Below are 569,225 nucleotides of genomic sequence, written 5' to 3'. Positions count from 1 at the left end.
CAGCTGGCCAGCAACTAACTGTCTTAGTCCATTTGTGCTGCTAAAACTAAATACCTGAGACTTGGTAATTTATAAAGAACAGAAATTTATTTTCTCACAGTTCTGGAGACTGGAAAGTCCAAGATCAAAATCCTGGTATTTGGTCTGGTGAGGACCTTCTTGCTGCAACCTCACATGGCAGAAGGTGGGAGGGCAAGAGAGAGCCGAAGAGCAGGTTAGCAAGCCAACTGAATGCTGGCAGAAGCCTCTTTAATAAGTGCCTTGATCCCATGAATGACAGAGGAGCCCTTATGGCCTAATCACCTCTGAAAGGCTCCCATCGCCTAATACTGTCATATTGGCACCACTTGAATTTTGAAAGCGACGTATTCAAACCATAACAGAAACCCACATTCTATTTGGAAGAATTTCTCATTTTTGTGAATCTTGGTAAGAGAGAGTCTGCCTCCTACATACTACAGGAGCCAACTGAACTCTTTCTTCCAGAGATGCCAGTAGGGATACCAGTACCATTTAGAAAACTGCTTCTACCCCTTTGGATGTCATTGCCAGCTTGAGGTTTTCTTAGTGTCATGATAAGGTGAAGTGTTGGAACAAATGCTGACAGCAGCACTTCCTTTCCTTCAAACACCAGATGGTGCCAGATACAGATTTCTTTCAGCCATAAGTCAACCTAGTGACTTAGAGAGTAGTCGTCCAATGAAGCTATGAGTTATGAAAAAAAGCACCTTGGTTTCCTGCCTCATGACCCACAGGAGCCAACCCGGTTCTGTTTTCAGTGATGGGTATCTGAGTTACCGGCAGCGAATGTGTACAAGTCTGAAGCAACCTCAATTCTTGCCTCCTCAGAAGAAAAAAATTGACTGAGGGACATAAGGCAGAAGAAGAAACTGAGGCAAATTTTAGAGCATGAGTGAGAGTTAATTAAAAAGCTTTAGAGCAGGAATGAAAAGAAAGTAAAGTACACTTGGAAGAGGGCTAAGCGAGTGTCTTGGAGGACAAGTGTGGGATTTGATGTTTTGGCTTGGAGTTTTATATGTTGGCATACTTCTGGGGTCTTGCATCCCTTCTCCCTGCTTCTTCCTTTGGGGTGGGTTTTCTGCATGTGTAATGGCCTGCTAGTGCTTGGGAGGGGAACGTCAGTGTCTTTACACATGCTCACTTGAGGCGTTCTTCCCATTCCGGTGCAATGCCCACAGAAGGTCATATACAAGTTAAACTCCACCATTTTGCCTCTTAATGCACATGCTTGAGCTCACTCGCCCAACTCCTGAAATTTTATCAGGAAGCTACTGATCACCAGTTTCAGGTTTTTTCTATCTATAGGGAGACTGCCTTTCCCTGGCACTGGCTGTGACCAATTATTATTTTAGAGAGACAGTTGAAAACCACCTGATCATCACCTGATGGTTGCCCCACATTATTAGGCAGATCCACCTCCTGCCCTGCTCACACCTGACTAGCTACTTACTGTAACAATTCCTGCATGCTTGTCATGCCTGATTGTTCAGCTTCCCAAGGAGTTGCAAGCCCCAGATTCTATTTCTGTTATTTAAACCCAGAAGAGTCTGACCTGGCACCTTATAAGGTCAGTGGACTCAATAGTTCCTCAGTTGCACTTCTTGCCCAGTGATGACCTTGGTCACTTTATAAGATCATTTCCCTCTTCAGAAACTACAGAGCATCTTGACAGTCCAACATCCCAACCAAAGCAGAGATAAACTGTACCTCACTCCCAATCAAGGACCCACCAGCCCCTTCGTCAACACCTGAGTTATGGTTACTGAGTACTTAGGGAGGAATTCTTCTAAGTCCTTTGCAAGAATTAATTTATTTAGTGCTTGCACTACCCTACAAAGTAGATACAATTATTATCTTATCCCCTGTTTCATAGAGGAGGAAATAGAGTTCAGAGAGGTTAACACACGTACCTAAAGTTACAGGAAAGAAACAGGACTAGGCTTTGAACCCAGGCAGTCAGACTCCACAGCCTAGCATCATACACCAACTTATACTGCTTCTCAAAAGCTGCCTAAAAATAAGTACACAGAGTTATTTAGTGCTAACATGTGCTATGAAGAAAAACACAGTAGGGAGATGGGTAAGGAGAAAAAAAGAGTGATGGGCTGATCTTTTTGTAGGATGCTCAGAGGAAGGCCTGTTAGAATGGAGTTGCTATAAACTGAGAGAGTGAAGAGTGAAGAAGAGTGGGTTTGGAGAACTATTTCTGGCCTTTGGTGCCACTCAGAACTACTCAGTCACACTTCTATATAAAATATCTTCCAAGATCTGAATAAAACTCTCTCTTCTCTACCCTTCCATAAATCACCCCATAATTTTGTGCAATGCTCACTTTCCAGTGTTGTAACCACCTTGAAGACCTGCTTTGACCACAGCCCTGACTCTCAATGTCTTCCTTAAATGGTAAGTCTGCCACCGACTCCAGACTCAGACCCAACAGCACACAGGCAAGTTCTTTACACTCAATCTAGACCTTGCCTGCCTCTGAACTCTCATTGTCTGTAGCTGCTGTATCTTTTGGCTCCCAGATCTTTTCCCACGAACAGTTCTCATTCTATATTCTTTCTTCATATGAGTCAAGGATAAAATTCTTGAACAGGACAAAGTCAAGGTCCAGGACAGAGTCCTCTGCCTCAACCAGAGACCATCCCACAGGCTGAGAATGGATGTTGTTTGTTTCAACAAATCTGGGTACATCTGACAACAATAGCATCCAGTCATATATTATACACTCTTCTCCACCAAGATAGCCAGAATGCACATTCCTGAATGTCAGGCAGAAATGACAATACATTGTATCCACAGATGTCCCTCAGCTTACAAATTAGTTGCTCTGTTTTAAAAAGTAGAATGATGTTAATTTCTTATATGTTCTTCCTGTAGGAATTTATCCCTCCGTCTATTTCAAATATGCATAATCTCTTTAAGAAATGGGTATTTGAATGTTATCTGTGTCATAACTTGCTTATCTGCCTGTCGCTCTCTGTGATTTCTCAGCTGTTATCTGCAAAGCTCTGAAGTCATATCTGCATATTTCTTCAGCAGAGCTCACCACTGCCTTGCCTGGGTTGAGAGTGGCCTGCCTCTTTTTAAATTCTCCCTTCTCCGTTTTGTAGAAAAGCGGACTTGCAGCAACCCCTTTTTGGAACACATTAGGAAATAAGTAAGCATGAATAAATGCAATATGAGAATCACAGGAGAAGATTTTTTTATCTTGAATCAACTTCTTCATGTAATGAAGACTTCTGGATAAAAACAAAATTTCAAAAGCCTTTTCTATTATGCTCAGCAGTTTTTATAAGCCTTTCTTTCTGGCAACTTTTCCAATCATGCTTTTTCCTAGAAATCAAGTCTAATGTCCTTTCCGTTTCTTGCAAAACTCCTTCTGCCAGTGATACCCTGGATTCCAGGGCAGGGGAAAGCTCACTCCAGGGGCCAGACCCAGCTTCTCCTTGACTTGGTGTGTGATCTGTTTTGAGTCATTGTGTGACTTCATGACACCACCCACAAATCAACCACCAGCTCACCACTCCGTTCCTATGGTCTGTCTTAAAGGAACTTGGTAGAGGTATTAGAGCAATGAGATGGTACGAGTCTGAATCAACACTTGAACATTTCCCCTCAAGTTAAAGGAGAAAAAATGATACACACTACAATGAAGAAAATAAAACACAGTATAGTTACCTAATTAACACTTCACTGCCATTATGTAAGCATGACCGGACAACAGACTGCTTAAGGGCAGTAAACCCTGCTTTCTCCCAACCATTTTAAGGTTTTATAGGGAATGAAATGATGCATTTGGGAAAATGGTTTAAAAAATGATAGTGCTGGCCATATTGCCCAAAATAATTTATAGATTCAATGCTATCCCCATTAAGCTACCATTGACTTTCTTCACAGAATTAGAAAAAAACTACTTTAAATTTCACATGGATCCAAAAAAGAGCCCATATAGCCAAGACAATCCTAAGCAAAAAGAACAAAGCTGGAAGCATCACACTACCTGACTTCAAACTATACTATAAGGCTTCAGTAACCAAAACACCATGGTACTGGTACCAAAACAGATATATAGACCAATGGAACAGAGCAGAGGCCTCAGAACTAATGCCACACATCTACAACCATCTCATCTTTGACAAACCTGGCAAAAACAAGCAATGGAGAAAGGAGTCTCTATTTAATAAATGGTGTTGGGAAAACTGGCTAGCCATATGTAGAAAGCTGAAACTGGACCCCTTCCTTACGCCTTATACAAAAATTAACTCAAGATGGATTAAAGACTTAAATGTTAGACCTAAAACCATAAAAACCCTAGAAGAAAACCTAGGCAATACCATTCAGAACATAGGCATGGGCAAGGACTTCATGACTAAAACACCAAAAGCAATGGCAACAAAAGCCAAAATTGACAAATGGGATCTAATTAAACTAAAGAGCTTCTGCACAGCAAAAGAAACTATCATCAGAGTGAACAGGCAACCTACAGAATGGGAGAAAATTTTGCAATCTATCCATCTGAAAAAGGGCTAATATCCAGAATCTACAAGGAACTTAAACAAATTTACAAGAAAAAAACAAACAACCCCATCAAAAAGTGGGCAAAGGATATGAACAGACACTTCTCAAAAGAAGACATTTATGCAGCCAACAAACATATGAAAAAAAGCTCATCATCACTGGTCATTAGAGAAATGCAAACAAAAACCACAATGAAATACCATCTCACACCAGTCAGAATGGCAATCATTAAAAAGTCAGGAAACAACAGATGCTGGAGAGGATGTGGAGCAATCAGAACGCTTTTACACTGTTGGTGGAAGTGTAAATTAGTTCAACCATTGTGGAAGACAGTGTGGCAATTCCTCAAGGATCTAGAACCAGAGATACCATTTGACCCAGCAATCCCATTACTGGGTATATACCCAAATGGTTATAAATCATTGTACTATAAAGATACATGCACACATATGTTTACTGCAGCACTATTCACAATAGCAAAGACTTGGAACCAACCCAAATGTCCATCAATGATAGACTGGATAAAGAAAATGTGGCACATATACACCATGGAATACTATGCAGCCATAAAAAAAGAATGAGTTCATGTGCTTTGCAAGGACATGGATGACGCTGGAAACTATCATTCTCAGCAAAGTAACACAGGAACAGAAAACCAAATACTGCATGTTCTCACTCATAAATGGGAGATGAACAACGAGAACACATGGATACAGGGAGGGGAACATCACACATCAGGGCCTGTTGGGGGGTGGGGGGCTAGGGGAGAGACAGCATTAGGAGAAATACCTAATGTAGATGATGGGTCGATGGGTGCAGCAAAGCACCATGGCACGTGTATACCTATGTAACAAACCTGCACGTTCTGCACATGTATGCCAACATTTAAAGTATAATTTAAAAAATGATAATGCCTAATGCTAGTAGGCTTATGGCAAAATCAGTGCACTCATTTATTGCTTGTAACAAATTAAATTGATCAATCATTTTGAATTGTTAATGCAACGCATGAGTCAATAAGAAGTTCACAACTTTCAACTCAGTCATCCCACTCCAAGGAACTTACCCAGAAGAAATAATTGAAGAAAAAAAAGAAGGCAGAGGAGGAGGAGGAGGAGAAGTGTGTGTGTGTGTGTGTGTGTGTGTATTTTTATATACACACATACATACTTATACATACAGGCTCAGAGATACTCATTACAGCATAATTTTCAGCCTTGCGAAGTCCCAGGTATGCACTCAAAAATATTTGCTGAAAACTCAGTAAGTCCAACAGTCTAATAATGATTTAACAAATTTTGGTACATTAATAAGATGAAACATTATACCAAAATTAAAATTATAATAGGAAGTCTATTAAAATATGGAGAAGAGGTCAGACGTGGTGGCTCACGTCTGTAATTCCAGCATTCTGGGAGGCCAAGGCGGGCAGATCACATGAGATCAGGAGTTAAGAGACAAGCCTGGCCAACACGGTGAAACCCCGTCTCTACTAAAAATACAAAAATTAGCCAGGCATGGTGGCACACACCTGTAATCCCAGCTATTTGGGAGGCTGAGGCACAAGAATCACTTGAACCTGGGAGGCAGAGGTTGCAGTGAGCCAGGATCCCACCATTGCACTCCAACCTGGGCAACAGAGCAAGACTTCACCTCAAAAAAAAAAAAAAAAAAATATATATATATATATATATATATATACACATGTATATACACATATATATACACACACACATATATGTGTATACACACATGTATATGTGTGTATACACACATGTATATGTGTATATGTGTATATATATATTTATATATATATACACATATATATTTATATATACGCATATTTATATATGTGTATATATGAAGATTGCATAGTATAAAATTAAATAAAAGTATCACATTTCAAAACAATATACAAATTAATTGCAATTACAGTCATTCCTCAATATATGTGGGGGCATGTCTCCACGATACCCTAGTATACCAAAATCCATGTATATTCAAGTTCCATAGGGCTGAAGTACCTACATACATGAAAAATCAGCCCTCTGCTTACCCAGGATTTGCATCCCATGAATACTGTATTTTGATCCACATTCCTTTGAAAAAAAATCCACATATAAGTGGACCCACACAGTTCATGCTCACATTGTTCAAGGGTCAACTGTAAATAAATGTGTATACATAAGGAGAATGATATGCTGAAATAAAAATAGTTCTGAAAAATGAAGGCAGAAATTTTTTAAAGTTTCTGAAATTAATGAAAATAAGAACGCAGCTTACCAAAATTTCCGGGATGCAGCTAAAGCAGTGTTAAGCACTGCTTTATAACACTAAAAACCTTCATCAAGAAGTTAGAAAGATCTCAGATTAACTGTCTAACTTTGCACCTAAAGGAACCAGGAAAAAAGAACAAACCAGCTACAAAGCTAGCAGAAGAAAGGAAACAACTAAAATTAGAGAAGAACTGAATGAACTTGAGATGCAAAAATTCATACAAAAGATCAATGAGACCAAAAATTGGTTCTTTGAAAAAATAAACGAGATTGATAGACGACTAGCTAGATTAACAAAGTGTGGTGGCTCACATCTGTAATCCTAACACTTTGGGAGGTGGCAGGAAGATCCCTTGAGCCCAGAAGTTCAAGACCAGCCTGGGCAATATAGGGGGACCCTGTCTCAAGGAAGGGAGGGAAGAAGGAAAGAAGGAAGGAAGGGAGGGAGGGAGGGAGGGAGGGAGGGATGGAGGGAGGGAAAGAAAAGAAAGGTCCAAATAAGTACACTCAGAAATGACAAAGATGACATTACAATTGATCTCACAGAAGTATAAAAGATCCTCAGAGAATAATATCAACAACTCTATGCACATAAATTTTAAAAATCTGGAGGAAATGGATAAATTCCTACAAAGACAGTCTCCCAAGATTGAATCAGCAAGAGATTGAAACCCTGAATGGACCACTATTGAGCTCTGAAATTGAATCAGTAATACAAAGTCTACCAACCAAATAAAAGGCCTGAACGAAATGAATTCACAGCCAAATTCTACCAGACATACAAAGAACTGGTACCAACACTATTGAAACTATTCCAAAAAAATCAAGGAGGAGGGTCTCCTCCCTAACTCATTCTATGAAGCAAGCATCAGCCTAATACCAAAACCTAGCAGAAACACAATGAATAAAGAAAACTTCGCGCCAATATACCTGATGAACATAGATGCAAAAATCATCAACAAAATACTACCAAACCAAATCTAGCAGCACATCAAAAGTTAATACACCATGATTGAGTAGGCCTTATACTTAAGAGGCAAGGTTGGTTCAACATATGCAAATAAATAAATGTGATTCACTACATAAACAAAATTAAAAGCAAAACATATGATCATCTCAATAGACACAGAAAAATCTCTTGATAAAATCAAATATCCCTTCATGATTAAAAACCCTCAACAGACTAAACATTGAAGGAACATATCTCAAAACTATAGAAGCCATCTATGACAAACCCACAGCCAAAATCATATTTAACAGGCAAAAGCTCGAAGCATTCCCCTTGAAAACTGGAACAAGACAAGGTGCCCACTCTCACAACTCCTGTTAAACATAGTACTGGAAGTCCTCACTGGAGCAATCAGGCAAGAAAAAGAAATAAAAGGCTTCCAAATAAGAAAAGAAGTCAAACTTTGCCAACAATATGATTCTATACCTAGAAAACCCTAAAAGACTCTGCCAAAAGGCTACTAGAACTGATAAATGATTTTAGTAAGGCTTCAGAATACAGTATCAATGTACAAAAATCAGTAGCATTTCTACATACCAATAACATTCAGGCTGAGAGTCAAATCAAGAACACAATCCCATTTGCAAAAGCCACACAGAAAATGAAATACCTAATAATACAGCTAACCAAGGAGGTGAAACATATCTATAAAGAGAACTGCAAAACACTGCTGGAAGAAATCAGAATGACACAAATAAATGGAAAAACATTCTATGCTCAGGGATTAAAAGAATCAATATCTTTAAGATGGCCAAACTGCCCAAAGCAATTAACAGATTCAATGCTATTCCTATCAAACTACCACCATGCTTCACGGAATTTGAAAAAAGCTATTCTAAAATTCACATGGAATAAAAAAAGAGCCTGAATAGGCAAGGCAATCCTAAGCCAAAAGAACAAAGCTGGAGGCACCACACTACCTGACGTGAAACTGTAATATAAGGTTACAGAAACCAAAGCAGCATGGTACTGGTACAAAAACAGACACATAGGCCAATGGAACAGAAGAGAAAATTCAGAAATAAAGCCACACACCTACAGCAATCTAATCTTGCACAAGGCCAACAAAACAAGCAATGGAGAAAGGACTCCCTTTCATATGCAGAAGAATGAAACTGGACTCTTACCTTTCACCATATACAAAAATTAACTCAAGGCGAGCCAAGATGGCCGAATAGGAACAGCTCCTGTCTACAGCTCCCAGCGTGAGCGACGCAGAAGACGGGTGATTTCTGCATTTCCATCTGAGGTACCGGGTTCATCTCACTAGGGAGTGCCAGACAGTGGGCGCAGGTCAGTGGGTGCGCGCACCGTGCGCGAGCCGAAGCAGGGCGAGGCATTGCCTCACTTGGGAAGCGCAAGGGGTCAGGGAGTTCACTTTCCGAGTCAAAGAAAGGGGTGACGGACGCACCTGGAAAATCGGGTCACTCCCACCCGAATACTGCGCTTTTCCGACCGGCTTAAAAAACGGCGCACCACAAGATTATATCCCGCACCTGGCTTGGAGGGTCCTACCCCCACGGAGTCTCGCTGATTGCTAGCACAGCGGTCTGAGATCAAACTGCAAGGCGGCAGCGAGGCTGGGGCAGGGGCGCCCGCCATTGCCCAGGCTTGCTTAGGTAAACAAAGCAGCTGGGAAGCTCCAACTGGGTGGAGCCCACCACAGCTCAAGGAGGCCTGCCTGCCTCTGTAGGCTCCACCTCTGGGGGCAGGGCACAGACAAACAAAAAGACAGCAGTAACCTCTGCAGACTTAAACGTCCCTGTCTGACAGCTTTGAAGAGAGCAGTGGTTCTCCCAGCATGCAGCTGGAGATCTGAGAACGGGCAGACTGCCTCCTCAAGTGGGTCCCTGACCCCCGAGCAGCCTAACTGGGAGGCATCCCCCAGCAGGGGCACACTGACACCTCACACGGCAGGGTACTCCAACAGACCTGCAGCTGAGGGTCCTGTCTGTTAGAAGGAAAACTAACAAACAGAAAGGACATCCACACCAAAAACCCATCTGTACATCACCATCATCAAAGACCAAAAGTAGATAAAACCACAAAGATGGGGAAAAAACAGAACAGAAAAACTGGAAACTCTAAAAAGCAGAGCGCCTCTCCTCCTCCAAAGGAACGCAGTTCCTCACCAGCAACGGAACAAAGCTGGATGGAGAATGACTTTGACGAGCTGAGAGAAGAAGGCTTCAGACGATCAAATTACTCTGAGCTACGGGAGGACATTCAAACTAAAGGCAAAGAAGTTGAAAACTTTGAAAAAAATTTAGAAGAATGTATAACTAGAATAACCAATACAGAGAAGTGCTTAAAGGAGCTGATGGAGCTGAAAACCAAGGCTCGAGAACTACGTGAAGAATGCAGAAGCCTCAGGAGCCGATGCGATCAACTGGAAGAAAGAATATCAGCTATGGAAGATGAAATGAATGAAATGAAGCGAGAAGGGAAGTTTAGAGAAAAAAGAATAAAAAGAAATGAGCAAAGCCTCCAAGAAATATGGGACTATGTGAAAAGACCAAATCTACATCTGATTGGTGTACCTGAAAGTGATGGGGAGAATGGAACCAAGTTGGAAAACACTCTGCAGGATATTATCCAGGAGAACTTCCCCAATCTAGCAAGGCAGGCCAACGTTCAGATTCAGGAAATACAGAGAATGCCACAAAGATACTCCTCGAGAAGAGCAACTCCAAGACACATAATGGTCAGATTCACCAAAGTTGAAATGAAGGAAAAAATGTTAAGGGCAGCCAGAGAGAAAGGTCGGGTTACCCTCAAAGGGAAGCCCATCAGACTAACAGCGGATCTCTCGGCAGAAACCCTACAAGCCAGAAGAGAGTGGGGGCCAATATTCACCATTCTTAAAGAAAAGAATTTTCAACCAGAATTTCATATCCAGCCAAACTAAGCTTCATAAGTGAAGGAGAAATAAAATACTTTACAGACAAGCAAATGCTGAGAGATTTTGTCACCACCAGGCCTGCCCTAAAAGAGCTCCTGAAGGAAGCACTAAACATGGAAAGGAACAACCGGTACCAGCCGCTGCAAAATCATGCCAAAATGTAAAGACCATCGAGACTAGGAAGAAACTGCATCAACTAACCAGCAAAAGAACCAGCTAACATCATAATGACAGGATCAAATTCACACATAACAATATTAACTTTAAATGTAAATGGACTAAATGCTCCAATTAAAAGACACAGACTGGCAAATTGGATAAAGAGTCAAGACCCATCAGTGTGCTGTATTCAGGAAACCCATCTCATGTGCAGAGACACACATAGGCTCAAAATAAAAGGATGGAGGAAGATCTACCAAGCAAATGGAAAACAAAAAAAGGCAGGGGTTGCAATCCTAGTCTCTGATAAAACAGACTTTAAACCAACAAAGATCAAAAGAGACAAAGAAGGCTATTACATAATGGTAAAGGGATCAATTCAACAAGAAGAGCTAACTATCCTAAATATATATGCACCCAATACAGGAGCACCCAGATTCATAAAGCAAGTCCTGAGTGACCTACAAAGAGACTTGGACTCCCACACATTAATAATGGGAGACTTTAACACCCCACTGTCAACATTAGACAGATCAACGAGACAGAAAGTCAACAAGGATACCCAGGAATTGAACTCAGCTCTGCACCAAGCGGACCTAATACACATCTACAGAACTCTCCACCCCAAATCAACAGAATATACATTTTTTTCAGCACCGCACCACACCTATTCCAAAACTGACCACATACTTGGAAGTAAAGTTCTCCTCAGCAAATGTAAAAGAACAGAGATTATAACAAACTATCTCTCAGACCACAGTGCAATCAAACTAGAACTCAGGATTAAGAATCTCACTCAAAACCGCTCAACTACATGGAAACTGAACAACCTGCTCCTGAATGACTACTGGGTACATAACGAAATGAAGGCAGAAATAAAGATGTTCTTTGAAACCAATGAGAACAAAGACACAACATACCAGAATCTCTGGGACGCATTCAAAGCAGTGTGTAGAGGGAAATTTATAGCACTAAATGCCCACAAGAGAAAGCAGGAAAGATCCAAAATTGACACCCTAACATCACAATTAAAAGAACTAGAAAAGCAAGAGCAAACACATTCAAAAGCTAGCAGAAGGCAAGAAATAACTAAAATCAGAGCAGAACTGAAGGAAATAGAGACACAAAAAACCCTTCAAAAAATTAATGAATCCAGGAGCTGGTTTTTTGAAAGGATCAACAAAATTGATAGACCACTAGCAAGACTAATAAAGAAAAAAAGAGAGAAGAATCAAATAGATGCAATAAAAAATGATAAAGGGGATATCACCACCGATCCCACAGAAATACAAACTACCATCAGAGAATACTACAAACACCTCTACGCAAATAAACTAGAAAATCTAGAAGAAAAGGATAAACTCCTCGACACATACACTCTCCCAAGACTAAACCAGGAAGAAGTTGAATCTCTGAATAGACCAATAACAAGAGCTGAAATTGTGGCAATAATCAATAGCTTACCAACCAAAAAGAGTCCAGGACCAAATGGATTCACAGCCGAATTCTACCAGAGGTATAAGGAGGAGCTGGTACCATTCCTTCTGAAACTATTCCAATCAATAGAAAAAGAGGGAATCCTCCCTAACTCATTTTATGAGGCCAGCATCATTCTGATACCAAAGCTGGGCAGAGACACAACCAAAAAAGAGAATTTTAGACCAATATCCTTGATGAACATTGATGCAAAAATCCTCAATAAAATACTGGCAAAACGAATCCAGCAGCACATCAAAAAGCTTATCCACCATGATCAAGTGGGCTTCATCCCTGGGATGCAAGGCTGGTTTAATATATGCAAATCAATAAATGTAATCCAGCATATAAACAGAGCCAAAGACAAAAACCACATGATTATCTCAATAGATGCAGAAAAAGCCTTTGACAGAATTCAACAACCCTTCATGCTAAAAACTCTCAATAAATTAGGTATTGATGGGACGTATGTCAAAATAATAAGAGCTATCTATGAGAAACCCACAGCTAATATCATACTGAATGGGCAAAAACTGGAAGCATTCCCTTTGAAAACTGGCACAAGACAGGGATGCCCTCTCTCACCACTCCTATTCAACATAGTGTTGGAAGTTCTGGCCAGGGCAATTAGGCAGAAGAAGGAAATAAAGGGTATTCAATTAGGAAAAGAGGAAGTCAAATTGTCCCTGTTTGCAGACGACATGATTGTATATCTAGAAAACCCCATTGTCTCAGCCCAAAATCTCCTTAAGCTGGTAAGCAACTTCAGCAACGTCTCAGGATACAAAATCAATGTACAAAAATCACAAGCATTCTTATACACCAACAACAGACAAACAGAGAGCCAAATCATGAGTGAAATTCCATTCACAATTGCTTCAAAGAGAATAAAATACCTAGGAATCCAACTTACAAGGGATGTGAAGGACCTCTTCAAGGAGAACTACAAACCACTGCTCAAGGAAATAAAAGAGGATACAAACAAATGGAAGAAAATTCCATGCTCATGGGTAGGAAGAATCAATATCATGAAAATGGCCATACTGCCCAAGGTAATTTACAGATTCAATGCCATCCCCATCAAGCTACCAATGACTTTCTTCACAGAATTGGAAAAAATTACTTTAAAGTTCATATGGAACCAAAAAAGAGCCCGCATCGCCAAGTCAATCCTAAGCCAAAAGAACAAAGCTTGAGGCATCACACTACCTGACTTCAAACTATACTACAAGGCTACAGTAACCAAAACAGCATGGTACTGGTACCAAAACAGAGATATAGATCAATGGAACAGAACAGAGCCCTCAGAAATAATGCCGCATATCTACAACTATCTGATCTTTGACAAACCTGAGAAAAACAAGCAATGGGGAAAGGATTCCCTATTTAATAAATGGTGCTGGGAAAACTGGCTAGCCATATGTAGAAAGCTGAAACTGGATCCCTTCCTTACACCTTATACAAAAATCAATTCAAGATGGATTAAAGACTTACATGTTAGACCTAAAACCTTAAAAACCCTAGAAGAAAACCTAGGCATTACCATTCAGGACATAGGCATGGGCAAGGACTTCATGTCTAAAACACCAAAAGCAATGGCAACAAAAGACAAAATTGACAAATGGGATCTAATTAAACTAAAGAGCTTCTGCACAGCAAAAGAAACTACCATCAGAGTGAACAGGCAACCTACAAAATGGGAGAAAATTTTTGCAACCTACTCATCTGACAAAGGCCTAATATCCAGAATCTACAATGAACTCAAACAAATTTACAAGAAAAAAACAAACAACCCCATCAAAAAGTGGGCGAAGGACATGAACAAACACTTCTCAAAAGAAGACATTTATGCAGCCAAAAAACACATGAAAAAATGCTCATCATCACTGGCCATCAGAGAAATGCAAATCAAAACCACAATGAGATACCATCTCACACCAGTTAGAATGGCAATCATTAAAAAGTCAGGAAACAACAGGTGCTGGAGAGGATGTGGAGAAATAGGAACACTTTTACACTGTTGGTGGGACTGTAAACTAGTTCAACCATTGTGGAAGTCAGTGTGGTGATTCCTCAGGGATCTAGAACTAGAAATACCATTTGACCCAGCCATCCCATTACTGGGTATATACCCAAAGGACTATAAATCATGCTGCTATAAAGACACATGCACACGTATGTTTATTGTGGCATTATTCACAATAGCAAAGACTTGGAACCAACCCAAATGTCCAACAATGATAGACTGGATTAAGAAAATGTGGCACATATACACCATGGAATACTATGCGGCCATAAAAAATGATGAGTTCATGTCCTTTGTAGGGACATGGATGAAATTGGAAATCATCATTCTCAGTAAACTATCGCAAGAACAAAAAACCAAACACCGCATATTCTCACTCATAGGTGGGAATTGAACAATGAGATCACATGGACACAGGAAGGGGAATATCACACTCTGGGTACTGTTGTGGGGTGGGGGGGGGGGGGAGGGATAGCATTGGGAGATATACCTAATGCTAGATGACGAGTTAGTGGGTGCAGCGCACCAGCATGGCACATGTATACATATGTAACTAACCTGCACAATGTGCACATGTACCCTAAAACTTAAAGTATAATAAAAAAATAATAATAATAATTAACTCAAGATGGATTACAGATTTAAATGTAAGACATCAAACTATAAAAATTCTAGAAGAAAACCTAGGAAGTGCTCTTCTCAACATCAGCCTTGGCAAAGAATTTTTGGCTAAGTCCCCAAGGGCAATTGCAAGAACAAAAGAAAATTGACAAATGGTACCTAGTTAAACTAAAGCGCTTCTGCACAGCGAAAGAAACTATCAACAGACTAGAAAATAAGCTAATCCTATAGGACAGAAAAAGGAAAAGGGGAAGAGTCATAAGGGAATATAAGCATAAGACACCCAAGCCAGAAACGGCAACCCTTCCAGGTCCCCTTCCACCGTGTGGAAGCTTTACTTTCTCTTTCGTTTTACTTTCGCTTTCGCTTTAATAAATCTTGCCGCCACACAAAAAAAAAAAGCAAAAAGAAACTATCAACAGAGTAAACAGACAACCTACAGAATGGGAGAAAATATTCAAAAACTCTGCATACAACAAAGGTCTCATATCCAGAATCTATTAAAAAAAAAAACTTAAATCAACAGGCAAAAACAAATAACTCCATTAAAAAATAGGCAAAAGACATGAACAGAAACTTCTCAAAAGAAGACATACAAGTGTCAAACTGAAAAAATGCTCATCATCACTAAGCATAAAAGAAATATAAGTCAAAACCACAGTTAGATACCATCTCACACCAGTCAGAATAGCTATTATTAAAAAGTCAAAAAACAACAGATGCTCGCAAGGCTTCAGATAAAAGGGAATGCTTATACACTGTTGATAGGAATGTAAATTAGTTCAGCCACTGTAGAAAGCTGTTTAGAGATTTCTCAAATAACTTAAAAACATAGCTACCATGTATGCCAGCAATCCCATTACTGGGTATATACCCAGAGAAAAATAGATCCTTATACCAAAAAGACACATGCACTTACCTGTTTATCACCATGCTATTCACAATAGTAAAGTCATGGAATTAACCTAGCTACCCATCATTGGTGAGTTGGATAAAGAAAATGTGGTACACATACACCATGAAATACTATGCAACCGTGAAAAAGAATGAAACTATGTTCTTTGCAGCAAAATGGATGGAGCTGGAGGCCATAATCCTAAGTGAATTAACATCAGAATAGAAAACCAAATATTGCATGTTCTCACTTATAAGTGGGAGCTAAATACTGAGCACACATGGACATAAACATGGGAACACTACACACTGTAGACAACTAGAGGAGGGAGGAAGGACAACATGGATTGAAAAACTACCTATTGGATACTATGCTCACTACCTGGGTGCAATATACCATGTAACAAACCTGCACATTTATCCCCTGCATCTACAATAAAAGCATAAATTTATTTTTTAAACAAAGAAGATATAAAAAAACCAAAAAACAATAAAAAAAAACTGGAGCACAAAAAATAATTTTGCGAAGTGAGAGAAGTGAAAGCAATTTTTTAAGTTTATTAGATTTTCTTGAATAGTGTTGTATTTTCTTTGACACTTCAGAAGTGCTTTTTACAGAAAGAAAAATATACCATCCATAAAGGCAAAAGATGGTAAAATTCTTTAGGATAAATTTTTTTCCATGAATTTCTCATTTTTATTTTTATTTTTTTCAACCACTTTATTGCAGTATGATTGGCATGTAAAAAGCTGCATATATTCAATGTATACATCTCAATGAGTCTGAAGATAAGCATACACCCATGAAACCATCATCACCATCAGGACCATAAACATATCCATCACTTCTCTAAGTTTCATCTGCCCCTTTTAATATCATTACTGTTGTGATTATTTCTTGCTTGGCAAGAACACTTAACAACATCTATCCTCTTAGCAAATTTTATGTATAGAAGACAATATTGTTAGCCATAGGCACTACACTGTGTAGTACATCTCCAGAACTTATTTATCTTGCATAACTGAAACCTTATACCCTTCAACCATCACCTCCTCATTTCCCCTTCCCCTGAGCTCCTGGCAACCACCATTCTACTCTCTGCTTCTATGAGTTTGGCTATTGTAGGTTCCACATATAAGTGAGTCCGTACAGTATTTGTCTTTCTGTGTCTGTCTTATTTGACTTAGCATAATGCCCTCCAGGTCCATCCATGTTGTTGCATATGGCAAGGTTTCCTTCTATTTTAAGGCTGACTGATATTCCATCTTATGTATATACCAAACTTTCTTTATCTATTCATCCACTGGTGGACATTTAAGCAGTATTCATATCTTGGTGGATGTAAGTTATGCTATTAACACAGTGAACATGGGAGTGCAAATATCTCTCCAGGATTCTGATTTCAGTTCCTTTGGATAGGTACACAGAAGTGGGATGGCTGGATCATATGGTAGTTCTGTTTTTGGTTTTCTGAAGAACTTCCATACTATTTTCCATAATGGCTGTACCTCTTTGGGATAAAATTTAAATGGTCATTTTAAAATCATTTTGCATGACTCCTGGAAGGTTAAATTGCCCAGAGCAGATCCCTATCCAAGAGAAAGGGCTGCCTTTGTGGGCAACCTTGTAAGCATCACACTTAGACAGCAATGCCCAACCTAGATTTCTTCCTTCTTGAAACTTGTCAGTTGACTTAATGTCTCAGGCCCAAGAAATTGTACAATATCCTAGCAACTACTTTGATATCAGACAGGAGCTTAGGTTCACTTGTTTCTGTTTTAAAGCTGCTACCTGCAAAGTGCCAGGCATTTGACAAGTATTATCTGCCTTAATCTCAAAACCGCACTGCAAACTAAGGATTATGGGGCCTCATCCTACACATGAGGTAGTTAAGGCTCAATAAGCTTTAAAAATTTTGTCAAGTATCTCAGCTCAGATATGCAGAGACAATGTTTCAAATTAGGTCTGCCAAGCTCCCAAGATGATGGAGCCTTTTCCACTCACCCATTCTGTTTTACCACAAAGTCAAGAACAAGAAAAACCTGCAGTGGAAGCAAGACCTTGATCCTTAGCAGCATCTGGCTATTTGGGGCCAGCTGCTCAGAGCCTCAAGAATAAAAAAAAAAAAAAAAAAAAAAAAAACAGCATTGATTTGGGCTCAAGTTCTCTCTTTTTTCCAGTTTTGACCATCACTTTCATGGTTACTTTGAATTTGGAGAGCATTTGTCTGGCTTTTCATAAAGAAAATTCTGGCCTGGCGCAGTGGCTCACTCCTGTAATCTCAGCACTTTGGGAGGCTGAGGTGGGCAGATCACTATGTCAGGAGATTGAGACCACCCTGGCCAACATGGTGAAACCCTGTCTCTACTAAAAATACAAACATTAGCTGGGCATGGTGGCGTGTGCCTGTAATCCCAGCTACTCAGGAGGCTGAGGCAGGAGAATCGCTTGAACCCGGGAAGCGGAGGTTGCAGTGAGCCGAGATTGCACTCCAGCCTGGTGACAGAGCTAGACTCCGTCTCAATAAAAAAAGAAAGTTCTACTTTTTCTACAGTAACCACACTGATACTCAGGGAAAAAAATGAATAAAACTACCTTTAAAAATCAAGAGAGAAGCTGGGCATAGAGGTGCAAGCCTATAATCTCAGCTACTCAGAAGGCTAAAGCAAGAGGGTCCCTTGGGCCCAGGATTTTAAGGCTGTAGTGTGCTGTGATCATGCCTGTGAATAGCCACTTCACTCCAGACTGGGCAAGGTGGCAAGACTCTGTCACTTAAAAAAAGAAATCAGGAAACAGAGGAGACAGTGAGACAGAGGGAAAACATTATGGCAAATTAACCCACATACAGCACCTTTTCATTTTGTTTTTTATCTGTCTTAACTCAGGTCACAACAACTCCATCCCTTATCATCAGGTATGTGTGTCCAGCACCTAACTATGTTAAACTGGGAACAGTTTAAGATACCCAAGTACAGCATGGACTTCAGTAACAAAAACCTTCCTGCCACTTCCCAACTGATTGCCCTAAGACAGTGCCCTTACTTAACTTCTCAGCCTCGGTTTCCTATCTATAGCATGAGCATAATCATCTTGGCTAACAGTGATAGGGCAAAGGTCAAATTCGGTAAAATATGTGAAATATCTGTAAGCTATAAAGCACCATGCCCATATTTTTGGACATTATGTTTTATACATCGATTTACTTAACATTCATCCTGGCAACCTCCTCATTTGCATGCCCTCTGGCAAACAGAAATCTAGGACACAGCACAGCAAACTTGGAAGCATAGAGAAAATGCAAACTATGAGCAAACCTAGCATAAACACACAGATTTACCAGGAAATCATTTATACTGTAAGCAAAGAAATAAATTTTGGTGCGTAAATGTAGGGGATTCATTATTAACTGAATCTTACTCTTTAGTCAAAGAAGGTTTCCTGAAGAAGGAGGGATGTCAGGCAATTTTTAAATACCAGAAAGTTGAGCCTAAGAAGCACTTATGAGGGGTAAGTAGTCCATTGACCCAGGACAGCAAGTAGATGTGTCTCATTCCATCACCCAGGCTACTAAGAGAAGAAGAGGGGTATGAGAAGACATTGAGTACATAGACCAAGTTCCCTGTTTCACTGTGAGTCACATGAAGACCCTGAAACGTGAGGATGTCAACTCAGAGCCCACAGATGGCAAAATCAGGATTCTTATCCTCTACATACTTACAAATCTCTACTACCCTTGGAATTCAGGGCTGCTTAGATGACAGACAGAAAAAGACAACGTATCTCATGGGGGCTCTCACGCTTGCTCTGATTCTGGCTTCCTCTCCTTGGCCTTTTGTATCATCTCCTGGGGGTCTCTAGAGCTACCTAAGTAGCTAACAAGCAAGCTGAAAAGCTCATCTTCAGCAAGATCACTTTTGCAAGCGTAACAGTCTCAGATGAAATAGATTGGCTTCTTAAAGGACTTTGGCAGCACTCAAAAAAAAATCCTTTTGAAGCAGCAGTGCATGTGAGAGGGAGTGGGGAGCAGGGATGGTGGGGTGGGCTTACGACATTCTAACAACCAGAGGTCTCATGATACCTTGGCTTTTCCTAGAGAGACAGGACTCAGGTGTTCTGGGCCCTAATGATCCACTCCTGTTTTCACTGCCTCCTCTGTCCCCCACTTGTCCTTGTCCTTCCTCTAGGAGGCAGCAATACAACAGGGCTGTGTTACACAGTGGGCTCGATCATCCACTCTCCAAAACGCTCAAAGAACACAGATGGACTCTTCCTTCTGAGTAAATCCTCCTCAATTAGAAAGCTCCTCGGCTGGCCCTATCTTAACATCTGCCTGAGGTCCATATACTGTCTACGAGATGCTCATTAGTACTGCAGGCCCTAGAGTCATCGGTAGACCTTGGACACCAGTAAAACATGTAGAACCATCTCCTCCAGAGCCAACAACTTATTATGAAACCTTCACATTTTCACTGCCAAGCAGGTAGCAGGGGGGCCTCAGAAAACCACAAGCTTTGTCTCTTTTCATACACCTCTAATATCGAGGTGTCAGGTCAGACAACTCTACCAAAACTGCAGTATAAAATCCTTTATACTGTAAGCAAATATATTTATTTCAATGGACCACTTAACCCTCATAAGTGCATCTTAGGCTCAGCTTTCTGGTATTTAAAAAATTGCCTGACACCCCTCCTTCTTCAGGAAACCTTCTTCGACTAAAGAATAAGATTCAGTTAATAATGAATCCCCTACATTTATATACCAAAATTTATTTTTTTGCTTACAGAACCAAATTTATTTCTTTGCACCAGGACCAAAATTGCATTATACCCTCCTCAAGAAGCTTCGTAAATGATTATTTGGTTTTGAACTTTGTTTTTGGTGTTTTGCCTGTCCTACTCAGAAGGCAGCTTTTATCCTGACGACGTTTCAGTTTTAGCTATGGCTCTCTCTAAAGCTGCTAGTTTTGTATGGGTAGCTCCTTCCTTAGAAGGAAAATCTGCAGTATCTTTTTTAAGTTCTGCGTCAGAAGACGGCCTGGACGGAGGGTGGGGTGACTGATGAGTTGGAGCTTTGCTGCCACCTGGTGTCCGACCGAGGAGGATGACGCAGTTCCCTAGATAAAGACTTGCAAGCTCTAGAGCCTCATCTGCTTTGCCGTGGGCGTGGGTGATTGTGCAGAGTTCTGGGTCACGCGCTTGGCTCTGATTTAAGGAGGTCAACCACACATACCCACGGGCAGAAAAACGGAGGCTGGCGCCTGCCGTCCCACCCCATCACCAGGACGAAAGGGGTGGGACCAGCACTCCCCATTTCCACAACCTTTCCCATGGCTTTTGGGTGACTTTTCCTGCGCTCCTCCCCCAATACGATATTCTCCCCTAAGGAATAAATGGAGAGACAGAGGGGGAAGCAGGAAAATGTAAGCAATGTGACTTTCTCTGGGGTCCTCATTCCCCTGCAGAGAGCTCTGAGGACTAAAACCAAGACTTGAAGGAGAAAAAGAGGTTTTAATATCCAAGCTCTGAAATCTCCAGGTTATGCAAACCATCAAAGTGATGTGAATGGCCTCCCGTAAGTAGGGATGGAGAGGACCCTGTGAACCAACTAGAAATAAACACTTAGGAAAAATAGCTTCAGCTTATTTAACTAAAGTTACGTCTGATGGCTGTTTGTGATTCCTCTGCAAGCTTGAACCTCTAATAGCACCTGCTATGTATTACGTATGCCCAAAGTGGGGACATTCATACAAGACTTCTTCACACTTTTAATAATGATAATGCTGTGAACTTTAGTTAATTAGAAGGATCGGGGACTGGGCAGCCTGATTAATTCAATTTTCTAGTTAACTAAGAGTTAATGTGGAAGTTATCCCTCTTTTCTAGGATTTTTGGTAGTTACAGCTCTCAGTGCTCATCTGTGTCTGTGGAATATTTCTGTCAATGTGAAGACTCTGACACATGCTTATCAAATTTTAGAAGATATAGGCTTGAAAGGTTTGGTAATGCGTTACATGGCAGAAGTCATTCAAAAGTAATTTAACGGGCTTATATTATGAGTTAAGACTAAAGTCCTGGAAATATATATTTTTTTAAGTTAACCATACAAATACAGGATGTTGAAACTTGGCTTAATAGCAGTTCATGTGGGAAGCCCCAGGCATTTTAGTAACCCAATGTGGCTGCCAAAAATGACAAAGCAGTCTTAGGCAGTGCTGAAAGAGAAAGGCAGTGTTGGGAGCAGGAAAGATGGGAGCTCTACTGAATATGCCATGGTGGGGTCATGTCTACAGATCTCCATTCTATTCTGCCTGCCACAGCAGAAAAGGAAAGGGAACTGATGAAAGTTTTAGAAATCACGGCATATGAGGAAAATTCAAAGCTGCTGACAATGTTTGCAGTAGAAGAATGGAAGGCCTAGGGAGAAACTGAAGAGCTATATTCAAACATGTGAAGGGTTGTCATGGGAAAAGAGGACAAGGCTTAGAGCTGTTAAAAGAAAAACTTTAGACAAAATAAATTTAACAGAGTTTATTTGTCCAAAGAACAACTCATGAGTTGGGCAGCACTCAGAACCAGAAGCAGTTCAGAAGACTGCTGCAGCAGCTTGGACAGCAAGTTTATGGGCTAAATGCAGAAGGAAGGCAAAGAAAACGTATTTCAATATCGACTAGAGTCTTTACCAGTCAGCAACCACAAACTAACTTCTGTTGGTGGTTTCTGACTGATAAAGGCGCTAGTTTCATTTCACTGTTTTATGCTGGGATTTGGTTTGCTTAGTGGGAACTTAAAGCCCAGGAGCCATTCCAGCCTAATGACCTCCCAATTTATATATATATTTTTTAATTATTATACATGACCTCCCAATTTAAAAAAATATTTTAGCAATTCCTCACCTATCAGCCTCTTGTTATGATAGATTGACCACAACATGGCCATAAACACCACTCCCTGTCATGATCATGGCTGGTTTTTCTTCTTCTCAGCACAAAACTCCTGAGTCACAACATCAGGCTCCTGGAAGAAATATTCCTTTTGTTGTTCACCCATTTTTGTCACCCTAACCACAGTGAGACCTTCTCTCATACCTTTAATGGCTACAGATATACATTTAATACCCTTGAAAGAATACAATGCACCAGGACCAGGGAGATTGCAATGAGGACTATAAGAGGATAATACCAAGACACTGGAGTATGCTCCTTAGCCAATGCCCCCATTAACCAGATCAACTAAAATGAACAAAATAAAAACAAAGGTTAATGGGTAGAACAAGCTATCAACTTAGTCTCTGGGTCCAGAGAGCAGTCAGTAGAGAAGATTTCTAGATTTAAACTCAGAATGTATTTTCCTGGTTTGTCATTTAAATGTCTCTGATTATGTCATTGGACATTTCAGTGTATTCCCTGAATGGTCCATGCATGCATCAATAGGCATGAGAGCTGTCCTCTAGAATTTAGATCAAGTTGTTTAACTATAGCTTGTAGCCTTCAGGAACAGAGGAGTTTATAGATGAAAGAATCTTGAGGATAATGAGTGAGGCTAGAATATGATATCCACAAGGCTACACTCTATTTTTCTGGTGAAATATAATTTTTCTCTCTACAGCTGGTCTCATTTCTACCAAAGATGATCACAATAAGACCAATTTGGTTGCAAAATATGTCCAGTCTCCAGTAAACTTGGCCTGATTATTTATCTAGGCGCAGCAAGAATAATGATTGACCATATGAGCTCTTTTAAGCCTTCTTTGTTGGGACTTTGAAGTAAGGAATCTAAAAGGGGACTTTCAAAAGCCTCTCCATGCTAAGAGGCCAAGCCAAGGACCCACCATCAAACTTTGCCTGCCATGTGTAAATTTTGGTGAATTGCTCTCTTCTCAAGATTCTCAAAATATTTTTAAGGCTCCCAGGTCTTCTTTTAATAAGACCAGGGAACCCTTCAAGACAGGTACCAAGCCAGTTTGCTACAAGGTGCTTTATTGGTGTTGAAAAGTCAATCTTCGTTCTTTAAAACTGTCTGGACCATGTGAGTATATTTACATTCTCAAGCATGACATTCCAGTCAAAGCCTTGGTAATATAACCAATGCTTCCAATTGTGTCCTGTAATAACAAAAACCAATTCTTATTGAACTTATGCGAATAACTATATTGCCATGAAAATAAGAATGCTCTTTCATAGTTTCTGAATTCTGAAGGGATCAGTAGGGATAAAATGAATGTTTCAACTTTGTTCACAAAGGTAAACTTTACCAAATTGCTATGTATAGCTAGCTTAAGAGAGAAGAAAAAGGCTCCCTTAAATCTGAAAAACAAAACATCAAAGAATCAGCAATGTTTCAAATGCAAAGACCATGAAAAACCATAATTCTTCTTCATCAGTTTGTTCAGTCCCATGAAATTAATCCTTCTTCTGCCTGATGTTGTGTTAGCAGGTTTTGTTTTGTTTTGGTTTGGTTTGGTTTGGTTTGGTTTTTCAGGTTTTTTTGTTTGTTGGTTGGTTGGTTTTTTTGAGACGGAGTCTCGCTATGTTGCTCAGGCTGGAGTACAGTGGTGCGACCTCCGCTCGCTGCAACTTCTGCCTCCCAGGTTCAAGCAATTCTCCTCCCTCAGCCTCCCGAGTAGCTGGGATTACATGTGCCCATCACCAATGTTGTGTCAGCAGTTTTATGAATCAATTATTTTCTTTATTAGAGTTCTGAAAATTCTTACCCAATTCAATGGTGCAGTATTAAAGTTAGAAACCAGTACTTGTCAGAGTCCTTTCTATGACTCTCCTTAAAGACTAAACACATTAGCATTATAGTTGATGAAACTTAATTTTAAGACTTAAGATGGTCATGGTTAAAGATCCGAAGAGAGTTCACTACAATAATGATGCAATTGACAAGGAAATGTGGTTATTTCTGTGGCATACAACATTTTAACACAATAATCAAAACTATGACAGATAACATCATACCAGGATGATATGGTTTGGCTGTGTCTTCACCCAAATCTCAACTTGAATTGTATCTCCCAGAATTCCCACCTGTTGTGGGAGGGACCCAGGGGAGGTAATTGAATTATAGAGGCTGGTCTTCCCCGTGCTATTCTCATGATAGCAAATAAGTCTCACAATATCTGACGGGCTTATCAGCGGTTTCTGCTTTTGCTTCTTCCTCATTTTTCTCTTGCTACCACCATGTAAGAAGTGCCTTTCACCTCCCACCATGCTTCTGAGGCCTCCCCAGCCATGCAGAACTCTAAGTCCAATTAAACCTCTTTTCGTTCCCAGTTTTGGGTATGCCTTTATCAGCAGCATGAAAACGAACTAATACAGTAAATTGATACCAGTACAGCGGGGTGTTGCTGAAAAGATACCTGAAAATATGGGAGTGACTTTGGAACTGGGTAACAGGAAGAGTTGGAACAGTTTGGAGGGCTCAGAAGAAGACAGGAGAATGTGGGAAACTTTGGAACCTCCTAGAGGCTTGTTAAATGGCTTTGACAAAAATGCTGATAGTGATATGAACAATAAGGTCCAGGCTGAGTTGGTCTCAGATGGAGCAGATGGAGATGAGGAACTTGTTGGGAACTGGAGCAACGGCAACTCTTGTTATGTTTTAGCAAAGAGACTGGTGGCATTTTACCCCTGCCCTAGAGATTTGTGGAACTTTGAACTTGAGGGAGATTATTTAGGGTATCTGATGTAAGAAATTTCTAAGCAGCAAAGCATTCAAAAGCTGACATGGGTGCTGTTAAAAGCATTCCATTTAAAAAGGCAAACAGAGCATAAAAGTTCAGAAAATTTGCAGCCTGACAATGCAATAGAAAAGAAAAATCCATTTTTTTTTAGGAGAAATTCAAGCTGGCTTCAGAAATTTGCATAAGCAGCAAGAAGTTAATCCCCAAGACCACCAGGAAAATGTCTCCAGGCCATGTCAGAGATCTTCACAGCAGCCCCTCCCATCACAGGTTTAGAGGCCCAGGAGGAAAAAGTGGTTTTATGGACCAGACCCAGGGTCTCCTTGCTGTGTGCAGCCTAGGGACTTGGTGCCCTGTGTCCCAGCCACTCCAGCCGTGGCTGAAAGGGGACAATGTACAGCTCGGGCTGTGGTTTCAGAGGGTGAAAGCCCCAAGTCTTGGCAGTTTCCACATGGTGTTGAGCCTGTGGGTGCACAGAAGTCAAGAATTGAGGCTTGGGAACCTCCACCTAGATTTCAGAGGATGTATAGAATTGCCTGCATGCCCTGGCAGAAGTTTGCTGCAGGTGGAGGGGGGCACACGTGGAGAACCTCTGCTAGGGCAGTGGGGAAGGGAAATGTGGGGTTGGAACCCCCACAAAGAGTCCCTAATGGGGCATTGTCTAGTGGAGCTGTGAGAAGAAGGCCACCATCCTTCACGCCCCAGAATGGTAGATCCACTGGTAGTTTGCACCATGTGCCTGGAAAAGCCACAAACACTCAATGCCAGACCAGGAAAGCAGCCATGAGGGTGGCTGTACCCTGAAAAGCCACAGGGGTGGAGCTGCCCAAGACCATGGGAACCCGCCTTTTGCATCAGTGTGACCTGGATGTGAGACCTGGCATCAAAGGAGATCATTTTGGAGCTTTAACATTTGACTGCCCTGCTGGATTTCAGATTTGCGTGGACCCTGTAACCCCTTTGTTTTGGCCAATTTCTCCCATTTGGAATGGCTGTATTTACCAAATACCTGTACCCCCATTGTATCTAGGAGGTAACTAACTTGCTTTTGATTCTACAGGCTCATAGGCAGAAGGGACTTGCCTTGTCTCAGATGAGACTTTGGACTGTGGACTTTTGGGTTAATGCTGAAATGAGTTAAGACTTTGGAGGACCGTTGGGAAGGCATGATTGGTTTTGAAATGTGAGGACATGAGATTTGGAGGTGCCAGGGGCGGAATGATATGGTTTGGCCGTGTCCCCACCCACATCTCAACTTGAATTGTATCTCCCAGAATTCCCACATGTTGTGGGAGGGATCCAGGAGGAGGTAATTGAATCAAGGGGGCCAGTCTTTCCCATGCTATTCTCATGATAGTAAATAAGTCTCACGAGATCTGATGGGCTTATCAGATCTCTTTTGCTTTTCAACTTTTGCTTCTTCCTCATTTTTCTCTTACTGTCACCACCACGTAAGAAGTGCTTTTCACCTCCCGCCATGATTCTGAGGCCTCCCTAGCCATGTGGAACTCTTAAGTCCAATTAAACCTTTTTTTTTCCCCAGTTTTGAATATGTCTTTTAAAAAAAATAGACTTAATTTAGAATTTGATTTTGAGAAGTTTGTCCAATAAATCAAAGGTTTAAAACACTTTGTCAAAATAGGATCCCAGGTTACTATGAAACAATAGTCATTCATTTAACCAGAGTGATAATTTAAAATTAACCTTTAAGGCTGGGCTCGGTGGCTCACACCTGTAATCCCAGCACTTTGGGAGGCCCAGGCGGGTGGATCACCTGAGGTCAGAAGTCCAAGACCAGCTTGTCCAACATGGTGAAACCCCATCTCTACAAATATACAAAAAAAAAAGTTAGCCAGGCATGATGGCGGGTGCCTGTAATTCCAGCTACTCGGGAGGCTGAGGCAGGAGAATTGCTTAAACCCAGGAGGCAGAGGTTGCAGTGAGCCAAGGTAGTGCCATTGCATGACAGCCTGGGCAACAGAGTGAGAACCTGCCTCAATAAAAAAAATAATTAAACTAAATTAAATTAACCTTTAATTTTAAATTAATAATTAATAATTTTAAATTAATAATTAATAATTTTAAATTAATCCTTAATTTTTCTGTAATAAGAAGCCAAAATTAGATAAGCTTAAACTTATGTTCAGTAATGTTTCAGCATTTTATCTTATTTGGAAATGATCTAAATGTTTAAAAAGTTATGAAACAATATTTAAATGAAGTTAAGAAACATCAAAGACAAATACAGAGAGTTACATAGTTACAGAAAAACCTTAGCTCTTTTAATAGAGAGAACTCAGTTTTCTTAAGTAATTGAAGCCCTAATACAACAAGAACAGACCAGTACTGCAAGAAAACTTTGTACTCACATTCTTTTGACACTGAAGCTTGTAATTTTTAATAACATCATAAATTCATATAAATCTTAGCCAACTTGATCACACATAAAATTCCTTTTCCAAGATTTCTCTTCCACAAACCTTCTACAACTTTCTTATATCCATTCAGTTTAGTCCTACACCTTTCTCCTGTCCTACTGTGGAATAATGAGTCATTCAATTTTAAGACAAAAATTACTTTCTTTTTCCCTTAGCAACAAAACAACAACAAAAATCCTCATGCCTAATAGTTTTACTTACCAAAAACATGTCTTACACACCTCATATACGAGTTGTTTCTCTTATTATTTCTAGTTTTAATTATCACATGTCAGCCAGAATTCTTAACTCTCATTAACTTTAATTTTTAGAAGCATGTACTTTCTCATAGTACAATTTTTCAATGTGGCACAAGACATGTTTGCTAACAGACCAAATATCTTTAATTTTTCTGTAATAAGAAGCCAAAATTAGATCAGTTTAAAGAAATTAATGTTTCAGTATTTTATCTTATTTGGAAATGATCTAAATATTTAAATGAATATTCATCATTTAATTTCATTTAGTGAAATTCCAAGGGTGTAAGTTACCAAAGAGATTTGGGAAACTATTTTTAAATAGACACATTATAATACAAAACAAAGCTAGCCATCATCAAGTTATTCTCTGTTAGCTATTTTGACGGCATGTGCAGGTCAGACAGTCTTCATGAAAGCAAGAATCCTAAATGTTAAATACGTGATTTTTGTTGCTATTTTTCTGCTACATATGATATACATGAAGTAATGGACACTGTACTTCCACTTGTACATTTATTCTTAGGTTGACCTCATAGATCTATAATCTGAAACATGCAGTAAAGATAACATAAACTTATTTGACTGGTAAACCCAAGTAAAATTAAAATGTTATGCTGATATTGTCCTCAAAACTGGTAACTCAAAAGACACAACTACTTTTATTAAACCAAAAATACTGAACTAGTCTTGTTTTGTTTTCCAAAGATGTACCTAAGTCATGTGAACTTGAAAAGCATTTGGGTTAGTTTCTATACTTCCAAGAGTTTAAGGAATACTTAATTTATATAAGCACTCATTTTTCTCTAAGCCAATTAGAGCTCTTTTATAATTTTGTCAATACCATCCAGAGGCAGAAAAAGGTTACATATATATAACATAAATAGACTTACTTAAACATAGACATATGCAGAGATCCTATAGCTTTCATTTTAGTTTTAGTCACATACCAGGTACAATATATAAAACTCATCAGTTTGTAAAAGAATATCTGATTCAGAATTGTATTTCTGACCAATGGAATGAGATTATCTGCCCAGATGGCTAGAACATTTTTCCAATATTTGTAGAAAAGACTTGAAAGATTTTGTGTTTGCTAGTTTCCACATAGCTCCTTTTTTGTTTTCCTCCAATGAATCATTTCCCTTAAATTTGCATTTCCAAAGTGCTCTAAGATATGACAAGGTAGAAAATTTACATTTCAAAGACATGGAGCTTAGACTTTATGATTAAATACCATCATTTGCAGAAACAAAAAAGCATATAGGTGAAGGACCAGTTAAGACAAGAAGACCGGGAAAGCCGCCTTAAAGAAAAGTGAGTCTTGTTAAGTAGCCTTAAGCCAGTTCCTTTTCCATTGTAACAGTTTTTAGTGATGCCGTCTTTCTTCTCTTTCTGATGCAGAGAGGCCTTACAAATGAAGGTTTCCTTTATGGAAGTACATTTTTCTTACAAAACAGTCCCAAAATAATCAGCTGAAAGTAGTACTTACGCTGAAAAGGCATATTTTGAGACTAATTTAGCTGAATAGGCAGCTTCCTAGCCCAGCCTGTGTTTTTCAAACTATATTACTGAGTTTAGAGCAGAACCCATAATGAATAGGGCAGACAAGGCATTTTCTATGCCTGGACTCAGCATGAGACCAGAATGTTTTACAAATAGTACTTCTAATCTTGCCTTATAGTCAGAGACCGGTTTATTCTTTTTTGTTTGTTTGTTTACAAGATGGAATGACAGAGCAGTGGACTTTTTTTGAGGGAATATTTCAAGAATGGATTCTAGGAGATTATTTGCTATTTTCATAGCCTTTTATTGGTCCACTCCTGAAATATTGAGTGGTCGAATCTGCCAAGGCGTTTGAGCGGGAGCAACTCCATCTTGAATAGGAGCTGGGTAAAATGGGGCTGAAACCTACTAGGCTGCATTCCCAGATGATTAAAGCATTGTAAATCATAGGATGAGATAGGAGGTTGGCATAAAATACAGGTCATAAAGACCTTGCTGATAAAACAGTTTGCAGTAAAGAAGCCAGCTCTAACCCACCAAAACCAAGATGGCAACAAGAGTGACCTCTGGTCTCCCTCACTGCTACACTCCCACCAGAACCACTGACAGTTTACAAATACCATGGCAACATCAGGAAGTTACCCTATATGGTCTAAAAAGGGAGGCATGAATAATCCACCCCTTGTTTAACATATCATCAAGAATTAACCATAAAAATGGCCAACCAGCAGCTCTATGGGTGGCTCTGTCTAAGGAGTAACCATTCTTTTATTCCTTTACTTTCCTAATAAACTTGCTTTCACTTTATTGTACGGACTCACCCTGAATTCTTTCTTGCACGAGATCCAAGAACCCTCTCTTGGGGTCTGGATTGGGACCCTTTTCCTGTAACACATATTTGATATCTTTCTCAAGTACCTGCCATTTGGCTCCAGTTATTAATTTATGGGCTTTGCCAGGTGCAAGTATCATGTGACTAAATTGGTAAAGATCAAGGGTCTTAGATTATATACTTCAGTGAGAATTTTAAATTCCTAAACAATTTTCTGAGGTTTTTCCTTTGAAAGGGGGAAACCATTTACTATTGATCTGAACTCAAGTCTTTGACCAAAGAAGTTAAAGAAGCAAATCTGGTTTCCCTGGGGGCCTAATTTTATAAGGCATTTATCTACTTTTATTTTCATGTATGGGGTAGGAAGATATCTAAGTGAAAAAATTTGTAGATTCAGAGTAGGAGAGAAGGATAAAAAGAAAATAAGAGTAGTGAGATATTATTTTTTCTGTTTCATCAATTAGTTGCTTAAGCTTTTCATTGGCCTTTTGTAAGGATTTTTTTGGAGGGGCAATTTTTGATTCATTTTGTCTTTTTGGAGCCTCCATATGCCAATAAAAAAATACCTCCCATTGTTTCTGAAGAATTTTGGGTCCTTTATTTTCTAATGCACCTCACAAGCGAACAATTTTAACTAGGTTAAAAATTCTTCACTGTGGCCATTGTAACTCTTAAGTTGTCTTTGGTAAGGTCTACCCATTTCCCTAGAAAAGCACAGGGCCTGGGTCCCTAGTCATCATACATGAGATTGGCTAGAGTTTCAGATGATGGAGTTCTAGACTCCTTGGATCCAGATGAACCCATGATTCCCTGTCTCCTCATATCTTACCTACTAGAGGCCTCTCTTCTGGAACCAGTTTGGTTTTTATCATGACTTCCAGACCCAGTCCAGATTTAAAATGTTCAAATGAACTCAGAGAACTTGACACCAGTTGCAGAGCTTGTGTACAAGAGTAATCTCCAAATGCACAGCAAGAAGCAGTGAGCACAAAGGCTTCAATGAGGTACCTATGCCTGTTTACTCATTGCTCCCAGGAGTCATCACGGGGAGTGGGGGTAAACTCCTTCAGATTCGAATTCTGACACCAAAACTGTTAAAAGAAAAACTTTAGACAAAATGAATTTTTGAAAGTCTATTTAAGCAAAGAACAATTCATGAACTGAGCAGCACTCAGAACCAGTAGTTCAGAGAACTCCACGGCAGCAGCAATGGGTAGAAAGTTTTTATAGGATGAATACAGAAGGAAGACAAGGAAAATATATTTGGCAAGGTGTGGTGGTTCACACATAATCTCAGCACTTTGGGAGGCCAAAGCTGGGGGATTACTTGAGGCCAAGAGTTTGAGACCAGTCTGGGCAAGGTAGTGAGACCCCATCTCTATTTAATAATAGAATATATGTAAATATTGATGCAAATATTGAAATTGATATTTTAATATAATATTAAACATAAATATATTTATATAATATATAGTATATTAAATATATTATAGTATATTAATATATAATATGTAATATATCATAAATAATATAGTAAATGTTAAATATATTTTTATATGTTATAGATATATACAATATAAATATGTTAAATATATATTTATATATTATATGTATTATATAAAATAAATATATATGTTTTTTGTTTTTGTTTTTGGCAATTTCTGATTGTTAAATTCGCTAGCTCTGTCTTACTGTTTACATCGGGCTTTGATTTGCTCAGTAGGAATGTAAAGCCCTGGAGCCACTCCAGCTTAATAGCCTCCCAACTTTAAAAAAATGTAACAGAACTTTCTAACAGAGTTGTTCAAGTCTGCATTGCAAGAAAGTAGTGGGCCCACCATAGAGTTCATAAGGTCTAACACTGTAAGATGTCACAGAAATAATTCCTATCATGGGTTAGGGGTTGGCCTAGAACACACACACACATACACACACACACACACACACACACACACACACACACACACACACCCCTATAACATCTCTTTTTGGCTCAGCTACTTACCAGCTGTGTGACCTTAAACAAGTTTCTTAACCTCTCTAAGCTTGTTTCCTTCTCTATAAGAAAATAATGGAGCCTATGTCATAGAATGGTTGTAAGAACTAGACAGATAATACATGTACAGCATTTAATGCCTGGCACATTAGTAAATATTCAACAGACATTAGATCTTACACTAACTCTCAGAGTTAATGATCTTAAGTTCCCCGTAAGTTATGGAGAGGTGAATATAACACAGTAGGAAGGAGCATAGGCTCTGGAGCCAGACTGCCTGGATTTCAAGTGCAGCTCTGCCATGTAAATAATTTAACTTCTCTGTTTCTTCATTTTCTCATCTGTAAAATGGATATCGTAATAATCCTTACTTCAAAGCTTGTTGTGAGGAGTAAACGAGCCAATATATGTCAAGTGCCTAGAAGTGTGTTTACTATGTGTAAGTACAGTCATGCATCACTGAGAACAAGAATATATTCTTGGAAATGTGTTTTTAGGAGACTTTGCTGTGTGAACGTCATAGAGGATACTTACACAAACCTAGAGGCTATAGCCTACTACACACCTAACCAATATGGTATAGCCTACAGCTTCTAGGCTACAAACCTACAGCATGATACTGTACTGAATACTGTATGCAATTATAACACGATGGTAGTTGTGTATGGGTAGATATAACCATAGAAAAAGTAGTAAAAATACCATATAAAAAATAAAAAGTAGTACACCTGTTTATGACATTTACCTTGAATAGAGCTTGCAGGACCGGAAGTTGCTCTGGGCGAGTCAGTGAGTGAGTATGAGTGAATGAGAAGGCCTAGGACATTACTGTACACTCCTGTAGACTTTATCAACACTGTACACTTAACCTACACTAAATTCATAAAAAAAGTAGTTTTCTTTCTTTGATAATAAATTAATCTTAGCTTACTGTAACTTTTTTACATTATAAACTTTTTAATGTTTTCAAATTTTTTGACTCTTGTAAGAACAGCTTAAGACACAAACACTTTGTATATTTACACAGAATTATTTTCTTTATGTCCATATTCTACAAGTTTTCCTATTTTAAAATTTTTATTTTATTTTTTACTTTTTACACATTTTTGTTAAAATCTAAAACACAAACATACACTTACCTAGGCCTACAGAGGGTCAGGATCATTAATATCACTGTCTTCCACCTGCACATCTTATCCCACTGGAAGGTCTTCAGGGGGATTAACACACATGAAGCTGTCATCTCCTATGATAACAATGCCTCCTTCTGGAATACCTGCTGATGGACCTGCCTGAAGCTGTCTCACAATTAACTTCTTCTTATTAAGTATAAGGAGTGCCGGGCGCAGTGGCTCATGCCTGTAATCCCAGCACTTTGGGAGGCTGAGACGGGTGCATCACCTGAGGTCAGGAGTTCGAGACCAGCCTACCCAAAATGGTGAAACCCCGTCTCTACTAAAAATACAAAACATTAGCCGGGTGTGGTGGTGGGCACCTGTAATCCCAGCTACTCGGGAGGCTGAGGCAGAAGAATTGCTTGAACCCAGGAGGCGGAGGTTGCAGTGAGCCAAGATCATGGCATTGCACTCCAGCCTGGGTGACAAGAGCAAAACTCCATCTCAAAAAAAAAAAAAAAAAAACTTCAGAAAAAAAAAGTGTAAGGAGTACTCTTTAAAATAATGATAAATAGTACAGTAAATACATAAACCAGTAACCATAGTCATTTATTATGATTATGTACTATACATGATTGTATGTGCTATAATTTTACGTGCTGGCAGTGCACACAGGTTTGTTTATGCCAGCATCACCACAAACACATGAGTAATACATAGATGATTGATGGATAAATAGATAGATAGGTAGACAGACAGATAGATAGATAGATAGATAGATAGATAGATAGATAGATAGTTAGATAGATTAAAGGGATATGACCTTCTGCAACTGGGGGAGCTGGCTAAGCAGTTTCTGTAAAATTGTTGTCTTCATATCTGATGCTGGAACTTGAAGTCCTCAGGGCAAGCAGTTGGGGAAGGAGTGAGTGTACAGTGGAGAACAAGAATAAGCTAGAACCCACAAGCATGAGCCAAAACCCACACAGATAAATAACTAGTGTCAGTTCTTGTTACCTCAACATGAATAGTATGAGTGTCCTACAGAAACCAGGGCCCATCATCACTGGAACTAAACAGACACACCTGGCCCAGGAGTCAGAGAAGCTGAAGGAGGAGTCAGATAGGCTGGAGCAATTGCAGGCCGAGCCACCGCCTCGCTCCAATGGATAAGCGAGAACTTGTATGAGCTGAAACGTGGATGCTGCTTCACTTCCCATTAGACTCTCTCTGGGGGATCCCCTAAGTGGCAATATATAAGAAAAAGATTCTGGGAAATACAGTTCAGCCTAGCAAAATTCACACATGACAAAGCTACTACATTGAATCAGAGAATACAGCTAAGACTTGAAATCAAAATGAAGCTCTTGTCTCAACTCAGACCTTAGGGCAGGCCTGTGGCAATTGATCTGACCTAGAGAACAAGAGAAAGGGGAGTGCAGCCTCCTTACACACTGGAGGGTGGCAGAGTATAGACGGGGGATTCAGTGGCTTTACCAATGTGGTAGCAGCCAGAGACAGGATTATTACTAAGCTAAGGAGGTTTAAGTATCAGAGCTCTTACTTGCAAAGATCTGTCCAAGATGTTAGGGGGACACTATCAAATCAATAGTCATAATTTTTGCATTTCCAAAATTGTTCAATTTAAGGCACGACACGACCTGGGTCCCTCCCTTAATCTCTGCTTAACCTGGTCCAGTGGGCATCTGATTGTCACTGGGTTCCCTATATGTTATTTCTTCTCCCATAGAAAAAAGCAGGTGAAATGGAGAGGTGGCAGAATTTTTTGTCCCCAAAACTTCTTCAAGGGGACAGAATCTCCTAAAGAGAAAGTGTCTTTCTTTAAGGGTTGATAAAGGAACAATGGGAAAAGAGGCAAATTATCACAATCTGTAAAGAAACGGCCCAGCTGGTCACCAAACACGTTTCCTCTTCTTCGTGGGCACAGGCCTAGACATTTCCCACCCCCTCTCGTGGCCTGTGATGGATTTCTAATGGAATATGAAAGGAAGCAATAGGCATTGTTTCCAGTGTTTGCTGAGAAGAATCATCCATATACACTTTGTCTATGTACTTTCTCCTGCTGGCTGAGGTAAAAGAGAGAAGACATCCACCACCACTACCACCAAGGGAAACTTGAGAGCCTGTGTTAAAAATGGAAGAGCCACGAAATGGTTTCTTCAATCCAGAAGCCGTGTCAGAATGTCACATAAGTAAAAACTGAAGTCTTACTGTGTGAATTCACTGAGATTCAGGGCTCTAATCTATCACAGAAGCTAGGATCCTGTACAAAGACACATACCTATATAATTGTTTGTTTTTGGTTTTTGGTTTTTTGGGGGGTGTTTTTGTTTTTGATTTTGTTTTTTTGAGATGGAGTATCGCTCTGTCACCCAGGCTGGAGTGCGATGGCGCGATCTTGGCTCACTGCAACCTCCACCTCCCGGGTTCAAGCGATTCTCCTGCCTCAGCCTCCTGAGTAGCTGGGACTACAGGTGTGCACCACTATGCCCAGCTAATTTTTGTATTTTTAGTAGAGATGGGGTTCACCATATTGCTCAGGCTGGCCTTGAACTCCCGACCTTGTGATCCATCCGCCCAGCCTCCCAAAGTGCTGGGATTACAGGTGTGAGCCACCACACCCGGCCCAAATAAACCATTTCTTTTTAATCAAAAATAAGTATCATATGAACAATGTGGTAAAGAAACTTAAAGAGAGAAAGATCTGTTTTGTCAGCCATGAGAGCTTCATAAGTTAGACGGATTGTGTATTGGACCTTAAAAGTTAAATGCGGTTTAATAGGAAAACATTAAAGAAAGCAGTTCCACGTGGAGAAACAGTAAGAGCCAAAACTAAGATGTGGAAAGGGTAATAGTAGATTGGCTAGAACATAAGTTTTATGTAAAAGAATACTGGGCAATTAAACTGGAATGGCATGTTGAGGTCAATTTTAGAAGGTTTTCCGCAGGAGGCTAAGAAAATTGGCTTTTATATTTCTAGTAGTGAGTTATTGAAGGTTTCTGAGCAGAGTGGTGACGCAACTCACATGGAACTTTAGGAAGATGATGCTCATAGCAATTGTAAGATGGCCTAAAGACAGAGAGGGGAAGCCATAGCCATAATCCAAAAATATGAGAATAAGAACATGAATGACAGCAGTGTTGTGAGACAGTTTTTTATGGGTCTCTCACAGCTTAGTTGTCCAAATAATGTGAAAAATGTATTGTAAGCTCTAAAGCACAATATAAATATCAATTATTATTTTTATTACCATTAACATTATTAAAGGAAAAGGAAGGGGATGAAATTCCAAGCCAATGTTTGCTGCTTAAACAAGCAATCCTCAATAAAGTTGGAGGTGGGAGACAACAGATTAAACTAATGATTAAAGTGGGTTTTGGGAATTATTTGTAATTGTCAATTTTTTAAATTCTCTCACTCTCCCCATTAATATGGAAACTTCAGAGTCAATCATATCAGAACCAATGGGAAACATCTGATGAGGGATTGGAGAGAGACACAGAAAGATTATGCTGGGAATTGTTATTAAGAAGATTCTCCCATGAATAATGGTAAGTTTATCTTTAGCGATCATAAAATTTTATTTAAAATGCATTTCTGTGTTGCTTACTTCTCCTAACTTCATTCATCTTCCACTCTTCATTTTTTGTATCCACAAGTCACACCAGCTTTGCTAAAGTGATAACTGATAGCACTCAGTCAGGATTGAGACTAAGCATAGCACAGCCTTTTCACAGGACTTGCAATGTCTATAGAGCATAAATTGGTGGGAGGGAAGATGAAAGTTGTACTTGCTTTTGTATTTGGATAAAAACAAGAATGTAAGCATCACTCCATGGGGACCCAGTACTGGGGAGATGCTTTTCTACCCTGGTACCTTTTAAGTGCATTACACTGAAATATTTATGCATGTTGCATTGCAAATAAAAGGAATCAACTAAATGCTAAACTCATAACATGATTAATTTATTGGACATCTATGGTCCTGTACCTCCAGTAATCACAGAAAGTCTTCAAACAACAAATAACTCTTTAAAAAAAAAAAAAAGATAAAATAATGAGGTCAGCAGGAATAATTGGATACTCTGTAAAGGTCAGAAACATGATATCAGAATAAAGGAAAGAGAGTTTAGTTCAGTTCAGAAACACTCACTGAGCCTCTACAATGTAATGGGCATTTGTGTAAGTTGCCAGAAATACAAAGATGAAGGAGACACAGGGCCTGTCCTTGGGGAGCTTCAGCCAGTGAAGGAGAAAGATGCCTAAAAATATAAAACTGAGGCAGTTACAAAAATCAAGACCTTCAGATGTCTACATTGTCAATTGACCTTGGGAAAGACCACCAACTGATACAAGAAGAATTATGTGGAAGGTTCTCCATTTTTGTCTAGGCTCTAGGAGGAAGAAAAATTGTTCCTTGATAGTTTAAAATCTCAAACTGAGATCTCAAATTTAGGGGTGGATAGTTTAAAATCTTGAACTTGAGACTGGATTTAGCACTGGTTCAACATGTGGAGACAAGAAAACCCCAAGGTAAGAAATTAACATTAAAATTGGTCCTGATCTGATCTGGTAGATTGTTTTGTTTTGTTTTGTTTTTTTCAAAAATGGCCATAAGAACATTTCCCATGCCACATGCTCTTCTTACGAAATCCCTTTGACATATCTGCTATCAAAAGATGGAGTCCACTTTCCCTCACCCTTGAATCTGGGTGAGCTGCAACCATGACAGAAGTGATACCCTATGCCTTCCAAGGCTAGGTAATAAAAGGTAAGACAGATTTTTCTGGCTCTCTTCTGGATGCTCACTGTTAGAACCCAGCCCCATGCCATGAGCCCAGTCACTTCAAGAGGACACATGTAGGCTGTAGGCATTCCAGCCAACAGTTCTAGCTGAGGTCCCAGATAACATTCAGTGTCAACCACCAGACATGTGAGTGAAGGAGGCTTTATATGACTCAGCCCCCAGGCTTTGGTTCTTCTCAGCTAGGGTCCCAGGTACCACGGAGTAGAGACCAGCCGTCCCTACTGTGCCCTTTTTGAAGTTTTGTCCAGTAGACTCCATGAGCTAATTAAATGGTGGTTTTGTGTCACTACACTTGAGGGGGTTAGTTATGCAGCAATAGCAGCTAGAACAAATGGTGATACGTCAGAGGTACAGAATGAAAGCAAATATAAGCCATTCTGAAAAAACACTCATGACTCAAATCACAGGCAATGAGAGAGACAGAGACAGAGAGAGAAATCCTCCAACGAAGATGAGCTACCCATCAAAAGTACAAATATACAATAAGAAATCATTCATGAGTGTGAGTCAATAGACACAATAAACTGCAGAATTAGATCCCAAGAACTTTGAATAATAGTATGATAATCAGACCAGCATATAAAATGAGTATATTTACAATTATTTAAATTTTTTAAAAAACAACAAGCAGTTGTAAAACTTAGGAATAGTTTCACTGCTGCAAATAACACAAAACCCAAAATAATTTACTTTAAGATAGAAGGTTATTTTGTCCTATGAAAACAAATCCCAGAAGTAAGAAGTCTAGGGCTGATATGATAACTCAAAGAGTATGGTGAACTCATAGTCCTTCTATCTTGTGGCTTCTACCTCATAGTTCAAGATAATTTGATTCTCAAATTGTGGCTTCTACCTCATGGTTCAAGATAACTGCTCAAGTTCTAATTATTACATCTGCATTCCGCCAACAAGCAAAGGGAATCCAGGCTAAGAAGTTCTCAACCCTCCCTTTAAGAGCACTTCCTGGAAGTCACACCGTATTGGAGCACATTATTTGTGGCTTCAGCTTTTTCACAGGACTTTCAATGTCTACAGAGGATAAATGTGAGGGAGGGAGGAAGGATAGAATTTGTATGCTCTTGGGTCTTTGCATAAAAACAAGAATGTAAATATCACCCCATGGAGGCACAGAACTGGGAAGATGCTTTTCTACCCTGGTACATTTTAAGTGGATTACACTGAATTATTTACACGGACAGTTTGCTTATACTCTGTACTGGGTTGAATAGTGTCCCTCAAAATTCATATCCACCCAGAAACTCAGAATTTGACCTTTCTGGAAATAACATATTTGCAGGTATAATTAGTTAAAATGAGATCACACTGGATTAAGATGGGCCTTAATCCAGTGACTAGTGTCTTTATAAAAAGAGGAAACAGACAGACACACAGGGAGAACACCAGGTGATAATGGAGGCAGAGATTGGAGTACGGCATCTACAAGCCATGGAATGCCAAAATTGCCAGCAGCCACCATAAGGCAGGAAAAGGCATGGAAATAGCACACACATCTGTAGGAGAGGCTGGGAGGTGCCTTGATTCTATGTTGCCAGAAATGACATAACAATTACATTCATTTAGTACCAATGTTTGTTAGCTATATACTCTGATTGCCTTTTCATACAGTGATTTTTGTAATATTATTTTCCATAGAGAAACTAGAAAAGTAATTTAGTCTATCTCTAAAATGACTAATCAAGATTTAACGTGGTGGGATTTGGGGGTATTAATATTTTAGAACGGTTTCTTTCCATGTCACAAGCAGTTGTTGCTAATTTCATGTATATTTCTAAAATTGTCAAATTTAGGGAGACTTGTATTAAGTTTCTTTTATATCCGAGACATTACAAGTGTATTTGCTGCTTATGGTGTTGCTAAGGGTTTCTGCCTTACAAACACAGGACTTCTAATACATACATTTTTAGAACGCCTATCAAAAAGAGAAATAAAGTATGGTGTATTGCCAGACATGGTGGCTCACATCTGTAATCCCAGCACTTTGGGAGGCCGAGGTGAAAGAATTACTTAAGCCCAGGAGTTTGAGACCAGCCTGGTCAACATCATGAGATCCTCATCTCTACGAAAAATAAAAAAGATTAGTTGGGCGTGGTGGGACACATGATGTAGCTTTGTAACACAGGGTGATAGCAAGATTGGAAACTTATTTATTACTGCTTACATTGTAAATTGATGCAACCAGTTTAGAGAACAATTGAACAATACCTGCAAAAGTTGAGCTACACGTATTCTAAGTCTGGGATTCTACTTGGAGGTATCTACCCTGCAGAAACTCTCATGTATGTTCACCAGAGAAATGTACAAGGATGTTCATTGCGGCACTGTTATATTAGATAGGAGTTCTAGAGTACTAGAGCACTGTTGACTATAGTTAACAGTATTATATAGTTTCAAATAGCTAAAAAGAGGATACTGAACATTCCCAACGCAAAGGAATGATAAATGTCTGAGATGATGAATATACTGATTATTCTGATTTGATCATTTTACCTTGTACGTATCAAAACATCACTGTGTACCCCATACATATGTACAATTATTATTCATCATTTAGAAAATAAAATTAAAAAATAAATAAATCTCTACTCACCCAGGCCCTTACACAGTGGCATTTCTAGAACCTTATTTCCTTTTGCCAACGGAGCCTCCATTCCAGGCTTCCTCTCTTTGGCTCCAAAACTCACAAAGGAGCCTAAAGTTGGTCTTTGGATACACAAAAGATTCACCTATATTTCAAAATAAATTCTAACTTATTTTGTTAGACATAAGTGAACAGCTGTCTAAGGTATTTTAAGGTATTATATATTAGTATCTCTGCAAGACAGTACTTTGGTAAGTTATAAGAGGTGGTCATTTCTCAATCTGCTAGAACTTTAGGCTATTGTGACTTAAAGTATTTTCTCAGTTGGGGTGCAAGGCTTATTACTGTGATTTTCATTTCTGGCTACAGGAGGGATGTAGCAGTTGAGACTGAGAGAAGGAAGTGGTAGGGTTAAATTGAAAAGTATTTCTGAGGTAGCAGAGACCAGGCTTAGTGGCTAATCAAATGTGGCAAATGAAAGAAAGAGACTTAAGTACCTGGGTAAATGGTGATGTCATTCATCTACCATCATCTATAATGGGTAATATAGAAAGAGAAGCCATTATTGAGTTTTAGGTGTGTTGACATTGAGGCACCCATAGGACACAGAGTGGAAATGTCCTGTAGGTGGTAGTGTAGTATACATGGAATCCAGAATCAAGAGAAGAGGTCTAGCTGGAGAATATTTATAAGCTCTTAGCACTTACATAGAAACTTAGAGTTATGAGCTGAGCATATCATTCGAAGAACATATAGAGCAGTAGATTTTAATTTTGGGGGGATGATGGATCCCACTGGAAATCTAATAAAAGCTATGGATCCCTTCCCCTCACTTTTTCTCTTCACCTCCCAAAAATTACCCTAAGTGTATATAAAATTCTGCGTATACCAAAGACCTTACTTATGAAGTTGCTGATGTCTCAGGTTTATGTACAACTCTGAGAACATTCAAGAAAGTGCTGCCTGGCTCACACTTGTAATCCCAGCACTGTGGGAGGCCAAGGCAGGTGTATCACCTGAAGTCAGGAGTTTGAGACCAGCCTAGCCAACATGGTGAAACCCCATGGTGTATTTTTAGTCTCCACTAAAAATACAAAAAATTAGCCGGGCATGGTAGAGCACATCTGTGATCCCAGCTACTTGGGAGGCTGAGGCAGGAGAATCACTTGAACCCTGGAGGCAGAGGTTGCAGTGAGCTGAGATCACACCACTGCACTCCTGCCTGGGTGACAGAGCCCAGGCTGCCTCAAAAAAAAAAAAGAAAAAGAAAGAAAGAAAAAAGTGCTCCCCAAGCCCTTATTCTACCCTTATCCCACGTATAGTGTAACCTCTCTGGACTTATGAGGCACTAGCCCACATGGAAAGAGATCAGGGCACTGGAAGAACGCTTTGCTTTCTCTACTTCCTATCTCCTCCCTATGTAAACCCATTGATGAGGTTCCTACCTCTTAAACAACAGTTAAATAATTGATCCTGGGCAATGTCATCACCACACCCCCAGGACCTCCTTTGGAACGCCTAATGTCTGAACTGATGAGTAAGCCCTATCCCTGTGTTTCAGAGTGCTGTGAGCCTGCATGACTCACCAACTCTGATTCTTGATCTGTTTTGTGAACTCCCACTAGTTCTGGGCCATGCTCTGGGCCTTGAGTTTTACAATAACTTTAAAGATGAAAATCTTAAAATCACATGCCAAAAAAAAAAGTGAGAGACAGAGATCACATGCTATTTTCCTAGGTCTCAGATCATAGCCAAGTATTTGGCGGGGTACATTTGATTGGGCTGGGAGAGATAAACAGGATTGTCTACGATGAAATAAAACAGCTGCTTTTACTGCAACCAATGCTTCTAGCTGCTCTACATAACAGTTTGCCTTCTGTAAATAATTGTGCTAAACAATAGACCCACCTACAAGATGCTAAGAAAAGTGCAACCGTAGGAATTTAAGGCCAGCTGTTAGCTTTTCTACTCTCTCTGCTCATCTCTGCCCTATCTCTTTTCAGAAAAATATTCATTCCCCATGTGGTCAACACAGCAGGATTCTGGACTCCACAAGTACGCGTCCAATGTTACAGGTTGACCAACTCATCCTGGGAAAATCCAGGCTGTCTCCATTTTAAATTGAAATGGAAATTTTATTGGAAATAAATGGAAATTAATGGAAAGTTTATTCCATTTAAATTGAAATTTTAAATTGAAATGCCTATATCCCAGGAAGCCCCTCAGTCTGAGGCACTGACAAGAAAGTATCAATGGTCCCTATATCTTATCCTCTCTGCAGAGCAAGAAATTTATGGCATCATCTTGCTGGTAACTGACTTGGCAGCAGGCTGACCAAACAGTAGCATAACTTACACATACGGGCTCCCAATTCAAAGTCTAATCAATCATTATAAAGATTACAAAGTCCTTCTCCCTTTCATCACATTTGTGAACTTTAAAACTGCAAAGTTAAGTCTTGGATTTCTGAATGCTTTGGCTACAACACATTTTTGTTTTGTTGTCAATAAGTGCACTTTTTTAAATGTCTATCCTAAAATCAATCACCTCAATACCAATCAATATTTGCCAGGCTTCATTAGATTTTGAGATCACATTGCTCTTAATCAAATTATAATGTGCTCTTACCCACATTCTCCTTCTCCAGGAAATTCAGACTTTCACCAGAATCTGCCCCAAAAGGTTTCTGGAAATGCCCTAGAGATGCTATCCAGTCCTTGGAAGACCAGCAATCTGCCACTAGGCCCCAGATGGTCCCTGGCCCATGAAGCCCTGCTCATTCCACGATCTCCCTGTCTCCCGCTTTCCCACGCCCTACGCCCAGCCTCCTCCCAAGTGTGAACACAGACTCTTTTCCCTAATCGCCACCGCAGCCCTGGGAATCTGATGTAAATGTAACAGGAAACCAAGGGGAAGTGCCAGCTGAGTAACGTAACTGCTCCTGCTTGGGACAATCCTCAGTACAGGGTGACATTGGGTTGTGAATGGGAACAAAAACTTCATCGTCAGGTAGGTCTGAATTCTGCCCCTACTAGTTGTGTTACACTGAAAACCCCATCTACGCTGTCTGAGCTGGCTCCCTCCATCTGTAAGACGAGGAAAATGATAGATAGTATCTATCCCATACGAAAACTCATACATGAATGTTCAAAAAGTGGAAACATCCCAAATGCCCATCAGCTGATGAATGGATAAAAAAGATGTGGCTGTATTTATCAATGGAATATTACTTGGCAGAAAAAGGAATGCAGTACTGATATACGCCACAGCATCAAGGATCCTCTAAGTGAAAGAAGCTAGTCACAAAAGACCATACATCACATGACTCCAGCCAAATGAAGTGTCCAGAATGGGAAATCTATAGAGAAAGAAAGGAGATAAGTGGCTGCCTAGGGGAGGGGGTGGAGGTGAGTAGGAAGGAAGTGGGCAGTGACTATTAATGGGTATAAGCTTTCTTTGTAGGGTGACAAAAATGTTCTAAAATTAGATTATGGTTATGGGCACACAACTCTGTAAATATACTAGAAAAGTCCAATGAATTTCCCCTTTAAATAGGCTGTGTAAATTATATATCAATAAAGCTATTAAAAATAATAATCTGTCTGGGCCCGGCGGTTCATGCCTGTAATCGCAGCAATTTGGGAGGCCGAGGCGCGTGGATCACCAGAGGTCAGGAGTTTGAGACCAGCCTGACCAACATGGTGAAACCCTATCTCTACAAAAATACAAAAAAATTAGCCAAGCATGACGGTGAGCGCCTGTAATCCCACCTACTCGGGAGGCTGAGGCAGGAGAATTGCTTGAACCCAGCAGGCAGAGGTTGCAGCGAGCCAAGATCGTGCCGCTGCACTCCAGCCTAGGCAACAGAGCAAGACTCTGTCTCAAACAAACAAATAACAACAAAAAAAAACTTTTCTAAAGAAATACGATCTTATAAAGACACAACTTTGACAAAAATATACAAAGAACTTTTTATCAAACCAAACATGTTTCCCCACCTAAAATTTCCAAGTACTGCTAAGGATTATTTCTAAAAATTCTGGATTAATACCTGTGGGGTGCCTACCATGTACCTACCAGGCACATGTGCAAGGTGTTGGAGGTACAGCAATGGAAGACAGTTTTTGTCCTCAAGTATAACCAAGACAGTCATCCACCCTGTAATAACACAATTAGCCATTTCTCTAATTTAAATTTCTAACTCTAGTAACCATCAACACCCACCTGCTCAAGTTAACAGAAATCCATGGAGTATCCTCAATCTCTCATGACTTCCTGTCATTACAACCCTGGACATTTTCCCCCAACATATCCCACTTAGCAACTTTAGCCCAGGCCCCAAGTGTTAACGCTTGAGGATCCACTCTTTTAACCCACACACCAGCCATTTTTCTCAAGGCATGGCAGTGTCCAGGTGGCTGCATAAGTCCACATTGGGTCCAGGAGCATCTCTTACCTCCAGTTGCTCTTGTGTGGAAACCAGTCATCCATTCAAACTACTCCTCCCATTGTGGTAATATAATTTTGTCTTAGAGGAAATATACTTTTCCTGCTGCCCAACCTTGGTCTGGGCTAACCCAAGCCATCCAATATATTTCACTACATTTTAACCACAAATAGAAAAGGTCTTTCCTTCTAAGAGATTACTACGTTCCCACCTAAAATATGTCTGATTCCTCCTCAGCAACCTCCAAGCTCCAAGCCCTCCCCATCTAATAAGTATGTAGGAGGGATACCACAGCTCCATCCTCCAGAACCAGCCCTGGTTAACCCAAAACTCCTTGTTAACACTCCTCCCCAAACTCCACCCCCTAAAAAGTGTTCTTTCAGAACAAAGTGAATCTACCCCAAAGGTTTATTGACTTATTCTCTAGGGACAGGGAACTCATCACTAAATAGACATACTTGTGCATACACACACACACACACACACACATAAACACACACAGTTACTCCTACAAAGTGCTCCAAATAAGAGTGGTCATGACCAGAAAATGTGAATTTCCGATGTTTCCATGTTGAGAATGAGAGATTGACCAACTTCTCACTCCCAACTAGTTGAATTCTAAGTCCTCACCTGGGCCTGACCAGTTGCTCTGGCCTCCGGGTTTCCCAGACGCCAGTTTTATTTCAGTAGCCTAGGTACTTTGGCAGGAAGGGGGCTGGAGAACTGAAACGATTGGCTGGAGATGAAATCACAGGGACACCTAAAACTGTCTTCGTGTGGCTGAGTCAGTTCCTGGAAGAGGGCCTCAGGACCAGGTGGCATCTCTTGTTTTGTCACAATGCTAAATCTGAAAGATATCTCAAAGACCAGTTCTTTAGGTTTCACAATAGTGATGTTAGCTATAGGAGTAGATGGGGGAGTTATAAATCATGTGACCCCCAGTTTTGTGATTCTGGGGCAGTAAACAACTTATAGAAAAACAAACTAAGCGATGGCAGGTCATGGTTTAACTATGCCTATTCTACAGCAAAGTCCAAGGCCCTACCACAATTTTAGCCTTGTCTTATGAACGCAGCTTCAGTCTACAAAAAAAAAAAGAAATTTAGCCTGTGAGGTTAGAAGCAAGATGGAGTCAGTCACGTTAGATTTCTCTCATTACTTATTCCAAAAAGGTAGTTTCACCAAGAGTTTGGGGGGGTTCTATTCCTAGAAGGTTGGGGGGTTGGACAGACTACCCCATAGATGTGTCTATAATGATGATGATGGAAAAGTTTTGGTGTCTTCAGACCACAGAGGCTGTTCCTTTATATCTTTTGTGGCACCACATATCCCTACCTTAACCTCTGTTCCAGGATGCCCGTACTCTCTCTGTTCACCAACCTGGCCAGTAGCCAACAAGTGGCTCAAGGATGCCCGTACTCTCTCTGTTCACCAACCTGGCCAGTAGCCAACAAGTGGCTCAATAAAGTGGGAATGGGTGGAGAAAATAAAAAGGAAGGAGTTGAAAGAAGGGCCACTTGAATGCCCCAGTTGCCATCCCCTACTTTGGCTGACCCACAATTTCCGTAAAACAGAATTCATATTCTTCACAAATGTGACATTTTAACTTGCTGATATTCACTCAAATCTATTCTAGTCTTGAAGAAAGTGGTGAAGACCTACCAAGCTTCGAATATCCTTTATTGAGTTTTTTTCTTAATAACTTAGGTGATGAAAACATTCCTCCCCTAATTTGACCACCATCCAGTTCTGGGGGGTGTCCACCAAGTGACACGAAGGGAATCAGCAGTTTCCCATAAGCATCTAGCTAAGCATGGTGGACAGAGGTGGTTGGTAATGAGGCTGGCTCATCCAGGGAAGGGAGGGCTGGTGAGGTCACACAGACTCAAATAAAGGCCCCACAGTAGGGGACACTTTCCAATAGGCCAGGCTTCAGGGAGAGTTAGAATCTCTACCATCTGGCTAAAAGTATTGCATAACTCTTCTATTCAGGTGGGATTTCAGTTTCTCTTAAATTTCATGAAATAGTCCAGAAAACCTGAAAGGCACCATTTTTGTTTTATAGTGAGTTGAGTAGAGAAGATACATGAGCAAGGAAATGGTATACAAAACTCCAAAGTTTGTCTAACACATTACAGAAGCTAATCTGTCACTTACTAAACTGACTTATGTAACTAGTGTTGTTTCTTCTGATCAGAAATTAGCCCTAGACTATTTAAAGAAAAAAATAGAAAGTGTCTCTGGCTAGATAGCTAACAGCAAATAGAGATCCTATTTGTGGAACCAGCTATCATGGTGTGTGTGTTTAAGAATCACAGCAGGTTCCAAGCTGAGTATCCTACAAGACGGAGAGACGTGATCACCCCAAACTCAGCTAATGCTCATGTTATCATGCTGCAGAGGACCCCATTCACCTGAGCAATATAAATGAAAATATAATGGAGGCTACGAGCTTCTTTCTGTTCTGTGTCCCTGGGCCAGGTCTTCTGTCTGCTCCAGGCTAGGGGAAGTGCAGGAAGGGTGAGACTCAAGGTGGGTTTTTATTCCCTAATTACACTTGCTGAGCTCTTGGTACAGGACATGTGAAGGACTTGGTGCCAAGACTTGCTGCAGTGACCAGTAAAGAGGCCTTGGTCAGACCTGCTGTGGCAATTACAGGCCACAGTAGCCTAAAGTTCTAGCAGATTGAGAAATGACCATCTGTTATAACTTACCAAAGTACTGTCTTGCAGAGATACTAATATATTAATACCTTAGTGACCTCTAATGGTATTGTAAAGGGACTGGGAAACAGGAACAATGCTGCCTTAGGGGCATGCTGACCAGACAGCTTTCCAAATGCATGGATCCATTGTGCCTTGGCCACTCACACGCCAACTAGTGGCCCAGAGCGCTGGCCAGGCAACCTGAAGTCAGGCAATGAGTCTTCCCTGGACACCACGTAGCTGGAGTAGTATTGTTTCCTGAGATCCAAAAAACAGAACAGCACAGAAATATTGGGCAGTGACACCAGTTGTGACACCATAGCATGTTAAAGGACCTTTCGCTATAGAAAGAGCCAAGGACTCAATAGTACCATGTTTGGACCCCTCAGACTAAGCCTTGGAGTGGGCTGGGTTTGCACGGGTTCAGCTGATGGAATAGTGGTGGAAGCAGCTGAGCCAATGCTAGGCTCCAAGTGGAACTTTAGACTCCTCAAGTGGCGGCCCTGAGAAGGGCTGCTCAGCCAGTGCAGTCTAAAGTCAATGTTTGGAGAACTGCTCATCACCCAGGTCTGGAAACCTCACTCCCAAGGTTATTAGCACATCCAGTAGTAGGTAGAAAAAGAGGAGGAAGACTCACGAAACTGATTCTGCTCACGGGTTATAGCAATGACCTTGGCTGGGGCAGAGGTAAAAACTCATCTGAAATAAGGTTCCTGGAGTATTTATCATCCTGTTTCTCTCTTCTAGGCAAGGAGTTTCCAAACCTAGCCCAGGGCCAATGCCTGGAGCTCTTGTTTGAAATGCAGATTCCTGAACGCCAGCCCCAAAGATTCTGATCCAACAGGTACGGGGTATACCCACGAATCTGTATGTCTAGCAAGGGTCCCCTGTTCCAGGTGATCCTGACTTAGGGGATCCAAGAACCAGTATTTGGGAATAACCACTCTAACACACCCTGTCTCCATATATGATTGTCATTCACTGACAATTGGTGGTGCCTCAGATGAGAAGCCCGTGTAACTAACAGCCAGCATGTTCCTAGGCTCCCACACGGATGCACCTATGTGTCATGGGGCATGTGTCTCTGAGATCTGCCCCCCAGCCACTTCACACCGTCCTTGTAGCACACATGCACATTACACCAATTCAGTTCAGCAAATGTTTATTGGGCACCTACAATAGGCAAGGCACAGTACCAGCTGCTGTGGGTTACAAAGACAAGAAGGCTAGGCCTCACCCTCGAGAGGCTTACAGTCTAATAGGGAGAGACACACTCACAGGTAACAAAAATACAAGGCAAAATGAGGTGAGCTCTATGGCAGAGGCAAAAACAACGGGAGAACAGCGAGCAGAGATAGATCAGACATATCTCAGCAGATCAGATGTTGGATGCAGGGAGTGACGTTTCAGCCAGGCTCTGGGAGGTGGGTCGGATTCGCACAGGTGAACTGGAAAAAAGAGGACACTAAGGCACAGGCAAGGTATAGAGGTGGGAAAGTGCAATGAATGTTCAGAGAACAGAGATGCCTGCCTTGACCAATACATAGGAGGCCAACAGGATAACAGAGGGACCTAAGCTGGGGAAGTGGTTTCAGGCCAGATGGTGTGATCGCTCGTAGTAGGATTTCTTTCTTTCTTTCTTTCTTTCTTTTTTTTCAAATGAAACAAAGCCTTGATCTACCACCCAGGCTGGAGTGCAATGCCACAATCATAATTCACTGCAGCCTCAACCTCCTGAGATCAAGCGATCCTCCTCTAAGTAGTTGGGACTATAGGCACAGGCCACCATGCCCAGCTAATTTTGTGTGCATGACTATTTTTTGTAGAGACAGGCTCTCACTTTGTTGCACAAGCTGGTCTCGAACTCCTGACCTCAAGCGATCCTCTTACCTTGGCCTCCAAAAGGGCTGAGATTATAGGCTTAAACTACCACACCCAGTTATAGTGAGGAGAATTGACTTCATTCCACTGGTAATGGTGAACCATTGAAGGTTTCTGAGCAGAGGAGTGACATGACTTCATTTCCACAAGTCTGGGCACACTGCTGTTTGTAATACATGATTAGCTTTATTCTTTTTGTTAACCTTACTCTATGGCTTACACCCCATCCTGGTCTCAAAGCAGAAGTGTGAACCTGAGCCCTGTGGCCACACATACTTTCCAGGCTTCACAAAGCAGGAAGCAGTGGCCTTAGCTAGGTAAACTCTGAGCTCATTTAACAGCTTTGCACCTTCTCCACAGAAAAGGAAGTGAGGCTTTCCAGAACGATTTGAGAATAAGAGGCAGGGCACAAGGATGGTACTTAACAAACTTCTGTCACCTAAGCATGGCAAGAATAAGCTGCAGAGAAAATGGGAGTGCAGAAGAAAATGGTGGAGAGATGCAAATGATCTAACTAGCATCATCCAAACTGAACCCTCTCCCAGTATGACTTCTGTAATAACCCACCTCCACCTCCAGCTAGTGGGAAGGGAGATTCCACAGTCTGACTCACTAGATCAGTTGATGGGGTTTCTAAGCACTCTACACATGGAAGGATCGCTGTGCAAAGAGGCTCCTAGGATCCTGCTTAACCATCCAGTGAGGAAGGAGAATGGTGCCCACCCGCTCCTGGGCCACCCCAGCCCGCGAAGGGATGCGAGGCCACTGCTGTCCAGGTGGACACAGCAATGCTGGTTAGCGAGGGCTCCCCCAGAACCTCCACACCAGCCGAAGTGGGTGCTTGGGTGGAGAGCACAGAAGGGGGTGAAGTCACAGCTGGGTTTCCGAGGAGAAATGCTCCTGGGGTGCTGGCGTGCACCTCCGGGCCTGGCCCACTGGGGCCTCCGGCACCATTGCTGATGGTCCACAGGCACGGGTAGGGGCTGCAGAGACAGAGAAAGAGGGGAAGGGAATGTTCACTGGCACTCCAAGGAAGGAGTGCCACCTGACAAGCATGTACACAGTGCTGAGAAGGGCATGGTTACAGGAGGGCTTCTGGCCATGGCTTTATTTCTAGCTATGACGCAGATTGGTCCTGTTTCTGCAGAAAAGCTAAGAGAAGCAGCAAAGTATGGTGGAATAATGATAAGATTAAGTATTCTGGTACTGGCCCGGCCACCAGCGAATTATTTGGTTTTAGACACAGAATTTCATTTATCTGGGCTCCCTTGCAGCCTATGTAAAATTGGCAGGGCAGTAGAAAAAAAGGTATTAAAACTGTATGATTTCTGCATATGATCTCTCCCTGGCCAATGTGGCATAATAACCAGGAAACATCACTGTCAGAAGACTTAAGTTTAAATCCCAGCTCTACCACTTAATTAGCTCTGTGGCCTTGGCTAGATTATTTAATATCTCTGAGTGTCAATTTCTCATCTTCAAGATGTGGATTCATAATTTTACCTACCTTACAGAGATTGCTACAAGGATTAAATAAGAGGAGTATATGGTCCTTAGCATGTAGTACTCAGTAAATGGTGGTTGTTAACATTAATTCTTCCATTCCTGGTCTCCGCCTGTGAGCTCTGGTGCCTGGCTGAAAGGCTGGGAGCTACAACATTTTCTTTGCCTTCTCTAGTTCTGTAGCACAGGTTCACACACTTGATTGCACATTCGGCACATTGGAATCACTAGGGGGGGTTTTTAAAGTAATATTGGTGCCTGGATCCCACTCTCACCCCACTCCCCTGCCCCAGAGATTCTGATTGAACTGATCTGGCATGCAGCCTGAGTACGAGGATTTTTTTAAGTTTCCCAGGTGACTGTAATGTACAGCCAAGCTTGCACCTTAATATAGATGCAGTTGGAACAGGTGCAATGAACCCAATGTTTTCGGCCTGTAGTCATCACTATGTTTCTTACATTTTAGAGTTTCTGCATTGCCCAACACTGTATTGCTTGATAATATGCTTATTATCCAATGGCAATATTGAATACATTTGTTTTGTTTTGTTTCTAACAAAATATTTATGGAGTCAGGAATGAGTTAAACACACCAACAGGGAAGCCAGAGTTGGCAATGCCATCCTTCACCTGGTGCCATTTTTCAATGCTACAGGCCTCTTTGGACCATATGAAACCTTCAGCAGCCCATCCTCTGAGCTCTCTCTGAGCTAGCTCAGCTTATGGGGATTCTGGCCCCAATCTTCAGAAGATGCTCTTCTACATTATCTCTTACAGACCCTTTCTGATGCCTCCTGGGCCAGTGGGAGAACCATGGGCTCTGAGAGGTACTGCTTACTGCAGAACCTTCAGGAAGTTTTTAAGGCCTCTGAGCTTCAGTTTCTTCATCAGCAAAATAGGAATTTTAATACCTGCCTTATAGTTGTCTTTGAGTACTACAGATGACTTATATATGGATGACTTATATATATGTAAGTATCTAGTATACAACTTGGCACATGATTGTTTAATATCTTCAGGGAACCTCATCTTCACTCTCTTTCTCACTTCCTACCACAGCCCAAATCAATGTTTTTCCCTCAGATCCTCTAGATCAGTGTCAAATGCAAATGATCCTCTAGATCAGCGTCAAAATGCAAACCATAAATGCCAACTACATGTGTAAGTTTAAATTTTCTAGTAGCCACATTTAGAAAAAAATTAATTTATTAATATTTTATTTAACAAAAATATTCAAAATATTATTTCAACATGCATTTGATGTAAATATATATATTTATATGTATATATTTACATCATAATATTTACATAATAACATCTATATTTACATATACTGTTATATTTTTATATATTTATATATTTTTAATATATATTTTATAGATATTAAAATATATATTTTTATACAAATTATATATATTAAAATATATATTATCTATTTTATATATAAGTCTATATTATATTTAAAAATATAAAAATATATGTAATATAGTGGTATATATATTTTATATTTTTTTATATATATATATAAAAAACTGGGATTTTTATTCTTTGTTTCACACTAAATCTTCAAAATCCTATGTGAGTATTACACTCAACTTGGACTAGCTGCATTTCAAGTGTTTGACAACTACAGGTGGCTGGTGGCTGCTGCACTGGACAGCACAGCTCTACACCCTTGTGGGCCACAGCAATATCAGCAACACCCAGGAACTTGGTAGAAATGCAGAATCTCAGGCCCCCACCCAAACCTACCAATCAGATTCTGCATTTTAACAACAACCCCAGGTGATTCTAAGCCACTACATTCTCCTAACCTTTCCTAACTTTTTCTGGACTTACAAATCACAAGTCATCTGATGTCTTCCCAAATCCCATCCTTTTTTTTTTTTTGGAGGCAGAGTTTCGCTCTTGTTGCCCAGGCTGGAGTGCAGTGCCTCAGCTCACTGCAACCTCCGCCTCCTGAGTTCAAGTGATACTCCTGCCTCAGCTTCCCAAGTAGCTGGGATTACAGGCATGCACCACCACGCCTGGCTAATTTTTGTATTTTTAGTAGAGATGGGGTTTCACCATGTTGGCCAGGCTGGTTTCAAACTCCTGACTTGAGGGGATCTACCTGCCTCGGCCTCCCAAAGTGCTGAGATTACAAGTGTTAGCCACCGCACCCCGCCAAGCCTCATCTTTTAATTTTGAATCCACTTTGGACCTTCTCAAAATTCTGCATAACCATATTGAACATAATAGCTGACATTTACACAGAATGTTACTGCTTACAAAGCACGTTAATGCATTTTCTCATTTCTGCATTTGATGCTCACAGTAACTCTGCAAAGTAGGTCATATTATTTCCATGATACCGATAAGAAAGCTGAAGCTCAGTAAGGCTAAGAAAATTGCCCAAAGCCACAAAATCACTACTAAGAGGTAGAACTGGGACTCAAACCCCTGCCTGTCAGACTCAAAGGGGCCTTCTCTTCCCACTTCACCACTCAGATTTCTAGAAGTCAGAACTTAATGCAGGTTGCTAGTGTGAGGATTAAACCATGGGGTCCCCCATGCTACACTTAACTCTGTTACCAGGGTCGTGAGGCCAGGCATCCACAATATGTCCCCCTTTTAGGATGGGTGACTCATGGGAAAATGGACAATCATGGGTCTTGACTTCTCAGTGTATATTTATACTTTTCCTCTTCAATTCCTCTACAGTCAGTATCTATTTGCTACCACCATAGTTTAAAGTATTTCTGACTGGTTTAAGACAAATGATCCCAGGCCATAATGTCTTTATCCTTTTATTTATTTATTTGTTTATTTTTTGAGACGGAGTTTCACTCTTGTTGCCCAAGCTGGAGTGCAATGGCGCAATCTCAGCTCACTGCAACCTCTGCCTCCTGGGTTCAAGCGATTCTCCTGCCTCAGCCTCCTGAGTAGCTAGGATTACAGGCATGCGCCACCATGCCCAGCTAATTTTTGTATTTTTAGTAGACATGGGGTTACACTATGTTGGCCAGGCTGGTCTGGAACTGCTGACCTCAGGTGATCCACCTGCCTTGGCCTCCCAAAGTGCTGGGATTACAGGTGTGAGCCACTGCACCCGGCCTATCCTTCTAAATAAAAGAAACAGTATATGACTGAGCTGTTTCTCCCCTTATGAAAGAACTCCACCCTGTTGCCACCTTGACTTCTTAGTGTTTTAGAAGTCAAGACAATAGGTTAGACCAAGCCACCCTAGGAAAAAGAATGAACTTGAGTCCCCAGTGCTAAAGTAAACCCCCAAGACGACCAATGAGCGAGTTGATGGTGTTGGTCTTACCTGGGCCCTGGATTGATTGGTCCGTTGGTGTGGGGTACAGACAGGATGCTGGCATGGGGTGTGGAGGATAAGGAAGTCCAGCTGTCAGGTCCCGAGAAAACTTGCAGATTATTGCTTGAGCTTTCTATCAAATTCACTTGGGGAAATAACAACAGTTGAATTGATAGCAAATGTAGAAGACATAAAGATGGTGACCAGTGACATTATCCTAGGGCAAAATATAACCATGGCTTGCACTACAGGCACCAACAGTTTGTTAGTTCTTTCTCAGGGAAATAGAAAATAAAAAGAAACGTGGGTTTCCTCAATGTCAACCATATGCCAGGTGTCATTCATAGTTTAATCTTCACACCAGTGACTCCTTAACTCCATCTTATAGATACGCCTCAGGGTGGTAGAATGATTTGCCCTGGGTAACACCGATCTGTCTAACTCATTTCACCACAGTCACTCTCTTTTAAGAAGGGACCATACCAGCCTCCCCTCAAGCTAAGCCTAAGGGCCACCAGTGCCCCAGATGAGATTTCTGAGGTCCAGGAACTTATTCTTCTCGGCCATCCCTGAGTAGGTTTAAATATCTCAAGCACAGTGCCTTTTGGCCCGGCATGGTGCCCACACCTGTAATCCTGGCACTTTGGGAGTCCAAGGCAGGGGAATCCCTTGAGCCCAGGAATTTGAGACCTCTCTGGGCAACACAGAGAGACACCATCTCTACAATTAAAAAAAAAAAAAATTAAGAAAAAAACATACCTTTTTACAAAAAGAAGAACATAATATGATCTCACTTATATGTGGACTCTAAGAAAGTTGAATACATAGAAGCTGAGAGTACAACAGTGGTTACCAGGGGTGGGAAGCTGGGGAAATGAGATATTGGTCAAAGGATATAAAGTTGCACTTGTGTAGGATGAATAAGTCTAGAGATCTAACTTACAATCTGAAGACTATAGTTAATAATATTGTACTGTGTACTGGAAATTTGCTAAGAGAATAGATTTCAGGTGCTCTCATCATGAAAAAAAGTAACTATGTGAGGAGATGGACATGTTAATTTGCTTGACAGCAGTAATCACTTCACTATGCATATGTATATCAAAACGTCATGTTGTACACCTTGAATATATACAGTTTTTATGGGGGTGGGGGAAGAATGTCTTCCATTTCTTTGAATCTCTATTTGCATAAATAGTATACAAATAAGAGAGAGGAAGAAGGCAGAGGGAGGGAGGAAGGAAGGGAAAAGGGGGAGAAGGGAGAGAGAGAAGGAAGATTCCAACGTCTATCTCTGGTGCTATGGTTTGAATGTGTCCCCCAAGGTTCATGTGTTGGGAACTTAATTCCCAATGCAAGAGTGTTGAGAGGTGGGGCCTTTAAGAGGTGACTAGGCCATGGGGGCTCTACCCTCAGGAATAGGCTAATGTCAGTATTGCAGGAATGGGTTTCTGATAAAAGGATGGGTTTAGCCTCCTGCCCTCTCCCCCTCTTTCCCCCACCATCCATGTGATGCCTTTCGCAATGTTATGATACAGCCAAAAAACCCTTACCATATGCTGGCACCTTAATCTTAAACTCCCCAGCCTCCAGGACTATGAGAAAATAAAGGTCTATTGCTTATAAATTACCCAATCTCAAGTATTTTGTTATAGCGCCACAAAGGGGACTAAGACACCTGGCCATGTCTCTTCTTTTTACGATCTGGCACTTCCAAGCTCTCCAGCCCTAACTCTTACATCTTCCATCTGTCCCCACTCCCCCTACACTCTGCTCCAAAGCTGTTCCCAGACAACCTAGGGTCTTTCCCCTTTCTGTATCTTTGCTCAGCCCACTCTCTCTACCTGGAATGCCCTGCACCTCTGCCTTTGGCACATGTCATCCTCCACCTTTTACCCCTGCCCACTCCCACTCTGTCCTTTTCTATTCATCTTTCAAGGCTCCATTTAAATGTTAACCCCTCTGGGCAGCCTTTGCTCCTCCACCAGGCATATCTAGCTGCTCTTTTTCCTTCATTCACATGGCACCCTGACTTATGTGTTTTATAGACTGTTTCTCAAATTCTAGAGCGCTTATGAATCCCCTGGTGATCTTGTTAAAATGCAGACCCTGACTCAGGAGTAGAGCCTGAAAGTCTACATTTCTAACAAGTTCCCAGGTGATGTTTCTGCATTACATTAGGATTCATTATTTACGTATTTGTGTAACCCCGAGCTCCTCCAGGGAAGAAGCTATATCTTTTTTTTTTTTTTTTTTTTTTGAGATGGCGTCTTGCTCTTGTTGCCCAGGCTAGAGTGCAGTGGCACAATCTTGGCTCACTGCAGCCTCTGCCTCCCGGATTCAAGCAATTCTCCTGCCTCAGCCTCCCAAGTAGCTGGGATTACAGGCGCCAACGACCACGCCTGGCTAGTTTTTGTATTTTTAGTAGAGACGGGGTTTCGCCATGTTGGCCAGGCTACTCTCGAACTCCTGATCTTGTGATCCGCCCGCCTCAGCCTCCCAAAGTGCTGGGATTACAGGCGTGAACCACCGCTCCCGGCCCTGAAACTATGTCTTAATCACTTTCCTATCCCACTGCCTAGAAGAACACGGTACACAGTAGGTGCTCAGAAGATGTGATTTGATGCTGACCGCAGGAAAGAATGAGGAAGTAGAGTGAGCCACTGCTCAGTTTCTGCTATTGGTAAGCTACATAATCTCCCCACCTGGCAGCAACTGTTGAGGTTGCCAAGAATAGCAGGCTAAGGGACACAGGGACAGGTAGCTGGTGACCAGGAGGACCCTCTACAAATGCAGAGCTCAGGGTGTCACTGAGGAAGGAAGGAGGCTGGAATCCAAATACTCTCCACTGTCTCCCATGCCATGAACTTTACTTGTTTTATTGTCAATCTTTTCATATTAGTATAGAATCTCCGTAAGGGCAGGGCATTTGTCCATTTCATTCCTGTGCTTGAAACAGAGCCTGGCATATAGTCGATCCTCAATAAATATTTGTTGCATGAATAATTTAATGAAAAAGTAACCATTGTTTTCATTTCTCCCTTCTTTCTACAAATCTAATAATCAGGCAAGGTCTGGGCCTACATAAGGCAAAGGTGGAAAAGGCAATAGTCAATGAGAAAAAAGCACACAAACAATACTGCTAACTTAAAACAAACAGACAGCAAAAATTATTTTAAAATACTAAGGTTGGGTTTGCATGTCTCCAACTGAATCAGACTAAGGCCTGAACATATAGGGATCCAGCTTCCCAGAGACCTTCCTAATAATTCCCTAATGCTAGACCCAGTATTCCCTGAACTGAGCCATGAATGCAACTATAGAAAAGAGCCATGCGAAGGTGATGAGCTGAGTGTTTCAGACCCACACAACTTGACATGGCTTTTAGAGATCTGCCTGAACTGCTCAGAATATCAGTGTCCTGGCCTTTCACGCTCATTAGAAACCAGGAGACTGGGGGTTTTATGAAATAATTTTTTTAAAAAAAACTAAGATTGTTATACCTAGTTAATCAAATATTTGTACATAAAATAACAATAAAATAAAACACAAAAACAATCATATCATAGATGTATATTAGATGACGGGGTTCCATCTTTAGCTACTCCTTTTCCTAGCTGTTTATCCATTTCTCCTGACTGCCCCCACCCCAGCCCATACCCCAAGGGTTTAATCAGCAGAGTCACAGACCTGAGGGAGAATGGTTTCTGTGCATGTACGCAGAAGGGTAGGGAGCCTGCCGGTGTCCTCGGAGACCCGAATAGTGCTCACAGCCATGGTGGGTGTGGGGAGCAGGCAGAGGCAGAGGAGCGGCATACTGGTAATTGGAGTTTCCTGCTGTGCACACTCCATCTGGATTGGAAAAGATCCAGCCTCCCACTAAAATAGACAAGAGGAATACACCAAGACTGAGTCTGTGAACTCCCACACCAAAAATCAGGTGACCAGCTACTTTACACAGCTACAATTCTTGTAAATGACACTGATGCCAGCCTGTGTGATGGTGCCAGCCTGTGTGGTGGTACCATCCCCTAGCTGCCACTGCCCTTGCCCATGAGCAGCTAACTTGGCTTCTCTGGAAATGCATGACCAGTCCTGAAACTGCCTTTGCAAAAATTGTATCAGTGAGAAAATTTTGGCAGTTGAAGACTTCTGATCTACCCAATCTCCCTCTTGCCTTTAGCCTTCAAGCTGCCAAGCTAGCTTTGGGAGACATTTAGCTTATAGTTTAAATAATAGTAATCCTTCTCTAAAACTCAACTGCCTTTGTAAAGCTAATGAAAGACTACCAGGCTAGGAGCATAGAGGAGCCTGAATTCTGCTAAGATGTAGACACAAATGATTGCCAGCCATTATTCCAGACTTTACAATATACGCAACTTTCCCAATTACTCCTGCAGATAACATCACTATTGTAGAACCTAAGATAGGCCTTTAGAGATATCTTTTCAGGTTTTTGGCATATCTGACACCAGTGGCTCCACCTGGACCCACCAACCCCACCTGTGGCCCCACCCAGAAGTGACTCAGCACCAGAGGACAGCTTCAATTCCCTGTGATTTCATCTCTGATCCAACCAATCAGCAGCAAGCACCTATTGTCTAGCTACCCCCACTTCTTCCCTGAAATTGCCTCTGAAAAAGGTAACCTAACCTACAAGTTTTTGAAGAGATTGATTTGAGTAAGAGCTCTGTCCCCAAAATGGCATGGCCAGATTCATGTCTATTAAACTCTTTCTTTATTGCAACGCTGTGGTCTTTGTGTCAGAGGTGTTTGAACCAGAGTGACTCCATCTTGAATAGGGGCCGGGTAAAGTGAGGCTGAGACCTACTGGGCTGCATTCCCAGGTGGTTAGGAATTCTTAGTCACAGGATAAGATAGGAGGTGAGCACAACATACAACAAAGGCCTTGCTGATAAAACAGGATGCAGTAAATAAGCCGGCCAAAACCCACCAAAACCAAGATGGCAATGAAAATGACCTCTGGTTATCCTCACTGCTAGTTATATGCGAATCATAATGCATTAGAATGCTAAAAGACACTTCAACAAGCACCATGATAGTTTACAAATGCCATGGCAATGTCAGGAAGTTACCCTATGCGGTCTAAAAAGGGGAGAAATCAACCCTCAGCTGTGGGAATTGCCCGCCCCTTTCCTGAAAAACTTATGAATAATCCACCCCCTGTATAGCATATAATCAAGAAATAACTATAAGTATACTCAGTTGAGCAGCCCATGCCTCTGTTCTGCCTATGAAGTAGCCATTCTTTTATTCCTTTACTTTCTAAATAAACTTGCTTTCACTTTACTCTGTGGACTTGCCCTGAATTCTTTCTTGCATGAGGTCCAAGAACCCTTTGTTGGGGTCTGGATCAGGACCCCTTCTCAGTAACATCTTTTTGTGCAACCAGCAGGAAGAACCTATCAGGTGGTTACAGTCCTATCAAAGGACTCTATCAAAGGGTGGAAAACCTCTAAAGCAACACTGGAATATAGCAATATGAAATACGATGAGTTCATGTCCTTTGTAGGGACATGGATGAAGGTGGAAACCATCATTCTCAGCAAACTATCGCAAGGACAAAAAACCAAACACCGCATGTTCTCACTCATAGGTGGGAATTGAACAATGAGAGCACATGGACACAGGAAGGGGAACATCACACACCAGGACCTGTCGTGGGGTAGTGGGAGTGGGGAGGGATAGCATTAGGAGATATATCTAATGTAAATGACGAGTTAATGGGTACAGCACACCAACATGGCACATGTATACATATGTAACAAACCTGCACGTTGTGAACATGTACCCTAGAACTTAAAGTATAACAAAAATAAATAAATAAATAAATAAAAAGAAATACTATCTGAATGCAGAAGTTAATAGAAATGCAAAGTTAAGGTGCTTCAGGCTTAATTAAAATAAAAGGCAGTCTAGGAGGCATTACACGTATATGTAACTCATGGACCTTCAGCTACCAGGGAAGGTAGGGAATGATTAATGTGGTTACGCAGGAAGAGTGAAAGCCTCTCTATTTCTGCCGAGTGTGAAGGTGCCTTCAGTTCTCACTCTAAGCAAGAGATATCATGATGCCTTCCAACCCCACCCCACAAAGAGAATTCTGACAGCACAGAAAGGGAGAGCTGGCCTAGCACAACTTGACAGCAAGCATTTTGGGGTTTTTTTTTGGTTTTGGGGTTTTTTTCCTTTTTTCTTCTTTTTCATTCCACTTATTTACTGGCAGGCAGCAAGCATTTTGCAGAATATTTTGGACGACTGCAAAATGTTTTGTAGAAAGATTCTGAACAGAAGACTATTTCGAGTGAGTTTATGGGCAAAGACTGAGACTTAGTACTGCAGGCCCCAAAACAAGAAGCTTGTTCTCCCGCTGACCATGCCTCAGCTAAGGGATCAGTGGATGGGGATTCAGATAGAAACAGAGCTGTTCCTTAAGAACATTGGCTAAGGATTGTCACCTGGGCTTCGGCAATGAGGAAATGGAGCTTGATATTAGAACCCACCGCCTTCGCTTAATACTTTTTAAGTACAAGTAAGCAAATTGTACAAAGTTCATATTACAATCATTCCCAACAAATCCTTTTGTCATCTTCATTTTCCCAGAGTTGCACAAACTTATGGCCCAAGGGGTCCCCATCTGACTAACAGAATCAAGATTCATGCACCCAGCGGGCAAAACCAGGCAAGTGGCCCCTCAGAACCAGACTTTGCCACATATAATGTACACACCTCAAGAAGTTTGCTGAGAAGATTGCAACACATGAACTTTGAACTCCTATGGTTCTGCACATGGCCCTAACCTAGAAAACGAGGTTTTTATTCCAGTTCATTCCACCTAAAGGAAAAAACTGAGGGGGAAGTGATAAAAGAAAAACAGCTCAGAACAGTCTGAGTTATGTGAGGCATGCAAAATTTATCAGACCCAGAGGGATGTGAGTGTGAGGAGCAGCTTCAGTCAAGGGCACCCCCTGCACCCATGCCTGGGGGCAATTCTTTAAAGGCATTTTTGTTCCTGACTAGCTGCCTCACCCATTATCTTCACGTTCCTGGAATGTGTGATACAAAGAACAATATATAACCAATCAGCAGCTCATGTTACAGTAGACAGTTTATGAATCACCTCTTATTTTTCCCTTTAAAAATCCACTTGTAACTGCTGCTAACCCAAGTATATATTCAGGGGAACTTGAATCTGTGCTCCCAAGCTGTAGTCCTCAAACTTGACCCAAATAAACTTTTTACTTATATTAATGTTGCCTCAGTTTTTTCATTTAGGTTGACAGTCATTTTTAAAGAGTGCTTTTCGGCCGGGGGCAATGGCTCATGCCTGTAATCCCGGCACTTTGGGAGGTCGAGGCAGGCGGATCACAAGGTCAGGAGTTCAAGACCAGCCTGGCCTATATGGTGAAACCCCATCTCTACCAAAAATACAAAAATTAGCCGGGCATGGTGGCACATGCCTGTGGGCCCAGCTGCTCGAGAGGCTGAGGGAGAGGAGTCACTTGAACCCGGGAGGCGGAGGTTGCAGTGAGCCAAGACTGGGCCATTGCACTCCAGCCTGGGCAACAGAGCGAGACTCCATCTCAAAAAAAAAAGAGTGCTTTTCTGAGAGCTGCTTCTCTTTATGCGGCTATACTCCCAGGTCTGTTATGGAAGGTGCAGTAAGATTGAAGGGAAGGAAGAAGTAAAGAACTCTGCAGCTGGCAAACTGCATAAGGGATCTTTGCAAGCCAATATAATCCAAATTAAAGAGGGTTTCAGACATCAGGGTTAACTTTCCTACTCTGATGTCACTGATCGTGGGTTGCATTGCAGCTGCAGAGGATTCCCTCCACCATCCTGGGACATGGACAAGGTAACACCCTGATGGGAACATCCAACACTACCTTCAGAATCCCAGCTATATTACTCCACCTCTTCCTACAGCCTTCCAGCCCACAAATAAAGACTCTTCCCCATGGAGGCTACAGCCTGCATGACACATTGCTATGGGAACCAACTCCAAAATTAGCAAACACTAAGAACAGGAGAACTCCAAAACAGAGAGACCAGAGTGGCAAGCATAACGTTAGGAGGCAAGCCGAGAACACACTGTTGAGGGCTCAGAGCCTTACTGACAAGAAAACCAGAGTCTAAGAAATTCATCATTTTCATTCTTATCTCCTGCCTAAGACTTTTTTAAGTCTCTTAAGCCTAGGACCATTGGCTCTCTCTCTGGAATTCTGGAAAGGGCACAAATTTGTCCTTAATAGAATAAACTGTGTGTTGGGTTTTGATTTGGAAGTCCTTAAGCAGTCCTGACAGGCAAAGAGTCTGAGTGTGGAAGGAGCTGGCTCCAGGTACAGCCCCACGCACCTCCCGCCTCATGTACACCCAACTCACAGTGAGAATAGGTCACATGCTGGCTCTCAGAGATAGCCTCCGGTACGTCTCTTAGGTGATTTCTGAAAGAGTAAAGAAAATGCACCATGGCTGTCCAACTTTTTATGTATGTCCACTATAAAGCATACCCAAAATTCTCCTTGAAGAGCAATCAATTTCTTAGAATAAGAAAACCAAACACCTTTTTCCTAAGCTCCTGTCCTTCCCCATTCTCCTTCCTTCGGGGTGCTGTCTCTACTTGTGCAATTGCTCTTGGAGTTGCAGTTTTACTGTTTACCCCTCTTTACCACATTTACAGCTATCCCTGTTTATTTTGATCTGAATAATTTGGGGATATTGCTCCTGACTGACAAGATTCAAGCAATAATAACAGCACAATTCCATGGCACAATTACATATGTGATATGCTAGATCCACCAATGACCCTGTGAGGGAAATATTAACATATTTTTCTAATTTTGTAGATTAGAAAAGTGGATCTCGAGGAGGTAAACTGACTTATGCAAGAACAAACAGCCAGTAAATTACAGAGCAAGGATTCAGTCAGGACCTCTTACTCAAAGTCCTAAATTCTTTGTATTATACCATGCTACTGTCACTTTGAATCTAGATTGTGTCATCTCACATATCAGTTTATCCTTTAGGCCTTTTGTTAACTGAAAACGTTATAAGTGTGTCTTGTATATCATCATAATTTATTCCAATATTGGAGCTAGGCACAGTAGCTCACTCCTGCAATCTCAGCAACTAAGGAGGCGGAGGCAGGAGGATCACTTGAGGCCAGGAGTTTGAGACTGTCTGGGCAACATACTGAGAGCCCCTGTCTCTTTAAAAAAAACACATAGCCAGGCATGGTGGCACATGCCTGTAGTCCCCACTACTTGGGAGGCTGAAGCAGGAGGATAGCTTGAGCCCAGGAATTTAAGGCTGCAATGAGCTATATCACACCACTGTACTCCAGTCCGCGTGATAGAGCAAGACCCCATCTCTAAAATAATAATAATAATATATTCAAATATTGGACAGGACAGGGTCATGTGATGCATCATTATGAACATCTGTCCATTAATCTAGAGCCTTATCAGAGCCTTTAAGGTGAACAGGAAAGATTAGACAGTTATAAAAACTATTTAAAAGATTTGAAACTCAAGCAATAAAATCTGAACATTAAAAAGATAATCATATTATACTGTAGGCTTTGTCAATTAAAAAGTCAGTGATAAGCACCATCATCTTCTTTTTCCTGGGATGCAAAAGACATAGAGTCTGGGCACGGTGGCTCAAGCCTGTCATCTCAGCAATTTGGGAGGCCGAGGCGAGTGGATGACCTGAGGTCAGGAGTTCAAGACCAGCCTGGCCAACATGGCAAAACCCTGTCTCCACTAAAAATAAAACATAAAAAATTAGCTGGGCATGGTGGTGGCCACCTGTAATCCCAGCTACTAGGGAGGCTGAGACATGAGAATCGCTTGCACCCAGGAAGCAGAAGTTGCAGTGAGCCAAGATAGTGCCACTCCAGCCTGACTCTGTCTCAAAAAAAAAAAAGAAAGAAGGAAGGAAGAATGAAAGAAAGAGAGAGAGAGAGAAAGAAAGAAAGAAAGAAAGAAAGAAAGAAAGAAAGAAAGAAAGAAAGAAAGAAAGAAAGAAAGAAAGAAAGAAAGGAAGGGAGGGAGGGAGGGAGGGGAGGAGAGGAGAGGAGGGAGGGAAGGGAAGGGAAGGGAATGGAAGGGAAGGGAAGAAGGAAAGCTAGGAAGGAAAGGAAGGAAAGGAGGGAAGCAAAGGAAGGAAGGAAAGGAAGAAAGAAAAAGAAGGAAGGAAGGAAAAGAAGGAAAGGGAAAGAAGGGAAAGAAAGAAAGGAAAAAAGAGAGAAAGGAAGGAAGAAAGAAAAGATATAGAGATGGCAGGTCGCTGCCCCGAAGTAGCAGAATCATCACTCATACCCCCAGAAGTCTCCGACTTCTTTTCTCAGCAGAGGAAATGTGAACCTGTCTCCATTTTTCACTTTTCCTAGGCTAAATGTAGTTTTAAAAAAGCAATTTATTAATGCCATGCTACTCAGAAGTAATTAGGAAAAAGGCAGAGTGAATTATTATAAATCTAAATCATTTAATTTTTTTAATGTGATTGTGCTACTTTCAAGAATTCATAGTAAAACAGGTCTTTAAAAAAAATTGTTAGTTAACAGTTCTCCCGGATCCCTATTATAACGAATAGATAATTATGATTTGAATTTTCTAGATGTTGTTGAATATTGAATTGAATATTGAAAGCCTATTTCTTTTTTTTCTGAGACGGAGTCTCGCTCTGTCGCCCAGGCTGGAATGCAGTGGCGCCATCTCGGCTCACTGCAAGCTCCGCCTCCCGGGTTCACGCCATTCTCCTGCCTCAGCCTCCCGAGTAGCTGGGACTACAGGCGCCCGCCACCACACCCGGCTAATTTTTTGCATTTTTAGTAGAGACGGGGTTTCACCATGTTAGCCAGGATGGTCTCGATCTCCTGATCTCGTAATCTGCCCGCCTCGGCCTCCCAAAGTGCTGGGATTACAGGCATGAGCCACCGCACCTGGCCGAAAGCCTATTTCTATAAAAGGTAATGAAAGTGCTACTAGTCTAGTTCCTTTCAAGATAATCATAAATTCCACATTTGTATTTGCATAAATCATTCATTAGAAGATTTCACTAAAATTTCTTTACTTACCTTTCCTTGGCATCCAAGAAGGCTTTGGCAAAAGGATTGTACTTGATTTTGAGAGCCGTTATCTTGCATTTACAAAGACAAGAAGTGTTAGTAAAAGTAGGATACACATGGGCAAACAGAACCCTTTGTCTTCTGTAAAACCAGTTTAATTCCCTCTCTTTTCCTTCCCTTTCCCACCAGGCACGATGGCTTATGCCTGTAATCCCAGCACTCTGAGAGGCAGAGGCCCTTTCCATCTTTGCTTACTCCAGCACTTAATCACCACTGCGCTGTCTCTGGCAAAGGACATTTTATCATTGCATGTGGTGAAAATGCTAATGCCATGTAAAGTGAGAAAAGAAAGGGCAAAACACTGGAAATGAGCAAAGCCCTGATGTGCGAAACCTAGCATTCATTTTTTTACTCATGTATTTATTTTTTTCAACAATCCTTGATCCCCTACTACATGTGATTTACTTTTCTAGTTACTTGGTACACAGTGGAGAGCAGCACAGGTGTGATCCTGCCCCTCTGGATGAGTGCCATCTAGCATCGAGTCCCTCATTCATAAATAATCACTTACACATGGGGCCATGTCAATGCAAAAAGCAAACTATCACTGCCATTCACTGTCACTCTCTGTATCTGCCTTAGCCTGAGCCTGCTTCATTTCTCATTAGAGACATCTGACGTATAGATAGATAGTGATCGTGATAGAGATAAAACAGATAGATAGAGACAAAGAAATATTTATTTTTCATCTCTCCCCACTGGGATGTAAGTGCCTTGAAGACAGGGTATTCATCTGTTTTATTCATTGCAGTATTTCCAGCATCTAGAACAATATCCAGCATGTAGTAATGCCCAGCAAATATTTGTTGAGTAAATAAATATTTACAGAATATATATATACACACACATATATATATATTTTTTTTGAGACGGGAGTCTTGCTCCCAGGCTGGAGTACAGTAGCTCAATCTTGGCTCACTTCAACCTCTGCCACCTGGGTTCAAGTGATTTTCCTGCCTCAGCCTCCCAAAGTGCTGGGATTACAGGCATGAGCCACCACACCCAGCTCACAGAATATTTATGTCAGCAAGGATCTGAGACTTGATGGAAGAAGGAAAGCAAAATAAGACCCAGATATGGTTTGGCTATGTCCCTACCCAAATTTCATCTTGAATTGTAGCTCCCATAATTCCCACGTGTTGTGGGACGGTCCCGGTGGGAGATAACTGAATCATGAGGGCAGCTTCCCCCATACTGTTCTCGTGGTAGTGAATAAGTCTCACGAGATCTGATGGTTTTATAAGGGGTTTCCCCTTTCTCTTGGCTCTCATTCTCTTTGCCTGTCACCATGTAAGATGTGTCTTTTGCCTTCCACCATGATTGAGGCCTCCCCAGCCATGTGGAACTGTGAGTCCATTAAACTTCTTTTTCTTTATAAATTACCCAGTCTCAGGTATGTCTTTATTAGCAGCGTGAAAATGGGCTAATACAGAGCCCAACTCCTTCTGGCTCAGAACTTGTGAGAAGAAATCAGGAGAAAGAGGAAAAAGAGGTGTGGGGTCAGATAGGTACAACCTGGTCTTTCTCTTGGCTTAAACCTGGAGAGGTAGAAAAGCATACAAGAAGCTAGCAGGGGGTGCAAAGGAAACACTGGCCTCCTTCACCCACCCCCACGCCCACTCGCCACTCGGGGTGCATCTGCATGGACTTGGCAGGGAAGCTTTGTTGGCAGAGGGAGGCACTGGGGCTAGGCTTTCCAGAGCTTGATTGCCATGGAGCATGTTCAAGACCCAGGAGTAGCGAGTCAGGCCGGGAGATTGCTGGATGGGTCAAAAATGACCAGTCAGGTGGTTCAAAGAGAACTGTCCAGCACCTGCAGCCAGGAAAAGCTTCTGAGGGTTTACCAAGTCAGCAGCCAAATGACAAGTTCCGCACACCACCAACTAAACCAACAGCACACCAGTGGGCAGGGGCCTTGCCGGGAGACCAGAGGAGGTTAGGACATGGTCTCCAATTCCACATGCACCCCCCACCACCCCGTTTCCCAGAGTTACAAAGGCCATACCTCCCCTCATAGACCCAGACTCCAGCCCAGGGAGAAAAGCTGGGAGAGAGGGCTATCTGCAAAATGGAATTACTTTATCATCGAAAGACTGGCCACCAGCTGAGGGACTGTTTACATTATTAGCTAGTTCATTTCTGTTTCCATTGACTGGCTGCAGGGGCTCTGCCAAGAGGCCAGTTTACTTATAGAAATGACATTTTCTCTGCACATCTGTGATGTGAGTTAAATCTGCAACTTCATTTCACCTGTAGGCACAAGACAGTAGCTTCCAAACCTGGATGATCAATAGAATCCTCTGGGGAGACTTTTAAATCTACAGAATCTGAGCATCATCCTTGGAGATTCTGACTCAGTTGGCTGAGTGGCAGCCCAAAATCTGTCTTTAAAGCTTCCAAATAAATATAGATGGAAGCAACAACAAGATCTTTTTTTTTTTCCTGAGACCAAGTCTTGCTCTCTCACCCAGGATGGAGTGCAGTGGCGCAATCTCGGCTCACTGCAACCTCCGCCTCCCAGGTTCAAGCAATTCTCCTGCCTCAGCCTCCCGAGTAGCTGGGATTACAGGCACCCGCCACTGCACCCAGCTAATTTTTGTATTTTTAGTGGAGACGGGGTTTCACCAGGTTGGCCAGGCTGGTCTGGAACTCCTGACCTCATGATCTGCCCGCCTTGGCCTCCCAAAGTGCTGGGATTAGAGACGTGAGCCACCACGTCCGGCCAAGATCTTATTTTTTTTAACCTATTAGAGTGTCAAAGATGACAAAGATTGATAATAGTGTTGATCATGGTGTTGGGGCTACAAATAGAGATGCCATTTTGAGGGAAGCAATTTGGCCATGTCTATCTGTTTCTAGGTGTTCACCCACGCAAGCAAATGACAGATGCACCAGGATATTCATTGCAGCATTATCTATAATAGAAAATAAAGGGCCGGGCACGGTGGTTCACACCTGTAATCCCAACACTTTGGGAAGCCGAGGTGGATGGATCACCTGAGGTCAGGAGTTCGAGACCTGCCTGGCCAACATAGTGAAACCCTGTCTCTACTAAAAATACAAAAATTACCCAGGAGTGGTGGTGCATGTCTGTAGTCCCAGCTACTTGGGAGGCTGAGGCAGGAGAATCACTTGAATCTCAGAGGCAGAGGTTGCAGTGAGCTGAGATCACACCACTGCACTCCAGCCTGGGTGACAGAGTGAGACTCTGTCTCAAAAAAAAACAAAAAAAAATTAGCCAGGCGTGGTGGCAGGTGCCTGTAATCCTAGCTACTCGGAAGGCTGAGGCAGGAGAATCGCTTGAACCTAGGAGGCAGAGGTTGCAGTGAGCTGAGATCACACCATTGCACTCCAGCCTGCGCAACAAGAGTGAAACTCTGTCTCAAAAAAAAAAAAGAAAACAGTTGGAAACAACTTAAATGTCCATTGGTGGGGGGCTGATTACGTGAAATAGTGTATTCATACAATGAAATATTCTGCAGGCACTACAGAAAAGGAGATATACCTAGGTATAATTACATAGAAAGGTAATCATAATACACCCTTAAACTGAGGAAAAAGAAATTTGCAGATTAATAATATATACAACATGAGCCAATTTATGTGAGGAAATCTACATTCACATATATATTTACATATACATAGAAAATTTGTCAAAAAGACACACTCTAAGTTATTCTTCGTCGTGTCCATGGGGAGTGAGTTTCCAAAAGCGGAAGAAACCCGTATAGCTTTACCCTGTAGTCTTCATGTTTACTTTATATACTTCTGTACTGTCAGTTTATTATGTGTTTTTAAATAAATAAATATTGTCTTTAAAAAATTTTTTTAAAGTTTAATCAAAAAGAATTCAACCCTCCCTGGGTTCTTCTGATTATCAGCAGATCATGTGAACGGACCCAAAGCAGCTCACAGACAGGCCAGGCGCTAACCACTCAGCCCTCACAGCCAGGCGGCTCAAGTCACTGGGCAGCAGCAGACTAACTGTGCTGATATTGAACATTAACAAGCAGTAATGATAGCATAATAAAACCCAAGGGAGGGTGCATGTTTGGATCACTTGCTACAGACTTGCTTCTAGAGCAGGAGACCTGACAGCTCCTGCCCAATTGTACCCACTCAAGACACACTCAGCTCTGCACAGGCCAAGGACACATAGGGTCCTGACAACAAAGACTCCAGAGTTTCAACAGAACTCAGGAGTTTCATGACAATGCACAGCTGTGTCTTGTTGGCACCAGGAGAGCACATGCTGGTGAGCCTTTAGCAAACAGCCAAGAGGGAGGGAGAGCAGCTACTCCATTGTTTAACTTCATGTCTGCTGAGTGTATCCAAATCCTGGAAAACCTACCTTTCATCTAAAAGGACCCCCCCCGCCCATCCTGCCATGATCTCCCAGGTGACAGTTACACACACACACACACACACACACACACACACACACACACACTCTTACCTCCTCATTCTGATAGGCAGTCACGGCTATGAACTGGGTTTCAGGGAAGGAGCAGTTTGTTACCATTCGATGGGCACTTCCAACACGCACTATGTGAACCTGGGGTTCATATTTATGCAGAGAATTCAACATTATCTGTCGAGGCAGGAGAAGAGAAAGAGGAGAAAAGCAAAGCCCCGTGTATCGCAGGTGATAAAGGAGCCAGCATCTCCAGTTGGTCCCAAGCTTAGCACCACCCCGGTTAGGGACACACATTTCAAATCCTAGGCCACCTGAGCTGCCACCACACCTCTAAGAAACAAATGAAGGGAATTTTCCAGAAGCTCCAGGAAGCATAACATTGAAGCCTTTACAAGGGTGAGGGGTGGGTTGTCAGAGAGGAGCTATTCCTTTTTTTTTTTTTTTTTTTTTTTTTGAGACGGAGTCTCGCTCTGTCACCCAGGCTGGAGTGCAGTGGCGCTATCTCAGCTCACTGCAAGCTCCGCCTCCCGGGTTCACGCCATTCTCCTGCCTCAGCCTCCCGAGTAGCTGGGACTACAGGCGCCCGCCACCACGCCCGGCTAATTTTTTGTATTTTTAGTAGAGACGGGGTTTCACCACATTAGCCAGGATGGTCTCGATCTCCTGACCTCGTGATCCGCCCACTTCGGCCTCCCAAAGTGCTGGGATTACAGGCGCGAGCCACCGCGCCCGGCTGAGGAGTTATTCTTAAGAGTGTTCAGTTTTCTGCCAAAATCTTGGCTTCCTTTTTTCCTTCCCCTATTTTCAGCACAACAGTGTGGATTTCAATCCATCAAAATATATTGTTTGCCTTTTTTTCATTTGAGGAATCCTAATAACTCAAAATGCTGACAATGGGTGCATTTTCCAAGTGACTAAAGAATGGCAAAATCTGGCATCTGATGGCTACACTCTCTCTGAGTCAAATGAAAGGTGTAATGACAGTCTCCTGCTGTGAAATCTGGTAGGCAGTAACAATTTACTGTTCAATTTCCCGTTTTAATAAGGAACTGGAAGCTTCTGAGTATCACAGACTCGGGTAGTGTTACCTCTGGACACATGAACTCCTATGGTCCCTGCCATCTGAGCACAGAGATCAGAGAAGGGGCACATGGGCACAGGGTGGGAGGCTGAGGGAAAGCCAAACAGGCAGGTGGGAAAGAGAAGAATCCAGACCCTTTACTCCCATCTGTGTCTCCAATCCCCAGAAACTGCCTACATTACAGAAAGTAACTAGCAACCTTCTATAGCAGACTAGTATTCACAATCCTAACACAGAAAACAAGAGGAAAAAGCCCCAAATGCTTGTTTACTCTAATTGGAGACCTGAAATAAAACCTTCCTTGTTTAAGGAAGGTTTGTTTGGATTTTTTTTTCCTGAAAAACCAAAGCTGATTCAATATTCTATTGATAATTATCATAATGCCCAAGTGGAGGTAGTAATTATTTCATTTAGAAGCAGCTTTTTATGAAGGTATTTGTCTATTGCCAGCATGCCACTTATACTAAAAAAGGGGAGAGGGACTAACAAAACCCTGGTACCCACAAACATCTCCCTCCTAGAGCTGGGTAAAAAGCACAGCACACAAGACGAAACTATGAAAAGGGCCCCGGTGATTAAGTAAACCACTGCTCTCTCACTCTCTTAACATCAGGAAGTCCATTAAAAACTGAAAGCACCAATTAAGAGCTGTTTATTCTTGTTTACATTTGGACTCCCGGGAATAATTGGCTTCTGTGGGAGAAGAGGCTGGTGAGGACACCTCTAATTGCCTAAATGCACCCTTGATATTTCTTGATTGGTGTTGTGGGGAGGCCGGAGCGGGTGGCCAGGCCTGCCCGCCTCATTCGTACCTGCCCGCCTCCATTGAGCTTGTTGGTCAGCTTCACTTTGCTGAAGGAGATGGGAGCTTTCATCCAGTGGGCCCCAAAGTTGGGGGAGTCCGGGTGAATGTAGACGCAGCTGTGGCTGGAGACCTCTGGCTTGCCAGCGGGCACCCATTCCCCGTTGACGTACTTCCAGCGGTGACTGTCCGTAGGGACAAAGTCCAGCAGGAGGGAGTACATGGCATTGGGGTCCAACCCTGTGACACTAATCTTTAGGACTGGAAACATCCGTCTAAAAGGAAAGGCAGAAACTTAGCCACAGGAGGGACGTTAGAGGAACTCTCACCTTGTCCAGGGGCCTCTCAATACTGAGACCTTCCACGGAATGCCCTGTGAGGAGGCCAAATAAACAGGGCCCAAGTCCACAACCCCAATTCTACTGGAGCTTCTTTTTATAAATGAATTTAATACTAGGGTTTCACTTTAAAACATGCTCCGTTTTAAAGTCTGAAAACCACTGATGGAGTCATTTGACACAACAGGAACCTGAAGCCCAAGATGTATCAAATGCCACATCCCCACAGAAAGCTCTCTTCAAAGATTTCCCACTGGCACACTGATGCCACTGACCAGCCCTTCCCAACCTCACAAAGAACACTATTTCTGAATAATAGTAATAGCATTTATAGCAAAACATGCCAGCCTGGGCAACATAGTGAGACACCCCCATCTCAAAAAAAAAAGAAATTAGCTGGGCATGGTAATCCCAGTTATTCGGGAGGCTGAGGTGGGAGGATTGCTTGAGCACAGGAGTTAGAGGCTGCAGTGAGCTGTGATGGTGCCACTGCACTCCAGCCTGGGTGACAGAGTGAGACCCTGTCTCAAAAAAACAAGAACAGGGTTACATGTTAAGTCAGTGAGAGGAACTCTTAACTGTACAAAGTGAGACCAGTTCTTTCCTCCAGGATGCCTCAGGCAGGGCCTTTAACATACCCATGTACACCATGGGACTCTTTGAAGAAAGCGTGGGGACGTGCACACCCTAAATGTATGTGACAGTGGGATTATCATTTAACTAAGCATTTTATGAGAATTTGTGTCCAAAGAACACACTTTGAGACATGCAGATCTAGATTCATCGATCCTTCTTCTACATGCTAGAATAATAACAACAAGTTTACTCTCACAAATATTTGGAGAAACTATCCAAGTAGCTGGCTTATAAGTCTAGAGCATTTTCATCATCCCGAAAAGAAACCCCACGGCCATTAGCAGTTACTCCCTATTCTATTTAGACTTCTTTTTTTTTCAGATGGAGTCTCTGCCTCCTGGGTTCAAGTGATTCTCCTGCCTCAGCCTCCAGGAGAGTAGCTGGGATTACAGATGTGTGCCACCACGCCTGGCTAATTTTTGGATTTTTAGTAGAGACAGGGTTTCACCATGTTGGCCAGGCTGGTCTCAAACTCTCAACCTCAGGCGATCCACCTGCCTCAGACTCCCAAAGTGCTGAAATTACAGGTGTGAGCCACCATGCTTGGCCTCTATTTAGACTTCATATCACCAGAAAAACAGCACAGAGAAGTAGTTTCTGCCTGCTAGGCAGGAGAGAGGCAGAGTTGATGTCCTTTGTGATTCCAACTCCAAAGTCACTGCCTAAGGTAAGATTTTGGAGCCAAAGCAAGGCCAGGCCAGCCGAAGGGCTTGGGTGTAATGGTAATACGGCCAACACTTACAGAGCACTCACTAGGTGCCAGGCATGGGAATAAGCACTTTGCATGAACTAACTCAGTGAGTTCTTCACAACAACTTTATGAGGCTGTGTTGGTGTGTTCAAGGAGAGAAAATTAATTTAAATGGGAGGCTAGGACAAGTATATAAATTAAGTAAAATTTCTAGGGAGAAAAATGCATCAGACGATGCATTCCAAATCCAGGTCTTCGCTGAGAACTGCATTATCCACCTCAACACTCCTCGTCCCTTAGTGAGATGATTGCACTTTTACATTAACTAAAATGATACACCTCCTCTAGGGCGGCTGCCTGTGTGATGTAAAATCTTCATGTTGCATTTTCTTTTGTTCTTTCTTCAATAGAAGGATTATTGTCTTTTATTTTCTCCTACTATCAGATTAAACGATTCCCTTTTACGATATATTTTAATGTTTTCAATTATGTTAATAATATTGGCCAAGTGTAGAAAACAGAAGGATCCTGAGAACACAAATGCCGTTTGCAAAGAATCATAAAAGTGGGCATCAGAAATGATTCTAGGGATCATATAGGGTTATTCTGACAGCCAGGAGTCAGACCCGTTTATACGAGGTATATGGAGACATGGTCTCTGTGTTCTGGTCCAGTGTTTCTTCTGAAGTACTAAAGTTTACTTTTTATATTATTTTAAAGAAAACACAAGAGTGGCATGTGTATAATTGTCATTTTGCATACTAAAGTTAAAAAGTACCAAAGGAGTTTAAGTCCAGCCTGGGCAACATGGCAAAACCCCATCTCCATAAAAAATACAAAATTTAGCCAGGCATGGTGGTGCACACCTGTAGTTCCAGCTATTGGGGAGGCTGAAGCAGGAGGATCACTTGAGCATGGAAGGTCGGGGCTGTAGTGAGCTATTATCACACCACTGTACTCCAGGCTGGGTGATAGAGTGAGACTGTGTCTCAAAAAAAAAAAGTACCAAAACTTTTCTCAATAAGACTATATAGTACACATAAAAGTAAGAACAAAAACTCATAAAACATATAATATATTACTCATGCACTAAATTGCCAGAGTAATGATGCAATTGTTCAAGCATGAGAGCATGGCTGGTGTCTTCATGATAAGAAATGTCAGGATGTTTCATAAAGTTCTGACTTATGATTTAAGAAATGACTTAAGGCGAGACACTTTTGTTTGTTTTATTTTTATTTAAAGGTGTGTGACTGTGTTGCCCAGGCTGCTTTCAAATTCCTGGGCTCAACTCCTACCTCAGCCTCCCAAAGTGCTGGGACTACAGGTGCAAGCCACAGTGCCTAACCGCAAGATTGTTTTTCTAATGATAATAGTTATCATGTACAGTCAGGCCTCCACATTCCCAGGGTCTGCATCTGTAGATTCAACCAAATGCAAATTGAAAAATTTGAAAAGAAATAATACAACAATAAAAAATAATACAAAAAAAAAATATGGCATAACTATTTACATAGCATTAACATTGTATTACGTATTGTAAATAATCCAGAAATAACTTAAGTATATGGGAGGATGTGCATAGGTTATATGCAAAATATTCTAGTCCATTTTATATAAGGAACTTCAGCATCCTCAGATTTTGATATTTGCAGGGGCCTGGAAACAATCCTCTGCGGATGCCAAGGGATGGCTGTACTGAGTTTTACTCTGCACCTAGGACTTTGCGTAGGTGAATATTTCACTTAAGTGAAATACAACTTAAGTCTTACTTCACCCACAAGGAGGTTATTATGCCAATTTTATAGATGAGGAAACTGGGACTCAGAAAGCACACATTACATTTCATTCACTACTCCTTTTTTTTTTTTTTACTCTCTTTTCCTTTCTTATTAGCTTCTCAAAGCTAACATGGTTGAGCCACAGTGAAAGGAAAAGTCCCCCTCAAAGTTTTCCCAAATCTTAATACCTACTTAGAGATTTATTTGCCCATTTGACAAATGGTTTTTTAGTGCCTGCTCTATCCCAGGAACTGTTCTAGGTGGGAATTCAATGACAAAAATTGCAGACCCAGTATCTTCTTGTTCATGAAGCTTACATTCTAACAAAGAAGTCAGGCAACAAACATGTCAATAAATCTTTGTTGTTTCTTAACATGTAAGATCATTTGGGGCTGGGTGTGGTGGCTCATGCCAATAATCCCAGCACTTTGAGAGGCCAAGATGGGAGGATCACTTGAGGCCCAGAGTTTGAGACCAGTCTGGTCAATTTAGCGAGACCCCATCTCTATTAAAAAAAAAATCATTTCAAATTGCAAGAGTGACATGAAGGAACTAAAATGCATGATGTCACAGAAGGAGACTAAAGGATGAGAAGCTACTTTAGCCATATCTGAACAGGAAGTGACATTTGAGCTAAGACCTAAATAATGAGAAGGAATGACTCATGCAAAATGTTAGAGGAGGTGCACTTAGAGGCAAAGGAAATAGCAAGTACAATGGCCCTTAGATTTAAATAGCCCCACTCTATTCAGAAACTAAAAGAGAAGACCAAAGTGGCTGAGGCAAAGTAAGGGGAAAATTCCAATTATTATCCTCACTGCTAATAGGTTAGAGTGCCCTCCTCTTAACTCTCTCAACTATATTATGTGAGGTCTCATAAAGAGTGTAGCATGACTTTTCGTTCCAGAATAAGAAAATGTGTAATGGCTTTCCATCTTTCATGCTATGGTCAGAGCTGTACCTGATGTTTCAAAGAAGCCATGATCAATCAAAAGATGCTTAACCTCATCAGCCATCAGAGAAATGCAAAATCCAAACCACAGTGAGATGCCACTTCATGGCCACTAGGATGGCTGCAATATGAAAAGCAGACAATAAAAAGCATTGGTGAAGATGTAGAGAAATTGGAATCCTCATACATTGCTGGCAGGGATGTAAAATGATGCAGCCACTTTGGAAAATACTCTGGCAGTTCCTCACTTGGTTAAATATACAGTTTCTCAATAATCCAGCAATTCCACTCCTAGGTATATACACAAGAAAAATGAAAACATAGCTCCATGCAAACATTTGTACACAGAGGTACATAGCAACATTATGCATAATAGCTAAAATGTAGAAAAATGCAAATGTCCATGAACTGATGAAGGATAAATAAAATGTGTTATATCCATACAATGGAGTATTTGTCAATAAAAAAGATGAAGTGCTGATACATGCTACAACATTGATGAACCTTGACCACATTACGCTAAGTAAAAGAAGTTGTTGACAAAGGACCACATATTGTATGATTCCCAGGATATCAAATGTCCATGATATGAAATAGGTAACTCTATAGAAACAGAAAGTAGATTAGTGGTTGCCAGAGGAGGTGACTGCTAAGGGCGCAGGGCTTCCTTTTGAAGCAATAAAAATGTTCTAAAATTAATTGTGGAGATGGATGCACAACTCTGCGAATTACTGAGAACCACTGAACTATACACTTCAAATGGATGAGCTGTATGGCATGTGAATTATATCATCACAAAGCTGTTAATAAAAACAAAGAAGTCACAGTGTCTTGTCTCTTAGAAGGAGGACATATCTGGGAAATGGTAGAATGATTAATTGCTCTATTTTCTTTAGTATTGCATTTGCCAAGAACTTTATAATTATTTTTTGTTTTTATCACTACGTAAATAAACTGAGAAATGACTATTTTTTAATCCATTCCCTATTTTAATACATTTTTTAATACATTCCCTATTATGGCAATGAGGAATAAATAAAAGTCAGTCAACTTGCCTAAGGTCTTGTAACTGGGAATGGAACTCACCCTGCCTCCAAGCCAAGTTCCCCTCCTCCCACCCCACTTTCCCCTCTTTTGTCTCACAATGACAGGGATGCATTATCTAGGGATCCAGTAACTAATTGATCTGTGATTACCACTCGTGATCAGGCTTTATTTTCAGGAATTAACTGCACTTCCAATCAAGGTGATTTTTTTCCCCATTTTTTTCCTAGATGTAGCTAACATAGAGAAACCCAGAGTGTGAGGGATAAGAAATATGTAAATCAGTCCCTAAGTAACAGCATAATTTCACTTAATCCACCCTGGAGAGAAAGCCTCCTTGGAGAGAAAGAGAGGAAAATGTGGCAGGGTAAATAAGCACTCCTCAAGAAAACCACACCTGAAGAACCACAGGTGGTTGGGCTTTGCCCATAAACTGTTGGGCTTTTATTATGAGACCAGCTTTCCAGTTTTATTTCACTGACAGGGAATCTCCAGAAGTCAGTGCTGCTGGAGGAGGCTATGAGAAGTGAGGTTTGCAAGAAGAAAGAGGGGCAGAGATGAGGCAGATTTTACAGGTGAGGGAACAGCAGAGAGTTAAAAGCAAATTCAAAAAGTTAAACTTGTAAACACTTTCCTCCATCTCTCCTCAAAACTCTACTATTTATCAAATACTCATCAGAACTTTTAGAGGGGTGTGTGTGTGTGTGTGTGTGTGTGTGTGTGTGTGTGTGACATACATGGTGCATGGATGCTGACATTTATGTGAAGGTGAGCAGGCATAAGAATAGCAACAGGTGTCAATTAAAGATAAATAAACGAAGGGAAAAAAACAACAGCATTAGGGAAGCAAGGTGGCCTGGTTAAAGGCAGATTACATAAATACATATGATCTTCTTGAGCTGTAATTTTAAACTTCAGAGAAAAATACCCATGGGCTGTAGGGACATGGAAATGTATTGGCCTGATGTGCAACTTTACTTTTCTCCTCTCTTGTACTGCCCTTACTGGAGACTATGAACAGCAACTCAGTGGCACTGCACCAATACCCCTTAATCATCAAGCACTGGTGAATCATCGAAACTAATCGGCAAATTTAAACTTAGTAATTCCCACCTCTTATTTTATGATGACAAGAAATATGGCATTTTCCCCTTAGGTGAAAATGTTACAAGTAAAGAAAACAAAAGCAAGAGATTTGATTTTTTTTTTTTTTTTTTTTTTTTTGAGACACGGTCTCACTCTGTTGCCCAGGCTCGTGTGCAGTGGTGTGATCACTGCAACCTTGACCTCCCCAGGGTCAGGTGATCTCCCACCTCAGCCTCCCAAGTAGCTGGGACTACAGGTAGGTGTCACCATGCCCAGCTAATTTTTTGTATTTTTTGGAGAGACAGGGTTTCTCCATGTTGCCCAGGCTGTTCTAAAACTTCTGAGCTCAAGTGATCAACCTACCTGGGCCTCCTGGCTAGTTGTTTAAATTTTTTGTAGAGAAGAAGTCTCCCTATACTGCCCAGTCTGGTTTCAAACTCCTGGGCTCAAGCAATCCTCCCACTTCAGCCTCCCAAAGTTCTGGGATCACAGACATGAGCTGCCATGCTAGCAAGCAATTTAATTTATTAACCTCTGAAGTCTGAAATGAATTCTTTCTGCAAACTAAAGTATAAGTTTCCAGCTTAAAGGATGGACATGAAAGGGAATACTGGCTGGATACACTAGAGATGACTCAAATGAGCTCTAAGGAGGTATTATACTTATTACTGTTATATCTAAAGGACTATTAACTATGAATAACTGAAAGTTTTCAATTTTAAAAAGAGAGGGAGGAAGAAAAGGCTGAAAGGGAAATGAAGTAGTAGAATGGGGGAGGGGAGAGAAAGAAAGAAAAGGAGGAAGAGAGAGAGAGAAAGGAAGGAACGAAAGAAGAGAGGCCAACATCAGGATCCCAGTTTCTGGAGATAATTCCGTGTTTTTCAGAGAAAAGCCTTTCTCTTTACAGCTTCTGATCAATGTCAGAGGCAAGCTTCCTATTTATATATGTGAAAGTAGATCTCCACTTGACAATGAGTCTTTTCACTCTTTCATCGGCCCATCTTACGCTATTTCAAGATTTGCTATTTTAGTGCAGAACAATGAGACCTCAAGTGTATAGGAGTTACCACCCCAAATGATGCTTTTTTAAAAAGTCAAGGTGACAATGTCAATGAAAAAGGGCCCAGGTGACATTATGAATGAAAAAGGCTAGGACTGGGTAATCATACCAGGAACATTCTTCTCCACAGGGAAGGGCCACAAATCTACCTGCACCAGGTGCGGGAGTTGATGTGGAGGGCAAGGATTTGAAGGAGACACAAAGAGTCTATAGACATAGGAGAATGGGTAGAAAGGAGGCATAGAGGAATAAATAGTTAGGGAGAAAAGAGAGAAGGAAGAAGGGAGTAAAGAAGATGAAGCAAGAAAGATGTCTATATTAACAAAGGTAAAGTGTGACTAATGGTTTAATCTGAGAAACTAAGAGGTTGGGGGTAATTTCAGACCAAGTTCATTCATTATTAAGTACATCAATTTCTTATGGACTTGTCTTCCCTTCTTTAATCAAAGTATAAAGGAAACTTTCTATCTCCTGGCAAAATCTTGACCCTAAAGGGCTCCGAGAGCTTAGGAGAATTTAAGAAAAAGATTTCATCTATAGGAAGACGGCAAACACAGCAGGACATCCATAGATAAGAACAGCCAAGTTCACCGCAATCAGACTTTTTCTACAAAGAATATTGTTCATGTAGCTAATATTAAATGACGTTAAAGATGAAGGATTTCATTTTGCTTTTTAAAGACAGGGTCTCACCGTGTTGCCCAGACTGATCCCGGGCTCAAGGACCCCTTGCCTCAGCCTCCTGCGTAGCTGGGACAACAGGAGCACACCACCACACTGGGCTGATGTGAAGAATATTACATTTTAAATATAGGGGAAAATTACATAGGCAATAAAAAGGCAAGATAAAACTTTTCTTAAATGGTAAAAGTACATTCCAATGTAACATATTATTAAATTGGAATTTATCATGGTTTCAGAAACTTTTATTATTTATTCCTTATTGAAATAGATGAACCATATATTGACTTGGTAATTGTACTTATTTTTACTTTAATAAATGGCCAATTTGACAGCCCAATCAATAGCATAAGGCTAGGTATTACTGTAATTAGTATCCAATAATACAAAGAAAAATAAGCAGAATGTTCTACCTATAATCAGATATAATAAAATTTTTACAGTTGCATCTTTGCCCATTTTTAAAGGGTCAGAGACTAAATCCAATTAAGAATTTGGTGTAATTCTGTGAAATTAAAACTATGTTTTATGTTTTCTTCTATGAAAGAAGCTAAAAATAATGTGTAAATACAGGTCAAGAGAAGGAACTATAATTACAGTAACAATATTAAAAGCAATAAATCTATATGAAATAAGTGTGGAACCCATTTTGAGAAAGAAAATATAAAAATCAAGCAAGGTTGATATTCCTGCTACTGGTATAATCGCAATTTCTTGAAATGCCCTAATTCAGGTATGGCTTTCATTTTAGAAAGCATTTTAATGCCATGTAACAGCTCTCGAGTTCATAACTCTTCAAGATTGACAAGAAATAGTTCATTTTCTATACTGTGCTTTATTAAAATATAGAAAACCGAGACATCAGGAACGGAAGCACTTTGCACAAGGACAAAAGCCTGACAGAAAGAAGTTCAGATGGCCTCGGCTCTTCTCTTTTATCAGAATTCTCTCGAGGGTGTCATAATTAGAGTTCAGCCAAAACTAAGCCTACTGAAAATGCCTTTCAGCATTTTGTACTTTTGTGACCATGTGTATGAAAAGCTATGTGAACACCAGCTGAATGTTGGAGCCAGTTTGGCCAAGCTGCGAGCGGTGAGATTTTGTTTCAAAATATTTGCGTCTCCTCTACGAAGTGAAATCTTCTAATATTACCTGGACAGCCCCTTAGCAGACTAGGTTTAATAGAATCTGAGAAATGCCACCAGAGATCAGTTTCAGTTAATCCCTAAATTTGTTGCACTGATAAGAAAGAAGGCATCTTCTTTTCTCTAAAGCAGAATAATATGTTTTCATCCACTATTACTGCAACAGCTTTCATATCATCACAAACACACACAATCTCAAATGAACACTCACCACAAACACACACGGGGAAGCAGATGAAGTGATAGGCAATGAGTTTACATTTGCCCTTTTGCTTCCAATCTTCAACTAGCCAAACATTTCTGGCAAGTTTGCTATACTTAGGAGGAGATCATCCAGCTTCCAAATAAAGTTGTCTTTCACCTTATCTGGACGGAGTTGGGGCTCAGGTCTGCGATAGGGTATGCAGCTAGTCACAAATTAATATTATTTTCTGACATTTAAGTCCATTTTCCCATCCCAATGGGGCATGCCCCCCACTTTATGGTAATTTCCCCAGAATTTCTCCATTTAAAATGCACATAAGACAGGTGGCTTCATCCTCTGATGATCTCAGATAAATTAATTAAGTTGGCTGGAGGAAAGCCATTGGAGACAGTCGTTCCTGTAAGCATGTTTAATCAGATCCCGCCGCCTCTGAGTGAAGAGCGGCAGCCTCTTCAATATTCAAGGGGTCTCATCTCTCCTGCCAAGCCCTGCCAGCCCACGCGGGGCGGCAGATAAACTCACCTGCCATTCTTGGTCACAATCATCTCATTAGTGACTTCCTTGAATCTCTGCCAGAGAGGTGCATCCTCCAGGATGATCTGAAGTTGCTTCTCCGTAGGGTCGCCTTTTTCCCTCCCTGCCTGAAGCTCACTCTCCACCACATTGAGCAGATGAGAAACAGTGCCATCGCTGGGCTTCCGAGTGCCCAGCTCACTCATGGCCATAGGCACTTCTCGAACTTTGCCGAGAGCCGTTACCCAACTTGCCTGCTTCTAGCTTCTTCCTTCCCTCACTTGCCTGCTTTTCAAACCCACTTGAACAGTGCTTGGGGAGCGGAGAGAAGATACCCTGGCTCTTGCCTAAGCTCCTAGGATGACACCCCTTAAAAGTCTCCACATTATGCCACCAACCTGTTAAGCTTTAGTTGGGGAGCGGGGTGGAGGCAGGGGAGAGGTAGGGAAGAAAAAGCCCTCTCTTAATTACTCATTGGATCAGGTGGGAGAGAGCCTGGCTTTCCCATTGGCTGCCGTGCACAGAGTAGATATTTAAGAAGAGTACTCCATCCAAATTATCAGGCTTTTATCTTGTTGTACCTGAAGAGGTCTAATCGGTGTATTGAGGACCATTTTCCCATTAATTAAAATTATTCCAGGCCCAGACTGCACTGTCAGGCAAATCATGTTTGTGCATAAATCATGACATGTGGCACCTATAAAGAAAAGGGTCCTGGGGAGAATCGACAAACTTGATGCCCAGGCTATAAGCTACTCTCCAGCATCTTAGACGAAGGCTCTGGAGGGAAGAAAGCATGTATGGAAGGTCCAAGGCACTGTGCCAAGAAACATGACTACTGTACCAGAGAATAAAGGAAGACACTCTGTGTGCCACTGCTCAAGGGTCAGGGCTCCGGAGAAAAGAAAAGAGCTCAGAATCTCTTTCTCCCAGGGTGTCCCCTACTGATCATCTCTCTCCTGAATGTCCTATACTCGCTCACACCCCACTTTTCTCAAGGGCCCTCCTCACCTCCTACAAATGGAGCTGTGAATGTTGTCCTTCCTCCCTAGAGTCTAGAACCCCAATTTTTGTTATCTCTAGCCTTTGCCAGAGGAAGACAAAAAAGCAGCTAGTATCATATTAATCTCGCTAAGGAACACTCTGCCCCCAGTCAGTGAAAATAAACTGTTTACATTATTAGGCAGAGCAATTTCAATCTTTGGTCCAGAAAGGCATTCTGGTTTTCTCTTTAGACAATTCATCCTTATTTTGGCATTCCAGGATGAATCCCACATTCCCTGGGAAGAAACACTAGTAGAAAGCTTTTCTTTTGCCCACAACACACAGTACTAATGGCGAGTGAGTGGATGGCGGGTGGAAGAGACAGGAGCAGAGGAAGCTCTACCTCCTCTGGCCCCCAACCTTGAGTAGAGCCTGGGGGTTGTGAGTTTTTCTCTCATTTCAATACAAAGTAAGAAAACAAGAACATAAGGAAAACAAACCCAAAAAGGTAAGATAAAGTCAGGGTAAGGATGACAGAAAATGTATTCAGGATCTCCTATGCTACATACCTATGAAGCATCACATACAGCAAGGAACAAACAGAAATGGCCTGCGCCTTTACAGAATTAACAATATGATGGAGAAAATAAATGATATAAAGTAAACAACAACTAAGTAATTATCAATAGTGATAAGTCTATGAAGGCTACTTAAAAGGGTGAAGTGATCAAGAAAAATTTGTGCACAGCAGGGTAGGGAACTCCAGTTAGATGGAGTTGTATAGAACAGCTTCTTTGAGGAGGAGACATTTCAGATGAGACCAAAAGCTCAGCAAAGATGTAGTCGGGGAAGAGTTGGCAGAGTGCCAAGCAGAAGAATTACATGTGAGAAGCATGGCTTGAGCCAGGTAGAAATCTCCAGGGAGGCCAGTGTGACCAGAATGTGGTGGTAAAGAGAGCAGAATGAGATGTTCTTTGAGAGAGGGCCAGGCCAGACCATGAGGCCTTAGAAGTCATGATGAAGAATTTGAATGTTCTTCAGCATGAGATAGGAAACAATTGGAGAGTATTAAGTAGGAAAACAGCATGATTGGCTTTGTGTTTGCAAAAAATCTAATCGATTTGTGAAGAATAGACTAGGAAAGGGCAAGAGCTGAAGTAAAGAACAAATTAGAGGCTATGACAGCAATTCAGGCAAGAGCTGGTGATGGCTTAGCCTAGGGTAGTGGCAGTGGCCAAAAAATGAAGTGTACAGGTTCTAGATACACTTTAGAAGTCTATATGACAGAACAACATGAGAGACTGGATATGGGGGTGAGGGAGAGCAGAGAACCATGTGCCTGATCAGAACAATTATTAGATGGCAGGGCCATTTACTGAGATATGGAAGGTGAGGGAGGTGGAAGGGTAGGCAGAGGTACAGTTTGGTTAGGAGACTCAAACATTTCAGTTTCATACAGCTAACACTGAAAAGAATGTGGCAGGCTGAATAAGGACCCCCTGCAAAAGAGACCCATTTCCGAATCCCCAGAACCTGTGAGTGTATTACCTCACATGGGAAAAAGGGACTTTTCAAATGTGATTCAGTTAAGGGTCTTGAGATGGGGAGATTAACCTGGGTTATCTGGTGAGCCCAGTGCAATCGCAAAAATAAGAGGGAGGCAGGAGGATCAAAGTCAGAGGAAGAAGATGTAAGGACAGATGCAGAAGTCAGAGGGGAGAGAAGATGCTACACTCCTGGCTTTGAAGATGGAAAAAGGGGCCAGAAGACACGGAATGTAAGAAGTCTCTAGAAGCTGGGAAAGATAAGGAAATAGATTATCCTCTAAAGCCTCCAGAAGGAACATAGTCCTGCTGACACCTTGGCTTTAGTCCAGTGAAACTAATTTTGGGCTTCTGATTCCCCAAACTGTAAGATAATAGGTTTATGTTGTTTTAAACCACTAAGTTTGTGGTAATTTGGTACAGCAGCAATAGGAGACTAATGCAAAGACTATTAGGTATATAAGTGGAGATTTTGAGAAGGCGCTGCTTAGAACTGTGACACAATTGTGGCTCTGAGCTTCCAAGCAGCCAATGCAAAGTGGGGGAATATAATCTGGCATACATTAAACTGTGTCCCTAAAATAAAAGCAAGCCTTGACCTGTGAGAAATTTCCCCCATAAATCTTTATGAGGAAAACGCTGTGAGATACAGTGAACAATGTCTCCCCAAACAGTCTACCAGTAAGATAAAAATCTTTCCTTCAAATAGTTTTACAATCTAGAAGGGACAGAAAGACACGCTTGTGGAATTCCAATACAGAAATGTGAAGTGTTCTGAAGCACCAGTAAGGGAGAAATGAAGAAAAAACAGAACTAAGACTGGAATATGACAAGGATGACCACTTACACTACTGTTATTCAACATAATACTAGAAGTTCTAGCTACAGCAATCAGACAAGAGAAAGAAGTAAAAGACATCCAAACTGGAAAGCAGGAGGTCAAATTATCCTTGTTTGCAGATGATATGATCTTATATTTGGAAAAAACTAAAGACTCTGCCAAAAAACTATTAGAATATATAAACAAATTCAATAAAGTTGCAGGATACAAAATCAACATACAAAAATCAATATAGCACTTCTATAGGCCAACAGTGAACAATCTGAAAAAGATATCAAAAAAGTAATCCCATTTACAACAGCTACAAATAAAATAAAATATCTAGGAATAATCTTAACCAAAGAAGTGAAAGATCTCTACAATGAAAACTATAAAACATTGATGTAAGAAATAGAAGAGTACATTAAAAAGTGGGGAGATAAACCATGTTCATGGACTGGAAGAATCAATATTGTTAAAATGTCCATACTACACAAAGCACTCTACAGATTCAATGCAAGCCCAATCAAAATATCAATGACATTCTTCACAGAAATAGAAAAAAAAATCCTAAAAATTCATATGGAACCATAAAAGATGCAGAATAGCCAAAGCCATCCTGAGCAAGAAGAAAAAAAACTGAAGGAATCATATTACCTGACTTCAAATTATACTAAAGAGATATAGTAACCAAAACAGCATGGTACTGGCATAAAAACAGACACATAGACCAATGGAACAGAATAGAGAACCCAGAAATAAATCCTACAGTGAATTCATTTCCGACAGAGGTGCCAAGAACATACATTGGAGAAAGGACAGTCTCTTCAATAGATGGTGCTGACACGAACTGGTAAACCTAAAAGAAATGACCAAATTCCTGAAAACATACAACCTCCCAAGACTGAACCAGGAAGAAATTGAAAGCCTGAACAGATCAATAACAAGTTTCAAAATTGAATTAGTAATAAAAAAATTACCAACCAGAAAAAGCCCTGGGCCAGATGGATTTACAGTTGATTTCTACCAGACATATAAAGAGCTGGTACCAATCCTACTGAAACTATTTCAAAAAATAGAGGAGGAGGAACTCTCCCTAACTCATTCTATGAGGCCAGCATCATTCTGATACCAAAACTTGGCAGAAAAAAAAATCTTCAGGCCAATATCCCTGATGAACATACATGCAAAAATCCTTAACAAAATACTAGCAAACCAAATCCAATTCACCACAATCAAGAAAGCTTTATTCCTGGGATGCAAGGTTGGTTCAACATACATAAATCAATAAATGTGATTCATCAAATAAATAGAACTAAAAACAAAATCTGCATGATCATCTCAATAGATGCAGAAAAGGCTCTTGATTAAATTCGACCTTGCTTCATGTTAAAAATCCTCAACAAACTAGGCATCAAAAAGGAACACATCTCAAAATAATAGCCATCTATGACAAACCCACAGCCAACATCATACTGAAGAGGCAAAAGCTGAAAGCATTTCCCTTGAGAACAGAACAAGACAAAGATGCCCACTCTCACCACTCCTATTCAACACAGTACTGGAAGTTCTAGCTGGGGCAATCAGGCAAAAGAAAAATAAAAGGTATCCAAATAGGAAGACAGGAAGTCAAACTATCCTTCTTTGCAGACGATATGATTCTATACCTAGAAAACCCTACAGTCTCTGCCCAAAGGCTCCTAGATATGATAAACAAATTCAGCAAAGTTTCAGGACACAAAATCGGTGTACAAAAGTCACTAGCATTGCTATACACCAACAATGTCCAAGTTGAGAGCTAAATAATGAATGCAATACCATTCACAATAGCCACAAAAAACAAAAACTAAAACACCTAGGAATATGGCTAACCAGGGATGTGAATGATCACAACAAGAATTACAAAACACTGCTTAAAAAAAAAAATCAAAGATGACCCAAACAAATGGAAAAACAGTCTATACTCATGAATAAGAAGAATCAATATTTTAAAATGGCCATACTGTCCAAAGCAATTTACAGATTCAATGCTATTCCTGTAAAACTACCAACATTTTTCACAGATTTTGAAAATATCATTTTAAAATTCATTGGGACCAAAAAGGAGCCCAAATAGCCAAAGCAATTCTAAGCAAAAAGAACTAAGCTTGAGGCATCACACCACTCAACTTCAAACTGTACTACAAGGCTACAACAGTAATTACAATAGCATGGTATTGGTACAAAAGTCGACACAGAGATCACTGGTACAGGTTAGAGAACCCAAAAAAAGAAACCATACGCCTACAACCATCTGATCTTCAACAAAGCTGACAATAGCAAGCAATGAAGAAAGGACTCCCTCTTCAATAAATGGTACTGAGATAATTGGCTAGTTATCTCAATCTTCTCAATATGCAGAAGATTGAAACTGGACCACTATTTATCACCAAATATAAAATTCAACTCAAGTTGGATTAAAGACTTAAATGTAAAACCTAAAACTACAAAAACCCTAGATGAAAACCCAGGAAATATCATTCTGGACATTGGTGCTGTCAAAGGCTTCATGATGAAGACTTCAAAAGCAATTGCAACAAAACAAAAATTGGCCAGGTGCAGTGGCTCACACCTGTAATCTCACAAATTTAAGAGGCCAAGGCAGGTGGATCATCTGAGCCCAGGAATTCAAGACCAGCCTGGCCAACATGGTAAAACCCTATCTCTACAAGAAATACAAAACTCAGCTGGGCATGGTGGTACATGTCTGTAGTCACAGCTGCTCAGGAGGCTGAGGAGGGAGGACCGCTTGAGCCTGGGAGGTGGAAGTTGCAGTGAGTCAAGGTCATGCCACTGCACTCCAGCTTGGGTGAGATAGCATGACCCTGTCTCAAAAAAAGAAAAAAAAAAAAAAGATTAAAAGTGGGACCTAATTAAACTTAAGAGCTTCTGCACAGCAAAACAAACTATCAATAGAATAAACAGGCAACCTACAGAATGGGAGAAAATAATTTGCAAACTATGCTTCTGACAAAGGTCTAATATCCAGCATCTATAAAGAATTTAAATAAATCAACAAGCAAAAAAAATATTTATTAAAAAATGGGCAAAGGACATGAACAGACACTTCTCAAAAGAAGACATACAAGCAGCCAACAAGCATATGAAAAAATGCTCAATATCACTAATCATTAGAGAAACCCAAATCAAAACCACAATTAGATACAATCTCACACCAGTCTGAATGGCTATTACTAAAAAGTCAAAAAGTAACAGATGCTAGTGAGATTGTGGAGAAAAGAGAATGCTTATACACTGCTGGTGGGAATTTTGTAAATTAGTGTAGTCACTGTGGAAAGCAGTCTAGAGATTTCTCAAAGAACTTAAAATAGAACTACCATCAGACCCAGCAATTTCATTACTGTGTGTATACCAAAAGAAATATAAACCATTCTCCATAAAGACACATGCACACGAATGTTCATCACAGCACTATTCACAACAGCAAAGACATGGAATCAACCTGGATTCCCACCAGTGGTGGACTGGATAAAGAAAATGTGGTACATATACACCTTGGAATACTATACAGCCATAAGAATGAGATCATGTCTTTTGCAGCAACATAGACAGTCATTATCCTAAGTGATTTAACACAGAACAGAAAATCAGATTCTACATGTTCTCACTTATAAGAGGGAGCTAAACACTGAGTACACACAGATACAAAGAAGAGAACAACAGATACTGGGGCCTACTTGAGGCTGGAGGGTGGGAAGAGGGTGAGGATTGACAAACTACTATCAGGCATTATGCTAATTACCTAGGTCACAAAATTAGCTGTACACCAAACCCTGAAACATGCAATTTACCCATGTAATAAACCTGCACATGTACCCCTTGAGCCTAAAAGTTGGAAAGAAAAAAATTTTTAAATAAAATAAAAATTTGGGGTCAACAGAAAAGAATGTTATGATAAATAAATACATAATGCTGAGAAAACTGAATATCCACATGCAGAAGAATTAAACTAAACCCCTATCTCTCCCCATATACAAAAATAAAATCAAAAGGGATTAAAGACTTAAATCTAAGACCTCAAACTATGAAACTATTAATACTAACAGAAAACATGGGGGAAACTCTCCAGGACATTGGTCTGAGCAAAGATTTCTTCGGTAATACCACAAAACCACAGACAACCAAAGCAAAAATAGACAAATGAGATCACATTAAGTTATTAATAAAAACCTTCTGCACAGCAAAGGAAATAATCCACAAAGTGAAGTGACAACCCACAGAATAGGAGAAAATATTTGCAAACCAGAATTATTAAGGGATTAATAGCCACAATATATCAGGAGCTCAAAAAACTCAACTGGAAAAATAATCTAATAATCTGATTTTAAAATAGGCAAAAGATCTGAATAGACATTTCTCAAAAGAAGACATACAAATGGCAAATGAGAAGTGCTCGACACCACTGATGATCAGAGAAATGAAAATGAAAACTACAATGAGATATCATTTCATCCCAGTTAAAATGGCTTTTATCCAAAATACAGGCAATAGCAAATGCTGGCGAGGATGTGGAAAAAAGGGAACCCATACACACTGTTGGTGTGAATATAAATCAGTGCAACCACTATGGAGAACAGTATGGAGGTTCCTCAAAAAACTAAAAATAGAATAACCATACGATCCAGCAATCCCACTTCTAGGTATATACCCCCAAAGAAAAGAAATCAGTTTTTTTAAGACATACCTGCACTCCCATGTTTATTGCAGCACTCTTCACAATAGCCAAGATTTGGAAGCAACCTAAGTGTCCATTAACAGACAAATGGATAAAGAAAATCTGGTACGTATACACAATGGAGTACTATTCAGCCATAAAAAAAGAATAAAAGCCTGTCATTTGCAACAATATGAATGGAACTGGAGGTCATTATGTTAAGTGAACTAAGCCAGGCACAGAAAGAGAAATTTTGCATGTTCTCACTAATGTATGAGAGCTAAAAATTAAAACAATTGAACTCAGAGAGTAGAATGCTGTTTACCAAAGGCTGGGAAGTGTAGTGGGAGAGTAGTAGGAAGTAGAGATGGTTAATGGGTACAAAAATATAATTAGATAGAATGAATAAAATCTAGTTGTATTGTTGACTACAGTCAATAATAATTTATTGTATATTTTTAAATAACTAAAAGAGTATAATTGAAATGTTTATAACCACAAAGAAATGACAAATGCTTGATTGAGGTGATGGATATCCCATTTACCCTGTTTTGATTTTTATGCATTGTATGCCTATATCAAAATCTCATGTGCCCCATAAATATATATACCTACTAGGTACCCATAACATTAATTTTTTTTTTTTTTTTTTGAGACAGAGTCTTACTCTGTCACCCAGGCTGGAGTGCAGTGGCATGATCTTGGCTCACCACAACCTCCACCTCCCAGGTTCAAGCAATTCTCCTGCCTCAGCCTCTCGAGTAGCTGGGATTACAGGGGCTCACCACCGTGCCTGGCTAATTTTTGTATTTTTAGTGGAAATAGGGTTTGACCATGTTGGCCAGGCTGGTCTCCAACTCCTCTCCTCAAGTGATCCACCCGCCTCAGCCTCCCAAACTGCTGGGATTACAGGCATGAGCCACTGCACCCAGCCTAAAAATAAAATATTTTTAAACAATTTTTTAAAGTGAAGAAAATGACTGCCCTTTAGCCCTATGAATAAATAAAACAATAACAAGATTTTATAATCTAATCTTTTAAATTTAACAACATACAAAGAATATTTTTCCCATGTCACCAAATAATTTTCTACATTATCTTGACACTTGCAAATTATCCCATCTTATAAATGAGCCATTTTTTAACCAATCTAATATTCCTATGTATTTACTTTTTTTTATAAGTTTAAACAATTAAAATTCCAGGTAATAAATATTTAGGAACATCCATAATTGTTTTCTTACACTGTATTTTTTAGAAGTAGTGTTGACAATAATAAAACATGCTGATCATATTTACATCTCATTTATAACAATCTTATAAGGTAAGTGGTGTAATTATACCCCTTTTATAGGTGAGAAACTTGAAGGTCACAGTGGTTAAGTAACTTGACCACAAGTACCTAGACAATGACTACTAAGGCAGGTATTTAAGCCCAGGGAGTCCAAACAGGTAGACTTCATTTTAACCCTTCGATTTCCAGGAATTCATTCATTCAGAGACACAATGAGAAAATCAGGAGATTCTAATTATCTCCATAATATAGATGAAAAAAACAGGTAAGAAAGGAAAAAAGGACTTGTCCAATATTCAATGAACCAGGAGAAGAGTTAGAAAAGGAATGACTCAGCCAGGCACGGTGGCTCACGCCTGTAATCCTAACACTTTGGGAGGCCAAGGCAGGTAGATCACTTGAGATCAGGAGTTCAAAGCCAGCCTGGCCAACATGGTAAAACCCCGTCTCTACTAAAAATACAAAAAAAAATTAGCCTGGCGTCGTGGCAGGCACCTGTAATCCCAGCTACTCAGGAGGTTGAGGGAGGAGAATAGCTTGAACCCAGGAGGCTTGCAGTGAGCCGAGATCATGCCGCTGCGCTCCATTCTGGGTGCCAGAGCGAGACTCCATCTCAAAAAAAAAAAATGAATGACTCCCCCCGCCAATTAATCTCCATCTGAGCACAGAGTACCAAGGTGTACAAGTCATGTCACTTTTAGGGAACCAGCAAGAAAGACTTTCTCATGAGTGGTCTCAATTCTCTTGTCAGGCTGGGTTAATAGAAAACTAGCAGGTGGAGCTCCTCCATCCCACTGTATTTCCCTTAACCATAAAAATTCTTTTTTACCTGTTATATATTGGCCTGCCATGGAAGGTTTTGTTATGAAGAAAAAATAAGTGAGAAAGTGTTTTCATATTTTTTAAATTAGATATAAAAGTTTTTAAAAATGTTTCCAAATCTCTGGACTAAATAATGTCTAAGGTATTTCCCAACTCTAACAATCTAGCGTTTCCTCTGATATGTATTGATGGTGTAAGGAAAATGGCTGTGCTTCAGTCAGGAGTAGGCTGAGGTAGACATCCAGTACAGCATGACACACTGGGTTTGGAGTGCAGGGACACAATCCTATGCATTATATAATCACATGTATGTAGCCATTTGATGTAACCAGTTTGTGTGAGATGGTACCTGGCTTTGAGCCATTATTGTCTGTGAGTAGTATAACTACACTGCTGACTCTGTAGGAGGGGAGAGAATAAAGCCATGTCCCAACTGCCTATGGTCCCTTGAGTGTTCTTTCAGCTACCCACCACCAATCCACCAACTCCGCTTGGACCTCAGCTCGGGCTGGAACCTGACAATTGGCGTAGTCAGCAGGATCCCAAGGTGAGTGAGTGAGTCCTTGGCCCCGATGATCCCGGGGGGGCCATGTGGCCCCAGCATGGGTTATGGTACCTGGTGGCAGCTGTGATGCTAGGATGGGCCCCAGTGGAAACATGGGCGGTGGTGGACAGGTCTCCCATGAGCATGGAGAAGGGGCTGAAGCACCCAGAAGGACAGAGCACCAAGAAGGAGCTGCTTTTGCCGGCAGAGTTGGATGGGCGTTTTTGACTGTACTACGGGAAGCACACACTCAGTCCCTGCGGGATGCACACAGGTAAAGGCACCTCCAGGAACAAGCAGAGTGCCAGGAGGCCCGGATACACAGCTTGGAATGAGAATTAGGAGCTGCCATTAGTGTGGGCCTGGGCCCACCATCCCAGCCAGAGACCCTCGCTTGTTCTGATACCTAGGAGGAAGAACCCCTGTTTCGGGCTCGCCCAGTTGTCTGTCAGAAAATAGAGCATGAACACCTGTTGGAGCCCCACAAATGGCGGGCACAGAGACCCCTACCATGACGGAGCACACGTCATGCAGTTCCTATACCCCAACTGAGTTGCGGGAATTAGGTAAACAGCTTTGGCAGCGTTTGGGGGAACCCCTACCCGCCTGGACGCTTCACCTTTGGGATGAGGGAGCCAACAGTATCGTCTGCTTCACTTCTGAAATGGAAAAGTAGACCTCCATTATGACCCATCTCTCCCTGCGTCACTGATTGCAGGTAAGCAGGCAGTTAGCACAGGGGCAAGGCAACCACACTCTAATTGAATAGCTGATGGTAGCCATATGAACGGTATGGAACAATTAGCATAGGGGCAAGGCAACCACACTCTAATTGAATAGCTGATCGGCATGGAACAATGCCAGAGAAATATCAGAAACTATGAGTAAATAGCAGTTGTACACAGATTTGGTGCAAGTAATTCAGGAGATGGGTATGTGGCAGGCTATGTTCAATCTGAATACCCGAGGGCCAGATGATGAACACTTTACCTCCCACATGAGGGACCTTGTGTTAGGCTCTGCACTCCCGAGTGCCTTCAGCTCCCAGGCCGTTGTTCTCACTCTGTATGTGGGGCACCACATACATGAGGTGACTACCACCATGGCGTTCCTTAGGGAAGCAGAGGACCATCATTTGGGACCAGGGAGTCAGTGCCACAAAAAAGGAGAAGGTACCTGTTCCACAGGGGGCCACCTCATGGGACAAAATGGGACCCCAATGGGTGACCCACATGCAGATGTGGATTGATTTGATTTTGGCTGGGGCTGACCGAGAGAAAATTGATAGGCAATCCAATGAAGTCCTGTTAACTTTGTGGAGGCAATTGTTCCCGAAGCAGCAATTCCAGAAAGTGTCCAAGAGGGAGAAGAACGATGCTGCTGGACCCAGTCCCACCCAACGCTCCAGCTCAAGGACTACTTGCAGACGGGCGGAGGTAGCCTTTTGTGTTTGATTAGGGAACTGGCCAAGGTGCCCGGCTTGGGGGGATACCAGACAACCAAAGGCCACATGTGAAATAGGCAATCCACTGGTCCCCCACCAGCGTATGGTGGGTGCTGGCACTGGTAGACACCAGTGCAGATTGTACCTCGTCTATGGGCACCCGAATAAATTTCCGGGCAAGGTTACATATACAGATGGCTATGGAGGCCGGTCAGTGAAAGTGAAACCTGTATCTTTGCACCTTGGCATCGGCCACTTAGCTCTCCATTTATAATTGCATATGTCTCTCCCATACCTGAATACATTCTGGGGGTGGATATTTTACATGGCTTGGCTTTACAAACCACAGCCAGAGAATTCAGACTCCAAGTACTTGTGGTTAAGCTGGTACTGTGCGGACATACGCATCGCCAGCCCCAGGTCCTGCCATAACCCTGACAAGTTACTTCCACCCGTCAATACCGCTTTCCAGGTGAGCATACAGAGAAAACTGAGACTATTAAGAAGTTAAAGGAGGTGCAGATAGTGCGTGGCACCCACAGCCCCTACAATGCTCTGGTATGACCAGTCAGAAAGCCTGATGGAACTTGGCGAATGATGGTGGATTATTGAGAACTAAATAAAGTAACACTCCCTTTACATGCAGCTGTACTGTCTATCACTGATTTGATGGGCCGCTTGACGACGGAATTGGGACAGTACCGCTATGTGGTAGACTTGCCAATACATACTTCTCAATTGACATTGCTCCAGAGAGCCAGGAACAGTTTGCCTTCACATGGAAAGGGCAACAAGGGACTCTCACAGTGTTGAGGCGGGACTATGTGCATTGCCCCAGCATACGCCACTGTCTCATTGCCATGGATTTAGCCACCTAGAAATGTCCAAAGGGGGTCCACCTATTCCATTATATTGATGCTATTATGTTAACCTCTGATTCTCTTGCAGATTTAGAAGCAGCGGCACCCCTCTTGCAATAACATTTGGCAGCACGCATTTGGGCTATCAACGAATCCAAGGTCCAAGGGCCTGGATTCCAAGGTCCAGGGGTCTGCCAAATTCTTGGGAGTTATCTGCTGAGGTAAGAAGAAGGGCATACCAGAGGCCGTTGATAAAATTCAGCATATCCCCAGCCCACAATGATGAAGCAGCTACAGACTTTTGTGGGCCTCTTAGGATATTGGCGGGCATTCCTGCCCCCATTTAGCTCAGATGGTAAAACCATTGTATCAGTTGACAAAAAAGGGAGCTACCTGGGATTGGGACAATGATGCTGAAATGGTTTTTCTGGCAGCCAAGTGGGCCATACAGCAAGCACAGGCCCTACGAGTAATTAACCCAGGGTGCTCATTTGAACTTGATGTGCATGTGACCGCAGATGGTTTTGGCTGGGGCCTATGGCAGAGCATGGAGCACTTTAGAACACCACTAGGCTTTTGGTCCCAACTTTGGAAGGGAGCTGATTTCTGGTATCTCTCGATAGAGAAGCAATTAGCAGCTGCATATGCTGCCCTTCAGGCTTGTGAGTGTGACAGGAAGGGCTACAGTCATCGACTGAATGACTTACCCAATAGCGGGTTGGGTACATTCATGGGTAACCACCCCCTGGACTGGGATGGCACAGACATCCACCTTAGCAAAGTGGGGCACCTACTTAGAATAGTGGAGCACACTGAGTACAAGCCCCTTAGCAGCAGAATTACAAGAAGTCTTGGGACCTGTAGTTCCAACGTAAGATAAGGCTATGGGTCAGCCTGAGGCACTCTTAAACCCTGAGCCATCACTGTTTAAAGAAGGGCACCCCCCATTCCTGATGGGGCATGGTATATGGATGAGTCCAGCTGGGGTGCTACTGCTGCCTGGACAACTGTCGTCGTCCAGCCTAGTACTGAAACCATATGGTTTGATACTGGGTGTAGACAAAGTAGTCAATGGACTGAACTCAGGGCAGTATGGATGGTGATCACCAAGGAGGAGACACCTGTGGTAATCTGCACTGACAGCTGGGCAGCTTATCGAGGCCTGACCTTGTGGTTAACTACCTAGAAGTTACAGAATTGGCTAGTTGGCCACCTGCCCATTTGGGGCCAGGCCATGTGGCAAAACCTATGGGAAATGGGCCACCAAAAGGATGTAACTATTTATCATGTGTCAGGCCCTGTGTTTTTGGCTGCCCCCGGCAATGATGAGGCAGATACCTTGGCCAAGATCCAGTGGTTGGAGTCAGCATCTACACAAGATATAGCCCTATGCCTGCACCAAAAATTGGGCCATGCGAGGGATAAACTAATGCAACAGGTCAGTAAGCGCTGGGGTCTATCCTTGCCAACATAAGATATCTGGGAGGCCTGCCAGAAGTGCCCAGCATGCACACGGACATACACCAGACAGGGAGCTGCCTAGGGTTACACAACAAGTGATGGTAGGGTGGATGCCCTTGGCTAGATGGCAAATAGACTACATTGAGCCGCTTCCAAGGTCACAGGGGCATACACATGTACTGACGGCTGTAGACATGGCCACCAGTCTGTTATTTGCCTACCCTTGCAGGATAACTGACCAACAACACACCATTTAGGCCCTGCAACACTTGTGTGCCCTATATGGTTGTCCCCTGATCATTGAAAGCAATAGGGGAACACATTTTACTGGACAGCAGGTACAACAGTGGGCACAACAGATGGACATAAAGTGGAGGTTCCATGTTCCACAAGCTACTGGTATGACTGAATGATATAATGGACTCCTGAAAAACGGGTTATGCTTGCATGTTACTCCCCCATCTTTGCAGGGCTGGAGTTCATGGTTGGACCTGGTGCTCCAAATCTTGAATGAACGGCCACGGAAAGGTGGCCCAGCCCTGGTGGAGGCACTGCTATACCAGGCCGCTGCCCCCATCCAGTTACAGATACGCACCAGGGATGACCTCCTCCGACCAGGTATGGGGACAAACAGTAACCTGTTGTTGCCTGCCCCAGCACCCCTAAAGTCAGGGGAACAAAGAACCTGGCTTTGGCCATGGACCCTCCAAGCCCCCCATTGCCAATGGTTAGCTATCGTAGCCCCTAGGAGGAGGGCCAACAGTATGATTTACATGTCACTCCTTAGGTATTTAATATATGGCCTCCGTGATTGACCGTTCATAGAGGAATGGCCAGGGAAGGAATCCTCCTCTGGGGTCCATATGTATTATCTGTGTGGCCTATTATGAGCTCCCCAGTGACTTTGGCACAGATACAGGACCCAAAGGAACCATGGGGAGCTGAGAAGATGTGGTGCCATTGCCTAGGCAGAAGCCCTTGGTGGCTGCATTGTTATTCAGGAATGAAAGGTTGGCCTGTATTTTGCCTGAGGGGTGTGACTGCTTTATCGTTTTGACCATAGGCTGACATGCTCCAACAGCATTGTGGACTGGGCACACACCTACACTGAGGTGACCAATGTTTCCAACTGTTGAATCTGCACTGCCCTTCCAGCAGCAGCTGTGGATGGCTTGCCCTGGCACATATATCTAGGTTCTATGGAAAACTGGACATGGTTAGACATTTGGGGTCCCAAGGCCAACGTTTAGAATGCAACATGACAAGTTTTGGATAGGGGATGCCACAAAACCCATAGCATGCCCACCCACTGGGTGACCCATAGCGACTATGATGGATGGGGCTGGTTAGTGGGAGAACATGTGGTGCCCCTACCACAGGTACCATGATGTATAGAGCAGCATTGGGGCAATGTCACCGTGGGGTGGTTACCTGCCATAGCCTGCACAAATATAACATATGTCACCACACCAAAGGTGCAATGGAATTGGCTGCCTCATCAATGCTGGGCCCCAGTGGACTTAGTGCCCCCCTGGAAATTTATAGACATATGAAGACACAGGATGGTCATCTTTGCGAGTGAATTGGACTGGCTGCTGTACCTAGGGGAGGCCTTATGTGCCTGCCACTGTTATTCCCACATTACCTAGGTGCCCACATAACTGGGAGGCACTACGTTCCCAGCTTTTGTGAGTGCAACGAACCTCCTGGTGGCTCTACCCCTTAGCATTAACCATCCCTCGTGTTAATGGTGTCATCTGTAGAAATGCAAGTTACGGCCCTTGTAGAAATGCAAGTTACGGCCCTTGCAGAGCACACAGCTTGAGCCTTGAATTACACCCGAGTTGCCCTCCTTCTGTTAACAGATGAGGTTGATCAAACCAGGAAGGTGGTACTGCAGAACTGGGTGGTGCTCAACATATTAACTGCTGTCCAAGATGGCACCTGTGTTCTTTTGGGAAAGCAATGTTGTGCCTTCATCCCTGATAATGAACAAAACATAACAGCAGCTTTGCAAGAGTTTCCCAGGAAATCAAGGCAGTTGACAGCCTTACTGATGACCCCCTACAGACATGGTGAGCATCTTTAGGCTCTGGCCTATGCTGGACCCTAATAATTACGGGCAGCATAGCGGGAATATTAGTAGTGAGTTGTTGCTCCCTATATTGCTGCTGTGGCCTATGAGTCCAAAGTTCCACCCTGTGGGCACGTCTCCCCACTACAAGGACTCCCTCGGCCTAGAGGGTGGAGTGTAAGGTAAATGGCTGTGCTGCAATCAGGAGTAGGCTGAGGTAGACATCTGGTACAGCCTGACACAGCAGGTTTGAAGCACAGGCGCACAACCCCGTGCATTATATAATCATATTTATGTAGCCATTTGATGTAACCTGCCTGTGTGAGCTCATATGAGGCTTTAAGCCATTATCATCTGTAATATAACTGCACTGCTGACTCTGTAGGAGGGGAGAGAATAAAGCCATGTCCCAACCGCCTATGGTCCCTTGAGTGTTCTTTCCGCTACCTGCCACCCATCCACGAACTCCCTTCAGACCCCAGCTCAGGTTGGAACCTGACAGATGGTACTACATGACTGTTGCCATTTCACTTATTAGTGAGGGGTGAATTATTGTATATATATATATATATATATATATATTTTTTTTTTAAGTGGGCAAGGCATGGTGGGTCACACCTACAATCTCATCACTTTGGGAGACTGTGAGGGATCACTTGAGCCCTGGAGTTCAAGATCAGCCTGGGCAACATAGCAAGATCCCATCACTACAGAAAAATTAAAAATTAGATGGGCATGGTGGTATGTGCCTGTAGTCCTAGCTTCTTGGGAGTTTGAGGCAGGAGGACCACTTGAGCCCAGAAGTTTGAGGCTATAGTGAACTATGATCACACTACTGCACTCTAGCCTGGGTAAAACAGCAAGACCCTCTCTCAAAGTCTCAACAAACAAAAGCTCATAACACTTCATGGAAGCCTCATCCTCCTCAGATATGATATTCTGGCTTTCTATTATAGTGGGTTACTGGCTTTCTGAATTATTTTCTAAGAGCTTCACATTTGTGTTCCTAGCATATTTTGTAAGTAGGTCCTGGCCGAGCATCTTAGGGAACAAGTCACTCATTTTCTTCTCTCTTCAGGTGTCTTTGCAGCACAATACTTCCGTGAAATACAAAGTTAAATCTTAGACAATGTGCTATACAATATATCTTCAATATTTGAAAATAGAGACTCATATCTGCATCTTAGGATTAAATCACTAAATTGTTTTGCCTACAATATAATGAGCCCATATTACTTTTAACCGTAAGACCCAACAGCTGTGCTTGCTTCGGCAGCACATCTACTAAAACTGCAATGATACAGAGAAGATTAACATGGTCCCTGTACAAGGATGACATGCAAATTCATGAAGTGTTTCATATTAAAAAAAAAAAAAAAAGATCCAGTAGCTGGCACATAGTAGGTCCTTTATTATTATTGCTTGGTTTATTATTTAATCTATCAAGGTGTAGTGAGGCAAAAACTGATGTTAAGAAAAAAATTAATAGCATCTAGAGGCATCATAATATTTATCGAGGCATTTTTAAGAGAAAACTGATATTTCATAAAGATTTTTTTCAAGAACATTTTTATTTTTAAATATTTTGGGGCCAGGCACGGTGGCTCACCCCTGTAATCTAAACACTTCAGAAGGCCAAGGCGGGAGGATCACTTGAGGAATTCAACACCAGCATGGGCAACATAGTGAGACCTTGTCTCTATAAAAAAATTAAAGAAAAATTAGCTATTTGTAGTGGTGCATACCTATAGTCCCAGCTACTCGAGAGGCTGAGTGGAAAGGATCCCTTGAGCTCAGTAGTTGGAGGTTAGAGTGAGCCATAATTGTACCACTATACTCCAGCCTGAGCAACAAAGCAAGATTCTATCTCTGAAAAAAAAAATTATACATCTTTGCTGTATTTGAGATAGTCCAAATGTGAAAACATTAAAAGATAACTTCCCACCCAGAAATCAGAAAATATTTTTCAGTAACAAATAATAAAACTATTATGTTTTAAGTCAAATGTTACATGCCTCTTCTCAGACTCTGGGAATGTTGCACTTCCAACAAAGTGTCCAATCAATTAAAAACAAAATACACAGACATCCCCCTCAAAAAAATCAATGCAATTAAAAATAATACTGACAATTCCCAGTCTATGAAGACTATGAAGAAGCTATGCCCTGGTGATTTAATATTAGGATGGAGATGGAAGACCTGAGATGTCATGCAAAACTCTGAGCACCTTAAAATTGTGGCTTGAATGAAACATTGCAGAAGAAGGAGAAGTAGAGGAAAATCTTCACTTGGGAAGGCCCCAAGAATGATCAACATGAGTGAATCAAACAGCCAGGCACAAGGAGGTCTAGAACTGCTTTTCTCCCAGCACAAGCATGTCTGAGTCTCACGTTAGACAGCTGAGTTTTATTCCTATAGAAGTCTAGCTATTTATGAAAATATCTGAGATGCATTTTCAGTTGCTTACGCAGAGTGCTCCAGCTTGCAAGTGGAAGGGTCATGCGGGAGCCCAGGCAGGAACCCCACTCACTTGAGACTTTCTCCTCAGCTTGGGGCCTGCAGGTGCCCACCTCCCCCATGTGGGCCACCTTATCAGAAGGAATCTGAAATGTTGAAGTCCACAGGAAACAGTAAAAGAATGCGGGTTCTGGATTCTGCCACAAATAATCCTGTGTCCACAGACAATTAATTTTGCTATACCTTTTTCTTCACATACTAGAAAGAGCTGAAAAGAAATCTGAGATCTCCCAAACATCCTCTGATTTTAGAGATGGGGCTCATGGTAACAAGGATAGGAGTGACTTTCCTGGCATCATTTCACCCATTCATTCACCCACTGAGTGTTTACTTTGTGCCAGGCATATTGGACCTCAGGGAGCTTACAGTGAGGAGATCAACAAATTTCCCGCAATGGAAGTTTGGAAGGAAGCATAGAACAGAGAAAGCTTGCAATTCTCTGCAGGAACCAGGGACGCCTTCACAGAGGAGGGAACATACAAGCTCAGTTTTGAAGTAGATGTTTGCCTTGGGCCAGGGAGGAACTACATTCCAGGAAAAGGAGACTATTCCATGAAAAGTTCAGGAGGCATTAACGCATTGAGTATTCAAATAGCAGCAAGTTCAGCCAGTGGAATATCAGACTAGAGAGGAAATGATTAAGGGCTTGGAATGTTCCATATTTCCCACAAGGAAATAATTTTAGTTGGCACATGAACTAACATTTGTTACTATAATAGTTATAGCAGAGAAATGCAACTAGAATTTGAAACCTATGCCTTTAAGGAGAATGTTGCTTAGGACAAGAGTAAAACTAAACAGAGAGTAGTGTGAAATGCCTGTAAAGTAATAGTGGTGGTAAAACTTGAAAACCACAAAAGATGGAAGATGAAAGGGGGAGGGAGGAAGGGAAGGCGAGGCAGAGGTTGAAAAACTATCAATTACTATGCTCATTACCTGGGTGACAGATCAATCATACCTCAAACCTCAGCACCACGCAAGGAACAGGCAGGTGCAATGCAGGAAAGGGCATAGCAGAGGTATTTAGAAGGCAGAATCCATAGGAATTGGCCATCACTGGATATGGCTATTAAGGGAGAAGGTATCCAGGATGATGGTTCAGCTATCCAGGATGATGGTTCAGCTATCCAGTTGGACAACGGGGCAAACGGCAGGACAATTCTCCAGGACAGAGAACACAAGAAGAATCAGGAGGAATGATGTTGCATGTTCACCATGAGCAGGGGCATTAATTTCGATGAACATTCTGTAGTTCACAGACTGGCTATAAACACACCCGTGAACACCAACTTGAATACTGGGAACGGGGACCCAGGGAAAGGAGATGCCCAGTGCTGTGACCTCTGGACTGGAACCCTGCTGAAATGATTCGGAGGGCTAAATGTTTCTCTTCTGCTTAATAACATAAGTTCTATCTCACAGGCTCAGCAGCTGCCCTGTAGCTAGTTGTTGAGGGGGGGCAAAAGAGCTATTAATTAAGGTGTGCAGTCTAGCTGACACCTGATAGTACTGCTGTGTCCTCTGGCACACAGCAGCCCATGTCTCCAATTTAAAGGGCAGAAATTAAAAGCCATGCAACCTGACCTCACAAGCTTGAGCTCCCCTGAACTGTGGCCGGATCCCTAGACATACACCAGGCAGAATCCACGTCTGCACATTTAGTCCCCGCAGCCTGCAGAAACCTAACACCTTTTCCCACCCACTTCCAGTGCCACCAGGAAATTAGCACTCACCCAGGTACTGGGTCATAATTAAACTGAACAAAAAGACAGCTGCTCCTACCTTTCTTTTTTAATCACCAACATGCAGCCTTGGGGATTACCAGCTTTGGGTTGATTTAGGGAGGATTACTCTTTCATTAGTTTCCAGGGTCAGTTCCAATACACTGTCATCAGAGCCCTTTAAGATACCCTTCCATGCCAACAGTTCATCCCTTTCCATGACTGAAAGGTTAGGTTTTTGCAAGCCTACTATTTGTCAGACCCCCAAATATCTGATTTTTAACCAGAAACAACACCCTAAAATGATTCTGCACTGATTTTCTAGGTATATAATGAGATGTCACTCTAAATCCCCAACGTAGTCTCTAATAATGATGAGAAGGAACAAATGTGGGAAAGGAACAAATGTGGAGAGCTCAAGCTTCTGCATAGCAAAGAAAACCATTTATAGAGTGAAGAGAACTCACAGAGTAGGAGAAAATATCTGTATACCACACATCTGATAAGGGGTTAATATCCCAAATATATAAGAAATTCAACTTAATAGCAAGAAAACAAATAACCTGATTTTTAAATGGACAAAGGACTTGAATAGATATTTTTTAAAAGAAGACATACAAATAGCCAACAGATTAATTTAAAAATGCTCAACATCACTAATAATCAAGGAAATGCAAATTCAAATCACAATGAGAGATTATCTTACACAGGTTAGAATGACTGCCATCAAAAAGACAAAAGATAACAAGTGTTGGCAAGAATGTGGAGAAAAAGGACCGCTTGTATACTGTTGTAATGTAAATTAGTACAGCCATTATGGAAAACAGTATGGAGGTTCCTCAAAAAACTAAAATTAGAATACCATATGATCCAGTAACCCCACTTCTGGGTATATATTAGAAAGAATTGAAATCAGAAAAAAAAAATTGAACTCAGTACACTGAAGAGATATCTGTACTCCCATGTTCACTGCAGCATTGTTCACACAGCCAAGATACGGTATCATGCTAGGTGTCCATTAACAGAGAAAATGTGGTATATATACACAATAGAATACTAGTCAGCCTTTAAAAAGAAGGAAATTCTGTCACTGGGACAATATAGATGAACCTGGTGGACTGTGTGAAATAATCTATGCACAGAAAGACAAATACTGCACAATCTCACTTATATGTGCAATTTAAAATAGTCAAACTTACAGAAGTAAAAAACGGAATGAGTTACCAGGAGTAGAGAGTGGATGCTGACCAAAGAATACAAAGTTTCAGTTAGATAGGAGAATAAATTTTTGAGCTCTATTGCACAGTACGGTGACCATAGTTAATAATAATGTATTATATATTTCAAAACTGCTAAAAGAATAGATTTTAAATGTTCTCAGTTATAAAAAAAGTAAAGTATGTGATACATATGTTTACATGTTGATTAGCTTGATCTTAATGTTAATTAGCTTGATCTAATCATTCCAGTGAATACAGATATCAAAACATTACATTGTGCCCCATACTCCATTAATATATATAATTGTCAATTAAAACTTTTTTTTTTTTGAGACAGAGTCTCACTCTGTCACCCAGGCTGAAGTGCAGTGGTGCAATCTCAACTCACTGCAACCTCTGCCTCCCAGATTCAAGTGATCCTCCCACCTCAGCCTCCGAAATAGCTGAGACTACAGGTGTGTGCCACTGTGCCCACCTAATTTTTTAGTAAAAACAGGTTTTCACCATGTTAGCCAGGCTGGTCGCAAACTCCTAACCTCATGTGATCCACCCACCTCGGCCTCCCAAAGTGCTGGGATTACAGGTGTGAGCCATTGCACCTGGGATTACAGGTGTGAGCCATTATAAAATAAAATAAGTTTTATTTTACTTAAAAATAAAACTTAAAAAAATAGATGAAGAAGCATATACCATGCTAATGTTAATCAAAAGATAGCAAGAGAAGCTAAATTAATTTCAGGCAGAGCAAGCTTCAGGGAAAAGAAAGGTATCACAGATAAAGATGGGATACTGCATAATGCTAAGGGGGTCAATTCTCCAAAAAGGCATAACAATCTTTAATGTATATGTGCCTAACAACAGAATATCAAAATATGTGAGGCAAAAACCAATAGAAACGCAAAGAGAAATAGAAGAATCCACTATTATAGCGGACACTTCAAAGCCCTTCTATCAGAAATTGACAGATCCAGCAGGCAGAAATTCAGTAAGAACACACTTGAATTCAACACCACCATCAATCAACTAAATATAATGGGTATTTATAGACTAATTCATCCAACAACAGCAGGATACACATTATTCTCAAGTTCATGTGAAATACTCACCAACACAGACCATATTCTGGGCTCTTAAAACACCTTAACAAATTTTTTAAAAAACAGAAATCATGAAATTGGATCCTTATCTTATACCATACATAAAAATCAACTCAGAATGGATTAAGGACTTAAATATAAAACCTGAAACAGTACAACTGAAAGAAGAAAACACAGAGGGAAAGCTCCATTATTTTGGCCTGAACGGTAACAGAAAGATAGCTGGAAAATCTCAAATTACTTGGAGATTAATCAACACACTTCTAAATTACACATGGGTCAAAAAAAAAATCAAGAGAAATTTGAAAATATTTTGAACTAAATGAACATGAAAATACAGCTCATCAAATTTTGTGGGATGCAGCAAAAGTAGTGCCTGGGAAAATTTACAGCATCGTGTGCACATATTAGTAAACAGGAAAGCTCCAAAATCAATCATCTTCCACCTTGGAAAACAAGAAAAAGCAGAGCATTAAACTTGAAGTAAGCAGAAGACAAGAAATAACAATTAGAGTAGAAATCAATGAAATTGAAAAAAGGAAATCAATAAAGAAAATCAACAAAACCAAAAGCTGGTTCTTTGAAAAAAAAATCAATAAAATCAATGAGCCTCTAGCCAGGCTAACTAAAAAGCCAGGGTGGTGGTGGGGAGGGCAAATTACTAATATCAGAAATGACAGAGGAGACGTCACTACAGATGTCATAGACTTTAAAAGGATAATAAAAGAATTCCATGAACAACTCTATGATCACAAATCTGATAACCTAGATGAAACTGATCAATTCCTTGAAAGATAAAATCTGCCAAAACTCACACAAGAAATGACAATCTAAATAGATCTATATTTATTAAAGAAGTTGAATCAATAATTAATAAACTTAAAAATACAGAAAGTTCCAGACCTAAATAGGTTCACTGTTGAATTCTGTCAGCCATTTAAGGAAGAAATTACACCAATTCTCTACGATCTCTTTCAGAAGATAGAAGCAGAGGAAATACCTCCTGATTTATCCTATGAGGCCAGCATTACCTAATACCAAAACCAAACAAAGACATTACAAGAAAAGAAAACTACAGACCAGTATCTCTCATGAACATAGATACAAAAATCCTCTACAAAATATTAACATATTAAGTCCAAGAATGTAAAAAAGAATTATATATCACAACCATGAGATTTATCCCAAGTATGCAAGGCTGGTTCAACATTCAGAAATCAATTAACATAATCTATCACATCAACAGGTTAAAGAAGAAAAATAACACGATTATCTTTTTTGTTGTTGTTGTTTGTTTTTTGTTTTTTTAGACAGAGTCTCACTCTGTCCTAGGCTGGAGTGTAGTGGAACAATCTTGGCTCACTGCAACCTCTGCCTCCCAGTTTCAAGTGATTCTTGTGCCTCAGCCTCCCAGGTTGCTGGGATTACAGGTGTGGGCCACCACACCCAGCTAACTTTTTTCGTATTTTTAGTAGAGACAAGATTTTGCCATGTTGGCCAGGCTGGCCTTGAACTCCTGGCCTCATGTGATCCACCCACCTCAGCCTCCCAAAATGCTGAGATTACAGGCATGAGCCACTGCACCCAGCCTATGATCGTATCAATAGATGCAGAAAAAGCCTTTGACGAAGTCCAATACCCACCCATGATAAAAACTCTCAGGAAACTAGGAATAGAGGGGAACTTCCTCAATTTGATCAAGAATATCCATTAAAAACCTATAGCTAACATTATACTTCATGGTGAGAAACTTAAGGTTAAGAAACTTAAGGTTTAAGACCATAATGGCAAGGATGTCCCCTCTCACCACTCCTTTTTATCATCATACTGGAAGTCCTAGCTAATGCAATAAGACAAGAAAAGGAAATAAAAGGGATACGGACTGGGAAGGAAGAAATAAAACTTTGTTCATACATGACAGGGTAGTCTATGTCAAAAATCCAAAAGAATCAACAAAAAAATCCTGGAACTAGTAAGCAATTATAGTAAGGTTACAGGACACAAGGTTAATATACAAAAGTCAATTGCTTTCCTATATACCAGCAATGAGCAAGTGGAATTTGAATTTAAAAACACAATACAACTTATGTTAGCCTCCGAAAACATAAAATACTTAGGTATAAATCAAACAAAATATGTACAAAATCTGTATAAGGAAACCTTAAAAGCTCTGATGACAGAAGTTAAAGAACTAACTAAATGGAGAGATATACCATGTTCATGAATAGGAAGAGTTAATATTTGGCCAGTCATGGTGGCTAACACCTGTAATCCCGGCATGTCGGGAGGCCAAGGCAGGAGAATCACTTGAGCCCAAGAATTCGAGACCAGCCTGGGGAACATGTGAGACTCTGTCTCTCCAAAAAATTTAAAAATTTGCCAGGCATAGTGGTGTGCTCCTGTAGTCCCAGCTACTCAGCAAGCTGGGGCAGAGGATCACTTGAGTCAAGGATCAAGGCTGCAGTGAGCCATGATCACACCACTGCACTCCAGCCTGGGCAATAGAGTGAAACCCTGTCTCAGAAAAAAGACAAAACAAAACCTTAATATTTTCATAACATCAATTCTTCCCAACATGAGCTATAGATTCATGGCAATCCCAGTCAAAAACCTGGCAAGTTATTTTGTATAAATATTTTTAAAAATGAATTCTAAAGTTTATATGGAGAGGCAAAAAGACCTTGAATAGCCAACACAATATTAAAGGAGAAAAACTAAGTTGGAGAACTGACACTACCTTACTTCAAGACTTACTACAAAGCTACAGTAATTAAGGCAGTGTGGTATTGATGAAAGAATAGACAAACATATCAAAGGAACAGAATTCAGAACCCATAAATAGACCCACATAAACATAATCAACTGGTCTTTGACAAAGAAGCAAAGGAAATACAATGGAACAAAGATCATCTTTTTAACAAATGAGGCTAGACCTGGACATGAAAAAAAAAAATGAATCACAGAGGCTAAATGTAAAGTAAAAAACTATAAAACTCCTACAAGATAATAACATAGGAGAAAACCTAGATGATCTAGGGGTTTGTTTTGTCTAGAGACAGGGTCTCGCTCTGTCATCTAGGCTGGAATGCAATGGCACGACCATAGCTCACCACAGCCTCAAACTACTTTGCTCAAGGGAGCCTCCCACCTCAGCCTCCTCAGTAGCTGGACTATAGGAGCGCATCACCACATCAAGCTTATTTATTTATTTAGACTAAGATGGTAGGCCATAAAATAAGTCACAATAAATTGAAAAGGATTAAAATAATTGAGACTATATTCTGACTATAATGAAATTAAATTAGAAATCAAGAGATCTGCAAAATCCCCAAATGTTTAGAAGTTAACATGCTTATAAGTAATCAATGAGTCAAAAAAGAAATCACAGAAGACAAGAAAATATTTTGAATTGAATTAAAAACACAGTATATAAAAATTTGTAAGATACAGCTAATGCAGTGCTGAAAAGGAAATTTATGGCTTAAATGCTATTAGAAAAAAGACGTAAAAATCAATGGTTTAGGCTTCTACTTTAAATAGCTACAGAACAAATTAAACCCAAAGTATGTGTAAGAAAGAAAATAGGCCGGGTGTGGTGGCTCATGCCTGTAATCCCAGCACTTTGGGAGGATGAGGCAGACGGATCACCTGAGGTCAGGAGTTCGAGACCAGTCTGACCAACATGGAAAAACCCATCTCTACTAAAAAAATACAAAATTAGCCAGGTGTGGTGGCACATGCCTATCATCCCAGCTACTCAGGAGGCTGAAGCAGAAGAATCTCTCGAACCCGGGAGGCAGAGGTTGCAGTGAGCCGAGATCATGCCATTGCACTCCAGCCTGGGCAACGAGAGCAAAACTCCATCTCAAAAAAAAAAAAAAAGAAAGAAAATAAGAGGAAAAAATCAAATAATAGACAATGAACATTGAAAATCAATGAATCCAAATACTGGTTCTTTTATTGTAAAACATAACACAATAGAAAAGTACACAAACAAAAAAATACATATATAGCACAATGATTTATCAAATACCATTGAACTACCACATGGTCTTTGAAAAAAGACCATGACCAGCACCCAGAGGCACCCTCACATCATTTCCCCTCCCAATCCCTATTCTCTCTGTCCCTCTCAAAGTAATGACTATTCTAACTCACGCAAATAACTTCCTTGCTTTTCATTATTTTATCACCAATGGAAGCACCAAAGAACTTGAAAGTCCAGAGTTATTTTACCTATTTTCTTAAACTTCATATGATAACACAATAGGTACTAGATACATCTGTTGGCCATTCACATATCTGGCTTTGTGTGTTCAAATCTTAACCAAGTTGCCTTTGAAAAGATCAATGAAAAAAGCTGCCAACCTTCTACCTACACTAAGCAAGGCAAGAGAAGGCTCAAATTACCAACATTAGCAATGAAAGAAAGGACATAAGTAGAAATCTTACAAATATTAAAATAGGGAAACATCATGAACAACTTTACACCAATTAGACAACCTACTTTACACAAAATAACTAAACCAGCTAGGTGTGTAGGAATATACCAAAATAGGCCAGGCACAGTGGCTCAGGTCTATAATCCCAGCACTTTGGGAAGCTGAGGCAGGTGGATCACCTGAGGTCAGGAGTTCAGGACCAGCCTGGCCAACATGGTGAAACCTCGTCTCTACTAAAAATACAAAAATTAGCTGGGTGTGGTGCGCTACTGTAATCCCAGCTACTTCGGAGGCTGAGGCACAAGAATCACTTGAACCTGGGAGGCCGAGGTTGCAGTGAGCCAAGAACACACCACTGCATTCCAGCCTGGGCAGCAGAGTGAGACTCCATCTCAAAAATATATATATTTATTTGTTTGTATGTATGTATGTATGTATGTATGTGTGTGTGTATTTTTTTTCCAAAATAAACACTTAAGGAAATGTCTTACTTTTTAAAAACCTTCCAAACTGTCCCTAGACCCATGTGAAACCCTAAGTCATTTAAAAGAGAGGACTACATGTCAGGTTAGGTCCCCCAAAACATCTTTAAGTGCCTATAATGTGTGCTACACACTGAGAATTCAAATTAAAGATACGGTTTTTTCTTACAGTTCTACAGTCTTCCTTTGGCTTAAAGACTCCTGGAAATACAGACATGAGTAAGAGACAACACTAGATTTATTAAAGATCATAATGCTATCATTTATTGAAGAAAGAAAGCAAAAAAAACTAACAATTGTGATGGGGGAGGAGAGACAGCTTGGCAACATTCCTTTTAAAGTTAAGTTAGCATAAAGAAAACAATATTTAGTAAATGAAATAGATTTTCAAGGTAGGAAAAGTAGTACTCAAGAATGTATTTTTGGATACAAAAATTCAGTTACACAATCAGTAGCATTCAAAATTAGTTATGAGTATTTATACAATTACAAAAATGGATTCATGTTTTAACAACGTATTTTAAAAGCTCAAACATTTTAAAACAGGCACAATATTCTAAAGGCATATGCATTCACCATGGGCTTTTGAATGTCCTCACTCCCAACTTCACAATCAAAATCTACAGAAGCGGCAAAAGATCAGAGTTCAGAGGGCTATTTTTTTTTTCCCTTTCCTTACTTAAGGTTGCAAACACATTGACAGAGGCAAAATAAACACGTTTCATAGCAGAAAGACCAAAAAATTGAATGTAAACCATAGCTCTCCCTTGGGAGATTACACAAATACAAGGTTCATCTGTACTTAGAACAAGGCTCATAACTTCTTGTAGCATGGACATTCAACAGGCACAGAGCAACAACATTCACCCAAATACCAGCTGCAATTTGTCCTTTAAGGATGCCTCACAAGGATATTATGTCCAGGTAGCTAGTCCATTTATATCGGGGACCAGTTGTCCTTTTGTTGTTTGTGGCTGTTTATTAAATGTAGTGGCACAACTTTGTTGTGAATATGTACCATCATTTGCTACAATCTAGACAGATCATCCTGTCTACAAAAAATCATTTTCTACATTTCTAAGACCATTATCAGTTTATCTGCTCCTGCTAGAAAAGGACATACTTTTTGTCAATTTACATTAACAAAGGCTCTGCTACTCCCCATTTACTCGCTGCAATGAAAACTGGTAAGCCAAGGGTAAAGCTTAAGTATCAGGGACTATGAATTTAGGGTAGAAGTGAAAATAACCAAAGTGGAACTAAATCCCCTATTCTTGAGTGCAACTGAGATCAAGTAAACTTCGCTGGACTTTCTTCTTAACTATAAAACTATTAACCAGAAGGTAAAGTCACACAATTTTACCTCCCAACAAACTTTTAAAATAAAAATTTCCAAAAAATTTAGATGTCTAGGTTTTGTTATATCTTACCAAGAGTTACACAGACATAAATTTGTATTTAACTTCAGTTAAACATCTATTCACTTTTTAAAAATGCTGTCTGCAAATAAACTACTGGACATCTTAAGCTTACTAAAAAAAACTTAAGATTTTTAAATTAAAAAAAAAAAACTAGGACAAAAATCTAGCAAATGGTTTCACGTACCTTTAAACACTGATTCTTAAAAATTTATATGCTGAAAATGAGGTTTGAGAATACGTATTTTAAACCATTTATAATCCTACCGTCGACTCTAGTCAGAAGTTATCTGAGCAAAGAGAAAATAAAGCCTGGCGTAGACAGTCCCATAGAAAATAGAATCCATAGCCACTGGGCTGCCCTTCAATTTCCCAATTCATTCCACTAAGTCTCATGATGCAAATCTGTCACTTTCATAGAGCTATCAAAAACAGAAGCCAAGCCAGATCCTCCACACTTTAAGATATGGTTCCTTATTATCTATTTTAACAGAAGTATCAAAAAGTGATTTTTTTTTTTATTTATTTTTGAGACAGAGTCTCACTCTGTTGCTCAGGCTGGAGTGCAGGGGTGCGATCTCGGCTCACTGAACTTCCACCTCCTGGGTTCAAGCAATTCTTGTGCCTCAGCCTCCCTCCCAAGTAGCTGGGATTATAGGCGCACACCAGCTAGCCTGGCTGATTTTTTTGCTGTTGTATTTTTTGTAGAGATGGGGTTTTGCCATGTTGGCCAGGCTGGTCTTGAACTCCTGACCTCAAGCGATCCACCCACCTCAGCCTCCCAAAGTGCTCAGATTACAGGTGTGAGCCACTGCACCCAGCCAAAAGGTAATTTTATTTGGAATGCATTTCATGATTTTATTTCTTGCTCCCTGAGCCTGCAGTGATTAGGGTGGAAGGGAAGTGGCACTCAGGCAGATAATTCACAAAGTCACCACACAAGGGTGATAGATGATCCACCACTGAGATAATCAACCCAGTGAAAATGCTACACTGGGGACCATGTTTTGCCCTTCCCAGACAAGACATCTTGAGCTAGGATCTGAGCTACGGCTATGCAGAGGAGCAGAACTGAAGGCTCCGTTTGAGCCCTTTCTGCAAAAGGGGATGCATTTCAGATAATGAGACAAGAGACGGGAGTGAGTTAGTACACAGCACGCCCAATACCCAACAAGCAGCCTCAGAGAGACTGGGAGAAGGGGGAGAGGGGACTGGAAGCCATCTCTTCTGTTCTGAAGGGCAGTGCTCCTCCCAAGACAGCACTCAGAGAGCCAACAGCCCAGGGCAGATCACGCCAGGACAGTGCTTCCATATGGCTGGCTGAGCACCATATTCCAATCTGCAAAAGAGTCACCTTATTGGTTCCCTTAACTTCCAAAATGCAGCAAGCCCTCCTTCACCCAGCAGTGAACGGAAGGGAAGGGAATGCAGGGCAGCAGGGAGACAGAGACCATCATTAACTACAGGTCTGAAACCCTAATTCTTTACTCACTCATCAGGTTGCTTTTAATCACTGCTGTTGCTTGGTAACAGGTTTCAGCAGATTTGAAATGGATTTCTTCCTCCCACAGTCTAACAAAAACAAGTAGGGAAACAACCAAAGAATAAGGCAACTTAAGGAAAAACGCAGGAAGACCCTGGGAGGCAGGGTCATGCAAAAGCTGCCAATGGTGTCCTGATGGGAGCTGTCTGAGCAAACTGGCCACAGGCCGTGAGTGAAAGCAAAGCAGAAGCCTTTCTACAAGACCCATCTCCTGCCAAGAACCCCTCCCTGACGCCTCCACTCGTGGGGTCTGGGATAGGCTCTTTACCTTCTCAGAGGATGGAGGCAATACCATTCACTGGGCAGTCACTGTGAATATTGAATGAGATAAAACATGGCAGTGTCTACAGCGCCGGGCACATAGTACTAGATAAGTATTTGTTAAATAAATTAATGATCGGAGACATTCACTCTCATCTTCCAAAGTTGTCAGTTATTTCTGGGATTAAATAACACCTACCCTACTGAGACTCTACTTATGCCAAGCCCTATTCTAAGCACTTGACACGTCTCACTGACATCTTGCAATGACCCAGCAGGAACTGTTATTCCCACAATTTTTAAACAGATGAACAAACTGAGGAGCCAGAGGTTAGGTAACCTGTTCAAAATGACACAACTAGTATATGACTAGTCACAGCTCACAGCCAGATGCATCTGACTTCAAAGCCTACATTCACTACTAGTATGCTATACAGGTGACATCTTAAAAGGTACCTTGGCCTCATGTCCCACAAAGTCAATCCAGGCATTAAAAAGGACATGGGGCTGGGCATGGTGGCTCACGCCTGTAATCCCAGCACTTTGGGAGGCCGAGGCAGGAGGATCACTTGAGGTCAGGAGTTCGAGACCAGCCTGGCCAACATGGTGAAACCCTGTTTCTACTAAAAATACAAAAATTAGCCGGGTGTGGTGGCACATGCCTGTAGTCCCAGTTTCTTGGGAGGCTGAGGCACAAGAATCACTTGAACCCAGAAGGCAGAGGTTGCAGTGAGCTGAGATCATGCCACCGCACTCTAGCCTGGGAAACTGAGCAAAACTCCATTTCAAAATTAAAGCAGTGTGTAGAGGGAAATTTATAGCACTAAATGCCCACAAGAGAAAGCAGGAAAGATCTAAAATCAACACCCTAACATCACAATTAAAAGACCTAGAGAAGCAAGAGCAAACAAATTCAAAAGCTAGCAGAAGACAAGAAATAACTAAGATTAGAGCAGGACTGAAGGAGATAGAGACCACGAAAAAAACAATGAATCCAGGAGCTGGTTTTTTGAAAAGATCAACAAAATAGATAGACTGCTAGCCAGACTAATAAAGAAGAAAAGAGAGAAGAATCAAATAAATGCAATAAAAAATGATACAGGGGATATCACCACCGATACCACAGAAATACAAACTACCATTAGAGAATACTATAAACAACTCTACGCAAATAAAGTAGAAAATCTAGAAGAAATGGATAAATTCCTGGACATATACACCCTCCCAAGACTAAACCAGGAAGAAGTCGAGTTCCTGAATAGACCAATAACAAGTTCTGAAATTGAGGCAGTAATTAATAGCCTACCAACCATAAAAAGTCCAGGACCAGATGGATTCACAGCCGAATTCTACCAGAGGTACAAAAGGGAGCTGGTACCATTCCTTCTGAAACTATTCCAAACAATAGAAAAAGAGGGAATCCTCCCTAACTCAATAGATGCAGAAAAGGCATTCAACAAAATTCAACAGCCCTTCATGCTAAAAACTCTCAATAAACCAGGTATTGATGGAACGCATCTCAAAATAAGAAGAGCTATTTATGACAAACCCACAGCCAATATCATACTGAATGGGCAAAAACTAGAGGCATTCCCTTGGAAAACCAGCACAAGACAAGGATGCCCTCTCTCACCATTCCTACTCAACATAGTACTGGAAGTTCTGGCCAGGGCAATCAGGCAAGAGAAAGAAATAAAGGGTATTCAATTAGGAAAAGAGGAAGTCTTAAACGTAAGACCCAAAACCATAAAAACCCTAGAAGAAAACCTAGGCAATACCATTCAGGACATAGGCATAGGCAAAGACTTCACGACTAAAACACCAAAAGCAATGGCAACAAAAGCCAAAATAGACAAAATGAGATCTAATTAAACCAAAGAGCTTCTGCACAGCAAAAGAAACTATCATCAGAGTGAACAGGCAACCTACAGAATGGGAGAAAATTTTTGCAATCTATCCATCTGACAAAGGGCTAAGATCCAGAATCTACATAGAACTTAAACAAATTTATAAGAGCAAAACAACCCCATCGAAAAGTGGGCGAAGGATAGACACTTCTCAAAAGAAGATATTTATGCAGCCAACAAACATATGAAAAAATGCTCATCATCACTGGTCATTAGGGAAATGCAAATCAAAACCACCATCAGATGCCATCTCATGCCAGTTAGAATGGCAATCATTAAAAAGTGGCATGGTGGCCACAGATGCTGGAAAGGACAGGGAGAAATAGGAATACTTTTACACTGTTGGTGGGAGTGTAAATTAGTTCAACCATTGTGAAAGACAGTGTGGCGATTCCTCAAGGATCTAGAACTAGAAATACCATTTAACCCAGCAATCTCATTACTGGGTATATACCCAAAGGGTTATAAATCATTCTACTATAAAGACACATGCACATGTATGTTTACTGCAGCATTGTTCACAACAGCAAAGACTTGGAACCAACCCAAATGTCCATCAATTATAGACTGGATAAAGAAAATGTGGCATATATACACCCATGGAATAGTATTCAGCCATAAAAAAAGGATGAGTTCATGTCCTTTGTAGGGACATGGATGAAGCTGGAAACCATCATTCTCAGCAAACTAACACAAGAACAGAAAACCAAACACCACATGTTCTCACTCATAAGTGGGAGTTGAACAATGAGAACACATGGAAAAGGGAGGGGAACATCACATACCGGGGCCTGTCCGGGGGTGGGGGCTAGGGGAGGGATAACATTACATGTATACCTATGTAACAAACCCGCATGTTCTGCACATGTACCCCAGAACTTAAAGTATAATTTAAAAAAAGAAGTATTTCCAGAATCTCATATAAAAAAAGAAAATTAAAAATGCAGTTTATTTATGTAAAAGATCAGTGGAACTTAAAGATAATCACTGAGTGACTTACAGTAAAAATTAAAAAATGAAAAAGACTAGTGTACTACAAAAGAGACTATCTGAAAAAAAAGAAATATCACAGAATATCAAAAACTTGAATGGGAACAAGAACTCTGCAGTTTGAGATTTCTGATAGTCATGAAAAAGAAGAAGACCTGTTGCATAAAAACCATTTGATGCAAGATGAAATTGCCAGGCTCAGGCTGGAAATACACACAATAAAAAATCAAATCCTGGAAAAGAAATACTTAAAAGACATTGAAATTATAAAAAGAAAGCATGAAGACCTTCAAAAGGCTCTAAAACAGAATGGGGAAAAATCAACAAAAACGATAGCCCATTATAGTGGACAGCTTACTGCTCTGACAGATGAGAACACAATGCTCCGTTCTAAACTGGAGAAGGAAAAACAAAGCAGGCAAAGACTGACGAAATGGAATCATACCATCGTAGACTGAATGTTGCTCTACATGATCATGATCAAAGTCACTCAACAGAAAGAGACCAAGAGCTTGATTTCCAGGGCACAGTAGATAAATTGCGTCATTTACAGGAAAATTTGAATTCTCATGTTCTGATTCTTTCTCAGCAACTTTCTAAAGCTGAGAGTAAGTCCAGGTGCCTCAAAACTGAGCTCCATAACACAAGAGAGGCTCTGAAAGAAAACGCTTTGGTTTTTGAACACATACAAAGAGAGCTAAACCAAACGGTGTCAAATGAAGGACATTGAAAAAATGTACACAAGTGGCCAAGATAAAGTAGAAAAATGCACAGAAAAGCAAGTAAGATTATGTCAACTACGAAGACAAAATATGTTGCTTCAACAGCAACTGGATGATGTTCACAACAAAGCTGACAATCAAGAAAAAACAGTAATTGATAGTCAAGCCAAATGTGATGCTACAGCACAAAATCTTCAAGCTGAGTGCATAAAGCACCGTCTTTTGCTAGAAGAACAAGAGGATGATCAATAAAGTTAATCATTTGAAAGAAAAACAATGTCAATATGAAAGAGAGAAAGCAGAAAGAGAAGTAGTTGTGAGACAACTTCAACAAAAACAGGGTGACGTCCTAAACAATCAACAACAAAAGCTTTGCTGGATGCTTCATTGCGTCACTGCGTCCATTGAGAAAGTGAGATGTAGGATTCAAGGAAGAAATTAGGTCAGATGAGAATTCAATTTCAAGAAAAATGGAATCAACTTACAGCGACTATAAAATGTACTAAGGAGACGCAAGGCCACGTACAAAAACTTGAAATAGAAAATTCTAGTGTTAAGAAATACAATTAAAAAGCAAGATGGCCAAATTGAGCAGCTTCAGAAAATCCTGCGAAGTTCAAGTTTGATGCAGCAGTTATTGCAAGAAAATGAAACTACAGAAATAGATGAAGCTTCTTCTGAATTTAAATCTGGATCCTCTGTAGCAGAGGTTCCCAACCTACAGGCCATGGACAGGTCCATGACCTGTTAGGAACCAGCTGCACAGCAGGAGAGTTACTGTGGATCTTCTAGATCATCTGCATGCCATGTGAATCTTAAAACCAGTTTTTAATTTCTACAAAAAAAAAAAAAAAAAAGCCTGCTTGGCTTTGGATGGGGACTGCATTATATCTATAGATTAATATGGGAAAGAATTAACATCAACAATGTTGAGTCTCTCAACCTATCAACAAGATATTTACTTAGGTCTTAATTTTTCTTAGCAATGCTTTTTAGTTATCAGTGTACAGATAATCCACATAGTTTGTCGGGTTTATTCCCAAGAATTTTATATTTTAATGCTATTGTAAATGGTATTATTTTTAAATTTTCAATTCCTAATTCTTTACTTCTAACATGGAGAAACACAATTGATTTGTGTATATCAATTATATATCCTGCTGTGTTGCGAAACTCACTTGCTGGTTTCAGTAACTTAGTAATGGATTTGATTTGGTTTTCTACATAGATGATAATATCTGTGAATAGACAGTTTTACTCATTTCTTTTCAATCTAAAGGCCTTTCATTTTTCTCCTTCCCTCCCTCTTTCCCCCTACTCCCAATTAAAACATGATTGCAGTGGCTAGAATTTTCAGTACAACGTTGAATAGAAGTGGTAAGAGTTGACATCTCTGTCTTATTCTCAATCTTAGGGGAAAACATTCAGCCTTTCATCATTACATAGGATGTTAGCAGTAGATATTTTAAAGATGCCCTTCGACAGGTTGAGGAAATTCTCTTGTATCCCTAGTTTGCTGAGATTATTTTTTAAACAAAGCATGGTTGTTCAATCTAAAAAAAAAAAAAGGACATGGACATGGAGGGATGAGCCTTCTAGGTGTCTTATTCCAGGCTGCTGGAGCTGCTGGAGCTCACAGTGACTAGCCAAGCCTCGTATCAGTTCTAAAGAAAAGGAACCATGAGCCCTCCTGACCTCCTCCATGTCCCTTCTGACACCACAGCCCTTCTGAGATCTGTCTCCAAGAGGCACCTGGGATGTGAAAGAATCCCACAAAAGCCAGAGGGGTAGCATAAAATTTCCTTTCCTGGCTGAGGACAGGTTAGTGACCTGAGCAGATGACTGGATGTCATCAATAGCCTAGAAAGAACCTGGGAAGACTAGCTCCTCTCTCTGGCCCCGTCAGGCTTGTTCACACCTCCCCAGCCTCAGAAGAAAAGATCAGCAGGGCACAGTGGCTCACACCTGTAATCCCAGCACTTTGGGAGGTCAAGGTGGGCGGATTACCTGAGGTCAGGAGTTCCAGACCAGCTTGGCCAACATGGTGAAACCCTGTCTCCACTAAAAACACAAAAATTAGCACGGGCGTGGTGGCGGGCACCTGTAATCCCAGCTACTTGGAAGGCTGAGGCAGGAGAATTGCTTGAACCCGGGAGGTGGAGGTTGCAGTGAGCAGAGATCACGCCACTGCACTCCAGCCTGGGCGACGGAGTGAGACTCCATCTCAAAAAGAAAAAAAAAAAAAAACCAGTCAGAGTTCTTAGCCACAGTAGGACAAAGAAAGGTTCAGCAATTAGCCACAAGAAAGGGGACAACCAGCAGGCCACTTCCTTTGGTTTAGCAGTGACAGAGGAGGAGCCCTAGTGGACCAGTTGGCCCTGTGCAAAGAACAGAAAGGCAATCCAGATAAACGTCATTTGTAGGATGACTCTGGAGGTCCTGGAGGGCCAGGAATGCTGGCTGACAAGACAGGGCACTAATCGTAGTCAGGCAACAAGGAGGAGCTGAAAGGGAACACAAGGGACAGTGAACATCCTGCAGATCCAGGAAGAAGCTTCCAAAAGAGATGGGCAGGGAGGGCCAGGGAGGAGATGGCTTGGCTGATGAAAACGAGGGAAACAGTCACAGGCAGTTACAGGAGGCACAACCAGAAACAGGCCAGGAAACTCTGGGGTCATGAAGGAGGCTGAAGCTGTGGCTTTGGGTGGATCCAAAAACCAGTGTGGGCCTTGATTCCCTTGACTGCACAGTGGTATAACAATCCCTGCTTCCTCACAAGGCTCTCCATAAGAACCAGGTAAGATCGTGGACACAAAAGCACTTTGTAGGTTAGGCATCAGGCTGACATGAGACCACCTGCAGTTTATCCCCAGTGTCCCCAGCACAGGCTAAGTGCAAACACTGGGACTATTTAAAGGTCACTGGGCAGGCGTGCCTACTTCCTGCTGGCTGCACAGCAGGGATCTGTCTTCCCACCCCACTCTCCCCTGGCCCAACTCCAGGGGAGAATGGAAAATAAAATCAGTTTAAAAGCAAACATTTATAAATAATGGAGAAAAAAATATAGCTGAGAGCAGCAGGATTTTTCAACTCCTATGGGCTCTCGTCCAAAAAAAAAACAGCAGCATTTTCTGCTGCTGCTCTGTTCTTTCCCCATCTAGTGCCAGGAGGTCATAAAGAAAGATATGCAGGGAGAGGGAGGGAGGGATGGGAAATAAAACCCAAGAGAAAAAGAGTCTGCACCTAATGTCAGAAAATACATTCCACAGTCAGGCGCAGAATCAGAACACCAAGAATGCTTAGATTCAAATTCAGAAACAGCATATACCACCAAAAAGTGCTTCTTTTCTACCTCACTCCATGGCCAGGCTCTCCAGGGGCTTGTCTAAAGCAGAGTCACTTGTTCTCAGATGCCAGAGTAGAAGCAGACTCACTCTATGCAGGACCACGGTGATGGCTTCCATGCTGAGGGACAAGTGGACCCCAAAACTCTGTCCCTTACTGTTGCTCCCGTGATCTCTGATGGGGCTGCCTTTTGCCACCTGGGAATCACTTGCACCCAAGGCTTATGTGCTGTTGCTGAATAGGTTTGTATTCATGGGAATTCAGTGGGACAACATCCAGAGAGGAAACAGGTACATGAGGAAGATTCCACTCCACAAGATACAGAACCCACTTCTCATCCTGTGCTACTGACATTCAGGTTCGAGAATGTATTGTTGCTTCCAAAAGTAACCCTCAAATGTTCGAATCACAAGCAACACATTGCTGCAAGATAAAAGGCACATGTCTGTAAGACAGAGGTTTCGAAGATAGTTACAAAACTGTCCACCAGCTTCTGTCCATAGTGCCTTCCAAAGCTTCATAAAACTGGCCATGAATTATGCAAGACACACGGCAAAACACTTCTTCACAGCATCCCTAGGAAAGAAAAGACACAAAGATGAGTGGAACGTCATCACCCCAAAGGCACTCCTTTAGAGGGCACCCAGAGTGGAAGCTGCAGAGTAGAAAGCACCTAGACTGAAAGATCAGACCTTCACAGCATCAAACTGCAGCTTCAACATTTATTAGTAGTACTATCCTGGGAAAGTTCCTTGTCCTGTTTGAGTTTCAAATTCCTCATCTGTAAGAGGGGATGTCCCCACTTACCCGACAGTCTGATTATGGGATTAGCCATCATAATCAGAGAAAAAGATAACATAGACTGTCAGAAACTAAGAAATCAGTCAGGATTGCTGCACTTTAATATCGGTCAAAATCACAGAATGCACTGACAGCATTAAATCAAATATTAACTGGGACCTTTCTTCATTCTAAGCAGGCAGCAGAAGGGAGCTCACTATGGGTCCTGAGCACTTATTAATATGCTATAATGGCCTTATCACAGGTATTTACTGCTTGGAATTCAGTGTAGAGGGTGCAAGGAAGAGTTGGTCTTCAAGAAATTACTATTCTACCCAAGCAAGCACTTCCATTTCCACCACCACACCACACTGTGCAATGTGGCACTAGGCTTCTCATACCCCAGCTCTGTTCCACGTTCTCAACTGTGCTGCACTAAGGACATTGGGAGTCACATAAGGGAGGGAGAGGTGAATGGATGCATTTCCATGAGTAGGCACTGCATTTTAATATCAAGATGGTTCCAGGGCAGCATTTCTTGAGATATACTCTGCACTGTAGTCTCAGAAGAGTCTCTGCACAAGAAGGGTTTTATGGCCACATAAGTCCCCCTCATGGCAGCTCACAATACACATAGCATATGGAAGGATCTAGCAAGCCAGGCAAAGAGGAACCTACCTAATTTTGCTTAACCTGTTTCTCAAACTTACTTGATCATAGAACTCTTTTCTTCCACAGAAACACTATTTCTGTGGAACACTGTGGGAAAAGCTATTCCAGGGGAACTTACAAATAGAAGGGTGGGGCCAGGCATGGTGGTTCGGACCTGTAAACCCAGCACTTTGGGAGGCCGAGGTGGGCCAATCACTTGAGGTCAGGAGTTCGAGACCAGCCTGGCCAACACGGTGAAACCCCATCTCTACTAAAAATACAAAAAATGAGCCTGGCATGGTGGCGTGCACATGGAGGCTGAGGCAGGAGAACAGCTTGAAGCCAGGAGGTTGGAGACTGAGGTGAGCTGACATCGGGCCACTGCACTCCAGCCTGGGCCATAGAGTGAGACTCCATCTCAAAAAAAAAAAAAAAAAAAAGAATAGAAGGGTGGGATCTAGCTCTGTGATTCCCTCCCTACTAGAGGAGTAATTCGTCTCCTCAGCACATGAAACTCACTATCTCAAATAAAATTCCCTCATTCTATCAATCACTTGTACATAAATTTTATACATGCCAATCCAGATCAAGACTGAAGCTCTGACAAATGACTCCAAGCAAGTTTCACGAATGAGACCTGTGCAACTGCATTGGCCCCATACTCAGAAGGGTCCACATTGGGTTTAATGCCTTGATTTGATGTTGCCATCTTGAAATTCTTAATCTTTTTTTTTGAGACAGAGTCTCCCTCTGTTGCCCAGGCTGGAGGGCAATGGCGTGATCTCGGCTCAGTGCAACCTCCGCCTCCCAGGTTCAAGCGATTCTACTGCCTCAGCCTCCTGAGTAGCTGGGATTACAGGTGCACGCCACCACGCTCGGTTAATTTTGGTATTTTTAGTAAAGACAGGAGTTCACCACGTTGGTCAAGCTGGTCTTGAACTCCTGACCTCGTGATCCGCACACCTCAGCCTCCCAATGTGCTGGGATTATAGGCTGAGCTACCGTGCCCGGCCTATGATTTTTGAACAAGAAGCTCACATTTTTATTTTGCACTGGGCCCTGAAAACTATGCAGCTGGTTCAGGGACCAAAAAATATTCATATGTTGGCAGGTTGATCAATATCTCATTGGATCCTCAGTAATGATGAACTCCGGTTTACTTCACATAAAAATCTAGCTTCCCAGGACATCCCTGCCCATATTCTTCTCAGACAAGCCACCAGGCCCCAAAACCAGCCAGGTCTGCATGGAGTATTTCATAACTGTTACCCTCCTAGAATCTATCAACAAAGCCACTCAGCTGCCTTTCACTTGAAAGGCTTAACTTCGCATCCAATCAATCACTCCTCAATACTTTCAAATCACTGTCAGCAACAGTCTTGGAATTTGTTAAGACATAAGATTGCTCTTCCTCCTTCCCAAGTCATGCATAATTTTTCATTTCCTCAGTACTTTTTTTTTTTTTTTTTTTGAGACAGAGTCTCGCTCTGTCGCCCAGGCTGGAGTGCAGTGGCGCCATCTCGACTCACTGCAAGCTCCGCCTCCTGGGTTCACGCCATTCTCCTGCCTCAGCCTCCCAAGTAGCTTCGACTACAGGCGCCTGCCACCACGCCCAGCTAATATTTTGTATTTTCAGTAGAGACGGGGTTTCACTGTGTTAGCCAGGATGGTCTCGATCTCCTGACAGCAGGATCCACCCGCCTCGGCCTCCCAAAGTGCTGGGATTACAGGCGTGAGCCACTGCACCTGGCCCAGTACAGTTTTTTTAAAAAGCTTGTTTTTAATTAACAGGTAATGATAAAAAAAAAAAAAAAAGAACAGAAGTTAAATAGTTGCATTAGAACAAAGTCAGAGGCAAAGATCATGCGGCTAATTTTGAGAGGTCCGTCACTGAAAGTGCTTAAAGAGGTATGGAGTATTAGAATTTCAGAGCTAAAAGAGGCCTCTGGAGATGATCTAGACCAACTCAGTCTACTTATCGATGCTTTGAGGCCAGAGGGGTCAAGAGAGCTGCTCGAGGTCACACTGCTAATTAGGAAGCCCTGGTACTGCTTACTCTCCCTTTATAAACTCTTGTGAAACCTTCCCAGCAGTGGGATACTGCAAGAAGCACGAATTGAGATCCCTCCATATCTTACTCAGTGATATGAAATGACATTCACCTTTATAAAAAAAAAAAAAAAAAAAACCCTACTCAAAGCTACGGGTTAAAAGAGTAATAATGTGCATATATGCACCATATATAAGAGTAGAATGTTCACAGCATTGGAAATCAGTGTACCTGGGTAAATATCCATCATTAGTTGTATAATTAGAGTGGGTGGTGGGGTGACCTTTAACTTACTTATCTATAAATGAGATGTATAGTATTTGTCTACTTGACTCAAAAGACTTCAGTAAAGATAAATAAAATAGGCTATACTCTCTGAAAGCAGACTCTGAATTAAAATGACAGAAATCATTATTTCCAAATACACAGTCTTACCTTGCAAATGGTATGAAGGAAAGGCTGTACCTATAATGAAAAACAAAACAAAGGGTCAAATGAGATGAAGGGAGTAGCAGATTATCCAGCAGAATGGGCTTCTGAGCTGTAAGAATACCTGCAGTGATCTATCCAGACCCTCTCCCATACTCAGCCTGGGGGATGAGCATGTGCACACAAAGGCCCACGCATGTGCATGCACGTGTACCCAAACACACACACTATGGCCATGTACAGATAGGCAGCCACAGAAGAAGGGCAAAAGGTTCATGTGGAGATAACCCGTATGACCTCGGCCTCAATGCAGTACTGCTATAACCTTGAACTAGCAACAATCACCTTAAACAGTCAGATTTCAAATACCCAGATGGCACAGAAACTCTATTCTGAAAAAATATCAAATAAAACCCAGAACAGTTGAACCGCACCCCCCTCCTTTATTTATTTATTTATTTTTTTTTTTGAGACAGGGTCGTGCTCGTCACCTAGGCTGCTGGAATATAGTGGCTCAATCATAGCTCACTGCAGCCTTGAATTTCTAGGCTCAAGTCTAGGAAGCTCAAGCAATCCCCCTGCCTCAGCCTCCAGAATTGCTGGGACTACAAGTATGTGCCACCATGCCCGGCTAATTTTTTAATGTTTTTTTTTGTTTGTTTGTTTGTTTTTTTGCAGAGACCCGGTCTTGCTACACTGTCCAGGCTAGTCTCAAACTCCTGGCTTCAAGCAATCCTCCCACCTCAGCCTCCCAAAGTCTTGGCATTACAGTGTGAGCCACCCATACCTGGCACAGTTGAACTCCTAACATTTTATAAATTCTAAACAGAATTTAACTTCTACCTAATTGGGATAAATTTTCTGCTCTGCTCCTATTAATTTTAAAAGAAGAGAAAAGAGAATAAAAAAGAAGAAGAAAAAAATGCTACCAACTACTCTATGAGTGAAAATGTAGTACGTCCAAAGGTATCTTGGTAAATTCCAGTTAGCTCAGCCCTGTCACTTAGAAGGAAACCATATACAAGGAACAGGCTCCATAATGCTAAAGAACCAGGCACTGTGTGTCAGGCAGACTGTAAGTTAGCCCTTAGAAAAGCAAACACAGTCAGAACACATGAGTGTTGAAGGGAATATCACCATTCAGCTGGACCCATATGAATGCTGAACCTCTGAAACTGGATTCAAAATCAGTCTATAAGCAAAGCAAGGTGTGTGTATATAGGTACCAATTTCTGCCCTGGAAGAAAAATCAAAATATAAACAGTCTACCACTCAAATGTGCATGTCATTTAAAAAAAAAAAAAACATACACACACACACACACATAAACACAAACACCAGCATCCTTCTCCATATCTTATACTTAACATGTACAGAAGCTCAATTACTTGTCAACACAGTAAATTCCAAAAGGCAATTTGTAACTATATTTATTCAAAAGTCCAAAATTGCTAAAGGGAGGGATGGGAGTTAAGCTTACAGTCTCAAGATTCATTTCTACCAAATAGGAGTTAACCAATTCTTCAGAACTTTAAAATGTCCACAATCCTCCTTTCTTTACACTGTAGCAAACATTTTTTTCAAAAATAGGTGAGTCACATCTATACTGAAACTGTTCTGGCAGATACCATCCCTTGATAAACTTTGAAAGAACTACAGAAATGTCTTGGAACCTACAGATTCCAACTATGCCACCACCCCTCTCACTCTGAGGTCGTATAGGCTTGAAAGGACCATGAACCTACAGCCCCACTCATGGTTTCCCAAAATGTCTCCAGCGGCCCTTTTACTATACTTGGCTCTGGAGTTACAATTTCCTACTCTTCAGCTGAATTACCAAAAGCCAACAAGCCTCTGAGCACATACGCTGATCCTACAGCCCACAGACACACGTTTTTCCATTTCGTCAGTGACTGTTCCTCATCTCCTGCTGACAGTTCACTCTTTGTCCTTCTGTTAAATGATTCATTCTATCACAAATGTAACATTCATTATTTTTCTTACCACTTTCCTTTTTTGTTAACCTCTATTGGACTCACAAGCCTTTTTAACATCCCTTATAATACTTTTGTTGTCCTTGCACTTACCGGACATGAGTGGCTTAATAATATTTGTAACATCTCAAAAATCAACCATTAGTTCAGCAAAAATGCCACAGCAGGCAAACAAGGAGCCTCCTGTGACCACTCAAGACCACTAATGCCATCTATTGGCAGTGGGCTGGGTTGATAGGCATTTGCTCTGGAGCCTGACTTCACTTTCATCATTACGAATCCTTAAATTAAACAGCTTCTGTGTTTTCTTAATTCTCCCACCCACAATATGTGAGTTTTATCTCCTTTGGCTACATTATTCAGTGGGCTATGTGGGAGGGGATTGTTTAAAAGGTTACTTACCACGTCAATGCCAAAGACTGCAAAATGCAGAAGATAAGTGCAAGTCCCTTGTTATGCCACTGGAAAAATAATAATATGGTTATAGGAGAGTGTGAGACAAGGGGCAAAAGCCAAAATGGTTAAGAAAAATTAAAATATACATTTACCCAAAAGGCAGAACACAGGGTAAGTGCAAAACACAACTAAAGGAAGAAAGGAAACATTAATTAATGACAATAACATGGCAGGAAAAAAAAAACTCAAAACTTGTTATTCTTCACAAATGCACAAAACTTATGCATCCTTCATCTCAAAGCAGTTAACCCACCTGAGCACCCATATTTGGCAGAATAGTTAAAAATCTCCATGAAATCAAACTAGCCAATAAAGATTCACATAGATAAGATGTTCTTTTACTTTCAAGTTTTCCCAGAACCTCTGCCCAGCAAACAAATCACATTTCAGGCCCACCCATTCATCCGTCCATCCATCTTTTCATTCAAATGCACTAAAGTAAGCTTAACACAAATCTTTCTATTTTAACTCCTACCAAATGCTAGTCTCTGCAGCAGAAAGCACATGTGAGGACAAAGGTTAACCTGAGATATCAATCTCACAGTCAGCATGCCAGTTACTTGTGTACCTATCACCTAACACTTTCCCTAAGGCCATTCTTAGAAAGCTCTTTCTGCAAGAGACTTGTCCAGGCCGTGGGCATCTGAGGCTGGCCAAGGACAACTGGTGCTAGAGCAGTCAGCCATGCCTTTCTTCGCCATCCTTCTATAACAATAACTACTCAAATATGTCCTAAATATTCTCTGTGTCCAGCATTGTGCCCAATACTCTAAAAGGACACAAAATAAACAGGAAATGTGGTCACAGCTTTTGATAACTCACCTATTTGAACAAATGAGATTATATAAATGAAACTAAAAATAAAAGTATGTTCTTCAAGTTCCAAATGTTGCAATAGCTATAAAAGTCCAGAGAATGTAGGTCTGGAATGATTTTGACAACCACAGGGAAGAAAATAGGCCAAAAATGAGAGGCATTTAGGGTCAATGGAACAGGAAGATACAACAAAGCTAAAGACAATGTTGTCAGAGCAGGGTACAAGGATGACAGGCCATAAGGAGGCCACTCCCACTTTGGGGAGACTGATGAAAAACAGTAATAAGTCCCCAAGTCAGATAATGAGGAATAAAGAGGCCATTCTATAAGACAGGACACCCACCCTAGAGAATGAGTCCTGTGTTTCTGAGTTATTCCCTCTAAGCCCTGCCTGTGTGTGGCTTCCACAGTCACCAGGAAGGTGTCTGAGCTCCCTTACTACCACCACACCACTGTGGCTCATCTGACAAGCAATGCCCTCTAGAGGTGCTTTTCAGAACTGGTAGCACCTTGACACCCACTGAAACACAAAGTAGGGGAGGAGGGGATCGTAGTATTACTTAGAGTGTTCCCTTCTGCCACATGGTTATAGGAATAGGGTAATAAGTCAAGCTGAACGGAAAAAGAGAAGAGGTCTTTAGATTTAAAAAGAAAAACATCCTATACAATAGAAATAAAAACTCCCATCTGAGAAGTCCAGCTAAAAAGCAGACCTTACCAGCACCATGATAGTTGCAATCAAACGAGTAGGCTCAAACATTCGCTTCAGCTGTTTCACTGGTCCCATGAGGAAGATGGTACTAAAAGGCAAACACACGCACACAAGCCGTTCAGAACAGAACTGCACTAGGCACACTGAGTCGCCTCCCCAAGATTTCCTGTGGCAATAGTAGCTAACATTTGAAAAGCTCTCATTCTGACTGTGCTGAAGGGCCTTTCGTGCATTTTTCTCATTTAATCCATCAACAACCAACCTATAAAGTAGGAACAATTACCACACCAAAGCCCACAGAGTTACTTTATCCAAGGCCACCCAACTAGGGAATGATAGACCCAGGCTGTAAATGCATGTGGGTGTTACTGTAGAATCATATCATACCACTAGGTTGGATAAGCCTTCTCCTTGAGAGGTGTTACCTTGCCTCCCTGACAATAACTACTCATGGAAACAAACAAGGCTCAGGAAGTTTAAAGAAAAACCATACCTTACAGGCTTAGGTAGCTTATGTTAAAAAGTAGAGCATTTCATTTTCTTTCATAATCTTCAGGGAATAATTCTAATGATGATGATATCATCATGGGTTATTTGTTGAATGTTTGCTAAATGCCAGATATTACATATATTACCTCATTTCTTCTCCTCAACAACTTTGTGAGTTATGTATTACACTTATTTTAGAGACGAGAAAATCACACAGCTACCATTTGACTCTATAGCTATTGGATTCCAAAGCTCTAAAAAGACAGACCCAGCATGCTGGGTTTTTTTTGTTTGTTTTTTTTTTTTTGACATGGAGTCTCACTCTGTCGCCAGGCTGGAGTGCAGTGATGCAATCTCGGCTCATTGCAACCTCCACCTCCTGGGTTCAAGTGATTCTCCTGCCTCAGCCTCCCAAGTAGCTGGGACTACAGGCACACGCCACCACACCCAGCTAATTTTTGTATTTTTAGTAGAGACAGTTTCACCATGTTGGCCAGGATGGTCTCGATCTCTTGACCTCGTGATCCGCCCAACTCGGCCTCCCAAAGTGCTGGAATTATAGGCGTGAGCCACTGCGCCTGGCCCCCAGCATGCTTTCTGTATGAATGAACTTGAGAGATGGCTAGCAAGAGTAATCACAAATGAAGCAGACTGTCATGTCTAACACATCAACTTGGCATGAGCCACCACACCCGGCCAATAAGTCTTCCTCTCTTTGAAGTGCCATTAAGTTGCAAGGCTTCACTCTCAAGTGTCCCAACTAAGAGAACACTTCTTTAACCTACACCGAATAAGAAGCAACAGTCAAGGCTGGTCCTAAAAATTAAACATAGCATATACACAAAACCATAACAGACTACAGGCAAAGACACAAACTCCCAAATACCCTGAAAATAACAATTTGCTCCCTTTATTATTTCCCTACACAGTCTATGAAGAATCCAGCCCATAGGGATTTGCTAAAGAGCTCTTCTAGACTAAGCAACACACCCATATATTTATGCTCAGTCTAGACTATACAATGTAACTTACACTGTCTGCCCAAAACACCCCCCCACCCAAAGTTAGTATTGGAGAAAGCTTTACAGGCAACAAGAGACATCTCTAAGGGTCAGCATTTTACTGTCATAAGCACTAATAAATTAAGCTTTACACAGGTAGCCAGAATCATGCAATCAATCATTTAATTAACATCCCCCATTTCCAGCCAGACACAGAGCTAAGTTTGGGTACAACTGGGGACAAGATACACGTGCAGCCCTTATCAAGTGGCTTACAGATCTAACAAGTCAGTGTAATAAAATGCTACCTGCACTGGCACATAAATATAGATGTGATACTGAGAGTCCAAAGGAAGAGGTCATCAATTCTGGAGAGGAGGAGGTAATCAGGAAAAGCTTCATAGAAGAGGTAGCTTTTGAGCCAGGTCTTAACAAATGAGCAAGTATCTACCAAACCAGGGGAGGTACAGATAGGGCAGCATTCCAGGCACAGAAAACAACCAAACAAGGGCACAACGGCATTTTGGGAAATGCAAGAAGTTCAGCCTGGCTGGGAAGCACACTGGATAGGGAATGGGACAACGGTGAAGCCAGATCTCAAAGACGCTTGACTGTATGCGTGCTGAGGAATTTGGACTTCATTTGTACAGACAAAACAGGGGGCCACTTGAGGGGGCTAAGCAGGGCTATAAACGAATGGCTCTACAGCTCAGTGGAAAATGGCCTTGAGAGGGGCAATGGAGGAGACAGAGAGACCAAGCAGATGCATCTTGCTCAGGTAAGGGTGATAACAGGCCAAAGCTAAGGCCAGCTCAGATATCACCTTCTCTAGGAAGCCCTCCCTGACTCAGGTCGTGTCGGCTGCCCCTCCTTGAGAATTTCTTTCCATATCTTGTTATATCATGAGTTATATGTCTGTCTGCCTGGCAGGGACCAAACTGGACTTGTCTTTGTATCCTCTGAGCCCAGCACAGAGTGTGATCAATGCTTACCCATTGAGCATGCAAGTCAGTCAGTGAAGCACAAACAGCCATGGGGACAAAGAGGAAGGAGCCAGTAAGACAGGGTTACATCAAGCCCTGGTGAGGAATCATGGAGGGGAGACTTGGACCCCCAGGACTCTGAAGCCATTTACAGAGACACAAGGGAAGGGAAAAGGGGGAAACAAGATGACTGAGCTCAGGTTCCTGCAGGTCATTCAGGTAGAGGCCAGGCCAGTGCTCCCAGTTGGAGAGGGTGGAGTTGTTGGCACCAGTGTGACTGAAGCATCAGTGTGAATGAGCTTGACCTGGAAAATGTGTGCATCCACAACATGCAGAATGGGCTGCCCACCTCCAGGAAGCGCTCAGATGCCCTGCCCACATGAGCTGCTACTCAGGTCTGGGAAGGTCTGACACTAAATAAAAACCAGTTTCCCTTATGGCCACTGGAGTGATGAGCCCTTTGAAAACCATCAACTCAATCTCTGACAGCAGTAAGAATACAGCAAGCAGGAGGACTGGGTTGTAAACCCTGGAGAAATCACTGAACTGCTTTGTGTCGCAGTTTCTGTACATGTAAAATCACGATGGCAAAACATTTGCTGCTTTCTCCCAGGTGTTTCAAACTAAGATATAAAATGTTTTCAAATAATAAGATATGAATGTGAGATATTCTAACTACTTCTCTCCAAATTCCTTACAACTACTGGAGCCTCCTCTTTCACCTCCCTCAAGGGCAACCAACATCCATTTTCCCATCTAATGATTGGCTAAAATTGGATTTTTAAAAAACAGTTACCTCCCAATTGATGCGATATTACCAAAGGTATAAAACACTGCGAAGAGGTGTAGTCCCTTCCTGGGCACCCACAGCAGAACAGTACCCTGGAATTTAAAGTACAGTGTTTGCACATGAGCAACCCTCCCACCCGGCCACACAAGCAGAGCTCCCAGAGGAAGCCCTGAGGAGTCCGTTTCCCTCCCCACCTCCCTTATTCCCCTCTCCTCTCATCCATGCATTTTAGTGAAGGGCAAAAGGGGAAAGGAGGTGGACAAAAGGGGGAATATATAGCAAAGACAGGTAGAAGGAAAAGACAGAGGAGGAAGGGAAATCTTACCAGCAGTGAGCAGAGAATTCCTATAGCAAAACACGCAATGAAGCCTTTTATCCTGGTACTCCAGCTTAATGAAGATGCCTCAACAACCTAAAATTGAAAAAAAAAAAATACATATACACACACATTTACTAAAAACAAAGCAAGCACATAACTAAATCTAGAAAGTGTTAAGTTGTATTAGGGAAGGCAAGGAGCACAGAATCCTACACACTCAGGCGATGTAAGTCATCAAATCCAGACTTTATCAGAGCTGTAAAGTTATTATGCAGACATGAATCTCCTCTCTAGCAGCTGACAGCTGTGCCTCCAGCTGAACATCTTCAGAGGTAGAAACTCCTTGCCTCAAGCACAACCCATTTCAAGAACAGGAAGGCAAGACAGCCAATCCTAGAGTAGCCCAGAGCCTTCCTACAACCCAGGCAGGATGAAGACCACACCTGGAAAGGCATGCGTCCACCAGGGACTCACAAGTCCACCTGGGATCCTCCACCAGGCAGGGTCCCAGGAAATAAGGAAAAGATGAGGGGACGGCACTCAAGCAGCTGCTCCACTGGTCATCGTCTCCTACATCAACTCTCACCCACATTATTCACTCTTGGTTCAGATATTGTACTTACAGGATGCTGGCATCAGCCAACTCATCCAAGTGGGAGACAGATCCTGGTTAATTAATTACTGTCCTGTTACATCCTGAGTCTTTGCCATCATGATTAATCCCTCCCTGGAGCAAAGTTCAGGGGAAGCCAGGAGTTCCAAAAACACTACTGAAACAGGAGAGCCTGTGAGTAGCTCCCAGTGGTTCTTTTCCCATGTCAAAAATGACAACAGCCAGGCACAGTGGCTCATGCCTGTAATCCCAGCACCTTGGGAGACCAAGGTGGGCGCATCACCTGAGGTCAGGAGTTCGAGACCAGCCTGACCAACATGGCGAAACCTTGTCTCTACTAAAAATACAAAAAATTAGCCAGGTGTGGTGGTGCATGCCTGTAATCCCTGCTACTTGGAAGGCTGAGGCAGGAGAATTGCTTGAACCTGGGAGGTGGAGGTTGCAGTGAGCCGAGATCATACATTGTACTCCAGCCTGGGCAACAAGAGTGTAACTCTGTCTCGGAAAAAAATGACATCAAAGTTTTTGCACTGGTGACCCTACCAGTCTGTCCACCTGATGCAAGTGGGAACAGTTGTTCCAAGCTGGACAAAGACAGCTGCCGTAAGAGACCAACACCACACAGGGCAGCTAGGCCATGTATATTCACACAGGGCTCACCTTGTATGGCCAGCATAGTCTCCATCTAGCAATGTGGTCAAAGTTTCCTACTATATTTCCACCCAGCTGATGGAAGAAGGTAGGTAGTGGCAGAAAGTCAAGAGTCATTAGACTGGCAACTCCGTCAGCCTTGACTACCCCCAGCTCAGGGATCTGTTTTCAACCCTGTCTCCAGAGTTCCCGTCAAACCAGAAGCTTGAAAAGAAGGATGAGAGGCTCCCCTCAGGTGTGGCACGTATTGCCAAAGACTACCTTACTCTCCACTCAGGAGAAAGGTATTTAGGTCAGGTTATACATTCATATATATGGAACTGGGCTCATGACCCTGCACAGAAGGCACAAATTAGGGATGATAACAGACAGCAGGGGCCCAGTGTTAAGATCTGACAGATGAGCCACCTGGTTTTACGCTGAGGTAAACCTCTCCTGGAGGAGTCTGGTTTCCCAAACCCCCTTGGACTCCAAAATGAGCCATGTGATGATGCTCTGGTAGCAGGCTTTACAAGGCCCCAGACAATCTAGTCAGGCTACTTCGGACTAAAGCATTTAAGCTCTCGCCAAGGACAGAATAAAATGAGAAGCTACCACTCTTCCTAGTCATGCAAAAACCAAAGAACTTACCTTGCCAAGGTGCGAAAAGAACTAGCTGCAGGTGGGAAGAAAAGAGCGGTAGTAGGATTGGCCTGGCTTGTTCGTAGGAAGAAGAGTGGTAGTGGGATTGGCATGGCTTGTCTGTAGGAAGAAGAACGGTAGTAGGATTGGCCTGGCTTGTTCACAGGAAGAAGCATGGTAGTAGGATTGGACTGGCTTGTCAGCAGCAAGAAAAAAGTGGTAGTAAGATTGGACTGGATGGTTCCCTGAGCACCACATGGCATCAACACGGATAATTTTAAAAGATTCAACCTTTCTATTTGAAGAGGATAAACCATAAGGTTAAGAATGAAATTTGAATTGGCTTTGACATCTAGATTGCTAAATAACCTCAACAGAACAGTGAGATTCCAGAGAATGGCCTGAACCCGGGAGGCGGAGCCTGCAGTGAGCCGAGATCGAGCCACTGCACTCCAGCCTGGGCGACAGAGCGAGACTCCGCTCAGTCTCAGTGAGATTCCAGCCCTCACACAAATCAAAATAACCACAATAGGAAGCAGTTCAGCCAAGAATGTGTTTCTGGTTTCTACCTTCAGAAAGGAAAGTGACACTCCATATCCAAGTCTCTCAAGCTGAATCCATCCAAATGTTACTCTGTTTGCCAAAATGGAAGGGGTGGGGGGCATATTTCACCACTGTATTTTTCCATTACATGTGGTTGCAAGTTCTTTTACATTCACACTTGGTCAGGGAAGGAGGAAGCTGTTGTTCCACTTCTCATAACTGGACTCAGTGAAAGCAAAACACTTCTTTTTGCCAAATTATGAAAACAAACTCATAAAATGTCTGTAAATTCATGACTGCTGGAAGCTGTGCTAGCATATTGTTTTTGGAAATTAGAGTAGCTAAAATGGTACCTGGATGGAATTTGTAGGCAATGCGCTCACAGGCAGTCTGACTGGCAGTTATTCACAAAGGTCCCTTTCACTCTGTGATGTGGAGAGAAGAGGGGCTCTTGCCAAGAATAATACTAAGAATTGTTCAGAAAAACAGGATTGGTAACCAGAAGAAGGTAAGAAAGAAATACTGCTTCATTTCCACACTTTAAAATTAGATACTATTCATACCTTTCTTGTCCCCAGAATCCTTTATAAAAAACATAAAACCTATACTTTCAGAAAGAAGTCCATTGAAACTAAAGACTTAAGGTGTATTTATGAAGATGAGGTATCAATCACAAAATTCAACGTGAGGCTATAATTAGATACTGCCATGCAAATTTTATAACTACCTAGGAGAGGTAGGAGAAATAGAACTAGTCACACCTTTATGGTTTGCATTAAAGGAATAAAGGTTTTAAAAAGCACTCTCTTCTAGTGACCTCTTAAAGAGATTTTAAGAGCGCCTAATTCAACTTACCACACAAAATAGCAATTTCCCCACAGAATCCTCCAGTTCTACCAGCCCCCAAACCATGAAAAATATGAGACAATCAAATCAGTACCAATATTTTAAAGGAGGCTCTGACCTAATCAGTAAACACTAAGCTGAAACAGCCTGCAAGATGAAGTTAGTCGGCAACAAAACATTTCCTAGGAATTCAAGACTCTGGAAGTGCCATACAATGATGTTATAAACAGAAATCTCACTCAGAAAGAGGAAACTGACCAACTGACCAAAGTATTTTAAAACAAGAACGAAGCACCTATTCTTTTTAAATTAGATCCAACAGATGCCTCAGCATAACACATTAAAGCCCTTCTCACAGTATCCAACACAGACGTTCACCATTTTAGGTTAAAAACAAGCTCAGCATTTATGTTTGCAAACTTTACTAGTCGTCCACTGTTGAGGGTCAGCCCACTGCTTCGTGATGATTTTCGAGACAATAATATCTGCATCATCCCACTGTCAACACTCCACCCCTCAAGAGTCTGCAGGGAGAGAAAGTGTCTGCCTCTTAAGCACCAATTGTTCATAAAGGCTTGTTGACAGTCTATGGAAATAAAGCTTTAAATAACGAGGGTCAGCTACCTATGAGTCAGACCTTTCTTAGGCCCGGTCTGAGGTTCCACTTGAGATTCATAATAGAGGCTAGAAATCAAGAAAAAAAAACCCGTGAAATTACTCTGAGCCTTGACCAATTAATAAAGGCAACAAATTAAAAAGAACCCACCAACTTGTTTTGAAATATCAAAAAGTTAAATTTCAGTGACTCCAACATTCGATCCCATAGAATTACTCCCTCAAGGTGAAGATTCAGAGAGCAATCTTACATTCGGAGATGTCATGCTAAGTCCCAGTATCACACAAAACAAAACCGAATAAAATCAGCAACCACAAACGTGGGTGAAAGCAGCTTGCTGAGAAAGAAGAACTTGCTGAGAAACCAGAAGAAACACTGATTAGTTTCCAGTTGGCCATATCATCTTAACATCCTCATTTCACAGATGGGGAACGGAGGCTAAAGAATACACCAAAAAGCGAAGAGAAACGTTATTTTGTCATCCAAAAAGGAAAACAAAAGCTAAAAGCACCCTAAATAGAAATGCAGCATTCTGTGTGGTTCTACAACATAGGACATTAGTGGCCAGGTTTCAGCACGATCAAAACTTTTCTAATAGGCCGGGCGCGGTGGCTCATGCCTGTAATCCCAGCACTTTGGGAGGCAGAGGTGGGCGGATCACTTGAGGTCAGGAGTTCGAGACCAGCCCGGCCAAGATGGTGAAACCTCGTCTCTAGTAAAAATACAAAAATTAGCCGGGTTTGATGGCGGGTGTCTGTAATCCCAGCTACTTGGGAGGCTGAGGTGGGAGAATCGCTTGAACCCAGGAGGCAGAGGCTGCAGTGAGCCAAGATCGCGCCACTGCACTCCAGCCTGGGCGACAGAGTGAGACTCTGTCTCAGAAAAAAAGAAAAAAAAGCTTTTCTAATAAAACAAACCAACACGCAGGCAGTCTCCTGAGGCGCTGGGTGTCTAGAGACTAGTTGTGGGCAGTGTGGACAGAGACACAAGATGTGGTCCCTGTCCTCATGGGATGGGGGCAGTTTCTCACCCCCAATCACAAGGCAATGTGTACAGGGGCGGGTGGGAGTGTCACACCCTACAACCTAAACCGGACAGAAAACCAAGGCAGAGCTCGGGGCGCGGCCACCAGCCCCGTCGCGAGGTAGGGACCGCCACCCCAACACCCCAGTCCGGGTCTGGGGCCCCGACCCACCCAGCAAAGGCTCCTTCCGCCTGGACCTCGGGGCCCCCAGCCCTACCCGGCCCTAAAGCGCATTCCCCGGCCGGTGGGGCCGGGGCCGACAGCCCAGTCGCCCACCCTCCCACTCGCAGCTCAGTCCGGGGATTTCCTCCTGCGCCGCCCCCTTGTCAGGGAGGATGGGCTGAAGGGGCGCGGGGCAGAAAAGGACGCCGCGGCCACTGCCCCGTGTAGTGCCAGACCTCTTCGCGGAGCCCTGCAGAAGAAGAGGAGGAGAAGGGGCAGAGCTACCGTCCAGAAACTCCAGGGAGTCCCCGCAGGCTTCCCAGGCCCGGGCAGGGGACGCAGGGCGGGAGCGCGGCGAGAGGGGGCCGACGGCCCCGGGCTCACTCACCTCGGACAGGCCGCTCCGGTCCTCCGTGTCCTGCCCGCTCAGCACCTTCTTCAGCTTGTCCATTGCGGCCCAGTCCCCACCAGCTCCAGCTCCTCAGCGGCAGCCTGTTGCGCTCGCTAAGTTGACGGCTCTTCCGGGTGCTAGGCAGCCGCCCAGCCGCCCAGGCGCCAACCGCGGCGCGCCCCGCCCAGGCACCTGCCCACCGGGGGGCTCCCGGCATGCCCCGCGCGCCCGCGCTCGCCTCCGCTTGTTTTGGTCCCGGGGGGCGCGGCGGGCCGGAGGGGCTGGGATTGAAGACCACCAGGCGCTGCCAAACACTAATTCGGCGTCCAGAGCAGTTTCAAACCGGAACGGGCCGCGCTCCCTCGCCCTACTTGATCCAGTCAACGAATGCCGAGCACCTACCACGTGCAAGGCTCCGGAGACACAAAGACGGGGGAGAAGCCTTGTGCAGACGGGAACAAAGGCTGTGGTTCATCCATATTGCGATCGTGCCTACACAGGAAAAGATTTTCTTTTTAATCACTCAAGGCCTTAGTCTGGTGTGGTGGGGCGTGCCTGGAAGCCCAGCTACTCCGGAGGCTGAGGCAGGAGGCTCACTTGAGCCAAGGAGTTCCAGGCTGTAATGAGCTATGACCAGGATACTGCACTCCAGCATGGGCAACAGAGCGAGACTCTGTCTCAAAAAAAAAAAAAAAAAAAGTGACTGAAGGAATGTTGAAAGGAATAATAGATTGTTAAATTGTTTTGTGTTTGTACAATTGTTTTTTTTTCTGACCTTAAAAAAACTAAAAGTAGACTGGGCATGGTGGCTCATGTCTGTATTCCCAGCACTTTGGGAAGATGGCTTGAGCCCGGGAGTTCCAGACCAGCCTGGGCAACATAGGGAGACCTCATCTCTTCAAAACATTCTTAAAAATTAGCCAGGCATGCTGGCGGGCATCTGTAATCCAAGCTACTTGCGAGGCTGAGGAGGAAGAATGGCTTGGACTCAGGAGGTCAAGGCTGCAGTAAGCCATGATTGTCAGTACAGTAAGCCACTGCACTCTAGCTTGGGCAACAGAGTGGAAACAATACAAATGGCCACCAACTGATTAATGGTAAATAAAATGTGACATACCCATGCAATAAAAAAGAATGGAGTACTGACACATGCTACAACGTGGATGAACCTCGAAAACATTGTATTAAGTGAAAGAAGTGTGGAGCCCGAAAATTTGAGACAGGTCTCAGTTAACCAGGAAGTTTATTTTGCCAAGGTTGAGGAACAGCACCTGTGACACAGACTCAGGAAGTCCTGACGACATGTGCCCAAGGTCGTTGGGGCATAGCTTGGTGTTATACATTTTAGGGAGACATGAGGCATCCGTCAATATGTGTAAGAAGTACATTGGTTGTGTTTGGAAAGGCGGGACAACTCGAAGCAAAGGCAGGAAGACTCAAGGGGGGAGGGGGCTTCCAAGTCACAGATAGGTGAGAGACAAATGGTTGCACTCCTTTGAGTTTTTGATTAGCCTTTCCAAAGGAGGCAATCAGATGTGCATTTATCTCAGTGAACACAGTGATAACTTTGAATAGAATGAGAGGCAGATTTGTTCTAAGCAGTTCCCAGCTTGAATTTTCCCTTTAGTAATTTGGGGGGGCCCAAGATATTTCCCTTTCACAGAAGCTAGACACAATAGACCATATATTGTATGATTTCATTTATAGGAAATGTCCAGAATAGGCAAACCCATAGAAACAGAAAGTAGACTAATGGTTGCCTAGGGATGGAGGAGGGGAAATGGTAGTAAGAGACTAATGGGGTGATTTAAATGTTCTGGAATTAGATTGTGGTAATGGTTGCATGCACAGCTCTGAACATACTAAAAACCATTGAATTGTATGCTTTGAATTAACTGTATGGCATATGAATTCTATTGCAATAAAGCCATTTCAAAAATGCTTAGAACAGTGCTCAGTATATATTTCACAATCCATTAATATTATCTATTGTAAAATGTAACAGGCATCCACTCTTATCTTTCTCCAATGTGTCTGAGTCTGAACCCAGAATATGGGCTCCTGATTTACCTACATTTATATTTGCACATTGTGCAATTGGCCCATTACAAGGTGATTCATTGTAGCATTGTTTGTAATAGAAAAAAATTGGAAACAACTTAAAAGTTCATAAATGAGGGAAGTGCTTAAATAAATTATGGTACATTCATTCACAAGAATACTAAGTAGTCATTAAACACAGAAGAATGAGGAAGGTTTAATCAATGTCTTCAGAAGGTTTTTTCTGACTGTGCCACACCATCCCTTGAAGGATCTTTGTAAACATAAGTCTGACTCATTTGTTGCCCTGCTTAACATCTCCCACAGTGTGGTAAACTGAAAAATGTTCCCCAAAAGATACCCATGTCCTAATCTCTGGAAAGTGTACATGTTACCTTAGACAGTGAAAAGTGGAGTGGGGGTGGTATTTTGTGCAGGTAATTAAGGATCTTAAAATAGATTATGCACAATTATCCAGGTGAGCCATAAATGCAATCATGTATATCCTTATAAGAGGGAAGCAGAGGGAGATTTGACACCAACAGAAGAGGAGAAGGCACTGTGACCACAGAGGCAGAGATGGGAGTGATGCAGCCACAAGCCAAGGAATGCCAGTAGCCACTAGAAGCTGGAAGAGGCAAGGAAAGGATTCTCCCCTAGAGCCTCCAGAGGGAGCATAGTCCTGCCAATAGCTTGTTTTCAGCATTTCTGGCCTCCAGAACTGTGAGAGAATCCATTTCTGTTGCCACCAAATTTCTGATATGTAACAGCAGCTGCAGGAAACTAATGCCCATGTTCCCTACCACCTACAGATAAATTGCTGCTGACTTCTCAGCAACACATACCTTCCTCTTTGGGTTCATCTCTCTCCTTTCTCTCACATACTCCAGGCTCCAGGCATAGGAGACTGTAGTTCCTGAACTCATTGTGTTCCCTACCTTGTCCTGGAAAACACCTACTCTTTTCCATCCTTGTCCCTTTCCCTTCCCCTAACACACAGTTCTCTCAAGTCACCTTATTCTTACCTCCACCATAACACTTAGCACAATATGCTCCATTTGTTCACATTAGGGTCCCTATGGGGCATAGATCTTATTTGTCTTTCCATCCCCAGTGCCAAGCACAGTGCCTGGAACGTATAGTAGGTGCTAAATAAATAGTAACCTACTCTAGTCATTGGCCAGGCGCGGTGGCTCATGCCTGTAATCCCAGCAGTTTGGGAGGCTGAGGCAGGTGGATCAGGAGGTCAGGAGTTTGAGACCAGCCTGTCCAACATGGTGAAACCCTGTCTCTACTAAAAATACAAAAAAATTAGCCGGGCATGGTGGCAGTCGCCTATAATCCCAGATACTCTGGAGGCTGAGGCAGGAGAATCACTTGAACCTGGGAGGCAGAGTTGCAGTGAGCCGAGATCGCCCCATTGCCCTCCAGCCTGGGCAACAAGAGCGAAACTCCGTCTCAAATAAATGAATAAATAAATAACCTACTCTAGTCACTGGTCACATTCTCATTCCCCACTGTGCAATGCAGATGCAAACAAGTCCTCAAGGCTGAGTGATGTACTCCCTCACAGCCTTTCTGTACCTCTGTTTTGCCAGGATGAACAAACAGGAAGCTTTAGATGAAATTTTATGTGCGCTCTATTAAATTTCACCCTCCTCTCAGCAAAAGCTAAACACAAAAAAAGTTCTTACAAAGTCTCTTAGAAGTGTGTGTGCAAGGAAGCTCTAAGGAGTTAGCTTCCAAGGAATAGGAAGTAAGGCAGTTCTCTGAGCATTATTAATGCATGAAATTAACACAGAATTCATCAGGGTGGACATATTCCTACTTGGTTATTAAGAAAAAGCCCTTAGAAAATCATGATTGAATACCTTAATGTATCTAGAATAGGAAAAGGAGAAGGAAAGGAAGGCCATTCCTCAAACTGGTTAATCCTAGGGGCTAGGAAAAGGAGACTCCTAAGGCAGTGTTGGCAAAGCCCATTTAAGCACAGCACAGGTCAGACATAGTTCTGGTGTCTGAGTCCCACATGAAGCAGGTTTATCCTTATCACAATTGTAAGAGCCTAGGCCACCATGCAAATCCTGAACTTTCTTCCTTTTTTTTTTTTTTTGAGATGGAGTCTCATTCTGTCACCCAGGCTGGAGTGCAGTGGCACGATCTCGGCTCACTCCAACCTCCACCTCCCAGCTTCAAGCGATTCTCCTGCCTCAGCTTCCCAAGTAGCTGGAACTACAGGTGTGCACTACAACACCCAGCTAATTTTTGTATTTTTTTAATAGAGACGGGGTTTCACTATATGTTGGCCAGGCTGGTCTTGAACTCCTGACCTCAGGTGATCCGCCCACCTCGGCCTCCCAAAGTGCTGGGATTACGGGCATGAGCCACCGCATCCAGCGTATTCTTTTATTTTGATTTCTTACATACCAAGAAGGCTTCTCCATTATAAAATCTGCTGCTCCCAGGAAGATGTCAGTCTTCTGAATGGTCACAATTCAGACCTTGAAGCCGTGAAGCCAAGAGACAGATCTTTGAAGGACACTTAGGGTTGTGCCATTCTGTGGATATTTGTAGGGGCAGCCAGGCCTCCCCTCTACTTCCAGTGGGTATTCTTGCCTTTTCTTCAGTCTTCCACATGAAGTAAATAAATGAAGTAGAAACCCTAGCTGAACCAATCAGGACAGTGCCTCTTGTTCTATTTTGGCATCACAGACCCTTTTGAGAGTATGATTGTCATGGAGCCTCTCCCCACCTGCCCCTGTGGGGAAAAGTGGCCCACACTACCAGCAGTGTCATATATGCCAGGCGTTCTGCCATGACTATGGGCCCTTGGTTGAAAACCCCAGGTTTAGAGAAAAACATTCAGATACACACCACCAGCCTTATGTATCGCTCCAAGCCCTAGATTGCTTTGTGTGTTCACCTGATTTTAGTGGTGGAGTAAGAGTTTAAATGATTTTTCCAAAGTCCCTTTGAGGGAGAGGCATGACCATTTAAAGGTAGGAAAGGAAGCTGAAAAGTAACTGTTTGATGTCAGTATTCTCATGGCCCCATGGCTTCTTTATCAATTACAATATAGCTGGCTGATAAACGAACTGTTGTATAGACAGGGATGAAAGAAACCATTTAAATCCAGGAGTGTTCAGAATTGCAGATAATAAGACTCTCCCAGTCATCACTGCAGGGAAGTAACTTTGCAATACATGAATGTTGTAAGGAGGGCTCTGATGCCCCACCTCATACCTGCTTGCCCGTGTACCAGCAATAGACATGAATCCCCGTGTACCAGCAATAGACATGAAGTTTGATATGCTTTGGCTCTGTGTCCCCACCCAAATGTCATCTGGAATTATAATCCCCACGTGTCAGGGGAAGGGCCTAGTGGGTGGTGATTGCATCACGTGGGTGGTTTCCCTTACACTGTTCTCACGATAGTGAGTTCTCATGAGATCTGATGGTTTAAAAGTGTGTGGCAGTTTCTCCTTCACTCTTTCTCCCTGACACCATGTGAAGAAGGTCCTTGGTTCCCGTTCACTTTCCATCATGATTGTAAGTTTCCTGAGGCCTCCCTAACTGTGCAGAACTGTAAGTAAATTACAATTAAGCCTTTTTTCTTCAAAAATTACCCAGTCTCAGGAGGTTCTTTATAGCAGTGTGAAAACAGACAGTCGTTTCTCTCCTCACGCCCTGCCGTGTGTGTGTGTGTGTGTGTGTGTGTGTGTGTGTGTGTGTGTGTGTGTAGGGGTGGGGGTTTCGGGGGGGAGCGCGGGGAGGATAGCAGAAAATGGCTTACAGAGAGAAATCCCCCCTCCCTCTGTCTCTGTACAGGGAAGCTGTTTTCTCCTTCCTTCCATCTTTCTTGACTGTTGAACTTTTCACTCCTTAAAACTACTCCACGTGTGTCCATGTTGTTTTATCAAAATTGGTGCGAGACTAAGGACCCTGGTGTTCGAACACTCCAGTCATCAGAGCTGTTTCAGTATTGGGAAGGGGGATCCAGCCATCAACCTGGAGCCAAACCCCAACCAACGAGATGCGACTATAAATGGGACACTCTGGGGCACGTTCCACAAGGTTCTGCAGAAGTCTCCAGCAAGATTAAGCCCCTTTTGACCACAGCTGCAATCCCCACATTCATGACCACGCCTTCTTTGCCTTTTCTTCCTGTCTCCCTTTCCCACTTTCTCACCTGTTCTTCCTGAGATTGCCTGTCAAACTGCCTGCCTGCCTCCCGATGCTTGTCTCAGGGTACATTTTGAAGGAAACCCAAACCAAGACGGGGTAGTATTTGCTGTAATGGGCTTTTATTTCTATCTTAGACAAATTCAGGTCTCAGAAAAACCTGGCACTTGTAAACCAAAAATAAAATTCTAAGGCCCTCCAACCATCAGAATGGGCCCCTCCTCTTGGCCCAGAGCATTCCAAAGTTAACCTGAAAATCTAGTTCAGGCCACAACAGGATGGTGGGGTCGAACATGCCTCAGTATGCCCTCCTGCCTTTTGGAATTCAGGAAAAGCTGACTAGTATTAACATCAATACAGACCTTAAGTCTGATAAAAGACATCTGCAATGTATTCTCTCTGAAGCCTCCTACTTGGAGGCTTCATCTGCAATATAAAGTCTTGGTCTCTATAACCCCTTTAGGGAAACCAGACATTTCTTTCTATTGATAAAACTCTTTCAACCAATTGCCCATCAGAAAATTTTTAAATTTACCTATGACTTGGAAGCCCCACTTCGAGTTGTCTTGCCCTTCCAGATCAAACCAGTGTAAATGTTACAAGTGTTGACTGTTGTATTATGTCTCCCTAAAATATATAAAAGCAAGCTGTGCCCCAGCCACCTTGGGCACATGCCATCACGACCTCTTGAGGCTGTGTCACAGGCGTATCCTTAACCTTGGCAAAATAAACTTTCTAAATTGATTGAGACCTGTCTCAGATACGTTTGTAGGTTCACACACTGTAACACTAATCCAGACTTAAAACCCACATGGGCATTTTCTCTGCCAGTGCCCTGCTACGGTTTGAATATGTCATATCCCCCAAAAATCACGTGTTAGAAACTCAATCCCCATACAACAGTATTAAGAGATGGGATCTTTATGAGATTATTAGGCCATGAGGACTCTGCCCTCATGAATATATTAATGCTATTATCACAGGAGTGGATCCCTTATAGAAAGACCAGTTCAGTCTCCTTTTCTCTCCCCTGCCCTCTGCCTTTTGTCATGGAATGACGCAGCTAAAAGGCCTTTGACAGATACTGGCCCATTGATCTTGAACTTCCCAGTTCCAGAACTGTGAGCCAATAAATTTCTGTTCATTTTAAATTACCCAGTCTACGGTATTCTGTTATAGGAGCACAAAACAGACTATGACATGCCATAAATACAACATACGTAGGAAAACACACATATCTAAAGATTTTATTATTATTATTATTATTTAGAGACAGGGTCTTGCTATGTTGCTCAGCCAAGTCTCAAACTCCTGGCCTCAAGCAACCCTTTCACCTCAACTTCCCAAGTGGTGGGGATTACAGGTATAAGCCACTGTACCTAGCTCTATCTAAAGATTTTTTACTGAAGAGTATCAATCTGAAATAATCAAAAGGATCAGGATCCAGTTTTAAAGAGCTTATTCAAGAGAAGCTGAAAGCCATTCCTGGATGCGCCCCTTCAGAGAAATGAGTTTAGTGCTTTGAAGTCAAAAGCTAAATTTTTTCTTATATAGGAAAAAGACAAATTTAACAAGATTACAACATTTTCTATACAAAACTGATTTATGAGTTATAACAAATTAATTAGTTACAGTTTGTTTCCATGTAGCTTGTTTTCTTTTCCTTATAACTGGTTTTTCATTTCCTTTCCAATTTTAAAGAGTGTATTTAACATTCCATCTTAAGCCATATGATAGCCTAGAAATCTTTGTGTCAGAAAGGTAAGAGGGGGGTCAATGTATAATGAAAGTCTACAGTTAGAGGGAAGGGGGTCCTCCCTGGCACCCTTCAACCATTTACATTTTATGAAACAATGCATGTAAGGGAAAAGGCTTAATTTGTTATTAAACAAAAGCTTATAGCTTATAGCTGCCTAGTCTACAGCCTGTCAATGACTCAGGCCCTGAAATTCTCATTCCTTTAAGGCTCAGAATAATTTAGCATTCCAATAGCTTAGACTTTGAATTACTTATTTCCACAAGAGGACACCTGTAGGCAGGATTTCCACAAGCACTACCTGACCCTTTATTTATAACGCAACTCAAGAAGGCCCTGGCCTGGCACAGTGGCTCGTGCCTGTAATCCCAGCACTTTAGGAGGCTGGGGCGGGCAGATTGCTTGAGCCCAGGTGTTCCAGACCAGCCTGGGAAATACAGGGAGACACTGTCTCTACAAAAATAAAAATAGAAATAAGCCAGGCATGGTGGCACGGGCCTGCAATCTCAGCTACGTGGGAGGCTGAGGCAGGAGGATCACTTGAACCCAGGAGGTAGGGGTTGCAGTGAGCTGAGATCATGCCACTGCACTACAGTCTGGGCAACAGAGTGAGACCTTGTCTCCAAAAAAAAAAAAAAAAGGCTGGGCATGGCAGCTCACGCCTATAATTCCAGCACTTTAGGAGGCTGAGGTGGGCAAACTGCCTAAGGTCAAGAGTCTGAGACCAGCCTGGCCAACATAGTGAAACCCTGTCTCTACCAAAAATACAAAAATTAGCCAGGCATGGTGGCGCATGCCTGTAATCCCAGCTACTCAGGAGGCTGAGGCAGGAGAATCTCTTGAACCCAGGAGATGGAGGTTGCATTGAGCCGAGATCACACTAATGCACTCCAGCCTGAGACTCCATCTCAAAAAAAAAAAAAAAAAAAGGAAGGCCCTAAGACAACAGGCTTCATGCCTCACATTTATAAAGAATATCAAGTCCTCCAGACAGCTAAGTTTGCTAAGTTTGTGATGATACGAAAAATTAGGGAAAGATTTTCCTATTTTGTGAATCACTGAGGGAAGCTATGTGGTTAAGTACATAAGGAAAAAAACTAGACTATTTCTAGTTTCTGGAAGCGGCATTATCTGTAACCTTGTTTTGATCGTCTTAATAACAATCCTTTAAATGTTAATGTGAGAAATGACTAATAAACAATTATTAAAAATGAGGCTTTAATTTGCCTTATTTGCATAACACTGATTGCTCCATTGGTTATCCCCTCTCCTGAATCACCAATCTGATTATTAGGCTATTCCCATAGACATGACTGTCCCCACAAATCCCTAGCTACCAGCCTGTTTCTTTTAAAGCAATTTTGTTGAGAGATCTATCTTCATATTTCATTTTCAAAGTCCAGTCTGGCTTCTGCTGTCATCACTCCCCCAAAACTGTATAAAATTAGCAATATCAGGCTAGGAGTGGTGGCTCACGCCTGTAATCCCAGCACTTTGGGAAGCTGAGGCGGACAGATCATTTAAGCCCAGGAGTTCAAAACCAGCCTAGACAACATGGCGAAAACCCGTTGCTGCAAAAAATACAAAAAAATTAACTGGACATGGGGGTGTGCGCCTGTAGTCCCAGCTACCAAGGAGGCTGAGGTGGGAGGATCACTTGAGCCCGGGGAGGTTGAGGCTGCAGTGAGCTGTGATCATGCCACTACACTCCAGCCTGGGCAATAGAGCAAGGCCACGCCTTAACAAAAAGAAAAAAAAATCAGCAATATCTCTGTGCTGCCAATAAAAACTCCTGTCATCTTACTATTAATAGTTCCCTTAACAGCATTCAATTCAGATGCCAACTCCTTCCTAGAAACATTCTTCTCTTCCCTTGGCTTCTATGTTACTGTACTCTCCTGGTTTCTACATTGGCTATTCCTTCTTGTCTCTTGATCTCCAAGTGTTGTTCAGGGATCAGGAATCCCTCCAAGGCCTTCGTTATTTCTTTTTCTTTTTTTTTTTTTTTATTTTTTATTTTTATTTTATTTTATTTTATTTTTTTTGAGACGGAGTCTCGCTCTGTCACCCACGCCTGGAGTGCAGTGGCGCGATCTCGGCTCACTGCAAGCTCCACCTCCCGGGTTCACGCCATTCTCTTGCCTCAGCCTCATGAGTTGCTGGGACTACAGGCGCCCACCACCACAGCGGGCTAATTTTTTGTATTTTTTAGTAGAGACAGGGTTTCACCGTGTTAGCCAGGATGGTTTCAATCTCCTGACCTCGAGATCCGCCCGCCTCGGCCTCCCAAAGTGCTGGGATTACAGGCATGAGCCACTGTGCCCAGCCTGCTTCTTTTTCTTTTTAGTTTTTTTCAAGTTTCAGATACTAATTAATCAATATAATCTCCAATCCAATATATCAACATGATTTCATGCATTTAGAGGAGAAATATTTCCTGATTAAGTGGAAAATTGTGCAGATGGCTTCTGGAAGACCTTCATTCTAAAGCAGCTTTATAGGGAAACATTTAGAAATCTGGACCTTCTTTCCTCAGTATGCTGTAATCCACATTCACTGGGTAGAACTCGTATGGATCATTGGGACCCAGTTTGTTTCAGGGTTCTGGGTTATGCTTTCCGTCTCAACTAACATCTGGATTGAACAATGCCAGACACAAGACACACAGTGCTGCTCCAGTACCTTCAGCTCCAATAAACACAAAGAGGGGATCAAGCTCAGATGCTTCTTAGTCTGACCGAGGATCTGGTGGAGCATGTTTGTAGCATTTGAAAGGAAAGAAACTCTTCATTTCTTTGTCAACATTCTTTAAGTGATTTCATTCATTTATATGACTTTAAAAGTTACCTATATTGGTGATAATCCTCAATTTCTTTCTTTAGTTCAGGTATCTCTTGAGCTACAGATTCAGTTACCCATCGAACTACACATTAGGCCGGGTGTGGTGGCTCACGCCTGTAATCTCTGCACTTGGGAGGCCAAGGCGGGCAGATCATGTGAAGCCAGAAGTTGAAGACCAGCCTGGCCAACATGGTGAAACCCTGCCTCTACTGAAAATACAAAAATTAGCTGGGCATGATGGTGTGTACCTGTAGTCCCAGCTACTCAGGAGGCTGAGGCAGGAGAATGGCTTGAACCCAGGAGGCAGAGGTTGCAGTGAGCCAAGATTGTGCCACTTCACTCCAGCCTGGGCAACAGAGTGAGACTCTGTCTCAAAAAAAAAAAAAAAAGAAAAAGAAAAAAAGAAAAAAAAAAGAAACTACACATTAAACATTTTCATTTGGATGTCTCAGGCATTCCAAACTTAACATGGTCAAGAGGAGTTTTAATTCCTCCAAACTTGTCCCTCCTTTCTGTCTTCAACACATTACGTAGCACCAATAGCCTCCTAATTGGTCAAGACCAAAACTTAAACATCCTCCTTCATTCTTCCATTTCCTTCACTCCTAATGTTGAATTCATAAGGAAATCCAATAAATTCAATCTTCAAAATATTCTTTGAGTCACTCTTCCTCATATCCACTACCACAGCTCTAGATCACACAGCATCATCACTCCCATTGCCTACTGAAACAGCCTCCTAAGTTGACTGCTACTCCTCTAAATACCTTCAATCCATTCCCCATCTAGCGGCTAACATGAATTGAAAATGTCAGATCTCTTGCCCCCTATGCTTAACTTTTCATTATTTCTTATTGCATCAAAATAAAATCTATCCTTCTTAAATGTGGACTACAAAATGCTGCATAATCTAACCCTAGCCAGTCTCTTCAGTCTCATCTTGTGCTCAAGCAATACACCTCTCTCCGCTTCCATAAATATGCCAATCTTTTCATTGACTGTTCTCCATTGTTTCCTCTCTTACAAACTCTTCCCACCCCAAATATATCCCATGACTAAGTTATTTTTATGTTCAGGATTCAGCTTAAATAGCATGCCCTCAGTATAGTGCCCAGACTACCTCTTATTATTTATTATTATTATTATTTCAGGATGGGAACTCACTCTGTTGCCCAGGCTCGAGTGCAGTGGCATGATCACTGCTCACTGAAGCCTCAACCTCTAGGACTCAAACAATCTCCCACCTCAGCCTCCCAAGTATCTGGGACAACAGACATGTGCCACCATTCCTGGCTACTGTTTTTTATCTTTTGTAGAGATGAGGTCTCCCTATGTTTCCTAGGCTGGTCTCAAACTCCTGGGCTCAAGCGATCCTCCCACCTCAGCCTCCCAAAGTGCTGGGATTATGGGCATGAGGCATGGTGCCCAGCCTTCTTCTTCTTCTTTCAATTGTTCTTCAAATTCTTTTTTGTTCTTAAATTCATGTTTATTAAAGTATAGTTACATATAAAGAAATTTGCCTTTTTTAGGTATACAATTCAATGAGTTCTGACAAACCTATATGGTCAAGTAAGTACCACCACAATAAAAATTTAGCATAGTCCATCACACCTAAAATTTCCCTCAGGTCCTTTCATATTCAATACTTCCCCCCTCTTGAAACAATTGATCTGATTTCTGCCAATGATTTTGCCTTTCCAGAATGTCATTGCGATGATGAATTTTATGTGTGAACTTGACTAGGCCACAGGGTGCCCAGATATTTGGTCAAACACTATTCTGGGTATATCTGTGAGGGGGTTTCTGAATGAGATTAACATTTGCATTGGTAAACTGAGTAAAGACTACAAATTAGACTACCCTCCCTGATGTGGGTGGGTCTTGTCCAATCCACTGAATGCCTGAATAGATCAGAAAGGCCAAGTAAAGGGAACATCTCCCGCCTGACTGCCTTGAGCAAGGACATCAATCTTTTGCTTCCTTTGAACTTGAACTGAAACAATGGCTCTTCTTGGGTCTCAAGCCTGCTAGCTTTTGAACTGGAACTGACACCATTGGCTCTCCTGATTCTCAGGCCTTCAGACTTGCACTGGAACTGTACCACAGGTTCTCCCAGATCTCCACTTTGCCGACTGCATGTCTGGGAACTTCTCAGCATCCATAATCACATGATCTAACTCTTTACAATAAATCTATTTAGATAGATGGATGGGTGACTGGATAGATAGGTAGAAAGGTAGGTAAGTAGTTATATAGGCAGGCAGGCAGACAGAGACAGAGATTAGATAGATAGATAGATAGATAGATAGATAGATAGATAGATAGAATAGATTGGATAGATTGGATAGAATAGATGATAGAATAGATTATAGATTAGATAAATAGAATAGATTATAGAATAGATAGAATAGATGGTAGATAGATAGATAGATAGATTGCTCTTTCTTTCTTTACGTAGCTCCAAGTTTCTGACCTATATCATTTTTCTTTTCTCTGAGAAACTTTTAACATTTATTGTAAGGCAGATCTACTGGCAACAAACTTCTTCAGTTTTTGTTTGTCTGAGAAAGTCTGTACTTCTCCTTCACCTCTGAAGAATCATTTCACAGGACACAGAATTCTAGGTTGGTAATCTTTTTCTCTCAACACTAAATTTCACTGACCTCCTTGCTTGCATGTTACTGAGGAGAAGTTGGGTATAATTTTTATCTTTTTTCCCCTGTAGGTAAGGTGTCTTTTTCCTCTGACTTTTTAAAGACTTTTAAAATATAGGACTTTTAAAATATGGTATTCCTAGGTGTCATGTTTTTTTGTGGTGATGATTGTGGTTATTGTTGTCTTGACATTTATCCTGTGTGGTGTTCTCTGAGCTTCCTGAATCTGTGATTTGATATCTGACATTAATTTGCAAAAATTCTCAGTCATTATTGCTTCAAGTATTTCTTCTGTTGTTTTATTTATTTCTTCTCCTTCTGGTATTTTCTTTTTTACTTTTCTTTTTTGAGATGAAATCTCGCTCTGTCGCCCAGACTGGAGTGCAGTGGCATAATCTCGGCTCACTGCAACCTCTGCCTACAGATGTGAGCCACCGCGCCTGGCCTCCTTCTGGTATTTTCTTTTCTATTTTTATTTTTATTATGATATGGAGTCTCACTGTGTTGCCCAGGCTGGAGTGCAGTGGCACGGTCTTGGCTCACTGCAACCTCCGCCTCCCAGGCTCAAGCGATTCTCCTGCCTCAGCCTCCCGAGTAGCTGAGATTACAGGCACCCGCCACCACACCTGGCTAATTTTTGTATTTTTATTAAAGACAGGGTTTCACCATGTTGGCCAGGCTGGTCTCGAACTCCTGACATCAGGTGATCCACCCACCTCAGCCTCCCAAAGTGCTGGGATTACAGGTGTGAGCCACTGTGCCTAGCCCTTGTGATATTTTCATTCCACTTATGTAATACTTATTCTAGTTGTCCCATCATTCTTGGATTTTCTGTTGGGATTTTTTTTTTTCAATCTTTTTTTTCTTTTTGCTCTTCCATTTTGGAAGTTTCTATTGAGATACACTCAAGTTCAGAGATTGTTTTCTCAGCCATGTCCAATCTATTAATAGACCCATCAAAAGCATTCTTCATTTCTGCTGCAGTGTTTTTATTTCTGGCATTATGTTTATGCTTAGAATTTCCATCTCTCTGTTCACCCATTGCCCATCTGTTCTTGCAGGCTGTCTACTTTATTCACTAGAGTCTTTAGCATATGAATCAGTTGTTTTAAGTACATGGTCTGACCATTTCAACATCCCTGTCATATATGAATCTGGTTCTGAGGATTGCTCTGTCTCTTAAAACTGTGGAGTTTTTGTTCTGTTTTGCCTTTTAGTCTGCCTTGTAGTTTTTTTTCTTGATACCTGAACGTGATGTACGTAAAAGGGGCTATAGTAAAAAGGCCTTTAGTAATGTGTGGGAAGATGTGTGGGAAGGAAAGGTATTTTATAGTCCTATGATTAGGTCTCAGTCTTTTTTTAAAGTCTTTTCATTTTTATTGCTCAAAAAAGTTTCTTTCTTTCCTTTTTTTTTTTGAGAAGGAGTCTCGCTCTGTCGTCCAGGCTGGAATGCAGGGCTCATTGCAACCTCTACCTCCCGTGTTCAAGCGATTCTCCTGCCTCAGCCTCCCAAGTAGCGGAGATTACAGGTGCATGCCACCATGCCCAGCTAATTTTTGTATTTTTAGTAGAGACAGGGTTTCACCATGTTGGTCAGGCTGGTCTCGAACTCCTGACCTCATGATCTGCCCGCCTCGGCCTCCCAAAGTGCTGGGATTACAGGTGTGAGCCACCACTCCCAGCAACAGTTTCATTTTTTATTTAGCTTTTTGACTCTGTGCTTGTGCCTTCAACACTTTCACAACAATTTTCTGCTCCTCGATAAGGAAAGCATGCTTGATCCTGTCATGAACACATTTAGCACAAATGGAACCACCATATTCCCTGCTGACATGTTTTTTTGTTTTGGACAATTTCATAAGAACTTTAGGTCTCACAGCACGAACCCCTCAAAGTCTGCCTGGGCACATGCCACATGCAGATTTTGGTGCTTTCCCAACCTTCTTGGTATAAAAGTAAACAATTCTATTACCTGGGGTTTGGGACAGCCTAGTTTTGTTAGAGGCTATATTGTAGGAAAGCCTACGATGGTATATCAAATGCTGGACCATTCTGAGTGCCTGTAAACAACATCAGCAAAAGAGGAAGAAGAAAGTCTTTGTGAGTTCAAAGGTCGAATAGGATTCAGTCTCAGTCTTTTAATGAGCCTGTGCCTCTGGACTGTGAACTTCACAAGTGCTTCTCCGTACCTCCCTCCCCACCATTGGGTGGAACAGGATAGCTAGAGCTGACTGGAGTTGGATATTTCTCTTCCCCCAATCAGTAAGACTCTGAAAAAACTTTACTAGATTAGGCTCTAGTAAAACAGTTTCTCTCAAGGGCAGGCCTTGTTAACAAGAGAAAGCTCTGGCATATTTGAAAATGGTTATTTGTCCCCTTCCCCTGATGAAATCCCAAAGGGATTTTTGGCCAGTCTTTACTGTGAGAACCTGATTGAGTGCCTGGAGGTAAAACTCAGAGAAGTGTGGCGGTTGCCCTATGACTGGGTCCCCCTGGAGTTTTTATTTATTTGTTTTATTTTATTTTTTGAGATGGAGTCTCACTCTGTTGCCCAGGCTGGAGTGCAATGGTGTGACCTTGGCTCACTGCAACCTCTGCCTCCTGGGTTCAAGTGATTCTCATGCCTTAGTCTCCCAAGTAGCTGAAATTACAGGCGCATGCTACCACACCTGGCTAATTTTTGTATTTTTAGTAAAGATGGGGTTTTGCCATGTTGGCCAGGCTGGTTTCGAACTCCTGAATTCAGGTGATCTGCCTGTCTTGGGCTCCAAAGTGCTGGGATTACAGACATGAGCCACCACATCTGGCCCCCTTGGAGTTTTTAATCTCAAACTTGTCCACACTGAGCCTCCAGCTATTTGTCAAGCACAATTTAGATTTTCCTACCCTGGCACTAGTGCCCACGGAGGTTTTTGCTTCTGAGTTCCTGCTCCATTAAGTTGTAATTCTCTGTATTTGCCTGTCTCTTCAATTTTGGGAGTAGCATTTTGCCCTGTAACGTCACTTTTCTGAGGGATCCAAGAAGAGTTGTGTCTTCACTTTGTCCAGCATTTTCCTTATTGTCAAGATGGAATGATGACTTCCAAGCTCCTTACATGGACCTTCGCTTCATTATTTTCTTGCTCATTTACTCCCTGACCAGAAGTTGGCTATAATTCTTATGTGTTTCTTTCTCTGTATATAATGTTTCTTTTTCCTCCAACTGTCTTTGAGAGATTAACTCTTATCTTTGGTTTCAGCAGTTTGACTTACAATGTGGAATTTCTGGAATTCTGGGACCTGTGAGTTACTGTTCTTCATTAACTTTGGAAAATTCTTGGCCATTATCTCTACTGATACATTTTTTTCTTTCTTTTTATTTTATTATTATTATTTTTTTTTGAGATGGAGTCTCACTCTATTGGCAGGCTGGAGTGCAGTGGTGCAATCTCGGCTCACTGCAACCTCTGCCTCCCGGATTCAAGCAATTCTCCTGCCTCAGGCTCCCGAGTAGCTGGGACTACAGGTGCGTGCCACCACGCCTGGCTAATTTTTGTATTTTTAGTAGAGACGGGGTTTCACCATGTTGGCCAGGATGGTCTTGATCTCTTGACCTCGTGATCCGCCCGCCTCGGCCTCCCAAAGTGCTGGGATTACAGGCGTGAGCCACCGCGCCCGGCCTCTACTGATATTTCTTATCCCGCAGTCCATTTCTGTTTTCTCTTGGACTTTAATTACATATGGGTGTATGTCTTTTTTTGTACTTTGGTTTATTGTGCTTCACAGATATTGCATTGATTATATCTGTATGGTGATCTGTGATGAGTGATCCTTGATGTTACTATTGTTAACTGTTGGGGGATATCAACAATTCTGCCTATATAAGACAATGAGCTTAATCGATAAATGTAGTGTGTGCTGTGACTGGTCCATTGACCTTCCATTGTCCCATCTCTCTCCCTCTCCTCAGGCCTTTCTGTTCCCTGAGACACAACAATATTGAAATTAGGCCAGTTAATAACCTACAATGGCTCTCCCTCTCCCTCTCCCTCTCCCTCTCCCCACGGTCTCCCTCTCCCTCTCTTTCCACGGTCTCCCTCTGATGCCGAGCCGAAGCTGGACTGTACTGCCGCCATCTCCGCTCACTGCAACCTCCCTGCCTGATTCTCCTGCCTCAGCCTGCCGAGTGCCTGCGATTGCAGGCGCGCGCCGCCACGCCTGACTGGTTTTCGTATTTTTTTGGTGGAGACGGGGTTTCGCTGTGTTGGCCGGGCTGGTCTCCAGCTCCTAACCACGAGTGATCTGCCAGCCTCGGCCTCCCGAGGTGCCGGGATTGCAGACGGAGTCTCGTTCACTCAGTGCTCAATGTTGCCCAGGCTGGAGTGCAGTGGCGTGATCTCGGCTCGCTACAACCTCCACCTCTCAGCCGCCTGCCTTGGCCTCCCAAAGTGCCGAGATTGCAGCCTCTGCCTGGCCGCCACCCCATCTGGGAAGTGAAGAGCATCTCTGCCTGGCCACCCATCGTCTGGGGTGTGAGGAGCCCCTCTGCCCGGCTGCCCAGTCTGGGAAGTGAGGAGCGCCTCTTCCTGGCCGCCATCTCGTCTAGGAAGTGAGGAGCGTCTCTGCCCAGCCGCCCATCGTCTGAGATGTGGGGAGCGCCTCTGCCCCGCCGCCCCGTCTGGGATGTGAGGAGCACCTCTGCCCGGCGACGACCCTGTCTGGGATGTGAGGAGCCCCTCCGCCGGGCAGCCGCCCCGTCTGAGAAGTGAGGAGCCCCTCCGCCCGGCAGCCGCCCCGTCTGAGAAGTGAGGAGCCCCTCCGCCCGGCAGCCGCCCCATCTGAGAAGTGAGGAGCCCCTCCGCCCGGCAGCCGCCCGTCTGGGAAGTGAGGAGCGTCCCCACCCAGCCAGCCGCCCCGTCCGGGAGGTGGGGGGCGCCTCTGCCCGGCTGCCCCTTCTGGGAAGTGAGGAGCCCCTCTGCCCGGCCGCCACCCCGTCTGGGAGGTGTACCCAACAGCTCATTGAGAACGGGCCATGATGACGATGGCAGTTTTGTCGAATAGAAAAGGGGGAAATGCGGGGAAAAGATAGAGAAATCAGATTGTTGCTGTGGCTGTGTAGAAAGAAGTAGACATAGGAGACTCCATTTTGTTCTGTACTAAGAAAAAATCTTCTGCCTTGGGATGCTGTTGATCTATGACCTTACCCCCAACCCAGTGCTCTCTGAAACATGTGCTGTGTCCACTCAGGGTTAAATGGATTAAGGGCGGTGCAAGATGTGCTTTGTTAAACAGATGCTTGAAGGCAGCATGCTCATTAAGAGTCATCACCACTCCCTAATCTCAACTACCCGGGGACACAAACACTGCGGAAGGCCGCAGGGTCCTCTGCCTAGGAAAACCAGAGACCTTTGTTCACTTGTTTATCTGCTGACCTTCCCTCCACTATTGTCCTATGACCCTGCCAAATCCCTCTCTGCGAGAAACACCCAAGAATGATCAATAAAAAAATAAATAAAATAAAATAAAATAAAATAAAATAATAAAAAAGAAAATATGGTGTCCTGAAAATGCTATGTGTATGAGTGAGAATTGAGTTATTTTGAAGTGGTTTTTGAGTATTTCCTTATGAAAGTCAAATAAGGGAAATAATTCAGTAATAAAAAAATTTATTTCCATGCTTAAAAAAAAAAATAACCTACAATGACCTCTAAGTGTTCAAGTGAAAGGAAGAGTCCCATGTCTTTCACTTTAAATCAAAGGCTAGAAATGATTAAGCTTAGTAAGGAAGGCATGATAGGATGAAAGCCAGACATCTTGTACGAGTTAGCCAGGTTGTGAATGCAAAGGAAAAGCTCTTGAAGGAAATGAAAAGTGCTACTCCAGTGAATACATAAATGATAATAAAGCAAAACAGCCTTACTGCTGATACTGAGAAAGTTTCATTTACCATTCTCAAAATCCTAGAGCTGAGAATTATGATCAGTTGCTACCACCTGTGCTCTACAACAAAGCCTGGATAACAGCACATCTCTTTACAGCCTCGCTCACTAAATATTTTAAGCCCAGTATTGAGACCTACTGTTCAGAAAAAAAGATTCTTTTCAAAATATCACTGCTCATTGACAATGTAGCTGGTCAACCAAGAGCTGTGATAGAGATGTACAAGGAGATGAATGCTGTGTTTTCATGCCTGCTGACACAATATACAATCTGCAGCCCATGGATCAAAGAGTCATTTCAACTTTCAAGTCTTATTTCTTAAGAAATACATTTCATAAGGCTATAGCTGCCATAGATAGTGATTCCTCTCATGGAACCAGGCAAAGTCAATTGAAAACTTTCTGGAAAGGATTAACCATTCCAGATGCCAATTTGTGATTCATGGAAGGAGGTCAAAATGTCAACATTTTAACAGGAGTTTGGAAGAAGTTGATTCCAACCCTTGTGGATGACTTTGAGAGGTTCAGGACTTCAGTGGAGGAAGTCACTGCAGATGGGGTGGAAATAGCAAGAGAACTAGAATTAGAAGCAGAGCCTAAAGGTGTGACAGAATTATTGCAAATTCATGACAAAACTTTAACAGGATGAGGAGTTGCTTCTTATGGATGAACAAAGAAAGTGGTTTCTTGAGATGGAATCTACTGTTGAAGATACCGTAAGCATTGTTGAAATGGCAACAAAGGATTAGAATATTACATATACTTAGTTACTTAGCTGATAAAGTAGTGGCAGGATCTAAGAGGGTTGAATGTCTTTTTTTTTTTTTTTTTTGAGACGGAGTTTCACTCCTGTTGCCCAGACTGGAGTGCAATGGTGTGATCTCTGCTCACCGCAACCTCCGCCTCCCAGGTTCACATGATTCTCCTGCCTCAGTCTCCCGAGTAGCGGGGATTACAGGCATGTGCCACCATACCCAGCTAATTTTGTATTTTTAGTAGAGACAGGGTTTCTCCATGTTGGTCAGGCTGGTCTTGAACTCCCAACCTCAGGTGATCCGCCCACCTCGGCCTCCCAAAATGCTGGGATTGCAGGTGTGAGCCACCACACCTGGCCGTTGATGTCTTATTTTAAGAAATTGCCACAGCCATCATCAGTCAGCAGCCATCAACTCAAAGCAAGGTCCTCTACCAGCAAAAATACTGCTACTTGCTGAAGGGTCAGATGATTATTAGCATTTTGTTTTAATAAAGCATTTTTAAATTAAGATACGTATGTTGTTTTTCTTTAGACATAATGCTATTGCACACTTAATAGACTATGGTATAGTGTAAACATAACTTTCATATGCACTCGTTAACAAAAAAATTCATGTGACTTGCTTTATTTGTTTTATGGCAGTGGTCTGGAGCCACACTGTAATATTTTCAAGGTTTGCCTGTACATCAGACTATTTGATCTTGCTCCACAGTTCTTGGATGCTCTGTCCTGTTTCCCCACCACTACTCTCTTTTGCTTTGTCTGTTTAGATACTTGCTATTGACCTCTTTTCAAGTTCATGAATTCTTCAGCTGTATCAAGTTTGAAGAAATCCGCTATCTCTGATATTGTAGACTTTTTTTTTTTTTTTGACACAGAGTCTTGCTCTGTTGCCCAGGCAGGAGTGCAGTGGCACGATCTCAGCTCACTGCAACCTCTGCCTCCCGAGTTCAAGCAATTCTCATGCCTCAGCCTCCCGAGTAGCTGGGATTATAGGTATGTGCTACCACGCCTGGCTAATTTTTTGTATTTCTAGTAGAGCTGGGGTTTCCCCATGTTAGACAGGCTGGTCTCAAACTCCTGGTCTCAAGTGATCTACCTGCCTCGGCCTCCCAAAGTGCTGGGCTTACAGGTGTGAACCACAGTGCCTGGCCAAGCTTTTTATGTGTATATATCTGGTGTTTCCATTTTGCCCTTTTTTACCCACTTCTCTGCTGAAATTCACTATCTGTTTGTTATTTCCCACCTTTTCCACCAGATATGTTAATATATTAACTGATTGTCTTAAGGTCTGCTAGTCCCAACCTCTGTTTCATTTCTGAATTGGATTTTGTTGGTTTTTGATTGAATGCCAGACTCATGTGTATAACAGAAGGAATAAGGTAGATTGTGTTACACCTGGAAATGCACACACTTCTGTCAAACTGATATAGTTTGGATGTCTGTCCCTTCCAAATCTCATGTTGAAATGTGATTCTCAATGTTGGAAGCAGGGCCTGGTAAGAGGTGTTTGGGTCATGGGAGGGATCCCTCATGAGCAGATTAGTGCCCTCTTTGGGGTAATGAGTTCTTCATTAGTTCACGTGAAAGCTGGTTTTTTAAAAAGAGCTTGGGCCAGGCACGGTGGCTCATGCCTATAATCCCAGCACTTTGGGAGGCCGAGGTGGGTGGATCACTTGAGGTTAGGCATTCGAGACCAGCCTGGCCAACATGGTGAAACCCCATCTCTACTAAAAATACAAAAATTAGCTGGGCTTGGTGGCGCATGCCTGTAATCCCAGCTACTCAGGAGGCTGAGGCAGGAGAATCGTTTGAACCCAGGAGGCAGAGGCTGCAGTGAGCTGAGATGGTGCCACTGCACTCCAGCCTGGGCGACAGGCTGAGATGCTATCTCAGTAAATAAATAAATAAATAAAATAGATAAATAAATAAAAAGAACTTGGCATCTCTCTTGCTCCTGCTCTTGTCATGTGACACATCAGCTCCCCTTTCCTTCTGCCGCAAGTAAAAGCTTCCTGAGGCCTAACCAGAAGCAAATGCTGGCACCATGTTTCTTGTATAATCTGCAGAACCATGAGCCAAAATAAACCTCTTGTCTATAAATTATCCAGCCTCAGGTATTCCTTTGTAGCAATGCAAAATGGACTAACACAGAGACCATTAGTTTGGAAATTGTGTCAATGTAGACACCAGTTTTTAGGGGTTTGGGTTGGATTAATGCTGTCACTATCTTCAGTATACTACAGGCTTCAAATTCTTCCAGTGGTTGACTGCTGTTACCTTATGCTTACAGTGCACCTGGAGTACAGGAGGACTTTTCTGAGTCCCACCCTCAATTTTCAGGGATCCCTGTATGCCTACACCACAGAGAGGATCTATATTTACACCCTTGCTGCTTCCTCAACAGACTGGTTTTCCTTGTTACTTAGTGCTAGGCTTATAGCAGAGACAGGGGGTTTTTTGTCCTTGGCTAGCCTCGGTCTTAGGCAGGCTTTGTGTGCCTGGCCTTCAGGGATGTGGCTTTCTCAACATTCCTGCACCATTTCTCAATAGTAGTCAAAATCTGTTTCAAATCTATTGTTGGTCTTGTGCAACAATTTCATGCTCATTCCCCACTGGGAGCAGACCTCTTTATGTTATCCATGTGGCTTCCTGGGCCCAGATTTTCTGCCTATCCTCCAAGGTCAATTTTTGCTTCTACTCTTCCAGCAGTAATATTGTTTTCCTGTGTCCTGAAGGCAGAACATTTCCTACCTCTCTCTCAAAAGCAGATGGGTTTTGTCTACATTCCTACCCCAGAGCAATGAATTTCTGCCTGGGCCCTAGGAATGATTGTTGTTCCTCCCTACAATAGCCTAAGGCTTTTGCATCATTCAAGAGAAGAGCTTGAAAGCAGGCAGAATTTCATGGCAGCCAACTACCTTCTGTTTGCTTAAACCACCTACTGAGACTTTCTGGTTCCACACCCTGCTTCCAGTCTTTCTTAAGTCCTGGTGTAGGCCCTTGGGAAAGAACTTGTGAGTGTGTATGAAGTTCCCTTATTTCAGATTCTTGGCTATTCCAAACTGGTATGCTAGCCCACATGTACACTTTAGGAATTTCTTAAAATTTTTGCCAATATTTTACCTGTTTATATAAAGGCCATCTCTTTCTCTTGGGTTCTTCCTAAGGTTAAACAGTCAGTATGTCCCATCTCTCCTTGTAGGGCTTATCACTCTTTGGGATTTGGTTTGTTTGCCTTGTAATTTCAGTTCTTTGATATGTTCAAGAAAAAAAGCTTTAATTTTATAGATGACCCAGCCTTTTCTCCTTGTTAAAATGGGAATGACAGTCTCTTGAGGTTTTCCACATCTTCTTGAGAAGCAGAGCTCTGACTACCTCTACTAAAGTTAGTTGATTTTCTGTTACTCTCTTGTCAGTATCATTTCCATCACTGCACATATTAAAATTAGTAATTTTTTTACTTTGTCTCCTCCATTAGACTTTAATCCTATAAAAACATATACTACATCGCTTCATTGTTGTAATCTATTATACCTAGCACCATAATTGTACATATAGTACTCAAAACTAATACATACGACAGGTATTCATATTTTCAAAAACCAAAAACATTAACCCAACATACAGAAAATACTGTTAAAAAACATCCATGGAAATATTGATGAACAGAGGGAGAGGAGAGGCAAGAGCCCAAATGCAAACTGGGAAATTGTATTCTGAACCATCAGTTAGGTTTTAATTTATAACCTGCCTGGAGACTGTCTACAGTGTTGACTGAGTTCAAAACATAAAGCACAAATAAGAAAAGTATACCCCAAACCACACTTCTTTAATTAAGCTCTAAGAAAAACTCAAATAAATGAAATAGTAAAACTTTGATCAGTAATTCCTTATTGTTTATTCTCCTCTTACAAAAAGACACTTGGGACAAATAAATACAAAATGGCATATATCATATTTAGCAATGGGCAAATACACATTTTCTTGGTATTCTCCACAAGAATAAACTAATAAAATTTTCAGAGGCATACTCTTCTACCCATCTCTTACCCTCTAAAAAAAAAAAAGGCAATTATTTTAATTCCCTGTAATTTTTAACAATGAATTCTCAAAATAAGTAATCTAGGACTATTCAGGGACCAAGACATCTGAATCAACAAGTTAAAAAAAAAATGTCTGTATACACACACACACACACACACACACACACACACACACGATGTTGCCCAGAAGCTCCAATTAATGAAGAGTCTTAAAAGTTTTTCATTTCATATAGTTTGCATGAATAGAGCCTGTTCTATTCTAATCTCAATGGCAAATAATATAAAACAGAAAGCTGAACACAACATGTGTGTGTGTGTGTGTGTGTGTGTCTACTTTTCTGTCCTAAGAGAAAACATTAAATACAGGTATATTTAATATACAGTGAACATACCATGTGTTTTCTTAAAGCCAACAAAATCCTGATTTCCTATAGCTTGGAGGTGATACAGAAGGCAGAAGACAAATATCAAATTTAGCTAATAAAATATACCCTGCCTATTGGCTCCAGCAATACACTATAGAGTTTGAGCAATGACGGATACCCAAGTGTATATGTTTTGTTAAAATTTATCTTCAGGCTAATACCTGAAGAGGTTGGCTAATACTTTAAATCAAATATTCTTACTTAATGATTTATCCATCAAATGGAAATATGTACAACATATTTCAAATCAGAAAAGGGGTGAATTTTCCCCCTGCCCTTCAAAAAAATATTTTTAAAAATCCACTTGAAATAATTTCTTATTTGATGCTTTTTAATCACTTTCCACTTTATGACAACCATTTTTCTAGAAAGGCAGACAAGAATATAAAATGACTAAGGGGTCACTATGAAAACAATCAAATGGATTTGAAATTTACTTCTGTGTATTTTCTGTACTCCCTAAGTCTTGTGCTAATTAATTACATTTTACTTCATCCCCTGTAATGTTACAAATATGCACCTTAAAATAGAAAAACTTGCTTTTATATTTTAAAACCCCCTCCTCCTTACCTATCTTCCCAAATATTTTAAGCAGAAAATTAATCTTGTTGCTTTAAGGATTGATGTAATATTTGCGAAAAACAACCCCTAATAAACCCTTTAGACTTTTTCGAACCAGCACCAAATTTAAGGGGTTTATTCACTCTGAGGTTGCATGGAAGATGGAAATTAAAAATATCAGTATAAGTAGAACCACATTTAAGAAAAAGCACCTAAAGATGGAGGACAGATAATTCTAACATCCTACACACACACAGTGGTAAACCATATTCATGTTTCTATGTATGTAATAAGTTCTCCAAAAATCTAGGTATTTTTGGTTCTGGTACTAAGTCTAAATTTTTTTTTTTTAAATTTCAAAGGCAATTTAAAACTGGGGGGAAATACATTTTTAAAATTTTGGGGTTGAAGTTCACTACACTATGAGACTAATTTCGTATGTGGCAAGTTGCAACTCTCCAAAGGTGTGAATAAACATCAGAAAGCCCAAAGTGAAGAGCCAGTACATCAACATGCATGATCAGGAATCCTATGAAAGTCACAAGGCATTGGGATTTGGTGATTTACATTAACCTCCTCCTGGTAGAAGATAGTGTTTCATGATGAATGCAGACTGTGCTCACTGCTCATGAGACACACACATCACTACTGCTGAGGTCCCACTTTGTGATAATTTAGAAATCATCCAAATTTAACTCCAGAAAATATAAATCTGGAATATGAATGTGAAGACAGACAGTACAAACAGCAGTTGAGTGAAACCTGCCTGTAACGATCTTTATTTTTTTTTCCTTTAAGGCTACAGAAAATCTGTACATAAACAAGGCAATTAATTCTCATAATAAAAATAACCCCTTACAAATAGCCAAGGTGTCCAGTCAGATTCCATAGTGAGTATATGTTGTATCACATTTTATTCCACTTGTGTACTTTTTTGTGAGTCTGCTGGGTTAGGATCAATTCTTTCTGGAAATATTAGCTTCTCACAAACTGCTTCCTTTATTGGTAAATACTGGGATATTTCATTAGGTTCCGTGAAGAGGGAAGGTGGAACATGCTAGGAAATACATAAATCATATTAGCATATTCAGTTACTGTACTGAAATTTTTTACAAATGTTTTGGTTCAAGCATTCATAAAGCATGGAAATTTTAAAATCAGGTGCAATATATGCATATGTGCTCCTAAAAATAATAGGTATTTCTTGATACGGAATCATTCAACTTTGTTACTGAATGATTTCATCAAAGATCACAGGGTTATATAATCTATAATGTTCCCACAAATGTCCTAAGAATTTAATACATCTTAATCCAACCCTATGTATCTCCTGCTTTTGTAACTTGAAAACACTAGTCTTCGGTTAGAGCACAGCATGTAGTCTACAATAGAATCTAAGTAGTAACTTTTCTGTTCCAAGTATACTCTATACCCAGACAGAAGTACATACTAAGCGTGAAAAAATAAAATCAAGTTTATAGGAAGGTACCAATTTTTAAGCAACCCATTATAGAATCCTAAGTTCTAAGGAAGGCTTCACAGGTCCCGGGGAGTAAAAAATAAAGAAAAATGATGCCAAAACAAACAAATTATGGTACAGAATCACCACATTTTCGGAAGAGAAAAGGAGACTATGTAGAAAGAAATAAGGCGGCAGGGTGGTAAGTGTAAAGAACATCCATCACCAGCCAGCTATGTGACTCAGAGTAAGTCACACCTCTGGGTTTCAATTTCTCTAGAACAAAATGTGAAAATTAGATTAGATGAGGCTTAAGTACCTAGCAGCTCTAAATGTTCTTGTATTTGAGGTAAGGTCAGAAAAGTTATGCTCCCATAGAATTTATCCTATAGAGCCCCATTAGGTGAATGAATGGGTTTAGGGATGTAAACTTGGGTGGTTGGGGTCAGGGGTATATGCTACTTAAATTAAAATGAAACATTAAAATTAACTTCTAAAAACTGAAATTTAAGTACTTGCCATCAAACTAGAAATTTTGCTTTCTCGTGACGTATATTCTCGTAACATGTAGGTCTTGTCAGCCTGTATTTAAAAATAAACAGTTGCAATAAATTTAATTATACTGATTTACAAAATCCTTTGTATTAAAAACAGACTGCCTACATTTTAGGATAGGTTGTCAAAACAGCATGCAGTCTAAAGAGAACATCTTGTTCTACACTGAGATAACTCCTATTTAACTCAAATTGGATTATTATTTCCAATTTCTATACATTATAATGATGATACACATATGTAAACAGATTTTATAATTACCATGTAAGAGAAACATAGCAAAGATTTTACTTTGAAAGAATATGTATATAAATGAATAATGTATATAATGAATTTGTATAAATGAAATATGCAAGAGATTTTAAAATTACTTCAAGTTTGAAACATCTTTCCCTTAAGCTATCTTATCATTTACCTACGTAATTGTGCTACTTTTATGTTGCAAAACATGCTTTAAAATTTTTATTCTTTCCCATTCCATAAAGCTCTTACCAAATAGCTTACTTAAAATCACCTTTTTTGTACTTCAATTTTTCCCATTTAAGATTTTTGGTTAGGTTTTAGAACAGCAACTTATTATAATTTACTTCTTGAAACACTTTTCAATAAAAGAAAAGCCACAAAATTATATGCCTTTAAGGTTTCACTCTCTTGTATTAATAAAAACAGATTAATAGTCACTGTAGGAAAAAAATCAAATAATATAAAAGTATAAATCATCAGTGATCACAGCTTATAGGTAACACTATCTTTAATACTTAGAAATCTCTACAGAGAATCTTATGTAAGTAGATTCATACTTGCTTTTGAAAGTTCAACACTGAAATGAATATCTTTCAAAATTACTTAAATATCAATCTCTGCAACCAATTTTAATAATTATATATTTTATACCATATGGATATAAACAATTTAATTAATGGCCATTTAATGGGCATTAAGTTCCTACTTTCCTTCCTTTCTGCTATTATAAACAATACTACTGTGAATATTCATGTACGTATAACTCTGAGTAATTGCCCAATTAATATTAGTAGATTATTATATAAAAGAATCTTTTTAGGATAAATTCCTAAAATTCAATATTGTTTAATTAAAACAGTATTTTTAACATTTAGGCCAGGAGCGGTGTGGCTCACGCCTATAATCCCAGCACTTTGGGAGGCCGAGGCAATTGGATCACTTGAGGTCAGGAGTTCAAGACCGGCCTGGCCAACATGGTGAAACCCCATCACTCCATTAAAAACAACAACAACAAAATTGCCAGGTGTGGTGGTGGGCGCCTGTAATCCCAGCTACTAGGGAGGCTGAGACATGAGAATTGCTTGAACTCAGGAAGCAGAGGTTGCAGTGAGCCAAGATCGCGCCACTGCATTCCAGCCTGGGCAACAGAGCAAGACTCCATCCATCTCAAATAAATAAATAAAAATAAAATTTAGATTTCTCTTTCTGGGGAACAAAAATATAGCTTATGTTTAGTACTTTGCCACCACTTTTAAAAGAAAAAAGGTCTATCACTATAACCATGTTATTTCAAGAAAAAATCCCTAAGTGAAGGGTTTAGAAAGCATCAATCCAATCCTATCCTACTAGGTTCAAATTCCAATTCTGCCACCTACTAACTGTATAACTTAGGTATGTTTCTTTTTTTTTTTTTTCTTTGAGACAGGGTCTTGCTCTGTCACTGCAGCCTCAACCTTCACCAGCTCAAGCAATCCTCCCACCTCAGCCTCCCAAGTAGCAGCTAGGACTACAAGTCCGTGCCACCATGCCTGGCTAATTTTTTGTATTTTTAGTAGAGACAGGGTTTCACCATGTTGGCCAGGCTGGTCTCGAACTCCTGATCTCAGGTGATCTACCCACCTCGGCCTCCCAAAGTGCCGGGATTACAGGCGTGAGCTACGGCGCCCGGCCTTGGCCTGATTAATATATTAATGTACTTCCTGTATATTAATGTACATCAGGACATTACATAAACAACATATACTGTAAACAAAGGTAAGAGTTAAAGGACAGTTTTCTTAAACATGGATTAAGTACATACAAAATTGTCTCAAAAGACCCCTCCCCAATTAGGGAGTGTCTTTTAGAAAACATTTTGAGTCACCAGAACCTTTGTAAAAGGAAATGTAATGTTTTGATGATAGCCTGCAGTCAACAGTGAATGTGAAACACTCAGACTTAACAGTTAGAAAGACTGCCATATAATATAGATTGTTTAATTTCAAATTCTCAGATTGACAATTAAACAACACAAACAAGCCCAGTATCAATTAGTATATTCATTAAACAACAATAAATACCTCATGGTAAAGTCTCGTGTCATTCATTCTGATAAGCACCCCATCAATTCTCAAGAAAAACCGCAACAGCAGGAAAAAGCTAGAAGGCATTACTCTCTGGAAAAAAAAAAAAAGGTACATTAATATTTTAATAAAAATTAAACATTTTATTACTTTGCTGAAAGAAAAAATTTGAAAACAAAAAACAAAAAAACCCTGGAATAAGGCTGAATTCACAGTTTATAAAAATCTCTCAACTAGAAGCTCTTTGTCCTAGCTCCAACTAGCCTCAAAACCTTGTGCAAACTATTTAACATCATAGTTTCGGTTTCCTAAAATATTTTTTCTAGGTGAGGAGATATTGAGGTTTAAAAGACTTAAAAACATACCCAAGTAATGTAAAAATTATAATGTTTATTTCAAAAAATGGCAGGTACTGATAGTAAATGTCAACACCAATAAAACCAAAATGAAAGAACAACCTAGTTCTTTGTCACTACTCACCTATTCACTTTACATAAAACAAAGCAACAGACCTTACACAGAATGCTCTAATTCAGTGCAACCTGTAGGCACTATTACATATTGCTAAAGACCTGGTTTATCAGAACACTATAACACATTCTTAACATCTTTCATCTGTGGCACATCTACAAATTCCTCTGCTTTCCAAGTATAACTACTAATGATAGGCAGAATCAGTGGAGAAAGTATGAAGGTGGGTCCTGGTGGCGGGGAGAGAGCGGTTGAATGGAATGTGAGGTATTTGGGTCTTTAAAATGAATATGTTTAGCTGGCATGGTGGCTCACACCTATAATCACAGCAGTTTGGAAGGTTGAGGTGGAAAGATCACTTGAGCCCAGGAGTTCAAGACCAGCCTGGGCAACAGAGTCAGACCCCATCTCTACAAAAAATACAAAAAATTAGCAAAGCACGGTGGCACAAGCCTGTAGTCCTAGCTACGTGGAAGGCTAAGCTGGGAGGATGGCTTGGGCCTGGGAGATAGGCTGCAGTGAGCCATGATTGTAACACTGCACTCCAGCCTGGGCAACAGAGCAAGACCCTGTCCCAAAATTAATTAATTAATTAAAATGAATATGCTTGGCCATTTGCTGAATAAATACCTATTGTCTACTAACACCAAGTTCTTACTATAGTAAGTCTTGGATTTATATAAATGAAAAAATAGAATCCCAATGCTCAAAAAGGTTATCAGCCAGGGAAAGGTCAAACAGATGTGGTAGCTGCTATAATGGGTATGCACAAGGCTCAATAAGCATTTGAGAAAGAAGTACCTAAGTCTGCTGAAGAACATCAGATAAGACAAGGCTTGAGCTGACCACAGAAAGAACAGCTAGAGATGGGAAGGAGAATTTCAGAAAGGGGACCTGCATGTACAAAAAGTACTGAGACATGAAATAATAACATATATTCAGGGAACTGCCTATAATCTTACATATAAGCACAGGGCTACATTAATGATGAAAGAAGAAATAACAGGATAACCCAGTAATGACAGTGACTTAACTGCCTGGAGAGTCACCAGCCACAGGCCAAATTCTTTTCTGCCTTGGGACCATTACACACCCTCTTCCCTTACCTGGAGTATTCTCCCGGCTAATGTTCACTTGTCCTTCAGATTTCAGTACACATGTCACTTCCACAGAGGGGCCTTTCTTACCATTCCATACCACAATAGATTTATCTTGGTATTCTCTCTCATAGCACTCCATTACGAATTAACGGATTTGTAACTATCTTCATTTATGTTTCCACTTGACTGTAGGCTCCATGGTGGTGGAAATATCTGCTTTGTTCATCACCACATCTCTATTGCTTAGAAAAGTACCTAGCACACAGCAGGTGCTCATTAACCATTTTCCGGATAAAACTGAAGCTAGAAGGTATTAATACCTTTGCTGGAGAAAAGGCTCTGAGCCAAAGTGTATTCTGATGGGGTTATCAGCAACAGACTTAAAAAAAAGACTTTTAGTAAAGGAAAGCTGTAGAAATAACCTGACTTATGACAACTTGATGTCACAACAAATTGAGAAGCACATCATTATTATTTGACATTACTACACAGTGATATGTGTAATTTATGGAAAAACTGACTTGCAACATTTCTTCAAATTTCAAAATTAGTTACCAACAGTCACACTGGACACAACACAGGCAGTAAACTGAAATATCATTTTAGCATGGCACAGTGGAGAGAGTAGGAATTAGGAGACCAGAACTCTAGTGCCAATACAATAGCATATTTTAGGGCAGTAGTTCTTTCCTAGGGGACGTTTGGGAATTTGTGAGAGTACTTTTTCTTGTCACATCAATAAGCAACCAATATCAACAGTTAGTGAATAAGGACCAGAACGACAGATCTGGGATGCACAGGACAATCCTATACAACAAAGTCCAGTCCTGCATTCCACAAAACTTGCAGTATCTTACCAGGCATTCACAGAGGTGAAAAAGCCTACTTATAATGATCTGACTTTAGAAACTATTTCCATTTTACATAGATAATAAAAAAAAAATCACTCAATTATCCAGGAAGTCAACTATTTTCCAAATCAAGGAAAGATTATACTTTTTCTTATTTAGAACTTCACTAAGAGTTGTTCATCATTTTGGAAAATTGTGTTAAGAGTCACTGATTGATACCTTACATCTCTGTCAGCCTACATTTTTTGCTGTCACATTTACGGTGACTCAATATGCAAATATAAGTACCTGACTGCTTCATTATGTCTTTGGTGCAGTCATATTATGCATTTAAGTATTAAAATATATTTTATTCTAAACCAATTTCCTTTAATTTTATAGTTAAAATATGTTGATTGCTGCAAAGTAGGTGGATTAAATCATCTACAAATTTCACTACAGGATAGTAATATCTATGAACTAATACTTCAGCTTAAAGTAGTTGGTTAAAAAAATGCTCTTCAGTTTAAGACTTACTATGTATTCTTGTACACACATATTTATACACATATCCTTTCAAGCAACTCCATCCACAAAACCACATGTGCTTTCCAAATACCGACCCACTTATAGACATGATATATATACCCCCTTGGATACAAATGCACACCCAGGTATGCAAACTCATAATGAACATTTAGCATAGTCAATTCAACAGGTGGTAGACAAGTGGAAAGATACAAGACTAGGTGAACTGAAGAGAGAATAAATCTAAACAAAAAAAAGTGAATTTAGAGTTATAAGTGAGCAAAGAAGTAAAGCCTATGAAAACAACTATCTAATGCTAGAATAATGATATATATTAGATGATACAAAGAAAACTTTGCAATTAGTTTCATGACCTTAAGCTATCTTTTTAGGCCTTATCTATAAAATATGGAGGCTACAAAAAATGATTCTCTAAAAATTCACTACAATTTCAAAATCCTTTGATTCCACCGAAAAAACTAATTTTATTTTTAGATAAGAAAAATAAAATTTTTTATTTATCTAAAAATAAAATTATTTTGTCTCCCAAGCTGGGGTGCAGTGGCACCATCATAGCTCACTGTAGCCTTGACCTCCTGGGCTCAAGCAATCCTCCTGCTTCTGCCTCCCAAGTAGCTAAAATTTGACTTTAAAACAAATCTGTTGCTGCTTTTGTATTATTTTCATTCTTTAAATCACAGCATCCACAATCATTATGCCCCAAGAACAATGTTTGATGTTAGGGTCTCTGTCTTTGACAGATCTCATGACAAATGCTATAATTGAGAGGTTTTTTGTTTGTTTTGTTTGTTTGTTTGTTTGTTTTGAGACGGAGTCTCGCTTGTTGCCCAGGCTGGAGTGCAGTGGCACGATCTCGGCTCACTGCAAGCTCTGCCTTCCGGGTTCACGCCATTCTCCTGCCTCAGCCTCCCGGGTAGCTGGGACTACAGGCGCCCGCCACTGCGCCCAGCTAATTTTTTGTATTTTTAGTAGAGACGGGGTTTCACCATGGTCTCGATCTCCTGACCTCGTGATCCGCCCGCCTCGGCCTCCCAAAGTGCTGGGATTACAGGCATGGGCCACCGCGCCCGGCCTAATTGAGAGGTTTTTAAAAAGGAGTATAGAAAAGAGATATTTAACTCTGTGTAACGGAGTTGTGAAGGGCCTTGTAGAAAAGGTGGTATTTTAGCTGGGTCTTTGGGTCTTAAAGAATGAGGCATTTAGTAAAAAGTTTCAGTTGAGTTATTTCTGGAAAGTATTAGAGACCCAATTATAATGCAGTGGTAAAGAAATATGAATAACCATACTTGTTATGTGTGTTTTCTACTTCTTTTATTTTATTTTATTTTTTTTTTTTGAGACGGAGTCTTGCTCTGTCGCCCAGGCTGGAGGGCTGGAGTGCAGTGGTGCGATCTCAGCTCACTGCAAGCTCCGCCTCCCGGGTTCACGCTTCTCCTGCCTCAGCCTCCCGAGTAGCTGGGACTACAGGTGCCCGCCACCAGGCTGAAAATTGAAGTGGTAGTTGAATGATGCACTGAAATCATAACACATGGATCATTTTAAAAAATGACATCCACCTTGCCGTCTGCAGATCCTATCAACATCATTTTTAATCCAAAATGTGAAAATTAAGCCACAGTCTTCATTAGAGTTAAATAATAAACAAATAAACTACAAGGTGGCCAGGCAGGTCTATTAAAAATGCTTTGCTAAAATAAAGCCTTAAGAATACACAAATATTTTGTGAATTTTATAATGGATATTCAATAAGATACACTCTAGATTCAAGTGAAATTGTACATGACATCATGTTAAAGCTCAGTGTTATTCTTTTTTTTTTTTTTTTTTTTTTGCTCTGTCGCCCAGGCTGGAGTGCAGTGGCGTGATCCTGGCTCACTGCAAGCTCCGCCTCTTGGGTTCACGCTACTCTCCTGCCTCAGCCTCCCGAGTAGCTGGGACTACAGGCGCCCGCCACCATGCCCAGCTAACTTTTTGTGTTTTTAGTAGAGACGGGGTTTCACTGTGTTAGCCAGGATGGTCTCGGTCTCCTGACCTGGCGATCCAGCCCGCCTCAGCCTCTCAAAGTGCTGGGATTACAGGCGTGAGCCACCGCGCCCGGCCAGGCTCAGTGTTATTCAAAGTGAGTCATATTTTTGTCTGATGTTAAGAATGCAAGAAAAATATTAATTTTAAATAAAAATAATACTCACAATCTTCACACTCAGGCTTGAAACTCCATGATCATGAAGTTCATCCTCAAAAAGGAGAACTTCTTCAAAAAACTTAATCTGTTCTCTGGCTTTCAATTTTTCTGTATCTATATGATCTGTTGTAGGTACAACCTGAAAGAAAAAATTTTAAAGAGGAGCACATTAAAAAAAAAGTTGAGGAGCTACAGAGACACAGGAAAGCAGTCTTTTCTTTTCTTTTTCAATCAGTCTTTTCTACATAGCCAGAGCACACAGTTCTAAATTTGGGTGTCATTAGTAGATATAAAAGATCAGAATATGGCTTGATTCTGAAAACTGAAGACATTACAGATGCCCAATATTATAGCTTCACAAAAAAAGCAGTAAAAATTTATCATTTTTCATGCAAGTCATATTAAAATCAACTTCTGTTGTGACTATGAGAAAATTAATCAACTAAACATCAGTCAGTGTGATGAACGACTGCTATCATAGAAGGTCATAGAACATTTGTGCTGTGAAAGCCACTTTTAGGACATTCATATGGAACTTAAAAAATATTTTTCCATTAGAATGTTAGATATTTGCTCAACCTAACTCCCCAAAACCTACAACAAAATAAAGTGCTTTAAATAATGAGGTAAACAAGAACTTGTAGAGAAATTCTGAGGGAAACTCTTAGCATTGCAAAGAGCTTTGAATGAAGTTGGCAATTTTTCAAGGTATTATTTTGTAGCTCTAAGACATGCACACACGTAATCCAACAAAAGCATCAACAGTCCCAAGGCAGATCATATCAGGAGCTCATTAAACTCAAGTGTCTCCTGAGCAGCACCCAAGTATGAATTGTGATACTATTTTCTACCACACCTAATTTCACTACAAAATGCTCAGCTGTTTTACTCCTTGACAGGTTTACCATAAACAAACACAACAATGCTTGTCAAACCATAGATATTTAGTAAATGTAGCTTTACTTAAGCGTCATGATTAGGTGATTTGTTTTGACTCATGGACAAAATTAGCAGATGGAGAGTAATTTGAGATAACTAGATAAGAATCAGAAGAAAATTACAAAGGATGTTGTTTACAAGACTGCACAGATTTTGGGAGGAAATCTAAGGGAACGTTAAGTAATGTAGGGGGAAAAGATGCCATGAAAAGAAAGTGGCAGTTTGTATATGATTTCCAGGAGGTAAAAAAATGTCCATAATTCTTCCATGGTCACTTAGAGATAACACTTAGCCCTAAGCAGTTTTACTTCCAACTGTGTACGGAGCAGGTATAAGGCCACTCTTGAGGTGAAAACTGGGAGGGGAAGGGAGTTGGAGTGTAGGGGCAGGGCATATAACCAGTCCCCTGCATCACACATTAAGTTTATGATCTAGTTAAACAAAAGTTGGTCTGCCAACGAGGACTGCCTAAGGTTACACAACTGAAATTAGTGTTAAATACACACACTTGTAAATTTCGTCCTTTTTATTTGATTTTAGTTCAGAGGAACACATTTTTAACATCCTCCTTATAGATACTCCTGAATCCCCCAAAATTAATCATTATCTGAATTTTCTCATTAGTAAATTGCTTCATTAATGTTTCACATATGCCTTCAGTAAGTGATTGGTCAAAATGAATCTGTCAGTTTTTCCATTTACGTACTTGTTCTTATAAAATGAAAGACAAAGTCAAAAAACAAAGCATGAGTTAGAGATATCATATTTAACTTATTTATGCTATTGTCTCCATTTGCAAGGCTAAATATGTCTAAAACTTTATACTTTTCAGCTCTCTTCCTCAACTCCACATATCTCTCTCTGAACCCAGGGATCTAAAAAATACAACAAAAAAAAAATAACCAGCTAAATATAAAACATATGGGCTGGGCGCGGTGGCTTATGCCTATAATCCCAGCACTTTGGGAGGCAAGGCGGCCGGATCACTTGAGGTCAGGAGTTTGAGACCAGCCTAGCCAATATGGTGAAACCCCATCTCTACTAAAAATACAAAAACTAGCTGATCGTGGTGGCAGGCACCTGTAATCCCAGCTACTCAGGAGGCTGAGGCAGGAGAATCGCTTGAACCCGCGGGGCAGAGGTTGCAGTGAGCTGAGATCACACCATTGCACTCCAGCCTGGGCGACAAGAATGAAACTCTATCTCAAAAAAATAAAAAACATATGGAACAGTATTGGCAGAATAAGTAATCTAGACAAACCTTCTTGATGAAGACAATTTAAAAAGCTGGCTAAAAAAACCCAAAAACTTCCTAAAAGCATCAAATGGCCAAGGCAGTATGGAGTTACTGGGCTGAGATCTGGAAAGACTGGAGCCGAGAAAAGTAAGTCTGTACTTGGCTGGCTTTTGCCCTGAGGCATAGCACTGGCTGATCCAGAGAAGAAGCTGGGCTCTGCTAGCTTTTGGTGCCATCACTGCTCAGTGCTCACTAAGGACAAGGACCCTGGAGAATTTCCTGCTTCCTCCCAAATCAGAGATGACACCCTAAAGAGCTATAGTGATTTCAGAACTTTTTTTTTTTTTTCTTGAGACAGAGTCTCGCTCTGTTGCCCAGGCTGGAATGCAGTGGCACCATTTCAGTTCACTGCAACCTCCAGCTCCTGGGTTCAACCAATTCTTGTGCCTCAGCCTCCCAAGTAGCGAGGATTACACACACATGCCACAACGCTTGGCTAATTTTTTTGTGTTTTTAGTAGATACAGGGTTTTGCCATGTTGGCCAGGCTGGTCTCGAACTCCTGACCTCAGGTGTTCCGCCTGCCTCGGCCTCCTAAAGTATTGGGATTCAGGTATGAGCCACTGTGCCCAGCCTCAGAGCTTCTTATCTGCAGGCCCAGTACACCTCAAACTCTGGTCCTAGACCAAGGCAGGCAAACTAAGACATGCAGCTCACATCTGCCCTGTTACCTATTTTTATGGGCTGCAAGCTAATAATGGCTAAATAATTGGAGAAAAAAAATCAAAAGAAAAATATTTCATGACACATAAAAATTACATGAAATTCAAATTTCACTGTCCATAAAGTTTTATTAAAGCATAGCCATGCCCATTCATTTATATATTGTCTATGAGTGATTTAGACTATGATAGCACAGCTGAGTTGCTGCAACAGAGACTCTAAGGCCCACAAAGCCTAAAATATTTACGTCTGACTCTTTACAGAAGAAGTTTGCAGAGCTCTGTCCTTGACTATGAATATTCTCGAGCGCCTGTCAGAACTAAACAAAAATCCTCTCTGAAGGAAAACACCATCATCCTAGAACTGAAATGAAAATAAAGAGGCAAATTAGAAGCCTAGATGTCATAACCCAGAACCAACTGAAATAAAAGACACTAGGGATTCCAGAGGTGATTGAAATTATTAGGCCTTAGTCCATTTGGGCTGCTATTTAATATAATAATATACCATAGATAATATATCTACTTTTATTCTAGGTATTACAATATTAACTTAGGTTCCCTAATACTTGATATACTATATTATCATAGTAACAGCTGCCATTTATTGAGATCTTACTGCAAAACACACACTGTTTTGAGATAGGGTGTCGCTCTGTCACCCAGGCTGGAGTACAGTGGCACAATCACAGCTCACTGCAGCCTCGCCTTCCTGGGCTCAACTGATTCTCCCACCTCAGCCTCCTGAGTAGCTGGGACTATAGACACGTGCCACCAGACCCGCCAATTTTTCTATTTTTTGTAGAGATGGGGTTTCACCATGTTGCCCAGACTGGTCTTGAACTCCTGAGCTCAAGTGATCCATCTCAGCCTCCCAAAGTGCTGGGACTACAGGCATGAGCCACTACACCCAGCCTACATACATAATTTTATTTCCTACTTCACAACTAGTATTACCCTAGTTTAACAAAGTGACTGAAACAAGGCTAAGTAAGACTAAATTACTTTTCCAAGCTGGCAAATGATGGTGCTGGGATTTTGAACCCAGATCTGTGTTTTGCCAAAGCCTGAGCTCATTACCACCAGTGAGTGGGTAATCACATTGACATTTATCAGCAACACCTCAGAACAAATCACATTATAGGCTGAAGTATCAATAGGAGAGTACTGAACAAATGCTTTTTGCCTTCTACTACTCTCACACTCCTTGTTTGTACAGCTGTGGTTCTCACTTGGTCACACCTAATGCTGCTTCATAACCTCCAGGAGGCTTTTCCTAAGTCAGTCCACAAAGTAAGTCATCATCATTATTGTATGGGTTTAAAACAAGTTCCCATTTCCTCACTCCTGGCAATGAAATATTAAATGGTCTCTACAAAGTTTTTCAATCAGAAGAGAGGAGGGAGGAGAACACTAATCTATGAAGTAGTATAAGGGACTAAAATAACCTTGCTCTCCCATTAGACTGTAAAGGAGGAATTTTTGTCTGCTCTGCTGTATCCAAGGCTCCTAGCATTAGTGCCTGGCATAGAGCAAGAGCTCAAGAAATATCTGTTGAATGAATGAATGAGTTTTTTCCTGGAAGCACAGAAAAATAGTTAAAGCTTGGACTGTAATAATAGCAGAAACTGAAGATAACAATCATTAAGTTCCTGCTATGAACTTTTATCTTCATGAGACTCTAAAAATTTCTGCAGAGAAAAGGGGCCCAGACACAACACTATCTTCTTAACATTTCTGCCTAAGCACCAACATATGATATCAGGTTTCCTTGTTTTGAGATGGAGTCTCACTCTGAAGCCCAGGTTGGAGCACTGTGGCGTGATCTTGGCTCACTGCAACTCTGCCTCCTGGGTTCAAGCAATTCTCCTGCCTCAGCCTCCCCAGTCTCCAGCTCCTAACCTCAGGTGATCTGCCTGCCTCGGCCTCCCAAAGTGCTGGGATTACAGGTGTGAACCACTGTGCCCGGATGACATAGGGTTTCCAATAGCTACTTTTAATATAAATATTTCAGGTTACGCTGAAATAAATTCATTCTATATAATAGTCTGTGATATTTAGAGACATTCAACCTAAACCAAATTTGCTTTATTTTATTTTACTTATTGTTTTTCTGAAACAGAGCCTTTCTCTGTTGCCCAGGCTAGAGTGCAGTGGCGTGATCTCGGATCACTGCAACCTCTACCTCCTGGGTTCAAGTGATTCTCCTGCCTCAACCTCCCAAGTAGCTGGGATTACAGACACACGCCACCAGGCCTGGCTAATTTTTACATTTTTAGTAGAGGTGCGGTCTCACTATGTTGGCCAAGCTGGTCTCGAACTCCTGACCTCAAGTAATCTGCCCTCCTTGGCCTCGCAAAGTGCTGGGATTACAGGCGTGAGCCATTGAGCCCAGCCCAGATTTGCTTCCTTTCAGTCATACTATAAGATTTCAAAATGCAGCTAACTTCACAATATAAGACCTACCAATTCCATCTTCCTAGCGTTATTTACCATGAATCTCTCTCTTTTTTTTTTTTTTTTTTTTTTTTTTTTTGAGACGGAGTCTCGCTCTGTCGCCCAGGCTGGAGTGCAGTAGTGTGATCTCAGCTCACTGCAACCTCTGCCTCCCGGGTTCAAGCAATTCTCCTGCCTCAGCCTCCCGAGTAGCTGGGACTACAGGCATGCTCCACCATGCCTGGCTAAATTTTGTATTTTTAGTAGAGATGGGGTTTCACCATGTTGACCAGGCTGGTGTTGAACTCCTGACTTCATGATCCACCCACTTTGGCCTCCCAAAGTGCTGGGATTACAGGCGTGAGCCACTGCACCTGGCCGAATCTCTTCTTTTTTTTTTTTTTTGAGACAGAGTCTCACTCTGTCACCCAGGCTGGAGTGCAGTGGCGCGATCTTGGCCCACTGCAACCTCCACCTCCCGGGTTCAAGCAATTCTCCTCCCTCAGCCTCCTGAGTAGCTGGTATTACAGGTGTGCGCCACCACACCCAGCTAATTTTTTTTTTTTAATAGACAAGGGGTTTCACCATGTTGGTCAGGCTAGTCTCGAGCTCCTGACCTCGTGATCTGCCTGCCTCGGCCTCTCAAAGTGCTGGGATTACAGGCGTGAGCCACTGCGCCTGGCCCCAATCTCTTCTCAAGCAGGGCTTACACACACAGGACTTAATACTAATATAGAGCTTTAGAATTTATTGAGAGCTTCCCATAAATTATTTCACATCAAAACTCTGCTTTGAGGTAGATATTTCTGTTTACCCAATTTATTGATAAAACTGAGACTCAAATTAAGTAACTTCCTAAAGTCATTTCAGGTTCATACTCAGGGCAGACAGGGCATAAACCTACTTTGTCTAACCAGAAGTTCTTTTTGCTCATATATTTGTTCATCTATAAACTTGTGAGCTACAAGCTAGCAGGTTCTGTCTAAATCATGTAATACATTACCAAGGCCCGAAACACATTTTAATGTTTCTTGATAGTGATAATGATAACAACAAGGCCGTCTGCCGTTGCCACCAACTACACTTTTAAAAATAAATTTTTCCACTAATGCCGTCTTTTATTTTCTACTGATAAGTCAACAAGCAAAACCCCCTCACATTAGGTTCTGAGGAATGCCACAACAGAAAACAAGGACGATAAAAATAGTTGCAAAAAATAACCCGTTACTAGAAAGTTCTAATGCTCAGACTGTCCAAGACAATCAATGACTCATGAAAGAAAAAAGTAAGATTTACCTTTAACTTAAGAGATTCTCCAAGTAAGGTTCCCTTATAATCTGTTGTATAGGTCCAATCATATGGTTTAATAACCTCTTTGGAGTGTTCACCCTCCGTCCTCAAATACCAAAATGAGAAGGATCAGATTCAGTGATGCAGAATAGAGATTATCTGTATTTATATATCACATCAAATTATATTCTATAATAACATATCCTATTAAATATATACACTTGTTATAATTCACCAGTACAAGGTTTTTCTTACAGTTTTTCTGCATTTATTATTTAACTTGTCATGTACTGATGTAGTCTTTTCAATTAGTCTGTATACAGCCTGAGGACATGGTTTAAAGGTTTATACTTATTTGTATCATCTAAGGTACTTAGTACATATTAGGCACAAAGTAAATAATTGCTGATTTGACTATCAAAGAAAAACATGTTGTCTTAATTTCAATGCTTCTCAAATAGGGTATTTATTAAGCATATCATAAGTAAACATTTTTTCTTAAAAACAGGAACATTAAGTATAGCCTACTGCCTCTTCAGTAAGGAACACTGAAAAATCGAAAACGTACATAGCTCAGCTCAGTTGTAATTCACTTTAACAAGTATTCAAGCAGTGGGGTAATTAACTTCCATTTTTATGTCTGAGAAAAACGAATTCTAGAATGATACAACTCTCAAGTTTAATAATACCAGCCCTTCATTCTAACAACACACACGTATCATTACTGAATATTTTTTCAAGTCTTTTCTCTTTTGTTTAACCTAATTACCTTTTTTGTTTAACCTAATTGACCGGATTCTCACCTGCTTTCTTGCCACTCTTCAGCACAGGCCACTTTAAGCATTCCTTGGTAGTTGTTTACACATCTTAACGCATCTGTAGCATTGAACTCAATTCCAAAGCCAGACCCATGCTGGATTCTTAAAACGTTGTCTCCAAACATCATTTCAGGGAGAGATGGCATATGTAATTCATCGGCTAATCTATACGTAACCAAAAGTCGGGTGAGATAATTTTATATCGCTGTTGGCATTTTTGTTTCTTTTCCATCCCAACAGAATTCTTCCTACTTGCTGAATGAGTTACACAGCACATGATTTAATCAATATGATATATTTGCAAGGTCTATAAAATGCTTTCATCATCCATTCTTTCATCATCATATGGCACTGTACTAAGTAGTGGGCTAAATAAGATAAATATACAAATACGTAATATAATAGCTTATTATACTACTATAATATATAGCACACAGATATTACTATAATATATATCATGAGGGTATGAAGAAAAGATAGCAAAGCAATTAAAGATACTGTCTCTTGTAGGAAAATAATTTTTCCATTAAAATTCTCAATTGTTAAAAGTTTCAAAACGTGGTGATGAAAAAAGCAAAAGCACCTGACACTGATGAGGGAACTCAGCACTTGCCTACACAGACTTTCAGAAGGATTGTGTCAATTTACATTTCACCCTGGGGCAACAATCAAGCAAAAAAAAAAAAAAATCACAGGAATTTAACATAATTTACACACTTATGACCCAAAGTATCAGTTTTAGAATACCTGTACTAAAGAATAATTCCAAGTACAGAAAAATATTATACACATTAATACTTATAATGGCTTTACTTATAATCATGAAAAAGAAATACTCTGAATGTTTCATTATAAAGCAACAAATGATTATGCAAACCAAAGTATATCCATATGATGAAATATTATGGAACCATTACAAATGTTTAAAGAGAGACTATAATAATATGAAAAAATGCTTATGATAAAATAGTAAGAAAAAAACTGGACACACATTGTATATTTATTACATCTAAACGTGTATTTCTGTGTGCACATATCAGTGATCTAACTTTGAGGTGCAGGTCTTCAGGACTGCACAATGTTAACAATGGTCTTCAGGACTAACAATGTTAACTTTCATCATAATTTTAAGTAAAATTTATTCTTTGTTATTAGGAGATAGAAAATATTAAATACTTAAAAGATTAGATACAATAAACTGTAATTGGAATATATATTCCATAAGATTCCATAAAATAAGTTTTAACTTGAATAATGCATACCAAATGTGAAATAATATGTGAGTCTGTGGATTCTAACCAATATATCTGGAAAAATGTGGCAGTCCTATAAAATATTCCACTCATATATGTAAAAGAATCACTGTTACTAATTTACAGTCCTTCAGTGTTCTAAATATAGAGTTTCTTAAACATAGGCCAAAATGCCCTCTTTTTTTTTTGAGACGGAGTCTCGCTCTGTTGCCCAGGTTGGAGTGCAATGGCACGATCTTGGCTCACTGCAACTTCCGCCTCCCAGATTCAAGCAATCCTCCTGTTTCAGCCTTCCTAGGAGCTGGGATTACAGGCACGTGCCACCATGCCCGGCTAATTTTTGTATTTTTAGTAGAAACAGGGTTTCACCATGTTGGCCAGGCTGGTCTCGAACTCCTGACCTCAGGTGATCCACCTGCCTCGGTCTCCCAAAATGCTGGGATTACAGGCGTGAGTCACCGCGCCCGGCCTGAAAATGCCCTATTTCTAACATCATCAAGCTTCCCACTTAAAAACAGGTATAACTAGTTACAAGGAGAGAAGACAGGAAGCTCCTGTGGTTTTAAGGTGCCTTAAATATTCATTAGAAGAGCTTCTTTAATCCAATATTTTACCCAACCAATTTATTTAGCACCTTAGTGGTTTTTACAATCTATGATAATGCATCACAGAAAAATTTGGGATTGGTGAGGGTAAGTCTTCCTTTTGTCATATAAAAAAAGGCATTTTTTTTTTTTTGGCGGAGGGTGGGGGACGGAGTCTTACTCTGTCATCCAGGCTGGAGCACAGTGGCACGATCTCAGCGTACTGCAACCTCTACCTCCCAAGTTCAAGTGATTCTCGTGCCTCAGCCTTCAGAGTAGCTGGGATTACAGGCCTGCACCACCACCCCCAGATAATTTTTTTTGTATTTCTAGTAGAGGCGGGGTTACACCATGTTGTCCAGGCAGGTCTTGAACTCCTGACCTCAGGTGATCCGCCTGCCTCAGCCTCCCAAAGTGCTGGGATTACAGGAGTGAGTCACCGCACCCGGCCTCAGGCAAATTTGTTTTTAAAATAATACATAAGGAGATCGTAGATATGGAATTTTATTCCCTTAAAACTCTCCATGTATACAGCCATCGCTTAGAGAATCTGTAAGTAAATTACATGGGGGCCCCAGTTTGAAGCTGACTGCTTTATATATAATATAATTATATATTGTATTATGTTGGTGCAAAAGTAATTGCGGTTTTGCAATTAAAAACCGCAATTACTTTTGCACCAATCGGCAATTTGTCACAGAAAGTTATATGGAGAGGAGGCCGGGTGCGGTGGCTTATGCCTGTAATCCCAGCACTTTGGGAGGCCGAGGGCAGGTGGATCATCTGAGGTCAGGAGCTCAAGACCAGCCTGACCAACATGGTGAAACCCCATCTCTACTAAAAATACAAAATTAGCTGGGCGTGGTGATGCATGCCTGTAATCCCAGCTACTTGGGAGGCTGGGCAGGAGAATCGCTTGAACCCAGGAGGTGGAGGTTACAGTGAGCCGAGATGGCGCCATTGCACTCCAGCCTGGGCAACAAGTGAAACTCCATCTCAAAATAAAAATAGAAAGAAAGAATAAGAAAAAAAGAAAAGAAAAGAAAATTAAAAATAAATAAATAAATAAAAATACAAAAATTAGCCAGGCGTGGTGGCACGCGCCTGTAGTCTCAGCTACCAGGGAGTCTAAGGCAGGAGAATCACTTGAACCTGGAAGGCGGAGGCTGCAGTGAGCTGAGACTGTGCCACTGCACTCCAGCCTGGGCGACAGAGTGAGTCTCTGTCTCAAAAAAACAAAATAAAAAATAAATAAAAGTTATACAAGGCTGGGCGCAGTGGCTCATGCCTGTAATCCCGGCACTTTGGGGGGCCAAGGCGGACAGATCACCTGAGGTCAGGAGTTCGAGACCAGCCTGAGCAAAATGCAGAAACTCCGTCTCTACTAAAAATACAAAAAAAAAAAAAAAGTTATAAAAAAAAAAGAAAAGAAAGATATAGAGAGGAAAAACTCAAAAAAGTAATTCAATTTCTGGTGGGATGAAGGGAAATTTTTTTCCTTTCTTTTCTGTATTTTCCTAATTTTTTTCAGTGAGTCTACTAGAATATTACCACTTATTTTCTTGAATTAGGAAGCAAACATCGTTTCATTACTTTCCTCTCTTCCCTGGTCACTCCCTCTGCTCAAATCTTAAAATGCAAGTACTCACTTAGGGTTCTATTTTATGACCTTTTCCTCTGGATGACTTCTAGATACCTTAATTCATTCCCAAAGCTCCAGGTACCAAATATAAGCAGATAATTCCCAAACTTAAACCCACAGACGTTATCTTTTTTGAGCTCCAAGATAAATATATCTAAATGCCTACTACACATCTTCACTTTATGACCTATACCCACCTCACATTTCAATAAACTAAACTCATCCTCTAACCAACACCCTGCCCCCATCTGCTTCTCCTCCTCCTGTGCTTCTCATCTTGTTCAAAGGCATACGATACATGCAAAAATCCAAGCCAGAGATCTTGTCATCAGCATAGACTCTTCCTTTTTTATTTCTCCTCCCATCAGCTGGCCATCCCAGGGACTTAATCTTCTAAAACCTATCTTTTCTCTTACTAACTGGTCTCCTTCCCATCCCTGCGGACCTGCAATCCAGCCTCAACATGGCCTCCAGAGAAATCTTTCAGAGCGTACATCTGATAATGCAGCTCCTTTGGATAAAATTACACCCAGTGGTTGTCAGATAAAATTGAAAACTCCTTAGCCAGGCATAAAAATTCCCTCAGTATCTTGATTCCCCTGGGGCCTACCTCTCATCTCTCACAACACCCCCTATGGTACCTCACGCTCCAATCACACGGACACAGCTCTTTAAACACATCACAGCTTTCACTCTCCCTGAGCCCCCAGCTTTACATGCGTCCCCTGATTCCCCTAAATTTTGTCAAGATTCAGCCCAGGCATCAAAAACGCATCACAACTCACTCTGCCTGACCTGATGGCATGTACCTATCCACCGCCCCCCGCAACGGTTTTATAAAGATTCAGTTCAGGCATCCCAATTTCCCAGATGGTTCGAGCCCCTAAAAGACCTCACATCACTCCGTGTATACATCTTCATTACATTTATTCACGCTGTAATATAATTGTCTGTCTCTCTCACGAGACTGTGAATTGAGGCGCACGTTGTCTTTTACATTTCCTATCTCAAGCGCCGGGCACAGCACCTGACGTGACAGAAACCAAACTTATAAATCATCCCCGTCATTAACCCCTAAGAAAACAGGCAACAGCCACCCAGAAAGAAAGGTGGTGCAGGCTGAGGCAGGAGGAGACGTTTGGTGAGGGGAAAGTCCACCAGAACAGTCACACTCTACTCAAACCCAGGCGGATTGACAGTTGACGAAAGCAGCGCCTGGCGATCCCCAACCAAAGGGCCCGGAAGTGTGACTGGATTATTTATCGAAGTTGTCAATCAAAGGTCCGGTCCGGAGGGACCGAACCTCCGCCTCAGGGAAAAGGGGAGGGGCTGCACAGAGTTCGCCCTGCCTCCCGCCCTGGGCCAGCAACCGGCCAGCGCCCAGACCCCGTGCCCCGAAGCCTCACTTCTCCACATCCGCCGACTTCATGATGTGGGTCTTGGACGCCGTCAGCTTCCAGGGCCCGAAGCAGAAATCCCGGTGGCTGCTCTGGAAGCCGTGGATCATCATGGCTGAGGCAGGACCCGCAGAGGCCACAAGGAATAAGCTGAAGCAGCGGCGGCGGCGAACACCGGTTCCTCCGCCTCCCTCCGGCCCAGCCTCCTAGGCTTCCGAGCCGTTACCATGCCCGGCCCCGCCCCCTGCCGGCCGACCCGGACGCGGGCTCTGCTTCCCGTCTTCTTCTCCGCCTCTTTGCTTTTTGCTTCCGGGACTAGTTGCTCTTGTTGCGTGACCCACGTCTTACGTTCCGGCGTTCCGGAAAAAAGGAAAAAGGAGAAAGTCAGAGGGGCGGCACTTGGGTTGCAGAAGGTGTGGTTAGGAACGCACCGCCCTCTTGAACTCGTTGGGTGACGTCATCTCGAAGGATTTTAGGGACTGCCAGGGAAGGGGATGACGGTTCCAACTTGATCCTTACAGACCTCAAAGCAGTGTGATTACCTCATGTGTTAGTGAATCGTGTTACAGAGGAAATTTTTCTGTTTTGAGGTCAAAAAAAGAAGTAATCCCACAGAGTTTAGGAAATCCAGCACCAACAAGATTTAGAAGTGGCCATCTAGCCACTCTTGACTATGACCAACTCCTATCAAAAATTGCATCCTCGTAGATATGCGAAGACTTTCCATGGTCTAGTTGCTATGTAGGCACCCAGTATAGTGAAAACAACACAGCTGACTTAGTGCTAAATCTCCATTTGCAACACTATTGTGTGAATCCTTGGGCAAAGCGCTTCTCTAACGATTTTAGGCTTCAGTTGCCTCAAAATGAGATGATTTTGTTAATGGAAAAAAAACAAATTCTGTAAAAGGTTTTAAAGAGATTTATTCTGAACCAATATGAGTGACCATGGCCCAGGGAATAGTCCCAAGAGGTCCTAACAAAGAGCATCTGAAGCGGTGGCATTACTCTTTGTTTTATACATTTTAGGGAGTTGGGAATTGCAGGTAAAATAAGTCAATATATGGAAGATATACATTGGTTCAGGCTAAGGAAGTGGGATGTCTTGAAGGAGAGGCTTACAGATCATAGGTGGATTCAAAGATTTTCTGATCGGCAATCTGTTGAAAGATTTAAGCTTTAGTCAGGCGAGGTGGCTCCTGCCTATAATCCCAGCATCTTGGGAGGCCTAGGTGAGAGGATTGCTTGAGTCCAGGAATTTGAGACCAGCGTGGGCACCAGAGTAAGCCCTCATCTCTACAAACCGTGTTAATTAGCTGTGTATGATGGTATCTGCCTGTAGTCCCAGGCCACTTGAGAGGCTGTGGTGGGAGGATCTCTTGAGCCTCAGAGGCTGCATTGAGCCATGATCATGCCACAGCACTCATGCCTGGGTGAGCGAGACCCTGTCTCAAAAACAAATAAAAACACAGGCCAGGTGCAGTGGCTCAAGACTGTAATCCCAGCACTTTGGGAGGCCAAGGTGGGTGGACCACCTGAGGTCGGGAGTTCAAGACCAGCCTGGCCAATATTGTGAAAACCTGTGTCTACTAAAAATACAAAACTTAGCCAAGCACGGTGGTGGATGCCTGTAACCCCAGCTACTAGGGAGGCTGAGGTGGGAGAATCACTTGAACCTGAGAGGCAGAGGTTGCAGTGAGCCGAGATCGTGCCACTGCACTCCAGCCTGGGTGACAGAGTAAGACCTTGTCTCAAAAACAAACAAACAAACAAACAAAAAACAGTGTTAAGCTTTGTCTAAAGACTTGAAGTCAGTAGAAAGGAATGCTTAAGAAAAGGGAGTCTGCTATCTGTCATGTGATTCTACACCAGTCAGGTTGGAAAGTAAGGCACATTATACCATTGCACATAAAAAACCATTTAACGACATTTTATGGTTTGTAGGGCATGACTTAATCCTTGCCTTGCATGGCCATAGTTTTTTTGTTTTGTTTTGTTTTGTTTTGTTTTGAGACAGAGTCTTGCTCTGTCGCCCAGGCTGGAGTGCAGAGGCCCCATCTCGGTTCACTGCAACTTCCACCTCCTAGGTTCAAGCGATTCTCCTGCCTCAGCCTCCCAAGTAGCTGGGATTTCAGGCATGCAACACCATGCCCGGCTAATGTTTGTATTTTTAGTAGAGACGGGGTTTCATCATGTTGGTCAGGCTGGTCTTGAACTCCTGACCTCATGATCCACCTGCCTCGGCCTCCCAAAGTGCTGGGATTACAGGCGTGAGCCACCGCGCCTGGCTCGCAGGTCTTGTTTATTTGTATTTATTTTTTTTTTTGAGACGGAGTCTCGCTCTGTCACCCAGGCTGGAGTGTAGTGACGTGATCTCAGCTCACTGCAACCTCCACCTCCCCAGTTCAAGCGATTCTTCTGCCTCAGCCTCCCAAGTAGCTGGGACTACAGGCACGCGCCATCTCGGCCAGCTAATTTTTGTATTTTTAGTAGAGATGGGGTTTCACCATATTGGCCAAGCTGGTCTCGAGCTCCTGACCTCGTGATCCGCCTGCCTCAGCCTCCCAAAGTGCTGGGATTACAGGCGTGAGCCACTGCGCCCAGCCTAGGTCTTGTTTATAATATGGTATCTTATTGCCACAGAGTGTTTTGTCAGTCTTATGATCTCTAGTTTAACCTTAATGTTGGTCAGTTGTGCCTAAACTTTAAAAGGGAGAAGGTATAGAGGTGTGTCTAACCTCTCTTCCCATCTTGGCCTGGAATTCAGTTTTTAAGGTTTTTCTGAGGTTCCTTTGGCCAAGATTAGGTTTTGTTTTCTATCTAAAATTTCTTTTTATTTAAAAATTTTTTTATTTTTAATTTTTATGGTACATAATAGACATATTTATGGGGTATATGAGATATTTTGATAGAGGCATGCAATGTGTAACAATCACATCAGGGCAAATGGGATATCCATCACCTTAGACATTTATTATATTTTTGTGTTGCAAACATTCCAGTTATAATCTTTTAGTAATTTTTTTTTTTTGAGATGGAGTCTCGCTCTGTTACCCAGGCTGGAGTGCAATGGTGCGATCTCAGCTCACTGCAACCTCTGCCTCCTGGGTTCAAGCGATTCTCCTGCCTCAGCCTCCTGAGTAGCTGGGATTACAGGCACGCACCACCATGGCCGGCTAACTTTTGTATTTTTAGTAGAGACAGGGTTTCACCATGTTGGTCAGGCTGGTATCGAACTCCTGACCTTGTGATCCACCCGCCTCGGCCTCCCAGAGTGCTGGGATTACATGTGTACAATAAGTTATTGTTGCCTGTAGTCACCCTATTGTGCTATCAAATACTAGATTTTATTCATTCTGTCTAACTATATTTTTGTACCCATTAACCATTTCTGCCCCTCTCCACTACCCTTCCTAGCCTCTGGTAACCATCATTTTACTCTCTATCTCCATGAGTTCAATTGTTTTAATTTTTAGCTCCCATAAATGAGAGAGAACATGAAAAGTTTGTTTTTCTGTGCCTGGCTTATTTCACTTAACATAGTGTCCTCCAGTTCCATCCATGTTGTTGCAAATGACAGGATCTCATTCTTTTTTGTGGCCAAATAGTCCTTCATTGCATGTATGTACCACATTTTCTTTCTTTTTTTTTTTTTTTTTTGAGACAGAGTCTAGCTCTGTCGCCCAGGCTGGAGTGGTGCAGTGGCGCAATCTCAGCTCACTGCAACCTCCGCCTCCTGGGTTCAAGCGATTCTCCTGCCTCAGCCTCCCGAGTAGCTGGGATTACAGGTTCATGCCACCATGCCCAGCTAATTTTTGTATTTTTAGTAGAGACGGGGTTTCACCATCTTGGCCAGGCTGGTCTCAAGCTCCTGACCTCGTGATCCACCTGCCTCGGCCTCCCAAAGTACTGGGATTACAGGCGTGAGCCACCACGCCCAGCCTGCACTACATTTTCTTTATCCATTCGTCTGTTAGTGTACACTCCAGTTGCTTCCAAATCTTGGCTATTGTGAATAGTGCTGCAGCAAACACGGGAGTGCAGGTATCTCTTCAATATACTGATTTCCTTTCTTTTGAGTATATTCCTAGCAGTAGGACTGCTGGATCATAGGGTACTTCTATTTTTAGGTTTTTTGGGTTTTGTTTTGTTTTTTTTTTAACAGACAGGGTCTAGCTCTATTGCCCAGGCTGAAGTGCAGAGGCATGGTCATAGCTCTCTGCAGCCTTGACTCCCTTGGCTCCCGCAATCCTCCCACTTCAGCTTCCCTAGTAGCTGGGACTACAGGCACCACTGTACCCAGCTAATTTTATTATTATTATTATTTGTTGTAGAGATGAGATCTCGCTATGTTGCCCAGGCTGGTCTCGAACTCCTGGGCTCCAGTGATCCTCCTGCCTCAGCCTCCCAAAGTGATGGGGTTACAGACATGATTTACCACACCCAGCCCATTTTTAGTTTTTTAAGGAATCTCCATACTGTTCTCCATAGTAAATGTACTAATTTATCATCTAAAATTTCAGCTGCTTCTAGATAGGGTAACAGACCACTAATTCACATAATCAGTCATTTGCATCTTACCCTAAGTCATGTTATAATATAATTTTCTATGAACTGGCCTTGATAGAGAAGTACCATGCCACCGTTTCCAGAACTGAGGACTCACTGCTTTCCTACCTACCTTCCCAGAACATTTGTCTCTTTTCAAAATTTTTCCAGACAATATATTATGAACACATCCTCTAATAGGCATATTTTTATTTAAATATAAAATCTAACAAACCAGTTTATGACCTCCAGTCCAACAATTTATTACAGGACTCTAAGACTGTAATTCTTTGATGATACAAGGAAGTAAATCTCTAGAGGTACAATTTCAAGCACACACACATTAGAGATATTTGGGTATTGGTGGGTATTTTCAGAGCACATGCAAGTACCATCATGCATCAACTATCTGTTCTATAAAAGTGATTGTTGGGATGGAATAACATCTGGGACTTGATGGAGGGAAGGAATTCATTTTCAGCCAAATTGGGAAAAGGATGTTAGAGCCACCATATTCAACCATCTACTATTCAAGTTGGTCAAGATTCAGTGCTGAGAACAACCAACTAACCAGTCGGTTATTAATGAGTTATTATAAAAAATTTATGTGTTCAACAAACATTTTTTGGCAACTACTATGGTGCTAGAAACTGTTTCAGGTACAGTTTATAAGGACACAGGAATGAATAAAAAAGGTAAGATCCCTTTCATCTTGGAAGATGCACTGTAATATAGAAGATAGGTAATAAGTAAACAAAACTTATGATTTCAGATATTGATAGATTTTGTGCAGAACATTCACAAATTAAGTGGAGAGGGCAAGAATATGGGGAGTGGGGAACAGACTGGTAAAGACAGAGTGATCAAAAGAGCCCTTTCTATCCCAGCACTTTGGGAGGCAGAGGCGGGTGGATCACGAGGTCAGGAGTTCGAGACCAGCCTGGCCAATGTGGTGAAACCCCGTCTTTACTAAAAACACAAAAATTAGCCGGGTGTGGTGACGTACACCTGTAGTCCCACCTACTCGGGAGGCTGAGGCAAGAGAATGGCATGAACCCGGGAGGCGGTGCTTGCAGTGATTGGAGATCGCGCCACTGCACTCCAGCCTGGGTGATAGAGCAAGACTCCGTCTCAAAAAAAAAAAAAAAAAAAAAAAAGAGCCCTTTCTTTGGAGTTTGAGCCCTTTCTTTGGAGTTTACACTCCAGTAGAGATCTGCTGGTAAGAAGGAAAATCCACAAGAAAATCTGGAGGAAGAACATTCCAGGCAGAGGTAGCATCAGGTCCAGTGGAGGCAATGGGTTTGTCCCATTTCAGGAAGAGCAAGAAGGCCAGTGTGGCTGGAGTGGAAGGAACTGAGAAGAGTTCAGAGCAACAGGCAAAGAGTTGATCACGTACATATTGTAAGCCATACCATATCCTTTCTAAGCAATCTTATTAAATGAATGCACAATTTTTAAAAATGTCATTAAGCAGAAGCTTACCACCTCTAAACAGCTTGTGTCATTTGTGAAGCTCTAATGATAAGAATGTTCTCCCTTAAGTTAAGCTAAAATGTACTTCCTTGTTACTTATATTCTTTGGGCCTGGCTTTTCCCTCTGGAGCACCATGGAAAAATCATATTCCCCCTTCCATGTGACATTTTTATTTTAAAAGTAAATAAATGCAAAGAATACCATGACATCTGGGCAATAAAATGGTGTGTATACATGGACATGGTATAGAGTGGAAGGAGTAATTAATTCTTCTGTGGAGAACAGGAGCGACTCCCAAAGGAACTGATCCCAGAACAAGGTTTTAAAGTAAAAATAAGATTTCACCAGAAGGAGACAGTCTACTTCAAGGACAAGGAACAGAAGATGCATAGGGATGAAAGCATGGAACAGCATGTATGAGTATGAGAAGTGGTAGGTGTGGGGCACAAAGAGAGCTTGCACCCCCTTGCAAGTTAGCTACCTCAGATGAGGTCATCCAAGTGTCTTCACATCAGAAATGACTTCATCAGAGAGAGAAGGAGCTGGGGATTACAGGATCAAGGTACTTGAAGTCCTCCCAAATCTTACTACTCCAACTATAAATTTCCCACTCTTGGCCAAATAAATGTCCTAAATTCACACAAGAAATCCACAAGCATGCGAACCTACGATGAAATGCAGCAAACTGTAGGACCACAACTGCAGCTCATTTTCTGCTATGTCAGCCATATGGCTATAAGAGGCCAGAGATATTTATAATCATCAAAGAGACTCCCTAGTTTTCTGGCTTAACATGCACTAAGCCAAATATTTAAGTTATATATTCTATTTCATTTTGTTTAGTGGTCCCCCTCCTTTTTTTTTTTTTTTTTTTTTAAAGAGTCAGGGTCTCACTCTGTCACCCAGGCTGGAATGCACTGGCACAGTCATGGCTCACTGCATCCTTGAACTCCTGGGCTCAAGCGATCCTCCTGTCTTAGCATTCTGAGTAGCTGGGACTACAGGCTCACGCCACGATGCTTGGCTAATTTTTTTAAAAAGTTTGTAGAAATGGGGTCTTGCCATGTTGTCCAGGCTGATCTCCAAACTGGCCTCAAAGGATCCTCCTGCCTTGGCCTCTTGAGTCACTGGAATTACAAGCATAAGCCACCCTGCCCAGCCCTGCCCTGAAATTTTTAACATGCATACTTAACAAAGTCTGTTAATCTGTGTTACTATCCTCCTGTCAAACAACATAAGGATCTTAGAGTGTTTTAATTCTGAACACCAATCTCACTTTCTGTTATTTTCCTCCCAGGTCTTAAAAAATCCACTCGATGACTCCCTGTTTTTAATCAGCTGTCTAAATGAAATTTTAAAAAATTCCTCAAAAGGAATTGTGCGCATCTCAAAACAAAACAGAGGAGGCAGCAGTTAGGAACCCTTGTTCTGTTCTGAAGTAGGCCACAAAGAAGAAAACTTCCTAAGAACAGTGGACGGGCTGGGTGCAGTGGCTCACACCTGTAATCCCAGCACTTTGGGAGGCCGAGGCAGGTGGATCACGAAGTCAAGGGTTCGAGACCAGCCTGGCCAACATGGTGAAACCCCCCCCCCCCCCAACTAAGAATATGAAAATTGGGCAGGCAGGGTGGCGCGTGCCTGTAATCCCAGCTATTCTGGAGGCTGAGGCAGGAGAATTGCTTGAACCAGGAAGCAGAGGTTGCAGTGAGCCGAGATCGTGCCACTGCACTCTCCAGCCTGGGTGACAGGGCAAGACTCCATCTCGGGGGAAAAAAAAAAAAAAAAAAGAACAGTGGACGGAAGCAGCAGATGTGTGAGATAATTAGTGGAGACCTGGGAACAGGGAGCAGCTCACAGGAAGTTAGCCTGGGGCCTAAAACAGTCTCCAGGATTTATAGGCCTGAAGAAGGCCTCAGGATCCCTCAGTTTAGTGATGATGAAACTCCTAAACACAAAAACACATTCCCTAAGGGTGTAGTACCTTAGTTGAGTTACTTTTGGTTGAAAGTAAGAGAAACTCTCTGCAAACTAGCTTTAGCAAAGCAGCCTATTCTTAAAAGAAGAGAATGATTTCAGGATTTGGAGTTACCTCTTGCTATGTGAGGAGAAAGCGAATAATCAGGCCTCAAGAGCAAAGGACTGAGGAACTGAAAAACCTGGGGTGCTGGTCAGCTGAACACAGTCTCTCTAACTCTCTCACGGCTCCTCATCTCTCTCTTTTGTTCTCTTCTTCAGTTTAGCTCTCTGCTTCCTTCTCTCTTTTTGCAGACCAGCTCTGTCAGCTTCTCTTTGTGTGTGCTTCCTGCACCCATCCAAAACACAGTTTCCTAATAGACATCTTGATAGCCATTTCTTGGTTCGCCTTTCACATTCTCAAAAGAGAGAATCTGATTGGCTCAGCTTGAGTCAGGTGTCTATCATGGCCCAATCAACCATGACTAGATTTGGTCATGCTGGTATAAGCCCATGGGGTTTTGGGGACAGTGGTTCTCAGAGGCATATGCTCCCACATCCTCAATGTCTATAACTGGCCTTTGTGCTAATTAGGGGAGAAATAAGAGGAGTTTTAATGTGGGACTGCTAGTACAGGCAAGCCCAGTGGATGGGGATAGGGCTGGCAGACAAAGGTAATAGAGTGGAATATGAAAAGAGGAAGGAGTGGCTGAGTGTGGTGGCTCACACCTGTAATCCTAGAACTTTGGGAGGCCAAGGCAGGTGGATCACCTGAGGTCAGGGGTTCGAGACCAGCCTAGCCAACATGGCAAAACCCCTATCTCTACTAAAAATACAAAAATTAGCCGGGTGTGGTGGCACATGCCTGTAATCCCAGCTACTTGGGAGGCTGAGTCAGGAGAATCGCTTGAACCCAGGAGGTGGAGGTTGCAGTGAGCCGAGATTGCACCACTGCACTCCAGCCTGGGCGACAGAGTGAGACTCCATCTCAAAAAAAGAAAAAAGAAAAGAGGAAGGAGAAATGGAAAAAGTTATAAAATTCAACCTGTATTTATTTTACAGTTTTTGTAGTCAAAAGCAGACCTAATGTCCACCCAGCACCCTGGCAAGGTTTGAGGACCCACAAAAGCATGGGTAAAGAGGTAAAGCAAATATTAGGGTATTTCTGGGTAAGGTGAAACTGTAGTCAAAAGTCAAAGATAAAATTACTATATGTAGGCTTACCAAATATGCAAAATAGGAATATCTACTTATAAGTCAGGCTTCTAGGTCTTTCATATCTGCAGTCATAATCCGATATACACTAATTTTGGATTATGAGAAATTAGGAGAATTAACACTTCTACTTTATCTTCTAAACCATTTCTTTGAATTGACAAGGAAAGTGAATTTTCAGCTGTCTGGAGAGCGGATCAGCACCCACCATGTGGCCATTGTCATAGTGGTCCCCAGCTTATGCTGTAATTAGTTCTCTCAGAGCACTCAGCTGGGTTATAGTGGATCATCTTGGAAATCAATAGAATTGTTTCTATTGATTTTTGTCTTTGATGTTATTTTTTGGCAAAGTTTTCATTACATAAACATTTTAATGCTCTGTCATATATATATGTATATATATGTATATATATATACATATATATATATATATATATATATAATACATGTACACATTGTCAGGATAGATTTAAGTGTATGGCATGCAAAGTGGCAAAAAGAGCTGATGGGGCCAGTCGCAGTGGCTCATGCCTGTAATCCCAGCACTTTGGGAGGCCAATGTGGGCAGATCACCTGAGGTCAGGAGTTCAAGACCAGCCTGGCCAACATGGCAAAACCCCGTTTCAACTAAAAATACAAAAAAAAAAAAAAAATTAGCCGGGTGTGGTGGTGCATGCCTATAGTCCCAGCTACTTCGGAGGCTGAGGCACAAATATCGCTTGAACCCTGGAGGCAGAGGTTGCAGGGAGCCGGGATTGCGCCACTGCACTCCAGCCTGGGCAACAGAGCGAGACTCTGTCTCATACAAAAATTAAAAAAAAAACCCAGCTAATGGAACATGAGTAAATAGGTTTATTTGAGAATCATTTATAAAGGGAAACAGCTGCACTATATCATGTTACCATAATTAGTGTTAACTATTGAAGTAACTGTGTCCACTTTATAGAAAACTGGTGTTGTTGGTGGCAGGTGCCTGTAGTCCCAGCTACTGGGGAGACTGAGGCAGGAGAATGGCGTGAACCCAGGAGGCGGAGAGCTTGTAGTGTGAGCTGAGATCGCGCCACTGCGCTCCAGCCTGGGCGACAGAGCAAGACTCTGTCTCAAACAAACAAAAAAAGAAAACTGGTGTTGTTTTAGTGTAAATGGGCATTCATTCGGGTACTCAGGAAAATATAAACATATAAAAGAGCTTGATTCAAATGTTACTTTTAAGGTTGTGAGAAAATCACTAGATAATTTCTTGTAAGACATTAGACCAGGGGTGTCCAATCTTTTGACTTCCCTGGGCCACATTAGAAGAAGAATTGTCTTGGGCCACACATAAAATACACTAATGATAGCTGATGAGCAAAAAAAAAAAAAAAAATCTGTGCATAAGTCTCATAATGTAATGTTTTAAGAAAGTTTATGAATTTGTGTTGGGCTGCATTCAGAGCCATCCTGGCTCATCCACATGTGGCCTGAGTGCCATGGGTTGGACAAGCTTGCATTAGACATTTAAAAATGTCTTTCATAGCAATAAACTTTAGTACAGGATAGATTTTTGTATGTGTGTACTTTAATTGAGGTTACCAAAATGCCAAGCTATAAAACTTTAGGAGATGAGCAAAATATCACTACGGGAATTATTTCATCCTAATTTCTGAAGATAGAAATGAAGCAGGTGAACCAGAAATTTCTAAGATAGCTACCAGGGAAACAAAGAATAAAACAAAACCAAGCAGAACTATAATAGGAATTCATGCTCTTTCTGTCCAGCAATGTTGTATGGTCAAAATATTTTTCTTTCTTTTCCCTGCTTATTTTGGGAAGGAGAAAAAGGGTAAAAGAAACTGAAGCAGTTTACATGCAAGGAATTTGAATGGGCAAACACAGTCTTTCTGAAATCATAAGCTTAAGTTCAACCCCTGGTGATAGGAACGAGCTGGTAGAGGGAGGATAAAGGAAGATGAGGGCTGAGATCTAAGTGGATTCCCAAGTGGTGTCAGGCCTCTCTCCTGGTGAGCAAAAGCAGGAGGCTGTTATTGCCGAAGTTAGCTGTGGGCCTGGAAGCAGAGGCCTATCACTGCAGTGTGAGTTCCATGACTGATAGGGAAAGGAATGGAAGGGAAAGAAGGGGAAGGAAAGGTCCCAAGGAAAAGGTCCCAATGGGGTATTGCTATCATGGGATGAGATCAATCAGAGCAAGCTGAGCAGAGAAGAAAAAATTAGGCTTTGGCAAGTGGATTCTTCACTTGAAATGGGAAAAGTTGGCTGTGGCTCACTCCTGTAATCCCAGCAATTTGGGAGGTGGAGGCGGACCGATCACTTGAGGTTAGGAGTTTGAGACCAGCCTGGCCAACATGGTAAAACCCCATCTCTACTAAAAATACAAAAGTTAGCTAGGCACGGTGGTGTGCGCCTGTAATCCCAGCTACTTGGGAGGCCAAGACAGGAGAAAATCCAAGCTACTTGGGAGGCTGAGACAGGAGAATCACTTGAACCTGGCAGGCAGAGGTTGCAGTGAGCTGAGATTGCATCATTGCACTCCAGCCTGGGTGACAGAGTGAGACTCCGTCTCAAAAAAGAAAAAAAAAAAAAAGAAATGGGAAAAGTCTAAACAGGTGTGATGGTTAATACTGAGTATCAACTTGATTGGATTGAAGGATGCAAAGTATTGCCCTGGGTGTGTCTGTGAGGGTGTTGCTAAGGGAGATTAACATTTGAGTCAGTGGGCTGGGAAAGGCAAACCCACCCTTAATCTGGGTGGGCAGAATATAAAGCGGGCAGAAAAACGTGGAAAGACTACACCGGCCTAGCCTCCCAGCCTACATCTTTCTCCCATGCTGGATGCTTCCTGCCCTCAAACATCAGATTCCAAGTTCCTCAGTTTTGGGACTCAGACTGGCTCTCCTTGCTTCTCAGCTTGCAGATGGCCTATTGTGGGACCTTGTGATCATGTGAGTTAATACCTAATAAACTCCTATATATATATCTATATATATATATATATATCTCTCTAGAGATATATATAGATATATATATATCCCAGCATATATATTCATATATATCTATATATCCCAGCATATATATATATCCCACACACACACATATATGTGTGTGTGTGTGTGTGTGTGTGTGTGTATATATCCTATTAGTTCTGTCCCTCTAGAGAACCATGACTAATACAATAGGGGAGGGATTTAAGTGGCTAAGCACCAGGGATATGGAGTTAGGCTGCCTAGGTTCAAATCTTGGCTCTCCATTTGCTCATTGTGATGTGACCTCTGCCAAGCCTCACTTTTTTCATTTTTCTCATTATTATTTCTAGTAATAGCATACCTCATAGTATTGTTAGGAAGATTAAATGAGATATACACAAGTCCCTAACATAGTGCCTCTCAAAGGTGCTCACTCAATACACTATCCATTAGTATTATAGAGTAGCAGCAGTGGCCTTGTGCATTCACAGTGACGCTGTTTCTCAAAGTGTGGTGCTGGAGCTGCACGTACGTTAGAATCATCTGGAATGTTTGACAAAAATCAGATTCCTGTTGCTCCACCCAGAACTGCTGATTCAGAGTCTGTAAGCATGGGATCTAATTCAAGTGGTGGTCTTTGTTTTTAACAAGGTCCTCAGACTAATCTTATATACACTCAACTTGGAGACTCTGTGGACGAAGGCAATCACAGTAGCTACTTACAAGCCGGTACATTCACCAGAGAGAGAGAGCAGAATACACTTGGGTGAAATAGGATGTCCCTACAAGTTGGTAGGCACAGTGCTTTTCTTCTGTTAGCTGTGTGTGTGTGTGCATGCACACATAAACACACATGCACTCTGAGGAGAGAAGAGCTGGAAACTGGTAATAGTCATAATGATAATGATAACTATGATTTATTGGATACCTATTCTGTGCCAGACACCACAATAAGTGTTTTACAATTTGAGTTTAATTCTTAATATGAATAAAATTTAACTCATTCTTTTACATAAAAACATGTTATGATTTCAGATTCAGCTAACCGTATGCAGGTGAGACACCTGGATGTTACCACCATGAGAACATGACCCAGGAATCCTGCCAGTCTAGTAGCAGTTTACCCTAATTATAGCAAAGTGGGTTCAAATAATTAAAATAGCTCCTGAGGATGTCTTGCTAGGATGTTGGATGGATGGATTCTCTGCTGGACATTGAAGTCATCCATGATGATGGCAGGAAGGAAGGCAATGGTATGCCAGATACCAAAGCATTCAGTCAGGCTGAAGACAACAGTAAGGAGGAAACAGGCAGAGTGGTGGAGTTGGGTGTTATAGGCCTCAAGTGGTGGGGGGTTATACATGGAGGCAGAAAAGCAGTGGTCCTGAAGCATCACTGTGGAGTGAGGATACCGAAACCCACTACCATCTTGGAGGTATTTGGATGAGAAAGAATAAGCTGTCTAGCTCAGGAGGGCTGTAGGGAAGCAGTCCTCAGAGGAGAGTCAGATTTCCTTAAGGTAGGAGTTTGAAAGGGCAATCTGGCAACTTAAGAATTTCTCTAATAGTTTGTTTTTCACAGGATAAGGATACTGGAGGGTCCAGCAGATATTTGGAAGGAAGGAAAATGAGGAATTTGGGAAGAGCAAAACAAAACACAGAACAGGACCTAGATGGCAGGAATGATGAATGACATGGGGGAGTAGAGGCCTGGTGGGATTTTAGGCACCAAGTTTTCAAGCAGTGTTCGGGCATAACACTGCCTCATTGGAGTTGCCCAGGTAGAGTGGAAGGCGCCATGACACCAGCAGCTAATGGCTTTCTCTGTAGGTACAATGGGCCTGGGAGCATGACCTAGGTGGCTGGAGCTTACTCTATAGTTGCTGCAGCCCTACAGTGCAGGCAGAGGCCCCTTGAGAGTAGAGAACTCAACAGTGAACATTGAAACTACTGTAGAAACAGGCCCAGGGGGACGGAGGCTTTGTCAATAAGCATTACATTCCTGATATTAGTAAGTGGCACCTCTAACCCATGCCATCAGTCACCCAGTCTAGGATCCAGCGGGGGAGGGGGCACTGGTCAAGTCATCATACTCATCTGTCGATTCATCTGCTTAATAACTCTGGAATCTGTCCACCTCCCTTCATCCTATCATAACTGTGCTTCAGAGGCTCACAACTTCTCTCTGGGGTTACTACAGCAGCCTCCCAACTGTTCTCCCTATTCTCCCCTCCTCTAGTCCTTCCTCCACCCTGCAACCAGAGTGATTGTTCTGAAATACACCTGTGAGTATGTTGTGTATGTGGTTTTTTTTTTTTATTTTTGTGGGGGGCAGGGCTTTACAACCACTTTTTTTTTTTTTTTTGCTACTCTTAAGGTAAAGCTACTCTTAAGGTAAAGTAGCTGGGCATGGTGTTGCATGCCTGTAGTCCCAGCTACTTGGGAAGCTTAGGCAGGAGGATCACTTGAGCCCAAGAGTTGAAGGATGCAGTGAGCTATGATTGCAACACTGAACTGCAGCTTAGGCAACAGATTGAGACCCTGTCTCAAAAAAAAAAAAAAAAAAAAAAGATGAAGTAGATTCGTAAATATGGTCCCAAAGATCTGATGTTCTGGACTCTGCTTACTGCTCCAGACTCAACTGACAGTCCTTACCTCTGAGCTCCCATCATAGTGTGCTGTCTCTATTTTCTCAATACAATGCTATGATCTATTCTCTCTCTCTTCTCTCCTCTCCTTCCCTGTGCCCCATTATCTCAGTACTTGTTAGGTAACTAGCAAGATCACCTAATAAACTAATTTAAATAGGTGTGCTAGTGATTTGCATGCCACTCCAGTTTAATCATTAATGTATATTTTAACAGGGCTCTTCAATGCCTTCTTGCAAGGGTCAAGTATTTTTTTTTAAAAGTTGAGACCTTTGACTAGATTTCTTTATTTACTCAAAAGCATTTATTGAGAGTCAACTATAATACAGGCTCTGATTAATCAAAGATAAGGTAAGGTGCTTACTCTTTTTTTTTTTTTTTTTTGAGACAGGGTCTCACTCTATCACCTAGGCTGAAGTACAGTGGCACAATCACAGCTCACTGCAGCCTCGACCTCTTTGAGCTCAAGCAATCCTTCCACTTCTGCTTCCTGAGTAGCTGTGACTACAGGCACGTGCCGCTATGCTCTGCTAACTCTTTTTTTTTGAGATGGGACTTCACTGTTTTGGCACAGGCTAATCTCAAACTCCTGGGCACAAGCAATACTCCTGCCTTAGCCTCTCTAGGAGTGGGATTACAGGTGTGCACCACCATGCCTTGCTTGGGTGCTTACTCTTAAGGAATTTACTTCTACACCTAGAAGACAGATGCATAAATCTGTCATTAATGCAAATGGACATATGTATGAAGTGCTATGAGAATACAGAGAAAGGAGCTAATGACCAGACTGGAATGGTCATAGGATTCTCATGTGAAAGGCCAAGAAAGAAGGCCAAGATTCTCTCATGGAGAAGACATGAAGAAGGAACAGTGTAGTGTCTTAGGTGAACTAGAGGTAGTTTTAGAGACTACAACATATCAACATACCTTATTCCTATTCAAAAACCACTGGGGGGCCTAGAACGATGGTTCACACCTGTAATCCTAGCACTTTGGGAGGCCAAGGCAGGTGGATCACCTAAGGCTGGAAGTGAGAAACCAGCCTGGCCAACATGGTAAAACCCCATCTCTACCAAAAATACAAAAATTAGCTGGGCTTGGTGGTGCACACCTGTAGTCCCAGCTACTCGGGAGGCCGAGGCCGGAGAGTCTCTTGAACCTGGGAGGGGGAGGTTGCAGTAAGCCGACATCATGCCACTGCACTCCAGCCTGAGCGACAGAGTAGAGTCTGTCTCAAAAACAAACAAACAAAAACCCACTGGGGGTGGATTTGCTTCACTTGTGGGTTTGTCTATGTTTTTTTTTTTTTGGTCATGTTATAAATAAGCAGTTAATGAAAGTTTAATATCATTAGAATAAATAATTTTATAACATATTCCAAAAGAGAATTTTCAGAAAACTCAATTATTCTAAAATCTCAGTAATGAAATCATATTTCTAATAATACAAAATAATTTGGAAGGATTTGACAAATTTGGTTTCACCTTCCCTGCACAAACTCTGATGGGTCAAATGGGACCTAGGAACCTTCTGAAAGTCAGGAAAAGTCAGCCTAGAACTCAACTTTTCTTCCAGAATCCCCATGGTGGATAACCTATATGAAGATAAAGAGCATCTATAACACATATGAAAGAAATGGGGCTGGATCCACATAAACACAAATAAAATGACTAGATCTGAAAGTACTCTACTCTGTCCTATTTTCTGAACCATCATAGAAAGAATGAGCAATAAAATAATTGCTTTTGCATCCTACCAGTATAAGTCCACCTTCCAAATCAACTACACTGAACCAAACCATAGCTCTGCAGGTCTGTTTTTATATAACCTATGTCACTGTGATGCCACAGACTCTCCTTTCTACTTCCTTAGGTCCATTTACTGTTCCGCCCGTCCCCTGCCAGTTCTCTTTCTTCTAATTTCAAATAACTTTCAATTCCTCATTAATTTCTTCAAGTTGAAGCTACTGTCAAAATTCATTAGCAAAATTTCTCTTCAGGAGCAGGGACTAGAGTGACTAGAGATGTCTGGCACTTGTCCTTCCACAAGAAAGAACCAAGGCAAAGAATAAACAGTTAAGATTTGACTGGAGTGTTGAAGGAAGCACACTGGAGTGTAGCTGGGGAGTGGTGATGCACCTGTGGTGACTGGAAGTTGAACAGGGCAGTGTAGACGCAGCTGGCTGATTGGAAGTCGAATAGGGCAGTGTAGACGCAGCTGGCTGATTGGAAGTCGAATAGGGCAGTGTAGAGGCAGCTGGCTGATTGGAAGTCGAATAGGGCAGTGTAGACGCAGCTGGCTGATTGGAAGTCGAATAGGGCAGTGTAGAGGCAGCTGGCTGATTGGAAGTCGAATAGGGCAGTGTAGACGCAGCTGGCTGATTGGAAGACGAATAGGGCAGTGTAGAGGCAGCTGGCTGATTGGAAGTCGAATAGGGCAGTGTAGACGCAGCTGGCTGATTGGAAGTCGAATAGGGCAGTGTAGAGGCAGCTGGCTGATTGGAAGTCGAATAGGGCAGCATAGAGGCAGCTGGCCTCTGCAGTCCCATCTTCCCAACCTGGATTAGATCTCCCCAGAGTGAGGAGAGGCTTCCCATTGCAGGGAAAAAGTAAGCAGAAGATCCCCACCACCCCCACTGCCACCATAAACACCTACAGTGCTTAAAACAGAAGAATCCCACAGTCCTCACAAGCCCCGAGGCCAATTTGGAGAGCTGCCAAGAATTCATGCAGCTGAATTTTCCTGATTAGGAGCACAAAATGTGCACTCCCACCCTGCACACACTCCTGTGAGCCAAGCTGCTGTAGCGTAGCACCATCTTGAGACCAGAGTCACCTCTAAAGTGTGCTCAGCTCTGGGGACCAGTAGCCATGGCACCTCTCTAGCACTGGAGCTTCATTTTCATCCACCAAGCCCATACCCATGGCCAAATGTCACAACCTCAGGAGCACAGAGCATGGGCCCAGGATTGGCTGTGACTCTGGTCCTGCACAGCAGGAAAGCCAATCCCCATTGCCCTCACTTCCAGCTGAAGAACAGTATAGCAAATCTGTCCAGGAAGAACCTGTTCTTGAGCAAGCCAAACTGCTGTACTCTCTTCCCCAATTGGGAACAGCTAGGCACCCCTGCCCAGGGCCTGAGAAACAGCTCTGCAATGCCCAACCACCAGACCAGTCTGCCCCTAGCAAACACACCCCCAAGCTAGGTCAACCCTGGGACACAGCCACACAGCTTCTCAGCTAGCATGGGTAGGTGTTCGCCCCACCATTCTAACATTGCAACAGCCAACGCACCCCACCAAACCAACATCTCAATACCCATTTCTATGAATAAGTTTTTCCCTACGAAACCACTCCATAAATTTGGAAGAGGTAACTTTTCCATCAGATGTATAGAATTGTTGTAGGAACACGTCAAACATGAAAAGCCAATAAAGCTTTTCATGTTTGGAAGAACACAATAATTCTCTAATATCTGACCCCAATCATAAGGAAATACATGAGATGCCATAAAAATAATTCAAAATAATAATCTTAAGATAACTCAGTGGGATACAAGAAAATACAGATAGATAATTCAATAAAATCAGGGCAACAATTCATGATTTGAATGAGAAATTCACCAAAGTGATAGATATAAAAAAGAACCAAATGGAAATCCTACAGCTGAAGAATTCAATGAATGAAATACACAATTTATACAATTGAGAGCTTCAACAATGGACTAGGCCAAGTAGAAGTCTCTGAACTTGAAGACCAGTCATTTGAAATAACACAGGCAGAACAAAAAGAAACAAAGCATAAAGAAAAAAAAAAGGAATTAAGAAAGCCTACAGGATACCATTAAGTAAACAAATATTTGCATTATGGATTCCAGAAGAAGAAGAGAAGATGAAAGATGTAGAAAACATATTTAATGAAAGAATAGCTGAAACTTCCTAAATGTGGGGAAAGAGATAGACATCCAGGTCCAGAAAGCTCAGAGAGCCCCAGTAGATTCAACCCAAACAGGTCCTCTCCACGGCACATTATAGTCAAATTGTCAAGAGTCAAAAAAACAAAGAATTATAAAAGCATCAAGAGAAAAATGTCAAGTCACATGTAAGAGAATCCCTATTAAACTAATAGTGGATTTCTCAGAGAAACCTGACAGTCCAGGGGAGAATGAGATGATATATTTAAAGTACTGAAAGAAAAAAGCTCTGCCAGCCAAGAATATTACACCCAGCAAAGCTATCCTTCAGAAATGAAGGATAAATAAAATATTTCACAGACAAGGAAAAACTAAGGGAATCAAACCTTATCACTACAGAAAACCAGCCAACCACAAAAATAAACAATGAGAGGAAGTAGAGAAGAAAGAATATACAAAACAAACAACTAGAAAACAATAAATAAAATGACAGGGGTAAGGAGGAAGTCCTCACCTATTAATAATAACCCTGAATATAAACAGATTAAGTCACCCATTTAAAAGATATAGACTGGCTGAATGGATAAAAATATAACTGTAAGTTGCCTAAAAGAAACTGGCCTCATTTATAGAGACAGACATAGGCTGAAAGTGAAGGTATGGAAAAAGATATTCCACACAAATGGAAACCAAAAGCAAGCAGGAGTAGCTATACTTACATCAGAAAAAAACAGACTTCAATTCAAAAGCTATAAAAATAGACAAAGAAGGACATTATATAATAATAAAGGGACTAACTCAGCAAGAGAATATATGCACCCAATACTGAAGCACCCAGCTATATAAAATAAATATTATTACATCTAAAGGGAAAGATTAACCCAATACAATAAAGGTTGGGGACTTCAGTACTCCACTGTCAGAATTTGACAGATCAGCTAAACAGAAAGTCAACAAACTCTGGATTTAAACTGCACCACAGGCCAAATGGACCTAACAGATCTTTACAGAACATTTCACCCAACAGCTGCCAAAACCACATTCTTTTCATCAGCACATGGAACATTCTCCAGGATTGGCCATATGTTAGGACACAAAACAAGTCTCTAAAAACTTGCAAAAATCGAATCATACCAACTATCTTATAACCACAATGGAATAAAACTAGAAGTAAATAAAAGAAGAACACTCAGAACTATACAAGTATGTGGAAATTAAACAACACACTCTTGGATGATCAATGAGTGAAGGAAGAAATTAAGAATAAAATTGGCCGGGCGCAGTGGCTCACGCCTGTAATCCCAGCACTTTGGGAGGCTGAGGTGGGTGGATCACGAGGTCAGGAGATCGAGACCATCCTGGCTAACATGGTAAAACCCCGTCTCTACTAAAAATACAAAAAATTAGCCAGGCGTGGTGGCGGGCGCCTGTAGTCCCAGCTACTCAGGAGGCTGAGGCAGGAGAATGGCATGAACCCGGGAGGTGGAGTTCGCAGTGAGCCGAGATTGCGCCACTGCACTCCAGCCTGGGAGACAGAGTGAGACTCAGTCTCAAAAAAATAAAAAATAAAAAATAAAATAAAATTCAAAAATTCCTTGAAACAGGTAAAAATAGAAACACCAACACCTACAGAACACAGCAAAAGCAGTATTAACAGGCAATTTGATAGCAATAAATTCCTACATCCAAAAACTAGAAAGATTTCAAATAAACAACCTAATGATGCATTTCAAGGAACTAAAAAGCAAGAACAAACCAAACCCATAATTAGCAGAGGAAAGAAATTACAAAGATCAGAGCAGAAATAAATAAAATTCAGACTAAGAAAACGCAAAAGATGAGCAAAACAAAATGCTGGGCTTTTTTTTTTTTTTTTTTTTTTTTTTTAGAGACAAGGTCTCACTGTGTTCCCCCGGCTGGTCTTGAACTCCTGGGCTCAAGCAATTCTCCCACCTTGGTCTTCCAAAGTGTTGGAATACCAGGTGTGAACCACCACACCCATTTTTTAAGAAGATAAACAAAACTGACAAACTGTTAGCTAGACTAACTAAAAAAAGAGAGAGAAAATCAAAACAAATAAAATCAGAAATGAAAAAAGGAGACGTCACAAAGGATAGCACAGAATTACAAAGGATCATTAGAGATTACTATGAATAACTATATGCCAATAAATTCAAAAACCTAGAGGAAATGGATACAATCCTGGACACATACAACCTTCCAAGATAAAACCAAGAAGAAACAGAAAACCCAAACAAACCAATAAGAAGTAACAAGATTGAATCAGTAATAAAAGTTCTCCCAACAAAGAAAAGTTCAGAACTGGATGACTTCACCAATGAATTCTACCAAACCTTTAAAGAAGAATTAATGCCGATTCTTCTCAAACTATTCCAAAAAATTGAAGCAGAGGGAATTCTTCCTAACTGATTTTATGAGGCCTGCATAAATCTGATAGCAAAACCAGATAAGGACATGACAAAAAAAGTAAACTACAGACCAATATCTCTGATAAACATAGAGGCAAAAATCTTCAACAAAATACTAGCATATCAAATCTGACAATACATCAAAAAGATAATATATCATGATCAAATGGGATTTATCCCAGGAATTCAAGGATGGCTAAACATACACAAATCAATAAATGTGATACATAGCATCAACAGAATGAAGGACAAAAACATATGATTATCTCAATAGATGCAGAAAAAGCATTTGATAAAATCCAACATTCCTTCATGATAAAAACTCTCAATAAATTATGTATAGAAGGAAAGTACCTCAATACAATAAAGGCCATATATGACAAACCCACAGCTAACATCATACTGAATGAAGAGAAGCTGAAACTTTTACCTAGAACAAGACAAGGATGTTCACTCTTCATCATTCTTACCCAACACAGTACTTGAAGTCCTGGCCAAAGCAATTAGGCAATAAAAAGAAATATAGGGTATCCAAATTGGAAACTAGCAGGTCAAATTATCCCTTTTTGCAGATGACATGATCTCATACATAGAAAACCCTAAAGACCCTATAAACAGCTTATTAGACCAGTTAGAGATTTTTTTTGTTCCTTCTCCACTATCGCTGCTTTACTTGACTAGGCTAAAGAAAAACCTGTCATAACTGATTTAAAAATTCAGTAAAATTATAGGATACAAAATCAAAAAAATTCAGTAGCGTTTTTATAGAAAAAGAAATCAAGGAGGCAATCTTGTTTACAACAGTTACCAAAAAAAAAAAAAAAAACAAACAAACAAACAAAAAAAACAAACAAAAAAAAACACCTTGGAATAAATTTAACCAAGGAGGTGAAAGACCTCCACAAGGAAAACTGCAAAACACTGATGAAAGAAATTGAATGGGATATAAACAAATGGAAAAAATCCATGCTCATGGATCAGAAGAATTAATATTGTTAAAATTACCCTACTACACAAAATTATCTATAGGTTTAATGCAATCCCTACCAAAATCCCAATGGCATTATTTACAGAAATAGAAAACACAATCTTAAAATTCATATGGAACCACAAAAGCCTCTGAATAGCCAAAGCCATCCTAAGCAAAAAGAACAGTGCTGCAGGCATCCAACTACTAAACTTCAAACTACACTACAAAGCTGTAGTAACCAAAACAACACATAGTACTGGCATAAAAAACAGAAACAGACACATAGGCTGGGAGCGGTGGCTCATGTCTGTAATCCTAGCACTGCACTCCAGTCTGCGTGACAGGAGCAAGACTCCATCTCAAAAAATAAAAATAAAAAACCCAGAAACACAAACTGATGGAGCAGAATAGAGAACCCAGAAACTAATCCATGTATCTACAACCAACTAACTTTAGACAAAGGTGCCAAAACATACACTGGGGAAAAGACAGTCTCTTTAATAAATAAACCATTTGGTACTGGGAAAACTGGATATTCATATGCAGAAGAATGAAACTAGCTCTTACCCTACACAAAATCAACTCAAAATGGATGAAAAACCTAAATTTAAGATCCAAAATGATAAAACTACTAGAAGAAAATATAGGGGAAACACTTCAGGACATTGGTCTGGGGAAAGATTTTATGAATAAGATCTCAAAAGCATAGGCAACAAAAGCAAAAATAAACACATAGGATTATATCCAACTACAAAGCTTCTGCACAGCAAAGGAAAAAATAGAGTGAAAGGACAACCTGCAGAATGAGTGAAAATATTTGCAAACTATTAATCTGACAGGGGATTAATATCCAGAATATACAAGGAACTCAAATACTTCAATAGCAAAAAAAAAAAAAAAAAAAAAAAAAAAAAAAAAATCCCACTAAAATATGGGCAAATGATCTGAACAGACATTTCTCAAAAGAAGACATACAAACGACCAACATTTACGAGAAAAATGTTCAACATCACTAATCATCAGGGAAATACAAATCAAAAGCATAGTGAAGTATCATCTCACCCTAGTTAGAATGGCTACTATCAAAAAGACAAAACAAAACAAAACAAAAACAAATGCTGGCGAGGATGTAGAGAAAAAGGAACTCTTACACACCGTTTGTGGGAATGTAAGTTAGTACAGCCACTATGGAGAATGGCATGGAGCTTCCTCAAAAAATTACAAATAGAACTACCATATGATCCAACAATCCTACTACTGGACATTTATTTATCCAAAGAAAAGGAAATTATTATATCAAAGAGACATTTGCACCCCTCTATTTACCACAGCACTATTCAGAATAGCCAAAGTATGGAATCAACCTAGGTGTCCAACAGCAGAGAAATGGATAAAGAAAATGTGGGGCTGGGCACAGTGGCTCACGTCTGTAATCCTAGCACTTTGGGAGGCTGAGGCAGGTGGATCACCTGAGGTCAGGAGTTCGAGACCAGCCTGGCCAACATGGCGAAACCTCATCTCTACTAAAAATACAAAAAATTAGCCAGGCATGGTGGTCCATGCCTGTAATCCCAGCTACTCAGGAGGCTGAGGCAGGAGACTCACTTGAACCTGGGAGGAGGAGGTTGCAGTGAGCCGAGACCGTGCCATTGCACGGAGTAAGACTGCATCTTAAAAAAGACAGAAAGAAAATGTGGTATTTATACACAACAGAATACTATTCAGCCATAAAAAGAATAAAATCCCATCATTCGTGGTAACAGACATGGAACTGGAGGACAACATGTTAAGTGAAATAAGCCAGAAATAGAAAATTAAACACCATATGCTTTCATTCATATGTGGAAGCTAAAAAAACTTGATCTCACAGAAACTTTTAGAAAAATAGAACAGAAGATACTAGGGGCTGGAAAGGCTAGGAGCAAGAGGGAGTTAGGGAGAGATTTGTTAAAGGATACAAAGTTACAGTTAGATAGGAGTAAAAATTCTAGTGTACTGATATGGTCTGGATTTCTGTCCCCGCCCAAATCTCATGTCAAATTGTAATCCCCAATGTTGGAGGAGGGGCCTGGTGGGAGGTGATTAGATCATGGGGGCGGACTGTCCCCTTGCTGTTCTCATGAGAGTGAGTGAGTTCTCATGAGATCTGGTTGTTTAAAAGTGTGTAGCACCTCCCACTTCTCCCTCCTTCTCCTCCTCCCACCATATAACGTGCCTACTTCCCCTTTGCCTTCTGCCATGATTGAAAGTTTCCTGAGGCCTCCCCAGCCATGCTTCCTGTACAGCCTGTGGAACGATGAGCCAATTAAACCTCTCTCCTTTATAAATTACCCTGTCTTAGGTATTTCTTCATAGCAGTCTGAGAATGGACTAATACATGTACTATAGCACTGTAGGATGACTACAGTTAACAACAATATATTATATAGTTTCAAATAACTAAAAGGAGGATATTGAATGTTCCCAACATGAAGAAATGATAAATAAATGTTTGAGATGATGGATATGCTAATAACCTTGATCTGATCACTATACATTATATGTATCAAAACATCACTATGTACCCCATAAATATGTACATTTGTCAATTAAAAATTAAATAGATAAATTTTTTTAAAAGAGCAAGGACCTTTTTTTACTCATATCTATGTCCCCAGAGCCTGACTGGGGATGCAAATGACACAATGGCCAATCAATAAACTATTCAAGGGATTGTACAGACGATCTAGAGCTTGATTAATGGTAGGAAAGGCCAGGCTGGAAATTAAACAGACCCACAGGGTCCGGGCAGGCATTGGGATGGATTCTAGAGGTGCTTGGTGGGAGAATGCCCAGGGTAACAGACAGACCCCCTCAGGAGAAGTCCAACACTAGGCAAGCAGAGAGGCTCCTGTTCTGAGTGGGAGCACAATGTGAAGAGGCAATTCAGGCTAAAGGTCTAGCACAGGAGGGAGACAGTCACAGATCTGAGGACCAAGAGTAGAGCTCTAGTTCAACAACAGTAAAGGGAGGAAGGCAGAATCTCATCCATGGAAAATTATTGTGCACCAAAGCATCAGACATGGAGAAAAGAGGGCTCCATTACTGAAAACAGAGACTCAGTCGTGGGGAAACAAGGGAAGCTTAGACGCTAAGCTGAGACTGCTCTTACCTTACTTTTTTTTTTTTTTTTTTTTTGAGACAGTCTTGCTCTGTCACCCATGCTGGTGTGCAGTGTCACAATCTCGGCTCACTGCAACCTCGACCTCCTGGGTTCAAGCGATTCTGTCTCAGCCTCCCGAGTAGCTGGGATTACAGGTGTGCACCACCACGCCCGGCTAATTTTTGTATTTTTAGTGGAGATGGGGTTTCATCATGTTGACCAGGCTGGTCTTGAATTCTTGACCTCAGGTGATTCGCCCGCCCCAGCTTCCCAAAGTGCTGCGATTACAGGCGTGAGCCACTGCTCCCGGCCTTATCTTATTCTTTTGTGTATCCTTACATCAAGCCTCTCAGAACTTGAGAAAACTTCAGTGAGTTTGTTTCTTACAACCAAAGAGCTAAGTGGGGACAAATAACTACTTTTTTTTTTTTTTTTTGAGACGGAGTCTGGCTCTATAGCCCAGGCCGGAGTGCAGTGGTGCAATCTCAGCTCACTGCAAGCTCCGCCTCCGGATTCATGCCATTCTCCTGCCTCAGGCTCCGGAGTAGCTGGGACTACAGGCGCCCGCCACCACGCCCCGCTAATTTTTTGTATTTTTAGTAGAGATGGGTTTTCACCGTGTTAGCCAGGATGGTCTCGATCTCCTGACCTCATGATCCGCCCGCCTCGGCCTCCCAAAGTGCTGGGATTACAGGCATGAGCCACTGCGACCAGCCCAAAGAACTACTTTTAACTTCTCCTTGAGTATCTCTATCCCACTACTGTTTCATCCCCAAATATTCACATAAAATATATCAGGAGATGCCAGGTTCCTGGGGAAAGGGAGGGAAGGAGTAGAAAGAGAGTGAGATAATTTAGACTTTGGGGAATTCAAAAAGGAGGGAGGCATAATCAAGGATGAGCGTATGAATATTTCTGCAGGGTAAGGGGGTAGGGAAAGAGGGTGTAGATGACTTAGGATTTGTGGAGCTGAGAGAAGAGCAGAAGTTCATTGTATCCAAATTTATTTTCTTTCCTTTTTTTTTGAGATGGAGTCTAGGTCTGTCGCCCTGGCTGGAGTGCAGGGGCGCAATCTCGGCTCACTGCAGGCTCCGCTCCCGGGTTTATGCCATTCTCCTGCCTCAGCCTCCGGAGTAGCTGGGACTACAGACGCCCGCCACCAGGCCCGGCTAATTTTTTGTATTTTTAGTAGAGACGGGGTTTCACCGTGTTAGCCAGGATGGTCTCGATCGCCTGACCTCATGATCCAACCGCCTCAGCCTCCCGAAGTGCTGGGATTACAGGCGTGACAAATTTATTTTCTTAAATGTTGCCTGCTCTCACTTATGGCATGATTTGGAAGTAAGACTAACTAGTAAAAGAGAAATAGTAGCCAGCCATTGCAAATATTCAGAGGGTTTCAGGGAAATATATTAGCTGTCTTAAGTTGCAGAACAAAAAATAAAAGGGTCCCAAGTTATATTGGACTTTGTTATTACATCAACATGAAACAATTCTCTTTTCCTAACAGAGCTGGAGCTAATTGATTTCTGCATAACCATAATTTAGTTTAATAAATATTTCCTAATTAAGGCAAATCAACTCAATTGCAATATCACATTAACTTGCCTAATCTCTTTCCTATTAATTACTCCCCTAAGAAATATCTTTTTTTTTTTTTCTCCTGAAAAGCACATCTGATGTTAAACCATCTGGGAGTTGTAGTGGTTCCTCCCTAAATAAATGGCAGGTTGTTTGAAACCAAGGGTGGTTACTTAAGTTTGGCCATAACTGGGTTTGTTAAGATGTGACTGAGTGTATAAGACTCTTTCCTCCCCAAACACTAATAAAATCTTTGCGGGCTAGCATAGGCTGACTTCAGGGGAAGTTATATTAAAAAAAAAAACAAAAGACAACAATAAAAACCACCGCGTGGTATAATGTGAAGAATACAAGATTTGCAGTCAGTAGATTTGTTAGTTTCCTGATCTGTTGCATCGTGACTGTTCAACTTCAGGTAATTTTTTAAAAAGTTGTTTACGTAACATAAGAGTAAAAGTAACAGTAATGATATTACTTGCATATTACTTGCCTTGGCTTGCTCATACCTGTGAAGTCCTTCTATAAACCATTAATTGCTGTACAAATATCAGTTATTATAATGGTTAAAAGTATTCAAACATGCAGCTCTGTTTTCTGAGTGGGGAACTCAATTATTGCAGATGTGGAAAAGATACACCATTACTAGACCTCTGACACAGAGCTCTAGAAATACCTAGTGATTTCAGCTCTTTGTTGTGCTAAAAATACAAGAGTAACTCTGGGGTCACCTCAGGTGACAGTAGGTAAAGAATGAGGGACCAGGACGTGAACTTCATCCTGGAATCCTCAATCAGCAATCTTGCAAAGATTGTATTAGTCTGTGTATTCCAACATGTATGAGTCTGGTTGTGCTGCACTGGGGATGGAGACAGAAGATATGGATTGTAACATCCAGGAACAGCCACGTTAAGAGTTAATTGCAGTAAATAAGGGGGGTTGTAGGCCTGTAAGTAAGCAGAAGGGGGAATATTTTGATTAAAGACTCATCTTATCCAAGAGAACATCTACTACATATCTTCTGCATTCTAGGCGCTGCTCTAGATAATAGAGGTAAAAGACATTTCTCCCCTTAGGAAGCAGCTCGTGTATTTGGGAAAGGATACATTTATGTATAAAAAGGCATGGGGCCGGGTACAGTGGCTCACGCCTGTAATCTCAGAACTTTGGGAGGCCGAGGTGGGCAGATCACCTGAGGTCAGGAGTTGAGACCAGCCTGGGCAACATGGTGAAACTCCATCTCTACTAAAAATACAAAAAAAATTAATAATAATTAGCCAGGCATGGTGGCCCTCACCTGTAATCCCAGCTACTCAGGAGGCCGAGGCAGGAGAATCTCTTGAACCCAAGAGGCAGAGGTTGCAGTGAGAGAAGATTGTGCCACTGCACTCCAGCCTGGGCGACAGAATGAGACTCCACCTCAAAAAAAGAAAATACATAAATAAATAAAAAATAAAATAAAAAGACAGATACAATCTGCTTATGTGAGCTCCATGAGGGCAAAGACTTTGTCTATTTCCGTCACAGTGCCTGCCACTCAGAAGGTGCTTCAGAAATGTCAGGTGTGTGAACAAGGAATGAGCAAGGCAAATGCTTCAGGAGTTCAAAGAAAGGAACATTGCCTAGTGGTCAGGAAAGGAAGAAAATGGACAGTGCTTGTGTTAGGACTTCAAGGACGAAGTTGGATTCAAATAGCAGAGGTGGTAACAACTATTCCAGGTGCTGAAGCATCATGTGCAGAGGCCAAGAACTAGGACTGCCCAAGGGAATGAGAAGAGGGACCATACCAATGGTCAGCTATAGACAGTCATAGACACTGTTACAGACACACACTCATTAAATCTTCACAGGTCACAGCTTTGTGAGCTGTGTGTTATTACTGCCCATTCAACAGATGAGGAAGCTGAGGCTGAGAGAGTTAAATAGCCCTGTTCCCCCAGTATCACACAGCAATCAAATGAATAAGAAAGAGAATTAAAATGTCACAGGTATTTGCGACCACATAAAATATTCCTATGTATTTCTTACTTCCTCCTCTCCTTCCTTCCTTTCTTCCTAGTGAGACAGGGTCTTACTCCATCACCTAGGCTATAGTGCAGTGGTATGATCACAGCTCACTGCAGCCTTGACCTCTCAGGCTCAAGCCATCCTCCCACCTCCCAGGTGTCTGGGACAACAGACATACACCACTATGCCTGGCTAATTTTTTAATTTTTTGTAGAGACAAGGTCTCCCTATGTGGCCCAGGCTTGTCTTGAACCCCTGGATTCAAGCGATCTTTTCACCTGGGCCTCCCAAAGTGCTGGGATTACAGGCATGAGCTGCACCACCCAGCCTTTTAATGTATTTCCTTTAAATCAGATTAAATTCAAACTCAAATCCCAGACAAATAGAATAAGGATACCTCACACCATCCCTGTCCACCCCTACCCTTAGGATAATGCAAAGGTTCTAGGGATGAATCTAGATTTTCGGGGAGAAAAATGCTCGAGGAGGCCTTTCTGCTCTCGGCCTACATGTTCACCTCTGAGAGGCCCACAACTCCTACCTATGAAGCCCCGCGGCCTGTGCCCAGCCTCCTGGGAGTTTCCATTCCTCCTCTGAGGTCCTGCCCTCTCTCCAGGATTTAGGAGAGGCAGGAGGAAAGTCTCTGCCAGCCATGGTTTTCCCTTCTCATTGTGAAGAACTTTCAGTGTCTCTGATTTTGCCTGTGTCCCACCTCTCCTCTCCTCACCCTCTCCCACCAAACAATACAAATCTCCCTCAAAACTTAGGAGTACAAAACCTTGCTTGCCTTTTGGAAAAAAGGAGAGAAAATACTGAGAGCACAATACAGATGGCTCTTTTTTTTTTCTTTTGGATAATTCCACAGCAGTAAAACCTATATATATATATATATATATATACACACACACACACATATAGATATATAGATGTATATATAGATATATAGATATATAAATATATATACAAATATCTATCTATCTATATATATAAACACCACAATATATTAATCTACCACAAATAGATAACTTTTCTTAGGAGTCTGCTGCATGGCAGGGGCTGTAGCAAGCCCTTTACCGATGAGGTAGGTACAATTACCATCCCTATTTTAGAGCTGGAGAAACCAGAGCTTAGAGGGGTCAAATATCTTACTTAATATCACAAGTAATAGAATCAAAACTCAAGCTCAAGAGCATCTGGCTGGAACATCTGAGTTCTTTTCACTACACCATATAAGGGAAGTAATGCTTCCCCACTAGAGTCCAGAGCAGCAGTTTCTTTTTTCCTTTCTCTTCAGACAAAAATCGAAAGCAAAACACTCTACATAATTACAGATTCCGTATTAAGTAACACATCTAAAAAGAAATTTACTCTTAGTATCATAAAAAATGAAATGAATTTTTACTCGTCTTTGTCACCTTCTAGAACTTTCCATTTGCACACTTAATTTTTACATATTTACCACAATATGAGGTAGAATTTATAGTCCACATTTTAAATTGCTATTATATTATACTATGTCACAGTCTCATTATTTTAATATATTCTATATATTGTATATATTATATGTAAATATATCATATTTACATATTTTTATTTCATACACACATCATTATGTTTCTATAGTCTTGGTACTCTTTTCCTTACAACATCCTTGCCCTCTCTTTGTGCCCACACCTCCCCATAAACAGAAACAATTAGAGTCTAGTGTGTATTTTCCCATACATTTCTTCATGGTCACACAATCATACAATAGCACAAGTATTGAGAAATTGGCCATTATTTGTTTCCTATATTTCTTACAATACATAGTTTGATACACTTATATACTCTTACAAAAGACATGTCTTAAGTTATTGCTGTACTTTCTTAACAATATACATTGTAAAAATCCTTCCAGGTCAATTGATATCACTTCAACTCTTTCTTGTTTAATAATACAATCTACTGTGTGGTTATTCTACAGTTTATTCAATCTTTCCTCTATAGATGGACATTTACGGCTCACTGCAGCCTCGACCTCCCAGGCTCAAGCCATTCTCCCACCTCAGCCTCCCAAGTAGCTGGACCACAGGCATGCACTACCACACCTGGCTAATTTTTGTATTTTTGATAGAAATGAGGTTTCACTATGTTGCCCAGGCTGGTCTCGAACTCCTGATCTCAAGTGACCCACCTGCCTTGGCCTCCCAAAGTGCTGGGATTACAGGTGTGAGCCACCGTGCCAGGTCTCATATATTTTTCTGTACTGGTGCTTTTCTTTCTTTTTTTTTTATTTTTATTATTATTTTTTTGGTTGTTTTTGTTTTTTGAGACGGGGTCTCGCTCTGTAGCCCAGGCTGGAGTGCAGTGGCGCAATCTCGGCTCACTGCAAGCTCCGCCTCCCAGGTTCGCGCCATTCTCCTGCCTCAGCCTCCTGAGGACTACAGGCGCCCGCCACCACGCCCAGCTAATTTTTTTTGTATTTTTAGTAGAGACGAGGTTTCACCGTGTTAGCCAGGATGGTCTCGATCTCCTGACCTCGTGATCCACCCGCCTCGGCCTCCCAAAGTGCTGGGATTACAGGCATGAGCCACCGCGCCCGGCCCTGGTGCTTTTATTTCTATGGGATAGAGTCCCAGGATTAGAATTTCTGGGTCGAAGGGTACATATTTGTTGTAATTTAATAGATATTGCCAATTGTCATGTTCATGCAAATATATACTTTTATTAACGGTGTAGGAGAGTGCAGCGTCCTAGTTCCAAATGCTAATCTGAGGACAATTCACCTCCGGAAACATCCATCTAGAGGTGTTGGAAGAGAACCAGGAATATGGATAGTTTCAAAGCTCTACATGTAGTTGTTTTGTTTGGTATGGTTTTTTTGAGATTGAGTCTCGCTCTGTCGCCCAGGCTAACGTGCAGTGGTTTGATCTCGGCTCACTGCAACCTCTAGCCTCCCAGTTTCAAGCAATTCTCTTGCCTCAGCCTTCTGAGTAGCTAGGATTATAGGCTCCCACCACCACACCCAACTAGTTTTTGTATCTTTAGTAGAGACAGGTTTTCACCATGTTGGCCAGGCTGGTCTCGAACTCCTGACCTCAAGTGATCCACCCGTCGTGGCCTCGCACTCGCAAAGTGCTGGGATTACAGGCGTGAGCCACTGCGCCCGGCCTCTACATGTTTTTTTATTTTTATTTTTTGAGTCTCTCTTGTTGCCCAGGCTGGAGTGCAATGGCACAATCTCGGCTCACTGCAACCTCCGCCTCCCAGGTTCAAGTGATTCTCCTGCCTCAGCCTCCCAAGTAGCTGGGACTACAGGCGCATGCCACCATGCCCCGCTAATTTTGTATTTTTAGTAGGGACGGAGTTTCGCCATATTGTCAGGCTGGTCTTCAACTCCTGAGCTCAGGTGATCCGCCCGCCTCGGCATTCCAAAGTGCTGGGATTACAGGCGAGAGCCACCGCACCCGGCTTCTACGTGTAGTTCTAATAGGTAATAGGGTTTGGGAGTCACAGGTTCACTTCACTGTAGGGTTTATCAACAGGGAGGAATAAAGGGCAGGGATCAGGAGAGCTGTTTGATGTGGATTCCCTTTTCCAAAGAGAGCTTAAATTTAAACTTTTTATCTTATCTCCAAATAACGTTATCAGCAAGACACCCAGACAGGACTGAGGAGAGAAAATATTACTCATTCAACCTTAAATGTACGCCTCATTACCCATCCACCCCACTGATAATAGTTAATTTTTTGTTGTTAGCGCAATTATATGGAAAAGCATTACCATCTGGGATGGAACATTTTAAATTCTGTTAAAACTATACCTTATGTGTGACATACGGCCACCATTCAAACGGAAATTGGAGCAATTTTTTCAGTAATCCTGTATTATTTTTCTGTAAAAATACTATTGTTTATATCAAAATACTTCAATGATTCTAATTTTTCTGCGTAAAGAAATTACTGCATTGTACTGGAGATTATTAAAAGTATTTATTTGCCAGAAGTAAATTTATTTGCTAGAAGTAAATATTGAATGTTTTAGAAGCCTCTATTGGCATTTCTCCTTTTTTCTTCTCTTTTCTGTCCTTTTCTCTCCCCACTTCCCTCTTCTCCTCCCACTTCTTCCTGTCCCTTCCTCTCCCCCAAACCCCCCACCCCCCCACCCTTCCCCGCCCCTCCCCTCCCCACCCCTCCCCGTCCCTCCCCACCCCTCCCCGTCCCTCCCCACCCCTCCCCGTCCTTCCCCACCCCTTCCCACCCCTTCCCACCCCTCACCGAGGCTGTCAGAGTCGGTGGAGGCCCTTTCGCTCTCTGAGAGGCTCTTGTTCACCAACCAGCAGCCAGGTCCACCTGGTCTTGGGACTGGGCTGCTGCAGTTCCACCATTGGCCACTAGGGGCCCTCTGCCTCCCCGGCCTAAGGGGAGAGGAAAAGAATGTCTTTTTACTTTTCTAACGTTCCTAGTAGAAATGAGTCTCATGGGTAGTTTCAAAAGAAAATTCTCAAATAAACCAGGGGAAAATAAAGCGAACTAAAGAAAAGAAGCTCCAAATAACAAACATAGTTTTCGACCTTAAGGTGACTAAAATCTACTCCTGGTTGTCTTGACTGACACAGCTAACTGGGCACAGCCTTCGTTCCTCTCTTTCCTCATTAGAGGAAGCACAAGGCACAGATAAAATTAAATTGACCGTGATACCAGGGTTAGAAGGAGCCTCGCTGCCTCTCAAAACTTAGTTGTTTAGCCAGCATCACCTCTCTTTACATGACCTTGGGGTCATTCTCCCAGCCCCTGCCCCTCCACCCTGGGAAGCTTTTCCTCTGCAACCATCCTGATCTCTGACTCCATCCACTGGTCCAAAGGGAAGATCTCCCAGGCTTCCTGCACCAGCCTGGGGGTGTTTCTTTAGCCCTCTCAGAGGACTCCGTGACCGTCCACACAGGAAGTTTGGTCTCTTCAGCCCCTTCCCTTGGAGTATCTGACCCTTAATCCGCATCTCACTGTGGGGTCACAACCATCAACAAGCCTGGGCACAGTCAGGATCAGAATCCAGGTCTTTGGACTCAACCCATGGACTGATGTTTACACCACAATCCCTCCTTCAAATGCATGACGTGATTTTAAAAAAAAAGGCAATGGCAGTAAGAACAGAAAGGTATGAATTTAATACACTAACAATAATAAAGGATCTTGAGTTCTAAAACTGAACAAATTAAGTGTGTAGAAAAATAAGTACACCTATGCCTTCTCAGGTGGTTCAGTTTTTACAGAAAAAAAAAAAAAGGATTTTCCCCAGCTTGCAGTGTACTCATTTTCAAAAACTCCGTTTTTCATGACAGTATACTTTCCATGTATCCTGGACTTAGATTCCATTGCTGGTCAACGTCAATGGCTAAAAGACAACTCAAAATTAGCACAGTAGCAAACTGACAATAGTGGAGAGAAAGCCTGCTCAGGGTGAAATCATAAGGTGGGCAGGAAAGTGATGGTAACATTTCTCAATCTGTCTCCTATTCCATTGGGTCATTCTCTTAGCTAGTGGTCAACTAAGTCAGGAATTGTTGCTTAAAGTTTAACATAGACATTTTTTGACTTTCTTTTCTGCTCAACATTCATCCACCATTGCAAGATTTATTTAAGAATACTTCCTAGATGGTGCTGAATACTTCCCATTACATTCCGTTCTTGTGTGATACTAAGATTGATCGGTTCTCCATCAACTATTCACTTAATGGTTTTAGTATACATTGATCACCATTGCCTGCAATAGTTATTTCATTAAGGGTTGCAAAATGGTGATTTTAAAATTCTGTTCTTCTTTGTGCATTTATTTGTTGGAATTTTTCTATTAAAAAGAACTTTCCCTAACTACTCTTTGGTCACACTGAATGCAATTCGTATAGGAAAAGTGGAATAAATGTTTGATTCCTTCCTTTTATTTACTAATTTTTCAGAGGAATGAATTGGTTGCCTAGCAATCACCAATGGTGACCAATTTTTTCAACTATAAACTCAAAGATTTTTCTATGTGGATATTATCTTAGTCAGTTTTCTGTTACTATAACTTAATACCTGAGCCTGGGTAACTTATAAAGATAGTGAATTGATTTCTTACAGTTATGGAGGCTGGGACATCCAAGGCCAAGAGGCTGCATCTTGCTGAAGGCATTCTTGCTGGCGGGGGCTCTCTGCAGAGTACTGAGGTGGCACAGGGCATCACATGATGAGGAGGGTGCATGAGAGAGAGCCATTGCAGACCTGGCTTCTTTAACAGACCCATTTTTGTTATAACTAACCCACTCCCATGATAACCTATTAATCTATTAATCCATTAATCCATTAATGAGTTAATCCATTCATGCGGGCAGAGTCCTTATGGCACAATCACCCCTTAAAGGCCTCACCTCTTAATACTGTTACATTAGGAATTAAGTTTCAACATGAGTTTTGGAGGATTCAAACATTCAAGCTTTAGCAGGTATGTTCCAATCCATTGCAACTCTTCTTTTTTTTAGAGATGTGGTCTCACTATATTGCCCAGGCTGCTCTTGAACTCCTGGCCTCAATTCTTCTACTTCAGCCTTCCAAAGTACTGGGATTACAGGCATGAACCACTGTGCCTGGCTTCTTATTCTTTTTGATGTTCAAATTGTCCCTTCAGATCAGCTCTTGTATCTTTTCAAAATGACCCCATTGGTCTTTGAAATCTCTTTTCTGGTACACAAAGATATTCCAGATTCATTTTATATGTTTTGTTTTTTTTTTTTAAAAAAAAGCATATAAAGTTCAGACCTGGAATAAGCCATTTCTGCAAGGAGCCTTAGTTCCTCTTAATGAGAAGTGGTATTTTAAGACTACGTCTGCTTGCTAGCAGTGTTCATTGCTACAGGAGTGCTCACTCCTTCTGTGTTCTCATTTCTTCTTGCCTTTTGAGTGGTTAGGGTTGGCAAACGCAAATTATTCTTTGCAGGTAGGTTTTTACTTACCTATACACTTTTATATTTTTTTCCTTGCGAAAAATCACAGGTCCCACAACATAAAGGTAATTACTTATTTGCTTTTTTCTATGTGTGTGTGTATTTTTTTCTTTTTTTGAGACGGAGTCTCGCTCTTTCTCCCAGGCTGGAGTGCAGTTGCACGATCTCGGCTCACTGCAAGCTCCGCTGCCTGGGTTCACGCCATTCTCCTGGCTCAGCCTCCGGAGTAGCTGAGACTACAGGTGCCCGCCACCACACCCGGCTAATTTTTTTTTGTATTTTTAGTAGAGACGGGGTTTCACTGTGTTAGCCAGGATGGTCTCGATCTCCTGACCTCAAGATCCGCCTGCCTCGGCCTCCCAAAGTGCTGGGATTACAGGCATGAGCCACCACGCCCGGCCTTTTTCTATGTATCTTAATTGTTTCAGACAACAATACCAGAGTACCACTGACATAAGAGAACTGAGTGAGATTGAGTTTTGTTTTTTTTTTGAGATTCTTTTTGTCCTAAGAACATATCCCACTAGGAAAGTGCCATCAAAATATTATATTCTAAACTCACTTGAAATTTTTGTTTTGAGCCGGAGTCTCACTCTGTTGCCCAGGCTGGAGTGCAGTGGCAGGATCTCAGCTCACTGCAACCTCCATCTCCTGGGTTCAAGCAATTCTCCTACCTCAGCCTCCCAAGTAACTGGGACTACAGGCATGAGCCACCATGCCTAGCTAATTTTTGTATTTTTTTTTTTAGTAGAGATGGGGTTTCGCCATGTTGGCCAGGCTGATCTCGAACACCTGACTTCAGGTGATCTGCCCACCTTGGCCTCCCAAAGTGCTGGGATTACAGGCATGAGCCACCGCACGCGGCCCAAAAATTTGTTTTTTAAAAACTTCTTTAAAAATGATTTTTCTTTTTCTTTAGAGACAAGGTCTTGCTATTTTGGCTAAGCTGGTCTTGAACTCCTGGGCTCAAATTATCCTCCCACCTCAGCCTCCCAAAGTGCTGGGATTATAGGCACGATCCATTGTGCCTGGCCCTGAAATTCTTTATATTGTTGTGGCAGAATTGGAAGATAGCTTGACAAAGATGCCCTTTCCTAATCCCCAGGACCTTTGAATATAATGAGATATCATTCCTAGGATTTTGTTGTTTGATACAGTTGACCTTACGACAGGGAATGTAGACCTGATGTATCACATGAATCCTTAAAAACAAAGAGCTCTCTCTGGCTGAAAGGGGAATTAAGAGGAAGCCAGAAAGGTCAGGGTATGAGAAGGATTTGACATGCCTTTGCTGACTTTGAAGATAAGGGGACCACATGAGGAAGAATTGCAGGCAGCCTCTGGGAGCAGAGGGTGGCCCCACTGCCAGCCAGCAAAGAAATGGGGGTTTCCATCCCACAGTGGCAAGAAACTAAATTCTGCTGGCAGCCTGAACAAGCTTGGAAGCAGAGTCCCCGCAAAAGCCTCCATATAAGAGCTCAGATTAGCCAGCACCTTCATTTTGGCATTCACATGAGCAGAAAACCCAACTGAGCCTGCCTGGACTTCTCTCTAAACTGTGAGATTAAAAAAAAATGAGTGTTTTGCCAGGTGTGGTGGGTCACACCTGTAATCCCAGTGACTCGAGAAGCTAAGGTAAGGGGATTGCTTGAGGCCAGGAGTTCAAGACCAGCCCAGACAACATAATAGAGTGTTTTAAGCTGCTAAATTTGTGGTAATCATTATGCAGTGACAGAAAACTAATAAAAGTTCATATGCCACCAACTTGATATTCATCCTAGTTTTTCTTCAGTTTTTGGAGGTTTTTTCTTTTTTGAGTTAACTTTTCTCAAATTTGTAAAATATGTACTTAGTTTCAAAGCCATACAGCAAGGAACCTTCCTAGAAACCTTGCTTTCTTTTTCATTCCTTCTGTTTGTTCCTTTCCCTTATTGGAAACCTTCTTTTTATTGTTTTTGGTTTGTTTTTCCACTTTTAAGTATAAGCAAATACCTATATATTTATTTTCTTTCCTTTTCTCACATAAAAGATAACATAGGCTGGGCGTGGTGGCTCACACCTGTAATCCCAGCACTTTGGGAGGCCAAGGAGGGTGGATCATTTGAAGTCAGGAGTTCAAGACCAGCCTGGCCAACATGGTGAAACCCCGTCTCTACTAAAAATAAAAAATTAGCCTGGTGGTAGTGGGGCGCGCCTGTAATCCCAGCGACTCGGGTGACTGAGGCAGGGGAATCGCTTGAGTCTGGGAGACAGAGGTTGCAGTGATCTGAGATCGCGTCACTGTACTCCAGTCTGGGCAACAAAGTGAGACCATGTCTCAAAAAAAAAAAAAAGATAATGTATAGCAAATATTCCTGCACCTTGCTTTTTTCCACTTAACAATACGTCTTTGAGGCCACTACATGTTAGTGTATAGAGATTTTCTTCATTCATTTGTAGCACTGAATCCTAACTTATTCCTCTAATCCCCTACTGACAGACATTTGGGCATTTTTAATCTTCTGTAATTACAAATGTATCCCAAATATATAATGTTGCTTTTTATTGGCAACAGAAGATAAATGTGTACTTGAGGATTTTTTTAATAGATCAAAAGATAAATGTACTTGAGGATACTTTTTTCCCCCGATACAAAATATGTGGAATTTTTTCCAACATCAATCAATTCTCTGACACCAATTGGGTATCCAACAATTCAATTCAATTCCGACACTAACTGCCTGAGATAGTTCAGACTCCACAGATTAAGGGCTCAGTCCCATACACTGTCCCCACTTCAGGCACCACATGAATGTCCAGGGCCTCCAGTACTTCTGACCGACTTGGCTTCAGATCAGGAGTTCCCATGGCTAATAATTTCCTATAACAGCTCACAGAGCTCAAGAAAGCACTTTACTTACTTTGATTACTGGTTTATGACAAAGGATGCAATTCAAGAGAAGCCAGATGGAAGAGATGTGTAGGACAAGGCAGTGGTACGATCTCAGCTCACTGCAACCTCCACCTCCCCGGTTCAAGCAATTCTTGTGCCTCAGCCTCCCATGTAGCTAGGACTACAAGTATGTGCCACCATGCTCGGCTAATATTTGTATTTTTAGTAGAGACACGGTTTTGCCATGTTGGCCAGGCTGGTCTTGAACTCCTGACCTCAAGTGATCCACCCGCCTTGGCCTCCCAAAGTGCTTGGGTTACAGGAGTGAGCCACCGCATCCAGCCCAATAATGCTCATTTCAATATATCAGCCCTAGTGGATGACATCATGAAGTGGTCAGACACTTGAAGTTATAGACAGGATCACTGCAAGTATGACACAGATATATAAATGTAGACCAAGTCACCTAACTTGTACTAGTAAATCTGATACCATGAGTGGCATTGTTAATAGTGAGGTGATTTCCAAAATACTGAACAACTCTTGGTGAGGTTTGAGTAAATCAAGGTGCAATCTTCCTTCAATTCACATAGTACTTGCATTCCTAGACAAATTGCTGTACAACAAAACCATGCAAAAAAACCCCTCATGGATATATGTAAAATAGTTTGGTTTCAGACTTAGAAAAGTATAGACAGTTTTTACTGTCATGTGTGAAAGGAACTGTTCTTTTTGTGTAGGACTATTTCATGTACTGCAAGATGTCTGGTATCCTGGGCCGCACCCAATAAATGCCTGGGGTGTCCTCTAATCATTGTGACAAACCCAAAATGCCTTTCAAAATGTCGTATTAAGAATCACTGAGTGAGATGCTTTCTGTTCCAAGTAACAGAAATAAACCCATACTGATTCAATAAAAATATATGTATATTGATTGGCTCTTGTTTCTGATCAGTCCAGAGGCACATCAGTTTCAGGGAAGTTTCCATCTGAGGTCAAATGGTTTTACCATTCTATCAGTGGAGGCATACTGTAAACAAATAAATAGAAAAATTGATGCATATTTTATAAATTTGGACACATTTTATGTAGAAAAACAACAGAGCTGTGAAAGAGTACATAGATTAGAGAATTTCTTTTAGATTGGTCAGGGGCTGAGTGCAGTGGCTCACATCTGTAATTCCAGCACTTTGGGAGGCCAAGGTGAGAGGATAGCTTGAGCCCAGGAGTTAAAGACAAGCCTGGGCAACATAGCAAGATCCCATCAGGGAAGACTTCTCTAAGGAAGTGACATTTAAGGTGAGATGTGAAGGGCAGGAAGGGCTTGGCCTGTAAAGAGTGGAGGAAATAACATTCCATGTGGAACAAATAGCATATTTCACAGTTTTGCTTTCACCAGTTTTATGTGGACTGCTAGACTGAAATGATATTTTACATAAAATATGTTTTATATATAAATTATTCAACACACATGTGAGGTTCAGTTGGACAAGGCCTCTCATTATCTTACTTTATAAGTCTTTGTGGATGTCTCTAAAACAGAATGGTTTATTAAACTAATTTGGGAAAGGAGAATTAGTGTGTATCTTTCTCTTTTTCTAAAAAAATATAAATACATTCTTGCACAAAATCAGTCACGTTTTTCACAATTGTCACCTATACAATGATATACGGTGAAATAATTACTTTAATAATAATTTGTCTGTTTTCTCTGCATCTGATTGAATTCTGCTCATAGCTCAATATTAGCTCCAGAAGGGAAAAAAATCTTAAGAGAGCAATTGAAAATGCATTTGTTGGCAGCAATTTCCATCCCTGAATGCACAGTAAGTTCTGAGCTTATGAGCTCAGAAAAAAGAAAAATCTTTGTGATAAATAATGCATTTGATAATGAGCAGCAGGAGAAAAAAAGTGTTTTCTGTTGAAGAGTTCAAAATGAAATAGAGTAAGTATGGGAAAAGGTTGCTCAGTATGAAGGACATCTTTCGCATCATGGATGGGTATGGAGCCACAACAGCCGTAACTGTTTATTTTTTATTCTCATTCTCACCATGCCAGTCTGTGGCATATATTTTCAGACCTTTCGTGAATACCAATTTTCAAAAGGGTTTAGTTCTCAGATTCTATGTCACTGGATGATTTACTTACATGACCTCATTTAACCTTTTCAACTCTACAGATAGGAAAGTATGAGTATCCCCATTTTATATATGAATAAGCTGAGAGGAAGGTTAACTCACTCCCTCAGGCTCATAGAGCTTAGCCGACATCTGAGTCAGTGTAAATTAAATAAATATCAGGGATTTCAAAATAAGTGTCTAAAATACTATTAAGAACAGAAAGCTTTAAGCTCCTTCAAGTGTCTGGCTTGCCGCGTGACCTAGACTCTTAAGTGGAGCGTCAGCTTCCAGTTTTTGACCAAATAAAGCATTTATCCCATAGGAATATTAAGGCACCCATTTACTTTTTTCTCCCCATTATCCCATTTGTCCCCAGAGCAATGTGGGTGTTTGGCAGGTGCCAGACAGTAAATTACTGTTCTAAATTGTGCCTCAGTGGCCCAATAATATTAAGGAAGCATCTCCCACAGTGTCAATCTGTAGACAAGGGAATAATTAATGTATTTATCAAAGCAGATGGATTTCAGAGGAATGTGAATCCTGCTCTAAGCACAGCATCAGGGTTTGTTTTTTTTTTTCTGGAGTTTAGTGAACTGGGCTTTGTAACTTCTTACCTGATTATTTTGCTGCCCTGTTTGTCCTTCCTTCTTTCCCTTTTTAGCAGTTCTACTCTGTGCTTCAACTTTTCATCCCCTTATTAAGACTGCTGCATAGAAAACGTAGGAGTCTGGAGACAGGCAGGCAAAGTGGGGAGTGAGGAAGGGAAAACAAACATTCTGAGAAGGAACTGTTCCGTCCCCCGAGCTGACAGCGCCCGCTCTTTGTTTTGTGATGACTGCTCCCTGGCCTTTTGGTTCCGAGGGAGTGCAGGGCAGCAGTGTGAAGACCTGTTTACGTCCACTCCCCACTCCCCGGGGCTGGCTTCGGGACGAATTCACTGTGGTATTAACAGAGCCCGGGACAGAGCCTGGCAGAAGGCAGATGGATGCTCGTGCCCGTCGGCTGGATGAATGAAAGGTGAGCAGCAAAGGCGATACCAGGATCGTCCACGGCGGGACTGGAGGAGGAGAATGGGACTGTGCGGAGCCTGCGGGAAGAATCTGAAAGTGTCTGTGTGATGGAGAGAGACATGGAAAAGGCGACGTCCCAGCGGCTGGAACTGGGGCGGAGGAACGGGAACAGGGAAGGCCTGAGTTAGGCACCACAAAGGTTTTCAGGAGAAAAGTGGGGCGAGCCGAGAGGGTAAGGGCGAGACAAAGAGCAGCAGCCGAGGCTGTTCGTGGGAAGAAATGGGAAAGAAGCAGCCGGGAGGGCGGGCGGACGGACGCGAAGGAAGGGGCGCGGGTGGGGAGGGGCGCCGGGAGCTGGGCGGGGCGGGGCAGTGCGGGGCGCGGGGAGGCGGCTCGGGGCTCCGGGGGCCGGAGGGGCCCGGCCGGGCGTGGGGGGGGCGGGGCGGGGCGCGGGCGCCGCAAAGTTACTTGGCCTGCGCCCGCCCGGGTCCGCGTGCTGGTGGCTGGCCCGCGGGAGGAGCGAAGCGGGGCTCGGTGGGCTGAAACCCGAAACCTCCAGTCCCGGAGCGCGGCGGGGAGGAAGGAAGCGGCGGCGGCGGTGGCCGAGGCGGGGAGGCGGCTGGGCCGGGGCCTGAGCTGCCGCGGCGGCCGCTCCTCGGTGAGCACCCGGCGTGGGGCGCGGGCGCGGGCCCGGGCGGAGAGGGCGGTCCGGATGGAGCCAGGCTAAACTCATTGTGCGAGGCTGAGGGCTCAGGGCGCGGGCCGGGAAGGGTCCCCGCCCCCACGGCGCTCCCTTTCTCCCCGCGCCCCTCTCGGAGGTCAGGGCTGTCCTCCGCCCGCACTGCGCCTTGCTTTGGAGAGCTGGAGCTCTTTGTGGGAAGATGTTGGGGGCGCGCCCCTCCCCTGCGGCCTGGGGCTTCTGAGAGGCCCACCCCATTCTGCTGGGTGCAGCCCGCCCCGTTTCTCCGGCGCCGCCCGAAGCCCCTAAACAGTCCGCTGGATGGGAGGGCGTAGGTGCGTGCCCGGGACTCTGCCGATGCGGGCCGCGCCCCCTGGGGCCAAGAGACTCCACGTCCCGCTCAGGGCAAAGGGTGTGGGGAGAAGCGGTCACGCCCCTCGGCTGGAATCCGTGAGGACCAGGTGAGCAGCCTTCTCCCAGCCGGGACTCAGGGCGCTGTCTCCCCGAGCCTGGGCGGGCGGCGGGTGGCGCGCCCAGAAGTGGCCCGGCGCCGCCGGATGGGCGGCTCTGCCCCTCAGATCTGCGGGAGGGAGATTCGGCTGGTTCTTGGAAAGGGGAGAACTCGACCAGCCCTCGGCGCCTTCTGGGCCAAGCTTAACCCCCGTGCAACCTTTGGACAAAGGCATATGGGATGAGAACGTCTGTTGGGTAAGTGGGGTGTGTCCTGTGCTTCCCGGAGGTCTGCTCACCAGTAACCACATAGCTGCGCATTGGCATCGCTTTATATCACATCTTGGAGGCTATTTTTGCTTGTTATTGTACTTTCATCCCTTTTGCAAAGTGCTTTCATAGAGCAGGTCATTTGATCCACCTCCCGGTGAAGCCGTGAGGAGGTGTGTGGTTTTGGAGGGAAAGAACCTCAGTTCCTTGATTGTCCAATGGAGACACCGATAACCTCCGGTGAGCCTGTCTCAGCGTCCTAGGGGCTGGGGGAGGATGGCCATCCTTGTGGCTCCTCCGTGGAGCCAGGCGTGGATTCAGCCTGGCTTCTTCTCCCCTAGTGACCTGGACCTCCAGATGAGTTCTGGAGAGCTACTGCTTCGGGGAATAGGCGGTTTTCCCTTATAATCTATTTTACTGCAGCCACTGGGAGCAAGTGAAGAGAGGCATTTTTCAGGCCCTCAGGGCAGAAAGAGGAGGTGGGAGGGACCTCAGGTCATAGAGACAGAGGCTCTTCAACTGTAACTGGAATGCATGGCACCCATTTCTGTTACTTCTTTCAGAGCACCTCTCTTCCGGTCCTCCTCCACACCCGTCTTATTTTATACTTGTCAGGTGCTTACAAGCACTTTCATGTACACTTTTTCATTCACACAACAACCTTGTGAAGCTCTACTAGCCCATTTGATAGGTGAGGAAACTGAGGCTCAGGAGAGATGAAGCATTCTTGCCCAGCTAGGTAAGCAGCCCAGATTGAACTCAGATCTTTTGCCTTGGTAGTGCTTTTCACGTGGTTTCCTGATGGCACACAGGTGAGTTCTTTAACTCAGGGCTTCTCCCTGCCCTGTAGCTCCACTGCCATAACATCAAGAATAGAGACCCCTCATTAAGAGGCCCGCTTGACATTTTGGAACTAATCCAAGGCCGCAACGATATCCGAACCGTTCTCTTTGTGTTGCAGCCTGGTGCACTGTGCGTCCTCTGAGAGGTGAAGGAGCACTGTGTGGTCAGAGGGCTGCGAGCTCTCTGTTTGGGTTCCGAGGAAGACAGAATGGGCTGAACTGGAACTGACCTAAATGTCAGCAAGAGGAGGTACAGTTCTGTGGTGTAAACTCCACTGCCAGCAGGGACCAGTCAGGAAGCCTGAGTGCAGGAGGCGGGTGGACAGGAGGGCTGGGTGGGAGCTGTGTGCTGCTAAGCCTGTCTCCAGTAAGGGGGCAGCTGCAGGTGCGGTGGGGCTCCAGCACATGGTTGCCTGATCTTAGTTTTGGGGGAAACTGTAAATTTTTACGGAAAACAAGCTTCATATATTTTTAAAGATAGCAACTGATTCAAAACATTTTTTTTAATGTGCGTGCAGTTTAACCAAATTATGTGTGCAGGCTGCTTGCGTCTTCTGTGTGAGACCTTGGGAAGCACTGACTGTCATTCTGAGATGCAGTAAAGCATGACAGCAGGGGAGAAATGGTGTCTTCTTGCTGTTTTTCTATAAGAACAAAAAACATCAACAGAACTAGAGATAGCTATCAGTGCTACCTGGAGTTTGGAGGAGGGATTGACTTTATGACTCCATACTTCATTCATTCACCCAGTACTCGTCTATGACTCTGTTTCTACACCAAGAGAAAAGGCTTACAACTAGTTTTAATCTATTTCCTTGCACATTTTATGTGCTCAGCAGGGGAGAGGATAGCATTCATGGCAAATATGTTCAGGGAGTGCTGGAGCATAAAGGAAGGAATTTGCAGTTGGCCAGGGGTAAAGCATGAGGAGGTATATTTCAATTTTATTTTAGTTTGTGTTTGTTTTATACTCAAGCAATGGGTGAGAGAACACTGTGTTAAGAGCACTATCTGAAGTCAGACAGCCTACCTCCCAGCCCTGCCCCTTATAAACTTGTGACCTTAGGTAAATAATGTAAAGCATTCATGGAATATAGTAATTTTTCAAAACTAAGAGCTGTAAATATTTTAAAACACAGTAACATATAGGAAAATAAATTAAATTCCCCTCCACCTCTTCTCTACTCCTTCTCCCCACCTTTGAGATAACCACTGTAAATGTCTGTCTTTTTAGGTCTTTTTCAGTGTGCTCAATATGGTCACCAAGCCTGGAAACATAGGTGAATATATAGTTTATTGCTATTATATAAAACATGATAAAAAAGTATTACCTACATTTCTCACTTTAGGACCAACCTGAATATATTGAATATACTTGAAAAAATACATAAATGAAGCTGGGCATGGTGGCGCACACCTGTAGTCCCAGTTACTTGATAGGCTGAGGTGGGAGGATCGCTTGAGCCTAAGAGTTCAAGTCCAGCATGGACAACATAGTAAGATCCTGTCTGTTAAAAAAAGAAAAACATAAATCGGGTCATATAATAATGCTCTGTGGTTTACTTTTCTGATTTAACAATATGACTTAGAAGTCATTCAATAACAATAACAGATACATTGTACTTCATTCTTTTTAATAATAACATAGTATTTCATAGTATCGGTTCCCTATAAATTATTTAAACATTCCCCTCTTGATGGACTCATAGATTGGCTTCCAATTTAATTTAGATTTTCTGTGTATCTTTATCTGTGTACATGTACAATATTTCTGGGTAAAAATTGTTCCTGGACGTGGGATCTGTGGGTCAAAGGAAATGTACATTTTAAGTGGTTATTTAAGCAGAATTATCTTTGTTTATTGAGGTCTGGAAGATTGTGTAGAAAAAGAGACTGAATTATTTACTGTATTTATTTAAGGTTATTTGTTTGAGAATAAGTAGTGAATTGGAAAGGTATAGCATTCAAAAGTTATAAAAGGCAACATCTCCCTCCCACTCCTCTTTCCTAGCCCTCTTTTTCCTTTTTTGGGTATAACTAATTTTACCAGTTTTTGTGCATTCTTTCAGAAATAGTCCATGCCCCTACAAGCAAATAAAATGTACCTTCTGGGCTGGGCGCAGTGGCTCACGCCTGTAATCCCAGTATTTTGGGAGGCCGAGGCAGGCAGATCATCTGAGGTCAGGAGTTCGAGACCAGCCTGACCAACATGGTGAAACCCCATCTCTACTAAAAATACAAAAATTAGCCGGGCATGGTGGTGGGCACCTGTAATCCCAGCTACTTGGAAGGCTGAGGCAGGAGAATCGCTTGAACCCAGGAGGCGGAGGTTGCAGTGAGCCGAGACTGTGCCATTGCACTCCATCCTGGGCAACAAGAGCGAAACTCCATCTTAAAAAACCAACCAACAAACAACAACAACAAAAACAAACCTAAAAATGTGCCTTCTGTTTTCTCTCTTTCAGAAATAAATATGATAGCATATTATATGCTCTGTTCTACATAGGGCATTAAAAAAGTTCAATCTAGATCTTGGAGACCATTTCTTTTTTTCTTTTTTTTTTTTTTGAGACGGAGTCTTGCTCAGTCACCCAGGCTGGAGTTCAGTGGCGCGATCTCGGCTCACTGCAAGCTCCATCTTCCGGGTTCACGCCATTCTCCTGCCTCAGCCTCCCGAGTAGCTGGGACTACAGGCACCTGCCACCACGCCCGGCTAATTTTTTTGTATTTTTAGTAGAGACGGGGTTTCACCGTGTTAGCCAGGATGGTCTCAATCTCCTGACCTCGTGATCCGCCCGCCTCGACCTCCCAAAGTGCTGGGATTACAGGCGAGAGCCACAGCGCCCGGCTTGGAGACCATTTCATATCAGTTATGGGCATTTTATTTTTATGAGACAGAGTCTTGCTCTGTCGCCCAGGCTGGAGTGCAGTGGCATGATCTCGGCTCACTGCAACATCCACCTCCTGGGTTCAAGTGATTCTCCTGCCTCAGCCTCCCACGTAGCTGGGGTTACAGGCGTGCGCCACCACACCTGGCTAATTTTTGTATTTTTAGTAGAGAAGGGGTTTCACCATATTGGCGAGGCTGGTCTCAAACTCCTGACCTCCGGGGATTTGCCCACCTCGGCCTCCCAAAATGCTGGAATTACAGGCTTGAGTCACCGCGCCTGGCCAGTTATGTGCATTTTAAATGCTGATGTATTCTTCCAAGTTTACTCTAAATTGATTGCTTACACTTCCTCTAATTCCTCCATCAAATTCTTTGCCAATTTTTTTAACTGAGTTGTTTGTAATTTCATCAATTTGTGAGGCTCTTTTTAAATTCTGGTCTTTAATCCTTTTCTTGTTAATAAATCAAACATCTTTATGTCTTCTTCCCCAACTTTGCTTATTGTACCTTTGATTGTCCAGAAGTATTTAATTTTTATGAAGTGAAAACTCTATCACTTTTCTTTGTTTTCAAGTTTTCTGTCTTGCTTAGGAAGTCCCCTCCTACTTCAAGAGTAAATTTTCCTAAATTTTCTCTTTTCTCTCCATTCTTTCTTTGCTTTTCTCCATTTAAAAATATTTTAAATTTCTGCTTTTCCTTTATTTATTTTCCCTCCTTGTCACTTTAACCAATCTATATTTTCTTTGACTTTTATAGTAACTTTTTTTTTTCTTTTTTTAACCAAGTCTTAAGGATGAGCTCTTCTCCAGGTGGGTGAGGAGGAAGAGACAGCATTATGGGCAGTGATAACAGTGTACAGAGCCACAGAGTTGAGAACAACAGTGAGTGTTTGGAGAACTGTGAGCAATTTGGGATGGTCGAGGTAGAGGGTATTTGCAAATGAATAAATTCTGCAGGTGGCAGGGAATAGCATGAAATGGTCTGGCTGTGTAGGGGACAATCAGTCTGGCAATAGTTGGGAGGAGAGATTGGTGTGGGGGGTAAGGGTGGGGGTGAGATCGAAAATAAGAAGAAGAGAGAAATGCCTGTTAGTAGTCCAGGGAAAAGATGGTGAGGCTCTGAGCTGGGGTAGTGGCAGTGAGGATGAAGTTTTGACTGAGAACTAGTGATGCATTGGATGTCTGTGATAGGAAATGGAACCAACTGCTTTACACACACTATCTCATTCAATCCTAGAGAGTCAGTATGGAAATCCACAGCTCAGACATGTTCATTAATACACCCATGGTGACACAGTCAGAAAGTGTAGTCAGGGCCTAAACCCCATTAGGATTCCCTTAAGGAGTGGCCTAGGATGTCCTAGGCTTCTTTCCTGAGAGATTGGGTGGGTGGTGATGTTTTATCTAGGGTAGAGAAAAACATGAGGAATAGCATAGTGGGATGGTAGCAGCAGAGATGTGAATTCCATTTTGTACATGTTCTATCTGAGGTGCCTGAATGTGACATATGGGAGACAACATCTACAAGGTGGGTGGATATGAATCTGGAGCACCAAAGAGTTTCTAGGCTATACATGGAGATTTTGGAGTCATCAGTGTTTAAGTGGGCATAGAGAGGGAACATATAGAGAGAAGAGGTATCAGATAGGAGTCTTTCTTTTGCAAGTGGTAGAATATCCATTCAAATCCACTTAAGCAAAAAGGAAAGCTATTGGCTCATGTCATTAAAATGCTCGAGTGTATTTGGCTTCTGGTGTGGGTTCAGGGTTCAAGTGGTTTTTATCAGGACCCATTTTCTCACTGGTTTTGACCTTTCTTCATGCTAAGGTTCTGTGTGGTGATCCCCAGCAGCTCTGGCAAGGGGGAAAGCTGCAGGTTCAAATCCAATGTGAAAGGGGAACTGTCCTTCTCCCAGCTGTTTCAGCAACACTGTTGTTACATCAAAGGAAGTTCGAAGATGCTGATTGGCGAGGCATAGGTCATGTGTCCACATCCATGAAGCCACATGGATGTGGTGTGTGAAAAGGGTGGGTCTCCAGAGGAGCAACTGCTGGACAAGGGTAAGAGATATCGAGGAGGCCGACAGTTAATTTCCTCTGTAGATGAGAAAGGAAGAAATAGTGCCCCAGAGGGCATCTTGGAAAACTGCAGCGCTTACAGGGTAGGATGATTAGCAGGTAAGCAAGACTGGTAAGGAACTAAAGGACGGAGAGACAGGAGAGAGGAGCTCAGGGAAGACAAGGGAAGAGGGAGTCTCAAAAAAATGAAAGGAGTCAGAAGTGTCAGATGCTGCAGAGAGCTCAATAAGGGCCCATTGGGTTTGGCTAGGATGTTAGGGTGACCTTGCCCAAAGCAAAGAGAGTCATTTATTTTGACTTTGGCTAGGACTACCCTCTAGAGGGTTCCTGTGCCTACCTGTCTTCTGCATTGCCCACCCCAGCCCTGGGTTGGCCAGGTAAGGGCAGAGGTATAGTGATGGCAGTCAGGAAATTTGTGCTTTGTCAGTAATTAGGTCTATGACTATGGGTAACTCATTTCAGCCCCTTGGGCTTTCATTTTGTCATCTGTAAAATGATAGACTAGAATGAATTACTCTGAAGGCCTCTTTTAGCTCCAAAATGTTGGCGTCTTTAAGGAGATTAGTGAATCTAAACATTTCTTAACACTTCTGTTACCATGACCCTGGTCCAAGCCTTTGTCTCTACTTGGGCCATAGCCGTGGCCTCCTAACTGGGGTCCCTGCCTCCACACTTGCCCCTTGCAGTCCCCCCTTCACCCAGCAGCAGGCACAGTGACCTCTTGAAAGTGTAAGTCAGTCATGTCTCTCCAGTGGCTTCCTCTCACATGTAGAATCCAGTCCACACTCTTTCTCCAGGCCTGCAATGCTTTTTGTAATCTGGCCCCCGACTGTCTCCAAAGTCTGCTGTTCTCTTCTTCACTCCTCTCCAGCTTTCTTGCTAATCCTTAAACACGCCGAGCTCATTTCAGCCTCAGGGCTTTGCAAGGGCTCTTCTCTGGCCTGCCTGAGGTTCCCTCGCATCATTTTCTGGTCTCTGCTCAAATGTCATGTCCTTGGAGAGCCTTCCCTGATGACCCACCCCTGACCCAGACACCCATTCCCTCTCTGCTTACCCTGTTTGATCTTTCTTTACAGTACCTACTACCCAGAATTGTTTCCTATTTTTTAAATTTATTTGTTTACTGTCTGTATCCCCACCTCCAAAATGTAAGCTTCAGGATAGGAGAGATTTGAACATGTCTTGTTCAGGGCTATGCCCCAGCTGTAGAGTTGAGCTGGGCACAGAGCAGCTCTTCAATAAATGTATTTTGTGTAGCTCAGTGAGGAATGGGAAAACAAGAATATAGGAGTGTCCAGAAACCAGTGGCAGTATGGCTATCATGGTGAGGGAGGGAGGGGACAGCCCTGTGCCTGAGGCATCCATCTCACATATGGCCATCAGAAAAAAATGTACTCCTTTCAGCTATTTAAAAATAATATAGTTTTAGGAATATGGGCTTAGTTTGCCTGGCTTGATGAGGATAATAAATAAAAAATAATTAAGGGTAAAAACTAATTCACGTAGTCATTATTTTTTATCTTGTGATAGAAGTAATCATCTCAGTCTTGTTCTCAGCACAGCTTCCATCTCTTGTCTTCTCAGAGCATGTGTATGTTATGGAAGGGCTTGTTTTATTTTTCTTGATCTGTTTATTAAGTACATACAGTAAAAAACAGAATGAGAAGAATGAACCCAAATTGTTTGTGTAGAGCAGGTTTTCTCAACCTCGGCACTACTGACGTTTTTGACCGGATAATTCTCTGTTGTTGGGGGCTATCTTGTGTATTGTAAAATGTTTAGCAACATCCCCAGCCTTAGGTGCCAATAGCATCCCCCAGGTGTGACAACCAAAAATGTCTCCAGGCATTTCCAGAGGTGCGGGATCTGGAGAATGGGGATTGAGAATCAGTGATGTAGGATAGTGAGGTAGGGAGTGGGTTTGATTATTATCCAGTGTCTACTGCTTGGATATTTTCAGACCCTCCCCAGCTAACCTCATTCTTTTCACTGATATCATTTCAGCTCTTCTGCTTAAAAAGAAAATATATGCAATTTCAGGGAAGGGGTTTTGAGCCAAAGGAAGCATGGAATATCAGCCCCACAGTTACAGGTGGAGGTAAATTAAAATTTCATATTTCTCAGTCAGCTGCTTACCTGGGTGCCCACAACCCTCAGCCTGAGCATCTGTGTGGTAGCTGCAGCAGCTCAGTTCTGGGAGGGGGCATCTTCCTATAGTGGGGCTTTAAATCTTCAGGCCCTGAGCCCCTTATGGAGTCAAAGACACTTCCACTTTGCATTCTCTTGCAATGCATCTTTTCTGTCTTCCATTTCATCTCTTCCGCATCAACAAGTAGTTGATATGCTCTGGCTGTGTTCCCAGCCAAATCTCATCTTGAATTGTAACTCCCACAATTCCCATGTGTCATGGGAGGAACCCAGTGGGAGGTGATTGAATTATGGGAGCGGGTGGGTCTTTCTTGTGCTGTTCTCATAGTGCATGAGTCTCATGAGATCTGATGGTTTTAAAAATGGGAATTTTTGCCTGCTGCCATCCATGTAAGATGTGACTTGCTCCTCCTTGCCTCCCAGCCATGTGGAACTGTAAGTCCATAAACCTTTTTCTTCCCAATCTTGGGTATGTTTTTATCAGCAGCATAAAAACAGACTAATACAGTAGTTGAATGAAACCTCTCTGTCTTTAACTAAATTTTTTTTTTTTTAATGAGATGGAGTCTCACTGCATCACCGAATCTGGAGTGCAGTGGCGCCATCTTGGCTCACTGCAATGCCCACCTCCTGGGTTCAAGTATTCTCCTGCCTCAGCCTCCAGAGTAGCTGGGATTACAGGTGCCCACCATCATGCCTGGCTAATTTTTGTATTTTTAATAGAGACAGGGTTTCACCATGTTGGTCAGGCTAGTCTTGATCTCCTGACCTTAGGCAATCCACCTGCCTCAGCCTCCCAAAGTGCTGGGATTACAGGTGTGAGCCACTGTGCCCGGCCAGCTTGAATTAAAATTTGAAAGGGAAAAAAAGAATTGAGTTTTCTTTTCATGTCTTAAGTAATTTTTGTAAACATTCCTTGAGTTTATCTTCTGACAACCTTTTTGCTCGTACTTTTACCCTCATTACCTCGTAGATTCCTCTTGGCAGTTGTATAAAGTAGAGTATATCTACTCTCTTTTTTGTCTTAGGAGAAATTGAGTCTCAGAGAGATTAAGAGACACACACACAGTCACAGGGAATTCAGACCTGGGTTTGGTAAAGATTCCAAGGCCCATGTTCTTTCTATTCGATATCAGGTTTAAGTGGATATTAGTGTAGGGGAAATATAAAATATTTGTTTTCTCCACATGCAGAGTGCTGTTGGGAATTCAAAGGGGAAACTGAGGAAGCATTCATAAGCTTTCTGGAAGGGAAAACATCCTCACCTAAAATAAAAACTTGTATTATGGCCGGGTGTGGTGACTCATATCTGTAATCCCATCAGTTTGAGCAGCCATGGTGGGCGGATTGCTTGAGCCCAGGAGTTTGAGACCAGCCTGGGTAACATAGCAAAACCCCCTCTTTACAAAAACAGTACAAAAATTAGCTAGGTGTGGTGGCACACACCTGTAGTTTCACCTACTTGGGAGGCTGAGGTGGGAAGGTCACCTGAGTCCAAGAGTTCGAGGCTACAGTGGGCTGTGATCACGCCACTGCACTCCAGGCTGTGACAGAGTGAGACGCTGTCTCAAAAAAAACAAAACAAAACAATACTTGTATTATGAGAAGACATGAATGTCTGAAAGGACAACTAAAATATAAAAGGCAAACCCTAGACCGGAGGAGATGGTAAGGGTCATTGTAAAGGTAGCATTTTCTGGAAAGGCCTCTTCAGAGTTCTTAAGGTGGTCTAGAGATAGACGGTGTTCAAATAAGTGGCAACAAGGAGGTGAGTGGCCAGCGTAGGGAATGGCTTATGGTGGTAACCTCTGAGCTCTCCCAGGCTGCATGCATCCTCTCCTGCCCTATAGTGTCACTTCAGCTGGAGAAAATGCTCAGTTACAGAAAGCTGCTGTGAGTGAATGACAACATAAACAAGGAATTTGAATTCTATTGACCGCAATAGCATCTATAGACGTTTTCAGAATAATAGTTTACATATGTGTGTAACCTCATTTATTTGGTCTTCAGACAGCTGGGGGTATATTTGGTTGGGAGACCCTTCACAGTAGCTGCCACCCACGGTTTGGGAATGCCTGACTTAGAGGATGTGTCATAGTAGAGTTTATAGGGGAAATAAAAATAGGGCCGGGTGCGGTGGCTCACGCCTGTAATCCCAGCACTTTGGGAGGCCGAGGCGGGCAGATCATGAGGTCAGGAGTTTGAGACCAGCCTGGCTAACACGGTGAAACCCCATCTCTACTAAAAATACAAAAATTAGCTGGGCCTGGTGGCGGGTGCCTGTAGTCCTGGCTACTCAGGAGGCTGAGGCAGGAGAATCATTTGAACCCGGGAGGTGGAGATTGCAGTGAGCTGAGATCACACCATTGTACTCCAGCCTGGACGACAGGGTGAGACTGTCTCAAAAAAAAAAAAAGGGGGGGGAAGCAAGATAGTCAAGATACTGTACATGTTATGCAGGCCTGTGCAAATATCTTCTGCACTGACACCTACGGTCTCTTCAAAAAAATTCATATTTTCTGGAGTTGGCCTTTTGAAAGATTCTAATGAAAGTCTTTCAGTATAAAACGTATTTGTCTGCACTTATATATTGGCCTTTCTGATGGTATAAAATCCAACAGGACTCAACATTCTTGTTTAAATTTTTGTTTAAATTCAGCAGTTTCCCTCCTACAGCTTAAAACATATTAAATCCTATTCTGGGACCTAGACTATTTCAAGGGTCTTTGTTTCCTGGAACAAATCAGCACTCCCCAAAGGCACAGGAGGAAATGACTTGTATCTGACAGAGTCTGTACTCAGAGAACTTTGCACTGAAGCCCTCCCTCAGGATAGTATTAGCTTTTACTTTATGCAGACCTTTAATACTCTTGACAAGGGAAACTGCAGATAAGTATACTTTTATAGGGAAAAGGGGGCAGCTGAAAGTTGAAAGAAATTACGGAGAAAGTATAAAAAGGAGACAGAGAATATGCAATACACATTTGATGTAAGAGGAGAACATTCTGGTTATTAGTCCATTTTGTGTTGCTATACAGGAATACATGAGGCTGGGTAATTTATAAGGAAAAGAAGTTTATTTGGCTAATGGTTCTGCAGACTGGACAAGAGTCATGGCGCCAGCATCTGCTTCTGGTGAGGGCTCCCATGGCAAAAGGAGGATCAGGCATGCCACACAGCATGAGAGGGAGAGGGAGAGCAATGGGAGGAGTACCACACTTTGCATGAGCTCATAGAGCAAGAACTTATTACTATGGGGATGGCACCAAGCCTGCCCCCATGACCCAGACACCTCTAGGCCACACCTTTGACACTGGAGATCACATTTCAACATGGGATTTAGAGGGAACAAATATCCAAACCATATAAATGACCTTTACCAGTCTTAAGGGAATCACTGTGTTTTGGATCATATAATAATGGCTCACTGTGATAACCCACTAGCTGAGTGACTGTGGGCAAGCTAACAACCTTCTCTGAGGTTCCAAAAGAAAATGCTTCCATTAGAATTGCTCTCTAAGGTTTTTCCCAAGTCAAAATTCCACGTATCTTGGCATTTAATGACCTCAAATTATTATGAAAATTATGTTTTGTATACCTTATTTTAAAATACAGAAAAATGTGTGATAGATTTTCATGAATTTTGCTTAAAGGCTTAAAGAGTTTGGGTAGTTTAAGGTGGAATTAATAAAACTCGACCAATTCAGAAAACTCAGCTATCTAGAATGGAGCATTTCCTGAGGATTAGCTTGAGTGTTAGTGCATTTTTGAAAGGGAAATTGTAACTGGACACCCTCTCCTTCCAATGATGAGAACGTTTGATTTTATTTGGAGTTATCATGGGAAAAGGGATACAAGTTAGGGTTGCAGCAGTGTTTGCCCTGGGGGTTGAGGAGAATGGGACAGGGTGGATGGGAGAAGGAGATAGATGGGCAGATGAAGACGTGGTGGCACCAATCCTTACCAGCAGCTGAGCTGACTGCATCATCATATTCATCACAGCACAGTTTGCCTTCCTCAGCTCCTCTCTTCTCACTTTCAACCTGTGTGTCAAGTTAGGATTGCTTTTTACAACATGCGAAGGCAACTCTGCTACAGGACTTAACCAAAAAGGGGTTGACTAGCTGGGGCTGGGTGTAGTGGCTTCACAGTTCATTAGGTAGCTTGGGCTGCTTCAGCGTCAAACAGACTTGGAACAGCCTTGGGCAGTTCTGATCTTTTGTGACCCAGCTTCACCTTAGGGATTTTCTGCTTTCTATTGCATGGGACTTCCAACTACATGGTCAAAAAATGGCTCTTCACGTTCACCTTCAAGCATTGACTTTGAGTTCCAGTCAGGAGAAAGGGAAAGGAGAAGGGTAAAAGCCACAGCTGAGTCTGTCCCTTTGTATTGGAGAATGGATAGCTTTCCACCACTTTGCAGACTGGGTCTAATGGCCACTCCAGCTTCCATGCAAACAAGTGTGTGTGTGTGTGTGTGTGTGTGTGTGTGTGTGTGTGTGTATGTATGTGCATATCTATATCTATATCTATATAGATAGATATAGATAGATAGATAGACAGATACATACATATAATTTTTTGAGACAGGGTCTTGCTCTGTTGCCCAGGCTGGGGTGTAGTGGTACAATCATAGATCACTGCAACCCTGACCTTCTGGGCTCAAGCCATCCTCTTCCCTCAACCTCCTGATTAACTGGGACTACAGGTGTGCATTACCATGCCTGACTAATTCTTTATTTCTTTCTTTGGTTTTTAGTAGATACAAGATCTTGCTATGTTTCCCAGGCTGCTCTTGAACTCCTGAGATCAAGCAATTTTCCTGCCTTGGCCTCCCAAAGTGTTGGGATTATAGGCATGAGTCACCATTCCTGGACCAAGCCCATATATTTTTGTAGGCACATTTGGTACCCCACGTGAAATCAGGGTTCTTTTGATAGAAGAGGAGAATGGATGTTGGCTGGATAATGAATAGTGTCTGCTACTCTTCTGCAGAGTAAACAAGAAATGCCTAGTGTGTCAAGGTGTCTAGTGTCCCATTGTTCCTATATTTATTCATCACAATTATTGAACATCTACAATGTGCCAGGCACTTTTCTAGGTGCTGATCGGAAAATTTGCAGACCAAAATTTCCTTGCCCTCATGGAACCTACAGTCTTGTGAAAGAGTAAGACATTAACAAGATAAATAAGAACACACACATGTGCTAAGGACAAAAAGTAAAGAAGGGGATGGGGCCAGGAAGTGTTGGAGGGGGTATGAAGTGTTACATAGTATGGCTGGGGAAGGCTCTGCTGAAAAGGTGAGTTAAGGGAAAGGGCATTCTGGGCATACGAAACAGCAAGTGCAAAGCCCCTGAGCTGGAAGCATGCTTGATGGGTTTCAGAAATAGTGAGGAGGCTAGTGCGTTGGAGTAGAAAGAATCAAAGGTAATTTTTATTAAGAGATTGGAGCGGTAATGGAGAGCCAGGCCCTGGAGGGAGCTGCAGGTCGAGGTAACAACTTTGGGCTTGCTCTGTGTGACATGGGAATCTTTTTACGGTTTTGAGGGAAGCCGTGACTTGTTTTGATGTCTGTTTTAACAGGCTCACTGTGGTTGCTGTTTTGAGAAAAGGGGAAGGGTGGAAGCAGGTAGATTCGTGGGAAGCTATTTTAATAATCCAGAGAAGATATAATGTAGCCTGGACCAGAGTGGTGGTAGCAGAGAATAGTAAGACATAGGTGAATTCTGGATACTTTTCAAACCTAGAGCCAATAGATTTGCTAATGGACTAAGTCCAGGACATAAGAGAATGAGGAGCCAGGAGTGACTCCGTAGTCTAGGGCCTGCACAACTGGAAGGATGGGATGGCACGCGTGGAATGAGGAGGAACACAGGAAGAGCAGCTTGAGAGGTGAAAGACTCAAAATCTGGTTTTGGACACAGTCTTGCAATGCCTGTGACATGCAGGTGGAGATTTTGGTCGGAGGTAGGAGTCTGGAGCTCCAGGGAGTGGCACTGGCTTCTCTCCATCTGAGCATGGGCTCCTGGCACAGTTGCCTATTGAAGCACCACAGCCACTTCTGGCAGCAGCGCCAAACAGACTTGGAACAGCCTTGGGTAGTTCTGATCTTTTGTGACCCAGCTTCACCTTAGGGATTTGCTGGGAGCCCAGTTCCAGGCAGGATGGCCATGAGCCAGTGTCTGTGGAGGCTTCCTCAAGCCTGCTCTGGAAGGGCTGGAATTTCTGCCCTCTCCCACGGAGGGAATGACGTGGTTGAGGCTGGGGCAGCCGGCGGGCTGCCAGAGGAAAAATCCCTGCCTAATGTGCAGCTGAAACAGTGATTTCTATGAGGACTTGCTCAATCTTCAGGTTGCTAAAGCTGTCACAGAAAGCTGTGTGGACCCCCAGCTGTTTTTTCTTCTCTATTCCTGAAGCACTTAACTCTTGGGGCCTGAGACTCTCCCCTGAGTGAGCTGTCTTCATCATGAGTCCTGCTAGTTGCTTGTGGATTTTCTAGGAGGTTGACGTGGACCTCCACTGTCTGTGCTGACTGGGAAACATGAAGGGGTGAAGACAGCTTTTAATATAGGAGATGGAGAACTGGGAGAGAGGCCAGCTGCCCTTTTAAAAAATTCACCGACAGTCTATGGTTGAGAGCCCAGCTTTGCTTAGGATTATGTGCTTCACATTTTCCTACATGCCGCAACAAAAACTGCAGAGGGGGTTGATTCACAAAAAGTAGAATTCTGTTTTACCATGTCACCTGGGGAGTTGTTCCACTTGCTGGGGTGGGTGCAGCATGATTAATGGTTTTATTTAGTGGGTTCAGCCTTGGAAGTCACTGCTGTATTAGTCCCTTGAGAGCAATAATTAATGCCAGACAAAGTCTTAGTTTCCTCATCTGCTACAGTAGGAGGTTAGACTAGATGTTTTCTAAGGATCTTCTCATCTCTAACAATGGGTGAGAAGCTGTGGAAATAGCTGGCTTCCTTCATCCAATCCCTTTGGACAGAGAAGTTAAACAGAAGATGCCTAGATATGTTTTTTTTCCAAAATTTTTAAATTATGGTAAAATACACATAACATAAAGTTTACCATCTGTATTAGTTCATTTTCACACTGCTATAAAGAAATACCTGAGACTGGGTAATTTATAAAGGAAAGAGGTTTAATTGAATCACAGTTCTGCATGCGGGGGAGTCCTCAGGAAACTTATAATTATGGCAGAAGGCAAAGTAGAAGTGACTACCTTCTTCACAAGGCAGCAGGAGAGAGTGAGCACTTAGGGGAAACTGCCACTTTTAAAACCGTCAGATCTCCTGAGAACTCCCCCACTATCACGAGAACAGCATGAGGGAAATCGCCTCCATGATCCAATCGCCTCCCACCAGGTCCCTCTCTCGACATGTGGGGATTATGATTCGAGATGAGATTTGGGTGGGGACACAGAGCCAAACCATATCATTCTTCCCCCGGCCCCTCCCAAATCTAATGTCCTTTTCACATTTCAAAACCAATTATCCCTTCCCAACAGTCCCCCATGGTCTTAACTTATTCCAGCATTAACCAAAAAGTCCAAGTCCAAAGTCTCACGTAAGACAAGGCAAGTCCCTTCTGCCTATGAGCCTGTAAAATCAAAAGCAAGTTAGTTACTTCCAAAATACAATGGGGGTACAGGCATTGGGTAAATGTTCCCATTCCAAATGGGAGAAATTGGCCAAAACAAAGGGACCACAGACCCCATGCAAGTCTGAAACCCAGCTGGGCAGTCATTAAATCTTAAAGCTCCAAAATCTCCTTTGACTCTATGTCTCACATCCAGGGCATGCTGATGCAAGGGGTGGGCTCCCATAGCCTTGGGCAGCTCCACCTCTGTGGCTCTTCAGGGTACAGCCTCTGTGGCTGCTTTCATGGGCTGGTGTTGAGTGCCTGCGGCTTTTCCAGGTGCATGGTGCAAGTTGTCAGTGGATCTATCTTTCTGGGGTCTGGAGGATGGTGGTCCTCTTCACACATCTTCACTAGGCAGTGCCCCTAGCGTGTGGGGCTCCAACCCCACATTTCCCTTCTGCACTGCTCTAGGAGAGTTTCTTCATGAGGGCTCTGCCCCTGCAGCAGACTTCTGCCTGGACATTCAGGCATTTCCATACATCCTCTGACATCTAGATAGAGGTTCCCAATGCTCATCTCTTGTCTTCTGTGTACCTGCAGGCCCAACACTACGTGGAAGCTGCCACGGCTTGGGGCTTGCACCCACTGAAACAATGTGAGAACTCCCTCACTATCATGAGAACAGCATGGGGAAACCACCCCCATGATCTGATCACCTCCCAGCGCATCCCTCCCTTGACATGTGGGGATTACAATTCGAGATAAGATTTGGGTGGGGACACAGAGCCAAGAAATATTACCATCTTAACCATTTTTAAGTGCACAGTTGAGTGGTATTAAGTACATTCATATTGTCGTGCAGCCATCACCACCATCCATCTGCAGAAGTCTCTAGCTTGTAGAAACCCTATTCTCATTAAACTATAACTCCCCATTCTGCCCTCCATCCAGCTCCTGGCAACCACCATTCTACTTTGTCTTTCTGATTTTGACTACTGTAGGTACCTCATGTAAGTAGAATCATGAAATAGTTGTCTTTTTGTGACTGGCATATTTTACTTAGCATATGTCCCCAAGCTTCATCCATATTACAGCAAATGTCAGAATTTCCTTCCTTTTCTAAGGCTGAATAATATGTATGTACGTATGTATATATGTGTATATATATATATATATACACATATATATACGTATATATATATGTGTATATATATATATACGTATATATATATGTATACATATATATATATATGATGGAGATTTGGGTTGCTTCTACATTTTAGCTATGGTGAATAATGCTGCTATGAATATTGGTGTGCAAATATCTCTTTGAGACCTTGCTTTCAGTTCTTTTTGGTATACACAGAAATAGAATTGCTGGATCATATGGTAATTCTGTGTTTAATTTTTTGAGGAACTGCCATACTATTCTCCACAGTGGCTGTACCATTTTACGTCCCTGCCAACAGCGTAAAAGGGTTGCAGTTTCTTTGCATCCTCACCATTTGCTTTTTTTCTTTTCTTTTCTTTTTGATAGTAGCCATCCTGGATATCTCAGTGTGGTTTTGATTTGCATTTACCTAAATCATTAGTGATGTTGAGCATCTTTTCATGTGTTTATTGGCCATTTGCTCGTCTTCTTTGGAAAAATGTCTATTCAAGTCATTTGTCTATTTAAAAACTTTTATTAACACTTTTTTTTTGTTTTTGAGACAGAGCTTCATTCTTGTTGCTCAGGCTGGAGTACAATGGCACGATCTCGGCTCACTGCAGCTGCCACCTCCTGGGTTCAAGCGATTCTCCTGCCTCAGCCTCTCAAGTAGAAATTTTTTTTTATGTGTATATATTTAAGGGGTACAAGTACAGTTTTGTTACATGAATATATTGCACAGTGGTGAAGTCAGGGCTTTTAGCGTATCCATCACTGGAGTAACGTACATTGTACCCATTAAGTTGTTTCTCCTCATCCACTCCCCTTCCTAACCCTCACCCTCGTGAGTCTCCATTGTCTACCACTCTACACCACTTCTATACTCTGTGTCCCTGTGTATACATTATTTAGTGCCCACTTATGTGGTGTTTGTCATTCTGTGTCTGAGTTGCTTCACCTAATGTAACTCTTTGCTTGTTTTTGAATTGGATTGTTTGTGTTTTTCTTGTTGAGTTTTAGGAGTCCTCTGTATGTTCTGGATATTTATCCTTTATCAGATACATAATTTGCGAATATTTTCACCCGATCTGTGGGTTGTCGTCTTTTTACTCTGTTGATAGTGTCTTTGGATTCACAAAATTTTAAAATTTTCATGAAGTCCATTTTGTCTATTTTGTTTTCTGTTGCTTGTGCCTTTGGTGTCAACTATAAGAAATCACTGCCAAATCCAGGGTCATCTGTGACTTGATATATTGTCTGTGTGGTTTCTGAGCCTCAATCTCTTCTCTACCCCACTTATTTGTTTGTTTCTTTCTGTTTTTAAATAAAATTATTAGCCCCATAGGTCAATAAAATGCTTTATACTTACTACATCTTCATTCATTCCACAAACAGGGAGAGTCTTTCAAATAAGCAAAAGCAGAGTGGAAATGGGAGAGTGCGGCACAGCTGGCTGCAGCAGAGGGCCTGGGAAGGGGTTGGTGGTGAGGAGTCTGCAACACAGTGAGGCTCAACCTTGTAGCATCTCATCTGCTGTGGTGAATGGATGGATTGAAGATAAACAATAGACTCACAGGCACATGACCAAGTTGTAGGGCTAATACCTACTGTTCTCTTGAACTAGTCACTTACCTTTCTGAGCCTCAGTTTCCCCATTTTATTTAACAAACACGTAGCACTAAGCACTGTTCTAAGCACAGTACAAATATTAATTCATTGACTCCTACCACCAACCCTATGAGGTAGATACTCCTATTATCCCTGTTTTACAGATGGGGAGACTGATGCAGGGGGGGGTTAAGTAACATGTCAAGGCCACAGAGGCAGTAAGTAGCAGAGCTGGGATTTGGAACCCAGGCTTTCTAGTTCCAGAGCTCATGCTCTTAACCATTATGTCATGCTGCCTCTTTAAAAAGGGGGAGAAGTCATCCCTACCTGTAAAAGTTATTCAGAAAATCAAATGAGATTATGTGTGTAATAGTATGTCATATATTGCACTGCGTTTTGCAAATACTGTCATTATTAGTTAATAATTAAGCAATACTCTGGAAATGATAAAATTCTCAAGGAATCTAATAGGAAGAACGGAATGGATTAAGGACTGAGCCTTGGGAATATCTATACCCAGAATCCAAGAGCTTGGATTTGGAACAGTATTTGATAGACTTGCTGCTGATGCCCTTGTGGAGAGGGTTGCAGTCAGCTGCAGAAGCTGGAGAGGAACCTCAAACCCAGTGGCATTTGCAGAAGGATGTTGTGAAGGGCAATGAGGTGCTCAAGTTGATCATGTATCTGTGGAGAGCACCAAAGCCAGGTCTCTCCCATTGGCGAATTCAGAATTCAGAAGTCCATAGGCCATCTGGGGTTCTGACTCTAGCTTCTTTGCCTTTCCCTGGTACATTCTCCCAAGCAGATCAGAGCTCAGACCTGCTGCACTTGTTAAATGAGAGGTTTTGAACAAAGACATTCCTAGATTTGTGGTGCCCTGATGGGGAGAGGGCCAAAGCACTGTGCATTGCAACAGACTCTGCGTTGGCTGGGTGGGTACACGCCCCTGGGGTTGCAGAGGCCACGCCTTGTGCCTGCCATCTATGGGGCAACTTTCAGGTGAGTGCCAGGGAAGGATGAAGGGAGGGCAGGAGGGAGCCTTTGCACCTGGCTGTTTACACATAGGTGTGGACACCCAGGGAGCCCGTGATCTCTTTCTGCCTCTCAACGAGCTGTGTGGCCTGGTTTGTGGTTGGAATGAGAGTAGGGTTCCCTTTCTTTATCTCAGTTACAGGGTGGTTATTAGATCCTTCTTCCCAACCCTACCCCCACCACACACCCCGCCCCAGTTAGTGACTGATGTGTGTAAAGTGCTTTGAGGTGCTGAGATAAAGGGGCCCTGAGAGTATGGCCAGATGAGCAGCAGGGTGATTTCACCTGGACTTGTTGGAAGTGGTGTTTAGGAATTTTCCTCACCTGGAGGATAATTTATTTGAACAGCTTATGTACCTACCTGTTTGCACTTGATTTCTTTAGAAGAGGGCAGCTGGAAGTCCCAGTGCTGCAGGCTGGTCAGCTCTTCGTAAGAATTGATAGTGGGATTCACAGAGTGGACAATGGAGTGGTGCATTCTGCTCTAAAGGAGCCTGTGGAGGAGGAAATGAAACACTGCCTCACTCAGGCAGATTTAAGGATATCAGAAGAGACTTTTATGATAAAAGAAACTATTTTCAGGCTGGGCGTGGTGGCTCACGCCTATAATCCCAGCACTTTGGGAGGCCGAGGTGGGCAGATCACGAGGTCAGGAGATTGAGACCATCCTGGCTAACACAGTGAAACCCCGTCTTTACTAAAAATACAAAAAAAATTAGCCGGGCGTGGTGGCGGGCGCCTGTAGTCTCAGCTGCTCGGGAGGCTGAGGCAGGAGAATGGCGTGAACCCGGGAGGTGGAGCTTGCAGTGAGCCGAGATCGCGCCACTGCACTCCAGCCTGGGCGACAGTGCAAGACTCCGTCTCAAAAAAAAAAAAAAATTTTCTCTGGAGCAGAATTCTGGAGAGGACAGGTGTGTCTTGTCCTATCCCGGGGACCCTCATTAGAGAGGCGTCAGGACCTGCCTCCTTCTGACCACCACACCCCGCCAGTAACCCCGGGCCTGTGATTTGCAGGCTCTCAGGCTGTCCCTTAGGATGTCCTCATAAATGAAGGGTATTGTGGAGATGGGGGAGGTCTCACTTTCCTTGCTGTGGCTTGTGAACTGGGACATAGATCTTCTGATCCTAAAGGGGCACACTCTGGGGGTGAAGAGCTTCTTAATGCTTCCATATGAGGAGAGTCTACTTCCTAGGGCCCAGGAGCCCATGGCAAAAAGAGGAGGAAAAAGAGGAGGCTGAGGCAGGCACAGCTGTGCTTGAGTTGGCCTAAACTTGACAAAGGGAAGGCTTCTGGTACCAGTGTCCAAAGAGGTGGAGTCTTGACATGTGTTATATAGATCATGATAAATCAGAATATTAGGATTCTGTAAGTTGCAAGTGATAGAAACCCAGCAAAATTAGTGTGAGGGAAGGAAAAAAGTGACTGTCTTATGTAACTAGAATAAGATTCAGAATCTTAAGTCCTTTCATCAGCATTTGTGGATGAATTCACCTGTGTCCTCCCCACCTATCCACCCCTTTGCCCTGTGCTCTCATCCTCTGCTTTATTTGCTGGTAAGCTCCTCCCATGTAGTGTTAAAGACGGCCAGCTGCTACAACCCTGGGTTCGTATTTTGTCACACTGCCAGCCCTGTGGTAAGCTAGCCTGTCCTCCAACGCTTCCGGACAAAATCCCGGACCTAGGGTCATGTGAGCATCCCTAGCCCCATCAGTGAGACTCTCTAGCCCACCCGAGATCAAGAGCTGACCCCTAAAGCTGCAAGTGATGATGGCTTCACCCAAATCACATGGCCTAAAAATTTAAAAAGGGTAGGCCAGAAATAAATGAAGGGTCATTTCCCAAAGTAAAATCAGGTTAAACTCTTCAAATGGTAACACTGGCTTGCAGTGAAATGTTACTGTGCACCAGATGCTGCTCCAGGCACTTTATACAAATGAACTCAGTGCTCACAATAACTCTTAAGAGGAAGATGATACTCATTTTACAGACAAGGACACAGAAGGCAACCCTTTTACTTAGGCGTATGTAGCTAAAAAGTGGATGGGCTGGGCTTCAAACCCAGACAGTTGGCTTCAGCATCTGTGCCTTTTTTTTTTTTTTGAGACAGAGTCTCACCCTGTTGCTTAGGCAGATGGCGCGATCTCGGCTCCTGGGTTCAAGCAATTCTCCTGCCTCAGCCTCCTGAATAGCCGGGATTACAGGTATGTGTCACTACACCTGGCTAATTTTTGTATTTTTAGTAGAGACAGGGTTTCACCATATTGGCCAGGTTGGTCTTGAACTCCTGACCTCATGATCCACCCACCTCAGCCTCTTAAAGTGCTGGGATTATAGGTGTGAGCCACAGCACCTGGCTGGCATCTGTGCTCTTAACCACTAGGCCACACAGTCTTCTGACAAGTGCAGAGCAACAGCAATATGATCAGGGAGAAATTTCCACCTTAAGACAATCAAAATGAAAGAGTTTTAGGTAAAAATATGAGACCACAAAATAACCCAGATTTACACAATTAAATAATAGAAAGAACCTAGTCTTATGATGTAGTAATTCTGTCCTTGAAGCTCAAGGCATTTCTGGAATTATTTCTTGGATATTACCATGCAAAGCAGTTTATAAAACACAACAGATACCTGTCTCAATACCCTAGTATTGCCTTATTTTTTATTTTTGTTTTTTAATGTTTAAGTTCAGTGGTACATGTGCAGGTTTGTTATATAGGTAAACTCATGTCACAGGGGTTTGTTGTACAATTATTTTGTCACCCAGGTACTAAGCCTAGTACCTAATAGTTATTTTTTCTGCTCCTCTCCCTCCTCCCACCCTCCACTCTCAAGTAGGCCTTAGTGCCTGTTGTTCCTCTCTTTGTGTTCTCATCATTTAGCTTCCACTAATAGGTGAGAACATGTGATATTTGGTTTTCTGTTTCTGCATTAGTTTGTTAAGGATAACAGCCTCCAACTCCATCCTTGTCCCTACAAAGAGTATGATCTCGTTCTTTTTTATGTGTACATAATATTCCATGGTGCATATGTACCACATTTTCTTTATCCAGTCTATCATTGATGGGCACTTGGACTGATTACAAAATGGTATTAATTACTGACTTGAGTGATAAGATTTGGCTTTGAATGACCTGAAGCCGTTGCCAGTGGTCTAATCCAGCAGACAATTTACTATTTCTGGAAATGCACAAGAAGACTGAAGACAATTCCAAAAGAGGAGTGACCACAATACGTTGAGCTGTGGTGGCAAGGATGAGTTAGTGATCAACTTTCCCTGATGACCTGTCTGAGAGGGACAGCTGTCTTTCTCAGGGATAATTTCTGATAGGTTTATTAAAACCTTTGTCTAGATGTTTCTCGGAGAAGCAGTGCAAGGTGATTTACTTGGCCAGGGCAAGATGTAGTGAGTGTGGGAGTTCTGAAGCACCTTTGTGTCTAGCAGCAGAACAGCCCCAGAGAGTAGAAATGTGAGTCACACTTGAGCTTGTTTCCATTCAATGGGCCCTGGCTTGTTGGGCCCTGGGTAAGCTGGCTGCCTGCCAGGAAGCCTCCTCTGGCTGGGGCATTCCAAACCACTTCTCTTGTTCTTTAAAGATACACCCTGAGGGATTTGCTGGGGCTTGTGCCTTCGCTACTCCAGACCTCCTGGCAGAGACTGGGATTTTGGATTTCACTGGGTGGGCAGCTCTTAGGTCCACATTCCTCCTCTGTCTTCTGGGGAATATTGGACCAGAAGGCCTTAAAGACTGCAAGCCAACTCTGGGCTCTCTGATTCGCAGGTCACTGGTGTGCTTGCTAAGATGGAGTCTTGCTCTGTCACTCAGACTGGAGTGCAGTGGTGCGATCTCAGCTCACTGCAACCTCTGCCTCCTGGGTTCCAGTGATTCTCCTGCCTCAGCCTCCTGAGTACCTGGGATTACAGGCACCCGCCACCACTCCTGGTTAATTTTTGTATTTTTCGTAGAGATGGAGTTTCACCATGTTAGCCAGGCTGGTCCCGAACTCCTGACCTCAAGTGATCCGCCCACCTCGGCCCACAAAGTGCTGGAATTACAGGCATGAGCCACTGCGCCAGGCCTAAATTTTATTTTTTATTGTTCCTACTTAGATTAATCTACGTATTTACCAAATTTTTTTTTTTCTTTTCCTTTTTTTTTTTTTTTTTTTTTTTTTTGAGACGGAGTCTCACTTCGTCGCCCAGGCTGGAGTGTAGTGGCGCGATCTCGGCTCACTGCAAGCTCCGCCTCCCGGGTTCACGCCATTCTCCTGCCTCAGCCTCCCGAGTAGCTGGGACTACAGGCACCCACCACCACGCCTGGCTAATTTTTTGTATTTTTAGTAGAGACGAGGTTTCACTGTGTTAGCCAGGATTGTCTCAATCTCCTCACTTCATGATCTGCCTGCCCCGGCCTCCCAAAGTGCTGGGATTACAGGCGTGAGCCACCATGCCTGGTCCCAAATTTTTTTCTAACAGTTGATTCTTGTACCCTACCTCTTATCTCTGGATTGTTTTCTTCTTCATGAAATGTATTTGTAAGCAGATCACTCAAGAGTTGTCATTAGTAACCATTCAGGTTTTGTTCACCCCAGAAGTATATTCACCTTCTCTTGAATATTATAGAACTTTAGGGCAAAGGTTCCTTTCCTTAGATATTATTCCATTGTTTTCTGGCCTCTTTTTTTTTTTTTCTGTTGAAGAGTCTACTATTTATCTCACTGTTACTCTATAGGTGAAATTGTTTTTTCCATTTCTCTGTATGTTGGTGTTTTCATTTTTTATTATGATGTGTCTTGATACAGGCTTTTAAAAAATTATTTTCAGAACTTGATATGCTCTTTCAATTTGAGGATATTTCTTTAATCCTAGAAAATGTTCAATCATACCTCTAAATTCTTGTTAACTCTAGTAGATTGGATATGTTTGGCTCAAGCAACAGAAACCCAACTCAAAATAGCTTTAAAAACAGTTTTTAAAAATGTATTACTTCACATAACAAAAAGCCAGGAGAAAGGTGACTTCAGGATTTATTAATTTATTAGCCCAAGGACCAGCCTTTCTTTTCAGCCATGCTCAGCATGTTGGCTTCGCATCCCTAATGGTCTCAAGACGACTGCCACAGCTCCAGGCTCCCTTTCTGTCTTTGCCACTAGGGTCATTAGGGAGATTTATCTTCCTTGTGTCTTTGTGTGATCAAAGCAGCTTTACCCAAAAATCTTCCCCCTTCCCCTCATCAAAGACTTTTCCTCCTGCCTAACTACAGGTGGCGACTGCCAGAACTGCAAGAAGAAAGGGAACATAGTGATTAGTTTAGACCAATCAGGATCTGTATCCCAGAACTAGGGATAAGATCAGGCTTCTCTGAGGCACTTGGAGGAGGGTTGGACACCAGACAAAGTCAGAGGTCTGCTAGTTAAGAAAAAACTGAGAATGGTTGCTGGGTAGGTAGCCAACAGTGTCTACTCCTTTAATTCTCTCTAACCTCGCCTGCTGCCCTTCTGTTGGACATACGTTGGATTTTCTTAGCCCATTCTTCCTGTATTTTGACTTTTATTACATCATTTCAATTTCTTAATTTTTCTGACTGCATTCTGAGTAATTTCCTCGGACGTTTCTTCTAGGAACCATCTTTCAGTTAATCATCTTTCTTTTTAGCTAAATCTGCTGTTTAACATACCCATTCGTTTGTCTTTCATTGTGGTTTCTAGTTCTTTTCCCTTTTTTTTTTTTTGAGATAGAGTTTTGCTCTTGTCTCCCAGGCTGGAGTGCAATGGCATGATCTCAGCTGACTGCAACCTCCGCCTCTTGGGTTTAAGCAATTCTCCTGCCTCAGCCTCCTGAGTAGCTGGGATTACAGGTGCCCGCCACCACACCCAGACAATTTTTGTATGTTTAGTAGAGACGGGGTTTCACCATGTTGGGCAGGCTGGTCTCGAACTCCTGACTTCAGGTGATCCACCCACCTCAGCCTCCCAAAGTGCTGGGATTACGGGAGTGAGTCACCACGCCCGGCTTCTTTTCTTTTTAAAAGCTTTTACTTGTATTGGTTTTATTGTCTCTTTTCTTTTCTTTTCTTTTCTTTTCTTTTCTTTTCTTTTCTTTTCTTTTCTTTTCTTTCCTTTCCTTTCTTTCGTTTTTTTTTTTTTCTTTTTTAATGTTGACAGGGTCTCACTCTGTCGTCTAGGCTGGAGTGCAGTGGTGTGATCACGGCTCACTGCAGCCTCAACCTCCTGGGCTCTGGTGATTATTCTCCAACCTCAGCCTCCCAAGTAGCTGGGACTACAGGCACACACCACCAAGCCTGGCTAATTTTCTGTAGAGATGAGGTTTCACCACATTTCCCTGGGTGGTCTCGAACTCCTGTGCTCAAGCCATCTGCCTGCTTCGGCCTCCCAGAGTGTTGGGGTTACAGGCGTGAGCCACTGTGCCTGGCCACCATATTTTTTCTATTAATTCAAGTTTTTGGAAGTCAGTTCTCCTATTTTGTTGCTGTTGTTGTTGACTGTCGCTCATGGTGAATGCTATGTGCTCACTTTCATCAGGTATTTTCTTGTTTGTATTCCTTATAAATTCCTTATAAAGCTATTTTGATTTACTTCTGTCAGCATTAATTTTTACATGGGTTTATTAACTTGGATTTCTGTAGCATGCAGAATGTATACATTTAGTTTTGTTTGTTTGTTTTGTTTTGAGATGGAGCCTCACTCTGTTGCCCAGGCTGGAGTGCAGTGGTGCGATCTCGGCTCATTGCAACCTCTGCCTCCCAGGTTCAAGCAATTCTCCGCCTCGGCCTCTCCAGTAGCTGGGACTACAGGTGTGTGCCACCATGCCTGGCTAATTTTTGTATTTTTAGTAGAAACAGAGTTTCACCATGTTGACCAAGCTGGTCTTGAACTCCTGACTTCAGGTGATCCATCCGCCTCGGCCTCCCAAAGTGCTGGGATTACAGGCATCAGCCACTGCACCTGGCCGGAATGTATAAATTTAGAACCCTCATTAGCATGTCTTAATGTTTGATTTCTCATGGAAAAAAATGTTGGTACCCTGCCCAGAGCCTCAAGTTAAATGACTATATTTTTGCCACTTTCCTATGCCAGTGGGAGGAGCTTTCTAATCCCTTTTCCATGAAGGAGAAATCCCTTCTAGAACCTACTCTTTATGTAGGATGTTGGTTCCAGTTCTCTGCCTTGTAGGGCCCAAAGTCATTCTGCCACCTAAAAACCTCTGCCCTAGGGGACTTAAACTATAATAGATCTAATACCCTCTGGTTACAGGTGTGAGGTTAATATTCTGCCTTTTAGTTTTTTCTCTGTTACCTGTAGGTTTCTTTCTTTTTTCAAGTTTGACTTTTTTTAAAAAATTAAATTTGGGGTTATATTTAATCCAGCTTTTCTGTGCATTTGAAATAAGAAACATGTTCACATCAGTGACATCCACCATGTTGCCAGAGGAGACTCCCATAGTAAGTGAACAACGCTATCCTTTGCTTGGATAAAGTCATTATACCTTGTGAAGTGCTTCCTAGTCTTGTTTTCATTCACCTTTTATATTTTCAATTTCTTAATCTTTCTGACTGCATTTTGGGGAATTTCTTCAGACTAATTCTTATATTTATGCTTGAATAGTGAGTTCATACTGATACGTCCAATCACCAATCTAACACAAGGTGTTTTCTCACCTCCCCCCATTCTGTAATTTGTATCGTTTATCTCCCACAGTAAAATACTTGGTTCCCAACATAAGCGTGGTTATAGTTCAAACAAAAGCATTTATACACAATTGCCCTACAGTCCAATAGGTATAAAATTGCAATGCCATTACCAACATCTAACCTACTAAGTAAACTTAGTAAACTTAATTTTTTTCTCTTTATGGTTATATCATTAATCTGATTTACATTAGGCTTTTTTCTGTCTACAGTCAAGTTTATGTTTACTTTTTATAACATTTTTTATTTAAAATTTTTAGTGTGTAAAATATTTACATGGTTCAGAAATCAAAACTATAAAGAAATAGAGAAATTTACTTCTCTCTCTCTTAATTTCTGATGTATCTTTCCTATATTTCTTTTTAAATAAACATATTTATATATATTTGTGTGTGTATGTATTCTCATTTCAACTTCTTTCTCACTTATTTCCAGTTTTTTTTTTTTTTTTTTTTTTTTTTACAACTAGGGCCTCAGTGGATAAAATAACCTTGTCCACCTGTTATTTCGTATTGTGAATTTGTATCTTCAGGGTAGATGCTTAGATATGGAGTTGCTGGGCCAAGGGTGTGCAATGGTTTGGATATGGTTTTGGGGGCCCCGCCAAGTCTCATGTTGACATTTGATCCCAGTGTTGGAGGTGGGGCCTGGTGGGAGGTGTTTTTGTTGTGGGGTAGATCCCTCATGGAGGACAGCATGGTGCCATTCTTGTGGGAGTGAGTGAGTTCTAACTCTTAGTTCCCACTAGAATGGGTTGTTGAAAAGAGCCTGGTACCTCCTTTCCTCTCTTGGCTCCCCTCTCCTTATGTGATCTGCATACACTGGCTCCCCTTTGTTTTCAGCCATGAGTGGAGGCAGCTTGAAGCCCTCACCAGAGACAGATGCTGCACCATAATTGTACAGCCTGCAGAACCATGAGCTAAATAAACATCTTTTCTTTATAAGTTACCCAGCCTCAGTTATTCCTTTATAGCAATGCAAACAGACTAAGACAGGGTGCATACACTTAGTATTTTTACCTTTGCCCAATTCCTCTCCCTAGGGTTCTGCCAGTTGCATTTACTGGAAGTGTAGGAGAGTGCCTGTTTCCCCAATGCCTTGCCTGCAGAGAGTGCTGCCAACCTTTGGAATTTCCTGGTCTGAAAAGAAAGAAATGGCATCTCAGTGTAGTTTTAACATGGATTTCTCTTATTTTCAGTGAAATTGGGTATTGTTTCAGTGTTTGAGTACCATGGGCATATCTTTCTGTGAACTCTGTGTTTAGGTCTTTGTCTTTGTCCATTTTTTGTTGCTTATAACAAAATACCTGAAACTGGGTAATTTGTAAAGAAAAGGAATTTATTTCTTACAGTGATGGAGGCTAAAATATCCAAGGTTGAGGGGCTGCCTCTGGTGAGGGCCTTCTTGTTGGTGGGGACGCTGTAGAATCCCCAGGTGGCACAGGGCATCACATGGATGGGGGCTGAGTGCTAGCTCAGGTCTCTCTTCCTCTTCCTATAAATCCACCAGTCCCACTGCGTGATAACCCATCAATCCATGAATGCGTTATTCCATTCACGAGAGCAGAGCCCTCATCACCCAGTCACCTCTTAGAAAGGCTCCACTTCTCCATGTTGCCTATTGGAGGTTAAGTTTCAACGTGAGTTTCAGAAGGTACAGGCATTCAAACCATAATAGTCTTACGGCCACTTTTTTATTCTGGGTTTTCATCTGTTTTTTTTCTCTTGATTTTTTTTTAACTAGTTCTTTACAGATGAGGATGATTAGCTTTTTATCTGTGATATAAGCTATAAACATTTCCTCTCTTTATTTCATTTGTCTAATGATTCAACCTCTATTTTCTTTCTTTTTTTATAATTTCAACTTTTATTTTAGATTTGGGGGTACATGTGTAGGCTTGTTACATGCAAAGTCTATTTTCTTAATCACCATGTTGTCCCTTGTGCAGTAATATGCTTATTTAGAAACTTTGAGACGTTAATTAATAATTTACTTATTAGAGTCAACAAACCCAGAACTCGCCAACTAAAGGCAAAAACCAAAAACAACCTTACAAAGACACAGACATAGAAGGCACACCTAGAAAGTATCTCCATAGCACAAAGCTGGAGTAACTAATATGTTACATAACTGAATCAAAATTCAGAATACTTTAGCAGCCTGGAAATATGGGCCAAAATGCATAAAGGGAAATTTAGTAGAAATAATGTTTTGTACATAGGCTTAAAAACATTAATTCCACATGTTCAAGATTAGGGACATCTGTCTTCACAGAAATTCATGTATGTATAAACTTTGGGGTTTAGTCAATCACACACTTATATAAGCCCAACAGAATTAGTTGCTACAAGAAAATGTTTTGAGACAGGGTCTTGCTTTGTCACCCAGGCTGGAGCTCAGTGACACAAACAGCTCACTGCAGCCTTGACCTCTGGGCTCAAGGGGTCCTCCCACCTCAGCCCGCTAAGTAGCTGGGAGTACAGGAATGTACGACCATTCCCGGATAATTTTCTGTGTATTTTTCTGTAGAGACAGTTTCGCCACGTTGCCCGGGCTTGCTCTCAAACTCCTGAGCTCAAGCAGTCTGCCCACATGGGCCTCCCAAAGTGCTGGGATTACCGGTGTGAGCCACTCTGCGCCCTGCCTCCAGAAAATGTATTCTTAGAGTGAATAGTAGAAGGGGATTATTCTGATCATGGAGATAATTGCCCCTTTGGACCTGACACTTATCAAAATACATCCAGAATGGTGTGTTCAATTTTGGGGACCGCAAATCAAGAGAGTCATAGACATCTGAGAGCAAATACAAAGCAGGGAAGCTGAGTTAGTGAAAGGTCTGGAAACCACTATACAGCTCACTATGAGGGAAGCTTTCTCTCTGGCACTTAGGACTGCTGGTGAGGGGAAGGGCTGCCCTATTAACCCATGCACTCCCTCTGGCCAAAGAGTGTTTGAGTAGAGGCAGCGGATCCACCACGAGGGTTGTGAGGATGGCCCCGCTGCTGTGTGTAGGCAGTTTAGGCAGCAGAGTTTTTGTCTTGATCGTGGAAAGCGATCTTTCCTTTCTTTTTGGTGTCTTCTGTGTGCAGAGAATGAGAGCAGGTGGGGAAAGTGATCTGTGGGGTTTTTTGGCTAACTGAAGTATATGAAGAGTTTTGGAGAAACATTAGTCTGTAGGATTTAACATTAACATGTGTCAACCTGCGGCTTTAGCCAAGATCCCAAGCCAGTTTCCTGAGGGCAGGGACTGCACCTTATAGACAGTGATGTCTGTGGGCCAAGACCTCAAATGGTGCCTCTACTTCCCCATTTACAGTTAGTGCTTGCCCTCCCTCGCCGTGTCTGATGAGAACAGTAATGACGTCCCCATATAAACTGTACCTGATTAATCCCTGCTTAGGGAGCTCAGAACAATTCCCATGAGAATCTTACAGTCAAATTGTAATGTGCACCAAAACTGACTGGCGGTGGGCTAAAATGCAGATTTGATTCCGTGAGATGGAGATGCGGAGCCTGAGGTTCTGCCTCTCTAGTGAGCTCTCAGGTGATGGTGATCCTGCTGGTTCAGGGCCCACCCTGAGTAGCCAGGGTCTAAACACAGCAGTCTGCAGAGTGTCTCCCATAGACCACTTGTAACAGCCCCCTGCCCCCTGCCCCAGCCTGCTTGTTTAAAATGCAGATTCCTAGGTTGTGCCTGTGATCTCTGCGCCCAGAACCTCTAGTGGTGGAGCTCAAGGATCAGCTTTCTAAACTGGCACTTCAGACGATTCTTCAGCACATTAAAGGTTTTGAACCACTGGTCTTGGGAAAATGGATAGGATGGGTTAGACCAGAGGAAGAAATTGGTCAGGGGGATGTAATGAATTTCACACATGGTTGTAGAAAATGGCCCACTTATGTAGCGCTTACGTGGGGAAGACCCGCTGAGAGTCTGTACTAGCTGGGTGATCTGAGGCGTAGCACTTAACCCCTTTAAGCCTTTCTTCCCTAAGGTGGAGACGATGTGATTTGATGAATCTTTTCCTGTCCCCTGGTCCTGCCTTATCTTTCCAGTCGTCCAGCATGCTCTGCCCACCCCACGCCGAGGTGCACTGACCATGAGCCTCAACTCCTCCCTCAGCTGCAGGAAGGAGCTGAGTAATCTCACTGAGGAGGAGGGTGGCGAAGGGGGCGTCATCATCACCCAGTTCATCGCCATCATTGTCATCACCATTTTTGTCTGCCTGGGAAACCTGGTCATCGTGGTCACCTTGTACAAGAAGTCCTACCTCCTCACCCTCAGCAACAAGTTCGTCTTCAGCCTGACTCTGTCCAACTTCCTGCTGTCCGTGTTGGTGCTGCCTTTTGTGGTGACGAGCTCCATCCGCAGGGAATGGATCTTTGGTGTAGTGTGGTGCAACTTCTCTGCCCTCCTCTACCTGCTGATCAGCTCTGCCAGCATGCTAACCCTCGGGGTCATTGCCATCGACCGGTAAGCATGCCTCAGACTTAGAGAATTGAGGGATTACTGACGGGCGCTCATCTGGTGCAGTGTCCCTCTGACTGCCTTAGTTCCCTGGAGAGTGTCAGGGGCCCTTGCTGGGGGAGGATGACCAGGTGGAGTTCTGCCTCTGGAGCCATCTCTTCAACCAAAGCACATCTCGTTTTGTCTGTGGATGTTACATACAATATTATATTTTAAAAAGAGCTTCCATCGCCTAAAATAAAACATTGTAGAAACCTCTGATTCTTGGTTTGTAGATGAAGAAGCCGAAGCCAAGGCAGGTTTCAGTTCCGGGCAGCACTGGGTCCAGGGCCTCTGACTCTGCTTCTCTTTCTCCCAGTGTGACCCCTGCTCTGTCTTGCTTTGGTGTTGACTAGTGCAGCCCGAACAGGGAACACCCTCACTGCCCACAGTCCAGGACTGAAAGGAGAGCAGGGGGAAGGAAGACAGCCAGAGAATACAGGCAGTGACACCGGGGAGAGGCCGTGTGCATTTGGAAACTCGGCTGCTCCCGCCCTCAACGTAGCTGATGCACGGGGAGGTCAGGCGCAGCTGATGTTCCTAAGCAGCATCTCGCGGGTTCTTCAGGGTCCCGCATTATGCTGTCAGATTTAGTTGTACAAGTCTTGTGGGCTTTGGCAGCGAGTTTCCCACAAATGAGTGCATTTATTAGAATTTTGCTAATGGCCACTGCGTTCATCACAGGCACAGGTTGGGCTTCATGAGGACAGGGAGGATAGATTCAAGGTCTGTGTCATTTACCAGGAATTGGGGAGGAGAGTAAGTAGTGGGGTTAGGGAAAACACAGAGTGGGGCTAGCCAGGGATATTGTCACTGGGTGACACAAGTCCCCGGGCTTTTTTGAGACTGTCAGTTTTTCAGTCGATGAGTGGTAGTGGAACTGTCCACTGGGAGCACAGACTGCACCTAGACCTGAGGCTGGAATCTGGCAGCTCTTTGTGGCTGCACTGGGGAGGCAGAACCAATGAAGCCATTGCTCAAAACAAATCAATTAGCTTCTCTTTTTTTTTTTTTTTCCCTGAGTAGTAGAGGTAATCCAGAAAATATAATGAATGAAATTAGAAACACATGATCTAACCATCAGAAACAATCACTGTTGATGTTTTTAGTATATTTGCTTCCAGTAATTTTTGGTTGTATACAGCAAATTTTTGAAATAGGCTTCTGGCTCCTATGGTTTTCTGTCCTCCTTTTTTCATTTAGGTGATGGTGAGCATTTTCTCTTATTTTCAAATATCCTTGAAGAAGGTGATTTTTCATGGTTACGAGGTATTCCATCCTGTGGAGGTATATAAATTATTTTCACAGTCCCCTGTTACTGGATTAGATGACTTCACATAGCTTGCTATTCACTATAGCATTCTGAGGAGCATGTGTGTTTGTGTAATTGCTATATTCTCAGTAACAGTAAACATGCTTTCAAGATTCTTGATATATAAAAGGCAAATGACCTTTCAGAAAGTTGTACAAATTTGTATTTCAGCAGCTGTTTGTCAATAGCCTATCAGGACTGATTATATAATTTTTTTTTAAAAAAAAGTTTGGAAGTTTGTTGGCAGTGGGGAGGAATGGGATCTTGTTGTTTTAACTTTTTTTTTTTTTTTGAATTATTAAGTTTTGAACATCCCTTTCTGGGCCCTGGGTCCCGTGGAACATGGAGTGAGGCTAAACAGCTTAGTTGCAGAGATGGAGAGCTGGTCTCTAAGTGCTCCTCTCAGAGCTGTCTCTATATGAATGCTCAGTAAACATGCCAGTCATCTGCAGGGATAGCTCCAGGAGACTGTAAGCTGCTTGCTTAAATCTGGGGTCTAGATGAGTGAGAATGAGATTTTCTACCAGCAAGCATGACAAATCCTCAAATCATGCCAGCAAAGTACTTCATCTGAGAGAGGGTTTACCTCTTTCAGGGCCTTATTTCACACTGGAAATATTGGTTGGATGTCTACTCCAGGAAAGGCCTGTGCCCAATCCTTGGAGTGGTGGGCTACAAGCATGAGCAGGACACAGACCCTGCCCACCAGGGGTTTACAGTTGAGTGGCAGAGGCTGACTTGTGGGCGCCGATTTAACACAAAAGTAGAAATAACCACCATCGACAACTCCACCAGCCACTGCTGCTGATGGGCTGGCAGTGAGTGCTTCAGGGAGAAGGTGGCATTTGAGCTAGGTTCCTAAACAGCAAGTAGGATAGCAGGTACGTAACAGGTGGAGAGGCCCCTTCTGACTGAAGGAGCAGCTTCTGTGTATTCACTTGGTAAGCAATTATTGAGCACCTATTATATGCCCAGCACAGTGGTTGGTGCTGGGAATACATAGCTGAATAAGATGAATAAACATGCTGAGGCCGAGCGTGGTGGCTCACGCCTGTAATCCCAGCACTTTGGGAGGCCGAGGTGGGTGGATCACCCAAAGTCAGGAGCTCAAGACCAGCCTGGCCAACATGGTGAAACCCCATCTCTACTAAAATACAAAAATTAGCTGGGCATGGTGGCAGGTACCTGTAATCCCAGCTACTTGGGAGGCTGAGGCAGAATCACTTGAACCCGGTAGGCAGGGGTTGCAGTGAGCCGAGATCATGCCATTGCACTCCAGCCTGGGTGACAAGAGCAAAACTCCATCTGAAAAAAAAGAAAAGAAAAGAAAAAGAAAGTAGAAGTGGAGAATAGCAAGGGCAGTGGGCGTGATTTTAACTATAAAATGTTACACGCTTGTCATATTCCAGGCACTGCACTATGTATGCCGTTTATCAACAGTTAGCTCAGCTAACCCTCATGGTAACCTTGTTAGCCCCGATTTTGCAGATGAGCAAAGTGAGGTTTTTGAGGCCTTAAGTAACTTGCCCAAGGTCACGTGGCTGGGAAGTAACTCTCCCAGTTCTGAGATGCCCGAGCCTGGACGCTTTGTCATTGTACACCATCAACTCAGTGCTGCCAGTCATTCCAGCAGCCAGCTAGCGTAGCTCAGGGTTTCTCCACCTTAGCACTGTTGACATTTCGAGCCAGATAATTCTCTGTGGTGAGGAGCTGTCCTATGCCTTGTAGGATATACAACAGCATCCTGGCCTCTACCCACCAGATGCTGGAACACCTCCCCAGTCGTGACAGCCCAAAATGTCTATAGACGTTGCCACGTATACCCAGGGGTTCCCAGCTGAGAACCTTAGCTAAAGAAACTGGCTGCATTAGGAGATATACCTAATGCTAAATGACGAGTTAATGGGTGCAGTACACCAACATGGCACCTGTATACATATGTAACAAACCTGCACATTGTCCACATGTACCCTAAAACTTAAAGTATAATAAAAATAAAATTTAAAAAAGAAAAAAAAAAAAAGAAACTGGCTGGACAGATGAACCCAAAGAGTCCATCTTGTAGCCCCATGAAAAGAGAGCAAAGACAGATATAAAAAGAATGGCTGCCTGGAGCGAAATTCACAGTTTGTCAATGTCCTAAACCAGCCAAGTGAAAGTAGGGCGTGCTGGGGACACCATTTGACCTGCCAGCGGTTCCACTGTGAACGTCCATTACTTAGAAGTCTGTAATGGTGGTCACCTCTATCATCGCTGCCAAGCTGCTGGAGTTCCAGGTCTGTGGAAATAGTTCTCATATTTTCATTCCACATCACAGAAGGTGAAACTCCAGGTCTAAAAATAGAATTTCAGTACATGAAAGTAGCTAGAACAATGGGATGGATAGGGCTAGCAAAGATGACTAGTGCTTTTAGGAGACTGTTCCATGGAAGTTAATGTGTTGCCCCTTTGTTAGGTGAAATTGGCTTAGATTCTGTTTCTGTTTTCACTGAAGACAACTTACTAAGAGCAGGGCTTGCTGTCAAAGTGGCTGGTCTTGTGGCAGGAGCCTGAAGCATCGGAAGCCCCTTCCCACATTACAACTTTTCAGTTACCTGTGACGTCATGAAAGCCTCTTTAGGGTTCAAGGGTCGTGATTGGGCTCATGTCTAAAAATGAGTTGGAGGAAAGATTGAGAGCCTCAAGACAGTTAAGAGAATAGAGAGCAAAGGAAAACCCCTCTCTTTTGGCCTGTATTATTAGCCCACATAGGAGTGGGGAGTTGCTTTTGTTGTTTTCCCTTAAATCTTCAACTAGGCTTAAATGAGGCTTCTGCTGCAAATAACGACTTTATAAATCTGTGATTGAGAACACATATACCCATTTTTTCCTGAGGAGATGCAGGACTGTTCTATATCCTTTTTTTTTTTTTTTTTTTTTTTGAGACAGGGTCTTGCTCTGTCACCCAGGCTGGAGTGCAGCAGTGGAGCAGTCATGGCTCATTGCAGCCTTGACCTCCTGGGCCCAAGTGATCCTTCTTCCACCTCAGCCTCCCAAATAGCTAAGTCTACAGGCACACACCACTATACCTGCCTAATTTTGTTTTTTATTTTTTGTAGAGATGTGGTCTCCTTATGTTGCCCAGTCTGGTCTCAAACTCCTGGCTTCAAGTAATCCTTCTATCTTGGACTCCCAAAGTGCTGAGATTACAGATGTGAGCCACTGCGCCTGGCTGGAATGTTCTGTATCTTGATAGAGGTGTAGATGCGTGCATTTCAATGTACATACATTTTATCCACACCAACCCCCCCCCCCCAAAAAAAAAACTTAAAAACAAAATAATCCCTGGAGGACGTGGCTGTACATGGGCAGGGCTGTGCCTGTGGGGCTTTTCTGCCTGTAGGAGGTGGACCTTGACTGAGCCAGCACCCAGCTTCACTGCCCCAGCTTCCTGATGGCACTCAGGATGCAGCTGGCAGAAATCAGTGTCATGTCACACTGGAACTCCCTGTGCCTGAACCTCAGTCAGTGAGTGATATGGGTACCATTTGTTACAATAAAGGAGAAGTCTTGCCATAAAGTAGTAATAATAACTGGGTGTTGAGAAGAGCCAGAAGGAAATCTGGCAGAGGACAGCACATTAATTGTAATCATTTTTATGGCCGCCAAACAGAGTCGGTGGAAGGAGGCCTACAGTGAACATTCACCAGGCCTGGCTCCCACAACCGGCCGTACACTACCGAGGTGACAGGGTGGAGCGTCTGTGTGCTCTTTAAAGGGATAGAAAAAAAGTAGAAATCTCTGCATTGTTTCTTTTGAAAAGTGAAGGAAACCTTCCTAGACCCACTGCTCCCCTCCCTGCAGTCCCCTAGCAACCCCCTCACATTTCATTTGCCAGAATGACGTCAGACAGGTCCGAGTCTCAGCAGGCCACCCACAAGGGGAAGAAGACCACCATGGGGCTTGTTCGCCCCCCAGGGCTCAAAAGGGCCAGTGTCCCCTGGGGGTCATCGCAGAAGCAGGAGCAGTGTAGGGCTTTCGTCCTCAAGGAGGAAGGGGGAAAGGTCGATGGCCAGTCCCCCATTGAAGGGTAGGCACCATCCGGGCCTTTTCCATGATCTTCCTCATTCGTTCCTAGGAGCAGACCTGTGATGTGGGTGCCAGAATTCCCATTTTCCAGATGAGGGAACTGAAGCTCTGAGAGGTTACATCAATTAGCTGAGGTCACATAGCTAATAGACATCAGAGCCTCCATCTGAACTTGAATTTCCAGCTCCAAAGGCATGCTTTTTCCCTTGGGCTGCACGGCCTTTGCAAGATGCAAGCCCAGATAGCAGCGAAAGACAGTAATCACCTTACCCAGCCACTGTGCAGTGATTCTGTAATAGACACCCTAATCACTGCGCAATCTTCTCCTCAGGCCGCATAGCCGGAAATGCTCTCTTTCCAGGATAGATCCTGGCCTGGGCTCAAGGCTCAGCTCAGAGCAGCCCCAGGCTCACCCCTGCTTAGGAAGACCAAGGAGGCAGCACCTCCAGTTAGCATGTGGCAGTTCAGCTGCTGGGGCCCAAGGGTGACTCAGGGCGGTCCCTGTGGAGGAGCCACCTTCCCAGGCGATGTGTGAGGCACATAGCCAGAGTCATTTCCCAACGTCCTGCCAGGCGGCATCAGTGTGGCCACCCGTCCCTTACACATGTTGCCCTCATGGGAACATCCTATTTCCCTTGGATAAAATGTCGGGGTTGGGAGGGTGGTGGTTGACTTTCAGCCCTGTGGTCTGAGTCCTCCCACCCTTTCCAGTTAAAGGGCCAGTCCTTAGCTGGGCCTACAGTCCTTAGCTCTGCATGCCCCGGCCCCGTCCACCCGGCCTGCTTCCTTCTCTCCTCCTCTCTCCATCCTGCACTCTCTCTCCTGCCAGGTGGAGCTCCATGCAGCCTCCCTGCTGAGCTGGTGCTCACTCACAACTCCATACCTCGCCAGGCTAGCTTTCTGCCTGGGGTGGTCCTGGGTCAGTGCCTCCAACGCTGTGAGACCTGGGTCTGGAGCATCACCTCCAACAGGAGCCTGCTGTGACCCTCTGTGCTGGACCAGAAGCCTGCCAGTTTGAATGGATAGCCCTCCTGGCCCACCTCCTACCTAGCAGCACTGAGTGATTCGGACCCGCCCCCTTGGCTGTGGAACAAGAAGGCTTACACAGAATTGCTGGGCGTGTGCACTGGGGATTGTAGAGTCAGATCGCCTGGCTTTCTGTCTTTCTCCCATGGGTCTGGGGTGTGTTATTTAGCCTTTCCCTGCTTTAGTTTCCTCATCTGTAAAATGAAGATAATGACATATCCGCTGCTCACAGTTGCTGTGAGGACTCAATGTGGCCCTTACCACTCCAGGCCCTGATACTTGGCTCAGGTGTCTGCCTCCCTCACATCTTCTCAACTGCATTTCCAGGAGGTAGCGCGGTGCTTGGCACATCGCAAGCCTTTGGTAAATGTCCATTGGTTGAATGAAGCCCGTAGTCCTTCAACATCATTCTGGTTCTTAATGATCCCTCTGAAAATTGATGTAAATGGATGATTCTGCTGTCAGCAGCAGCAGAATTGATCTGGCCCAATGCATAATCCCTCAGGACCTCTGTAGGTATCTTAAGACTGGCCACACCCCCAAATATGAGTGGGCTGTGGTGTGATGACTTGGAAACAGGACTGTTCGAGCTCTGTGTCTTGCCAGTGTTGAGCTCTTCTCTGTTAAAGAGCTCTGCAGAGCTGTGGAACACGATGCAGTCTATATAACTTGTCTGGGGAGACTTGGGAGAAGGTGCTGCTTTTAGAAACATCCAACCCAGTCATGGGAGCCCCTGACGCAGGAAGGCAGCGGTTTTCTCTCTCCGCTGACTTCTCTCTCTTGCCTCCCTCCATCCCTTTTCTAGCTACTATGCTGTCCTGTACCCCATGGTGTACCCCATGAAGATCACAGGGAACCGGGCTGTGATGGCACTTGTCTACATCTGGCTTCACTCGCTCATCGGCTGCCTGCCACCCCTGTTTGGTTGGTCATCCGTGGAGTTTGACGAGTTCAAATGGATGTGTGTGGCTGCTTGGCACCGGGAGCCTGGCTACACGGCCTTCTGGCAGATCTGGTGTGCCCTCTTCCCCTTTCTGGTCATGCTGGTGTGCTATGGCTTCATCTTCCGCGTGGCCAGGGTCAAGGCACGCAAGGTGCACTGTGGCACAGTCGTCATCGTGGAGGAGGATGCTCAGAGGACCGGGAGGAAGAACTCCAGCACCTCCACCTCCTCTTCAGGCAGCAGGAGGAATGCCTTTCAGGGTGTGGTCTACTCGGCCAACCAGTGCAAAGCCCTCATCACCATCCTGGTGGTCCTCGGTGCCTTCATGGTCACCTGGGGCCCCTACATGGTTGTCATCGCCTCTGAGGCCCTCTGGGGGAAAAGCTCCGTCTCCCCGAGCCTGGAGACTTGGGCCACATGGCTGTCCTTTGCCAGCGCTGTCTGCCACCCCCTGATCTATGGACTCTGGAACAAGACAGTTCGCAAAGAACTACTGGGCATGTGCTTTGGGGACCGGTATTATCGGGAACCATTTGTGCAACGACAGAGGACTTCCAGGCTCTTCAGCATTTCCAACAGGATCACAGGTAACTTGGGCATTGTTAGGATAGCCCCTCCGAGGCAGATGAAATCTGTGGTCCTCTCAGCCACTCTGGCCTGTTTGTGGGTGAGTTCTCAGGCTGACTGGCGGTAAGGCTCAAAGCACAGATTTCCTTTCGGAAGAAACATTCCAGAGGCTCCGCTGTGATTGCCAGGGAGCTTCCTGTCACTCAGTAGCTCACGGCCATGCTGACAAGGCCAGCAGAGCTCCCTGGTGCCCTGGTATGTGTCCCAAAAGAATGGGACAGGGGACACCACGGTCCAGAAATCTGCTTTCTGAAACCCCAGCCCTGGCCCTCTGGCCTCAGAGTGTGTATAGTTAGTTCTCTCTCTCTTTTTTTTTTTTTTTTTTTTTTTTTTTGAGACAGGGTCTTGCTCTGTTGTCCAGCTTGGAGTGCAGTGGCACAATCTCCATTCACTGCAGCCTCTGCCTCCCTGATTCAAGTGATCCTCGTGCCTCAGCCTCCCAAGTAGCTGGGATTATAGGCACGCACCACCACACCCAACTACTTTTTATATTTTTAGTAGAGACGGGTTTCACCATATTGGCTAGGCTGGTCTCAAACTCCTGACCTCAAGTGATCCGCCCACCTCAGCCACCCAAAGTGCTGGGATTACAAGCGTGAGCCACCATGCCAGGCCTGGAGTATATTCTTTACTAGAGGAAAAAGAATCCAAGCATTGGACCAGGCCACCTTCTCCTGGCACAGCCACATCCACATCCTTTCCTTCAGTGTTTCCTCTTGTCAGCACCCCCTCCCCACCTCAGCTGCTGTCTTCCTCCTCAACCATCCTCCTCCTCCTCACAGATCAGTGATCTCCTCAGATGGTCCCAGACAATCCGGGGGTGTCCATGCCAAACCTCAGCCTTCCATCGAAGCATCATGGCCTTGTACGTGTGAGGCTGCTCCTTCCTCTGATGACTGATCCGGTGTGCACAGGTTTCCGGACACAATCCCACCACCTTTGATGGGACCCAGTGGAATTACTCTAGTTAGGGGTTAGATTTTTTGTTAAAACTTTTTATTTTGAAATAATTTTAGATTTACAGAAGACTTGGAAAAACAATACAGAGAATTCCCACACACCCAGCTTCCTCTAGGGTTACTGTCTTGAACAACCACAGCTCTAAAACGTTAACACTGGGGCAGTGCCATTAACTACAACTTGATTCAGATCTCACCCGTTTTTCATTAATGTCCTTTGTTTGTCCAAAGATCCAGCTCAGGATCCCATATTGTCTTAGTCAATCTTTGACAATCCTTTACTCTTCCCTTGTCTTTTATGACATTGACAGCTTTGTAGAGTACTTACCAGGTATTTTGTAGACTGCCCCTTAATTTGTGTTCATCTGATGCTTTCTCAAGATTAGAATGAGGTTATCCATTTTTGGCAAAAATGCCACAGGGGCGATGTGCCCTTCCTGTACATCATAGCAGGGGGCACATATGCCAATATGCCTTATTGCTAGTTGTGTTGCTCTTGATCTCTCGGTTAAGGTGGTGCCTGTCAGCTTTCTCCACAGTAAAGCTGCTGATTTTCCCATTGTAATTAATAAATACAACTGAGGAGATACTTTGAGATGATGCAAATACCCTGTTTCCTCTTTGGCCCTTTCCCACTGACTCAGGACACATTTGTGGATCTTGCCTCTAGCATTTTTACTGTGTAGTTTTGAGGTCAAGTAGCTGGATTTTTAGGGCCAAGGTGAAAGGAGACCATCACCTGGCCAAGCCACTGGGAGAGATTTGGAGAACATTCAGCTTGGACTACAGTCCTAATCTCTTGCCAGATGACTTCGGGCAACTCTTCAAACCACTCTAGTTAATTTCTCATCTTCATGAAATAGGTCTTTCTTCCACTTTTCTTCTCAAGAGGGTGAAAGAAATGACTCTAATTATGCACACCCAGTGGCAATGATGACAGGAGATCCTTTCCATGTGGCGATGAGACACAATGGCATCACTGATTTATTTCACGGGCTGATGGAGTTTTATTTCCAAGAGAGGAAGGAAGTCTGGGACTTTTAACCATAGGAGAAAACATTTCTCTGTATCTCAGTATTTTAACCACTGAAATGCTCACCCCTGCCAGTTGCAAGCCCACATTTTCACATATGACCTGTGATCCAGGAGTCCATTCAATGTTGGGCTTCATTTCACTGATTAATGTATTAGTCCAGATTTTGTAAACTCACTTGTCTTCTAGGCAAAAAAAAATAGATGTTTTCTAGATCAATGAAGTTAAAATGAAGAAGGAAAAAAAATGAGGACAGAAAATGGAGCAGGAAAGGGTTCGTAGAACAAAAAGAAACACCTGCTTTTGAGGCCAAGATTTTCCATGCAAGTCACTTGCAGGTGTCCTAGAAGAGCTGGTGAAGCTGTGAGCACAGGCGGAAAACACCAGCTGTGGTTGGTTTGGCACATCCCAGGCAGCTGGTGGTCTCATCTTCATTTAGGGAAAGCAGGCTTGTGGGATGCCTTTGGGCTGAAGAGCTTATGGAATGGGTTCCAAGTTATTGGTCTTTCCGAGGAATGGGAGCTGGGGTGGGGGTGGGGGATGGTTCTTCTTGTTCTTCCCTGAAGGTCCTGATCCCAGGAGGAGGCAGCAGCATCAGTAAGAGTCTGGGAACCAAAGCAGAATGTGGCGCCCCAGCCCAGCCGCTCACCCTGCGCTGTCCATGGCTTTCTGACTGCAGGAGAGAGCCCTGGCCTCTGCCTTGTGTCCCTGGTCCCTCTGTCTGAGCCAGGGCTGACCAGACCCTCTGTGGGCAAGGCCTTGATCTGCAGCAGATTCTGAAACCCTAATCACTTCCCCTGCCACTGGCTCACCTTAGTGTTAACTAGAGGTATGAAGGATGATCTGATCTGTCTCAGAGCCAGCAAGAAGCAACTTGGAGGCTCTTTCTTGATTCTGTTCCTCTCAATTTGTATGGGCACTTGGAAAGGTTTAACCAAAGTAAATGGAATAAGCTTTCCTAAAAGCAGTGCATATGAGCAAAGGCAGAAGCAGAATCCCACACATTTCTGGAGCTTCCCAGCTGACTTGGATGTCAGGAGTCTCCTGGGCAGTTGACAGTGTGTCCTTTATATCTAGCAGATTTCAGCCATAATCAGTGGTTCTGCTTCTCTCATTCTGTTTGTCCCAAAGTGAGGAAGTACAAAATCTTAGGCTTTCCATGGGTGCCAAATGTCGCTGGGCCACCAAATACCTTCTGCTTGTAAGGTCTCCTTAGCCAATTCCCACGGGGAAGGTCACTTAGGAATTTAGATCTCTGGACTTCCTGGAGGTTGCCACGCAGCACCACCATGTGGCAGATAGGTCAGCCCTGCATGGACATTGCTAAATGCTACCAGGTGGTCTTAGGATGGTAAAGCACCAATACAAAGCTGACTGGTGGCTACTGGCAATGGGAGCCAAGAAGAGGCTTCAGGAGAAAGTGCAGGCAGCCCCTCCACCTGCCCTTCCGCTGGCCGACCCAGAACCTTCACTCCAGCCAGGGCTGGAGAGCCCGAGCACCACCCCTCTCCCCAGCCAGGGAGGGTGGCCCAGGCAGTATCAGGGGGCACCCCCTCCAAACGCCGCCCTTACGAGACCCTTGAAGCTCCTGGGCATAGAGCCTTTCCCGTTATCTCCTGCGAAGGACACTGACTCACGTTTGTCCAGGGGAAAACACCTCGCTCCAGGTTCTTCCTTGAGAAGGCCTAGCTTGAGGGCGGGGAGGGTGACCCCAGAGCCTTTGGATTTACTCCCTTGCCTTCCTAAGTTCCTTTGCTTGGGGGCATCTAGAGGTCTTGTAGTTAGCTCAAAGTACCTGCAAATTTATCTCAGAATCACACCCCTGTTCTTTCAGCTTCTCAGAGCACTGTGACTGTTGCTCACCGCATGCCTCTGGAGAGCCACAAACCTGATTCCCCGAGCCTGTGCCTTTGTGCTTTTTTCTTGAGGGGTTGGATTGTGCTCAGCCCAGTAAATACATTGTTTCATGTGAACAATCTCAGGGTAATTGTCTCCACCCTCTGCTGGTAAATGCTGCATAAACACAGAGGAGAGGGATGCCACCTGGCTGCCCCGTTTCCAGACCTTTTAGCTGAGCCGCATTGGCCTGGCTCAGACCATTCCTCCCACTGGTGCAGACCGACATGTTCCTGGCTTTCACTGCAGCCTCAGAGATGGTGTCCAAAACCCACTGCGGCTTCAGCCATCCCAGCTGGCAGGAGATGCCCCCACAGGCTCTGCTCCCTAAGCCAGGCCTCCTGCTGAACACAGTCATGTTCTCAGGCCGAGACCTTGGGAGGATGGGCATGTGCAGGGGAAAGGATTGGGGCCTTTCTGGTCCCAGCTCCCTACAGTAACCCCCAGTCAAGAGGAAGTCCCCTTGCAAAAGCAGGATTCCCAAAAGCAGCGAGAGGGAAGTTCTGAGAGAAGCCTGCTGTGACCACCCCGCCTTCCCACACCATGTCCTCCTTGGCTCCAGGGAAGAAAGGAGAAAGTGCATTCTATTGCCTTGTAACCTCTGAAGAATTAGGGTAGAATGAAGGAACAGGTCTCCTCCTATCTGTGAGTGTATCATAAAATACAAGAGTGTCCTTTATGGCAGATTGCAAAATCTGCCAGGCAGTGGATCTTCTTCATGAGCTCCCAGGAGTTTGACTTCTTGTGCTTTGTTTTTAATTTCTAAGAGCGTTTTGTTATCTCCATGTTCCTTTTTTCATAGCCTGCAGCTCTTTTTTTTATTTTCCTAACATTCTGAGGATGACCCATTGTAATATTTTTTGCTCTCTTAAGCTCCCTGCATTGAATCCTCTGAGGTCCATTTTTCTTTTCTTTTTTCCCATCTCTGTCTTTCACGCTAGTACCTTCCTTTAAATGTCTAGTGATCCTTGGGCACCCCTTCACCTCTAATAACGAGGGCCTAGAAAACCACAGGGAAGCCCTGGGTGGTGGGATGCAGGCAGGCTTCCTGACTGTGGGTTGGTCTGGCAGGGCCATTTCACAGGCACCTGACTCTCAGTGCCTGTGAGTCTTTCCTCTAGGCTTGGTGGATTTTCCCAGGGAAGAGTTCTGCAGTCTCCAGCCCAGGTTAAGTGGGACAAGGGGCCAGGGTCCCACTACTTAATATGTAAATTTCCACAATACCCTCAGTTTTTACTGGGTCGCTTCTGCCGCGGCTGTGCCCGGGGCTCACTCTCTCTCCTCTCCTACCAACACTGGGGTCTGGCGCCCGAGGCCTAGCCTGGAGAAGAGCAGTGGCTCCTGGCCCCCTACCCCCCAACCCCGTTCCTGAGTTTTCAGAGCCTGGTGAAGCCTGCCTCTCCCAAACCTCCCCGTTGCCAACCTCAGTTCTCTATTCCGGGTCAGCTCATCACTCTCAACCATCTGCTTTCCAGCTTACAAAAATTCTCTCCTTCCTTTGGGGTGTAAGCCTCTTAAAAATCCCTCTTTGATAATTCAAGTAGGATTTCAGGAGGTGAATGTGGGGTTGAACCCTCCATCTTTAACGGGAAGATCTTCTCACCTCACATTTTCCCTCCTGCCTGCCTTTTTGATTGTGCTCCCTGGCCCTCTGTCATCACCTTGGTGGTGGTTGACATTGTCAGGAGAGTTTCCCCTTTGGGGGAACCCAGTGAGTGCTGCTGACACAGTGGGACAGAAAAGAGGGGCGAGCCAGGAGGGAGCAGCTAAGCTCTCCTGTCTTTCAGGGAGTTGAGAGTGAGTTTTGCAAGGGCGAACAGAAGGGCAGGAGATGGGTCTGTGGGGAAACGGAGGCTGGGGCCCCTCCTTGCAGAGTGTGATTGTGTTGTCAATGCCAATTTTGTCTTTCAGACCTGGGCCTGTCCCCACACCTCACTGCGCTCATGGCAGGTGGACAGCCCCTGGGGCACAGCAGCAGCACGGGGGACACTGGCTTCAGCTGCTCCCAGGACTCAGGTAACCTGCGTGCTTTATAAGCCTCTCACCTGTCGCGTTTTCCCTGTGTTGCGTTTCCCCCGTGTCGCGTTTCCCCTGTGCAGGCTCAAGAGCTGGCGGAGGGGCATTTCCCACGGTGGGTGGGGGGTGAGAATCATAAGTCTGGGTTTCCAGTCGTGGCTTTGACTTTTCAGCTTTCCTGTGTCTCAGTTTCTTCCTCTACAAAATGGGGCTGTCAGTTCCTGTTCTCTCTGCCGCACGGTGTTATTAGGGGGTTGAAAGTGAGTGAAAGCCTTTGCAAAATTAAAATGAGAAATGATTGTGATGATAATAACCACTGACCCAGAGGGGCCTTGCAGTCAGCCTGCCTGGTCTTCAGTCTCCAGTTGGCTTTTTAAGAGCTGTGTTATCTCAAGCAAGTTGCATGATCTCCTCCTAAACCCTCAACTTTCCCCATCTGTGAAATGGGGGTACTAATCCCCATTACAGGGCAGCTGTGAGAATTGAGAGACTTAATGAATGTGAAGCACTCATCTTGTTCTTGGCACAGAAGGAGCCCTCCAGCAAGGTCAGCTGGCCTTGTCTCCTCACTCCATGTCCTTTGATATGAAACTCAGTCTCCCTGTAGAAACGCATCTCCACCACAAATCCTGCAGAGCCCTCCCTTTAGCCTCTGCCTAAAGGATCTTGCAAGCCCAGGGCTGCTCCTTGTCTGAGCAGTCGGCTTCCTGGCATCAGAGTCATGGCACCGGGGAGGTGGGGAGCTGCAGATGCTGTATCCTGTGCTGGAAGCACGCTGTTAGAGCCACAGGAGGCCCTGGGCAGAGGCGCATGGGCAGAGGCAGGGAGTCACACTCATGGCTCCACATTGCTGAGGAAGAGCCAGGGTGTCTGGCCACACCTGCTGCCCATCCCCAGGCTGGCTGTTGGTGCACTGGCGCCTGGAGGGAGTGCCGCTGAAGCTGCACAAAGCCGCATGCCTGGCAGTGGGTCTGCCGCTCCCAGCTCCTCCATCTCTCTGCTCTTGGGAGCCTTTGAAAAACCACCTCTGACTTGACCTGGGTTTCCTGTTCCCCATGAGTGCTCCAGGGCTGCGCCTAAGCCTGTGTCATGGAACTCAGGGGTGAGCCTTGGGGTTGGCACCGGGACCAGGCCATGACCTCTCTTAGTCATGGAGAATTTTCCTTGGAAAATTCCTTATCTGGCAACCCAGAGGGCCCCGCACCACACGGAGTCATATATGAAGCACTGATCACACTGTGCCCTCTAGGCCTGAGTCCCTCATGTGATTTAAGGAAAGTCTCTGTTACTCCCCAGTCTGCTTCCCTGTTCTCAGACAACTAAAGGGATCCAGAGGCACTGCAACATTCATTCATTCATTCATTCATTCAGCAGTTATTTGCCACGTTCCTGCCTTGGCCGGACCCTGTGCCAGATGCTGGGGGCACAGTGGTGAACTGCCATTGTTGTGGAGGCTTCAGTTCATAAAAGATTGAACTGTAAAGTATATAAAGATTGTAAAGTATACAATTCTCATTGAATTGTATACTTTAAATGAGTCAGTTACATGGCATGTGAATTACATCTCTATAAAACTGGTTTTGAAAGATGATGAATGTGTCGAGAGCTGTGAAAGGGGAAGCCCTAGTGGAGTGGGAGCCCGTGGGCTGCTATAGGTAGGGGAGTTAGAGAGACTGCTCTGAGCATGCGATGTCGAAAGCTGAAGCATACGTGGAAGGTGCCCCGGCGCAAGGAGTGAGGGGACAGCACTGTAGGCAGAAGAAAGAGCATGGGCTTCGGGGCACACAGATCTGGTGTGAGTCTCAGCCCTGCCCTTTGTTCGCTGTGTCCTTATCAGGAATGATGGCCCTCAATTTAGCCCCTGCTGTGTGCAAGCACTATGCTAGATGTTTACATGTCTCAACTCAAAATCCCCACAACTCCGTGAGGTAGACTGAATGATGACCCCAGGTTTACAGACGTGGAAAGATACTGAGGCATTAAATAACCTGCCAGTGATCCTAGGTCTGTCCGACCCAAGCCTGTGTGTTTAACCACCATATTCTACCTCCCAAAGGACTGTTTCTTCTCTATGTCGGGTAATCACACCTCTGCGAGGTGCTCTGAAACAGCATCTAAAGAGCTCCAGGTTTCTCTTTCTTCCTTATTTTCTGAGCTTCAAGGCCTTTATGGATTGAAAGCTGGAAGCTAAGAACGGGGCTGGATCTGACACTGGTCCTAGTGTTGGGGAAGGGCACTGTTGAGTGATGGGTCCCATCTCAGCTCTTCCTTCCCTCCCTTCCCTCTGCCCCATTCCCTCTGCCTGCTCTGCCCACCTATCTCTAGTAGGACTTCCCTGACCTTCTCCCTTTATTTCCCTGCTTTTTAGGGGAAAATTTGTCAATTATTTTTTGATCCCCAAAGAACTCTACATTTTGGAGCTTTACATGTTTATTTAGTACAACATATTTTAACTGTGGTGATAGAAATTCAGACTGTAGGAAGAATCACTCAGAATATAAAGTTCCTTTTAGTAGGACCCTCTCCTCTACTCGGCCCTTCTCCCCACTTCCCTTCCATGCTGGGCCGGCAGATGCCATGCTTCTGGGGTCTGGTCATTGAGGCAGATAACCCCCTACTTCAGATAACTTGGCTGCATTTTTTGTGTGGCTGACGCAGCCCCACCGGCTGTCTGCAAACTCCCTGAAACAGGATGACAGGCGGGTGTTTCTTGGGCACGTGCTGCGGCGCAGTCAGCTCCACTTGATGATGGGTTTGGATGAACGGGAGAAGAGGGGTGGAAGGGGTGTTGAGAGGGGAGAAGAGGCCAGGAGGACTTTAGATTGTAGTTACATATGCACAATCTGCCCGTTGTTTTAGGGACAGATATGATGCTGCTTGAGGACTACACGTCTGATGACAACCCTCCCTCTCACTGCACTTGCCCACCCAAGAGAAGGAGCTCGGTGACATTTGAGGATGAAGTGGAACAAATCAAAGGTTGGCTTCTGTGACTGATTGCTTCAAGAAAACATAGGGAAACGGAAAGGATCTTAGGACAATTCCTTGGCTCAGGCTGGCTCCCATCCCGGAATATATCAGGGCTCCATCCCTTTGCTCACTCCCTGGTTACTCCCAGCCCTGTTGGTCTCACCTGAGTCCTTAGGCACCCAGTTCTCAGAGCAAGCAGCATCGAAGGCTGGGCAAACAATGGCTGTCAAACTCCACACACACACACACACACACACACCCACACGTGTTTACACACACAGCCCAGATCCTGGGTGAGGTATGGTTATAACTGAACCTGCTTTCCCTGAGCCTCAGTTTCCTCCTGTGGAAAATGAGATAATGGCCCAATGAGTGTATCTGCTTTGCTGGAGGCCAAAGCTGCCATCTTGCTTGTCCGTCGCTCCTACAGCGGTGATGGCCCTTGGGTCCTGTGAGGAGAATGAGTTCTGCCGCAGCCCAATCCCTACATTTTTCTACTCTATATCTTCCCCGCTCACCCCCAGGGACTGTTGTTTACTCTGGAACTTGGAATTCGTTTCCCATCCAGACATGCTGATTAGGAGAGTGACAAGAGCCATCCAGATACCAATATGACTGGGCTGTGGATTTGGTGGAGTCCAGGGGCTGTCCGATGTAAGGAGGCTCTTCAGAAATGTTGAATATGGAAATAAATATGGCCTCTGTCAGAGTTTTAGGTTCATAATTAATCACATCTCTTCTCCACACCCCTCCCTGAGTTCAGAATGAATGGAGAGGTTGTTACAGAGGTCAGAGGTGGAAAACAGTTCATTCGCTTCACTGGCAAAGCAGATTATAGAACAGAGCTTGGGCCAGCAGCCTCATGGGCTTTATAATATATTGCCTTTCTATAGGAAAAAATGAACTAAATGCTCCCCAACCCCCCAGCCCACGTAGGGCCACACTTGCCCCATCAGTCCTGCTTTGTGAGTGTGGCAGCTCCAAAGGCACCCTCCAGGTGGTGCAAGAGCAAGGCACTGCCAGGGGGTCCTCCCCTGCCATGAGTGAGTGGCAGGGCAGAGAGTGGCTGGAGGTCCCTCCAGTCTTTCCCTCTTGGAGAGTGGGGTACAGGTTGCCTACTTTCCAGAAAATGTAAGGAGGAGAGGATAAATTGTTCCCCTGAAATGTCCAGAGAAAATAGGCAATGAGTTAATAATAACAGGGAACAGGGTGTGAAATTGAAGGGCTCCCCCCTCTCACTTCTGTTCGTTTTAGTTTAGGGCTCCTAATCCTGGGAGGGGGCTTGAACCTGTAATGTCACGTCCAACCTTGAGGTTCTGCATGGGGAATCTCTGAGCAAATATGGAGAGGAGAGAGATGACATTAGGGTTTGTGGAAGTTTTGTTACACTGCTTCAGGGAGCTCAAAGACCAGAATACTCTTTCAAAGATGTAAAAATGTTGATTAGCATTAGTAGAAAGTATTTATCAAGTCTTTTCTATGGGCCAGACATAGGCCAAACATCTTAGAAAGAATTATCTCCTTTAGTTATCACAGTAACTTCTTGGAGTAAGAGGTATCTTAATATCTTCTCTTTACAGATGAGGAAACTGAGGCTAGATTAGATACTTTTTCCAAGATTTCCCAGGTAGGAAGTCAGGGAGTCAGCTTTTGGTCTAGGAATGGAACTTTGAAACCCACGCCCTTAACTGCGGTTTGTCTCCCTCCCCGGGGTGGTGGAGCAGCAGCAGGCTTGTCCCCAAGGTAGTCCCCAGGCCTGGCTCCTCAGCTGACTTTTTTTTCTGCCTTCTCCCTCAGAAGCTGCCAAGAACTCGATTCTTCATGTGAAAGCTGAAGTACACAAGTCCTTGGACAGTTACGCAGCAAGCTTGGCCAAAGCCATTGAGGCCGAAGCCAAAATCAACTTATTTGGGGAGGAGGCTTTGCCAGGGGTCTTGGTTACAGCACGGACTGTCCCGGGGGGCGGCTTCGGGGGCCGCCGAGGCAGCAGAACTCTTGTGAGCCAGAGGCTGCAGTTGCAGAGCATCGAAGAAGGAGATGTTTTAGCTGCCGAGCAGAGATGAGGGCCTCAGGGTGCCGTGGGGCTGCAGCCTGAGAGGCTGGCCCGGGGAGGAGTTCCCATCACCGCCTGTGCCGCGGCCTTGGGAGCATGTCACTGTGTACAGCTGGCCACACACAGGGAAGGAGCAGCATCTGGTATGCAGCCACCAGGACAAGGACTGAAAATAATGTCTACAGTCCACAGCTTCAGCATTTCCAGAGACCACATGTGAGCTTCTTTTAGGTCCCAGTGATGGGACCAGAAGCATCTAAAGCAAAAAAAAAACCAAAAAAAAATCTAGAGATGTGGCTGTGGCTTTTTGGGAGGTGGGGCATGGGAGGACCAGAGACGAAGGGCTTGGAAGGAGACCCCCACATGCATCATTTCCTCCTCTTCACAGTGTGCTGGGAGTCCAGCCGTGCACTGTGCCAGATGCCTCAGGAGGAGAACCCTCCCCAGTGTACTGTGAAGGATGACACAGCACTTCTTCCTAATGACACGCGACCGTCCTGGTGCCTCTACATGGTTGATGCGGGCAGTGTGGGACCCTCAGTTCTAGGACTGGTCCGCAGAGAAAGCACCCAGGAGCAGAGCGCTTCGGAGCGGTCCTCAGTGGCGCCACCTGCTGGTGCTAATAGGGACAGCCACAGGCCTCTTGCAGACTGGCCCACCCTGCCTACTTCCCTACTGACAAGTTCTTTGGTATTTCAAAAGGGAGAAACCACTATAAAAGACAAGAGGAAGGGCAGGTACTAGGTGTTTCATTTCCAGAATTAAAAAAAAAATCCATTTAAGACGTACCACTGTTTTACCGGACTGAATGGGACTGTAGTGCCAAGCACAGCCAGGAAATAGAGAAACTGTTATTATGGAAGGGAATTTGTTCACATGGGAAAGCCTCATTAAATAGATTCTATGTGTGATGTTTGAGTGACCAATGAAAATAGCTGGCCTCAGTTCTGCATGGCACACTCCCAAGAGCAACAGTTACTATTATCACAAGCCTGGTATAAATAAGATAGAAGCAGCCCTGGACCCACAGCCAGCAACCTGGGTTATTGGCCCAGCTCTGTCTTTGTGTGCACATGTCATTTGGACATCTTGTCACCTTTCTAGGTCCTCTGTAAAGTGGGAAAACAGAGTGGAGTTGGATTGAATGGTCTCCAAGATCATTTCCAGCTCTGACCTTTGGTGTTCTCAGGATTTGTAAAGCAGAGATAGGTAAAACACAAAAGCAGACCCACGGACCGACCTTTGTATAACTTTGGAGTGTGGTTGCTCATGCACATGTGAAGTGCAGGCAGATCAAGGTTCTGTGGCTTTGTCTGCCCTGTCCATTAGAGCACAATCTGGATAGAATGCCAGCCACCAAGATGCATGAGGGGCAGGGTCACCATCTCAGAAGGGGAAGCACAGGAATGTGATTGGGATGGTTAAACCTCTCTTCTCCTCCCTTTGTGCTGGAACAGCAGTTGAAGTTTGGTCCTGGAGTAATTGCTGTGATGACTTGGGAAGCCACTGATCTCCTCTTGCGTCTGCCCTTGGCCTGCATCATGACTAAATAAGTTCAGGACTTCTCTGCTTTGGTTGGCAGAAGGTAGATTCCAAGGAGATCTTGCTGGTTGCTGAGAGGCAGCTGTTCTAGAAAGTGAATTACCCTTGTGGTTTTTTCTTTGGGGCCCAGCTAGCTCCTGGTGAGGTTGTGTTTTTGTGTTGTGTGGCAGAAACCAATGGTTAGCTGGTCCCCTGGTCTGCAGTTTGTAAAAGACCTTTCATGAGGCCTGGAGTCTTGCTACCTGTGGTGATTGAACTCAACTATTCTGGGTCACCTGGATGCCAGGCGCTGGCCTAGCTTCTGGATGGGAGTGGGAAGGAGCAGAGGGCAGGTTCACCTGTGCAGGTCAGACACTCTGCTTCCATCACTGGATGGCATTCCTACGTCTGCGTGTGGTTCACGTTTTCTATATATATTCCCTGTATATATTTTTTTCTAGCACTTGTCTACTTTCTGAAGGGACCATATTCCTGATCAACTAGTGTGCACAGAGGTGGAACAGGGCAGAGAGACCTTTATCTCTAGGATGGGTTGCTGGTTAGGTGTAGGCATTCTTGAGTGCAGCAGCTTGGCTTTGAAACGCAAGGGTTGGAGAATGTTCCCCTGACTGTACTAGACTGGGCTCTAGGGAAAGAATCCTGAGACAGCCCCCCACTCCCCCACTGACCCCACACTAGCTGGGCTATTATAGAATTTAATCTAAATCTAGAAATACTGCATTTCACAAAATGATTCACTGTGTTTCCCTTTTTTTACTGAGGTCCAATTCATTTAGTCGTCTACCAGACACTGCACATCCAGTGTATGCGAAGCACCAGGCTAGGCTCTGTAGGCAATACCACTAAAGTGTGCACTCTGATTTAGGGAGCAGGACCTGTGGATACCGATTCTAATAACTAGCAAAGTCAAGTCGTGGTTATAGAAAGAAGTGTGGCTTCAGAGGGAGGTGGGTATTTCCAAATATGGAGTTAGGGATGGCTCCATGAGGTAAGTGACAGTTTGAGCTAAGTCTTGAAGGATGCTTGGCAGCTAGAACCATATTTTCCATATTCAGGAATTCAAATTTGCCTTTATTCAGCTAGAGAGAAAGAGAGAAGGGGGTGTGGGGGAGAAGGAAAAGAGAATTTTCACACATTTTGAAGTTCCTGAGAGCATTTCTGAGGATATCTGCCGTTAGTGCAGAAGGTCGAAACCCCAAGTGCCCCCACTAAACCCAGGCTCTTTAGCTGTAAACTGCCATGCAGTGGCAGGCCTGCAGCCTTCCTGATGGGACCACATGGACAGTGGCACATGGGACATTTGGCTACTCGTTAGCTTAAACAACTCAGTCCTGTGTCTTCTGGTTTTGACAAGACCACATTTAGGACTGCTGCCCACCTCTGCCTCTTTCATTGAGATTTCCGCCTTATTGGGTCCCTGTGCTATGCCACAGATACCAGGTTTGGGGTTGTTTTGACCCAGAAGGCATTGGGAGTCCCACATTACAGAGCACACACACAGCTCAACACAGCCATTTCCCTGGCCAGAGGCACCAAGACTGAAGTTCAGGCCCTTAGACACTAGGTGGCAGCGGTGTGGCTGTGCAGAGCCAAGGATGAACCTGAGAGCTTGTTTGCCTCTGGCTGGGCACTCTTGTTTTGAATTCCTTTGCCCTTATCGTGTAGTCCACGGCCTTGGTGACCAAGGACCACCTGGCTAGCCTGCTTACATGCATGACCCCATCCAGGTTCACAGGTATTGCCACTGAGTGATCTTAGGTAGATCACTGCTCCTGGAGAAGCAGAGTTGAGGAGTGTAAGACAAGGGCCATCTAGTGCCAATGTTCCTTGATTCTTATTTGAGGAGCTACTATGTGGTCTTTCTGTAAACAAGTGAACAACCAATGAGACTAAATATTTGCAATAGATAGGCTAAGGAATTTGGGTTGAGACAGGAGACGGAGGAAAAATGCTTTGATACAATGACAGATGGTTAGTCTCTTCAGATTTCCCTGAATATTTTCCATCCCGACAATATGCCTCTTAGATACTTGCAGATTAGACATGTCTCTGGATGGACCACAAGATACATTCACAACATGTGTTCAGCCTTGAGCCCTGGCTGTGTCCTGTCTGGAAGGAACTGAGGATGATGTGGCTATAAAGAGGAGGCAGTGAGCTGGCATGTGACTGCCTTCTGTGGGCCTGACCTGTTTGACATTTGAGGGCCTATGATGTGCTAGGTGCTGTGTTAGGTACTTCCAAATGCTTTATCTCATTTTACCCCAGTGCAAGTGTGATATAGTGAGGATGGTGAAGACGTGGGTATGGTTAAGTCATGAGTTCAGATCCCGTGCTTCCAATTACATGGGTGTTTTCAAACAAGTCACTACTTATGAGTTTCCTCATCTGTGAAGGGAAGTTTAGTCATCTGTTTCAATGTGGAGACACACAGGATTGAGGGAGTCCTCCGTCACAGGGTGACTGTCTGGATTCTATGAGGAAATACTTGGAAAGCATGCAGCACAATGCCTGGGGTGCAGCTGAAGCTGAGCCACTGGTGTTTCTTCACAGTATCTCTGTGGGGAGGGTGTATTATTCCTTTTTATAGGGATCTCTATAATGAAGTGAGAATCTTGAAAATATAAGTGTTATCCTAGATGGGAGGTGTTAAAGGTTTTTGCCTTGGGAATTTTGTCATATTTGTTGCACAGCAAGGAAGGACTTTCAGAAAAGCAGGGATGTGGTGAGGAAGAGCAGGCAATAGAGAGCAGGGAGGAAAGGCTAAGTAGCATCTGGAACTTGAGAAGTCTAAGGGAGCCAAAATGAGATTTTCTATTAAAAATGTCTATCCTCAGCCGGGCGTGGTAGCTCACGCCTGTAATCCCAGCACTTTGGGGGGTCGAGATGGGCAGATCACCTGAGGTCAGGAGTTCGAGACCAGCCTGACCAATATGGAGAAACCCCGTCTCTACTAAAAATACAAAATTAGTTGCGCGTGGTGGTGGGCGCCTGTAATCCCAGCTACTCAGGAGCCTGAGGCAGGAGAATCACTTAAACCCAGGAGGCGGAGGTTGCAGTGAGCCGAGATCGCGCCATTGCACTCCAGCCTGGGCAACAAGAGCGAAACCCCGCCTAAAAAAAGAAAAAAAAGAAAAAGTCTATCCTCTATGCTACTGGCCTGTTTGTACAAAGATAAAATCATTCTAATTTGTCCGGAATGACTATCAAAGATGATCAAATCCCCAGGGCCTGGTGTAACGTTCCAAATCATAGCACAAATACAGCTTGACCTTCCTTACAGTCCAGAAAGGACATTCTCCCTGAGAAATGCCCTTGGTTGCTGAGGACAGCTCTGTCCTGTAGTGACAGAGTGACTGCCTGGCTGTGGCTCTTGGGTTCACAGAATCCCTAATCCTCCAAGCCCCTAAGAGGCAGGGCAGGGATGCTACCCACAATATATGCAGAACCCCAGATGGAGCCTGTGGGAGAGAGAGGAAATTACCGTCTTCACTGTAGGCAAAGGAGAATGGCTGTGATTAGCCATATATGCCTATAAGAAGGAGCAGAGCCATACTGTCCTTGTGGGTTGGGAGAGGGGACACAGAATCCAGGGCAATTGTCTGAGGTCTCAAAGTAAGTTAAGCCAGAGTCAAAGCCAAACTCCAAGTCTTGGCCAAGGGGATGAGAAAAGCAAGGAGCTAGTCTTATAGGTCAAGGAAGATGAGGTATAGTTAAGAGTCATCAGTATCACAGAACAGGCCAGCAGGGCTTTATTAGGTATGTAGAACTATTATAAACCAAGGATCTTGGGAGATATTAATATCTGCTGGCCAGACCTAAAAAAAACTGAAGGCCCAAGGAAAGTGACTGGACTCACTGGAAAGTATCTAACAAATACTTTGGATTCCAAAGTATTTCCAATACCTTGAAGATTCCTTTGAAAACATCAAAGCACAAACTCAAATCTGCACAAGATTACAAAAGCACAATTTTGGTGTTATTTTTAGAATGCAATACACAAAGCTATGTTCATTTCTCTCAGCAAGCATTTTCCTGGGTAGTAGTAATAGCTTAGGAATCAAATGCCACTTTTGTTTTTCCTTTTTTCACTAGTTTGAAATACCACAAATCACAGGTGAGTCAGTCCTCCCAGAGGAAAAGACAGTCCTAGGGAGAATCACAGGCCTGGCAGACAAGACCACACTGAGAGCAGTAGAAGGAACCTGCATGCTTAAGGGACAGAGGACTGTGTTGTGTTCTCATAATAGACCGCTGGATGAAGAAGTGGTTAAAAACCAACCCTCGAAAAACAAAAATCCCTGGCTAATCCTGAAATATATTTAACTTGAAGTCTTTGGATGATTTTTTTAAGGTTAAAAAAAAGTTTAGGATTATTATAAATCAATATTTATAAATAAGCAACAATGTATTTGGAATTTTTGTTTACCTGATTAAATATGTTTTTGGTATGTGTATACTGTGGAAATGGTGAATTTGTACTTGGACTTGTGGTCTGTGGACTTTGTTGGGTGCCTCTGCCTTTCTCCCATTTTCTGCAGCCATATCCCTATTGTCAACCTCCCTTCCCATGGGCTAAAGCGAGGGAGACTGAGCAGAAAGGGGTGGATTACTGCAGAATTGGTGGGGGAGTGCCCATACCAGAGTCACCTGCAAATACTCATCCATGCATTTTCATAAATTCCTCCAAGGCAATTAAATTCAGATAACTGTTTAAATGACCTACTTCTCACCATGCCCAAGAAACACTCTTAACCCAGAGTTTTTATGGGAGCTATGCCCTGTCTATCCATCTACAGATGTATTTTCTACCCCATAATCAAAAGTCAAAGAGGGCAAGAGGCAGATTATCGTTACCATTGAGACTCAGAACCACCTCGGGGCACGAAACCCACCTTTTCCTGACCCCCTTACCTGCTACCACTGAAATCATCTTCCAAGTGGATGGTGGCCCTACGGTCCAGTTTGCTGAGCTTTCTGGGGTCCTCTGACACACACCCAATCTTGGAAGCAGCTGGCACTTGTGAATTCTGCCTCTGTAGAATGTTTTCTCTCTTTGCTGCCTCCTGACGGCTTGTCTGGCTTGCCCTGCTTCTGAGCAATACACACCATCAAAACTGCAAAATCACTGTGGGTGGGGGACCCAGTTCATTTAACAAATACTTTTTTTATTTTTTTGAGATGGAGTCTCGCTCTGTTGCCCAGGCTGGAGTGCAATGGCGTGATCTCGGCTCACTGCAATCTCTGCCTCCCGGTTCAAGCTATTCTCCTGCCTCAGTCTCCTGAGTAGCTGGGATTACAGGCACATGCCACCATGCCCGGCTAATTTTTCTATTTTTAGTAGAGGCAGGGTTTCACCATGTTGGTCAGCTGCTCTTGAACTCCTGACCTCGTGATCTGCCCACCTCGGCCTCCCAAAGTGCTGGGATTACAGGTGTGAGCCACCGTGCCTGGCCAACAAATACTTTAAAAAAAAATTTTTTTAGAGCAGTTTTAGATTCACAGCAAAACTGAGAGAAAGTAGAGTTCCCATAGCCCCACTCTCCCCCATCAACATCCTGCACTAGAGCAGATGAATACCATTTTGACTTTCTTCTATTGTTTTTCCTGACAGTTACTCCTTCACCCCACTAGTCCTCCAGTATCCTCTGTCCTGTCAATTTCCCAACACCCCGCTATAACACATCCCTGTTACTGTCTTACTACAGTGGAAGGAATGACATACTGTGTGCTTAGAGTCGTCTTTTCAGTTATCCTGTATAACAATTCGTCAATCTTATGGCTTCATCTTGCCCTAACAGCCCCTGTGACATAGGTAGGGCAAATATGACCACCCCCTTTAGAGAGGGAACAAACCCAGAGAAGTCAGGTGTCTTGAGCAAGGTACATAACTGAAAACCAGAAACTAAGACCCTTGCACTTTTCGGAAGTCATAAAGTGACCTTGTTTGGCTAAAGCTCTGATTCTATCCTCTTGATCATTTACGACGTTTCCTAATGTGGATACATATGTGCCTTTGTCAAGCTGGATGTTGAAGTCCAGCTGAACCTACTGAGCTTACTGAGTAATAACCTACTGCAGTTATTTCCTCTACACAAAAAGCTAACCTTCTCAGCAGCAGATGTCTCTGGCTGTGGAGGAGATCCTTGTTCTCCATATGGAAGAGGGATGCTCTGCTTGACTACTGACTGGTCCGTGAGACCAGTCGTGGCTCAGCCAGGAGATATTATGTCTTACTCTCAGTATCTGACTTTGTCCTTTCTCTCCAAGATATTTAGATTCCTGAAAATAATAGGAACATTTCAACTATCTGCTAATTAAACAATAAGAGATTGACTACTTTCAACAAAAAAGGGCAGCTGTTAACAGCACAAACACTAAAAGCATCAACAGACAGGGGCCCAGGATTGAGATGACCATGGCAAGCCATCACATTTGCATTGGCACTGGCCTCTTTCAGCCACCATGTATAGTCACCAATGATATCACATCCACTTCCAGAGTGTGAGCAAAAGCTAGAGCTCAAGGCTGGTGCTGATGGTGATGGATAAGCTGTCATATGATCCGTAGCTCTGACCTTGACAACTCCAACATTTTCTTTCTTTTGTAAGTGTTATAATTTTGGCAGCACTGAATAGCTGTTTCAAGATGGGGTCAATAATCAGTCCAGCATGTAATTCAATGTCTTCTCCAGCTACTGGCTGGCAAGGAGGTATAGTGAAGATAGTTACTGGCTGGACTATAGGTCATGGAGAAGTTGCTGGGTTTATTTCTGTCCTTCACAAGTGAGACAGTTCCTAAGAGCCCACTGAATGGAAGCTCAAAGACTTTCCCCACTAAAAGGGAGAAATGATGTGCCATCCCAGAAACCTACAATAGCAAAGGCCAAGCGTGTGTGTGAGGGTGTGCGCGACAGTGAGCGTGCCTTTGAAATCGCGGACCACTAAACCCAACACTCTGCCATGCTTGCGATTTTGCCTCCAAGATATTATGAGGCAGTGAACTAACTGCCTCACTCCCACCTGGCAGGTCTGGGTTCCGGAAGTGGCTTTGTATATCAAGAAAGTAGCAAAGAGAAGCCATGGACATGTATTGTGCTCATATGGATGACAAGAGGAGGAGAGAAATCAGAAAGTATAGAGAGAATAATTTGGTGTTAAGAAAAGATTTATTTTGTGAATGGACTGAAGAGACATGAGCACATGAATAGGCTGAGGGGAAGATACCAGCAGAATGAAAATTTAGTAGAAGTGAGGGAGGATGATTGAAGGGTTAGGTCTGCAGGAGCAGTTTTGGGTCATAACCTATAGGATATGTAGGTCTGGGTGTAGATGACTTGAATGGAGGTGGATACTAGAGTTAAGGAAGAGCAGAAATTAGACTGGATGGTCAATAACTTGCAGTGAAATTTAAAATTTGGAGTGAGAGGCCAGAAGCCATTTCCTTCAGGGCTACTTTATGCTACTATGTGAGCTACCCATGATGCTCTCAGTCATTTCTGCTTGAAGACTAACTCCTTTATTTGTGTAATGAGGTTCCACTGATCAGGAGCGATAACGACTGGAGGTAAAAATAAAGTATAGTTGGCCCTTGAACAACACAGGTTTGAACTACATAGATCCACCTATATGTGGATTTCCTCTGCCATCCCTCAGACAGCAAGACCAACGCCTCCTTCTTCCTCGGCCTTCTCAACAGTGAAGACCTTTATGATGATCCATTTCCACCTAGTGAACAGTAAATATATTTTCTCTTCCTTATGATTTTCTTAATAACACTTTTTCTGTAGCTTACTTTATTGTAAGAGTATAGAATATAACACATAAAATATACAAAATATGTGTTAATTGACCATGCTATCAGTAAGGCTTGCGATCAACAGGCTGTTAATGGTCAAATTTTTGGGAAGTCAACAGTTACACATGAATCTTCAACTGTGAGGGGGGCTGGTGCCACTAACCCCTGGGTTGCTCAAGGGTCAGCTGTACCGTGGAAGGAGAAATGAAGGAAGTCCTTCTATGTGATTCTATCCCACACAAGCAAAAAAGGAAAAGGTTGTTAAATCTAGAAAATATAGAAAAATAGTCATCGTATGCTACAGGAGAGATTGGAAAACTGTGGGTCAAAGTAGCAAGGCATTAAATAAAAAGTCAAATTCAGGGTATCTTAAAACAACCAGTTTCTTTAATTAGAAAGCAACAAACATGCAAATGGCAAGTGTAGAAATTTATTTGAACCAACATTTTCACTATGATGAAAATTATTCTTCAACATTGATCCAAGCTCCCACATTTGAAGGTTAGGGAAAATATTGCACTTTGCATTTTCTAGCACTCCTCATACACGGCAAAAAGTTTTAAAAACATTCTGCTAGTTTTGTTTTATACAATCTCCCAAATTCATGCACACAATCATTCCAAACCAATGTTAGGTTATCCCAAAAAAAGGGAAAAACTCCAAAAACCATAACCTTAAAATTGCACTAAAGCTCTGTAAAGAAAAAAATATAATAAATGTCTTATACAAATTTCAGAACATTTAAGTGCTTGCCAAAAAGAGTTTATTATTCCTCATCCTCATTTTCATTCTCTTGACCAGAGCCTTCTGATCTGTCACCCTCCAACCGGTCTGGAAACACAGATAAGAGAATCGCAAAGAGAAATACTTTTAGTAATTACAATTATTAATATTTTTCAATGCCTTTTATTTAAAACGCATTAAAAATCAGTTCACCACTATGTGTGGATGTCTTTAGAGGCAAATAAAAGAGTAAAGAAAACACAGTATTATTAGCTTTGATTATGCATGTTATTCTAAAACATGTAAAAATGAAAAAAGAAACCCACTCCTAAAATCTTGATATATTATGTTCTACTGCAGTGGTTGTCAAACAGTGTTCTTTGGAGTCTAGGTTTCTAAGGAGGTACATCAGGTGCTGCAAAGGGGAGTGAGGAGGCAGCTGTGTGAGAGAAAATATGTGGACGATTGTTGAGGATTTGTGTAATTCTGTTTGTAAAAAGATTTTTTTAAATTAAATACTATGTTCCAGGCATTGTGATAAAACCTGAGAATACAATGGTGACCAAAACAGATGTAAATTTCTGGTCTCAAGGAGCTTATTTAGGTTAAATACTCAAGTGAATATAAACTTACAAACTGGTGAGTACAGTATGCTCGTTCAAGTTTTCAGGAATTACACTTGCTATTCCTCTGCTTGGGATACTTTTGCCCAATTCTTTAGCTATAAAGGTTTACTCATCTCAATACAACTATTATACCCTTGGTGAAACTTTTCCTGGACATTTCCAAACAGGCTATCTGCAGAATTATGAACTCCCTCCTCCACATTCTAGAATATCTTATATGAACTTCATAATGATGATCCTAATTACAGTAATAGTCGTTTGCATGTCTTCCTGCAGACCAGATTGAGAGTTCCTGGAGGGCAGGAGTTACTTCTTTTTATCTTTATATCCTCAGAGCCTAGTATAGGATGTTCAATGAAGGTTTACTGAATAAATGAATATAAGTTTTATGAAGGTAAGATACATTACATAAGGGTATTGTGAAGAAGGCAACAGCATAAAATCACTACCATCACTGAGATGGAACTAGGATGTTTCTGCCCCAGAAACATTTCCACATAGTAACATGGAAAATATTAAGGTTAAGCATAAGGAAAACAGTTCAGTCCCACTGTCAACAGCAAGAGAAGACTGAATCCTGAGATTTTATTTATTATCTACACAGGATTAAATGCTCCCACTGGATCCTAGGTCAACAGCACCAAGAACAGTACACTGAAGGGACTATATGTCCCTTTTAATTGTTTAATTGTCCAAGTGAATTAGATTAAATCTCCTCTATGCCAACTCTAATCCAATGTCAAACCAATGACATAATGTATGTGTAACCTTTATAACCTTAATTATACAAATAGGTATTGAATACAAATAAGTATTCAATTCCTTACTGATCTATAAAGGTCTATTCAAATCTTATTTTGTTCATTTATTTTATAAATATGTATTCAATACATATTTATAAAATAAATGAACAAAATAAGATTTGAATAGACCTTTATAGATCAGTAAGGAATTTAAACACAGTAGAAGAATTTCTGACCAATAAAAGGCTACCTAAGGGATATTAGTATAAAAAAAATTACATTGTTTTTATTGTGTGATACTTTCAAGAGAGAACAAAACATGAAGTTGCTATTCTACTTAAGTAGGGCTCAGGAATGGGAATCCTGAGTATGACTGAATATATTCAAGAAACCTATCCTGTCATGTTAGAGCATGATGAAGCAGTAACGGCCTATCTCAAAGTTGGCAGGCTTCTTACTCAAATTTCTTTTGGTTGTCACATTATAAAGAAGATGGGATAATAGAGAGTTAAGAAAAAAATGTCACAGCCTTTAAATCAGGGAGTTTGCAGTAGAGGTTAGACTTTTACACTCAGAGGCACACAATAAAGAGACAAATGAGGGCCAAGAGTCTTACGATAGGTCACAGAATAAGTGACAGTGGCTTCTGAAATGAGGAAAGCAGAATAGTTGTTCTCTCCTCAAATTCAATTCATTTAACTGATGCATAGTCACCTCTTCCAGAATGTAAGCCCAACTTCTCAGAATTAATTAAATCTTCTGTTCATGAAATGCTACTGAAGTAGTAAGGCTGCAAAGCAGTTAACACTTATACAAATCTCTGGTTGGCAATTATAGACAAGGAGGTCTGAAGAACAGTGTGTTCTCTTAAATAAAAACTGGAAATAAGAATCACTTCTATGTATACTGTTTTTCTTTTTCTTCTTTTTTTTTTGAGACCGAGTCTCGCTCTATCGCCCAGGCTGGAGTGCAGTGGCGCGATCTTGGCTCACTGCAACCTCCGCCTCCCGGGTTCAAGCGATTCTCCTGTCTCGCCCTCCCGAGTAGCTGGGACTACAGGAGCGTGCCACCACACCCGGCTGATTTTTTTGTTTTTAGTAGAGATGGGGTTTCACCATGTTAGCCAGGATGTCTATGTATACTGTTTTTCAGAAGTAGCAATGTCAAATTGCTTTTGTAAATAAGGTTTACATTTGTAGAAAGGTTCCTTTTATTCTGTTAGAATATTTCTTCAGGAAACTGGGGAAGATAATGATATGAAGAGACACTGAGTTTGCTGCAGAGGGAGGGAAGGTAGATAAGAAAAAAATTTCCCAATGGAAGCCTGTGTTTCACAAAAAACACTGTTGTTTTATTTTCCAGGCTACCCTTTACAAAGAATTTATTTACTTTCTTTAAAAGAAATAATACAAATTCATTGTTAGCTAGAGATTTGATACTAGATGTGTACTTATTTACCAGAATACTCAGTATTTGTTAAGCAACTACTATGTGGTAGGCACTGTTTTAGGAGCCTAAAGACCCAGCTGCAAATTAAGACAAACTGGGTCTCTGCTCTTTATAAGCTTACTTTCTAAGGAGGAAGATAGACAACAAACAAGGTACCACCTGTATTTTTCTCCTCTAATCTGTAATAAGACAATAAATAAAGAAATTAAAGCTTAAGAGTGATAAGTACTTGAGGAAAATAAGGCAATGAACAAGAATGACTAAGTGAGAGGGAAGATATGAGAAGACACAGAAAACAACTTTAGATTGAGTGACCAGGGAAGACTTTTCTTTTCTTTTTTTTTTTTTTTTTTTTTTTTTTTTTTTAGACTGATTCTCCCTCTGTCACCAGGCTGGAGTGCAGTGGTGCGATCTCGGCTCACTACAACCTCCACCTCCTGGGTTCAGGCGATTCTCCTGCCTCAGCCTCCCAAGTAGCTGGGACTACAGGCACGCGCCACCACACCCAGCTAATTTTTGTATTTTTCAGTACAGATGGGATTTCACCATGTTGGCCAGGCTGGTCTCAATCTCCTGACCTCGTGATCTACCCGCCTCGGCCTCCCAAAGTGCTGGGATTACAGGCATGAGCCACCGCACTACCAGGGAAGACTTTTCTAAGGAGGTGATATTGGAGCTAAGACCTCAATTGTATGTGAAGTCCTGGGGGCAAAGTTGGGCAGATGAACAAGTGAAAAGGTCCTAAATGTGCTACTAAGCTTGATGAGTTTGAGGAAGAGAGGCCAGTATGGCTAAAATGTAGTGAGCTAGAAAAAAAGGTGGACTGAGTGGAAGTCAGAGGTTGGCAGAATGTATGTCATGTAGGACCTTGAAGGCCAGAGTAAGAAGTCTGGGTTTTACTTTAAGAGCAATAGGGAGTCCCTGAGAATTTTAAGAGGGGGTGGTATCTAATTTGTGTTTTAAAAAGGTGGTAGCAGACTATAGCCCATAGGCAAATACAGCCCACTGCCTGATTTTGGTTTTGTTTGAGACAGAGTCTCAATCTGTCACCCAGGCTGGAGTGTAGTGGCGCAATTTTGGCTCACTGCAACCTCTACCTCCCAAGTTAAAGTGACTCTCCTGCCTCAGCCTCCCAAGTAGCTGGGATTACAGGTGTGCACCATCACGTCCAGCTAATTTTTGTATTTTTGTATTTATAATTTTTTTTATTTTTTATTTTTATAGAGACGGGGTTTTGCCATGTTGGCGAGGCTGGTCTTGAATTCCTGACCTCAGGTGATTCACCTGCCTCAGCCTCCCAAAGTGCTGAGATTACAGGCGTGAGCCACTGTACCTGGCTCTGTTTTTATATATTAAGTTTTATTATAAGTGCCATACCTGTTCATTTACATATGGTCTATGGCTGTTTTTGCATTACAATGGCAGAGTTGAGTGGTTACAATAAAAACCATATCTGGCCATTAACAAAAAAATTAACTGACCTGTTTTGAAAGGATCCCTCTGGCTGCTGTGTGAAAATCAGACTATGAGGACAAGAGAAGTAGAAGCAGGGAGATCAAGGGTATATAAATATTAGGTCTATTCTGGAGTAAAGTTAGTATCACTTACTGAGGGAGTCAATCTGTGAACGATTTAATAAGTGATTGTGATCTCAATAGGATAACAGGCTTTGCAAACCCATGACAGAGAAATGATAACTATCTGTGCTAAGATCCAGAGGTATAATGGGAAGAATGTCAAGAGATAATGCAGGGTTTTATAAGACATGTTAACACATTTGGACTCTACCCTAAGAACATGTGTGGGCAAAGGAGAATTTTAAGCAGGGCAGTAAAGTGATTCTAAGACATTCTAGAGGAGTCTAGAATGATCCATGCAAACCATTACCATCTTTCCAAAGCCTCTCAAAGCTTCTAGGGATGTCAGAAATGCCTTTCCATCTCAAGTGGCCACTAGACTAGCAGTCTTTAGTGCATTATTCATGAGATTAACTTTGGTTGCTTTTTAAAAATGTAGACGCTTAATCTCTATCCAGCTAAAATGAACCAGAATCTTTAGCAGGTGAGACCTAGGTAAGTATTTGTAGTTTGTAAAACCCCTACAGATGATTTTAAGAGGCTCCTTCATTAAAAATCACAGCTCCAACAGAAAGAAACTGTCCGTATCTATTCCCTGGACTTCCTAGGAAGCCTTCTGGAGTAATGGATGAGCCGAGAGGTACTTTGTGGCTACCATGTGCTTATTTGATCCAAGTCCATTTTTAACTCTCCTGAATATGCACACATTATTGTATTTGGACTGCAGGACACTGGATAGGAGAGAAAAAGAGTGGTTGACTAACTGACCCATCAAATAACTAGATATCTTAAAGATAAGGGCAGCAGAAATGTTAACTCTTGGGCACTTTATTCTATCTAGTATTTTGTATAAGAGAAGCAAGAAGATAAGCTGACTAAACCAACTAGAAATTGTCTTTTTGATTGCTGGCAAAAAGAAATGAAAGAGAATTTTTATATTATAAAACACCTTATCTAATTCTAAAACCAAAGAAGGATGGTAGTGGCTATTAACTAACCAACCATTGCTACATTAGCACAAATAGATTTTTGTGCAACTGGAAAGAGAATTAATTTTCTGCAGGAAAACTACTGAGGAAGAGCCATCCACTAGATAAGAGTAAGCACATTTTAGGTGTCATTACCAGTAAACGTTTTTCTTGTTTTAAAATGCTGCTTCCTCAAATGTGAAATTCAAATGGATGAATTTTAAGGGTTACTTGCTGTTATTGAACAAAATATATTTTAAAAAAGTTACAGTGTTATTATAATTTAATAATACAGGAACCCAAAGAAGATCACAAAAACATTTTGTTGGTCTATTAACATTTTTTGTTTACATTCCAGGTTTATTTTTTGTTGTTGTTTTCACCATTTGAAGTTTTCCCTCTTTCCTGGTAAAAGTTAATATTTACATTTGAGGATTATTTTCTAATTCTTTTAATTACAAACATATGGGTCTTCTTTCAATTTTTCAGATGTGCTATACTTTCTCTCCTCTAGGGCTTAGAAAAACGCTATACGCTGTCTACTTTCTGTGGAATACTTGTCTCCATTCCCCACTCTCTCTGAGGAAGTGATATTTAATTCACTGCTTATGCAGTTCTTACAGTAAGAAGTTATCTCAACAGAGTGAAGATGGGAGGGGACAGCACGATTATAAAAACCCTGAGGTGGGAAAGAGTTTGGTGTATCCCCAAAAATCAAAGAGGGCCAGTGTGGATGGAGTAGTCACAGAAGAAAAGAATGCTGTAAATCAGCTAGAATAGTTTGAGATTAGATCATCCAGAGGTTTGCATGTCATATGAATGATTTGAATATATTCCTGTAAGTGAAATTTATAGGTCAAAGGGGAGTAAGGGCTTGGAAGCTAATTTCAAATTCTGGCTTTAATATTTATCAGTTGTGTGACTTGGGCTAAGTTATTACAAATAACCTACTTTGTAAAGGATTGGAGGTAAATGAGGATAAAGCTGTGAAATAATTAGTATAAGCCTGATACATTATAGTTACTTTATAAATGGTACCTATTATTATTAAATGATAGCTAATACCAAACGTATGGGGACATTTATGAAATCAGTGAAGAGTGGTAAAACTCTTTTGTTTGATAAATATATTCTGCTTATAACAGATACTAGACCTTTTCTTTTGTTATAAATTATTCAATTCCTTCTTGAACATTAGTTGTAATATATGCATTTTTATGTATCTGTGGCACTGCACCTCACAGTTTATCTAAAACAAAAAAATATTCAAAAAGCAAACTGAGGTATGTTTCATTTCTTAGCATGTCACATTTATTTCTGTTTGGGCTATGACTGATTTTCAACAAACCTACCATTAAAGAATATGCACGATAATATATCCTAAGGTTATGTACTCTAAGAAAACAGCAGCTGATAAGAGTTTTTACGTGACTCTGGTCTTTTCATTTTGACCATTTTACGACAAATGTAGTTCATGAGGAACTAAGTTACTGTGCCAAGATCAAGCATTCACAGAAATCCTAGTTTAGAAGTTAAGCTACCCTCATTTTGTGATATTAAAAAATATATATAAACCCCTTTAAAGCAGATCTTAAATAATAATATATTTTCAAATATAAAAATGGTTTTAGTAGTATACTTAAAGTTCCTACCAGCTCGGATATGATTAAGTGAAGCCAACATCCTCAACATGAAAGAGGCTGGAACTGTAATGGTGTTTCTAGTTTCTTCCAGCATGAGTTCGTTTCGAGTTATAACCTACAAGGCAAGTTAAAAATCGTATCAAAGATCATAAAGTAACTGTATTTTTTCCTTGAAGATCAGGCAAACCGTAAACAATCAGCCAGTACCAGGAGGAATTACTTCATTCTTTATGCGTCTGATGTCTATATTTCTGCCTTAAGTCTATTCAATGCCAAATAATCACTGTAACTTGTATTTAAAGGAGGAAGGTCAAAGAACACAACTCTTTCAAATGGCAGAAAAACAAAGGTCAAATTTTGAGGCTACTTAAAACATTTAAGAATTTAATTTAGCTTTTACTTGCAATTTGCTTCTCAGAGCCATTTACTTTGTTGGCTCCTTGTTTTCCCTATAGGAGAACTGATAACTTTAGTGACGAAATACAGTTAAATTATTATCCATGGGCCACTTGAATCCCTTGAAAAGATGTTACCTTGACTGAGGCAGAGTAGTCTTGGAAAATAAATTTTTGGGCAAGGGTTAACAAGAAACTGAGCCTTAAGTACCAAGAATAGGATTACTTGAATACTCGTGAACACCCAGAGATGCAATATGTAACCATGAGCAAAGGAAAAAAGTGGAAAAGCAAAAAACATGGCAAAGGAAAAAAAGGATGAAAGAAAGAGTATGAGAGGAAGAGAAAGATGCTACTCTGATCAACAGTTCCCCAATACTGAAATAATAAATTCCCAACTCATCAGGGTGCCCCACAGGGCCCTTCACAATCTTACCCTCACCTAACCGTTTAGTTTGATTAAGCTACTTTTGTGCATGTACTCTAGGGTTCCAGGCACACTGATGGTTCATTTACCCTCTCATGCTTTGGCACATGCTGATCCTTCTGTCTTAAATGCTGCTTTGCTCCCTGTCTGCCTGGTGAACTATTCTCAGACTTCTGTCCAATTCTTATTTCTTCTGTGAAGACCTCTCCATCCTATCTACCCCATTTACAAACAGCTGTTCCTCTCTGTGGGCTTCCAAAACACTATGTGTATACCTCTGACTGACACAGACCCCACTACAGTATGTTCTAGCTGTTTACATTGTCTTTCCCACTAAACTCTGAGGGTAGGGCCTTATCTTTTTTACACCCAGCATTATGTATACAATACATCAACTGTTTTATAAATGCCTATTCAATGAGTGAAAGTATACATGGGAATTGTGCTACGAACAGTCAGTGTTAGTCTAGAGTAGTGGTTTTCCAACTTACTAACATTTTTAGCAATGGATTCTCATTTTCATAAGAAATAGTATATGAGAACCCACAAATAAAAACCCTGGTTGAAGTTGGGGAGGAAAGGCCCAGAGTAATGCCTTCCTATTATCCACCTTCCCTCTCCCATCCCAGAAGAAATCCAGAGCTCCAAAGAACTCAGGCTGAAAATACTGTTTTAACAGGCTTAAAAAAATCTTAAAATATAATGATAAAGGAAAAGATTCTTCACTCATTTGTTCTGCTATATACTAATCCTGAAAAACAAAGTTCCATTTCCTTTTTAAGAAAAACTCAAAATGGAAAAATAGCTGTACTAAAAATGGAAAAATTGCTAGGCTTTTGGAGAAACAGTTATAATAAAATTATTTTCTTAAAAGGACAGATTTTTTTGTGTGTGATTCTTTATTGTAATAACATGAATACTCAAACCTGTTTTTCTTAAACTACTATACACCTAATCTGGTGTTACCGATGATGAATATTATAATTAGTAAGCTACTATTTAGATTTTACCTCCCTAGTATTATAGACATCCTTTTATCTTAATTTTTCTTTTTCTTAAAATTTGACCTCCTTAACTGCATTAACTTGTTTCATGTTAGCAACTAATAACTTTTAATTTTTCTTAGGGAAGCATTTTAGGAACAAATTGAAATATGGTCTATAGTAAGTACAATAAAAATCTTACTTCATCAGCAAGTTTTCGGTTAAAAATCCTTGACTCTTCTAATGGTGACCAGATCTTTATGTCATAATCTATGCCAGATGAGGCTAAAACTAGAAATAAAATTTATATATTAATATGAAGCCTAGAAACATGCAATTCAGGATATGCTTATATTATGCATATATGTATATATAGCAAAACTAACCTTGAACAGCAATTGTACACTATATATTTAACTGTTAATTGAAAATATTATTTTGACAATTTGCTAAATGTTATCCTAGAACGTAATTTTAATACCATGTTGAAGTCACTCAGATTCATTGTTGAAGTCACTTATTCATTGTTCTTTTATGAGATATGTGGGCAATTTCAAAAAGAAGACGAGCAATGCTCTTTTGTTCTGATAAATTAATTCAGCTATGTGAAGACTAAAAATGACTGGATGTTCCATTTGGATATACAATAAAAAGTTCAGTCACACCAAACCTCTTACAGCTTGTAAAACTTAGAAGAAATATTGGGAGAATAAACTTTTTAACCTATTTTCTTTTACTTTGTGCAAAAAGCAGATTACAGGTGTGTTTGAAGTGCAAGTTCAGCTGTAATTGACTCTACTGCTGCCTAGTCAGATAGTTTGGATTATTCTTATAATATTAACAATTAAAAAAGAATAATTTTGTATGACTGATGAGTCATACAAATAATTTCTAGCCCTCGTCCTAGAAAAGATATCTTACTTGGGTCAAACGGATGTGGCTGCAGGCAGTTTACCACATGATTATCAGCTTCCAGAAGCATCAAATGCTCAGCAGTGTGCCGATCCCAGATGAAAATGTGGCCACAGTCAGAACCACTCATTACAAAGTTAGCACCCCAGAAATTGGCTTCTTTTATCTAAGGGTTAAAAAAAATTATTTAAAAATTCAAATCAAAGTTATTAAAACAAAGATTTATGCTACTCTTACATTTTTTTATTTGTTTTAATTCTTACATTTTTTAAAAAACTGGCTTAGAAAATAGTAAAATTAAAAATTGATGCTGGGCGCAGTGGCTCACACCTGTAATCCCAGCACTTTGGGAGGCCAAGGCAGGAGGACTGCCTGAGCTGAGGAGTTTGAGACCAGCCTGGGCAATATAGTGAGATCCCCTATCTATAAAAAAAAAAACTGACAAAAATCTGTCTTCTAGCTTCTTTAAATTATGATAGGCATTCATCAGCAAGGGTAAGATGGCAGTAAGTAATAGAAAATCCCCCCTAAGAAGAGGGACTTTGCTTTGTTCAATACTATATTTACAGCACCTGAAATGGTACTTGGGATACAATAGGTGCTTAATTATTAACTGCTAAATGAAAGAATAGGATTTCTGGGTTTTGGGCAGTATAATGGCAATTTACATATATGTTGCTGAACTTTCCAAAAATTGTACCAATTTAGCTTTATAAGACAATGAAATAATTCACAGATAAAAGAAATTGTCTTTTGTATTTTGCTTTAGACCCAAAGAATAGAAAGAAGATCATTAGCTATTATAAGCTAACACAATTGAGAAAGATACAAACATACTTAATTTTATGAAGCAGAATCAAAGGCATATGATATACTGGAATAGTTATAATGACATTTTTAAATGAATGCACATGAATGAAACATCAAAAATCTTTGTATTTCAAACAAGGATTTTAAAAAATTTTAACTGCAGCTGCTACTTTGCCATTTTTGGTGCTCTCACAAAAGAGGGGAGACAATTTTATTGTTATCTGAGCTACTGTTAAATTTACTTATCTTCTCTTTTCTCACTCCTTCCTCTAATTATTTTCATGCTAACTTTTAGGCAATAAAATGCAAGAAATATAAATTGGTTACTTCTATTAATAATGAGTAACCTTTTAAAAATGAGTAAATTGTTACTAGCAATGACATTTATAGAAAGAGCTAATTACTTCCCCAACCCAAATGTTATTTTTTAACCTAGATCCTAAAGAAAGCAAGCTACAAATTCATCAGCAAGGGTAATATGGCAGTAATATGGATTAAAACTGATTCTGTAGATACCTTCTGATGATGCAATGTATATGAGGAGAACAACACTTTCTAGTTATGAAGGGATCAGAGTAACAGTTACACTAGTCATCTCAAAAACTTTTCTTATTAAGTAATTAATATTACACTGGGTGTAGAAACTTGTAGATCGTAAAAACTACAAAAGATCTTAGAGATCTTTCTGGTCTATTCTTATTTCATCTGGTAAGTCACTAAAACAAATTTTCACTTGTCAATCTTAAAAATGGGTATAAAGTGGCCTGACAATTTTTTGCAATCAACTTAGATTTTATAGATCCAAATCCTTCTCTCCAAAACTAACAAAGAATGCTAATACAAGCTAAAAAAAAAAAAAAAAAAAATCCACCAGAAACTTTTCAGGTAGACAGCAAATGTGAGAAAGAGAGGGGGAAAAAAAAAAAAAAACAAAAGCAATGATTACTTGTATAAACTAAAAATTTTTTTAATCTGCATTTTTTTAGTAGAGTTTTCTTGTAAAAAATAATGATCTTTCACAATATATTATAGGGCTAAAAGAACCATGTTGGATAAAGAGATAACTGAAGATTTAATAATGTAATACTGAAATCCCATTGGCAATATATGAAGATAAATCATTATGGAAAAACACTCAGAGCATGAAACTGCAATTTCACCAAAAAATGCCATGAACATTTGGTACCATTGTCCTGGAGTTGCGATGGCCTTTATAAACCATTTTTACTAGCGGCCTTCTAATGTTCAAAGTATCCAATTCTTCCATTTCTTTCCTTTCTTTTCTCCGTCTGAAGAACTCCTGAATACGGGCAACAGCAGAGCGTCTATATGAATTACATATTAAAAAAACAAAAATAAATAAAAATATTCACAAAGAATAATGAGAAACTTATGAAAATATAGTAAGTCTAGGAAATACATAAACACACTATCTCAATAAGGCACCCCCAACCAAAAGCATAAAAACGCAGACACAACAGTGAGAAGTCAGACTAGTTGAGTTACTACAACAAAGTATTTTAGTTAAGAGATCACTTAGAAATTTGGTACTGGATGAAAAGTAAAGGCAATAGCATGCGGCAAACTGGTTTTTAAAGGGCTATTTTATAAAAACATAATACAGACAAAATTCATGTGCAATTTTACTACAAATATAACAAATTTTATCCAATGTTCTTTCCCCTCTTCTCCATATTAAGAAAACACATAAAGAGAAATGAAAAGAAACTAAAGGTAATATATAATAGCAGTGGATAGACTTCTATTTTGATATTTTATTTAAAATGTGGTTTAAAGATGTTCCAAAAACAGACTACTTTAGGTAAAAAGAATAATGAAACCCCATCTCTACTAAAAATACAAAAAATCAGCCAGGTTTGGCAGCGGGCGCCTATAGTCCCAGCTACTCGGGAGGCTGAGGCAGGAGAATGGCATGAACCCGGGAGGCGGAGCTTGCAGTGAGCCGAGATCGCGCCACTGCACTCCAGCCTGGGTGACAGAGCGAGACTCTGTCTCAAAAAAAAAAAAAAAAGAATATTAATATATAAGCAATAAAACAAGGGCCTTCAAATAGCATCTTCTTTATGGACTCCATATTACGAATTTAGAACTAATGAAGCAGATTTTACTCTCTTAAGAAATGATTTGGTGACAGAACTGGGATTGAAGAACAAAGGACTCTTAAAAACTGATTTAACTATTAAAATAAAACTTCTCTCCTAACACATATTACTTAATAATTTTGTCAGTTTGAATTTATTTAAAATATTATATTTTGACATATAACAGACCAGACGTCCATAATCTTTAAAAAGGTTACAAATCAGTAAGAAAAACAGATCTCATAACAGTTAACAAATATATAAAAGATGCTCAGTCTCACTAATAATAGGATAAAAACAAAAAACTGATCTTTTTATGTTTATTAGATGGAAAAGACTTTTATGTATATCAGAATGGTAAGAGTTCAGGAAAACAGGCATTACTGAGAGGAGTTTGAAAGCGGTTTTTACACATAAAAAAGATATTGTAAACTTTTTACTAAATATAACACATATACGGGAAAGTTGAAAATCCTAAGGTAAAAAGCTCAATGAATTTTTGCAAACAAAACAGGCCCATATAATCAGCACCAGAATTTAGAAACAGTATAACCAGAATTCCTGAAGTCTCCTAAGTACCCCATTTCCATCATTACTGTCCCTTTAAAGGAAACCATTATTCTGACTTCTGATATCATGAATTAATTTTGCCTGCTTGTGAACTTTAATTAAGTGGAATAATACATTTTTTTTATGTCTAGCTTCTTTAGCTCAGAATTATGTTTGTAAGATTCACCCATGTTGTACTTGGCTGTAGTTCATTCATCCTTTTTGCTGCAGAGTATTACTTGGTATAAATATATTAATATTTATTTATCCATTCTACTATTGGTGGACATTGGGTTGTCGACATTTTTGATTACTAATATTAGGCTACTATCCACATTTGTGTATGTTGTTTGGTGAACTGTGTACATATTTATGTTGGATATATACCTAGAAGAGGAGCTGCTAGACCTCAGTATGTGCATAATGTTCTGCTTTAATAGATACTCTCAAACTGAAGATCTATTTGTGGTTTTCCAAAGTGGCTGTATAAATTTACACTCCCACCCATAGTGTAAAGTTCCAGTAAAATATATTTTTGAAGAGAAATTAAGTAATATAAGCTTTGACTCAGCAATTTAACTTTTAAAAAATGTATATTACAGAAAAACTTAAAATATGTAAATACATAAACTTTTTTTCACTGCACAACTGTAATTGAGACAGATTGGAAATAATCTAAATGTTCATATAGAAAGAATAGGTTAAATAAATTATGGCAAATCCATACAATGAAATACTTATGCAGCCATTAAAAAGGGTATGAATGATCCATAAACCACATGAAAGATATCACCATTATACTGCTTAATCTAAAACACAGGCTAAAGAATAATTCATAGAATAAAATTATATATGCATAGAAAGGGTTTGGAAAGATGGACATTAAATTGTGACTAACAATTTTTAAAATAATTATGTAACAATTATATACTTCTACTTTCATAATAAAAAGATGTTTACTTTTTCATAAACTAAATGGTATACTTTAAGCTATATAGACTTACTTAAAAAGTGTTTTCAAAACTTTTTTCTATGCTATCAAAGAAAAAGGAATCTCCACATACATTTTTAAGTTAGATACAGTTAGAAACTCCCAGAAAAGCTGACATGTTTAGTTCACTCTATTTCTGACTGGGAGGTGAGAATGGGAAGGATAGAGAGGTCAAATATTCTCGAAAGAGACATACTTAAGAGACATATGCTTGGATCTCTCATTTTTCTGAATGGAAGAAAAAGGAATAATGAATCAGTTACAAACATGTGATTAGCAAGAAACCAATAAAGAAAAAACTCTTTTGCTAAGAAAGTAGAGTTATAGGTAGCAGAGGAAATAACTGTGTTGCTAAGCCAAAGGACATAAGAGCTATAAATGAGAAAAAAATTATGCAACAAGAATTTACATGGCAGCTCAAATCATTTATTTTATCACCTAGGCTGGAGTGCAGTGGCGGGGTCTCAGCTCACTGCAACCTCTGCCTCCCAGGTTCAAGCAATTCTCCTGCCTCAGCCTCCCAAGTACCTGGGACTACAGGCCTCCACCACATCTGGCTAATTTTTGTATTTTTAGTAGAGATGGGGTTTCACCATATTGACCAGGCTGGTCTTGGACTCCTGACCTCAAGTGATCCACCCACCTCAGCTTCCCAAAGTGCTGGGATTACAGGCATGAGTCACCATGCCCAGCTTCAAATCATTTAAAACAAGATGTATGGACAAAATTAAGGCTGCATTAGTAAATGAGGTGGTAATAATTATGAATAAACGAGAACTGTATCAAAGCATAAATGTTCATTTAAAAAGTATGCTCTAGGCCAGGCACGGTGGCTCACCCCAGTAATCCCAGCTACTTGGGAGTCTGAGGCAGGAGGGCTGCTTGAGCCCAGGAGTTCAAGACCAGCCTGGGCAACACAGTAAGATCCCATCTCTAAAAAAAGATGAAAAAAATTAGCTGGGCATGGTGGTACACACACACCTGTAGTCCCTGCTATTTGGGAGGCCGAGGTGGGAGGATGGCTTGAGCCCAGTAGTTACAGGATGCAGTGAGCTAAGATCATGCCATGTATTCCAGCCTGGGTAACAAAACAACTCTTAAAACAACAACAAAAACCAAAACTCAAAATATCTACGGGCCAATTAATACAAATAATAGAAAAGGAATGTAGCTGGATACATAATCATATACAAGTTAACTGCATTTCTAAATATCAGCAGGGGACAATTAGCCTAAATTTTAAAAGGAATGCATTTATAACAGCAACAAAAAGTGTCTTTAAGTTATAAAAAATATATGCAAAACCTGCTCACAGAAAAATAAAATGTTACTGAAAGATATTTTGTAAAAGGCCTAGGCTGAGTGCAGCAGTTCACACCTATAATCCCAGCAGTTTGGGAGGCTAAGACAGGAGGATCCCTTGAGCTCAGGAGTTTGAAACCAGGCTGGGCAACATAGTGAGACCCCATCTCCACAAAAAAATCACAAAAATAAGCCAGGAGTGGTGGCACACATCTGTGGTCCCAGCTACTCAGGAAGCTGAGGTGGGAGGATCGCCTGAGCCTAGGAGGTCAAAACTGCAGTGAGCCATGATCATGCCACTGCAATCCAGCCTAGGCGACACAGCAAGACCCTGTCTCAAGGAAAAAAGAAAAAAAGGCCTAAATAAATGTAGACATAACTTTGTATTGTAAAGATAAACAATTTTCACCCAAATTTATTTTACAGATTTATTACAACTATAAGCATATTCTGATGACTTATTTGTAGAACTGAAAAAGTTGATTATAAAATCAACCAAAGGACAAAGAATAGCCAAGATCCTTCTAAAAATGAATAAAGAGAAGGAAGGGTCTTGCCTTAGCCGCCATTAAGATTTACTAAAAAGCTATAATAATTACAAAAGTATGATACTGACAGAGAGACAGGCAAATTGTCTGATGAAACAAAAGAGCCTAGAAACAAATCTGTTTTATATAAATCTTTGTAATATGACATAGGTGGGATAGCAGATCACTGGGAAAATTCACCATTTCATAAATGTACAGGGGAAAAACTGGCTATCTAAATGGGGCAGGGAAAAGTTACACATATACATCATAAACAAAAATCAGTTCCAAATAAATTAGTAACTTAAATGTCAAAAGTAAAACTTCAAAAGGAAATTCAGATAAATTTTAAAATTCCAGATAAGAATTTTGTAAATAAAAGAAAGTGACAAGCATAAAAGATTGATAAAATTTAATGTGAAAATTAAAAATGGTTCATCAAAAAACAGCCTAAAAACAGTGAAAAAAATCATAAAATAGAAAAAATATTTGTACACTAATACACGATAGTGGATTAGTATCAAAAATGCATTAAGAACTCTTATAAATCAATAAGGAAAAGAAAAACAACTCAATTAAAACAACCCAGTAGAAAACCAGATCAGGACCGGGTGCAGTGGCTCATGCCTGTAATTCCAGCACTTTGGGAGGCCGAGGCAGGTGGATCACTTGAGGTTTAGGAGTTCAAGACCAGCCTGACTAACATGGTGAAACCCCATCTCTACTACAAATACAAAAATTAGCCGGGTGTGGTGGCATGCACCTGTAATCCCAGCTACCTGGGAGGCTAAGGCAGGAGAATCACTTGAACCTGGGAGGCAGAGGTTCCAGTGAACTGAGATCGTGCCACTGCACTCCAGCCTGGTGACAGCAAGACTCCATCTCAAAACAAACAAACAAACAAACAAAAAACCAGATCAGGAGATCAGGCTGAAAAACATGAGATGCATAATCTTATTTGTAAATTGGGCAATGAACATCAAGACCATATTATTGTTTACCAAATCAATTAGAAAAATCAAGATATGTGACAACAAGAATCAGTGATGTGAATAAACACGATTTTTAAAAAATATTGTTAGATATTATATTTAATTTACACTCCCACTTTGGAAAACAATTTTAAATTATTTTGTAAATGGTCCATTCCTTGGTATATACGCAAGAAAAACTGTTATCAGGAGAAATATTTCAGAATGCTCAAAGCAGCACTGTTAATACCAAAAACTAGAAATAACCTAAATGTCCATTAACAGGAAAATGGATAAACTGTGGTTTAGTCAAATATGGATTATTAGATAGCAGTAAAAATGATTGGGCAAGAGCTACATGTAACATGGATGAATCACAGTAAGATAATATCTGAGGAAAAAAAAGAGTCCCAGTCTTGTATACAGTATGACATCATTTTTATATAAAGTTCAAAAGTGGGTAAAACTTTATGTTTATATGTTTATGTTTTGTTTTTTAAAGCAAGGCATGATAACCATAACATTCAGGACACTGGTTACCACTGGCGTGGTAGGCAGATGGACAAAATAGGGTGAACAGGTAGATTTAAGTTACAGCGAGTTTTTTAGTTCTTGGATTGGTTGGTGGGCTCATGGGTATCTAAAGAAAGAAAGAAAAGGAGCCAAGTATGAACTAACAATGATAATGTGTCACAAACCAAGAATTATAAAAATACAATTCTCCCCTTCCTCAGGTTAGATTAGGGGTCCTTAATACTCTCAAAGCCCTGCAAAGCCCTGTCAATGCAATTACTGTATTGTAACTATGTATATGTGTCTGTGTATCCCACTGAACTGAGAGCTCAAGGAGGGTAGGCGTTGTGTTATCATTATCACCAGCACCCACCAGAGTATCTAGCACATAACAGGTTTATTGAAGTAACAAAATAATAGGTAAAAAATTGATTATCCAGCAATTTCAAAGCAATAATGAAACAGCTCAAAGTATCAATTATTATTCTATTTGGAAGAAACATTTAATGGAGGAAAAGAGTAAATCTGAAGGATGTACAACTAACCTAAGAAAATAAAACCTAGACTCCTGACTTTGTATTTTACTATTGCATATTCCAGAAAATCTGGAATCTTGGAGATAACTCCAAGGTTAAAGTATGAAGTTACATGAAGCAGAAACAGTCTATAAACCCGTTTTAAAAGTACTAGTCACATTTAGTAAAAAACTAGGCTAAAATATAAGCAGAAATTCATTAAATAGCACTAAAAAATATGAATTAATTTGCATACCATTTTCAAGATGGTAAACCCTTTCATAAAACACCATTACACATAGGTAGAATGGCACAAATTAACTGATATTATAGGTATTATTAAAATACCTTACAAGAGAACAAAGACTTTTTAGGGTGGAAAAAACAGCATAATCAAAGATTAGGAGAGGACCAGGAATGAAATGACTTAAGTAATTCAGTTACCAAACAAGGTTATTATATAAAGGATACTGTACCATGGATAGAATACAAGAACATGACTAGAATTATAGCTGGCGAATTTTGAATAAATCTGTAGAAAGAAATTCTTTACTGTGCAAAACACACAGTGAAAAACTAAAGGGAAATAAAAGCTTCTCCTAGTCCAGGTTTCTAAGGAACTCAATACTTGTCTAGAATGTAGTTAGAATAATCCAGAAGCAGAGCATTTCTAAAACTTGGGATTTTTGTAGGTATTCCACAAAATAGGCTTATGATAAAGTAAGTGTGGAAAATGATATACCAAACAAAGCTTAAAGAGGTTTCTTGCTGCAAGTCTTCTCAGAGGCTTTATTACGCTACAGGTTCTTGTGAATCTCACAAAGAGGTATACACAATGTAGTATTTCCCAAATTTTGTGACCACATTGTAGAGTATCAGAACACTTTGGACAACAGTGACCTTCATCTTCTTATTCTGTAATTAAATTATTCCATTCAAAAATAAATTGAGTGTGAATTTATTATTAAAAACTTAAGCCTGGGCCCCTCCCCGCCCCGCCTCCCGGCGCGGGTGGCCGAGGCGTAGCGCTGCGACCCCCGCACCCCTGCGAACATGGCGCTGCGAGTGGTGCGGAGCGTGCGGGCCCTGCTCTGCACCCTGCGCGCGGTCCCGTCACCCGCCGCGCCCTGCCCGCCGAGGCCCTGGCAGCTGGGGGTGGGCGCCGTCCGTACGCTACGCACTGGACCCGCTCTGCTCTCGGTGCGTAAATTCACAGAGAAACACGAATGGGTAACAACAGAAAATGGCATTGGAACAGTGGGAATCAGCAATTTTGCACAGGAAGCGTTGGGAGATGTTGTTTATTGTAGTCTCCCTGAAGTTGGGACAAAATTGAACAAACAAGATGAGTTTGGTGCTTTGGAAAGTGTGAAAGCTGCTAGTGAACTCTATTCTCCTTTATCAGGAGAAGTAACTGAAATTAATGAAGCTCTTGCAGAAAATCCAGGACTTGTAAACAAATCTTGTTATGAAGATGGTTGGCTGATCAAGATGACACTGAGTAACCCTTCAGAACTAGATGAACTTATGAGTGAAGAAGCATATGAGAAATACATAAAATCTATTGAGGAGTGAAAATGGAACTCCTAAATAAACTAGTATGAAATAACGCAAGCCAGCAGAGTTGTCTTAAATTAGTGGTGGATAGAAGACTTAGAATAGAAACTTTTAGTATTACCGATGGGGAAAAAAAAACTACTGTTAACACTGCTAATGAAAGAAAATGCCCTTTAACTTTCTAATGATTATAGATAAATATAATATGCGTCTTTTTCACAATATCCTATGATTTTTAGACTAGGCTCTAGTGTTCAGAATTCATGAAATTATCCATGGTAAAAACTAGTTATAAAAATTACATAATTCAAAGATAACATTGTTATTCTTAAGCCTTATATAATATTGTAACTTGCATGTATCCATACCTGGATTTGGGATGAAATACTTAATGATCTTTCCATTGGAAATAACTGGAAGTGAAGAGGTTTTGTTGCTTGTACAGTGTCAGATGAGGAACACCACTATCTTAATTTTGCGATACACTGCATTTGCTGGTGCTATTTTTATACAGTGAAGCAACAGCTTTGCAGCAAAATAATAAAATACTTCTTCGTTAAAAAAAAAAAAAAAAAAAAAAAAAAAAACTTAAGCCTGATTTTTTTCAATTCAAAGATTGAAGATCTAGGTTCTTACAAACATAGGATAGCTATCCTCACCACCATCTCCTTCAATAGAAGAGTTTCTGCAACAATTATTACATTTCTATATCTCTACTTTCATAGTAGCTATAAAACTTTTCTATAAGAATCAAAGTTACTGTGGGTATGTGTTAAAGACGCATTCCCCAGGCATAAATAAGAAAAAAGATATTAAAAGAATAAATTAAATTCCATGTATTTATGGTTCATTGGAAATGCTCATTATAATTCTGAATACCACTGTTCTTCAGTATATCAAGTTAAAAACCCCGTCTCTACTAAAAATACAAAAAACTAGCCGGGCATGGTGGCACATGCCTGTAGCCCCAGCTACTTGGGAGGCTGAGGCAGGAGAATTGCTTGAACCCAGCAGGCAGAGGTTGCAGTGAGCCGAGTTCACACCACTGCACTGCAGCCTGGGCAACAGAGTGAGACTCCGTCTCAAAAAAAAAAAAAAACCAAACCCGTATGTTCTTTTAATTTATACTATGTATACATTTTTCTTATATTAGCTTAGTAGTTCTTAGAAAAGAAAACCTCATTAATTTGAATCTTCTTATATGCAATCTGTGATTATTCAGACAGGGTGAAGCTGAAATTTACATTTAAATTATAAATTTTAAAATGTTTGCAGTCCAATTGAATCCTATAAGTAAGAGTCTAGAAAAAAGTTATTAAAAAATAAACATTTTAAGTGCTTTAAAACACACACTTGGTTTATAGTAAAAGCTATGTGCTATGGTTTGCATGTCCCCTCCAAAACTCATGGTGAAACTTAATCCCCAATGTGGCAGTACTGAGAGGTGGGGTCTTTAAAAGGTGATTGGATCATGAGGGCTCCACTCTCAAGAATGAATTAATTCACTTATAGATTAATAGGTTATCAGGTCAGTGGGGACTGGTGGCTTTATAAGAAGAGGAAGAGAAGCCTGAGCTTAGCCTTCTCATCATGTGATTTCCTGTGCCAGCTCGGGACTCTGCAGAGTCCTTGCCAGCAAGAAGGCTTGTACCATTGTGGCCCTTCAACCTTGGATTTCCCAGCCTCCGTAACTGTAAAAAATGCATTTCTTTTATTAATTACCCAGAAGATTTCTATCATAAGCAACAGGAAATGAACTAAGATACTATTAGTATGTTAGCGTTATCTAGCTTTATCAATAAAAAAGTTCTATATGTTAGAATTGCTGTCATTTCAACATATATCTTTACAAGTATCTGAAATAAGTGAGGGAGATGGGTTGCTAGAGAGTATCTTGCTGTTTCTGCTCCTTTGTGGGGGCAAGAAACTGGATTCTTTGCCTTACAATGTATTAGTAAATAAAGGTAAGGGATAGCAGGTCTGATGCTGCTATCTTTAGAAGGGTCTGCTTATGAGGCTGGCCCTTGGCTGGTGTCTGAGAACTTGACTTTTGGCATGTTACATTGCTCTGCCTGCCTGGGACACAACCCTGCGGGGCCAGCTTGCGTAAACTGCAAAAATAACATGATTTGTGGTGAACACCTACTTTCCTTCTGGGTCTGGAATTCAGGTGACTGTGGTTAGGCACACAGGCAGAGGTGCCTACATGACCAGACCCCAGTAAACACCCTGGATTTTGAGTTATAAGCAGGCTTCACCAGGGCAGAAAAACTACAGAAGTATTACTGTATTTTATTGGGAAGGGAGGTGCACATTCTGAAAGGGAGAACTTTGGAACACTGAGCCTGGATTCTTCCACTGTGTCTGATCTTTTTTCCTTGCCATAATAAATCATAGCCATGATTGAAGTGCCTTTGATTCTTTTGAGTCTTTGTAGCAAGCAATCAACTGTGTGGGGAGGCCGTGGGACCCCTGAAACAGTAATTCACTGGTTTCTCATTCAAGTTTTAGGAAGCAGAGAAAGAAAGCAAAAACCCATATCATGCAGGGAGATATGAATAAAAATTTAGTTAGCTAGAGTTTTTGACAAAAAGGTGTCTTTGCCAACTTTTATTTCTGTATGCATGTATGTATTACACTGTCCTTAAAGGTGCTTACATTCTTATATATGAAAACATACAAATATACAATGCACTGTGATAGGTAGTACAGTAGGTATATATAAGGGCCCATATTTTTGATTAGGGAATATATGGGCCAGGAAATGTAGCTTAAGATGATGTTGAAAGATGAGGTGACCCAAATGATGGTGATAGTGATAGGAGGTCTTTTCTGTTAGAGGGCTCAGAGTATGTAAAGATACGCTGACTTAAGGCAGCATAATGTATTCAGAGAACTCCAATAGTCCTCTGAATGTATTCAGTGACACTCCAAGTATGGCAATGTAGACAGCATGACCAATTTTTGGCAGCAGCTATAATATGAAGTGCCCTATATACCAGGCAAGGAAGCTGGGTTTGTTTCTTCTTTATATCATAAACAATGGAGAACTACTGAAAGCAGGAGTAGAAGGAGTTGGAGAACTCCCTCAGTACACCAGGTAAGAGGTGATGAGGTAATAAAAGTAGAATGAAGAATAGGGGATGACTACCATTTTATTTACTATTCAAAGAAATATGGTACCTATCATTCAGAATCTTAGCAGATTATAGTAGAACACATTCCCCATTGTAAGACAGTCCCTAATGAAGACTAGTCATAACGGGCAGTAGATATAAACATCTGTGATAATTTTATTTTTCTAATTTTGTCTATCTTAAGCAGAAGTTTACATTCTTTGAACATCTCTAATAGCTAAAAGGAGAAGCAGAACAAATGTGTGTTCACTGGCAGGAAAATACTGCCTTATAATTAGAAGTTTCCACCAGATAATCTCTACATAAGAAATAAAATGAAGTAGAGAAGAATGAGTCTCACCTCATTCACTCTACAGGGAGGTAACTGTTACATTTTCTGCTTTACCATTGTTTATCAGTTCATGATAATCTCTACTTTAGTGTTTCAGCTTTTCTAAAACTCAATTAAAGCATCATGGTACTTTATAGTTGCAATTTTCATTATAAAACCAGAAACCAGCTTTGCGTACTTGTGATAAAAAGTATAAATCAGGATATCAAAAAACTCTGAAGCAAATTCCATTTTATTGTCATACAATTAATCAGAAAGTGATAACTAGGCCAGATGCGGTGGCTCAAGCCTGTAATCCCAGCACTCTGGGAGGCCAACATGGGCAGATCACTTGATGTCAGTAGTTTGAGACCAGCCTGGCCAACATGGTGACCAACCCTGTCTCTACTAAAAACACAAAAATTAACTGGGCCTGGTGGGTGGGCGCCTGTAATCCCAGATACTCAGGAGGCTGAGGCGGGAAAATCACTTTAACTCTGGAGGCAGAGGTTGTAGTGGGCTGGGACTGCGCCACTGCACTACAGCCTGGGCAACAGAGCAAGGCTACATCTTGGGGAAAAAAAAAAAAAAAGAAAGTGATAACTAGTAATAATTTGAAAAAGTTATTTCAAATATACCTTAATGTTAAAACAGGCTAGAAACAACAGCACAAAACAAAACAAGTTTGAGAAGCAAAAACAAATTTGAGACTTGTAGATGAGAATCCTCCTGACAATGAACCATAACCAGAAATTTCCATACATCTATTATATTTTTTGGCTTATTTCATGACTTCTGTATTTTTCATTAGGAACTCTACAAACTTTACATTTCTGATTGTTGCTATATGTTTCATGTTCAACTGTTTTAGAAACTGATGGTAAATAACAGATATATGCCTCTAGAGTTAAGTACAAGGTTGATTTTGTCAGCAAAACAGGTTTTCAGTAGGTGACTGATGTCATTGAGGTTCACTTTAAAGATCTACTCAAAAATATGTCCCAAATAGAGAAGTGCTTGAGGCTTATATATCATCTTGATATGTGACACTATTTCTAAACTATTTATAAGGAAACAACTTTCTTGCAAAAATCAGAAACCTATACACAGATTTAGATTCAAGTACATTTTTAGTTATTGAGCTCAAGGAAAAGGAGCATATACGAATAACAAAAAGTTGGTAATTGTTATCCCAATCAAATTTAAAAAACATAAATTGCATTCTTCAACAAAATATCCAAAAAGAGTAACTGATACTTAAAGTACATCATTTCAGATTATAGTTACTTTGCCATATGACATATTTGAAGTGAACATCAGTCTGCACACAGGAAATTTCTTTTCATTCTATCCCCATGCAGTGCATGCAGCTAAATATAGTTTGTGGAAAGCGACCTGCTTTACAATGCTTAGCACTTAGAATTCAGTAAGTCCAAAGGGAGTATTAACTGTTAATAGGAAAGGTGGTTAGCTGTGGCAAAAGAAGACCTGGCAAATCCATCATAAAAAAAAAATTATGAAGGAACATACTGAATTACCTCATTATTCTATCACCTATTGTTGTTCCTCTGATATTAAATCTAGTGAAGGGAACACAATAACTGAAATCACTTACAAAGACTTCAAAGAACCAAATATTTAAAGCATTAAGGACACCCTTTTTATCATCAATCATCTCAATTTAAAAAAAAACTTTTGTTTCCCTTTGTGACTTCGGGCATTAAGCAAGGAATATGTCAGTCAACTAAATGTATATGAAGAAATTAAGGAAACAGAAACACTCATTGAAGCTAGAATAGAAGGAAGACATTGCACTTAATCCCTTTTATCTTTTAAATAAATCAGAACCCAATCCTGTCACAGTATGGGAAACTGCACTGGCTTATAATGAATACCATCCTCTGGAACACGTACATGCTCCTCAAAGCTGAGGAGCTCTTTGGAAAATAAATAATTAAGCCCTAAGCTAATTCACTTGGCCTAACCACAAGACTATATAACAAATGAGCAAAGAATAACAGGGCTTTTAACTCCCTAGGAGTCCAGTTCTTTCTCTTTGAGTACATCTTTTCTCTCTGCAATTTTCTTTAATAAAGAGTAAACTGCAATAATGAGAAATAAGGAAATCATGGTTACAATGATGACTGAATAAATGCTGCCAAATTTACAGTACAAGGAATTTTGGCTTTAAAAGTGAGGGCTATGCTCCATGGTCCAGAGTAGGTATATGGAACCAAATTTCTATGAAAATAACACTTTAAAAGTTATTAAAGGGCAATATAGGATAAATCACTCTTTAGGGAAAAAATTGTTAGATCATCCTAACTGAGGCTATAATTAAAAACTATTCAAGACTATGTGAGGACTTATTCAGGAAGCTTTCTTAGATGCTTGTTTTTTTTTTTCAGAGAGTAATTTAGGTTTTCTCTTGAGTTTAGAAACAGTAAGAGCTACCAATCAGGCCGTCAAATCACTTACAACAGATTTGGCATTGTAAAAAAAAAAAAAAATTATACAGCCTGGGTGCGGTGGCTCATGCCGGTAATCCCAGCACTTTGGGAGGCTGAGGCAGGCGGATCACGAGGTCAGGAGATCGAGATCATCCTGGCTAACACGGTGAAACCCCGTATCTACTAAAAATACAAAAAATTAGCTGGGCGTGGTGGCAGGCGCCTGTAGTCCCAGCTACTTGGGAGGCTGAGGCAGGAGAATGGCGTGAACCTGGGAGGCAGAGCTTGCAGTGAGCCAAGATTGCCCCACTGCACTCCAGCCTGGGTGAGGGAGCGAGACTCCGTCTCCAAAAAAAAAAAAAAAAAAAAAAAAAATTATATGCAGATTATCTAAACAGAGATCTCAACCACACTCTTTTCATTCCAAGGGCATATATTTACGTTTCTTAACCCAGTATATGGCCAGGCGCGGTGGCTCACGCCTATAGTCCCCCAGCACTTTGGGAGGCTGAGGCTTGAGGCCAGGAGTTCAAGACCAGCCTGGTCAACATAGTGAGACTGTCTCTTCTAAAAAAAAAAAAAAAAAAAAACAACAACAACAACAACAACAAATTAGCAGAGTGCAGCAACATGCACCTGTAATCCCAGCTACTTGGGAGACTGAGGGAGGAAGATCGCTTGAGCCCAGGAGTATGAGGTTGCAGTGAGCTATGATCATACCACTGCACTCCAGCCTGGGCAACAGGGCAAGACCCTGTCTCAAAAAAATAAAACAAAATGAAATAAATACAGTATATAAAATCACTAAAAGATACACATACTATTTTTTTGCTTTGTTTTGCTTTTTTCCTAAGTCAGACTTATTTTTGACATTAGGACTAATTTTATTTTTTTAAACACCATGATTAGAGAACAAACATTTCTTTCTGTCTTTTTTCAATTTATTTCCCATTTACTGTTCCATGTTCTTGCCTTACGCAAAGTTAAAGGGAACCCAAATATGTGGAGATTCATATTATTTCATTGTTTCAAAGTCTGGATTTTTGCCAGTAGAGGCATTTTACCACAGACTATAGTTTGATTTCTCTCTATAACACTGATTACTATAGAGCAGGTATTTGCAAGCTATGGCTCTTGGGCTAGATCTCCGCCAAATGCCGATTTTTGAAATGAACCTTAGGCTAAGAATAGTTTTTACATTTTTAAATGTTAATATTTTAAATGGTCATATAAGTACCTACCATAATGGTCTCCATTTTGTCTCCTGGCCAACAAAGCCAAAATATTTACTATATGGCTCTTTAGGAGTAAGTCTGCTGCTCTGCTATAGACTCCCAGTTACATTTACATAGACTTGCTGTAGTTAATGAGAAGAGCATTCCATTTAAAAATATCTATGTTAGTTGTTAAGGTCTTCATTTTCTAAGACATTTCCTTCTCATGCTTGATCTCAGCCCAAAAGTGAAAACCTGGGTCATTTATTTAACCAAATTATAAGAATGTAAATATTTTTTTAAAAATCATTACTCTGTATTGCAAGGAACTGTTCTGATATTTTCAGTAAATTTGTCAGAAATGACTTAGCTATAAAGCCTTTTAAAGTTTCCTTTTAAAAATTAAATTTGGAACAAAAACTGATGAGGTCCACTATATAGTTCTTCATATAAAGTACAGATCAAATTAAGTATACACTTGTATAATATTTAATTTTAGGACCACTTCTCTACCCCAGCTAAACTAATATTGACTGGGCTTTGCAAATGGCAGCATGGAGGGAACTTTAAGACATACATCCTTTTAGGTGGGCATTTCATCCATGTGTGCAATGTATCCTTGGACTCTAGGAACCAAATGGTATGATTGTTACAACAGAGCTTCACAACCCTTAGTCTCTTGGGAAACAGAAACTCTCCAAAATCATAGGACTAATTACAAGCTGGTAAGTGATTCTTTTCATGTTCTTAAGAAGCAAAATCTCTTAAACTTTCTCTCTTTAGAATAAAAGTCAGCTAAATTGAGAAGTAAGATAAACTGGCAGGAGTGTCAATGATGAAGAGCCCTTAGAAAGGTGCAGAAATATTAAAAGTATACTTTTTTACAGTTGTTCAAGATTAAATCAGGATGGTGCCAAAAAAGTTAAGAATTATAATAACCGATTTAGATAAAAGTCAGAGGAAATATTTACACCATTTACAAATTTTTGGTAAAGAGCTAGAAAATAATGCAAATCTCAAAGGAAAATTAATGTAATTGTTACTCTAATCACTTTCTAATTACCTCAGTATACACATCTTTTATATATATATACACACACACACATATATATATAATTGTATTTACTTTCATATATTAAATGTTTTCTATGTTCCTATAAATGGCTTCGGTATTCTCTCTTATTCATAAATAATTAAGTTTCTTGAAGGATAAGAATTTTATCGTTCTTCTGTTACTCTTCAGGAAGTTTACTACTATATCTTACAAAACAAAATACCATGTAGGACCAACATAGGCTAAATACTCAAATGAGTGTACAGAATATTAAATAATATTTAATTTTTAAAAAGCAGGGAACTAAATGTGATCCCAGAGTGGTTTCAAATCTGGATTTAACCATGAAAGTATGAATTCAAGAGTATATGCATGAAGTGGGATCAGTTCCAGGCTGTTTGTTGTCACTGATTATCTCTCTTCTAAAAGATTCTGCTAGTCTAGTTCAGCATCTGGGTTTCCTTGGGTCAATGAGGCTATTGGGAACCAACTTTGTGACAGATCTAAATGCTAAAAGAATCCCTAAAACATATAAATCATCTAAGTATTATGAAGATGATAAAGATCTATAGAAAGATTACAGTTTCTGTATTCTCTAGGACCCACCCTCCCTCAAATCCTCCTTTCTCATTAATGTTATAGTACTGTGTTTCAAAAAACAAAACTCCTTAGCTCTAGAATATACAAAACCCTTTGCTTAGCACCTAAGTTTCCTCAGCTATAAAGCAGGCTTGGTATTAAGTGTTATAATTAGCCTGCATAGAAGCTGCTAAATAGTTATGACTTTCTCAAAGTGTCTAATATCCATTAAAAACATTACTAGAAACTGGGCACTTAAATTTAATTTTCAATTATGACCTCCGTATCATGTTCTACTACTTAAATGTAGAAAAATAAGACATTAGCTCATTTATATAAATGGAAGGCCATAAATGTACAAGCTTAATTATAGAATCTAGCTCTCAACCCTGGGTTTTGGAAATTATCAGTTTGATTTTGGAAATTATCAGTTTGATTTTCAAATTGTGCTAAGCTTGCTAACCTCATCTGCATAAATTAAGTGGTAATGACATTCTAAGGAACTCCCTCTGGGTATGGAAAGAAATAGAACTAAGTCTTACTTGCCTAAAATATATACTAAGAATGCTCAAGATTACTGTGTACAGGTAAAGAGAAGATGTTTGATTAATCTCTAAGTATAAACATGGGAAATTCTTGCTTCATATCTACAAAAAAAGTGCCATGGCAAAGTAAACATTTCCCAAATATGACTAAAGAAAGAAACATACCCTTTCATAGTTAAGAAAAGGCAGTTCCCCTGAGCTGCAAGCTATCCTCTTCAGGATTTTTGCCTGTCTTCTTTCAGTCTTTATCCCTAGAGTCATTCTTACTGTAATTCTTTTAAAAATTAAAGTGGCCTCATAGACTATCTTGATTGTTTAATACAGCTATCATTTAATTAGTGCTATTAACATGAGCCAGGTCACATCATGATTGACTGATAGATTTTTTTAAAATTCTTACAATAATTTTAGATAATCATAACCCTATTTTATAGATAAGAAACTGAATCTTTAAGAGTCATTAAGTAATTTGAATGAAAAAACACTGCTGGTAAGTGGTGAAACCAGTATTCAAACCCATCATCATGCTCTTGACTATGAGTGGTAAATTAATCTTTCATTATATTTTTCAGTTGACAGATACTTTAGGGTATCTTATAAACAGCAATATATTGAGCATATAAAATGTGAAATATTTCAAATAGAATCTCACTCCTTTGTAAACTAGGATTTTAAGATTAAAACTAGGTTCTCTGAAAGAGGACAGAACTTACAATAAGATATGATAGCACTAATAATAGAAATAGTTTTCCATGAGTATGAAATGCAGTATACTTTAAAAATTTATTTTAACTCCCACAAAAGAAAATATATCCTTGTGATCACATAAAATATAGAAAAACTATAAAAACATGTTGGCAATTCAATTTTTTATTGCTGCTATGGTATTTATTTGGTATAATTTTTCATTTTCTAAATTCAGTCACTAAGTTTAGTAGAAATCAAAGAAAAACAGTGTTCCCAAAAACAGAACTACTAACACACTACCTTAATCCAGGGTCAATAGAAAAGCAGAAAAAATTAACATTAAAACCAAAACAACACTGATAAAGGCCTGGATATCTACAAGATAATCTGAGAGCTAAGTATAACCTTGACTTCATAAATAACCTGTGGGTCATTCTTAACATTCTTTTCTCTTGATCTGTAAATTCAGAAGCAAGCCTCAGTGCTAGAGATATGGAGAATGAAGACTTTTTATTTCCCTATTAATGCACAGTGCTCAAAGAATATAATACGTAAAATCATTTACAGTAAACTGTAAAGTTTCTTTAAGTTTATATGAATGAGACACTCTTAGAGGAAGCAACTGTCAAAAATGGAGAGATTCCCTTCAATGACTTCAAACAAATCCTTGTGAAATACATTTTTTACAGTTCATGTTAATTAAAAATTTACCAACCTATCACCAGGTCCTGCTCGATACCTTGCACCTGGGATCAGGACTGGGTCATCATCACTGTCATCTGTGTCCTGAAGAGCAGAGTCCCTGGTGGATGTTTCTTCATGAGCTGAAGGCCCAGTGGCTTCTGTTTGGAACTGAGGCTCAGGATTGGTGTTATTTTCATTGGTAGCACTCTCAGTGCTAGTCTGATCTGAAGTTTCTGGTTCCTTGGCTTTTTCAGATGAAGCAGATTCTTCTGGAACCCCACAAGAGCGATCAAGATTGAGGTCATTTCTTTCTCCTGAGTTGGAATCCAATGGCTTGGCTGTGAACTTATCTGATTGTGCTGTCAGAAAATAAAGTTGTATGTAACAGGTGGTAATGTGGGCAATACTAATTATTTAACCTAACTTAGGAGCTCACAAACACATTCTAATATGATGTCTAATTCCTCTATAAGGGGAGGAAACTTCCACAATACACTTGAACATGGCCTCTAACTATAGAGAGATTAACATAGATTAAGGCTTTTTATTTTCCCATACAAAGCAATTATCTAAAGGGAGCAACTCACTTATATTGATATGGTTCTCAACTGGGTTTTCTGCAGATACTCCTTCCTGATATTTTGTCACATCCTCTGATGATTCTTCAGGAGCTTCTGTAAGTAAACCAAATTACAGTCATCCCTTGGTATCCATGAGGGATTAGTTCTAAAATCGCTGAAAATACCAAAATCTGCAGCTCCTCAAGTCCCTCATATATAATGGCATAATATTTGCATATAACCTATGCATACCCTTCCTTATACTGTAAATTATCTCTATATTACTTATAATACCTAATGCAATGTAAATGCTATGTAAGCGGTTGCTACGCTGTTATTGTTTTTAAATCTATGTTCCTTTTTATTGTCATATTGTTATTTTGGGAGGGAGTATTTCCATGGAATCCATGGGCATGTAGGGCCAAATGTATCATTAAATCCAGATTTTTTTAGAAAAGTAAACATCAACTTAATACTCCAGCTTTCCTATGGATAAATGGTTCTTAACCCTTTCTGAGTCATAGGAACCTTTGACATTCAGCTAAAACCTCCCCTCAGTACAAGGCAAATATGTATTTGCACACAAAATTGTACAAACACTATCATGGACGGATGGGCCCACTGCTTCTTCCTGAAGCCCAGGAATTGAGCTTCATGAACTCTATGTGCAGAATCTCTGCTTTAGACTATCCCTTACAGCTGAAATTACCTGATCCTGCATTTTACTAACCTTCCCGAAATCTAAACTTAAAACTGAGCATTTTTCTGCCCCTCTATCATGTATTTGGTAAAATCTAAACTATCATGAACAAGTAGTTAAGCTGACCATACTATAAATTCTGTTTTGGCCACTGAAAATACTTAATTCTGGAATTTAACTGTCAGATGCATGAAGGATCAGTCTTTAATGTTCCTTACTGGACATTTGCTTACCAGATAGCTGTCTTACACATACTTAATTTTAAACTCTGTTATACTAAGGTACCTACACATTTATAAGAAATATAATTCATTTATTCCTTCATTAATCAAGCATTTATTGAACATCTACTGTGTTCTAGTCTCTGTGCTAGACATTAAATTTCATGTAATTGTCATATAAAAATATTCTATTAGAAAAGGGTTCTGAAAAATCCCTTAAGTGGCACTTCAGGTATTAAATAGATTCACTCGTAACTTGTTTAGATTCTATTCCTTTTTCCCCCTCTATAAACCACATATACAACCAAAACAAATACAGTGGATTTCATTGCTAGGTATAAAAATGATAAAGACTAATTCAAACTAACATTTATATCTCATCCATTTATAGTATGATGAACAACTATCCTGGCCACTGTGTCCACAAAGAGGATTGTGCTTCACTGTGTCTCCTCATTTTAACTGCTTAAGGTCCCCATCTTTTGGATTTGCTATCTATCAGTTTAACAGCTGGACTATAGAAGCAAAAGTAATTTATTAAAAACAAGAAACAAAATACAGCATCGAAGGGAACAGGAAAGTAGATAAACATCCAATGCTGCAATTTTATAACAACAAAAGCAAAATAACACCTTACTTGTTTCACTGTCTCCTTCTGGTGGTTGCACTGAGCTCTGTGGGACGAAAGATTCCTCCTGACCCTCAGATTTGCAATGGCTCCCAATTCCTCTAGAACTTGATGCTATACTGCTCCTATCATCAAAACAAGATAAGTGATTCCACCAAGAAGTTAATCAATATGATCTTTTAGGATTTTTATATTTTACAACTAGAAAGGTAGACCAAAAAATTCACAAGTAAAATGTAGGATTTATAATTTTAATAGCATTTGTAAACATCATTTCAAACAAATCAAGATGACTATCATAACACACTTTACTCTTGAAAAAAAATTCAAAAATATAAAGGGACTGCTTCTTCACTGTTTGGATCCTTTCATTATCTAGTATGTATTTCTACATGTCTCTCTATTGAATTTTAAGTGAACTACATTGTCTCCTTTCTTGTCTTCACTACAGATGGTTCACCATATCCAAAACCTTAATGGTTATACAGATTTTTATCATATGCCCTTCTAGACTCTGTTATTCCAGGCTACTTTAAAATTAGTATTTGAACAAAAGCCTGGCCAGTTCTTTGGTCTTTTGAACTGCTCCCTGTGGATCACTTCCAGTTCTGATCTGCTGTTCAAACATGGCAGGTGACTGAGCATCATAGTTCTGTAGAAGGACAGGGTAATATTTTCTGCTTCAGTTTTAATACTCACCTGATGATGACTATAGTTCTATTAGCATTTCTAGCTATAGCGGAATACGAGGCCAATTTTTAAAGAAATAATTTTCAATAAGTATTCTGTGACAAATCATGGCATATGTGTAACAAGAGGACTGAATGAGAAAGAGGACATGTATAACAATCTGACTGAGATTTAAATTAAGTTCATAGAAATGCAACAATTCTTTAAGTTTAAAATAAATGTGAACAAGAAAAAAAGTAAGATTTACAGTAACTTAAAAAAACATTAATTATAGACAAATACCAGTAACTCAATAAACAATACAAACGATCATGGACTTTTTGCCATGACAAAAACTCTTTTAGGCTGACTGCAGAAGTCAAATTGACTTTTTAAAAAAAAGAGAGTACATATATAATATTATTTAACTAAAACTGTATATTCATATGGGTGTATATATGCAGAGAAAAATGTCAGGAAGGCTATGCATCAGTGTTGAGTGTCATGTCAGTAGAATTACTGCAGGTAAATTTTTTATACTGAATTTGTGTGTGTGTGTGTGTGTGTGTGTGTGTGTGTGTGTGTGCGCGACAAACATGTATTTCTTTTAAACCAGAAAGGAATATATAGCTATTTTGGCAAAAAAAAGCTAAGGTGGTATATATATATTTATTTTTTCCATTGAGAAAGCTATGATTCAGGCATGAATAAAACGCTTAGTGTATACATTATAGTAATTAAAATATTATGGTACTGAGTAGGAATAGAGACATATTAGTGGAAAAGACACAGCAACCGAGTAAATATATTTAACATACGTTAATATGGCATTTTAAATCACACAGAAATAAAAAGATTATTCAATAAATGGTAATGAGACAAGAAAACAGCCATGTGGTAAAACCAAAGCTATGGCTTCACGTTATACTTTATGGGAAAATAAATTCTAGAAGGAATATACAGTTTTTGATACTAAATTATAGAAAATATGAGAGGAATATAAGAACCTTTTCCCTTAATTCTAGGAATAACAAGGCTTTCCTATGCATGCTATCACAGGCAGAAACCATAAGGCAAAACCACTGTAAGTAAACTGAAAAACAAACACCAAATTGGGAAAAATATTTGCAACAAATGAAAGACAAATGGTATAATCCTCATTTAATTCTATAATAAATAAATAGCTCTAATAACGCAATAAGAAAAAGATAAACACCATAGAAAACTGGGCAAAGTATCTGAAAGACAATTTACAAAAGATGAGAACTGTAGCTAACAATCAATGAGGGCCTTCTCAGGTGCCAATCAATGTGCTAGTAAGTGCTACGTACTTTCTCTGCATGATCTCATTAAATCTTCATACTAAACCTATGAAGTAGGTTCTATTAAACATGCCCGTTTTCAAGGGAGAAAACTGAGATTTAGAGAGATTCAAAAACTTGTCAATTTCAGTCCAAGCTCTTAGCATGTTCTATTGCCTCATCTGTTGCCAAAGAAACTAAAATAAAAGCAAGAGACAATCCTGATATAGATGAAAAAGTCTGTATACTTTTTTTTTTTAAGTTCTGCCTGTTTGGTTTTTTTTTTTTTTTTACAATGAATGTTGAATACTTGCATAATAATAAAAAATGCTAACTGCTTTTCTGACAAAGAAATAAGAAATTGATGAATGAGAATATAATTCATGGTCAGTTTTTAGAGAAGGAAAAGTAGCATTCAAAAGAAGAATGGGACTAATGATTTTCTCTAAAAAAAAAAAAAGCCCAAAAAGTTTAGATAAGATTCTTCAGAAGATGCCAGCTCCTTGTGTACAGAAACATGAGAATGGAAAAGACGTGATAAGTACGATGACCTACTGTCATCTTAAATTATGTATTAAGAAAAAGGGCCACAAACATCACAATTTTTAAATGGTCAGGCACTAAGACTTATAAAGTCCTACTGGCTGCACCTTCAAATATATATCTAGAATCCCATCACTTTTTTTTTTTTTAAACCACCTCCACTGCTCCCATCCTTGTCTAAGCCACCACCACCTCTCACCTTTCTTACTGCCATAGCTTTTTAACTGTTCTTCTGGTTTCTACTGATGGCATATGCTCAACACAATAACCAGAAATAACCTTTTCCTTTTAAATATCCTCCTCAATTTCCTGGCTGACCTTATCTACTACTCTTCTCTCCACTGGTCACTCCACTCCCGCTACACTGGTCTTCTTAAGATCCTTGAACATACTAGGTCTGATGCTTCTGCTTCAGAGTCTTTGTACTGGTTTTCTCTCTGCCCCAAATGCTCTTCCCCTAGATATAAATACGTGGCTCACTCCTTCTCACTCTTCAAGTGACATTTTGCCCAAATGTCACCTTCTCAATGATGCCTAGGTTTCCCAATCACTTTTACCTGCTCTATTTTCCTCCATTGTCCTTCTAACATACTATATGGTACACTTATTAATTATGTTTATAATAAACTTCCTCCATCTAGAATGTAAGTTCCAATAAGGCAGGGGTTTTAAGTACTTTATTTCACTGATGTATTTCCAATGTCTAGAATAGTCCCCGGAACATAGAAGATATCCAATAGTATTTTAAGATCCTACTTAATCAAATATTTTAATATAAAATACACACATACATAAACACAAATGGAAACCAGTGAATTTAAATAAAAGTAATATCACATATCAACATATAATTCATTACATATTAAGACAATACATAACTATATTATATTACATATATTATAGTAACAGATAACATGATCATATATTAATATACAATTAAATATTTAATATATTAATATATTAATATATTAATTATGAATAATTAATATATTGTCATTAAACAATTGGTATAATTATATATTAACAAATATTATACAACTATATTATATATTAAGAAATACTATATCAATATATTAACTAATAGATTACTATTCCTAAGTTTAAAAATTTTGTATGCTCTCTCATTCAAATGGTCATGAGATAGTGGGAAAGAGTATAAAAAGCTTACATAACTTGCTTTTCTCAAATGTAAAGTTTCATTAGATTAATGAGCAATAAATATGATCAGAAACATTATTAAAGAGAAGCTATATGACCATTAAATAAAGAAAAAGTTCAACCTTACTAATAATCAATTAAATACTAAAAGTATTTTTAAATCAAATATAGAAGTTAAAAATAAATAAATATATTGAACACTAGCCTGGAGACAGTAAATCGTATACTTCTACATGTGTCTAGTAGGACTATAGTAAGTAAAGATTCTTTTGGAAATAATTTGGCAATATCTTTTAATCTAGATATAGTTCATTTCAGAAATATCTCTCAAATAATCTTGAAGGCAGGAAAAGGCTTTATAAGCAAAGATATTCATTAAAGCCTTATTTGGTAAAAAATGGTAAACAAATTTACTGCCCAATTAAATGAAAATGGCTAAGTAAACTATAGAACATCTACTTGATGGACTATTACACAGCTAGTAAAATAATATTTATTAAAACTAAGTAGTAACATGGGAATATTTATTATAAAGTCAAACAAATGCAGGGGAGAATACAGTATATTTAGTATCACTAAAATTATATTCTAAAACTCAAAACAAAAATCATACATATACACCTACCTAGGACCACGACTGCAAAAAGTCCCAAAATGTTTATATTTTTGCACTAATTTTAATTATTATTATTAGTATTATCTTTTGCATTTTCTATCAGAAGAAATATTCTAGGATGAGCAGCACCGGCATCATCTGGAAAGTTTTTAAAAATGCAAATTCTCAGACCCCCACTCCAAACCTAATTCTGAGAGTGGGGTCCAGTAATATGCATCTTAACAAGCTCTCCCAGTGATTCTGAAGCACACTCAAGTTTGAAAACCAATACCTTATAGCAAAACAAAACATAAAGATGACGAAGTGTTAAAAATTAAAATCTAATACAATCCTACAAAATGGCTAAGAACATCTTTACAAAAATATTAACTTACCATTCATCTGTAAAGTTCAGTTTTATTGTGCTTGTAGTTGTTCCTTCTGTGCTGTAGTGCAAACTTAAAACTGGTTCACCTGTCCCTGGTTTGGGGCTCAGCTTTTCATTATTGTTATCTGAAAATTGTGTTTAAAACATTTGAAAAAGTCTCTGAAACCAGTAAAAAGATGACATTTCCTAAAATTTATAAAACTTATATTAGGTTGTCCTTGTCATAATTCTTTTTTCACATCTGTTATGGGTTTCATTTAAAGTTTGAAGGCATGTGTTGTGGAAATACTCTTTTATATTTCAAAGTAGCACTACATCAAGTTCTAGCTTTGTGTACATGACTCCCTTTGATTCAGATGGAAATCACACACATTGAGAACCATATTTAGTCATTAGGGGAATCAAAAAGTATTAACATGCAATGACATAGTTACAAACTGGTACCCTTATTTAATGGAATGCTCATAATTCCTCAGTTGCTTGAGCATCAATAAGAACTAATTTTGGCTCTTTCAGAAACACTGAGATGTAAGATACAAGGGCTCTGTGAAAAGCGGTTTGGCAAAAACTTTGCTGCAATGAAATGTTATCAAATTCCTTCTGTTCTTTCAAACTCACAGATCTATAATTTAGGGAGGAATCACAGTCTGCACCTGATGGAGAAGAGGGTGGTATTTATAGTGCTTTGATATTTTCTAAAATATACTTTGTTATATTTTGGTATATTTCCGTTTCTCTTCCTGACTAATCTTGCAAGGAATTTGTTTAATTGTGGAAACAGCAATTTCATTTTAAGAGCCTATAGATGATGTCTATAATACACATCTATCTCAATGTATGAAATCTTTTTTAAATGACAAAATCAAGAAAGCCTACACAAATTAATAGAGTATTTAAAGCTACCTTCCCCACCTGCCAAAAAAAAAGAGTACATGGATATGCAAAGACATAATTAAACAGAGCTTTACATATTTTTCATTTTATGATGAACAACAGTTTGGGAAACATTAAAATACATAGGGAATACAAATGGATACATAATCAAACATGTCACATTTCTGCCAGTTGCTTGCAGAAAGAAAACTCTTCTGTGAGATATCTTTTTCCTTGATACCAGTTCAAGGACTGATTTAATACTAAAAATAAACTTCTCTTGAAAAATAACAAAGACAATCACAATTTCATAAAAGCAAATATACTTAGGATTTTTTTTTATTATTGGATCTACTTTCTATTGCAATGAAGGACTTATATCTTTTTTCATTCCTCTTGAAGATGTTGGAGCACACATTAAGAGAATCTCAGCGGGGCTCAGTGGTGGGAGGAACCCTTAAGCCCAGGAGTTCGAGTCGAGTCTGGGTGAGACCTCATCTCAAAAAAAAAAAAAAAAAGGGGGGGGAGAATCTCATAGAACCTCTCTTCTAGCCTTTATTCTGTGAGAGGACAATTAACAAGACTTCAAATACAGAAATGCAGTAGAAAAGTATTCCACAAGAGTCAAGCTGATAACAAAACTTAGTATCAATTCCTCTGTCTTAACTTCCAACTCATGAAAAATCCTGTCCTACAGAATTGCTATTTGAAAATAATGTGAATTATAAACCTGACATCCCAAATGGTAAAGTCACTTTGTTTCTGTACTATTTTTGTTATGATTATGTCTTTTAAACAACTCCTGGAAATAAACTAATAACCCATTCCAACTGTCAAAGATTTAGTATTACATTCAGTGTTTTAGAGGAGGTATTTTACCAAATGGCATTCTGATAAATAACTGAATTAATAGACCTTTAGCTTACAGAAATGTATTAAGGAAACATCTGCCCTATCCTTGACCCTCTTTCAAAAACTTGCTGTTTGCTAGTCATTTGTCCACAGTTTCCTCTTATTCTTTAGTTATGTTACTGAGATTTTTGTTTCATCACTGCTGTCTTTAGGCTTCTGCAATAGATGAAACAGACAGCTAAAGATTGGATGATTGGATGATTAAGGAAACTGAGAGACTGAGTTCGGGCTAGTTTTTTCATTTTCTCTCTTAATATTTTATAAATGTTTTGCTGTTTATTTTTCTTTTAAGGTAAAGACAGTAGAGAAAACAAAAGCAGATGTGAGAGAAGTGTAAGACTGAATTTCTCAGATCCACCTTGGTTATAGTTAAGACTTCTTAAGTTATGAGAAGCCTTGTGGAATTTAAATGATATATGAAAACTTTCCTTTTCAGGAAAATTTAAGAGACAGTTATAGATATCTACATGCTATGACTATAGGAATATATTACACAAACTATTAAGAGATCAGAACAGAGCAGAAAACATTTATACAGGTTCCCCACCAAAGGCAAGAAGCTTTCTAAGATGGTTAATGATAATTAAAACTTTCTTCCTACAGTATCTACTACAAAGTTTTTTTGTTTTGTTTTGTTTTTATTTTTTTTGAGATGGAGGCTCTTTTTGTTCCCCAGACTGGAGTGCAATGGCGCGATCTCGGCCCACTGCAAGCTCCGCCTCCCGGGTTCCAGCAATTCTCCTGCCTCAGCCTCCAGAGTAGCTGGGGTTATAGGCACCCACCACCACACTTGGCTAATTTTTGTATTTTAGGAGAGATGGGGTTTCACCATGTTAGCCAGGCTGGTCTTGAACTCCTGACCTCAAGTGATTCACCCACTTCGGCCTCCCAAAGTGCTGGGATTACAGGCATGAGCCACCATGCCCGGCCTACAGAGTTCTTATTTAATCTCTCAGGAATATAATCTACATATTACAAAACATGTCAAATATTGGTAATATTCATTTAATCATAAAATGATTGATTATAGTTGATAGAATTTGTTCATTTAAGTTGTTAATGAATTCATCAGCCTTGTGTAAAACTAGCCTATTACTATAAAAATAACATGAACTCTTCTGTTAGTCACAAAAACTTCAGGTCCCTGAGTGTAGTTATTTCCTCGTAGCCTACACTTAAGTAAACAGTGTCTCTGGCAGAAAGACAACACAATGAAGAACCTGGTTTCTTCAACTCCAGGTTGTTTTGTTTTTGTTTTTGTTTTGAGACAGAGTCTCACTCCGTCGTCCAGGTTGGAGTGCAGTGGCGAAATCATGGCTCGCTGCATCCTCAATTTCCCAGGCTAAGGTGATTCTCCCACCTCAGCCTCCTGAGTAGCTGGGACTATAGGCACATGCCATCACACCTGGCTAATTTGTAGTAACTTTTGTAGAAACAGGGTTTTGCCATGTTGCCCAGGCTGGTCTTTAACTCCTGGGCTCAAGCAATCCGTCTGCCTTGGCCTCTCAAAGTGCTGGGAGTACAGGTGTGAGCCACCGCACTTGGCCCAACTGCAGTATTAGTGACAGTATATATTCCAAGGTTTAAATTCATCTCCTAGCCTTTTTCCATTTCACTGTCTTCTTTAATTCTAGTTTGCTTGGTCATATACAACCTATCAGGTTACATTTTCTCAGGAATTAGGATTCCTGGACTACTAATGAATGCATTCACTCTTTGTGATAAAATGCATATTCTAAACTACAAATGTCTTAAGAAAAACCTACTTTAATGATTTTAAAAATTAAATATTTTTACTTTATTTGAAAAAAAATTGTAACTATTTAAATGTTCCCAACTTCTCTGTCAGAGGTTGGATCAGCAAACACATTCTAAAAATTGTATTTTTCAAAGTCTTATTTACATAATGCACAGATATGTTACTTAAAAGGTAGATTTTTATTTAAAACCCTTAAGGTTTAGAACTTCAAGTAAACACACAAATAGCTTTATGTAGAAAGCTATCATATTAATAACTATAATTTATTGAGCATTACTATGAATATACATCAATTATAAATGTGTGCCAAGATATATACATTCCTTTAAAAAAATCTTTGTAATCAGTATTGTCATCTCCATTTTACAGATGATGAACTGAAAACAATAAGCTTAATTTTTTCTCTAGTTACGGACTTTTCCTCCCCCACTCCATCCTTTCCATAGACAGGGTCTTGCTCTATCACCCACGGTAGCGTGGTGGCACCTTCATAGCTCACTGTGGTCTCAAACTTCTGGGCTCAAGTGAATCTCCTGCCTCAGCCTCCCAAGTAGCTAGGATTGCAGGTGTGTGTCACCATGCCCAACTTCTTTATTTTTTCTAGAGATGGAGTCTCACTATGTTGTCCAGGCTGGTCTTGAACTCCTGGCCTCAAGTGATCCTGCTTCCTCAGCACTCCAAAGTGTTGGGATTACAGGTATGGGCCACTGTGCCCGCTGAGGTTTCTTTTTATATGAAGTTCCTACTTAATATACAATCTTAGAAATAATCTGACTACAAAGACAAAAATAAGATTACTTAGATAAGTAACTATTTTAATTAAGAAATATCAATTGTTGATGTTGTTACTCCTCAGAAATAAATAATTCATATCAACAACATTAATAACTGGTTAAGAGTTCTGGTAGCCAAAATTATCACTTTGGCATCATAGTATAGGAAAACTATGTTGTATCTTCTTTTAGGGCACTTAAGAGACTGAACTATTTCTTCCTCTAAAAACATTACAGGAGAATATTTATTTGTAGTGTGCTCAGCACACACACAATATAGTGGGGAAAAAATCCCTTTTAACTTGTTCAACACTGCTAAGTTTTTAGATAGCGATTCTATATTGCTCAGTAATTATGGTTATTAAGAACAACTGATGACATCAGCAGCTTAGAGTGGTCTCTATGGAGGCAAATTACCATTTATTTGAAACATGCTTCAGAAGCACAGCAATGACCACATAAACATCAAGATAAAAGACTGTAAAGGACTTCATTTTGGGGGATTAGAAGTGAAAGGTCCGTAACTTGAGATTCAGGAAACCAACTTAAAAGATCCTTTTCAGGCCGGGCGCGGTGGCTCACACCTGTAATCCCAGCACTTTGGGAGGCCGAGGCGGGTGGATCATGAGGTCAGAAGATCGAGACCATCCTGGCTAACAAGGTGAAACCCCGTCTCTACTAAAAAAATACAAAAAATTAGCCGGGCGCGGTGGCGGGCGCCTGTAGTCCCAGCTACTCGGGAGGCTGAGGCAGGAGAATGGCGTGAACCCGGGAGGCGGAGCTTGCAGTGAGCCGAGATTGCGCCACTGCAGTCCGCAGTCCGGCCTGGGCGACAGAGCGAGACTCCGTCTCAAAAAAAAAAAAAAAAAAAAAAGATCCTTTTCAGAAATGCTACTAGAGACCTCTCAGGATAGTGCATTGGCTCAGAAAAAAAATTCAGAATAAGCTGAAATATAATTTGAAAGCAGTTTCCTTGAACTGTTATGTATTTAATTAGGTATCTTTCAAGTCTTTTGCATAAGAATCACAAAGTAACTATTTTTTGTAATGCACACGCTGTGAAATGATTTAATCTGTACATTTCCACTACGAAATTATAATCATGAGGTTCTAAAAGATGCTCAAAGACATACAAAAACACATGTGATAACCATAGTAAAAAAAAAAATGCTGAGTATTTTATATATTTAAATACTGTTCAAAATGTTGGTATAGATCTAAATATCCAAATACTAATAAGGACGTTCAGACTTTAAGCTGGGATACCCCTGGAGAATCTATCTCATATGTAAATCTAAACCAAATATTCAAAATGAAGATAATTAACTAGGGTATAGCAACAATAATTTCTTTAGAACCACCATGCCCAACATTTTTCTCTGCTGTTGGGTCCCTATTATAACTTTATAATCATACATTAATTAACTATAGTAGTTAGATAAGCTGTGGAACATGTGAAAATAAAACACTGTTTACCTAATGAGTTTTCTATTGTATAACGATGTGTGTATGATTATATAATGATATTCTAATTCCCACTTCATTATACCAAATATTTTTTAAAAACCAAAGTAAGGTCGAAATAAAACATATGGTGAAATATTCTGAAAAAATAATAAAGTTTAACTATCTCCCCACATTCTGCACTCCAACTTACTAGACTTGTATAGAAAAGGCAAATTTCTCAACCACAGTTTTTAAACCAATGCAAAATTTTCCATGTTCATAGGTCAGGGAATCCACAACTTTTTTGTAGATTCCAGATTAGAGGATCTCCAATTCTCCTTCCAACTATTTGTATAAGGAAGCATATCTGGATTCAAAGTGGAGATGCTGCTTCTAGGAGTAGACTGCTAACAGAGAAGATCTATCTACCCTACAGATAACTGTGAGGCAACACATTTCATTCTAAAAATTGAGTGCTTACACTAGTGCAAATCTGGCTTTATAAAACAGAAGTGATACTATGCAAGCCAAAACGAAACAAAGTGCAATTTTAGTACAGATATTTATTAGGAAGTCCATTCTCTCTAATCTTTTTAACATTCAGTCAAATTTTCTTCTGGCAATCACAACTCAACTCTATGTCAATTATAATAATTTTAACCCAAGAACTTTTTTCATGACATAACATAGAAGTGTGAATTGAACTTAAATATGTGATTTCGATACATTTAGATTGAAACTGTGCTTGGTTCCACATTCCTACCAGTATTTAGAATTTATGGGTTGAAATGTGGTAGCCATTTGACCTTTGCTTCCTTTTCTCCTACTTCAGAACCAGTAGTTTTATATACCTCTATTCATAAACGTCTCCTATTCCTATCTCACTTTCAGTCTAGAGGGAGGACAGTATAGAATGAAAATAAGTAAATACGCCCACGCCATGTGGCACATGAGTCCTGCCAAAATCCTTTTCCAGTATTTCTTTTCATGACTGTTTCCTCAGGTATATTCTCCTTTACTGGAAAAAAAAAAAATCAAGTCTGCCTATCATAAATAACACTCTCATTTTGTAGATAAATTAACAAGTTAAAATGTGACTTCCAAGTGAAAACAAATGAGGTAGACAGTTTAGGAGAACACTCCCTTTAACAACTTCTCCTTCCAGTTACTGTCCTCCTAGCTTATTGTTTTGAATTGCTTTTCTTCTCATTTCCATTTTTTCGTCTCCTGCTCTAAAATCTGGCCTATGTCTCTATCACTCTAGTGAAAGTGTTCTACTAATGGGCTCAATCACTCCCACATTGCCTAACTTAGGGGATAATTTTTTTGGAGCCAATTTACTTGACCTTCCAGCAGACAACACTCTCGTATTTGAAAATTTCTCTTGATCACAAGACACCACGCTGTTCTATGTCGCCATCCACCTCTCTAGTTGCTTCTTCTCAATCTCCTTTACCAGCTCTTCGCTGGCAAAATCTTTTAATTTTAGAATTTTTCTGATTTTTCTTGAGATGTTTTAGCTCTCTTACTCTGTCCTCTTCTTTCTACTTTCATCCTAGTTAAAATTCCATCTAACTTCATGGCTTCAGTTAACATCTGTATGCAAAAATCTCCCAAATTTCTTTCTTGAGCTCTGATATCTTTTCTGAGCTCTATATCCACACAATCAACTACCCAACCGATTTTCAACTTGGGTATCTCATACAGATAACTCAAACTCAATATATTCAAAACCGAGTTCATGATCACCTACCCCTACACGTCCCCGCCCATGCTTCATCCCTTTTCCAGGGCTACCTATTTAAGAAAATAGCCATTCACTTAGTTGTGCTCAATCAAAACATGAGCTACTCTTGCAGTGGCTGAAAAAGTCACCTGTTAATCTCCAACAGTACCTCCCACAAAGCACTATAAATAAATGTATAACCTAAGTAAAAACAGTGTATTTGTTTTACAAAAGATTTAAGACACAAGTCCTGGCCTCTGCAGACTGCTATTTATTACTAAACTATCTACATAAGAAAATTCTGAAGTTGTTACTGCAACTTATACTCTGGATTCCTCCTCAATCCCTGTGTCATTCAATCTACCACCAAGTCCTGTTTATTCTACATCTTAAATATTTCTTGAATCTCTTCACATCTCTCCTACCTTACTTTTATCACCAGATCAAAATCTCTATTACCAGGAGAACTTCGTAAGTGATTCAGTCTCTAATCAATTCTCCATACTCCATTCAGAGTATCAGGCCATAGCCATACTCCCTAATTTAAACACTTCATTAGCTTCCCTCTGTTCTTAAAATAAAAATGCGAAACCTAAAAATGTCCAAAAAGTCACTTTGTCCTGCATACTGAGGTTCTCCTAGTCATCCTGTATGTGGCATCTCAGAGGCTCTGCAATATGCTATTCATGCTTCCCTTTACTCATGCTCCTTCACCTAACTTATTCAGGCTCACCTTTCAGATCTCAGCTTAATGTCTCTTCCTCAGGGATGCCTTATTTGGCCCTCAACTGGAGGGAATGAAGGCCCACTCTCCTATGTTCCACACTGAACCCTGCTATTTCCCCTTTCTTATATAACACTCATCACACTTGATTTATTTTTTCATCCATCTTTACTGTTAGATCAGGCAAAGCAAGTGGTTATGATCACGGATGCCAGAGCCAGACCTCTTGGGTTTGAGACACGTTTCTAACGCTTACTAGCTGTGTGCAACCTTAGACATGTTTCTTTTCTTTTTTTTTTTTTTGAGACGGAGTCTTGCTCTGTCACCCAGGCTGGAGCGCAGTGGTGCAATCTCGGCTCACTGCAAGCTCCGCTTCCTGGGTTCACGCCATTCTCCCACCTCAGCCTCCCAAGTAGCTGGAACTACAGGTGCCCGCCACCACAGCTGGCTAATTTTTTGTGTTTTTCATAGAGACGGGGTTTCACTGTGTTAGCCAGGATGGCCTCGATCTCCTGACCTCGTGATTCGCCCACCTCAGCCTCCCAAAGTACTGGGATTACAGGCGTGAGCCACCACGCCCGGCCTTAGACATGATTCTTAACCACCCTTTGCCTCAGTTTCCTCATCTGAAAAATGGGGGTAATAATAGCACCAACTACATATGGTTGTGGTAAGGATTAAGTAAATTAACATATAAAAAATTGCTCCAAGCAATGTTTGGTACAAAGAAAATGTGGTATTAAGTGTCTTATGTTGTTGTTGCTGTTATTATTATAAATCAACTCAATGCTCCCAGTACAGAAGACAGTAGTGTTATTTATTCATGCACCCTAGTACCTATCCCAGTACTTGCCACAAGGTAGGTAGGCATTTACGTATCAGTTGAATTAATGAAGTACAGACATACAAATATGGCTCCACCACTTATTTCACTCATCTTTACATATTTCTTGGAGTCTCAGTTTCTTCATTAGTAAAATTAAGATAATTCACCTCATTGTTAGCACAAATTAGATGATGCATGTTAAATTCTTAACACAGTGCTAGTCACAAAAAACTCAATAAATGTCAGTTATTTTTATGATAAGACAATTCTAAGTTAAACAAACTGGAGGTATAGGTTTGATCAGCAGAAGAGTAGAACACACGAGCATATGCAACAAAAAAATTAAATAGGGTTTAACTTCCAAAAGATCAAATATATCATTAATTGGAACAATCAAGACCTAGTAGTTGGGGATAGGAAGAAATTAGTTACCTCATTCCAAGTAACTAAGTGATAACTAGTTCTAAGAAATACAAAGAATTTAGAATGAAATTTTATTTCACTAACTTATTATTTCACTAGAATTTAAAATATACTATTTATGGATGTATTCCAGTGTGGGGAATACTGAACTTATATTCTTATTAATACAGCAAGCTTCAATCACTAGATATTTATTTAATAAAAATTAGAATTGTCAATATGTTTAAAATAATATTAGATAATAGTACTAAAATGAAATTTCAATTTGGTGATAGTATATAATCTTAAGGTAATACATATTTAATGCATGGCAGGTCCAACTTTTCCATTTCCCAATCTACCTTAGTAGAATTAGTAAAAATCTGTTTCACTGGTTTTTGATTATCCACTAGTCTCCTATAGATGAATGTTTCACAAACATCAAAGACAGTCAGCTTATATAAAATGATACATAGTGGAAAATTAACATTGATATTTTTCATACCTACAAATTAGTGTTTATATTTCTTTAAATCTATAACAGAAAATTAGTGCCTGCAGATGCACAACTGCCTACAGACGTAAGTTTCAAACTCGATGGCACTGTCAACTTCCACTTAATGGAATCACTGTAAGGAATAGAAAGCAACTTGTTTCAATCATGGCCAAAACCTAAAACTCAGACAAAATTACTTTCTTATATCCTCTCAAAAGTTAACTGTTCTCAAAACAACAATTACATATTCTTTTTGCTGTTGTTATTTTTTAAAATAAAATAAGGGGGAAATTGCTGGCCTACATATTTTTAAGAGGAAAAATTTGTTAAGTTTTAATAATATAAACAAGGTAAAATAAATATATGTCAGAAGAGAATTTTTCCTCTTATAGTAGAGAGATAAAAAGGAAAACTAAAACTACCCATTAAAACATACTGTTGAAACTAAACAAGATGCATGATGGACATTACTGTGCTTATTCAAACAGAATTTCACTTTATGCATAATTAGCACAGAAAGGCCATCAATGTGTTTACACACAACTCCAAATTTGGAGAACACTGAAAATTATTTTATAATAGGATACAATTAATAACAATGTGCATGTTATACATTTATTTCCCTACAATTTTGTTTCTTAAAAAAAGTAAAACTATTGAGACAACCAGGGAGCTGCATTAATGAATGAAGATTCAGGCTAAACATACTTCTATCAAATTGTGATTTTGTTAAAAATTCAGGATAAATAAGCAAAGACACCAGTTGCACTCAACCAGTTTAATACTGTGTATACAGTTATTCAAAGAAAAAAATTTCTTCAGTAACCAAGTCCACTAAAATTTTTAAAAAAATTTATTAGTAACATTTTTGTCCTTGGTAATCCTTCCAAGTAAAGAAATCTATGAAAATGCTATGGAAAATTAAACAACATATAAAATGATTTGGGCACCTGGAAAATGGTGAAGAAATATTTTGTGACATAAACATAAAACTGAACTATCAATTTTTAAAAAGCATTCGTGTTTTGTTAAAAGTATGAAAAACAAATTTAAAATATGCTGAAATAATCATTAGTCAGAGATATATTCAAATAGGAAACTTATTAAATGTACTACTTTTTCCATTCTCCATGGTAAAACTGAGAACAAGAATCTTGGTAAAGGTTAAAATTTTGAAATAATAGCATATCTGGGGACATCAACTATCCCTTACATCTTGAACACACAATCTGTTTACTCTATAAACATGCTCAGTTTTGAACCTACCACCACCTATACCTGACATTATCTTTGCTCTTTCAATTCTTAATTGGGCTTATGAAAAGAGACATAACAAAGTCTCTACCTTTTTCCCCCAAACCTTTCTCCTCAAACCACTACTATCTGGCTTCTGCTTCCACTACATCATATCTCAAACTACAATGTCAAAGCAATCACGTTGCCAAATTTAAAAAATGATTTATCAGACTTTCTGGGAGTTGGTATCATTGATTTACATGGCATTACTAACCTGTCCCTCCTTGCACTTCTTTTCTCCTGGTTTTGGATATGGCATTCTTTCTGCCCTGCGTACTTCTCTCATCATTCCTGTTTGGTCTCATTAGCTAGATCCTTTTCTCTACTTGCTCCTGTAGTGCACTCTACTCTTCTCACACTACCCTCTTTTTCTAGACAATCTCATCCACTCCCATGGTTTCAACTGCTATCTATAAACTAATGATTCCTTACCTTTATTTCTACCTCAGATCACTTTGGTGACTTCCAGCATCATATAGCCATCCAACCATCTATGAGATCTCTCCACGTGGATATCCAAAGACACTTCAAACTTAACATTAAAAAAAAACTCACATACTTTCTTCTCCCCTCAAATCAGCTAGCTGTTCCTCCTAAAGTCTCTATCTTGGCTGATGGTTCATTATCACCCTATCAAGACACCTGGTTATCATACTCTCATTCATTTCTAACTTATCAGTCTCAAAGTCCCATGAATTCAACCTTTCAACTATTTTTAAAATCTGTCCATTCCCACTTCTCACCACTATTGCCTTAGGTTGGATCCCTCATAATCTCTTAGGTGGACTATAGCAATGGCCTCTTACGTGTTCTTGGTGTTTTCAATCTTACTCCTTCCAATCATTTATAATGTTGCCAAAATGATCTTTCCAATATGTAAATCTGATCACATTTCTCCCAAGCTGAAGTAATCCCTACAGCTCTTAAATAATTGCTTAAAGAATTCATTTACTCACTCGTTTAACGAATATTATTTACCACATGATGTATGATTTTAGGCATAGAGGAAATTATTAAATGAAAATATTTAGAGAATATGCAAAAAGGTAGATATTAAACAATCCCCTAAATAAATGTATGATTACAAATGTGATAAATGCAATGAGGAAAAATAACAAGTCACAAAGGAAGAAAAAGAGGAGACTTACTAGAGATTGTGAAGTTATATTATTTTTGAGAGTAACATCTCAGTGAGTTTAAAAAATGAGTAGAAATTGCTCAACAAAAAAGTAGTTTTGGTAGAGGGAACAGCATGTACAAGAGATGTACAGCCTGTACAAGGGATGTAAAAGAAATGAAAGTAAGTCTATTTGGCAAGAGCTTAGTGAATGATGGGATAGTGGCCTGAGACGAGATTAGAGATACAGAAATCAAGTCATGTAGGTTTTGTAAGCCAAGGTATGGATTTGGGTTCTTTTGAAAGGCTATGGGAAGTAATTAAAATGTTTTAGGCAGATGAATCACATGATTATATTTACATCTTGAAGTTTCACTCTGGCTGCCGGTAGAGAATAGACTATAGCCTGAGTGGATGTGAGAAGACTAGTAAAGGGATTATTCCATTAATCTAGGAGAGACAAATGGTGGTGGGCAGTCTCTATTAACTTTTAGAAGTTATCTTTAGGTAATGTGAGCCTGCAATGTGAAGTTCCTAGTACTTTAAAAGTTATAATGCTGATGAACAAAAAGGTATGTAAAAACTCAGGATTTAATTAATTAGATATATTTTCCACCATTAGAACATTTCTGCTCAGAGGTCTTATTACAAAGCTACATTTCTGATAGTCTACTACGGTGCAGCTTCTGCCAAAGCCACTCAATACTAACCTCTTACATAGCAACTCTACTTACATGACTAAAATGTATATCATACTTTACATAGCCAAAAAGATAAAGAACCACCTGATTTCTATTTCCAAGCTACTCAACCCTAGTAAATGGCCTTATCATTTACCCTACCCAGGCACTGATGTAAAAAATCTGGGAGTTAATCATAATTTTTCTCTTCCTCTTATATCCCATATCATATGTAAATTATCAACTTAAATTGAATATAATATTAAATGTAATGCTATGAAAATTATTGTATGTGATTAACTAGAATATAAATCTGGCTATAAAATCTCTGATAGTGATATATTATTAAATCCATATATCCTTAGAAAAAAAATCCTTTAATTATAGAGTAGTTATATACAGTAGTCTAATATAGTAGGCTATAGTTGTATTTTGCCTTAATTATTCTTCATTGTTAATACCTCTGTAATAAACATATAAAATAACACATGCTTAATTCCTTAGTTTGCAAATTAATTTACCAATTCATTCATTCATTCTTTCTTTCTCAAGAACAGAAAACCTTATAGTAATACAGGTCATCTAAGGTCCATAAGGAGTAATTTAAGATCAGAAATTCACCTCAGGTCCATAAGGAATAATCTTTTTTTTTTTTTTTTTTGGATACAGAGTCTCACTCTGCTGCCCAGGCTGGAGTGCAATGGCGCAATCTCGGCTCACTGTAACCTCCGCCTCCCAGGTTCAAGCGATTCTCCTCCCTCAGCCTCCTGAGTAGCTAGGATTACAGGCACGGGCCACCACATCCGGCTAATTTTTGTTTTTAGTAGAGACAGGGTTTCACCATGTTGGCCAGGTTGGTCTCAAACTTCTGACCTCAGGTGATCTGCCTGCCTTGGCCTCCAAAAGTGCTGGGAATACAGGTGTGGGCCACCACGCCTGGCCCCATAAGGAATAATTTAAGATCAGAAGTACAAAAGAAGTTTTCTAATTCACTTTAAAATTAGTTTCTGAATATTTCTCTAAGAATATAGTTTAAATTACATATATTTCACACCAAGTAAGTACAGCAATATTTAATTTCTGCATTACTATTGACATATGAGTCATCTAATATGTAAACTTTCAGTCAACCAAATCTTATGGCTTTAGTGCTAATTTTTTAAAAAATGTTTTTGAAAGGAACATTTGTAAAATATATAAAGGCAATCACCTGCCTTTTTTCTGTTCTTTTTTTTTTTTTTTTTTAAAGAGATGGGGGTCTCACTCTGTCACCCAGGCTGGAGTGCAGTGGTACAATCATAGCTCACTGGATCCTTGAACTCCTGTGCTCTAGCAATCCTCCTGCCTTAGCCTCCCTATTAGCTGGGACTACAGGCATGCACCACCACACCCAGCTAATTAATTTTTTTTTTTTTAAGAGACGGGGTCTCGCTATATTGACCAGGCTGGTCTCAAATTTCTGGGTTCAAGTGATCCTCCCGCCCCAGCCTCCCAAGTAGCTGGGATTACAGGCGTGTGCCACCACGTCCAGCTATCTGCCTTTTTAAATAGAGAAAGTGAATATCGTGTTAAATCATTCTTAAAGACTTAACTAAGATTACTTATCACACTTTGTCACAATATATTTAAAATACTTCATTAAATTCTGAGGTGAGATAGTAAAACATTTGCGCTAACACTAAATAGCCTTTTTAGTTTTTAGTCTTCCTATCTCCAGCCTTTTCAGATGTCCCTTCATGTCAGAATGTCTTCCTCTACTAATCCTTCTCTGTGCTATATTTGATCGCTAGTAATAAAGCCTGATAAATAAGTAACGCGTTCATTTCATCAGGCTCTATTCAAGGCTTGGAGATTGATTCTATACCTTTCCCACATTGAAAAGTACAAGTGGAAGTGGGAGCTTCTGACTGACAGCTTTTGAGCTTACCTCTGGGTTCGTAACTATAGTCTTTAGTTAAAGCTACCAGGAATTTGGCTACCAGATAAGTGAGACATAAAACCAAGTATCATTACTAAAGCAATCTAGTAATATAGAATATCACTGTGTTTAAATAACTTATCCTACATAAGCAACGAGGTAGTATTAACCTCACACCCACAGTTCTACACAATTTTATGACAGATACCTAGAATTTAAAAAATGGATATAGTTTGTATCCATTATAATTTTGTTATAGGGAGAGAGTTCAAAGTTGGCATCAAGGGCCAAAGTGAGAAATGAGCTTACATAGAAAATAATCTGTATAGGCCAAAAAGACCTTTTATGTACAATACCACCTATTGTAATTTGGTCCACAAAATACTGACTATAAGACCATAATCAAAATGAAATGCTACGAAAGGTGTGAGAGAGCTTAGTATATGCATTGCAATAAAGCTATGGATGGATGGGCATAGCGCATCTCCTGTTGCACGCACCCTGTTGCTCGTCAAGTGACATGGATCCGAGCTGTTTGTTAACCACAGAAGAAGGAGAATCTGAAACAAAAATGAGATTTCAACTTAAAAGTAAGCAGCAGAAAACTGCACAGCAATGTCATGATCATCTCTAAGCTTAAGAAACAAATGTATAAGGCTGCGGAATAGAAGTAAGTACTGTGGTGTGATTCCCAAGCAGTGAGTAAGCAGGGCCATGTGCTTAAGATATGTTATTCCAGGCAAGCATTTAGTAACTTTGAGAATGAGTTGAGAAACTATTCTTCTATTTCCATGCATACACCTTTTATCAAATTCGTATACCAGAGGCACAAGGTGCAAGGTAGATATATTAGAAATGGGGTATCTAGTTCACTACACAAGACTCCTTGCCCTTCTCAAACTCCCTCTCCAGCTCCTTAAGATGGTTTTCATCCTGCCTTGGAGGATTCGAAGCATGAAACGAAATGCTCACTATACTTTGAGAGATGTTGTTTGCTGTACTGTGGGCTGAACAAGGAGCTAACATCAAGATCTTATACAAAGAAAATGGTTTATAAGAAAAATATTCAATGAGGTAATTATCATTACAGAAACATGCATGACTTTAAAAACTCTACAGTATATTGTGCATATTAAAACTATACTATGTAAAGGCTCAAGTTTCTTTAGCGTTACCTGGTAGGGAAAGGAAAAGAGAGGCAGAGAAGACTTAATGATCTGGGCTTTACACTTTCTACCTTGGCTTCAAATAGAACAGCTTCGTTCTTATCTTTTTAATATGCTGGGTTTCTATGTAAGAATTTACTTTATAAGCGGTTTCTACTGTTTGAAAAACACTGGTATTAAGGCAGGCAGCATAATAAAATGGAAAGAGCACTCATCAGAAGTTAGTAAGTTTTAATTCTTAACTTGATTCTGACAGTAATTAGCAACATTTTTAGGCCCAAGCTTCTCCTTACTCTCTAATCAGCCTGGGGATCTAGTAACCTAAGCAAGACACTGGGGAATAGGTGTTCCAGTAGGGCTACAGTAAAAGAGAAACATAGGTAATAAGCGCAACTCTCCCCAACCAATAAGAATAATTCCCAGTTTCTAATATCCTGTGCTCTAGTTCTTAGCAAATGTTAACAAAATACTTTTGGCCAACACCAGTTTCTGCTCATAATGGCATATTTTTCCCAAAAAGTAGGTATTTTAAGATTGCCCTTAGCTGGATAGCTGAGTTTTCCAATATATCCTGGATTCACATTGATTTTATAGGATTTGATTGCTTGCATTTGTACATTTAAAAGTCTGAATCCTGCTAGTGGTACCATTTCAATCAACTTTAAATCTTCCATCTTCTAGTATCACCAGTTTGTTCATGTATTTTTCTCTTACTAGATTTTGACAAAACATGATCATTATTTGAATAACAGCTTTTACTTATCCTTACTTATCACTTTTTCATCAGAACAGTTAAATCTTTAGTACACAAAAAAGAAAGTGGGAACAATAGCATTTCAATCAGTTCCCTAATCTATTCGTGCTTTACTTTCTTAAGATGCCTTCTCATTTATCCATTTCACAGTTGGATTCAACACTACCATCTATGTTGTTTTTAAAGAACAGATAAATTGGTCTTTAGAAAACAAATTAAACTCTTTAAAAAAACAAGAAAAATGTGACTCACAGTGAAATAAATATTGGGAAACTCTCCTAAAAATCTGTGAAAAATATTTTTCATCCATTTGGATTTGTTATACATTTCATTATGCCCTCATTTAACAATTTAAGAGCCGTAAGAAAACTATAAACTCTCCAAGAAATCTTATCTTCAAACATTTATTTTTTCTAAAAAATACCATGAAATGTACAAATCTTGTTCAGATAAAATGCATCTTATTTTTAATAAAATTTAAGAAAGAATAAGTCACGGGGAAAAAACTATTAATGAAAGATATAGAATGCTGTCATCTCTACAAAACTATTTTCAAACTCTTGAAGTATTTAAAATATTAAAGCTATGTTAAGACAGAAAGTATTAAACTAAAAGGGTTTCCTTTTTGGTTTTACTCTGCCATAGACATTGTGTATTTCTGAGGCATTTGCTGTTCCTCCCATCTTGAAGATTAATTTTATGAAGAAATCCTTCCTGGTCACTGCTTTCATTCTATTTGTAATCTTGGGAACACACAACTCCTTTGGGAAGGATTATTTTCCTATCATATGAACATTTTAAGTGACATGTTTTTTTAACCACTATTCATAAATACAATACCTAGAACTCCTATCTTACATAAATATTTTCAAATATTAACATAATAACCATTAGAATAGCTAATATTTAAAAAAGTAATTACTAGTTTAAGCTGACTGCCTCAGTTACTGGCATATTCTACTCTACCTCTCTGGGAAATACCTTCTAGAGAATATAATCACAAACTAAAAACCTGAATATATGGTCCAATGGTAGTTTATTGTAACATGTAATATGGTTGGTCAGCTTATTTGAAGTGTTTAGAATTGTAACTTTTTTTTAAGGTAAAGATACACTTTAAGCAAAAGCTCACTCAGTACTAAGCTCAGCATGTCTCATGGTCAATTACTGTGTATTTCCAAAAAATGTGTTGTTTGGTCTTGAGAAAATTCTTTAGCCCCTTGACACCAGAATTATCTCCACTGTAGAAAAAATAGACAATTATAGTCTAACAGGTAAATCACAAAAATTCTTCAGCCACACTTCCTGGGTTCAAATGTGGTTTTTCTACTCAGTAATATTGTAACCCTGGGCAAGTTATTTAACTTGTCTAAGTCTCAGTTTCTCCATCTGTAAAATGAGGATAATCACAATATCTACTACATAATGTTCTTCTGAAGATGTAATGAGATAATCCATGTAAAATATTCAGACAGCACATAGGAATGGGTCATTTAATGTTTATCATTACTTGCCTATTTTTCAGACATATGGTATTGAATGAAAAATAATGGTACAAAGCTGTTCTGAAACATCTGGAGCGTATTATGTTTAAACTTCTAAAAGACTCATCACTGTTTTGCTTTGGACTCTGTCATTCAAGGTAGTTAAGGACTGCTGGCAGAACCAGACTAATATATCTAATTTATTAACTACTTATAAACATCAAACACATAGATCCAATGCATCCATCTGAGAAGTGCTGCCATGTGACTGTCATTATGGACACTGTGGGAAATCTGGTGTTGTTTAGAGCCTGCTTGCACAGGATCGGGTAAGTGCTGATTTTTTCCAATATGGCTCAGTTTTGAAAAGCCCTTTTTCAAAAATAATCACCAATGTTTTACACCCTTTTGGGGTATAAAAATTACTTTTTTCCAATTGGTAAAACCGTGCCATAAAGTGAAAAAACAGTTCCTACCTGACCCTCTCTAGGCTGGCTCCATGCTCCAGTGGGGCTCTGTGGTGGTTAGGTCAGTACCAGCAGACTCCACAGGGTGCTGTCACTCTGAGCAGGAGCCAGCAACCCATGACTTCAGGGGACCTGAAATGGAAAAAAAGAGTTGGGCTTAAAATCAGCCATATGCTGAATGCCTCTGCCATACCTGTTTAGGACATTCATCTGATACATGTACATATAGCTCATTCAAAACCCTGAATGCTATCAACCTTATGGGGGCCTTTATATGAGGACATTTTTAAGTAGCAAACAACATACTACAATTAAGATAGTACATTATTGGCTGGGCATGGTGGTTCACACCTGTAATCCCAGAACTTTGGGTGGCTGCAGTGGGTGGATCACAAGGTCAGGAGATCAAGACCATCCTGGCTGACACGGTGAAATCCCATCTCTACCAAAAATACAAAAAATTAGCCGGGCATAGTGGCACATGCCTGTAATCCCAGCTACTTGGGAGGCTGAGGCAAGAGAATCACTTGAACCCGGGAGGTGGAGGTTGCAGTGAGCCAAGATAGCACCACTGCACTCCAGCTTGGGCGACAAAGCGAGACTCCATCTCAAAAAAGAAAAAAAAAAAAGAGAGAGTACATTATCATGTGTACTGCTCTCCTCAGGTAGGTAACTTCATATATACTGTATTGCCTTAACCCATCCTTACATGGTCTCTGTAAATTACAGCAAGCTACACTATCTAAATAAATCAATAATTGGGAAACTGAGGCATAAAGCAGTCAAATGACCTGCCCAAGGTCATCTAGTCATAAAGCCAGGGACAAGAGTTCAGCCAATCTAATTCCCAGGCACTGATGTGATAAAGGCAAATTCATTTCTTTTTGGTTAAAAAAAATTGCTAAGGATTTTATGAGTTCCTGCATATTTCCTAAAAGTCTAGAAAACAAGTTATGGTGTATTTCCTAAATGAGTTGTGGTGTATTTCCTAGAAAAGATATACTTTTAAAAAACTAACAAGTGAAAATATTTTTAAATGATATATTCTAATTTTTTAAAACCATATTTTTGGAAATTAGTTCTAAAGAATTATCATTTACAGGTGTCAAAAATTCTTTTAAAGCACTGATTTTCAAACTGGGCTTCAGGGAGCAGAGGAGCTTTAGGGGTAGCAGGAGGAGCAAGCAGGTGGGTAGTCGCTCCTTGTTTCATGTTTAAGTCCCAACAGTGCTACTTTTATATACTTTCTATTGGAATTTCCACATAAGACTGATGACAAAGAGTGAACAACCAAAAATAAATAAAAAACCACTGTTTAACATCTTCTAATACCTATTTTATACAGCTCATTTTAAACAGTTTGAAACTTAAGGTGATATCATTTGGTGCCTTAGAATGGTGTTTTAGTCTTCAATTGCCAAGAAATATCAGCAACTAAATAGATAATATTCCATCTGGGATTATCCTAAACCAGCATCAGGCCCCTTCCCATTTGAGCCCACTAAAAATGTAGGTGATTATTTCTACAAAGTGGTTTCAAGGTTTGATCTAACTTTCCTACAGGAATTAGGTATTACTGATTTCACAGAATATTCCCATGAGTTCTATATATTTTGAAAAGAGAATAAAATGGTTGCCAAACAATGTAATGCAGAAATTCTTTCTATACTTTTTAAAATTTCTTGGTTTCCAAATCATAGTAATGTCTCCTTTGAACATCTTATAGCTAAAACACTTAAATAGGTGAGAAGACAACAGAAATATGTTTTACTGGCACTATCACCACTAATTGATACTCTAAAGATACCAAAGTATGAAGGAAAAATATGCTTCTTACATATGAGAAACGCACATTCTTCTATTATTAATAAATTAAAATCTAGGAGGCTAATTTTGGTGCTTTCTGTATGGGTAGATAGTAGTAACATCTATCATAAAAGAATGAATCAATTAATGTCCATATACAAAACTGCATTTAATTATTATGTATAAGATAAAGTTTTATAATTGTTACTCAATTAAAACCTACCCTCCTGCTGAATTTCATAAATTTAATTTCTACTGTTGCCAAACTAGATATTTAATTAGAAAACACTTAAGAGTTGGAAAGACAGCATCTTACTTCACAGAAACCACACATTCACTCTAAAGCTTTCTGATTCTAAAAAGAGCTTGCTTCAATTCAAATCCGTGAACTAGTTACAAAAGATTAGTGAATCTCAAAATATTTTTCCAACATCTACAATGTATACTTCTTTCCTGTTAGACAGTTTTGTTTTATACTCAAGATCATTTTAATACTAAGTTTGTAATCTGCTAAATTTTAGTATTTTAAAAATAATTATATACGTAGGGACATTTTATTTTTCTTTCTATTGACTTTTAGGTTTCATGATTTTTTAACCTTCAAAACATGTTTGCTAGACGTTTATATACAGCAAAAAAAAAAACAAAAATGTTTTATTATTAAATGTCATTATTGTAATCTGGTCAAATTTTCTTGTTAATTGTTAAAGTATAGGAAAATATTTCCCCATAGGAAAAAAAAAAATCAGAGGCCTCTGCCTGATACTCCCTCTATTAATATAACATTGAATTAAAAATAAAGTTTATGATTTATCCCAAACATCATATCTATATTACAATGACTTAAATTTATTTAATTTTACCACATATAAAATGTGCTTTTGTTACCACAGCACTTACTAGAACAGATATTTATAAAGTGCAGGTTGTCCAATTCTACCAATATATAAATTAGTTCCAAATAATCAAATTAGAACTCTCAAAGCCCAAACTCATCACTCTTTAGGGTAGCAGAAGAAAGCATATCAAACAAAGCATTATAAACTGATTAGTATGAGAACCTAGACATTCTTGTTCCTAAATAACTTATTATACCTACTATAGTATTTATATAATACTATAGGATTTACAGTATCTATTACCCATCTTGAAATAACTAAGTTGACAAATTATTTTGTGCTATTAATATATCTTTCATTAATTCTTTTAACAAATGTTTATTGAGCATCATGAACTTTCTGGTCATAAGATGACAGGGCATTAAAACACTCATTGAGAAAAAAAGAGTGACAATTTTTACTATGTTATCACAGTTTTATAGCATAATAAGAACATGAGACTGTGGAGTACTTTTGCTGCCCTACACATCAGAAAGTTGATTACGTATAGAGGAATAAGAAAGCAAATATTGAAAATTTTCAAATAATGACAGAAGGAAATAATTTAGTCAGCATGCTAGTATGGCCAAATAATACTATAATTCTAAAATCTAGCATTACTAGGTTTTAGGAATATTGGCTAACATTCAAAGAGGAAGAAGAAGAAGAGCTAGGAGCCATAAAGCATAGATTCATTTCAGCATATGCAAACTTTCAATAGAAAGATCAATGCAGGCTCTAAATTCACTAATTATTCAAAAAGAGGTCATCAGCTTTAAAAGTAATAAATATTTGCCCCTCTCCAAATATATTACAACTTTTAAAATTGATTATTTTATATTCACCTCTCTGGCAGATGCTGCTGCCAATCTGTCCCCCTAACACGTGATGTTGAATACCACCCATATGCAAGGAAAGGAGGGGTAAGCTGCAAGCGCATTAGCTCTCTTTTTGAATGGGAAAAGGGAAGCACCTTATTACACAGTAGCAGTATTAAAAAACAATTCTATCAGCTGCTTAAGGACACTTGACATTAATAACCTGAAGCATGAGGGTCCTGTGAAGAGCCCTCATGAGAAGACTGATCAGAAGTGGAAGGCTGTTGCTGGGTATGTGCAGCTAGCTCTTGCTGCCTCTGCTGCTCAGCCTTCTTAAGCCTCAGTTGTTGCAGGCGCTTACGAAGCAAAGCTATCTCAGGGCCCCTTAAAAATTCTGACACAAATAGGAAAAGAAAGGTGAAAAGACAGTAATAAAATAGAAAATAATAAGAATTTGATTATACATTAAAAAAGAAGAAGGATATAAACAAAACACATGTCTCATAGAGGAATACTATAAACAAATTACTGATAAAAAATTACTGGTCATTAAATTATGAGACAATACATATACAACCAAATGCTTCTATTTAACTACGATGAATTAGATACATATATTTCTCTAGGAATATTTAAGTAATTAAACCAAATGGAAATAAAAAGTCCTCCATAAGCAAAAGATTTCAAAATGAACATAGAACAAAATGATACTAGGAAAGAAACAGAAATTGAAAACAATCAGTTAACTCATCTGATTTATACACAAAAATTTAAGCTGCTTTGTTAATTTCAATCAAATAACAAAATTCAATTAAAAGGATAAAAACTTATGCATTTAGAAACAACTCAGAATTTATTGAGAAGAGCTCTAAAAAAGTGAGTTATATATTCTTCAGCTAAATATTTCATGTTAGAATTGTCATTTTAAAAAATTTTTTAAGTTCAAAAAGATTTACATAATCAATATTTTCTTAACCTTTATCTGAAGTGATCACAGATGAAAAGTAGAAAAATAACATTAAATTCTGCAAAGAGATATTTACTGAATGTCTTCTATGTATGAGGCATTGTTTTAGGCTCTAGGGATAAATAAAATATTGAACAAAACAGTCCTTATTCTTGTGGAGTTAATGTTCTGAGAGAAAAAGACATTTGCGAATACACAGGCACACATGATGTTGAACATATGTGTTTGTGTCACGTGGGGATAACTGCTATGAATTAAATTGGCAGGGTAAGGTAAAGGGGATAGTGAATAATGATGACAGGGCAAGGGTTATTTTATATATGGCAACTCAGGAAAGCTTCTCTCATAAGGCACCACTTGAACAAACACCTCGAGGAAATAAGCGAGTAAACCACATGGATACCTGGAGGAAGAGTGTTCCAGGTGGAGAAAAGAGCAAGTGCAAATACTCAAGGGGAAAGCATATAGGAATGTGCAATACATTTTAAAGGTAAAAGCAGTAGAATTTGCTGATAGTTTGGATGCAGAGTGATCCCAAAGTTTTTGGCCTAGGTAACGGGAAAAACAAGTAACCAATTTATTACGGCAGGGAACAATGGAGAAACAAGTAGTGTTGGGGGAAAGAATGAATAGACATCCAAGTGGAGAAATTAGGTAGGGACTGAATACAAAAGTCTACAATTCAGAGATATAAATTTGGATGTCATTTTAAGTCCCCTAAAGAGTAAGGGATGACACAGAAGAGGTCTAAGAACTGAATCTTGAGGCAGTCAAATGTTTAAGAGGAAAAAGAACCTCTAGAAAGAGTAAGAAGGAAAAGCCAGAGAGAGAGCTGGAGAACTGAATGATCAGAGCTCTGTAGGCTAAGTCGTGAAATTGTATCAAAAAGGATGGAGTAAGCAGTTGTGTGAAATGCTGCTAGTATACTAAAAGAGATACTAAGGGCTAATCACTGGATTTTGTATGATGGAAGTCATTGATGACCTCGACAAGAGCTATTTTAGTTAAATAATAAGGACCAAAATCTGATAGCAGCAGGTTTAAGAGAAAGGGGAGGTGATGAAGTAGAGACACAAAGTATATATATTCTTTGTACAACTCTTGCTATTAGTGGAGAACAGATAAATTGGATAATCATTGTCAGGGTTATAAAGAATCAAGGGAAGGCAGGAAGGGCACCGTGACTCACACCTGTAATCCCAGCACTTTGGGAGACCAAGGCGAGAGTATCACTTTGAGCTCAGGAGTTTGAAACCAGCCTGGGCAACACAGTGAGATCCTGTTTCCACAAAAAATCAAAATTAGCCAGGCATGGTGATGCACACTTGTGGCCCCTCGGGAGGCTGAGGTAGGAGGATCACTTGAGCCAGGGAGGTCAAGGCTGCAGTAAGCCACGACTGCACCATTGCACTCCAGCCCGGGCAACAGAGGAAGACCCACCAAAAAATAATAATAATAATAATCAAGAGAAGTTTGTGGTTTTAGTTTGGGAGCTAATACACACGTCTGTATTCTGATGGAGAATGTTTAACTGAAGGAGAGAGAAAGATGATGCTTAAAAAAAAGCGGAAAACCACAGGAATGATGTCCCTGAGTAAACTAAAGGAGATAAGTTCCAGTGTATCAGAGGAGGAATTGGTTTTGAATAGGTGCATAAAAACCTCATTAATTATAATCAAAGGGAGGCAGAAAATATGCACAGAGATGTCAATAGTGAGATTTGGTGGTAGGAGCATAGAGAATTTCTGACACTAGCATGAAATTATACAAACTACCAAATAAACTTTCAGCCTCTCCAGATACTAAGAGTAAAAAATTTGGTTTACTGTTTCAGAAATCAATAACGCCAGGTACTAATTTCTTGTTACGATGGTTTCTATTTATAAAGCATTTTATTCAATTACCCAATTGGTAGTTAAGATTTAATAACTCATAACATCATACTCACTCACTGTTAGTTCTTCCTAGAAAATGATCCAGTACCAATAGGGTAGTATTCATTGACAAACAAATGGTGATGCTCAGTGGCATACTGCTTTCTTTTCAGGTAGGTACAGACACCTTATTTATAGTCAGCATAATAGTAATGCTTTTAGCAATATAAAATAAAGCATTATTATACAGCCATAAAGTTTGTCACTTCACACTTCAAAAGAAATCTATGAGAGAGGCCATATATGTCAAATTTTGCTAAAAAAGCAGAAAAATACCATCAATTTCATTGGAGTGTCAACCCTCTCTATTGAGTTACCAAATGTTTTATGAAGACATAAATCTCCATCCCAGAACCCACTTGGTGAAGTGGCAAACAGCAAGATCTCAGTACATGTAGTGATGCTCTAAAACTTGAAAAAAATCAAGATTTAGTTGTGATAATCTTATGAACCATTTATTCAATATTTCCGGTGCTTTTTAAATAAGAATTTATCTGCTTTGAAAGCTGCTTGTATGGTGGCTTTTTTCTCCTTGGATTAAAAACAAAATCAGGCTCAGAAGAGAAGTCACCACATAGCTGTTAACTAGGAAAAGCAAGTATTGAATTAAAAAATTCAACCAGACATAACAGACTAAATAACAGTTCTGCTAGCAGCTTGAAATTTTAAAGCAGTCAACATACACACATATTACATCCTTTAAAAAGATATCACAAACATACATAATTTATAAATGTAGATAAATGCTTGGAGAATTAGCTTTTGTCAACATGACCCAAACTGAAAATTGAATACAATAAATACCTTGGGTTGAATTTTAAAAACAACGATGATAAAAATTCAACAAGGTATTATAAACTGCCACAGGAAAATTGTACTTTGTCATCTCCTCAAACTACAAACCCTATTCTTGTTTTCTTCTGAAAGATTACAGGTTATTCTCCTAATGACTTAATTCCAGTGAGACAGAAGAACAACAAAAACAGCTACAGTTGACGCAACAAAGGTCCACCTGGTTCTAACCTCACATCCTGCCTCTACAATACATACAGTATTTTTGTCCTGGACTCTGGATCATTTTTATATCTAATTTGGTGGCACTTTATCTGCCTGCTATAAATCTGTCTTCTAGTCCCAACTTATTTCTTGTCCTGGTAATGATCCTTGTGCATTTTTTCTCCTGGGACTGGTCACTTCTTCACTGACCTCCATGTTTCTCTGTTCTCTTCTTTGGTTTCCCCAAAAATGGCCATTGACCTAATATTTCCACTTGTTTCTTTCTTTCTTTCTTTCTTTTTTCTGAGACAGAGGCTCACTCTGTCGCCCAGGCTGGAGTGCAATGGAGTGATCTCGGCTCACTGCAACCTCTGCCTACTGGGTTCATGCAGTTCTCCTGCCTCAGCCTCCCAAGTAGCTGGGATTACAGGCACATGCCACCACGCACAACAAATTTATTTTGGTAGAAATGGAGTTTCACCATGTTGTCCAGGCTGGTCTCAAACTCCTGACCTCAGGTAATCCACCCACCTCGGCCTTCCAAAGTGCTGGGATTACAGGCATGAGCTACCACACCTGGTCTCTCCACTTGTTTCTAACCTATAAATGGCCTATATCTATCTGACTAGACTAGACTAGACCTTTATCCCATTTAAGGAAGCTATAATTTGGATTTGGGGCTTTGAAAGGTTTGCTTTGATATGGTGCACAACAGAGTTCTTCTCCAGCAATTTTTCTACAAAGCTCAATTTAGCTATAATAATTCTACATAGGCCAAAATAAATTTGTAATTCCTGTTTATGACTAAATAAGCAAGAATCCACACACAGACCACATCATATGCTATCTTTAAAAAATTCTGGGTCGGGCGCAGTGGCTCACGCCTGTAATCCCAGCATTTTGGGAGGCCAAGGCGGGTGGATCACGAGCTCAGGAGATCAAGACCATCCTGGCCAACATGGTGAAATCCCATCTCCACTAAAATACAAAAAAAATTAGCCAGACATGGTGGCATGTGCCTGTAGTCCCAGTTACTCAGGAGGCTGAGGCAGGGGAATCACTTGAACCCGGGGGCAGAGGTTGCAGTGAGCCGAGGTCGCGCCACTGCACTCCAGCCTGGTGACAGAGCAAGACTCCATCTCAAAAAAAAAAAAAAAAAAAAAAAATTCTGATGGTCTGAGTAGTCTATTTAATTAAAAACACAGGGCAGGGAAGCTTTAAGTGATTCACTTCTCAATATGAGCCCTAAAGGTGAATTTTATATATACTGATATCCCCATCCACTTCAAAGTTACCAGCTTCTCTAAATCATATTCTTTAAATAGGTTAAAATGAAACCAAAGAAAAAAATTAAATAGCACACTTGGAAAAATGCCTCATTTAATACTCTTTCATTATGAAAAGATTCTTAACATGAGAATAATTTACAAATCATGAACTAAATGAAAACATTTCTAGGCTTAACTTAAGAAATAACTGAAAGAGATGTCTGATAGGCCTTACTGAGAAGAAAATATTCATAGTTATTTTGAAATATTTTTTATAAATAAAATTATGAAGATTTCATTTTAACCTATACAGTTTTAGCTCATGGTCGTATCTTTCTCATTTTTAAACATATAATTTTATAATCACATTTTAAAAAGCAGTCTTTTGTTAAATGTTCAAGAAAAGAAGATATATAAAAATCAAAATATCTTCAAATTCTGGGCGAGGTATATAGAACGTGGTTTCAAATGGTCTGACATATGAATTAAAATAAAATTCAAGAATACAAAGGGTAAAGCAAAAAAAAAAATCCATCAACTGATTTTAAATTCCATTTCAGTCTACTTACCTTCCTAATTTAGCTACAAAACTCCAAAGCCAACACTGTGACCCCTCTAGATTTACCATTCTTCAGGGCATTCATTTTGCGTATTCAACTCACTCACTGCTTCAATTAATTATTTTCATACCCATATTCACCCATATATACATGAGTGAAAAAGCACAAACAAATATATATATATATAATGAGACAATTTTTTAAAGTATTTCTGTAAGTTACCTTAAAATGTCTTCAGAACAACCTAAGAACAATTATCTACTCAGTCCTATGTGGTCTAGACAGTCAAAGGCAAACAATGGATCCAAAATGATAAATGGTTAGACAGCTAATCACAGCATCTCTCTTCTAGGTGTTACCAAATTTTGGAAACTTAATGGAAACAGCCAGAGTAAATGACTGGGGCTAAAAGTATAATCTAAAGACTAAAATAAAGCTAAATATACCCTATCTAGTCTATATCAGCTTAAAGATAACAAAATGTCTCATCACACTTTTAATCGTATCTTTAGAGGGTGAATATTGTTGGGGAAAAAAGATGCTTACTCAGAGACAACAAGATAGACAATATCCTGTCTTCAAGAGAGCTTATCATAGTAAAAGAAAATTATAAATTTTTATAATTGCTTTTCACAAAATAAACAGGGTTATATAGAAGAGAATAAAATTTCAGCAAGAAGAAAAAGGAAAGAGGACTTTACCTAGGGTAGTTATGAAAGACTTGTCTTATATGGCATTTGAGCTGAGACTCAAGGAAAAGGAAGTTGGCCAAGTGATAAGCCAGGACAAGGGCTTCCCAAGCATACAGAGAATAACACTAAGAACAAAGTGTAAGAAGGAAAGAGGGAAAGAAAAGAAAAGACAGGAAAGAGAGAAAGATGGGAAAGGAGAAAAAGGAGAAAGAGGAGAAGGAAAGAAGGGATGGAGGAAAGAAGGAAGGAAGGAAGGGAGGGAAGAAGTGAAGGAAGGGAGGGAGGGAGGAAGGAAGAGAGAGAGACAGAAAGAAAGAAAGAGAGAGAGACAGAAAGAAACAAAAGAGAGAGAGAGAAAGAAAGAAAGAAAGGAAGGAAGGAAGGAAGGAAGGAAGGAAGGAAGGAAGGAAGGGAGGAAGGAAGGAAAGAAGAAGAGAAGAGAAGAGAAAGAAAAGAAAATGGCAGGGCACAGTGGCTCACGCCTGTAATCCCAGCACTTTGGGAGGCCGAGGAGGGCGGATCACAAGGTCAGGAGATTGAGACCATCGTGGCCAACACGGTGAAACCCTGTCTCTACTAAAAGTATAAAAAATTAGCCGGGCATGGTGGCAGGCGCCTGTAGTCCCAGCTACTTGGGAGGCTGAGGCAGGAGAATGGCGTGAACCCAGGAGGCAGAGCTTGCAGTGAGCCGAGATCACGCCACTGCACTCCAGCCTGGGCAACAGTGCAAGACTCTGTCTAAAAAGAAGAAAAAGAAAGAAAGGAAGGAAGGAGAAAAGAAAAGAAGGAAGAAAAGAAAGAAAAGAGAGAGAGAAAGAGAGAGAGAGAAAGCAAGCAAGTGGGAGGAAGGGAGGGAGGGAGGGGGGAGGGGAGGGGGTGGGGGCAGGGTGGAGGCGGGGTGGGGCGGGGGAGGGCAGGGCAGGGCAGGGCAGAATTTGGCACGGAAATTCTCTGATAACCGAAAGAAATCAGTAGTACATCTAGAGTGTAACAATCATCAAGTACTGAGAAAATTGAATGAGATGAGGCTAGAGAGACAGGGAAGGGCAGGCCATATAAATTCTTATACGTCCACAGTGAGGAGTTTGATTTTTTTTTCTTTTGTAGTTGTATTTCCAAATGCAATTAGGAACTTCTGAAGGGATTTAAACAGCAAAGTTATATAATCTGATTTAACATGTTAAAATACTCATTCTGGCTCCTGCATGGAGAATACATTATAATGGAACAACAGTAGGTACAGGCAGATTAATTAGGAGACAAGAAATGATGGTGAGATGAAAAGACCCAGGTTATAGTTTAGATACAGGAACAAAAGAACTTGCTGATGAGCTGGCATGGGACTTGAGGAAAAGGAAGGAATCAAGAAAAACTCACAGGTTATTCAAATAAGCAAATGGACCAAGAAGGAGCCAATTACGGAACAGGAAGGGTAGGAGGCTGCATTAAGTTTTAGTTTGAACATGTAGATTTATGACGTACAACAATAGGCCGGGTGCAGTGGCTCATGCCTGTAATCCCAGCATTTTGGGAGGCCGAGGCGGATGGACTGCTTGAGGTTAGGAGTTCAAGACCAGCCTGACCAACATGGGGAACCCCATCTCTACTAAAAATACAAAAATTTGCTGGGTGTGGTGGCAGGAACCTGTAATCCCAGCTACTTGGGAGGCTGAGGCAGGAGAATTGCTTGAACCCAGGAGGGGGAGGCTGCAGTGACCTGAGATTGTGCACTGCACTCCAGCCTGGGTGACAGAGTGAGACTGTCTTTAAAAAAAAAAAAAAAAAAAAAAAAAAAGATGTACAACAATAACAAAAACATACTGTCAAAATAGCAGTCAGACATCAGGCATAAGGGTCTGGAATTCAGGGTAGAAGATCAGATTGCTGATATATATATTTGTGAGTCATGAATTTACAGGAGATATTAAAAGCTATGAGGAACTGACACAATCACCCAGAGAAAGAGTGTATGTAAAGAGAAGAGAAGAGAGCCCAAACTAAGGGGTTTGATTATAATATTCAGAAGGAGATAGAACAAGAAACACGAACAACAGTTACTGAAAACCCACCAGAATTAATAAGAGTAAATAGGCAAATATGATATCATAGATACCAAGAAAGGAAAGTGTTTCAAGAAGGAGTGACAGCCTATGTTAAATGCAACCGGGTCGAAAAATCTAGTAAGGTACTAACAGAGAAATATCCTTTAAACTGGTGAATGTCACTAGTGACTTTGATTAAAAGTTTCAGAGGAAAAGGGGGTTGAAAAGCAGATGGGGGTTGGTTAATAAATAAATGAAGGATGGCAAGAAAATGGAGAGAGCATCTATCAACAACTCTTCTGAGGATTCTCATTACGAAAGCAGCAGAGAAATAAGGCAATAGCTGAAGGGGAATGTGAGATAATTAAGAGAAAATTTTTAAAGAAAGGAGATAATAAGAGCATGTTAAGGCCAAAAGAAACAATTTGGCAAAAAAAGGCAATGATAATGCAAGAGAAGGGGCGAAATCTTTGAGAAGCTGGAAAGGGATAGCAACTACATTGACTAGCTTTTGATAGGAGCTTTCTGCTTCTATCACAATGTGAGTACAGATGTTGGAAAGCTGGGAAATTATTGACAGTAGGAAAACGAGTACTTTTCATTGTGAATGAAAGGTTAGAATCTGGAAGTGGGGCGGGGATGAAGGGAAGTATTAAAGTTTGAGAGACATGAAAGTGTAAAATAGTCATTTTGTACAGCTGGAGAGCAACAGTGTGAGGCTGCTCTGATGCACAGTGTTGAGCACCCATTGAAATTTGTGGTCATAACTTTCTTCATTATCATTCAGTGATTCCACTGTAGACTAAGAGAAGGCAGACAATTAGGTTCAACCAGAGATGGAGCGTAGCAAATTTTCATATTCCCATTGTCCGTTTCTTTGATATCAGTAAAAATGAGGGAGGACATGTAAAGGGATAAACATTTACATAAAAAGGTATCCACAGCAAGGCAAGCATAGACAGAAGTATACTTTATCATTTTCTCTATCTCTATGCAGGGAAATAATAGAAATCATGGTCCTAAGCTGACATTTCCATCTACTACATTCACCCAATGGACAATTCCCAATATTCACAAACACATTTGGACTTAGGCTATGGCAAATGCAAAAGAGATTGGACAAAAAACAAAAACAGAAACAAATTAAGTCCTTACTCCTGAAACGTTGAACTCCAGAATAATGAAAAAGCTGTTATCAGAACAACTACAGTCATAACCTTCAGATGTTACATCTAACACCAAATCATTTTTCTCAATAGTGATAATGTCTTGATAACATGGAAATATTCTAATTATCTATAGCTTAGTCAACCAAAATTCTCTCAATAATCTCCCAGTTAAAAATATTTCCTTACTTCCTATAAATAATTTATGAGTAAAAGTACTGCATAATGTTTCAATAATCATCACATGACCACCAAAGATATTTTTTCTTCTTCAATAATTCAAATGATTGTCACATTTAATACTTACATTAAATATTGAAAGGAATTTAGCAATTTGAAATGCAGTAATTAAAATGCATTAGATAGCTTTAAAAAATAAAGTTCCAAATACTTTACTCATAAATATATTTAAGAAACAACTAGAATTAGTTGAGATTCAGTGGAAGCTGAATGTAAGCTAGAGTCTTCTTGCTAAGTTTTCCTAAAAACTTATAATTGATCAATATGTTCAAGAATATCACTTTAAAAATTCTTGCTTTTCCCAATTTTACCTGCTTTGAAAAACAAACTTTTAACTACTTCTGCTTTTAATTCCCAAATCTTCCAAAATATTTTATTTTTCCATAAATTAAAATGCTATGTCAACTGAGTGTGAAAACCTTGATTCTGTAGCTCAGCTTTAGCTTATTATTATGGATAAAATGTATACAGTGTTAACAGTTATGTAACTGACTCTGGCTTTTATTCCCATAGAAACTGAAAATGAATTACTAAAAGTGGTATATACTGATAAAAGAGTGCTTAAATTAAAACATCCCATATTTGGTAATCTGGCATCAGTTTCCAGAGATGTAAGAATAAAGTGACAGCTTGGCAGCTAAGCTGTTAGAAATTTTTTTATAGGTTTCAGCTTAGGCCTGCCAGCTATATTTCTAGTTGCTAATAATTCTGGCTCTATATTGAGTAAAATTCTTCCTTAGAAGAACCAAAGAAAACTATGAATAAATATCTTATTGGTTTTTATAATTACATGTATATAGTTTAAAGTACCGAGTAAACTGTAGATACATCTGCTGAAAATTACTATTATAAATACTAGCACATTCCATAGTTAGGGGAAAAAAGTTGACCATAAAGACTTATAATACTGAGAAAAAAATAGCATTTTAACAGAACGTAGAGGTTATTTTCACTAGCATCAAGTATCAAGAAGATAAGCATTTGGTAAAATAATTCTTTTTCATGTAAATACTAGAGAAACAAATTTTTTGGTAAATTATATGTTGTTGACAAAAGACCATATCAAATCCACCATAGAGAGTATATTAAAAGTACTGCATTATTTGAGGGAAATAATCAAGAATATAAGCAAAGTGAAACTAATACTGATATTTTCATAATCACTTTAATATAGACATAAAACCAAATAAATCTAGAAAGATATTTTGGTCTCTAATAATCTATAAAATAATATTTAAGTCAGGCACATTAAACTATGTCAAAACACTATCTTTTGGTACTTGTACTTTTAAAACAATTGTTTTATATAAATTGAAGATTCCTGCTATTTGTTAAAATTCATGCAAGTAAGACATAATTAATTTTTGTGTTTAAGTTACATAACCATATATTACATGTCATTTTGATCATTTATTCCAACAAGAAGTTGATGTGATTTAGTATCTTTCAAAATAGCCAGTAAAGAAATTTTCACTATCAAAAATCATTAGATGAACCACAGCATACTTATCCTCACCAGACTGATGATGTGTGTGGTGTCCAGATGCCTCAACAGACTGCCTTTGTTCACTGTCTGGAGAAGATAGCAAAGGAGTAGAATGAGGGCTTTCTGTGGGAGATGATGTCGAATGAGCCTGAGCTGACATTGTAGAGGATGTAGAAGGCTGAAGAAATTGTTCAGCTGGAGTATCTACTTCCATTGCAGTTTCACTCACTTCCAAATCAGGACTTGATGGGACCGTAGGAAGAGTTGAAATATCTGATTGACTTGTTCCACCTTCAAAACACATGTTAAGGCAAATTCAAATTTTAAATATTTTCTAAAACCAACAACTCTAAACAGATATGCTCAGAAAACACATTTATATTTACACACACAAATATATAATTTCAGTGATAATAACTACTGGTGATTTGGCCCATTTGACAAAATAGGCCAGTCAAGAGGGATAAAAACTTATCTACAACATATTCTTGTTAAAGCAATCAATCTTTCCTATTACATAAAACTTGTTTATACACAGAATTTTATATATTTCCATTCTCAGAGTGCATTAAAAAAAGGCTTAAAATAGGAAACCTCAGATTCTTCTACTTTACTTTGAGAAAAGCAAAAGATACGCACTAGGTCCAATGGCACCAGAAGGGACAAATTATATCCAATATCTTTTATTCTCTACTACTTCACACCACACAATAAGAACCTTGTGATTATTACAGATGTAAAACATGGTATAATTTACATGATAGAAATAAAAACTGGCTTCAATAAGTAGTTTTTGCCAGCTTTCTGATGACTTTAATTAACATTAAAAATTACCTCTGGGTCGAGATCTTCCTCGTCCTCTATTGCTTTGTGCAACCTCACTTGCTTCTTCAAACCATCTTGATAACATATCAGACATTCTCTGCATCAATGACACATTGGGACTCTGCTCTCCTATTACAATATAGGTCTTATCAGTGAGTTTAGTAATAAGTCAGAATCTTTCATTAATACAAAAACCTAGATTTGAAGGGCTTTAAAATGAAAGCATATTTTTAAAAATCAAATTTCCTAAATAAATTGTATGAATGTATATAAATCTATTAGAGCTCTCATCACATTTTATAGTAATTGTTTATATCAGTGACTTTCCATGTGTATGGTAAGGTTTCTTGAGAACAGGGCTCACCTCTCCTTCATCTTTGCCTATTCTTAGGTACCACTAAACCTCCCACTTCCTACCTCAACCTAAATTTTTAGTTCTAAGAGTACCCAGCCAAGAAAGGCTCATGAATTCTAAGTTTAATAGATTAAAAGAAAGGTTTTCCCTCTCCCTAAAGCATTATAATCAAGTACAGACACAAAATAGCCTTATGCTTTTGCATGAAGTTTCCTTAAAGTCAATTTATTTTCAACATCATTTACTGTAAGCAAATTTCAGATATTTGAAATTAACTGGAACCAGAAAGTATTTTGTCTCTTCCCTCACTCCTTTTCCTCCTGCAAGTAAACAAGTTTTTCCAAGGGTATTTTCAAATTAAAAGTGTAATGTCAAATTCAAAATGTGACAACTCTATTCTATAGTCTTATAATTTAAAATGAAAATCGGTTCTTCTTACATTTTCTGTGAAATCAGAGTTTCTTTTACACTTTATTGCCTTTATATAATGTAGCTCATATATTGGGGAATATGCTTTTGATCACAAGAGATGTTTCAGAAGTCATTATAGTAAGATTTTGGTTACAGACCAATTTAATAAAACATAATAATATAGAATTATAATTCATAGATTAATTCTATTTTCAAGTGTGCTATCTTAAAGCTCCCAGGGTTGATTCTTATGCTTATCAAAGGCACTTGATAGAAAACATTTTATGTGCTAATATAAAACCCTTGGGCTGAGTTTTCATTTCTCTTAATATCTAATAGAAAGGCAAAAACTGCAAAGTCTGACAATACCCAACGTACTATGGGGTAATGGGCATTCTTATACTTTCAGTGGGAATGTAAATTAGCACATCTTTTTTGGAGACTAATCTGATAACAACTACCAAAATTAAAAGGTACTTATCCAGTGACTGCGCCATTCCACTTCTAAGAATTTATCCTAAGATATATTTGCATAAGTATACCTATATGTATAAGAATGTTCATTACAGAATAATTTATAATAGTGAAGAAACTGGAAGTTAAAATATTAATTTTAAAATACCATATACAAAGAAAAGCTGACCAAAGTATAGTTACCATCTCGTTCTCGTTCACTCTCCGGCCTTGCTCTGGGTCCAGTATCTGACCAATCACCACGAAGTCTCAAACGCTTAACTGGTGGTTGTCGCAACTAAAAAATAAGAACGGGTAAATTCTATGTAAGTCTAAAACTCATCTACTCTCAACTCTTAAAGCATACTTTATGTCTATTTATTTCCATCTCCCTACTTCTTGAGTATGCAAATTAGATCTACATGAAAATATGAAAGACACTGGTATAAGCGTCAGTCTTTTAAAGCATTCATTCTGAGGATAAATATCCACTGATGTTGACAGCCTATATCTAATATCTTCAACCTAAAGAGCCTGAATGCAACTTTGAAATCATGTATATGTGATTTCTAATCCCACCTGTATCACCTTCCAGCTGACAAAAGGAAGATATTTTTAACCATCTTGAGCCTTAGTTTTCTATTGTGATGATAAATATAGTCTAGTTAAATTACCCACATACCTAATTAACAATGGGAACCATCATTATTTTTATTTATTATTGACAATTTACTCATTATTGACAATTTACTCTTCGGTTCCCAAACAGAATCTATTGCGACCCTTTATGACTTGCCTCAGGCTATCTATTCCATCCTGCTGCCCTCATTCTTGCCCTCTTAACAATTTTTCCTCCTACTTCAGAGAAAATAAAAATAACATCATTTTCTTCAGCTGAATTCTATAAATTAAATCTACATCTACAACTTTCTAACTCCTTCCAGCCTTTCTTGAAGGGTGTATCATTTATTCTATTTAAGCCTAATTTCTCCATCTGTGCTTTTTATTTCATTCCTTCAACTCCTTGAGTATCTTGCTTGACCAATTATTCTCTCTTCTCTATACCTACATCCATTTTCTCTCTCTTGGCTCTTTGCCACAGCATGCTAAAGGTTCTTATCATTTTTAAGAAAAAAAACAATATTTCAACTTCATAAAATCTCAGTTTTACAGCTACAGTCCTTTCTCTTGCTATCACTTTACTTAAGCTTCTTGAGAAAATTCTATATTCAATCTACCACTCCTCCTTCAATCCACTGTAGTCAATCTTTCCATTGATTTCCTATCTTTCCACTAACTTCATTCTCACCAGTCACCAGTGAATGATCAATTGCCAAGTTCACTGATCAATTATAAAGTGTTCAATAATATGATCAATAATCAATTGCCAACTCAAACAGCATCTTTCAGAGCTTATTTGACATGTTTATGGCACCTATCACTCTTGACCGCTCCCTTTAATGTTTACATTTTTAACTTTTTTTTTTCCAGGCAGGGTCTCACACTCTTCTCCAGACTGGATTGCAGTGGTCCCATCCTAGCTCACTGTAAGCTCCAACTCCAGAGCTAATAAGATCTCCAGCCACAGCTTCCTGAGTAGTTGGTGCATGTGCCACCACAACCAGCTGTTTTAAAAATTTTTTTAGAGATGGAGTCTAGCTATGTTGCCCAGGTTGGTCTTGAACTCCTGGCCTCAAGCAATCCTCCCACTTCTGCCTCCCAAAGTGTTGGGATTACAGGCATGAGCCACCACATCTGATCCATTTTAAACATTTTTGTATTGAAATATAATTCACATACCATAATATTCATAATTTTAAATTATACAATTCAGTGGTGTATATTCATAAAGAGGTACAACCGTCATCATTATATAATTCCAGACCGTTTTCATCATCCCAGAAACAAACCATCATCAGCCACTCCCCACTCATCCCTCTGCTCAGCTCCTGGCAACCACTAATCTACTTCCTGTCTCTGTGGATATGCCTTTTCTAAACATTTCATATAAATAATCATACAATACATGGCCTTTCGTGTTTGGTTTCTTTCACTTAGTATTATGTTTTCAAGGTTTATTCATATTGTAGCAGGTATCAGTACTTCATTTTTCATAATACCCCATTTTAGCAAGATACCCTATTCTGTTCATCCATTCGTCAATTGGTTGACGAACAAACTTATTCCACTTGTTGGCTATTATGAATAATGCTGAATTAAGCATATGTACAAGTTTCTGTAGGAACATGTTTCAATTCTCTTGGGTATACAGGAGAACTACCCAAAAGAATTGAAACATAGTACCTCATTTTATTGCACTTTGCTTCACTGAATTTCACAGATACTGTGGTTTTTTACAAATTTAGTGGCAACCCTGCATTGAATAAGACTATTGGTGCTATTTTTTCCAATAGCATGTGCTCATTTTATGTTTGTGTCACATTTCAGTAATTCTCATATTTCAAACTTATTCATTATTATCCTACCTATTATGGTGATCTGTGATCAGAGACCTTTGATCTTACTATTGTAATTGCTTTGGGGAGCCACAAACCGCATCCATATAAGACTCTGAATTTAATTGACAAATGTTATGTGTATTCTGACTGCTTCACTGACCAGCTGTTTCCCCATCTCTCTCCCTCTCGAGCCTTCCAATTTCTTGAGACACAACAATAATATTGAAATTAGGCCAGTTAATAACCCTACAATGGTCTCTAAGTGTTCAAGTGAAGGGAAGAGTCATATGCCTTTCACTTTAAATCAAAAGCTAGAAACGATTAAGCTAAGTGAGGAAAGCATGTTGAAAGCCAAGACAGGCCAAAAGCTAGGCCTCTTGCACCAAACAGTTAGCAAATTTGTAAATGCAAAGGAAAAGTTCTGGAAGGAACTTTTAGAAAAGTGCTACTCCAGTGGACATATGAATGATAAGAAAACGAAACAGCCTTATTACTGATATGGAAACAGTCTGAGTGGTCTAGAAGGAAGATCAAACCAGTCATCACATTCCCTTAAGCTAAAGCCTAACCCAGAGCAAGGCGCTAAATCTCTTTAAAGCTATGAAAACTGTTAGAGGTAAGGGAGCTGTAGAATAAAAGTCTGAAGCTAACAGAGGTTGGTTCATGCAGTTTAAGGAAAGAAGCTGTCTTTCTGTAACATAAAAGTACAAGGTAAAGCAGCAAGTCCTGATGTGGAAGCTGCAGCAAGTTATCCAGAAGATCTAGCTAAGATAATTGATCAAAGTGGCTACCCTAAACGACAGATTTCCAATGCAAATGAAACAGCCTTCTATCAGAAGCAGATGCCATTTAGGACTTTCACAGCTAGAGAGGAGAAGCTGATGCCTGCCTTCAAAGCTTCGAAGGACATGCTGGTTCTCTTGTTAGGGGCTTATGCAGTGGTGACATTAAGCAGAAGCCAATGCTCATTTACCATTCTGAAAATCCTAAGGCCCTTAAGAATTATGTTTAATTGAATCTGCTCTATAAATGGAATAACAAAGCCTGGATGAGGGCACATCTCTTTACAGCATGTTTTACTGACTATTTGAAGCCCACTATTGAGACCTACTGCTCAGAAAAAAAGATTCCTTTCAAAATACTACTGGGCATTGACAATGCACCTGGTCATCCAAGGGCTCTGATGGAGATGTACATGGAGATTAACATTTTCATTGTATCCCATAGATCAAAGAGTAATTTCAACCTTCAGGTCTTATTTAAGAAACACATTTTGTAAGGCTATAGCTGCCACAGATAGTGATTCCTCTCATGGATCTGTGAAAAGTCAACTGAAAACCTAGAAAGGATTGACCATTCTAGATGCCTTATTAAGAACTTTTGTGATTCGTGGGAGGTCAAAATAACAATATTAACAGGAGTTTGGAAGAAGTTAATTCCAACCCTAGTGGATCACTTTGAGGGGTAGAAGACTTCAGTAGAGGAAGTCACTGCAGATGAGGTGAAAACAACAAAAGAACTAGAATTAGAAGTACAGACTGAAGGTGTGAGAATTGTTGCAATCTCATGATAAAACTAACAGATAAGGAGTTGCTCCTTATGGATGAGCAAAGAAAGTGGTTTCTTGAGGCGCAAACCACTTTCTTTGCTCATCCGTAAGAAGCAACTCCTAGTGAAGATGCTGTGAACACTGCTGAAATGACAACAAAAGGATCTATTATAGAGTACTACATAAACTTAGTTGATAAAGCAGCAGCAGGGTTTGAAAGGACTGACTCCAATTTGGAGAAAAGTTCTATTGTGTGTAAGAAGCTATCAAACACCGTTACAAGCTACAAATACATCTTTTATGAAAGGAAGAGTCTATCGATGCAGAAACTTCACTGATGTCTTATTTCAAGAAACTGTCACAGCCCCAACCTTCAGCAACCACCACTCTGATCAGTCAGCAGTGATCAACATTAAGGTAAGCCCCTCCACCAGCAAAAAGAATACAACTTACTGAGGTTCAGATGATTGTTAGCACTTTTTAGCAATGAAGTATTTTTAAATTAAGGTATATACATTGGTTTTTAAGATATAATGCTATTGCACACTTAACAGACTATGGTACAGTATAAACATAACTTTTACATGCACTGGGAAACCAAAAGATCTGTGTGACTTGCTTTAATGCAATATTTACTTTATTGCAATGGTCTAGAACCAAACCTGCAATATCTCCAAGAGAAGCCTGTATATCTGGGAGGAGAAGTATGGCTCATATAATAACTCTAATTTTTTGAGGGTTCCAATTTCTCTACATGTTTGTCAAAACTTGTTATTGTCTGTCTTTTTTATTTTAGTCATCCTAGTGGGTATGAAGTGATATCTCACTGTGGTTGTGATCTGCATTTCCCTGAGGACTAATAACGTTGAGTATCTCCTTATGTACTTATTGCCATTTCTATTATATGTCTTCTCTGGGGAAAAAAAAGTATTATATATTCAAATCCTTTACCTATTTTTAAGTTTGGATATTTGTCTTTTTATTGTTGCACTGTAAGTGTTCCTTATACATTCTGGATACTAAACTGTAACCAGACACATGATCTGCAAAACATTTTCTCCCATCCTGTGGGTCACTCTTTTTATTTTTATTTATTTTTTAAAAACAGCATTCATTGATTTTTTTTTCCTGAAAATTAAACAGGTTTTGATAAAAACTTGGTGACACTTAACAGTGAATTTTCTGATTTCTTCTGGAAACCATACCTAGTAACATGAATAGAAAAAAATCTTTGCATCCTGAGCAAAGGAGACAGAAAAAAAAATCCCCATAAATTCCATATTATGTGTAAGTATGGCTAAAGGCAACTGAGAATAGTAAAATCTACACAGGAAGACGTAAGTGTGTGACAGGGAATAACCAGAACAAAGCTTAATGTGGCAGCTGTGCAAATTCTCAAACAACTAATCACTCCCAAAAGGAGAGGGCTTCATCCTTCATACGAACTATTCTTAAAACAATATAATAGAATCTTGCTTCATGGTTTCAACAGAGAGGAATTTTTATATTACATAGCCAAAGAACTGGTTTTACAACCTCAGCAATTATTTATAGAATAAAATCTTCAAATTAAAAACAATCTCAAATTTGACTTTCTGAGTATGTGAAATAACCTAGGCAAGAATACTGAAAATGGCGTTTCATTCACCAAATATTTTTTGAGCACCTTTTATATGTCAGGTACTATTACAGGTATTGGAAAACAACAATGGACAAAACACACAAAAAATCCCCAATGTCACAGAATTTACAGCCCGATGGAGCAAACAACACATGAAATGAAAAAGCAAAATATACATAGAAAGTTACTGTTATGGAGAGAAATAAAGTAGAAAAGGGGATAGGTAGTATCAGTTAAAGGCCGTGATTTTAAATAGGATGGTGAAGTAGGGCTTCACCAAGAAGGTTACATAAGCAAAGACCTGAAATACACAGGGAAGAAAAAATCCAGGTATCCAGGGAAGAGCATTTCAGGCAGAGTAAATGCAAAATCCTAAAATAGAGTCATGCTTGGCCTGAGTTACTAAGCAAGTAGATGTGGTTAGAGCACAGTAAAGAAGAAAACAGTAGAAGTAATAATTAGGACCAGATAATATAAGATCTTGAAGCCACCATAAGGACTTCAGTTTTGCTTTAGGTCCGACAGGGAGCCACTTAGAATGTTGATGAGAAGAGCGGCATGATTTAACTTATGTTTCTAAGGATCACTTTGAATGCTGTATAGCTATAGGGCTGTAGGAAGTGAAAGCAGGAAGACTGGTTAGAAAGCTAGCAAAATCAACTACAAAGGGGGATAGGTCATGCCAGAGATGCTGATAGCTCGGATCAGGGTGGTAATGCAGCAAGGGTGGTGGTAAGCAGTAGTCAGATCTGGAGTATATTTTTAGGCACAAGCTATGGGGACCAGAAGAAAATGAAAGAATGAATTCAACAAAGAAGCCCAATAATGGGGTAGGGCAGGTGGTAAACTGTCAAAAAGAAGAAAAGAGAGATGATAAAAAGAAAAAAGGATAGAAAAATAAGGGAAAACAGAAAGTACAAAAAAAATTAAGACAAAAGAATGAACCAAAGAAAGAAGGGGGAAAAAAATGAAAGAAATTATTAGAGGCGGTAAGGAAATAGAAAGGCCTCCACAAATTGAGAAAATACAAAAATATTATGGAAACATAAGACAAAATCATACAACAAACTTTTACTCATGCTTTAAAACCTTCCTCAGGCTTTACTCAAGATTAATTATTCCCTACTTTGTTCTACTTATACAGAACATAGTCCTTATACATAATTCTATATTAAGTTTTACATATTTATTTACTTGTACCTCTACTTCCACTAAGCTGTGAATTCCTTAAGTAAGAGATCATGTCTTTGTCTGGTCATCCTTCATTTTCCAAAGTTAAGTAGAGGACTTGGTGTATAGTAGGCACCCAATAAATATTTGGTGAGTTAAGTTTGTCTGAATACTATCATCAAAGTTTCAGTATAAAACACCAAAATGTGTCAGAATTACAAATAAGACAGATTATTAATTTATTCTATGTATACCTCTGAATTGTTTGGTTTGTTATAATAAGCTTTTTTTTTTTTTTTCTGAGACTGAGTTTTGCTCTTGTCACCCAGGCTGGAGTGCAATGGCGTGATCTCGGCTCATGCAACCTCCTTCTCTTGGGTTCAAGCAATTCTCCTGCCTCAACCTCCCAAGTAGCTGGGATTACAGGCGCCTGCCACCAAGCCCAGCTAATTTTTGTATTTTCAGTAGAGAAAGGGTTTCACCATGTTGGCCAGGTTGGTCTTGAACTCCTGACCTCAGGTGATCCACTCGCCTCGACCTCCCAAAGTGCTAGGATTACAGGCGTAAGCCACTACGCCCGGCCAACAAGCATAATTTAAATCCACTTTCAGCATTGTTTTTCTTAATTTAGTTAATGCAACAAACAAGACCAAGGAAAAGTCTCCCAGAAAAAAAAATGTTCATGACTCAGCCTCATTCACTCTGATTATATAAATATCTTTTGGCTAAGTATTCCATGGTATCAAAACTAGTTGGCCCACTTAAAATGTCTATGGACTTCCAACTCTTTCATTATGTAACAATCACAGTTTGACTATAACTTTACTTACCCATGTATTTCAAGGGGAAATTTGCATAGCAGTAACAAAATGACAGAGCAGATTTCATGTTTTTAACCAGAATAAACTCAAAAATCATTTTATTAGCCATCATACCCTTCTTCATCAATTTCCTAATTCAAATAAATACACTGCAAGGATAAAAATCTCAAAGTATATTTATAAAGTAATCCTGATTTCTAATTTTACAGCCCTCTACACCTGAAATTATGAGGAATGAATATAGTTTTGTATCTCGTAGGAATTCCAAAATCACTGTTATTAGTAACCTTTAAAACGTATTAATAGGCATTGAGCCAATACCAAAAGGTCACTGAAAATAAAAATCAATGGTTAATTTCAAAAGACTTTTACAAGCCAAAGTTCAAAGTGAATAACACAGGACATTATAAAATAAAAAAGCCAAAGTGAAAAACATGTTGAGGAAAGAAGCTTAAACAGGTTAAAGCAAACATTTTTCTACAGCTGTGTACTGTCAAAGATACCTTATTTCTACTTTTCCCCTTTTATAAATAATAAATTCATTATCTTCTAGTAGTCTTGTGAAAGTAATTCATTCACCTACTTTTCAATATATACAACTACTTTAACTTATCTTTTTCCCACTTATATTTATTTTGTAAAATATACCTAAGGTTACTGTTATAAATCACTAGTATGTAACTGTGAAAGAGGCACAATTGGGACAGAAAGGGATTGCTGTCCATATATGAAGAGTAAATGGTAATACGTAAAACTTCTATTGATCCATGGACATACACATTTAGTCTCTTGGAAATTTATCATCATATTTTCTATTATTTTAATCGCCTTTTCTGCAAGTGTTAGCACTGTTGATCTTTCTTGCTGCTGCTGTACATCTACAAAGTTAAGATAAACATTTTGCTATCAAGTATATTCTCCTTAAAAATAATTTAAAATATTTTTTTCTAAAGCCTTATCCCTAATAATTCACTGTTAGGGATAAGGTTTTAGAAATAGTATTTAGAATACCAATAATAAATTAGTGATTTATTATTACTAATACATTATTAAGAATAGACGCTAGTAATTATTTACTATTAATTATAACACAAATTACAAAAATACTATTTTTGTCATTACTAATTATAATTACAAATTATTAGTAACTAATTACTAACTATAATTAGTAATTAGTAACTATTAGTAATTAGTAACTAATTGCTAATTATAATTAGTAATAACTGATAGTAATTTATTAGCTTCTATTCTTTCAAGTATGTCTCATGTTTTTTGTTTTCTGAACTGTAAGTGCCTTGAAAATTAATTTTTTTTTTTGGCCTTTAGGCCCCAAGAGTCACTGAATTGTTTTCTGAATTGAATAAAGGACATGGGGTTTTTGTTGTTGTTGTTGTTGTTGTTGTTTTTTCTGAGACGGAGTTTCACTTTTGTTGCCCAGGCTGGAGTGCGATGGCGTGATTTCGGCTCACCACAACCTCCGCCTCCCGGGTTCAAGCGATTCTGCTGCCTCAGTCTCCTGAGTAGCTGGGATTACAGGCATGTGCCACCACGCTCAGCTAATTTTGTGTTTTTAGTAAAGACGGGGTTTCTCCATGTTGGTCAGGCTGGTTGCAAACTCCCAACCGCAGGTGATCCACCCACCTCGGCCTCCCAAAGCGCTGGGATTACAGGCGTGAGCCACCGCGCCCGGCCAAAGGACATGGTTTTGAGTAAACCTACCTCTTCTCTTCTCTCTTCCGCAGAAGGAGTTTTAAGTTCTCGTGCTGTATCATCTTTCGGGTCAAAAAGATATATGTAATCTGAAGAGTAACTAACGAGAATCTCTTGACCATCTTCACTGTAACACAGAGATGTCACTCTGCAGGACTTATTATTAAGATGGGAAGGAATAAAACGGGCAACCATTCCAGTAGTCCCTCGACCTGCATAATTCCCTAAAAAAGAAACAAGAAGTTATTTAAAATTAATAATGTTTTAAAGAAAAACATTTTTTAAAACTCTTAATCTGAATTATTACATGTGACTTAATGTAGCAATACAAATAAAAGCCATCACGTTTATTTCCAGTAGAGGTTCTTCCTCTGCAGTCAGATTTTGTAACAAAACAAAAAAGAATATGGTATAAAGGTAACACCTCTACCAAAAAAATTCATGATTGTCTAGAATTCCAGATTACGTATGCTTTGTTGAAATGAGTTAATCAAGGAAAATGATTTATAAATACAATCACACGAAGTCATCTTCCAAAAGTTCCCCCCAAATTAAGATAACAAATTTTTACAAAAAGCTAATACTTATTAGCATACTACATACATTAGTATGCAACGTATGCAATATCCTTAAGATGATACAACTTTTACTTTTTAAAAAAATTTCTGATTGCCATGAAATTTGCCTGTTATATAGTACAGAGTTAAGAATACTATTCCAATTTTAATTAACTCTGGTAGTCTTCAATGCAATATGACAGATAGGTGTACAACTGGCACTTTGTGCCCTGGGGGCCCAGGAATGCTAAATTCTAAGAATCCCACAAAGCTGTATAACCTTGCAAAATGAAGTCTTATCATGCTCAAAATGTCAATTGTGTCCACCTGTTGAGAAACAATAATTAAGCCTATTATTTCATATTATATTACTGTTTCCCCTAAATGTACATATCCAAATAGACTGGACTCCTCAATTATTATTAGATATGTGACTTAATGTAGCAATATAAATAAAAGCTATCACAGTTCCGAAAAGAAAGATCTCATCTGGTATTCCCATCTCAATAATCTATGTCCATCTTTACTGACATTGTTGGTTTCTGCCCAAGTCCACCTTTATTTTTAACAATATAAAATATGTGAATATATGAATGTGCATTCGGTGTTTGTGTGTGTGTGTGTGTGTGTGTGTGTGTGTAATCCTGGCCTTCCTTTACTGAAAAAATGTGAATGGAAGTTGACTTCTAATTGTTTATTTTGGAAGTACTTTGATCCTATAGTGAGTGAAGGGAAAGAGCATTAGTTTATATTAGATTCAAATTCAGTACTCAGCATTATTAACAGCACTTTAAGGTAAGCAGGAATAAATATATGCTACACATTAATACATACCCAAGTCACTGTTTTAAATTTTCTTACTACCACATTTACCATTGTTTTCTTGATTGAAAAATAGCAGAGTCTCCCCAAAATTCATGTCTACACAGAACCTCAGAATGTGACCTTTACAGATGTAGTTAGTTACAGTGAGGTCATACTGGATTAGGGCCCACCTAATCCAGGGCCCACCTCACCCTAACTGGATTAGGGGTGGGCCCAAATCCAGTATGACTAGTGCCCTAAGAGGAAAATGTAAACGCAGACACACACAGGGAAAATTGCATGTAAAGAGAGTGGCAGAGATTAAGAGTGATTCATCTATACCAAGGGGATGCCAAGGATTGGCAGCAACCACCATGAGCTAGGGGAGAAGGCATCGAACAGAGCTTCCAGTAGAAACCAATCATAAGACATCCTGATTTCAGACACTGAGCCTCCAGAAATTTAAGAGAATAAATTTCTGTTGCTTTAAGATACCCAGTTTGTGGTCATTTGTTATGGCAGTCCTGCCAAACTAATACATCAAATGTTACAACTTTTTAAACTGCAAAAGTATCATCCCAAAGGGTCATAAACACTTGGTGAAATGTTATTTTTTATAATAATCCATATTAAACAAATACTATTTTCTGAAATTTTATAACAAACAAGAAATTTTAAAACTGAAAATGTCATAGAGATTTACTCTTTGAACTGACAGTCCTATATTTTCTCTAATATTATCTTCTTACCTGTAGCTCTTGTGCCCAGCATTCGCCGATCATATATTCGTACTGAGCTGTCAGAACAACCAACAGCAAGGTAATATGGTATTGGTGGGCAAATAGCAACAGACGTGGCAGCACGTCGACAGTTAATTAAAATATCCTACAAAACATAACATAATACCAATTACATATAGTTATACAGCAGAGGTGAAATTATATTTAAAATATTTTCTCATTAGTAATTAGAATAACCATTCTCAGAACTCCTAATTCAGTCAAGAATGACAATGAGCGGAAAAACAATACGGCTTTCTTTTAACTTTTTTTTCGGATTTCTACTAGAAATATTTCTAATACATTCAGCCTATGTGAAATCAAAATAAATATACTCAATCAATATTTCTAAGGAAGATACTCTTTTCTTTATAGTTGGCCATACAACTCCAAAATTGATTGATTTCTACCACAATATTGTAGACTTTCCTTATAAACCAATTAAAGTAAGAAAAAATATGAAAATACTAAACTTAATTAAAATACAGATTTTTAAAATGATCAGTATTTGAGCAATTAAATACATTCTAAAAAGGAAAAAATAAAAATTACTTTCAAATATAAGACTGAAAATACTGAGTAATTATACTAGAACAGCGCCAGCTACAAAAAGATGGTAATAATCCAAGAAACTCATATTTATGTGACAATTAAAACTCTTTCTAAACTAGCTACATTTCATACAATGTTATAATACAATTTGAATTATTTCTCAAAAATGCCTGTTAAATATTCCCATACTCATGAATAATGAACATCTTTAGAAATGTAAAAAATTCAAAATTACCTATATAATGTATCACTAAGTCATTAGTACCATTAGAAATGCCTGCTATTATTGGTCCACTTGACAGCAAAGATGGAGTTATAATCTACCTATGACAAATCTCTCATACTGTCTATAACTATTGATTATTTATATAGTATTCATATTTTTTTTTCTTTTTGAGATATGTCTTGCTCTGTTGCCCAGGCTTACAGTGGTGTGATCACAGCTCATTGTAACCTCAAACTCTTGAGGTCAGGTGATCCTCCTGTCTCAGCCTCTCAAGTGGCTAGGACTACAGGTGCACACCACCATACCAGGCTAATTTTTTAAAAAAAATTTTGTACAAATAGGGTCTCACTATGTTGCCTAGGCTTATTCATAATATTTTAATTGTAATCACTGCTATTAAAATATAACAAAAAATTAACTGACTTCTATATTTTATACTTTTTACTTATAAAACCTTTCTCCTTAACCAGCTCAAAAATAAAGTACACATATAAATACAAACCCTGCAAAAGACAGGTCTTACTATAATGTTATTACTTATCTCTGTAGAAGAATTAGAAAATGTAAGAGCTAGTACCCCAAACATATCCTGAAGGTACTCTGTTGATTCCATACTGCTTTGTCTAATGACTCTCACTCCTCATTCTTCTCAGTAATTTTTTTTTTTTTTTGAGATAGAATTTTGCTCTGTCGCCAGGTTGGAGTGCAGTGCAACCTCCACCTCCTGGGTTCAAGAGATTCTCCAGCCTCAGCCTCCAGAGTAGCTGGGATTACAGGCATGTGCCACCACGCCTGGCTATTTTGTATTTTTAGTAGAGATGGGGTTTCTCCACATTGGTCAGGCTGGTCTCGAACTCCTAACCTCAGGTGATCTGCCCGCCTCAGCCTCCCAAAGTGCTGGGATTACAGGCGTGAGCCACCGCGCCCGGCCCCTCAGTAATGTTTTTAAGTCAATTTAACCTTATACTTTGTTCAATTACTAATCTCAGAACATTACTCTCATTACATAGAATTCATTAACCAAATGCCTTTCATAATTCTAAGTTTTTAGTAGTTAAGGATTACTCTAGTTACCAGTTTTTCTTTATACTCTCTGCTTCATTTCACTTTTATACATAAAGGAAAAGTTTTACTAAGGAAAGACTACTTTCACGTCTTATCAGATTTGTTTTCTTATTTTCCTGGGGGTTTTGTTTAGAAAAACACAACTAAATCTTACTACACTGAAACACTAAAATAGTTTAAGAGAGTTTGCAATAACAAAATTTAGTACCCACCACTTACTCTAAGGAACAGGTATATCAAACAACCCTAATAACGTGATATTTAAGCTTATTTCTGAGTTTAGTTCAATGCTTCCCTATTTGCATATCTGTGTATATACAAATACGTAACAAAAAAACTGATTAAACTGTATGTTTAAAGGTTTTTTTGTTTTGTTTTGTTTTGTTTGAGATGGAGTCTCGCAGTGTCACCCGAGCTGGAGTGCAGTGGTGTGATCTCGGCTCACTGCAACCTCCGCCTCCCAGGATCAAGCAATTCTCCTTCCTCAGCCTCCCGAGTAGCTGGGATTACAGGCACCTGCCACCACGCCCGGCTAATTTTTTGTATTTTTTGTAGAGACAGGGTTTCACTATGTTGACCAGGCTGGTCTCCAACTCCTGACCTTGTGATCCACCTGCCTCGGCCTCCCAAAGTGCTGGGATTAGAGGCATGAGCCACCGCACCCAGCCTAAAGGTTTTTCAATTTCTACTTTTTGTTTTATTTCTGTTTCAAATATATAAAATAATCTTTTTCCCCTAAAGCATGTTAACCAGTTGGTAACTGGTTTAGTTAGCAAGCACTTAACCTGATTAACAGTAGTACCTTTTTTTTTTGTAACTTTCAGTAAAAACATATTTTGAATAGTACTTTCTTATTTCATTTACTACTTCAAAATGATCCAAGGAAAAACTACTGTGCTCTTAATAATGTATGTCAGGAAAAATCACTTGGAATTACTTGTCTGGGGTCAAAAGACTGAATGATTTCTCAGGCCTTTTGTAAGTTTAAAATAGTATTAAAAGTCAAACACAGTGGCTCATCCCTGTAATCTCAGCACTTTGGGACACCAAGTCGGGAGGATCACTTGAGCCTAGGAGTTTGACACCACCAGCCTAGGCAATATGGCAAGACCTCCTATCTACTACAAATAAAAAAAAAATTAGTTGAGCATAGTGGCACACACCCGTAGTCCCAGCTACTCGGGAGGCTAAGGCAGGAAGATTACTCGAGCCCAGAAGATTGAGGCTGCAGTGAGCTAGGATTGCACCACTGCACTCCGGCCTGAGATGACACAGTGAGACCTTGTCTCAAAAAAAATTAATTAATTAATTTAATTGTATTAAAGCATAAGAAACTGATAGTAGAGATATTATCTTTAGGAAAGTGGGCTAAATTTGAACAAACATGTTGATAGCATGCTATCTTATTATTTCTTTTTAAAAAAGATAACATGTAATTATTGGTTTAAAAGACAGGAGAAAAAAAGACAACTACCACAAGCTTTTATAACTGCTATTTGATAAGTCAAAGCTGTTTCCATGAGTAAATGAGATACATTTATATAAATTCTTCAGGTTTTTATATTAGACAGTATATACTGAACAAATTATTTGAATTTTCATAAATATATTTTAAATGTACAATTAAAATATAAGTTCTCCAACTTCAATATTAACATTTTACATTTTTCAATTTCTGATTATAAACTATATGCTTATTAAATATTTTAGCAAAACAAAAATTTAAAAATTCACCCATAATCTTACCATCCACATAACTTACTTTTAATTATAACCTTAATTATAACTTTAATTATAACCAATTTTAATTATAACCTTAATTTTTTCTGCATCATTTGTATAAAAATTTAATTCTTACATCTTTACAATCTTCTTTTGTGCAGCTAGTTTTGATGCGTGTATCAAACCACCTAACAGTTCCATCTTCACCACAAGAGAGAAAAGTGTAAGGGTCATTGGGTACAGTCATAATCTGAAGATGAAAAGAAAAGTGCAGATAATCATACGAACATTTAAACAGACGGCTCTGAAAAACATTCCTACTATTTCATAAAATGATTAAGGTAAAGGTTACAAAAACCATGCATTTTAGTTACTCATGGCTTACCCATACTATGATTCAGAATGGTACAATACAGATAGAAATAGATAAGAAGTAATTGTTGAATTAATATGATTCAGTACTTTGAAGATTAGCATTAACTTAACTTCAGATAAAAAGTTATCTGAAGTTATAAACTTCTAACAACTAGGGAAGAATGATTCTCCCCTAGGTAGCTTGTTCAAACTATTCAAAGCTTAATTTTTATGTTTTATCTATGTGAGTTTATAATTGTACAATAAATACGTAAGCAAATTTTCTTCTCTGGTAACGTTTAAGACAACTGTGGGATGCTGAAATGATTTAAGTGCATAACTCACCTCTTAGAAAAATTTTAATTGTGGTAATGGTTATACAACATGAATATACTTAATGTCAACGAAATGTACTCTCAAAACAATAGTTTAAATGTCAAACTTTATATGTATTTTACTACCATAAAAACCTTTTTTAATGAAGTACAATATTTTAGATATGCCTGTATCCACTTCTAATTTAGCAATGACAATATTGTAAGTTGAGGCTCTCTATAAACCCTGCCTCAATAAGTTCTTCTCTCCCTATGTCCCAAAGACCCAGTACTGGTCCGTAGCCTGTTAGGAAGTGAGCAGCAAAGCAGGTAGTGAGCAGCAGGTGAGCGAGCATTACCACCTGAGCTCCACCTCCTGTAGGATCAGCAATGGCATTAGATTCTCACAGGAGCATAGACACTATGGTGAACTGTTTCTCACAGGTTGTGCACTCCTTATGAGAAGCTAATGCCTGGTGATCTGAGGTATAACAGTTTTAAACCCAAAACCATCCCCACTCCATGGAAAAATTGTCTCCTGTGAAACCAGTTCCTGGTGCCTCTGCTATACATGGTTTTCTGTATACAATATTCCTATGTTTGAAACACTGTATATATGAAAGGTATTCAAACTCAGCCATCGAGGAAATATAAATTACCACCACAAAGATATACAGCTATACCATACCCGAATGGCCAAAATGAAAAGACTTATAATATCAAGTGTTGATGAGGATGTGGAGTTACGGAACACATTGCTGATGGGAGTATAAAATGGTACAATTGCAATGGAAAACTATGTATCAATATCTATTAAAGCTGATCATATGCTTCTCCTATAACCCAGCAGTTCCACTAAAAATAAACGCCTGCATGGGGCATGTAAAAACATGCACTAGAATGTTCACAGCAGCACTATTTATATTAGCCAAACACTTGAAACAACCCAAATATCCAACAATAAACTGGGATTAAATTGTTATCTATTCCTAAAATAAAGTACTAAATCATCAGTAATAATGAACAAATCATTACTATTCTCAGCAACATAAATGAATCTCACAAACCTTCTGTGTGAAAAAAGCCAGACACAAAAGAGAAGGCACAGTATGATTCCCATTTTTATAAAATCGTAAAAAGGCCCAAACTAACCTGTACTTTTAAGAGCCTAGAAAGCAGTAAACCCTTTGAGGGGGTACAAAGGACTTATGGGGGGCTGTTTCTTGTTCTAGATGCTGAGTACATATATATTTTACTTTGTGAAAATTAATCAAGTTGCACAAATACACGATGCCAGCACTTTTCAGTAGGTGTTTTATACTTTTTAAAAATTTACTTGGAAAACTTTTGTCTTAAAAGGTTTACTATTATTGTGGTAAGCAGAATAATAGTAGCCCAAAGATATCTACATCCTATTTGTTAGAACCTACGAATACTTTACCTTATACTGCAAAAAGGATTTTGTAGATGTGATTAATTAAGGATTTTGACCATAAGGAGATTATCCTAAATTATCCACAGAGGCCCAATATAATTACAAGGGTCTTACTGAGCAAAACAAGGCAGGAGAGTCAGAGTCAGAGAAGGAGACAAGATGATGGAAAAAGAGAGAAAAAGAAAGAGATCTCAAGATGCTATGTTGCTGGGTTTGAAGATAGAGGAAGGGGACTTGCTCCAAGGAATGCAAGTAGCCTCTAGAAGCTGGAAAAGGCAAGACCAGAAGGAATACACACTTGCCAACACTTCGATTTTAGCCCAGTACACCTTATTTCAGACTTCTGACTTCCAGAACAGTAAGATAATAAATTTGTTACTTTAAGCCACGTGCACACGCGCACGCACACACACACCACACACACACACACCACACACACACACACACACACACACACGACGTGGTTTGGCTATGATCTCACCTAAATCTTATCTTGAATTGCCACGTGTTGTGGGAGGGACCCAGTGGGAGGTAACTGAATCATGTGGGCAGGTCTTTCCCATGCTGTTCTTGTGATGGTGCATAAGTCTCATGAGATATGATGGTTTTTAAAATGGGAGTTTTTCCACACAAGCTCTCTTCTCTTGTCTGCTGTCATGTGAGACATGCCTTTCACCTTTCACCTTCCACCATGATTGTGAGGCCTCCCAGGTACACAGAACTGTAAGTCCAATAAACCTCTTTCTTTTGTAAACTGCCCAGTCTCGGGTATACCTTTATTAGCAGCATGAAAATGAACTATACATAATTTTTAATTTACCAAACTTCAATCTATTAATGTCCTTTGCTTCAATTGAACCAATTTTGCAATGAACACAGAATAATAAGATTTATACCCTGCAAAAAATATATAAAAAGTATATTCAACCTAAATAAGTATACATTTCAAGGAAAATGAGAATTTTTACTCATTTCATATTTGTGAAAATGTAATTAGTATTCCATCTAATCAAGTCAGCAGTTTACTTATGAAACTATTTTATCAGTAAGAAATATTTATGTAATTTATTGACTTAGCTTTGATGACTTTATTAAGTAAAATGATCACTTCTGCTTTGTATACTACTGTCTATAAATGAAATCATTGGAAGCATATATTTCCAAGGATATTTATTTTTAAAAACTAGAATACTGAATTTGATAATCAAATTAATGAACTATGAGCTGTACTCACACTATTATAAAATTAAATTATTAAAACATGTATCTATTTCTTATAATTAATGCCTTTATAAGATATGTTCAGAAATCTGAATCATTTAGGAACCTTTCCTCACAATTTAACCTTCCTCAAGAAGGAGGGGAAAAGTGTAAGAATGTTACAGAAGAAGCACTTCTGCAATGGCTGAATAAGACCTCTGAAAATATACTTCTCCATAAAAGCACTGACAACACTACAAAATTTCAAAATCAACTTTTTTAGAACTGTGAAATTTAACCAAGGGATTAGAACAATCCAAGAAACATTTATTCAAGACAAATAACTGGATCTCAGAAAGAATAGTGAGCCTTGAGCCACTTTAACTTGTGGTATTTTCCCTAAGTCAACAGCAGCCTTGCGACTATGGTAGTTGTAAAAAACAGTAACTTCGCAGCCACTGTAAGTCACAAAACAAGTTTGAGACTCCCCCAAATGCCCTATCCTCAAAGACTTATCACAATTTAATCTGTCCTTAAGTTCCCTGGAAAAGCTGCCTTTTAAGGACTTACATGAATCTGACCATATTCAACCCCATCCTAAGGGTGCTTGTCAAAAATAATCAACAGCAATGATTTAACATCACAGTTGCTTGAGGCAGTAATACTAGGTGAGGGAAACAAGAAGCTGACCAGAAAAAGTTAAAAGTAAAAGTAAGAATTAGACATTAATAGTAGAATTTGAAAAGCAACAAAACATTTCTGGGAATTTAGAAATTATGCACATATATAAGAATGTGCACATGCCAAAGAAGGACCCAAGAAGGCCCTACTCTAACATCTCTGGCTGACCTTGAGGCTCTGAACAAGCAAGAAGTGAAAGCTAAGGCAGAGTTGTAAATTTCCAAGGCACTTGAAGGCAACCCAAACACACAGGCCCCTTTGACAAAGACTGGAAGGCTTATTGGTTCAAGGCATTTAAAGAAATCTCTATCTAACCCTTAGCTGACAACTAAGCTAACCAAGAACAGACTCCAGTGCCTACACCTGAAAAAGAATGCAGATTTAACAGAATTAGTCTAGGAAAATCACTAAACAAACAGCAATGACAACAACAAACAGCAACAATGTTTTTCCATTTATTTCATGCTCACGGATTGGAAGAATCAATATCGTTAAAATGACCATTCAGCCCAACACAACCTACAGATTCAATGCTATTCCTATCAAACTACCAACATCATTTTTCACAGAATTAGAAAAAACTATTCTAAAATTCACATGGAACCAAAAAAGAGCCTGAACAGCCAAAGCAATCTTAAGCAAAAAGAACAAAGCCAGAGGTATCACATTACTTGACTGCAAACCATACTTTAAGGCTACAGTAACCAAAACAGCATAGTACTGGTACGAAAACAAGACACACAGGCCAATGAAACAGAATAGAGAACCCAGAAATAAAGCCACACACCTACAGTCATCTGATCTTCGACAAAGTTGACAAAAATAAGCAATGGGGAAAGGACTCCCTATTAAATAAATGGTGCTGGGATCACTGGCCAACCATATGTAGAAGAATGAAACTGGACCCCCCTACATTTCACCATATATAAAAATTAACTCAAGATGGATTCCAGATTTAAATGTAAGACCTCGAACTATAAGAATCCTAAAAGAAAATATAGGAAACGCCATTCTAGACATTGGACTTGAGAAAGAAATTATGACTAAGTCCTCAATAGCCACTGCAACAAAAACAAAAATTGACAAGTGGGACCTAATTAAACTAAAAAGCTCTGCACAGCAAAAGAAACTATCAACAAAGTAAACAGACAACCTAAAGAATGAAAGAAAATATTTGCCAACTATGCACCTGACGAAGGTTTAATATCCAGAATCCACAAAGAACTTAAAAAAATGTCATGCCTGTAATCTCAGCACTTTGGGAGGCTGAGGCAGGCAGATCATGAGGTCAGGAGATCAAAACCATCCTGGTTGACGCGGTGAAACCCCATCTCTACTAGAAATAAAAAATATTAGCTGGGCGTGGTTGCATGCGCCTATAGTCCCAGCTACTCAGGAGGCTGAGGCAGGAGAATCGCTTGAAAGCAGGAAGAGGAGGTTGCTGTGAGCCGAGATCGCACCACTGCACTCCAGCCTGGCGATGAAGCGAGACTCCGTCTCAAAAAAAAAAGAACTTAAAAAATTAAACAAGCAAAAACCAAATAACCCCCTTAAAAAATGAGCAAAGGACATGAACAGACACTTCGCCAAAGGCATACAAGGAGCCAACGAACACAAAATAAAATGCTCCACATCCACTAATCTCAGAGAAATGCAAATCAAAACCACAATGAGATACCATCTCATATGAGTGAGAATGGCTATTATTAAAAAGTCAAGAAACAAAAGTTGCTGGTGAGGCCGCAGAGAAAAAGGAATACTTATATACACTTGGTGGGAATGTAAATTCGTTCAGCCACTATGGAAAACAATTTGGAGATTTCTCAAAGAACTTAGAATGACCATTCAACCCAGCAATCCCAATCCTGGGTATATATCCAAAAGAAAACAAATTGTTCTACCAAAAAGACACATGCACTCACATGTTCATCGCAGCACTATTCACAATAACAAAGACACAGAATCAACCTAGGTGCCCATCAATGGTGGACTGAATGAAGCAAATGTGGTACATATACATGGAACACTATGCAGCCACAAAAATGAATGAAATCATGTCCTTTGCAGCAACTAAGATGCAGCTGGAGGCTATTATCCTAAGCAAATTAACACAGGAACAGAAAACCAAATACAGCATGTTCTCACTTATAAGTAGGAGCTACACACTGGATACTTGTGGACATAAAGATGGCAACAACAGAAACTGTGAACTAGTAGAGCAGGGAGGGAGAAAGGGAAGGAAGGGGTGAAACACTAACTACTGGGTACTATGCTCAGTTCCTGGGTAACAGGATCATTTGTACCCCAAACCTCAGCCTCATGCAATACTACCTATGAAACAAACCTGCACATGTACCCCTCGAATCTAAAATAAAAGTTGAGGAAAAAAATGAATCCATAAAGTAAGAAAAAAGCTGCTGGGAAAACTGGTTATCTACATGCAAAAGAATGAACTTAGACCCTTACCCTACATATGCAAAAATTAATTCAAAACGGATTAAAGATCTAAACCTACAAACTGAAAGTATAAAACTCCTAGAAGAAAACATGGGGGAGGCCGGGAGCGGTGGCTCATGCCTGTAAGCCCAGCACTTTGGAGGCGGAGACGGGCAGATTACCTGAGCTCAGGAGTCTGAGACCAGACTGGGCAACACGGTGAAACCCCATCTCTACTAAAATACAAAAAATTAGCCGGGCGTGGTGGCATGCGCCTGTAATCCCAGCTACTCAGGAGGCTGAGGCAGGAGAATTGCTTGAACCTGGGAGGCAGAGGGTGCAGTGAGCCACGATTGTACCACTGCACTCCAGCCTGGGTGACAGAGCTCAAAAAAAAAAAAAAAAAAAGAAAATTCAGAGAAAAGCTTCATGACATTGGATTTTACAATGATTTATTAGATATAACAACAAAATCACAGTTAACAAAGCCATAACAGACAAGTGGAACTACATCAAACTTAACAGGGTAAAAAGACAATCCATGGAACGGGTGAAAATATTTGTGAACCATGTATCTAAAAAAGGGTTAATATTTGGAATATATAAAGAAATCCTATGTTAACAACATAATATTCGGAATATATAAAGAAATCCTATGTTAACAACAAAAAATAATGCAGATTAAAAAAAAGCAAAGGAGATTTCTCCAAAGAAGATACACAGATGGCCAAGAAGCATATGAAAAGAAGCTCAACTTCAGTAATCTTTGGGGAAATGAAAATCACAACCACAGTAAGATAAAACTTCAAGCCCACTGGAATGCCCACTAAAAAAAAATTGTAAGTGTTGGCAAGGAAATGGAGAAGTTGGCACCCTTGCACACAGCTGGTAGGCATGTAAAATAGTGGAGCTGCTATGGAAAATAGTATGGAGGGTCCTCAAAAACTTAAAAATGGAATTACCATATGATCCAGCAATCTCTACTTCTGGGTACAGATCCGAAAAAACTGGAAACGGGATCTTGAAGAGATATTTGCACACTCATCTTCACTGCAGCATTATTCACAATAGCCAAGGAGTAGAAGCAACCTAAATATCCATCACTAGATGAATTTATTTATTTACTTATTTATTTATTTATTTCTGAGATGGAGTCTCACTCTGTCGCCAGGCTGGAGTGCAGTGACACGATCTCAGCTCACTGCAACCTCTGCCTCCCGTGTTCAAGTGATTCTCCTGCCTCAGCCTCCCAAGTAACTGGGACTATAGGCACATGCCACCACATCCAGCTAATTTTTGCATTTTTAGTAGAGACAGGGTTTCACCATGTTGGCCAGGATGGTCTCAATCTCTTGACCTCGTGATCCGCCCTCCTCAGCCTCCCAAAGTGCTGGGATGATGGGTGTGAGCCACTGCGCCCAGCCTGTTTATTTATTTTGAGACAGAGTCTCACTCTGTCACCCACGCTGGAGTGCAGTGGCATGATCTCAGCTCACTGCATCCTCCACCTCTTGGGTTCAAGTGATTCTCCTGCCTCAGCCTCCTGAGTAGCTGGGACTACAGGCACCTGCCACCACGCCTGGCTAATTTTTGTAGTTTCAATAGAGGCACGGTTTCATCTTGTTGTACAGGCTGGTCTTGAACTCCTAACCTCAAGTGATCTGCCCACCTCGGCCTCCCAAAGTGCTGGGATCACAGGCATGAGCCACAGCACACAGCCTAGATAAATGAATAAAGAAAATGTGGTATATACATACAACGGAATCTTCTCCTGCCTTATAAAGGAAATAAATTCTGACATATGCTACAATATGATCATGCTAAGTGAAATCAGTCAGTCATCAAAAGTCAAATACTGCATGATTACAATTATATGAGGTATCTAAAATAGTCAAATTCTTAGAAACAGAAAGTAGAATGATGGTTGCCAGGGACTAGGATAAGGAAGAAAGGAGAGCTGTTGATAGATGCAGAGTATCAGTTTTGAAAAAAAAAAATTCTATGCTAATTAAAGTGTGTATATGTATTTGGCAAAAAACATCTTGGGTAAATGGGTCTATCATGTTAAAATGGTCTTTCTTTTGTTTGTGTGCTGTTTTGGATTTTGATTTAATTTTCTAAAAAATAAATTATGTTAACACAAAAAACTTCATATGGGGTAAAAAAAAAAGTTGACTCAAGTCATACTATAACAAAAGTCAAATCCAGATAGATTACAGATCTAAATGCTAAAGACAAAGCAATGAAATTAAAGTAGAAGAATATCTTCATAACTTTGGGATAGGAAAAGATTTCTTAACCAGGATGCAAAAGATACTAATCATAAAGGAGCAGACCAACATATTAGACAACATTAAATACTTTTCTTCATCAAAAGACACCATTTTAGGCTGAAATCCCAGCACTTTAGGAGGCAGAGGCAGGAGGATCGCTTGAGCCCAGGAGTTCTAGACAAGCCTGGGTAAGATAGCAAGGCCCCGTCTCTACAAAAAATAAAAAAAATTACCCAGGTGCAGTAGTGCATGCCTGTAGTCTCAGCTACTTGGGAGGCAAGACGATTCCTTGAACCCAGGAGCTATAATCATGCCACTGCTCTCCAGCCTGGGTGAAAAAGTGAGACCCCATCTCTCAAAACACACAAACCGCACCCTCCCCCACCACTAGGAGAGTGAAAATATAACCACAGAATAGGAAAAGATAGGCTCATATGCAGAAGATATTTTTTCAAAAACTCCTATAAATTAATAATAACAAAATAAAATAAGACAAACAACCCAACAGAAAAAAATAGGCAAGAGATTTGACTACACATTTCATTAAGAATACATCCAAATAACCAACAAACATTTGAAGAGATGCTCAACCTCAGTAGTATCAGCACAGAGAGGCAAATGGAAACCAATTAAGATGATACTATACATCCACCAAAGTAGAGCTGAAAATACCAACTGTTGGCAAAGATCAGAAGCAACAGGACCTCTTACATGCTGTTGGTGGGAATGTAAGTCGTTACTACACTTTGGAAAACTATTTGGCTTTATCTCTAAAATAACCAAATATATATTCTATGACCCAGCAATTTTACTGCTAAGTATACACCCTAACAAATGTGTGCATTTGTGTACTGAAAAGACACGTAAAACAATGTTCTCCAAACTTCCAACAGCATAGAACAGATAAATCAATTGTGGTATATTCATATAATGGAATACTATACAGTAATAAAATGGGCAAATTATAGTTACACACAACATGGATGAATTTCACAAATGAGTTAAGATTTTGCTCAGCAAAAAAAGCCAGATACAAAAACAACAACAAAGACACAAAAAGCCATATTTCCATTTATATAACGTTCAAAAACAGAAAAACAGGGGTATTAGAAAAAACAGAAAACTCCAGTGTTAGAATTCAGAATAAAGGGAGCTTTTGGGATACTTAATGTGCTAGGTGGTAGTTACATGAATAGATTTGCTTTGTGATAATTCACTAAGCCATATACTTAGGATTTAGGTACTTTTCCTATATGTTCTATATTTCAATTTTAAAATTTTTAAATAGTGGATGGAATAAGGTCTAATAAGCAGGTCTGATATGGCTAATCAGAATTTCCCCAGACTACAAAAAAATGGAGAGAATAATGAAGTAGTAAACCAAAGACCTACTGACTGAAAATTTCTTACATTTTTCAAGATGCCAATTGCTCACATCAAGAACATCAACAAATCCCAAGTATAAAAAATAAAAAACAATGCACATCAAGACACACTGTTCTGACATAAAATAAGAAAAAAACCCGGCAAAGAAAAACAAAATTAAAAGTAGTCAAGGAAAAGAAACAGGTTACCTATACAGGAACCACAATTAGACTGATGTCTGACTTTGCAACTTCAACAATGGAAGTCAGAATATAATGGAATACCATCTGAAATACAGTAACTATCAAATGAAATCCATGCCCAGCAAAACTATCTTTGAAGAACTGGCATTTAAAAAAAAAAGACATTTTTCACAAAGGAAAGAAAAGGAAGAAAGGAAAGAATGAATGAAGGAAAGAAAAGGAAACTGAAATTGTTTTCTATCAACAAACTCTCATGTAAAAAAAAAAAAAAAAAACTGTGGCCCAGGCACGGTGGTTCATGCCTGTAATCCCAGAGCTTTGAGAGGCAGAGGCAGGCAGATCACCTGAGGTCGGGAGTTCGAGACCAGCCTGACCAACATGGAGAAACCCCATCTCTCCTAAAAAAAATACAAAATTAGCCAGGAGTGGTGGTATGCACCTATAATCCCAGCTACTCAGGAGGCTGACAGGAGAATTACTTGAACCCAGGAGGCAGAGGTTGTGGTGAGCCAAGATCATGCCATTGCACTTCAGCCTGGGCAACAAGAGCGAAACTCCGTCTCAAAAAAAAAAAAAAAAAAAAAAAAAAAAAAAAAACTGCTAAAGGATGTACCTTCAGTACAAAATGATACAACATGGAAAATGTGTGATGGGAAGAAGGAAAGGTAAACCAAAGGTATTAGTAAATATGCAGGTAAATCTAAACAAACAACACTAACAGTAAACCAATAACATCTAATTCATGAGAGAAAACAGAATATAACTAAATCCTGAACAATATAATCACATAAAATGGAACAAGGTATGTTCCAAGTTCCTTTATTCAAGAGAAGAGTAGAAATATTTACTGATATTTGGCTTTGTTCGATATTCTTGTGAAAGTAGCTGGGGTAACCTCCAGAATAACAAAAATGAATGTCTATCTTAGAAGCAAGAAACAGAAACACAATGGACAAAAAGTAAAATACTCAAGTAATTCGAAAGGTAGACTTTATTTTTATTTTTTATTTTTGAGACACAGTCTCACTCTGTCGCCCAGGTTGGAGTACAGTAGCGCAGTCTTGGCTGACTGCAACCTCTGCCTCCCAGGTTGTTCAAGCAATTCTCAAGCCTCAGCCTCCCAAGTAGCTGGTATTACAGGCGTGCACCACCACACCCAGCTGATTCCTGTATTTTTAGTAGAGACAGGGTTTCACCATGTTGGCCAGGCCGGTCTCAAATTCCTGGCCTCAAGTGATCCGCCCACCTCAGCCTCCCAGAGTGCTCAGATTACAGGTGTGAGCCACCACGTCTGGCCTCCAAAGGTGGACTTTTAAAAGGAGAGGAGGGTTAATGGAGATTGGAAACTTTTTTTAAAAAGTAGAAAACAAAGGGATAGAAACAAATCCAAATATATCAGAACTCACAATAAATGTAAATTCATAAATCTCCAGTAAAACCCCAAAACTGTGAGACTGGATAAGAAAACAAAATCTAGCTATATATATAAGTACATACAAAAACATGAGGACATAAAAGAACTGGAATTCAAATGATGGAAAAAGTATACCAGTTTAACACAAAAAATGGGAAACCTATCAATAATTTGATACAAAAAAATGACATGCAAGTATTTCAGAAGAACACTCTGGAGGCTAGTACAGTGGCTCACATCTATAACCTTGGCACTGTGAGAGGCCAAGGTGGGAGGATTGTATGAACTCAGGAGTTGGAGACCAGCCCTGGCAACATAGCAAAACCCTGTCTCCACAACAACAACAACAAAATTAAATTAGTTGGGCATGGTGGCACATGCCTGTAGTCCCAGCTACTCAAGAGGCTGAGGTGAGAAGACTGCTTGAGCCTGGGAGTTTGAAGCTGCAGAGAGCCATGGTCATGCCACTGCACTCCAGTGTGAGTGACAGTGTGACCCTGTATCATAAATAAAAGAGAACTCAGTTGTACATTTTTTCTGAACCACATAAAGCACTAAAATTGAGTCTTAAATTTATTCCACCTTATTTAATTCAGCTCAGGTCTTAAGCTCATTAATATCCTTTAGGAATCTGATTCTTTTGTCTACTGGAGTCCCTTCTATCCTACAAAAATTTGATAAGCATGTTGGCTATGACTTTACACAAGCAAGCGATTGTTTAAAAGGGTAAAGCCTAGTACAGTCATGCAGCACAATAACAGAGGTATCTTTAAAGGTAAACGTCTGTTTGCTTACAGCATGGTTGCTCAAGCAATTACAAACCCATCTTAGAGTACTATTACTTGCATCTTATTTCTTAACTTTATCCAGAAGCCTATCAAGATACATTTTCTCAAATGCTCTGCTGACACCTAGATATTGTCAATAATTTATATGCATCAAATGTGCATACACACACATCTGTACATGTACACACATGCATCTACACATGTATGTACTTAATCAAAAATATACATACTTACATATATATCATATAATCATAATAATACCATACCTCATAAGTAGTTCCATAATGACACGTAAATTGGCATTGTCTGTTGGTTTCTGCATCTTGCTCAACGTTGGTATAAAATATTACTCCATCTCCAGAGCAGGATACAATCTGTTTATCATTTGTACAAGGTAAGAACTTTGCACTAAATATGTTTGCTCGGTGCCCTGAACGAATTGTTGTCAAAACCTAAAACACACAAAGAAAGCAGTTAATGGTAACTTATTATTTCCTAGAAATATTCATTTTTAATATAATCATAGCCAGTAATACATTCTCATTAACATTCTCATCTCAGTGAAAGATTATCACTAGACTGCAAGCTATTATAATTTAAAAAAATCAGAATCCCATATATTTTCTTTTGTTCCCTGTGAGATGTGAATAAGATTGAGTACCATCAACAGGAACAGTATCATGAAAATAAAACATGCATATTTCCATTTATTTAGTTTATCTGACTCACTCATAAAATCTCAATAAATAACAACGAACTACTTTGACTGACTTTTGAAATTTACTGTATGCTAAATGATTAAGTTATTCCCTTTCAGGATGACAAAACAATAAACTGAATTTTAATTATTTTCATAAAATCAAAGTAATGAAATGGTACACATAAGACACAGCAGAAGTCCCTACATCCAATTAATAATATTTAAAAGACCAGAATTACTGTGACAGTAATAAAGTTTAAAATTGATATTTTAATATTTGTATAATTTGTTGCAGATAAAGGACTAATTCTCCTAGTAGTGTTTTAAAATTGAGAGGAAAAATAACTGACAAGACCTGATTTTTTTTTAATGGGCAAGGTACCAGAACAGACAGTATACATGCAGATATACAAATGGCCCTTAAAAATAGTAAAAAATACTCAACTTGGATCATTCATAAGGGAAATGCAAATTGAAATTATGCTGAGATATCAATTCTCACTTAACAGACTGGCAAAAATTCAAGAGCTTGACAACAGACTCTACAAACAAGCTTATGTGAAAACAGACTCTTAAACACTGTTGGTAGGAATGCTAAACGGTAATACCAGTGGAAGGGAATTTAGCAATATCTCACAAAACTACGTATGTGCTTACTCTTTGACTAGGCAAATCTATTTCTAGGAATTTACCCCAAAGATATGCTTCCAATAAGACCAAAAAAAATGTCAAAGATTATTTACTGAGTTATTTATAACAGTAAAACACAGGAGACTGGTTGAATAAACTACAGTATATCCCCATAACAGATATACAATAGAGAGGTGAGTGGGGAATATCTGTTGTGCTTTTTTAAAGTGCTAAGAAAAAAGAGAAATGTCAAAACACCAACACTAAGTTGGCTTGAAATCTCCATGGAACAAATTTAGGACAATTTGAGTATCAAAAAGAATAACATCAGTGATTGACTATAAAACACTGAATTAAAAAAATGTTTAAGGTGCTAGGGACAGAGAAAATGCTCTTATTTACTGAAGAATGTAAATTAATAAATGTAGAAGAAATGACAATTTAAAAATCACTGTTTTGTGACATTACAACAACCGATTCAAACAGAAGTCATCAATTAATATAAAAACCACTGGGGGAAAGACTGTTAGGAAAGAATATTCAGTCTCAACATGCCACTTCACAGACAGCTTGTTAGTTACAAAGGGTAACCCAAAATAGAGGGATCAAACAACATCTCCAATAAGGGAATAAATTATATAACATCATGTACCACAATATCACCTGAGAATTCTCACCAAAAATGTTTAATCTGAATCTACTCATGAAGAAACAATCAGACAAATCCAAATGGAGCAACATTCTGTAAAATAACTAGCCTGACATGTCAATGTCATGAAACAGAGAGAGTAATTAACGTAAAGCCTTTAAACAAGATAAATATCATGTTCTTTAACGCTGTCAGAGATTTAGGGTGGTTTACCAAGTAGCTAACTACACACTACATACAGCCATTAGTTACTTCGTTTGTTAGGCCATTGGCTTTGGCTGTGCATTAGTAACATTCAGCAGACATTACTCTTAAAAATTTATGATTTACCTCCACTTAAGAGGTTTATTTATAATTTCAGTAACAAAAGCAGGAGCCTCACTGCTTCATCAGTCACTCATAAATTGAAAAGCATTCCCTTATTAAATAAACTAATTAAAATTTAGTGAGTAAAAAATTGGGGGCCCGTTCCTTTGAACAAATCTCTAGATTTCAGATGCCCCTCTCAAAATACACTCCCCTCTTCCAGTGTTCTCCATCTCAATGGCATCAGTATCCACCCATACAGTTGATCAAGTCAAAAACTAAGGAACCTTTTTTCATTTTTCTTTCCCTCATCTGCTGTATCAAATCCACCAGCAGAGCCATGCCAAAATACATCCCAAATTACTTTTCACCAACTCCAATGTCATTATCTGTGCCTGAGTCATCTTTCCCTCTTACCTGGATTATTTCAATGGCCTCCTATCTCCTACTTCCAATCTAGTTCAAACTCTACCCTCCAAAAGCAGCCAGAGCTATCTTTTAAAAATATAAATCATATCAGTACATGTTTAAAACCCTACAGTGACTGTCCACAAAAATCACACTAAAATGTAAACTCCTTAATAAGCTTATCTGATTCCTATCATTTGAACTTCATTTTGTACCACTCTCTAATTTATTAATGAATAATTGTTCAAAGAATTATTATTCGTGTTATGTATGTATAGTTGGTAATTTCAATGAAGGTTAGAATTTGTTCTTTAATTGTTGAAACCAAATCTATACAGCCAATATGGGTATGTATGATACTGCAGATAAACAGCAATAAGGCTGATTAAAAATATTTATGTGTACTTGGGAAGTTATAATTTTTGATAGCTGGGCCAGGCATGGCGGCTCATGCCTTGTAATCTCAGCACTTTGGGAGGCCAAGGCAGCTGGATCACCTGAAGTCAGGAGTTCGAGACCAGCCTGCCCAACATGGCGAAACCCCATCTCCACTAAAAATACAAAAATTAGCCGGGTATGGTGGCGCATCCCTGTAGTCCCAGCTACTCGGGAGGCTAAGGCACGAGAATCACTTGAACCCGGGAGGTGGAGGTTGCAGTGAGCTGAGAATACGCCACTGCACTGCAGCCTGGGCGACAGAGCAAGACTCTGTCTCAAAAAAAAAAATTACAATAACAATAATAACTTTTTATTGATGGATTTATCTTCTTAGTTGTGCTTTCCTTGGATCAATGCATTATGAGTTATTCTGAAAACACCCTAAGGATAATGCCCTAGAGAGGTATAATTGCCAGAGTAACTTAATCTGAGATGAAAATAACATATTGATAATTGCAATGATTACTATACGTTAAGGTGGTCTAGTTGTAACATCTGTCATTCTGCTGATTACCAGTTTATTTTGACTAAATAGCTGGCCAAAGTTGGCATCTCTTTCCTTCTTAATCATGTCACGTACAACACTCCCAAAACTTGAAGCTCAGTCCAAAAGTATCCAAATAGTAGAGGATGGTTTTTTAATCCCTTGGTAAAAACAACCCCCTTTCAAACCTGACCCATAACCCTGTCTGAGGTATCGAATATACAGATTTATACACTCGTTTTACTAAGACTTAGTGGGCTCCAACTATATGAGAGGTAAATAAATAATGTTAAGTGTTGAGGATGCAAAAAGAAAAAAGAAATTGTCATTATCTCAAAGAAGTTGCCATCTAAGCACAACATGCAAACAAATATAATACAATATAATAATAGAGTTATCCACAAGACAGGAACACAGATGAAGGAGTGGCTACATGTGTCCAGGAAATGTTAGAGAAATATCACAAAAAAGAGCTGAGATTTGAAGAATGAATTTTAAATTTACCAAGTAGATGGGAGATACCCGAGAAAGCAGGTGATCTCAGAAAGAAAGAAGAGTATAAGCAAAAGCACACAGTAATGAAAACTTTTTAAGCTCTGAGGACTATAAGTAGCTGGCTGAGGCCAAATCAAGAAAAATCATGTATACAGTATATATTTGGAATTTATTTTACAAAAGATATTGCAAGACCATCTCTGGGCTTCCTTCTCTTTCACCTATGCCATAATAGGGTACCCTAATGGGACTCCCCAGTATATGATGGGGAGTCTCTATGCTATATATAATTAAAATATAATTGCATTAATAAGGAATATCTCCAGTCTCTTAAATCTATTTTTTTAAAAAACTAAGTGTTTCAAAACTCTTATTTTCAATAAATTAATGTTCCCACAAAATCATAGGATCTAAAAATAATCAAACTATAAAAACAGGTAGTATTTGACTCATGGTCAAAAAGCTTTTTTTCCTATATAATGAATCATTGGTGTTTTAAAATTTTAAAAAGCCCTATAAAGGCTTATGATAATAATTTTTTTTTTTAAGATATCAGCTCTTGCTGTCATCCAGACTTGGAGTGTAGTGGTGGAACGCCTGGGCTCAAGTGATCCTCCTGCCACTCCCTCCCGAGTAACTGGGACTACAGGCATGTGCCACCACATCCAGCTTTTAAATTTTTTGTAGAGACAGAGTCTCACTACATTTCCCAGGCTGGTCTTTAACTCCTGGCCTCAAGCGATCTTCCCACCTCGGGCCTCCCAAAGTGCTGGGATTATAAGCGTGAGCCACACACTTGGCCTATGATTATAATCTTTAAAAAGAAAATCTGACTAATCATTTCTCAAGCTGGAAATGAGAAAGAGTATCATTTTTTCAAATATACATATTCTATTGGAAATCATACATCAAAGGGATCGTCATTTCTTTAAAAATAAGCAAATAAAACAGAAACAGGTCTTTTAACAATCATTCCTTTGGTACCCAAGTGATTATTTTGTATAATGTAAGAGTTAAAATTCTGAATAGTGATCGTCAAAAAGCTTTCTACATATACATTATTTCAGGAAATCTTCTCTATTATAAGAAAAGGGGGCTAGGCGCAATGGTTCACGCCTGTAATCCCCAGCACTTTGGGAGGTGGAGACAGGTGGATCATTTGAGCTCAGGAGTTCGAGACCAGCCTGGCCAACATGGTGAAACCCCAACTCTACAAAAAATACAAAAACTAGCCGGGCGTGGTGGCACACACTTGTAGCCTCAGCTATTTGGAAGGCTGAGGCAGGAGAAACTCTTGAATCTGGGAGGCAGAGTTTGCAGTGGGCCGAGATCGTGCCACTGCACTCCAGCCTGGGCAACAGAGCAAGACTCTATCTCAAAAAAGAATAATAAAAAATAAAATGAAAAGTGTTACCCTTGTAATTACTGACCTAAGAGAAGTAGGATTTGAAAACATCAAGCTTTTTTTGCTAAGCCAGGACAATTAAGTAAAACTTAATGAAATAAAACTACGACCCATTAAAGACAGCCTCAATATGAACTTCTTTTTCAGCTGATAGATGATACACACTTATTTAAATATCTTATTAAGTGTGGAAAAACAAGAAATAAACAATTTATTCTGTAAAACTGAAAATTTTAAATTACACTTTGGACTGCTAATACCATGTTTTCAGATATAAAAACAGCTGTATACTTCCTCTATATATGAACTCAGAAGCTAAAAGCCAATGAAAATCAGAACATAATCCTAACCTAATTAGAACTCATATGTTATCCCAGCTTATCGAATTGTATATCATGAAGCATTTCACTAGAACCTAGCCACTGTTTGTAAACTGATAAAAATCCAGTTTCTTAAACTACTTGGCTGAAGATTACATTCTATGAGCCTAAAAGAGTAAGTCATAACCTGTAAGATCCAGCTTCAAACAGCCAGCCAGGCCCATTCAAACATCACTATATAACCTAAATTAATAGACAAAAATGTTTTAAAACATTTTTAGAAACAAATATAAAATATTAATATTAGAAAGGACTTTAGACATAATGACTTTCTTAATATATGAAGAAAAAGGCTAAGGAAAGTTTAAATAACTTGGTCAGAATGGTAAAAAAAAACCAACATATAAATCTATATTTGCCATTATAGTAATCATAATATAATTTTAAAATTTTCATGGAACTCTTCTTCATTCAAAGACCTAAATATTAATGAAGTAAATTTCACATTGCAATAATACCAAGAAGCAGATAAAGGTAAGACTACTGTGCCACTTATCAAATTATTTCCTCTCAGTTCCAAATTTACCCTTCACTTTTATAGATTATGCAATGGAACTGAGTCCTTCAAATATTTTTCCTTTGCCAGTTGGCATGATGTTAAGCTTTGCCAGTAAAAAGCACTGAAAGAATAATGCAGGAAAACGGAGTTTGCTTCCTATCTCTAATGGGAGCTCCTGCAACCATGCACAGGTTTTCCAGTGCCAGGGTCTTCCAGCACGGGCAGTTTCCCCAACACCATAGCACCAGAGTCCTGCAGTTTCACCAGGGCCCACCTACTAAATGAACAGTTCAACACCCGACAGCTTCTCCTGCCTCATTTCCCCACGTCCCTAGACATTTTGTAGCATACTACCTCTGATGAGAAACCTCTCCTTAAAAAGTATTTCTCAGTGCTCTAGAGAGAGGTGTTCCACCAAGTTCCAGAGGGGAATTCGCAACAAGTTACACTAGCATGACATCACAGAGACTTCCCTGCCATCCAGTGAGCCATGACACCCTCTTCAATAAGGTCTAAATCTCAGCACTCAGCACGGGGGGGTCTCTTCTTTTCAGTGGTTTATCTCAGTCCCAGGGTTAGTGGCGGTTCATAGTATCTGTTATTTCTGTATTTTATAGAGACCTTTTTACTTTTTAGCAGCCAAGCCTTTACTACTCCAATCTCCTGATATAGGTAGTAATTCTTTTTATTACACTTTCCCTATTGAAATTACTGTGTGGTTTCTTTGACTAGAACCCGACTGATACAATCACCAATACACGGTTGCTACTACCATAAAAAATTAAAAGCTGGAGTACATTTTTGGAATTACTATTAAAATAATAGATGTTAAAAGACTTAAAGATACAAGAAATTTGGGCTGGGCGTGGTGGCTCATGCCTGTAATCCCAACACTTTGGGAGGATGAGGTGGGCAGATCACTTGAGGTCAGGAGTTCAAGACCAGCCTGGCCAACATGGTGAAACCCTGTCTCTACCAAAAACATAAAAATTAGCCGAGCATGGTGGCACACACCTGTAATCCCAGATCCTTGGGAGGCTGAGGCAGGAGAATCGCTTGAACGCAGGAGGCAGAGGTTGCAGTAAGCCGAGATCGCACCACTGTACTCCAGCCTTCCAGCCTGGGTGACAGAGTGAGACCTTGCCACAAAAAAAAAAAAAAAAAAAAAAAAAAGATACAGGAAATTTAAGACAATCAGGAGAGAAAAATGTATCATGTGAGTTGGGAGGCAGCTAGGAAATATACATATTCCTATTCTTAACTGGAACTTTAAATGATGTGTTGAATGTTTAAGATCTTACAAATTTTAAAATAACTATTTAGTCATATTTCTAAAACAGAAGGTTTCTCATTTAACTGTTATGTCAAGTGTAAAGAACATCACACACTTTCTTTTTATTACAATCAGTCAGCTGTTTATAGCTTTATCATTCAGTATCTTAATTTCTCTGAAACCATCCTTGTAAAGGAAACATTCTGTGGATAAAATGGAATGCTATTTGAAACAGTAATTAAAGTTACTTGAGAGTTAGAAAATTATTTAATTCTTAGATATCTCTTGCCTTCTAGTGAGGGAGTTTATTAGCTTATGGTAATTTTTTTCTTCATTGAAACCATTTTAATTTTCTCAGTACCTCAAGAACTATTCACACCGCAGTCATTTGGCTGTTTTTGTCTTTAAAAGTTTTAAATGTAAATTTTCTAAAAGACTAAATTTCAAATTTTTAAGAAAACGAAACAATGACCAAAGTTGGCAGCTTTACCCACACTATTCTTAACATTAAAATAAGTAACTTTTTAGAATGTTAAGATAATATATTAAGGTAACACATAAAAGTAATTTTCTCATTAACTCATACTTTATTTATGGCACATTTTCCCCCAAAAAATGTTATTGAAATAATGTCACTTGTACCAATTATTAACCATTTAAATAAAGTATATTTAAATTTTCTAGATCCCAAGGCTGAATAAAATCTTGTTTCCCTAAGTAATCTAAGAGACCCACATGTACCTAAGAACCTCTAAATTATACAATAAACCTCAGCAAAATAGGGAGGATATTCTAATATAAATGCCCATTCTATGACTGTTCACAGTTTCTTCATTTCTGCCTTCTTGATTTTTTTTCTCTCATTAAATTACAGATTTTTTAAACTACTTTACCTTTCTGCTGTAAGGATTACTAATTACTAATTTGGTGTCATCTGAGCCAGATAAAATATATTCTCCAGTGTCATTCCAACAGATTGTATTAACCTAAAGAGAAAGCAAAAAAGAAATATAAGCAAATTGGACATAAAAGAAAATATGCCATCTTTCACTCACCTGGCGGTACAAAATTTTTACCACTAATGAGGTTATACGTTAAAAAGTATTTAACATAGGGGTGTCCAATCTTATGGCTTCCCTTGGCCACAGTAGAAGAAGAAGAATTGTCTCCGGCCACACATAAAATACACTAACACTAACAATAGCTGATGAGCTAAAAATAAATAGCAAAAAAATCTCATAATGTTTTAAGAAAGTTTATGAATTTATGTGGGCCACATTCAAAGCTGTCCTGGGCCTCATGCAGCCCACGGGCCGTGTGTTAGACAAGCTTGATTTAATAGTTGATGTATTAAAAAAACAAGCTTCCAGTTTCCAGTTCCACACGTAAGAAGCTTAGCAGTTGCCACTCCATACTAACAACAAATAAAAAGTTAACAAACTGTAAAATCAATAACTGATCTTGGATCCTTCAGAGAGGTAAGGACACAGGACAAAATGCTACCCCCTAGATTGCAGAGATGAACAGGTAAACACAAGGAGTCTTGGCTTACCAGAGCACAGACTCATGAGCAGAAACCTCTGTGAGAAACAGAGCTAGGGTAGGAAAACCTGAACTATAATTGATGAATTGTTGGAGGTTCAGAAAGCGTTAAGTCTGAATGTTAAAAACTCCAGGGAAGGCCGGGCGCGGTGGCTCACGTCTATAATCCCAGCACTTTGGGAGGCCAAAGCGGGTGGATCACCTGATGTCAGAGGTTCGAGACCAGCCTGACCAATATGGCGAAACCCCGTCTCTACTAAAAATACAAAAATTAGCCGGCCATGGTGGCATGCGCCTGTAATCCCAGCTACTCGGGAGGCCTCAGCCTCCCGACAGGAGAACTGCTTGAACCCAAGAGGTGGAGGTTTCAGTGAGCCAAGATCGTGTCACTGCACCCAGCCTACGCGACAGAGCAAGACTCTGTCTCAAAAAAGAAAAAAACTCCAGGGAACCCAGTCATGCGGTGGGGGTATGGTGCAGAGGGTGTTTTTGTGATTTGATTTTAACTTCAGAGCTCAACCAGATTTTCACAATAAATTTCAGATTAAAATCACCTTGTACATCCAGCAGAGGGAGGGAAAAAGAAACCATTTTGGGTATCCCAGAGTACTCTAACTTTCTTAACAAGATCTGCCCTTAAGAAAAGCTATTTCACCACAGCCTACCCACTGAGGTTTTATTAGAGCCTAACTGACCTAGACAAACAGAAATACCCAATTCCAGCCTTCCGCATTGGGGAAGGAAAATACATAACTCCAGCCTAATCTACTAACCTGTTCCACCTCAGTTGGGAATAGGAGGTGCTGATAATCCCTTGTGAAGCCCACAGTTCAGACGTATAGGCTCTTTAAGTGACAGACACCTAATCATAGGCCTGTAGAACACTTCCTCTCCTCCTACACTTTACCAGTAAATTCCTAAGGACCTATTTATACCATTACTTTTAATAAGTACTTCATGTCCAGTTATTAAGAAAAATTACAAGCCATACTAAAAGGCAAAAATACAATTTGAAGGGATAAAGCCAGCATCAGAACCAAACATAGCAGGACTGTTGGAACTGTAAGACCAGGAATCCGAAACAACTATGATTAGCATGCTAAGAGTTCCAATGGATAAAGTAGACAGCATGTAAGAAGAGATGGGCAATGTCAGCAGAGAGACGGAAATCCTAAGAATAAAAAGGAAATGGTAGCAATCAAAAACAATGTAACAGAAAGGAACAATGCCTCTGATGGGCGTATTAGTAGACTAGACACAATTGAGGAAACAATCTCTGACCTTGAGGATATATCAATAAAAACGTACAAAACTGAGAAGCAAAAAGAACAAAGACTGAAAAAAAGCAAAACAAAACATAATGTCCAAGGAATGTGGGACAACTACAAAAGGCATAACTCATGTATAATGTGAATACCAGAGGAGAAGGAGAAAAGAACAGAATATCTGAAATAATAATGACTGATAATTTCCTCCAAATGAATGTGAGAAACCAAACCATAGATCCAGTAAGCTCAGAGAACAATAATCAGGATAAATACAAAAAGAACTACAGCTAGGCAAGCATTTTTCAAACTAAAGAAAATCAAAGATAAGAAAAAATCCTGAAAGAAGCTGGAGGAAAAAACATTATCTATAGAGGAGCAAAGATAAGAATTACATCCAACATCTCCTCAGAAATCATGTAAGCAAGAAGAGTGAAATATTTAAAGCAGTAACGGAAACAAAACAAAGCAAAACCAACCTAGAATACTGTACCCCGCAAAATTATCCTTCAAAACTAAAGGAGAAATAAAACTTTTCTCAGATAAATTAACATTGAGGGAATTTGTTGCCAGCAGACCTACTTTGCAAGAAATTACAAAAGGAGTTCTTTAAAGAAAAGGAAAATAAACATAGGTCAGAGACATATATCTACATAAAGAAAGAAGGAGCACTGAAGGAGGAATAAGTGAAGATAAAACACAAACTTTCATTTTACTTATTCTTAATTGAGCTAACAAATTATTTTATTGTTCAAAATAACAGCAACAATGTATTTGATCATCTATGCTTATATCTAGCACATATACAAAAATATGCTTATGAGTGCTTATAAATAAGTGAAATGAATAACAGAAATAGTACAAGGTATAAGATGGAAGATTTAAAATTACTTTGTACTCACACTCCCTGTGAATCATTATAGTGTTATTTGAAATAAAGTGGACTTAGATTTGTTGTACATGTATAGTGAAAACTTTAGGGCAAATAATTAAAAAGTTTAAAAAATAGGTGTAACTAATAAATACTAAGGAAGGAGAAAAAAAAAACTATATGAAATGCTCAATTAAAACCACAAAAGGTCCAGGCATGGTGACTCACACCTGTAATCCCAGCACTCTGGGAGGCCAAGGTGGGTGGATCACTTGAGGTCAGGAATTAGAGACCAGCCTGGCCAACATGGTGAAACCCCATCTCTACTAAAACACAAAAATTAGCTGGGTGTGGTGGCATCCCAGCTACTCAGGAGGCTGAGGCAGGAGAATCACTTGAACCTGGGAGGCGGAGGTAGCAGTGAGCTGAGATTGAACCACTCTACTCCAGCCTGGGTGGCAGAGTGAGACTCCATCTCAAAAGGGAAAAAAAAAAAAAACAGAAACAAAAAAAACACAAAAGGCAGAAGAATGGAAAACAAAAATAGGAACAAGGAACAAAGACAAAAAGCAGAAACAGTTAACAAATATAGGAAATATTAATCCAACTATACCAGTAATCCCTTTGAATGTCAATAGTCTAAATTAAAAATTATTATTTTGGTTTTTTTTTTGAGACAGAGTTTCACGCTTTTGCCCAGGCTGAAGTGAAGCAGCACGATCTCAGCTCACTACAACCTCCGCCTCCTGAGTTCAAGCGATTCTCCCGCCTCAGCCTCCCGAGTAGCTGGGATTACAGGTGCCTGCCAGCCACTATGCTTGGCTAATTTTTGTATTTTTAGTAGAGCCAGGGTTTCACCATGTTGCCCAGGCTGGTCTCGAACTCCAGACCTCAGGTGATCCACCCGCCTTGGCCTCCCAAAGTGCTAGGATTACAGATGTGAGCCACCACGCCTGGCAACATTTTTGTTTGTTTGTTTTTTGAGATGGAGTCTCGCTTCATCGCCAGGCTGGCGTGCAGTGGTGCTATCTCCGCTTACTACAACCCTCTGCCTCCTGGGTTCAAGCAATTCTCCTGCCTCAGCCTCCCAAGTAACTGGGATTATAGGCATGTGCCACCATGCGTGGCTAATTTTTGTATTTTTAGTAGAGACAGAGTTTTGCCACGTTGGCCAGGCTGGTCTTGAACTCCTGACCTCAGGTGATCGCCCACCTCGACCTCCCAAAGTGCTGGGATTACAGGGGTGAGCCACCGCACCCAGCCTAAAAATTAAGACAGAGACTGTCAGAGTGGATCAAAAAACAAGATCCAAATATATGTTGTTTACAAGAAATCCATTTTAAATATAAAGATCCATATGGATTAAAAGTAAATGGATTGAGAAAAATATATCATACTAATACAAATCAAAAGAAAACAGGAGTAGTTACATTAATTTCAGACAGACCAGAGTTCAAAGCAAGAAAAATTATCAGGGAAAAAGAAGGGTATTTCATAACGATAAAGAGGTCAGTTTCCCCAAGACAACATAGTTTCCCAATCCCTAACATGTATGTGCTTAACAACAGAGCATCGAAATATGTGAGATAAAAACTGACAGAACTATAAAGAGAAACAGATGAATCTAGTATGATACCTGGAGACTTCAATTCCCTCTATCAGAAACAGACAGACCTAGCAGGCAGAAAATCAGTAAGGACACAGTTAAACTCAAAACCATCAATTACCTGAATATAACGGACATTTATAGACTACTTCATTCAACAACAGCAGAATATACAGTCCTCTAAAGCTCACATGAAACATTTACCAAGACAGACCACACTTGAGGCCTTAAAATACACTTTATCAAATTTAAAAGAATAAAAATCAAACAGTGTCTACTCTTAGACCACAATGGAATTAAACTAAAATCAGTAACAGAAAGATAACTGGAAAATCCCAAAATACACACAAGTTCAAAATAACACATCGGTCAAAGAAGAAATCTCAAGAGAAATTTTAAAAGATTCTGAATTCAATGAAATCAAAACAAGACTAATTAAAATCTGTGAGGTGCAACAAAGTAGTTCTCAGAGGAAATTTTACAGCATTTCTGAAATCCAAAATACTTTGAGCATCATGTGGCACTCAAAAAGTTTCAAATTTTGGAGCATTTCAATTTTCAGATTTTCAAATTAAAGACACTCAACCTGTAGAATATCAAAAACAAGACAAGGATGTCCTCTCTCACCACTTCGTTTCAACACCATACTTTAAGTCCTAGCTAATGCAGTAAGACAAGAAAAGGAAGGAAAAGCAAAGGAAAAGTATGAAGATTGGAAAAGAAATAAAACGGTCTTTGTAGATAACAAGATCATCTATATGGAAAATAAAATTTTAAAAACCCTCCTGGAGGCCAGGCACAGTGGCTCACGCCTGTAATCCCAGCATTTTGGGAGGCAAAGGAGGGCGGATCACGGGGTCAGGAGATCAAGACATCCTGGCTAACACGATGAAACCCCATCTCTACTAAAAATACAAAAAATTAGCCGGGTGTGGTGGTGGGCACCTGTAGTCCCAGCTACTCGGGAGGCTGAGGCAGAAGAATGGCATGAACCCGGGAGGCGGAGCTTGCATTGAGCCGAGATCGCGCCACTGCACTCCAGCCTGGGCGACAGAGCAAGACTCTGTTTCAAAACAAACAAAACAAAACAAAATAAAACCCTCCTGGAACTAATAAGTGATTGTAGCAAAGTAATAGGATACAAGGTTAATATTAAAAAGTCAATTATTTTCCTAAATACCAGAAATGAACAAGTGGAATTTGAATTTTAAAACACAATACCATTACATTAGCACTCCAAAACATGAAACACTTAGGTATAAATTGAATGAAATATGTATAAGATTTCTATGAGGAAAATTATAAAACTCTGGTAAAAGAAATCAAAGAATTAAATAAATGAAGAGCTATTCCATATTAATAAATAGAAAGATTCAGTATTTTCAAGATGTCAATTATTCCCAACTTGTTCTATAGATTCAATGCAATTCCTATCAAAATCTCAGCAAATTATTTTGTGGGTATTGACAAACTGATTCTAAAGTTTATAAGAGATGCCAAAGACTCGGGCTAGCCAACACATATTAAGGGAGAAGAACAAAGTTGTTCTTCTCAAGCTTACATGGAACATTTACCAAGACAGACCATATTTGAGGCCTTAAAATACACTTTAACAAATTTAAAAGAATAAAAATCATACAGTGTCTACTCTTAGACCACAATGGAATTAAACTAAAATCAGTAACAGAAAGATAAGTGGAGAATCCCAAGACAGCTGACACTACCCAACTTCAAGACTTACTATAAAGTGCCTGTAATCCCACCACTTTGGGAGGCCAAGACAGGAAGATCACGAGGTCAGGAGTTTGAGACCAGCCTGGCTGGTGGTTCGAGACCACCCCATCTCTACTAAAGATACAAAAAAATAAGCTGGGAATGGTGGCGCGTGCCTGTAATCCCAGCTACTCGGGAGTCTGAGGCAGGAGAATCACTTGAACCCAGGAGGTGGAGGCTGCCGTGAGCTGAGATCGCGCCATTGCACTCCAGCCTGGGCAAGAGGCCGAGACTCCATCTCAAAAAAATAAATAAATAAATAAATAATAATAAAAATTTTACTGTAAGGCTACACCAAATAAGACAGTGTGGTATTGGCAAAAGAGCAGACAAACAGATAACTAAACAGAATTCAGAGCCCAGAAACAGACCCACATAAACACGATCATCGGACCTTTGACAAAGGAGTAAAGTCAATACAATGCAGATAGTCTTTTCAACAAATGGTGCTGCTACAACTGGATATTCACATGCAAAAAAAATAAAAATAAAAATAAAATCTAGACACATAACTTACACCCTTCACAAAAATTAATTCAAAATAGATCACAGACCTAAATATAAACACAAAACTATAAACCTCTGAGAAGATAACATAGGGAAAAAACTCAGATGACCTTGGGTATGGTGATAATTTATTAAGTACAATACCAAGGCAAGATCCATAAAAGAAATCATTGATAAGACTGACTTCATTAAAATTAAAAACTTCCACCCTGCAAAAGACAATGTCAAGAAAACAAGAAGACAAGACAGGGGAAATACTTTCAAAAGACACATCTGATAAAGTAATGTTATCTAAAATAAATAAAGAACTCTTAAAACACTACAATAAGAAACATCTAAGAAATGAGCCAAAGGCCATAACAGGCACCTCAGCAAAGATACACAGATTGCAAACGAGCATATGAAAAGATAATCCACATCCTATGTTATCAGGGAAATGTACTACATATCTATTAGAATGGCCAAAATAGAGAACACTGACAACATCAAATACTGGCAAGGATGTGGAGCATCAGGAACTTATATTCATTGCTGGTGGGAATGCAAAATTGTACAGTCACTTTGAAGGACAAATGGTGATTTCTTATAAAAACTAAACATACACAATACAGCATGCTCCTTGGTATTTATCCAAAGGAGCTGAAAACGTATGTCCACACATACACCTGCACACGAACGTAAACGTATGTGCACACCAACACCTGCCCACAAACGTTTATGGCAACTTTACTCATAACTGCCAATTTTTGGAAGCACCCAAGATGTCCTTCAGCAAGTGAATGGACAAACTGTGGTACATCTACAGAATGAAGTATTATTCAGCTCTAAAAAGAAATGAGCTAGAAGCTATGAAAAGATAGAGGAAACCTAAATGTATATTGCTAAGTGAAAGAAAACTAATCTGAAAAGGCTACATACTATGTGATTCCAATTATATGACATTCTGGAAAAGGCTTAACTATGGAGACTATAAAAAGATCAGTGGTCATCAGGAGTTCAGAAGGTGGGTGATAAATAGGCAGAGCACAGGAGATTTTTAAGGCAGTGAAACAACTCCACATGATACTATAATGGTGGATATATATCACTATACATTTGTCCAAACTCATAAGATGCCTGAAACCAAGAGTGAGCCCTATTGTAAACTATGGACTTTGGATGGATTATGATGTATTAATGTAGGCTCATGAAATACAGCAAATGTACCACTCAGGTGGAAGATGTTGATAATGGAAAATGCTATGCAAGTATGTGGGCAGGGGATATATGAGAAATTCCCATACCTTCCTCTCAATTTTGCTATGAACCTAAAACTGCTCTAAAAAAATTCAAAATAAAGCGTTAAATATTGACTGTCATTTAGTAAACACAATGTTCTGATATTTTACAATGAAATGTCTGAGCCATTAAGTTTCACTGTGTAAATTTACTTATTTGAATTTATTTAGTGTTCACAGGCATAAAACCAAGTCACCTAAAATAAAACTAGAAAAACTTATTACAAAACTACAGTAATCAAGACTGTGTGGCACTGGCAAAAACAAACACATACAGATCAATGTAATGGAATTAAGAGTTCAGAAATAAACTCTTCTATTTATGGTCAAGTGATTTTTTGACAAGAGATCCAAGACCATTCAATGAAAGAAAAGTCTTTTCACCAAATGGTGCTGAGACAACTAGATAATCGCCACCAAAAAAAAAACAAAAAAAAACACCTTGGACCCCTACTTTATACCATATAAAAATTAACTGAAAATAGATCAAATATCTAAACAGAAGAGCTAAAACTATACAACTCTTAGAAGAAAACAGGTATAAATCTTCACGACCAGTGATTAAGCAAGTTTCTTAAATACGGCACCAACAGCCCAAGCAAACAGCAAAAAGAAATTAGACTTCACCAAAATTAAAAACTTTTGTACATTAAAGGACACTATGAGGAAGGCAAAAAGACAACCCATAGAATGAAGGGAAATATTTGCAAATCATATATCTGATAAGAGTCCCATGACAAGAGTCCCAGAATATACAAACACAACTCAACAACAAAAAGACAAACAATCCAATTAAAAATAGGTAAAGGATTTAAATAGACATTTCTCCAAAGAAGGTATGTAAATGACTCATACCTTCATATGCACATAGAAAGATGCTCAACATCATTAGTCATCAGAGAAATAAAAACCAAAATCACAACAAATTACCACTTCACATCCACTAGGATGATTATAATAATTTTTTAAAGAAACAGAAAATAAGAGTTGGCAAGGATGTCAAGAAACTGGAACCCTGTATGTTGCTGTCAGAAATGTAAAATGGTACAGCTCTTTGGAAAACAGTTTTGATACCTCCTCAAAAAGTGAGATATCAGTTTACCATATGACCTAGCAATTCTGCAACTAGGTATACAGCCAAGATAATTGAAAACTTACAACACACAAAAATTTGTACACAAATGTTCACAGCAGCATTATTCATAATTGCCAAAAAATGGAAACAACCCAAATATCCAACAACTGATGAACAGATTAAATGTGGTATATCTGTACAATGAAATATTAAATGTGGTATATGTGTACAATGAAATATTTATTCAATCATAAAAAGGAATGAAATACTGACACATACTACAACATGGATTAACCTTGAAAACATTACACTAAGTGAAAGAACCCTTACATTAACAGCCAATATTGTATGGTTCCATTTATATGAAATGTCAGAATACGCACATTGGTAGAGACAGAAAGTATTAGTGATTGCTAACTGCTAAATAGAGGGGAAATGGTGACTGATAATTGGTACTCTTTTTCAGATGATAAAATTAGAGGAATTAAATAGTGGTGATGGCTCCACAACTTTACAAATACACTAAAAACCACCGAATTGAACACTTAAGATGCGTCAGTTTTATAGTATGTGAGCACATCTAAATTAAAAAAAAAATAAATGTCCACTTATAGTCAACATGTCAGCACATGGACCAGGTTTATCATCATGCTTGTAACAACTAAAAAACAGCAAAATATACATTTTTTAAGTGTACAAGAAACATTTACCAATAGAGACAACATTCTGGGCCACAAAACAAACCTTAATATATTTAAATAGAAGACTACAAGTCATTGAAAGTATGTTCTCTGACCAAAATGGAATTAAATCAGAAATCATTAACATAAAGATACGTTGGAAAACTAAGAAATAACAGATGGCCATAGAAATAACAGATGGTCAAAGAAGAAATTACAAAATAAATTAAAAAGTATTTTGAACTCAATGAAAATAAAAATGCAACATATCTCAATTTATGGATTACAGCTAAAACAATATTTAGAAGAAAATTTACAGCACCAAAGAAACCTCTATTTTAGAAAAGACAACGGTCTCATATCAATGACCTCAGCTTCCACTCAAAAAATTACAAAACAAAGAGCAAATGAAACCCAAAGTCTGCAGAAGACTCAAATAATAAATATATTAGCAGAAATCAATGAAATAGAAAACAGAAAAACAACGGAGACAATTAATGAGACCAGAGGTTGGTTCTTGGAGAAGACAAAATTAACAAGCCTCTAGCCAAACTAATCAGGAAAAAACATGGAGAAAATATTACCAATATCAGTAATGAGAAACACAGTAACATACACTACAGATTCTACAGATACTTAAAAACATAAGGGAATATTATGAACAATTTTATGTCAATAAATTCAATAATTTACATAAAATAAATTCAGTGAAGCACACATATTAAACAAGGTTCACTCAAGACATAGATACCCTGAATAGTTTATTTTTACTAAATAAATGGAATTATAGTTAGACATTTCCCAGGAAAAAAAAAAGACACTTGGCAAAATCCAGCAATGATTCATGATAGCTCTTAGCAAGTTAGTAATAGAGGAGAACATCCTCAACCTGACAACAAGCATCCATGAAAAAACTGATGACATCATACTAAATAGAAAGAGACAATGTTCTTAGCTAAGCACAGCGGCTCATACCTGTAATCCCAGCACTTTGCTTTGGGAGGTTGAGGTGGGAGGTATCACTTGAGCCCAGGAGTTCAAGACCAGACGGGCAACATAATGAGACCCCACCTCTACAAAAAACAAACACATTTGCTGGGGTGGTGGCATGCACCTATGGTCCCAGCTAACTCAGGAGGCTGAGGTGGGAAGATAGCTTGAGCCCAGGAGGTCGAGGCTATAGTGAGCTATGATTGTGCCACTGCACTCCAATCTGGGAAACAGAGGGAGACCCTGTTTTCCTTCTAAGATCAGAACAAGACAAGGATGCCTGATTCCACTCCTTCTATTCAATCTTATAATAGAATACTAACCAGTGAAATAAGTCAAGAAAACGAAATAAAAGGAATCCAGACTAGAAAAGAAGTAAAACTAACTTAATTCTCAGATGACTTGATTATTTACATAGAATATCCTATAAAATCTTAAGGAAAAAAAAAAGCTACTTGAATGAATATGAGAGTTCAGGAAGTTTCCAGAATACAGATGAATATCTAAAAATTAACGGGGCAGGAAATGTAACCACAACATGATACTACTAGATGCCTGTTAGAATGTCTTTAAAAAAAAAAAAAACTGACCACACCAAATGCTGGTGAGGACATGGACCCACTGGAATTTCTACATACTAACACTGGGAATGTTAAACGGTACAACGATACTGGAAAACAACTGGTTTCTTAACAGTTAAGCAGGTACCTACCATATGACCCATTCATTCCACTCAAAGGTATTTATCAAAAAAGAATAAAAGCATATGTTCATACAAAGACGCAACACGAATATTCATGGCAACTTTATTTGTAATAGTCCTCAACTGGATACAACCCAATGTCCACTGACAGGTGAACAGAGATAAACATTATGATTTATCCATACAATAAATGCTCCTCAGCAATAAAAAGTAATAAATTATTGATACACTCAACAACATGAATCCCAAAATAATTATTCTAAGTAAAATTTAAAGTAAAAAAAGCCAAATGAAAAAAGGATACATAGTCAATGATTCCGTTTATTTAAAATTCTAGAAAATGCAAACTGATTTATAGTGACAGAATAGAGATCATTGGTTGACTGGGGTTGAGGGTGATGTGTAAGGAATGAGAGGGCACATGGGCAAACTTTTAGGGGATGATTGATATTTTATCATCATGAATGTGGTGATGACTTTGTGTATGTTTACATGTGTTAAACATATCAAATAGTACACTTTAAATATGTACAGCTGATCATATCTCAATAAAGCTCTTAAAAATACAAAAATTTGCCGGGTGCGGTGGCTCACGCCTGTAATCCCAGCACTTTGGGAGGCAGAGGCGGGCGGATCATGAGGTCAGGAGATCGAGACCATCCTGGCTAACACAGTGAAACACCGTCTCTACTAAAAATACCAAAAATTAGCCGCGCTTGGTGGTGGGTGCCTGTAGTCCCAGCTACTCAGGAGGCTGAGGCAGGAGACTGGCGTGAATCCGGGAGGCGGAGCTTGCAGTGAGCCGAGATTGTGCCACTGCACTCCAGCCTGGGTGGCACAGCGAGACTCCATCTCAAAAAAATAAAAAAATAAAAAAATAAAAAATAAAAATTTAAGCACAAATCTAGGGGTAATTCACAAAAGTAATTAAAGTTATTATATAATAACAAAAAGTAATTAGGCTGGCAACAGTCTTACCAGCTGAAGTGAATACTAGAAAACATTTGTGTAAGACCTTGAAAACTACAGAGTGGGTGGGGTGCAGTGGCTCACACCTGTAATCCCAGCACTTTGGGAGGATCACCTGAGGTCAGGAGTTCGAGGCCAGCCTAGCCAACACGGCGAAACCCCGTCTCTACTAGAAATTCAAAAATTAGCCAGGCATGGTGGTGCAGACTGTAATCTCAGCTTCTCAGGAGGCTGAGGCACAAGAATCACTTGAACCCAGGAGGTGGAGGTTGCAGTGAGCTGAGATTGTGCCACTCCACTCCAGCCTGGAAGACGGAGTGAGACTCAGTCTCAAAACAAACAAACAAAAAACTACAGAGTGAAAATAATGTCCAACCTAGAATCCTGTATCCACTCAGATCACCAATGAAGTACGAAAGCAGAGAACAAAGGTATGTTTAAACTTGAAAAAAATGTTGGGCCAGGAACAGTGGCTTACACCTGCAATCCCAGCACTTTTGGAGGCCAAGGCGGGCAGATCACCTGAGGCCAGGAGTTCAAGACCAGCCTGGCCAACATGGTGAAACTCAGTCTCTACTAAAGACACAAAAATTAGCCAGGTGTGGTGGTGGGTGCCTGTAATCCCAGCTACTCGGGAGGCTGCAGCGGAGAACTGCTTGAACCCGGGAGACGGAGGTTGCAGTGAGCCAAGATTGCACCACTCACTCCAGCCTTGGTGACAGAGCAAGACCCCATATCAAAGAATAATAATAATAATTAATCTAACACATAATATACTCTTTGTCTCATCAATGAATAATTCATAAAGTGCCACATCTGTTTCAGGCATTCCTGTTGATAGTAAATTTAAAAAATAAATTTGTGAAGGTATTTTTTTGGTCCAATATGCCAAGGCAGGGGGGCAAAAGTGTAGACTATGAACAAATAAATTGGTTTGTTAATTATAATGCCAGATAGTAAGCACTATCAATAATAATAATAATGTAAGGAGAAAGATACTGACCAGGCGTGGCATGCTGTTTAATTAGGGTGTTCAGGGAATGCTGCTTTGGTAGGCAACATTTGAAAAGAGAGCTAAATAAAATGAGAAGGTAAGCTTTACAGGTAAGTGAGAGAAGAGAATTCTAGGTATAAGGCATAAAATATACAAGGCAGAGGTGTCCTTGGATCATCTTTTGAACAAATAACAATAAAAAGACATTTTAAAACAAAGAAAATATGGACTATATATTAGATTAATACCGAAAAAACAGTCAATATTATTAAATTACCTAATGGCATTTTGGTTATATAAGAAAATGTCAATCGCTTTTTAGGCTTACATATGAAGGTAAAATAATATATCTTCAGCAAGGCGGATCTTCAGCAAGGTGGATCTTCAGCAAGGTGGATGGGGGAAGAAAATAAAATAGAAAAGAAAATATGGCAAAATCTTGATAATTACTAAGTCTAGGTCACAAGTACATGAAAAGTACATTTGAAATTTTTATAATAAAAATTGAAAAGAGCTCTGTTTTGGATCTGCTAAATTTGGGATGCCTATTAGACATGCAACTGGACATGTTAAGTAGAAAGTTGGATATAAAAACTCTGGGAAGAGGCAGAAGTCATGTTTTCTTTAGCCATGGGACTAGATAGGGTCATTTTGAGCTGGAGAGAAAAGAGGGTGGGAGATACCAAGACAGGGTCTTCGTGCAACCAACATGTGAAGGAACATATGCGGAGGAGTCAGCTGAGACAGAGAAGATGTAGCAAGTCAATGGATTGAAATAGGAAGAAAACCAAGAGAGTATGGTGTTAGCAAAAGCCAAGAGAAAAAGTATTTCAAAAAAGAGGATATGGGACAGGCACAGTGGCTCACACCTGTAATCCCAGCACTTTGGGAGGCTGAGGCAGGAGGATCACGAGGTCAGATCAACACCATCCTGGCTAACACAGTGAAACCCTGTCTCTACTAAAAAATACAAAAAAATTAGCCAGGCGTGGTGGCAGGCACCTGTAGTCCCAGCTACCCAGGAGGCTGAGGCAGGAGAATGACGTGAACCCGGGAGGCGGAGCTTGCAGGGAGGCTGAGCTTGCAGTGAGCCGAGATTGCGCCACTGCACTCCAGCCTGGGCAACAGAGCAAGACTCTGTCTCAAAAACAAAAACAAAAACAAACAAAAAAAAGTATGAAAAAAAAGAGGATATGTTTGAGTGATATGTCTAGTTTCTAAGAAGTGAACACCACATTTGGAGACATGAAGTCACAAAAGCAGTTTCAGTACAGTGAATGAGATGGAAGCCTTTCGATAATATTAGAAAACTCATCTGCACTTTAAAAAATCTTGCATACACTCTTCTAGATTCAAAATATAATTTTATATTTTAATGTAAAACTTTATTCTCCCATTTTATTATAGTCACAATCCTTTCTGGGAGGATTGGGACATTTCATCAAACACTTAAACACTTAGTATCAAATCCCTTCAGAGTTGAGAATTAACTATTACTTACACAACCATCATGCACATTAAGGGTTGCTTCAAGTTTTAATCTTTGGATAAATTCTCTTCTTCCTGTTTAAAAAGAAAGAACAAATTAAATAAATCACACAAATACTGAGAAAAATATAACACAGAAATTAGGAGCCTAGGATCTGGCATGAAAAGTAAATTCATGCTCTAATTTCAGCTCCACCATTTATAAACTGAGTGATACTGGGCAATTTAACCTCCGCCTAAGACTTAGTTTCCTCATTAGAATACCTCTACCTCACGCAGTTTTTTGTTTGTTTGTTTTTTGAGACACAGTCTCACTCTGTTGCCCAGGCTGGAGTGCAGTGGCATGATCTCAGCTCACTGCAACCTCTGCCTCCCAAGTTCAAGCAATTCTCCTTCCTCAGCTTCCCAAGTGGCTGGGATCACAGGCACACAGCACCACGCCCAGCTAACTTTTGTATTTTTAGTAGAGACAGGATTTCATCATGTGGGCCAGGCTGGTCTCAAACTCCTCACCTCAACTGATCCACCCGCATTGGCCTCCCAAAGTGCTAGGATTACAGGTGTGAGCCACCACGCCCGGCCTGTAGTTATTTTAAGGACAGAAAGGGCTTAGCACAGTATCTGGACCACAATAAACACTCGTACATTTCTTCATTTATTCATTCAACAAATATTTATTGAGTACTCACTCTGTGTCAGGTAAAGTATATTTTACGGTGGTAAAATAAAACAAAAAGATTTCTGCCTGCTTATGAGAGGAGAAAAACAATAATCGGTGTAAGTGCTATAAGTTAGTATAGTGCTATGCAGAAAAATAAAGCAGGAAAAAGAGATAAAAGATGACTGCAGGTAGGGAGTAAGGTTTTTAATTTTAAATAGGATGGCAAACAGCAATAGTAAGTACCAACTATTTTTAAGCATTTCTCAATTTCAGAAACGTTAAAGTTAACATTACAATGATGAAATATGGCATTAAAAATCAGCATAAATGTCCATCAATAGCAGAACAGTTTAAATACTGCAAAAACAGAGTAAGTTCCTTCTTTGAAAAAGAGAAATCTGTCCCTTTAAGGAATGAATCATCTTTACCAAACACAGATCAAAAAGCATGTTTATTCAGAAGCTGTAATGAAAGAAGGCTGAATTTACAACAAAGAACAATAATTAAGTAATCAGGCTGATGAGATCTCTCATAAAATTGTATCTGCCTATACTTTCTGTATACTGTCACAAAGGGCAGATTTCTCTATTGCACTTTCTTGCCATTCCATGTCAAAATCAAGAGCCTCTTGAAGCCAATTTGTTTTACTTCTTTCTCCATGTTATTTAACTGGTAAGATGGCTAGGTAAAGGATGAACATATAAGTTAAAAAAAAATTATGGATAATTATGGGGGCTTTTATTTTGGGGAGGGAGATGCTCTATGGTTTCTAAACTTACTGAAATAAAACAACCTAGAGAAATTCAGTAACATGTTTTCATGAAGTAGGTTGTACTTCAGGTAATTAACTTTTCAAATCTGATTTTCGCTTGTAAAAAGATTCTAACTTCAGTAAAAAAGATAAATTTTTAAAAACTCATTTCATTTTGGTCAAAGGATTGGTAATCTCATTGAGTTATACGAGTTAAGAAACAAAGTATTCAAATTAACAATATGACAGCAATTAAAACACATTAAAATATTAAAGTATTGGAAACTTTGTCAAAATTTTAAAACCTGCGTTTGAAACATGGCTCTAGCCACTTCAGTCTGGAGAAAATGGTGGCAGAACCTAAGAATAGAAGATAAAGTAAGCTGTTTTAGCAAGAACTCTTCTATATGACGTTTGCACATTAGAACATGTATAGAGGCATAACACATTGTGGTTAAATAGATAGCTTTTGAATGACATTTTTATACATGACTTTGGAGATAAAATTTATTGCATCGTCCAGACATCTCATAAAGTGTGCTTCTAGAGCAAACTAGCAAAAACATCCACTACCCTTTTAGTAATTAAATGTAATACCAAGAAATAGAAGCAAAAACCCACCACAAAATAAGAACAGTACCTTAATAAAACTGAGCCTCCTCAAATTAAAATTAAAATAAACTCACATCTGAATGCTATTAAAAGCTGTGAAGAGTCTGGCCTATTTGCAAGGTAACCAATTGGACTGCTACCTTTCTTGGATGCTAGCAAAAGACACCAAACTCCTAAGTCAGAGGCAAAAAAATTTACTACTCATGTATGGCAAGCAGTATGAGCTTCAGGTTTACATTGGTTCTTCCTGTAATCCAAGTCTCATAGGGAAACTTGAAGATGCCTGGATAGATGCTGTGCATGTAATGGGTTTTAATCACAGCTGAGGAATCTTGAACTTGGGGAACCTAAATCTTTTATCAAGCAAACCTGCCCGACCTTTATCCCTAAGGAGACATTATTAAACTGAACAACAAATTTGTCCTTGGCTCAAGAGGCTCTCAGTACTCCAGTGTTGGGTGCAAATATATATTTAGAATTGTTATATATTCCAAGGCTATTCACTATATAAACCTCACTGAGAAGATAGTCCAGAACAAAACGACTAGTGCCTCTGCTCCGAAGATGTTCAGAAATCCAAAGAGCTATGAAGAATCTTCTCCCAAGAATTACACACTTGTTATGGATGAACTTACCATTGTGGCTTCCAACTCAAGTCTTTCTGTACTTCAAGCTGCCTCTTATAATTCTGACTCTACTCTGGCATTCTTTTATATTAATAGGTTATAAACTCCATAAGAACACTGCTTTATTGACCCATGTATTCCAAATACCTAATACAGTGCCTGCCACAAAGTATGCATTCAATATACGTTTGCTGAATCAGTGAATAAATGACTGGGATCATGATATTCATTCTGTTCTGGAATCTGTATTACCACTCAATAACACATGGTGATTGCTGTGCGTGGTGGCTCACACCTGTAATCCCAGTACTTTGGGAGGCCGAGGTGGGTGGATCACCTGAAGTCAGGAGTTCAGGACCAGCCTGATCAACATGTCAAAACCCCATCTCTACTAAAAATACAAAAATTAGCCGGGTGTGGTGATGGGCACCTGTAGTCCCAGCTACTCGGGAGGCTGAGGTAGGAGAATCGCTTGAACCTGGGAGGCGGAGGCTGCAGTGAGCTGAGATCATGCCACTGTACTCCAGCCTGGGCAACAGAGTGAGACTCCACCTCAAAAAAATAAAATAAAATAACACATGGTGAATGTATTTCAATGACAATAAATATACAGCTATTGCTCATTTTTAATGGTTGTGTAATCATTAAACCATTAAATAAATTACAACTTTGTAAGTTATTTATTCACATACCTATCTCCTTTACTAGACTAGTTGAGAATTATTACTTATAGAGATGGTTGGGGCAAGAAATGTTGGATTAGGTTTAAATATCTGACTTGAACATACTACACTTAGGTTGGGCAAAACTTATTTTCTCAGAGCCTTAGTTCTTACTTGGGGGTGACAAACTCTACCAAGGAGAGACAAAACACAAAATTATTTCATCCTTGGCACAGGACAGATGACTGCTAGTTAAGAGATTTAGAGATCCAGATATGAGAGGCTCAGCAATCACCAGACAAATACAGTGTAAAAAGGTCTCCACCATGGCAACATTATAATCAGACTGTCTGAAGTCAAAGTGAAGAGTGAATCCTAAAAATGGCAAGAGAAAAAACCATCTAAAAACAGTTAAAAAAAAAAAAAAAGGACTAAGAAAGTCGTTATATAATATTAAAGAGACCAATTCAGCAAGAATATATAACAATTCTAAATACATATTTGCACCCGACACTGGAGTACTAAGAGTCATAAAACAAGTATTACTAGACCTAAAGAAAGAGATACACTGCAACACAATAGTGTGAAAATTCAACACCCCACTTACAGCATTAGACAGATCATCTAGACAAAGAATCAGCAAAGAAACACTGGACTTAAACTGGACTTTAGACCAAATGAACTTAACAGACATTTACAAAACATTCTATCCAACAACTGCAGAATATACAATATTTTCATCAGCATATGGAACATTCTCCAAGACAGACCATATGTTAAGCCACAAAACAAAGTCTCAACAAATTTTTTAAAACTGAAATCACATCAAGTGCCTTCTCAGACAACAGCAGAATAAAACTAGAAATCAATACCAAGAGAAAATTTACAAACCTTACAAATACACAACAATTAAACAACATGCTCCTGAATGACAATAGGGTCAATGAAGAAATTAAGACAGAAATTTAAAAAAATGTTTTTGAAACAAATGAAAATGTAAACACAACATACCAAAACCTGTGGGATACAGCAAAAGCAGTGCTAAGAAGAACACAGCAATAAATTCCTACATCAAAAAGGAGAAAGATTACAAGTTAATAATCTAAGAACGCACCTCGAGGAACCAGAAAACCAAGAAAAAACCAAACCCAAAACTAGCAGAAGAAAAGAAATAAAGATCAGAGCAGAACTAAATGAAATATGGACTGAAAAAAAAAACCCACAAAAGGTCAATGAAATGAAAAGCTGGTTCCTCAAAGAGATAAAAAAAATTGATAAACCACTTTCCAGACTAACCAAGAAAAGAAGGGAGAAGAGCCAAATAAAATCAGAAATGAAAAAGGAGACATTACAACTGATTCCACAGAAGTACAAAGATCATCACAGACTATAATGAACTATATACTCATAAACTAGAAAACCTACAGGAAATAGATACATTCCCAGAAAAACACAACCTACCAAGAATGAACCAGAAAGAAACAGAAAATCTGAATAGACCAATAATGAGCAGCAAGAATTAATCAGTAATTTTTACAATCTCCCAACAAAGAAAAGCCCAGTACCAGATGGCTTCACAGCCGAATTCTACCAAATGTACAAAGAAGAAGTAATATCAATACTCCTGAAACTATTCCAAAAAATCAAGGACAGGCCTCTCCCTAACTTATTCTATAAGGCCATTATCGCCCTGATAACAAAACCAAAGAAGGACACAAAACAAAGGATACAGAATAAAAAGAAAACTACAGATTAATGAACACAAATGCAAAAATCCTCAACAAAATACTAGCAAACCAAATCCAACACCAAATCAAAAAGATAATACACCATGATCAAGTGGGTTTTATACCAGGAATGCAAGGATAGGTCAACATATGCAAATCAATAAATGTGATACATCATATCAACAGAATGAAGGGCAAAAACCATATGATCATCTTAATAGACGCGAAAAAAGAATTTAATAAAATTCAACATCCCTTCATAAGAAAAACCCTTAGTAAACTAGGCACAGAAAGATCATACCTCAAAATAATAAAGGCCATATATGATAAACCTGTAACTAACATCATACTGAATAGGGAAAAGATGAAAGCATTCCTTTAAGAACTGGAAGAAAACAAGGATGCCTACTTTCACCACTCTTCAATATAGTATTGGAAGTCCTAACCAGAGCAATCAGGCAAGAGAATGAAACAAAAGGCATCAAAATTATAAAGGAAGGAGTCAAATTATCCCTGTTTCCTGATGATATGATCTTATATCTAGAAAAACCTAAAGACTCCCCACAAAAACTCTTAGATTTGCCAGGCGCGGTAGCTCATGCCTGTAATCCCAGCACTTTGGGAGGCTGAGGTGGCCAGATCACCTGAGGTCAGTAGTTCAAGACCAGCTGGCCAACATGGTGAAACCCTGTCTCTACTAAAACTACAAAAATTAGCCGGGTGTGGTGGCACATGCCTGTAATCCCAGCTACTCGGGAGGCTGAGGCAGGAGAATCACTTGAACCCGGGAGGCAGAGCTTGCAGTGAGCTGAGATTGTGCCATTGCACTCCAGCCTGGGCAACAGAATGAAATTCTGTCTCAAAAAAAAAAAAAAAAAAACCCTTAGATTTGGTAAATGAATTCAGTAAACTTGCAAGATACAAAATCAACATACAAAAATTAGTAGTGTTTCTACACACCAATAATGATTCAAAATGAAAACCAAATCAAGAACACAATCCCATTTACAATAGCTACAAATAACAAAAAAAAAAAGGCCGGGTGTGGTGGCTCACGCCTGTAATCCCAGCACTTTGGGAGGCCAAGGTGGGTGGATCACAAGGTCAAGAGATCGAGACCATCCTGGCCAACATGGTGAAACCCTGTCTCTACTAAAAATACACACACACACAAAAATTAGCTGGGCATAGTGGTGCGCACTTGTAGTCCCAGCTACTCTGGAGGCTCAGGCAGGAGAAGTGCTTGAACCTGGGAGCCGGAGGTTGTAGTAAGCCGAGATTGTGCCACTGCACTCCAGCCTGGGTGACAGAGTGAGACTCCGTCTCAAAAAAGAAAAAAAGAAAAAAGAAATTATAAACACACACATACACACACACACAAACTAGGAATATATTTAACCAGAGGTAAAATCCCTACAAGGAGAACTACAAAACACAGCTAAAAGAAATTATACATGACACAAATGGAAAAACATCCCATGATCACTGGATATTCAGAAGAATATCATTAAAATGACCATACTGTACAAAGCAGCCTACATATTCTATACAATCCCTATCAAAATACCAAGTTAATTTTTTGCAAAATTAGAAAAAACAATCCTAAAATTCATATGGAACCAAAAAGAAGCCCCAATAGCCAAAGCAATGCTGAGCAAAAAGAATAAAGCTAGAGGCATCACATTATCTAACTTCAAATTATATTACAAGACTATACTAACCAGAACAGCAGGTTACTGGTATAAAAATAAGACACACAGGTCAATGGAACAGCATAGAGAACCCAGAAATAAAGCCGCATACTTGCAGCCAACTGATGTTTGACAAAGCCGACAAGAACATACACTGTGGAAACGAAACCCTCTTCAATCAATGGTGCTGAGAAAATTAGATATCCATATGCAGAAGAATGCAATTGAACTCTTATCTCTCACTAATACATAAAAATCAACTCAAGGTGGATTAAAGACTTAAGTGTAAGACCCAAAACTATAAAGATACTAGAAAACAGACAAATGGGACTCAATTAAACTAAAAAGCTTCTGCATGGCAAAAGAAATAACAGATTGAAGAGACAACCAATCCTGTTGAATGACAGAAAATATCTGCAAATTATTCATCCAACAGGGGACTAATATCCAGACTACACAAGGAACTCAAACGATTCAACAACCAAAAAAATCTAACAATCCTATTAAAAAGTAGGCAAAACACATGAATAGACATTTTTCAAAAGCATACACCCAACAGGTATATGAAAAAATGCTCAACATTACCAGTCATAAGAGAAATGCAAATCAAATTCACAATGAGATATCACCTTATCCTAGTCAGAATGTCTTTTATTAAAAAGACAGACAATGTTGGTTATCATGTGAAAAAAAGGGAACTCTTATATACCATTGGTGGGAATGTAAATTAGTACAGCCTCTATGGAAAACAGTATGGAGATTTCTCCAAGAATTAAAAATAGAACTATCTTTCCATCTAGCAATCCCACTACTAGATTTTTACAAAAAGAAAAGAAATTAATATATCTAAAAGATATGTGCACCAGTATGTTTACTGCAGCACTATTCACAACAGCAAAGATATGGAATCAACCTAAGTGTCCATCAATGGATGAACAGGTAAAGAAAATGTGGTATATATACACAATGGAATACTATTCAGCCATAACAAAGAATGAAATCAGGCTGGGCGTGGTGGCTCACCCCTGTGATCCCAGCACTTTGGGAGGCCGAGGCGGGCAGATCACAAGGTCGGGGGATCGAGGCCATCCTGGCTAACACTGTGAAACCCTGTCTCTACTGAAAATACAAAAAAAAAGTTAGTCAGGTGTGGTGGCGGGCACCTGTAGTCCCAACTACTTGGGAGGCTGAGGCAGGAGAATGGCGTGAACCTCGGAGGCGGAACTTGCAGTAAGCCGAGATCTCACCACTGCACTACAGCCTGGGCGACAGAGTGAGACTCCATCTCAAAAAAAAAATGAATGAAATCATGACATATACAGCAACGTGGATGGAACTAGAGGTCATTATCTTAGGTTAAACAAACCAGGCACACAAAGACAAGTATGATGTTCTGACTCATAAGTGTGTTCTAAACAAACGTGTTCACACAGATGCAGAGTGGAATGATACATAATGGAGTGGAAGAATGAGGAGGTGGGAGGATGATGAGAAATTCGTTAATGAGGACAAAGAACGTTATTCAGGTGATGGATACCTTAAAAGCCCTCACTTGACTGCAGCATAATCTATGCATGTAACAAAACTGCATATGTACCCATAAATTTGTACAAATAAAAAGTAAAAATAAATAAAAATATCATCTAAAATAGCATTACAAATATGAAATATTTAAGGATAAACCTAACACCAAAAAATACAAATCACTGCTGAGAGAATCAAAGAATGCTTAATACACGGAGACAAACCAGAACCACAGATGAGAAGATTCATATTGTAAACATGTCAGTTCTCCCTGAAATAATATATAGATTCAACACAAAATCCCAAGTCTTTTTGTAGAAATTGACAAGCTAGTTCTAAAATTTTTATGGAAATAGAAAGGGTTCAGAATAGCCAGGATAACTATAAATTTTTTTAAAAAAGACCAAATTTCGGCCAGGCGCGGTGGCTCACGCCTGTAATCCCAGCACTTTGGTAGGCCAAGGCGGGCAGATCACAAGGTCAGGAGATCGAGACCATCCTGGCTAACGCGGTGAAACCCCATCTCTACTAAAAAAATACAAAAAAATTAGCCGGGCGTGGTGGCGGGTGCCTGTAGTCCCAGCTACTCGGGAGGCTGAGGCAGGAGAATGGTGTGAACCCAGGAGGCGGAGCTTGTAGTGAGCCAAGATCGAGCCACTGCACTCCAGCCTGGGTGACAGAGCAAGACTCTGTCTCAAAAAAAAGACCAAGTTTAAAGTATCACACTAGCTGATTTCAATCCTCGGTATAAAGACATGAAGCTAGATCAATGGAATGTGGCTAGGAAATTGACTTAAACATTTATGGTCAATTGATTTTCAACAAAGGGAAAAAAGTAGTCTTTCCACACACTGTTAGATCAATTGCACATTAATATGCAAAGAAATGAAACTTGACTCTTACAACATATGTAAAACTTAACTCGAAATTGTTCACAGACCTAAATGTAAGAGGTAAAAAGATAAAATCTCCAGGAAAAAAAAAGTAAAAATCTTTGTTACCTTGGATTAGGTAAAGATTCTTAGATAGGACATAAAAAGTATGAACTATAAAAGAACCTGTTAAGAAAAAGACATAAACTGACAGAAAATATTTGTAAAGTACATATCTGATTAAGGACTGTTATATAAAGAATTATAGAATTCTTACAATATTAAAAAGGTAAACCTGAACATTTAACCAGACTATATGGATGACAAAAACAAAAGCCACAAAAGATACTCAACATCATTAACCACTAGAGAAATGCAAATTAAAGGCCAGGCGCAGCGGCTCATGCTTGTAATCCCAGCACTTTGGGAGGCCGAAGCAGGTCAATCACCTGAGGTCAGGAGTTCGAGACCAGCCTGACCAACATGGCAAAACCCCATGTCTACTAAAAATACAACATTAGCTGGGCATGGTGGCGCATGCCCATATCCCAGCTACTTGGCAGGCTGAGGCAGGAGAATCTCTTGAACCCAGCAGGCAGAGGTTGCGGTAAGCCAAGATCATGCCATTGCACTCCAGCCTGGGCGACAAGAGCGAAACTCCGTCTCAAAAACAAAAAAAGAGAAATGCAAATTAAAACAATGATATATTTCTACACGCCTACCATGAAGGCTACAATTAGGAAGACTCACTACACCAAATGCTGATGAGAATGTGGAGCAATTGGAACTCTCATATACTGCTGGTGGGAATGCAGTATGGTAGAATTACTTTGGAAGACAGTCTGGAAGTTTTTTATAAAGTTAAACATACTTACCATACAAGTCAGCAATCCCACAATAGATATCTATTTAAAAGTGTTCGACCCTAGTTATTTTGTCCAAGATGTACATGAAGTTTCACTATTTACATTTTCCCTGTGGAGCCATCAGCAGTGTTTAAAAAAAAATTTTTTTAATCTCCTTCAAGTACTTGGGGAAGCCTGCCCACCTTAAACCTGAAGCAACATTAAATTACAAGAACTACACACCATCTAGAACAATTTTCCAAACCTCAAGCTGAGACTCATTAGTGCGTACTCTACCAGTTCAACACCAACAGTTGTAACAATATGAAAAAAAACAGAATGCATCCCATCTAGTAAGGTTTATATATACACCTAGAGAATCCTTTATTTTCGTTGTGTATATCACAGGTTGCCACATAAATGTACTTTTATCATGGATCATTTTTAAAACATTTTAAAAACACTGACCTAAAGCATACTTGTAACATAAGCTCCATGCTACCAGAAGCTTCTAAACCTTCTAAGCACTTATAACTTGATTCATCCTATTTTAGGAAGCAATGAAACCCACAGTAGAGCTATCATAGTGTCTATGGTTGTTATGATTACTTATATGCCTTTGGTGTCCTGCCTTAAGGAATTATCAGTATATCTTACGTTTGTCACAATTGACCGTCATTTTTCAATACTAAAATCATACATTTTTCAGCTTTCACTGAAATTTCAAGACTAAAGAAACAAAATACAAATATTTCACTAACTTTTCCCCAATGGCTAAAAAAAGAGGCAAAAGTCAGAAGTTACTAATCTTCATATAATAAATACACTGTAACTTGGCAACATATTATGAAGAACCTGGTAATCTAGAATGCAGATGTATTCAAGATGCACTAAAGAGTAATCGACACGCAAAATTATCCATTTCAGTACATACTGACTCTAATGATATTCAAAGGACACTGACTTCATAAACTCCTTACAAAAAGATGAGATTCAATCTCCACTAAAAAATTGTCACTGGCTGCCTAATCATAATTTACACATTTTATACATTATAATAAATAACTCCCTTGAGAAGTACCTTAAAATTACTTTTTTATCAATTACTATCTTTTAATTTAGAAGGGTTAGAAAGTTGTAGGAGTGTCTGTCCAAAAGGAAAGAAATATGAGTAGAAACAAGCAATGTATTGAAATAAGTTTATTTTATTAACAATGTTTATCTTTACAAAACCGTATATATATGGGATAATAAAATCTGTGTGGCTAATAAATCACTGATTTCCAAAAGCACTACTCTACACCTAGTATACAGTAATTTGAGAAACTATTACATTTAAACATTTAAACCTACAGGTATCTCTGACTTTGATAATTATTCTTTAAAAAAAAAAAAAATTCCAGGAGGCTGAGGTGGGAGGATGGCCTTGAGCCCAGGACGTGGAGGCTGCAGTGAGCCATGAGGGTGCCACTGCACACCAGCCTGGGAGACAGAGCAAAACCCTGCCTCACCCTGCCCCCCGCCTCCCACCAAAAAAAAGAATCCTACATTGAAATTTAGATAGGGCTCACAAAGATTAAAATCCCTGGCCTATCCTCTAAATCCATGCTAGTCTAAAACAACACTCTGTTGGCCCAGGTGAATCTTGTGGATTTGGGAGCTCTAAGTAAACATATCTTTTAATCATAAATAACATCTGGGAAATTATTCATCTTCATTCCCACAACATAATAGGAAGTTTTCTGAAGTATAATTTTCTTTGATGGGAAGAAAGGAGATAATTAATCAGTTTAAGTAAAATCAATTACAAAGCTTGAATATTAACATTGAAAGGGCACATGCTATGGTGAAATAACTGGAAATGTAAAGGCTACAAGAAAAATTTATCTATTTGTTCTATCCCAATTTTACTATTTAGCAGTAATTCACTGCTAAAAAATCTGTAGAAATACAAATAATGAAAATGTATCAGAAAAATACTTAAATCTACAACCCTGTAGATAGACAATCGTAATGTTTAAATATTGAAGTCTTTTAAAAAAGGAATCTATTTCCTTAGGAAAATCCTAACTTGGAATTTGACTTTTAAAAGGAAGGCTTTATAAGTGTACCATACTTTATTTATTTATTTATTTATTTATGACGCAGAGTTTCCCTCTGTCGCCCAGGCTGGAGTGCAGTGGCACAATCTTGGCTCACTGCAACCTCCACTTCCCAAGTTCAAGCTATTCTCCTGCCTCAGCCTCCCAAGGAGCTGAGACTACAGGCGTACGCCACCACTCCCGGCTAATTTTTGTATTTTTAGTAAAGACCAGGGTTTCACCATGTTGGCCAGGCCGGTCTCAAACTCCTGACCTCAAGTGATCACCCACCTTGGCCTCCCAAAGTGCTGGGATTCCAGGCGTAAGCCACCGCGCCCGGCCAAGAGTACTGTACTTTAAAAAGTCATTTTATCTAATAATAAAAATAAAATTAATAATAATGATAAAGTCATTTTATCGCCACACACAAAAAAAGATGGTAATTATGTGACATGATGGATATGTTAATTAACTTGATTGTATATGAAGTTATCAAGTCCTACACCTTAAATATAACAATTTTTAATTGTCAATTATACCCCAATAAAACTGGGAGGGAAAGTCATTTTTTAAAAAAAACCATCACTAATTCAAACATTACCAATGTGGATTTTGCTGCTTCCTGAATGCAAAGCCAGGATTAGCACTGTAGTATAGAAGAGCTGAATAACAGTGTAAAGGTCTACTAAGGGTAAAGGCCAATAAATTAGTTCTTTGCAAACATTTTCAAGTTTCGATACTTTCAAAAAGTATTTTCAAGTACTTAGAAAACCACTTTTAAAGGAAGTCATTCCAAAAATGTCCTATTTTAAGAGTATATATTATCATATCTAAAATATTATTTAAGATAAAGAACTCCCTGTATGTATACATACACATTTGAAAAACTGTAATTCAGGCTTTCTAATATAGTCAGTGAACCCTTCAATTCCCCTAGACCCAATACACAAATTCCATTTCCATTAGGGAGTTGGAGTAGGAGGGGGAAAAGCAGGTATATGGTTTTGTTATATTTTAATTAACTCGTTTGTAGATATAGCTGAAGTAACTGAACCAAAAGAAAACACTAAAATATAGAACTATATACAAGTACTTAAACTGTCCAACTGAGATAAAGGACCAAATTATAAATGTATCCATGCAAAACAATGTTAACGTTTGTTTTATTAAGCTAAAATTAAGTTCTTTCTCCGCAAATAAATTCTAAAAGAAATACTGCACACTTTTTTTGGTAAATAGTTTTAAAAACCAGACTCCAGCTATGTTCAATTTTAAAATGATTAATCACCACTCTAGGTACTTATCCTACAACAAATGCACAGAAGCTTGTAGAATGATGTTCATTAAAATGCTGTAAGGGCGAACGTCTACTTAAAGAAGAAAGGTTGAGTACCCTATGGTACTTCATAATGTTACCTACTATGTAATAATTTAAAAGACAGAATCAATCTATTTTTACTGCCATGGAAAGATCTCCAAAATGTGGAGAAGTGAAAACAATGTTTACAATATGACACCATGCACTCAGGTGTCTCTCTCATACACACACAAACACACACACACCCCAGCATTTGTACATGTACATATGTACTTGTAAGAATGCAAACAAAAAGGTCTGGAAGAATATTCAGAAAACAGAAAATATTATTTCTAAGGGTGGCGGAGTGAAATTGAATGGGAGGGATCAAAGGGATTTTTGCTTCATTTTTATTGAGTTTTTATAAACAAAATGTATTCGTATTTTACTTGAGACACTAAAAAGAATTAAAAAATTGCATGCTAACTTTTCTTAAATAATTTACAAACCAGAACTGTTGGTTGTAATGAGATTTCATTTTCTTCTCTTTACTTGAAATCAAAAACAAATGAGAGCAACAAACACTTTTTAACTAGCAAGTGGCAAAACTGGAAAGAAAAAAATTTTATGATGTTGTTTGCCGTATCTCCAAATAGAAAGAAAGAGTAATGAAGAGTATACAGGAAGAAACAAAAAAGACCTTTACTAAGTACGTCCATTTTTAAGAAACCAAACTTTTTAGTTGACTCGGGCGTGACCTAGAATCCTCAAAAAAAAAATGTTATGCAAAACGAAAAAAGTGGAATACTGTTCCCCCAAGTACTGAAGGTTGTTTTTAGAAAGCTTAACTACGAAACTGTAAATGCCAAGTGTGTTTTCCAGGGGTGGGAAGAGGAACGTGAAACCCTACACCACCTTTAAGCGGTCAAAACGAACTGAAGAGCAGAGTGGAACTGGGAGAGCGCGCGGGGGTGGGGAGAGCTCAGCTATCACTTTTAGGTTTTGGCTCAGCGCCGCAAAAACAGTTTACACGGATTCTGTCTGGAGCGTGAAGTCCCTGAGGGTGGTCAACGCGTCGCAGCCGACACCTAAACCCTCTGGAGATTGAAGGAGAGGGTGGGCAACAACTTAGGTTCTTCGGCTGAGCGGGGAAAGCGCGCTGGAAAAGAGCAAAAGAGCTAACTTTTGCTCTAAACGCGGCAGCTCCTGGAGGTTCCGCAAGTCTCCCGAGTCCCAACCCATCAGCGACCCCAACACCTTTACAAGCCAGTACCTTCTGCCCACGGCCCGGCCCTCCGAGAAAAACCCAGCAAGGGCGGCGGCTGGCAGCATGCACAGGGGGCTTGACTGGGGGAGGCACCGGCACGGAATTCGGCAACCAAGGCCCCACCCAACACCCCAGAGTCTCCGGGCGCCCCCACCGAGACGCCGTCCCACCTCCAACAGACCCGGCAGCGTGCCCCCTCCCCCACTCTAGGCGGCGACCTCAGCGCCTCCGCCCCGGGGCCCCCGCTCACCCAGGTAGCGACTCCGCAGCCGGGACGGGTCCTCCAGCCCGAGGGACCTTTTCCTCACGTCCCACAACAGGTGTGGGTAGGAGCCACCCCGAGACATGGCTCTGCCTGAGCCGGGTGGGAGGGGAGACCACCGCGTGGGGGAGGGGAGGAGGGGGAGGGGACACCCGTTTCAACACCCGAGCCGCACCGGCACCATCCGCGCGCCGGGCCTCCAGGGCGCAGCGTTAGATGGCGGTGGCAGCAGCGGCGCCTGGGCCCCTGAAGCCCGGCCGCACCCGGGCCGGAGCTCGCCTCATACTCTCCTTCTTAGACTAACCAGAACATCCAAAGATCAGCAACAGTCTCCTCCCTCAGCCCCCCTCCAACAGGAGGAGGCGGAGGCGGAGGCGATGGCGACTCCTCCCTCTCCTCGTCCTGGATACCCTCCCCGCCAACCCTTTCTCGCGAGATGACGACCACCCTGGGGACTGAGGCTGGTGTGTGCTGCGGCTGCCCTCACCCTGGAAGAATGCATTCGGGCCACTCTAACCAGATCCTTAAGTCGCTAGGGATAAAAGACGAGTAGAGAGAGAAGCTACTCAATTCTGTAGTCTCTCGCTCACGAGTCTCCAGTGAAAAGAAGCAAGAGAATTGTGCGGCATCATCTTTAGGCACTGAAGGCCCAAAAACCCATTTTAACTACGGGCCTGCTTAATCAAAGTGAAAGGGCAGTAGAACCAGCGCAGCTTCACTTTCCCTTCTCCAACATGGCCTCGAGGGCATGGGGAGAAGGAGGAGGTTTCCGCTCGACCCCGCCCGCGCCTCGGGGCGGGCCAATCATGGCGGGCAGCTCGGCCTGCGCAAGCGCGCTGCCAGCAGGGCGCAGCGCAGACTTGGTGAGGTGATTATTTTGGCACCTGTTGCCATGGCTCCTCCCTCTCTCCTGCCGGGGGCCGGAGGCGGACCGGGGGCTGGCAGTCGGCAGCCTCCGCCCCCTCAACCTTCGCGGGGCGCGGGCCGCAGCTTTTCGGTTCACAGCGGGCAGGGAAAGCCGCGGGAAGGGTACTCCAGGCGAGAGGCGGACGCGAGTCGTCGTGGCAGGAAAAGTGACTAGCTCCCCTTCGTTGTCAGCCAGGGACGAGAACACAGCCACGCTCCCACCCGGCTGCCAACGATCCCTCGGCGGCGATGTCGGCCGCCGGTGCCCGAGGCCTGCGGGCCACCTACCACCGGCTCCTCGATAAAGTGGAGCTGATGCTGCCCGAGAAATTGAGGCCGTTGTACAACCATCCAGCAGGTAATGGACCCTGAATGGCTCCTTATCGAGACCTTCCTTCTCGCTTCCTCTAAAATGGACCTTTTAGAGGCCCTCTGACAACTGCCTCTAGAGGCATCCACAGCCCCAATCCCTTCCCTTCAAGTGAAGCCGTCTACTCTCCTAGCCTGTGCATTTCACCCTCTCTCCTGCAACATCTCTTCCTAAGCCAACGTATCTCAAGTCAGCTCCCTTCCCCACCTATGTGACATCCGCTCCCTTACGCACGACTCCAACCCAAACCTGATCTCCAGATTTGAGCCTTCTCAACTTCTGCGGCCACCAAACTGTCTGGGGCCACCATGAAACACTCATTCTCTTTCTCTTTTCGAATTGTGGCATATTAACCCACTCTAGGCAGAGCTGGATGGGTGGTTTGTCGCACTGTAGGGTTTGGAGTAAAGGTCACTTTCTTCAGCTGCTGCTGGCAGAGGCCTGCAGACTGAGCCCTCCCCCAAACTGCATGCTTTACTTCATCCAGGCTTGAGTCAGTGTCATTTCTCATCCCATAGGTCCAGTGTGTTTTTTTAAGTCTATCCTTATTTATGAAATTGTTGAACAAGCTCTACCCAGAGCTTTTTGTGTGGACAGACCTGGATATCATTCTCTTCTACCACTTATAGTTGTGACCTTGAGCAAAAGCCTAGATCTCTGTTTGTGTAATACGCGGTCTATGAGAATGACAGATAACATATGTGCTTGACTCTTTGTAAATGCTCAGTAAACGTTACATCTCTCTTTGCCTACTGGAAAACTGTGTTCTTGTGGTTGAAAAAAAAAACTGTAAGAAACTGAAAGATTCCAATCCCTTTATTAAAGATCTAGAATTCTGTTACCTCTTCTATAAAGTGAGTTGTAATAATACTTATTTGCTAGGGGCTAACATCAGATATATTCTGAGGTCTGTTTCAAGCCTAAGACTTGGCAAACTAGAAAATGTGTTGTAAATTGAAAGACTGAAGTGCTACCCGAAAAGTGGCTTTTATTCTCCTACATAGTTAAAATCTGTATTCTGTAGTTGGTATCATTAGGAAAGTTGTCTAGTTCCCCCATTATCTGATTATGAACCAGCTCTCTGGAGTCTGAACTGGTTACTAAATCTGATTTCCAGTTTGATAATGGAATGAATTGAACATCTGGATTATACTCTAACCCTTAATATTATTTACTGCAACATTGAACCCATTATAAAACTGATCATTAAGGACAGTTTGTTACTGATTTAAAAAGTTTTTGTTTATTTGCCTTTTAGTTCTTTTAACATTCAATTTTTTTGGAATTATGCTGTGTTTTGTGGCAAAGATTTTCGGGAAGGAGGGTTGAGCTATGCTTTTTGTAATAATCTGGGCTTTACAGAGTCAACTGAATGTGAAGTCAACCCTGACCTTCATAAGCTTTGTGTTTTAGCTGTAGGATAAGGGCATGACAGAGTAAGAGTAATTTTAAACTACTTAAAATAATACAAAATTGGAGGGTAGTCTTACCTTGATCCTTTCCAAGCCTTTAGTTTTTAGCCACCTGTAATTACTGCTTAAAATACTACTCAGCTTTCAGAATGAAGAGGGATTACCTTTCACTTGCAGGATGTGCATTTCACCTGAAAATCCTTGGATTCGTTCAGTTATTTTAACCCCCTTTTTCAGTGTAGTAAAAGGAGCTAGGCTTTGAAGGGAAATAGACCTACGTTTCAGTCTTGGCTGTGTGACCTTGACCCTAAATTCCTGCCTTAGTTATCTCATCTATAAAATGGGAGTAATTGTAATCATTTCAGGATTGTTGTGAAAATCAGATGATCTAATGTCTCTAAAACATGTAGCACAGCGTTTGCACTTAGACTCTCAATAACTGTCAGTTCTAAAATTTGAGCAACATACAGAGTAAGGATATCTATTACAGCAGAATTATTTATGATCGACAAGTTGGAGGCACACCAGTGTAGAAATGGAGGAGCTTGAAAAATACGTTGACTGATGAGTATTGAATAAAATCTAAGGAAACACTGATTATTGTCTTAAGAGTTTATCCAGAGTGAATATTCAAGGATTTTGCATACTATTTTGCCTAACAGTATTTGTTATTGAATTGTCATTGAAACATTTTTCTAGATTCACCTACAAGGAGTTTATTAAATGATATGAAATGCTACAATATTAACAGTTGGAAATCATACATTGCTGATTCTAGATTTTTGAGATTTAATTTTATCACTGACACTGTATGTCTCGACAGGTAACAAGAATGTGTTTTTAGCCAGGCACGGTGGCTCACACCTGTAATCCCAGCACTTTGGGAGGCTGAGGTGGGTGGATCACCTGAGGTCAGGAGTTTGAGACCAGCCTGACCAACATGATGAAACCCTATCTCTACTAAAATACAAAAATTAGCCGGGTGTAGTGGCGGGTGCCAGTAATCTCAGCTACTTGGGAGGCTGAGGCGGGAGAATCACTTGAAACCAGGAGGTGGAGGTTGCAGTTAGCCAAGATCGTGCCATTGCACTCCAGCCTGGCAACAGAGCGAGGTTCTGTCTCAAAAAAAAAAAAAAAAACTAATGTGTTTTTATGTATAGATACATATTTTAGTTACAGTATTGCATCTCTGACCTGTGAGCCAGAATTTTGAGGCTCTCATTATCCATTTGCCTATGTGTTTTTGCTGGCATGTCATGATCTGCCACTGTAGAGAAGGAATAGAGTTCTAGCCAAATGTGTGTCCTGGTCAAGTTCCTCAACTCACAAAAAAGGATGTCAGTCCCCGCATTATCCCCCACCTGACTATAAAAATATGTGACTCCACCCTAGCCAGTTGCATAGCTGTACTCCAGTGTTTGTCAAAGAAATAATCTTGAAGTTATGTTGCCCAGTGTTATTTTTTCTTTTCTTTTCTTTTCTTTTTTTTTTTTTTTTTTTGAGACAGAGTCTTGCTCTGTTCCCTAGGTTGGAGTGCAGTGGTGTGATCTGGGCTCACTGCAACCTTGGCCTCCTGGGTTCAAGCGATTCTCCTGCCTCAGCCTCCTGAGTAGCTGGGATTACAGGCATGTGCCACCATGCTCAGCTAATTTTTGTGTTTTTAGTAGAGATGGGGTTTCCCCATGTTGGCCAGGCTGGTCTCAAACTCCTGACCTCAGGTGATCCACCTGCCTTGGCCTCCCAAAGTGCTGGGATTACAGGTGTGAGCAACCACACCCGGCCCAATGTTTTCTTAAAAGCTTAGTTAAGGAAAACAAAAAAATTATCAGTGGAGGAGTGTCATTTATTTGTATTTGTGAGTTCCAAAATGGGGTAAGTCATCCCAAGGGGTGCACACAATGAAACACTGGAATGTAGGAAGAAAATTATAGAACTTCCAGTAACGTTTACTGTTATTTCATCCACTTAAATTTTTCATTGTGTATACATTCTGTAATACAAAAATATATTATTGCAGTAATTCTATATAATTTATAAATATATAAATGATTTATAAACAGGATGTATACTCAAATTGTTTTTTACTGATAGGGCATATGTTCAAGAGGAGCTGGAAGACCACAGCTCTAAAGAGTCTAAAAACTATCCTTTGGTGAAGTTAGTCCCAAAAACAGCTATCTGAACCATATCATTTTAACGCATTATAGCTCTCCTTTTACTGAATTACATTTTGGCTTACATGGAAGAGCTTTTGAAAAAATAGTTCTGTGAAACTTGTTGCAGTGCTTAATGTGCTGGTGCTGAGAATATCATTCTTAACATTACATGGGTTCCCTCTGAAGACTCATGGGAAAAGTTACTTTAAAGTCTAAATAAGAATAATATTTGCATTTTTCCTAGATAATTAGCTTGTTTAATTTTAAAGACCTAGAGGATATTTCTTTTTAAATAAAAATAAACTAAATGAACCAATGTTATCAGTGTTTATAAGGAAATATCTGTATCATAAAAATTTTATATTCAATGCTAAGAGAATTGATGTTACAATAGATGGTTAAATACAACTTAGTGCAAATATATATTGTTCTATTATATGTAAATAAAATCTAATATGGATCAAATAATGAGTGTACGTACCTACATAGTTTGAATTACACAGTTCTTTAGCATCTCTGTTAGAACTTATTTTGTTGCCACAGATTGTCAGTGAAGAATCTTAATGCCAGTCTAAGATATTAATATATGTCCATATATATTCTTAAGTGTATATTTAATATATTAAGTTTAAATACACTAAATATACATATATTATTTTTTAAAGTAATAACTTATTTAAAGTTAAGAGATAACTAAAATAGATGTAAGATTAGAATTTCAAATACAATTGTAAAATATTGGTGAAAAATAGAATATCTTCAAACAATCAGCTACCAAGAAGGTTGAATTATTCAATATTTATTGAGGGCCTATTGTATATTAGACACTGTTCTGGCACTCAGGATAAAGCAGTGGATAAAATAACGAAACCCACCCACACAGAGTTTGTATTCTCAGAAGAATTCATAAAAAGGAATATCAGCTGGGCGCGGTAGCTCACACCTGTAATCCCAGCACTTTGGGAGGCCGAGGCGTGTGGATCACCTGAAATCAGGAGTTCGAGACCAGCCTGGCCAACATGGTGATACCCTGTCTCTACTAAAAATACGAAATTTAGCTGGGCATGGTGGTGCACACCTGTAATCCCAGCTACTCTGGAGGGTGAGGCAGGAGAATTGCTTGAACCCAGAAGATGGAGGTTGCAGTGAGCCAAGATCGTGCCACTGCACTCAATCCAGCCTGGGCAACAGAGCAGATTATCATCCTTGATGCAGTTGTTCAACACTTAACATATTTTTTGTGTGCTATCCTGCTTTTAAACTAACTTTAAGAAATTAGAACTGTTTATGCAGATGTGCTAAAGGAGAAGAAAGCCCTAAGCTATAAATAGTTTATCATTTCCAGGTCATGTAAAAATATTAATTTTGCTTATAACAGAGAATGAAATATGTTTAAAGTGCTGTATGGTACAGTAGAAAGAGGACTAGGATCAAAGAAACTGTGTTCTAGTCGTTGCTCTATCCAGAACTCTCCTGAGTGTAAGACAAATTACTTAACTTGTAAGTGCCTCATCTTTTTCATTTATAAAAATGAGGGAGCTTGGACTTTCCTTAAAGTCTTTTCCAGCTAATAATCTATAATTTGGTATTCTCTTAGGACTTTTCTTACATTCAGAACCTTCAGGAAACTCAGATTTCATTGGGGAAAGTCATATAATTATTGTTAGATTAGGATTTAGGGATCTAGTTTTTTATCCTTGTTGGATTATTTATTTTAAACAAGTAATTTGTTTACTGGGCCTCATTTGCCTGATTTATGAGTGCCTACAGTAGATGATTTCAACAGTCTTTCTAAATCTAAAAGTAACTGATTCTTTGTACCTGAAGAAATAAGTAAATTTAAAACGTATCATCCCTACAATGCATCTTAGCTATTTTAGTCTCTTTACCTGTTCTTTACTCTGGAATTTCAAACCAAAGTGTATTTTCAGTCAACATTTTTAAAAACATTATCTACCCATGATGTTTTGGGTACTATTTTAGTGATAGCTATTTCCAAGGCATTGTGGAAAATATTAAAATTATATGGCTCTAAAATGGTAGCTTAGTCATGTTCTTAGTGTTAAATCAGAACTAGCTTTGGCACAAATAAAAATGAATGATTTTTTGGCCGTCAGTATCCATGTCAAAGATTAACCTTTACATATTCTAAGGATTTGTATCTAGTTTGTCACATGATAGCAAACAGGTGAACTTGTGTAATGTAAGGAATTAAGAGGGGTGTTAAAAAGTAACAAACCATAAAGGAGTGGCATGAAAGGGATGGGAAGAGGTAGGGAAATGTAGTGATTTTATGACCTCTTAGCATTCAGTAAGAAACTTTATTTTTCACAGAGGGATATAGTGAATACCTCAATCCAGTATTTGTAAGTGTGTATATGTGCTTGAGAGTAAAAATTACCTATTCTGTTCCAAAAAGTTAGTCTTTACTTAGGGAGGGAATCATATATACGATAGGTGGCCTACTTTCTGGGTAGGATTCATATAATATTTTATTAACAGTAATTTCTCTCAAATAAGGAAATTAGGAAGTAAGTTTATGTCAGTTTATTAATAGGTTCATTGAAGTTCAAGGCAACTAAATTTGTTTATTTGAAAATTTATGTCTGTTATTATTTGCTTATGATATTCACTTGTAGAATTTCTCAAATTCTATGAAAAGTTAGAATTTAAAAACATGAGTTTCACTTTAAAAATAAGGCAATAAAACACAAAATAACTTATAGTCAGTATTTTTCATTCTTGAACATAGTTCATAGTTTAAAATGTGTAGACTTTTTTTTTTCTTTTTTCGAGACGGAGTTTCGCTCTTATTGCCCAGGCTGGAGTGCAATGGTGCAATCTCGGCTCACTGCAACCTCTGCCTCCTGGGTTCTAGCGATTCCCCTGCCTCAACCTTCCCAAGTAGCTGGGATTACAGGCATGCACCACCACGCCCGGCTAATTTTGTATTTTTAGTAGAGATGGGGTTTCTCCATGTTGGTCAGGCTAGTCTCAAACTCCCCACCTCTGGTGATCCGCCCACCTCCGCCTCCCAAACGGCTGGGATTACAGGCATGAGCCACCACGCCCGGCCTAAATGTATAGACATTTTAAATACTTGTTTAATGTTTCTAAATTGTCAGCATTGGAGGCCTTCTTCAACATCCAGTAGTACTGTTCAAAGAAACAAGATGAAAATGTATTAATTCTTTTTCTAAAAGAATATATAGTATGTTTGATGTGGACAATTTCTTTCATCTTGGGCTATAAATTAATGTCTTATGAGGAGATTTTTCTTCAGTATATTTTCAGCAGTTCAAATTTTCCACCTAATCAAGTTATTTCATTTATCATAATGGATGTTAGCCAGGTATCTGTTAGTTTATACTTCTGCTTATTCTAATATTAAGGTATTATAATCACTTCACGTGTCATAATTATCTATTTTTATGCTCTCCTATGAGAATAGCTGTGTCATTGTACAGAACATAAGCCTGTGTTTTCCAGGTCTAGAATGACACATGTGACATTGTATTGTCACTATTTGAGTGATACCTATTTCTAAATGCTTTGTTTTGTCAAAACTTTATGTTTAGAAATGTTGAAGTAAGTTGGAATGTTTTTTCGCTACCATATCCACTGTTGATCAATTGCTGTTTTCTGGAAGACAGCCTCTGTATCTGTTTTATATATGTCTAAATTTACCTGTCTAGCTTTATTTGACATATTATTTACTCTTACAGGAAAAAAAAGCTAAGAAATGTTAATTGAATGTTAATTAGCTACAATGAAAGGGTTAAGTTTTCTTTAAAATTTTGTTAACCCATTGTGTGACTTTTTTTTTTTTTTTTCTGGAGTGCAGTGGTGCGATCTCGGCTCACTGCAAGCTCCACCTCCCGGCTTCACGCCATTCTCCTGCCTCAGCCTCCCGAGTAGCTGGGACTACAGCCGCCTGCCACCACGCGCAGCTAATTTTTTGTATTTTTAGTAGAGACAGGGTTTCACCGTGTTAGCCAGGATGGTCTCGATCTTCTGACCTCGTGATCCGCCCATCTCGGCCTCACAAAGTGCTGGGATTACAGGCATGAGCCACCGCGCCCGGCCGACCTTTTTTTTTAACAGTTAAGAAAACACTGTTTGCAGTTATAGATATTAAACTGATTTTTTTGTCACTTGTCCACATCTTTTAGTATCTCAGAAAAATTAGCAATTTAGAAGGCCTTATGTATTGGCTACTGCTATTTTTCTGTTTAGTACATAGCAGTTGTTAAACTAAAATTAGAGCTTGTTTTCATAGTTTAAAATTATTCACTCACTAAAATACCTCTCTTGGTCCAGGTTCTAGCAACCATAATTTGATGTTTGAAGTTTTTTCAGTTGTTTGGTTTGGTGGGGAAGGGCTGTTGTTAATATTGTAAAACTATTACCTAGCTCTAGGCAGTTTAGTAAATTAGTTACCAGGCAAACCTACTGAAAAGATCGACTATTAACCCCAAAGGATCAACCATTTAAGCCTGTCAGCCATTTAAGCTTGAAACCAGAATCTAGAGGCTTTACTCAGAAAACAATTTTGGGGTGACAGAAACTTCAGCTTTCAAATAGAACAAGAGAAGTCTGCTGAAGAGTTCAGAGTAAAAATGAACACCCATTCAGCCAGAGACTAAAACAATACATGGACTGACTCTTGATTGATGAAGCGAAACTCCATGCGAGGATAAAAACTAAACTTAGTAATTGATACTGTGTATGAGCCAGAGACACTGTGTATGACAAAGAAAAATGAACCAGGTGTAATGATAGGAATCCCAGAATCTCACCCTAAATTTCCAGAGAGTTTGAGAAGACTGACTTATAGGATTAATGCATTATGGCATCAGACTCAGGGGAAGAGAGCTGTGGTCTAAGAGTAGAGTAACTAATGAGTGAAATCTAATATATCCTTGGCATAAAGGGAACCTGATGTCCCTAGAGATGAGAAAACAGCAAATTCCAGCCTTGAGGATGAAGCAGTGTCGAGGCAAATCTGGGTCAGACAGAAAGTTTGAATATCTTTGATTAGCATCTATCCTGAACATGGTGGATCCAATTCAGTTCTGTTGGCACATACCTATTATTTGTCAAGGAAGATTAAGAAAAGGACCTTGTCTTCGGGTTAATGTGACAGATGCATAAATAATCATTTTAACAGAAAATGATAGAAGAATATACAGGCTGCTTTGGTAGTTAAGAGAAGGAGCAATTTAGCCTAACCTGGAGTTTTTTTGTTTGTTTTTTAAGGCTTCCTTGAGGAGATGCAACCTGAGATGAGTTTCTGATGGATAGGAGTTAGGTAAAGACTAAGCAGGATATTGAGAAGGGACAGCATGAACTGAAGAGCCATAAAATAGCATGAAACTAGTTGAATGTTTGCCTAGCTTATCAGTCGCCCTAGGCCAGGATTTCTTAACCCTCTACTTTCTGGGAGCGGCTGTCCTGCGCATTGGAGGATGTTTAACAGCATCCCAGGCCTCTACCCACTAGACGGCAGCAGCAGCGGCAGCAGCAGCAGCATCTGCAGCAGTTGGGGCACCACAGTTGGGGCAACTAAAAATGCCCCTGGGGGGACACTCCTGGTTGAGAACCGCTGACTTGGCTAATATTTAGTTAAATTAGGATTATATATTCTGAAACTCAGTGGCTTCATGTTTTCTTTTATATTCCCCTTTTTCCCTTCGTAAAAATGTCTTCAATTCCAACCTTAACCAAAGAAGAAACTAAATTATTTTCTATCTTGTAGAGAGAAAAAGATGTGGCTAGAGTTCTATGTGTGTGGTGGCTGTGCCCAGAACAATACTGCTTAGAGAACTGGATAACAGAAACTGAATATAGATAGGTTTTTCACTCAGTTGTAAGAACATCAAAATTTAGAACTCCTTGATAGTTTAAATTCTCTCACCAGCTGTTTCAGCACTGTTTTTAGATTTATTCTACAACTTAAAATACGGAAAATTCGAACGTACACAAGAAAATGTAAAAATGGTTAGATACCAGATGTATGTGAGAAAATAAAGTTTAACATTATAATGGGCTGAGTAGTCCCACAAGGAACCACAGGGTTTGTGCCGTGATCTTCTTTCTAGTGTTTGAAGAATTATTCTAATGATACCCAGCTTCTCTGAAGAATGAGAAAATGAAACTTAGATTGCTGTAGGACTTTAGGATTAAATTAGAAAATCAGCAAACATATTTTAAAACTATTAAAAGCATAAGACAGACTTATCAATATTTAAGTATCAGGCTGATAAAAACAACTTATGATTTTAAAGTACTTTAAAAGTTATTTGTGGCCGGGCACGGTGGCTCACGCCTGTAATCCCAGCATTTTGGGAGGCTGAGGCGGGCAGATCACAAGGTCAGGAGTTTGAGACCAGCCTGGCCAACATGGTGAAACCCTGTCTCTATTAAAGATACAAAAAAATTAGCCGGGTGTGGTGGCAGGCGCCTGTAATCCCAGCTACTTGGGAGGCTAAGGCAAGAGAATCACTTGAACCCGGGAGGTGGAGGTTGCAGTGAGCCGAGATTGTGCCATTGCACTCCAGCCTGGGCAACAGAGTGAGACTCTGTCTCAAAAAAAAACAAAAAAAACCAAAAAAAAAACCAAAAAAAAAAAACGTTGTTTGTATGTGTATATATATATGTGTGTGTATATGTATATGTATATATATATATATATATATATATATATATATGTGTATATGTATATCTGTATATTATATATACACATACATATATATTAGGGTAATAAATGTTAGTATAAACTGCTTCCAACTCTACTGGCTAACTTTCCTTTTTATTTATTATTCTACATTCTATTAGGTAATAGGGGTACAAGTATGAATAGTATTGAGCCACTAGCTTCGAGAAAGTCATAATCTTGATAGGTACATAGATTTACAAATAACTGGAGTAAAATATGTAAAATGTACTGTGGTAGATTTTAAAATGACATTGAATTAATGAATTTTGCTGTAAGAATACTGTGAATTCGAGAGGGACAAAAATATCAAGGACTATGTTAAATTGTGGAAGACAGAATGTGTAGCATTACCATCACTTAAGGCTAAAGGCAAGTAGTTTGCACTATCTGGTGATACTTTTCAAAACCTGCATACTAAGCAAAAATTGGAGGGAAGCAACTGCCATTTTTACATTTTTCAAATTTTGCTGCTTAATGTTAAGATTACCCAACTATTTGTTATAGTAATTCAGCCAAAATGCACAAAAATGGGGTGTTATCACTGGGTTCATTTTCATTTGGGATGAGAGTGTTACTTGAGTGTAAAACTAGTATGAAAGTACATTAGAATCAAGGTTCCCTAAAATATTTTTATATGGCAGTATATTTACTGAAAAAAATTTGCATACAGTTGAACCTATCAGTTCAAACCTGTGTTATTCAAGGGTCAACTGTACTGTGATACTGTGGTGCCTCTCTAAATGTTAACTGAAATACAAAGTATGCAAAAAGCATAGTAAAAGTGGTTAAAAATAGGTTGATAAATCCTTTGGTTTTTAAAATTTGGTGACAGCTGTTAAAAGACGTGTATAATATATTTGGTTTATTCCTGAATTTTTCTTTTCTTTTTTTTTTCAGGTCCCAGAACAGTTTTCTTCTGGGCTCCAATTATGAAATGGGTAAGTCTTGAGTTTTTACGGAAGCTACTGAAAGACAAATTCCTTAATAGGAATTTACTAATTTGAAGTAACTTTTATGAAGGATATACTTTAGAGTATTCTTGGTATGCCTCTAGATGATTTCATGGCAAATATTCTCAGACATATCGTTTTCTACATAAAGCAACTATCTACTTTAGTTTTTCTGAACTCTTTAGATAAGAGGCCTTCTGGGAACATACTTGTTATCAAAAAACTTACAATTGTGCACCACATGGACATGAAATTTCATTCTAAAATGTTATTACTAAGTAAAACATTAAGCTAGTTAGAACCCCCAAGTTAACTTTTATTATTAATTTAGTATGAGAACTGAAGGTACTATCACCAAAATATAGGTGAGGAAAGTTACTCTCAAAAAGTAGATGGATTTATTCGAATATAAATATTAGCATTTGGTAAATGAGAGAACCTAGGACTTCTGACTCCAAGCCCAGTGCTTTTACTCTTCCCCAAAGTTTTCTTTCTTAAAGTTCTTACTTAGCTGAAAAGAAACAATTGTGGTGGCTGTTTGTAGCAAATCATTGATTTTATGTTGAAAGGGCCAGTTTGGGTCTATAACTGTGCTTCTCAAAGTGTCATCTCTCTGGACCTGCAGTGGCATCATTTGAGAACTTGTTAGGCCCCATCACAGACCTACTAAATCTGAAACTCTAGATGTGGAGTCCAGTGAGCTCTGTTTTCATAACCTCTTCGGATGATTCTCTAATGCCCTCTAAAGTTTGAAAACCACTGGTCTGTAGGCTTTTTTTTTTTTAATGTGGTAAAATACATATAAAACTTACTATCTGAACCATTTTCAAAGTGTACAGTTCAGTAGCGTTAAGTACATTTACATCATTGTTAACCAATCTCCAGAACCCTTTTTATCTTGTAAAAGCAAGTCTCTGTACCCATAATTCCCCATTCTCCTTCTCCCAGTCCCTGGCAACCACCATTCTACCTTCTGTCTCTATGAATTTCACTACTCTAAGTACCTCATGTAAATGGAATCAAAATGTATTTGTCTTTTTGTAGTTGGCTTATTTCCCCTAGCATAATGTCCACAAGGTACATTAACGTTGTCACATGTGTCACTTTCCTTTCTTTTTAATGCTGAATAGCATTCCATTGTATGTATTTACCACATTTTGTTTATTCTTCTATATGTTGATTGGACAATTGGTTTGCTTCCACATTTTTGCTGTTGTGAATAATGCTACCATGAACATTGATGTACAAGAATCTGTTTAAGTCAATACTTTTAATTCTTCTTAGTATACACCCAGAAGTTGAATTGCTAGATCATATGATAATTCTGCTTAATATTTTTTGTTTTCCTCAGCAACTACATTATTTTACATTTCTACCAGCAATTCATAAGTGTTCTAATTTCTCCACATCCTCACCAACACTTGTTACTTTTGATGGGGGAGCATTTTTGTTTTTGTTTTTATGATAGGCACCTAATGGGTGTTAGATATCTTTGTTTTTATTTGCACTTCCCTAATGATTAGTCATGCTGAACATATACTTATTGTACTTATTGGTCAGTTGTGTATATTCTTTGGAGAAATATTTATTCAAGTCCTTTGCCTGTTTTTTAATTTAATCAAGGTGTTTTTTGTTGTTGTTGAGTGATGGGCTGTTGTAATTCTCTTAAATGTACTTTTAAAATGGTTAGAACAATTCAGAAACTCAGTTGTAAATTCAAGTGGTTGAGAATGTTAGAGTTGGAATTGGCTATGACTCAATCTTATGGCCTTGGGCAAGTTTAGTCTCTTTGTCATTTTGTCTCTTCAACTATAAAGTGACAAGATTAGAATATAAGTCATTCGGGAGCTGTATTTTACAGAGATCTAGGGAGCAGGTTTTTTTTTTCATATCTACATATTGAGAAAAGATCCTAAAACCCCCTATACTAATGGAAGTTACATTACCATTTCCTTCTTCTCTCCCTACCTACACTTAAAATTACATAGTAATAATATATCTTTATAGTGGAATTGATTGCTGAAGTATTCAATCATTAAAAGAGTTTGAGTGATTTCATCTATTCACAATAAATTTAGGGGCCTCTTTGATCTCAAATTTACCACAGTTTAGGAGTTTATTGATTTTATCAATAGCTTTGGGGTTTATTTGAACTGGTTCATTACTGTTGTGAGATATTGACAGCATTATATACTCATAAATGCCTTCTTGACTATCTGTCTCTTTAAGAACATCTATTTTAAGTACATGTTGAAATCATACATAGTCTCCAGATGACAGCATAGCAATAGAAACTTCTGTGTTTTGTTCTCTGGTGGGGAGACTTCTTCTATTAGATACTTACCTTATATACCTCTTACTGTGTTTTACTATCCCAGAGTATTTGATAATTAATCTGTAGAATTCTATACATGACACATAACAGTTGCTTCTGCAAGCCACATATGTTCTATAACATGAAGACTCTCAGACCATATGCCTTCAAACATATAACTGTAGTAGAGTCCTTTGTAACCACTTTAGTTGAAACCACATAACTAATCATAAAGGTCAAAGTGGATAATCCTAAAAACAAAAACCTATGTACCTTAAATATTTTATTTTAACCTAAAGGATATAAATATATATTCATTGACAATCAGTCTTTTTTAAAGCTAAATCTTTTATTTGTGTATGGATTTCTGAGCTCCACATTTTCTATCCTGGATAAATTACACTACAGTGCATCCTATATAATTTCCAGCTTAGTTTTTTTAAAAAAAAACAATTTATTAAATCATGTAAATTACATTAACAAGTAAAACTGGCATAAATAGATTGGGGACAAACATAGTGACTTGGTAAAAATACAGCTCATCTGGTGGGAGCAAAAACGCATGAGTGCAATAGAGACAGTGTTAAAAACACAGAAGAGAAATGGCCATGTATATGCTGATGTTAAAGAAAAATGGCGTAACAGCCAAGGCCGGGCATGGTGGCTCACACCTGTAATCCCAGCACTTTGGGAGGTTGAGGCGGGCGGATCACCTGCGGTCAGGAGTTTGAGACCAGCCTGGCCAACATGGTGAAACCCCGTCTCTATTAAAAATACAAAAATTAGCCAGGCATATTGGCACACGCCTGTAATTCCAGCTACTTGGGGGCTGAGGCATGAGAATTGCTTGAAACTGGGAGGTGGAGGTTGCAGTGAGCCTAGATCGCACCATTGCTCTCTAACCTGGGTGACAGAGTGAGACTGTCTAAAAAAAAAAAAATGATCTAACCAAAAAACTAAAATTATAAGTTTTTCTGATATTTATACTTTTAAAAAATAATTCATTAGAAGCCCAAACCTCAGCATCACACAATATACCCATGTAACAAACCTGCACATATACCCCAAATCTAAAATTTAATTTAATTTAAAAATGATAACATTGGCAGAAAACATCAAAGGAAGAATCTATACAAATGACCTTAACAGCTTTTAGGTATCTTCCATGCTAGTGGTTAGTGGTTCCTGACATATATAAAGAGTATATAAATTCATATGTGAAATAGGTAGACCAAAAAAAACCCAAAATATATATGTACGTGTAATGCATACATATACATCTTATCTATATATGTACTACTGACTTTCAGATATGTGAGACTGCTTAGTGTACCTAACAAAATAAAATTAGTTCAAAAAGCAGTTTTTTAATTCATTGTGCTTTTTTTTTGTTGTAATCTACATTTTCTTAATGAATGGACACTAAAATTATAGCTGCTAACTTACGGAAATCTCAAAAATGTCTTGTGCTTGATTTAAAGTTAAAACTATTACTCCACATTTGTGATACTTTTTTTCTTTCTATGCGTTAATGTGTAGGGGTTGGTGTGTGCTGGATTGGCTGATATGGCCAGACCTGCAGAAAAACTTAGCACAGCTCAATCTGCTGTTTTGATGGCTACAGGTAAATTAAATAAATATCTTCTGTGTTTCTTGTAGAACATAAATGATTTTTGTTTTCTTTTATATCAGTTTATTTAGTGGCTTAGTGTTTGAAATACACCCACACACAAAGGAATTAACAGTATTATGTCTAGGAAGTTATTAAGTTATGGATGGAGGAGTCACAGAAAGAATAAGTATCTGAATGGGCTTTTGCTTTTCAGGTTTTTGCCATGAACATATTTTTATAAGTGGGAAGAAAATTACAGTTAATAGTCACTTTAAAGATTCCTCTTTCATGTAAGAATTGAGTATTTTCTGTGACACTAAGTTACAGAAACATTGAAAATTCAGAGTATAGCATTTCTTTGTCCCTCATCCTACATTATTGTTGTAATTACTTTACTCAATATTAAGTATTCACTGAAGTTATTGAAGCAGTATGTATTCTTTTTAAAGTAACATTTTGTTTCAACAGGGTTTATTTGGTCAAGATACTCACTTGTAATTATTCCAAAAAATTGGAGTCTGTTTGCTGTTAATTTCTTTGTGGGGGCAGCAGGAGCCTCTCAGCTTTTTCGTATTTGGAGGTAAGCCTACCAGAGATATTTTTAAAACTGTTGCAAAAGCTACTTAGATGGCACTAATTTTTTTTTTTTTTGAGACGGGGTCTCGCTCTGTTGCCCAGGCTGGAGATGGCACTAATTTTTTTAAAAGATTCATATATAATGCTAAGACAAGAAGTATCTAAAGTAGAAATTTAACATTTCTAGAAAAGTCTAGGGGTTTACAAATAAGTTAACCAGTTAACTAGTTAACTGACTAAAATCAGTTAAGCAGTATGTTACCTAGTTTTTAGATTTAACTGTGCATCATTTAGATGGTTAACCATCTCACATAATCTCTTTTATTAAGACAACATATACAGTTTATGATTTATTAATTTCTTATGTAAACCTTTTATCACTTTCAATTGTATATAATAAATTGGAACTTAAGTGTATTGTTATGTAGTATTGGAAATGATACGTAGAGTGAGGTCTTTGCTTTCATTGGAAAGTGTTCCATGAGCACTGGAAATTTTTAAACTATTTACTCAGTAGTTAATATTGTCAGTGATTTATGATAATGACATTATGATCAAATATTTGAAATCAGGATCTTTTGAGAAACCTAGGAGGTATGGTTGGCTTCATGGAATAAGTTCCTTCTTATGCTTTTATACTACTCTCCATTCCATTATAAGCTAGGAGGAATAGTAAATGAAGCCCAAGGTATGGTAGAAGGGAAGGAAAGACTATGGCTCTGTGGTTACTTCTTTGGATTGAGAATTGAGGAAATGGTCCTTAGCGTTTGTGAACTTAAGTGTTTACAGGCTGTTAACCCAATAGCCTGCCTGCATCACAGAAGTATATTTTACCTTAGTGGTTAGAAGTATATTTTACTTTAGTGATTACTTTAGTATATTTTACTTTACCTGTTGATCTTATTCTTAGGAAAGGTGCTTTGCGAGTATAAATTTTAAAATTCTAGGTGACCACATTTTACTAAATTTTATACATATGTTCACAAGTTTGTCACGTTCTTGTAGAATTCCAGAATGAGAATATTTTTATTAAAATAATACTTTTGCACAGGAAACTATATGTCAGCTAAGCTGTTAAAAGTTTTTGGCAGGCCGGGCATGGTGGCTCACTCCTGTAATCCCAGCACTTTGGGAGGCCGAGGCAGGCAGACCACAAGGTCAGGAGATCGAGACCATCCTGGCTAACACGGTGAAACACCATCTCTACTAAAAATACAAAAAATTAGCCAGAAGTGGTGGCGGGCGCCTGTAGTCCCAGCTACTCGGGGGGCTGAGGCAGGAGAATGGCGTGAACCCGGGAGGCAGAGCTTGCAGCGAGCCGAGATCACACCACTACACTCCAGCCTGGGCGACAGAGTGAGACTCCATCTCAAAAAAAAAAAAAAAAAGTTTTTGGCAGTTGTGCTCTTATTATCTGAAACAAAATCCAGATGCAAATGAACTCTTTGAATCCTTTCCTTTCTGCCTGTTTCTACCTGTAAGCCCTCCGGGAAGATTCTGTTTACAACTGTATAGCTACTTGACCACCAAGAAAGAAGAAATGGAGTATGCTTCCCATTCTCTCCTTACCATAAATTTGTCTATTATTATTGATGATTATTTTTCTTTCTGTTTTCTTTATAGATATAACCAAGAACTAAAAGCTAAAGCACACAAATAAAAGAGTTCCTGATCACCTGAACAATCTAGATGTGGACAAAACCATTGGGACCTAGTTTATTATTTGGTTATTGATAAAGCAAAGCTAACTGTGTGTTTAGAAGGCACTGTAACTGGTAGCTAGTTCTTGATTCAATAGAAAAATGCAGCAAACTTTTAATAACAGTCTCTCTACATGACTTAAGGAACTTATCTATGGATATTAGTAACATTTTTCTACCATTTGTCCGTAATAAACCATACTTGCTCGTATATACCCCCTGCCTCCTTCTGTTCCAGTCAGCCAACATATGTACATAAAAGAACACACAAATTCAAGAAGTTGGAAGATTAAATTATCTGCTTATTTAGTGTAGGATGGTCAGGTAGCTAGCTATAAGTGAAAGGAAATTTTGCTGAAGAGACTGAGAAATGGGTAGTGGAATGACTATCAAGATGACCTCAAACTATTTAAAAACATTTTAACTTGCCATGAAGAATCTTGATGATTTTTGTATAAATGTTGTATAAAATTCTTTTACAGCTACAGATTTTTAAATAGGATCATTGTAAAGATTAATGAGATAATGTTTTAACATAGTGCCTGGTCCATGATAAGTGTTAAATTTTTCAATTACCCTCAGTAACTGATAATGTAGCAGAAAATACTCTATATTCAGACAGACCTGAATTTGAATCCCAGCTCTATGACTTATCTGTTGTGACTTTTTTTTTTTTTTTTTTTTTGAGACAGGGTCTCGCTCTGTGGCCCAGGCTGGAGTGCAGTGGCACAATCTCGGCTCACTGCAAACCCTACCTCCTGGGCTCAAGTGATCCTCCTGCCTCAGCCTCCCGAGCAGCTGGGACTACAGGCACACACCACCACACCCAGCTAATTTTTGTATTTTTGTAGAGGTAGGGTTTTGTCATGTTGCCCAGGCTGGTCTCGAACTCCTGGGCTCAGGTGATCTGCCCGCCTCGTCCTGTCAAAGTGCTGGAATACAGGCATGAGCCACCATACCCAGCCTATGCTGTGACTTTAGACAAGTTAGGAAAGTACCTAGCAGAGTACCTGGGACATAAGTAGGTTTTCTGTAAATGTTTGTGACCTTTGGCTCCGTTGTGAGGAGAGACTGAGCATACATTACTCCACGCTACAAATAATTAACTATCTATTTGATTTGACTTTCAGTGTGGAGTGCAGAGCTTTTTTTCTAAAAGTGCTAATAAAGCCAGTCCTCATTAAAAATATAGTCAGATGAGTCAGCAAAGCAAGTTATTTCAAAATTTGAAGAAATGAGACAAAACAACTTTTTGAGTAATACTATAACCTATGAAAATTTGGCAGTTAGCAATTGAAAACCTTGTACTTTATCATCTGTCCCTTAACCATGGCCTACCATTGAGGAGAAAAGATTAGAGAGCTTGACATAGGCCACAATGAAGAGGTTCTGAAGAGTCAAACTATTATTGCTTTCATTTCATAAACCACACTGTTAAATTCATTTGTGTGTTTGGCATGGGTGTGCACACATGTGTTTCCTAGGTTAAGCATTTAGGAAAAACATTATGAAATATGACATAGACACAAAAAAGTTTATTAAAAATTTATGTGAGCTTGGTGTTTCACTTCCTTTTCATTAAAACCTCTTCTGTGCGGGGTCTCCTAAGCCCCTCTTGTCAGTCAAATTTGTTGTAGCATTTAGATACAATCATAGGCAGTCCTCCTTTCTTGTTTCTCAGAAGTTTCATTGACAAACAACCATCACATGCTTCTTTTCTTTTCTGCCCCAAAACTCTTAATCTATCCAATTTTTTAATCTTAAAAATTAAATCTTGGCCAGGTGCGGTGGCTCACGCCTGTAATCCGAGCACTTTGGGAGGCCAAGGCAGGTGAATCACCTGAGGGCAGGAGTTCGAGACCAGCCTGGCCAACATGGTAAAACCCCGTCTCTACTAATAATACAAAAATTAGCTGGGTGTGGTGGCGCACGCCTGTAATCCCAGCTACTCCAGAGGCTGAGGCAGGAGAATCACTTCAACCCAGGAGGCGGAGGTTGCAGTGAGCTGAGATCGCGCCTTTGCACTCCAGCCTGGGCGACAAGAGCAAAACTCCCATCTCAAAAAGTAACAATATGTATCCTGTCAAAAACTCTCATTGCCACTTGGAACACATAGCCTAGTTATCAGTTTCACAACTATTCTCAAAGACTTAGTAAGAATATATTAGAAGTCCTTACTATCAATGCAGTTACTGAACTCCGTAAAAATAATTTCCACAGTGGTGCAAATCGATTAGTATAGTTGAGTTGAATTCTTTATCACAGCTTTTTGACAGGTCTTTATTGATAGCTTCACTATGTAAGTTTTCTTTCTCAATGCCAAGTCTGACAGCCCTGGGTTTCAACTCAACTCTGCCACACATTAACTGTGAGACTTTGTTAACCTCTGTCTCTGACCTTTAATATTTTCAAGAGCAAAATGAGGATAATCATAGTACTGACTTCATAGGATTGTTCTAAAGATTGAGATAAGGTTTTAACACAGTGCCTGGTCCACAGTAAATATTGAAGATATGGAAAGTTCAGGAAACGGGCCAGGCGCGGTGGTGCATGCCTGAAATCCCAGCACTTTGAGAGGCCGAGGCAGGTGGATCACCTGAGGTCAGGAGTTCGCGACAAGACTGACTAACATGGTGAAACCGCATCTCTACTAAATACAAAAAAATTAGCTGGGTATGGTGGCACATGCCTGTAATCCGAGCTACTTGGGAGGCTGAGACAGGAGAATCACTTGAACCAGGGAGGTGGAGGTTGCAGTGAGCTGAGATCACGCCATTGCACTCCAGCCTGGGCAACAAGAAGAAAGTTCAGAAAATGGTAATCTTATTAATTGAAGGTAGACCCAGAAAGTACTTTTCTTTAAGTACTTTAAAGGAAGTTTTAATTTTACTACAAAAAGGATATACTGTGTTAACCTATTTGCACGGTTTCTGAACTAATAACTTTATAGCAGAAAAGAAGCTGCTTGGGGTAGAGGAGTAGTAGGTGGGGTGGAGAATGCTCAATAAGAGATAAATTCTTTAGTCTTTTTTTGTGGTATGGCATCTCTTTTAAGGAAACTTTGATCCAAGGTATGTCAGTGCTGCTGTTTCCTCATAGTAAATATTTTCTTTTTTAACTTATAAAATCATAGCGAAAGGTTGAATGTTAATGAGGATGGACCTCAAAGCTAAGGTTCCTTTCTGTAAAACAAAGGTCTCTACTGGAGCCTGTTTATATAATGAAGCAGAAATAGAAAACACTGGCATTTATTAAGAATAGCTCTCCCTAAGGGGATTGTTTAATTAAATGAGGTATGATTCTAATTATAAGACTGGTTTCCACAACTCACACCAGAAAATTCACTCAATGAACATAATTAAATGACCCTCTTGTTTTCCTCCCTAAGACAACTGTGTTTTACAACATTTGGAAGTACACAGTAAACAATTACAGAGCGGGGCTTTATAGGAGAACATGTACAGCTTTTTAAATAAGACTTTTTAAATTCCAATTTTAAAAGCTGTGCCCCTAAATGATAATTGTGGTTGTGATGATATACATAAGAACATTTAGAAAATCAACACATGATTTAAGCTGTTAGAAAACACACCAGCCTCTTAAAATACATTTTTCCAGTGTCACATCAGATAAAGAAAACTCAAATCCAGTGCCCATTGGATTTCAAGTTATCTTTGGGATAAATTTGATTAAAAGCGTGCACTTGACCAGTCAGAAAGGGCAGGTATATAATTCTTCAAACAAAAATTTACCTCACAAATATATCTGAAGGTAAGTATTGAATTTATTATAACTGGTAAATTTCATAGTCCTGGTACAAGCTGTAACCACTATTGACTAAAATTAGGTGTTTGCTTGCTCTGGAGATACTTCTGATGATCACCTACCAACTATTGCCTAATTTCAACCATCCTCCACATGGCCAAGGGAAGAATTGTGTAAACTACTCTGGGGTCATGTCAGTCTCCCCTGACCCTTGCCTCAAATGTGCGGATAAGAGAACCTGAAACAGCCAGTCCTTCCTTGTACAGTAGTAGGCCACTCAGGTTGGTGGGGGAGGGGACGGCAGTGCCACCCAATCAGAAACATGGTCGGTGCCCGTGGAACAATGAGCTACTGATGAGGGTGTGGCCTGGAAAACGGCTTTTAGACAAAACTGTCATTTTATGGGTCAGCTATAGACAGACATGGCGCTTCAGCTGTCTTCAGAATAATGTCACCCGGCCTCCTCTCCTGTCTTCTGCAGTCTTAAAAGACCTAGTCCCTAACTGAGGTCTGGCTTTTCCTCAGCCCTGGATGAAGTGGAGGTATGTGGAAGTAAGAGTCTCAGCAGAAAGATTGATTGCAGAGCTGAAGATGAGGGCGACCGTCAGGAAAGAAGACAGCTATTGCAGAGGAGTGGGAAGCCTGGGGCTAGAAGTCAGGGTTCAAGTTTGTGTATACCTCTGTGTCAGTCCCTTACATGAGCTTAGAAGCTTGAAGGCTTAAATATTGCCTCACCTTCTCAACCTGGATGCTCTGTCTTTCTAGCTTACTTTCTTTATTTGCCTCTTTTCTGCAGTTTCTCACGTGATATCCTCCTTTTTATCAGTCAACAACTACCAAGTGCCTACCTCTTGAAGGGGGCTCTGGCAAGGTGCTGTGGAGTAAACAAAGATATGTAGAAGATGGTTCCAAACGGGGAGCTTACAATTCAGATGAAGACAAAATAGAAGCAATTCAAAAGATAATCAAGGATATTTGTATGGGAAATAAGCCACTTAAGTGTAGACATTAAGAGCCACAATAGCTCAGAAGAAAAATTACCATGGCTAGAGTAGGCAAGCAAGCTTTCATGACAGGTAACACTGTGCCTTTAAGTTCAGAGTATCTCCCTCTTTGGACTCGTGAAACCTGACTTTACATGTAGGTGAAAAGTTGAATATAAAATCTATTAGGAAATTCTAGAGGAGAGATTTAGAGAAACTGATGAATATAATCGAACCCTAATTTCTCTTTTCATTTTTGGGTACTACTGAGTTTTCTTTACTCACACTCCGCATTCAGGAATCCTTCTTGGTTTATCTTTCGGGCCTCATTCGCCTGCTTGCCTTTTGACTCAGGTATCCTCATTTCTCATTCCAAGGTGCTTCCGCGCTTTGTCAGTACCCATGCTGTTCATGCTGTATTCTTGATGTGATAGAATTGGCTGAACAGTTGATAAGGGTACCATCAACATGCATTGAAAGTGCTCTTAAATTAAACCTACATCTTTTGTCTAGGTCATATACATCCCCAAAGTGCTATAAAGCGTATACAAATGGGATATAGCATGATATAGTAGAAACAACAGGGACTTTCAAGTCCCACAGACCTGGATATTCCAGCTTTATAACCCAGAGCAAGTTAATACCTCTGTGCTTCAGTTTTCATATCTATAGAAATCAGGTCTACTTCATAGCGCTGTTTGGATGATTAAATGAGGCAACCTATGTAGAATTGATACGGCTCCGATGAGTGGAGGAACACCAAGGTTCTTAGTCCTCATCCCGGTTTAGATAAAACGACACAGACACATGTGGAGTGATTTTAAGGATCGGAGAGTTTAATAGGCAAGAAGGAAGAGGAAAGAGGGAAGAAGCTCCCCCATACAGAGACAGAGGGAGGGGGGCTCCAAAGCCGAGAGAGGGAACCCCCAGTGGGGTGGACGTCAGCTAGGTATATATTACAGACGCTGGAGGAGGCAGTGTCTGATTTGCATAGGGTTCAGGGGATTGGTTTGACCAGGCATGTCATTCACAAAGCCCTTGAAAAAGCTAGCCCTCTCACCCTAGCCTTTTAATATGCAAATGCAGGGTGCCATGATGTTCTACACACGTGGGAGTATGTGGAGGTGGCCATGTTGCCAGGAACATGTGGGGCAAGGGAAAGAAGGCCTCCGGAATCGCCATGTTGGGTGGGCCCTGTTTCTAATGGCCTTCATTTGCTTATCAAAGGTTGCCGGCCTGGCTCTAAGAGCCAAGGCTTTACAAGAAATTTTCTGGAGATGCTTTAAAAAATGAAAATTTCCCAAGGACCCCTTTTCCTCTCTATCTGCCTAAAATAATTTCTTAATAACTCCTACAATAGAATGCTTCACATAAAAAGGTCATAATAAATTATAATTACAATGTGGTATGTGCCTGTAGAAAGGTAAATACAGCTATCACTAATCATTTTGTGATGTTGCAGAACTTAAAGCAGAAAACTATATCTTCAAAAATAGAAAATTTCTATTGTCTTTTATGGGTGTTCATAAGAAACTCCCAGATATTTATTTTAGATCTCCCTGCCTTTTAAACCTATCATTTTCTTCTTTTAGTTTCACATCTACATATGCCATCTTAATCTCAAAATGCATGTACTTTCCTTGTTTGGTCATCATAAACAGAAAAATCTGTCCAAGTTCATTCACATCACCTTAATTAAAACAATAGAATCTTAACAATCATCTAATTCATCTCTACACTGACTAAAATCACCTCTGTTTGAAACGCTTGTTCTCCAATGCCATAAAGAAATAGCACTTGAACATAAATTTATTTAGTAAGGGCATTTTTACTTCCTGCAGAGAGGGTATACTCGCCAGCAGTTTTGCCACGAGAGTACACTGAACAAAGGAGACGGGGTCATTTATAACCTGACACGTTCACCCTACTGCCCATTGGCCGGAACAGGACCTCACATTCTGTATTTGTCCCGATCGGCTAGCAACTTAGAACTTTTAAAAGAGGCAAAGGTAGAGGAGAACAAAAGAAGGAGGAAGTAACTTGTGGAATGCTGAGAAAAGTAAAAATACTTTTAAATAAGGAAGAGGAACAGGCTATGACCTAATGGTTGCTTGGACCAGTATAAGCATGCCAGGGCAAATATTTAGGCTACATTGTGGGAGCCAAGAACATAAAGTACATTGATTTCTTTATTATGGCTAGCAGATATTTAAGAATGTTAGCACAGGTCTTTGAATAAATTTTGCTTTTAAGATAAGTTACTATTTATTCCTAATTAGACGGGGAGGAAAGTCTTTGAAGAGGAACCTCTACTTTACTTTTTATACCTCTACCCTCACAGGTAGATAGCTATTCAACACTTCCTAAAACTGCCCAGTTTGAACACTCATTCTTACATTGTTTATATTTGTCCTTCGGTGATTGCCAGTCATTGATCCTAGTTGATCCTGAGCAACAAAGAATAAACCTAACCCACTTTCCATCCAGTGTTAACAACTTTAGCAAAACAGTCTATACTATGCATGTGAGGAGAGTGTGGTATTGCCAAGATTGAAGGGGCTGATAGTAGGGCTGCTAGAAAGAATGCAATGTTTGGAATATATTTATACTAAAAAATTGTTTATTTAAAATTCAGATTTAACTGAGCATCCTCTGTTTTCATTAGCTCAGTCTTTCAATCTTACAAGCTTGGTAGCTAAAGAAGTCAAAGTTGAGCCAGTGAACTGGGGGCAGGAGAGGGAAGAATAGAGCTACGCCCTGCTCAGTTCTGCTCAGTCCTATCTTAGTTCTCTGGCTACTCAGCACATCTGTGGAAGCCACTTCAGAGCACCCATGCCTACGGAACATACTGTTTACAGTCACTTATTCTTTGATAACTAGCTCCCTCCACTGAAGAAAAACACACCAACTTTCCTTTCCCACTGCATACTTCCCATGAACTTTAATCTTGCTAACCCAAACCAAATTTCTACCTCAAGGAGAAGGTAGGGAAGTTGTTCTTTGATTGCAGGGTCCCACATTACACCTTGCATACACACCCATGTCCCCCACTTAGCCCACGTCCACCACTTACCCCACAACTTTCACAGTTCAGCCCAAATATTTGAAGACAACTACAATTTTAACCAAAATGTCATAATTTTCTGACTTATTTCCAGTCTCTGCCATCATTCCTCACATTCCAGAGTCAATGAATTTTAAAGAGGTCAATGAACTTCAGTCCTCTGGATTAGATTTGAACACTTTTATGTATCTTAAAATTGCATTGCATCCAAATAGCTAGTTAACATATGAAAAGGTGCTTAATCTCCTTAGTACCAACAAGGAAACACAAAACCACAGATACCATTGTAGCAGGACGAGCCACAGACAAAACCCCTTAGACACCCGGGTTAAAGAAGGAAGAGGCTTTATTCGGCTGGGAGCATTGGCAGACTTGCATCTCAAGAACTGAGGTCCCCAAAGAAACAGTTCCTGGCCCTTTTAAGGGCTTAGAGCTGTGAGGGGTTCCACGTGAAAGGGTCATAATAGATTGAGATCTGTAGATAGCACATGTGGTTAGAATGGGGGTTAATCTTTTAACCTCAGACCTGGTCATCAGTGGCGCCGGCTGGTCTTGCCACTGACTTCATTCCTGTGTTTTTCAGCTTTTACTTCCTCTTTCTCTTCAGAGACAAGAGACAGTAAGAGAAATGGCCTGTCTCCTCACCACCACTTACCTAGCAAGATGACTAAAAGTTGAAAAGCCTGACAAAATAAGTGTTGGCTGAGATATGTAGCAACTGAACTGTCATACCTTGCCTGAGGGAGTGTAAGTTGGTACCATCACTTTGGAAAGCTGTTTAGCAAGATCTACTCAAGCAGGGGTATCCAATCTTTCGGCTTCCCTGGGGCACAATTGGAAGAGGAAGAATCATCTTGGGCCACACATAAAATAATACTAACAATAATGATAGCTGATGAGCTAAGAAAAAAAAATCACAAAAAAATCTCATAATGTTTTAAGAAAGTTTACAAATTTGTGTTGGGCTGCATTCAAAGCCATCCTGGACCGCATGTGGCCCACAGGACATAGCTTGGACAAGCCTGTACTAAAGTTTAACATGTGTATACCCTATGACCCAGCAATTCCACTCCTGTGTATATACCCAGGAGAAATGCATACATCTTTTCACCAAAACACATGAATAAGAATGTTCTTAGCACCATTATTCATAATGGTCTAAAAGTGGGAACAACCCACAGGTCAATAGTATAGTGGATAAATGTTTTGTGGTATATTCCATCAGGTGATGGAATACTATATAGCATTGAAAATGAACAATTATTGATATACAACAACATGGATGAATATCACAAACACAAAATATGTAGTATGATTTCATTTATATAAAGTTTGAAAACTGGCAAAGGTGATCTATGTTGTTAGAAATAAGAAAGGTTACCTTCAGGGAAAAGAGAAGGGTAGTGACTTGAAGGTGGCATGAGAAAAACTTCTGGAAAGCTGGTAATGTTTTCCTTCTTGCTATGAATGGGTATTACACGGATTTGCTCACCTTAGAGTAATTCAAGCTATACACTTATGATTTGTACATTTTCCTACATGTATGTTATGCTTCAATAAAAGTTTTTTAAAAGATAGCACTAATTTGCAGTAAATCTAGTTTTTTAGCACCTCGTGCTTATGCATTTGATTTTGTTAAAAACTCTAAACACAGCACTTTGCACTTATTCTTTTGAAATTTCATTATTTTGGTTGATTAAGATGTATTAAAATCCTAGCTCTGTCATCAGTGCATTAGTTCTCTCACTATATTTTCAAATTTTATTTTCCCTCAGCTTTATTAAGGCAAAAATGACAAAAAGTGTACATATTTATGGTGTACAATGTGATGTTTTAATATATGTATACATTATGAAATAATTAAATCAAGGTAATTAACGTATCATCTCACATACTTAACATTTTTGTGTGGTGAGAACAGTTAAGATCTACTCTCTTAGCCATTTTGAAGTATATAATACTTTATTAACTGTATTCACCTTGCTCTAGGTTAGATCTCCAGGACTTTTTCATTGGGTCTAATTGAAACTTTGTATCCTTCAGCCACCAACATCTCATTCCACCCACCCAACCCCAGCCTCAGGCATCACCATTCTACTCTGCTTCTATGATTTTGACTTTTTTAGATTCCATATATAAGTGAGATCGTTCAATATTTTTGTCTTTCTGTGGCCGGCTTATTTCACTTAACATAAGGCCCTCCAGGTTCATCCACACTATCATACAAGAAAGAATTTCCTTCTGTTTTACGGCTGAATAGTACTCCATTGTATACATTATCCAATGTTTTCTTTATCCATTCATATGTTGATGAACAATTAGGTTGGTTCCATATCTTGGCTATTGTGAATAGTGCTGAAATAAACATGGGAGTGCAGGGATACTGATTTCAATTCCTTTGGGTATATACCCAGATGTGGGATTGTTAGATCATATGGTAGTTCTATTTTTAATTTTTTAGGAACCTGCATATTATTTTCCATAATGGCCGTACTTTCAATTATATCTTTATCAAAGTCTTCTATCGTGCCCATGGAGGCTTACCTCTGAGTTGACACCAGAATACTAATCAATTTCCATTAGGTGTGATTGCTAACCAGCCAATTATATTTTCTTTATTCCTATAATTTTGTATATTTTACTCACAAGGATATGAGAAATTTGGCCAAATGCCTTAAAGTCAATATATACATTGTCTATAGCAGTCTCTTGATTTAAAAGTTTAATAACTCTTCCAAAATAGGAAATAATGTTGGCTTGCTCTTGGCTCTGAATCCATTTGACTCCTTTTAATCACCTCTTGCTAATCTAAATAACCATTGAGGCTGCTCCCAAATATTCCAACTCTCTTTCCTATTGTGCACATGGTAGGAGTGCACTTCCCTGTCTACTTGAAACTAGGCATGGTCATGTAATTTGCTTTGGTCAATGCCATGAGTAAAAGTGAAATACGTCACTTCTGGGAGTAGAATGAGTATACTCCACTACATCCTCTTTCCCACTACCTTGACAACCAGAATATTCCAGTTTGGGTCCCAAAGTGAAGGCAAAAACAGAGGAGAACCCCATACAACCCACAAGGGACATGTAGTGTGAGCAAGAAATGAACAAGAAATAAGCCTTTGTTATTTCAAGCCATTGAGATTTCAAAGTTATTTGATAATGAAACATAACCTGTATTATCTCAACAAATACATTATGTTTACTGGTCTGTGTTTTCTGGGATCCATGAGTAGCCTCATCTTTTGAAATTCAAAAGAGAATGTGCCCATCTATGGTATTCCAGCCCATCTCTTGTTCTCCATGGTTTTTTGAGATTACTGACATTACACCTGTCAGTTCTTTCAGTATCTGTAGATATATGTTGTCTGGGACTAGCTAGAATTTATTTAAAATGACTGTGTGCTTTAGCACTACTTATCTTGGATTTCAATTCTTTCTTAGCAATGCTTGTTATACTTTTCAATCCTCCATGGTGGAGAAGGTAGAAACAAAAGAAAAGGTGTATGGTACACCATACTTAAGCTTCATCCTTATTCCTCTTTTATTAATTACCTTGTTTTCAACAAAGCCTTTAAAAATCCCTCTAGGTTTTCTTAACTTTAGCATTTTTTGTAAGTCTTTCATTCTCGACATTCAATTTTCTTGTACCTTTCTTTTTATTATCATTATTATTATTTTAGAGATGGAGTCTCACTCTGTCACCTAGGATAGAGTGCAGTGACACGATCTCAGCTCCTTGCAGCCTTGACCTCCTGGGCTCAAGCCATCCTCCCACCTCAGCCTCCTGAATAGCTGGGACTACAGGTGCATGCCACCACACCCAGCAATTTTTTTTTTTTTTTTTTGTAGAGATGGGATTTCACTATGTTGCCCAAGCTGGTCTCGAACTCGGGCTCAAGCAATACTCCTGTGTAGGCCTCCCAAAGTGCTGGGATTATAGGCACAAACCACTGCATCTAGCATCTCACACCCTTCTTAAAAGTTCATATAGCACCAAATTTACTATCTGAAGTTATTTATTTGATTTAATTTTATCTATTGACTGTTCCTGGCACATGCTGTGGTCTTTTGCTGCATTTTTAATGCTACCCTTTTTTTTTTTAAACCTTAGTTATATGTTTCTTTCTTTTGTTCACTTCTTAACATTTGAGTTTGCCAGGACTTTTCCTTTTAAAGGTTATCCAATATGTAACATTTAGCACTCATTTTTTAGAATACTAAATACATTTTTAAATGTATACTATATACATTTTAAAGTTTGTCTGTTAAATGTACAAATATTTTTCCCTGAGTTATTTTTTAAATACTTCCCCTTAAATCTAAGGGATATAAGCGACTGTCTCAATTTTTTCCTCTAATACTCTAATATATCCCAATATGACCTACTAACAAGTTCCTCTCTGCTGGTCAGAATTAAACCAAAAATAACAGTTCCTTTTCTTAAAAAAACAAATCCTCTTATATTTTCTGTATAACCTATTCCAGTAACTTGGATTGCTCTGAAAAAGTAAAGGGTGTTTGCTTTTACTGTTCAGGCTGGTAGAGCATGATTTTTACAACATTTAGGCATGAGCATTTAATCTGCCCCAGCAGCTACAGGAAGGCCTTAGGAAATCCTAGTTTTCTCAGAACTAACTGGGCAACAAATTGAAATTTCAGCATTTCCTTCCATTTACAGCTTAAGGTCTTCCATCTTTCCAGCTGCCACACACACACACACACACACACATTTCTGAACTCTTTTCTTCCATTTATTTAACATTATACCTTTATAGTCTTAATCTCTTGCCTATATACAAAACTCTAATACTCACTTACATATAAATACACTCACACACACGAATCACATCTACACTTTTTTTTTTTTTAAAGAGAGAAAAAAGTAAAAGACCAAGGTAGAGAGAGGGTAAAAGGAAACATGAGGACAGAAGAAAAAGAAGTCTGGCCTGAGTGAATAGAGCTTAACAGCCCACTACAACTGGACTTGCCCTGCGAGGGCCTACCCCTTCCTGCAAATGAGTTGAGCCGTTCAGCTACCCTCTTTCACCCCAGCCTCTTTGTAATGGAGCTCACTTATGCAACAGCTGTTCAGGGTGGGAGGGTTCTTCCTCTGTATAGAAATTGGCCCTTTTGAAGTGTGGCTCAACAACTCTGGCATTTTCACCACTATAAGCAGGCCGCAGGTTAGAACAAAACAAATGGAGAAAGAGCAATAGGAAAATGAGCAAATGAATATATCAGATTTCCTCTATTTCAATTTTCTTTTTAGAAGACCTATTTGGAGACTGCTTCCTGTCACCATAAAATCCTGAACATTTGTCTTGAACATGAACACTCCAAAAGAAGAATTCCAGGACTGGCCCATAGTCAGAATAGCAGCTCATTTACCAGACCTCATTGTCTATGGACATTTCTCCCCAGAGCGACCCTTTATGGATTATTTTGACGGAGTCCTGATGTTTGTTGATATTTCAGGCAAGTGCAAAAGGGATGTTTGTTTAATGTGGATGAGCAACAGGCTCGCGTGGGAATTCACATGCAGAGCTTGATTGCAGAGTAGGGAGGCCATTCTGGAGCCCTTGGGCTGTCACAGCAGATGTGCTCCACTGAGAACACAAGAGGGAGGAAATAGCTTGTGGCCCTGGCTCTCTCTCATCCTCCCTTACTCAGGACTGCCAGTCATAGGCATATCTTTAACATGCTCAAGTCCCATTCTTTGCTCCAGTATCTCTGCCCCAACTTCACTGACTCATCCTCTCCAGCCCCAAGCCCCATACACATCCCAGTCAAAATTGACCTCAGGAAATGATCTCCCTAGATGATGTTTACATCTTACTAATAAACTTGCCACCTCTTCAGAAGTGTTTGAAATGTGTGTGTTTTTGTTACCACGGAATGAAAATTTTATTCCCAGTTAAAGAAGTTGCAGTTATCACTGTACAGTTGAGAATTTGGAAGAAAGAAATATCTGGAGCCTTTTCCTGACCCCTAAAATAATAGCTAGAGGAGGCTGCATGTCTGACACTTGACCAGCCACAAAGATCCTTAAGAAGAAACTCTGCCTGTTTTTAAAAGCTGAGGCCACCGGGTTCGGTGGCTCACGCCTGCAATCCCAACACTTTTGGAGGCCGAGGAGGGCGGATCACAAGGTCAGGAGTTCGAGACCATCCTGGCTAACATGGTGAAACCCCATCTGTACTAAAAATACAAAAACGAGCCTGGCATGGTGGCGCACGCTTATAGTCCCAGCTGCTCGGAAGGCTGAGGCAGGAGAATTGCTTGAACCCGGGAGGCGGAGGTTGCAGTGAGCTGAGATCACACCATTGCCCTCCAGCCTGGGCTACAAAGCAAGACTCTGTCTCAAAAAAAAAAAAAAAAAAAAAAAGCTGAGGCCCGCTGCCTTCCAGGGTAGTCCTCTTCTGGCTCTGTTTGATTCCCCCAAGCAGCCAAGGAAACCAGCTGCACATTTATTCCAGGTTTTACTGCAATGACTGAGAAGTTCAGCAGTGCCATGTACATGGACAGAGGGGCTGAGCAGTTGGTGGAGATCCTCAACTACCACATAAGTGCAATAGTGGAGAGTAAGTGTTCCCATAGGTTTCTGGCTTGAGAATATTTCAATTCATTGTTTTTTCCGTAGTTGTCAATTATAACCTGATAGAGTACAATTGCTTAGCACTCCTCCTCTTCCCCATGAAATGTGTATAAAACCAGTCTTTTTTGAAATATGATATAGTATAACTGAAGAAATAAATATAATCAAACCTCACTAATACAGACTATTTGAGGGAAGGGATGTTTTGTGTTAGAGGGCTGAATTATACACTGCTTTTAAAAGAACTGTAGTAGTAATACTTTTAGTTATATATCCAAGTATTTATATTTATTTTTATTTATTTATTTAGAGACAGAGTCTTGCTCTGTCGCCCAGGCTGGAGTGCAGTGGCACAATCTTGGCTCACTGCAACCTTCGCCTCCTGGGTTCAAGCAATTCTCATGTCTCAGCCTCCCGAGTAGCTAGGATTACAGGCGCCCGCCCCCACACCTGTCTAATTGTTGTATTTTTAGTAGAGATGGGGTCTCACCATGTTGGCCAGGCTGGTCTCAAACTCCTGACCTCAAGTGATCCACCTGCCTCAGCCCCCCAAAGTGCTGGGATTACAGGTGAGAGCCAGGGTGCCCGGCTATTTTTATTTATTAATTTTTTTTTTTGAGTCAGAGTCTCACTCTGTCTCCCAGGCTGGAGTGCAGTGGCACGATCTCAGCTCACTGCAGCCTCTGCCTCCCAGGTTCAAGCGATTCTCCTGCCTCAGCCACACACGTAGCTGGGGTTACAGGCGTGCGCCACCATGCCCAGCAATTTTGTATTTTTTTCAGTAGAGATAGGGTTTTACCATGTTGGCCAGGCTGGTCTCTAACTCCTGACCTCAGGTGATCCTCCCACCTCAGCCTCCCAAAGTGCTGGGATTATAGGCGTAAGCCACCATGCCTGGCCTATCCAAGTATTTTTAAAAGCCAGCATCTATAAAACCCAAAGATAGTCATTAAGAGATTGTTGTATGAGTAGATAAATGATTTATAATTAGCTTCTCAATAATTTGTCTCCTAATGATGGATGCTGAAGCACTTAGAGTGAACTGAAAACTTTAGTCCCCTTGTCAACCTCTGCCTGCCATCTTGTTTGCATTGTTAATTCAAACTATTCATGAAGACAACGGTTTACTCTGTTATGGTGAACTCCTGGCCTAGTGTTTTATCAGACTCTGAGTTCCTTAGTAATATCTTGATGTTACCCACTAGACAAAATTTAATGCTTCATAAAAGCAGGAACTATGGTTGATTCCTTTCTGCATCTGACTTGGCACAACAGGTGCTTAACCAATCCATGATGATGCGTAACTAAAAGAGAGAATGGCCATTTATGCCATACCGTCTAAATAAACAAAATACAAAGTTGGTAATAACCAAAAATGCAAGTGACTATGGTTGTGATTTTCCCATTCCCTGACTCCTAGTTTTTGTGGAGTCCTGTCATTCATCCACCCACCCATGCTTACACAAGCCCCAGCCTATAACATATATTGATCAATAAATTAATTAAAAGCATTCCATTATCGTGGGAGGAGGGCAGCTGTCTTCAGACCTCATCAGAAACCCTAGCTGCCTTTCTCCTGTCTTTCCCCATTCACAGAAATGGAGCATAGATGTAAACTGGTTCCACGTACTCATTCTCCACTTGAGGAAACAGACTCAAATGGGTTAAGTGGCTTGTCTGGGATGAGATCTTTAGTATAAGCCTATTCTCTGAATCACTGTTCTTTTGACCTAGTTTCTATTCCACTAAGAAAGAATGATGTTTTTTTACTACCTTTAAGGAATCAGGGTTTGATTTAATTTTTTTTTTTTTTCTCAGAAGTGTTGATTTTTGGAGGAGACATCCTGAAATTTGCAGGTATGGGGGCTTACTAAGATAGAAGGGGTAAGAAAGGAGTGCTGAGGTGCCTGTGCTTCTGTGTTGGGGACAAAGGAGGCATCCTAGAGAAGGGAGTGGCCAGGAGATAGGCTGAGGAATGCTTGATGAGTAAGTTTCTATACAGATCTCATACAAAATAGATTGATCCCCAGGGCAGGTCAAAAGCCCGCGGCATGTCTCTCTCTGAAGGTGATGCACTGCTAGCCCTGTGGAGGGTGGAGCGAAAGCAGCTGAAAAACATTATCACAGTGGTAATTAAATGTAGCCTGGAGATCCATGGATTGTTTGAGACCCAGGAGTGGGAAGAAGGCCTAGACATCCGAGTCAAGATAGGTAAGCATTTGAGAAGGAATAAATCCTACGGCAGCTGGGATAGGGTCTTGACTCCTGGGGCATCTCTCTCTCCCAAAGAGAAGTAGTAGAACATGGTGGCTCAGCCCCATGATGCCCTGAACTTTGGCATCAGGACAATCAGAATGTGAATTTTGGCTTCCTCACATACCAGTTGAGAGAATTTGGGTTAATCATAATATCTACCTAATAAGCTATTACAAAAAGTAAATTAGTTGGTATGGTAGTTAATGCATAGGAACCACCCAATAAAATAGTCTTTATGACTGCTACTGCTGTTATTATTATTCCATCTTGCTGCTTGTCAAGGTTGTGCAGTATAAAACAAAATAGAGACTAGCTTGCCATTACATAGTTTCAGCAACGACATGAGACTGGTCACCCCCTACCTCATAAGAATGAGGTGTAGGAAAAGCTTAACAGGTCAGCCTGCAACACAGCTCCAGCTTTACACAAGGCTTCTTAAAGTTATACATATAATATAGTAATAGTCACACATATTTCCTTATTACATTGCAGACATTACACACTATGCACGTGCAAACATTACGCACACTATATGACAGTCCTGAGATACAGGCATCATTGTATCCATTTCATAGATGAAAAATGAGATTCTGAGAGGTATAAGTAATGAGTAACAGAGTTATGGTTGGTGCTGTTGGTGTTAGCTTCCGCCTAACTAAACTTTGCAAAACTTAGAATTCTCACATGTCATACCTGATAGGATCATCAGCAGTTATACAATTAACTGTTTCTCAGCCTTCTTTAACCTAGGCCCGCTTTTGATGTTGTTAAAAATTTCCAAATAAGGCCAGGTGCAGTGGCTCACACCTGTAATCCCAGCACTTTGGGAGGCCAAGGTGGGTGGATCACCTGAGGTCAGGAGTTTGAGACCAGCCTGACCAACATGGTGAAACCCCGTCTCTACTAAAATACAAAAATTAGCCAGGCGTGATGGCGGGTGCCTGTAATCTCAGCTACTTGGGAGGCTGAGGCAGGAGAATTGCTTGAACCCAGGAGGCGGAGGTTGCAGTGAGCCGAGATGGCGCCATTGCACTCCAGCCTGGGCAACAAGCGTGAAACTCCATCTCAAAAAAAAAAGCCCAAATAAGTTAAATATTTTGTTGAAAAAAAAATCAAAGTTATTATAATACTGAATATTTTTTCTAAGTTAGTACCCAAGGAGTCTGATGTGTTATCCTTCTTGAGAATGATGGGAACCCAGCCCCCTCTTGCATGCTGATTGGCTGTTAGTGAGGTGGGTCCCAGCACCTTTTTTTAGAGTAAGTCCAAACATCAGTGTGTTTCAGATAGAAAACAAACTGTATGTAGAATCAGGGGGGAGTCAGCCCTGACAAATCAGTATAGCAGAGAGCGAAGATAAAAAATAAACATTGATTGTATTACAGTCATTTGAAAGAAATGTGTGTCACTTACAGTTCATTTATACATATATTTTGTGTACATGTCATATTATACAATATCTTCTTCTGTCACTTAGGTTCCAAAACTTTCATTTACCAACTTAAAAGCAATGAGAGAAATGGTTGTTGGGATGGGATGTGTAACTGTCAAATGCATACTTCCTTTCCCCCACCCTTTGTTGTCTAAAATTCAACCCTAAGGGATTATTTTTAGTTACAGCTTCAATCTCTGCTAAAATGCAAATTCTCCCAAAATAAGAATTATTAAAGGTATTCCCTGTTGCCCTTAAGTATACATAATTGAAGAAAAGGTAAAAATAACTTTGGGGACTGGTAGGACCATGTAGTGAGATAATGTTACAGACAGGCAAAATTTAGTGGTAGAACTTTCTAGCTTTGGAAGAAGGGGAGCTTTGGAAGGCCCGAGCCCAAAAGAGGTATGCCATAATTCCTATGTAAAGTTTTAGAAGTGAGATTTTGCTCTGAGATAGTATAGTCCCACCAAGATTATGGTTTTTCCAAAAACCTGTGCTGCTGGGAAATAATCCAGAACTTCTTGTGCAAACCTATTCCTTGCCTTCTTGCCAGGACTGGCTGCTGGCCACATCAGCATGTTGGTCTTTGGAGATGAAACACACAGCCACTTTCTGGTGATTGGTCAGGCAGTGGACGATGTGCGCCTTGCCCAGAACATGGCTCAGATGAATGATGTTATTCTGTCACCAAACTGCTGGCAGCTCTGTGACCGGAGCATGATTGAAATTGAGAGTGTTCCAGATCAGAGAGCAGTTAAGGTGGGTGTGATGCTGCTACTTACAGAAAGTTCTGCCAGCCTGTAACAGAGGCCCCCTGCCAGAAGAGTCACTGGGCACGCTGGTTTCATAAAGCTCCTGGGCTGGAGATTGGGATGGGGTCAGTCTGGGTTAGGCTACAGAGGCTTTAGTCCAGGGCAGCTCCTCTGGGAGGAGCCCAGGCTGGTGAGCTTGAGGAGGAAATGATTAGGCTTCTTTATGGGTAACTGAGGATATGGAATTTGGGGATTGAGGCCTTTTGAGGGGCTAGCGACCTTGCTTAAGGAACCAGAAGGGTCTGCCGGTTCATCCAGGAGCAGAGGGGAATAGTTTTAAAGGCTGTCATTGACCCTCACTTTCTTTACCCAACACCCTCCTAACCCAGGATGAGGGATCACTGAAGGTAAAGGTTGGAGTTGAGCAAGTGCGGCGAAGTTCAGTGATAGAAGAGAGACTTCTCTTCCTGTGGCTCTGCCTAGTAGAAAACATTGTGGTTAAGTTGCAGATTGACTATAAGCAGAACTGTCCCTGGGATATGGACAATTAAAAAAGCTGTGCTTTGAGGGTATGAAAGTGGAAGAAAGGTGTGCTGCTAGATGAGCCAAAGGAATGGGACTACGCGGCAGAAAGAAAGAAAAGACAGAGAATCCGTGCAGATGCTGGTCAAGATAGGAGGCACTCCCACACTCATGCATCAGCCTACAACCCTCACCACCACCACCCACTCCTCACTCTTCCAGCAAGACATATCCAGCCTGCATGGCCTAGCTGGCTTATAGCAATAGCCCATTCCCATGCTCTTCAATCATTCTTTTTTTAAAAAAAAAAAAACGGAGTCTCGCTCTGTTGACCAGGCTAGAGTGCAATGGCGTGATCTCGGCTCACTGCAACCTCCGCCTCCCGGGTTCAAGCAATTCCCTGCCTCAACCTTCCGAGTCGCTGGAATTACAGGTGCCCGCTACCACGCCCAGCTAATTTTTTGTATTTTTAGTAGAGACGGGGTTTCACCATCTTGGCCAGGCTGGTCTTGAACTCCTGACTTCGTGATCCACCCACCTCAGCCTCCCAAAGTGCTGGGATTATAGGTGTAAGCCACCACGCCCAGCCTCTCTTCAATCATTCTTGATACCTTTAAAAATTGTTTTAACTTTGAATTCATGTTAGACTTACAGAAAAGTTGAAAAAATAATACAGAGTTTCCATATATCCCTCACCTACCTTCCCCTAATGTTAACATCTTTCATAACAAGACTGCAATAGTCAAAACCAGGAAATTAACATTGGTACAATACTATGCACTAGTTAAAGACCTTATTTGAATGTCACCAGTTTTCCCACTGTGGTCCACTTAGTGGAATGTTCCAGGACTGTATGCATGATCTCACATTGCATTTTGTTGATTTTTTTTTTTTTTTTTTTTTTTTTTTTGAGACAGAGTCTCTCTCTGTCGCCCCAGGCTTGGAGTGCAGTGGCGCGATCTCGGCTCACTGCAAGCTCCGCCTCCCGGGTTTACGCCATTCCCCTGCCTCAGCCTCCCAAGTAGCTGGGACTACAGGCGCCCGCCAGTACGCCCGGCTAATTTTTTGTATTTTTAGTAGAGACGGGGTTTCACCGTTTTAGCCGGGATGGTCTCGATCTCCTGTCCTCCTGATCCGCCCGCCTCGGCCTCCCAAAGTGCTGGGATTACAGGCGTGAGCCCCTGGCGCCCGGCCTTGTTGATATTTTTGATGTAGTCTCCTGCAGTCTGCAACAGCACTTCAGTGGTTCCGTTGTCTTGCAGTGACCGTGACACAAGAGAGTTGCCAGCCGATGTTGTCACACACATCTCTGGTTAGCACTGCCTGATGCTTTCTCTCATCTCTTCTGCATCTCCAACAACATATCTCTCTCTCTCTCTATATATATATACATATATATATATTTTTTTTTGAGATGGAATCTTACTCTGTCACCCAGTGGGGAGTGAGGTGGCATGATCTCAGCTCACTTCAACCTCTAACTCCCAGTCTCAAGCGATTCTCCCACCACAGCCTCCTGAGTAACTGGGACCACAGACATGTGCCACTACACCTGGCTAATTTTTTTTTTTTTTTGTATTTTTGGTAGAGACAGGATTTCACCATTGTTACCCAGGCTGGTCTCGAACTCCTGAGCTCAAGCAATCTGCCCACCTCAGCCTCCCAAAGTGCTAGGATTACAGGCCTGATGTTTTCTCTTTATTGGACCAAGTTTATGCTTTTTTTTTTTTTTAACCAAGAATACCACAAAAATGAGATCGTGCCATCCTCAGTGTGTCATCACATGTGTCTCATGATCTTGATGTCTTATGACTGGTGATGCTCCTAATTCCTTTTTGGCCATCAGCCCCCGTCCTTTAACACTTATAAGGAAGAAATGGTGTGCAGTTTAACCAGGTTTTATTTGAATTAAAATGTTATGAAGGAAAAAAAGCAGGAAAAAGTTCTAAGGGCAGAAAAGTATAAGATTAGTCCCCCTTGGAATGACCCTCTCTGTACATATACCAAACATTGAGATGTGAGTGAACACTGTAATTGGAAAGATTTTTTAGATTTTCAATTTAAAATTTCAATTTTACAAATCAAATAGTCTTGGTGTTTAAGTGTGCCAATCACTGTTCAGTCAAAAGCATACTCTCTTTCTGCTAAGAAATTACACTTCAAAGGATTAAACAGTTCTCAGAATAACTGAAAACTTCTCATTTGCTTTTATTTAGGTTAACTTCTTAAAACCACCCCCCAATTTTAATTTTGATGAATTTTTCACAAAGTGTACGACCTTCATGCATTATTATCCTTCTGGTGAGCACAAAAGTAAGTACCCACCATGGAAAAATGCCTTTGCCTCTACCAGTGGTCAGTAGGGTCTTATATCAATGCCGACAGCTTCATTACTGGTGGGTGGGCTCCTCAACACAGCTCCTGGTCCTTACCAGCACACAAAGGGGACCTACTTCCCATTCTCCGGGACAGCAATTCTAAGTATGACACTCCCCACACCATCCACCTCTCCCTAGGCACTGACTCCTTTCCCTCATCCATCAAACATTAATAAGTATCCCCTAGGATAAAAGAAAAAGTAAAGCTTCTTTCCGTGCTGCTTTCCCCTCCTAACCTTCACCAATAAACTTCTAGGAAAAGTAATCTGTAAATGTATTTATACCTGCTCTCATGTCCCCTTATTTATTTATTCATCCAATAAATATTGATTGCAAGCACCTTGATGTCTGTGCTCACCTGCTCTTCAGTCTTGCACCGCTGACACCTAGCTTCTACGCTAGTCCCCTGCTGTCTACTGAGACTGTTTATGTCAAGGCCACCAAGGACCATTAATTTGCCAAACCAGGTGACCTCTTCTCAGGCCTCATCCTAGATGGTTGACCATAGCTTATGCTCTTTTCTTGGACACTACCTTCTCCTTTTTCCTTGAGTTCAAAAGTATTATTCTTTTCTAGTTTTGCCTTTACGTCTCAAATCACCTATTTTCAGTCCTCTTTGCTTAGTTTCCTTTCCATGTCTTAAATGTTGGTGACTTCAGGTATCTGTCTTTGACCTTCTAGTCTTCTCTACTCACTTCTTAGTGAACCATTTATTCGTGCTTAACTTCCATATGAGTAAGATGAGGCAAGTGAGAAGACTGTATCACAAAACTTAAGCAGACACTCACTCTCAAGGTCCTGCAAGTTGCTTACATCACCCGAGTCTCAGACCTAACAGCCAGAATTCGCTTCAGTCTTTTGTCCTGAATTCTAGGACAGATTTTTGTCCTGAATTCATAAAAAACAAACAAAATACCCTACCTATGGGCGACTTCCACTGGATGTCAAATAGGCATCTAATATTAACGTATCTGAACTTTAGCTACTTACCCTTCCCTGAAAACTCCATCCAAGTGAGAAACATCAGAAACATCTTTGAATCATTCTTTCTCATCATTTATGTACAGGTCTGGAGTATTTTAGATGTTACAAATAGAAGACTGTACTTTTACAAAGCCACAATAGGCAGTGGGGTGGGGAGTGGGGAGACTGTACAAACATTGATCAGGAAAGGCCAAGAACCTCAGAAGCTCCAGAGATGAAGGAGAAAGCCTCATGACATTACCCACTCCTTGAGCTTTACTAATGCCATCTCCTGGGTCTTAATGGTACCTTCTATAAAGGGTTTCTTCAGGCCTTACTTTGAGCACCATAATACTGCAATGCAATTCCTTTTTTTTTTTTTTTTTGAGATGGAGTCTCACTCTGCCACCAGGTTGGAGTGCACTGGCGCGATATGGGCTCACTGCAACCTCTGCCTCCCGGGTTCAAGCGATTCTCCTGCCTCAGCCTCCTGAGTAGCTGGGAATACAGAGGCGTGCCACCACACCCAGCTAATTTTTGTATTTTTAGTAGAGACAGGGTTTCCCATGTTGGCCAGGATGGTCTCCATCTCTTGACCTCATGATCCGCCTGCCTTGGCCTCCCAAAGTGCTGGGATTACAGGTGTGAGCCACCGTGCTCGGCCTGCAGTGCAATTCTGATGTTATAACCACCTGGAGTTAGTGCAGGATTTCATTGGTTGAATCCTCTACAAACTTCAGACACTAGCTGCAAGCTCTGGGATCCCCAGACCACCGGCACTTCTGACCAACTACCTACAAATCTGGGGATCTCCTTAATGCCCTCAGGTTCAGTAATTCACTGAAATGACTCACAGAACTCAGCAAAGTGCTACACTTACAGTTATGGTTTTATTATAAAGGCTACAAATCAGGACCAGCCAAATTAAACACACACACACACACACATTTTTTTTCACATTATCATTTTCTTCCCTGCTGAAAACCCTTTGCCATTTCTGTCTCCCTTATTTTTTGACTCCCTCAAACTCATTCCTACCATCTCTTATCAGTCTATCCTAGAGCATAAAACTATCAATCTTTATAGTGAAGGGAACCACAGAGATCATGAAGCTCAACTACTCTTTTCCCAGGTGAGGAAATAGGAGGCAACCAGGGCAGCAAAGTGACTTCTCCAGGGTCACACAGTGAAGCGGTATCAAGCCTGAGATCAGAAACCAGTCTTCTTAATGTTATTCCTGCTGCCCTTTCAACTCTACCATCCCCTTCATTCTGTCACCATGCTCCTCTCTTGTCATTCCCTCATTTGTTTGTTCCCATCTCCTGTGGCAATAGTTCTAAACCAAGTTCAGAAGTGAAAATCTCCCTAAGTCCCAAAGCGTCATGTCAGTTTGAACAAGGTTTTGAGCTACATGTGACTGAATTTTGGGAAACCTTTAACCTCTAAGAGCTCCTCTTTGGATTTCCCCTGGCCCTTTCAGCCCCTAGGTGTCCCAGAGTCTCCTGACAACTGTAAGGACAAGAAGGCCCACTGCCCAAGAGAATAGGGACTGGGAGCCTCCTCTCACTAGCACTGCAGAGCCAAACTTCCCTCTCTGAGCCTGCACCCTCCTTCTGCCTTCTTAGACCTCCTGAGGCTTGCATGCACGCTGAAGCCTGATCCTGAACTGGAGATGTCCCTACAAAAGTATGTGATGGAAAGCATTTTGAAGCAGGTATTTTCAAAATTGAATTTACTGGCTTTGGGGATGTCAGGGATCTGGACAGCTGGAATTTTAAGATTTAAGAAAAAAAAAACAGCAGCTACTAGTAAATAGTAAAATGTTCCATTAAAATAAAAAGACTTCCTTTTTTTTTTTTTTTTTTTTTTTTGAGACAGAGTCTCACTCTGTCACCCAGGCTGAAGTGCAGCAGCATGATCTTGGCTCACTGCAACCTCCGCCTCCCGGGTTCAAGCAATTCTCCTGCCTCAGCCTCCCACATGCGCCACCACACCCAGCTAACTTTTTGTATTTTTAGTAGAGATGGAGCTTCACCATGTTGGCCTGACTGATCTCAAATTCCTGACCTCAAGAAATCTGCCCGCCTCACCCTCCCACAGTGCTGGGATTATGGGCATGAGCCACCACACTGAGCCTAAAAAGACATTCTCTATATGTAGGTGACTGTGAAATTCATTGTTCAAATCTCAATACTTTCAAAGAGATCATTATTCATAATTATAATATGACAACAGGCATAAAATAGGACTGCGTTGCCTTATATAATTGCGCAAATGGGAGCTGTTGCAAGCATATAAGAACATGCGGGCACCCTTTCTATATGCCACATAGCAGAAAGACTTCAAGTGGATGAACATTGGTACACTATTTCTCCAAGTCATTTGCATTAGCTCTTAAGTTTTGAGATTTAACAATGCAGGTAATTAGAATACTCTGAGCTACCTCCACCCTCCAATATTTTCTCTTTTTATTCTCTTAATCTTGGTTCTCTCAAATTTATTATTCCATGTGAATTATAACTATCTCTTATCACTCACCATATGCCAGTCACTCTGCTAGTTCATGTATTTATTCTTTACAGTCCTTGGTAGATATTTTTATCCTCATTTTATATGCATGAGAAAACTGAGACCCAGAGAACACTACAGCCTTTCCTGAGGTTGTCAAGTAAAAGATATAGCTAGGATTTGGACCCTGGTCTATCTGACTTCTACAATTTTTGCACAGGCTATCCACCCTCCTAATATATGCCTGCTTTAATACTTAGTCCCATCAAAATGCTGTTGTGTCCTGGAGGAAATCTTTGTAACAAAGGCCTGTCCAGTGGGTAGCTGCCTTCATAGAGTGAATTGGAGAGGTATCAGAATGCACCCTGCCACCTTCAGCCCATTGTAAAAACATTACCCCTAGTGCCTGCATTGCTTGACTCTTCATGGCTTTTGAAGCTTAAAAAAGTCACCCCATTCTCCCGCAGCCATTCTCAAGAGATATAATACATTATGCTTCTTTAATTGCAACCAGTTGAAAACAAGGTCTTTAGCAATGGAATATAAGATGGACTCTGTGAGTCACTGGGAAAATTCCAGGTAGGAAAAATGTTTACCTGGTGAAGAGGTACAGCTAAGAGGGTTGAAAATAAGACCAAAGACAACCTTTTACAACTTTACCAAAACCAGACCCTGAACCCAAAGAAGAGAAGTCCTTAAAGATACCGTAGTCCTCTTTTCCAAGCCAAAACTCAGAATACATAGTCTGACAGAAGTTTTTTATTTATTTGTGAATGATTTTATTTGAAAAATCAAGGCCAGGCTCATGCCTGTAATCCCAGCACTTTGGGAAGCCCAGACAGGTGGATCACTTGAGCCCAGGAGTTCAAGACCAGCCTGGACAACATGGCAAAACCTCATCTCCACAAAAATACAAAAATTAGTTGGGTGTGGTGGCACGTGCCTGTAGCCCCAGCTACTAGGGAGGCTGAGGTGAGAGGATCACTTGAGCAAGGAGACGGAGCTTGCAGTGAGCCGAGATTGCTCCACTGCACTCCAGCCTTGGGGACAGAGCAAGACCCTGTCTCTAAAAAAAAAAAAAAGAAAAGAAAAAAATTAGCACATTGGTTAATTAGAAATTATTAAATCTCTTTTATAAAAAGAATAAAATTACATGAAACCAGGACCTTCTAGGCAATTAGGAAGCATGGCTGCATTATTCCCTATACCAATTCCTTCTTTAATCTAGAAAATGTGTTTCACATTGTCGTTGAAGAATCTGACACTTCTGTGCTATTTCGGGGAGAAAGTGCAGTGATTTTCCCCCATTGATTTGCTATGTATTTAATTAACAAAATTCAGGGATGATGATTGGCAGGGATAATTTGGGAACACTCTCCTTTCTTTCTTTTTTTTTTTTTTTTGAGACAGAGTCTCATTCTGTCGCCCAGGCTGGAGTGCAGTGGCGCAATCTTGGCTCACTGCAAGCTCCGCCTCCCGGGTTCATGCCATTCTCCTGCCTCAGCCTCCTGAGTAGCTGGGACTACAGGCGCCCGCCACCACGCCCGGCTACGTTTTTGTATTTTTAGTAGAGACAGGGTTTCACCGTGTTAGCCAGGATGGTCTCGATCTCCTGACCTCGTGATCTTCCCGCCTCAGCCTCCCAAAGTGCTGGGATTACAGATGTGAGCCACTGCGCCCGACCCAACACTCTCCTTTATTTTCCCTGTGCCTGTTGTGTTGGAGAGAAGAGGGGAACTAAATGAAATATACCACCACCCCAGAGAGGCAGGAGAGTGTGGCAGATTAAATGTTAGATGAGCCAAGCGTGATGGCTCACGCCTGTAATCCCAGCACTTTGGGAGGCCGAGGTGGGTGGATCACCAGGTCAGGAGTTCAAGACCAGCCTGACCAACATGGTGAAACCTTGTCTCTACTAAAAATACAAAAATTAGCCAGGCGCGGTGGCACACACCTGTAATCCCAGCTACTCAGGAGGCTGAGACAGGAGAATCGCTTGAACCCAGGAGGCGGAGGTTGCAGTGAGCCGAGATTGCGCCACTGCACTCCAGCCTGGGTGACAGAGCGAGACTCTGTCTCAAAAAATAACTAACTAACTAAATAAATAAATAAATGTTGGATGAGGAGTCTGGAGATTTGGATTCTAGTTTATTGTGTCCTTATGTGACCTTGGGAAAGCTGTGTTACTTCTCCATACATCAGTTATCTAATCGGTAAAATGGGGATAATAATACTGATTTCATTTTGTTTGAACGTAGAGTAGGACAGAATGTGAAAACATTCCAGAAGATACCTAATGAAAATGGAAGTTTGAATTACATAGCATGCTATTCTTATCCCTAACTATAAAAATAAGAGAGCCAAACTCCCAGATGGCATCTGTGGACCTGCCTGGGGCCTGGAGGAACTCATCACCCTGAAGGGAAAGACACAAACCTGGCTGGCTTTGCACCTGCTGATTGTAGAGTGCTAGAGCCTTGAACAAAAATAGGTGGTAGCCTGGTAGTAGTCACAGTGGGCCTTGGGCAATATCCAGTGCTGTGCTAGCTTCAGGTCTGACCCAGTGCAGTCTCAGTGATGGTAGCCACAAGGGTGCTTGTGTGACCCCACCCCCAGCTCCAAGCAGCTCAGCACAGAGAAATAGAGACTCCATTTGTTTGGGAGAAAGTAAGGGAAGAGAACAAAAGTCTCTGCTTGGTAATCCAGAGAATTCTTCTGGATCTTATTTAAGACCACAAAGGTGGTACCTCTATAAGTCTGCAAGAACCATAGCATTACTGCACTTGCGGTGCTCTGTAATATAGATATGGCTTAGATCACAACACCCAAGTTTTTTTGAATATATGGAAAGCCTTCCCAAGGAGGGCAGGTACAAACAGTCCTAAATGTCAAAGACTACAATAAATACCTAACTCTTCAATGTCCAGACACTGACGAACTTCCACAAGTATCAAGACCATCCAGGAAAACATGACCTCACCAAAGGAACTAAATAAGGCACCAGGGTGGAGAGACAGAGATATGTGACCTTTCAGACAGGTAATTCAAAAAAGCTGTTTGAGGAAACTCAAAGAAATTCAAGATAACACAGAGAAAGAATTTAGAAACTTTCAGCCATGTTAACTAAGAACAGAAGAGAAAAGACCCAAATAAATAAAATCAGAAATGAAAGAGGAGACATTACAACTGATAATACAGAAATTCAAAGGATCATTGGTGGCTACTATGAGCAATTATATGCCAATAAATTGGAAAATCTAGAAGAAATGTATAAACTCCTATACACATACATCCTACCAATATTGGACCCTGAAGAAATCTAAAACCTGAACAGATAAATAACAAGTAACAAGATCTGGGACCCGAAGTATTCACTGCTGAATTCTACCAAAGACTTGAAGAACTAATACCAACCGTACTCAAACTACTCTGAAACATAGAAGAGGAGGGAATACTTCCAAACTCATTCTACAAGGCCAGTATTACCCTGATACCAAAACCAGACAAAAGTACATCAAAAAAAGAAAGCTACAGGCCAGTATCTCTGATGAATATTGATGTAAAAATCCTCAGCAAAATACTAGCAAACTGGGTTCAACAACATATTAAAAAGATCATCCATCATGATCAAGTGGGATTTATCCCAGGGATGCAAGGGTGGTTGGACATATGCAAATCAAACACTGTGATATGTCTTATCTACAGAATGAAGGACAAAAACCATATTATCATTTCAGTTGATGCTGAAAAAGCAGTTGATAAAATTCAACATCCCTTCATGATAAAAATTCCCAAAAAACTGTGTATAGAAGGAACATACCTCAACATAAGAAAAGCCATATAGAATAGACCGACCACTAGTATCATAATGAATAGGGAGAAACTAAAAGCCCTTCCTCTAAGATCTAGAACACAAGGATGCCCACTTTACCACTGTTTTTCAACATAATACTGGAAGTCCTATGTAATCAGACAAGAGAAAGAAAGAAATGGCATACAAATTGGAAAGGAAGAAGTCAAATTATCCTTGTTTTCAGATGATCTTATTATATTTGGAAAAACCTAAAGACTCCACCAAAAAACCATTAGAACTGATACACAAATTCAACAAGGTCACAGTATACAAAATCATCATACAAAAATCAGCATTTCTTTTTCTTTCTTTTTCTTTTTTTTTTTTTTTGAGACGGAGTCTCCCTCTTTCGCCCAGGCTGGACTGCAGTTGCGCTGTCTCGGCTCACTGCACGCTCCGCCTCCCGGGTTCACTCTATTCTCCTGCCTCAGCCTCCTGAGTAGCTGGGACCACAGGCGCCCGCCACCACGCCCCGCTAATTTTTTGTGTTTTTAATAGAGACGAGGTTTCACCGTGTTAGCCAGGATGGTCTCGATCTCCTGACCTCGTGATCCGCCCGCCTCGGCCTCCCAAAGTGCTGGGATTACAGGCGTGAGCCACCGCGCCCGGCCCAAAAATCAGCATTTCTATATGCTAACAGGGAACAATCTGAAAAAGAAATCAAGAAAGTAATCCTGTTAACAATAGCTAAAAATAAAATAAAGTACCTAGTAATTAACCAAAGAAGTGAAAGATCTCTACCGTGAAAACTATAAAATGTTGACACAAGAAGTTGAAGAGGCCACAAAAAAAAAATGAAAGATATTCCATGCTTATAGATTGGAAGAATGTTCATACTACCCAAAGCAATCTACAGATTCAATGCAATACCTAACAAAATACCAATGACATTCTTCACAGAAATAGAAAAAAAAAATTCTAAAATTTACATGGAACCACAAAAGACCCAGAGTAGCCAAAGCTATCTGAAGCAAAAAGAATAAATCAGGAGGAATCATATTATCTGACTTCAAATTATACCACAGCTATAGCAACCCAAATAGCATAGTACTGGCATGAAAACAGACACATAGACCAGTGGAACAGAATAGAGAAACAAGAAATAAACTCATACATCTACAGTGAACTAATTTTTGACAAAAGAGCCAAGAATATAAAGGAAAAGACAATCCCTTCAATAAATTGTGCTGGGAAAACTGGATATCCATATGCAGATGAATGAAACTAGACTCCTATCTCTTGCTATATACAAAAATCAAGTCAAAATGGACTTTGAGACATCAAACCATGAAACTACTACAAGAAAACATTGGGGAGACTCTCAAGGACATTGGAGTGGGCAAAGATTTCTTGAGTAATACCCCACAAGCACAGGCAACCAAAGCAAAAATGGACAGATGGGATAACATCAAGTGTTTTTTTTTTTTAGAATTATTTTATCAGATAAAAAATTAGTTTCATTGATGAGTTTTTTTAATCTTTTATTTTTATATTTATTTATTTATTTTTATTATACTTTTAAGTTCTAGGGTACATGTGCACAATGTGCAGGTTTGTTACGTTATGTATACATGTCCCATGTTGGTATGCTGCACCCATTAACTCATCTTTTACATTAGGTATATCTCCTAATGCTATCCCTCCCCCTTCCCCCCAGCCCACGACAGGCCCTGGTGTGTGATGTTCCCCACCCTGTGTCTAAGTGTTCTCATTGTTCAATTCCCACCTATGAGTGAGAACATGTGGTGTTTGGTTTTCTATCCTTGTGATAGTTTGCTCAGAATGATGGTTTCCAACTTCATCCATGTCCCTACAAAGGACGTGAACTCATCCTTTTTATGGGTGCATAATATTCCACTGTGTATACATGCCACATTTTCTTAATCCAGTCTACCACTGATGGACATTTGGGTTGGTTCCAGGTCTTTGCTATTGTGAATAGTGCCACAATAAACATACATGTGCATGTGTCTTTATAGCAGCATGATTTATAATCCTTTGGGTACATACCCAGTAATGGGATGGCTGGGTCAAATGATATTTCTAGTTCTAGATCCTTGAGGAATCGCCACACTGTCTTCCACAATGGTTGAACTAGTTTACAGTCCCACCAACAGTGTAAAAGTGTTCCTATTTCTCCACATCCTCTCCAGCACCTGTTGTTTCCTGACTTTTTAATGATTGCCATTCTAACTGGTGTGAGATGGTATCTCATTGTGGTTTTGATTTGCATGTCTCTGATGGCCAGTGATGATGAACATTTTTTCATCTGTCTGTTGGCTGCATAAATGTCTTCTTTTGAGAAGTGTCTGTTCATATCCTTTGCCCACTTTTTGATGGGGTTGTTTGATTTTTTTCTTGCAAATTTGTTTAAGTTCTTTGTAGATTCTGGATATTAGCCCTTTGTCAGATGGGTAGATTGTAAAAATTTTCTCCCATTCTGTAGGATGCCTGTTCACTCTGATGATTTCTTTTGCTGTTCAGAAGCTCTTTAGTTTAATTGGATCCTGTTTGTCAATTTTGGTTTTTGTTGCCATTGCTTTTGGTGTTTCAGTCATGAAGTCCTTGCCCATGCCTATGTACTGAATGGTATTGCCTAGGTTTCTTCTAGGGTTTTTATGGTTTTAGGTCTAACATTTAAGTCTTTAATCCATCTTGAATTAATTTTTGTATAAGGTGGAAGGAAGGGATCCAGTTTCAGCTTTCTACATATGGCTAGCCAGTTTTCCCAGCACCATTTATTAAATAGGGAATCCTTTCCCTATTTCTTGTCTTTTTCAGGTTTGTCAAAGATCAGATGGTTGTAGATGTGTGGTATTATTTCTGAGGGATCTGTTCCATTCCATTGGTCTATATTTCTGTTTTGGTACCAGTACCATGCTGTTTTGGTTACTGTAGCCTTGTAGTATAGTTTGAAGTCAGGTAGCATGATGCCTCCAGCTTTGTTCTTTTTGCTTAGGATTATCTTGACAATGCAGGCTCTTTTTTGGTTCCATATGAACTTTAAAGTAGATTTTTCCAATTCTGTGAAGAAAGTCATTGGTAGCTTGATGGGGATGGCATGGAATCTATAAATTACCTTGAGCAGTATGGCCATTTTCATGATATTGATTTTTCCTATCCATGAGCATGGAATGTTCTTCCATTTGTTTGTGTCCTCTTTTACTTCGTTGAGCAGTGGTTTGTAGTTCTCCTTGAAGAGGTCCTTCACATCCCTATATAAGAAGCTGTAACAGCTCTATAGAAAAAAATCTAATAATCTGATTAAAAAATGGGTAAAAGGTCTGAATAAGGCCAGGCGCAGTGGCTCACAGCTGTAATCCCAGCACTTTGGGAGGCCGAGGTGGGCAAGTCACGAGATCAGGAGTTCAAGACCAGCCTGGCCAACATGGTGAAACCCCGTCTCTACTAAAAATACAAAAAATTAGCTGGGCGTAGTGGTGGGCGCCTGTAATCCCAGCTACTCAGGGGCTGAGGCAACAGAATCACTTGAACCCAGGAGGCGGAGGTTGCAGTGAGATGAGATGTGCCACTGCACTCCAGCCCAGGTGACAGAGTGAGACTCCGTCTCAAAAAAAAAAGATCGAAATAGACATTTCTCAAAGGAAGACATACAAATGGCAAACAAGTATGTGAAAAATATGTGAAAAGGTGCACAACATCACCAATCATCAGATAAATGAAAATCAAAACTACAATAAGATTATCATCTTACCCCAGTTAAAATGACTTTTATCCAAAAGACAGGCAATAACAAACGCTGGACAGGATGTGGAAAAAAGGGAATCCTTGTACACTGTTAATGAGAAAGTAAATTAGCACAGCCACCTTGGAGAACAGTTTGAAAGTTCCTCAAAAAGCTAAAAATAGAGCTACCATACAATCTAGAAATTCTACTCCTAGATACATACTCAAAAGAAAAGAAATCAATATATTGAAGAGATACCTACACTCCCATGTTTACTGCAGTGCTATTCACAGTAGTCAAGACTTGGAAGCAGCTTAAGTGTCCATCAACAGAGAAATGGATAAAGAAAATGTGGTACATATACACAACGAAGTACTATTCAGCCATAAAAAAAATGAGATCTGTCATTTGCAACAACGTGGATGGAAGTGGAGGTCATTATATTAAGTGAAATAAACCAGGTATAGAAAGAGAAACCACATGTTCTCACTTATTTGTGGGAGCTAAAAATTAAAACTATTGGGCTGGGCATGGTGGCTCATGCCTGTAATCCCAGCACTTTGGGAGGCCAAGGCAGGCAGATCATGAGGTCAGGAGTTCGAGACCAGTCTGACTAACACAGTGAAACCCCGTCTCTACTAAAAATACAAAAATTAGCCAGGCATGGTGGTGCATGCCTGCAATCCCAGCTACTCTGGAAGCTGAGGCAGGAGAATCGCTTGAACCCAGGAGGCAGAGGTTGCAGTGAGCCGAGATCGCGCCACTGCACTCCAGCCTGAGCAACAGAGCGAGACTCCGTCTCAAAAAAAAAAAAAAAAAAAAATTAAAATGATTGAACTCATGGGGGTAGAGAATATAAGGATGGTTACCAAAGGCTGGGAAGGGTAGTGGGGGATGAGGAGGAATTGGGGGTGGTCAATGAGTACAAAAAAAGAGAAAGAATGAGAAAGACCTAGTATTTGCTAGTACAACAGGGTAACTATAGTAAAAAATAATTTAATCATTGATATGGTTTGGATTTGTATCCCCTCCCAAATCTCATGTTGAATTATAATCCCCAATGTTGGTGGAGGGGACTGGTAGGAGGTGATTGGATCATAGGGGTGGATTATACCCTTGCTGTTCTCGTGATAGTGAATGAGTTCTCATGGGATCTGATTGTTTAAAAGTGTGTAGCACTCCCCCTGCTCTCCTCTGGCCATATAAGAAGTGCCTGCTTCTCCTTCGTCTTCTGCCATATTATAAGTTTGAGTCCTCCCCAGCCATGCTTCCTGTACAGCCCATGGAACTGTGAGTCAATTAAACCTCTTTTCCTTGTAAATTACCCAGTATCAGGTAGTTCTTTATAACAGTGGGAGAACGGACTAATACAACCATACATTTTAAAAATAACTAAAAGAGTATAATTGGATTGTTTGTAACACAAAGGATAAATGCTTGAGGGGATGAATAATCCATTTACCCTGATGTGATTATTACGCATTGCATGCCTGTATCAAAATATCTCATGTAACACAAAAATATATACATCTACTATAGACCTACAAAAATTAAAAAATTTTAAATTTTTTTAAAAATAGGAGAGCCAAAAAGAACAGTAGTTATTTCCCTTATTGCAATGGCTCATATTGGCATGAGGAAGCCAGCAGTTGGGGTAATGGAGTGGTTGCTGGCCAAAAATTAGCACATGCATAAGTCCCCACTGGAAGAGAGGGATTTTGATTATATTTCCATCTGCTCCACTTCAGGCATGCTGGCTCTGTCATGTTGTACCTCACCCATTCTGAGGTAGACATTCCCTAGATGATTTCGGGTATGAGGTGGGGGCGGTGTTGGGGGAGGGATCCACTGCCAAGGACACCTACAGAAAGCTGCTCTCTACTTTGCAGATTGATAACAAACAGCTTCAGGGCTATTTATCTGAGCTTCGCCCAGTGACGATTGTGTTTGTGAACCTGATGTTTGAAGACCAAGACAAAGCAGAAGAGATAGGCCCAGCCATCCAGGATGCCTATATGCACATCACTTCTGTCCTGAAGATCTTCCAAGGCCAAATCAATAAAGTCTTCATGTTTGACAAGGTAAGTGTGAACTATGGGATGGGAACCTACCAATAGTTTTAGGTTAGCATTCATGGACAAGCACATTGGTGAGAATAGACACAGGAAATTTAACCTAGAGGCTGGGCGTGGTGGCTCACGCCTGTAATCCCAGCTCTTTGGGAGGCAGAGGTGGGCGGATCACTTGAGGTCAGGAGTTCAAGACCAGACTGGCCAACATAGTGAAACCCTGTCTCTACTAAAAATGCAAAAATTAGCTGGGTGCGGTGGCACGTGCCTGTAATCTCAGCTACTCAGGAGGCTGAGGCAGGACAATGGCTTGAACCTGAGAGGCGGAGGTTGCAGTGAGCCGAGATCGCACCACTGCGCTCCAGCCTGGGCTATAGCGTGAGACTCCGTCTCAACTAAACAAAAAAAGAAATTTAACCTAGAAGGCCAGTCTTTGTTTATAATTATAACTTCTATGGTGGATATGGCACTTACTATGTGCCAGGCACTGTTCTCAGGACCTGATCTCTATTGACTCATTTCATCCTCATGACCACTCTGAGCAGTAGGTTGCTCTTGTCATTATCCTCATTATATAGATGAGGATGCTGAAACACAGATTAGGATACCAGGACAAGGCGAGATTACGTTTTGCTTATGATCATCAAGCTAGTAAGGGGGAGGCTGGGATTCAAACCCAGGCAGTCTGCCATCCCCGTCTGAGCTCACTATGCTGGGCTACCTCTCACTACGCTGGGCTACCTCTCACTACACATAAGTCTCCAGCTCAGTGCATGATGTATTACCCAGGGGTTTCAGGTCAGGAGTCTTTAGTAACCATCTTACCCCAGAAGCTTGTTTCCAAGAAAGCCCACTTGCCATGTCAACACCTCCAGTTCCCCTTTTATTTTCATCCATGGCAGGGAGGGGACTGCCTCTGGCTCCCAGGTGTTTTCGCTCTGTTCTTTTTTTTTTTTTTTTTTTTGAGACGGAATCTTGCTCTATTGCCCAGGCTGGAATGCAGTGGCATGATCTCGGCTCACTGAAACCTCCGCCTCCCGGGTTCAAGCGATTCTCTTGACTCAGCCTCCTGAGTAGCTGGGATTACAGGCATGCGCCACCACACCTGGCTAATTTTTGTATTTTTAGTAGAGATGAGGTTTCGCCATGTTGGCCAGGTGGGTCTCGAATTCCTGACCTCAAGTGATCCACCTGCCTCGGCCTCCCAAAGTGCTGGGATTACAGGCATGAGCCACTGCACCTGGTCTTCACTCTGTTCTTAATCAATTCAGAGAAAAGTGATGTGATGAACAAATGACCACAGATGCATATGTGAGAATTGATTTCCCATCTCAATTCCTTTTGTGTATTAAAAGCAGAGCACTTAATTACTGCCCCACATCCACTCACTCACTAATTCAACAAGCATTTACTGAGCATTTCATAGAAGACGAAAAGCTAGGGCTGGGCAGCAGAGATGAGTAACACATATATTGACACAACCAGGCAGGAAGCATGCATTCTATATGAGACGAACTAACTCTGTGCTATGGGAGTTCTGGAAAGGGATTACTTCCAGCCTGGTGTCTCCAGTACCTTCTTCAATACTGACCCATGGGTATCATAAGAAAAGAGTGTAGAATCTAAGAGAACAGTCTTTCGTGTCTTGCAGACATGGCTCCAAAGATTCCCAGCTGTGAGACTTAGCAAGTCATTGAACTTCTCTGAGCCTTGGTTTATTCCTCTTTGAATGGGGATAGTATTTGTCTCAAATGATTGTGGAAAGTTTTAAATAATGTAATATGTGTGAGGCACTTGGTGTAATGCCTATCTTAGAGTCAGTGTGCAATAAATGAGAGCTGTCATTCCATTGCTAGGGGGAATCAAAAGCTCTTGCCAGGCCGCTACATAAATTTGCAGGCAAAAGCTCCCTGCTTCCCCCAAAGGGGTTGCCCTCTTTGCACGTACCTAGAAGCAGTGTTTCCCCCTTCATGTCAAGGCAGATCCCAGTCCTTTTTAAGATCTAACAGTTGATCAAATTCTTTTGGAGAGGGTTGAAGAAATTGAGGTATTTTAGTGTTCTTTGCATTTTATCAGGATGTAACATGTCAAAAACTCAAAATTTCAACCCATCACCCTTTATTCACAATGCCCTTTTCTTACAGACAACAGCACCTGACTGAGGTCATTTTTTAAGTGACTAATACTACAAATGCCAAGTTTTAGAGTTGAATCATTGCATGGAACAGTTAGCTTTATGATAAGAAAACCTACTTACAGCCTAAGCCTTTATCCCTAAGAATAACAGTATCTGCAAAGTACTTTATAGTTTAGGATGACTTTTTGAATATATATAACACATTAATTCTTTTAGTAGCCAAAAACATCTCAGCAGGTCTACAGTATATCCATTTTCAGAGAGATAAACGGAAGTTCCTAGATTGTAATAGACTTATCTAAGTTTCCACACTTGAGAAGTGGCTTGAGGACAGAGACTTTCTGATTCCAGAGCTGGTGCCTTTTCCACTGCTCTGTGCTGCTGCTTCATAGACTTAAACTGAGCACTTTGCAGCATGGACCTTGGCCACAGGAGAGAGTAGGCCGAAGCATGCACACAGATAGCTCAGCCCTATTCACTATATCTGGAGCAAAACAAGCCCTTCTCAAGGCTCAAGCCCTCCTGTTGATGATGCAGTAGAAGTGTTTGAAGTGTACTAAAAATAAAATACTGTGAGAGAAATCATGATAAAATCTGATTCAGAAGCCAAAAATTGCCGCCGGCTCTCTGTTGAGCCTTCTGGCCAGTCCAGTTTAAAGCACACTGTCCATCAGCTGTGGTTGCTGTCTCTCTCCCTCACAGGGCTGCTCTTTCCTCTGTGTCTTTGGCTTCCCTGGGGAAAAGGTACCTGACGAGCTCACTCATGCTCTGGAATGTGCTATGGATATATTTGACTTCTGCTCTCAAGTCCACAAAATCCAGTGAGTATTGACCCTGGTCCCACCCAGCGGTCCCTGACCCTTTTGAGGCATAAGTAGGGAGGGCATGCAGGGAACAGGAAAGAAAGAAGAATTAATTAAGAACTTAGTCCTGTGTCTCAAACTGTTGTTCCTCCTTCGCATCTCCGGGCCATGTAGAAATGCCATAAACTAATTCCAACGGGTAGAGAAAATCCTTTCCCACCCTTTCCCAACCCAGACATTATTTCCCACCCTTCCCACTTTCTCTACGCTCATTATCTTTATTTCTTTCCCCACAAATCTTGTCTCCCCTGCACCAGAACTGTATCCATCGGTGTTGCCAGTGGGATTGTCTTCTGTGGGATCGTTGGACACACTGTGAGACACGAGTACACAGGTGTGCTGGGTCAGCTCATCTCCAGCTTTCTTTCTGCAAACACAGCACCTTGCCACTGGGCTTTGCGGGAGGAAGCACAAAAATGAGTGAGACATGAGCCCTGCCCTCAGAAACTTTAGAGTCTTCCAGATGGAGCCAAGCCATGGAGCCCTCAATGCTTGCAGAGTGTGCATTTCTGGGGCTATGTATGAGTAGAGAAATATGTAGTCATGAGAGGGGAGCAGTGGGAGGCTATATGTTGATGGAATGAGGGGCTCCTGTAATACTTTCCTGTTAACATTAAATAGTTACTTCTCTTAATTCCTGGAATAAGCTAGAACTCCTTAAAAATTATGAATGTTGATATTACTGAAAAATAATGACACTCTCAAAAGAGAGTAGTAATAAGTAAATCTTATCTCCAGATTTCACAACTCTATTACTTCCCTTTTCCATCCTATCAGGGTTTAAGATTTTCAGCAATAATGCATCTAAAATACTGAATATATGTAAAATACCACGATAGTTATGTCTGAAATGATACAATGTCTGAGATGTTCTTCAAAAGTACACAGGGTGGGGAGTGTATGGGGGTGAGGATGGGGCAGGATTAGCCATGGGCTAATGGCTTGTTGGGATGGGGTGATGGGTATATGGAAATTCATTATATTTTATTTTATGGTCAAATTTCTCCACAATAAATAGTTTTCAAAAAGAGTACCTTGTTCAGAAGTATTCAAGTTTATGTTAAAGTGACACATTTGCTACCTCATTTGTAGTAATATTAATTGAAGGCTTACAAGCAGCCAGCTGCTGTTGAAAGTGATAAACGTGTATTAACTAATTAATCTTCATAAACCACCCTCTCAGAGAGTTACTATTATCATCCCTATTTTATAGGTTAGAGAATGGAGGCATGAGGAGTTATTTAAAGTAATTGTCCCAAGTAGTTTGCACATAGTTAGGGGTAGAGCTGGTGTTCAACCCTGCACAGTCTGCCTTCAGAGCCTGTGCTTCAATCCTCCATGCACGCCTCTTCTAGCCCATTTACTAAATCGAGAAATCGCCAAATGAAGGTTTATTCATAGGAGCATGCAGACACAATTTTATGTCTCATATGGAGATCAGTACCCCAGGCCCAAGCATGTGCTTGTCCACCTTGTGGCAGAAGACCAACTGACACCTTCTCTGAGAGCCTTCAGTGCTGTGGCCATCCCACTTACAGAGCCTGCTCCATACTCAAGCCCCTTCCATCCCTGAGCAGGTCATTCTCTTGACCTCCCAAGTGAGGCAGAAACTTTGCTAATGGCTAACTAACTCCCTGCACATTTTGTGAATAGCCATTGGCTGAATATGGGTCTTGAGACTAGGCTTCTGTGTCACTCATGAACAGCAAAGGGAGTAAAGGGTAAAAATGCTATTTGGGGACAATGTTTCAGATTACATTCAGTTCAATGCCTGTTATTTCCCTGATCTTTGACTTTCTCTTTCTTGCTATAGTCATTGGTCAAAAAGTCAACTTAGCTGCCAGGATGATGATGTACTACCCAGGAATTGTGACCTGCGACTCTGTCACCTACAATGGGAGCAACCTACCAGCGTACTTTTTTAAAGAGCTTCCAAAGAAAGTTATGAAAGGTGTTGCAGATTCTGGACCATTGTATCAGTATTGGGGCCGTACTGAGAAAGTGTGAGTGTGGAGCATTAATTTTGAAGTATATTTTAGTAAAGAAGCGGGAGAATTATGATAGCAAAGCAGTCACCCATTTAAGATTTGGAGCCAGTTCAAAAAGTTGAAATCTATGCTTTCCCCAGACCAAGGCCCAGACTTCAAAATCCTTAATCTTTCCTCCATCTGACTGACACTATGGCATGGTGGAAAATCCCATTCTCTCCTCAGATCTGAGAATATGAGGGTAATTCTTCAAAGGTTGTACAAACCAAACAAAAAATCCTCTCATTTGAGTATCTATTTGCACCCAAATGGGCCCAATCACCAACCATTTAATATTATTTACTAATTATGTCAACTGTATGCCGAGGCATTGTTAGGGTTAAAAGAGTATAAGATATTATTTCTCCTCTAAGTCTTTAGTGAAATACATTCCCCAAAAGCTCAGCATAGATTTATGGGTGTCACTTTGAAGCTTAAAATCCTTCAATGGCTTTCAGTCATTTTCATGGTGATGTTCAAAATCTTTGCAGTGACATACAAGGTACCACCTGCCTTTCCAACCTCATCTCCTCCTGTTCCCCCTCCTCTGGGTTGTTTAAGTAGATTGTCCTCATCAGCACCCACCTAATCCTGGTCTATTGGGAAAACCGCAGTCAATTTTTGAAACCCAGCTCGAGGGATTCATAGACATTCCTCTATGAATTCCCCATCCCAGCTAGACAGTTAAGCTCTTTCCCCCTTTGTCTTCCTTCTTCCTCTTCCTTTTTTCCTCCTATAGCATATGCTTCTATTAGAACACTCCTTGCCCTATATCACAATTATTCACTTCCTACAGTTTTCACTTGTTACACTGTGAACTCTTTGAAGATACTAATTATTTCTTTATTCTTATATCCCCAGTGCTTGGTATACAGTAGGTCCTCAATAATGATGAATAAATGAATGGCACAGAGAGCAGAAAGTTGTTATTCATTAGATTAGCAAGCTGGAATCGAGGTCTTCAAGAGTCAGATAACAGAACCAGGGCTGCAGTTGGGTCAAGGTGTCTTTATTATTCCCTTCAGTATTCCTGAGGCTTAGCACTGTGCTTGGCATACATAGGCCATCAATAAAGTGCAGTTTGAATACATGAATGAATAATAATTTTTAGTGAGTACTTATTAAACATCAGGTACTTTACCTCAAAATATATAATCCAGTCTTAATATTGACCATACGAGATAGAAACTATTATAATTTCCATTTTATAAATTCAAAAACTGAGGCTCAGAGATGTTAAATGACTTGTCTATGGCCATATCTATAGTGAGCAATGGAGTCAAGATTCAGTCACAATAATGTGACCTTACGGGCAATCACAAAACTTCAGTGGTGTGCAAAAATAAACATTTATTTTTCTCACAAATGTGGGGTTCAATTGATCTTGGCTGGATTTGGTTGATCTTGTCTTGGCTTATTCACGTGCCTGGGGTTCAACAGACTGTTGGCCAACCTGGCGGCCTCAGTTGGGATAACTAGGGCAATCTGGCTCTATGTGTCTCATCTTCCATCCAGCATGTTTGTCCTGGCAATACTGGAGGAGCAAGAGAGCAGGCCCAATGCAAAAGCATTTTTCAAGCCTCTTCCTATGTCTTATGTTTGCAGATAGTCCATTGACAAAAGCATTCACAAGGCTGAGTCCAGAATGAGAGGACTCTGCCAAGTTACACAGCAAAGGGCACAGATACAGGTACTGGGGCCATTAATGCAATCAGTTTACTATGCAAACCCAGGACTATCTGATCCCAAAGCCTGTACTCTTCATGATTTTTCTGTACCACCTCTGCAGATAAAAGTGGAGAAATACACACACAGTATGAACAGGGCCTAGTTCCTGCCCAGAAAACTCACAATCAAGTGGGGAAGACCAACATACACAAACTTAGCTGTATGTTACATGGGAACCTTTGATATATGCTATAAGAGAGGCATAACAAAGTAGTATTGTAGTTCAGAGAAGGGCATAATCCATTTTGACTAAAAGGCTTCTTCAAGAGATAGTGTTATGGAGTGAGCAAACATATGCACCCTGGCCTATGTTTGGATACTGTCAGTATCCTGTGTTACCACCTGCTATGGGGTCTTGGGCAATTAAACTCTTTGTGCCTGAATTTCCTCACTGGCAAAATGAACATAAGAGTAGTACTTTTTTTTTTTTTTTTTTGAGATGGAGCTTTGCTTTTGTTGCCCAGGATGGAATGCAATGGCGTGATCTTGGCTCACTGCAACCTCTGTCTCTTGGGTTCAAGCGATTCTCCTGCCTCAGCCTCCAGAGTAGCTGGGATGGCAGGCGCAAGCCACCACGCCCAGCTAATTTTTGTATTTTTAGTAGAGACAGGTTTTCACCATGTTGGTCAGGCTGGTCTCAAACTCCTGACCTCAGATGATCCACCTGCCTCGGCCTCCCAAAATGCTGGGATTACAAGCATGAGCCACCGTGCCTGGCCAGTAGTCCTTTTTTTTCTTTTTGAGATGGAGTCTGGCTCTGCTGCCCACGCTGGAGTGCAGTGGTGCGATCTCGGCTCACTGCAAGCTCCCCCTCCCGGGTTCACACCATTCTCCTGCCTCAGCCCCCTGAGTAGCTGGGACTACAGGCAACCGCCACCATGCCTGGCTAATTTCTTTTTGTATTTTTGGTAGAGACGGGGTTTCACCGTGTTAGCCAGGATGGTCTCGATCTCCTGACCTCGTGATCTGCCCACCTCGGCCTCCCAAAGGGCTGGGATTACAGGCGTGAGTCACTGCGCCCAGCCAAGTAGTACTTCTTAACAGTGTTTTTGTCAGGATTAAAGAAAATGATGCATGTAAAGCACTTGGAACTGCGCCAGACACATAGCATGTGCTCCAATAAAAGGCGCGCTATTATTGTTTGAGCAATTGGTGGAATCTTTGCAGGATGTGTGACTCTGCACCACATTGAAATCTACTGGGTCGTATATCAGGTGTCTGATCTCCCCAGAAAGGGGTTTCTCTACCAGTGCAGACTCAACAGCATTTATTGAACAATGTGCCAGATGCTATGGAAACAGATGCTACCTGAGTTCTTTGGATTCTCCACTACCAAGTCAGACCTTCTCGTTTCTCCTTCTTTTGGCGTTTGCGACCCGTGAGTCAGGGGATAGACTCTTGTTAGCAATTGAGAAGGAAACTTTCTGGGAACTAAGAACTAATCACTCTTGCTCTCAATATGTCCCTGTTTTGAATCTAGCATCTGTTCTTTTGTTCTTCTCTTCAGCATGTTTGGTATGGCGTGCCTCATCTGCAACAGAAAGGAGGATTACCCTTTGCTGGGTAGGTAGTAGGCCTTGATTTTAAACTTCTTTATTGAACTAAAACAAAACATGCAGAAAAGTACATCAATGATAACTGTGCAGCTTAATGAATTATCACAAAATGAAAATATAATCATCATCCAGGTTAAGAAATAGAAAAATAGCAATACACCAGGATTACTCTTTCCTTCTTCCTTTCCCCAAAGTCTTCTAACACCCTCGATTACTTATGCCTGTTTAAAAAATTGATACAGATGGAATCATACATTGTATAATTATATACGGCTTATATATACTTTCTCTTACTCAATGGTATGTTATATAATTCATCCATATTGTTGGGTGTAGCTGTAATTTATTCTATGTCATTACTATGTAGTATTCCATTTTTATAAATATACAACAATTTACCCATTCTGTTGCTGTGCAACATTTGGGTTATTTCCAGTTTTTGGTTCTTATGAATAATATTGCCATAAACATTCTTACACAAGTCTTTTGGTGAATGCATGTATGCATTTCTGTTGAGTACAAGGTAGGAGTAAAACGTAGGACTGAAATTGTTGGGACAAAGGGTGCCAAATAGTTTTCCAAAATGGTTGTATTTATTTATATTCTGACTGAGAATGTTAAGAGAGTTCCAGTTGTTCTTCATCTTTGGCAACAACTTAGTTTTATCAATCTTTATCCTTTCAATAATTCTGTTGGGTGTATAGTGGTATCTTATTATGGTTTCCATTTGTATTTCCCTGATGTGGTTGAGCTCCTTCTTCATAAGTTTATTGGCCATTTGGATTTATTTATTTATTTATTTATTTTGAGACAGAGTCTCACTCTGTTGCCCAGGCTGGAGTACAAAGGAGCAATCTTGGCTCACTACAACCTCTACCTCCTGGGTTCAAGTGATTCTCAGGACTCAGCCTCCTGAGTAGCTGGGATTACAGGTGTCCGCCACCATGCCCAGCTAATTTTTATATTTTAGTGGAGGCAGGGTTTCACCATGTTGGCCAGACTGGTCTTGATCTCCTAACTTCAAGTGATCCACTTGCCCCAGCCTCCCAAAGTGCTGGGATTACAGGCGTGAGCCACTGTGCCCAGCCCAGACATTTTTTTAAAGTACCTGTACAATTTTTCACCTATTTTTCAACTGGGTTATATTTTGATTATCTTTTGGAATTATTTACACATTCTAGAGATGGGTCCTTTGTCATTTGTTTCTACTGTATATCACTTTTCCCACTCTGTGTTTGCCTTTTTACTCTCAATTATGCATTTAATAAACAGAATTCTTAACTTTAATGTAATCAAATTTACCTGTCTTTTATAGTTAGTGCTTCTGTATACTATTTGAGATACCTTTCCTTACCCAAAAATCATGGAGATATTTTTCTAGCATTTTTTTCAGAAATTTTGTTTTTACCTTTTATATTTAAGTCTACAATCCATTTGGAATTGATATTTTTGTGATTCCTGGTGATAGGGACCTTATTGTAAGAAAGATAACTCGAGATTAGACAGGGGAGTAGACCTAAAATGAGGAAGGGATATACCTATAAGAGAAGAGACCCAAAGAAGATTGACCTGTGGATTCTGAAGGCAGCCACTTCTAGTAGCACTTGTAATTTCCTTCTGTCAGACACGAACATCCCCAAAAGTCTTATCATAAGTTAAATCTTGGTCCTAACTGTGTCAAGGCAATTAAGAGGAGGCTCTGTCTCACACTTTGGAGAAATATTGGGCCACAATCTTGGTGTCAGCAGAGCCTGAAGGAGGGCAACAGTTCCAGAACTGCAAAAAAACACTTGGGCCAGCAGAAATGCCTCACTTTCACTGCTTTCAGGTAGTTTTCAGGGTCTTCAAGCCAATCACTTCATTTAAGTCCAGATTCCAAAACTCCTGAAGCTAGAGAGAAGGAATACCCACTCTCACCCTCCTCAGAGGCCTTACTTTTCATCCTAGGATATACTTATTTTACTAACTGACAGCAACAGAATCCTAACCTTCTTTCTACAAGATTGCAGACCCAACATGACAGTCACATTAGAACACATTATGTGGATATTTCTTTTTTTTTTCTTTTGAGACAGAGTCTCACTCTGTCGCCCAGGCTGGAGTGCAGTGGCGCGATCTCAGCTCACTACAACCTCTGCGTCCCGGGTTCAAGCGATTCTTCTGCCTCAGCTTCCCAAGTAGCTGGGATTACAGGTGCACACCACCACACCCAGCTAATTTTTGTATTTTTAGTAGAGACGGGGTTTCACCATATTGGCCAGGCTGGTCTTGAACTCCTGATCTCGTGATCTGCCCGCCTTGGCCTCCCAAAGTGCTGGGATTACAGACGTGAGCCACTGCGTGCAGCCTATGTGTATATTTCTCAGTCTGATCTAGTTGCCCTTTTGCACTGATTCCACCAGTATGACATAAAGATCAGGTCCACATACCTTTCCTTCAAGCTATAACCAAACACAGATTGTCAGAGGCTAGCAGCATGGGAAATGCCCTTCTTTTACAAGGGCTGCTATAAATGAAATTGCAACAGCATGGTTGACAACAAAACTATAATAAATAAATAGTGGCTTTTTAGGGTAAAAACTGCATACAACAGTCCCCGATATTGAGGCTTTGCTTAGATAGAAACAAGGTGCATGCATTTCAAGTTAAGGAGACAATCTCATTTTAGAATCCAGCTAAAGATACTCCATAAGGTTCTACCAGTAGGTGTTCTGTATGAATAGAACACAGGGAGCTGGAAGAGTCAGCTATGCAGGCTTTTTTTTTTTTTAAGCTTCCTTAGGAAACTTTATTTTTTTTGAGATGGAGTTTTGCTCTTGTTGCCCAGGCTGGAGTGCAATGGCGCCATCTCGGCTTACTGTAACCTCCGCCTCCCAGGTTCAAGCAATTCTCCTGCCTCAGCCTCCTGAGTAGCTGGGATTACAGGCATGCACCACCACGCCCGGCTAATTTTGTATTTTTAATAGAGACGGGGTTTCTCCATGTTGAGGCTGGTCTCGAACTCCTGACCTCAGGGGATCCACCCGCCTCGGCCTCCCAAAGTGCTGGGATTACAGGCGTGAGCCACCGCTCCCAGCCTGGAAACTTTATTATTTTTTATTTATTTATTTTTTATTATTATACTTTAAGTTCTAGGGTACACAATGCACAACGTGCAGGTTTGTTACATATGTATACATGTGCCATGTTGGTGTGCAGCTATGCAGCCTTTGAAGCCTCATCTTCTAAGTTCCTATGTGAGCTTCATTCAGGCCAAAGAAAAACACAAAACATCTCACGAAATTGAGGTTCAAATGCATTTTCAGAAAGGGAATATTTCACCCAAAAGAAGCAATACAGTCTGCTAAGTAGTTCTCACTAAGCCATACTCAGAAATGTATATTACCAAGCAAAGCACTTAGCTTCTTTTTATTAAATGTCTACACTTGAATTAATGGTCCTTCAACAAAGACATTAGATAATACCTGGATATTTATTTGTTCTATCAGTGAATAACAAAATGGGCCTCCACATTCATCTGCCCAGCACAGAAGGAATAGTTAGCTCTCAATGAGTCTCCAACTTTTTTGACAGAAATTGCTCACTGCTTAGAAATTACAATTCTTACAGCTCCTTACAGCAGGGTTTCAGATTTCACCCAGGGCTGTTACAGTATTTAAAAACACACAAGAAAAATAAGGGTTGTAACCCAAGGTGATTTTTATTTTTTTCTTTTCCAAGTTTTCCATATTTTCTACAGCAAGCATATGTTAGTTTTATAATCAGAAAAAACCTATAATCTATTTTCACTAAGAATTTAAGTTGCTCTTATGATAGAAATAATCTGTACATGATTTCTGAAGGCAAATTGAATTTTATCCCTGGTAATGCTTTTTGTAGCCCTGAATTAAGTATAATCTTCATTTACAGAGGGCAAATTTCCTTTATCACAGAATCAGAAATAAAAATATTTTATCCATAATTGTTTAATGTAGGAAAACTAACTTTAATAAATTTATTTCCTAATGTAATAGTCTACATATTACTTCTAGTGTGTTGAATAAAAACAAAAAACAAAAAACAAAAAAAAACAAGCTTTAGGGTTAGATAGCCTTGGCTTAATTCCTGGTTGTGTAATCTAAGCAAATCTCAGTTTTCTACACTATAATTAAACATTATAATGAGGATTATAAGAATACTTTCTCTCACAGCTTCTAATCAAATGAAACTGCAAAACCACATGGTTAGCTAAAAAGCTCCCAGGAAGATTTAAACAATTTTGAAAGTGCATAAGGCTTGAAGAAAGTCTGTGAACAATGCCATGGAAATTCCAAGTTTTTTTTTTTTTTTTTAGATGGAGTTTTGCTTGTCGCCCAGGCTGGAGTGCAATGGCAGGATCCCGGCTCGCTGCAACCTCCGCCTCCTGGGTTCAAGCAATTCTCTTACCTCAGCCTCCTGAGTAGCTGGGACTACAGGCACCCGCCACCAAGTCTGGCTAATTTTTTTTTTTTTTTTTTTTTGTATTTTCAGTAGAGGCAGGGTTTCATCATGTTGGCCAGGCTGGTCACGAACTCCTGACCTCAGCAGATCCGCCCACCTCGGCCTCCCAAAGTGCTGGGATTACAGGAGTGAGCCACAGCGCCTGGCCCAAGGATATTTTTAGAAGGAGGGTTTCTATGTGACTTTTTATATCTCTAGACTATTTTACGTTGATTGAGTTTGCTCTTTTTTAAAACTAAAAATAACAGGACGTAATAAAGAGATCAACTACTTCATGTATACTATGAAGAAATTTTTGATATCTAACAGCAGCCAAGTCTTAATGTATGAGGGATTACCAGGATATGGAAAAAGCCAGATACTTATGAAAATTGAGTACCTGGCCCAAGGTAAGAATCACAGGTGAGTGTCTTGGAATGATTGTTCTGTGTGAACCCATAGAATCCTGATTTATTTTGATGCTCCTCTCCTTCCTATAACTTGCCTTATGTAAATTATCTATAACCTACAATTATTGGATGCCATGACCCTTGTGCTAAATAGATAACTAACAATAAACACATAGAGCTAAGAAAAAGAGAAACTGGGCTGACCCATGGATATCCTGATTTAATGCCAGGAAGGGCTTGGTTATTTAAAGTTTCCTAAGTAATCCCAATATTCAGACAGATCGAGAACAATTGGCATAGATGTTGAGATCAAGGCTAGATTTGGTCTGCAGAACAAACACTTAAGTTTATCCAGCTAGCTGACAGTGTAGCAGGACCAGCTGCAGACAAAACCCCTCAGACACCGAGATAGTGAAGGGAGTGGCTTTAATCAGCTGGGAGAATCGGCAGGCTAGCGTCTCAAAATCCGAGCTCGTCAAGGTGCTCAACTTCTGCCCTTTTAAGGGCTCACAACTCTAAGGGGGTCTGCATGAGAGGGTCGTGATCGATTGAGTAAGCCAGGGGGTACGTGACAGGGGCTGTGAGCACTGGTGGTCACAGTGAAACAGAACAGAACGAGAGATTTCACAATGTCCTTCCATACAATGTGTGGAATCTATAGATAACAACAGTTGCTAGGTCAGGGGTCGAATTTTAACTACCAGGCTTAGGTCAGGCAGGCCCAGGCCTGGTTTCGGGTCTGGTTCTTAGGCGCCGGGCTACCTGCCTTTAGTTTCGCTTCTCTGTCCTTTTCTGAGTATAAAACAATATAAAACAATATGAGAGGGTCTCTCTCTTCCCTCATTTCCCCCGTTTGAGACTCTCACTTTTTATTAGTGGGAGTTCTCACTCTTATTTTTGCCACTTATGCCTTCTTGTGCAATAGATTGATAGTGATTCATATAGTACACTTGTGTTGAGGCATTTTGGTGAACTAAGGTAGCAATGAAGCTTTTTATCATTTGAAGAAGTACAGGCAGCAAGCAAGGGAGCAGTAAGCAGGTTTCTATTACTATTATAACTCCTATATAAGAGTTTTAAATCCTCCTAGTGCTGGGAACCACCTTCTAAACATGGCTTCAGGGTCGAATCCGTGCTACACTCGTACGGGCATATGTGCCAGTTTTGTCATGTTTTTAACTATGTCTTTAACTACGTCTTTAACTACTTGCCTTTGATTATCTATGTGTAGACAGTAATTAGTAAGGTTAAATTTTTATAGACCTCTCTTTCAGCTGCTAGAAGTAGTCGAGAGCCAATCTATTTTGATAGATAGCATTTCTTATCTGAGTTTCTTGCCGGGCCAGAATAGTCAAGGCTTGACTGGTTTTATTAGTGATGATTTCTAAAACAGCTTGCAACCGTATGATTCAGTTGAGCATGTAAATGGGGGTCTGGTATACCCATGAGCCATCTTGTGTCTAAGTGGCAGGCCTATAGTATTGTATAATTTTTTAGGTGGTCATTCATCATCTTTTTAATTATCTATGGCTATGTTTCGCTTTTCGCGGAAAGCATAGACAGGGAAGCCCAGGAGTTCGCCTATTTGTATGGGCAGTAGGAAGAAAGATGGTTTAATAGTGCCAATAACACAACTACCTGTCCACTGGTCAGGCAGCTTAGCGTAGGTTCTATGTCCACGTATCCAGTATAGCCTAGTGGGGGGCTGTCTAGTCCCGGTGGAATTCTGGGTGGGCTTAAACGGTCTGCAACTTTGGAAATTTACTGAATGGATTTTTATCTGTGTGGTTTGAACTCCACCATGTAACTGTTTTTGTGGTACCATTATACAGTTTTTGTCCTAGGCAACTAAGTCATCCTACAGGATGAGTGAATTCTTTCCTTTTTTCAGCTATGCAATATTGTCTAATAATTGAGACTTTTAGAACCTAGAAATGATCAGGGTGATTCTTTTGGGCCGGGAATTCATCAGGAACTGGGTCTGTAGGCACTAATTCTCGGGCTTCTTATGCCATTGATCTCTTATTACAGTTTCTCCACAAACGTAACATGAGGTGACATTTAGAGACTGGGCTACATGCTCGGCTAATTGCAAAAACAAATTTCTGGTTTTTCCTGGAGTCTCTGGTACTGGCACATTTAGTTAATCATAGAAAGTCTGAAATACTGGTTCCGGAGAGAGTTTACGAACCTCCTCTTTTACTAAGGTATTTACTCTAGGATCTAGTCCTTTTTTATCGACGCCCAGAGATACGTGTACTTCTTTTTTTCTACCTTGGGTTTAAGGGATTTGTAATTACTAATTTCAAGGGGTTGCAGCTTCCACTCGTACAGGAGGGGCTGCCTTCTCCTTTTTGGAGCTAAACAGGGTCTTTTTCATCCTTTTTCTAAGTAGCCTAGATGACACAAGACCAGTAATTACACACATTTGCACATGAGCTTAATTCGTGGCAGATATACTTATTTCCTGCTGTGTAACTTTTTTTTTTTTCAGTTTAAAGAACCGCATCTTATTCTATGCCGATTGCTATTGATAGTGGCACAAGCATTAAATTTTAGTGTTACATGCTTGGGGATCCCTCTTTCTTCTGTCTTAGCTATTACTTTACTTGTGTCACCTAGAAAAGGACCAGTCCTTAATTTATTTTAAAAAACTGTGATCATTGGAGGCTTAAAATGGGTCATAACACACATCAGGTTGGTTATTTCCTAGGCTACATACCTTGGATAGAATAGCATTATACAAACAAGTTTCTTTTAGAGTCCTCGTACACTTATAATAACCATGAAATAATAGGACTGTAGCAATCTTTTGTCCTACCTCAGTGACTTGATGTATATACTGGGAACAGTTCTCAGTCTGAGGAAGGTCAGTTGAAGTCCTTACTGTACAAGTCCAAATTTTAAGGAAAATGAGTCCCGTGATGAGTTTTCTCATGCTTCGGCCGTGCGTGGACCAGTCAGCTTCCGGGTGTGACTGGAGCAGGGCTTTTTCTGAGTCACTTTGCAGAGGTTGGTGAAGCTGCTCCCATCCACGTACAGCTCCCAGTTTACTGATGTTTAAGGATGGTTTTGGAGGTTGGGCCCACTAGAATAAACTGAGTCCAACACTTCTACACAGTTATGTTTAACTGGGCTCTCTGATACCAGGAGCAAGGTGGCGGGGTTTAGGGTGTTGCAAACTTCAATGGTTATGTGGGGATTTTCACAGAGCAAGCTTTGGTATCTAGTTAGTCTAGCATTCATTAGCTAATGATGTCCTTTGGTACTGATTAAAGTCACCACAGCATGGGGGGGACTTTATGTTTAGGTTTTGCCTAAGAGTTAGCTTATCTGCTTCTTGTGCTAACAGGGCCGTTGCTGCCAGGGCCCTTAGATATGGGGGCCAGCCTTTGGAAACCCCATCTAGTTGTTTTGAGAGATAGGCCACTGGCCTTGGCCAGAGCCCTACAGTCTGGGTTAAAACTCCAACTGCCATTTTTTTTTTTTGAAGATAACCATTCTTTTTTTTTTTTTTTTAAGTGAACTTTCTTTATATCTGTGGACTAGACTGTCTAAGGCCACAAGATTAGAAGTTACTATAATACATGTTACACTGTTAACTTTTAGCAAACTTTACTTTTGTTGAAAACCTTGTAAGTTTGGGATTTCAATTATCCTTTGCTATGAGTAAGACCTTGTTTAGTCTAAATTAACTTAGAATTGGTATAGATGGCCCTTTTTTTTTTTTTTTTTTTTTGGCACATAGAGTGTGCACTTTCGTCAGGTCAGGTAGCCCCAGGGCTGGGGCCGACCTGAGTTTTTCTTTCAACTCATGAAAAGCTTGTTGCTGTTGTTTGTAATAGATATAATTTATCTAATTTACATTTTTATTAACATCACTCACTAAAATATTGACTTAAATTTTGTAGCTATTTGATTTCAAGCTTTAAATTGATCTGGTATTCCTCGTGGGACTCCAATTGCGTCTAAATGGACGTGAGAGTCGAAAGACCTATAAGGGGGCTTCTCTCGCTTTACGATGTCTTATTTTTCCTCCCTCTTGTTGATGAAATGCCAGGGTGAAAGGGATAGCCAACTGGACTAAAGTATAAGTGCCACTCCAGTTATTCGGCAGAGTGCCCAGTAAAGGTCCACCACAATACCACCACACATCCGCTTGGGGATGAACAAGGGCTGACTGATTGATAAGCTCTTGAAAATTCTTAAGCTCATTGCATCACTTCAGGTCTCCAAGGAATCCTAAGTTTCCTCTCTGTGGTGAGAGACATGAAGTGAACTTAGTGTTGGGAGACGGAGGCTGGATGGCCCTCGGGGGCTGACCCACAGGGATAGCAGAGAGAGTTTGGCATGACTTATTACTCCAGGCTGTAGAATCCTGGAAAAGAGCTACCATGCAGCCCACGCCTGGTGGACTGGAGGACCACTTTAGTGGAAGGGGGACAATGAGGGCCTCTGGCCTGCCATGTGCACAAGCATAACAACTGCTTTTGTTTAATGTGCAGATGGAATATTTGATCCATTTCAACCAGGCATTTGCATCTTGGTATGCTGTCTTAATTGCCAAAGTTTGTTTTAAGTCTTTAACTTCTATGATCCTCTAGTAAAATGAATGTTTCCTTTAGGACCTATTTTTATTAGTTTTTAGACCAAAGAAAGCTAAACACCATTTTATATTTAATAATACTTCTTGTATGATTTTTATACCAGATAAGCTAAATTTTACCTTTATATTAGTGTGTTATTAATGTTAAACTTAATTTTAATAAAACCTCATAGACATATTTATCCAATTTTTCATGTTTGACCATAAGGTAAGTTTTTACAGACTCTTTTTAACCTTTTATAATTTTTGTTAAAGAGCAGGTTGGTGCTTCAAGAAAAACCTGTTGCATTTTTACTTTAATGTCCAGTTCACAGAAAAACTGGATGATACCTTTTTATCTTTAGCTAATTAGTTTACACACAGAATTTTTTTTTACAATTAACATTTTAAAACTTGCTTAAACTTTCAAAACAATAATTTTTTTAACCTTTTAATGTAGGTAAAAATCCACATTCTTATGCCTCCTTCTAATCTTTTTACCAAAAGTATATTTTACTTTTCTTATGCACCTTGCACATAAACTGTTTCTTCAATAGTACTCAGGAGGCCTTATTACTTTCAAATTATACAATATTTTTTGCATAAATTTTTTATAACATCGTTTTCTATGACTTTCGCAGATAATTCTTTGACATGTCTCAACTTTCTGACTTATTACAAATATTTCTTTCTTTAAACAACAGTTAATTTATTTCAAGACAAGAATTTACCATATAACACTCTTTTTACATAAATTTTGCCTTCCCACAGCTCTTTTTTTTTTTTTTTCCTGTTAGCAAAGCAGCTGCTGCTACAGATTGAATGCATCTGGGCCATCCGTGGGTTACTGGGTTAAGGATTTTTGATAGGAAGGCCTCAGTGCTTTCGGGATACGCCCTTGTTTACACTAACAACAAAGTGGTATTAGAGTGTTACAGGGTTACGGAGAATACCTTTAATTATCAATTTTAGGTTTTAAATTTACCTTGGCTTTTAAAGGGAATAGGGTACACTATTTTTTTCTTAACTACTTGGATATTTCTCTCTATTTTTCTTTCTCTCTTTGACTTTCTGTCTCTCTCTCTCCCTCTCTCTCTCTTTGACTTTCCTTTTGCCTCTGTTTCTTCCTCTCTTTCTGCCTCTCTTAACTACTGTGGGGGCGAAGGGGGTCTAAAACCAGCTGTAATTGTCTACGTACAGAAACTGGTCTGTGTGCCTTGGCTTACAGGTTACCTTGTGCCATACATTTGAAACAAGGGACCTGTCTAGGCTTCCTTCTGATGGCCAACCCACCTCTAATGTTGGCCAGTCTATTTTACACAAAGTTCTAAGTTTTTCTAGTGTCATAGTAACACCGTAATCTCCCTTAAATCCTTTCTTGAAATTTTTCAACATAGTTTCTAGTAGGGTGGGCTTATTTGTGCCTGACCCATGTTTCTTCGAGACAAAACACCACTCTCACACCACATGCACACCACAAAACAAAGAACGGGTAAAAAGGGCACGCACACACTTTTGCAGTTTACACTAAACCAAAATCAAAACCAAAATCAGAGTATTCAGAAATCCAAGCCAGGTCAAAACCAAAACCAAAGTATCAAGCAATCTAAGTCAAGTCAAAAACAAAAACCAAAGTGCCGGAACAGGCACACCGTGGGTGATCAGATCAGGCCATGCTTCCACTCAAATGGAGTGGGAATGGAGTGGGCAAGTTCCCAAGACCAGTCCTGTCAAGTAATTCAAACCAAGTCAAAACCAAAACCAAGTGCTGATAAAGGCACGCCGTGGGTGATCAGGCCATGCTTCCACTCAAATGGAGTGGGCAAGTTCCAAAGACTAGTCTTACCAAGTTTTAGTTGTCCGGACTCCAAGTGCCAATTCCTTCCCGGTGTTCAGCCACTCTGTTGATCCTCCACGGGGGCCTGCCACACACTGCTCTGGCGAGGTGTCCCACCGGGGCAAATGCCTACCCAGGAGAGCTCTCAGGATCCGCGTCACTCTGGCTGGTTGGAGTCCCCAGCAGGGATGTTCCACAGGGCAGGCTAAAGCCGCCTAAGGAGCTGCCTCGACCATCTGTTAATCACCTTGCTTCCCGGTCAGGGAACCAAGAAATGTAGCAGGATGAGCCGCAGACAAAACCCCTCAGACACCGAGATAGTGAAGGGAGTGGCTTTAATCAGCTGGGAGAATCGGCAGGCTAGCGTCTCAAAATCCGAGCTCGTCTGATGCTCAACTTCTGTCCCTTTTAAGGGCTCACAACTCTAAGGGGGTCCGCATGAGAGGGTCGTGATCGATTGAGTAAGCCAGGGGGTACGTGACAGGGGCTGTGAGCACCGGTGGTCACAGTGAAACAGAACAGAACGAGAGATTTCACAATGTCCTTCCATACAATGCCCTTCCATACAATGTCTGGAATCTATAGATAACAACAGTTGCTAGGTCAGGGGTCGAATTTTAACTACCGAGCTTAGGTCAGGCAGGCCCAGGCCTGGTTTCGGGTCTGGTTCCTAGGCGCCGGGCTATCTGCCTTTAATTTCACTTTTCTTTCCTTTTCTGAGTATAAAACAATATGAGAGGGTCTGTCTCTTCCCTCAACAGGGAATCACTAGTTCAAACCATTTAGTCCTAAGACTGGAGATAGAGAATAAGAGGTCTTTGGATTTTTCCCTGGAAGACAGATCTAATATACTTGTCTCATGTTGTTTATTTATTTTCATATAAGGAATATTATGAGGGCTATCTTTGGGACAATCCATTCTACTTCCTCATGGAAGTAGATAGTATGGTATTCAATAACAGTGGTGATGACCAGGACAATAATGATGGTGACTCATATCCCTTCCCCACCTAACCTAAACAGTGTGAGGGGAAAATGCTTGTTAATCTTATAATATTCTTAGCTGTATCTCTATCCCACATTAAAGTTAGGCCTGAGAAAGGCCAGTTTTAAAATATCTTTATCATTGCTGAAGGGATAATTCACAACAGTCAGAAGACATTTGTTTATTCATGTATTCAATCATTAATTGAATTCCTACTATGTTCAGGAACTACTAAGTGCTGTATTCACTAGCCGGGGCCTCTGTAAAAAAGTACTACAAATGGATGGCTTACAACAGAAATTTGTCTCATAGTTCTCAGGGGTAGGAGTCTGAGATCAAGGCATCTTTTCTTCTCTGGACCATGAGGAAGAATCTGTTTCATGCCCACCTGCTAGCTTCTGGTGGTTGCTGGCCATCTTTGGTGTTCCAAAGATGGCTTGTAGAAGCGTCACCCTAATCTCTGCCTTCATGTCACATGGCATTCTCCCTGTGTGTTGTTTGTGTCCAAATTTCTCCTTTTTATAAGGGCATCAGTTTTATTGGATTAGAGGCCTACCCTACTCTAGCATGATCTCATCTTAACTAATTGTATCTGCAACGACTCTCTTTTCAAATAAGGTCACACTTTGAGGCCCTAGAGGCTAAGAATTTAACATATGAATTGTGGGGACATGTGTCAACAAGTGCCAAAGCCCTGAATATCAATAAAGTCTGCTCTCTGCCCTCAAGGAGCTCTCACAGAAGAGGAGGAGAGAGATAATGTGTTAGTCGTTTTCACGCTGCTATAAAGAACTACCTGAGACTGGGTAATTTATAAAGAAAAGAGGTTTCATTGACTCACAGTTCCACATGGCTAGGGAGGCCTCAGGAAAATTATAATCATGACAGAAGGCAAAGGGGAAGCAAGGCATGTCTTACATGGTGGCAGGAGAGAGCGAGCAAGGGAGGAAGTGCCAAACTTTTAAACCATCAAATCTCATGAGAACTCCCTCACTATCATGAGAACAGCATGGGGGGAACCGCCCTCATGATCCAATCACTTCCCAACAGGTCTCTCCCCTGACACTCGGGGGTTGCAATACGGGATGAGATTTGGGTGAGGACACAGAGCCAAACCATATCAGATAGCATTAAAAGTTGAATATAGTGAGGGCAACGATAGAGTCATGCAATAGAGAATTGTGGAAGTTCAGAGAAGAAAGGGTATGTAGTCAACCTTAGGACATTGATGACAGTTTCCAGGAGGCTACACCTGAGCTGAGACTTGAGATGAACCTCAAATGAGGGGCAATGAGAAGCCATAGCACTCTGGGCTGAGGAGACAGCATAAGCAAAGGCATGGAGAGGAGAAATAGCTCTGGGTGTGCAGGGAACTCTCACCTGCTTGCTGTTGGTGAAGGGTAGATTGCTAGGCAGAGAGTGGCAAGAAAGGATAGAATGAGGCTTTGGAAAGTCTTGTGTGTCACATAAAGGAGGCCTGGGTTCATGCCGTTAGGCAATGGGAGCTCCCAGTCAGAGGGTCATGACCTGGATGGGGGTAGTGGCTTGCTATTGTGGTAGTATAGGGTGGCAGTAGGACTAGAAAGGAGAGAATTAGCTAGGTTAAATTAATCAGGGCTTAGGAACAGGAGAAGAGGGAGTATATCAGAAGCAGCAATAAAGAACCATTGCGAGATAGCTTGGAAAATCTCCATCATTATAGCTGAATATGAGAAGACAGAGCTTTCCTTCAACCTCTATTATTTTCAAAAATATATATTTAAAAACTCTCTTCTGTTTCTTGATTTTCTCACAAACAGGATTATTGCCATTTCATTGAATAAGATCAGCTTCCATCAAACTTTCTATACCATCCAGATGTTCATGGCCAATGTCCTAGGCCTAGACACTTGTAAACATTATAAAGAACGACAGACCAACCTTCGAAATAAAGTCATGACACTGTTGGATGAAAAGTTCTACTGTCTTCTTAATGACATTTTCCATGTTCAGGTAACTAGCTAGTATTATACTTCTGCACAAATAGCCATGGGCAGGCACAGCAACTCCTCTCTGGTGCATTGTGACTTAGCATCTCTTTGGTCTGTATATCTGCAGTATCCAGATGGTGAGTAAATGGCTCCCAATCCTCTCTGGATGTGCATCAACATTCTTGACATATTAGAGGTATCTTGAAATATCATACTCAAGAAAATCCAAATGGCCATCTGCTGACTAATTTTTTTCTTACCTTTCTATCATAGCTATACTAGCTACTCTGGGACACAAAGTCACTCTGTTCCTACAAGTGATGCCAGTGCAGACTGTGCCCTGTCTTTTCCTGAATTATCTAACACAGGGGTCCTCAACCCCTGGTACTAGTTCATGGCCTGTTAGAAACCAGACCACACAGCAGGAGGCAACCAGTGGGTGAGCAAGTGAAGCTTCATCTCTATTTATAGCCACTCCCCATTGCTCACATTACCACCTAAGCTCCTCCTCTTGTCAGATCAGCAGCAGCATTAGATTCTCATAGGAGCCTGAACCCTATTGTGAACTGTGCATGCAAGGGACCTAGGTTGCATGCTCCTTATGAGAATCTAATGCCTGATGATCTGTCACTGGCTTCCATCACCCTCAGATGGGACCATCTAGTTGCAAGGAAACAAGCTCAGGGCTCCCACTGATTCTATCTACATTATGGTGAGTTGTATAATTATTTCATTATATATTACAATGTAATAATAGAAGCAAAGTGCACAATAAATGTAATGCACCTGAATCATCCTAAAATCATCCCCTCTGCCGCAGTTCATGAAAAAATTGTTTTCCACAAAACTAGTCCCTGGTGCCAAAAAGGTTGGGACCACTTATCTAACACATGAGGATTTTAAGACACAGAATAGTTAAGTGTTTTGCCCAAAGTTGCATAGCCAGTAGTTCCCTTTGCTATTTTCCCATACTCAATATTCTCATAATTCTTTGTACAGTTCCCTATTTCTCGGGAGATTTCCAGGATGAGCACCTTGAAAAAGCAAAAACAATTGGAAATATTGTTTATGAAGATCTTGAAGCTGGTAAGAGCATCTGTGGGTCAAGAAGTAGGGGGAAGAAAACTGGGCAAATCACCACAAAGCCAGGTGGTTTGAGGAGTTCAGACCACATTGGCAAGAGGCTTTTGAAGGATGTGAAGGCTTTGTCCTAAAGTGCTTCATTCTCCTCCATCCTTCCAAACCTCAAGCAAAAGGTCTGTTTAGAATTTAGATGCCTTGAAAAGAGTCCCTTAACATTACTCCTAGGAGTCTGGCCTCTCTCAGCACTCATTTTTTCATCCTTTGTTGAGATATAATGTACCAAAGTGGTTACATATGCAGGCTCTGTCGTCAGACCACTGAGGTTTGAACCCCCAGGCCTATCACTTGCTACCTGAGCAACCTCAAGCAGTGACTTACCCTCTCTATGTTTCTGCTTTATCATCTATCAAATGGAGGAAAATAATAGTACGTAGCTCACTGGGATGTAAGTTTAAATGACTAGATTATATGTAGAAACACTTAGAACAGTGTCTCTTTCATAAGAAACACTCAACAAGTGTTAGCTCTCTCCCAGTAATATCACGACTGTCTGCTATATATTGATCACCAAATTTATATTTCAGTCCCCACCTCTCTTATAAACACCAAAACCATATTCCTAAGAGCCTTGTATATATTCCACTTGGATGTAGTGACTCACGCTGAGTTGAGTGTCTAATGCCAAATTCATTTTTTTACTATAGTGCCCTTTCTTCCTCATCCTGATCCTGATCCTTGATTTCATTAGTAGCAAATTATGCCATTCTGTATCATTTAAAGTTATCCTTGCCTTCTTTTTTGCCCACATTCCCGCATTTACTCACTGCCAAGTCCTACTATTTTTACCTCAGTCTCTGGAATCTCCTTGTCCTCCCTTCCTATTGCCATAGTTCAGGCTCTTATCATTTTTTCCTGGACTATTTCCATAGCTTTCCAAAAAACTCTGTGCTTCACACCTCTCTGCTTCAATTCATCCTTCATATAATTCTCAGAGTATATGCAAATCACACCAACCCATACTTTATACTCTCGAAATAAGTCCCAGTGGTAATAAGATAAAAGCCAAAAGATTTTTTTTAACCTAGAGAAATGGTGCTCATCTTTCAATGTCACCTCTTTGGTGAGAACTTCCCCAGATCACTAGACATGACTAATTCTTCTTCCACCAGGCTTCTGTAAGGCTGTGAACACATTTCTAGTTATACTATACACTCTATACTATTATGGCATATTGCCATTCATTACTTATATATCTGTTTCTCTCTCCCTCAGGAAATCGTGAGCCTCTTTTTTTTTTTTTTTTTTTTTTTTTGAGACAGAGTCTCGCTCTGTCGCCCAGGCTGGAGTGCAATGGTGCGGTCTCGGCTCACTGAGACCTCCACCTCCCAGGTTCAAGCGATTCTCCTGCCTCAGCCTCCCGACTAGCTGGGACTACAGGCACGCACCACCACACCTAGCTAATTTTTGTATTTTTAGTAGAAATGGGGTTTCAGTATGTTGGCCAGGCTGTTCTCAAACTCCTGACCTTGTGATCCGCCCATCTCAGCCTCCCAAAGTGCTGGGATTACAGGTGTGAGCCACCACACCTGGCCTGTGAGCTTCTTAAGAACAGAGAGTCTCTTAACATTTCCATATCACTATTGATGAGAAATGTGCCTCATAATTGTACATAATAAATGATCGATATAAGTTGGTGGCATTGTATTATATTTATAATACAGCTTTCTTCTTTTGTACTTCAGGTCATAGGCAAGACAATATCAGTAGTTTCTAAGTGTCAGGGCTTAGACTGTTTGCATCACAAGTATTTACAAGAAGCTCCTTTAAAAATATGGATTTGTGAGTTCTAACTCTAAAGATTAAAAAAGTAGGATGTGGATTGGGCCTAGGAACCTGTTTAGTTGTTTGCTTTTGTTTTAAAACTTTTCAGTTGGTGCTGAAGCAGAATCTTGTTTGGAAACTGCTACCAAAGCTGTGTTTGATTATGTACTGACAAGTCTTTGGACCATTAACTATCTGTGTGACCCTGGGCAAGTTACTTAACTTCTCTGTGCCCAAATTTTCTCAGCAAATAGATTCAATAGTACCACTTTATATGGATGTTGTGAGGATTAAGTGAGTTAATTATGTAAAGAGCATCCCGCAGTACTTGGAACATAGTAAGTATAATGTAAGTGTTGGCTTTTTTTCACTTTAAAAAGAACCCAATCCTCATTTTAGATTAGAAGAAACCAGGCCAATGTTTTATTATTGAATTCATGATTTTTTGTTCCTGCTTTATTCTCTTCAATTTATGAATAATTCATTAACAAGGCTATCCCAAGATTAAAACTTAAATTTCTATCTGCCCCATCTTTTTAAAGATACCAGTCAAACTCAAAACAATGTAGTGCTTACCTCCTCATTAATTAAACTGTTCTCAGGGCTAGTCAAAGGGCTAAGTATTTGGTGACAGAACGGGGCTGCAGGAGTAGACTTAGGTATGTGTGAACAAGGCAGGTTATAACACTTTATAATGACTGTCAAGCACAAAGAGAAAGAATGGGTTAACTCAATCTCTTCTCAGAGGGAAACAAAAAGCAGCCATTAGCAGTCTGGAGCAGTGAGAACTGGGGAGCCGGTTTTCTGCATTGTGACACCTTACACAGTGGTAAGGCAGAGCCTGCTACGTAAGTGGTTGACGCTAAAATGTAGGCTCCGTATTTTGTTTGAGACTGTATTCCCAGTACCTAGAACAGCACCTGACCCTGATAGATGCACAATAAATGCTTAATGAGTGAATAAATAATTCAGACTACTTAGGGGAGGGTAGTCTATATGAGAAAAGGGACCTGTGATCTGTTTTTTAAGTGCAACACATACCACATTTCAAGCTAGAATAGCATCGGCTGCCAGCAGGGCGAGGACTAGTTTTGTTCAGCACCTAGCCCAGGGGGTGCTCAGTAAGCATGTGCTGAATATATGCTGGTTGAATAAATGTCAAGTAGATTTCCCCAGGACAACTGTATTGTTCAATAGATTAAAATGACTCATAATTAACAAACCAGTTATTTTTATGTAATGGGCACTTCAGTTAGCTTTTGTGGGTACCCCTAAAACTCCATCTATTCTCCAAATTTGCACTATCTTTACACAAAGCTTTGACCAAGTAAGAGTCCATTCCAGCCAGCTCTGTCCAAATAGCCACAAATTCTAAGTTAATGGAATATAAATGAATGCAAAGTTACTGGAAAGAAAAGATTGAACTTAGTTCTTTCGCTGCATCATAAGCAAACCAGGAAGCTCAATGGATACATATGCATACCCATACATGTGTAAAAAAACCTGACGTCCTATGGTGTTTCTCTTTCTCTTTCTGCATCTTGTCCAGATAGTGAAAGAGGAAAGGATTATTTTTATCATTGATGAGGCCCAGTTTGTGGATTCGACCTCCTGGAGATTTATGGAGAAGCTTATCCGGACTCTTCCTATCTTCATCATTATGTCCCTGTGTCCCTTCGTTAACATTCCCTGTGCAGCTGCCAGGGCCGTAATAAAGAACAGGAACACCACCTACATTGTCATTGGTGCAGTACAGCCTAACGACATCTCCAACAAGATCTGTCTTGACCTCAATGTGAGCTGCATCTCCAAAGAACTGGACTCGTAAGTAACCTCTTTCTATTCTGAACTCTCGACATCTGCATACATTCCCTCGGTCTAGACTTCATCAGATTTCTTAGTATGTGTCTTGATGTGCCTATTTCAGTATCTTTCCTGGCCCCACCTTTTAAAAAATTTTTCTTTTCTTTTTTTCTGTTTTCTTTTGAGACAGGGTCTTACTCTGTCACCCAGGCTGAAGTGTAGTGGTGCCATCATGGCTCACTGCAGCCTTGACCTCCTGGGCTCAAGCCATCCTCCTGCCTCAGCTTTCTGAGTACCAGAACTACAGGTGTGCACCTCCGGTAAATTTTTTATTTCTGTAGAGATGGGGTCTCACAGTGTTGCCCAGGCTGATCATGAACTCCTGGGCTCAAGCAATCCTCCCATCTCAGCCTCCCAAAATGCTGGGATTACAGGTGTGAGCCACCATGCTTGGTCTGGTCCACCTTTTGAAGGAGCCATTCATAATGCTTGGTAGGATGGATGTTGCTCACCTTTTCCATGTTGCCTCCCTGTTACGCCTTCTTAAACTTTGCTTAGTGAAAAGCTCTATTTCCCTTTCATCATGGGGGGTATGGGTATACTCACTTTAACCTGCAGTGACTAAGAGCATTGTTATGGGCAAGTGACAGGAAAGGCAAACTGGTAAGCGTTAAAGACCATGACCTGCCACTAAGCAAGGTCTTACCTGGCTGGCAATGGTGTGGTCTGGTATTGGTGTTCTCTGTCTATGGCAGATGTGGAAAGCTGACTCACTGGTGAGTGCTCTCTGAGCTTTTCAGTGATTCCTCTCCTGGGGTTTTCTTTGTTTTTTGTTTGTTTGTTTGTTTGTTTGTTTTTTGTTTTTTAGACCTAGTTTCGCTCTCATTGCCCAGGCTGGAGTGCAATGGCACGATCTCGGCTCACCGCAACCTCCACCTCCCGGGTTCAAGCGATTCTTCTGCCTCAGCCTCCCGAGTAGCTGGGATTGCAGGCATGCCCCACTACGCCCAGCTAATTTTGTATTTTTAGTAGAGATGAGGTTTCTCCATATTGGTCAGGCTGGTCTTGAAATCCTGAGCTCAGATGCTCCGCCCTCCTCGGCCTCCCAAAGTGCTGGGATTACAGGCGTGAGCCACCGAGCCTGGCTCTCCTGGCGTCCTGACAGCAGTCACCTTAACAACATAGAGAATGTTTTTTCTTTAGCTGGCTGTTTACAGCCCATCTTAGTATCTGCAATGAGGTTGCCCTGCTTCTGGAAGGAAGATGTCTTGAACAAAGGCTCATTTAAGATAACTCCAGGCACCAATTTGGCACTCATTCTTTCTGTCGGTCTCTCTCTCTCTCTCCCCCTCTCTCTGTTTAAATTATATAGAACATGTATATCTTTCCAAAGCCAAAAAGGTACATCCTTAGTCTTGCTTCCCTCCCTTATCCTATAGGTAACCATTTTGATTAGTTTTTGGCTTATCCTTCCAATGTCTGTTTTAAAAACTATAAATCAAGTGTGTGCACACTTATTGTGTACACACATGAGTGAAATAAAAAGAAAACAAAGCAATGCCTCAAAACTGAAAACAAACAGAAACAAATGAAGAATGACAAGAAATTATTTTCAAGTGATTGAGAAGACTTACATATTTTTCCTTCCTAAAAGATGTATCTTCAATGTAAACAGATTGCCTTGTTTTCACTACAGGTACCTGGGGGAGGGAAGCTGTGGGATTCCATTTTACTGTGAAGAATTGCTTAAAAACCTGGAACATCATGAGGTACTCGTTTTCCAACAAACGGAGTCTGAGGAAAAGACAAATAGGACCTGGAATAACCTGTTCAGTAAGTCCTGCGGTGATGGTTCTTTCTTACTCTGTTCTGCCTAACTTAAGTCTTCATTCAGAGAAGGTAGCAAAAATGAGCTATTCCACAGGCTGCTTCCTGTAGAGTCAGAAGGTTCTGGGGAGCCAGGAATTATTGGATCCGATATTCCAGATTGTAAGCGAACTTAACATTGCCTGGGACTCACTGGACTCGGCTAAAGATTGTCTAACTATGGCCGGGCGCGGTGGCTCACGCCTAAATCTCAGCACTTTCGGAGCCCGAGGCAGGCAGATCACTTGAGGTCAGGAGTTCAAGACCAGCCTGGCCAACATGGTGAAACCCCATCTGTACTAAAAATACAAAAATTAGCCAGGTGTGGTGGTGGGTGCTTGTAATCCCAGCTACTCGGGAGGCTGAGGCAGGAGTATCTCTTGAGCCTGGGAGGTGGAGGTTGAAGTGAGCTGAGATTGCACCACTGCACTCCAGCCTGGGCAACAGAGTGAGACTCTGTCTCAAAAAAAAAAAAAAAAAAAAAAAAAAGTAACTATAGTAGAAATGAAAGAACATTGACAAATCTTAAGGCCCAGAACTGAAGGGCCGCTTTGATGTTATCTTCAAAAAGCCTTTCCTTTTTTGCCAGAGGTAAAATTGCTAGTACGAAGTGAGTTATCAACAAAGATCCCGTGCTACACAGATATATACAGGGATGAAATCTGAAGTGATGGCATGAAGGAGGCCAGTTGGAATTTTTAGGAAAATAATTTTATTGCAGGGAAAAGGGTGGGGGCCAGAGATTACAAGTTGGAAAGCAGAGAATTAAGGCTAGATAGAGCAGGCTTTAATTGGGACTTTTTTTGTTTCCACTCCCTTGGTGTTTCTGAGTTGCTAGATTCTTAAGCTCTAAGTCTTGAACATGTGAGGCAAAAAGAAAGCCCTGCCATGGGACCCACTGCCACGTTTTTCCTTGGGTCCTAAGGTCCCTAGCTGGTCTGACTTCTTTCCACCTTCAATGTCATCTTCTGTTTGTTTTACACATAACGTCTAGGGGTTTTAACTATATTTAGCAGGAGGAATAGGGAAAAACATACCAACTCTCTCTTCCTGGAATTGGAAGCCTCTTCATTTTTTTGTGACTCAAATTAAGTAATACGATGATTTAACAGCTATAAGCACGACGTGTATTAATATTACTAAACCTAGAGGGTCAAAACGTATTCCTCTGCGACTAAATTTAAAGACAAGAATATAGGTGTGAGATCAGTGTCATGATGAGGTGAATACGGTGCAATAAAGGACTTATGGTGCTGCTGTCTCTATGTAGCAGGATAGAAAATCACCACCTAAAGGTGACAATGAGGGAAATTTCATAAAAAAGATTCCTCTTGCTTCCTAAAAACCCCTGCCTCCTGGGTGAATGAATGATGCTCAGATGTCCCTATCCATGTTTCAGTCTGTGCTGCATCTGTTGCCTCTCACTTCTTGTTCAATAGCATGACTACAGGACCATGTGGCCCCCAAGGGCACATCTGTAGGAGAAATGAGACAGATGGTTGTCTGAGAGAACAGGGCAAAGCTCTACCTTTTTTTTTTTTAAGGAACAAGAAACATTAGCTTGCTTTTTAAGGAAAGATCAATTTTTTTTTTCTTTCTGGATGATTGTGATGAAAAAATGGAGAAGACTTTCTCTGGCCAAATTAGTTTTAAAGATGATAGTGGATCATTAAATAGATAATGACTGCTATGATTATTATTTTTAGACTAAATAATTCCATTATAATAATATTAAGATGCCAATGGATTAAAGGAAAGCGATATGTAAATATAAATACTGCAGAGTAAATACTATTTCTAAATTTTATACATTTGTTTACTTTGTTTACTTGTTCAATAAATGTTTATGTAGTATCCGTTATGAGCTTTTTTTTTTGAGACAGAGTCTCACTCTGTCGCCCAGGCTGGGGTGCAGTGGAACGATCTCGGCTCACTGCAATCTCCGTCTCCTGCGCTCAAGCAGTTCTCCTGCCTCAGCCTCCCATGTAGCAAGGATTACAGGCATGCACCACTACCGCCCAGCTAATTTTCATATTTTTAGTAGAGACAGGGTTTTGCCATGTTGGCCAGGCTGGTCTTGAACTCCTGACCTCAAGTGATCTGCCCGCCTCGGGCTCCCAAAATGCTGGGTTTACAGGTGTGAGCCACTGCACCTGGCCCTGTTATGAGCTTTTTAAAACACAATCAGGTGTCTTCTCTATTTAAAACCCTTCAGTGTCTTTTGTGTCTTAATTTTAAAAAACTGAAATTAAGGAGAGATTCTGGTTACATAATATTGTGAATGCACTACAGGCCGCTGAATTGTATACTTTAAAATAATTAATTGCATGTTAGGTGAATTTCACTTCAATTAAAAAAATAAATATGATACATAATCCTGGACTGGATCCTATACTGGAAGAAAAGAGAATGTTAAAGGATATTATTTGATCAATTCACAAAATTGGGATATGGACAGTAGACTAAAGTATTGTATCAATGTTAAATTTCTTTTTTTTTTTTTTTGAGACACTCTGTCGCCCAGGCTGGAGTGCAGTGGCACGATCTTGGCTCACTGCAGCCTCCGCCTCCTGGGTTCAAGCAATTCTCTGCCTCAGCCTCCCGAGTATCTGGGATTACAGGCAACTGCCACCATGCCTGACTAATTTTTTTTGCATTTTTAGTAGAGACGGGGTTTCACCACCTTGGCCAGGCTGGTCTTGAACTCCTGAACTTGTGATCCACCCACCTCGGCCTCCCAAAATGCTGGGATTACAGGCGTGAGCCACTGTGCCCGACCAATGTTAAGTTTCTTGAAGGTGATAACTATATTCTAGTTATATGAGAGAGTGTTGGCCAGGTGCAGTGGCCCACACCTATAATCCCAGTACTTTGGGAGTCTGAGGCGGGCGGATTGCTTGAGCCCAGGAGTTTGAGACCTTCCTGGGCAACATGACAAAACCCCATCTCTACTAAAAATACAAAAATTAGCCGGGTGTGGTGTCGCACGCCTGTAGTCCCAGCTACCTGGGAGGCTGAGGTGGGAGGATTGCTTGAGCCAGGGAGGTTGAGGCTGCAGCAAGCTATGATCACAACTCTCCACTCCAGCCTGGGCAACAGGAGTGAGACCCTGTCTCAAAAAAACAAAACAAACAAACAAACAAAAGAGTGTCAATATTTTTAGAAAATACAGAGTAAAGTATTTGGGAGTATAGGGTGTGATGTATGTGACTTATATTCAAATGCTTCAGAAAAATATGTACACATAGAAGGAACCTAGGATATAGTAAATAGGGCAAAGGCTGACAACAGGCGAACCTGAGTAGGGAGTACATTCTGTCTATCACCCTTTTATTTCTTTCACATAATTGAATTACGAGATTATCCTTTTAATGTATTTATCTATTGTTTAATGTTTGTTTCCCACTAGAATGTGAGCTTCATGAGGCATGGAGTTTTGTGCTCTCCTGAATCCCCAATCCTAGGAAAATTCCTAGCACCTAGAGGCAATCAGTTAATACTGGTTGAGTGATGGAAAGAATGGTTGTCTCAATGCTAGGTCCTGGAAGGGGAAATAAGCATAAAATAGCATGGACCACGTCATATCCTTGAGCCCCACTCTCCTACTCCCAACACACACACACACACACACACACACACACACACACACACACACACGGCCCCCTTTTTGGTATGCTATCCTCCCTTGGCTTTCCTGACCCCACACTCCTCCTGTTCCCCTCTCTGACCAGTCCTCAGATAATCCTTGGCTCTCTACCTGGGTCTACTCCTCCTGGGACATTCTTCAAGTTCTATCCTTAACCCTTTCCTCTTGCTAGCTTGCCAGAATTGGAAACAACTCTCTCCCCAGTTGTTTTCATTTACTCATCTATTTCTCAGCCTTCGTGTGTGTCGAACCCTAACCTCACCCTTAATTCCACACCCATATTTCCAATTGCCCATTGAACTATTCCACAGATTCCCTTAAACTTAATAAATCTAAAACTTCATGCATTATCCTCCCGCTCAACCACCCCTCCTTCTGTACTTCGTGTCTCTGTCACTTCTATCACTGTCTTGCTTAGGCCCCATTTCCTCCATATCTTTAGTATTTGCTTTCTCCTTGCTGAACCACTTGCCTGGTTCTATCCATCCTCACTTCTTGACATTCCATTGTTATAGCTCCTTACATAGTCTTCCCTGTCCTAGTCTCTCGCCTTTTCCATATGCTGCTTCCAGTGGTACCTTCCTAAATACGACTAGTTGGATTACTACTATCTCCTCTTCAGAAATCTGTGACCTTTCCCTCTTGTCTATAAAGTCCAGTCTTCATATTATGGTGTTTAATGCCCTCCATGCTCTGCTCCCAAACTAGCTCTCCAAACACGTCTCCCACATAGCACCTGAGCACTCCAGGCCCTGCACTTTAGTCACGCTGGGCCGCTCCATTCCCCTAACTCGCTAAGTACTCTGAGGTTCCTGTGCCTTCGCGTTGGCCTCTCCTCCACTTGCCGCTTAGAATATCTCTTCATCCTTCAAGGATCAAAGTACTTCCTCCCCTATCAAGCCTTTCTGAATCCACCAAGTCTGATTTAATTGTTATTTTCTGTTCCCACAACATGTTACTCTTTGCTCTTTAGCTCTTAAGTCACCCATCCTGATGTTATAATTAGTTACTTATGTATCTGTCTCCACAGATTTTTAAGCCTCTTGAGGGCTGGAAGCATGTGTTATTCACATTGATAGCCTTCACTGGATATGATGCACAGAAAGTCCTTAATAAATATGTCCTGTATTGATGTGAACTCTGGTGCTTACTGTATGTGCCCAATCACATGGCACTCATCTACTGCCTGGCAGTCCAGCTCTTAGTGTACATGACTTAGAGCTCCAGGAAATAAGGAACTTGGTTTTATTCACCTTCCTATTTCCACCTCACCTAGCACAGTCTTGCCGCTACCAAGGACTACATGAATGGCTGAAGGGATAGAAAAATAATGCATTTTGGAGTACTAGGAAACCAAATTACTAGGCACATTTACTATTCAAACTTCACCATTTAAAATATCTCTGATAGTAGCTATGTCCTAATTAGAGTACAGTGCCTCACAGAATGTGTTTGTAACTGAGTGTGGGTATGTAAATGTATACATACAAATATATGTTTATGTATATATATAATAATACATTCTGATATACATTATGTATATACATAATACATATATAATACATTCTGATAATCTGACTGTGAATCAAACGTTTGTAAAGCCTTATATCCTATGGAAGACATCAATAGTGCCAATTCTTTTGGTTGGGCAGGGTTGGCAGAGGGAGACAAAACATTTTTGAGTACATCTAGATTTTCATGAATCAGTTTTACTTAGAATAAGGTTTCCAGCGGCCTGGTGCAGTGTGGCTCATACCTGTAATCCCAGCACTTTGGGAGGCCGAGGCAGGCAGATCACTTGAGGTCAGGAGTTTGAGAACAGCCTGGCCAACATGGTGAAACCTCATCTCTACAGAAATTAGCCAGGCATGGTAGTGGGCGGCTGTAATCCCAGCTACTTGGGAGGCTGAGGCAGGAATCGCTTGAACCTGGGAGGCGGAGGTTGCAGTGAGCAAAGATCACGCCACTGCACTCCAGCCTGGGCGACAGTGAGAGACTCCACCTCAAAAAAACAAAAAACAAAACAAAACAAAACAAAAAAAAGGTTTCCAGAATATTTGGTGAGCCAATATACATCTCTGCCCAGTCTTCCTCATATGAGATCCATCTCAAAGTTCATTGGAAAATCAGACCTTATAAGACAGGATAATGACTCAACTTTTCTTCCCTTTTATACCCCTGTAGAGTATTCCATTAAGCTAACAGAGAAGTTAAACATGGTTACTCTCCATAGTGATAAGGAAAGTGAAGAAGTCTGTCACCTCACAAGTGGTGTCAGACTGAAAAACCTGTCACCTCCAACGTCATTAAAAGGTAAGAAAATCTGGCCGGGCGCAGTGGCTCACGCCTGTAATCCCAGCACTTTGGGAGGCCGAGGCGGGCGGATCACAAGGTCAGGAGTTTGAGACCAGCCTGGCCAATATGGTGAAACCCCGTATCTACTAAAAATACAAAAAAATTAGCCAGGCACACACCTGTAATCCCAGCTACTCGGGAAGCTGAGGCAGGAGAATTGCTTGAACCTGGGAGGCGGAGGTTGCAGTGAGCCACTGCACTCCAGCCTGGGTGACAGAGTGAGACTCCATCTCAAAAAAAAAAAGAAAAGAAAATCTGACCTGGTATTTATTTTCTAGTCCCTAAACTCCACTTTGGCTTTCTCTAGGATGTCTGTTTTTAAAAGGAAAAAGAAAAACAGCAACATTGGTTGTTTGTCTGTTTGCTCTGTACTGCCTGAAGCAGTGAGAAGGCTCAGGGTAGGCTTGGCTTTGCTCCTAAGAGCCATCTTTCCCCCTGTGTATATTCTGGGATCTGCATAAAAGAATGAAATATTGTACATTTTCAATTAAACAGAAACCAAATAATGAGGGAGAAAATCTAATACTGAGATACTTCCTGTCATCCACTTTTATGAGAAAGAAATGACAAACGAGTTTATATGAAAGACATATTATTGGCCAGGCACAGTGGCTTACTCCTGTAATCCCAGCATTTTGGGAGGCCAAGTCGGGTGGATCACTTGAGGTCAGAAGTTCTAGAGACCAGCCTGACCAACATGGAGAAACCCCGTCTCTACTAAAAATACAAAAAAAAATTAGCCGGGCATGGTGGCGCATGCATGTAATCCCAGCTACTGAGGAGACTGAGGCAGGAGAATTGCTTGAACCCAGGAGGCGGAGGTTGCAGTGAGCCGAGATCACGCCATTGCACTCCAGCCTGGGCAACAAGAGAAAAACTCTGTCTCAAAAAAGAAAGAAAGAAAGAAAGAAAGATGTATTATTATTCTTTTAAAGAAAAATGACTTTCAAGGAATGTTTTAGTATGAACTCAGCTCCAATTCATGCCATCCATAAGCAACTTTCAATGTTTAGAAAGGTGGCCTAGGGACATCTCAAGGTCCTCAGTCTTCAAAAGAGTGCCATTTATGTTTCGTTAGCTGTGTCTACTAATGTAAGAAGGCAGTAGCTCACACCTGTAATCCCAGCACTTTGGGAGGCCGAGGCAGGTGGATCACCTGAGGTCAGGAGTTCGAGACCAGCCTGGTCAACATGGTGAAATCCCATCTCTCCTACAAACACAAAAAATTAGCCGGGCATGGTGGTGGGTGCCTATAATCCCAGCTACTCAAGAGGCTGAGGCAGGAGAATCTCTTGAACCCAGGAGGCGGAGGTTGCAGTGAGCCGAGATCAGCCATTGCACTCCAGCTTGGGCAACAAGAGTGAGACTCCATCTCAAAAAAAAAAAAAGAGGATGGACTAGCTTAGTTTCTACTGTGTTTTTTGGGCAAGTTGAGAAATTCTAATTTTGTCCCTAACAGAAGGACATCCTGGTCAAAATGTCCAGAAAGTCACATGAGCTACCGATATTCAAGCTTAGATGAAAAGTTGGGATAGGAGCTGTGAACTCTCTGACACTTGGTCATGACACAGAGATGATAATGTATGTCATGAGAATACATAAATTTCTAGGGCAGATAGAGAGAAACCAGGAGTTTCTAGGAGAAAGGGGAGGCAGAGAAGAAGATACAAAAGGACCAGCTGAGGAAGTCAACAAAGCACAGGAATGGCAGGGCCTGCTCCTTCTGACAATAGTGATTACAATGTCCTCTCCTCTCCTCACACACACTTGTCACACTTTAGCACAAAATCAGAACACCATGAAATAGATCTTAATTTTGTCAGGTCATTGTGCTGTGTGTCTTTCTAGGCCATAAGCCTGCATCTTTAGTACTCCCAGCACAAGTGCTATCCACAAATTAGGTACTAAACAAATACTTCTTTTGACTTAGCTTGGCTGAGTTTCTTGCAACAAGAACTGTAGAGCAGGATGGTTGTCCACCTGCTCTATATTAAATACAGCATATTAGATAAAGATAAATAACTAGTTTTCTACTGTGTGGCCTTCTACCTGCAGAAATCTCTCTGATCCAGCTGGATAGCATGAGACTTTCCCACCAAATGCTGGTGAGATGTGCTGCCATCATTGGCCTGACCTTCACCACTGAGTTGTTGTTTGAGATTCTCCCCTGTTGGAATATGAAGATGATGATCAAGACCCTGGCAACCCTAGTGGAATCTAACATTTTTTATTGTTTCCGGAATGGCAAGGAGCTTCAAAAGGCCCTGAAACAGAATGATCCCTCATTTGAGGTGCACTATCGTTCCTTGTCTCTGAAGCCCAGTGAAGGGATGGGTGAGTAGCACCTGGAGTGACCCAATTTCCTCTTAAGGACCCATCTAGATCAAAGAATTGACCTATGTTAGGTAGAAGGGGCTGATCTGTTGCCCACTGCCTGGCTGAAAAACCCTTTTTGCTCTCTCCAGATCACGGTGAAGAGGAACAGCTTCGTGAACTGGAGAATGAGGTGATCGAGTGCCACAGGATTCGATTCTGTAACCCTATGATGCAGAAAACAGCCTACGAGCTGTGGCTCAAGGACCAGAGAAAAGCCATGCACTTGAAATGTGCCCGCTTTTTAGAAGAAGATGCCCACAGATGTGACCACTGCCGAGGCAGGGACTTCATTCCCTATCATCACTTCACAGTGAATATTCGGCTCAACGCTTTAGACATGGATGCCATTAAAAAGATGGCTATGTCTCATGGATTTAAAAGTAACCTACTTCATTTTAAAATTATCCTAACTGTTCTTGGGAAATCTAGAGACTAAGATCTAGAAGGAGTGGGTGTGGATCTTGAGGGCTTCAAGTCTCATAAGCGGCTTGGGCACAAAGAATGATGAGACTTCAGCAGCCTAGGCCAATGGGGAAGAGAAAAGTAAGGGAATGTACCTGTATTGAGTCTAGCGAACCAATCTCACTATAACTGTCAGGGAGGGTTTGGGGATAGGGGCTCTGGCAAAATGGGATGTGACCAGAACTCAAACTAAAATATCCCACTTAATTCACACCAAAGGATGGAATCCAAAGGGGGGTACAATCTGACATGATGACATGGTGTTTCTTGGCAGATAAGAATATTATTGCTTTGTTGGTCTAGTTTGAAACAGGTTCCAGTGGGTAAAGAACATGACTGAGAGAGAATTAGCCAGGGCTAAGCAGGTCAGGGCTCCAGAAAACAGGGCTTGGTTTCAGGGCAAGAATTCAAGACCATCGGAGAAGCAAAAGTTAAAAAGTTACAAGCCAATAATACCAACCAGCCATGTGATCTGAGAAAACATAGCAGAGGATTCAGGGGGTGTAAGGACCCAAAGACTCAGTCACTATGGGCATGATGGGTGTCAGACACAGAGCAACACCACCAATTCTAGCCCCCATTCATGGTGGCCAGGGAGCTCCTAATGGGCTGCCTACTCTAGTCAGAGGACCTTGGTGATTATGGCTAAATCTGGTTGGGAAATCAGAGGCTACAAGTAGAGGACTCCTATATTATAAGGATATTAAAAATCAGGAAGAAATGTATCTAAACTGCCTAGTACATAGCAGGTGCAAAATAAACTTTTTTTTCTCATTCGTTCTCCATTTCATGTGCCTTCTCAGTGGATCCTCATATTAACCCTTTAAGGTTGATGAGGGTTGTTTTCATTGTATAGATTTTTTAAATTGTGGTTCTGGAAGCTTAAGTAACTTACCCAATACCACAGAATGAGTGACAGGCTTTATTCAATCTGCCATCAGTCTAATTCCTAAGTTCATCCTCTGCTCATTATACCTGAGCTCCCCCAAATGTGGGGTTGGATTTTAGGTAATACTTGCCAGAAGATAGGAAGTTCGTAGACACAGCATGAAGTAGAAATCAAGAGAATGAGAAAGTTGCAGCTTTGCACAGTGGGACGAGCATGTTGTTGAAACTGCACTAACACTAGTCCATCTCCCTTTTTGGAAAACAGGAATCAGGCTGTAGGTTCAGAGCCTTAGGATCTGGACCATGAAGATTTTTAGTCCTCTGAGAGCTTGAGTACAAAGAGGATAAGACTTCAGCAATAGTCTCATCTGCACTGGGCAGGGAAGATGTCAGGGGAATGTACACCTACCTGAGTCTAGTTCTATTACTAGCATTTATTAAATTCTCTCTTGTTTGTTATATTTTTACAAAATTGGTAATATTATTATCACAAAAGTGGTATGTGTGTAATATTATGTTGAAATTGAAATTTGTGCCAGAGCACCAAGATACAACTAATGCTGCAATTCAAACTGAGGCAGTGGATATACAGAATTACAAAAGAAATAGCTGAGAATCAATTATAATCTTGGATCCTTCGCCCAGACCTAAGACATAGAAATGAGGAAGAGGATGTAGAGGGTCAGGATTTGTGAAGAGATCTCTTTGGTGAGAACTGATGAGGTGCTGTGTGCCCTCCTCAAGTGGGTTGTTTACTTCATCACCTCAAGCCTGGTGAGGTGTCTTCCTTAGAATCAGAGGACATAGAACACTGGGGCCTGCCTCATGCCTAAGAAGGCTGAAGTGGCCTGTGGCTGCATTGGGATCAAGCTGCCATCCCAGACTGTGGGAAAGGATGTGTGAGGGTTTCTCATGGATCAGATAAAACCCACCTGGGAGAAACAGCCAGTCTGGAACCATTTTAAGTTCTTCCCAGGGTGCCCTTGGGAGGGTAACAAGACCCTTGGGTGTGGACTGCTAGAATGAGACAGGGATAAGGGGGACAGACTGGAGCACCGAGAAGATGCGCTGCCTGAATTAAGGAAGCTTTAGTGAAGGATCCCACACAGGGCCCTATTCAAAGAACCAATGAAAGTATCAGTAGGAGATGAAATGATGGAAAGAGATGAGGGAAAGGGGAAAGAAGAATATTTGACTGTGCGGGGTCAGTGAGTCATACATATACACACACACATACACATGTACACACACATACATATACATAGATGCATTTTTTGGTAGATTGATGTTTTATTTTGGGGGATAAAATAAGCTAAAATACACTGACAGCTAGAATATAGGTCAGTTTGAGCAGCTGGCCTTGAGCAGGTTGACTAGTGTCATCAAAGCAAACAATTTCAGTTATTTGCAGATTTTCCAATCAACTGGCAGTTCAGCTCTGGAACATATATGACCAAATGTCTCTGAATAATGTCTGCTGGTATCCCTTCCATCAGCACCTCCACCTGAGTGAGGCCACAGCTCTACTATTTCTCTTATCAGAATTTTTCACCTGTTCAGAAGGCTATCGACTCGACAAACTTTAGAGACTTTGTAAATTCCCTAAATGTCGTATCACAAAACAGTAATCCCATGGCCGACCGTCCCACACACCTTCAGTAATTCCAGTCAGGGGCAAACATTTTTAATTTAGCTGTTCTTTCTAGTCATTACCTCCATATACTAAATGGTATATTAACATTGCTTTTACTGATTTTTAAGAAAATCAAATTCTGACATCTGTTTTCTGGCTATGGCAGATGAGGATTTAACTCTGTTACACCACTCCTCGGCCCCTCTCCCCTATATTGTCATATAACTGGCATTAGATAAGCCAATGAAGTGTTTACATTATTAAGACTATGTAAATGTTGTCCATTACAAACCAAGTAATATACTGTGAATAGATTTCTTAACAAATGTTTATTTTCCCTAGGGTTACTAGGAAACGTTTTTTTTTTTGCAGTGTCTTCCTTAAAATATCCTGCTTTAATCTATCCTAGACAGATAGATACTCTGTCTATCCTTTATCCCTGAACCTCCCAAAGTGTGGAGTATAACCTTTAGGCAATACTGGTCAAGGACATAATTGGGACCAAGTGTGGTGGCTCACGCTTGTAATCCCAGCACTTTGGGAAGCTGAGGTGGAAGGATCACTTGAAGCCAGGTTCAAGCCAGGGCTGGTTCAAGACCAGCCTGGACAACAAACTGAGACTCTGTCTCTACAAAAAACTAAAAATAAGAAAATTAGCCAGGTATGATGGCACACATCTATAGTCCCAGTTTCTCAGGAAGTTGAGGTGGGAGGATCTCTTGAGCCCAGGAGTTCAAGGATGCAGTGAGCCGTGATCATGGCCACTGCTCTCCCCAAAAGGGGAAAAAAAAGACATAATTGGAGGAGATTCAGGGCTACTGCATTATGTGTGAATCAGATAGGGAGGAAGCTGGTAGCTGGTCCCTTTCAATTCTCTTTTGATCCTCATGTCCTTCTTAAGAACTGTTATTTTCTAAGTCTTGATTCATTCCAACGGTTTACCCTCCTGGGGGCTGTCCTTCAGCTTCTTCCACCTATTTCATCAGTGACTACTCTTCTCACTCCTTTATCTTCTACAGATATGTTGAACTTTCATTCAGCATTTCATTTACTCATTCCACAATTATTTATTTATGTGCCAGGCATTGCTTACTGCTCTAGGCATCTGAAATGCATCGGTGAACAAAACAGCATTCTGTTGGAGAAAAGTAGACAGTGGAGAACAAAAACATAATAAAGAAGTAAATATCTGGGTGCAGTGACTCATGCCTATAATCCCAGTGGCTTTGGAGGCTTGAGGCCAAGGGTTCAAGACCAGCCTGGGCAGGATAGCAAGACCCCATCTCTTAAAAAAAGAATTAGCCAGGTGCGATGGCTTGTGCCTGTAGTCCCAGCTACTCAAGAGTATTGCTTGAGCCCGAAAGTTTGAGACTGCAGTAAGCCATGTTCACCCTACTATACTCCAGCCTGGGTGACAAAGCAAGACCCCAACTCTTAAAAAAAAAAAAAAAAAAAAAGGAAAGCATATAGTATAAGCGATAAATCCCATGGGGAAAAACAGAAAAGAATGTTGGGTAGGAGGAGCGCAGAGCCATTTGGGTGACTTCACTGCAAAGCAAGATTCATGTAAAGACAGAGGAAGTGAGGGATTTTGCTGTGTGAGTGGCTGGGGAAGACTGTTCTAGGCAGAGGGGTAGAGAATGCAGTGACCCTAAGACAGGAGCGTGGCCCTTCCATTCTATACATGTTGAATTTATACTTTTAGAGATCATTTTATTCTTGCCAGGCACAGTGGCTCACCTGTAATCCCAGCACTTTGGGAGGCTGAGACAGGTGGATTGCTTGAGCTCAAGAGTTCAAGACAAACCAGAGAAGCATGATGAACTCTCCCTCTACAAAAAATACAAAAAAATTAGCTGGGTGTGGTGGCAGGTGCCTGTAGCCCCAGCTACTCAGGAGGCTGAGGTGGGAAGATCATTTGAGCCAGGGAGGTTGAGGCTGCAGTGAGCTATGATGGCGCCACTGCACTCCAGCCTGAGCGACAGAACAAGGCCCTGTCTCAAAAAAAAAAAAAAAAAATCATTTTATTCTCATTTAGTTAGGTAAAATGTCCTGAACCTGGGGAGACAGAAGATAAACCCAAGAGGTAGTCTGACATCTTGAACCTAAAGTCTTAGTTTTAGTTCTTTGAAACCATAAGGTGGGCAGGTGATATCTTTGCTTTTCTCTTTTCATTTGAGAACCTATAGGCATTTGTATGTTTTTTTCTTTTGATTTTTACAGATTCTCCTTGTAGTAGGAAACTCTTAATATAATATCTCCTTTGTAAATGAAAAAAATGAGAATCAAAAATAATATGATTCTGGTTGGGCACGGTTGCTCATGCCTGTAATTGCAGCACTTTGTGAGGCCGAGGCAGGCAGATCACAAGGTCAGGAGATTGAGACCATCCTAGCTAACACAGTGAAACCCCATCTCCACTAAAAATACAAAAAATTAGCCAGGCATGGTGGGACACGCCTATAGTCCCAGCTACTTGGGAGGCTGAGGCAGGAGAATCGCTTGAATCCAGGAGGCAGAGGTTGCAGTGAGCTAAGATTGCACCACTGCGCTCCAGCCTAGGCAACAGAGTGAAACTCCATCCAAAAAAAATAGTAATAATAATATGATTCACCCAAGCAATAAATGACATAATGACAAAGAGCATACCTCATATGCCCTGATTCTATTTGCTTTATCTATCCAATCTTTGCATCCCATTCTATCACCATTACCATTTTTTTTTTTTGAGACAGGGTCTTGCTCTGTTGCCCAGGCTGGAATGTAGTGGCATGATCTGGGCTTAGTGCAGCCTCAAACTTCCAGGCTCAAGCCATCCTCCCACCTCAGACTCCCAAGTAGGTGGGACTACAGGCACATGCCACCATGTGCTGCTAATTTTTTTTTCTTTTCTTTTTTTTTTTTTTATAGACAGGTCTTGCCATGTTGCCCAAGCTAGTCTCAAACTCCTGGACTCAAACGATCCTCCCACCTCAGCCTCCCAAAGTGTTGGGATTATAGGGATGAGCCACTGTGCCTGGCCACCATTACAACTTTAAACATAAAAAATACATAGAATGTTGAAGAAGGAATAGCATTTTCATTTTACTGATTGATTTATTTTCAACAAACGTGCGTTTATGCAACAAACATTTATTAAGCGTCTACCATGTGCCAGGAAGTGACCTAGATATTCGGACCATAGTAGTGAAAAATGGTAGACATTTATTATCAATTTTTATTTTATTATTAAGATAGACATGTCTCTTCTTATAAATTTGAATTTTAATGGCAACTGACAGACAATGAACAGATTAAGTAATAAAATCTTCAAGGGGCCTTGTAGACTTTGATAAATAGTCTAAATTTCAGTCTAAGTGAATTGGAACACATTGGAAATATATCAATTAGAATGAGTATTGGCTGCATATAATAAGGACCTAGCTAGTGTGGCTTAAATTTATTTATTATTAAATGTATTGTATTTATGTATTTCTCATGTAAAAGGCTTGCCTCATCACTGGGACTAGTATGGAGGCTTCATGATCATCAGGGTCCTTGGTCCAAAACAGCTGCTGAGGCTCCAGCCAGCATGTTTAATGCCAGAAGGAGAAAAGAAGCCAAAACATGAAAGGATATCCCCTCCCTTTTAAAGGATCTTCTAAAAGTCCTACCCAGTATTTCCTCTTACATCCCATTGATCAGAACCTACTCACATGACTATATCCAGTTGCAAGGGAAGCTGAAGAATGTCGCTGTCTATTACTAATGAGAAAAGGGACAATGGAGATTGAGTTGGGAAACCGGCAGTTCCTGCCACAGAGATCTGAATCATGCTTTTTAAATGGTACTGCCTTCTCTACAGAAAGAGATTGAAAAGGATAGGAATAGAAGGGAGATTAGTTTTTTGCAGTTGTCCAGGTAAAATTTTGGTAATGGACTGAGGTGGTGCTGTAGTGAAGATGGACAGAAGACGATGAATTCAGATATGTTTTTGGGTATGGTCAACGGGACTTTCTGATGGACTGAATAGGGAAGGGGGTAAGAAAAAGAAAATAATCAAGGATCTTGCGCAGGTTTTTGTCTTGAGAAAATGGATATATGACAGTGATGCTTACTATGTTAGGAAAAGTTGTAAGTGGGTATAAGTTTCTGGAGGAGAGATTCGAGAGTTTCTGTTTGAATCATGTTAATTTTGAAATGCCTATTACACATTCAAATGGCAGTTGCCAAGGTGGTATTTGAATATATGGGTCTGTAGTTAAAGTAGATGTCGAGGCTTAGATATATAAAATGGAAATCCATTAGCATATGAATGTAATTAAAAGTCATGGGCAGATGAAACTGCCTAGGGAGAAATTGTGAAAGGAGAACGGAGCCCAGGACCAAACTGAGGTTTACCAACATTTAGAATGTTGGTAGACGAATAGTAGCCAATTAAGTAGGCAACCAATTCCCTTATAACACACAAAACAATGTGTGCTAAAAGAATCAGTGAAAAGGGAGAGTGGTCACTTGTATTAAATGCTGCTGAGAGGTAATCAAGTGCAGACAAAGATGTAGCCTTTGGATGTGGCAACATGGTGGCCACAGGTAACTTTAACAACAGCAGTTTTAGAGAAGTAGGGGGACAGGGTCATAATTCAATATATTCAGCTGCTAGTCACTAAGGAATCAATAAATAGTAATCTAGGAGAAGAGGTGGCCAAATTGATCTCTGTGCAGTACAATAAGGACTATGATACAGGTCTGCACAGGGTTGACGGGCACACAGGAGTTGGGGTACTTATCTATGGAGGCAAGAGCACAGAGGGCTTTCAGAAGAAGGTGGTAACTTCTTAGATGTTCAAACTGCATCTATAAGATGTATGGAGTAATGCATTAGCCTGGGAGCCAGAAAACCTAAGTTCTAGTCCTGCCTCCACCACTAACAGATGTATGACCTGAGACAAGTTCATTCCCCTCTCTGGGATTCTTTCTTCTGCCTGAAGGGAGAAATGGCTGGACTAGACAAGCCTCATTTGTTTTCTGTTTTAAGATCATTATGGAATTTTCTAACCTGTTCAAGTCTGCTTAGACTGAGGTTTTTAATTTAAGATTCTCTGCCCTTCAGTTAACCTTTTGGGGTATTTCATTTAATTATCTATATTTCTCCACTGGAAATTGATGTCACTTTCTTCAGGTTTAATTCATAGTTTTTATTGCAGAATAAATGAGTTAGGATAATGTTATTAGCTATCACAAACCCCAGCATTTCTGTGGATTAACACAAGAGAGTGATTATTTCCCCCTTATGAAATAATCCAATGCAAGTGTTGACCAATGGCTTTGCATGCAGTTAGCAAGGGACCCAGGCTCCTCCCAACTTGTGGGTTTGCTATCCTTCAGGTTCTTAGAATTACTTGCTTTCTTGTGGAAAGAGAAGGCAGAGAAGACACATAACCATCTTAGCCTAGAGGTGACATATATTACTTCTGATCTAATTCTATTGTGAGAACTCATCACGTGGCTTCACCTAAGATACAATGGGGACTAGGCAATGTGGTTTCTGGCTGGGCAGCAACAACTCCGAAAAGGGAACAAGAGTCTTGGGTAGACAGCAGATATCTCCACTGCAGAGAACATTTCAATGACCCATACAACTCATTTGTTTATTTTCTAGCTGAAGAAAAGCTTATCTTGTCCAACTCAGAGATTCCTGAGACATCTGCATTTTTTCCTGAAAATCGCAGGTAGAGGCATATATCATTGTTTAGGAAGTAGAGCATAAATAATTGTCATTAAATTCAGAACACTATTAGAATCATTTGTCTGGCCAGTACTTTTGACCTCTTAGATGCAAGTGGGAAACTTTGGGGGGTATGCATGGTGAGTTTAGTCAGTAGTATCCACACTAGGTTTTATTATCCTGCTCTTTTGTTTTTAAAGATATTTTATTTTATTTATTTATTTTTTCAAGATGGAGTCTCGCTCTGTCACCCAGGCTGGAGTGCAATGCCACAATCTCAGCTCACTGCAACCTCCGCCTTCTGGGTTCAAGTGATTCTCCTGCCTCAGCCTCCTGAATAACTGGGACTACAGGCGCCTGCCACCACACCCGGCTAATTTTTTGTATTTTTAGTAGAGACGGGATTTCACCGTGTTAGCCAGGATGGTCTTGATCTCCTGACCTCGTGATCCACTTGCCTTGGCCTCCCAAAGTGCTGGGATTACAGGCATGAGCCACCGCACCCGGCCTAATTTTTATATTTTTAGTAGAGATGGGGTTTCACCAGGTTGGCCAGGCTGGTCTTGAACTCCTGATCTCAGATGATCCACCAGCTTCGGCCTCCCAAACTGCTGGAATTACAGGCGTGAGCCACCGCGTCTGGCCTAAAGATATTTTAATATCAAAAGTGATACTGTATAAGTTACTATTATTTATTTCTGCATATGGACAGTCCTGAAGAAATAAGAGAAAAGATCTTGAATTTCTTTGACCACGTTTTAACAAAAATGAAGACATCTGACGAAGACATTATCCCTCTGGAATCTTGCCAGTGTGAAGAAATCCTAGAGATTGTCATCTTGCCTCTGGCCCACCATTTTCTGGCTTTGGGAGAAAATGACAAAGCCTTATATTACTTCTTAGAAATTGCATCTGCTTATCTCATCTTTTGTGATAACTACATGGTAAGCTGTTTCTACCCAGACCACCTCCACCCTAGAGACAATTCATAGAACATAGAGCCAGAAGGAAGCTCCAGCATGCTTTCTGATTACTTCACGTTGTATATTCCCGACAGCACCCCTTTCCACTGAAAATCACATTGCTTAGAAGGGAAATGATCTAAGATTGAGAAAAGAGAATTGGAATACATTGCAACTAGCATTGTAAATTATTTAAAATATTGCCACCTTTAGAAACTTGCCATGAATTGTCTACCTGTATGGGAGGTAAGGGGGCACATCTCATTCCCAAAATGATGCAGAGAGGACTCTCAGCATAGTCTTCCTCAAGTGGCATTTACCCTCTGTTAAGCCTAAAATACCTGTGAGCACAAAATACCTGTAGGTCTTTGGATAAGTGCAATTCTGGTTTTTTGTTTTGTTTTTGAGATGAAGTCTTTGTCACCCAGGCTGGAGTGTAGTGGCGCGATCTCTGCTCACTGCAACGTCTGCCTCCCGGGATCAAGCCATCCTCCCACTTCAGCCTCCTGAGTAGCTGGGACTGCAGACGTATGCCACCATGCCCAGCTAATTTTTTGTGTTCTTGGTAGAGATGGGGTTACACTATGTTGCCCAGGCTGGTCTTGAACACCTGAGCTCAAGGGATCTGCCCTCCTTGGCCTTCCAAAGTGCTAGGATTACAAGTGTGAGCCACTGTGCCCAGCCAATTCTGGTTTTAATATTGTGATCCCCAAAGAGGCTCTCCCTGCCTTTGTCATCATGCAATGTGTGCTAGATTATTACACATACCATTAGACCACCAAAGCACTAGTGAATGTTTCTCTAGGGTAATTATAAATAAGGTTCCAGGGCACTATGCCCATAGAAATGAGGGGATTTGATACACATGATGAAATAAACAGAATTCATTGTTAAGTAAGTTGGAAATCACTGAGCTGAATACAGGTAAATAGATGCCTTTAGATACTTCAGGGCCTTTGATATGCTGAGATATATATATAAATCTGTTCAGAGGACACAGAAGGGTAAAGGCCAGGCTAGGCTGAAGCATACTGTGTTTCTCAAACTTATTTGCCCTTAGATCTCTTTTCATGGAGCAGCTGGCTGGGCTAACCTTCCATGAACTCACTTGAGGAAATGTCTTTCTGGGCCCTTGCTTCATCTGACTTCAGCCAGCTTCAGGAAGAGCTTCATAGACCTTCCATAATTTACAGTTGCTACTGGTCACAGCAGCCTAATCAACCCTCCTACCTTAGATTTATATAAAATTATAAAATTAAACTGTTAAAAATGTCACTAAGTTCCTGTCCTTGAAACATTTATGTTAAGAATGAAAGTCTCCTGCATATTTCATGCACATATTCGAGGTGATGATGGGGATGTAGCCAATGAGTCCCAGGAGGAGGAGGCTTAGGTAGCCCTGGGGGCCAACTTTCTAAAACCTATGCATACCCCGTTTCACTTGACAAGAAGACAATGATTAGAAGCACAGCCTCAGTGCAAGGTCCCAGAATGTGACATTTGTACCCCCTCTCCCATCAAACTCCAGTGGGACTGGGGCTGGTGGCCAACTCATCATGTCTCCCTCTTTTTTTGCCTCCCACACATACCCAACAGGATGCATGAGACTGGGAGATACTGCCTCACCTTATTATATTCTTCAAGTCTGATCTTACCTTGGTGTGCACACGTGCTAAGATTTGCCTAATGATGTTGGGAGGTGAAGCTGAAGTGATGAGAGTTGTGCAGGGACTTACTTCCTCATCCACCTCCCAAAATGACCCTGGCAAAGGAAGTGGGGGTGATTCATAATTCATTTAAAAACTGAAGACCAACTTCTCACAGATGTGGGGATGCTGTTCAAGGGAAGTGGATGTGTTGTTGGGAATAGGGAGGTTGGGGATAGAATTATTGAGAGGAAGAAACTGGCTTGAGGGAAACTTCGGGTAAGGCAACCTAGATGATAGTGTGAAGAAAGGTGGAGATTTCCAGATTCATTCTCTTGATGGAGTGATCCAGCAGACAAAGGTAAGCATGAAGGTGAGATCTTTACCCATCAGCTCCTGTCTGGAATTTGGAAGCCCATTTTAATCAGTGGAGCTGGGGATGGAAGTGGAGGTGGTAACTGAAATGGCTCCTGCATCTCTTACTTCAGTAGAGTCTGGGGCAATGGCCCTTCTGTGGGCTCAATCCCTGCTGAATCAACACTTTTCTACTCCTTGGGCTGGTTACAGGCATACATGTATTTGAATGAAGGACAGAAGTTGCTAAAAACTCTCAAGAAGGACAAATCTTGGAGCCAGACATTTGAGTCTGCCACCTTTTACAGCCTCAAAGGTGAGGTAAGAAACCATTAAAGACTTGAATTTATCTGTTATATATCTTAGGCCTTTCCATAGAAGTAGAAGTCATCCCTATACTTTCTACACCCTCCTCCCATCTCTTGCCACAGACTTCTAGCCAAGACTCTAGAAACTCAAATCCCTGGGCTCCAACCTCCTCACCATGGCTTACCAGCAAGATCTTCCCTGTCTTCCAGGTTTACATCTTTTTTTTTTTTTTTTTTTGAGAGGGAGTCTTGCTGTGTTGCCCAGCCTGGAATACAGTGGCGTGATATCGGCTCTCTGCAAATTCCGTCTCCTGGGTTCAAGTGATTCTCCTGCCTCAGCCTCCAAAGTAGCTGGGATTACAGGCATGCGCCACCACGCCCAGCTAATTTTTGTATTTTAGTAGAGATGGGGTTTCACCATGTTGGCCAGGCTGGTCTCAAACTCCTGACCTCAAGTGATCCGCCCGCCCTGACCTCCCAAAGTGCTGGGATTACAGGCGTTAGCCACCGTGCCCGGCCCAGGTTGACACCTTTATGAAATATTTTTGTTACAATCTCTAAAAATGGACCTGAATGGGTAAACATTGTCTCAGAGGTAGACAATGCACAACTAAGATGCTAAATCCTAGTCATTCAACCACCCTTCATGCATATATCCAATAGACATTTTCTATTATGCCAGGCACAGGAAGATTTTGTTTCTGGTCCATAAATTACCTTTTTTGATAAGAATCCCCAAAATATGGATTGTTGGGACCTACTAATTAAGTTAGAATCATCGTTTTCCTCTTTTCCTCTCTTCCCTCCCACCTCCCTGTAGGTCTGTTTCAATATGGGCCAGATAGTGCTTGCCAAGAAAATGCTGAGGAAGGCACTGAAGCTCCTCAACCGAATCTTTCCTTACAACTTAATCTCCTTGTTTCTCCATATCCATGTCGAGAAAAACAGACACTTTCATTATGTGAATCGGCAGGCCCAAGAGAGCCCACCTCCAGGGTAAGGGAAGGAGCTGGGGAGAGCAGACTGTTTAGTCTCACTCCCCAGAGAGGCCTACACATAATCCAAGTCAGCCCCCAAAGCCTGGCCTCCAGGGGGCACAAGGACTCCTGTTTGGCTCTGACCATTCACTGGGGAGGGGGCGAGTGTGGGAGGTGCTCCCATACCAGGGTTGCCACAAAGTACTTTACAGGCAGTTTTTGCCAAAGGGAATTTTGATGACTCAAACATAAGGGACCTCGTTGTAAGGTAAGTTCTAGGGTCCGTCCTAACTCATCTAGCCCTTTAACCCCCATGGCCATCCGTGTTCTCATTGGATGGAACCTGCACCACTGCTCCTGGGACCTCAGTCACAAGCCCTCTTCCATTAGGTGCTAAGACACTGGGTTTTGCCCCGCCCCAAAGAAAAATAGCAAGCCCTGAAGACATTTGCCAAAGGACAAAACTCCCACCCATCTAGGAATCTCAATAGGGATATGGGTTACATGGGGGGTATCCGTTGGTCAAAATTGTACTGTTAAGATTTGGGCATTTCAATATATATAAATTCTACCTATAAGATAACTATAATAATAATGAGTGGGAAGAAATAGTGAGTGGAGAGGTAGATGAAATAAGCATGTTGCTAGTTGTTGAAGGTAGGTGTTGAGTGCATTTTGCTCATCATACTCTTGTTTGCTGTGTGTATGCTTGAATTATTCTATAATAAATGTTTTCAAAAATATTCCACCTATCTAGCAATTCATGGCAAAGGAGATGCCTCCTTGTTGGGTACCTGGAGAGCTGACAGAGGACACCTCTTCCATCTTGGGGGAGCTCTGTAGCTATATTACTATAGGTTCTGCCTAAGATACAAACATCTATTCCTACGAGCAAGCTACTACAACTCTTTTGCAACCCCATCAGAAACTGCCTTCCCCAGCTTCCAAACATGTTCCTTTAAATGTAGGGAATCCTGAGGTGAAAAGGAAATGTAATGGAGCTGAGCTCCTGTGCACGTTGGAGGTGGGCTCCTGGGAAAACCTGGCTGTTTCTGGAAACCCCAAGAGGAAGGGCTGGGAGATGTTCAGCAGAGATCTCTCTGAGAAGGCAGTGGTCTTTGCATTACACATAGGGTTGCAGGATGCCTCAATTTGAATTTCAGATAAACAGTGAATACTTTTTTTAGTATACATCTATCATATGAAATATTTAGGACATATGCATTCCATAAAAATTATTAGGTTTAAAATTCAAACTTAATTGGGCATCCTGTATTTTCATCTGCTAAAACAGGTAATTTACACATTTCACATTTTGTAAAAGGAGTAAGAAGTACCTGCACAAAGGGAAAAGGTAGAAAAGTGTTGAAGAAGAAAAAACTGAGGAGCTGTTGGCTTAAAATATCCACAGGTCAAAAGGTTCTCATCTCAAAAATGAGTATGACATGGAACAACATTTAATGTCAGAGTGTCCATGACCCTCACGAATGCCCTATAAGAGATTTTACCCAGGGCTGGGTGTTGTGGCTCACGCCTGTAATACCAACGCTTAGGGAGGCTGAGGGGGGCGGATTGCCTGAAGTTGGGAGTTCGAGACCAGTCTGGCCAACATGGTGAAATCCCGTCTCTACTAAAAATACAGAAAAAATTTAGCCAGGCGTGGTGGCGTGCACCTGTAATCCCAGCTACTCGGAAGGTTGAGGCAGGGGAATTGCTTGAACCAGGGAGGTGGAGGTTAAAGTGAGCCAAGATCGCGCCACTGCACTCTAGCCTGGGCGATAAAGCGAGACTCCGTCTCAAAAAAAAAAGAGAGAGAGATTTTACCCTGTCCATGTTTCCTAAGAACCTTTAAAAAAAATCATTTCCACATCATAATTTAGAAAGTTTATTTTGCCAAGGTTGAGGACACGCCTGTAACACAGCCTCAGTAAGTCCTAACGACATGTGCCCAAGGTGGTCGGGGCACAGCTTAATTTTATACATTTGGGGAGACAGGAGACATCAATCAACATATGTAAGAAGTACATTGGTCTGGAAAGGTGGGACAACTTGAAGCAAAGGCAGGAAGTTGGGAGGGAGCTTCCAGGTCACAGATAGGTGAGACAAAAGTTGCATTCTTTTGAGTTTCTGATTCGCCTTTCCAAAGGAGGCAAATCAGATATGCATCTATGTCAAAGGGCAGAGGAGTGACTTTGAATAGAATGGGAGGCAGGTTTGCCCTAAGCAGTTTCCAGCTTGAGTTTTCCTTAGTGATTTTGGGGGCCCAAGATATTTTCCTTTCAAAATGCAATAGTTAAAAATGCTCATTTTTTGGCCAGGCGCAGTGGCTCACGCTTGCAATCCCAGCACTTCGGGAGGCTGAGGCAGGCGGATCACCTGAGGTCAGGGGTTCAGGACCAGCCTGGCCAACATGGCGAAACCCCATCTCTACCAAAAACACAAAATAATTAGCCAGACATGGTGGTGTGTGCCTGTAATCCCAGCTACTGGGGAGGCTGAGGAAAGAGAATCGCTTGAACCTGGGAAGCAGAGGTTGCAGTGAGCTGAGATCATGCCACTGCACTCCAACCTGGACAACAGAGCGAGGCTCAAAAAACAAAAAATCCTCTTTTTTTTTTTTTTTGTAAACTAAAAAGTACCCAAGACAGGTATCAATCAATCTGTAAGTTTATTTTGCCAAGGTTAAGGACATGCCCAGAAGAAAAAAAAACACAAAACCACAGAAACAGTCCCTGTTTGAGACTGCAGTATTTAAAGGGGAAAAGTGGGCTGGAGGAAAATGAGGGAGGGCGTGATAATAATCCACATGTTGCAAGAGAATAGGAGCAGCTAGGGGAATAGTCAATTATGTATTGTCTCACACTCAGTAAATAGGCACTTAAGGTAGGATAAGGCAGACATAGAGTAGCTACCCGTGCAGATACTTAACTTTTTATCTGTAGCTGTCTGCTAAGGAACAAAAGGAAAGGCAACTTCTTGCATGACTCAGCTTTCAGCTTAATTTTTTCCTTTTGGCATAGTGAATTGGGATCCTGAGTTTTTATTTTCCTTTCACACCTTTGTTGAGCTGAGAAGTAGTTCCTGAAAGCAGTGTGCAATGGAGAAAATAATACATTGGGCTTTTGGGCTGGAGGTAGATGGAGTTTGAATCCTGGCACCACCACATTCCAGCTGTGTGTCTTTGCCTTAATTACTTAACCTGAGTCTCACCTTCCTCAAATGTAAAATGGAGTCAGTTATTCCACTCTTTTCTTACAGGATTGTCATCAGAATCAAATGTGATGAATAATATCAATGTGCTTTTTAAATAGCTTCATTTAGCAATTACCTGACTCAGGACAGATGCTTTACATAAATTATCTTAATCATTATAAAGTAGGTATTATGATTCCCATTTTACAATGAAGAAAATGTGCTCCATAAAAATTAATGTGCTTGTTTGTCAGTCATGGAGACAGGCCTCAAATTCAAGTCAGTTTTGATTCCCAGGCCCATAGTGAGGACACCATGTACCTGTGCTCCCCTAAATCATGGTAATGATGATACCTTTCATGTTCCATTTGTGTTTACCTTATCCAATAGGAAGAAGAGGCTGGCACAACTTTACCGGCAAACTGTCTGCCTTTCCTTGCTGTGGCGCATCTATAGCTACAGTTATCTTTTTCACTGCAAGTATTATGCCCACCTGGCAGTTATGATGCAAATGAATACTGCACTGGAAACTCAAAATTGTTTCCAGGTAGGGGATTTTTGTAGCTGCTCCTTTAAGTTTCTGAATTTCATTTGGGAAGAAAAGCCTAGTGAAAGCCAATTAGGATTCAAAATTCTGAGGATATAATAATAGAAGGCTTTCTGATTGGCTTGTTTTGACAAGGCCAGCAGTTCTCAAACACTTTGGCTCCAGGATCACTTCACACTCTTAAAAATTATTGAAGATCCCGAATAGCTTTTATTCATATGGGTTGAATCTATTGATAGCATATAAGAAACAAAAGTCGAGAAAATTCTAAAATATTATTATTATTATTTTTGCTGGTTTTTTTTGAGATGGAGTCTTGCTCTGTCACCCAGGCTGGAGTGCAGTGGCACAATATCGGCTCACTGCAACCTCCACTTCCCGGGTTCAAGAGATTCTCTTGCCTCATCCTCCTGAGTAGCTGGGACTACAGGCATGCGCCACCACACCCAGCTAATTTTTGTATTTTTAGTAGAGACGGGGTTTCACCATGTTGGCCAGGCTGGTCTTGAACTCCTGACCTCAAGTGATCTGCCCACACTGGCCTTCCAAAGTGCTGGGATTACAGGCGTGAGGCACTGCACCTGGCCTAAAATATTATTTTAAAATAAAGATAACAAGCCTATTACATATTAACATAATTACCATTTTCATTTTTTAAAACTCTGTTCCGCAAACAAAAAATGGGAAATGTGGCATTGTATTAAATTTTTGCCAATATTTTAACATCTGGCTTCTTAGAAGACAACTAGATTCTCACATCTGCTTCTGCTTTCACTGTTGCAGTATCACATATGTTGCCTCTGGAAGACTCCAGTGTATATTCATGAGAGAATGAGGGTGAAAGAGAAAAATGTTAAAGGATAATTCTTTTTTAAAAAGATAGAATTATAACTGATAACAAATATGGAAAGTACACATCAAAGATTTTATTTAACTCACTGAGTTGACTCAATCAAAATTAGTAAGATTGGAACCAAGTGGTTCCAAGGAGAATCTGTTTACCAATGGATACAAAACTTGTCTAGTAACAGCATAATAATCACTTGTATTCCACTGAATATTTACATTTCTATGAAAAACAAATCATATCACTTATATTAATATCAGTTTTCTGCAACATAGTTGTAAGATAGTCCAAAGAAAAATAGAGATAACTTTGATTAGTAAGCTAGATAGGATCCCCACTAAGTTGTGTTTTTGCCCATTTTAAGGTCTTTCACTATTTTTCCTGTCACAAATAATGCCTGGATATTAGCGGGGCATGGTGGCTCACGCCTGTAATCCCAGCACTTTGGGAGGCTGAGGTGGGCGGATCACGTGAGGTCAGGAGTTCGAGACTAGCCTGGCCAACATGGGGAAAACCTATCTTTACTAAAAATACAAAAATTAGCTGAGTGTGGTGGTGGGTGCCTGTAATCCCAGCTACTCAGGAGGCCGAGGCAGGAGAATTGCTTGAACCCAGGAGGCAGAGGTTGCAGTGAGATGAGATCACACCATTGCACTCCAGCCTGGATGACAAGAGCGAGACTCCAACTCAAAAAAAAAAATTTTTTTTTTTTAAATTTAAAATGCCTAGATATTATGGAACTAGCTTTGACCTCATGTGGTCTCTGAAAAGGTGCCACGGATCCCTAGGGCTCCCAGGATGAATTGGGAGAACCACTAGTCTAGGTCATAACCAAAGAAGCCTTTGACTGGATGAAGAAGATATCAGGAGACATGATCAAGAAATTATTAAGCTAAATCAAACTCATCTAATGAGAGTGACCTTGCTCCTTTATAAAAGTACATTAAATCAGCAGGCCGGGCATGGTGGCTTATGCCTGTAATCCTAGCACTTTGGGAGGCCGAGGTGGGCGGATCACAAGGTAAGGAGATCAAGACCACGGTGAAACCCTGTCTCTACTGAAAATACAAAAAAAAAAAAAAAAATTAGCCGGGCGTGGTGGCGGGCGCCTGTAGTCCCAGCTACTCGGGAGGCTGAGGCAGGAGAATGGTGTGAACCCAGGAGGTGGAGCTTGCAGTGAGCAGAGATCACTCCACTGCACTCCAGCCTGGGCGACAGAGCAAGACTCCATCTCAGGAAAAAAAAAAAAAGTACATTAAGTCTGGGTTTCTTCCTCCTGGAGTCATTAGTTGTCAAGAATTAAGGGAAGGGGTCAAGTAGCACCAAGGAGCTACTGTTGGAGGAGCTTAGATTCCTAACCTGGAGTCTGTCCTCTACATTAGTTCCTTTTGGTGAATTTAGGCTGGCTCTCCTAGAATACAGAAGTATTTATAAAGCCCATCAAGATTGACCCCTGCCTATTTCCCATCCTCTTCTAGCTCTGTAGGCCATGAAGTAGCCACAAGCCCAGCCATATTGGTCCTCTTTTGGTTCCTCAAACACAGAAGTTTAATCCCATCTGTCACTGGATGTTTCCTCTGCTTGGAGGGAACTGGTCATGGCCACCCATTCACTTTCTAACTTGTCACTCTGTTTTAATAGGTATTATTACCATTTGACAATTTCTTGTTTGCTCCTGCATTGGTTCTTGGTCTCTCTCCCTTACCAGTGTGTAAATCCCTTGGAAGCAAGGACCTCTTCAGCTGTCTTGTTCACATCCTAAGTTTCTAGAACATTTGCAGTTGCTCAAGAAATTTATATGGACTGAAATACTTCTCCACACTTGGAGCTATATCCTAAGAATTGTGGTAGAGTTGGGGTGGGGAAAATAAAAAGTCAGGATAGAATGTGAACCAAGACATTTGTCATCAAGGTGGCTGGGATTGAAAGCAAAGAAGCGCTCCCCTCAGTGCTCAAAGGCAGGTGAGGGACTCAGCATGGGAGAATGGAAAGAACCAGACTGAGAGCCAGAGGGTGGTTTCCAGGACTCCGCCTATCTGCAGTGTGACCACTGAAAAGCCGCATAAACAAGGAGCTTTATATTTTCTCTGTAAAGTGAAGCAGTTGGACCTCCATTCTCTTGGTCCAAATCCAAGAGGTCCTAGGCTTTATTACAGCCTTGGATTTCTCGTGCCCAACACTTCTCTCTTCCCCCACCACCATTTCTGGCTATCCTTACCTTCTGGTAGCATTATCTGGAACATGTTCCAAACCAGAAAGAAAGGAATTCTCTAAGACTGATGTGGTTTAAGTATCCAGGGACCTGCCTATAACACAGAATTTGTAGGCTGCTTATTTTGTCCCATCTGAGGAATTCCAAGAAAAAAGCCTCTACTCTAAAACACTTCCCCGACCCCAATACTCCCACCACTAGAGATACTTTATTTTTCCTGTTTGTATTTTTCAAAGTAGTTTACATGTATTATTTTGTTTTTGTATATATAATAAAACTGCTTCTTTAGAAGGAACCCTTTTCTCCTCACTATTCTCTAAGCATGTATACTCTGAAGCAACTTTATCTTTTTAAAGAGTTGTTTAGAGTAACCAGTTTCTCTTAAATCTGCAAATTAGATTTATTTGTTTGTTCGTTTTTGAGAAGGGTCTCACTCAGTCACCCAGGCTGGAGTGCAGTGGCGTGATCATGGCTCACTGCAGCCTCAACCTCCCCTGCTCAAGTGATCCTCCCAAACACCTCAGCTTCCTGAGTAGCTAGGATTACAGGCTTGTGTCATCATGCTGGCTACTTTTTTTTAAAATCTTTTGTAGAGATCAGGTCTCACTATATTGCCCAGGCTGGGCTCAAACTCCTGTGCTCAAGTGACCTCTCGTCTCAGCCTCCTGAGTAGGTAGGACTACAGGCATATGCCACCATGCCTGGCTAGTTTTTGTTGTTGTTGAAACAGGGTCTCACTATTGTGCCCAGGCTCATCTGGAACTCCTGAGCTCAAGCAATCCTCCTGCCTCGGCCTCCAGAAGTGCTGGGATTATAGATGTGAGCCACTGCACCTGACCTCCAAATTAGGTTTAAAACTAGTCCTTATTTAAAAAAAAAAAAAAAGCCAAACAAACAAAACCAACCTTTCTTTCTTTTTTGTTAAATTACAAAAATTATACATGCTTGTTATAACAAACATCACAGAGGTGCATAAAGTAAAATCTCTCCTCCCACCCCCAACAAATATATAACTACTGTTTACACTTTGGAGTGTATCCTTGCAGCCTTTTTGCTCTGCAATTATACATCTAATATGTAAGCTATTGCTTTTATTTTTCACAGAAATTAAAATTTTTATATTTCATTTAAGGACTACATGGGCAAGGGGCCATCAAGCTTATCCTGAATGACTCAGTAAACAGGTAGCAGAAACCCAATTTGATTTCTATTTCTAAGCCCATGGCTTCGGCCAAATGTCCAGCTCTATTCCCAAACTTAATAAACAAACATTTACTGGCAGACATTGAGTGATGTTCCTGAGCTTTCTGCTTTGCGTTCTGCCTCACTCTTCCTCCACTCTGCCATTTCAGATCATTAAGGCTTACCTAGACTATTCGCTATACCACCACCTGGCTGGCTACAAAGGTGTGTGGTTCAAATATGAAGTCATGGCCATGGAGCACATCTTCAACCTCCCCCTGAAAGGCGAGGGCATTGAAATCGTGGCATACGTGGCTGAGACACTGGTCTTCAACAAGCTCATAATGGGACACCTGGATTTGGCCATTGAGTTAGGTAAGGGCTGGCTGGGCAAGATGGGACATGAGGATACAAGGAATGCCCCACAATATACTGGAATTGTTTTCTTCCCAGGCTCCCGAGCCCTTCAGATGTGGGCACTGCTCCAGAATCCCAACCGACATTATCAGTCCCTCTGCAGACTTAGCAGATGTCTCCTTCTGAACAGCAGGTATTTATCTTAAAGCATTTTCCAAAATTAGGGGGAGGAGGCCGTATTATTGAGTATTCTGGGTTCAACTTTAGCCTAGTCCTAGGGTGGGGAAGGGAGTAGAGTTTGCAGTAAGAAAATGTAACTGATAGTAGTCACCCTTTTTTCTTTTTTCAGACAGAGTCTTGCTCTGTCTCCCAGGCTGGAGTGCAGTAGTGCAATCTTGGCTCACTGCAACCTCTGCCTTCCGGGTTTAGACAATTCTCCTGCCTCAACCTCCCACGTAGCTGGGATTACAGGCAACGTGCCACCACACCCAGCTAATTTTTGTATTTTTTAGAAGAGAGGGGGTTTCACCCTGTTGGCCAGGCTGGTCTTGAACTCCTGACCTCAAGTGACCCACCCACCTCAGCCTCCCAAAGTGTTGGGATTACAGGCATGAGCCACTGCGCCAGGCCTTGTCTTTTTTATTTTAAACAGAATTCTTTGCCTTGCATCATCTCTAATCTGGTTGCTCTGGCCAGTGATCAGAGGGTAGTCAGACAGTCATCCCAGCTGTGGGAATCAGGCCTCCACTTCTGTCAGGTGGAGACAAAGGGAAAAGTCTTCCAGGGAGGCAAATGGCCAGAGAATAGCAACCAGGACTAGAGGTCAAGGCCAATTTGCTCTGACTCTGGTCACCCTGATATAGAGGACCCAGGAAAGAACAATTTGAAAAAAGAGCCAATTTGAGATTGAGGTTTTAGTCCTGGATAGGGGTGTGTTTGAAATCTGTTTAAGAGGTATATTTGGTTCCGAATTACTGAGAAGGACCAAGACTAGACCAGGAAGGGACTTTACTGAACCTCATCCTATCCACTGCTTTTTTTATTCAATAGCTTTGGGGGTATAAATGGTTTTCGGTCACATAGATGAATTTTATAGAGGTGAATTCTGAGATTTTAGTGCACCTGTCACCCGAGCAGTGTACACATACCCAACATGTAGTCTTTTATTCCTCACTTCCCTCCTCCCCTCCCCTCCGAGGCCCCAAAGTCCATTATATCCACTGCTTTTTTTTTTTTTTTTTTTTGAGATGGAGTTTCGCTCTTTTGCCCAGGCTGGAGTGCAGTGGTGCGTTATTGGCTCACCACAACCTCCGCCTTCTGGTTTCAAGCGATTCTCCTGCCTCAGCCTCCCAAGTAGCTGGGATTACAGGCGCCCGCCACCATGCCCAGCTAATTTTTGTATTTTTAGTGGAGATGGGGTTTCACCATGTTGGCCAGGCTGGTCTCGAACTCCTGACCTCGTGATCCACCCACCTCAGCCTCCCAAAGTGCTGGGATTACAATATCCACCACTTTTTAATGGCCACTACCTTTTCTTTTCCATAGATACCCGCAATTGATCCAGGTGCTGGGGCGGCTGTGGGAGCTTTCTGTAACACAGGAACACATCTTCAGCAAGGCATTTTTCTATTTTGTCTGCTTGGACATCCTGCTTTATTCTGGTAAGTGTGGGTTTGGGATGTAAAAGAACTTGGGGGTGTTGATACCTGTGCTGGTGTGGTGTGGCAGCTCTCAGGTTGGGGCTTTGGGACCACTAGGTTTCTGGCTGGTGGACTTACAGGGCAGGGATGGAGAGAGGCTGGTTGTGTGAGCTGAAGCACTGTCTAGCAGGTGCCGAGATTGTAAAGGCACGGCAAGAAGGAGAATTAAGTCTGAAGGAACCTGATGGATATGAGCTGCCAGTTAAACTGTCAGATCAATTTGCACCTAAGTGATAGTGGCTGACTGTCTTACTATGTGCCTTTTACCAGGGGTTTTTAACTTTTAGCAGGATGTACTTAGAGACTTCACGCTTTAGAATGAAGGACTAGATTGCTTGAGGTGAGAGTTCCAGGCTGGTAGCTATTGGTGATTTGGAAAATAAGTTACTTCCTGATAACCTTCAAGTGACACCAAGTAGGTCACTTGAAGTGTACACACTAAACCACAGGAACCAACCTGAATTGTTTTCCCCACATGTGATCTTGAAAGGGGATGCAGACATTGCCATCAACAAAGGAAGCATGTGTGGAGAGACAGAGAAGTCCTAGGCTGCACTAAGGCCAGGAAGGATTAGTTTAAACCCCACACCTGCCTGGTCGGTACTGTGGAACTGTAGTATATATCCATAACACTCCCCAATAGGTAGGACTCAGCAAACACAGGGCAATCCAGTCATGAGGTTGTTGCAATCCACGGGACCCTCTGGATTCATACAATAATCAGAGGCAACTCTCCCTGCAGTGGGAAATTCAACTGAGAGTGACTAGGCTAGAAAGATGATCACCCACACCTACTAATAACTCTCACCCATTCCTCTCTCTCTTAGGTTTTGTTTATAGAACATTTGAAGAATGTTTGGAATTCATACACCAATACGAAAACAACAGAATCCTCAAGTTCCACAGTGGACTCCTCCTGGGACTTTATTCCTCTGTAGCTATCTGGTAACAATGTGTGGCATATCACTAAATTCCCAAAGTGAAAATGTTGAATCCCAAGGAAGAGTTCTTGAAAAATCTTTTAGAAAGTATTCATAATTTATACCTGAGACAGCTTAAGGGTGTCAGAGGATATTTACACAGAGAGACATGTTAGGGATCAACTAGTTCATCCCCCTTGGCCAAGGACAGAAAAGTAAATTTATCTCAATTACATCCATGCAATAAACATTTATCGCAAACATATCATGTTGTGGTGATACAGGGATAAATAAGAAAAGATTGCTTTCTTCAGAGGGGTGCTGGGGTTTGAGGAAGACTAATGAATAGCACCACTTGCCCACCCGGCACCTGCCCATATCTAATCACATGGATTGACAAAGCCAATGTTGGAAGACATGGCTTATATCTTCACGAAAGCGGGCTTCGTAATATTGAGCACTGGAATTAGACTTAACCCATTCAGCAGCAGGCAGTTCTGGAAAACTGTAGGTCTACTCACATGGAGGCAGGCCTCTTGTAGCAGAGAGATCAGTATCACACTCCCTGTTGGCTTCACTGGCTCTCAAGATAGAGAGAGACACGGACTGAGTTATACTTGCCCAATTCATCTCCCAAATCACCAGCAAGATCTCTCCTTATCATTGAAAGGGCAAGTAAAGCGGGGAAAGAGTTCTGGTGCTTTGCACCAAATAGAGGCCCCTTACATGGAAGGAAATTTCAGGAGTGAGGAAGCAGCATTCTCCCCGCACCCCATTAACTCATTAAGCCTAAGGCTCAATTCCTTTAACCTACTACGTTTTTAACTCAGTTAAGCATGTAGCTATTATGGTCATACCCTTAAGGAAGGAGATGAATGCTAAGGTTCTAAAATGGGTCAGAACAGAACATTCATTAAATTATTTCCATGACTATCCCCAAGACTGAAAATCGCCCCCTATTATTTTATTTCCTATCTTAATTATATGCAACCGTATGGTCTATCAGAGGTTTGTGATGAGACTAAATGACAATATGAAGACATTCCTATATAAAATGCTACAAGTTAGAACAGCTCCAAATTGGAATAGAAATCCACCCCTTCCTTCTTTCTGAGACAGTCTTGCTGTGTCACCCAGGTTGGAGTCCCGTGGTGCGATCGCGGATCACTGCAGCCTCGCCTTCCCAGGCTCAAGTGATCCTCCCAAACACCTCAGCTTCCTGAGTAGCTGGAGTTGCAGGCACATACCACCACGCCTGGCTAATTTTAATCTTTTGTAGAGATGGGATGTCGTGATGTTGCCCAGGCTGGTCTCCAACTCCTGGGCTCAGGTCCCGTCTACCTCAGCCTTCCCAAATGCTGGGATTACAGGCATGAGCCACTGCACCTGGCAAGAAATCCCCTCTTATTATTAAAATTAATGAGGAGAAATTAAAATCCAAAAATTGATTACTCTTGCCAATTAAAGTTCAAAATCAAATAACTTACCAATGTGAGTTAAAGGTTAAGGAATCTAAAGTCCAGAAATCATCCAAATTTATTTTTCTTGTCTATCTCAGCAGGAGAATTTTTTAAACAGCTGTGTCCTAGGCCAATGCTGCTCAGACTTTAGTGGGCATAAAAATCACCTGGAGGGCAGTCGGCCAGCTCTCGGGGTGCTGAGCCAGGCGGGCTAGGCGAGGCGCGGGCTGGCCCCGCCCCTCTGGCCGGCCCCGCCCCTCAAGGCCGGCTAGTCCCCTTCCCAGAGACTTGGCTAGGCGGCCGGCGCTGCGGCGCCAGCAGCCCTGTGGTGGCGACGACGATGGACCAGGACCCAGTGGGCCCTGTGGAACGAGGAGAAGCCGTCGCAGCCTCGGGAGCTGCGGCCGCCGCGGCATTCGGGGAATCTGCGGGGCAGGAAATTAAGGGATCCAAAAAGCTGAGTCATGGTCCAAAAGGAAACGTTGATGTCAGGACAACCATAGCCAAATTTTATCTCAAGGATGAGTAACGAAAGAGGCTTTGAAACGTAGAACTGGGAGTCATAGGAAAAAAGAAGAAAGTCCCAAGGAGAGTCATCCACTTTGTTAGTGGCAAAACAATGGAAGAATACAGCACAGATGAAGATGAAGTTGATGGCCTGGAGAAGATGTTTTGCCTACTGTTGATCCGATTTGGCTTTAAATATTTGGCTATTAGAAAATCATGCCGGGCGCGGTGGCTGACACCTGTAATCCCAGCACTTTGGGAGGCCGAGGCCGGCAGATCACCTGAGGTCGGGAGTTCAAGACCAGCCTGACCAACATGGAGAAACCCCATCTCTACTAAAAATACAAAAAAATTAGCCAGGCATGGTGGCGCATGCCTGTAAACCCAGCTACCTGGGAGGCTGAGGCAGGAGAATTGTTTGAACCCAGGAGGCGAAGGTTGCGGTGAGCCAAGATCGCGCCATTGCACTCCAGCCTGGGCAACAAGAGCAAAACTTGGGTCTCAAAAAATAAAAAAAAATAAAAAATAAAAAAATCATAAGCAGGCCAGGAGCAGTGGCTCACGCCTGTAATCGCAGCACTTTGGGAGGCTGAGGTGGGTGGATCACCTGAGGTCAGGAGTTCGAGACCAGCCTGGCCAATATGGTGAAACCGTGTCTCTACTAAAAATATAAAAAATTAGGCAGGCGTGATGGCAGGCGCCTGTAATCCCAGCGAGGCAGGAGAATTGCTTCAACCAGGGAAGCAGAGGTTGCAGTGGGCTGAGATCGTGCCATTGTACTCCAGCCTGGTCAACAAGGGTGAAACTCCATCTAAAAAAAAAAAAAAAAAAAAATCGGATTTTCTACACAGAAAATATTCAAAGGATTGTACCATATACTCTGAAGGTAGTTCCAAATGCAGGTAGAATATTAAAGAGGTATTTCATGCAATGTAAGAATTGTTGGAATAAATGTCTTATTTTTAATTACTTTGAAGGGTTAAAAAAAAAATCACCTGGAGAGCTTGTTAACTCAGAGATGCCACACCCCCAGAGCCTGTCTGATTCAGTAGACCTGGACTGAACCAGAGAACCTGCATTAATGAGAATCCAGGTGATACTGATGATGCCAGTCTGTGGACTACATTTTGAGCAGTACTGGCCTAAATCATCTCTCTTTGGTATTGGAACAATTTCTTCAAGCCCCAGAATCCACAGCTCCAAGTGTCTGATCTCCCTCACTTTTTAATTTAAAAAGCCAAAGTGGCCGGGCATGGTGGCACAGCCTGTAATCCCAGCACTTTGGGAGGCCAAGGCGGGTGGATCACCTGAGGTCAGGAGTTCGAGACCAGCCTAGCCAACATGGTGAAACCCCGTATCTACTTAAAATACAAAAAATTAGCTGGGCGTGGTGGTACACACCTGTAGTCCCAGCTACTCGGGAGGCTGAGGCAGGAGAATCACTTGAACCCAGGAGGCAGAGGTTGCAGTAAGCCAAGATTGTGCCATTGCACTCCAGACTGGGGGACAAGAGCAAGACTTCGTCTCAAAAAAAGAAAAAAAGCCAAAGCCAAAGAGTTCAATGGTGGCTAATATTACCTGAGTGTTTCCAAGGATTCTATTCATCTCAAGTCATCAAAAAAATTTATTATTTCCTTGCTCTGTATCACATAATTTCCTGCTTTTTTAGGGAGTGTGAAGCAGGGGTAGGCAGGAGACTACACACTTCCAGAGACCCAGGTAAAGGAAGCTGCACATCCAGAGAGACATTTCAGAAAGCCAGCCTATTCCTAATGGGTGATACTGATTTTTCTTATTCTCTTGTGGTAATGCAGGTATGCCAGACTTCAGGAATGGGACAACTTTTACAAATTTTCCAATAGAGCTAAAAATCTTTTGCCAAGAAGAACCATGACACTTACTTACTATGACGGAATATCTAGGTACATGGAGGGGCAAGTTCTTCACCTTCAAAAACAAATCAAAGAACAGTCAGAGAATGCCCAAGCCAGTGGGGAGGAGCTACTCAAGGTGAGGCCTATTCTCCAGTTTCCAGTATAAAATATGCCTTAAATGGATCTCTGTCTACTTCCTGTGCTAATTATTTTCTCATTATAGAATTCATATATTTTTATAATAGAAGTTTTTGAAGGCACTTCCCCAAAGTAAGAAAGAAAATATAAATTGCCCATAACCTTACTACTCAGAGATAAGTACTTTTTGTATATTGAGATCCCACTTTTCAAGTATTTTTCTGTGTGTGTGCATGCACATTTCTCTATTTTGTAATTTGCTATTAAATATATTATGAATAATTTCCTGTCATTAAATTGTTTTTCACATCACGATTTAAAAGGAAGCATGGTACTTTATCTTACAGATATATGATTGTATGGCCTAATTATTATTGGATAGAACTTTTCTGTATGATTTTATTGCTATTGCTGTGATAAAGCATCCTGGTAGACAAATCATTCCACACGACAATTTAAAAAATTCAAATATGTATTAAGCATATTAATACAAGAGTGCTGGGGCGCAAGAGTGAGCAAATTAAACACCTCCAAGAGTTTACAACCTGGCATGGGCAAGCCCCCAAGAGAATAAAGGGCTAAATCTCTGGTGTTGGGTTGACACGTTTGCCTTGTTCTTGTAAACACTGAGCACAGGTGTACTAGTTTTCTATTGCTCTGTCACTCATTACCACAAAGTAAACAGCTTAAAACAACACCCACTTCTTAACAGAGCCTCCCTTTGTCACCCAGGCTGGAGTGCAGTGGCGCAATCTCGACTCACTGCAACCTCCGCCTCCCGGGTTCAAACAATTCTCGTACCTCAGCCTCCCAAGTAGCTGGGATTACAGGCACGTGCCACCATGCCTGGCTAATTTTTGTATTTTTAGTAGAGATGGGGATTTCACCACATTAGCCAGGCTGGTCTTGAACTCTTGACCTCAAGTGATCCACCCACCTCAGCCTTCCAAAGTGCTGGGATTACAGGTGTAAGCCACCATGCCAAGGCCAAAACAACACCACTTCTTAACTCACAGTTTGGCGGGTCCAAAGCCTGGGTGGTCTGGTCTGGGATCTCTGCTTAGGAGATGTATTTACATAAGTAGACATAATTGAATAATTGAACACATTGTTGCTGTTATTTTGAACAAACTGTCATCTTTTAGAATAAGAAAAGGAAAATTTTTATTTTACCTCCACTTACTCCTTCTTCAATGCTTTCTTTCTTTATGTAGATCTAAGTTTCTGAACTACATATTTTCCTTCTCTCTAAAGAATTTCTTTAACATTTCTTGCAAGTCAGAGCTATTAGCAACAACTTCCTTCAATTTTAGTTTGAGAAGTCTTTATTTTGTCTTCAATTTTGAAGGATAATTTCACTGGGTAAAGAATTCTAGGGATTTTTTTCCTGTCAACAGGTCATGGCACTGTCTTCTTGCTTGCATGGTTTCTGAGGAAAAGTGAAAGGCAATTCTTTTTTTGTTGTTGTTCCTTTATAGAAGTCCCTTGGGCTTCTTTAAAACTTTTTGTTTTTCTCTTTTTTTTGAAATGGAGTCTCACTCTGTCACCCAGGCTGGAGTGCAGTGGCGTGATCTTGACTCACTGCAACCTCCACCTCCTGGGTTCAAGCAATTCTCCTGCCACAGACTCCTGAGTAGCTGGGATTACAGGTGCCCGCCAACATGCCTGACTAATTTTTGTATTTTTAGTAAAGACAGGGTTTCACCATGTTGGCCAGTCTGGTCTTGAACTCCTGACCTCAAGTGACCTGCCCACCTCTGCCTCCCAAAGTGCTGGGATTACAGGTGTGAACCACCGTGCCTGACCTAAAATTTTTTATCTTTGATTTTCTGTAGTTTACAAATTATATGCCTATGTGTTGGGGTTTTGGGGCATATATCCTACATGGTGTTCTGCGAGCTTCCTGGATCTGTGGTTTGGTGTTTGACCTTAATTTGGAAAACATTTCAGTCTTTCTTGCTTCAAGTATTTCTGATGTTACTTTCCTCTTTCTTCTCCTTCTGATATTTCTATTATGCATCTAGTATACCTTTTGTACTTATCCCACAATCCTTGGATATTCTGTTATGGTTTTTCTTTTCTAGTCTTTGCTCTCTTAGCTTGTCAGTTTTGTAGGTTTCTATTGATATGCTCTTGAACTCAGAGATTCTTTCCTCAGCGGGGTCCTGTCTACTAATAAGCCTGTCAAAGGCATTCTTCATTTCTCTCACAGTGTTTTTGATCTCTAGCATTTATTTTTTGTTCTTAGGATTTCCATCTCTCTGCTTATATTGCTCTTACATGCTCTCTACTTTATTCATTAGAGCTTTTAGCATATTAATCATAGTTATTTTAAATTCCCAGTCTGATAATTTCAACATCCCTGTCATGTCTGCTTCTGACTTGTGTTTTCAAACTATGTTTTTGCCTTTTAGTATGCCTTGTAATTTTTCTTGATAGCCAGATATGATGTATCAGGTAAAAAGACTTTGTCTAAATAAGTCTTTAGTAATGTGATGGTAAGGTGTGAGGAGAGGGAAAGCATTCTACAGTCCTATGATTAGGTCTCAGTCTTTTAGTGAGCCTATTCCTCTGGACTAAGAACTTCACAAGTGCTTTTCAGTCCCCTCTTCCTTAGGTGGGACATAATGGCTAGAACTGGGTTTAGTTGGGTATTCCTCTTCCCCAAGATCAGTTAGACTCTAGTAAAACCCCTGGAGGTTAGGCTCTGGTTACATAGTTTCTCCTGAGGGCACACCTTGTTTAGAAAAACGGAGTACTCTGGCATATTTCAAAATGGTTCCTTTTCCTCTTCCTCTGCTGAAAGAATGAGAGATTTTTTTTCCTCCAATATTTACTGAGAGATCCTGGTTGAGCTTCTGGAGGTAAAACACACAAAACTGTGGGGGCTCACCTGAAGGTGTTTGGGGTTTTTTTTTGTCTAATTTTTGTTGTTGTTGTTGTTGGAGACAGAGTCTCACTCTGTCGCCCAGGCTGGAGTGCAATGGCGTGATCTCGGCTCACTGCAACCTCCGTCTCCTAGGTTCAAGTGATTCTCGTGCCTCAGCCTCCCGAGTAGCTGGGATTACAGGCACCCGCCATCATGCCTGGCTAATTTTTGTATTTTTGTAGAGATGGGGTTTCACCATGTTGGCCAGGCTGGTCCTGAACTCCTGACCTCAGGTGATCCGACCACCTCGGCCTCCCAAAGTGCTGGGATTACAGGCATGAGCCCACGTGTGGCCTAATTTTTTTTTATTGTGATCCAAATACACATAGCATAAAACTTAACATTTTAATCATGTTTAAGTATGCAGTTCAGTGGTATGAAATACATTTCTAATGTTGTGTATCCATGTCTGCCCTCCATCTCCATAACTCTCTTCATCTTGTCAAACAACAACTCTATACCCATTAAGTGTATGTTTGTTATATTTAGTTGGTTTATTGTGTTGTCTAAGTCCTCTGTGTCTTATCTTTTGTATAATTGTTCTATCCATTATTGACTGTTAGTGAAGTCTCCAACTACTATTATAGAACTGTCTATTTCTACCTTTAATTTTGTCAGTTTTTGCTTCATATATATTGACGATCTTATTGGATGCATAAATGTTTATAATTGTTATATTTTTATTTTAAAAATATAATTATAAAACAAATGTTTATAATTGTTATATATATTTTGCTGTATTTAAATTTTTATTAATATATTATTCTTTGCCTCTTGTAAGTTTCTTTCTGATTTAAAGTTTATTTTGTCTGACATTAGTATAGCCACCTTTATTCTCTTTGGGTTACTATTTGTATAAAGTATCTTTTTCTATCTTCACTTTCCATTTATTTGTGTCTTTGGATCTAAAGTGAGTCTCTTTTAGTATGTAATTAGATCATGTTTTTAAAAAATCCATTCTGCCAACTTGTTTTTTTGTTGAGAGTTTAATTCAATTTAAAGTAATTACTGATAAAGAGGGACTTGTGTGTATCATTTTGCTATTTGTTTTCAATATGCCTTACAGCTTTTTCATTCCTCATTTCCTGAACTAGTGTCTTATTTTGCATTTAATTTTTCATAGTGGAACATTTAAGTTCTTTCCCCATTTTCTTTTGTATATATTCTATAGCTATTTTCCTTATGGTTACCATGAGGATTACATTTAGCATCCTAAAGTTAACTTCAGTAATGCACAAAGAACTCCACTCCTTTAATAGCTTCCCACCCCTTTCAGTTGTTGATGTCACAGAATTACATTTTTGTACATTATATGCCCCAAAACATAAATGAATAATTATTTTAAATGATCAGTCTCTTCAATTATGTAGAAAACAAACTGTGGAGTTACAACCCAAAGTTACAATACTACTAGCTTTTGGGCTACTAAATTTTAAAAACGTATTAATCTCTTAAAAACGTAGAAAACAAAACAAGTTACAAACTGTTATTACAATAACACTTAATTGTCCATGTATTTACCTTTGTTGAGATCTTTATTTCTTCTTAGAGCTTTGACTGTCCTTTCATTTTACCCTACAGGGCTCCTTTAGGTATTTCTTGTCTTTCTTTCTTTTCTTTTCTTTCTTTTTTTTAAGGCGTGGGCATTTTTTGGAAGAAAGTCCTGGTGGTAATTAACTTTGTTTTTGATTGTCTGGGAATGTCTTAATTTCTCCCTTATCTTCGAAGGACGCTTTTGCTGAATAGAAGACTCTTGGTTGACGGGTTTTTTTTTGTTTTTTTAATATTTTGAATGTATTGGCCCACTGCCTTCTGACCTCTAAATTTTCAGATGAGAAATCTGCTCATGATCTTATTGAAGATGTCTTGTATGTGATTAGTTGCTTCTCTCACTGCTTTCAAGTTTTGTGTCTTTCACTTTTCAAAAGTGATTATATTTGTCTCAGTGTGTATCTCTTTAAGTTTATCTTACTTGGAGTTTGTTGAGCTTCTTGGATGTTTATATTCATGTCTTTTATCAAATTTGGAAAGTTTTTAACCATTATTTCTTCAAATATTCTTTCTAGTCCTTTCTCTCTCTCTTCTTCTTCAGGGACTTCCACAATGCATTTATTGGTTCACTTCTTGGTGTTCCACAAGTCCCTTAGGCTCTGTTAACTTTTCTTCAATCTTTTTTCTTTCTGTTCATCAGACTCAATAATTTCCATTGTCTTATCTTCAAGTCTGCTCCCTGTTTAATTCTGCCTTTGAATCCCTCTAGTGATTTTTTTAAATTTTAGTTATTGCAGTTTTCACCTCCAGAATTTCTTTTTGGTATATTTTTAGGTTTTCTGTCACTTTACTGTTATTTCCATTATTTTCATACATCAATTACTTGACTTTATCCACATTTTCCTTTAGTTCTTTGATTATCTTTAGAGTTGTTTAAAAATCTTTGTGTAGGATATCTGCCATTAGGTCTTTTTCAGGGACAGTTTCTCTTGATATTTTTTCCCCCTTGGGATGAGCCATGCTTTCCTGTTTCTTGGTATGCCTTTTTGTTGTTATTATTGGAAACTAGACCTTTGAATCTAATAATATCACAGCTCTGGATATCAAATTCTCCCTCTTCCCCAGGGTTTTCTGGGTTTTGTTGTTGTTTTTGTTTTTTATTGTTGTAGGCTGTCTCTATGCCAAGGATCAGCCTGAGGTGCAAACTTAAGGTCTTCCCAGATCTTTTCTGAGCCTGTGCCTTTCCCTAGGCATGCACAGTCACTTTCTAATTTTCCTTTTATAGGCAGTTGCTTTTGAATGTCCTAGTATTTAATGTCTGGCTGTCAAGGTGGTGGAGGGTGGGTGGAGAAAAAAATAAAGTTGGGGGAGGAAAGGGCAATAGCCCTTTAAATCCACTGGAAGTCACTTCAACTGGAGTGGGAGGGGCTTGCAATGACGGGGAGAGGTGCAACAATGACTGCCTACCTCTTCCATCAGAAGCAGCAATTGGTGATCAGAGCACAGATCCCTGATATCTCAGACAGGGTCCTTTTTGCCCACCCTTGTTCCCACAAGTTGTACGCAGGTTCTTCAGGAGCATGTGCACAACAACTGTCTGCCACAGGTTTTGAGGCTGGGGGACAGGCAGCTGTGCTAAGAGCTGAAACTGAAATTAACCTCAGTTTACCATCCAAGCCTTCCTCTGGTATTTACAAGCCTTCAGTAGACTCCAGAGTTCTAAAATAGTTACATTCTGACAGATTCTGCCAGTGTAATGATAGTCTAGGTGGGGCTACAGATAGTTGGTACTTCCTACTCTGCCGTCTCTCCAGAATCCTCTTCTCCCTAGAGTTTTTAACTCCCAGACCGGTCCAGTCTGAGTTTCTAGCAATTCATCAATTACAGTTCAGGTTTTTCTAGCCTGGCACTGGTTCCCACAGTGGTTTCCACTTGTGAGTCTCCATCTGTTTGTCTCTCCAGTCTTAGGGGCAGCAGTTTGCCCTGTGTTCTCACTTCTCTTATGGATCCAAGAATAGTTGTTGATCTTCCAGTCTGTTCAGCTTTATTTATTTATTTATTTTTGAGATGGAGTCTCACTCTGTCACAAGGCTGGAGTGCAGTGGCACGATCTCGGCTCACTGCAACCTCTGCCTCCCTGGTTCAAGCGATTCTCCTGCCTCAGCCTCCTGAGTAGCTGGGACTACAGGCGTGCACGACCATGCCTGGCTAATTTTTGTATTTTTAGTAGAGACGGAGTTTCACCATGTTGGCCAGGATGGTCTTGATCTCTTGACCTTGTGATCCACCCACCTCGGCCTCCCAAAGTGCTGGGATTATAGGCATGAGCCACTGCGCCCAGCCTGTTCAGCTTTTTACTTGTTTCTAGGACCAAGTGGTTATTTCCAAGCTCCTTACATGCAGAAATGGCCAATTTTTTTTCCTAATTTTTCAACAATTAACTTGTACTGCCTTAATAATCATAATAATCAAAATAATTTTTTAAAAAAAGTTATTGCAGAGAAGTAATGATGGGATCTCTCAGGTCAATTCCTGATCTCAGTGGACCATGGTGGCTACTCTGCCTGACATTTATTGTCTTATCTCCAATACCTACTGTGTATGTCTCTATAATGTATTTTCTCACTTGATTGCTTAAATCCTTGAAATGTTCCCAAATCATCTGTGAAGGAAATAACTTACAGTCAAGGACCCCTGTTTAATTCTAATATACTGTTGTGGGTTTTTTTTCTTTAGAACTTGGAGAATCTGGTGGCTCAAAATACCACTGGCCCTGTCTTTTGCCCAAGGCTCTACCACCTGATGGCTTACGTCTGTATATTAATGGGAGATGGGCAGAAATGTGGCCTCTTCCTGAACACAGCCTTGCGGCTCTCTGAAACACAGGGGAATATACTGGAGAAATGCTGGCTGAACATGAACAAAGTATGTATCATCAGCTAGCAAACCGGGGTGGCGATGCTCACCCATATAAAGAAGCCCAGAAGCCTACTGCCTGGTTAGGTTTCACCAGGCTGCCATTAACAAAATATCTTAGACTGGGTCATTGATGAACAATAGAAACCTACTGCTCAGTTTTGGAAGCTGGAAGTCCAAGATCAAGGCTCTGGAGATTCGCTGTCTGGTGAGGGTCCGTTCCTCACAGATGGTGCCTTTTGCTGTGTCCTCACATGTCAAAAGGATGGAAAAAGAAAATTTGCTCCCTCCAGCCCTTTTATGAGGGCAGAGCCCTCATGACCTAATTACCTTCCAAAGGCCCAACTCTTAATACCATTACCTTGGGGGTTAATTTTCAACATATGAATTTCAGGAGATGCCAACATTCAGACCATAGCAGTCACCATAGGCCTTTCTGGATTCTTACCAGAAAGGGTGACATGTCCATAGTTCAGGATTGTGAGCTTCCTCTTCCCCTTTAAGTTCTCATGGTCTCTCTCCCTCATCCAAATCCCCCTTAGCATGCCCTCTCTCTGCCCTTCTTTGTGGCCACTTTCCACTTTGTGTTACATCTGTCTGCGTGTCTTTCCTCTCCTTGAGAATGTGAACTCTTTGAAAGCAAAAACCACACTTAGTGCCTAGCACAGAGCCCTATACTCAGTTTTGTTGAATAAGTGAATGAATGTATGAGTATATGTGTGTATTTAAAGAGGGCTGTGTCAGTATCCTAGTTTGGACAGCAAGATTCGTTTTTGTCTATGGGTTCACATGGTTTTTACCAAAGATGTTTTGCCTTGTTTGATATTGGACTAACCTTGATTACAAAAGTCAAGAAGCACTAATGATTTCTTTGTTCTGTTTCTTTCCTCTCAGGAATCATGGTACTCAACCTCTGAGTTAAAAGAAGACCAATGGCTTCAGACGATCTTGAGTCTCCCATCATGGGAAAAAATTGTAGCAGGCAGGGTAAACATTCAGGATCTTCAAAAAAACAAATTCCTGATGAGAGCTAATACCGTGGACAATCATTTCTAACATGTCAAAGAAAAAAGATTTTAATAAGCACTATGTCCTTGTGATTATCTATTATTGACCTTTCTCCGTGGCTGGCCCACTCCAGGTTCCTACATAATCTCTTCTGTTCCAGACACAGAAACAGACATGTTGATTTCTTCTCTTTCTGGAGGGCCTACAAGGGTCAGGAGTGTCATGGTTTACTTCTTCCTAATGTTACAAAAAATTGCTTTTACCATTCATGTTGTTTTAGCTTGACCTGTTTATTTCAGCCCATGCAAAACTGTATCATATTACAAATTATTAATCTCAAGATGGTATGACATCGTGTGTTGCAAAAGACATGTTTCTAGTTAGTATGTTAACTGAAAATACTTATTTTTAAATGTCCAATTGTTAAGTCTTTTGGAGGTAGCACAATATTACAAATAGCAAACATTTGTCATGGTCTACAAAGACAGAATTAGAAAAGATACATGTTTGTAGGGCCTGACTGCAGCTTCCAAAGCCAGGGTGATGTCTTAGCCCCTCTAACCACATGCATCAAATATCAAATAAAATTTTAATATCAGATAAATATGTTTAATATAAAATAAAGATCAAGTTTTAAAAATTAAAATATTAATAATTTTTACACGGGTATCTTTTACATATTTAGAGTTTACATGTTTTTTTATATTTAAGAAATAACATTCATTCTTCATCATTTCCCAGATGCAAAAGCAAGGCTGTGCATTTTTTCTCCTGATCACATAACTGAGTTCCACAAACGAGGTTGGACAGACCCAGATGATACCACGAGGTTAACCACAGAGGCCTGATGGCCTGGCATGGAGGGAAGAGCTCCAAGCTAAGAAATCAGAACATTAGGTTCTAACATGAGCTCTGCCATAAGCACACTTTATTCCTGTCTGATACATACACCCTGCCTGATCCACATAACTTCACTATGTTAGTGTACATTTGTGAATACTGAATAAGATAGTGAAAGTTAAAAAGTGTTGAAAATTACAATGTGCCATACAAATAAAAACAAACTAATATTAGATGACTGATTTTAAAATAAACACATCAAATACTAAACTTCAATTAAGTATTGTCCCCTTCAAAACTGTCATCCTGGAAGCTGCATGCTTGCCCCATGCTGCAATATAGAAATCCCTTGCTTTCTAGTTGCCTTATTTTGTACTTTATTCATTCTCTCACTTATTCACCCCACTACAATTTTCCAACTCATTACTGTATACTAATCCCTGACTAAGTACTGGAGGTTAAGATATAAAAACATGAAGGGCACAATTCTTGACCTCAGCAAGCTCACATGTCCAATAGAAAAAACAGATGCACGTGTAAACCTCACTGAGCCCATTCTACTGTAATATAATAGAGCTGTGTTCAAATCCTTCATGGTGGAAGGAGTGACACATACAAAACCTGGACATCTTGAAGACTCAGCGGAACAGCCTCTGATTCATTTCGACTGCATTGTCATAATAAGCTAATGCCTTAATCATAACAATTCCTTACATTTGTACAACTCTTTATAGATACAGAGAGTTCTGGGACCTGCTCTTATCTTCTCCCTGTAAACCCTGAATGGTGAGAATGGCAGATGCTTTGGCTTGCCTGAGATCATCTGGCCAGTAAGTGGCTGAACTGGAGCCTAAGTCCAGAAATTGTGTGCCCTTGTCGAAGCATATTCAAGTCCACTTTTTCTGGCTCTCTGTCTGTGCAAACCATCAGGAAACAGTGTTTTCTGTCTTAAAAATCGCTTTGACCATCTAAAGATTCAAGTTCCCTTTAGCTTCCAAAAAATGGACCTAGTTCTACTCTTTGGAATCATACAGAATAAATTTAAACTTGTTCCTCACTGACCCCTTCAAACTCTTGAACACACCTCTCATGGTTCTCTTGAGCCTTCTACAAGCTAAATATCTCCGGTTGCTTCTGCTTCTCCTACCAGCTCCTTGTTTTCGGTTCCCTCAGTATCCTGATCACTTGTCTCCGAATATATTCAAATTTATCTCCATTTCTCTTATATATGAGCTATAGATTGGCCAATCTGGAATAGGAGAGGACTCTTACTTCTTTTGTTCTACCTAGAAGAGTCCTATTAAAACCACTTATGCGCCTTCACTTTTTTGGAAGCCAGTTTTGGAGTCACTGTGGACATATTCCAATTATCTGGAAGATAATCCCAAGTTGGCTACTTACTCTCTGTGCCTTAGTTTCCTCATCTGTAAGTGGAAATAATAGTTGTACATACTGCATGGAGTTGTGTGGGGTTCTTTTTTTTGAGAATTACATGAAAAACACTGCCTAGGGCTGGGCGCAGTGGCTCACAACAATAATTTCAGCACTTTGGGAGGCTGAGGCAGGTGGATTGCTTGAGCTCAGGAGTTCAAGGCCAGGCTGGGCAACACGACTAAACCCTGTCTCGACCAAAAAAAAAAAAAATGCAAAAGTTAACTGGGTGTGGTGGCAAGCGCCTATAGTCCCAGCTACTTGGGAGGTGGAGGTGGGAGGATTGCTTGAACCTGGGAGACGGAGGTTGCAGTGATCAGAGATCATGCCAGTGCACTCCAGCCTGGGCAACAGACAAGAGTCAGACCATCTCAAAAAACAATTTTTCCCTCTCCCTCTCCGTCTCCTTCTCCCTCCCCCTCTCCCCCTCTCCCCCTCTCCCTCTCCCTTCTTTCTTCGGTCTCCCTCTGTTGCCAAGGCTGGACTGTACTGCCGTGATCTCAGCTCGCTGCAACCTCCCCGCCTCGGGCTCCCGTGATTCTTCTGCCTAGGCCTGCTGAGTGCCTGGGGTTGCAGGCACGCGCTGCCATGCCTGACTGGTTTTTGTATTTTTGGTGGAGATGGGGTTTTGCCATGTTGACCGGGCTGGTCTCCAGCTCCTGACCTGGAGTGATCTGCCTGCCTTGGCCTCCTGAGGTGCTGGGATTGCAGACAGAGTCTCGCTCACTCAATGCTCAATGTTGCCCAGGCTGGAGTGCAGTGGCATGATCTCGGCTCACTACAACCTCCACCTCCCAGCCGCCTGCCTTGGCCTCCCAAAGTGCTAAGATTATAGCCTCTGCCTGGCCGCCACCCCGTCTAGGAAGTGAGGAGCATCTCTGCATGGCCGCCCATCGTCTGGGATGTGAGGAGCCCCACTGCCTGGCCATCCCATCTGGGAAGTGAGGAGCGCCTCTGCCCAGCAGCCCCGTCTGGGAGGTGAGGAGCGCCTCTGCCCGGCCGCCACCCTGTCTGGGAAGTGAGGAGCGCTTCTGCCCGGCTGCCCCGTCTGGGAAGTGGGGAGCGCCTCTGCCCGGCCGCCACCCTGTCTGGGAAGTGAGGAGCGCCTCTGCCCGGCTGCCCCGTCTGGGAAGTGGGGAGCGCCTCTGCCCGGCCACCACCCTGTCTGGGAAGTGAGGAGCACCTCTGCCCAGCCGCCTCGTCTGGGAAGTGAGGAGCGCCTCTGCCTGGCCGCTGTGCAATCTTCCAAGTGTGAAGTGACAGCCTTTCTGCACGTGTACCCAACAGCTCCGAAGAGACAACGACCATCGAGAACGGGCCATGATGACGATGGTGGTTTTGTCGAATAGAAAAGGGGGAAATGTGGGGAAAAGAAAGAGAGATCAGATTGTTATTGTGTCTGTGTAGAAAGAAGTAGACATAGGAGACTCCATTTTGTTCTGTACTAAGAAAAATTCTTCTGCCTTGGGATGCTGTTAATCTATAACCTTACCCCCAACCCCGTGCTCTCTGAAACATGTGCTGTGTCAACTCAGGGTTAAATGGATTAAGGGCGGTGCAAGATGTGCTTTGTTAAACAGATGCTTGAAGGCAGCATGCTCCTTAAGAGTCATCACCACTCCCTAATCTCAAGTACCCAGGGACACAAACACTGTGGAAGGCCGCAGGGACCTCTGCCTAGGAAAACCAGAGACCTTTGTTCACGTGTTTATCTGCTGACCTTCTCTCCACTATTATCCTATGACCCTGCCACATCCCCCTCTCCAAGAAACACCCAAGAACGATCAATAAATACTAAAAAAAAAACAAAAACAAAAACCAAAAAAACAATTTTTTTAACTTAAAAAAACCTGCTGCCTAGTATACAGAAGGAGATCCATAAGCATTAGCCTTTAATACTGTCACATGTATTCTAACAAGTTCTCCCCATCCTGTATTTAGACAGTTTGTTTTTTTTTACTTTAAAGAGAACAGACGGTACAGACAGGAAACAAAGAAACCGACTGTGGTCTGCTTTTAGCCAGTGAGAGAGAAGTAAACTAAAACATATGTCTAAATGCTGATGGGCAAAGGAAGGTAGGCCTTTGGGCACTCTCTCTGGATGGTGGCCTTTATCTCTAGCCTATGCCTTCCTTATTGGGTTATACTCGTTCCTTCTCTTTAAATATCCTGCACCCTGTGTTAGGCCTTCCTGGTGGTAACTGCAGGCAGTGATCATGATAAAGTCAAGTCATCTCCTTCGAGTTTAGCATCCTCTGGTTGCCACTCTGCATTGCTTGAACATAGGCTCAGGGGACAGTACTCTGGGGTTCTGCCCCAACCACCTTAGTCTGGTTTATACTCAGCTGCCCAACAGCTGCCAAAAGCATGAGTCTCACCCCTGTGCCCTTTGTGAACTGCAGGCAAGTATTCATGTTTTCTGTAAGTCAACACCACCAGGCTTCCCTGTGATTTTGATTCTATGGGTAGATAGTGCTAATGAGTGTGAGGATTTCTGAAACTAATAGTTCATCTCCCAAATTACTAAAAAACTAAAGCATACCACACACCTACGAGAATGGCCAAAATCTAAGACACCAAATGCTGGCAAGGGCGTGGAGTGACGGGAACTCTCACTCGTTGCTGGAGGGAATGTGAAGTTGTACAGCCATTTTGGAAGACAGTTTATAGTTTCTTACAAAACCAGACATATTCTTACCATACAATTCAGCAATTGTGCTTTTTGGCATGTACCCAAATGAACTGAAAACTCATATCCATACAAAACCCTGCACATGGACATTTATAGCAACTGTATAATTACCCAAACGTGGAAGCCACCAAGATGTCCCTCAGTAAGTGAATGGATAAACTGTGGTAAATCTAGACAATGGAATGTTATTCAGCACTAAAAAGAAATTAGCTATCAAGCCATGAAAAAAACAGAGAAGAACCTTAAATGCACATTACTGAGTGAAAGCCAGTCTGAAAAGGCCACATGCTCTATGGTTCCAACTATGTGACCTTCTGGAAAAGGCAAAACTATGGAGACAGTGGTTGCCAGTGGGGTGGGAGGAGGAGAGATGAACAGGAGGAACCTAGGGGAGTTTTAGGGCAATGAAACTATTCTGTACATTACTCTGAAGGAGGATTCACATCATTATACATCTGTTCAAACCCATAGAATGTGTAACAGCAGAGTGACTCTTAATGTAAACTATGGACTTTGGGTCAAAATGCCGTGTCAGTGTGGGTTCATCAATTGTATCACATGAACTGCTGTAGTGGGGAATGCTGTTAGCAGGTGAGGTTGTGAGTATGTAGGATCAGGGGCTATATGGGAATTCTCTACCTTTCATTCAATTTTGCTATGAGTCTAAAACTGCTCTATAAATAAAGTTTATTAATTAAAAACAAACCCACAAATACCTAAAGCATATGTTGACCAGCTCCCTTTCCCTCCACAGAGCTAGGATGCCTCATTCCCCAGTGCTTCCCCTGTCCTGGAAGTGCAGTGATGAGAACTGGTTTCAAAAAAAAAAAAAAAGAGGAGAGGGGAGGAGAGATGGGAAGGGGAGGAGAGGGGAGGGATGGGGGGAGGGGGAAGGAAGGAGAGAGGAGGGAGGGGGAGGAGAAAGGAGAGGAGGGGAGGGAAAGGGGGGAGGGAAGAGAGAAAGGAAAAAGCGAGAAAAGACCATACTGCAATTTGAAGGTTAAGTTCCATGTGCCTGAATCCAGAGGAGCGTGCATCAGGTTTTGCAGGAACCCTGTACTTGGTTCCGGTTCTGACTATGCCACAAACCAGTTACGTGACCTTGGGCAAGTCCCTTTTTCATCAGTTTCCTCATCTCTAAACTAAGCGAGTTGTGATAAAATCCCTTCCCTCCTCCATCTGGCTGTGATTCAGCCTCCTAACAACAGAATGGGTGTGGGCGAACCTGCTCTTGGCCAGCAGGTGGCAGCACTGGCTCCTTACTGTGGCTGCAGCCAAACGAACCATTCCTGGTCACGCTCTGGAGGCTTTTGTCTTCAGACCTGCAGCCTCAGCACTTAGCACCACTGCGGCGCCCCTCGTTACCTACAGGAAGCTTCCAGCATGACATCCTCGGGGCATCCTGGATAGAATTATTTTTAGGAGAAGGCAGACATAAATAATCCACGAAGGCTTCAGGAACAGGAATGAAAAAGTGATGATCTTTTTAAAATATTTATTTCTGTCACAACCCCCATGCCTGTCAACTCAAGGGTAAAGGTATTGTTCTCATTCTCTATTTCTCGCACTAAGACCAGTGTGCCTGCACAAACAGTAAGTCTTCAGAAAGTGTAAATTAATAAGTTCATTAAATAATATTTTCTTTTCTTTTTGAGATGGAGTTTCGCTCTTTTTGCCCAGGCTGGAGTGCAATGGTGTGATCTCGGCTCACCACAACCTCTGCATCCCAGGTTCAAATGATTCTCCTGCCTTAGCCTCCTGAGTAGCTGGGATTACAGGCGTGTGCCACCACGCCCAGTTAATTTTTGTATTTTTAGTAGAGACAGTGTTTCACCGTGTTGGCCAGGCTGGTCTCCAACTCCTGACCGCAGGTAATCCGCCCGCCTTGGCCTCCCAAAGTGTTAGGATTACAGGCATAAGCCACTGCACCTGGCCAATAATATTTTCATTTGATCATTTCAAGCTAATTCTTACAGACTACCTTAGAAGTAGAAACCTAATATTTATTGAATGAGTAAACAATATGGAGGTAAACAAAAATTACTTAACATCAACTATACTAATCAGGCTCTGCACTAGGGTTACAATGAGAAGTAAGAAACACTCTGCATGGTGGTTACCGATGTGGGCCTGGGACCACACTGGACTGGATCCAGTTGCTACTTCTTTGTGTCCTTGGGTAAGTTATTTAACCTGTTTGTGCTTTCTTTCCCTTGTTTGTAAAATGGGGATAATAACAGTATCCACCTCATAAGGTTGTTGTGGGTTAAGGGTGATAAGGTTTGGCTCTGTGTCCCCACCCAACTCTCATCTCGAGTTGTGATCCTCAGTGTTGGAGAAGAGGCCGGTGAGAGGTGATTGGATCATGGGGGCAGGTTTCCCCCATGCTGTTCTCATGGTAGTGAGTTCTCACGAGATCTGATGGTTTAAAAATGTTTGGCACTTCCACCCTCACTCTCTCTCTCCTGGTCTTCCATGGTAAGAAGGTACTTGCTTCTCCTTCGACCATTGTAAGTTTCCTGAGGCCTCCCAGTCACGCTTCCTATTAACCCTGTGGAATTGTGAGTCAATTAAACCTCTTTTGTTCTGAAATTACCTCGTCTCAGGTAGTTTTTAATAGCAGTGTGAGAATGGATTAATACAACAGGTAAAGCACTCAGAATTCCGCTGGGGGAACAGATCATTAAAACGCATAGCTATGAAGGGGCCCGGCATGCACCCTATCCTGGCTTTAGAAGGCTGGAGAAAGCTTCCTGAGAGAGGAAACAGGACTCAGCCAGGTGAAGAGCTTTACAGATTTGGGACACAGCGTTTGGTGCTGGAGGAGTTTTGGAGCCTGGGTCCTCCCACTTGGTCTGGCTGGAGTTCTCCTCAGCAGGGTGACATGTGTGTGATGACTAGAGGGCGGGCAGGAGCTGCATGCCCTCAGGCCTTATGGGGCAGGTGGTAGAGTTTGAGACCTTATCCTGCCAGCAGTAGGAGGCACTGAATGACTTTCCCAAGGAAGTGCATGGACCATATTTCCGTTTTAGAAAGACCATCACTCTTGGCCAGGCATGGTGACTCACATGTATAACCCCAGCATTTGGGAGGCTGAGGCAGAAGGATTGCTTGAGTCCAGGAGTTAGTGACCAGTGTGGACAACATAGTGAGGCCCCATCTCTTTCATTAAAAAAAAAAAGTAGGGTCGGGTGTGGTGGCTTACGCCTGTAATCCCAGTACTTTGGGAGCCGAGGCAGGTGGATCACTTGAGGTCAGGAGTTCAAGACCAGCCTGGCCTACATTGTGAAACCGTCTCTACTAAAAATACAAAAAAAAAAAATTAGCCGGCTGTGGTGACACACACCTGTTATCCCAGCTACTTGGGAGCCAGAATTACTTGAACCCGGGAGGCCGAGGTTGCAGTGAGCTGAGATTGTGCCACTGCCCTCCTGCCTGGGCGACGGAGCGAGACTTTGTCAAAAAAAAAAAAAAAAAGAAAAGTAGAAGGACCACCATTCTTTATCCAGAATGGGTTAGAAGACAGCTGAGTCAAGATGAAGACTGGGAGATAGTTGCTGTTGCAAGCTTGGAATTAGGGTGGCCTGCAAGAAAGAAGTATCAGTGGAGACAGAGATGAAGGCGTTGATTTGACAGATAATGGAGGAAGAACATATTGAAATCAGAGGTGGACTTTTTAAGGAGGATGCTCAAAATTAACAAACACATTCAGAGAGGCTAAGTAAACTAAGGACTGAACAATTTCAAGCATTTGCATGGTTCTCGTTACTTGCTAAATGGACTGTTATGTTTGTCCCTCCTGCTGCACTCCGAACCCCAACCTTTCCCCGGTTGTCCGCTCATGACGTTTCCTATCTGTTAATGGTACCAGCCCCTGCGGTCAAGACTCCTCCAATCCCAGAGCCAGTCATATTTTGCCAATGCTCTTGAACATCTTCCTACATATTTCTTACACCCCTCCTATCCTCTTATTCCCATTGCTGCTGAAAAACCATTTCCTTCATCTCTGACTGAGCTCTGGAATGGCCACATAATTAAGTGGCCTCCTGATTTCAAATTTCCATCTGATTTCAGATTTTCAGCCATTGGTAGGATAAGCTTGCTAAAATACCAATCCCCATTTATCACTCTACTTCAAATCTGGCCTTCAGGATACATACTGATTTCTTAGCCTGGAAGGTGGGCTTTTAAGGTCTGGCTCAACCCAAATCCCCATACTGCAACCACATTGGCCCCACTCTCCTACCCTGAACCCTTGTGACTCGTTGCTCCAGCTGGAATGTCTGTGCCAGAGTCTTTCACATGCTTCTGCCTCAAAGCGCCTGCTTCTGACTGCTATGGGTTGGGTTTATCAGTTGGTCCCTGTTTTTCCCCCAGGCTCTTCCAGGACTGCTGCTGTTTGGGGCTGTCTCCTCTTTGAGCTCATCAATGGCAGGGATTCTGTTGCTCTTATCTTTATTTCTAATTTATTTTTAGTTTTTGGAGACAGGGTCTCGTTTTGTCTGAAGTGCAGCGGCACAATGATTATAGCTTACTGCAGCCTTGACCTCCCAGGCTCAAGTGATCCTCCCATCTTACCCTCCCGCCCTTGCCCCCAGCCCCCACCACCCACTATCCCTGAGTAGCTGGGGCTAATTTTTAAATTCTTTCTAGAGATAGAGGCCTCATTATGTAGCCCAGGTTGGTCTCAAACTCCTGGGCTCAAGCAATCCTCCCACTTCGGCTTCTCAAAGTGCTGGGATTACAGGCGTGAGCCATCACGCCCAGCCAGCCCTCATCTTTATATCCCAGAACTTGGCATAAGGTCAAAGCTTAGAAGACCTTCAGCAAGCTCTATCTTGTTCTCAGATGCATTGTAGCACTTTGCAATGTGTGGGACATCATAGGCTATAAATTATATTGAGTGAGTAAAGAGTGTATGCTGTCTATCCACGAGAAAGTGTCAGCCACCAGACCACTGCTGTGGGGGGTACCCCCATCCCCACCATGAAAAAAAAAAGGCTATGGAGGATTCTGAGCTTGTGTGCATATAACCTGACACAACTATCTAAAACGTTGCCAACCCCTGTGTGGTCTGCACCAGTGTCATCCAATAGAACTTTCTGCAATGAAGGAAATGTTCTGTATCTGCACTGATCAATATGGTAGTCACAAGACACACATGTAGCCACTGAACACTTGCAGTATGGTAATGTGACTAGAGATATAAATTTTAAATGTTATTAATTTTAATTAAGTTTAGCTGGGTGCGGTGGCTCATGCCTGTAATCCCAGCACTTTTTTTTTTTTTTTTTTTTTTTGAGATGGGGTCTCTCTCAGTCACCCAGGCTTCAGTGCAGTGGCACAATCACGGCTCACTATAGCCTCCGCTTCCTGGGCTGAAGCAGCCCCCCCACCTGAGCATCCTGAGCAGTTGGGACTACAGGCATGTGCCACCACACCCGGCTATTTTTTTATGTATTTTTTTTTGTAGAGACAGGGTATCACTGTGGCAAGCCAGGTCTCACTAACGCAGGCCTCCATTACAACTGTCCCAGCTCTGACTGAGTAGCTAGGTTAAACATTAAAGCTGATTGAGCCAGTGCCCTTATACAAAGGGCGGAATGTAACAAAGAGCCCACCAAGAGTTGTGCCTAGGCTTTTCCTGGGCCTTGAAGCATGACAAGATAATGAAGGAATTCTTAACAGGACCCTTTTACGATTAAACAAGTTTTATTGGGGGTCTGAAGAAACTCCCCAGGCCTCCACAAACAAGTTTACTGGGATCTAAAGGAACTCCCCAAACCTTTATGATTTAACAGGAGACAAGATAAGGGTAATCACCCCAGCACCTACACCTATTTACATTAAGTAAATTTACTGAGGCTCCAGAAGAAGGTCTTCAGGACTCAGACCTTAGTCATAGATTAAAAGAAGTTAATCACTTATGTCTTTAGATTAATGCACACTTACACACAGACATATAGCTTGAAGGTATATACACTCTGAAAAACTTCGTAATTTTGAGTTGTTCTGGCAATAATTTCCAGGCCTTCTCCCTGTAACTGGTTACAGAAATAAAAACTCTCTTCCTCCCCAGTTCATCTGCATCTCATTATTGGGCTGCGAGACATAGCAGCCTGACCCTCAGTTTGGTTTGAGAACATCACCATGTTGCCAAGGCTAATCCCAGCACTTTAGGACATTGAGGCAGGAGGACTGATTGAGCCCAGAAGCTCAAGACCAGCCTGGGCAACAGAGCAAGATCCAGTCTCTACAAAAAATTAATTAAAAAAAAATTAGTCAGGTGTGGTGGCATGCATCTGTAGTCCCAGCTCTCAGGAGGCTGAGGCGGGAGGACTGCTCGAACCCAGGAGTTTGAGGCTGTAGTGAGCTGTGATTGCACCATTGCACTCAAGCCTGGGCAACAGAGTGAGGCCCCATCTCTTTCATTAAAAAAAAAAAGTAGGGTCGGGTGTGGTGGCTCATGCCTGTAATCCCAGTACTTTGGGAGGCCGAGGCAGGTGGATCACTTGAGGTCAGGAGTTCAAGACCAGCCTGGTCAACGTGGTGAAACCCCATCTCTACTAAAAATACAAAAAATTAGCCGGGCGTGGCGGCACACACCTGTAGTCCCAGCTACTCGGGAGGCTGAGAGGGGAGAATCACTTGAACCCAGGAGGTGGAGGTTGCAGTGAGCCGAGATCGTGCCATTGTACTCCAGCCTGGGTGACAGAGCGAGACTCCATCTCAAAAAAAAAAAAAAAGAATGTGGAACATTTTACAAAACCTTGTCCAAGATCTTGCCGGCCCAGCAGAATCCCCTGTCTAAAACAAACAAACAAACAAACAAAATTAAATGGCCACATGTAGCCAGTGGCTGCCATGTAGTACAGTGTAGGTCTGTGCCTATCTCCATTAACCTTAACATGCCAAAACAAAGCCACCGAAGGTTGAACTGAGATGTTTCTATAGCACAGAATGATATCAACTTGGATGAGAAGAGAGGTACTAATATATAAGAGAAAATATATCAGGCTGGAGAGGCAAACCCTTTTATCAATATGTAGTTATCCAATTCTTGTGATTCCAGGATATCAATTTAGTGCTTAGTAACAGATTAGATATTAGTCTAATGCACAGGTACTACATTGGCTAAGCTGCTCCTATTTCTCTATCCTCCTTCATATGACCTCTCTGCCTCTACCAGAAGAACCTGCATTTTGCCGTGACTTTAATGGCATGCCTACTGATGGGAGGAGGAGGTGTGATGGGTAGCCATAGAACTACAATCTAAAAGCTTGAAATTAATTTGAATCAACACAATTTACAATAGAAACCACAAATTTTTTACTTTCTCTTATGGTATTTTTTAGAGAGGATATGGAAGAAGGCCAGTTATTTCCAGCCAAGTACAAGCTCTCCTCCTAAGTTTATTTCATGTATCTCCCTCGGGTATTTTTCTCTCTTGCTCAACCTCAATTAGTCAGCATTAAATGATTACCACGACCTCCTCTCCAAGAGCCTGGTGTGTCAGAGGGACTCAGGCAGCACTCAGCAGTGTGATCTCCTTGCCAGTGAGGCAGTGTTGTTTCATCTTCCTGTAACCCCATGAGCTCAGTTCAGCTTCCTTGGCTGCAGGACACTGAGCAGTGTGGGACTTGCTGGCTGCTGGGAACTGTGTGTTCCACAGATGCTTGACATTCTTGGGACCCAGGTACTTGATCAAGCTTTTCAGAAAGTTTTCCCCTGCTGAGGCAACCTTCTTCAGGAATAGCTTACAAGTAAAAGACTAAGGCTTTTTCTCAGATAGGAACATCCAGACGCGTTATAGACAAACATCTGGGATTCTGCTGGGCCGGCAAGATCATGGACGAGATTTTGTAAAATGTTCCACATTCTTTTTTTTTTTTTTTTTTTTTTTTTTGAGACGGAGTCTCGCTTGTTGCCCAGGCTGGAGTACAATGGCACGATCTCAGCTCACTGCAACCTCCACCTCCTGGGTTCAAGTGATTCTCCCCTTCTCCCCGCTCAGCCTCCCGAGTAGCTGGGACTACAGGAGCATGCCACCGCCCCCGGCTAATTTTTTGTATTTTTAGTAGAGATGGGGTTTCACCATGTTGACCAGGCTGGTCTTTAACTCCTGACCTCAAGTGATCCGCCTGCCTCGGCCTCCCAAATTGTTGGGATTACAGGCATGAGCCACTGCACCCGGCCAAATGTTCCACATTCCTATGAATCTATTGTACCTTCTAAGAGATTCCCTACAAAATATATTTAAAAGTTCTTTCTTTTAAAAGAAACTTTGTAATTTAAAAAATAATTCTATTCAAAGGCAGAGAAAGAACCAACAATGTACTCTAGTATTGAAATTCAGTTTCCTTGGAGTCCTTATCACAGAATGAGAAACCTCAGGCCTTAAGATGGTTTTTAGCTGTTCTATCCCCCGCTCCCATAGCAGAGCAGTGACTCAGGTATAAATACCTGAAATCATTTAATGCCCTGAAGGGCAAAGTAACCAGAATTTTGTCAGCCCCACAGCACGGAGGGCAAGGCTTGAAAGCAAATCTGCACCACATCCTCTTCACAGAGGTAGGGAGATTTTAAAAGACAAACAAACAAACAAACCCAGCCCTTCCTTATATTCTGCAACACTAAAGGCCAGCTCCACAAAGGCCACAGTGAAGAAATGGATGGACAAACAAATCCAAAAGCCTGAGCCAAGAAGGGACAATAGCTTCACATCCTGTTTGCAGGAGGAAATGGAAGCTGGAAGCAGCAGTTCCCTACGGACCCCTTTGGGCTTTACGTCTATGTTTTCTTCTTTGCAAACACAGCCAGGTCTCCCGTGGATTCTAGAGCTCCCTCCTGCCTTCCACTCCCAGTTGTTTTTCTAACAACCCAAGACTCAGTCAAACTTGAGAGCAGCCAGTGTGCTCTGTGGCCAGCTCCTGATGGCTTTAGGAAGGATGTGAGGAGGGCAGGGGAGCTTGTGAGCCACTTTCATCGCTCTCAGATATTAGATCCCATTTCCAAGGCCAAGGACGTGACTGATTCTGTGTTGCTTCTCTGAGCCTGCAAATTATTTGGCTTTTCTTCCTTAATAGCTCATGAAGGCAAATGACAATTACAGCACTACTTGTAATAGCCAATAACAAAACAACTGGAAACAACCTATCCAGAAGATCAGAAATGGTTTAAAATGCAAAGGCTGGCTGCGGTGGCTTATGCCTGTAATCCCAGCACTTTGGGAGACCGAGGTGGGCGGATCACCTTAAGTTGGGAGTTTGAGACCAGCCTGACCAACATGGAGAAACCCTGTCTCTACTAAAAATACCAAATTAGCAGGGCATGGTGACGCATGCCTGTAATCCCAGCTTGGGAGGCTGAGGCAGGAGAATCGCTTGAACTTGGGAGGTGGAGGTTGTGGTGAGCTGAGATCACGCCATTGCACTCCAGCCTGGGCAACAAGAGTGAAACTCTGTTTAAAATAGAAAGAAAAAAAGAAATGGTTTAAAATATTCCGGCGCATCTACAAAAGACAAAGTCCTGCAGGTGCTATTATCTAATGACCTAGTTCTTCATGCTGAAACTTCTCTGCCATAATGCTAAGGGAAGAAAGCAAACTGCAGAGCACCATGATCCCATTTTGGGTTTAAAAATAGGCAAAAAAAAAAAAAAAAAAAAAACTTTACCAGAACTATGTTTGGATCCTGACTGGAAGAAACCACTTGTAAAATGCCATTTTTTAAGACAAGGGAAACTTGAATATTAACTGGGTAATAATATATAAAACCAAGGATTTTGTTTGTAAAAAATGTGTTTTAGGACAGGTTTTTGTTAAATGTGACAAGATATTGTGATTATGTAAGAAAATGTCCACATTTTTAAAAGATGCACAGTGAAGAATGTAGGGGTGCACTTACATGATTTTGGGATTTGTTTTAAAATAATTCAGAAAAGAGGAAAAAAGAAAAAAGGGGCTGGATAAAATAAGTATTGAAGATAATAAGTGTATGCAGGTTGATTTTACTATTCTCTCTTCTTTTGTATATGTTTACATTTTTCTTTTTTTGCCATCTCACCAATTTAATAAAAAGCAGAAAATTCAATCAATCATCAGTCAATCTTTTCATTTCCA

General features: G+C 40.7%; 7 protein-coding genes, 1 non-coding gene and 5 pseudogenes across 61 annotated transcripts, besides 36 other annotated features; 6 read left to right on the top strand and 7 right to left on the bottom strand.

Annotated features, from left to right (window-relative positions):
• Window positions 9,178–9,824: an enhancer, noted in NCBI's record as "H3K27ac-H3K4me1 hESC enhancer chr1:168323282-168323928 (GRCh37/hg19 assembly coordinates)". NCBI's record gives its function as "activates a minimal SCP1, AML or CMV promoter by ChIP-STARR-seq in naive H9 embryonic stem cells {active_cell/tissue: H9 hESC(naive)}" and the evidence as "EXISTENCE:reporter gene assay evidence [ECO:0000049][PMID:30033119]".
• Window positions 42,583–42,877: an enhancer, noted in NCBI's record as "tiled region #6776; K562 Activating DNase unmatched - State 8:EnhW". NCBI's record gives its function as "activates a minimal TATA promoter and a strong SV40 promoter by Sharpr-MPRA in K562 cells {active_cell/tissue: K562}" and the evidence as "EXISTENCE:reporter gene assay evidence [ECO:0000049][PMID:27701403]".
• On the bottom strand, window positions 49,442–82,991 carry TBX19 (T-box transcription factor 19). Its single transcript, NM_005149.3, has 8 exons — window positions 82,575–82,991; window positions 72,444–72,708; window positions 70,590–70,724; window positions 66,083–66,144; window positions 63,385–63,446; window positions 58,672–58,860; window positions 54,991–55,126; window positions 49,442–51,160 (listed from the first exon to the last, which is right to left on the bottom strand). The coding sequence occupies exons 1-8, from the start codon at window positions 82,775–82,777 to the stop codon at window positions 50,866–50,868; spliced, it is 1,347 nt and encodes a 448-aa protein (NP_005140.1). The 5' UTR covers window positions 82,778–82,991; the 3' UTR covers window positions 49,442–50,865.
• Window positions 72,486–73,057: an enhancer, noted in NCBI's record as "NANOG-H3K4me1 hESC enhancer chr1:168260049-168260620 (GRCh37/hg19 assembly coordinates)". NCBI's record gives its function as "activates a minimal SCP1, AML or CMV promoter by ChIP-STARR-seq in primed H9 embryonic stem cells {active_cell/tissue: H9 hESC(primed)}" and the evidence as "EXISTENCE:reporter gene assay evidence [ECO:0000049][PMID:30033119]".
• Window positions 78,182–78,683: an enhancer, noted in NCBI's record as "NANOG-H3K4me1 hESC enhancer chr1:168254423-168254924 (GRCh37/hg19 assembly coordinates)". NCBI's record gives its function as "activates a minimal SCP1, AML or CMV promoter by ChIP-STARR-seq in naive H9 embryonic stem cells {active_cell/tissue: H9 hESC(naive)}" and the evidence as "EXISTENCE:reporter gene assay evidence [ECO:0000049][PMID:30033119]".
• Window positions 93,001–93,501: an enhancer, noted in NCBI's record as "H3K27ac hESC enhancer chr1:168239605-168240105 (GRCh37/hg19 assembly coordinates)". NCBI's record gives its function as "activates a minimal SCP1, AML or CMV promoter by ChIP-STARR-seq in naive H9 embryonic stem cells {active_cell/tissue: H9 hESC(naive)}" and the evidence as "EXISTENCE:reporter gene assay evidence [ECO:0000049][PMID:30033119]".
• RNU6-1310P (RNA, U6 small nuclear 1310, pseudogene) lies at window positions 100,387–100,493 on the top strand (annotated as a pseudogene).
• SFT2D2 (SFT2 domain containing 2) lies at window positions 110,847–137,864 on the bottom strand. Its single transcript, NM_199344.3, has 8 exons — window positions 137,726–137,864; window positions 132,268–132,354; window positions 131,949–132,034; window positions 128,686–128,767; window positions 127,244–127,279; window positions 127,098–127,156; window positions 124,708–124,737; window positions 110,847–121,367 (listed from the first exon to the last, which is right to left on the bottom strand). The coding sequence occupies exons 1-8, from the start codon at window positions 137,786–137,788 to the stop codon at window positions 121,328–121,330; spliced, it is 483 nt and encodes a 160-aa protein (NP_955376.1). The 5' UTR covers window positions 137,789–137,864; the 3' UTR covers window positions 110,847–121,327.
• ANKRD36BP1 (ankyrin repeat domain 36B pseudogene 1) lies at window positions 116,438–118,303 on the top strand (annotated as a pseudogene). Its single transcript, NR_026844.1, has one exon. The product of NR_026844.1 is annotated as an ankyrin repeat domain 36B pseudogene 1 (transcript).
• Window positions 136,658–136,707: an enhancer, noted in NCBI's record as "active region_2059". NCBI's record gives its function as "activates an Ori minimal core promoter by ATAC-STARR-seq in GM12878 lymphoblastoid cells {active_cell/tissue: GM12878}" and the evidence as "EXISTENCE:reporter gene assay evidence [ECO:0000049][PMID:35858748]".
• Window positions 136,828–136,907: an enhancer, noted in NCBI's record as "active region_2058". NCBI's record gives its function as "activates an Ori minimal core promoter by ATAC-STARR-seq in GM12878 lymphoblastoid cells {active_cell/tissue: GM12878}" and the evidence as "EXISTENCE:reporter gene assay evidence [ECO:0000049][PMID:35858748]".
• Window positions 137,210–137,943: an enhancer, noted in NCBI's record as "H3K27ac hESC enhancer chr1:168195163-168195896 (GRCh37/hg19 assembly coordinates)". NCBI's record gives its function as "activates a minimal SCP1, AML or CMV promoter by ChIP-STARR-seq in primed H9 embryonic stem cells {active_cell/tissue: H9 hESC(primed)}" and the evidence as "EXISTENCE:reporter gene assay evidence [ECO:0000049][PMID:30033119]".
• Window positions 137,210–138,197: a biological region, named in NCBI's record as "H3K27ac hESC enhancer GRCh37_chr1:168195163-168195896".
• Window positions 137,568–138,197: a silencer, noted in NCBI's record as "silent region_1543". NCBI's record gives its function as "represses an Ori minimal core promoter by ATAC-STARR-seq in GM12878 lymphoblastoid cells {active_cell/tissue: GM12878}" and the evidence as "EXISTENCE:reporter gene assay evidence [ECO:0000049][PMID:35858748]".
• Window positions 144,891–145,058: a transcriptional cis regulatory region, noted in NCBI's record as "candidate enhancer chr1.9777 targeted for multiplex CRISPR interference". NCBI's record gives its function as "positively regulates MPC2 gene expression in K562 cells {active_cell/tissue: K562}" and the evidence as "EXISTENCE:mutant phenotype evidence [ECO:0000015][PMID:30612741]".
• Window positions 148,216–148,463, bottom strand: LOC107985453 (cytochrome c oxidase subunit NDUFA4-like; annotated as a pseudogene).
• Window positions 152,885–153,302, bottom strand: RPL34P1 (ribosomal protein L34 pseudogene 1; annotated as a pseudogene).
• Window positions 155,101–155,693: an enhancer, noted in NCBI's record as "H3K27ac hESC enhancer chr1:168177413-168178005 (GRCh37/hg19 assembly coordinates)". NCBI's record gives its function as "activates a minimal SCP1, AML or CMV promoter by ChIP-STARR-seq in primed H9 embryonic stem cells {active_cell/tissue: H9 hESC(primed)}" and the evidence as "EXISTENCE:reporter gene assay evidence [ECO:0000049][PMID:30033119]".
• Window positions 161,759–184,906, bottom strand: TIPRL (TOR signaling pathway regulator). 2 transcript variants are annotated; one of them, NM_152902.5, is made up of 7 exons: window positions 184,687–184,906; window positions 179,787–179,966; window positions 178,990–179,089; window positions 172,368–172,499; window positions 167,226–167,321; window positions 164,887–164,949; window positions 161,759–163,965 (listed from the first exon to the last, which is right to left on the bottom strand). In NM_152902.5, exons 1-7 carry the CDS (start codon window positions 184,788–184,790, stop codon window positions 163,822–163,824), a joined length of 819 nt encoding a protein of 272 aa, NP_690866.1. In that variant the 5' UTR covers window positions 184,791–184,906; the 3' UTR covers window positions 161,759–163,821. The 2 variants fall into 2 exon arrangements, with proteins under 2 accessions (NP_690866.1, NP_001026970.1); NM_001031800.3 differs by lacking the exons at window positions 161,759–163,965; window positions 164,887–164,949; window positions 167,226–167,321 and adding an exon at window positions 171,473–171,660.
• Window positions 166,189–166,689: an enhancer, noted in NCBI's record as "H3K27ac hESC enhancer chr1:168166417-168166917 (GRCh37/hg19 assembly coordinates)". NCBI's record gives its function as "activates a minimal SCP1, AML or CMV promoter by ChIP-STARR-seq in naive H9 embryonic stem cells {active_cell/tissue: H9 hESC(naive)}" and the evidence as "EXISTENCE:reporter gene assay evidence [ECO:0000049][PMID:30033119]".
• Window positions 168,424–169,208: an enhancer, noted in NCBI's record as "H3K4me1 hESC enhancer chr1:168163898-168164682 (GRCh37/hg19 assembly coordinates)". NCBI's record gives its function as "activates a minimal SCP1, AML or CMV promoter by ChIP-STARR-seq in naive H9 embryonic stem cells {active_cell/tissue: H9 hESC(naive)}" and the evidence as "EXISTENCE:reporter gene assay evidence [ECO:0000049][PMID:30033119]".
• Window positions 184,675–184,794: an enhancer, noted in NCBI's record as "active region_2057". NCBI's record gives its function as "activates an Ori minimal core promoter by ATAC-STARR-seq in GM12878 lymphoblastoid cells {active_cell/tissue: GM12878}" and the evidence as "EXISTENCE:reporter gene assay evidence [ECO:0000049][PMID:35858748]".
• Window positions 184,782–185,283: an enhancer, noted in NCBI's record as "H3K27ac hESC enhancer chr1:168147823-168148324 (GRCh37/hg19 assembly coordinates)". NCBI's record gives its function as "activates a minimal SCP1, AML or CMV promoter by ChIP-STARR-seq in naive H9 embryonic stem cells {active_cell/tissue: H9 hESC(naive)}" and the evidence as "EXISTENCE:reporter gene assay evidence [ECO:0000049][PMID:30033119]".
• GPR161 (G protein-coupled receptor 161) lies at window positions 226,201–284,326 on the top strand. 15 transcript variants are annotated; one of them, NM_001349632.1, is made up of 8 exons: window positions 226,201–226,703; window positions 228,832–228,962; window positions 249,319–249,412; window positions 258,974–259,391; window positions 266,636–267,360; window positions 273,200–273,304; window positions 276,164–276,283; window positions 278,072–284,326. In NM_001349632.1, the coding sequence occupies exons 4-8, from the start codon at window positions 259,018–259,020 to the stop codon at window positions 278,335–278,337; spliced, it is 1,590 nt and encodes a 529-aa protein (NP_001336561.1). In that variant the 5' UTR covers window positions 226,201–226,703; window positions 228,832–228,962; window positions 249,319–249,412; window positions 258,974–259,017; the 3' UTR covers window positions 278,338–284,326. The 15 variants fall into 15 exon arrangements, with proteins under 15 accessions (NP_001336561.1, NP_001254538.1, NP_001336562.1 ...); NM_001349634.1 differs by having other exon boundaries at window positions 226,295–226,478; NM_153832.3 differs by lacking the exons at window positions 226,201–226,703; window positions 228,832–228,962 and adding exons at window positions 226,938–227,611; window positions 229,947–229,992.
• Window positions 226,243–226,537: a silencer, noted in NCBI's record as "tiled region #11959; HepG2 Repressive non-DNase unmatched - State 4:PromP, and K562 Repressive DNase matched - State 4:PromP". NCBI's record gives its function as "represses a minimal TATA promoter and a strong SV40 promoter by Sharpr-MPRA in HepG2 and K562 cells {active_cell/tissue: HepG2 | K562}" and the evidence as "EXISTENCE:reporter gene assay evidence [ECO:0000049][PMID:27701403]".
• Window positions 227,066–227,295: a silencer, noted in NCBI's record as "silent region_1542". NCBI's record gives its function as "represses an Ori minimal core promoter by ATAC-STARR-seq in GM12878 lymphoblastoid cells {active_cell/tissue: GM12878}" and the evidence as "EXISTENCE:reporter gene assay evidence [ECO:0000049][PMID:35858748]".
• Window positions 266,451–266,951: an enhancer, noted in NCBI's record as "H3K4me1 hESC enhancer chr1:168066155-168066655 (GRCh37/hg19 assembly coordinates)". NCBI's record gives its function as "activates a minimal SCP1, AML or CMV promoter by ChIP-STARR-seq in naive H9 embryonic stem cells {active_cell/tissue: H9 hESC(naive)}" and the evidence as "EXISTENCE:reporter gene assay evidence [ECO:0000049][PMID:30033119]".
• Window positions 266,952–267,452: an enhancer, noted in NCBI's record as "H3K4me1 hESC enhancer chr1:168065654-168066154 (GRCh37/hg19 assembly coordinates)". NCBI's record gives its function as "activates a minimal SCP1, AML or CMV promoter by ChIP-STARR-seq in naive H9 embryonic stem cells {active_cell/tissue: H9 hESC(naive)}" and the evidence as "EXISTENCE:reporter gene assay evidence [ECO:0000049][PMID:30033119]".
• Window positions 277,831–278,331: an enhancer, noted in NCBI's record as "H3K4me1 hESC enhancer chr1:168054775-168055275 (GRCh37/hg19 assembly coordinates)". NCBI's record gives its function as "activates a minimal SCP1, AML or CMV promoter by ChIP-STARR-seq in naive H9 embryonic stem cells {active_cell/tissue: H9 hESC(naive)}" and the evidence as "EXISTENCE:reporter gene assay evidence [ECO:0000049][PMID:30033119]".
• Window positions 281,283–281,577: a silencer, noted in NCBI's record as "tiled region #7850; HepG2 Repressive non-DNase unmatched - State 12:CtcfO". NCBI's record gives its function as "represses a minimal TATA promoter and a strong SV40 promoter by Sharpr-MPRA in HepG2 cells {active_cell/tissue: HepG2}" and the evidence as "EXISTENCE:reporter gene assay evidence [ECO:0000049][PMID:27701403]".
• On the bottom strand, window positions 288,032–500,292 carry DCAF6 (DDB1 and CUL4 associated factor 6). Of its 25 annotated transcripts, none has more exons than XM_047425194.1 (22): window positions 500,030–500,292; window positions 412,007–412,068; window positions 397,147–397,239; window positions 388,853–389,038; window positions 376,260–376,373; window positions 372,529–372,664; window positions 370,428–370,642; window positions 361,293–361,386; window positions 359,879–359,998; window positions 359,075–359,335; window positions 347,917–348,087; window positions 340,821–340,880; window positions 325,380–325,497; window positions 320,728–320,843; window positions 319,197–319,283; window positions 318,641–318,968; window positions 312,935–312,976; window positions 300,109–300,247; window positions 298,122–298,278; window positions 297,403–297,491; window positions 295,405–295,510; window positions 288,032–288,497 (listed from the first exon to the last, which is right to left on the bottom strand). In XM_047425194.1, the coding sequence occupies exons 5-22, from the start codon at window positions 376,368–376,370 to the stop codon at window positions 288,433–288,435; spliced, it is 2,415 nt and encodes an 804-aa protein (XP_047281150.1). In that variant the 5' UTR covers window positions 376,371–376,373; window positions 388,853–389,038; window positions 397,147–397,239; window positions 412,007–412,068; window positions 500,030–500,292; the 3' UTR covers window positions 288,032–288,432. The 25 variants fall into 25 exon arrangements, 22 of the variants coding, with proteins under 22 accessions (XP_047281150.1, XP_016857268.1, NP_001185885.1 ...); XM_017001779.3 differs by lacking the exon at window positions 500,030–500,292 and adding an exon at window positions 427,359–427,629; NM_001198956.2 differs by lacking the exon at window positions 500,030–500,292 and adding an exon at window positions 426,860–427,185.
• GCSHP5 (GCSH pseudogene 5) lies at window positions 307,375–308,509 on the top strand (annotated as a pseudogene).
• Window positions 307,502–308,002: an enhancer, noted in NCBI's record as "H3K27ac hESC enhancer chr1:168025104-168025604 (GRCh37/hg19 assembly coordinates)". NCBI's record gives its function as "activates a minimal SCP1, AML or CMV promoter by ChIP-STARR-seq in naive H9 embryonic stem cells {active_cell/tissue: H9 hESC(naive)}" and the evidence as "EXISTENCE:reporter gene assay evidence [ECO:0000049][PMID:30033119]".
• Window positions 365,142–365,208, bottom strand: MIR1255B2 (microRNA 1255b-2). Its single transcript, NR_031702.1, has one exon. It is a non-coding gene; the product is annotated as a microRNA 1255b-2 (primary transcript).
• Window positions 367,409–367,468: an enhancer, noted in NCBI's record as "active region_2056". NCBI's record gives its function as "activates an Ori minimal core promoter by ATAC-STARR-seq in GM12878 lymphoblastoid cells {active_cell/tissue: GM12878}" and the evidence as "EXISTENCE:reporter gene assay evidence [ECO:0000049][PMID:35858748]".
• Window positions 375,777–376,976: an enhancer, noted in NCBI's record as "CDK7 strongly-dependent group 2 enhancer chr1:167956130-167957329 (GRCh37/hg19 assembly coordinates)". NCBI's record gives its function as "activates an origin of replication core promoter dependent on BRD2, BRD4, P300/CBP, MED14 and CDK7 cofactors, with strong dependence on CDK7, by STARR-seq in HCT116 cells {active_cell/tissue: HCT116}" and the evidence as "EXISTENCE:reporter gene assay evidence [ECO:0000049][PMID:35650434]".
• Window positions 426,780–427,019: a silencer, noted in NCBI's record as "silent region_1541". NCBI's record gives its function as "represses an Ori minimal core promoter by ATAC-STARR-seq in GM12878 lymphoblastoid cells {active_cell/tissue: GM12878}" and the evidence as "EXISTENCE:reporter gene assay evidence [ECO:0000049][PMID:35858748]".
• Window positions 426,796–447,193, top strand: MPC2 (mitochondrial pyruvate carrier 2). 4 transcript variants are annotated; one of them, NM_001143674.4, is made up of 6 exons: window positions 426,796–426,929; window positions 427,970–428,135; window positions 439,331–439,371; window positions 443,237–443,321; window positions 443,778–443,889; window positions 445,509–447,193. In NM_001143674.4, the coding sequence occupies exons 2-6, from the start codon at window positions 428,027–428,029 to the stop codon at window positions 445,543–445,545; spliced, it is 384 nt and encodes a 127-aa protein (NP_001137146.1). In that variant the 5' UTR covers window positions 426,796–426,929; window positions 427,970–428,026; the 3' UTR covers window positions 445,546–447,193. The 4 variants fall into 4 exon arrangements, 3 of the variants coding, with proteins under 3 accessions (NP_001137146.1, NP_056230.1, XP_006711329.1); NM_015415.3 differs by having other exon boundaries at window positions 426,799–426,863; XM_006711266.4 differs by lacking the exon at window positions 426,796–426,929 and adding an exon at window positions 427,054–427,335.
• Window positions 427,050–427,119: a silencer, noted in NCBI's record as "silent region_1540". NCBI's record gives its function as "represses an Ori minimal core promoter by ATAC-STARR-seq in GM12878 lymphoblastoid cells {active_cell/tissue: GM12878}" and the evidence as "EXISTENCE:reporter gene assay evidence [ECO:0000049][PMID:35858748]".
• Window positions 427,300–427,609: an enhancer, noted in NCBI's record as "active region_2055". NCBI's record gives its function as "activates an Ori minimal core promoter by ATAC-STARR-seq in GM12878 lymphoblastoid cells {active_cell/tissue: GM12878}" and the evidence as "EXISTENCE:reporter gene assay evidence [ECO:0000049][PMID:35858748]".
• Window positions 427,720–427,889: a silencer, noted in NCBI's record as "silent region_1539". NCBI's record gives its function as "represses an Ori minimal core promoter by ATAC-STARR-seq in GM12878 lymphoblastoid cells {active_cell/tissue: GM12878}" and the evidence as "EXISTENCE:reporter gene assay evidence [ECO:0000049][PMID:35858748]".
• Window positions 428,060–428,169: an enhancer, noted in NCBI's record as "active region_2054". NCBI's record gives its function as "activates an Ori minimal core promoter by ATAC-STARR-seq in GM12878 lymphoblastoid cells {active_cell/tissue: GM12878}" and the evidence as "EXISTENCE:reporter gene assay evidence [ECO:0000049][PMID:35858748]".
• Window positions 449,353–450,029: an enhancer, noted in NCBI's record as "H3K27ac-H3K4me1 hESC enhancer chr1:167883077-167883753 (GRCh37/hg19 assembly coordinates)". NCBI's record gives its function as "activates a minimal SCP1, AML or CMV promoter by ChIP-STARR-seq in primed H9 embryonic stem cells {active_cell/tissue: H9 hESC(primed)}" and the evidence as "EXISTENCE:reporter gene assay evidence [ECO:0000049][PMID:30033119]".
• Window positions 449,734–554,482, top strand: ADCY10 (adenylate cyclase 10). 11 transcript variants are annotated; one of them, XM_011509760.4, is made up of 34 exons: window positions 449,734–449,892; window positions 454,005–454,144; window positions 458,670–458,875; window positions 459,877–459,981; window positions 461,814–461,852; window positions 462,063–462,206; window positions 464,240–464,445; window positions 467,177–467,273; window positions 469,927–470,015; window positions 480,240–480,431; window positions 483,259–483,377; window positions 483,677–483,753; window positions 485,233–485,422; window positions 488,682–488,737; window positions 493,458–493,611; window positions 502,805–502,997; window positions 503,975–504,061; window positions 507,429–507,703; window positions 509,379–509,515; window positions 515,379–515,507; window positions 517,605–517,883; window positions 518,015–518,305; window positions 526,550–526,619; window positions 527,328–527,559; window positions 529,791–529,898; window positions 530,706–530,881; window positions 534,445–534,601; window positions 539,013–539,217; window positions 539,296–539,392; window positions 540,745–540,860; window positions 541,727–541,844; window positions 545,601–545,796; window positions 552,955–553,143; window positions 554,029–554,482. In XM_011509760.4, the coding sequence occupies exons 3-34, from the start codon at window positions 458,728–458,730 to the stop codon at window positions 554,188–554,190; spliced, it is 4,833 nt and encodes a 1,610-aa protein (XP_011508062.1). In that variant the 5' UTR covers window positions 449,734–449,892; window positions 454,005–454,144; window positions 458,670–458,727; the 3' UTR covers window positions 554,191–554,482. The 11 variants fall into 11 exon arrangements, with proteins under 11 accessions (XP_011508062.1, NP_060887.2, NP_001284701.1 ...); NM_018417.6 differs by lacking the exon at window positions 454,005–454,144; NM_001297772.2 differs by lacking the exon at window positions 454,005–454,144 and having other exon boundaries at window positions 462,026–462,206.
• Window positions 450,030–450,706: an enhancer, noted in NCBI's record as "H3K27ac-H3K4me1 hESC enhancer chr1:167882400-167883076 (GRCh37/hg19 assembly coordinates)". NCBI's record gives its function as "activates a minimal SCP1, AML or CMV promoter by ChIP-STARR-seq in primed H9 embryonic stem cells {active_cell/tissue: H9 hESC(primed)}" and the evidence as "EXISTENCE:reporter gene assay evidence [ECO:0000049][PMID:30033119]".
• Window positions 493,843–494,137: a silencer, noted in NCBI's record as "tiled region #4419; K562 Repressive DNase matched - State 5:Enh". NCBI's record gives its function as "represses a minimal TATA promoter and a strong SV40 promoter by Sharpr-MPRA in K562 cells {active_cell/tissue: K562}" and the evidence as "EXISTENCE:reporter gene assay evidence [ECO:0000049][PMID:27701403]".
• Window positions 501,493–502,010: an enhancer, noted in NCBI's record as "NANOG-H3K27ac hESC enhancer chr1:167831096-167831613 (GRCh37/hg19 assembly coordinates)". NCBI's record gives its function as "activates a minimal SCP1, AML or CMV promoter by ChIP-STARR-seq in naive H9 embryonic stem cells {active_cell/tissue: H9 hESC(naive)}" and the evidence as "EXISTENCE:reporter gene assay evidence [ECO:0000049][PMID:30033119]".
• Window positions 502,011–502,527: an enhancer, noted in NCBI's record as "NANOG-H3K27ac hESC enhancer chr1:167830579-167831095 (GRCh37/hg19 assembly coordinates)". NCBI's record gives its function as "activates a minimal SCP1, AML or CMV promoter by ChIP-STARR-seq in naive H9 embryonic stem cells {active_cell/tissue: H9 hESC(naive)}" and the evidence as "EXISTENCE:reporter gene assay evidence [ECO:0000049][PMID:30033119]".
• Window positions 543,435–543,584: a silencer, noted in NCBI's record as "silent region_1538". NCBI's record gives its function as "represses an Ori minimal core promoter by ATAC-STARR-seq in GM12878 lymphoblastoid cells {active_cell/tissue: GM12878}" and the evidence as "EXISTENCE:reporter gene assay evidence [ECO:0000049][PMID:35858748]".

Source organism: Homo sapiens, chromosome 1, assembly GCF_000001405.40.
Source record: "Homo sapiens chromosome 1, GRCh38.p14 Primary Assembly".
NCBI lineage: Eukaryota > Metazoa > Chordata > Mammalia > Primates > Hominidae > Homo > Homo sapiens.
The sequence above is the reverse complement of the archived record's forward strand: the minus strand, read 5'-3'. Positions and strand labels throughout refer to the sequence as shown.

Excerpts from the sequence above, each read along its gene's own strand:
- TBX19 (NM_005149.3), bottom strand. The coding sequence starts at position 82,777 with ATGGCCATGAGTGAGCTGGGCACTCGGAAGCCCAGCGATGGCACTGTT. Across the intron at positions 66,145-70,589 it reads CTGCCTATCAGAATGAGGAG|ATAACGGCTCTCAAAATCAA; the intron begins GTAAGAGTGTGT and ends TGTAAATGCAAG. Across the intron at positions 63,447-66,082 it reads TTCTTGGATGCCAAGGAAAG|AAATCACCTAAGAGACGTAC; the intron begins GTAAGTAAAGAA and ends TTACTCTTTCAG.
- SFT2D2 (NM_199344.3), bottom strand. The coding sequence starts at position 137,788 with ATGGACAAGCTGAAGAAGGTGCTGAGCGGGCAGGACACGGAGGACCGG. Across the intron at positions 132,035-132,267 it reads GAATTCTCTGCTCACTGCTG|GGTACTGTTCTGCTGTGGGT; the intron begins GTAAGATTTCCC and ends TTTAAATTCCAG. Across the intron at positions 128,768-131,948 it reads AATATCGCATCAATTGGGAG|TACCATCTTCCTCATGGGAC; the intron begins GTAACTGTTTTT and ends TTTGCCTTTTAG.
- TIPRL (NM_152902.5), bottom strand. The coding sequence starts at position 184,790 with ATGATGATCCACGGCTTCCAGAGCAGCCACCGGGATTTCTGCTTCGGG. Across the intron at positions 179,090-179,786 it reads GAAGAGTGGCAAGAAAGCAG|GACGGAGGGTGAACACTCCA; the intron begins GTGAGAATCCGG and ends TTGGTATTTGAG. Across the intron at positions 163,966-164,886 it reads GCAAAATTTCTAGTTTGATG|CATGTTCCACCTTCCCTCTT; the intron begins GCAAGTACTTAA and ends TGTATTTCCTAG.
- GPR161 (NM_001267609.1), top strand. Across the intron at positions 259,392-266,635 it reads GGGGTCATTGCCATCGACCG|CTACTATGCTGTCCTGTACC; the intron begins GTAAGCATGCCT and ends TCCCTTTTCTAG. Across the intron at positions 267,361-273,199 it reads CATTTCCAACAGGATCACAG|ACCTGGGCCTGTCCCCACAC; the intron begins GTAACTTGGGCA and ends TTTGTCTTTCAG.
- DCAF6 (NM_001198956.2), bottom strand. The coding sequence starts at position 426,956 with ATGTCTCGGGGTGGCTCCTACCCACACCTGTTGTGGGACGTGAGGAAA. Across the intron at positions 376,374-388,852 it reads ATTATGGAACTACTTATGAG|ATTATGACTGTACCCAATGA; the intron begins GTATGGTATTAT and ends TTTCATCTTCAG. Across the intron at positions 372,665-376,259 it reads CAAAAGAAGATTGTAAAGAT|GATATTTTAATTAACTGTCG; the intron begins GTAAGAATTAAA and ends TATGTTTTGTAG.
- MPC2 (NM_001143674.4), top strand. The coding sequence starts at position 428,027 with ATGTCGGCCGCCGGTGCCCGAGGCCTGCGGGCCACCTACCACCGGCTC. Across the intron at positions 443,322-443,777 it reads TGCTGTTTTGATGGCTACAG|GGTTTATTTGGTCAAGATAC; the intron begins GTAAATTAAATA and ends TTGTTTCAACAG. Across the intron at positions 443,890-445,508 it reads CAGCTTTTTCGTATTTGGAG|ATATAACCAAGAACTAAAAG; the intron begins GTAAGCCTACCA and ends TTTTCTTTATAG.
- ADCY10 (NM_018417.6), top strand. The coding sequence starts at position 458,728 with ATGAACACTCCAAAAGAAGAATTCCAGGACTGGCCCATAGTCAGAATA. Across the intron at positions 461,853-462,062 it reads AGACATCCTGAAATTTGCAG|GTGATGCACTGCTAGCCCTG; the intron begins GTATGGGGGCTT and ends CTCTCTCTGAAG. Across the intron at positions 480,432-483,258 it reads AAGTCTTCATGTTTGACAAG|GGCTGCTCTTTCCTCTGTGT; the intron begins GTAAGTGTGAAC and ends TCTCCCTCACAG.